This window comes from Mauremys reevesii, linkage group 5, assembly GCF_016161935.1.
Source record: "Mauremys reevesii isolate NIE-2019 linkage group 5, ASM1616193v1, whole genome shotgun sequence".
NCBI classification, from domain to species: domain Eukaryota; kingdom Metazoa; phylum Chordata; order Testudines; family Geoemydidae; genus Mauremys; species Mauremys reevesii.
This window is the reverse complement of record NC_052627.1, coordinates 113,252,143-113,759,816: the sequence shown is the minus strand read 5'-3', so window position 1 is coordinate 113,759,816 and position 507,674 is coordinate 113,252,143. Positions and strand designations below refer to the sequence as shown.

The window sequence follows — 507,674 nt, the reverse complement described above, 5'->3', positions numbered from 1 at the left end:
CATGCGGCTGCCCCAGAGCTTACACGGCTGAGGAGCTGCCCCAAGCCCCCAACCTCATGGGGCCCACCAGGAGCCCTGGACCCCCAACCCCATGGGCTGGCTGGAAGCCCTGACCCCAACCCTGCTGCACTGGGCAGCGGGGAAACCCAGACCCCTCCATGCCAGGAAGCTGGGACCCCGTCACGGGGGCCAGCCTTTAGTACACAGCTGAGCTGGGCTGCAGCTTTGTGCTAATTGGCTGCATGAGGCCCATGGGCCTCAGGTTGAGAACCACCAGTGTACACTATGGCTTGTAGTTGCACTGGCAACAGTTCTCATAGACTCATACTTTAAGGTCAGAAGGGGCCATCGTGATCACCTAATCTGACCTCCTGCACATTGCAGGCTACCGAACCTCACCCACCCACTCCTGAAATAGACCCCTAGCCTCTGGCTGTGTTACTGAAGTCCTCAAATCATGGTTTAAAGACTTCACATTACGGAGAATTCACCATTTACAGTAGTTTAAACCTGCAACTAACCGTGCCCCATGCTGCAGAAGAAGGCAGGAAAACAAACAAACGAAAAACCAGGGTCTCAGCCAATCTGACCTGGGGAAAAATTCCATTTTCAAACTAGAGCTGATCGATATTTTTTTTTAATGAAAGGTTTAATTGGAAAAGTGGCCTTTATTTCAAAATCAAAAGGTTTTGCACATAATGTTCATTTTAAATGTTTTAAAACTTTTGCAACAAAATGAAAAATGAAAATATTAGCTCCCCAAAAATTAGTGCTCCCTGCCCCCGTTTTTCCTTCTCTCCTTTTCCTTTTTGCTCTTTCTTTTTCAAAAATGGCTGAAAACCCTTTTTTTCTCTCATTTTTAAAATGGGGGGGGTGAGTGGGAGGGAATAGAAAAATAGATCATGCAAACGTCTGCATAAACACAACTGCTCCATTTTGAACCCTGAAAAATGAAAAAACATTTCAAACATTTTTATTAAACTGATTTTTCCTTTTTTGCCAAGCTATAGATACAATGTGGCACTGAACAGGTTACGAGGAGCTGGAGAGCTCTAGTAGTGCACTCAAAGGATGTGCCAGGCTCACTTTCAGAGGCGAGCAAGCTGTGGAAGTGGTTACTGTAAAGGCAGGGCAGAAGGCTGAGGAAGCCCAGGGGGACAGTAGGTCTTGGGGTTCTTTCCTGAGGAAAAAAATTGTGACATGGAGCAGCTACCAGGGTAGAGCAAATTCCAGTGGTGAGCTCTGATAAAAACAAAAAAAGGCAGAATCTGGACTTCTGGAGAGAGAGCCTTGGGAGGTGCTCAAGCAGGGGAAACTTAAGAGGGACAGATCTAAATAGACACACCTTGACTGCTCAGTACAGTGTCCCTGGCCTGGAACCCAGAGGAGAGGGAGCCACTGTTCCCCTTCCAGTCATTGGGAAAAGTGGTGTGAAACCCCCAAAATAAGGGGCTAAGGATTCCTGAGAATGTTAAGATATGTGGTTGTAAGGCCCACTGGGCCCAGAGTTGGGGGCTGAAAATTGGTGTACATTGGACTTCCATTTACTGGACTCTCTTACTCTGGAAGGTGGGTAGGGGATTGTAAGTAACCTGGCGAGAGGGCTGAGTCATGAGAAGAGGAAGACCACTGGAAGGCTGGAGTGGCCGTCGGCAGGAGGCGCCAGATAAAGAGAGCCTGCTATGCCATGTCCAGGTGTGAAAATCTCTACTACTTTTCTACAGTCTCTTCTATAGCCTTATATGATTGATCTCAGTTCAATCTTATTGGTACATTAGACTGCAGGATCTTGCACTAGCTGGATTACTACAGTATGTTGAAACCTTGCTATAAACCTACATTTCAGTTATGTTCCCACTGAATTTGTGTTATTCCAGCAACTTCAATGGGAGAGGTATTAGGCCTTTACTTTCTAGCATGGTTTCAACTAGTACAATTGTAATGATAGAAAGGAGCCAATCAATTTACTCACACAGAGCAGAGAACTTGTTTTATAGCAGATCTGACCTCTCATTCCTTGTCTTCTAACGAAAACCTGAATGACACCTTCAAAAGACAAGTCTGTGAGCTTAAATTCATAACTTCGCTAGACACTAAAAATCATGGACTCAATTCCATGAACTGGTTTTATGGCTCATTACAACAATCTGTAACTCACTAACCCTCCTTTGTCCTAGTACTGCACAGGTGTTAACTTCACCCTGAATGGTCTCTTGCAACATGTTAACTCCTTATGCTTAACAATTTGCTCCACCTTGTATTTAGCTGTGACTTCTGAGTACCTTTTCCAGACCTGAAGAAGAGCTCTGGGTAGACTGAAAGCTTGTGTCTCTCACCAGCTGAAGTTGGTCCAATAAAAGATATTACCTCACCCACCTTGTCTCTCTAATATCATGGAAAAACTAGTCAGTGGCTGAGACTGACATGTTCATGGACATCTGTGTTAGCTGTACCCAAGATCAGATAGGGAGTAGAGAGACTTTGCGACAGACTAAAATCAAATGATGTGGCTCAGTGAAGAAGGCTCAGGAGTGGGAGATTGGAGGTCTTGAGTAAAATCCTGGACCCATTGAATCAATGGGAGTTTTGTCATTGACTTCAGTGAAGCCAGGATTCCACCTTTGAGTTTTAGGTGCAAGCAGACGTCCTAAGTGACTTTGGGTAAACTGTTTTATCTTTTAGCGCATCCGTTTCACCATCTGTAAAATGGGGACAATAATGCCTACTGACCTTTGCAGATCTCGAGGTCCTGAAGAACAAAAACTGCAATATATTATTATTATTATTATTATTATTTATTATTCATTAGTTCTTGTAGAATCTCCACTATTTTGTTTTGAAAATGTTTTTAATTTATATCTGAGATTAGTTAAACAGAATGGAAGATCTTTTCATTCTAATATTAAATCGCATGTTAATCATCTTTTGTTTTGTTTCAAGGGTACAATTGGTTTCTGATGCCTTTGAGTCGGTGAGAATTGAAAGACTTTACAGAATGAGAACAGATGTAAAACAATTGCTTTAATTTGTTCATTCTTGGAGAGTTACATATTGGATAAAACATGGCCCTGGAATATGTACCAGGCTGTAATTTACATTATAAACAACAGCGACATAACTTGAAAGTGAGGGTATTCCCTCCAGCCAATGTGGTTTCCTATCGTTGATGCAATGGTGGACCTAACGCTATGCGATTGCTCTAGGCAACTGTCAAGTGACATTTTCAGAGATGGCCTCTGACTTGCGGTGCCTCAGCTCTTGGGTGTCCAACTTGAGACTCATCAGGCTTGATTTTCAGAGGAGGTAGGCATCCTCAGTGACGGCCCTGGGTGCCCTAGCATCTCTGAAAATCAAGCCTGAGGTGTCTCAGGTTAGGCACTAAAAATTAACATTCCCCCGTCAGTGGGCCCTTTTGGAAAATTTTAGCCTAAATAAGTATTTACAGTCATCTACCCTCCATATTTGTATGTTCAAGACATTTTGTATAGTAAGCATGGGGAACACATGGAACAATGCTGGTTCCCATATCTATTAAGCAAAATGTTAAGGACCATGAATTTCTTATATTATAAACCATCTGCATTCATGCATTGTAGTTGTCAAGCGTATAAACACTTAAAGCCAGATTCTGCCACTTTCACACTGAGAAGCACCTTACTCCTCAAATAGTCCAGTTGAAATCAACTGATTTCAGTGCATTCAGAATCTCCACCATTGCTGTAGTTAACGTGAATGTCGAGCCTACTGCTGCACTGACTGACCTCAATGAGAACTTTGCCACGGACTGCAGCAGGAGCAGGGTTGCCCCCTGTGATCTGATCCACTATCAGGAGATCAGAGAAAATTGGATAGTCAATATGCTACAAGAGCTGCAATATCTAGATGCAATGGAATGTGTTTGGGGATAGAATCTTGGTTTTATTTCTGAATACCTTGTGAATTCAAATTGGCTTTTAATCTTTAGACACCATCTCATGAGAATTAATATCTATAGAACCTGAAAGGTTTTCTTAAAGGCATATTTGACTAATAGGGCCCATTTGTATTGTTCTACCAATTCACTAATTCCTTTTAGTTTAAAATGATATTGCCGTGTATGGGAACAGATGCTCAGTTGTACATTAACGACTCTAAATGCCTGTTGTTCATCATGAGCAATACAACTGCATTACAGAAATTAAGAGTATTGATCATGTCTCTGGGTGTTTTTCCATCAACATTAAGAGGAAATTATTGGTTTCCAAGGCTTGGAACAAATGCAAAGGAGCCAGTTATGCACTCTGGCATTTGCATTATCAGTAGAGTCTGATACTAACATTGCTTTTTAAAATCTGAATTGAAATTTTTTAACATATGTAGCATAATACAGAGAACCAGATCCTCAGTTGGTGGAAAGCACCATGGTTCCATTTACACCAGCTGAAGCCTTCTGTCTTTTTTTTTTAAAAAAATCATTTTTTTAAACTTTAACAAGCACAGGTAAGTGGGGGGGGGGAATATTTTTTCCTAATTTCAGTTTTGTAGCTGAATGTATGTGCTTCAGTGTTTTAGAGGTCTGTTTGACTGATATATTTACCCCTTTCTCGTGATAACTTAGAAATTGTTCCCATAGTTAATTGTAACTTCCCTTTATAGTCTATGTATCACAAATCACTTTTCTACAAGATACAAATGCCCTTGTAGCTGAAATCCATTCCTTCCCTGTATAGACTCATATCCTTCCAGATCTTAAGGAATTCTTGTTTGATTCCTACCACAATTAAGCAGAGTAAAACCCACTTGTTCTTTGCATTTTGATTGTCTGAGAATACCAAGTAGTTTTCCAGGTTATAAGTTGTTGAGGAAGTTGGAATGTTAGTTATTTCTTTATGATCTTAAAAATGTCCACTTGGATATCATTCCAGAACCTCATGTAGGGACCGGCATGGGTGGCCATGCCTAATGGTTAGTCAGGTGCCAAGTCAGCTGTCAGAGCTGGAGACAGAGTCAGGCATAGGAGCAGGAACCTGGAGCAAGGCAGGAAAGCAGGAACTGGAAACAGACAGTGCTCCAGGATAAGGAGTGCAGGAACAGGCTGGGACGTGGGGCTCATCCATAGACAGCATCCATAACAGCCAGCTAGGGATTAGCCTAGTCGGTCAGACAACTTCCTGGGCCTCTTTTTGGCTTAAGTGGTGCTTCTTAGCCAATTAGTGGGGCTGGCCATCTCCCCTAGGCAGGAGCTTTGTGGGTGTGACCCTTTGTGAGCTAAAGCTTCACTAGCCCCCTTGTCCAGGGAGTCAGGTTTGCTGCCTGGTGGCAGCCATGGTCTGTAGCCCCTATGAGCACCAGTTATATACAGGACCCCATTGTGCTAGGTGCAGTACAAACACAGAACAAAAACGACATTCCCTGCCCCCAAAAGCTTACAGCCTAAATGTGTAAGACAAGAGACAACAGATAGATACAGATAAAATGGTGGGGAGGGGAGTACAAAGAAACAAAGAAATAATATTGGTAGGCAGAGGTCTCAGCACTCTAGGAGTTTAACTGTCAAGTTCTTTGTGGTCTTCATGGCAAAGTAGTGGGGGGAGCATTCTACTAGGCATTTCAAAAGAGTGTGCACTTTAAATAGACAAGACAAAAGTTATCCCCATTTTACAGATGGGGGGGGAATGAAGCAAAGAGTGGATTCAATGAGGCGAAGTAATGGAGGAAGATTGTTCTTTCAGATAAAGTCTATTTGCTTATGTGGCTCTTATCAGAGTCATATCTGAGAACCTCAGAATTATGAAAGGATTTTGTCCTCCCAGCATTCTCGTGAGTTAGGGAAGTACTATCCCCATTTTACAGGTGGAGCATTGTTGAGGCAGCAGGTAGATTAAGTGAGTTGTCCATGGACACACGTTTATGGCTGAGTTGAATACAGGCCTCGAGTGCTAGGCCACTGCCTTTTCCATTAGACCATCCTTCCTACCCTATGACTTAGCTTCGTTCATGGCCCTTTTGGTTAGTTTTTGTCACCATTCTTACAGGTGATTTTTTCCCCCTCTTGCATGAGTGGTTTTGGAGAGTGAAAGCCTTGTGTATATGTACAAATGTGTTTGCATGAATGTGGATGCAAAAGTGTTTGCACGGGCCTTATTGAAAACCATTTGCTTTCTCTTTTCCTGTTTATGTGATCCAGTAAGGGAACAGAAACAATGCCATGTGACTTAGGTGACCAACTGCATATTGGGACCAGCAAAGAGCCAAAGGTGTAGCTGAGTTGAATAGTTCATGAACCGTCATATAGGAAGTCATATGTTTGTGTAAAACACTTGCAAATTGATAAAAAAATCAAAGTCTCTTTGTGGTAATTCAGAAACGGGAAATGGGGCTCAGTTTATCAGCTAAGCCATTAGCTGTGACTGAACTGCTGATGTAAGCGCTTCCTAGCTGTCTACGGACAGAGCTTAGATTCTCATGATGGGGGGGAGGTGTGCCTGTAAGGGAGGTGGAGCAGAAAGGGAAGGAGAAAAGATTTAAAAAAATGATCCATTCAGATAAAGATTGAAGTTCTCTATCTTAGACTGGATAACACAAGTTGGACGTTTAAAAGCTAGCATTATCTTTGGCATCATTTCAGTTGCTTCGTAGAGAATATTATGTATAATGCATCCACAAAGCATTTCAGTTTCTGTACCATTGTGAAGCTGAACACCTTATACAAAAAGAGAGGATCATTGCAACAAAAGTCTGTGTGGAATTAGAAGCTATCAAAGCGATTCTACAAAAGCAATTTTAGCTAAATGTGTTTTTTCAGTCCCTTTCAGTGGCTATATTTCACTTGGGTTACCAGCAGGTTAAATACATGTTCTGTCAGACCCGAAATTTAGAAATATATGCAGTGTGTGGAGCATAAAAGCTATATATTAAAAAAATGGGTCTGGAAGCATCATTTTTGAAGCTATGGTGTTTCAAGAGACATGTCTGGAACACCAATAGATTTTCATGTGGCCGAGCTGAGTGAGCACAGAGTCAGGAGGATTTGAATTCTAATCTCTGTTCTAATCTCTGTTCTGCCAATGGCTTCCTATGTGATCTTGACTATGTCACTTCCCTTCCCTCTGTAAAATAGGGATAGTGAAACTGACTGACTAGGAGCTGGTGGGAAAAATAGTGTCCCGTGCCCTCCCTCTGGTAATTTTTTTTTTACTTTTTGGCCAAATATTTTGGCCAAAAAATTATTATTGAAAAATTCAAAATGGTGCCATTGTGCTTCATGGGACTTGTAGTACAGGTGCTTTATGTTCCAATTCTTTATTACGGGCTGGGATCCCTCAGCAGACCTTTGAGTCCATTTGTTTTCATTGCATTTGAGTTTGTGATCACTGTTCTGTTTATGTTACTGTGGTAGGTTTCTCCAGGTGTATGACAGATGCAGGGACCTGGCTGGTAGAGAATATAGTCTTGCCAAAGTGGAGGCTTTCTATATTTTAGAATTTTTTTCCTCAATAAGCTGCAAACTAAGTTCAGTTTTAAAACATCTGCAGGTTTTTTCACCTCTGCAATGTTGCTTTTAGTAAACTGAGAATGCATCTATGCTGTAAGAGATGGTATGGTTATCTTGTCTAACAGAGTTGCAGTCCAGGGGACAAATTATTTAATCTCTGAGAACTCTTTCAAACTTCACTGCTTGATCCTATAGTCCTTACCCATCAATATCAGTGGGTTTTTCCCTAAATAAAGACTTCAGGATTGGACCCATGTAAAAATAATCAGTAAGCATATGATCTACAAGTTCTGCTTCATGGCTCTCTCTTCATGTAATATATATTGTCTCTTTTAAAACTGAATTTATTTTTTTAAATAACAATCGGAGTGATGTGAAATCCACTGCAGCATTCTGCTAATAAGGGATAGAATGACCTTCCTATGTGTGTGAAATGGGAGTGGAGGGGTGAGGTGTGTTGGTGCAAGGAAACTGTCTTTTCCACACCTGGCACAAAGGCCAGAAACAATCACAGTCCCTGTACTCAGGAGAGCACAGGGACAGCTCTCTCCTTTCACCCAGGCACTATGGGTCCAGCCATGCTGCCAGTGGCAATATTCCCACTGACTTCAGTGGAATTGGTAACAGGCCCCAGTGTTCCCCCACCTCATGAAGCCAGTTGAACTCTCAGGGTGGGAGCAGGCTGCACCAATCACAGAGAGCTCTCTGGGATGGCATGACTCTGATGGTGCCTAAGTGGCATGATCTAGCCCTAAAATCTTCATGGAGATGTGAGGTAAGACAGGTGGCTTTTTGATAGTGTCACCCGGTTTGCAGATCAACATGTAGAGAATTAGATCAAACATGCATAATCTACTAAGGACCATTGTGCCAGCCAGAGTGACCGCTTTGCGCCAGGCATTGTGTAGTGAAGCTCATAGATCTTGCAGAGAATTGGCAGTGTTCTATTGTAAGGAGATTTGGAAAGAGAAATGCTTTGAAAAATATCAGGTGGTGAATCTGGCTCTTTTAACAGTGTCAGTATTTTTTCTCTTGAAATGCTCATCTTGGGCTCACTCTCCACTTTTCAACCTTCAGCATTTGCTGGTGCTTTTGCTAACAGATGTCAAATGTATTAGTCATGTTGAGTAATACTAATATATGACAGAACTATCTCTGAGTATCCTGTGGCCAAGACATCTTCCCCACCCCCCAGCTCTTGGATCTCTACTCTTCACCAATTTTGAAAATAGAAGCAGTGTTACAGTCACTTATTTAGTAAATATACTGTTTTGCATTCAAGATTGTGTATTTGTTACCCTTACTACTGGAGAAATTCCAACAACACATCCAGAAGTATCTCAGGGAGGGCATTTAAGTTGCATTCCCTGCAATATTTAAATAATATTTGTATTTGTCTTGAAACGATGTTCTCTGCATTTTCTCCAGGACAATGAAGTCTTCTCTGCTAGAATATCTTGGTTGTTCTAAAGGGCTCAGTTTTCTGCCTGACTTGAATGGGAACCAGTTGGGTCCCTTATTTCTGAAAAGAGAATCACCATAGGCCCTTGTAATGTCCTTTGAAGTTGAAAAGAGAGAGGACTCAATTCAATACGAAATGGATGCTTTACTGAAGTTGCTAGACTCTGGTTCTGTAGCTCTCAAATTGATTATCACAGTTTGTATCGTATAGCATCACCGCACAGGATCACCCTAAGTCCTGGCCCGTCCTGAAGAATCATAGAATGGGCTGTTGAACATACAGTAGACACTGTATCCAGGGGTGTATGTGGGATGCCTTCATGAATAAGGTCCTGTCTGTCAGAGCATAAAGGGGACAGCTGTATCTAGGTGAAGCAGACTCTTGCTATATGACCAAAAAATGCAGTATCGATGTTGCCCTTAAATCTCATCTAGAGACAGCTCTAAATATAGGCCCTGATTCTGCAATTATATGCAGTTAGACTCTCCAAAATCAAGGCATCCCAAATTAGTGGGTGGTCTTGAAAATTTAGTCTTAGATATCTGGACCTTTGTTTTCAACTGTAAAATGGGGCAACAGTCTTTGCTCACAAGACCCTTGTAAAGTAAGCATACCTGTATTATTATCTGTGAGGTGCTCAGATAATGCACTGATGAGCGTCATAGCAAAGACTATAAATTCACTGTTGTTAAATGATGATACTTGCATGGTATGTTGGCAACTGACAAATTCAAATGTAAAAAATCATTTGACTTTCCATTGCAAAGGCCTGACAAGAAGCTGTTCATTGAGTAATTTCTTTTTTTCAGAGTTAGGGCTTTGTAACACCAACCGGATTTTGGTTTTAGCCAATTTATTGCACCCATTCATCTGCTAATGGAAAAGAGGGGTTAAAAATGGCCCTCCTTTGGGTCAAATAATGTAAAAGTGACTTTTTAATTGAATATCTGACAGCCACACTGGTGAGTGACAATGCAAATGTCCCTTTATCTATGTTTTTCTATGGTGCACATCATCAGAGTATCCAAACATCTCCCCACAACTCCTCTTTAGGGAAGTAGTATTCCCATTTTATGTACAGGGCAGTGAGATTAAAGGTCTGTTCCTGCACCCATAGAAGACCATGACAAAGCTGTTTGCTCAAGATCAAACAGGGGTTCTGCGGCATCACTGGATATAGAATCCAGATCTCCTGAGTAAGAGTCTCGTACCTTAACCACAAGACCATTCTTTATCTCTCCTTTCTGCCTCTTTCAGGTCTTCTGGGTTCTCATTTGTCAGCCTTCATCCGTTCATCTCTGTCTCCCTAAGATACTGCATTATTTAAAATATTTTGACAGCTGTCATGTATTTTCTGCTTGGCACTGCAATCAATTCTAACGCATAGTTTCAAGAATGACAGACCACTGGGTAAATGAGTGTTGGAATAATTTTATTTTCTCTAGGGGATTTTGATATATTGGCAACATCAAACTGTTACATTTCTCTTCCTGGATTTTAACCTCCAAGCTGAGGTAAAATTACTGTATGCATCTACTGTCTGTAATTCTTAACTTCAGCAAAGATTTCATCCCACAATAATTGATAAAGAACTTGGCTGATAGTGTCCTAGGTGCAGGACAGATGACAACAGGTTCTGAAATGCCTCTTATTTCTTCTATGCTGATGGTTCCAAACTAAAGAAAAGGCATATTATCAAACCTCCTCTTTTGTCTTAATCTCACACTGGGCCAGTGGTTTTATTCTCTCCAGGATAAGGCTCTAATTGTATTTTAAGATGTCATTACAAGCTTAAATTGAACCAATCCATCATAGTTTGTGCATTTGGTTCTATTTTCTTTTGGGTTTGAACAAACTCACTATTCATTTTTTATATTCTCTTAAGCAGTTTCTGGCTATACGGGGATTTTTTTTCTTCCTTTCTCCCTACTAATCCCTTTTAATGACAGGCTGCAAACTCAGATGAGGGCAAATGATGTGAACAAACATGGCTGGGATGTGAGGACGTATGACTGATCACTGGACTCTGCAGTACCCAGGCAGTTTTGGGAAGTATTAACAAATACAAAGGAAAAGAAATAGGAGAGATGATAACTCACAGCTGAGAAGCTCTTACAGTTAGGATTAAAGTTTGGATGACACAACAAGCATCTCTGCACATGAATGCTGAAGATCAAATAAGGACAGGGGAATTAGTTTATTAAGAACTGTGCTTCTAACAAATGAAGATGTCATGTTGGTCTGAGCCGACAGAACCCAAGAGTTCAACTGTCAATAGGAAATCATTGTTTACCAAGAGTTACCCACCCTCTGGTACAAGAGGTACTATAGCTATTTCCCAGTGTTCAATGCTGGAACTAAGGACCTGATCCAAGGCAATGGGAATCTTTCAAGTGATTTCAAGTTTGGCTCAGACCAGAACTTATTTCAGACTGTATTTTTGTTCTGTGTTTGTAGCATGCCACACACGACTGGGAATCTTAGATGCTACTGCAATGCAAGTAAATGATAAGTAGTTATTCTTGGAGAGTGTGACTTAAAAATGGTGACCATTGACTGGATGTATAAAACTCAGTATCTACTAAAAATTGTCCTATGGTGTATTTCTCAAATAAGAACTCTGCCGCCATAGGTTTCCTTCCTGATTTTAGCAGATTAAAGCTGATTTCTTGAATTTGCCCATTTAAACCATGGGGTTCAATGCAGCTACTTATTATACTATTAAACTACATGATTAGATTCACTAACCTCCCATATAATAGGACTTCAACCAGAACGAAGAATGTTCAGCTAAAGCCATTACAAAAACTATTACTGAAGCAAGTTCACTTTAGTATCAGATGCACTTAATTAAATAATCACTTAACTAACTGAGTCTACATTTGTTGCACAGTGTTGAATCCTTAGGTCCATATTTATGGCTTCCATCTGCCTCATCCAGATTCCAAATCGTCTGTTTGCTTAACTTCAATTCAGCGCTCTCTACTTTGTGAAGTCTCAGGTAGCTCAGGTTCTGTTGGCTCCAGAATAATTCAGCTGGTGGTTAAGGTGCTGGACTGCAAACAGGGAACTCTGGTTCAGTTCCAGCATAGACTTATTGAGTGGCTGTTGGAAAATCACTTAAAATCGCTGCACCTCATTTCCTTGTAAAATAAGAATAATAATACTTTGAATAGTGTCCCTGTGGTTGCTGCACTTCATGTGTGCATGCGTCTCTTGAGCCCCTGGACGGAGATTTTCTGCTAGCAGTGTTTGTTCGGCTCACACTTGTGCTCTATACAATCTTGTGCTGTGCTCCAAGGCTATATAGGGTGTTGTGGGCAAACTGCCCTCAGTTCCTTCTCTTGGGTCATATGGCAGCTTGCATATGGCAGCATGACCAAACATGCAAGATTAGGCCTCCACTGCTTTCAGTGCTGGTTTAGGAGGACCTATTCCTCAACCAGAGTCAGCTTGGACAAACAGGTTACTGTTCCCCTCCAGGTGAAGAACTCCCTGGATTGGTGGAAAGATTAATGCAATATCTGCATGGGGATTCCTTTGATCCACCCCGCTCCAACAGTAAGTGTGACAATGGATGCATCACTGTTAGGATCAGGACACAACTCACCCCTTCCGGAGACCCCTAGACTGTGCTGGATGCTCACCCCTTCCTGAGGGCTGGAACCCTAGACTCTGCTTGGTACCCTGTCCTGTATGAGGCCTATGTTCCCAGATTATACCTAGTTTTCTCCTGCCTGAGGGTTGGGCCTTAGACTGTTTGGTGCCCTGCCCTGCCTGACAGCTTGGAGCCCTGAACCATTTATTGCTCTACCCTGCTGGAGCAATTGAACCCCAAGATTTCTAATTTCCCCATTGTCTTAGACTGTCATTACAGGGGCATGACAGCAAAGACGCATGGCCTCCCTCGGAGATTGACAGCGAGGGAGAGCCCCACACACCTACACACCTACAGGGTCTTCACCCCAACCCAGGGGTACTCCATCTCCAAACATGGCTCCTAGATGGATCACAAAATTAGAATCCACCTGCTCGACAGGAGTACAAGTATTTTTAAACAGAAGAAGGGAGCAACTCAAATTATTTACCTTCAGAAATGGAAGAGGTTCAACACTGGTGTCACCACCACTGTGTTGTGCCTAAAACTTTTCCACTCTTAGCCATCTTGGATTATCTTCTGGATTTAAAAAACATTGGGTTTATCAATTAGTTCTGTTAAGGTTCATCTCCCTGTAATGTCAGCTTTCATTACCCACTGGAGGAGTTTTTCATCCAGACTAATTAACAGTGTGGAGAATCTTTACCCCCAGGTTAAGGATCCTACCCCAATTTATGATCTCAACCTGGTACCTAGATACCTTATGGAACCTCCATTTGAACCTATGGTGACCTGCTCCTAGCTTCACTTATCTGTGAAGATGGCCTTTCTAGTAGCTATCACGTCAGCCCACAGAAATTGGAGCTTTGATGGCAAACCCCCCATTTATATTTTTCAAGGACTGCACCCAAACTTCTTACATAAGGTGACATCAGATTTCCATCTTAACTCATCTATTCATCTACTGGTATTTTTTCATAAATCACACATATCTCAGCAAGAGACTTCCCTTCATGCATTAGATGTACGAAGGACATTGTCCTTTTATCTGGATAGGACCAAGCAATTTTGAAAATCACCAAGCTACTTTCTCTCCATTGCAGAAAGATCAAAGAGGTCCATGATCTCTTCACGGAACCTGTTGAGATGGGTCTCTGATTGTATTACTGCTTGCTATGATGCATCTGGTACTTTGCCTCCCCAAAGGATTATAGCACACTCTACCAGCTCACAAGCAACTTCCACAGCATTACTGAAAAACATTGCAGTGTCTGAGATATGCATAGCTGCCATATGGACATCAGTGCATATATTTTTAAAGCACTGTGCCTTGGTCCACGCCATCAGATCTGATACAGCACTTGGTTCTGCTTTACTGTCTTCAGTCTTGGACCTGATTCCAAAGCTCCCTCCTCTCTGTGAGGCTACTGCTTGGGAGTCACCTGAAATTGAGCACTCATTAGGAAACTCTTGAAGAAGTAGAAAACATTACTCACCTTGTGCAGTAACTGTGGTTCTTTGAGATGTCCATCCCTGTGGGTGCTCCCCTACCTGCCCTCCTTCCCCTTTGCTTTGGACTGTTTCTGTTGGATGTTTGGATAGAGAAGAAGCTGAGGGCAGTTTGCTCATACAGCCCCATATACTCCCATAGGAAGCACAAGGTTATATAGAGTGCATGTGTGTGACAAACAGACACTAATGATGAAAAATTTCTGATCCAGGGCTCCAGAGGCTCATTCACACCTAAAATGACCCATAGGGGACGCATCTCAAAGAACCACAGTTACTGCGCAGAGTGAGTAACCTTTTCTTCCTTTCTCTTTCAGTTTAGATTGTAAGCTGTGGACAGTCATCCGTTTGTACAGTGCCTAGTATATGTGTACCCCAAACAAATTAACCAAGGGTTAACAGCAGTCAGAAAGCTCAATGTACAACATGCTGCCAACCTGCATTCTCTATAAACTGGCAGGGCTGATAAATGAATCAGTTCTAAATTCTTTCCCAAGTGCTTGTTTTACACTCCTACATAACATCCTTGTAATTTGTAATTTTTTTAAAGGAGTAACCTAACAGCAAACTTTGCTCTGATCAATTGGCTCAGCATCATGATACCTGGCCTGGCACGAGGTTGAGGAGGTGGGATGCAGAAATGGAGCCTGGGAAAAAGCATGATTTTTTTGACCACACCACATGCTTTTCATTGTTACCACGGTGTTATAGACATTTTTAATTTGTTGCTATATTACCACTTCCTTTTAATATTTTTTTAAATCATGCACGTTATCCAATGAAGTTTACTAATGATGGCTGACTAATGAAGTGTCTAATTTTCCATACTTTATTCATAAGACTAACCTGAAAGTCACGTGAGCAGGTGTTCCTTGAATAAAAAGGGAAAGATGGAACATAGACTCTCTAGTCTAGAGACACAGAGATTCATGCTCCACTTGGGTGGTTAAACTTTGATAGGAATATAAGAAAAGAGCCTAAGAAGATGGCTATAATTGTTCAGAGAAGCCAAATCAGAGTAAGGAGAATGTTCAATAGTGTCACAACAGGCAAGCCAAAAAGAAATGCTCACAACATATTCGTATTTAAATAAGTTAATATTTACGCCTAAACCCTTACACAATAGCCAGGATTGAGTATTATGAAGTTATGCAATTTTTCGCTAAATCCAAAATTCTGATTAAAAGAGCAGGAAAGACAAAATACCAGACCCAGCTGGTCTTTCCCTAGAATTGATGCCTGCAGCCAGCTTTGTATGCGTTTCACAAAGTTGGCAGGACAATCCCTTCTCATTGATCATGATGTATTACCAGCAGCCCATCCATGTGCTCAGGTGGCTGCTGATTACTCAGATGGGTTGCCCTCATGGTTAGGAGTTTTTTAAACATGAGTGACACAATCTCTCCCCCAAAGGTTGGCTACCCATCAGTTTGCAGAAAACTCACTGAGTGTTCCCCTGACATGAGCTGCACAATTTACTATTAGGATTCCTCCCAGTATTCATGGCAGAGAGCTCTGTTTGCTTGGCAGAGATTGCTTGTAAAGGATTTGGGTCCTAATTCACAACCCATTGAAGTTAATGGGAAGATTTCCATGGCTGTCAATGGCTTTGGATCAGGCCCATAGAAGACTATCATTCTTTATATCCTCTTGTATGTGTCTCTTGTTGCTGCTGTATATATTTTGGGGAAAGGAAGAGATGTGGGAGAAGATAAATTATTCTTAGAGAAGCACTAAAAAATGTTTATAAGACAATTTTCCAGGATACTCTGCTACATTGTTCATTTTTTGGAAACACAAAGGTCCACACTGAAGCTGTGCAAACTTCACTGACTTGCAATTTTTGCTTGTGGGCCTAATTTTTGCTTCCTTAGCCCTGAAGAGTGGATGGGGGAGCATGACAGCTGGCCACACTCTAAAGATGTCCAGGAGGAAGAGAGGAAGGGATATCAGGCAACAGGTATTACTTCACCTACCTCTACAGGACACATCAGCAGGCACATTATGGAGAACATGGGGACTTATGCCTGGTTTCAAGTTTCGCTATGAATATTTTGAGCAATCCCTAGACACATTCACTTAAACAGGAATCTAGGAATACCATAGTAATGACTTTGTCATGCACTAATCCCCATTGACCTTTTCACAGGACACCAGAGCCCATCCTTTCTCACAGGACACCAGAGCATGGCATTTCTCCTATCCAACTTTCCAACATATTTGTTGGGATCCATACATGTAGCTAGCTTTGTTTGCACATCTTCTGCCCTTCCGTGGGAGCTGAGGCTTTCCTCTAGGTGTACATTTTCTCTTCCCTATCAGTGTATTTCAGTGAGTCTGAATGTTTGTGTGCTGTGTAGAGTACTAATGTCCCGCAGGCATCTGTCTGGGAATCATTACTTTCAGCTTGATCTTGTGAAAGCACATGCTGTAGAATGCAGAATTCTAAATAAAAAAAATAGCTAGGAACAAATATCTGTATAGAAGTAGCAGCCAAAGCCCCCCACAAGAGATGTTCCATTTTTTCTCTCCTCCCTATATTCATAATTAATAAGTAACCAGGGGGTTTCAGATGCCAGTCTTTCCTAGTATATATCTTTGAGCAATATGTGCACTTGGTATACTGCTCAAAGACGGTGGCTTGCAGAGTTTGATCCCATGCAAGGCAGGCTTCGTGGAATATGCACTTGATAAATAATTTCCCCCTTGAATAGTCTGGGGGCCATGTCTAGAGCAATGCTTTGGACAACCTATTCAAATGTTGTTGTAGATAAAGGATCAATAAGGAACAGCACTTTAAAAAGTCAATCTCAAATGGCAGGGCCCCGGGGGGAATGTAAGAATTGTTGGTGTAGTGATAACTGAAGTAAGAGTAGATACTATTTTTAATCTCTGCTCAGTTGCTGAGAAAAATAGTAGCCTAGCAAAAGGAGCCTGGAGAGACCACATCTACAGAAAGGCTACTCTTCTTTATGAATCCTATTGGGAGCACTAGACCTCACTTGTTTCTGTTATGATCGATGGGGATACGTGTATATGCTCTTCAGTAGGACTGACCTAATTTTGCCCAGTTTAGGACCCTGAAGACTGTGCTATGGCTCACAGACACTACAGCCTGCCAGAGGCGGCTCCAGGCACCAGCACGCCAAGCGCATGCCTGGGGCGGCAAGCCATGGGGGGCACTCTGCCGGTCACCGCGAGGGTGGCAGGCAGGTTGCCTTCGGTGGCATGCCTGCGGAGGGTCCGCTGGTCCCGCAGCTTCGGCGGACCTCCCACAGGCGTGCTGCCGAATCCGCGGGACCGGGGACCTCCCGCAGGCAAGCCGCCGAAGGCAGCCTGCCTGCTGTGCTTGGCGGTGGCAAAATACCTAGAGCTGCCCCTGCAGGCTGCAGTATATCACTTTCCACCTTGATCCGGTTAACTCAAATGGTAGTACCAATCAGGCACAGACCTTCCAAAGAGATTCATAGTCACGCTGAGACTATGCAAGGAAAACTTCAGCTTTAAAAGACTACTTGAGCAAGCAGAAAGGTCGGTTCGAATGAATACGTGAACTGTCTGTGAACGTTATAATCATAAAGGCCTCAGTTGTACCTGATAGGCATGGATCTGAACTGGAGGCCATGAGACTGTGAATTAATATCCTGCCCCAATGGGAACAGCAAGAAATAGTGTGCCCCAACGGGGCACAGTGCTGCTTTAATCTCATCATGTGCTCCTAGAACTGGTGAGCTGCTCTCCAAAGGAAGAGAGCATTTATGTCTGGACTTGGTATATCTCAAACTGTATGGAGAAATTCTGTATGGATAAATTATTTCAGGCACGTTTTAGGTGTCTAGAACTTCTCAAAGTTATTTTTGCTCTTTCTTCAAGGCTTGTGCTAATTGAACTCAAGACACTCAGACAATCTGGCTTCATAGAAGAAGGAATATGGAAAAAATAGCACCACTGACACATTTTCCTAAATAGTTTTTTCTGTCAGAGCTGTGGCACAAGCAAAATGCATGATGGTTTGGGGGTGATGTAAATGCTTTGCCATCCCAGAATGATAGCAACAATTTTCTTCATAACCTAGAGGGTCTATTTACTGCCCAAGGTGGAAAATAACAAAACAATTTCTTTTGATTTATATTTTTGGCTGGCTTTCAAAGAATTCAAAATATTTCAACCAGCTCTGTCTGTAGGCCTTGATCCTGCAAGCTGTTCCTCATGAAGGGGCTCTTTTGCCATACAAGGTACACAGGAAATACCAGAAGGGTTGCCTAACTTCTGAATGTTGGACTTTGCGACATTACTAATAGTTTTTTAACATTGTTTTGTTGTGTGTAATTTTCTTGGGTTTAAAAAAGCAAACTGGAAAACTAGATATTCCATCATATGTGGAGGTGGTCAGAAACTTTCCGATGACATCTTTTCCTGTTAGAAAATGATGATGTATAGAAAGTGACTTATGCCATTCAATTTCATTGCACCCTTTTCTGCCAGCTCACCCACCTTCCTCCCCGATTCCTCAGCACCATGTGGTTCTCCAGGCTCACCGGCCTGTCAGCTGCTTGTCTGACAGGATATCATGAAGCCGGGGCTCCCAGGGCTTCCAGTTCCCGGAGACCATATTTCATTTGGAAACTCTAAAAATCATTCCTGCAGTGGGAACATTTTGATCTTTCTGAAATAAAATATTGCAACTTACAGTTCCATAAAAAAAATTTTTTCATCCTGAATTGTAGCTGGAAGTGTGTTTCCTGACCAGCTCTATTCATGTGGCGTCACATGGTTCATCAGCAGCTCACCCATCTGACTCCTCAGTAGCCGGCCTGCCAAGCTGTGGGACGCTCAGACCCCATTGATTCCAGGGCTTGTAGGCTCCCTCTCTCTTCATCAGTTTGCCTGGCAAGGTGCTGCAGAGTAATGGCTCCCAGGGCTTCCTTGCGCCAATTCAGGACATAATATTTTCCAAATGCCCAAAGTTTTTCACAGAAATGGAAGTCCGTTTTCTACCCAGCGCCAATCATGTAGCATCATATTGACGTGGTTCATCAGCAGGGTTGGACCCCCTAAATCCACAGCACAGGCCTTTGCCTTCTGAGCTAACTGAGTAACTGACAGTGCTAATATGTTGTCATCCTCTCTGTGGACCAACAGTAGAGAGTGATAAGACACACTTTGCAAGTTGGTTTCACAGCTATTTATTGACTGTAGAGAAATGTGAGACTTGGCTTGCATACCTGCGTCTGGAAGGAAATATCTTCTTCGGTGGGCACAGACTTCTGCTCATCTCTGCCCCCGCAAAACTTGATACCTTCTTCCCTGTCACCTCCAATCTGCTCCTGTACCAGTCCTCTCTCTTGCCACCCTGGCTCCTTGTCCAAGTCTCCTCCTCCATGTTCACTGTCCAAGTCCCAAACTCTCCTTACTCAACCAGTTTCAGCATCCCCTCTCATTCCAGTCTCCTTGCCTAGCCACTCACAGTTTCTCTCCTCCGGTCGCAGTCTCACCAGACTCCTTGGCCCTTTCCTTTTCCCTGGTCCAAGTTCTCACTTTGTTCCTCATTCTTGGAAACAGCTGAACCATTTCAGCTGAAATTTTCCAGAAAGTTCACCCTGAGACATGCACATGTCATGGAAAATTTCACCAAACAGTAAAATTTTGGCAAAGTTATAAGCAACTGAAAACAAGACATTAAAATGGGAAATGTCATGTAACCCTAACAATAAGTGGTCTGCCACGATCTGCCATAATATCAATAATGTGTGTACGTTTGGTAGTAAGTGACAGATATGTTCAGTTAAAAAGTAGAGTTGGCAATACATAGATTTGAATGTTATAGAAGTATATTAATTATCATCCTACTGTTTTTCATTTTTAGTTACTTCACCTTAAATTGTATATAGTTAGAAGGATTGTGGGGAGGAGTGTCCATTCTCCACCAGCAACTCAGGACTCTGTGGCCATTTTTAAAGAGGAGAATGTGAGTGGTGATGATTACCAGTAGTGTGTCTGAAGAAAACATTCTGATGGCTTTGTATTGAGCAGATTTTCACCTTCAAAGCAAAAAGAAACTCCTTACTTCAGCCGACACTGTTGCTTTCATCATTCAGAGGAAATAGATCCATAATAGCACCAGTAGCTTCTCTTGTCTCTTTTAAATTGAAGGGAACTTTTTAGACACCTTGATGATATTGCTAGAAGGGCTCCTATGTTGTACCCTGGACTCATTCCATTCCTTTGCCCTGCATTTTGTTGTTCTTGAGACTCTCATTTACAGACCCATTCATTAATATTTAACCTGCCGAATCATTTTGCAGCAAATGGAAGGTACCCTTTGATCGCCACCTTTCCTGTCCTCTCCTGTGGTGCACAGTTCTGTCTTCCTGCCCCCCCCCCTCAAAAAAAGCTGTGTTGTTAATGAGGAACACTCACCAAACAGCCTTTTAGTGAGAGAGGTTAAAAAATCATGGTGTTTTTTTTTCCTTTCTGTACCAAAGTTCTCAGAAAGCAGAAATGATCATTAAATATAATTGTTTCCAGAGATAGTATATAATCACAGTAAGAGTATCCAGGGTGATATGGCAGCATCTCTGAAAATTGGAGGAGATAGATGGTTTTGAACATACTTTCTTAAACTAGCCATTTTTTCTATAACCCTTATACCCAAAGTAACATAAAATGGGAAGAACAGTACATAAAGACATTAAGATTTTTTTGCACAAAACATTTTGTTCCAACCTAGATAAAAATGCCTGAAGTACTTCTGGGCTCATATCTGACACAAGATTCATAATAGTTTAAATCTCAGTACTAAGAAAGTTCTATTCCCTGAAGAACCCAAATCCTGGCTTGAACACAATAATATGAATACAGAGCGAACACCAGTTCCTTTTCAGCATGTTGCTGAAATGGAGGACAAGTAAGTGATGTGGAACTTGCACTTCATATCATTGACATGTAGTTTGGTACATTTCCAATTCACTATACAGTGTACGGTTCGGTGTATGCTGTGTATGCACTTTTCCTATATAAAATAAGTGTATTTTTCCTCTCTGCCATGATATAGCTTGTACAGATGTTCTGTATTCGGTGAGGGTAACATATTCAATAAGATGTATGATTTCCTCTTTAAAAAACAAACATAAAAAACCCCCTCCATCTTGTTTTGCTTTTTAAATGGCCACTTTCCTATACTGTAATTTCCCCTGTCTCTGTAGTTAAAGTTGCGTGACTCCAGTTAGACACTAGCTTCAAGGCTTTGCAATGGATTGTACAAAATCCCTCTCTGAAACCCATTGTTATTTCCTTTTCTTTCCTGCTTACAAAATTAGCGTCTTACAAAATGGTCAGTTTAGCTGGCAAATGAATGTGTTTTGGCTTGTTTTGGATGCTGCTCTGCTTTCTCCTAGCTATCCAGCTTTGCTTATGGCTATTAAAATTCAGATTTTCACACTGCTGTAGCCTCACTGCATACTGATAGCACCTTTAAATCTCTCTGAGAAAGCTGCAATCTACTTAGCATGTCAACATTCCCTGGCAGAATGTGTCCATAGTAAGGCTGGTCTAAAATAATTTTGATGGAAAATGGCTTGTAAACAAAAATGAAAACTTTTGCAAAACTATTTCTATATATTTTTTATTTTTTGTTGAAAAAACCATAAAGCACTGAAAATGGTTGTTGGGGGGGTTGGCAAGCCAAAAATAAACTTTTTCTGTTTTTAAACTATTTTTTTCAGTTTTCTGACCAAAAACCCTGAAAAAATTGTAAAGAAAAATAATTTCCCGACTAGCTCTAGCACATATTATGAGGGGTTGACATTATGCGCATGTAATGTATTGACTAGGGGTATTTGACTATGTCTCCAGCTAGTGGCTGACCAGTACCAGGATAAGAAAATTACTTCTAGATAGCGGAGTTACTTCTTTAATACAAGTACTATGATTTTTTGGTGCTGAGAGTCTTGAGAGTTTGACCCTTATGACAAACCATCATGTCTATATGAATGTGGCCATGGGGATGTTAAACATGCTCATACACCTTAGCATAGACCCAATATTTTTTGTCACTGTGCACTATTCTCAATGTGTTGAATGCCTTAGTTTCAGTGCTCTAATAGGTCAAGCACTGCAACCTATGTGTGTGTCCAAAGAACAGCCCAAAGGACTTGAAATAATGGGGCTGGAGGAAGAGATCTTGCAAGTATGGCAGTGTCATAATTTTGAAGATAGTGTCTGGAACCTAGTCACTACAGACATAAGCGTGGCGTGGGAGCCTCAAGGCTCGTAAATAGCCGACATCTACCTGTCTCAGGTTCTGGCAGCCTGAGTAGAGATGGCTGAGAGCCAGGAAAGGGAATACATACAGACATTTGTGGAAGTCACTAAAGTGGCGGTAAAGAAAGAATGGAAGGTAAGGATGGTACCTGTAAGAAATTAAGGGGTATGATGGGAGAGAAAAAGGCTAATGGGATAGATGTGTGGGAGGAGGAGAAAGGAGACTGGAAAGTTTGGTTGTCTTCCATCTTACAGACCATCTTTCCATCTTTATTAACCTGACTGACTTTTGGGGGGTTACAGGCAGAAATTATATTTTCAAAAGATATGGCTCTAAAGATGATATAATCTAAAGTGACCAATTTCTGCAGTATCCTGGAGATGGCCAGATTTCGGAGAGGGGGAAAGGACTAACAAAGATTGCAGTGCTTGGCCTATTAAAGCATAAAGAGCATAATGCACAGTGGCAAAAAATATTGGGTCTTTTCTAAGGCATATGAGCATGTGTAACATACCCATGGCTACATTCATACAAAAAATACTGCACACGTTTAATCTAAACTTTATTGAAAGAACTTGCAGTAATAATCTGATGCAGAGCAACTAATCATCTCCAATTATCTAATAAGTAGCCTTTAGGTATAATAGCTACATTTTATTAGTAGCAGTCTCAAATAGTACAAAACGGTGAGGGTTTTTCTATGGAATTAAAAAAGTAGAAAAGAAAATGAATTATACAATATAAATTTCCTTTTTATTAAAGGAAAATGGTAATGGAGAAAAGCAATCAAAATTTCTCATATCGAGCCATTGTGTTAGAAAGGACAGAAAAAAAAATAATTTTTTTTTTACCCCGCCCCCCAAAAACCACCAGCCAGAATGAGCTAATACATGTAACGTTATCATTAAACAGGTTAAAGAAGAGAGACAATTTACATATTCAAAATCTACTGCATTCTTTTTATGGATCAAGCTTTAAAAAAATAATGCTTAAAGTTTAGGTCACTACAACAATTGACAATAACTGCTGGGTGCTCAGGACGTCAGAAAAATTATACCAATTTTTTTAGGCACTCGGGTAAAAGCTATGAGGCCAGATCTTCCACGAGTGTAAGCTGGCAGAGCTCCATTAACTTCCTGGGTACTACAGCCCATGGCAATAGTTGAGCGCGTGGCTCCAGGAGCCTAACTTTAGGCATCCATTTTTGAAAAACTTGATCATCATAAAATACTCCGTTGAGGCCTGCAGGGAAAGCTAGTGCACAGCAAGCCAGTGCATCGGATTGCCACACACTGACATGACATGTGGACCCCACTACAGCACACAGTCCTGGCCTGCAACTTGGTGTACCACTACTTCAAAGTATGTTATGCTAAGCTGCATTCCATGACTTTGCCTATGTTGTAGCAGTGTCCATGTGGGACATTAGTGCAGGGCAAGCTAAACCAGTACAACCAATTAATGAAGCAAGACAGGTGCATATTCACGCACCTCTGTAAGAAGTATTAATACTTATAATCACCTATTCTTTCCCTATGACTATTCCTTGATATTATACTGCAGATTTAACCCTCCCCTCCCCCTTAATCATGTCAACCTGAGCCCAATCCCTCTGCTGAAACTTGGATAAGTGTCTCCTAGCTAAACAATAGTCAGTTCTGTCCTCCCCTTTTCTAAAATCCTGCCAAATGTATGGCTGGATGTCAGCAAGTATTATAGCCTCTTCTTGATCATGGTAGCCTTGGTTACACATGATTTCAGAGAGCTGCCTCTGCCTTTATCCAGGAAGGATTGTTTAGACCTACTGATATTTCATCATGGAAGTAGAACAGACCTTTACTAGGGTCAGGGAAGAAGGTTTAAAGGGGAACAAAGAATAGGAGTCACTGGATCTCCACCAAAGCTGATTAATCTTGAGGGAGAAACATTACTTGGTGGGAAGCAGAGGGGCTGGGTTTGCAATCGAAGGGTGGGAGGATGAAAAGGCCATGGCTGGTTGGAAGGTATAGAGAGAAGATTATGTAATGAAGAAGTGAGGAGAGGAAGAAAGCTCAAAGGCTTCACTAGACTTGGATGAAAATTCAAGCTGAGGTTCATCTATTGATCATTACTATTTATATTGTAGACTATCACACCCAGTTTGTCACCCTGTTTAATACAATGTACATAAGCAGCATTAACATGTTTAAATATCAGTGTCAGGCTGAGCCTTACCTATTTATGTCAAAGAAACTACCCTTATTCAGGAAGCTGCAACATTCAATAGCAAAACATTATAAATTCCAAAAATAAGGAAAATACAAATCCTAGGAAAAAGGCTGTGCTGCTACCTCTTAGAATCTCTTTTGTTTTTTGTCCTCTTCTGCCTAATCTAAATCAATTTTCTGTCCTAGATATCTTGCAGATCTCAAATCCTCAGATGTAGGGATAGTGGTAGATATTACAAGCTTCTAGCTTTGGTTTGTGTTATGCTTAATTATATTTTAGGCTTCCTATTTGGCATGAAAGAGCAAAGCTTTTTTGGCTCACCTGTCAGGAAAAATCTGATTTTTACTTCCCTGAATGTTTTCCATTGCTCATATATTTTGACATGTAACTAGTAAGAAGAAGAAGACTCCTTCAAAGCTGATGATGAAACTGAAGCAGATGGGCTAACAAGTGTCGTTCACAACTAATTTCTTTCAAGATATCTCTCCATTAAAAAATGAGCCAAATGTATGATATTTCATTGTAACTTTGCCTTAATAAAAAGTTTAAAATGCATCTATGCCCCGTCATGAGATGGCTATTGTGGAAAAGATTCCAGGAATCATTATCAGTACTTCTACTGTACAGAGATATTCGTGATTGGCTTCCTCAAGTAGTTTAACTGCATTTGTTTGCTGTCCAAATGTTCTCAGCAGATATTAAGATAAACCTTTTGCCAAATATACACAAACTCAATGAACAATTACTGGATAGTTGGAAGGTCAGCATCTTCTTAATCAGGCTACTAAAGAGAAAAAGCTTTAGTCGTTATTGCTATCAACTGCCAACAGAGTAAATGGCCCTACTTTAATAAAGAACTAAAACAGAATCAATTGTGCTATTTGTCTAGCTATAACCAAATGATGATATGATCATCAAGAAGACTGATTGCTCGGTGGTATGGACTAAGTCTGTTTGTTTATTTTTCTAACAAAGCTAGATGACTCACACCAGATGGTAGGTGAGATTCAAGGTAAAGTGTGTTGGAAGGAACAATCTGAATAACTCATACACATTGCTGGTCTCTAAATTAACAGAAAACAGTCAATAAAAAAGATCAGGGCTTCACTGTGCAAAGTTCAATGACAGCATCTGCTCAATGCACAGTAGTGGCCGAGAAACAAAGATAATATTAAGAATAACACCATGTCCTTGCTTCTAGCTATTTCAGTTCTGATCAGGCCATCATAAAGATATAGCCCAGGTAGAATGGTTCCAAAGATAGTAACAACATTTATTAGATGTATGGAGAGACTTACATATGAGGAAAGAAGGGAAGTTTAGGGTGTGTCCTCTTAAGAGAGGAAATGAATAAGATAGGACCTGCTACAAAGTAGTGAAGGGTACAGAAATGGGCAATTGAGTGCTCCCATTTATCTTTTCTCAAAATACAATTATACTAAGCCACCCAAGTGATGGAAAGGCAAAAATAATAAAGCTGATTAAAAAAAAGTAAATTTTTTTACACATCTCATAATTTGACCTGTGGAATTCAATGTAACAAGATGCCAAAACAAGATGCGGGTTTTTCAAAAAGGATTAGATTAGTACATGGATAATGAGAATAGCAACAGTTTTATGTTAGGGCCGATAACGTAGATCCCTTCTGAATCTTTTTTTTTCTTACATCAACCAAGACAGGAAGAAACTTCCTTTAGGACAGGTTATTCGAAGAATTTAGAATTACAGAGTGTCTTGTACCTTCCTCCTGTTGACCTAGGAACCAGATTTTCATGAGGCCCTATAGCTTGCCTATGAACCAGACACCCATAATTCTTTAGACTCATGTTAAAAAGCGGTAAAAATAGCTTGCTAAAAATTACCAGAAGAGATCTGACAACCTCTACAAGAATTGTTAAACAAGGAATATTATTTTTAGCAGTGCACTAACAGCACATAACAAACTCTTAAGTGAGCAGAATTTAATATACTTACCAAAAAGCTAGATAAATAACAGATGTTACTGGAAATTTATGAGCCAAAATAAGAGGGTTGTCTGTGAAATATAAGAAATAATGAAGACAAAACTGTGAACAGGTTGTCTATAAAGATGCTAAGCTGTAAGCCAATGGCAGAATGAAAATCAGACAACAATGCAAGCTGTTTATTATCAGGCTGCAAGGTGATTCTCCAGATTTGGTATGTATAGAGAACATATGAATGGCCACAGTGGTCCAGCTAGCCCAGTATCCTGTTTTCTGACAGTGGCCAATGCCAGGTGCTTCAGAGGGACTGAACAGATCAGGTAATCCTCAAGTCATCCATCCTCTGTCGCCCATTCCCAGCTTCTGGCAAACAGAGAGTAGGCACACTCAGAGCATGGTTTTGCATCCCTGACCAGCCTAGTTAATAGCCATTGACGGACTATCCTCCATGAATATAGCTAGTTCTTTTTTGAACCCTGTTATAGTCTTGACCTTCACAACATCCTCTGGCAAGGAGTTCCACAGGTTGACTGTGCTTTGTGAAGAAGTACGTCTTTTTGTTTGTTTTAAATCTGCTGCCTATTAATGTCATTTGGTGACCCCTAGTTCTTGTGTTATGAGTAAATAAAACTTCCTTATTTAGTTTCTCCACACCAGTCACAATTTATAGACCTCTATTATTTCCCCCTTAGGCATCTCTTTTCCAAGTCTTATTAATCTCTCCTCATGTGGCAGCAGTTCCATACCCCACAGCATTTTTGTTGCCCTTTTCTTTACGTTTGCCAATTCCAATATCTCTTTTAAGCTGGGGCAACCAGATCTGCACACAGTAGTCAAGATGGGCATACCATAGATTTATATGGAGGCGCTATGATATTTTCTGTCTTATTAGCTGTCCCTTGCCTAATGATAGGGTGACCGTATGTCCCATTTTGGCCAGCACAGTTCCGTTTTTAAGCACTGTGTGATGTTGCACCCTATATGATTTTATGACACTATGCTAATGAGTGTGAATATAATGTAACTGGAATATGCTTCATGCAAAAAGTCTCATGTAAGGTATCAGTACAAAGCTTAAAAACTACTGTGTGTGGTCATCCTAGTTGTATGTATGTATCATTCTTGTATCTGAAACTAGAAATATGAAATATAACTGTGAGGGCCTATTGTAATTAAGCAAAGTGTGGGCCATTAATGGTGGTTTTGAATCTTGATGGCTCCCATCAGCCAGGACAATTGACTGTGGATGACTGTGTTTGCTTGAAGGCCTTCCTGTGAGTCAGGCTGGGAGGAATGAAGGCTTGTGGGGGGTGGGGGTGGGGGAGAGGACGGGTCTAACAGGACATGTGACCATGTCACTTGGTACTGAAATCCATCTTAAACCTGGTGCTTTTACATTTAGAAGGAGGGGTGGGGACCCAGAGAGAGAAATAAGATTCCCTGCTTGTGCCACAGTGGAATAGTCAGGGAGTGAGCAGGTATGTTTGGGCGGGAGAGGAGCCTGGCCAATGTGTCTCCCCTATGCCCTGTCCCTCCAAACAGTGTTCAATAGGGTGTCATGTGCTCCCTCTGCAGCCCAGGCAGAGGACAGTGTGGTCAGGGCCCTAATTCAAATGCATCTAGGGTGACCAGACAGCACATGTGAAACATCAGGACAGGAGATGGGAGGTAATAGGAGCCTATATAAGAAAAAGACCCAAACATCGGGACTGTCCCTATAAAATCGGGACATCTGGTCACCCTAAAGCGTCTCCTGCCAGGCCATGCAGCGAAAACTCATGGGTGCTGGGCCCTACTGGGCAACTCAGCTGGTAAGTGCCCGACTGGGTCCCACAACATGCACTTTTGCCAGGGCACTGAGTGTGGCACAGCCCTCCTCACAGCTCCCCGGTGAGTCCCTGGGGCCTGCACCCTGACCGTGTGTCCTTTCCATAGACAGTACTTTTGGGCCAGTCCCCAGAGCTCTCAACAGGTTCCCCTGCTCCAAACGGCTTCTTTCCCTCTGCAGTCTGTCGCCAGTCACAAGCTTCTGCCCCATCTCAGCAGGGGCACCATTTAGGGAGGGCCTCCCCAAGTTTTGTACCTCTGGCCTGGAGGAACACCCCCACCCTAGTCCCCCAGCTAGGGTGACCAGATAGTAAGTGTGAAAAATCAGGATGGGGTGTGGGGGGGGGGGGAGCGTAATAGGAGCCCATATTAAGAAAAGGCCCAAATATTGGGACTGACCCTATAAAATCGGGACATCTGGTCACCCTTCCCCCATCACTCACTTCTCTCCCCTCACTGGGCAGGAGTTCTACCCTACCAAAAGCTGAAATGGTGGCCCTGCATCACAGCCTCCCCTCCACCTTCCTAGTGCTGCTCTCTGCTCTCGTTTGTTATCTGGCGCCTCCTTCCTGCCTCGCTGCTATCCCAGCCTGCAAAGGGGCATCACACTGCTAACTGAATCATAGTCCAATAGCTTCACCGCCTGGCTCTTAGCCCAAAAGTGTACACGCCCTGCTTTGCTGCCCACATCCCAGCCCATACACACGCCGCTTCCTCTCCTCCCCCCAGCTCTGCTGTTTGGCTCAATTCGGGGCATGGAAGAATGTTTAAGAGGGTTCAGAGGATGAGTGGCGACACCAGGTGGCTTGAGGCAGCCCCATGGGTCACATTGTCAGTATAGGGAAATACTGTCACCCTATATCCGAGGTCTTCAATCTGTGGGGCATGACCCCCCCCCCCTCCGGGGGGTAGTGCAGAGTAATTTTGGGGGGGGGCAGCTGAGGGCCGGACAAGTCTCTATGGAGCAGTGAGGGGAGCGCTGCCCAGCTCCAGTCCTGGCCTGGGTGCCTGCCCCATATGCAGGGATCAGTTCCCAGCCACAGCTGAGCACCCTGGGTCTCAGCTGCTGGCTTCATGCCCGGGGAACAGCTCCTGGCCATGGCTGCCAGCTGAGGGTCTGCTTCTGGTCCCACCCCCAGCTGTGGCCCCCAGCTGCAGCTTTGTGTGTGTGTGTGTGGGGGGGGAAATTGCCAGGTGTGTGGGGGCAGGGTTGTGAGGTTAAAAAGTTTGGGGACCACTGCCCTATATGTATATGTCTTTTCTGTTATGTGCTGCCGAACAATAAATCCAATCAAGCTGACGGCTCTTTAGTTACTGAAATGAATCCTTGTTGGTAACACTCCAAAGCCTTGAGTCCTTGCAATTGTTGGTGATTAGACCCTGGACTAGATAGTGCACTAGTCTGATCCATTATGGCAATTTCTATGTCCCTATCACTTATTTAGAAGCTATGACACATCACAGGCCTTACTCTATTCCTAAAATTTCTCATGGGAAGCCTAGCAAGCTGTACTGACACTAAATATTCTTCTCTTGACCATAGGCTGACGTTTACACCAAATTCTATTTAACATTCAGAAAGTTTGAGACACTCTTCAAAATATGGAACGTCTGAATTTCATTGTAGCGCTCTGAAACTGAAGAAAACATCTGGCTCCATCTATTTGATAGCAAATTATTAAAAAAAAAAAACCAATCCAACATTTACTATTGCGCCAAGGTAACCAAAGCTGCTCACATGTAAGTATGTAGGGCCACATTATGTAAGCCCTTTGAACGTGGGCGCACAATATTTGTGGCTGCACCTACTTGTGTGCCCCCTGTGCATAACACCCCTTCGTGTGCATAAATGGGGCACACAAGTAGGTGCAGCCACAAATATTGTGCGCCCACGTTCAAAGGGCTTACATAATTTGTTTATGCAATATGCCTATGTGCCAAAATATTGTCAGCACATATTTTAGAGACCCATTACAAATGACCTATATGGCGTTGTTGATCTATGTGACCTACAACCAGTGTTATCTTTATTTTAATTCTTCAGTGCTGAAAGTCCTGTATTGGAAAAAAACTTAAAAGAACCCCCCTGCCTTGAAAGAAGGGGATGTCCTCTAGAAGAATGTACACCCTTGAGAAGCATGTTCAGACTCCATCCAATAATATGATAGTTTTTTTAAAGAAACTATCAGCGTTTCCACAATGCTCATTTTCAGGAGTTTGGCTTCCCATGTGCATAATTGTGCAGCAAGCGAAATGTGTGCTTCCTCAATATGTTAACTGATAGAGCAGGAAGTATGGATTGCATGGGTTGGACAGGAGCATTAACGACAGATGTTTTGGGAAGAAAGGATTCCCAGCAGCTTTGCACTTGATGGTAATTATCATTACCACGACAGCCTGCCCACACCATCCCTATTAACATCCCCCCCACCCCATCTCCCCACCTCACTCAAAAATGTGTTGGGATCCTGTTGGATGGACATTGCTGTTATCATTAGCGCAGTGTTTTTTAGTCCATTGAGACAACAGATGAAGACCACCTAGACTCAAGGTAATTATTCGGGTTAGTGAAGGGTATTGGTGTCTCACCACCCCAGCCTTCACCCTGTGCTTCCATGTAGCTGCTTGAGTTATCACATGCAGTCATAGCTGCTCAGGCACCATTGAGCCAACGCTTCAACATCTTGATGTTTTAGTGGTACCGACTGATGTACCTCCCATTAAGTCAGGTTTAGGCCTTCACTGAGACTACAGAGGGTGTAAGAATAGAGAGGAAAGAAGCTAATGAGGTTCATCTGGAGAGGACAAATGCAACTGAACTCAGAGATAATGGAGAGAGGCAGGACACCTTGGGCCATGGGGAGAGATGCTCCCCTGCTCCCCTGATTCTTCCGGCAATGTTAGAAGGCTACATTGCTCCTTCCCTTCAGTCATACTGATTGTCAATGCTGCCCATTCTGTCAGAAATACAGAGACAAGTGCCCTTTAGAGAAGTAATTCTGCTTACAACCAGTACTCCTCTGCTCAGTGGCCATGTGTGTCAAATGGGGCAGGGAGAAGTGACCAGCAGAGGGACTGGGGAGAAGAGTGACAGGTCAGTAATCTGCTCTCCCACACCCTTGCTATGGTCAGGAGGTGAGGAAGTGGAGCAAGGGGCAAGACATGGCAGGGGGTGGGGCTGGAATCAAAGCTGGAGACAAAACTGCAGATTTCCTTTTGCTCCTTTCTCCAGCAGTAAGCAAACACCTTCCAAAGACTGTGGTTAAAACTCAGCAGCTTTGGTATTGCTAATGCACGCTGAGGGATGCTGAGAGGAAGATACTATTCTCTGTGCATATATTTTGTCGTCTAAACTTTATTCACCTCCCTTGTTCATTCCAACATGCAGCTGCTGAGATTTGCTACTAATCACTGTGTTCCAGTGGGCCCAAGTTAGACCAGAGGAAGGGTAACAACAGCAGCAGCAGCCAGTAGAATAATACTCTTCTCTCCTACCCTCTCTGTTCTGCTGCACACATACACCTTGACATTTCCAGTGAAAGTTGGGGGGTGTGGGTGGATGAGTGACTGGGTTGGGGTGTGTGTCGGGGGGGTCAGAGAGGAAATCAATAAGGCATTTGTATATAACTGCCACCTATTATACCTAATATGTTTTCACTCTTAGCTGCTTTTCTAAGGGCTAGTCTACACTTACCTGCCGGGTCGACGCGGTGAGTTCGTCTTCTCGGAGTTCAAACTATCGCGTCTAATCTAGACGCGATAGTTCGAACTCCCCGCATGCTCTGGTCGACTCTGGTACTCCACCACTGCAAACGGCGGTGGCGGAGTCAACCTTGGAGCCGCGGACTTCGATCCCGCGGCGTCTGGACGGGTAAGTAGTTCGAACTAGGGTACTTCGAGTTCAGCTACGCTATTCGCGTAGCTGAACTTGCGTACCCTAGTTCGACCCCCGCCCTTAGTTAGACCTGCCCTAAGAAACCTTTGCCCCATTTGCTTCTCACTACCTTTATGTTACATCTCAAATATTTAGAGTGTAAGTTCCTTGGGGAAGTAACTGGCTTTTGTCTTTGGTATAACGAGTCCCTAATTGGGGCAATACAAACACATAATAAAAGGCTCTATAGAAATTACGCTCGAAACATTGAAAGGAGAATGAAATCCCTGCTGTGGACTTCTATTTGCTGGTTTAAGGGAAGTTATAATTGTTAATAAAACTCTATAGGATTCGTCCATGCAGGAGCTTCATGTTAAAAAACATAAATGCCGCTGCAAAATTTCAAGAGCACAAAATTGTCTACAATAAAAATTTTCAAGTGAAATCCCTGCCCAAGCGCAAAACACATGCACATTTTTCCAGACCTTAAGTGCCAGACTGGGCCTAAACCTGGAAACACTTATGCCTGTGAATAAATATATTCATGTGAGTAGTTCTGTTCCAGGCAGTAGTCAATGGCACTGCTTATCTGAGTTCATTTATTCCTGTGCTTGTGTTTCCAGGCCTGGGCTTGTGGAGTGGGTCTGGCATTAGGCCTGTTTTCGTCAAAGGGATGTTAAACACCATGTATGTCCTGGGACCTTTACATGGTTCTTTATTAATTTTTTTAAATAAAATCTCTGAACAATAGAAACTTTCTGTTTTCAGAATATTACATTTGACTCTCTGAAAGGACTTGTGACGACTACTTAGCTATTTTGTAAAAATGCAGTAATTGATTAGACATATTCTTCCTTGCAAATTAAAAATAAAAAAAATGAACTGAGCCAAGTACATTACCATACAGAGCATAACTAATATCAGGTGCTATTAAAGCCCTGATTGTAGAGTGTGTTTTCTCATAAACATGATTATAACAACCTAATTTGCATTACTAAATGATTGCTAAAAATATCAAAACATTTTTTTCCTGCTGGCCAAAAAAAAAAACGTTGATCCAATCAGTAAAATAGAAGGAACACAACTGCTATGGAAGCAAAGCTGATTAATCACAATTTGCATAAGAGCATAGTTATTATTTAGCTAACACTATGCACGCCAGAAGAAGACTAATTGCAAAGTACTTGTTTAAAAATCAGGTCAGTCTCTCACAGAGGCTCATATGAAGAGTACATTCTGCAAAAAGATTTGCATGAATATTTAGTCGGATTTTAAGAGCTAAATCTTGGCTTTGCTACAAGTCCGGAGCAAGGAGCTGCACATAGTTGTGCTGCCTCAGGATCACACCTGGTACCAGATTGTGATTGCTCTGTAGGGACTGTCATCTGTTTCATTCCTATAGCATAGAATTGTAGGACTGTTGTGCAGATGACTTGCCCTGCTGTGCAGGCTCAGATGTGCTGACTAGCATGTTGGGGGACTGGAGCCAAGGCTCTGCATAATCCAATTCATGCCCACTCCCCTCCTCCCTGCATGGTATGGGGAGTAACAGCCTGCAGAAGCTGCTATCTACTATAGAAGGAGCCTATGCAGGTGAATGAAGAGGGCGCCTTCTGCGCTGTAGCTCCCCTGACTAGGAGTGTAGCTAGGGTTGCTGACCGGCTCTAAATGAATTCACGTTGCGTTCTACGTGCAGCCACACAATTGAGATTTCCTTGCACAAATGCTCTTAAGTTGGCTGTGTAAACATTTGACACCAAGTTTACATTGGCATGCACAAACTTTCACACTAGAAGTACTTGTGCGCTTATGCAAGCAGGTCGTGGCATCAGTGCTGTGTGCCTTATCTAGCCACTAATAATGCGCCAATGCAGCTCAAAGAGTCACAGGCTGCTATTGGCTATTAAGTCAGAGTCCAAAAATATATAAATAAATTTGAATAACAAGGACATTAACAATTGTGATTGTACAGATTCTGCAACCAGAAAAAAGCTAAACTAATTGGCTAGATGGATTGCTGCCTATGACATACTCTGGATTATATAATTCTTTGAGGTACTTGCCCATAGTGTGCTAGGATCCATTACCAAAACCCTGGATATAGTCCATTAATCATTTTTGTCATGATTGCAGATGACAAGAACCATTTCAAGTTTAAGACAGTTAGTAATTAAACATTTAAGGTAATGTGCCACTATTTAATATACAACATAGAAAGGGAAAACTGAACAGAAGACAGTATCGGCATATTTTACCATGGAGAGATTGTGGGACTGTGCATCTTCAGTACTGTAATTTTACAAAATCAAGTGCCACTGCAGTAAAGTGTGGTAATAAAAAAATAATTCACACTTCTGCTAACAGCAAACTGTTTAGCCTCCCACCCCCGTCCCCATCTGCTCAGAACAAAATTGTGACTCAAATATTTTACCCTTGAAATAAAGTATTGCTCTGACTTGAGTAAACAAGACAAGCCCAGTGATCTGAGATCATGCGGGTTGGTAAAGTTATAAAAGATGAATGAGCCCTGAGGAGCCCCTTTCAGTTTTAGTTCTTTTTTACTTTGATCTCCCGGTATTATCTTTGTGTTTTGGAATAATCATCCATGACTTGACTGTAGCTTGCCCCTGGCCTCTTTTCCTGGTCCCATTTCTGCTGCTAAACAAAGGTGTATTGACTTCAAGGAGCCATAAAGCATATTTACAAGTTAAATTAATTCTCTCTTTTCTTTTTAACCTTCTATTATTGTAAGGTGGAAATCAGTTAAATGGCCTAAGCCCGCTCCTATTAAAACCAGCTGATTGACTTCAAGAGGAGTTGGATTGGGTCCAAAGTGTGTATGTGATTTCCAAAGTGACTATACCAAATGCCTCCTCAGCTTTGCCTGGGGGTAGGTCTTATCTATACTGATGGAAATGAGTTTGTTACTGCTCTTATCAACCCTGTGATGTCAATACTACTACAAAAGAGGCAGCTGGGTTCCTTACTTTCTTGTGCATCATCATCAGACATTCCAGTTACAGGCCAATCAGCTACACCTGCACAAACATGGGAGGGTCATGATTTTGCACAGGTGTCATTAATGTCATTGCTGGAACTCAGCGGGGGTTCCACAGGAGTAACTGAAGGCATAATTTGATTTGCAGAAGCTTTGGTGGTGATGCTGATGTGCAGGATGGTAAGAACCTAGCTAGACTTTCAAAGTTCAATGAACGGGGGAGAGGGGCGCGGAAAGGGCTGACACTCAGATCCGGGGAAGGGTGACTACTAGCTCCATGAATTTCATGCAAAGTGAACACATTTGCCTCAGAAATGAAGCGGTACTAAGCATGGAACCCCAAATGCCAGTTTTAAGAGTTGCCTTTTAGAGCAGAACTGCACACTGGAGAACCAGGCCATGAGGGGGCTGAGTATCTTCTGCGAGTAGGGGTGCCAACTTTCTAATTGGATAACACTGAACACCCTAGCCCCACCCCTGCCAGGAGGTCCCCCCCACTACACCCCCCCCCTTGGTGGCTCGCTGCCCCCCTCCCATCACTTTCACTGGGCTGGGGTAGGGGGTGGTGTGTGGGCGGGAGGGCTCTAACTGGGGAGTGCAGACTGGGGCTCCAGATTAGAGGGTGGGGCTGAGGGATTCGGAATGTGGGAGGGGGCTGCAGATTGAGGCAGGGCATTGGAGTGTGGGAGGGGATATGGGCTCTGGGGTGCAGGAGAGGGATCAGGGTTTGGGTGGGGGCTCAGGGCTGGGGCAGGGGGTTGAGGTTACTTTGGGCGGCTCCCAGTCAGCAGCACAGTGGGACTAAGGCAGGCTCCCTGCCCTGTCCTGGCACTGCACTGCGCCCTGGAAGCGGCCAGCAGGTCTGGTTCCTAGGCTGGGGGGGCCAGGAGGCTCTTCACACTGCTCTCATCCACAGGCACCCCCCCAGCTCCCATTGGCCACAGTTCCTAGCCAACAGGAGCGTGGAGCCCTGTGGTCCTCCTGCCTAGGAGCCAGATCTGCTGGCGACTTCAGGGGTGCAGTGTGGTGCCAGGACAGGTAGGGACTAGCCTGCTTTAGCCTTGCAGCACTGCTGACCGGACTTTTTACAGCCCAGTCGGCGGTGCTGACTGGAGCAGCTGAAGTCCCTTTTCGACCAGGTGTTCCACTCGAAAACTGGACAGCTGGCAACCCTGAGGTGTCAGGACACCGAACACATGGCAACAGACTATGAGGCATCAGGCTCCCTTGCCTCCAGTTGACTATAATGGGAATTGAGGTCTTAGCACCCTGCAAGACCAAACCATATGCTCCTGCTGCTAACTAAATTCCACCTTCAGGAGAAATCCTCAGTTTATGATATGATTGATTATTGAAGAAATTTTGCTATAAAGAAATTCTGGAGTAAATCATTACTTTCCTGACATTTTATTCCATGGACACAGAATCCCTTATGTTGCCAATGCTGCACCAGACCGAACATGAGCAACGGTAATAGAAATGTAATTTCACCCAAAACAATCATAATTACAATGTGTATAGCCATTGTTCTGGATTGGTCATGCTTTTTTCAACTTCACAAGTATTTCATATACTACCTATATTTATCATAGATAGGGCTGAGCCTGCAAACATATACTTTGTGAGTGGTCTTTCACTACTCAAAGAAGTAAAGTTACTCATACAGGTACTTTCAGGACCATTTCCTGTTTGTTCATTTAAATTACAGTAGGAATATGGAAGTCGCTAGAAACTACATGAAATGGTACTAGCTGTGCTTTTTCCCAAGGGAGACAAACTTTAAGCAAGAACAAGGTCATTCTAAAAAAGTATAAGCAAAAAGGTTTATTTTGGACAATGAAAGTTGCCATCTACGGGCCCAGAAAAACTCTGCTCCTTGTCTTGATCCTGTGTTTATTCCAGGCTATGCCACAGCTAAGTAATTAACAACATCATTTTCAGATGACAGATCTAAAATCATTCTATTTCACGACACTAGACTTGTAAGCTGCAAGGATCTAAATTATGAATGTTTTATGCCAAAAATTATATATAATGTGCGACCAAATCTAAAAATAGACTCAATTATTAAAAAAAATAGGATTTGTGTAAAAAAATTACGCTATAATCAATACAATAAAAATAGAATACGTTAAATAAAATATACTTATTATCACTTCCAAAAAGTCTAATTTATTTTTTTAAAAAGTTGAAAATGAAGATTTGCTTACAGATGTTGATCTTAAAAATAATAAAACAACACAGCAGAACAATTATGCATTTATTAACAAAATGTGGATGTACCAAATTATGAAAATACTATAAATATATGAAGGTGTCCATAATTTTTTTTTTAAAAAGCGTTTTATATGAGTGTTACTCCTAAGTAAGTGGATGTATTTTTCCCTATCCAAGACAATTCTTAACCAGAACAGATCACTGGAAACAGACACATTACTTTTTCACAGTTTATAACAACATCTTTCTCTCTAAATGTTAGGGACATGAGCAAATTTCTAACAATTTTAGTTTTCAGATTTTGAGTTCTCAATTGCGCAGCCTATGATCTTTCACTTTCATAATAATACACTATCCATGTATCTGATTCTGCTGCCACTAAAATCAACAACAAACCTCTGATTGACTTTAATGAGACCAGGATCAGGTCTTCTACTATCAAGCAGAATGAATAAAGTTAAAGAACATTCATGCTACGACTCTTTCAACTCATTTCAGATACTTTCATTTAACTATTAGATATTTGGTCTATTTCACACTACGTTAATATATTTACATTGTATACATACATTATGACCTTAATGGCAAATGTTTGGCCTGTGTTTATCAGTCTCCCAAAATTCCATATTCCAATTTAAGTAGATTGTTTTAATTAACAGAGTATTTCCTTTAACATTTGATAATGTAAGATTTTAAGGACAAAGCTGGCCAAGACAGCACTGTATCTTGCAAGTAACCAGAAACTTGCCAACCTTGGAGACCACGTCCAAATGAATTCTTTCAAGTTTTGTTCCAGGATTTTGAAGATGTTACAAAAGGAGGGTCAACATAGAAACCCCTTACATTTTGCTGCTGATGGTCATTTTTCTGGTAGCACAGTCTAAAGAGAGACAGTGTCATCTGTGTAAATTGAGCTCCCAATATGCGTGCTTTGTATTTTTGTACTCAGCAATGGAATTGCACTTTTTTGTAGGAGTCAGTTTTCCGGGGGGGGGGGGGGAGGTGAAATATCAAGCTGTGCACAGAGATGAGCTTTCACGGACCCTTTCGGTGTTAAACTGTGCAACAAGATGCATGTCCAACTAGCTGCTGCAGCCTTTTGTGCACCCATGTCCCAGTAGGTTGTTGTTGCGTCCATCCTGAAGTTTTCCATGTGTTTGAAGGGATGCTCTCCTGTCCAAACTAGACGTCTGACCACTCTGTTCCTGCTGTCTTCTCAGTCTACCAGGGATTAAAATGATACATATATAAACTGTGGACAAATAATCATATAAGAATAAAAGTGCTGTGCCCATTGGCTTAGGGATATGTACATATTCCCACTGCACGTGGGGTCCAGTTTTGCCCACTACTTGCCCGTAACCTACTCTACTTTGAGTGAGTGGGAAGGGAAGGGAGGAAAAAGGAGTGTGCAAGGGGAGGAGCCGTGGTCCCCCCACTCCCCTATGCTGACCAAAATGACTAGGGAATTACTCAAAAGGAACAGGAGTACTTGTGGCACCTTAGAGACTAACAAATTTACTTGAGCATAATTACTGAGGGAATTACTGTGGTGGTATATATTCACCTGCCTTTTTTACCTTGGCCAAACCGTACTTCTCTGTGGTGTGAAGGACTTTTCACAGAGTTGGGAATTGGCAGGTCTGACTCACTGAGGGGCTGTGGGTAAGTCACTGCAGTGCTCTGCCCTCTTCCCCATGTGTAAATGGGGCGATGATCATACTTACCCAGGGGTGCATGAAGAGTGACGTGTTTATCTGTGCAATGCCCTGAATATAGAAATGATGTGTTACCATTACCCCAGTGTTTCCCAGTGCTTTAAAAACTGACCAGCGCTAACTGCAAAGCTGATGTGGTCGACTAAGGCCAGTGGCAGCTTTCTAAGACTTAGATACACTTTTTGTTCACAATTATTGCACCTACTTGTTGTTGAGCCAACACCGCTGGCCAGACATAATTGTTCCAAACGCTGGTAAATCACTGGGGGAAACAGGAGATGTTTGCTGGGAGCGGCCCTGAGTGAGCTGCTGGCAGTTGCCTATTGGGATCATTCTGGGCCTAGGGGCCATTCCACATCCAGTCTCAGCCCATGTCCACAACCCACTGCCACAGGGTGCAATTTGCATGCTGATCCTGAGAATGCAGCACAATTGTGCCACCCAGTGGATGCTGCAGCATAGTGTGTGGAGGACTTCTCGGTTTCATGTGACAATTTATTTTTCCAGGTTTTCTTTCTTTGGCAAATGATTTCACTCAGAGTGAAAAGAAAATCCTTTAAAAACAGGCTTTTATAGTTAAAAACCATTATAATTGGCAAATTATGCTGACAACACAATGAAATACAGGTGTTCAACACCTTTTGATGGCTGATGCCACATGTCTGTTGGTTGGAAGGTGGAGAGCATAAATGAGGAAAAGGTCGCTCTGTTTTCTCCCAGCCTGCAGGCCTAGCCAACAAGTCCCAATGCACCGTACTGCTCCCCGCCTTCTCCCATTTCCTGATTCCCAGGCCGGTTATCAGGAATTTTGAGGCCAGAAGCACAGAAATGAAAAAAATATAGACAGAACCAGTGAGGGAAGGAAAGAAAAGATAAAATTTAGGATGGAGCAATTCTAGAAGCGATTAATCATGGCTGCAGATATGAACTGACTGGGAAAAGGGAGCACAGAATAGATGGTTGACTGACACAGGAGCAGGGCCACCGGGGGGGGGGGGGGAAGTGGGGCAATTTGCCCCAGGCCCTGGGCCCTGCAGGGGCCCCCACGAGAGTTTTTTGGGGCCCCTGGAGCAGGGTCCTTCACTTGCTCCGGGGGCCCCGGAAAACTCTTGCGGGGCCCAGGCCCCCGGAGCTTCTTTTGCTCCCGATCTTCGCTGGGGGAGGGTGCAGCCGGGTGCAGCCAGGTCTTCGGCGGTAATTCGGCAGCGAGGGGCCCTTCCGTTCCGGGACCTGCCGCCAAAGTGCCCCGAAGACCCGCAGCAGGGCCCCCCCATCACCGAAAGACCCGGCTGCACTTCGGCAGTAATTTGGCGGCGGGGGGGTCCCCATCACGGGTCTTTGGGGCACTTCGGTGGCGGGTCCCGGAATGGAAGGACCCCTGCCGCCGAAGACCCCAGGGCCTCGGAATCCTCTGGGCGGCCCTGCACAGGAGGAAGTCAGGACAGAGCTGAACTGATTAATTTGTGGGGAGCCACAGCAGACAGTTGACATTGCTGGGAGCAAAACAAAATTGATTGGAAAAAATGTATGGGTGGGGTGGTAAAGGGTGCAGAATGGATGGATACTGTGTGTGTGTGTGTGTAGAACTGCATTGGGTAAGGACAAGCAGAGAATGGGTTAAGGGGCGACCAGAGAATGGATATTGTCCTAGCCAATTTGGCCTTAGGGAGTTCTGAGATAGTATTCCAGGGGCCAACAGACTCCAGAACATCCTCCTCCCTACAGCCATGAGTCTGCTTACTACATACATAGCTGGCCCATCAACACCGAATCAGGAGAACCCAGCTGAGAAGCCGGGTTTCTAAAACCAACGTCAAAGGAAAAAAGCCTCTCAAGAAAAGTGCAATGCAAAAAAACATCAGGTCTCAGCAAAAAGTCTGACCTCATCTACAAGCATTCAAATTGGCACAAAGCATGCCGGGGGGTCGGCGGTGGGGGGATGTTAAGAGGAGATCAAAGGAGGGGCCCCATTCTGAGGGTGGTACAAAGAGCACCTCTGCCCTAGCGTGCCCCCCCTCTGGTGCACAGTTGTTTGTTTTGTTTCCAGAGGGAAAGTGGCACTCTTCTCTTTGAGTCGGTACTGAACCAATGCTCCAGCATGGGGCACAGTGCTGCTGGAGCTGCATTGGTCGGATGAGACACAAAACTGAAACCCAGGCCTTTAAATATCATATGGCATTTTTTATTAAAAAAAAAAAAAGAGAGAGAGAGAGAGAGAGAGAGAGGGTGTTAACCCTATTAGACTGACCACTTTCCTATGCAGCTCGTTGTAAGCCGCTGAAATAAGTTCCTCCTGCAATTTCACCTGGGGACATATTGTTCAGAACATGCCTAGTACTTCTGTTTGCTGTTAAAGAGCTGCTGCATTCCACGCTTGACATGGGCAAAGCAATCCCTCTCCATCCTATACCTATCCTAGAGGGCCAGCGTGTCACTTAATGAGATCAGGCTGGAAAGATGGGTTATATATATACACAATGTGGTGGTGGTGGAGGATACTTTTTCCCAGTGTCCAGCTTAGTTACGTATAACTGAAGACTGAATTTGATTGGTCTTTATAGTCAACTTAATGGATAGATTTGTTGACTGCTATGCATAATGTGTGGGTAATCTTTATTATTACTATTTTATTCATTTACTTATTTAGATTTTTTACAATATATTAAAAAAGAATCCTATCCAAGGCTCCAAGCACTCTAATATTTACTGGGCAGTATGGCCTAGTGGCTAGAGCCCAGGGCAGGGAGTTAGGAGGCCCAGTTTCTATTTCTGCTCTGGCCTGCTGGACAACCTTGGGCAAGTCACTTCCCTGCTCTGTGCCTCCATTTCCCCAGTTGTATAATGGCAATAATGATACTGATGAGAGCTGGGCCAGGAAACAGAATTCACATCCCATGAAAAGGGTTGAGGTTTTTCTTGGGGGCAAAAATCACCATAAATCATCATAAATTGAGCCAAAAGATCACTCTTCAAATTTTCATGCAGGAGGTCAGGCTAGAGGATTATAATGATCTTTTTCTGGTTTTAGCATCTTATGTGTACTGCTGTCCATTCTGATAGTATATGAAGGCCAGATTTTTAAACATGCTTAAAGATGCAGACAGGCAAAAATAGGATTTTCAGACACACATAGGTGCTTATCTCCTATTAATTTCAATAGGAATTAGGCCAGTGGTTCTCAAACTTTTGTACTGGTGACTCCTTTCACATAGCAAGCCTCTGAGTGCGACCCCCCCGCCCATATAACTTAAAAACACTTTTTATATATTTAACACCATTATAAATGTTGAAGTCAAAGCAGGGTGTGGGTTGGAGGCTGACAGCTCACGACCCCCAGTTTGAGAACCCTTGAATTAGGCACTTTTGAAAATCTTAATACCCATTGAAACCTATGTGCTTCTGAGAGCTTTCCTCATAAAATCAGTAGCAACAGTGAAATCCCTAGCAGACTTCATGGAGACTGTCACCTCTCCCTTTTTCACGTCAAAACTCTGATTGGGGCTGGTATTTATTTCTTTTGATTGTTAGGGACGTAGGATTAACAGAATGTTCATACTGTGAGCATCACTTATGGTGGAAAGACTTCCTCCAAGAGGAAGGATTCACAATGTTTCCTAAAGATAGACTCTGGATTCAGGGTTTTCAGACTTTTGAGAGTCTTTGAATAGACTTGATCAATTAACTGAGGGGCTGTGATTCTTCTTGATCTTCATGCTGTCTGTGTTGGCAGTAAAGGATAAAAAACTACTTTTCAATTTCCTTCCCTGCAACTGCACACTCACATCTCAGAGGTTGGCATAGTCTTGCCCTCTGTTGAATCCTTGATATTCATAGTTTTTGGAGGCCAAAAGCATTGTGATCGTCTAGGCTGACCTCCTATATAGCACAGGCCATAGAAGTTCTCCAAATTAATTCCTAAAGCATCATTTTTTTAGAAAAGCATCCAATCCTGATTTTAAAATTGTCAGTGATGGAGCATTTCCCACAACTCTTGGTAAACTGTTCCAGTGCTTAATTATTCTCACTATTAAAAATGTACGCCTTATTTCCAGTCTGAATTTGTCTAGCTTCAAATTTCCAGCTACTGGATAAAGTTATACATTCCTCTGCTAGATTGAAGAGCCCATTATTAAATATTTGTTCCCCATGTGGACACTTACAGACTGTAATGAAATCATCCCTTAACTTTCTCTCTGTTAAATTAAATAGATTGAGCACTTTGAGTATTTCACTAGAAGGCAAGTTTTCTAATCCTTTAATCATTCTCACGGCTCTTCTCTGAACCCTCTCCAGTTTATTGACATCCTCCTGATTGTGGACATAGTATGCCAGCAGCAGCCACACAATATAGAAATAGAATAACCTCTCTACTCCTACTCAAGATCCGCTTGTTTATGCATCCAAGGATCACATTAGCTCTTTTGGCCACAGCAGTGAGCTGGGAGCTCATACTCAGCGGATATCTTTCAGAGTTACTACTTCCCGGGATAGAGTCCCCTATCCTGTAGAAATGGCCTACATTCTTTGTTCCTAGATATGTACATTTACCCATATTAAAACATAGTTGATATTTTTTGCTTGCACTCTGTTTACCAAATTATCCAGATTGCTCCGAATCAGTGATATATAATCAGTATGATATAACCTTTTCCAGAGGGTTTGGCTGGAGAGTCTTGCCCGCATGCTCGGGGTTCAGCTGACCGCCATATTTGGGGTCGGGAAGGAATTTTCCTCCAGGGAAGATTGGCTATGGCCCTGGAGGTTTTTCGCCTTCCTCCGAAGCATGGGGCAGGGTTCACTTGCTAAGGAGTGGGTGGATCGGCTTATGTGGCCTGCATCTTGCAGGAGGTCAGACTAGATGATCATAATGGTCCCTTCTGATCTTGAATTCTATGATTCTATGAATCTAAAGGAACAGTTTCTACAAGGCTTATGATGTACACTTCAGTGGGGAATCGCATGTGAAAGACATTTTGTGATTTTACAGGCTTAAATATTTGGAATTTGCTGACACTGAAGTAATAGGAACAAATTCAGCAACCCAGTTGGCAAAGTGCAGATCTAAAGTGCAGCTGCCTGCACCAACTAAACCTGCTGCACCAATAGGGGTTCTCATCCTTTTGCAGGTCAGCTTATGGCCCAATGACCCCCTTCCCACCCCCACCGTAAGGCTCTGCCCGCGGTACAGATTTCATTTCCAGCAGGACCATCCTTGAGTTTTTATGCAAGTTTAAGCTGGGGGTGAATTTAGCTTTTTATGTGCTACCGCAATCCTTTGTTTACTTCCGCTGGAAGCTCATACAGACCCACCAGGGTACCCACACTATAATATTAGGGCAATTTTTGAAAAGTAATAGTCAGGACCTACAGTATGTGCATGTACTATGAAAATAATGGGCTACATGCACCACTTCAAAACCTTCCCCCATTATTTTTTGTGCCATCATTTTACCATCAATTGTAGACAATGGTTGTCTGCAACAGAAGAAAATATCAATAAGTGAATATGGTTTCTTGGACAATACGCAGGTTGACTTGATGTCTGGCTGCCACTGTGGAGCATAAGAATTAAGCTTGATACAAAAACACTTGATAAATTCTCTGTCTGCCTTTTCCTAGCAGTTTTCTCCCCCTTAGGAAGTGGCTTTTGCTGTTCTGAGTGTTTGTGAAACTGAACAATCTGGGAGTATTTTGCAGGTCATAACTGAATTTTATTGTTGGCCTTACACCTGCATCACTGCACTTAGTTCTCATCTGCCTGCTTTTATAGCTTGCTGCAGTTTGAGGAATAAGAGACAGAAACAGAGAGAAATATGCAAACTCTGCTGCTGAAGTTGCTCTCAATTTGCCTCACTAAGTCAAAATTTGGGGGAGTTATCTCCCATGTTGAAAACAAACTGACCAACCCGATGATAGGTGGGTAAAAATCCTTGTCATTTATTGGGTTTTAGTATTATTTAGATCTTATAGCAAAACAAAAGATGATCCTCTTATTAGATAAACACACTTGCTAATGTTGCATTTCCATACACAAAGAGGAAAATATTTACTCTCACTTGGAGGGAGTTTAATTTAGATTAAGGAAAAATGACAACAAGAATGAACAACAGTAAAGTCTTTATAAGAGAACACAGTGTCTCCTCTGTAACAGATACAGTATAGCAACTCTATGAGCAAAATGGCTGCTATCCCTGTGTCAGATTCATAGAAATTTAAAGGCACAGACAACAAAGGCATTCCAGTGTTATAGCTAAATATATCAGAACTGACGTAATAATAATTTTACATTAAATGGAGTTAGTGTGATGCTGGCACATCACATCACTTCTCTTGTGTATTAGTATAGATCAAAGTAATTGTTAAATGGTTCAGAGTGTATTTGGTGTTTAAACATCATGAAAACTAATGGGATGTTACATGGATTGTTTTCACTTCTCTGTATCCTGTTATAATGTAATAGTAAACATTTACATTGTAAATACCCCTGGAACTAAATAACCCATCAGACAAGAAAGAGGCCTTGTGAAATGCAAATGAAGAACTTTAACAGAAAAGTGCCATTGTGTGTCATGATAAAGGATGTGAGTCTGTTACGGAGATCTGGAAGTGATGGATTCTATGACTTTCTGGGACCTCCATGACTTCTATGCAGGCGGCTGCTGGGGTGGACCATGGGACCAGCTGGTGGGGCAGCTGGCCCCCAGGCCACCTGAGCAGCAGCTGGTGCCACTGGCCCTGGAGGCTGCCTGAGCAGCGGTGGTCTTGGATCAGCAGCGGTCCCCAGGGGCTTTGGAGCAGTGGGTGGCAGTCAGCCCTGCCACTGAAGCAGGGGCCAGCTGTTGGTCCCCAAAGCAGCAGTGTCTCAAGGCCACCCAGAACGGGAGCACCCTGGGGCCCCAGGAGCTGCTGAGTTTTAGTCAGGGGGTATCTATAGTAAAAGTCGTGGAATTTTTATTTATTGCCCATGACCTGTCCATGACTTTTACTAAAAATCCCAATGACTAAATCTGAGCGTTAGTGAAGATCGGAGGTCAAAGACTCAAAATGAATTCCTCACTCATCATTATCAAAGGAAAAGCCCACCCGGTAGTGACACTGTCAGTTTGTTTTCTCTGAGAAGCAGCTATAAGCATGGATTAAAGGAAAGGTCCTTCATCTCTGGACTGTTTGGATTCTAATAGGGCAGATTAACTCAATGAGAAGATGGTGATCCCCAGAGTTATTCTGGGTAGCCCCGAGAGACTTTTGGGAAACTGGCAGGCTATCACATCACTGCTGCCATTTGGAATTATAGACTGACTCACCTGTACATATATTTTACCTGCTTTAACCTCTCAATAACTCATTTCCTTTTCTTAGCTAATACATCTTTAGTTAGTTTACCATAGAACTGGCTGCCAGCATTGTGTTTAAGTTTTCATGTGCCAGTAATATATTTTAACATTTTTAGAAAGTCTCTTTCTATAAGTCTATAATATGTAACTAAACTATTGTTGTAAATAAAGTAAAGAAGGTTTTTTAAATGTTTAAGAAGCTTCATTTAAAATTAAACTAAAATGCAGAGCAGTGGCCAGGACCCGGGCAGTGTGAGTGCCACTGAAAATCAGCTCGCGTGCCGCCTTTGGCACACGTGCCATAGGTTGCCTACCCCTGTTCTAAGCTCTTTGGAGCAGAAACTGTATCCTCCTATGTGTGTGAACAGCAACTAGTACAACAGAGCCCTAACCCTAATAAGGTCCTCTGGGCACTACTGTAATAAAAACAAGAATCATACTATACCACAATCCCTACATCACTTCCCAACATTGTGTTTGCTTACTAACGCGTGTGTTTTGGTAGCTCACTAGCTTACCAGGTAATCAAATAAATCCATTTAATTTAATTCAATACAATTGATAGATCTGTTTTATTTATAGCTTAACATTACAGATAAAATACTGATGGAAATGGCCCTGCATACTTAAATACCGTCTTGCACTGCTGGCACACCTATGACATTTACTCCTACACATTCTTAAAATCATCAGGGAAACATGCATACACCATAGATAACTGATTCAGGTTGATGGTTCCTGTTGAGTAATTATGTTCAGTCAATGTCTGCGAATATAATTTGCCATCAACTGACACTTTACAATCAAGTATAATGGGTTCAGGTGCACATAAAGACGGACTAACACGTGAAATACTGGTATGTGGAATTCAAGAGATAAATTAGACTAGATGCTGTGATACTGTGACCTACAGTGCCTTGAGATCTCAGGCTTACCATGGGAATAGACAAAGCAAAATAAGACTCAAGAGAAGGAGAAAATAAATGAAAACAGCAGTGATGTTCCACCATTTAAAAAAATGAAACGTCAATGCCCAATTAGCATTAAGGTTCAACCCAGACTAGGAAAATAGGTCATGCTTAAAAATAGGATCTCAGATGACCATGATCAGATAAGCTAGTCTACACTATTGTTTAAAAATGTATTATTTAAAACATGATTTATTTTTTCTAGTCTAGGGATGGCCTTTGTAACGAGTATACAAGCAAAGTGGAGGCTGCTCCTAAAATCTCCCGTAGGGTAATAAGTTTCTGTGGAGCTTAAATGGGGCAATCATCTCTTTAGCCTATCAAGCCATGCTCTTTGTTCCTGTTCATAAATTGCTCCAGGCTCTCGCTTACGTATGTGTATTATTCGCAGAAGCTGTCAGCCTGCCAAAAGGTATTCCAAGCAAAGACATTTTCCAGCCTGCTTTGAATGGTAGAGTGAGGTTGGGAGCAAGAGCTTTCTCCTTTTGAAAGGCAGTCAGCAGACTACCCACAGCAGGTGCTTTGACCTGCCCACCACCAGGACCACACCCAAAGGAAATTATGGGGGGAGTAGGACACTGCTTTGCCTGCAACCACATGTAGAGCTGTTTGCAATAATTATCCTCCCAGCTATGCAGGGATGCTCCATCTTCACCTTGATCCTGGAGCTCTGAGCTTGGGGCCTTAAAAAGAAAAAGTTACAAAAGACAGGCTCATTAACAAGCTGTACCATGTTTTCCCCAGACTTCTCCCTCACCTCAGTGACCTTGTAATTTGTCACTGGCCAAAGAACTTACAAAGGGATAATTATGAGTCACCAGGCCCTTTGTGATGCTGGATGGATACAATGACATGACTTCTTGAAGTTGCACTGATGATGTATGCAATGCTGCAGCTCACTGTCAACATGTAGTGATGTAAAGCCATGAGACAGTATGACACAACCCCACACCAGCAATCCATCATTACTCCGCGACTCTTCTACCCTCCCGCCACTTCCTGGCTCCTGAAAGGAAGGGCATGGTATTGTTTTCTGGTGGCTTTCAATGTGGTTTGGGAGCAGGAGAAAAACTCAGCTGTGTTTGCTTATTAGTACCAAATTGCTTAATGTTGTGTATCTGTGCTGCCTCAGGTGTGCCAGATGGGCGCTGTAATCAAAACTGTGGACCCACGAGAGCCACAAAGTGGGTATCACAAGAATAGAGAGGTTCAGAATTATGGTATGTGAAAGTCTAAACTGACGACACATGATCATAAACAAGAGACAAAACAGCTGCTCCAACTCTTAAACAGTAACCAGCCTCCACCAATGAGAAATGTCCAATAAACAGAGGACACCTGGGCTCCTCACTACCTGTAGGAAGCAGAACACGCCCTGTCTCCCTTTCTTTCCCCCCACTTGGAACCAACTCAGCAGCTGTACTTCCTGTATCTAGAATTTTTGAAGGTCTGCTCCAGGAAAGAGGAAGGACAGATGGATTAGTGTACAGTGGACATGGCTGAGAGTCATGTGATCTGGGTTCAACTCTTGTCTCTGCCACACACTTCCTGTGTGATCTTGAGCAGGTCACGTAATCTGCCATCTGTAAAATAGGGCTAATACTAGCCTCTCTCATGGAGGTGATGAGAGGATAAAATCCATTAATGACTGTGATCTACTCAGATCCTGTGGAGATGAAGGCCATGTAAGTATCTAGATACAGAGAAGTTGTTAGAACAATTGTCCATTGAAATCTTCTATTTATCTACCCACCAAGCCAAGCACAGACAGCAGCCATGCATGCTTATATATATATAAATAAAAAATATAATTGGAGATATACCAATCTCCTAGAACTGGAAGGGACCTTGAAAGGTCATCCAGTCCAGCCCCCTGCCTTTACTAGCAGGGCCAATTTTTGCCCCAGATCCCTAGGTGGCCCCCTCAAGGATTGAACTCACAATGCTGAGTTTAGCAGGCCAATGCTCAAACCACTGAGCTATCCCTCCGTCCCTCCCCCATGTGGAGCATGCTTCCACATTGCTCTATCAATATGCCTCAGCTCTGGCTTGGAGGAATCCCCTGTAGTTCAGTTTCTGTAGCCCATATCAACTCTGCTGAGATGCTAATAAGGACACAAGTAAGCATGGTTGTTCATGATGGTTTGAGACACGTGTCCACTAGGAAATGGAGATTATTAACTCTTTCCCCAGAGGCTGAGTAGTCAAGAGATTACCCCAGTTCGGTATATCTAGCTACATTATTTTTATAGGGCCCCCAGTACCCTACCATCAGAGTTCCTCTCCACATTATAAAGCAGACACATAAAATATATATTTCTCACTCTCTTCCCTCCAGTCATCAGGGACTATGTTTTTGGTTACTTTGCACGGGGTTTGCTTTTGTTCTTTTCATGGGTTCAGTTTTTTATAAGTGGGGGTTATTATGGGAAATGTAGGTGAAAGGAGTGGGCTTGAATTTTGGTCTCCAGTTACTGAGGCTCATGGCCCTTCTTATGTCTTCTGGGATTGTGTTCCAGACTCATAGGTGAGGTGCTGAGAAAGCTTCATCTCCTGCGTACACAAGTTTCATGCTTGAAGTTGACCGTTCTGTTTTTCCAGTGGAAGGTAGCCATCACAGGAGGTTGTGATCATGTGGTATGCAGCAGCTCCCCAGGTAACTTTGTTCAGGCCCATGGAGGGTCTGAAGATGATGATCCAATTCTTCAGCTAAACTAAATGTTCCAGGGGGAGCCAGTAAGACAGCATGACAGTGGGGTGATAGGCTTTCAGTGGCCTGTGTCACTGAGTTGATTGGCTCCTTTGTTCTTAACCAATTGCAGATTTTAAGGTAGGCAGTTCCATACTTTGGTGTACAGAACTGAGCCAAACATGCCTCATTATGACTAAGTCTGAATCTGACAGGAGATGGCAAAGTCTTATGCTGCAGACAAGAAAGAGCCCTTTTTTCATGGTCATGGCTAACTGGGGAGGTGCCCACATGCCATGGTGATGGGTGCTGTATAAGAAGCTAAATAGAAGAGAAAGCAGTGAGGAGTATTGAGTTTGATGAATGGAACCAAGCTTGAATTGGAACTTTATATCCAAATCCAACTCTGTGAGTGGGTGAATTTCAACTCCATGGCCAAGCCATTTTATCCGAAGAATGAATAGAGGGAACCATTGAATTCTTAAGCAGCAAAGATCCTGTTTTCACACCAATGTTCCCATTAATTTAAATAAAAGGGAGAAGAGGAATCCAGAAAAATCTCTGCTATGAAAATAGAATGGTCTTTCCAAAGAAAAAGGTTTTCAAGATTTTCCATCAGCAGCTAACCCTTTGTGGCCTAGTGCTACCATTCTGATTGAATGTAAATCATATATATTTTAAAACAGGTCTGTTAATAAATGTGTAGACTGATGAAGGGGATAAGGACACCCTGCAGGAATTTCCTAGGTTTTAACTAACATTTATAATTGGAAATGACATTAAGGATAGGGAATTTAGTTTTTTTTAAATGCTAATGAAAATTTACATTACTCAGTTTTATTAACTATAGTGCCATGACCACACAGCTGTAACATGCAGGAATCAGATTTGACCGTCAGATGACTAAATGGCTCCCAATGATTTCAATATGACTTGCTTCATATATAATTGATAGGGAAATTTTGCCATAAATTTGCATTCCTTTTCCTATGTGTACAGATCTCTCAGCTTGTTCCACTTCCAAGCTACTAGTCCAATATCCAGCTGTGGCATTTATTCCTCTCTTCAGACACTAGAGTTGGGTGTGTTCAGTGCAGTCACTACATGAGGCTAACAACACCCTTAAATTTGTGTAGTAAGGGGCTAGTCTGCAATTTTCTTCTTTTCCTCCTGTCATTCTCTATAATTCTCTACGCTCTTGTACTTGGACACTGTTGGCCTGATCCTGCAAGGTGCTGAATGCCTCCTGGGAAGAGCTAAGGGCCCTCACCTCCCAGAGAAAACAACATGAATGGAGGAGTCTCTGCACTTTTCATAGATTTTTAGATCATTTTGATCATTGATCATCTAGTCTGATCTCCTGCATAACACAGGCCTAAGACTCACCCAATAATTTCTGCATCTGGATCTGATCTTTGTAGGATCATATTTACTTTACTTGTCCTCTGTAATCCCAGTCATTTTCTCCATTCCGATTTAAACACAGGTTTCTTGAGCACACTCATGAGATTTTATTTTGATTAGAGTTGAATCATTTAGCATGTGCATAGCTGTCTAGCCAAGCGATAGCATCTTCAATGGCATGATGTGGTTCTTCTAGGCCACCGCGGACCCTAGTCAGCAGGCATTCCTCGACGGTGTGCGTCATCATCTGTGTTGCACCGCAGCTGCACAAAGGGCTGTCATGAAGGCCCCAGAGATACTGGTTGGCTGAACAGAGACCTTGCCTGGTCCAGAACCTGTTCAACAGGGACCACTGGTGACGGGGCAGGTCAAAACCAGGCAGGCAGATTGTGGGGTTGGTGATGAGGGACTGGTTGGGGATTATAACAGATATCCATTCCTCTCACCAGAGTGTTTCTGCCCTACATCCTGGCATGGCGGATGAGACCATAATGGGCGACGTGACAGCAAATGTGCAGCTGGTGGTTTAAAAAGGTCATTGTGCAGCAGCAGGCTTGAGTTGGCGCATACTTTCTCCACTAACTTGCCAGTGGCAGCCTCTCTTCTGATATGAGGAGGAGCAATGGTGCTCAAAACTGGAAGCCATGGGAGGGGAGTCGGACACAGGGTGCTGGAGATTATGCGCTTGGCGACATGTAACTGTGTATCCACCAATTTGGTGTGTGACGATCGACTCCAAATACCACCGAATATGAGGTAAAGTTGGAGCACGAGCACCCCATGATGAACCTGCCAGTTTACTAAGAAGATTGTTGCATGTCTTCGTCAGGTGGGCATGGTAACTCGGTGTGCAGTCTAAGGTCACACCTACATAGACCGGTTCTACTTCATGTTTCACCTTCTGACCATTCAGATAAACATTCAGTTCTCAGGTTGTGGTGGCTGGTGAAGATGGAACAAACTGGAGACTGTTTTTATGATGCTTCCCTGGAGGTGCTAAGTCTTACAGTAGTCAGCTAACTTGATCATGGTGGCATCAAGCTCATGAAACGTCTGGTCCTGGGTACTGCAACAGATGTCATCAGCCTAAATGAACTTTCGTGACTCTGTTGTTGGCAAGTCATTGATGTAAAGGTTGAACAGGATTGGAGAAAGCATGGAGCCCTGGACTGACCCATTGCTCTGTTATGTCCAAGCACTCGTCTTCTCGCCTATATGGACTCTGAACCGCCTATCGCAGAGGAACAGTTCAATGATGTCTGTGACCCTAGGTAGCAGGAGCAGGCCAGTGTGCCACACCATATCATATGCCACTGTTAGATCAATGAAAACAGTGCCTGTTTTCAAGTAGAGTTGAATATTCATAATGATTCACTCTGTACCTGGTTGGATTTGCTTTTCTTAATAGGGGTTTCATGTCTATCTAGGTTTTTATATCACTCATCACCATAATAGCTGAATGCTCACATTTTTTTTCTTTTTGCTACTCAAAGTATGCTCTGCTGACCCTGCTTCATCTTAAATCTCTCTCCCTCTCTCTCTCTCCCTCCACATTTCAGATCACTGTGCTACTTCTCACTAATCTCTTCCTTGTTCCTTTTGTAATGGACGTGCCTGCCTTTCTTCATCAGCAATCTTACCTAATTAAAAAAGATGCCTTGCTAAACATTATTGAGTCTGGCTGGCTTCTCAGGACTAGTAACTGCTTCTTAGCTATAAACTGCTCCATTTCTGTGCAGTCATTTCTGTTCACCATTAATGATTTAGAAGTACCAATCCAAATGCAATTCTTTCCCCTTTAATTGAGTTGTTGCATGGTCAGGGAATGGCATTGCATTTGAAGACAATTTCCACTTCAAGACAGCAACACATCAAATAATGCCAAGAGCTACATAACACTAATTAGAGACATACCCTATGGTTTTTAATATTAGTTCTGCATTACACAGCATCTTTCAACATTAAGCCAGAGGCCCAGAAAGTTTACAATGGAACCAAAAGGTGAACTGTACCAACTAGGCAATGAGGCCAGGGAATGCAGGGGTGCTGGAACAATTTGTATAGTGGGGGTGCTGAGAGCCATTGAACCAAACTGTAAACCCTGCATGTAATGGAAACCACTTCAAGCCAAGGGGCACAGCAGCACCCCCAGTTCCAGCACCTACGAGGGAATGCACTATTTTTCCACATTCTATGCTAGAGAGCTCTAGGTACAAATTTTCCCTGGCAGAACACTGAGGCAATGCTGCTACCTTCATTTGGGGTGAATCTCTCATGGGGCCCAAATGTACATCTGTTCTGCCAGATCCAATACTCTGCCTCATCACCCTATTAAGCCCTCGGGACACCTCTGTGAAGAAGGCAAAAGTGCATTAAGCATGCATGGAAATTGAGGTTAGAGAGTTGAGGGAGTTGCCCAAGGTCAAAGTGCCTGATATAAAGGCCACAGAAGTCAGTGGCCAAGAAGATTTTTTTTTGGATCAAGAGTCCATGGAGGATAAGAACTGGGTGTTCTTGCTTCCCAAGCCACTAGCCCAGACTTCCGCCGCTATAGTGTTTCTTGTATTTTTGGCTATTTTGGTTCCTTCTCATTTGTTAATAGAAGCAGCCAGATGTGAAGATTTCTCTAGTGAGGATAACATTGGAAGAATAGCAGGAATAATCTGTGTTTAGCCCATTTAATAAAATCATGACCAACCAATATGATTTTGTCTTTACAATTTTTAAAAAAAAGGAATTGAAAAGATAGCTTTCTTTCAGCTATGGTTTCTCATTAGGGGATTCCTTTTATTAAGGCTCTACTAAACAAAATCAGCTTCTTAAGAAACTGTTGGCAAAACTGTTAAAATACAATTTCAAATACTTCTGCAAATGTTTGGGGAAAAGCTATTGCTGGATTTTTCTAGAAATAATACAAATGAAAACAGTAGAAATAGAATTTTGGACTTAAAAACCTTGTCAACAGAAAGGATCAAAACGTCACTATGAAATAGGTTTCATACAGTGGGTTTTAGCTAGAGAAAACAAAGGGGTAATAAAGCATGATATTGGTATTGTTTAGAGTCTATCTTTTTTTAACTGAGACATTTTAGTATAGCTCTTAAAGAACCAAGGGAAACATTGACTCTTGTTATTAGCTTTAGACAACATCTACACAACTCCCATTTGCTCATTTTATTTGGGTTAGAGAGACACAGATACACACACACATATAATTGCTCAGCAAGTGCTAGCATTGGAGAATGTAACCAGTGTGAAAATGTCCCAGTCATGAGGTTCTCACTCACTGCAGGTTGTACTTCCTTCAGGTGATTAGCTCTCTTCCAGGTTTGGTGCCTCCCCTTGTGGTCTCTTCACCTGTTGTCCTCTCTCTCTTACTCGAGATGGCCCCTGTTTTGCTCCAGGGGCTGTAGCTTCCTTTTTGTGACTCAGCCCTCCAGCCAGGTCACTGTGTGATTTCCCTTTCTGGGGTATGCCCTTCCCTCAGGGCCAGGCTCCTGCTCTTTTCCTGGGTTCCCTCCTTCACTCTCTAATGTACAGAGAGTGGCTGAAGACATCCCCTTTCTGTTGTCAGCTTCCTGGCTTTATCCTAGCCCAGCCCATACCTGCTCAAGTGAGTTTCATCCTCCAATCAGGGGCTGCTCCTCCAGCCTACTCCCCTCATGTGGGGCCTATCACACTAATTGGCTCTTTCTGAGCTTCCTTTCAGGATTGCTGTGGGGTAAACCCCCCACCACAGTCCCCTAAATTAGTTCCATAATTTGTAGCTCATGTTCAACTGAAAGAGGTATGCTAATAAAAATAAAGCCTTTTACGCAGTGGCAATTCTGCCACTGGCATATATGGACCACTGGCCAATTCAAAAGACAGTAAAATAAAGCATATTAAACTCCATCCCAACTGCACATGACAGTCAGAGCTCTCAAGAGTTCCCAAATTAAACTGAACTGATGCAGTAAAGGGCCAAGATTTTGAAAAGCTCAGTAGGGATTTTGGTTGCCTTGGTTTTTGGTGCCCAGCTTGAGATAACAAACAGGGGCCTGATATTTCAGAAAGAGTTGAGCACATCCCTCCTAAAATTAGGCCATTCTAAGAAAAGTCTTAAGTGGGACATAATTAAAAACTGAGCCCCACAAAATCACTAGTTGCTTTTGAAAATCTTGGTCATGTTGCACAGGGAGGGAGGATTTGGGAAGCCTGTGGAGAAAGTGTGCACCACCTGTGCACAGCTTTGCAGGGACTCCCAAAATGCTATTGTGTGTGTGTGTTGGGGGGGAGACGTGTGTGTGTGGGGGGGGGGTGTCAGGGGTTAGGGACATGGGTGTCCCAAGTAAGGAATGGGAGTGAGGCTGGTAGATTGGCTGCTATGCAGATCCATGGATATTGCTCACTGCATAATAAGGCAGGGGTCCCACAGGAGTTATCTGTTGCCTCAGGGCTGCAGCAGAATCTGTGGAGCGGCTCCATGACTATTTTGCAGCCTGGGAAGGAGGATTGCTTTGCTTCTGGGCAGTCCTGCTTCTTGGGGATGCACTTACTCTTCAGTAAGAATATACATAACTAAGGCCTGGTCTACACTAAGGGCGGGGGTCGAACTAGGGTACACAAGTTCAGCATTCACGTAGCTGAACTCAAAGTACCCTAGTTCGAACTACTTACCCGTCCAGACGCCGCGGGATTGAAGTCCGCGGCTCCAAGGTCGACTCCGCCACCGCCGTTTGCAGTGGTGGAGTTCCGGAGTCGACCGGAGCGCGCGGGGAGTTTGAACTATCGCGTCTAGATTAGACGCGATAGTTCGAACTCCGAGAAGTCAAACTCACCGCGTCGACCCGCGCGGTAAGTGTAGACATACCCTAAGGTAAGTTACAGTGCCCCACCTGCACTTCTGACAGAGCAGCCACAGCCTCTACCCTTGCAACCTCTCACCATGCTGATTCAAAGGGCTAAGAAAAGGGCCTACTTACTCATTTGTTTTTCCCTTGTATTCGGGGAATGATCATGTTATTTTACACTCTGGAAAAGTAGGGTTTTTCTTCTGTTTCTCATGATACTTGGCACTTACATAGAAGTGTCCATACTCCATATGCTGTATCAATGTCTGCATGCTTATTACAGCTAGGTACCTTTAGTCTTCTGCAAAAGACTGCTTTCAGTCATGTATCTTACTGCTTTTGGTCACTAAAATGTTTTAAATCTGGCTGCTTACAGTTAGGCTCCCACATCGTTATTTAAGTACCTAAATAAGTGGGCTGATATTCAAAAGTGCTGCTTCCCATTTATATCAGTGGGAGCTACTGAGTGAACAGCAATTTTGAAGATTTGGCCACTTATTTAGGTGCCTACATAAGTATGTAGATGCCAAATCTTAGGCACCTATTTCTGAAAATCTTGGCCACAATGCATTTGTTTATTTGGTGAGTCCTGTGCTGTTAAACCAAATGTGCAGGAAAAACAGTCAACATAAGCCTGATTCCTCCATTTCCAATTCCTATTTTACAAATATATATCACTGCTTCCCTGTGCCGACTCTGCATGCCCTGATGCTCCTCACATCACCTTCATCCACAATTGACCCTGGGCCTTCTTTCATGCTGCACACTCAGCCTGTAATGCCCTCTCTTATCTTGTATGCCAAGCTACCTCTCTCTACTCCATCAAATCTTACAACTGTCCAGGACATGTGTGTAACTCAGCAGCCATTTCAAGAGACTGTCCAGAAAAAGGAATTAACATCAAGGTAATCTCCAATTTTACTGGAAAAGGACAGTGCTAGACACAGCTGGTAACTCTTGAAGTACTGCAGGATTAGTCTTTTGGATTCAGTCTACACATTTGAATGGAATCCTGGGGCTTTTCTGACTCTACCCTCTTGATGTTCACCCTGCTCATAACACTCCCTATACTAATCAGTTTCCAATCGCTTCCTTGCAGTGGAGATTATCTAGCCATCTGCAAAAGGTATATATGACATAGTGTGCGAATTCCATCTCTGCCAACTCTGATCTGCTATACAAACACTGCAAAAAATGTAGTCAGTTGACAGTTATACTTTTGGTAGAGAGTTTTGACAGTTTACAGAGCCCATTCTTGAATCTCCAAGTCCCACTGACCTTCCTTTAACTATAGTCAAAAAGTTCCTCGTCATACCACAAACTGAAAAATATAACACAATAAATACTGTATATTTTCTGCTGTGTGATAGCTGATGCAGGATGAAAGGTACATAGTGAGAGAAAGTCAGGCAGTCTAGGGATATTCTCAGATGTCAGAGACAACAACAACTGACTTGGTTTATCCACAAAACAGAATTGATCTAGATTTTGGGGGGATTAAATTGAAGGATGTTACAGGACTGAGGGGAGGGATAGCTCAGTGGTTTGAGCATTGGCCTGCTAAACATAGGGGTGTGAGTTCAATCCTCAAGGGGGCCATTTAGGGATTTGGGGATTAAGTTGGGGATTGGTCCTGCTTTGAGCAGGGGGTTGGACTAGATGACCTCCTGAGGTCCCTTCCAACCCTGATATTCCATGAATCCCTAATCCTACCCTAACTGTACCACATTACCATAGAACCTGCTACTCAAGAAAAAATTATCTGATAAGAAAGCTTATTAAGCTTTTCACAGATACACCTCTACCTCAATATAACATGACCCAATATAACACAAATTAAGATATAACACAGTAAAGCAGCATTCCAGGGGGGCAGGGCTGCGCACTCCAGTGGATCAAAGCAAGTTCAATATAACATGGTATCACTTATAACGCAGTAAGATTTTTTGGCTCCCGAGGACAGCGTTATATCAAGGTACAGGTGTATCTCTGTTCTGGGGACAGAACACCTGAAAGCTGTGTGCTAAATTCTGACTTGATTTACACATGTTTCTATGCTACTGAAGTAAATGAGGCAGAAGGTTTAAGTCACAGCAGAATTTGGCTTTTTATAGTGAAGGTTCATCTGAGGTAATAATCAAATATTTTCAAACAGATGAATTATAAAGGCAGTTCTTATGTGTCCAAAGAAACAGTGATAGAAAAATGTATAGTCATGTAAGAAATAGTGGCGAGTTACCTATGTATGATGTAGCAGTACTTACAGCTGCAATTGAATATGAATTTAAACCAAGTTAGTAAGGGAAGGAATGAGAAGATAGAAAAAAAATGATGAGGGATGGACGGAAATGGTGATGATCAGTAACTACGGTAATAAGGTCACATAGTATCTGATATTGCACCCATAGGAACAGTCTATGTCTGTCACGATCTGTGGATAATCACAAGAACTAGATTCAAACCAAGCCAGTTTGAAAGACCTGGGTCAGTACAACTGGCTGGAAATGCATTGTTTGGAAATCTCTGAAGAAAGTCATCTTGAGGACTATGCTGATTTACTCTCTCTGTGTTCTGTTCTTTCCTGTATGTCATTGCTTTGATTCTGTTCACACAAACTTTAATTCACTTTCTGTTTCAAAATCTGACCTTTGCTCACTGTTATCAACTTAATTTAACTTCCTTGTTCTCTGAAAAGTACATGAAGCCCTAATGCAATTCAGTGCTGAAAGTAAAACATAACAATATTCTCAATTAACTTACAACAATGTAGGGCCTGTTGCTGGCCTACATATGGGTCTCTCTCCTTTACACTGTCAAGCCAATCAACCAATGACTGAAACACATGATAATTTGACTGACATGCAGATGTACTCCAGGATTTTCCTTTCCTTCTAGTGAATTTACTCCTTTCCTTGTTGTTTACACACCCATCTCACAGTCCATCTAACATTTAGTCTTTTCAGTCGTCATTTTTCATGACATGCAAGAATTAAAATAGCTACCATCTACGAGCTGATAAAAAATAAAGATTTTCAGTCTAATGAATCAAGTAAAAAGGAATTACTCATCATAGATTGGATTATGAAGCCAGGCGGCACCACTGTGATCATTTAGTCTGACCTGTGAATCAATTCCTGTTTGAATTAGACCACAGTTTTTAGGAAAACGTTCAATTGTGATTTACAAATGGCCAGTGATGGAGAATCTACCACAACTCTTGGTAAGTTGTTTCAATGGTCAGTTACCCTCACAGTTAAAAATATGCACCATATTTCAAGTCAACATTTGTCTAATCTTTAACTTCCATTGGCTTTTGTTGGCTAGACTGAAGAGACATCTGCTATCAGATTTCTGTTCCCCAGGTAGGTACTTATAAACTGTGATCAAGTCACCCCTTAATTTTTTCTTTGTTATGCTAAAAAGACTGAAGTCTTTAAGACTTTCAGTATAAGGCATGTTTTCCAATCCCTTAATTGTTCTCCTGAACGTTCGCCAATTCATCAATGTCTTCTTGAGTTGTGGACACCAGAAATGGACACAGGGCACCAGTGCCAAATGCAAAAGTAATATAACCTCCCTGCTTCTGCTTGATATTCCTGTTTACATATTCAATGATTACATTAGCTCTCTTGGCTGCAGCATCGCACTGGGTGCTCATGTTCAGCTGATTTTCCATCAAGACCCCTGTGTCCTTTTCACAGTCAAAGCTTCCCGGGAGAGAATCCCTCATCCTACAAGTATGGCCTTTATTTTTTGTTCCTGTTGCAAACATTACTACATTTTGGGCTCCCCTAATGTATGATCCTGGAATAGATAGATTGGCATCCACCTTGAGAATATGACTCTACCCCCCACCTCCCCCCCCCACACACACCTTATTTAGAGACTAAGGACTGGAATCACAAGAAGACTTATTTGCCAAACTGCCAATTTATGTGCCAAAATCCCAGAATCTGGCCCTACCAGGATTCACAAAACTTCTGTTCAGCTGCTGCAGAACCCTGTAAGTGCCTACACCTGCTCTGCACCTAATGTTCTCTAGACACCTATGATTCTGTCTCTGAGCATGTGTACTGAAGCCTCGCTCTAGTCATCTGGACATCTAAGCCTGAAAATGATTGCACAAACCAGACCTGCAGGGTAAGTGTGCTCAAAGCTCACCTAATGGATCAGGTACCTGTAAACCAGGGGTAGGCAACCTATGGCAACAGGTGCCGAAGACGGCATACAAGCTGATTTTCAGTGGCACTCACACTGCCCAGGTCCTGGCCACCAGTCCAGGAGGCTCTGCATTTTAATTTAATTTTAAATGAAGCTTCTTAAACATTTTAAAAGCCTTATTTACTTTACATACAACAATAGTTTAGTTATATATTATAGACTTATAGAAAAAAACATTCTAAAAATGTTAAAATGTATTACTGGCACGCGAAACATTAAATTAGAGTGAATAAATGAAGACTTGGCACAGCACTTCTGAAAGGTTGCCGACCCTGCTGTAAACAAATTCACACAAAACAGCTGGGAGAAGGATCTCCCTCATAACTTTTAGCCTAGTGGTTAGGGTACTCACCTGGATCTGGGAGACCCCCAATTTGAGGGGGAAAAGAATTTGAATATGGATCTACCACCTCTCAGGTGAGTGCCCTAACCACTGGGCTATAGGATGTATTCTGATGTAGGGATTCCTCAATTTCTCCTGTTGAAGCTGTTCCAAAGAAATAATTTTTACAGTACAGTCATTAAAACAGGGGGAGTGGATCCTGGGTCTCCTACCTCCAGAGTGACTGGTCTAACCACTAGGTGTGACAAAGTGGGAATTTTTTGTAATACTTTTATGAGACCTATGTGTGCCTCAGTTTCCCCTTTACACCACACGATTGCATAGTAGGACAGTTTGCTCTCCCAGCATCTAAGAAACATTGATGTGAGTGTCACCTAGCAGTCTGGGCCTTAGTCCCCATATCATTGGAGCAGCTGAGAAAACAATGGCAAACCCAATAGTCATTGATACCTAGTAACCAATAACCCAGAGAGATCTGGATTTTCCCCACCTCTGAGCAGGGATGCTGCCCAACAGTTCCCAGCTGGAGAACAAAAGATTGGAGAAGTATGAGGTGGGGGATAAGAGTTGGTTGCTGGAAGGAGCTGGGGCTCTCCCCTGGAGTCTGACCAAGGAGGTCAGATGGAGAGACTGAGAGATCTTGAACAAAAGGAATCACCACAGCTTGCCTGGGTTCTGGGCTAACCAGAAATGGATTATGTTTTAACCTTCAGTTTTGCATATTACCTTAAGGTCTACCTATGCCATGATCCAGTTAATAAACCCGCCTGTTTTGACAATGCTGGTTGAATGTCACTGCAAATGCTTGGTGAGGTACATTAATCCATGAAAAGCATACAAGCCTCTACCAGGAGTCTACCTCAGGCCTTGTCTACACTACAAGACTATTTCGAATCTACTTAAGTCGAATTTGTGGATTCGACCTTATGAAGTCGAATTTGTGTATCCACACTAAATACAGTAATTCGAATTTCTGAGTCCACATTAACGGGGCTGGCGTCGACTTTGGAAGCGGTGCACTGTGGGAAGCTATCCCACAGTTCCCACAGTCCCCGCTGCCCATTGGAATGCTGGGTAGAGCCCCCAATGCCTGCTGGGGGGAGAAATGTGTCGAGGGTGGTTTTGGGTAACTGTCGTCATTGAACCGTCAATCACGCCATCCCTCCCTCCCTCCCTTAAAGCGCCTGCGGGCAATCTCTTCGTGCACTGTTCTGGTCAGTGATAGCGCGGACGCCACATCACTGCAAGCATGGAGCCCGCTGCTATCATCGCCGTTTTCTCCTCCTCGCACTTTATCGTCCACCTCTTCCACAGTCAGCTGCTGAGCAATTGGGCTACTTTTCAATGGTGCTGCAAGCACTGGGGGACCACAGGGGACGTTTTACCAACATGAATATCGGGTGGACGGGCAAGGTTCGTCATGCGTGTGTTCTCAGGAACTGTGGGCTGCGCATACGCCTGCAGGAAGGTAGTTTCTTCCTGGACCACGAAATAACTGTTGGGGATGTGCAGACGCCTATAGTCATCCTAGGTGACCCAGCCTGCCCGCTAATGCACTTGCTCATGAAGCCCTATACAGGCGCCTGGGACAGCGACAAGGAACTCTTTAAATACCAGCGAGCAGCGAGCAGTGTGACCTGTGGCTGGTCAGTTTTTTTACAGAGAAGCTGAACGTGCCCCTGTTTCTTTACCCAGTTACTGTTGACTCTCCTCTTCGGTTACATACCCCGTTCACCCCGTTACCCCCACTTCCAACACACGTGTAAAAATAAAATACATGTCACACTGTTACTTAAGAGAGGTTTCTTTATTCATGACTTTTCGTTAAAGGCTTGACACTGGGACGCAGACTGTGTTGGGTAGGGTGTGCGCTGATGTAAAGACCGCCTCTAAACTCAAGAAATGACAGGCTCCTGCTCCTACAGCGGTCCGCAGTGCCGGAATGCTTCTTTCAACGGAGCCTGCCATCCCTCTTTTTCGAATTCTGTGTGCGGGGGGATATGTGACCTTGTGGCGGAGGAGGACGGATACAGATTCCTCTGCTGCGTGACTCTGCGGTCCAGGACAAGGACCGCTGTATAAGATCTGTAACCGCCCTCCCCCGCTACAAAGTCACATCCCCACCGCCCACTCAGAACCTGGAAACCACCTCCCATACCGACCATGGTGCCTACTGACTGCACTGTGTGTGTGACCCGCTGCTGATCCTTCCCCCGTGTCTGTACCGTGGGAAAGGTGCCTGTCCTATGCAATTAACAACCCCCTTTCCCCCGCCCCCCATTGAAACACAGTCTTCTGTGAAAAAAAAATCAGAAACATTAATTAACAGCAAAGTATTTTTATTACTTAAGTAGACAGTTAGGTGATGGGACTGGGATTGGGACTTGTGTGAGTCAGGAAGGGAAGGACTTCTGAAAATGTAGGGTATGAGAGCTTTTGGGTACTTGAGCACTCTGCTGGGGTGCACTGACAGTATTGACGGCCCCGGGCACCCCTCCTCCTGGTTCTTTTGGGTGAGGGGGGTATGTGACTTTGTGGCGGGGGAGGGCGGTTGAAGATACACTGCAGGGGGGCTCTGTCCTCCTGCGGTCCTGCAGAACATCCACAAGGCACCGGAGCGTGTCCGTTTGCTCCCTCACTAGTCCAAGCAGCGTTTGAGTTGCCTGCTTGTGTTCCTCACGCCACCTCTCCTCCCGTTCGCTGTGTGATCGCTGGTACTGAGAGACGGACTCCCTCCACTGGCTCTGCTGGTCCGCCTTGGCTAGGTAGCAGCCCATATGTTCATCGACTATCTTGTCCCTTGTCTTTTTCTTTCTCCGCCTAATCTTTGCCAGCCTCTGCGAGGTGGATGCTGTGGCAGGTCTGGAGACAGTGGAAGCTGTGAGATGGGAAACAGCGAGTGAATTCCTTGCAAAGATACATTTTTGCGAACAAATAACTGAGTCTAGGCTGTCTCTGTGAATTCTGTGTTGAGACCCCTGTGCCTGGTGGGGCACAAATCATTTTCGCGATGAATTCTGGGTAAATGTCGCAATTCAATCCTTCCTCCGGGAAAACAATGGCAGACAATCTTATCGAGCCCCTTTTCCCGGAATTGCCCTTGCACACGCCATAGCGTGGCAACCATGGACCCTGTTTTGCCTTTTGTGTATGTCACCGTATGTGTACTAGATGCCGCTGACAGAGGCGGGCCAGCAGTGCTACACAGCAGCATGCTTTTGCTTTTGCATGACAGCAGGGATGGTTACCAGGCATACTGCACCGTCTACCATACCATGAATTGGTAAGAAGATGGTAATAAGATGCTCATGGTTACCTGTCCTTTTGCACTGCACCATGTGGTGCTGTCATAAGTGCCCCTGGCCGATCAGCCAGGGGCGGAAAAGCCAAAATTGGGAATGACTCCCTGAGTCAATCCCTCCTTTTTGGTATCTAAAAATAGAATCAGTCCTGCCTAGAATATGGGCAAGTGTACTAGAGAACCTCTGTATCATAGAACCAGAGAGCACAGCTGCTCTGTGTCCGATAATACATAAATTTTGAGCTGAATGCTATTCACAGTGGGTGATCCTGAAACAACCCCACCTGCTCATTCTGGCCTTCCCGCAGCCTTCCTGGGCTACCATACCATTGTCCCACCACTTGTGTGATGAAGTCATAAAGAGTGCAGGAATAAGACACAGGGACTTGTTTGTGAGAAATGAGTGGAAGGAAGCCTCCAGCTGCAATGATAGTCCAGGCAGGACATTAATTACTGTGGATGAAGGAGACCATCATCCTGCTGCTAGTCCAGGGGCAATTGAATCTTTTCTTTACACATGAAGGGTGGGGGCTGATGAAGCTCAGCCCCCTGTTGCTATGATGAGGACGGTTACCAGCCATACTGCACCATCTACCAGGAAAAATTAGGGCCAGGCGCCCTTGATCGACCTGACCGATGCTAGTACGCATGGTTACCAGTCCTTTTGCACTGCCCCATGTGCCAATGGGCTGAGGATGACGATAGATATCAGTCGTACTGCACCGTCAGCCACCCATGGCGGGGGGGGAGTGAGGATGTCGTTGTTCAGTGCTGCAGCATCGCATGTATCTGCAGCATTCATTACGGATACGGTGACATCTAACAGAGTCAACACAGGACCGTTTCCCCTTTCACTTCTGGGTGTGGGGGGGGGGGTGCGTAAATTGCTGAGCTATGTCCTGAGCCACCGCGGACACTGTGTTAGACCCTAGAAGCATTTGGAGCTCAGCCAAGAATGCAAATGCTTAGTGGAGACAGCAGGAACTGTGGGATACCTTGCGTCCTCATTCCCCCCTCCCTCCATGAGCGTCCATGATATTCTTTGGCTTTCCGTTACGCTCATCACGCAGCTGCGTGCTGAGTCTCTGCTATGCCGTCTGTCTGGAGATTTTTTAAACATACTTTGGACCAGGCGTAAAATTACAGTAATTACCCTAAATAGATGCAGGAGTCTCTGAGCGAGATCACCCTGAGGACGGTCACTGAAGGAGATAGAGAGCGCATGCTGCGTGAAAGCTAGCACGAACCAGGGCCCGATGCAGCCGTGCTCGGGGAGGCAGTGCTCCATGAGTAATTAATGAAAGCCTCGCGCGGAAAAGTGTGCTACCATGGAGCACCCAATAAGGCAGCTCTCCCCAGGAACCTCCTGCTGATGCTTTTCGAGTAACCCCAGGAGAGCTTCGTGGAGATCTCCCTGGAGGATTTCTGTTCTATCCCCATATATAGAGAGACCTCCTTTTCACACACTTAAGATTCCTGTTACATTAATAATAAAAGTTAACATGGTTAAAGCACTTACCGACTGCTCCTTCCCCTGATTCAGGATCCGGGTTCATGGCCGGGGAGGGTTGGTAGGGGATCTCCGTGACGGTGATGAAGAGATCCTGGCTCTCCGGGAAACCAGTGTTGTAAGCGCTGTCGCCTGCCTCGTCCTCCACAAACCCTTCCTCATCTTCCCCGTCCGTGAACATCATCGAGGAACTGTCCGTCGACACTGTCCCATCATCAGAGTCCATGGTCACTTGTGGGGCACTGGTGGCAGGCTCCGTAGCGGCCGTTTGCCACTTTGATTTTTTCGTAGCCTTGTCTGGGGTCCTTGATTTTCACGCGGAACTGCGTTGCATCCCGGCTGTATCCTCTCTCTGTATCATGGCTTTGGAGACCTTCTCGTAGGTCTTTGCATTCCGTGCTTTGGAGCGCAGCTCTGAAAGCACAGACTCCTCGCCCCACACACCGATCAGATCAAAGAGTTCCTGGTCAGTTTATGCCGGGTCCCTCTTTCTATTCTTGGATTGCCCGGACTCCTCTGCTGGAGAGCTCTGCATTGCTGCCGGTGCTGCTGAGCTTGCCCCGATGTCCAACCACAAAATGAGATTCTAACTGTCCAGAAAGGAAAAGGAATTCAAATTTTCCCGGGTCGTTTCCTGTGTGGCTGGTCAGAGCATCGAAGCTCGGACTGCTGTCCAGAGCGTCAACAGAGTGGTGCAGTGTGGGATAGCTCCCGGAGCTACTAAGTTCGATTAGCATCCACACCTAGCCTAATTCGAGCTAGCCATGTCGAATTTAGCGCTACTCCACCTGTCGGGGTGGAGTACCAAATTCGAACTAAAGAGCCCTCTAGTTCGAATTAAATGGCTTCCTGGTGTGGACGGTTGAGCGGTTAGTTCGAATTAACGCTGCTAAATTCGACTTAAAGTCCTAGTGTAGACCAGGCCTCAGTTAGACTCGCTGAATGGAATTCATCGTGTGAATCGGGAATGCTGAAGGCTCAGAGGTACAGTCCAAGGAGGCAGTGAAGCTGCATGGCTTACCTTGGAGGAAAAGTGAAACCCCTATGGGGTCTGGCACACTGAAGGGTTCCTCCTAGAGACTGTTCCAAAGCTGGGTGCGTTGCAGCAATCCTGGGGATCTGTGACACCACACTACAGAATCATCCTTGTGCTTGCTTTCTCTAGTGACCCTTTCAGATGAAACTACTGAAAACAGTGAGATCAGGGGAAAGGAAAATTTGGCCAAGGAGACTGGGGTAATCCCTTCTATTATGAAAATTGCCACTGGATCCTTAATGTCAATGCACAACAGACAGGTCTCCAATTTCTATAGTTATATCCAAGAGACCCCCATCCAGTAAACTACATGGAATCCAATGTATTATTAGGACAAATGAGGGTGTCTACCTCTTGGGATTCAAACCTGTTTCCAGTGGTTCTAGCTAATGTTTAGACCACTAAGGCATGCCTGCTGGCTATAAAGAGGTATCACTTTTCTCTGAATGTTGAGTTATGATGACAAGGAGTAATGGAGTCTTGGTTTTTGGAGGCCAAGTACACAAAGAATATCCACATCGGAACACTGCAGCTTACTTCATTAAAATGTCATGAGTTATCACCTCTTTTGGCTTTGTTCTACTTGTGAAAAAGCAGGCCCTTTGTAGAACAGTCCTTTTGCTTAATTGTTACTGCTTCTCTGGAGACCACCAGTGACATTTACCTCTTCTTCCTACCACAGATTCACCGTAAACATTCTGCTTGTTTTCAGAGATGGAAGAATAACAAAATTGCTATACCACAGACAGTACAGCAGGGAAATCAATGAAAGTCCAGGCTTTTATTTCACGTAAAGGCTTTTAACTCATGCTGGTGTGATCATTAATCATTTTTATTAAGACTTTTTTGGGGGGGAGGAGGGAATCCTCCTCCTCCTCCTTTTGAAATTAATTTCAGCAGTGTATGTTAAATAGGCATTTAAGGAATGCACTTACTTTTCTCTGTTGAATATGATGAATTCTTTCCTCACACTTTCCAAGCACTGCTGCAGGTGTACATTCTTTAAAAACAGCACAAATATGTTGATTATATATGACAGAAAATTGTACACAAAATCACAACAACAGAACCGGCGTTGAACAAAACAGCTTACAAATTAATATGAACAAGCGGCATTTTCCAGATTCTTCAAGATGTATGTATTGTGCTGTCTGAATATTTTTTAAAGGGAGATGTTCACCTTTAAAGAATTCTTGAACATTTTAAAGTCTGATAGCTCTAAGAAGATTACAACGTGTGAGTGTTCAAAACCACTTTAAGCAGCAACAGTATGTATAAGACATCATTGCATTGAAAATTTGAGCCTGGAAAATCATTATTTTTTATCTCCTTGAAAAGTTTAGGATTTTTATATAAAGAGCCTTTAGATGTGGGATACATAAGTCAAGACTGGTAAAGAGGAGAAAAATATTTGTGATTTTCCTTAAAACTTTTATAAACATGCAGCTTGTGTGCTGCACATTGTCATCCTAAGTACCAGCTGCAGATAAGTACTCCTTATGACTTCTTCCATCCCTGTGTGGGAAGTGCATTTGCCAATTGGCAGCAATTTTCTTACTTTAAAGGTGTATATTTTAGCATTTTAAATCTTAAAGTTGCTCAAATTATTTTCATGACTGAAATAAATCATTGCTTTGTGGCTTGTTTTGGAGGTGTTTTGGGACTGCAGATTAACCAACTTTGGGACCAAATCATTTTCAGAAATGCTAAAACTGAACTTGATTGATCAAATCCTTCAAAGAAAGGAAATGGGATGCTGATTACACCCATAGTCCATGACTTACCAGTGAACAGCTTTCTTTTGCTCCATCTTTGGATTTGTTTTTTGCAAGTCGTTTTTTCTTTTTATGAAGGGGTTTGGACTCTAAAATCATTTCTTCTAGTTCAAATGTAGGGTCACAATTCAGTCTTCCTTTCTGTTACAAAAGGGTACAAAGTTATTTTTCAGAATACCATTATGTCTTTTGTTTGCTTGTTCAATATTAGTTCAATAGATACGAAGGCCAGAAGGGACCACGCATGGGGCAAAATTATAAACAGAAGCCCAATATAATACAATACAAACAGAAGCCCAATATATTTGGCCTATATTAAGCGAACCAGCTGTGAAACAGAAACTGTGACCTTCATTTCCAGTAATGAAGTTCAAAGTCTAAATGATGGAGTAAAACATACAATTGTAAAAAATTATAAATGGTTAGATTCTCTTCACGCTTATACAAGTGAAAATCTGGAGTGACTCCAATGAAGTTACTCCAGATTTACACTATTGTAACAGAGAGGAGTCTAACCCAATGAATCGGAATTTTCTCCACTTTGTTAAAGTAACCGCAGAAATGAGGCAAGGCCAGGAAGTGATTCAGAGGCATTGCTTGTGCAGAAAACATATATACTGATAGATTTTTCAGGCAGCTGAATGTCAGTTTATCTACAGGACTCCCCGTTGTGATGCTGGGAATTGTGCTAAAATCCTATGATACACCCTGAACACTTCATGAAGAGCTTTAATATTTTTTCCCATATAGAAGATCTTTTAATTTGCTATAGAGAATGTGGTGCCAACACAGACTTAAATTCAGTATTGGGGCCTGCTCCTGTTGCAATCAATGATGGGCCTTGTCTATGCTAGAAAGCTGTATCTATACCAGCAAACCCTCCTGATGGAGACACAGCTTATACTGGCAAAAGAGTGCTTTTGTGGATATAGTTTAAACCAGTTCCCTGAACAAAATAAGTTTATCCTGTCAAAAGGACGTTTTTGCTGGTATAACTACACCTCTGCTAGGGATTTTGCTGGCACAGCTATGCTGGGAAAACATAGAAGGGTAAACCAGGCTACTGTTTTGACATTAGCTTCAACTGGAGTGGAATCAGCTTGTTTATGGCCTTTTCTCTTAAATCAAGAGCACTAAATGGACTGACTTTTAGGAAGAGGGAATCTATTTCCATCCAATGAAAGTGGCTCTTCTTGAACAAGGTACTTAAGCATGTGAGTAATCCTACTGAAGCCAAATGGTTTAAAAACATACATATGCTTAACTACCTTACTGAAACAGGGCCAGTGTGAGCTGAGAGCCGTTCTATTGCTACAGCACAACACAAGCAGCAGAGTAGCCAGTGAATAAATCAGCAAGAAAGATTAGGAGTAAAATTATAAATGGGTAGATTCTATTTTCAACTATAGAGGTGTAAACTGGAGTGACTCCAATGAAGTTACTACAGATTCACACTACTGTAACTGAGAGTGGGAGACTGAATGCAGAATTTTCCTTCTGTGGGAACTGAGATTTTGACATTATTTTCCGTTCTGAATTAGAATTAAAAGGCATAATATCAAAATTTTCACGAAATTAAAAATTCTGAAAATTTGGTTATCAGAAATAACTAAATGGATTTTTTTGACATTTTTAATAAAAATGAAATGATGTAACATGTCAAAACAAGTTTTTTTTATTTTCCATTCTCCTGATAAGAAAATGAAAAACCTTAGTTGAGATTGACATTTTCCTGGGGAAAATGCTAAATTCAACAGAATAATATTTTGCTAGGAGAAAAAAAATGGTCAAAGAATCTCAGCTAGATCTAGTAGTCTGGTGGGATTCAGGAACTCGTCAGTTTTAATCCTGGCTCTGCTACTCAGTAGCTGTTTGTCCTTGAGAAAGTCACTTCATCTCGGTTTTGGTTTTCCCACATTTAAAATAGGGATAAACCTGACCATGCTCACCTCATAGAGGTGTGAAAGTTAATTAATGAATGTGTGTGCAGAGCTTTGAACATAAAAGTACTACATAAATGCTAAGTAGGCGTCATCCAGAGACTCAGATGTTGCTGTTGGAAGAAGCCTGTTTGGCATCAAGAGTTAAGAGCTGCAGACATGAACCTTCTTCCCACAGCTGTGCAGTGGAAAAGGATGATGAAAGAGAGGAAAAATCCCAGCTTCTGGGCATTTTCAGTTGTGTAAACAACTGAAAATATGAAAGGATGTAAAAATAAACAAACTGATTCCAAAGGTCAATAGTAAAAAAACATTGATATAAACTTAAAAAAAAACTGAAAAAAGTCCCTGGCTATTTTTTTTTAAAAAACATCTGACTCACTCTCTCTCTGGGAGCAGAATATTCAGTGTGCTAAACTGTTTTGTATACTGAAATATAGAAATGCAGAAAATACCTTAAGTGTCCTGTCCTGTCTATGACTTTTCAGTTAGCTCTGTTGACAATCACATTGACATGAAAATTAAACAAGCCATCTCAAATCTGACACTCCTTCTTTACCGTACAAATTGTCTAGAGGAACAAACTGATCATTTTAAGCTGACCTAACAAACATGGGTCAAAAATGGCTTTGCATGTTCCTAAGCATTGTGTATGTTAGATCTGTTTAAGCCCATGAAGTTTGTGGTGCACATGCAAGATCTAAAGTCATTTGATCATGTCCAGGGGAGAACAAACAAACAAGGTGTCAGCTAGCGCCCTTCACACACAATGCCTTTTCCTCTTCTGACACTGTCCTGAGGTCTGAATCGCAGGAGAGAAAGTTCACAGGAGGCCCAGATTATGCATAAAGCAAACCTTATCTGGGGTTTAGGTTTATTTAGAGATTCCCTTTTCTCTCTCTAAGTGTCAGGGCCATAAAGTGGGCTGTAGGATCTAGTGGCCAGAGTTAGGAGAAGAGTCAGGGCTGTGGCCACCCCAAGAGTCAAAGCCACCATCAACAATGAGGGTAAGGAAACAGGAACATGGCAAGTTAGCAGGAACCAGGCAAGGAGGCAGGGACTTGCTCTCAGAGGTCTAGGTAATCACAAGCCTAGCAACTAGGTGCTCAGACAAGGGATCAGACAGAAAGAGGAAGCTTTATACTCAGTGGTATCCAGTCAGCAGTCTGTGGTTAATCATCTGATCCCACTGGGTCAGCAGGTGTAGCTTTTGGTGGTGGGGCATTAGCAGCAGCTCCCTCATCAGCCCTAGTAGCGTGGTTCTCTGTCCTCATTTCTACAGTCTGTGAGCACCTGAAAATCTTTTATTTATTTATTCTGAAAACACTGCTGTGAGGTAGGGAAATGCGATTATTCCCATTTTATAGCTGGAGAACTGTGGGATATGCAGGAAGTCAGTGGCGGAGCTGGGAATTGAACCCACATCACTGGCTAGCATCCTAACCACTAGAGTATCTTTCTTCTATGCTTTTCCCTGGTGTAACCAGAACACCACCAGTCAAGTCTCTGGCCCTATTCCCACCATGCACTTTGTGAAAGATGTGAACAAATTGGAAAAAGTCCAAAGGAGAGCAACAAAAATGATTAAAGATCTGCAAATCATGATCTACATGGAAAGATTGAAAACACTGGGTTTATTTAGTCTGGAGAAGAGAAGACTCAGGGGAGACATGATAACAAGTATGTAAAAGTCTGTTATAAACTAAAGAAAAGGGTGATAAATTGTTCTCCTTATCCGCTGAGGACAGGACAAGAAGTAATGGGCTTAAATTGCAGCAATGGAGATTCAGGGTAGACATTAGGGCAAATTTCCTGTCAGGGTAGTTAAGCACTGGAACAAATTCCCTAGGAAGGTTGTGGAATCTCCATCACTGGACGTTTTCAAGAGTAGGATAGACAAACACCTGTTAAGGATGTTCTAGATAATACTTAGCCATGCCTCTGTGCAGGGGATTGGACTAGATGATCTATTGAAGTCCTTTCCAGACCTAGAATCCTATGATTCTGTGGTGGAAGACCCCTCTTCCCCCGATGCCAACAGACACTAAAAGACCTCTATGCCCAACCCATCACAGATCCATTGATATAGCTGTTTGTGTCCCCAGACGCAAGGGTTAATTTTCTAGGCCAGTTTATTATCCTCCTTCCTACAATGTTCTCTGTTGTTTAATTATTAGTATGATGTGAGTATGGCATACCTACATCTTAAGATACCCTCAAAATATATTTAGCTCAAATATAAGTTCTGCTGGAGTCTGTAGCAATTACTATGTTGCTGTTTTTTATGGATGCCTCTAGATTAGAGCACTTTATAAATAAAATGCATTCTCATTTTTTTCAAACACCACTTTCTTTTTCAGGTGATATAGTTTAGAGACTTGTTCCAGCATTTGAGAAATTTTCTCTCTGTAATTTTGAAGGCTATGGAAAATCAAAATTACATTTAAATCACCTTCTTGACTGATTCCTCCAACATTCAATACTAAACAAAGAAAATGTCTAAGAGAAATACAGGGCTTGACACTGCCAGCAGATGACTAGAACGAAGCCCACATGATGGTGAAATAACAGTATAGCCCCTTCTAACATAATGCTTTCAAAACAGGAAGACCAAATATACGGTATATAGCATGAAATTTCGTGCCCCTTCTCCCCCTCCGCCTCCGCCATGGGCCTTGTGGGAACAAAATCCATTTGTATCTGGAAAGTGGCAAGAGTATTGTGGACATGTACATGGGAGTGCTGAGTAAAAGCACCCAGAATAAAGTAACACTACCCTAATAATAAATAGCACCCCCCCATCCCCCCAACATCAAAACACCCACAATCCAAGATGAGTTTTGTAGTGTGTCCAAAAGTTAACTAAGCTGGGTTCTGCCAGAGTCATTGGAAGGATAGGGTAAGGGGAGCAAATTCCAGGGAAAACAACTTTCCATCAGTCCAGTCCTCTGGTCTTCAGTCAGACAAGATGGAGACATAAAATAGGGTGGTGTTAACACAAAGGCACTGAGACACCTATTTCTTCACTAGTCTTCCTAATGACCTCATACACATGTTCAACAGAGTGGAGCGAACCCTGCTATATAAGCAACTAGCCTGAAGCCTCTGGCAAAGCTTTTAATTAAATCTTTAACTAGGTCTGAGAGTACCTGCGTGCAGTTTTACTTCTCTCTTCCTTTAATTGGAGAAGTGTATTTCATTATATTCCCTTGTAACTAATGCGGAAGGGTGTTCTTTTAACCCCTAAACCTAGATTTGGAGTTTCTATTTTGAACTAGTTTTTGCTGTTATCTGAATTAGTTACATCTGGTATAATGGGTTTCCCCTCTGCCCCTTAATGTGCCTCTGTTAATTGAAGAATCATTTTTCTAAGAGTAGCTCCAAATGCCAATGAGAGTTGGTGTTTCAGCTAGGGAAATTGTTTTACTTTTAGTAGTGGAGGATTATGATTTTTTTCCCCTTTAAAAATGTTTTGACCTTTGATGGACAGGAATTTTGTATCCCTCTATGGGAAGTCCATATTCAGACAATGTTAGCATTGGAATCATTTTGGATTTAGATGTCTATGATATTGCTTTCTTTTTGGATCTGATCAGAAAAAAACAGGTACAGTGTATGTATGCAATGCCTGCTAGACATAGACAAACCAAACCAAAATACAATAGGGTAATGCATCTTTAGATACGTTTTTAATGGCAGACACATCAGTGTTTCCAAATAGGATGGAAATAGTAAACAGGAGTCTCTCGTTTCACAGTCAGCATCACCTTCTCTGTAATCAACTACAGTTATGGAGGCGATTCAGTTGTCTGAGAAACAGTACCAAACAATTAGCTTCTGCATCTGCCTCTTAAATTACTTTTAAATAACTTTTTCCTGCAACAGAAGATTTGGAAACTTGTTTCGACTATCTTGAAAACACGACAGATAAGGTGTCCTTAAAAAGATCTGAATTAGGGAGGAATCCCCACCCCGCAGCCCCAAACCCCAGAATCTGCCAAAAATATATTAAACAAGTTAAAGAGAAGTAAAGAACTGTGGAAAATAAAGAACTAGGGGTGAAATTTTCAAACTTGGGTGCGTGAAAGTTTTAGGCATCTAAAGTGTTTTGGTGCAAAATTTTGGCCCTGATTCTGTCAATATGTTCATGAGTAACTTTGAGTTCCATGGGACTACTCACATCTGCAACGTTATTCATATGCATAAGTATTTGCAAGATCGCAGCCTTAGTTAGTGTCTTAATAGGGACGCTGGGGCAGATCTCCAGCTGATGTAAGTTGTCACTGTTCCACCGAAGTCATAAGCGACACATTTTGTTCATCAAAACTACATCTCCATTGACAAGAAAATTATTACGATTTAACAATTAGATTAAGCTAAATATTGTTATCTGCTCAAATGATAAATACTGATATATATGAGGATGATTCTGAAGAGAATTTATGCAAGATTTTGGTATCTTATTTTGTAATTTCTAACTTTAGGCTGCAGTAACAATAATCATTATGTCAGAATACGAAAGGACAATTGGACTTAGAGGTGTCTTGTATGGTATGTTACTCGTCCTATTTGAATCCCAAAATGTTTTAGGTTCTTTTTAATCTCAAAAACTCTGGATTTCATCTTTTTTCACATTATGACTGGAAGTGGCTACTTGCAATCAGGGCATTGTTTTAGCAGCTTTGATTAAATAGAGGTATGTATTTTGGATTTATACATAAAAGGTAAAAAAAAAAAGCCAAATATTTCCATTTGCTTTGCTTTTGTATTAGCATGTACCTGTGAAGATAATCACATCTGTGGCAGTGCATGCTATTAAGGTCAGATAGCATGCATCTGACCCCCTCAAAATTTACTATAAGCTTTTTTTACTGGTCCCAGTTCCACCCTCATGTAAGCCAATGGACTTGTGCTGCTCACACTAGGGCTGAATTTGACTCAGTGACTTAAAAGTAAGCACTGGTTTAAGAGAACGTTATTTGCAGCATTGAAAATACAAGGAATGGAGGTAATCTTTAGTTTTTGAGTAGTTGAGCTGAACTTCTTGTCAAAAGAATTCACTCCTGCTATGAAGGATTGGTGCAAGGCAAACCCTGCCCAGAGACTGTATGAGGATCGGGGTGGGGGAAGGGAGGGAGGGAGGGGAACCAGCTGAATGGCTGGAAGGGGTGCCTGTACTCTCCTTGTGTGTCACACACATGGCTTTTGTACTAGCCCTGAAGAGTCCACTTGGAGAGTGAGCCAGGGAGGATCTAGGTGTTGGTCAGGGAAGGGTCCATAGGTCCAGCACCTTGCACAACTGGTGTGGAGTGACTGTGGCCATTACCCCAGTCGCTAGGCTGGAGCAGAAGCTGTGGGTAGGAGGAAAGGTGTCCTGCATCCTGGCCTGGTTTGGTGAGGATGGAGCTCACCTTCCAACTCTTTTCTGCTGTCCCCATATGGAGTCAAAATGTTCTGGCTCTGTGTGTGTGTTGCTAGAGTGAATGTCATCCATCATTTCCTAAAACAGGTTAGAAGGGCTGTTTTTCTCCCACCCCCTTCTCAATTTGCTTGACGGTGCTCTTTCAGCTACAAGGGTTATGCTCTTCTAAGCTCATTGCTAGAAGCTGTGCAATGCCCAGCAGTACACTTTTGCTGAAAGGATGAGGTATGTGGCTACCAGTAATAACTCTGGATCAGATGCCAGGAAGTACAGCTAGCACCTCTCCCGAAAGAGACCAAGAACATAATCTCTGCAATTCACCTAGCTTCATTTGCCTGATTAACCAATACCATCTGTACCTGAAGTACTATATGGTTTGATCATGCTCCCTTCAAAGTTAGTGGGAGCGTTAATGTTAGTGGGAGCTGACCCATGTTTTTCAAGTTTGAAAAAAACCTGAACCAACCCCAAATTTGTGAGAAGCATATCATTTTGGGGAGATTTTCGCAAGAGCTTTTATGATGGAATGAAACCTGAGAAGCATTTAATCAAAACATTTCTTACTTTTTATTCATTTTCTCACATGCCTTCATTCAGTAAATCATTCTAAAAAACAGAATCCAACTCTTCAAAAGTGGAAAATTGTCTTCTAGAAAATAAACCAATCATAGAAAGGTAGGGCTGGAAGGGACCTCGAGAGGTCATCAAGTCCAGTCCCTCTATTCTTCAGGAATAGAATATTTTCATATCAGAGGATATTATAAGACGCAAAGCCTCTTATGTTGCAAGAACTTATGCACATGTGTAGCATTAAGCATGTGAGCGGTCCCCTTACTTCGATCAAACTGCTCATGTGTTTAAAGTTAAGTACATGTGCGTTTGAGGGATCAGACCTAAAATTGGCTACCCTCTGTTCTGACCAAAAGCCATTTTTATTTGAAAGAAAATATAAAGTGAACCAAGTTTAATTATTTTTTTGTCACAGAAGGGACCACCAGACCTCTTATACATTGCAGGCCACTGACATCACCCAGCACTCACACACTAAACCCAACAACTTCACTTAGATCCACAGCCCACAGGAGATTAAACTATTGTGTGCCACAGACAGAGAACAGGAGGGGCCAAGGTGTACCACTGCCTGAGGTACCTGCAATGGCAGGCAGAAAAACGATTAACTGAGATATTCCCAGATAATCCTGGCTAGTGAACCACATCCACACGCTGCAGAGGAAGATAAAAAAACCCAAAGTCACTGCCAATCTGACTTGGTGGAAAATTCCTTCCTGAACCTACATATGGTGATCAGTTTGACCTAGAGCATGTGAGCAAGAACCAGCCAGCCAAGCACCTGAGAGGGAGAATGCTCAGTGCCACCTCACAGCACAGGCCCACACCAACCATTGTCCAATAACCTAATGCAAATTTTGCTCTCTGTTATGGTAGGGGGAATGAGAGCAGAATTTAATTTAGTGTGTGCATCAGGAGGAAAACACTGAAACATCCTTGGAGAAATAAATGCAAATGTCTATTAGTAAACAGTTAAAATGACAGTGATAATTGGATAGGGGATTTGCAAATTTAGTTCAACTAGACTATTGACTCACATTCGGAACAAAGCCTGGTGTCACAGCTTTCTCCAGGACAGCATCCCAGTTGATATCAGCTAAGTACGGAGAGCTCTGAATGTCTGCAAGACTTGAAAGGCGGCACTCAGGGTCCTTAGTGAGGAGCTGTGATCGAAACAACGCATTTTTTAAGACACTGTATGCCATAAAGATTTCAAGAAGGGTAAATGCATCTTACTGATGTGCATAATAGGATTTTTAATTAGGAAAAGCTTGGAGAACCATCTCATACTTCTTACAAGTCCCAATATTTAAAAAAAAATAACTTATGTGATGATCTGAATACATTTCCCAGACCTGCAGAAGAGCTCTGTGTAGCTTGAAAGCTTGTCTCTCTCACCAAAAGAAACTGGTCTAGTACAAGATATTATCTCACCCAGCTTGTCTCTCCAATATCCTCAGACCAACATGGCTACAATAACATGGCATATAACATTAAGGTAATGTAATTACCATCTGAGGGCTGTTCAGTGACCTATAGAATATGAAATGAGTTAGTAGCATTAGTCCATTTACTAGTGGACAAGAGTCCAAGTGATGAAAAAAAAACCTTCCCATCATAATTTGGCACTATCTTACATGTATTCTTTCAGTTCATTATCATATGTTTTTGCAGTGAGCTCCCTAACAACAGTGAAAATTGACCATCTCATTGCTCCATATAACAAAAACCAGACTGCTCATTCCACCAAATGTAAATCTGAAATTTATCTCCCAGTGCTCCAGTGGTACATTTAAAAACGCTTCCTGCTTAGGGTTGCCAGGTGTCCGGTTTTCAACCAGAACATCTGGTCAAAAAGGGATCCTGACGGCTTGGGTCAGCACCATTGACTGGTCCATTAAAAGTCCAGTTGGCAAGGCTGGCAGGCGCCCTACCTGGCTCTGCACAGCTCCCTGGAAGCGGCAACATGTCTCTCAGTTCTTAGGCAGATGGAAAGCCAGGGAGGCTCTGCGCGCTGCCCTTGCCTCGAGTGCTGGCTCCGCAGCTCCCACTGGCCGGGGTTCCCGGCCAATGGAAGCTGCCAAGGCAATGCGCAGAGCCGTGTGGCCATGCCTGCACCTAGGAGCCGAGAAACATGTTGCTGCTTCTGGGTAGCTGCCCGAGGTAAGCATCAGCCGGACCCCGTACCACACCCCAACCCCCTGCCATAGCTCAGAATCCCCTCCCATACTCTGAACCTCTCGGCCCCACACCGGAGCCCACTCCTGCACCTCAAACCTCTCATCCATGGCTCCACCCCAGAGCCCTCACCCCCTCTCACATCCCAACCCCCTGCCTCAGGCCAGAGCCCCCTCCCATACTCTGAACCCCTTGGCCCTGGCCCCCAGCCCTCTCCTGCCTCCCAAGCCCCTCTGACTCAGCCCCACTCCAGAGCCCGCACCCCTAACCCCTCAACCCCCTGCGCCAGCCAAGTGAAAATGAGCGAGTGGGTGAGGGAAAGCAAGCGACAGAGGGAGGGGGATGGAGTGATATGGGGTGGGGCCTCAGGGAAGGGAAGGGGCTGGGGGCAGGACAAGGGTGTTCAGTTTTATGTGATAGAAAGTTGGCAACCCTATTCCTGCTCAAAGATATACCTTGCAGTGTAATTTGGAGATGAAGAAATCTGGGCTCAGGTGGACTGACGGAGGAAAGCAAGTTTCAGTGTCATGGGACATCATGGAGAATGTCCAGCCTGTGGCTTCTGGTCACTTCTAGCAAGGAGGCTCCAGACTGAGAACCTTTGCTCAGGGAGCACGGCAGAAGGAGAGAGGCAGTTCCTAGGTTCTAGGTAACTTTGCTGGCAATCTCAGCAGAGATGCAAGGGACTGAATGGGAATGGAGAATATGGTGCCCTCAAACTAGGGCTGAGGCAAGAACAGGGCAACACAGGAGGTGCCACTGCTGCATCTGTGGAAAATAGACATCCTTGGTCTCTAGGATTGTTTCAGGAACACTCAAATTCCTTATAAAATGTAATTTAAAAGATAAATTGAACTGTTTTTTCAGACCAGTATGATAACAATAATAAACCAACTTCATAGGAGACAATGCAGCATCTCTGCTGTTCAGGAAAGGCCAAAGAAAGGCACCTTTCCCTCTATCCATGAGATTAAAACAACCTGATACGTGCACGAGCTGTATCTTGCTTCTATGATATCCACTTGATTATTTGGGGCAGGAGGTGAGTGCAAATAGCGCTTGTACTGTCTTACCTTTTTCAGCAATGCTATCATGCCCTTGCACCATGTGGACGAGTAATGAACTCTTTCTATCTTGAACATGTTGAGGATCTCATCAATTGGAGTGGCTGAATGAATTTCGTATGGCCTCTGTGGTAAAGTTAAAATAATGTTAATGTAAAATCAATAAGGAAGGTTATAAACAGAGCATACAAAATCTTTGTATTCCTGACCTCAGTATTGCTTACACTGGAAAACAGTGTTTCTCGAAACATACAAGACTTACAATATCTTAAAGGTTAACCCTTCTCATATGGATTGCATGTGCATTTCTTTGGTACTAATGAATTTAAATACACAGTAATTTTACATTTTTTTTAGTTTTTATTTTGTAATATTTATAGCAGTGGGAAAGCTTTCAAGGTCAGTTCAAATTAGATTTATGAATATTTTTGTCTCTGGAGCCATCTGTGTGACGTGTAGGTTATTTTATTGTTAATTGTTATTATTACAGATGAGCCTGGAGGCCACAACAGAGATCAGGGCACCATTGTGCTTGGTGCTGTATTTACACTTAGTAATAGATAGTCCCTGCCCCCAAAAGTTTACAATCTAAACAGAGAAGACAAAGAAAGGAAGAATCATCACCTTCATTTTACAACTGAGCAATGGAGAAAGAGATTAAATGACTTGCCAAAGATAACATGAGAAATCTATGTCAGAGCACAAATATAAAAGCAGATCCTCTATATCCCAGTCCAGTCCAGGGCCTTAATCTCAAGGCCATCCATATTCCCCATGCCCTAGGGGGTAAGAGGTGAATTTAAGCTTGTTTGTTTAGGCAGCTACTGGGCATGTTTGCAGTCATGCTTCCCTCTGCACCTGCCAATCTTACAAAACAATTTGGTTTTGAAGCTTGTTACATTGCTCCAACCTCCATCACATTTTAAGGTATTGTGAAAAATGCTGATACTGATGTTCTTTGGTTAATTTGAACAGTCCAAGAGCTTTAAGACATGGTCATTTTGGCCTGATCTTTTGAGGTTCTAGGCACCTGCAGCACCCATGTTTTTCAATAGGAAGTGTGGCTGCTTAGTCCCTCTGAGAATCAAGTCACTAGTGATTTGCCCCATGCAGAGGATGAGAAAGGGAAAATGGGAGAATTATAGTTTTGTATGTATCTAGCATTTCCCCACAAGGATCTCAAAGCACTTTGGAAACCTAATTTAAGCCTCACAGTGCACACTGAAAGCCAGTGGCCAAGTCAGGGATAGAGTGCAGGAATTCTGACTCCTAGATCCTGTTCTGCTCACCTGTTCTGCTCTCTGTTGAGGACACAACTTTAGTAGGCTGTGAAAACTGCTTTTTTACACTCTATAAGCTGTAAGGATGGTATAATATTTTAACTTGAGCATACCTGGGGTTTACAGAAGTGACACAACTAGACTATAAAAGGAATTTAAATCTGCCAAGAATGAATAGGAAGTTTTTGATAGACGTAGAAACCTTTTTTTACCTTCTAGATCAAACCAGGCAAGAGCAATGGAAAGAAACTGTTTCCAAACTGACAGGTTTCAGAGCAATAGTCGTGTTAGTCTGTATCAGCAAAAACAATGAGGAGTCCTTGTGGTACCTTAGAGACTAACAAAGGTATTTGGGCATAAGCTTTTCTGGGCTATAACCCAGTTCATCAGATGCATGGAGTGGAAAATACAGTAGGTAGGTATAAATATACAGCACATGAAAAGATGGGAGTTGCCTTACCAAGTGGGGGGGGGTCAGTGCTAATGAGGCCAATTCAGTTAGGGTGGATGTGGCCCATTCCCAACAGTTGACAAGAAGGGGTGAGTATCAACAGAGGTTCTTCTGCCTACTGTGGGATTCCTGCAGCTTCCTCTGAAGCATCTAGTGCTAGCCATTGTGAGAGACAGGACTAGAAAGGACACGGCTGTGATTCAGTATAACCATTCTTTTGCTTTTATGGAAATGAGCCATACATGCTCTTGCAGCTGAGCTGAGTGTTGTGGGAGCACAGAAGAGAATTGGGCTGGCTGCCTGATCTGGCAGCCCTTTATAAGCCCTGCTTCCTCACAGGAGGCCACTACAGTGGCAGGTGGGGGTTTTGAAGTGTGTGCTTTTAATGTGTAGTAGCATAGGTAGGGTTGAGTACATTTCCTCACCCCTACTACTCCTTCTCTTGTGCTTTGTGCTCCTCTGGTTGGGCCTTGTCTAGATTAGTAAAAGTGGTGTTTACAATTTAGAAAAACAAGCACTTTTTCCATACTCTAGACAAGGCCATGGACTAATCTGTCCCCACAATGACAGCCTGCTCCACAAGCAACAAACCCTGCTCAATAGGGCAGAAATGCCTGGCTGGGTCATCAGATGGATGGTGGTGTTTTTATTTTAACATGGTTTTGAAATTCAGCCTCTGTTCCAGCCTTGTTTTGTCTCTATCAGAGAAAATCATTCTGGGAAGATTGTGCTGAGCTTGGCAAATAGATACCTATATAATCTACATAATGATTAAAGTAATTGGCAACTCTGTGATCAGGGCTGGAACTCTACATCCTCTGATGTGCACTCCATTACAATGTTCTCTTCCTGAGAACTCCTCTGCCAACAGACTACTGTTAAAGTAGTACAGTGTTATTTCATTGGTTTTTAATCTAAGTAGAGCTGGTAGCAGTGCTTTTTATTAAGGTTGCCTGACACTTCCCATTACGTTACCCTGTTTTTCAGTTGCGCATGACTTTACCAATGTGTAACCATTTGGGCTAAAAATGTACATGCCATCCTTGTCTGCCTTCTCTAATTAGAATTTGAATTCTTTAGGTCAGGGATTGTTTTATACTATGTGTTTATACCATGCCTGGCATGATGGGGAGCTGATCTCTGTTGGGGCCTCTTGTTGTTTGTTTAGTAATACAAATAGTAACTATGACTTTTCTAGAGAATGTCTACCATGTATGGTGACCACCATGCAGCAAAGAGTTCTAAAATCCTCTTCCCCCCAAACCTCCAAAAAGGAATGAAATATAAAATGAAACACTTAAGCCACAAGTAATCGCACAGAAATTTTATTTAAAGTGCTATCTTCCATGGGGAATGGTAAATAAATATTTAACACTATCAGGTTTTATTCCTTTGGAACCAAAATGGAATCGAATTTTTCCATTATCTTCTGTGAAACTCAATCATGCTTAGGAAGATTTTTCATCAAGCTCATTCACATACTTGATTAGATAAGTAATGAGTGGTCTGGCAGAGAAGCCTCTCCTGTGGTTGGTCCAAACATCATGGCATATTATATGAACTCTTCTAAGGAATTGCTCAAGAGAGCAAAAATATAATGAAACCCCATAATACTTAACTTATATATTGAAAAGATTTAATTGTTTCCAAATTAGTATATTCATATATCCAGGACTCAACCTTGCCGCCCTTACTTATGGGAGTAGTCCTGTGAGCAAAGCCTGCAGAAGAAACCCTTAATGTTTCGTTTGAACACACCATGTAATTTACATCCTTTTTTGGTGAACTGCCATGAAATAATTACTAGTGCTGGGTGAAAGCTTCATAACAAAATGTAAAACTGGGAAGTTACCCCCAGTTGGAGGGTGCACTAGAAACCCAAATCTCATTCATGCCAAACTTAGTTAAGCAAAATAAGTCAGACACTCTGCAAACATTTCAGCTACTGTCAGGCAAAACTTTAAATAAAACCAAAACCAAACACTCTTACCCAACCCCGCAGCAATTCATATGCTGTAACTCCTAGTGACCACCAGTCTACTGGGTATGAATATCCTGGACCTCCATCCATAAAGGCCTGGAACACTTCTGGAGCTAAAATAAATAAATCAAATCTAATGAAGTGCATTGTACTTTAAAATTAAATGGTAGCTTGTTAATAACATTTGCATTTGAATAAAAAGAAACAAGTGTGAAGTTAGGTGAAAGTAATCACCCAATCTGCATTCAGAGATACACAGAACTGTTTTCAGGAGTGTATGAAAATTCCTAGTTTAATTAGAAATAAGGGGTTTTGCATGTCCAACTGCACTGTTTGGTGTTCAAACATAAAAAGAGAGATGGTCAAGAGTGTACAACATTCAGGCTTTAGTCCTTCCTCCATATATATAGTGCTCCCTCTTCAAACACTTCCTGAAAGTAAAGTTCTCTAAGTTCCGAGACATTACCCTATACCAGGGGTAGGCAACCTATGGTACGCGTGCCGAAGGCGGCATGCAAGCTGATTTTCAGTGCCACTCACGCTGCCCGGGTCCTGGCCACCGGTCCGGGGGGCTCTGCATTTTAATTGAATTTTAAATGAAGCTTCTTAAACATTTAAAAAACTTGTTTAATTTACATACAACAATAGTTTAGTTATATATTATAGACTTATAGAAAGAGACCTTCTAAAAACGTTACAATGTATTATTGGCACGCGAAACCTTAAATCTGAGTGAATAAATGAAGACTCGGCACACCACTTCTGAAAGGTTGCCAACCCCTGCCCTATACATAAATATACTATATTATAACAACTGCCATTGGGAAGATATATATTGTAGCATGCCTAGCTCAGAATGCAGATATCCTACTGTACTCGGCGTAAGTAAGACAAAATAATATCAGTTATTTTGAAAATACCCAATTGTGCATGGAAATCGCCATTCAATTTTAAAAAGAATCCAAGGAAAAGATATATTCATTATTTATTAAATGTTTCTAGATACACAGAGGCAAGTGCATTACTGAAGTGGGGGAACCATATATGAAATATGTTTGTTACTTAATGCCTGGAAGATTAAAATTAATAAATGAACTTTGCGAGCCAAATTCAACTCTAGTGTATTCAAATTCAACACTTAAATTAATGGAGTAAATGCTTTCTTAATACAGGAATGAATTTGGCCTTTGAATACAGACAACTGGTAGAAACAACTGTAACTTTAACCACTGGACTATGACCACCAGACTCATTTCACATAGGTCATTCGACACCCATCACGTAGAATCAACTTTTGGTCACTACTGACTTGAGATGGATTGGAATTGGTAACCAAAAGGTGAAAGGCTTTATAATTCTTTGCCAACTCCCTGAATCAGTCATTCCCCCAGTATTGAAATGGATATAAACCTCCTGCTTTAGAGTTTAAACCAATCTCTAAGAATTAAAGATTAAGATGAAAACTTCCTAGGGGATATTTGGCCACTGTCAGAGACTGGATATTGGACTTGTTGGACCGTGACTCTGATCCAGTATGGCAATTCATATGTTTCAACACAGAGTTAAAAATCTGGAGAGGCTTTATCATCTATGTTGTTATCTTCCAGGCAAAATGTTTATTAGGATTTTTCTAGGCCATCCATTTTATATTTGAAATTCATATATTGAAATTTATATATGAAATCTGGATTGTTTGGGTTTGTGATTAAAATAAATTAGAGTCAACCAAATTTGCAGGAGTTGAATTGTAATTAATTATCTTGGGAAATATGAAGTTCCCCAACTGATTTCAATTTCAGTGTTGAACAAACTCAAATGCAAAGACAGTCACTTTGACTGTATTGCCACAGAGGGTTAATTTAGTGGTTATTTTATTTATTCAATCTAGAAAATAATACAAGACACAAATCTCAAACTCACATACCATACATCCAAAATTCTATATTAGGATGAAATTAAGTTAATTGTTTTTTAAATTAAATATAAATCCAGATACTAATACAAAATCTGACCTGATTTGAGATACACTATTTATGAAGTGATAAATGCCATAGAAATAGCTTGCCCACTAAAAAAGTCTTTGATCTTTTCAAAATCAGACATATTATTAGTTAACTTTAGTAAGAGAAAAAAATCCTCTAAATTAAAGATCTGTAGAATCTTTTGAAAACCACAGACAACTAAGGTAAGATATGAAATGAAAAGGTAGTCATGCTTTTCTAATTAGTTCACAGTATAATGTCATTCCTAATGTCATAAACATTCCTTGGATATTTTCTAAACAATGGTATCGCCAAGCAGAACCATGATGCTAGATTGCAATTACCAGGTGAGTTCTTCCATGGCTGATACTGAGACTAATGCACTACATTACCATCTCATCACTTACAATTGCACACTAATGTGAATCTGGCATTAAATGATCTATCCTCTAGTCTAGCCACAACTGGTTCAGAGTGGCAGCGAGGGGTTTGACTATCTCATTTAGGGAATCCGCTTTAACTAAATAAAAGGAGTTCCTTATGGAGAAGTATGAGACTTTTGGATCATTTCCTGGGGCATCCTCGAGACCTGGATTAAAACTCCCTTAAGTGATGAATTCAGAAAGTCCATAAAACTATTATTCACATCTTAAGCTGTATTTACATATAGAGCAGTTCTTTATGAAATATACAACTGGAATATAATAGCTTGTTTTTCTTACATATGAGTCATAATTGTCCCTCATTCATATTTTAGGACAATTTAGAAATTATTGAGCTGAAAGTCAGTGAAGAAAGCTTGCTAGCTATATAGGCATATTACTCTATTGTATGGTGCAGCATGACCCTCATTATTTAATTCATAGCTGCACTGTTGCAATGGGGTGAGGGGCCCCTCTTTCATTTCTGTGGGGTAGCATTGAAAGTACTTCATTGATGTAATGTTTAGAGTTGCGTGAGAGGGTTGTAACACTGCCAGACCGCTCCAGCTGGGTTTTTCTAATTCAGTGCCTGGGTTAGTTATTTTATTTGTTGTGTCTGAGAGCTGCAGTGAACAATGTCACCTCATCCCCAAATTAGGTTGATCAGCAGGATGTGCTTCAAGTTTCAGCACTGCGCCAACTGTTTGTTTGGTTTTGAGGTCTATTTAAAGGTGCTCTGTTTTCCCACCTTAAGCTGGTGACAGTATCTTCAGATTAGAAAATGAACATTTAGGCTCCTGTTTTTTTAAAGCAGATAAGCAGCTTTTCTCTGCTTTAATGGTATTTATTTTCCTTCCAGAGCAACTCTCTGTAGTCCAACATCTTGAGTGACAGTTTTAGGATTTAAGCCAGGGGTAGGCAGCCTATGGTAAGTGTGCCGCAGGTGGCACGCAAGCTGATTTTCAGTGGCACTCACTCTGCCCGGGTCCTGGCCACCGGTCTGGGGAACTCTACATTTTAATTTAATTTTAAATGAAGTTTCTTAAACATTTCCCTGCTTCCACACCTTATTTACTTTACATACAACAACAGTTTAGTTATATATTATAGACTTATAGAAAGAGACCTTCTAAAAATGTTAAAATGTATTACCAGCACACAAAACCTTAAATTAGAGTGAATAAATGAAGACTTGGCACACCACTTCTGAAAGGTTGCCAACCCCTGATTTAAGCACTTGCTCTACCAGATGAGAAGAGCCTGAATGAGTTAAGGTGTTGCATCAATTATGCCAAGTAACGTGGTACCTTATATGGCCCTACTGAAGTCAATGGAAGTTTTGCCATTGACTTCCATGGCACCAGGACGTCACCCCCTTGGGCCCTGATTCAGCAAAGCACTTAAGCATATGCTTAAAATAATGTGTTTAAGTCTCAGAATGTGGTTAAAATTAAACATGTGCCTAAGTGCTTTTCTGAATTGGGATCTTAGGTCCATAAGATACCATCAGATCTTTATTGCAAAGCTCTGTGATTTGGCAATATTGGTGCACTTCAGGGCCCGACAACAGCCTCCTTGCTGAACTTTGGACCCATAAGAGGAAGCTATCCTGAAAAGGAGGGGTGGATCCTACATATGATCTGCATTTGCATTACAAGAGCTTTGAATTGGGGTGTATGGAATAACGAAAAGAGACTATTCTGTGGAGGCCAAATTCTGAGTACAAACTGTTTGGGATAAAAGCGAATAAAGAGTCTGCAGGGGAGCGTTAAAAATTGCCACTGACTTTACTCATTGTATTTATTGAAATATGTAAAACAATTATCCAGTGCTATTAAGAGTAAAGGTCAAATCCAGCCCTGATGCCCAGGACTGTGGAAATCCCCCAGCAACATAACCAGTGTGGTTCTACCATATAAAAGCTGGAGGGAGCTAGCTTCAAGTTGACTATGCATGCGGGTGGACACCCTGGTGTGGTGTGGAGCCCAACTCTGGGCAGGCGCCTGGTGCACAGGATAGGGCCTTGGGTGGTCAGAGTTGGAGAGGGAAAGAGGCTCTACTACTGTGTGGATCCTCTGTTGCTCTGTCTCTTCATGATGTGGAGCTGCATGAGTTACGGAGGGCTACTTCAACCCTTCATGGAGTAGATCCTCAGCATATCTGCAGGCGTGAGGTGGAGAGAATGCCTACCCTTCTTCTCCCTGAACATCTGCCTAGCCCTCAGAGTAGCTACTTGGACTGGGCTTTGTTTTTTGCCCTAATTGATTCATTCAAATGTGTTGAATTGAAAGAGCCCAGGTAAGAGGGAAACTTCCATTTCTGCCTGGTCCCAGTGAAATCCACCCACCAATGCTCTTCAGCAAGATATTAAGTTAAAATCATTGGGCCTGATCTTACTAGCATACATCATTGCAGTGAAGTCAATGGGGTTTTGTGTGGTAGCAAGCATAACTCTTACCGAGAGGATAAGTGCTTCACTAGCTCCTTCTAGATGTCTGGTAGCCTGAAGCTCTGGGTACTACAACCTCACAGAGGAGAGATAAAGTGCTGCTGTAGGCACTAGGCTCTTCAGACGCCAGCTCTTGGTGAGTTTCCATAAACACACATTTCAAGCAGGTAACAGAGTAACTATTTTACTAGGGCTGGCGAAAATAAAAGGTGCGAATGGCCCTAGGCATAAGGACTTCAATAGCGATAATAAAGTTCAAAGCAACAGTCCCTAACTCAATCTCTAAGAGCCATCCAGAACAGGGCGAGGAAGCAAAGGGTCTCCCTGGGACCACGCTATACTTCCTCTCCTCCTTGCAGGTGGCTGCCTGTTTCCTCCTGCTGTAGTTATTGCTGACACTGTACCTGCAACAGCATTTACACAGCCTGCTCCCAGGCTGGACCTCCAGCCCCTACTTTTCTCCTGAACTGGTCCCCTCTGACTTCAAGATATGCTTCTTTTTTCCCCTGTACCTGTGATTATGAGCTTGCTGGATACTGGACATGGTAATATAGCGCTCTTCTCTGGTTAGATACTTTCCCACTCATTTCAAGTGACAGGAAGGAGGCAGCAGGTTCATTTAGTATTATAAGAACAAGTGATCTTTGCTGACCATATGATGAGGCACAACATTCTTGTTAGCTTCTTGTAGAAGCAGAAGTCTCACAGAATTAAAACAAAGACCTGATTTTCAGAGGTGCTGAGTACCTGCAGCTCTCATTGAATCCAAGGGATTTAATTTTTGTCACATTCCCAATTAACGTATTCTGCCTTCCGCTCTCCACATCTCTACATCTACTTACTGTGCATTAGCCAGGGTAGTATGTTTCACTCATCCTTTTAAAGGCTGAACTCAATTAAAACTGCAGGTGTAAGGACTTCTGGGAATCCAAAGACACAGGCACCCAAAAAGGTGGACACTTCTGAAAATGAAGATCTCAGGGACTAGACAACTTTTGGCCTAGATAAAAAGGAATATCACTGTGGATACCACAGTGGTGTTATTGCTTATGGTCAAATCCCATCTCACACATTACTGAATGAAACCGGAAGTAGAGAGGAGGGGTTTACATTCATTAGGAACTGGGGAAACTTTTGGGATGTGGGGAGCCTATACAGGAGAGAGAGGCTCCACCTAAACCAAAGTGGAACCAGACTGCTGGAACTAAACATTAAAAAGGTTGTAGAACCGTTTTTAAACTAGGAGATGGGGGAAAGCCGACTGCTGCAGAGGAGCATGTGGATCGGACACAGACTTCTCTTATGGGAGAGTCTGATGATAGAGAATCTCCAGGTTATAGTCAGGAGCAGAGGATGGAAGAGGATAATGTAAGGGCCAGATCAGATGATAAACAGTCACATACAAAAGAATCTGGCACATCAGAAAAGGGCAGACAAATAAACAGGGACAAGTTTTTAAAGTGCTTGTACACAAATGCTAGAAGTCTAAATAATAAGATGGGTGAACTAGAGTTCCTTGTGATAAAGGAGGATATTGCTATAATAGGCATCACAGAAACCTGGTGGACTGAGAGCAATCAATGGGACACAATCATTCCGGGGTACAAAATATATCGGAAGGACAGAACAGGTCGTGCAGGGGGTGGGTAGTGGCACTATATGTGAAAGAAAATGTAGATTCAAATGAAGTAAAAATCTTAAGTGAATCCACATGTTCCACAGAATCTCTATGGATAGAAATTTCATACTCTAATAAAAATATAACATTAGGGATCTATTATCGACCACCTGACCAGGACAGTAATAGTGATGATGAAATGCTTAGGGAAATTAGAGAGGCTATCAAAATTAAGAACCCAATAATAGTAGGGGATTTCAATTATCCCCATATTGACTGGGAACATTTCACTTCAGGACGAAATGCAGAGATAAAATGTCTCGCTACTTTAAATGACTGCTTCATGGAGCAGCTGGTACAGGAACCCACAAGGGGAGAGGCAACTCTAGATTTAATCCTGAGTGGAGCGCAGGAGCTGGTCCAAGAGGTAATAATAACAGGACCGCTTGGAAATAGTGACCATAATACAATAGCATTCAACATCCCTGTGGTGGGAAGAACATCTCAACAGCCCAACACTGTGGCATTTAATTTCAAAAGGGGGAACTACGCAAAAATGAGGGGGTTAGTTAAACAGAAGTTAAAAGGTACAGTGACTAAAGTGAAATCCCTGCAAGCTGCATGGGCGCTTTTTAAAGACACTATAATAGAGGCCCAACTTCAATATATACCCCAAATTAAGAGAAACAGTAAAAAAAAGCCACCGTGGCTTAACAACCATGTAAAGGAAGCAGTCAGAGATAAAAATACTTCCTTTAAAAAGTGGAAGGCAAATCCTAGTGAGGAAAATAGCAAGGAGCATAAACACTGCCAAATTAAGTGCAAGAGTATAAGAAGAAAAGCCAAAGAGGAGTTTGAAGAACAGCTAGCCAAAAACTCCAAAGGTAATAACAAAATGTTTTTTAAGTACATCAAAAGCAGGAAGCCTGCTAACAACCAGTGGGGCCCCTTGATGATCGAGATATGAAAGGAGCGCTTAAAGATGATAAAGTCATTGCGGAGAAACTAAATGGATTCTTTGCTGAGGATCTTAAGGAGATTCCCAAACCAGAGCCGGCTTTTGTAGGTGACAAATCTGAGGAACTGTCAGAGACTGAAGTGTCACTAGTGGAGGTTTTGGAATTAATTGATAAACTCAACATTAACAAGTCACCGGGACCAGATGGCATTCACCCAAGAGTTCTGAAAGAACTCAAATGTGAAGTTGCGAAACTATTAACTAAGATTTGTAACCTGTCCTTTAAATCGGCTTTAGTACCCAGTGACTGGAAGTTAGCTAATGTAACGCCAATATTTAAAAAGGGTTCTAGAGGTGATCCCGGCAATTACAGACCGGTAAGTCTAATGTCGGTACCGGGCAAATTAGTCAAAACAATAGTAAAGAATAAAATTGTCAGACACATAGAAAAACAAACTGTTGAACAATAGTCAACATGGTTTCTGTAAGGGAAATCGTGTCTTACTAATTTATTAGAGTTCTCTGAAGGGGGGGATGTGGACAGGGGGGATCCAGTGGACATAGTATACTTAGATTTCCAGAAAGCCTTTGACAAGGTCCCTCACCAAAGGCTGTTACGTAAATTAAGCTGTCATGGGATAAAAGGGAAGGTCTTTTCATGGATTGAGAACTGGTTAAAAGACAGGGAACAAAGGGTAGGAATTAATGGTAAATTCTCAGAATGGAGAGGGGTAACTCGTGGTGTTCCCCAAGGGTCAGTCCTAGGACCAATCCTATTCAATTTATTCATAAATGATCTGGAGAAAGGGGTAAACAGTGAGGTGGCAAAGTTTGCAGATGATACTAAACTGCTCAAGATAGTTAAGACCAAAGCAGACTGTGAAGAACTTCAAAAAGATCTCATAAAACTAAGTGATTGGGCAACAAAATGGCAAATGAAATTTAATGTGAATAAATGTAAAGTAATGCACATTGGAAAAAATAACCCCAACTATATATACAATATGATGGGGGCTAATTTAGCTACAACTAATCAGGAAAAAGATCTTGGAGTCATCGTGGACAGTTCTCTGAAGATATCCATGCAGTGTGCAGAGGCAGTCAAAAAAAGCAAACAGAATGTTAGGAATCATCAAAAAGGGGATAGAGAATAAGACTGAGAATATATTATTGCCCTTATATAAATCGATGGTACGCCCACATCTTGAATACTGTGTACAGATGTGGTCTCCTCACCTCAAAAAAGATATACTGGCACTAGAAAAGGTTCAGAAAAGGGCAACTAAAATGATTAGGGGTTTGGAGAGGGTCCCATATGAGGAGAGATTAAAGAGGCTAGGACTCTTCAGCTTGGAAAAGAGGAGACTAAGGGGGGATATGATAGAGGTATATAAAATCATGAGTGATGTGGAGAAAGTGGATAAGGAAAAGTTATTTACTTATTCCCATAATACAAGAACTAGGGATCACCAAATGAAATTAATAGGCAGCAGGTTTAAAACAAATAAAAGGAAGTTCTTCTTCACACAGCGCACAGTCAACTTGAGGAACTCCTTACCTGAGGAGGTTGTGAAGGCTAGGACTATAACAGCGTTTAAAAGAGAACTGGATAAATTCATGGTGGTTAAGTCCATAAATGGCTATTAGCCAGGATGCGTAAGGAATGGTGTCCCTAGCCTCTGTTTGTCAGAGGATGGAGATGGATGGCAGGAAAGAGATCACTTGATCATTTCCTGTTAGGTTCACTCCCTCTGGGGCACCTGGCATTGGCCACTGTTGGTAGACAGATACTGGGCTAGATGGACCTTTGGTCTGACCCGGTACGGACGTTCTTATGTTCTTATGAAGCATACAGTGGTAATGAATCAGAACAGGATAGAGAGGAATCGATGTCCTGTGTTTAGGACACCTGTGCCAACTTTAACATGGTAAGTGATGATATCAAAGATTATTATTAAACCTGCCAATAAATCAACAAACTCACCCTTTTGACTGCAAAGACTCTCCGAGTTATAAATCTTCATTTCTTTCTCCTCTACCTCTACACTTTTTCTCTTAACATACTTTTAATCCCTTTTATGCTCTTGTCTGTTTGAATGTATTCGAGGGTCCCCCCCCCATACATTCCCCAACATAATTACTATTGGAAGGAGAGCAGAGCTTTTAGAAAAACATCCAATCTTAATTTTAAAATTTTCAGTGATGGAGAATCCACAACCACCATTGGTAAATTGTTCCAATGGTTAATTACCCTATCATCTCTGCACCCAGATGTCTCAGAATAGCATTTTATGATTGATTAGCCCATTGCATGTTTTGCCTTAGAGTGAGATCATATTTGGAGAACAGGTAATAACTATAATTAAGCATAAAAACTGTAACGCATGTTTCTTTCAGGTTACAGCATTCATTTGGATGGGTCTGCCAAACATTGCTAGACATGGCTAACTTCAAATTACCTTAATCTATCCACATCCGTGCTCCATGCTCACCATTATTCATTTTAATTGTGTACTTTTAGCTTCAAGTACATTTTGTGAAATAGATCATTTCTGACAAATTAATTCATAGATACTCTTCCACTCTGCAGTTGTCATAGCAGCAAAATGATCTGTACTCTGACAAAATAATAACAGTGATGCAGTTCATGGTTATAGGTATGTTGTAGAAAATGAAAAAGCTGACTTGAATTTTTACTTAATCTACTGATAATTCTGTTCTCTACTTGTGACAAGTCTTCAGTATCCAACATTACCTTGCACAAGCTTGCAATAAAGGGAATATAAATATAATTGCAAACAACATTGTACTCACTTTTCTATGATCACATACAACTTTATTTAACCAGCAGCAGTTAAATAGGCCAAAACATTGTCCAGAGTTCATATTAAACAGAGGTTGCCTGAGGTTAGGCATCTGAGCACTCTCAGCTCCCATTGAACTCAATGACCAAAGTGTAAGCGCTTAGCACTTTTGAAAATCATAGAATCATAGAATATAGAATCATAGAATATATTGTTCCAATGGTTAATTACCCTATCATCTCTGCACCCAGATGTCTCAGATGTTTTTACTGCCTGTCTCTCCTTTCTCACATTTATCTCCAGATTTGTTCTCCTTGTCCAGATCTATTCCATCCCCAGCAATCTTCTATTCATTGAACTTTTTGAAACTTTGCACTTTTAGAGAGAGGTATGGAATATATGGGTCAGGCCATTTTAATTAGGTGCTTAAATGCACCTTTAGGAGTGTCACTTTAGGAACCCAGGTTTGAAAATGTTGACCATGATAAATTAATCAGCTTGAGGTTTGTAACTTTCAAGAGTGACTGGCCCAAACAGAGAATATCTATTACCTTTCTTGATAGATTACCTTTATGATCACACCAATGTGCACTATCGGACAACATAATGAAATCAGGGCCTTGACATGCCTCTGGAAGGAATCCCAGTTGTCAACAGGAAAGGAGATTTCTTTTTTTGATGAACTGTTTTAGTTTCATTCTTTCAGTAATAACCTAATTGAAGAAGCGCTGGTGTGCCTGACCGGTACTACATTTGAAACTGACAGGTGTTGATTAGGGAAGCTTTGGGAGGCTTATAGCAGAGATTTTTCACACTGAGAGGCATTGTTGTGTTCTCTCATGGGGCAAGTTAGAACTGTGCAAAATCAGTGAAAGAGAGAGAGAGAGAGGCAAAAAAAAAAAAAAAAAAGATGCAGTGCAGACCTTTTCAAGTGACCTTTATTTTCTTCTATTGCATCTCCTGGTTTGCAATACATGTAAGCAATAAAGATAGCAGTGCAAGGCAATTCCTGAAGATTAATTACTGGCTGGAAGGAGTTGACGGCCTCAGATGCAGCTGAGAGCTACTATCCAAGCAGGTCATTAATTCCTCTGAAATGTCCTGTACTGAGGTTATCATTGCTATTATAAATTGAAAATAAAATTTTAAAAAATCATAGTTAAATGGCCTTTTATTTAATGGGTGGGGGAGTTTGAATTTGTATGCATAAGGTTATTGCTAAAGAATTAATGCCATAGTATATTAGACAATCAGACTGGTGGTGGTGTCATCTCTCAACATTATCTCCAGCTGGTAAGCATCAGTGAAAAAGTGAGAAATATGCATATCACTGTGTGTGATAGAAATCATTAGGTTCATAACATATAAAACCAGCAGCACACTCTGCTCATTCAATGGCATTTATATACCACAGCAATGGAGGCTGCATGAGAACCGAGACAGATAAGGTAATTCAAATAAATAACAAATGGATTCCAGCACAAATACTTTGTGTGTCATATAAAAGTTTGCATCTAAATTGTAGGCACCAACCCTGCAAAAATGTACTTAACTTTATGCACTGGGAGTATTCCCATTGAGTGAGTAAAGTTAGGCACATGTGGAAGTCTTTGAAGGATCAGGGCCAAAGCTTGTATGGGTAGGGAAAGTGTATCTTGGGAAGGACCATGCTTATGAGTGTTTACCAATTAAACAGTAAAACACAAACATACATGCATATTCTCTGCCATTGGGCTGAATTGCCTATGGTTAATCTTAACATGCCAAGATAGGGGAGTTAATTGAATTATAATCCTCAAAAAATGCCCTATTAGTGCATTAGACTAGTCAATGGAGGAGAATGGAAGCCTAAATTGCAGCAAATTACAATGTAACTTCCTCAGTTGCTATGGCAATGAGTGTTATAGAAATGCCTTTAAGTACATAAAATACCAAGTTGCTGGAGATAACTTATTAATTAGTCCAACAAAATACATGCTTCTGTGAATCAAAGTCTCTTCATCAGGCCATGATGGATAGCAAGATAATCTATACTGTGTAGTAGAAGACTGTTAATTCAGAGCCACAGTCACAGTCTGATCAAAGAGAGATGGGGCCAGATTTTCAAAGGTATTTAGGTGCCCAAAGATGCACATAGGTGCCTAGTGGGATTTTCAAAACACCTACACAGGTTGGACACCTAATTTCCATTGATTTCAATAGGAGTTAGGTGCCTAAATACCTTTGTAAATCTGGTCCGTGGTGTAGAAAGATGTTAAACAATCATAGGTGTGGAATGGAGCTTCCCACAATAAATAGTTTTGTCAGGATTACAATGACTCTATGTTCTATCAATCAAAACAAAAGCACAGGGTGAGGACAAAACAAATCAATATATTTGAAAGCACACAGTCTTCCTCCTCATTTTAACAAAACAGCATTAGAAGAACACATCTAATAGAGAGACTACTCCATTTCTAGTGTGGCCATATTGGTGGTAAAGGAGACACACTGCAGATGAAGACAGATCCTAGGGGCACCAATGGACCTCAAAATCTGGGCAATGGAAGCACTGGTCTGGCCTCCACAGATCCACCCTTGTCTCAAAAGCCAGCCTCCTGCTGGAGCCCAGAATGACTAGAATGGGGGGCAGCTCCCACACCATGGATTTCTGCTGCAATACTGATTTGCACTCTGTTTGCCAGCAAGCAGCTAAATCTGAGCACCTATCCCCTCTACTCTAAACATTGCTGCCAGATTATCCTCTCCCCTTAGCCACAGCAGAAAAAGATGAAACTCTGGTCCATTCTTTGCTACACTATCATGAAGGGATGATGATTGGGTCCCCATTTTCTGTGTGGGAGAAGGAGCAGTGGAGATAGGGGAAGAAGATTAGTAGGAAGAGAAAGAGAGAGAATGAAGAACCAGAAAAGAAATGGTATTGGGCAGAGGAAGAGAAAGATGGAAATATAATATTGAAGAAGAAAAGTAAAGACACATATAAGATGGAAAGGAATGGGAGAGCGAGAGAAAATAGTAGGTACGGTGCAAGAATAAAAGAAACTGAAGACACAGACAGAATGATAAAGGAGAAGCGCAATGAGGGAACAATGGTGAAGAGAGAGCTACCCATGAAGGAGCCGTTCATTCACTGTGCACTTCATTGCACATCTTACACAAAGTGCACTGAGAGTCTAATCCTGAATGAGATGAAAGCTCTCATCATATTAACTGCAATTTACATGGTGAATACAGATAAACCGAGGGCCCAAAGGAGCCCTGCCTCATTGACTGTATCATACAAAAATGAGTAACTTTAAAAGGTGCACCATGATACATGCAGAGCCTTGCCTCCTTCAGGACCCAATGCAGTTTCATTGCAGTGACTAAAAAGACTCCTACTGATTTCAGTGGGAACTGGATTGGGCCCTCAAATGCACAGATTACAAAACTGTCATCCTACCACATACACACTTTTGCACTGGGCTGGTGCATACACTTCAAGAAGTATGTAATGCTGATGTACTTACACAGTGTGCCAGGAATGAGACTCGGGTCATGGGCTGCATATCTGCAGTGCAACTGACTTTATGCCAAACATGATCTAAAAGGACCAACGTTCATATCAACTTCACTGCCGACACACAAAGTGCCATTTCCAAAGTCCCACAGTTAGGCCGAATCAAAAACAATTTCCATTAGAACACTGAAAGTCTCTTCTCAATGACAGGTTCCTGCCATACTTCAACATTTAATACCCAGATGGGAGTGGGCAAAGGAGACAAAGGGAATTGCATTCTGAGTTACAGTGTTTGTTACTTAACTGGTGCAACAGCTCAAGCAAGTAGAACTACTCACAATGGGTGAAATCCTGGCCCTGTTAAAGTCAATGGCAAAATTCCCACTGACTTCAATCAGGGCCAGGATTTCACACTATCCTTTTTTGATTGGGTCTGAGAAACCAGTCACTATTTTTATAAAATTCATATCCAAAAGAGTACATTTTTTCAACTATTATCTAAAATTCAAAGGGCATTCTTCTCCATATAACAACAGTGTTAAAGTCAAAGTGCTCCTATAGTGCCACTTTAATATCAGAACGTTCAATGTGTTTTAGATCACGTGAGAATTAATCCTGCAATATGTGGCCAGATCCCGATACTCACATAGGACCCACTGACTCCAGTGGGGCTGCAGGTGGGAGCAAGGTTTCACCTACATTGTGCACCTTACAGCATTGGGGCTTTAAGGCCTGATTTTTCCATCTTTACAAATGCTGGGTAGTACCTTACAATAAAAGTAGTCCATTGATTTTAATGGAACCATTCACAGAGTAAGGATGACAGAAGGCTCTTAGGCCCAGATGACTAACACCTAAATACCTTTGAGCATTTAGACACCTTGAAATCAATGGGAGTTAGGTGCATCTGAAAAAGTGGGGTTTTTACCCACGAAAGCTTATGCCCGAATAAATCTGTTAGTCTTTAAGATGCCACAGGACTCCTCATTGTTTTTGTGGATACAGATTAACACAGCTATCCCTCTGATACAAAATACCTTTGAGAATCTGAGCCTTAGTGCCAGATGTAGAGGGATTTAGATTCCTAAAGTTACAGATAGGTGCTTAAATGAGTTAGGCACTTAACTCCCATTGGACTTTCAATTGGAATTAGGTGCCTAACTTGCTTAGGCACTTTTATAAAATAAACTAGATGCCCCTCTGTATCTTTCAGCACCTAAATCCTTTTGTACATCTGGTCCTTATGCCCCAATTCAACAAAGTATTTAAGCACATGCCTAACTAAGTCGATTGAAGTCATTGGGGCTACTCTTGTGTCAAGTTAGACACATGACTAAACACCTTGCTGACTCAGGGCCATACTGGTTAATACAGTAGTTTCAATGAAAAGGACAAATGGAACTTAGTTTCTGAAATATCATCTCCAGATTTGTACATGCTCAGAAGAAATGCTAACAGCTTTCTCAGCATTTGCACAGCAGCACTCCAATATCAATTTTCACTTCTCATTCAAAAAAAAAAAATCTCAGAGAAGGTTAGTAATTCTGCCAATTGAGGTTTAAATAGAAAGCAGAAATTAAATCAGAGGGGTAGCAAGTAATTTGCTATTTAAAAGAATAGCAGTTTAAAAAATAAAATGAAAGAAAACAACTTTTCCCCTCCACTGGAAATGTAAATATCAACGTGTTTGGACAGTAAGTAGCAGTTTACCTCCTACTGCACAGAGTTTACTTTTCCCTTTTGCCTCCCATAAGTCCAGCCCCTTCTCCACCTGGTGGGAATAGGGCCAGTAGGGGACTGGCCAGATTCCCCAAATCTGGAAGCAACATGGAATCTGTATACAGACAAAATCAAAGTCTATAATGCTGTAGTCCTCACAACATTGCTCTATGGGTATGAAACGTGGATCTGTTACTAAAGAGCAAAAATCTAAATTATGACTAAATTCCTGGCTGAGTTCTATTAATATATGTGAAAGCTGAAATAAGAACATAAGAACGGCAATACTGGGTCAGACCAAAGGTCCATCTAGCCCAGTATTCTGTCTTCTGACAGTGGCCAATGCCAGGTGCCCCAGAGGGAATGATCAGAACAGGTAATGATCAAGCGATCCATCCTGTCGCCCATTCCCAGCTACTGGCAAACAGAGGCTAGGGACCCCAGCCCCACCCATCCTGGCTAACAGCCCTTGATGGACCATGAATTTATCTAGTTCTTTTTTGAACCCTGTTATAGTCTTGGCCTTCACAACATCCTCTGGCAAAGATTTCCACAGGTTGACTGTACATTGTGTGAAAAAATACTTCCTTTTGTTTGCTTTAAACCTGCTGCCTATTAATTTCATTTGGTGGCCCCTAGTTCTTGTGGTATGAGAAGGAGTAAATAACACTTCCTTATTTACTTTCTCCACTCCAGTCATGATTTTATAGATCTCTATCATATCCCACCCTTAGTCATCTCTTTTCCAAGCTGAAAAGTCCCAGTCTTATTAATCTCTCCTCATGTGGCAGCCGTTCCATACCCCTTATCATTTTTGTTGCCCTTTTCTGAACCTTTTCCAAGTCCAATATATCTTTTTAAGATGGGGCGACCACATCTGCACACAGTATTCAAGATATGGGCGTACCATGGATTTATATAGAGGCAATATGATATTATCTGTCTTAAATGTGTGTGGTACATGGTAACATGGTACTTCAAGTCTGAACATGCTGGTAATTTCTAGCGATTGGTCAAGGGCTGTTTTAGAAGGGTTTTGTTTCTTTATTCACACCCTCAGTAGTTAATATGCCTCAGTAGTTTTTAATCCTCATATATGCATATGATTTCATCATAGCAAATATTTATTAGATTAAATTAGCTGAATACATACACTGATTCTATAGCACCATACTAATCTGCCATGTAGTTATACAGTCTCTCTTGCATCTATTCTTAGAATATTGCCCACTACACAACTTAAGTCCTGAATGTAATTGTGTGTGTGCGTGTGTATAATCTCTAGACCAGCTTCAATCAGGCAGCATTATGCTGATGTCTAACAGAGTGTTGGTCCTATACATTTAAAATGAATATATAACAGTCTCGGGCTAATGAATATGAAATGTATACATAATTAAGTGTCCTCCTTATTTTGTGTTGTCAAAGGCCTCACTGCAGTTAAACTGTCACATCTTTTCTAGCAAGCTGCTTGAGCAATCATTTGCATTAATGTCTGGAAGAGTATTATGAGCTAGCGGATTGAGTATAAGGCTCGGACCCAGGAGCTTCCAAATTCTATTCCCATATATGCCACTGACTTTTGTTAATAATATTGGGTTTATGTAACATTATAATCTTTAGTTTGTCATTTCAGAAACATTAGTTTGCTATTGCCTCACAATATTCCTATGGGGCAAGCAAATGTCATTGCCCCCAATTTCTGTGTGGAGAAACTGAAACTTAGGTTAACTGATTTGCATAAAGTCACACAAGTTAGTGGAAGAACCATAATTAGACCCAAGTATCCTACTCCCAGTTCAACGTTTACTCCACTACACCATTGTGCTCCCCAGATAAGTCACAGAAATCTGTCTATAGAAGGGGGATAATTATTTGCCTGTCCACCCCTTTTGGAGCTCTTGCTTAATCCCTTATGAAGATGAGCACTCAGAAGTTAACTTGCTCTTGCAGGAATCATGACTTTTTCTTGCATTCCAAAAAGCACTGGTAGATCAGCAATCAAACCATTAAATATTATAGGCCAAGGGTGGGATTTCCAAAAGTGCTGAAACATTGGCCTAAATTAGCTCCCAAAGCAGCAAATGCCAAAAACTCCCATCAGTTTCAGTAAGAGCAGAATTAGGCCAGTGCTGAATGCTTTTTAAAAATCCCACACCACATTCACACCCTGTGTTCTACACTTCACTCAATGTAATTACATCAGAACAGAATTCAGCGCTACACAATATTTTTGCTTTACCTGTAAGGTTTAAGGTTGATGTCAGAACACTAACCAGCTTTCTTCTGCCTCTGGTAGTACTTCTATGAATTATTAATATATACCTGACTCAATGTATATTAAATGTTGAATAGGACACCCGGTAAATCCAAATTTCTCTAACATTGTCAATTGAACAGTCATAATTCAGTGTGACGATGACCACTAAAATGAGCTGTGGAAATCAGAGATAACCAGCATGCAAGGTAGCTAGATCTAGCTAAGAATTTTCCAGGCAATTTACTGTAGATTTTATTGGCTCTGTATTTTGTTAAGTGGATTTATGTCCTGAAATTTATTTTATTAGTTTGATATTAAATGAAGTCAGGCTGCATTATTCAGATGACTGAAACATAAGAGAAAATAATAGGAAACCTCTATGTGGGAACTGAACTATCCTCTATAAACTCTAATGCATGAAGTAAAGAATATATACATGTAGAAACTCTGCCAAACAAAACGGAGTTATAGTTCAGTCACTAAATACAGATTTGTAGGACTCAAATAATGTTAATGTTTATGCAAAATAAATAAAATGATATACAGAATTAAGATAATTCACACATTTTAATACTTTTAAAAATTAACCAAACATATTGGAGGGATGTAGCATCAATATTATGAACAGATATGATTTGATATTTTATGTAGGAGAATGTTGGCTGCAACCCACATCTGACGGCCACTTTGTACAGTTAATAAATCATAGATTCATAGACTTTAAAGCCAGAAGGGACCATCGTGATCATCTAGTCTGACCTCCTGCACAATGCAGGCCACAGAACCTCACTCACTCCTGTAATAGATCCTTAACCTCTGGCTGAGTTATTGAAGTCCTCGAATCATGATTTAAAGACTTCAAGTGACAGAGAATCCACCATTTACTCGAGTTCAAACCTGCAAGTGACCCGTACCTCATGCTGCAGAGAAAGGTGAAAACTGCATCCCCCAGGATCTCTACCAATCTGACCTTGGGGAAAATTCCTTCCTGATCCCAAATATGGCAATCAGTTGGACCCTGAGCATGTCAGCAAGACCCACCAGCTAAACACGTGGGAAAGAATTCTCTGTTATAACTCAGAGCCCTTCCCATCTAGTGTCCCATCTCAGGTTGTTGAGAATATTTGCTATTCATTTGTTCTTGTGTCAACATTGGCGCTTCACTTTAACTCCTTTCCTTCCCTAATATTTATCCCTCTGATGTAATTATAGAGAGCAATCATATCTCCCCTCAGCCTTCGTTTGGTTAGGCTAAACAAGACAAGCTCCTTGACTCTCCTCTCATAAGGTAGGTTTTCCATTGCTCATCCTATTAACCGTTCCCTGAGCCTGTTCCAGTTTTAATTCATCTTGTTTAAACATGGGAGACAAGAATTGTACCAGTATTCCAGATGAGGTCTCACCAGTGCCTGATATAATGGTACTAACACTTCCCTGTCTCTACTGGAATTAGCTTGCCTGATGCATCCTAGGACTGCATTAGCCTTTTTCATAGCCACATCACATTGATGATTCATAGTCATCCTGTGATCAACTATTACACCCAGGTCTTTCTCCTTCTCTGTTGCTTCCAACTGATATGCCCCCAGCTTATAGCAAAAAAATTTCTGGTTAGTCCCTAGTGCATGACCTTGTATTTTGCACTATTACATTTCATCGCATTTCTATTACCTCCGGTTTTCAAAGTTGTCCAGATCTTCTTGCATAATATTCTGGTCCTCCTCAATACTGGCAATACCTTCCAACTTTGCATCATCTGCAAATTTTATTAGCACACACCCACTTTTTGTGCCAAGGTCATTAATGAAAAGGTTAAATAAGATTGGTCCCAAGATCAATGCCTGAGGAACTCCACTAGTAACATCCCTCCAGCCTGACAGTTCACTTTTCAATATGATCCACTGTAGGCTCTCCTTTAACCAGTTCCTCATCTACCTTTCAATTACCATATTAATCCCCATCTTCTCCAATTTAACTAATCATTTCCCACATGGAACTGTATCAAATGCCTTACTGAAGTCCAGGTACATGAGATCTACTGCATTTCCTTTGTCTAAAAATTCAGTTATCTTCTTAAAAAAGAGATCGAGTTGGTCTGGCGTGATCTACTTTTTGTAAAACCACGTTGTATTTTATCCCAATTACCATTTACCTCTGTGTCCTTAACTCCTTTCTCTTTAAAATGTGGTCCAGAACCTTCTCTTGTTGCTCAGAAAGCTCTGTTAGTACTGGAAATGCCTAGCAGTTACACAGCATCTTCCTTCCTGAAATTCCAAAACCTTTTAAGCACACTCAAGACCAAGTAATCACCTGAAGGAAGTAAAAACAAAAGTCATATTCCAGCTGTGGACTTGGGATAGTGACCTTACAAGAAGTAAAATCTCTCTGGTAAGGATCATCACTCTTATTCTCCTCCCAGATATTCACACTGCAGGTTTCATGTGACCCATGTCACTAAAACATTTCAGTTAGTTGTTGGTAGCAGATATGTCTGTCAAAAGCCAGCCACTAAATAAAAGATCTGACATATGAAGTGACCTTTTCCAGTGACTGCCAGAGAAGAGGGGAATGACAGCCTGCAAGCCTATGTATTTTCTGAGAGGTGTTCTGACAATAAAAAATTATAGTGATTGTATTTCCTATCAACACCCTCAAGCTACATCTGATATAGCAGATTTAGAACTAAATTTTTCAAAAACTCAGCAGTAGGTGAGAAACATGATTTCTAATATATATTTATCGGGAGTACTCTGGACACTGATCTTCGCAGGGCTGGAACTGCCTGACCCATGCACTGGACCCCACTTCAGTTAAAAGATTCCCTTGGTGGGGAGGGGAGTTAATCAGGGACTCCGTGAGCTGTTCTGCTTCCTTCTCAGCTCAAAACTCAAAAGAGCTAAACAGCACCTGGAACTAATACTAGTCTCTTCTCTCTGAGTCAGGCAGTCCCATCCCACTGAGGGGCTGAGCAGCCCCAGCTCATCACTGACCCAACAAACTGCTCAATCCCTATTGGCCTCAGCAGGAGTTTCTAGTCCATTCCGTCCCCACCTCTGACTCCAAGCATGCAGGGAAATTGTGTAAGAGGGTAGGACCCCCTAGAGGCTTAGTAAAGAGTTCTAGGAAATGGCAAACTTTAAATGGGGGTTACAACTGCAATGTGTTTTACTTGTGTCTATGCATGAAGGTCACCTGAAAACATCAGCAGGGGTAAAATGCACAGAGAGACTGTCTAAAGAAGCTAAAGTTTTAATCAAACATGGCTTTATGAACAAAAACATTTATTTGTTCTTTGAAATGGATTGTTAGGTAATCGGGACAATCCCTGAAACAGAGGTGCAGTGTGCTCCTTGGGATCTGCTCCAGTGAATAAGAAGGCATTATTTTATAGATAGAGAAACAGGCACAAAGAAGTTTAGGGCCGGATTCTGAAACCATTGCATGAAGTCGTACTAAGCTAATGGTGCAGAATCAGATGCTAAGGCAATGCTGAGACTGGGAAAATAGGTTGTGTTTTAAAGTGCATTGACCTCAACCAGTATTGACAACAACCAGCTAACACATTTTTAAAACACAACGTACTTGGTCTATACTAGGTGCAAAGTCCTGTTTAAAATTATGTTAAAGCATGTTCCCCACCATGTTTTAAAGCATGGCCTCTTCTCCTAGTTTAGACCTAGTGTAAGTGGCTTGCCCAAGGTTATATAGAAAGTTTGTGGCAGAGAGTATATGAACTTTTTAGAAAATATCTTTGTTTCAAATAACTAGCACAAATAAAAACTAGAACTTTGATACCAACATTGCAATTAATTGTTAGCATTTTGCTGAGGGTCTGATTTTCCTCTGACATAACCCACATAAATCAGGAGTATATCAAGCAAACTCAATGAAGTTACAAAGGCAGAACCAGTACAAGTGAGATCAGGATCAGGCCCTGTCTGGCATAGTAGCGTTGTTTTTTTGCAGCCTTGATACCCAGAGCATCCACACTCCTCACTTCTCACATTGAAACAGATAATTTTAACATTTCAAAAAGCCCTAAAGGCTATGCAAAAAATGCTTTCTCACATTTACAAATGAATCCAAGGCTTGAAACTCCTCTGACAGGCAGAGTAGTGAAGGCTTTGAGCTTGTGGCTTTTGCTGTATTTTGGTATTTCCAAGAAATGGGGAAGATACAGTAGAAGGAAAGCAGGACGATGGAGGGGCTTGATAATCTCTAGTTAAAGGGCTAGAGATCGCATTTCTCTTTTGCAATTTCTTTCGTGTTGAGGTTTTTCTAGTTTTTTTGGGGGGGGCACGGAGGTCAGGGAGAGGGAGGCACCAACCTCACTGCTGTGTAATTGAACTAAATTCTGAAAGCAATAGAAAAGAGAGAGGATGCCAATGCTACTTATCTTAATGTTAAATTAAAGAAGAAGAGGCAGAATGATAAGGGAACGGGGTAATTAAGAGATTTAGGAAGAATTTCTTTAGATACTGATGTGGCCAGCCCCTGCACTGGGCACAAGGGGGAAGGGTGTATGAAGTGGGGGCTAACCATAATTGCAGCCGTTATTATTATTATTTATTTGTATTACAATGTGCATCTCTGAATACAAGAAATGCTCCTAGCTATCATCACTAGCCGCCTTAGAGGGGATTGGGAGGCATTTTGCCTCCTCCTGCACTGGTCTATGGATTGTGCCAACTATAGGGAGGAGCATATGTTGCTCCTCCTGCATTCTTGGAATTTCCAGGAGACAGTGGCTAGTGCAGGCCACTGGTTTAAATGCACAAGCTGGCCCCTAGAGTAGCAGTCAATAAGCTCACAGCAGAGCCCTCTGTACTCATCCTTACTGCAGAATTGTCTTGCAGAATCCAAATGTGAAAAGTTATGTTTCTAGCTCTTATGTGAAGAAACACTTCCAAGTATGAGCTCAGGAAGTGCAGACAGCCTGAAACAAGCTCCAAGAGGTGCTCAGTCTCCTATTCATCTCATTGGAATCTAATTATGTACATTTCAGTATCAATATTTTTAACCAATTCACTGCAGATAATTTGAACATCCAGACAATCTGTTTATTCTACACACCCAGATAATCTGCCACATCATACTGGAGCTAAAACCCGACCTGTCCCCTAACCAAATACCCAAACCTCCAGCTTTCCCCTAACAACTTGTGCATTTTCAATATACATTTCTGCAGCCCACTGAAGATTAAAAATTTAAGGATATAATAAAATTAATTTAATTGAATATAAAATTAAACATTAAACAAACAATTAATACAGTTATTCTTTTATTCATTTTCACATTTAAATCAATAACCCTCCTCCCCATTTTTCATTAATCTGAGTCCTCTGAAGAATCTCCAGTATTCAGGAGTCTTGCTGAAGAATTTAAGTAACAACAATTTGTGCATTATAGTGGCATGAGAGCACCACTATAAGGTTGCTTCACATCTGTTCAAAGATGGACCTTTCTAAGTCCTCTAAAATTGACATGCTTAGTTGTATTTCTTTGAAAGTTGATGTGCCTTAAGAAGTTGCAGTGTGGGGTTAGTGACCCAGACTTGGAGTCATTTGAGGCACAGGTGCTGGAGCAGTGGTGGGCAACCTGAGGCCCATGGCTCCCAGTGGCTGTGGTTCGCCATTCCCAGCCAATAGGACCTGCGGGAAGCGGTGGCAAGCATGTCCCTGTGGTCCACACTGCTTCCCACAGCTCCCATAGGCCTCAGGCTGCCCACCAGTGTTGTGGAGATATAAGATATAGTTGGTGTGTGTGTGTGTGTGTGTGTGTGTGTGTGTGTGTGTGTGTGTGTGTGTGTGTGTGTGTGCGTGTGTGTGTGTGTGTGTGTTCTCAGAGCTTGAGATCAAACTACTGATGTGGTGTGGCTCACAATAGCCTCAATCAAGTTTTCAATCAACTCAGTCAAGTTTTACTCAAGGTAGTGCATGGCACTCATGAAATCTTTGGAGGATCCAAATTAAAAACAGTATTTAAGAAAGTGTACATTTTTACAGTGTCCATGCCCCAATATAGAAACACAGCTAAAGAGATTCCATCCCCACAATTTTATGTGTTTTAAACATAACTCTTGTGAGTGCGCTAAAATCTGAATGCTTACTCAGATTGTTTTGAAATTCTCCCTCTGGTGGTTGGGGCCTGGAGTCAATCAGTCCTACTCTGGCGGCTTTTAATTCTTCGCTTTGGTTTATTTTTCAGTATTTACAGGGTGGGCCTCAGATTATGCATGAGTACTTCTCTTAAGCAACCCCCCCTAAACTCACAACACAAAAGAAATACAGTTCCCTGCCCCCTCCCTGGGGAGATGTCTTATTTACACTGGCTTCTGGCTGCTAACCCTTCCCCAAACAGAAATTAATTTGATTGTTTCCCCTAAGGGGAGAAGAACAGCCTTCCACCTAGGAAGGTATCATAGGCTGGGGGAAGCTGTGCCTCTCCAAACAGCCAGGCATGGCCCTGCCCCCACGCCGACCCCCTGACTCCCCCCTCCTGCTTCCCCTCCAGTCTCCCTATGGCCGCGCCACCCACCCTCCTGTCGTTCTGGGGCTGAGGAGGATGTGGCCTTGCCACCGGCCCTCCCATCACTCTGGGGCCCTCACAGTGCTGGGGAAGCTGTGGCCACACCAGTGCTCTGGGGTTGGGGGCACTAACCTGTGGTAGGGGCCGATGGCTGTGGTGGTGGTGGGGACTCTGGGGTTCAGCGGGTGGTGTGAAAGGGGCCACACATCAGAGGGAAGATCTGGGGTTGGGGCCTAGCCTCCCCCAACCAGCAGTTCATGCACCACCTATGGCTGGCAGCCCTTAATTGGACTCAGGTGTCTCTAATTAACCTTAGGTAACCGTTTTTTTCAGTTCCTGGGCAAAAGGGCAATCACCACTCTAGGGCTGATATACATGCGTTCCACCACTCTCTTATCGCTGTCAGGTCTGACTTTGTCACACTGGATTGGGGCCATAATCAGCAGCCATGCTCTTGAGATACTCAATAAGGCTCCAACTCAGTAAAGCACATGAACATGTGCTGAAAGTGTTTAAAGCTGATATTCCCAAATGGTGGAAATAGGAACAAAACTATAGTCATTTATCCATATCTTCAAACTTGGGGGATTCAGATGAAATGGGACGTTGGTCTGAACCACAGCCACTGCTGGGTAAAAGTTTTGCAAAACCATACTCATCCTCAATTTCTACATCCTTAATGCATTTCCAGTTGCACTGAAGCGGCTACAAGTTGCACTAAAGCAGGTGCAACATCACAATTGCTTAGCATTATCATACATGCACACCAGAACATCCTTCTTTAGACACACTTCTTTGAAATATGCTGTATGTATTTTTACAATGGTCTTTAAAACTTACCCATATAGGGCTTAGTGCCAGCCATAGAGGAAGCCTTTTCTGATCCTTTGACTATAGTTGCTATGTTAAAGTCAGTGATGTGAACATGCCCTGAAATTAAATGAAACAAAAAGTATAAATAGAACTTAAGACAGCACATGCACATGAATCCTCCCAGCACCATTAATATTTAGATGATAATGCAAAGAAACGAAACGGAAGATTTGTGCCTCTTAATAAAAACTAAATTGTCTGCCCAGATAGTTGGAAAATAATGGAATGCAACTGTTGCCACCAAAATGGTGGACTCAACCCTTGTGCTGCTCTTTAGGTATCAGAGGGCCCAGCTCTCTTGTTTGTGGATGGTTCCCAGGGCTGAACTCTATTTAGTGGTACCCCTGTTCCTGCTTCTACCATGGCTGGTACTGACAACATGTTTTCAGAGGCAGTAGCTTTGTTCAGGAACGGCCCTAGGTTTTGTGGGGCCCTCTGTGGAGATATATGGGTACCTCTCCCACCTATAACCAGTCCCATCCCCAACACCTTCATATATTTGTGGCACCTGTCTACCTTCATATTCTCTTCAGATTATAGTGACCTCTTCAGCCTGGTCCTTTTCTGAGTCTCCCCAGGCAAGGAGGAAGCCAGGAAGAAAGCGGCTATACAAGAACATTCCATTTGTTTCTGATTCAGTAACTATACAATAAGACTCAGACTGGCAGGAGTGCATGTCAAGCCAGCAGACAGGCACCAAATGACCAGTTGTTTGACAGCAGGGTGTAGGACAAAGGGTATGTAGCGGAAGTAGGCAGGTGCTCTCATACTCTCACTCACCAATCTGATTTCAACATAACAAATTGAGTTGGATGGTCCAAACCTGCCACCATTAAGTTTTTCAGTAAGATAGATCACTGCAGGCTGTGGCTGACTCAGCCTCATTCATCTGGCTGATGCCTTGGCTCCTACCGTGTGTGCCCCAGCAGACTTTGTGGACATGCCTGTTGACTACTGGCATCATGCAACATGCTGGGGCAGACAAAATGGAGGGAGAACAAGCCAGGAAGCACAGCTAACATGTAGCTGTGGGGCTGAGGGAAGTAGGGAATACTAACTCTGTAATGGACTTCTGATGCTAAAATCATGAGACACTGAATGAGGATGACATTGTAGTTGGCTGCCAGGCTGGACTGACACATATAGCACAGGTTCTACCCTCCCAGGAGCCCTATATGATTGCATAGGTCACATAGGCTTAGGCCATGTCTACACTATAGACCTATATCAGTATAATTACGTCGCTCAGGAGTGTGAAAAATCCACCCCCCGAGCGACGTGGTTATACTGACCTAACCCCACGTGTTGATAGCGCTGTGTTGATGGGAGAGCTTCTCCCATCAACACAGCTACCACCTCTCAGGGAAGTGGAATAACTACGCCGATGGGAAAAGCTCTTCTGTTGGCCTAGGAGCGTCTTCACTAAAGCACTGAGGTTGCACCGATGCAGCTGTGCTTCTGTAGAGCTGTAGGTGAAGACAAGGCCACAAGCTGTCACTGGCTTCATTTTTCTGTGTTGCTTTTACATTGTGAAGCAAACAGTGGCATAGGCATTATGCTGTTTAGGATCGCACCTGTCTGTGCCACTACATAGGTGGAGGTGTAAAGAGAGCTACCCCAACTAACCATTAACACCTATCCACTTGGATCAGAATTTTAGAAAAGTGCTGAAAATAATTCAGAGTCACTTTACAGTAACCTGTTACCTAAATTATCACCACCTTCATTACTCTATAGCAATATTAGAAATCTAGTACTATCTATTTAATTGACTAGCGTAAAACACAAATGAATTATGTTAGGATTCATCTTAAAGCTTCATATTAATTTTCTTTTACAAAGAAAATTTTCTTTGTAAGTGCAAAATTAAAGGCCCTAACCACTGAATCCACAACAGTATTCAGCAGCAGTTTGTCCCCAAATGTGTGTGATGCTGAAAGCATTCTAGTGTATTTGTCAAATAGCCTATGGTGATCTAGCCTTATGGTTCAGCGACTATTTCAAAGCATGATAACTTATCAGTTACCAAGGGTAGAAATGACAGCTGAAATTTTCAAAGCTTCCATTTAAATTAATTGGAATTGAGCATTGAAGTCCCCACTTAACTTAAATAATCTCTACCTGTGCAGTTTTCCAATGTTGTTTAGCATTTCCCCCCCCCCCCAGCTATGGTAGGGTGTGAGCTCCCAATGGGCCATGGACAGTCAGATGCTTTGGGTAATGTGCACACACGAAAAAAGAACATTGATATATTATTGATTTGTATTAAAGTAGTGCCATGGGGTCCCAGTTATGGATCAGAGTTCCATTGTGCTAGATACAGTACAAACATAAAAGTAATGGTCCCGGTCCCAAAGAGCTTATATAAAAGATTAGACACAAACAAAAACTACATTTTATTAATGTTAAGGTTGTAAAGTCAAGCATTGAAAAGTTAGGAAAATGCCAGAATTAAGGTTACATGTGCAACTTTAATTCGGCCTCCTTGTGTGTGAATTATGGGACAGTCTTTAATTACATGATCACATACTATTTTTTCCACCGAGCCCCTCTCTCATTCAGTGCACAGGATGGACTTCACTTTGGGGCTGAAGCAGAGTTGTATAGTGAAGGAGGCTGTTGTCTTTAGGAACCCTGCATTCGTTGGGTGTGTAGTGAATGAGTTGCTCTGAGTTCTGGTACCAAGCATCACCCCTAGCCAGTTCATTTCTGCAGTTAAAGACTATGGGGAATGTCTTATTGAAAAAGATAATCATACTTTGTACAACCAGCTTGCCAATCTTGTGCTCCTAATGACAATAGCTATAAGCATTTCAAAATGTGTGGTAGAATGAAAAACTTAACATGGATTGCTGCAGAATAATATCCTCACTATTTCTTTGGCAGATAAATATTGAGCTCTGTGACTCAAATGATAGCATCACCAGTGATTGTCCCTGTTAGAGTGCCAGCCTGATGTCCTGTCACAGAATATCTATCACATAATACCCAGACTGATGCAAATATTTGATTTACAATTAAAATGGTCACTCTTATGCTGCATTGTTTTCTTTCCTTTATTATATTTATTTTTTCATTTAACAAAGCTAAAACAACACCCCACATACTGTACCAGTGGTCTACACAGTTGCGGATATCAAGTAGCAGACATATCTTTTCATAAGGAGAAAAACCAGGAAGATATGTTTTTCCTAATTTCTTTACATCTTTTCACTAATAAAAAAGCAGTAACACTGCCCATGCATATGTATAGCACTTCTCAGCAGGGGATCTCAAGTGCTTACAAACAGCAAGGACTAGTTTTGCCTGGCACTTGTGTGGAGACCAGGCATAAGTGCCTGGGTCAATGAGCCCCTCAACTCTCTTCCTTCTCTGCCTCTTCAAAGATGCTAATTGCCCCAGAGGGAGTCAGAAGCAGCTGAGGCCATGGTTCTCTCTCTTTTCTGCTTTGGCCCACACAGTTGGTCGCTGGGAATAGCAGTCTGTATCATCCCAAAGAATGTTATCCCATTGCACTGTATCCCGGTGCCATGAAAGATACAATACTCTATGAATCTTTCACGTAGCTACAGCAGTCGCATATAGGAAAAGTAATGAAGGAAAATGTTGAAGTGCAAAGTCTAGAATTTTTCATATTGGTTCAAAAAATTAAGAACACAGTGACCCTTTTTTAGTCTAGCTTCGTAACTTCTGTCTATAAATGCCTTTTAGATGACATTTTGAACAAAAATAAGAGAATATTTAGGGTAATTGTGAAAAACATTATCAAACATTGTATCCTGGCACCTATTACAGATATTATGTACAATATTGTACCAAACAATATATCTATATTGCTTGTTTCTGGATAGTGAGAGCTGCAAAATTGGACAGTGCAAAACAGATCCAAGGTGTAGAAGGAGGTCTGAGAGTCAATAGCAAAGAAATGATACTTTAACCCATATGAATGCATGAGACCATGAAATGATAAAGATGTGGAACATAAGAACAGGCATAGTGGGTCAGACCAAAGGTCCTTCTAGCCCAGTATCCTGTCTTCTGACGGATGGCCAATGCTAGGTGTGTCAGAGGGAATGAACAGAACAGGGAATCATCAGTGATCCATCCCCTGTCACCCATTCCCAGCTTCTGGAAAAAATAGTAAAAAAGAGAGGACCATTGATGAAGGCCTATGTGACTAGAAGGTAAGTCAAACTGTCCCAAAATATACAGATTTCATAGATTCCAAGGCTAGAAGGGACCATTGTGATCATCTAGTCCGACCTCCTGTAGAACATGAGCCATAGAACTTCCCCAAAATAATTCCTAGAGCATATCTTTTAAAAAAAAATCCAATCATGATTTAAAAATTTGCAGTGATGGAGAATCCGCCATGACCCTTGGTAAGTTGTTCCATGGGTTAATTACTCACTGTTAAAAATGTGTTCCTTGTTTCCAATCTGAATTTGTCTAGGTTTGACTTTCAACCACTGGGGATTGTGTTATACCTTTCTCTGCTAGATTGAAGAAACTGTCATTAAATATTTGTTCCCCATGTAGGCATTTATAAATTGTAATCAAGTCACTCCTCAATCTTCGCTTTGTTAAACTAAATACAGGAAAAGCTGTTTTATCCAGCACTTCACCAACCAGAAAGCTCTATAAACTGACATTTCTGATCTTCACTGAAAGTCCGGTTTATAGTTTGGTTGGTGTGGGACCAGCAGGGGGTCGGGGGGCGGGCTCTGTGAAGGAATCTGGGTGAGGGGGCAGTCTTGGGGCATGGGAGCGAGTGCAGGGTGCTGGATCTAGGAGCTGCTCACCACGGGTGGCTTCCCACAAGCGGCGACCTGTCCTGACTGCTCTTCGGTGGAGGCATGGCAGGCAGCTCTGCAAGCTGCCTTCGCCTGCAGCTGCTGCCCCTGCAGCTCCCATTGGCCACTGTTTCTGGCCAATGGGAGCTGCAGAGGCAGCGCTCGGGGTGGGGGCAGTGCGCAGAGGGCCGAGAAACAATCCCTGAAGGACCCCACTAGAAACACACCTGCTTGATGATAATGATTCCCTGTTTACAGTTACATGTTGAGACCTATTGGGTAGCCAGGTTTTAATCCATTTAAGGTGTACCATGTCAATTTGATATCATTATGATTATTAATCAAAATATTATGCAGTACCAAGTGAAATGCCTTACAGAAGTCTAAGTCTATTGCATAAACACTACTAGCTTTATCAGCCAAACTTGTAAATTCATCAAAAAAAGGTATCTAGTTAGTTTGACAGGATCTATTTTTCTGAAACAAATGTTGAGTGGCATTTATTGCATTACATTCCTTTAATTCTTTATTAATTGGGTCATGCATCAGCCACTCCATTATCTTGGCCTGGATTGATGTCAGCCTGTGTAATGGGCTACATTTGCTGCTGGGGTTGTTATAAGAGCCAAGACCGACACATACACAGTTATATTACTATCTGCTGCCTTACTAACAAGTAAATTATCAAGGTACCTCCTTGTGGCTGAGTATGGGGATTAGCTCCACCCAGTCTGATGCTGCCTTCCTTTTGTCACTTGTGCTGTGGGCACTGTGCTCTCTAGGAGTCACAGTGCTTCCTGCTTGTGGCTTGGTCCTCTGGCTGGGTCACTATTTTCCCTTTCCAAGGGTAACAAAAGTCTCACCAGACCAGTTGTCCCAGTGCCATTCCAGATAGTCTTGCTGTTCAAGACTGTGCCAATTTCCTAGTGGCTGGTAAATGATCCTGGGCCCACCTGCTACTCTGGGTTCCAGCCCAGGGATCCTACAATCAGCAGCCAAGGTCTGTACCATCTCAACCCTTTCTGCCATTTTCCTGGGCCACCTCCTGCTCCAACAACTTTCTTTACCACTCTTCTGAGTAAACCCCTTCCATCAGGGTCAGGATCTCAGTTTTCTGTGCCCCCACCACCCTTCCTGCGTCGTCTCCCTCTCTCCTCACAAGGCCAGAGAATGACTAGAGACTTCTACACTACAGTCCCCTTCTGCTCTCCCTTCCTGACTTTCTACAAGCTCAGCCTGGGCTTCATCATCAATTAGCATCAGTCAAGCCTAATTCTTCCATCAGGTGTTTCCTGTAAAGTTAATTTGCCTTTCCGAACCACTTAAACCCATCAGGGTTGGTGTGGTGTGAACACCCTCATCGCAGTCTGACAGGCCTATAATTATCTGGATCATCCTGTTTATCTTTTTTAAATATTGGCACAACATTATCTTTCTTTTGGTTTTCTGGAACTTCCCCCATGTTCCAATACTTATTGAAAATCAGTGTTAATGGTCCAGTGATCTCCTCCGACAGCTCTTTTAAAACTCTTGGAAACAAGTTATCTGAACCTGCTGATTTTAAAATGTCTAACTTTAGTAGCTGCTGTTTAACATCCTCCTGAGATATTAGTGGAGTGGAAGGAGTGTTTTCATCATATGAGACTATGTCATCTATTTTTTCCCAAATAAATATTTATGAACACCTCTGCCTTTTCAGGGGGAGGGATAGCTCAGTGGCTTGAGCATTGGCCTGCTAAACCCAGGGTTGCAAGTTCAATCCTTAAGGGGGCCACTTAGGGATCTGGGGCAAAATCAGTACTTGGTTCTGCTAGTGAAGGCAGGGGACTAAACTCAATGACCTTTCAGGGTCCCTTCCAGTCCTAAGAGAGTGGTATATTTCCATATTCTGCATTATGGATTAGATGACCTCCTGAGGTCCCTTTCACCCCTGATATTCTATTATTGATAATTCTACCATTTCCATCTAGTAATAGACCAATGCCATTGTCAGGATATTTTCTGTTCCCAATATAGTTAAAAATCTCATTCTTGCTGTCCTTAACTCTGCTGGCCATAGATTTCTCCTTGTGTCCCTTTGCTTCCTTGGTCAATTTTCTACAATTACTAGCTTCTGATTTATATTCATTATTATCAACTTCCCTTTATTGCCATTTGGTATATTTATTTGTTATACAGGGGAGTCACATCCTACACAGGGGTTAGGTTCTGAAGTCAGCACGTAAGGCAAAAATCGCATATAGTCAAATACTCATTGAGTGGAATGGCGGGCGGAATTGTCCGCACTACAGGTACAGTATTTAAATTGTTATTTTTCTCTTTTTTGTTTTGTTTTGCTGAGCAGTTATAGTTAAAATTGAGTAAGTTAAATGTGCCTATGATGCAACTCCACTGTAGTTGCCTTCACTTCCCCGCTAAACCTGGTCAGTTTTTAAACCAATATGCCATCTTCCTCATTTGTGGCTTTCAGGCATCGCATGAAGTGTTCTAAAACAATTCCCAATTATCATTTGCATTCTTCTGATGAAATTCTTCCTCCCAGCTGATGGGGCTCATAGTTGTTTTCAGCTCTGTGAAACTGGCTCTTTCAGGTGCATCAATAAAAAATTCTAAATAGAAACAAATCTAAGTAGAAATTTTAAAAGTTAAATTCCTTTGCAAAAACGTTGCCAGCTTCTGTAATCAACATGTTAAAAATAAAAATATAAATAAATGTCCATGGCACAATGTGTATCTTTAAGGGGCTTAAGTTTATGCCTCAAAAGTGGCATATGGACCATCAGGCCCGCCAACAGCAATTCCAGGCCCCAGGGCAGAACAGTCAGTGAGCCCCCATCCTGTGCAGACGTGGTCCACCTGACATTTGGGCGATGCTGCTGGGCACGCTCTTCCAGCACGGCCATGGCTTACACATGTCTGCCTGGCTTCCTTCACCATCACTGCCGGTACCATCCCGCACACGCCTAAGAGCCCTGCCAGAGCTGACTAGTGGGAAGGACACAAAGGGGGGCACCAGCTAAGGGGGGGAGGGAACACGTGACACCCCCATGTGAACTCTCCCATTGTCACCTTCCACGTGACTCCTCCTCTCTCTGCCTTATCTCCAGCCTGGGGCTCCCGCACTCTCCCCATCCCCTTCTCCCCATCCCACATTACCTGGGCAGGAGGCTCTGTCCTGCTGTGCCAGCCTGGCTCCTCCTGGCTGTTTGGCTGCTTGCCTGACAGCCAGGCTCTGGAGCCACTCCCGTATGCTGCCCAGTGCAGCACAGCAGCTGCCTGGGAGAGCACCTGGCTGCAGCAGCAGGCCGCTCCCCCCAGGCTCAGCTTCTGGTGACAGTGGCCAGAGCCCCCACACCATCCCCAGCATGCTCAGAGTCAGCTTCTGTCCCCAGACATGAGGGTTAAAAACGTCCTTGTATTTTTAAATAAAAATAGAGATTTCCACATAATTACAGAATTCCAGGAACTGAGGCTTTAAAAAAACAACAACCCAGAACATTAAGTTTCATCAGATTTGCAATCAAAAGATTTGACAATACTGAAAATAAAGGCAGATGAGAGTGCCATTTTGAATGGCCTGCCACTCTCATACCAGAGATTGCTAAAGCACAAATCCAATCTGTATGTGAGTGTATAACACATAGTTGGCCCAGTTACTTATCAAAGCTCAAACATCCAGCCTGTGTCTTTTATGCGAGAGAAAAATGCTTCAAAACTGAAGATCTGATTACGTATGGCAATAGGTAACACTACAATCTTCGTGGAATGGCATATTGGAAAGAATACATGATGGAATATGTGAATATTAATTGTTTGGGTGGGGTCCACCCAAATAGCTGAAGACCACTCTACTTGGAGCCTATCAAGACAGCTGAAAACCTGACAGACAAGCTGCTGCAGAGAAAGACCAGACTTGGCATATGAACCCAGTCTCTCTGATGAACTCACGCAACACTAATCACAGAGCCACTGGTGCAGCCCATGAAATTGAAATGTTGGGGATAAAATAATCTTAGGAACTCACCGTGCTCATCCAGCAGTATGTTGTCAGGTTTGATATCTCTGTAAAATAAGAAATGGAAGTGCATTATATACAGTACTGAATGGATATGTGTAAATTCAAAAGTGTTTCTCTTCTGTGCAGGAGACCTGGGTCAGTAAAACTTCCAAAGGAAACCACACATTACGCAAAGGCAAACAATTCTATTGACGTCCTTTTACTGACCTGAGATAATGGGCATGCTGAGCAGATTCAGTTAGCTTCCATTTGACATGGCTTTATTTTCACATGGCTAGCACTGAAACAGGTAGTTTTTAGAGGTTACATGAATTATTCATTATAACAGGGAGCAGGGAGAGGGGGTGATTTGCAGCTGGAGGTGCCTGTTTGTCTTGGAGAGTCTTAGTTTGACATACCTGAGCAAGGAGGACATGGATGGGGCATTAATAGGGGACACGGATGACCCCTCCACCCCTCTCACTATCCACTAATCTCCCATGTCCCCCCCACATTGCCACACAGTCCTCCTAACCACCCCTTGCCACCACTCCCCATAACTCCTCACATGGCTACCTACTCCATGGAGCAGTAGGTGAGTGGGGATTTGGATGTTATTAAGGGGGGCAGGGTTGTGTGTGTGGAAGCCTGGGATGAAAGGGACTGTGACAGCGCTGCGGGACAGGGTCCCAGTGGCTCTGCACCAAGGCACTGGCATTTGAAGGGCTCCCCTAAACTGCTACCTCAGCTTTGAGGCACATGGAAACAGCATGGCCATGGTTTGGAGGCTTAGCATGCCTGGCCTTCTGTGCATTGTCCAACTTTCACCTGCAGGTCAAACCTGATTTGTAGGATGATTCTATCCAGCCCATGAGGATACCATTTTATAGAACAAACCTCCGCACAGTGTGACCTCACATGCAGTGTTCATGCGAGTTCATGCTGCACGGAGGATGCCATTTTGGACCACCTAATATATAAGTGAGCTGGTGTGTGCCTTACTAAAATTGTCACAGCACGCCACTGGATATACCCATTAGTATCAAAATTGCCTCCCCAGAATGGTACACAATCAGAATAAATTTACCACTTTGTGACTTCTAAATAAACTTAAGCCTCCTGGGGCAGATCCTCAACTGTTGTAAATTGTCATAGCTCTGGTGATTTCAGTGAAGATACAACAATGTACACAGACTGAGGATCTGTCCCTTCAGGTAATTTACTTAAACTCTGTCTCTGCTGTCACACAACCATTCTTATTTTACTTTTTCTAATTTATTATTCGTCCTTATATTTTGATAATCAAAATACATACGTATATTAATTCTCAAGTCTTTGCTTTAAAGATAGCCAAAATTAAACAAATTCAAAAGAAACATGGAATAGGTAACTGATCAATTAAAATTATTTAGACAGTATATGCTGTTATAATATTTACCCAAAAATTCTCACAGTCTGCTATATTTTCATATTTAGAGCCTGATCCTGCACATCTCAAGTGAGTAAAGATACTTCTGCTTAGGTCTTGTAGGCTACAGCTTTTTAATTAATAATGAAGCAGAGTTTAGTAGCATTAGTGATATAATTTAAAAGATCTTAACTGAATTTCTCAATTCAGGAAATACAGCTTAAGCACTTGATCCTGCTCCTATTGAGATAAATGGAAAAACTCAACATGGCTTCAGTGGGAGTAAGATAGGATCAGAGTTCTATAACATTAATAACATGGGAATTCTGCTTCATAATCTGATAGTTTTTCATGACAATGCAAAAAGGTACCCAAGAGTTTAGTTATCAGAAACTCAATCCTTTTTAAATTTAAGTTTTTGTGAATTTTAAGAATGAGATAAATATCAGAAATGGTTTATAAGCATTACATATTTATTATTATGTAAACATAAAATATTATATTAAAAGAAATTGGATCTAGTCTGGCAAATCCAATGTTCATGCTGTATACTGCCTGACAACAGATGTGTTCTACTTGGTGGGTATATCTGTAATGTTCTGAAGCAGTCAAATGATAAAATTAGATCTATGCTAATCTACCTGAGACAAATTCAGTGAGTGGTTTACACATGACAACCACAGATCCACATATACCGTAGACAAGGTTTTTTCCCCACCTGGGGGAACTACTATAACACCTGCTCCATTTATTTTATTCTTTCTATTCTGAGGCAAGGCAGTGTGTGGCTACAGCCTTAGGGCAGGTTACCCTGGGTTATGTCTTATTCTGGAGAGCAGTCTAATCAGTCAAAGCCTACGGAACTGTGATACATACATACCACCGCTTTGTCTGGAAAGAAATGCAATTAAGCAAGGACAAGTCATGAGCTAGCCAAAACCACTAGAAAAACATGCAGTTATTGTTACTGGGTATTCAGTACCTGGAACATTTACCTCCAACAGACCAAAGTGAATCAGCTCTTGAAAAATAAATGATCTGGTCAAATATATCTAAGTGTATGAGTAAAGCACAGCGCAATGCATGAATATGGTCATAAGTGGGACAAGCCATTTGACTAGGCTGCATAAATTCAGATGTTAATTTAAGTTAAAAATCTATTTGTTATGATAGAAAGTATTTTGCATCTTGGCATGCATGTTCAAATGGCAGTATGTGAAACTGAGTGCATTAACTTCAAGGTTTTTTGTCTATTATGACTATCCATACAAATGGACAGAAACCATCAAATCAGGATCCAGGGCCCCCGAGGTCCTGCTCCAAGCTCACAATAGAAATCCCATTACAGCTACTTTTGTACACTAAGTCAGACATTGAACTGTGCCTATTCCTTGTGCTGCTTCCAAACCATTCGCTATGTAGTGATTAGCAGTGCTACCGTATTCACCAGTTTCCATAAGAGGGGAAGTTCATTCCATCTACCCTCTTTGCTTAGTGTGAATTGGTTACTACTCAGCATCTCCTTGTAAAGAGCAGATTGATCCAAGCAGCTCGATTGTCATAATCAGGCACAGGACAGAAGAAAAGAGGTATGCGTGTAAGCTTTTCTTGCTTACCATTGCTTGTAAAACCATTTCTGCCTCCCTTTGTTCTCTAGATATCAGAGTGTGTCAGACTGCTGTTGCCTTAAGAATATAAATACAATCAAAATAGAAAATACCTACCAAGATTCCAAATAAGAAATTAACTTCTGCTATGAAATCTAGAGCGACTGGAATCCCCACTGTAAAGACGTTCACTCTGGAGAGAGCATACCATGTTGCTCACATTATACTGATCAAGCTCAACCAAGGTACGATTCAAAGCCCACTGAAGTCAGTGGAATAGCTCAAGTTGACCTTGAGGGGCTTAGCTTCACGTCCTTAATGTCTCCACTGCTCTTTCCTTGCTTTCGCTCACCTTGGAGAGTGGGGTAGGAGCCACCTTTTACACCAGGAAGTCAGCTGCTGACAGGAGCAGAACAATTGGATTTACAATCCAAACTCTAGGGTGCTGGAAAGCATCCATTCAAATAAACGAAGTTACAAAAAACACGGTGCATCTTAATTGCCTTTTTTCCCCTGTTTGTGTGCAGTTTATTGTTGATGACCCAATAAACTTTTCTTCAGGAAATCAATCAGATGGCGTTAGCATGGTAAAGGTTGGCATGGTGGTCTGTGTAAAGCCTGGTTTTGAATCTCTGCCCTTGTCTCTTATTTCTTGGGCTGGAAGGATGGCAAAGGCAGCATGAACCACTGAGGAGTGGGAAGGCTTCATCCAGATAGAATGTTGTCTTTTCCCCTTTAAGAACTTAAGAACAGCCAGAGTGGGTCAGACCAAAGGTCTATCCAGCCCAGTATCCTGTCTTTTGACAGTGGCCAAAGCCAGGTGCCCCGGAGTGAATGAATGGAACAGGTGATCCATCCCCTGTCACCCATTCCCAGCTTCTGGCAAAACTGAGGCTAGGGTTTTTAGCTGAAAGAAGATTATGGCAGGAATCAAGGAAAATAGATAGATATAATGTTCTTGGACTTTAACAAGTTTAAAGTCTTTCCCAGCAGGCTATGAAGGATACTAACTAGTCATAAAATGAGAGGTTACATTCTGGTGTGGACTAGATTAACTGGTAGAAATAAAAGTAGGACTAAGTGGCCAATCTTCAACATGGAAGGAAGCTAATTATGAAGTGCTCCAAAGACCTGTATTGGGATTAGCAGTGCATAACTTCCTATGTGTCAGGGTGGTTAAGCACTGGAATAAATTGCCTAGGAAGGTTGTGGAATCTTCATCATTGGAGATTTTTAAGAGAAGGCTAGACAAACACCTGTCAGGGGTGGTCTAGATAATACTTAGTCCTGTCATGAGTGCAGGGGACTGGACTAGATGACCTCTTGACCCCTTCCAGTCCTATGATTCTATGATAATATTTATTAATGATCTGAACTGATACAATTTCCAGATGATTTAATCTAGAGATGACTGTGAGGAACTTCAGAAGGACCCAGTAAAGCTTGGTGATTGGGCAATACAGTGGCAGATTGTAATGGGGGCCACTCACTTCTTGAGTGCCTCCTGCTGGTGTGTGTGATACTGCAGTCCTTTTTCTGCTCCTGCTGCCCCTGTCGGCTGTCAACCTTGCTTAGCAGGTCTTCCGTGGCTCAGCCTTTTGGCTGGGTCACACAATCAAAACAAACTCCTTCTGGGCAGCAAACAGTAAAAAAACCCCTGTCTGTCTGTCTGCCCTCAACAGGGTCTTCAGCCCCAGCTCTGGGCCCTTTAAATTCAGCCTTTTGCTTGGGCTTCCAAATGAACCTTTGTCCCCTTCTTGGGGGTTACAACACTTCACCAGTGAGGGAACCTGGGACTGGCCACTACTCCGGATTCCAACCCAGGGAGCCTATACACAGCAGCCATGTACTACTCACTTTGATTCATTGCTGCTATTTCCCTGGCCCTTTTCTCAACTGTCTCTTTTATCTTCACGCCTCACATCCGTGTTAAAGTCCTCAGGTACTCTCTCAGTCAGCTTAAACAAATGCAGCCAGAACAAAACTCTGGCTATCCCTGAGGCTCCTTTGGCCAGACAGGAACACCCTTCCTTGCCCCTCTGGTCCCAGCCAGGAACTGAACTGCTGAGGCCCTGCAGCAACTTTTATCTGAGCCTGCTAGGCTAAGTTGGCCTCTCTAGGCAGGCATGAAAGGCCCACCTTTGTTGCTCCTTTTCTAGGTGTAATAGGACCATGGAGTCTCCTGTAGGGAGTCAAAGACCGGGTACACCCCATCATATAGAAGAAATTGAGAATAGACAATTCAAGATAAAACATATTGGAAGGATTAGTTTGAACTACTCATACACATTAATGGTTTCTCAATGATTCATTCTAGAGAGAGATCTGGTGTCACTGTGTGCAGCTAAATGAAAATATCTGCTTATTTGGCTGCCATTACATATTGAGCCAGGTAGCGTTAAAAAAAGGGATAAAGAATCATTGAAAAAATTGTAATGCCATAATATAAATCAAATGGTATGATATAAATATTAATATAAATATATAAATAATATATAATTATATATAATATATATTTATTATATATTGTATATAATAAATAATATAAATATATAATGGTATGATACAAATATAAATAAAATCCCCAAAAGGACATGAAAGAAATAGAGAAGGTCCAGAGAAGGGCGAAGCAAATAAAGCCATGGAAAAACTTGCCCATAAGAAGACATTAAACAGACTAGGGCTATTTAACTTGCACAAGAGATTTGTACAAGGCAACATGATAGGGGTAAATAAAATAAGAAATGGTGCAGAGAAGGTCAATAGCACACTCCTGTTTATTCTTATAATTCAAGGACATTGTGATACCAAATGAAATTGAAAGAAAACACATTTTATATACAAGGATGTAAATATTTTTGCACAGTTTTGATTAACCGGTGAAACTCACTGCCACAAGACATAATTGAGACAAAAAGCTCAGTAAGATTAAGAAAAGGGTCAGACATTTCCATGAATAATAGAATATCAGCTAGAGCTCCATTAGCTAAGATAAATATAAGCACCTTAGGAAAGCACTTCTACGATCAGCACAGCTGCTGGCTCTTCTTAGTTTGTTGAAACCCATTACTAATAATGTTGTTTTTCAGCCGGAGGGAACTGAAGAACTAACATTGGCCATCTGTTTTTTCCTGCTTTCATATTCTACAGCAACCATGCAATTACCACAGTCTCGGTTGCTGCCATTTTCCACTTTGTTTATAATTTCCTACTCATGCCATAATTTCCCTTCTACTTTGTCAAAGTACTTTTTTTTTTCCAGAGAACAGAATGATTTTAGGTGGTAGCTGTCCCTTGCCAACCTAGGCTATTTTCTGATATTCCTGGAGAAGATCTTCACACCTGCACTTACAAACAGTTCAGACTGTCCATTATCTCATGTTTAAGGATTGCCATCCCTTTCCTGGGCTCCAGCAAAAATCCAGGAGGTATTATTTTAGTTTCCTGTCTGATGATCTCTCATTCTTTTCCCTGGGACTTCCTGCAAGATTTTCTTGATGATATTTCCAGTCTCCCAAGCATTGGAAATCTAGGTGATCCCTATGGAGATGAGTCTAAGCAAGTTCAAATTGTATCTGACAGATGTTTTAACAGCACATGTTAATAGAGCATCAAATTCTAAAGACTTATACCACGGTTGTGTCAGCACTGCTAACACAAACCTTGTTTTTATGGTGATTATATATTAGCTTTGAATGGACAATGAAAGCAAGTGGTGGGATTCAGCTTTTCACTAAGCTGGGGCAGACTTACAAAGCAAACTCCAGTGTACACAATATTATGAAACAAAGTCCTAGCTTTTATGGGTCATTAAGGATCACATTTTCAAAAGTGGACTTTAACCTTAAGTGTCTCCATTTTGGTTACCCAAGTTAAGGCACTTATATGCCAAGGGTGCTAAGCACCTACTATTCCAACTAAAGACAATGGGAACTGTGGTTTCTCAGTATCTCTGGTTGTCTCAGGTTGGAAGCTCAAAATTGGAGCACCCATAATTAAAAGCAAGTTTTGAAAATTTGGCCATAAGTTCCCAAGGCCACAGCTGTAATCTGCAGGAACCAGAATTAGAATAGGCCATTCTAGAATGCTGGTCTTGTTCAAAGGGCGAAGTCTAACATGCTAGTAAGGAGACAACATATGTTCTATGCAGACTCCCCCTGGAAGCCAGTCTGAGTATCCAGGCCTGGTTGGGACTTGGTAGGTGAGCAGAAAGCAAAGGGAGAGGGCCCTTTAGAAGCACCTTCTGAGTTGCTCTGTGAAACCTACTCTTGCCCAATGATTGGAGCAGGCTCTACAGCCCTTTATGCAACACCCGTGCAGTGAGGGGAAGGCAGAAACAACTCACTTATACATTCCCATTGGCCTGCCCACACACTGCATCCTGTGCACCCAGAGCTGAGTTCCACACTGCACACAAGGTCCTTACCCCTGCACAAGTCTATTGGTTCCAGCCTCCACACTTACCCAATGGAACTGCACTGTCTTGTTCTCAAGTGGCCTATGCACTTGTACAAGAGGGGGCTGGGTTTGCACCTAAAGAATCATCAAAGAGTAATTTCATCAAAGGAATTTAGATCAAAAATTGAACTTGCATTTTGAAGATGATTTTTTGCATTCTTAGAGCAGGTGATCGCTGCCTGTAATGTAATTGTTTGGCCTCCCACCCAACCCCCACTCCCAATTGCTAACACTTACAAGCTTGCAATTTTAAATAGCAAGACAGTGTCTATGGAATTTTTGATGGATGAACTTTTCAGAATGGTTTTTCTCAAGCAGGCTCACTGTGTGTTCAGCTCCTACAGCGACCTGACACTAAGTGGTCTTAAGATTTACACAATAAGGGTCTGATCCAAAGCCCATTGGAGTTAATGGAAAGACTCCTACTGGCTTTAGCAGGCATTGTTTCAGGCCTAACCAAGCTCTAACTGTTATGTTCATGGCAGCATCTAAACACCACACATACATACAGAAAAGTTAGAGAAAAACATTAATATTCTTGCTGGAAAGTTGCAGCATAACACTACTTTATTCTTAAAATTCAGAATGATTAACACACAAGAACCCCAAAACAGAGAAAAACAAAAGCAGGCTGCTCCCTAAATCAAAGATTCACAATTCATCCCACATTACTCTAGGATAGCTGCCTGCCCCTAGGCCATGATCGCATGCTTCTTTAGAGAGCCCCCAGCTGGCGAGCTATTAGAATTTAAAGTGATAGATCACAATTTGAACACAATTTTCAATAAACACTAACTTTTTTTTTTTTTTTTAGTGCTGACATGTAATTAATGAAAATAAACCCATGCTGCTAATTTAACAATGTGTCATATGGGACAAACAGAAAAAAAACAGGACAGAATTCACTGTACATTAAAAGTACAGCCAGATCTCTTTCTATTTTCTTAACTATACAGCTAGTCTCTTCTATTAATATTTTCCGTTTTCAGTAGAAGTAGTCCACAGAAGTAATTCTTACTATGTCACCTAGGGGAAAGACAAAATTACAGAGAAACAACCCGTCGTCAAACTTTTAATCTATAAGGTGCCTCATGATCTCTTTGTCAGATCCTGTATGTTTCCAGTTTGTTAAAATATTCCCCATAGCAATGGCCAATCATGTGCACAAATTGTAGTCTAGGATATGGAGAACACTGTACAAAGAGCAGCTGTCTGGAATAGCTGTCTGAAAATTATGGATGATAAATTCAAGCCACGCAAGGACAATTCAAATAACCCGATCCTGGTGAGTATCTGATCCACTAAAAAAATAAATTATTCCAGATTAGCTCTTCTCTACCGGTTTGATGCAGCACACAAAATACCTGACCGGATCTTTTTAATATTTTACACTGTGTTACACCAGGATATATTGCACATTCACCTACCCTAGCATAATGGGCTAATTTGATGTGGGTAGTTCAGGACAAGTTTAATAAAGATTAATATTACCTGTGTGACATTTGTTAACAACCATAAAATAACAGCAATGAGTTGGGAAATGGAAGTTTCAGTTTACCATTACCTGAGAGCACTGAGGTGATCCCCACCAGGTGGGGATCTATTGGGGTGTTGTTAAACTGGTTTCTACTGACTTCAGAAAGGCCTATGAATGGGTTCTGATGTTCACATTTGGGTTCAGGGGCTTGGCACTGTGCTTTACTTGTATTTGGTATTATTATTCAGAAATAACAGGAATTTAAAATCACACATCCGAGGAAAACAGATTACAAAATGCATTGTGGTTCTGACATTGTATATCAGATGAAGCCTGAGATGTGGGATACATCACTATTCATTGGCTATACTAAAGCTAAGACAGGACTTTAGCCAGATGGGTATTGTCTCTGGATGGGCAGCACAATAATGGCCCAGTGTGGTGAGTGATCTCAGCTGTGTTGAGAAAGCATTGCAGTGCCAGGGTTCCATCCCCAGCATGGATCTGCCTGAAGAACACACTATAGTGAAAACAACTATGTTCCTTTCCTCAGCACCCTGTAGTTCAATCACCTTTTTCCTACTCCCCACAACATTCTTCCCAGCAACTAGAACTGCCCAATGGCATTAAGCAAGCATCACAGCAAAAGTATTAAATAAAAAGTGCTACAGCCCACACCCTATCTGAGCGGAAATGGCCGCCACTGCAGCCCAGCCAGACCTCTGACTAGCAGTCCATGTTCCCTCTATATTAATCCTGCTCATTACTGACTGCCAAAGGCTGTCCCTCTGTAACTAAGTCCTTCAGAGCCATCAATTTCTGTATTAATTAATAGTGTGATATGATGATGTGTCCCTTTAAGGCTACCATAGTGTTGAATCCTGATAACTTCAGCAGAGCTGGAAATCTTAGTCCAGTACAAAAAATATTAGATTGCTAGAGAAATTGCTAGCTCTTTCTCTGCAAAGAAAGAGCTTCAACTTGTAGGGGGTTGTGTGCATGTGCATATGTACCTCGATGTACTTTCAGAAGACAATACATGTGGTACCCAAATAAACTTAATATTTAGGTTCTGAAACAGACTTTAAAATAGGATGAAACAAAGGGAGAAGTTGGTAATCCAATCCCTGGTATCGTTAAGGATTAGTTCAGATGTAGGTCTATTTAAACCTGTGCTAATTATATTGACAACCAGAGGCAAGTGCTACAGATGCTTAACTGTAGGATAGCCTTCTGATGAACTGAGCTATTTATCCTGCAGAATATGTTTTTAAAATATTTCTGTCTCCAATGAGGTGAAAATCCTAGCACAGTTGATATCCGTTAATTCTGCTTGAATTTTAAAAAAGGACTAATTTGCACAGGGTATCAACGTATAAGTTTATCATTTAAGAAGCAAAGGATGCAAGAACTTGCTTAATCAACCTAGCCACTTCCAGCTGCATTGTCTGGAGGCTGTTATGCACAAAAGGTTTGAAATAATTCAGTGTCTCATTCTTATCCAAAATGTCAGAAAGCCTAACATTAATTGGGGCCAAATTTGGCCCAGTGAAATTTAAGTTTTATACAGCTCTTCCCTCCCCTCCCTGAAAAATTTATATTTCAGACCTAAAATAATTGAAAGCATCTCTTCAGTGACTCTGAGCTAGAATGGTAGTTTCACAGCCATTTAAGAGAGAAATACTTTCAGAAACAAGCTTTTCATATGAACTTTCCAGACTCTGTTCAGCTACTTGAGTGAAATGATGTTGTATACCATAGAAAAGTGTATTGTACTGTATTGTATACTTGGACAGGTATCAGTGGTAGTAAAAAAGATTAATCTTTTTTTCCCTCCTATAAGAACTTTTGGGCCAATAAACATTCTAAATCCAAAGATGGTCTGTTTCAACCATCATACAGTAACTCCTCACTTAACGTTGTAGTTAAGTTCCTGAAAAATGCGACTTTAAGCAAAATGATGTTAAGCGAATCCAATTTCCCCATAAGAATTAATGTAAATGGGGTTGGGTTCCAGGGAAATTTTTTTCACCAGACAAAAGACTATATTTTGGAGAAACACACACACACACACACACGCACACTATAAGTTTTAAACAAACAATTTAATACTGTACATAGCGATAATGATTGTGAATCTTGGTTGAGGTGAAGTCAGAGGGTGGAAGAGGGTGGAATAGTTCCCAGGGAATGCCTTACTGCTAAATGATGAACTAGCTTTTGGGTGAGCCCTCAAGGGTTAACACATTGTTGTTAATGTAGCCTCACACTCTACAAGGCAGCACAAACGGAGGGAGGGGAGACAGCATGGCAGACAGAGACACACACCCTGTGTAAGAGAGAGAGGGGCACGTTGCCCCTTTAAGTAGGCTGACCCCACTCTAAGTACACTGTCTTGTTAAGTAGATCAGCAAGTTGAGACAGCAGCTGCTCCCAGGAAGCTCCTTCCATCCTGAGCCCTGTCGTGTCACCCTCCCCCCCCCCCCCCGCCATGGAGATGAGGTAAGTGGGGTGCAGGAGCAGGGGGGAGGGGGACACCCTGACATTAGTCCCCCTTCCTCCCCCTCCCCCCCCCACAGCAAGCAGGAGGCTCCTGGGAGCAGCTCCAAGGCAGAGTGCAGGAGCAGCACATGGCAGTGGGGGGAGGAATTGCCGGCAATCAATAGCCTGTTGGGCGGATGCAACACAGGGAACATAGGGAGTGGGAAGCTGATTGGGGGGCTGCTGGTCCACCTTGGTTCCAAGCCCCCACCAGCTAGCTCCAACGGGCTGCTCTTCCTGCAAGCAGTGGACAAAGCAGGCAGCTGCCAAATGACATTAGAAGGGAGCATTGCACAACTTTAAACAAGCATGTGCTCTAATTGATCAGCCACATAACAACAAAACAACGTTAACCGGGACGACTTTAAGTGAGGAGTTACTGTATACTATTCATTTTATATTGTTCAAATCTTGTAGCCATCACTGAGGCAAATTTTCCATTCTTAAGTCTGGACATTAATGGACAGTTTACCTTAATGAAAAGTGAATAAAGATTTCAGGATCTGGAACATTTCTGAATAAATATCATACACTATCACCAAAAGTCTATAGATTTTCCTCTAGATCCTGAATAAAATCTTAGTGTCACACTTTAGAAATGTATAAGACCATAGGTATTTTATGATGGTATTGTCCCACAAGTCACTCATGCAAAGGTCTATTTATCTTTATTAGGGCTAGAGATTTTCCTCCCATTTATAGCATTCAGCATCTTTTCAGTAATTACTCCTTAGGCTATGGTGTAAAATGCAAAGCCATTATTACTTCCATATTAATTAGCTGATAGGAAGCACTCATGAGACACTTTGGTCAGACTTCCATTGCCCCATCCGTGTTCACTCTCATGTCTGATCTCTTTCTACGTAGCAAGAGGACCATTTCTGATGCACATACATAATGTAACCATACTGAATGTTATCACAAAATGGTGAAGTAGTCTTTATGAGTCTGTTTAAGGATTCTCAAGTGCAGCAACTTTCCTTTTGTTTTTCTTTAAGGCGCTTCTTTTAAAAACAAATGAACAAACAAGAACACATCAGGCCTGAAGTCCAAAATATCTATGATCTACACTTCTTCTAAATGACCAGTGAGCGTATTACAGATCATGACAACATTTGTGCACTATATTTGGCCTTGCCTACTCTCCATTATTTCGGGAAAATCACCCACCATTGCACTGTAAAAGCAACATGGGAGCACTGGACAGGGCACCGGTATTTTTAGCATGGTAACCTGAGCAAAGTTAGTAGTAACAATGCTGATACTCCATCAGCAGTACAGTTTACATGCTGCTACCTCCAGTAGAGCTGGTACCAGTGATAAGGAAACGATGGGAGATTTCCATTGACTTCAATGAGCTTTGGAACTGGCCCTTCTGTGGGCTTAATGTAACCCCACTTCATGAAACCCTCATCTTTACCCAGTATTTACACATGATAGGAACCAATTTTCAAGCTCCCTTACTTTTACAAAAATGCAAGTCAGCTAAAAAGTACCTCCTAAAACCCACACCAATATACAAATATCTTAATTGGAACAAATTCAAACAAATATCTTTAGCTATTTCTCTCTCATCTTTATTTGGGAAAATGTGGACTAGTCCAACACTTTCAATTCTCTACTTTCATCAATAGGTGGCAGTTGTGATATCTACATTTGTAAAGTATGCATAGTGGTCACCCTTAAAAACTTATTGATTTTGCCTTAGAGAAACAGATAAACTTATTTCATTACAAAGCAATGGCCATTTTTAAAGGGTGACCACTGTACTTGGTCTTTCCCACAAGCATAGATCAGCACTATTCTGTTATTCTTCATTGGGCTGGTACTGTTACATCTGCTGAATTTACTTACATAGATTCTAGCACCATATTAAAACCTGACTGAATACAGAGATTCTGTCATTGTATTGTATTTCTATATTTGTTTGCAGATCCAATATGATTTTATTGCAGATTTGTTTAAACTTTGCATCATAGCAGTGAAAACAGATACAGATTGCAATGCAACATGACACCAGCCCCATGAAAGTTTTCTAATGCTACAAGAGCTTGGTCCAGCAAAGAGGTGAGCACATAGGGTGACCAGACAGCAAATGTGAAAAATCGGGACGGGGTGTGGGGTAATAGGAGCCTATACAAGAAAAAGACCCAAAAATCGGGACTGTCCCTATAAAATCAGGACATCTGGTCACCCTAGAGCACAACCACAGGATGCTGCTGAGCACCGTCAGCTCCCATTCTGTTCAATGGGAGTTGAGGGTGCTCACCACCCAGGAGGAGTTCTCAACAGCTCATAGGGAGGCACTGGGCAGGTTCCAACATTGCTAGTACTAATAAGCTGACCAAACAATGAAAGATTGAATCCTCCAATATGGGCTGAATGGCTCTGTGGGGAGGAGTTCCCTAGAGTTCACTCTGATTGTTGTGTTAGACATTTTGGTCTCAGACAGGATCTACAAAGCAGGTGTACAAAATCAGCTAGCTATTATGTACCAAGATTTTTAAGAACATAAGAACGACCATACTAGGTCAGACCAATGGTCAATCTAGCCCAGTGTCCTGTCTTCTGACAGTGGCCAATGACAGATGCATCAGAGAGAATGAACAGAACATGTCATCATCAAGTGATCTAGCCACTGTGCCCATTCCCAGCTTCTGGCAAACAGAGACTAGGGACACTTCAGAGCATGGTTTTGCATCCCTGTCCAACCAGGCTAATAGCTATTAATAGACCTATCCTCCATGAACTTATCTAGTGCTTTTTTGCGTCCTGTTATAGATTTTCAAAAGCAAATATGGATTTTGAATGCCCCATTTTTGACTGCCCAACTCAAGACATCTAAAAAGGTATCGGTACCTAATTTTCATAAAACACTGTGTATCCACCCAATGAGAAGCAGGCCCTTTATGCTTTATCAGGTTGGGCACCCAAAAATGGGAGTGACCCAAACTTCTAGTCATTTTAGAAAATCTTGGCCATTCTCTAAGAAACATTTTCTATGGAGCATTAATGCATGCTGCACTTAATACTGAATGCAAAGATGAGATTTTTAACACCATAAAAGTTGAGACACTTACTGATAGATCCCACAGTCCCATAATACTGCTTCCTTGTACAAGTACATTACAAGTGGATCTTAGTTTACAGAATGGCTGGTCCCTGGCAGAGTATGCCTTATGTTAATTCCTGCAATGCATAATTCATCATTCCAATAAATGGTTACTGATCAGCCACTTTAGCTAGGTTGTAACCATCAGTCATGATATGTCTGGTTCATTCAGATATTCTCACTAGGTTATAATCATACAGGACAATTTTTTTTAAACTTTTCTTTTTTAAAAAAAATCTGTGCATGGAAAAAAACTGCAGGGATTCTGCTCAATTTTAGAGAGATTTTCTAGGGTTTTATTGAAGGACTTTTTACAGTTTTTGAAGAGAATTTTGAAATGCATTACAATGACCTCTGACTCATAGCCTGAATCAAGTTACTATAGGGTTCTTGAACCTTTAAAATGCCATGAGAAGGTATAAAACACTTGGGCAAAAATTAGCATAGTAAAGCACTGGTTTGCAGTCTCTTGGCTCATCTACACTGCAGTGCTAAAGCTTCTTGTAGATTTTGAAGTCAGAAGGGACCACGTGAGCATCTAGTCTGACCTCCTGCATAACACAGGCCATTCAATTTTACCCAGGAATTACCTGCTGTGAAAGAAATTATTCTTTTCTAAGTGAAAACTATCAAGCCCAATAACTTGCAGGTGAACTAGAGTTTACCTTTAATCTTGATTTAAAGATTCCAAGTGATGACGAATTTACTATTTCCCTTGTTCCCAATTATATTTTAATCCCTTGTGGAAGCATGTCCACATTACAATAGTACTAGAAGAGGCTCAGAAGTAGATCAGCAGAGCTTTGGCAGAGCTGTGGGAAGAAAGCTTTACAAATATCTGGCTATATAGCCAGCACTGAACAAAAAACAGCCAACATTTTTTTGTTTATAGAAAAGCATGCTACTAAAGAAACAATGCAAAATAAACGCCACAGATAATCAAAGTCTAAGATTAGAAGAACACATAAGAGTTGCAAAGAATCAGCACATAGCAATTCAAATACTGATATAATCACAGTTGATGCTGCTGTAATCTTTTCAGCTTCCTAGCTTCAACTGTTTCTGGGATGTTCACCATGTGTGAGTACAGATTCATATTCCTTGAGTGAATCACTCGTTGAGAACACACATAGTCTCTAATAACCATAGGAAACATAGTTCACTGGAACCAGATAATCTTCTCCAATGCCAACTTACCAGATCCAGCAGAAAACAATACCTATCACACAGAGTTGCTTCTGACATCAGAGCTGATGTAGTATTTCTGAAGACTAAGAATAAAGTTGCTACCAAAGCAGTTGAAGAGATCAGCAATGTCCCATCAACAAACATACAAGTATCACTGGCTCCTTCTAGGTACAAAGGGGACAAAGTGGGCCAGGTCCTGTTCTCAATTATACCTGTGGAAATGCATATACAAGCGTAACTGAGAACAGAATTTGATCCCATGAATTTTGTCCTGCATAAGTGGTCTAAAAGAAGGGCATAAGGAGCTCATCATTATTGACTACTTTATCAATTAGGAAAAAGCTCAGTCTGGAAAATGTGTGCTGTTTCATTCTGAATGGCAGAATGCATGTATGTGTTTGGCTTCCTGCCAAGAAGGCCCTATTTCCTGAACTGTCAAGTTTCACCCTAGACACAGTCATCTGTTGAGCCCCAAAGAGCCTAACTGACATGGAAGGATAACGTCACAAAGAGACATGTTGTTTGAAAAGACATCTCTATTGCTATATTTTAGCTGAAACTCGGGAACAAAGATACCATCTAACAACTGAAATGGGTGACTAAGGATTTTTGGGGGGCAGACAATGATTCTGACTGAGACTGCGCTTCTTTTCAAGGAGACAATTATTCTAGTCTGATATGTAAAATATTTGTGTGTGAAACACAGAGATAGGTATTGCTTAATAATTCTATTTCTTCAGTGTTAGATCTTCTAAAATGTAACTTTTTGACATGAAATCTTTCTCCCCGAATCAAGTAATAATTAGTCATGATGCAGATTAAGATAAAAGGTTATGGCTAGAAAAGCACATCTTTGTCCATATATTCATAAGTTTTAGCTTCATGTGCACAGCCCTTTTATGGGAGATGGGGAAATGGGCTACAATTTTAATTAATGTGGAACTCTGTGAGAGTCTGGGTCTGTGGGTAGGTTTGTGTAGGAGAGTTGAAAGAGCACCCTACATGGAAAATTCTGCAGGGCTAGTGCCGAAAGTTAAAACTAGGCAGAACTGCAGAGCTTTATAGCTGAAACACTTAAAGCCAGAATTATAGATGACTAAATCACTTAATTAGCACAATAGCTTGCAAGTGTGACATTCCTGAAGATAACTTTTTACCCCAGCCTGTCTCGCTAAAAACTATATTATTAACAGTCATTGAGTTTCTTTCAGAAGAGAGGCCTGTTGTTCCTTGAGTAAACATGTTGGTCAGGTCTTCTTTACAGAGGGCAATCTCTCAATGTCTGCAGTAAACAACTTGAGAAGCAATGTACCAAATCTAGGAGTGCATTTCTCACATCAGTACCTCCTCCATGAATACCTAAGAGAGAAAATTTCCCCTGACAGTGCTTCCTTCTTCTCTGTATTAAGTCCTACATAGAATATGCATGAAAAGAACTAGATGAGAATTTTTCAAAGGTACAGATTAAGGCTGTGTGAATTGTTCAATATGAACTGCAAAACTATTCAAAATCAGCCTGGCCTTGAGTTAAAACAACTCTGTTAATCTGTTCAAATTTTATTCATGCCCATGATGGTGAATGGCATCTGAAAGTGAGTAGGCACAGTTACTCCTGCCCCATCCAACTTCCCCCTCCGTTCCCTGTACTCTGATGGCCTCCCCGGGACCCCTGCCATATCCACCCCTCCCTATCCCCTGATCGCCCCCAGACCCAGGGTCTGTTGCTGTTACAAGTGGAGGCTTGTCCAGGATTTCAACTGGGAAGTCTCTGAAGCTTGGGACACGCTCCCTCAGCTAGGGGAAGTATATAATCCACACACCTCCTGGGTGGAGTGTTCTGTCCCGTCTAGTGGCAACGAGACTACTTAGAGAGAGTTAAATGAGTTTGCTCTACAGCCTTAGCTAAGAGGCAGTTGGCTTTTAGCTCATGTGGTAGAGGCTCCAGAGGTCCCAGGTTCTAGCCTGCACACAGGTGACTGGGGTCTGCTGGTGTTACATTTGCACAATCTGGAACATGCTGACACTATCTAGGGGGACTCTCAATCAGAAACATTTAACTGCAGTGCTGCTTCATGAGGGAAAACTACATGACAGTTAGAATTGAAATTAATGGAGGACATTGAAATATTTGAAAGCTGCCACGTAGGAAACTCCCAGAAGGCAAATGAGAATAAAGAGGAAATAAAAAAGGAGCCAACAAAGGCGCTTCAGAAAGAGAACTCTTGAAAAATAAATACAAAATCAATCACATTTAGCACATAAAGCTCTCTGAGTCAATCAATAGCATGACTCAATATTGTGACTCTCCCCTTCTCTCTCACTCTCCATACATCCAGCTAAGTCAGAAGTTACACAGCTCATGCCAAGCTTATCTGGACTCTCACAAAACTATCTTGGAATCTGCTGAATACATTTGTGAGTGAAGGACAAGATGGCTCAGTGCTATAACAGTGGGTGCTTGTGAAATACAGTATCTATGGTAAGACAGTATGCAATGTTATTATAGCTGTGTTGGTCCCAGGTTATTAGAGAGACAAGGTGGGTGAGGTAATCTTTTATTGGCCCAACTTCTGTTGGTGAGAGAGACAAGAAGTGTCTAAGGCCTGGTCTACACTAGGACTTTAATTCGAATTTATCAGCTTTAATTCGAACTAACCGCTCAACCGTCCACACCAGGAAGCCATTTAATTCGAACTAGAGGGCTCTTTAGTTCGAATTTGGTACTCCACCCCGGCAGGTGGAGTAACGCTAAATTCGCACTTGCTAGCTCGAATTAGGCTTGGTTTGGATGCTAATCGAACTTAGCAGCTCCGGGAGCTATCCCACAGTGCACCACTCTGTTGACGCTCTGGACAGCAGTCCGAGCTTGGATTCTCTGGCCAGCCACACAGGAAATGACCCGCGAAAATTTGAATTAATTTTCCTGTCTGGGCGGTTTGAATCTGACGTTCTGGTTGCACATCGGGGCGAGCTCCGCAGCACCTGCAACGATGCAGAGCTCTCCAGCAGAGGAGTCCGGGCAATCCCAGAATAGAAAGAGGTCCCCAGCATGGACTGACCGGGAAGTCCAGGATCTGATCGCTGTGTGGGGCGAGGAGTCTGTGCTTTCGGAGCTGCGCTCCAACAAGCGAGCCAAGACCTTCGAGAAGGTCTCTAAAGCCATGAAAGAGAAAGGATACAGCCGGGATGCGATGCAGTGCCGCGTGAAAGTGAAGGACCTAAGACAAGGGTATCAAAAAGTCAGAGCGGCAAACGGACGCTCCGGAGCCCAGCCCCAGACATGCCGCTTCTACGAGGCACTGCATGCCATTCTAGGTGGGTCTGCCACCAGTGCCCCACCAGTGACGGTGGACTCCGAGGACGGAATAGTGTACCGGGACAGTTCCTCCTCCCTGTTCGCCGATGGGGAAGATGAGGAAGGGTCTTTTGAGGACGGCGCAGGCGACATCGAACCCACTCCCGCTTTCCCTGACAGCCAGGATCTCTTCATCACCCTCACAGAGATCCCCTACCAACCGTCCCCGCCCGTTAACCCGGACTCGGAATCAGGGGAAGGATCAGGCGGTAAGTGCTACAAACAGGGAAACATTTATTTTTTTAAGAAACAGGGATATATATAAAAAATAGAAATACTATATAAAAATTTTTAAATATGAAACTATACAAACAGCAGGTCTACACATATAGGAATGGAGCAATAGTCCTCTGGGGATAGTTCAAAAAAGCTCTCAGAGAGCAGCTGGAAAAGCCTCAGCAAGAGGTTTCTTGGGAGAGGTGCTTTATTGGGTGCTCCGTTGAAGCACACTCTTCCGCGCCATGCCATCCTCAGGTACAGGGGGACCATCGCCTCTACGAGCATGGCAGCGTAGGGTCCTGGTCTGTGCAGGGCTTCTGTTAACATCCGCTCTCTGTGTGCGCCTGACACGCCTCAGGGTGATGTCGTTGTGGAAGTGCTGCATCTAATTAGTGGAATTAGTGTACTGTTACTATTGTGCATGGTAGACTTTTACTTTGCATAAGAATGACCCTCGCTTAACAGAGTTTTACTTTGCATAAGAATGACCCTCGCTTAACAGAGTTTTACTTTGCATAAGAATGACCCTCGCTTAACAGCCACGTGTTGCAGGCCTCAGAGGAAAAGCATACAGGGGTCTTTCCCGTTCACTGGCGGGAGATGCCGCATAACGCTCATCTTTTCTGCTTTGCACATTGCCTCCAGCAGGAGAGCACAGCTAAGCACTAACTGATAAGCACTCTGTACTGTAAGGCTTACCAGGACTTTGTGCAAGAGGGATGCAGCTGTCTCTCCTCGCTTGTGCGCTATCCAGTGCAATCGCGCCGCCAATGAGCGTATTCCGAAATCTCGGACTAGTTCCGAGATCTCCTGAGACTTGGTTCCCTGTTTGGTCTTCTTAACTGAAAATGACTAGACTGTGTTTACTGTTGGCAAACATGTATTTGTTCAAGGAAATCACCTACTTTTTCGCATCACACAGCTTCGGCTCCTTCCCGGACTGCCCCGCCATCCCCTGCAGAGGCTGGCTCAGATTAGACACCGAAAGAAAAGACAAGGGACGACATGTTCCAGGAACTGATGGCCAGCTCCAGAGCGGAGGCGGCAGAGCAGAGACAGTCGAGGAGAGCCTGTGTCAGCAGCATCGCACACACCTGGAACGGGAGGATAGGTGGCGGCAGGAAGACCAGCAGGCGACTCAAACGCTGCTTGGTCTAATGAGGAGCAAACGGAGACGCCCGCGCCTTGTAGATGTTCTGCAAGACCGCAGTCAGGAGAGAGAGCCCCTGCAGTGCATCTGCAACCGCCCTCCAACGCCAAGAAGTCCTGTCCCCTCACCCAAAGTGACAAGACGGAGGCGGTAGGGGCCGTGAGAACTGTCCCTGCACCGCAGCACACCGATAATGTTCGAGACAACTGTCGCGCTGTAAATTTGTACAAGCTCTTTCCTTACAGCATCAACCAGTCCCAACTCCAAGTTCAAACCCCCCACTGTGTATTACATTATTAAAAGCGGTTTGGTGTTACTGACTGTTTCCGTCACGTTTCTGGTGTCAGAAGACTTTCTGTTGTTCTGTGGGGGTGGGGGGGGAATTGTAATGTCAGTGCATAGCCCACAGTGCCATGCTACAGACTTGGCTGCAGGGTCAACTGCAGGGCACACACAGACTGCAGTCACTAGGCACCAGGGACAGTCTGTGTGGTGTATGCTGCCCCGGGTCTTTCCTTGATGTGTATGCTTGTGCAGGGTCCTGGTGCCTGACATCCCCGAATGTAAAGGCAGGCTTCCCTTCACATGCACTTGGATCCTCACGATCCTCCCCGGTGCCCTGAGCCCCAAAAAGAGACCTCATCCAGGGGCAGATACTCACCCTTCCCCCACACCCTCACCCCTTCCAACGCCCAAACCCACAGCCGTCATGGTAACCCCTATCCAAAGACGGCACCCCTCGCCCCTTCCTGCAAACCCACCCATCAGTGCACACCTTAACCAGCACAGAATGCTTCCATGTTTCAACGAAGAAACAGAAATGCAAAGTCAACGAAAGATTTATTATTAATTACTAAAACATGTCCTTAGTTTTAAAACGTCCTTGGGAAGTGGGGGAAACTTGGTTTATGATCAGGCTCTCTTAAAATCTAGTGGACAGTCACAGGTTACCCTGCTCTGCGAGGAAACTCGCTTTCAAAGCCTCCTGATGCATATCGCTTCCCGCTGGGATATTCTCTCAGCACGGGTGTCTGGCTGATCGTAAACAGCAGCCAGGCGATTTGCCTCAACCTCCCAAGCGGCCAAAAGGTCTCGCCCTTGCTCTCACAGAGATTGTGGAGCACACAGCAAGCAGCAATAACTACGGGATATTCTTTTCGCTGATGTCCGAGCGAGTCAGTAAGGTCCGCCATCTCCCTTGAGACGTCCGAAGCACACTCCACCACCATTCTGCACTTGCTCAGCCGGTAGTTGAAGAGTTCCTTTTCAGTGTCCAAGGCGCCTGTATAGGGCTTCATGAGCCAGGGCATTAGCGGGTAGGCCGGGTCCCGAGGATCACTGTAGGCATCTGCACATCCCCAACCGTTATTTTGTGGTCCGGGAAGAAAGTGCCTGCCTGGAGGCGTCTAAACAGACCAGAGTTCCTGAACACACGCGTCATGAACCTTGCCCGCCCACCCGACGTTGATGTTGGTAAAACGTCCCCTATGGTCCACCACAGCTTGCAGCACCATTGAAAAGTAGCCCTTTCGGTTAATGTACTCGCTGGCCTGGTGGGCTGGTGCCAGGATAGGGATGTGAGTCCCATCTATAGCCCCACCGCAGTTTGGGAATCCCATCGCGCGGCCATCTATGATGACCTGGACATTTCCGACAGTCACTATCTTTGAGAGCAGTTGCTCAACGATTGCGTGGGCTACTTGAATGACAGCAATCCCCACGGTAGATTTGCCCACGCCAAAGTGGTTCGCTACTGACCGGTAGCTGTCTGGCATGGCAAGTTTCCAGAGGGCTATGGCCACTCGCTTCTGCACAGTCAGGGCTGCTCGCATCCTTGTGTCCTGGCGCTTCAGGGCAGGGGACAGCAAGTCACACAGTTCAAGGAAAGTGCCCTTACGCATCCTGAAGTTTCGCAGCCACTCTGTGTCATCCCAGACCTGCAGCACTATGCGGTCCCACCAGTCTGTGCTTGTTTCCCGGGCCCAGAATCGCCGTTCCACACCATGAACTTGATCCATTGCCACCATGATCTCCACTGCCCGGCGTACCCTGCTTTGTGAGAGGTCTGCGCCACTCTCCTCACCGTGCTGCCGGAGCCTCCTCGCCCGGTTTCTCAGCATCTGACTGTGGAAGAGGTGGACGATAACGTGCGAGGAGTTGACAACGGCCATAAGTGCAGCGATGATCGCAGCGGGCTCCATGCTCGCAGTGCTGCGGCGTCCGCGCTGCAACCGACCAGAGAAGGGCGCGAACGGATTTCCCGCCGGCGCTTTCAAGGAAGACAGGGAGGGCGGGATTGACGGTTCAATGACGACACATTTTTCCCCCCAGCATGCATTGGGGGGAAATCCCACGATTCCAATGGGCAGCGGGGAGTGCGGGAACTGTGGGATAGCTTCCCACAGTGCACCGCTTCCAAAGTCGAAGCTGGCCCCGTGAATGTGGACTCAGAAGTTCGAATTTGTGTATTTAGTATGGATACACAAATTCGACTTATTAAGGTCGAATCCACAAATTCGACTTAAGTAGATTCGAAATAGTCCTGTAGTGTAGACAAGCCCTAAGAAGAGCTCTGTGTAAGCTGCAAAGCTTGTCTCTCTCACCATCAGAAACTGGGCCAATAAAAGATATTATCTCACCCACCTTGTCTCTCTACAGTAAGATAGCTCAATAGACAAAAGAATTCCTGCAATGATAAAAATTCCACAAAAATCTGCATTTTCTTATCTTTGCTTATTGCCAGTCTGACAGTATTAAAAAAAGCTTGCACTGTAAAGAAATCCTCAAGAGAAATGATAGGAAACCCCAAAGAGACACTCACAGTAGTTGCAGAGTAAGGTAATGCATTTTTCACCTACTAAAACTGAGACATGAGGTATGTGCAAATGGCCCATCTGTTGCTGTTGGGTCTAGTTTATTCATGCTGTATCCTTATCAAACCACTTAAACTTTTTTATGTCTTCATCAAAAATACAAACCAGAATAATTCAAGAATAATTAATGCAAAACTGCTCCTTTACCCATTATTGGACAGAACGAGCCCATATGCAGGAGATCAGAAGAGGTGCACATAGGACAGTTCAACAGCAGAGTTGACCCCAGCTTGCACTCTGTAAAAGAATATGGCAGTGACCACTGGTGTGGATGGTCTTTTTCCTCCCAGAGGTATGCATAGAGCACCTCAGGACACCTCACAGAATCCTATAAGTGACACAGACTCAATTGATAAATTAGCAATTGTATATACTCTAGAAATCTAGACTTCAATATTATTTCCCAACGAACTTTGTTAAAGGGAGGTAAGACGTGGTGAATCATATGATAACATAAAGGGTCTGGGGTTGTTTTACGGCTTCAAAATAAATAACTAATGATAACTAATAATAAAACTAGAACTCATTCTCATAGGTGAAAAACGTAATTCAAATGGTAAAAGTTATGATTTCTGAATACGAGTAATTTCTTATTCCTTTATAAGGTATCATTTGAGATTAAATTTTTTTATGCCAAGAATTACATTCTTTTCTATCAGTACTGGGCTTACAAATGCTCAGTATTTTTTCTGTACTTTGTTGTCTGCATGGTGTTCATTTTCTTGATGATTTGATACATCATCTAATTTTCTTCTCTTATATGAGATTTTTATTCAGGTCCTGCATTTTTCCTTTGGAAAGAATGCAGACTTGCACTTATTTCAAAAGCTCAATAAAAAGAATCAAACCAAGAATGGAGAAATACACATGAAGATAATTCAGGGAACAGGCATATACGAATAATAACCACACACAGGATATTTTTTCCTGTTCTGTCTACTTCAAGATGCTATTACATTTCTTGTTCATTAGCTTGTGTTTGCCAGCAAGAATATCTCTAGTATAGGCTGCAATCTGACATGTTCTATCATTTACATACATTACTTTTGAACATGCCCTGGTAGAACTCAAAGTTGGACTGTTTTAGTTCCTTCCACATCTGAATTTCAGTGAAGAAAAAAATGGTCCTTATTTCCACCTGCCCTATCTTATCTACCACTTACACTTCATGTGGATAATTTTATACAGGAATCACTACTTGGGAATTTATAATCTTGGCATATTATTTTTGGAGCCATAAGTAAAAGTCTATATAAAAAACAGAAGTTGTAAAGGCATATAAATGCTACCTAACTTTACAGAATTGTTGGTATAATAACTCTCTGAATGGGTTATCAGCAGGGTAGAACTTGTGAACTTTTGCATTGCAGCATAGATCTTTGCCATTTGAACTAAAAGAATAACTCCTGAAGTTAGTAGCAGTGGTAAGCTGTTATCTGGTAGTGGAGCAGCCACAAGAAGGAGACAACACACACTTTGCTAGTGTGTGACACTGGCAGCTATATAACCTCACTATCACCCCTGATCTCCTCACTACCACCCATGATCATAATAGATTTGCTCTTTCCTGTCAAAAGTGGAACTTTCAGCAGTGCCAATCAAAATGGTGAGGACCATAAAATCATGAGATGGGTAGGCTAGAGAAAACAAATGCATCACAAACAAAAATCACGGCAGATGGACCATTTCGAGCTTTACATTACAATACTGCTGGAAGGGTATTGTATTTTTCTTTCCAGATATCGGTCATATCCAGCCTCAGTCTTCACAGTGTGAAACTGCCAAGTGACAATAAAATTGTAAGGACAACACAGTTAACTGAGGGCCATAAAATCCACTTACCCCTAATAAGAGAGAAAAAATGTAATTCTACCAACATGGCATGTGTTACAAGGAAAACATCTATAGAATCATTGTGCTACCATTCCTCAGAGCTAAGCCTCTACCTGCAAAAGCATCCTGGATTCAACTCTTCAAGTAAACACGGTAAGATATAGCCAGTGGTGAGCTGGAGCCGGTTCCCACCGGTTCGTGGGAACCGGTTGTTAAATTTAGAAGCCCTTTTCGAACCGGTTCGAAAAGGGCTTTTAAATTTAACAAAAGCTCCAGCTCACCTCACTCCACCTCTGCCTCCTCCCCTGACGCTCCCCCGGATTCTCCTCCCCCTCCCCGGCTTCCCGGGAATCAGCTGTTCGCGCAGGAAGCCTGGGAGGGCTGAGAAGGAAGCAGCGGCTTCCCGCAGGTGAGCTGGGGCAGTGGGGAGGGGGCGCAAGGAGGGCTCCAGGAGCCAGATGGCTCTGGCCTGCCCCCTCACCTCGATCCTGTCCCTGTCCCCGGGAGGCACGGCTCCAGCCTGGGCCTGACCCCAACGCCGGGCGGTGCAGCTCCAACCCAGCCCTGGCCCCAGCCCCGACCACAGCCAGCTGGACGGGGCAGCTCCGGCCTGGCCCCGGCCCCAACCCCGTGCCCGGACAGCGCATGTCTGGCCTGGCCCCGGCTCCAACTGCGGCCCGCTGGGCGGCGCAGCTCCGACCTGGTCCCCGGGCCAGCCCCTGACCTCGTGCGGCTCCGGCCCGGATCGCAGCCAGCCAGGTGGTGCGGCTCCTGCCAAGCGGATCTGGTCCCAACCCCAGCCCGGGCTGAGCCGCTCCGACCCCAGCCTGGCCCCCAACCTCCAGGCAGCACAGTAAGGGGGCAGGGAAGTTGGAGGGGTGGATTAGTGTCGGGGTAGTCAGAGGGCAGGGAACAGCGGGGATTGAATGGGGGCAAGGGTCCCGGGGGGGCAGTCAGGAAGGCGCAGGGGTTGGATGGGACGTTGGGGGGCAGGCAGAGGCAGGGGTTCCAGGGGCAGTCAGGGGACAGAGAGGAGGGGTGGTTGGATGGGGTAGGAGTCCCAGGGGACCATCAGGAATGAGAGGAGGGGTTGGATGGGGCAGCAGGGAGCAGTCAGGGGACAAGAAAGGGGGGGTAGATGGGGCAGGAGTCCGGGGGGGGCACAACCCCCTCATGGGGTGAGGAGGAGGGAACTGGTTGTTAATATTTTGGCAGCTCATCACTGGATATAGCTGGCTGAAAATACACAGCCCAAGTTATTCAGACTGAAAATGTGTAGCATATTAGCCAACTGCTGGTGGGTTTTGTTAAAATCTATGAGCAGCGAAGCTCATGAGGGGAGGGAAGGTGTGTTGGTCATGTTTGAAATAATAATGGCCATACTGGGTCAGACCAAAGGTCTATACAGCCCAGTATCCTGTCTACTGACAGTGGCCAATGCCAGGTGCCTCAGAGGGAGTGAACCTAACAGGCAATGATCAAGTGATCTCTTTCCTGCCATCCATCTCCATCCTCTGACAAACAGAGGCTAGGGACACCATTCCTTACCCATCCTGGCTAACAGCCATTAATGGACTTAAACGCCATGAATTTATCTAGTTTTCTTTTAAACCCTGTTATAGTCCTAGCCTTCACAACCTTCTCAGGCAAGGAGTTCCACAGATTGACTGTCCGCTGTGTGAAGAAGAACTTTATTTTATTTGTTTTAAACCTGCTGCCCATTAATTTCATTTGGTGGCCCGTAGTTCTTATATTATGGGAACAAGTAAATAACTTTTCCTTATTCACTTTCTCCACCCCACTCATGATTTTATATACCTCTATCATATCCCCCCTTAGTCTCCTCTCTTCCAAGCTGAAAAGTTCTAGCCTCTTTAATCTCTCCTCATATGGTACCTGTTCCAAACCCCTAATCATTTTAGTTGCCCTTCTCTAAACTTTTTCTAATGTCAGTATATCTTTTTTGAGATGAGAAGTCCACATCTATATGCAGTATTCAAGACGTGGGCGTACCATGGATTTATACAAGGACAATAAGATATTCTCTGTCTTATTCTCTATCCCTTTTTTAATGATTCCTAACATCCTGTTTGCTTTTATGACTGCCATTGCACACTGCATGGACATCTTCGGAGAACTATGCACGATGACTCCAAGATCTCTTTCCTGATTAGATGTAGTTAAATTAGCCGCCATCATATTGTATGTATAGTTGGAGTTATTTTTTCCAATGTGCATTACTTTACATTTATCCACATTAAATTTCATTTGCCATTTTGTTGCCCGTTCACTTAGTTTTGTGAGATCTTTTTGAAGTTCTTCACAGTCTGCTTTGGTCTTAACTATCTTGAGCAGTTTAGAATTCCTGCAACATTCATCCAAATTTAACCTGCAAGAAAATCACTGGCTACAAAACTTATTTCAATTTTGTTTTGTGTGGTTGCCATAATACAGAATAAGCCTTCTACCCCTGCCCGAGCTTAGACTGGAGAAGTAAACTGGATTAGGTTTAGAAGTGTGAGCAACAGGGGTGATGTTGTGGTGGGAGTCTGCTATAGACCACCAGACCAGGGGGATGAGGTGAATGAGGCTTTCTTCCGGCAACTAACAGAAGTTACTAGATCGCAGGCCCTGGTTCTCATGGGAGACTTTAATCACCCTGATATCTGCTGGGAGAGCAATACAGCGGTGCACAGACAATCCAGGAAGTTTTTGGAACATGTAGGGGACAATTTCCTGGTGCAAGTGCTGGAGGAACCAACTGAGGCAGAGCTCTTCTTGACCTGCTGCTCACAAACTGGGAAGAATTAGTAGGGGAAGCAAAAGAGGATGGGAACCTGGGAGGCAGTGACCACGAGATGGTCGAGTTCAGGATCCTGACACAAGGAAGAAAGGAGAGCAGCAGAATACGGACCCTGGACTTCAGAAAAGCAGACTTTGACTCCCTCAGGGAATTGATGGGCAGGATCCCCTGGGAGAATAACATGAGAGGCAAAGGAGTCCAGGAAAGCTGGCTGTATTTTAAGGAATCCTTATTGAGGTTGCAGGAACAAACCATCCTGATGTGTAGAAAGAATAGTAAATATGGCAGGAGCTAGGCTTAACAGTGAAATCCTTGCTGATCTTAAACACAAAAAAGAAGCTTACAAGAAGTGGAAGATTGGACAAATGACCAGGGAGGAGTATAAAAATATTGCTCAGGCATGCAGGAGTGAAATCAGGAAAGCCAAATTACACTTGGAGTTGCAGCTAGCAAGAGATGTTAAGACTAACAAGAAGGGTTTCCTCAGGTACATTAGCAACAAGAAGAAAGTCAAGGAAAGTGTGGGCCCCTTACTGAATGAGGGAGGCAACCTAGTGACAGAGGATGTGGAAAAAGCTAATGTACTCAATGCTTTTTTTTTTTGCCTCGGTCTTCACAAACAAGGTCAGCTCCCAGATTGCTGCACTGGGCAGCATGGCATGGGGAGGAGGTGACCAGCCCTCTGTGAAGAAAGAAGTGGTTTGGGACTATTTAGAAAAGCTGGATGAGCACAAATCCATGGGGCCAGATGCACTGCATTCAAAGGTGCTAAAGGAGTTGGCGGATATGATTGCAGAGCCATTGGCCATTATCTTTGAAAACTCATGGCGATCAGGGGAGGTCCTGGATGACTGGAAAAAGGCTAATGCAGTGCCCATCTTTTAAAAAAGGAAGGAGGAGGATCTGGGGAACTACAGGCCAGTCAGCCTCACCTCAGTCCCTGGAAAAATCATGGAGCAGGTCCTCAAGAAATCAATTCTGAAGCACTTAGAGGGGAGGAAAGTGATCAGGAACAGTCAGCATGGATTCACCAAGGGCAAGTCATGCCTGACTAACCTAATTGCCTTCTATGAGGAGATAACTGGGTTTGTGGATGAGGGGAAAGCAGTGGATTCCTTGACTTTAGCAAAGCTTTTGATACGGTCTCCCACAGTATTCTTCCCAGCAAGTTAAAGAAGTATGGGCTGGATGAATGGACTATAAGGTGGATAGAAAGCTGGCTAGATCGTCGGGCTCAACGGGTAGTGATCAATAGCACCATGTCTAGTTGGCAGCCGGTTTCAAGTGGAGTGCCCCAAGGGTCAGTCCTGGGGCTGGTTTTGTTCAATATCTTCATTAATGATCTGGAGGATGGCATGGACTGCACTCTCAGCAAGTTTGCAGAAGACACTAAACTGGGAGGAGTGGTAGATATGCTGGAGGGTAGAGATAGGATACAGAGGGACCTAGACAAATTAGAGGATTGAGCCAAAAGAAACCTGATGAGGTTCAGCAAGAGTCCTGCACTTAGGATGGAAGAATCCCATGCACTGCTACAGATAGGGACCGAATGGCTAGACAACAGTTCTGCAGAAAAGGACCTAGGGGTTACAGTGGATGAGAAGCTGGATATGAGTCAGTGTTAGGGGTCTGGAGCACATGACTTATGAGGAGAGGCTGATGGAACTGGGATTGTTTAGTCTGCAGAAGAGAAGAATGGGGGGGGGGATTTGATAGCTGCTTTCAACTATCTGAAAGGGGATTCCATAGAGGATGGATCTAGACTGTTCTCAGTGATAGCAGATGACAGAACAAGGAGTAATGGTCTCAAGTTGCAGTGGGGGAGGTTTAGGTTGGATATTAGGAAAAACTATTTCACTAGGAGGGTGGTGAAGCATTGGAATGGGTTACCTAGGGAGGTGGTAGAATCTTCTTCCTTAGAGGTTTTTAAGGTCAGGCTTGACAAAGCCCTGGCTGGGATGATTTAGTTGGGGATTGGGCCTGCTTTGAGCAGGGGGTTGGACTAGATGACCTCCTGAGGTCCCTTCCAACGCTGATAGTCTATGATTTTAAGTATCCTACCAGCTGGAATAGATAGGATATGATTCCACCCTCTTCATGTTGAGTCAGAACGTCCTTGTAATCAGCTCTCTCATACAACAGCACAAAGGAGTACTAGTGGGTGGACAGGATGACAACAGATCTCAATTAATTTGTTTAGAGGAACCTATTTATATTGATTACTGTCAACCTCATTGCATGAACAGTTTCAGTTTGGCCTCTAGAATTCAGATGAAACAATTATGATGATGCATGAGGCCAGCTTGTCTTTCCACTTACACTGATGTAAACCAAGAGGAAACCTACTGAATTCGGTAGAATTACACCGCTGTAAACCCAATGTAAGTTAGAGCAGAATCAGGCCCAGGATTTTTTTCTTCCACAGTTTGCTATTATTGCCATCACAAGGGAACCCACCTCCGTGCTCAAATTAGGTTTAGAAATATTCAGGAAATATTGAGAGATACCTGATGTGTGGCATGCTTGACAATGAGTGATCATTAATACTGACTAGTACTGTGACTCTTTAAATAGTTTAAGAGGCGGAAAACTAACAAACAGATCATTGCAGCCTAGAAAATGCCACAGAGAGGGAAAGAACACAGAGCCTGTAATTTCTTCCACTCTGTTCCTTTCTATTGCTTTTATATTACTCCATGCACATTTCTAGCAGTCTGGAAACTGACAGCTAATTCCCCATCATCAGTCACTGTGATGCTCTTTGCTTTTTTTCCCTTTCTGACAGTTATTCTATTGATTTACAAATGTGTGTGTTCAGGAAAATTGTAAGGGAATTAAGAAAAATTAAAACATGCGGCCTTCAGAGTATTGTGTCTAACATTAAATAAGCATGCATCATGGCTCTTGGATAAGAAGCTAAACAAAGGGAGTATGACAAAGTGGAGTGTGGAAACAACAATATTGCAAGGCTGAGAAGAGGGAAAAAAAACACACCAGGGCCAAACTGAACTCCTGTTTACATTTATGCAGCAGAAACTTTGCATATGTATCCACAGCCAAAATTTAGTTACACAAAACCAACCACGTAATAAATGAGACACATATTGTACAAGTGCAATAAACAATTCCCAGTGTGGCTAAGTAAAGAAGTCCTACTTGTGGCATGGTCTACACTGTCTTTACTAATAGAATGAATGCTATTCACTTACCTGTGAATTATATGATATCTCTGCAAATAGTCCAGTGAAAGTGCCAATTCACAAATATATAATTTAACAGTTCCTTCGTTAAAATGCACGTTCTGTTGTAGGTGGTAACGCAGATCCCCTCCAAGTAACAGATCTACCACCATGAACATGTCTTCTTCATCTTGAAAAGAATACCTGGAAGAAATAATTATGAAAATGAAAAAAAAACAAAAAACACCTGTTATTCAGTTCAATTCAATGAGTTGTTTTTGGCAAGGAAAGCTATTAAAAAAACTAACAAACAAACAAAAAACCAAGCCAGACCCTTCAGTTATCTAACAGAGGTAGATCTACCCAGGGTAGAATTACATTTTGCTCAAATGCAACAGATGGTAGTACTGGAGAAAACAAATACTAGCCCAACCCATGTTCCTTGTGCACCCACACCTCACTCTGACAACAGCAGCTCTTTTGGATGCACAAGGAAAGCAGAATTGGGCCCATGGATGTCATCTGGCATTTTGATTTTGAGAAACATAGACCACCACTTTTAACACTGATTTATTGCTGGGCAGTATTTAGAAAACCTTTTGGAGATTATGTATTTTAAAATGCGGATGCATCTTCCAAATTCATAAATTGCCCCGGCAAGTAGCAGGAATAAAAATAAGGCCTATAAAAACCATGCTTGGTATTTAGATAAATGCAGTCATAGGTGATGAATCATAAGGTTAGAAGGGACCGTAAGGGTCATCTAGTCTAACCCCCTGCTAAGACGCAGTACTTATTTTGTCTAAAATATTCAAGACAGATGGCTATCCAGCCTCCTTTGGAAAACCTCCAGTGAAGAAGCTTCTTACACTTCTTAGTTAGGAAGGTTTTCCTGAGATTTAATCTAAATCTGCTATGCTGCAGTTTAAACCCATTGCCTCTTTTCCTGCCCTCTATGGCAAAAAGAGAACAACTTTTCTCCATTTTTATGGCAGCCTTTCAAGTATCTGAAAATCTCTATCATATCTCCCTTAATCTCCTCTTTTCCAAACTAAATATACCCAGTTCCTTCAGCCTTTGCTCATATGACTTGCATTCCATCCCTTTGATCTTCCTTGTCATTCGCCTCTGGATCCTTTCCAGTTTCTCTACATCCTTTCTATACATTGGTGACCAAAACTGGACACACTACTCCAGCTGAGGCCTAACCAACACTGAGTCGAGTGGTGCTATCACCTCCTGTGACTTGATGCTATGCCTCTCTTAATGCAACCTAAAGTTGCATTTGCTTTTCTTGCAACAGCATCACATTGCTGACTCATGTTGAGGTTGTGATCCACCACAACTTCCAGATCCTTCTCAGCAGTGCTGCCTCCAAGCCATTTTCCCCCCATTCTGTATTTGTGCGTTTGGTTTTTCTTTCCTAAGTGTAGCACTTTACATTTGTCTCTGTTGAATTTCAATTTTATTGTCTTTAGACCAGTTTTCCAATTTATCAAGATCCCTCTGAATTTTAGCTCTATCCTTCAGAGTACTGGCAACTCTCCCAACTTTGTGTCAGCTGCAAACTTGATCAGTATGCTCTCTATTCCCACATATAGGTCATTAATAAAGATGTTAAACACCACCATTCCCAGAATAGATCCCTGTGGAACCCCACTTGAGATCTCCTTCCAATTCAACATCATTCCATTAATAGTTACTCTGTTTATGATTGTTTAACCAATTATGGTAGTTCTGTCGAGCCCACATATCTCCAGCTTACTTATCGGAATGTCTTGTGGGACTGTCAAAAACCTTGCTGAAGTCTAGGCAGAGGCAGATTTACAGTGAAACACAGGGTGCCCTGGCAAGGGGCCCCCCAACAACAGGGGCCCCCAGGCCCGGGAAGCTGCAGGGGCAGAAGCTTGGTCATGATGGCTCCTGCTGCAGGCTGTGCCCCCACCAGCAGCCAAGCTCCTCCCTCCCCACCTCCTCCCCCGAGTTTGCCACATTCCCACCGCTCCCCCTCCCAGTGCTTCCCCCGCCGCCAAACAGCTGTTTGCCAGTGCTCAGGTCACTCTGGGAGGGAGCGCGAGGAACAGGGCCACAGCATGTTCTGGGGAGGAGGTGAGGAAGAGGCTGGGGGTGGGGCTTTGGGGGAGGGGATGGAATTGGGGGAGGGCGGGGCTTTGGGGGAGGGCCCCACACTCCTCCTACATGCACACACACCCCAGTCCCCTGCCATGAACTGCGCAGAGCAGGGGGCTGGCAGCACCCCGATGACCCCAGCCCACCCCCCAGTCCCCTGCCCTGACTCCTGCACCCCCTCACACACCTCCAGCCCCCTGCCCTGACTCCTGCAACTCCATCACACACTCCGAGCCCTGACTCCTGCACCCCTCTCACACACACCCAGCCCCCTGCCCTCCCTGACTCCTGCACCCCCTCTCCCTCCACATCCCCACCTGCACCCTTTGCACCAAACAGGAGCTGTCCCAGGTAAGTGCTCCACACCCCAACTCCCTGCCCCAGCCCTGAGCCCACTCCCACACCCTAACTCCTGGCCAGACCCTGCACTCCAACCCCCAGTCTGCTCCTGCACCCTAACTTCCTCCCAGACCCTGCACCCCCAGCCCTGAGCCCCCTCCCACACCCTAAGTCCTGGCCAGACCCCGCACTCCAACTTTTTTTACATTTTTTTAAATAATGCGCTCTTATCCAAAGTGCTTTTCAATTGTTAGCTAATGGTACAAACAATATTTGGAAAGATCATTAAGTGGTCCACCGAGACCCTCAGAGATTTTCAAATGGTCTGTGGAAAAATAAGTTAGACTACAAAAACAATCAAGGTACCTCACTTTACTTTCATTTACTTCCTATTATTTATATGTGGAGGATGAAGAAAAAAAATGAAAAACTGGGGAGAGGGGGAGATAAGAGAGAATGTTCTTTTTTTTTGGCTGGGTCCCAAGGAGGGGCCCCAAAAATGAAGCTGAGCACAGGGCACCACTAACTCTAAATCTGTCTCTGAGTCCAGGTATATTATGTCCACCTATTACCAAATCAATTACTCTGTCAAAGAAGGAAATTTAGCTGGTTTGCCAGGATTTGTTCTTGGTAAATCCAAAATCCATGCTGGCTGCTAGTGATTACCCCTTCATCCTCCAGGTATTCGCAAACTGAATATTTTATACGTTGCTCTAGTAGCTTCCCAGATATCAAAACCAGTCTGACTTGAACCCCACTGATTTGAATTCATTCAAATTGGTCAGAAGATCTCTGACATGTTCTTTATGTATCCCAATCTGCATCCCTTCCTCTTTATCACCTGTGGTAACTTCGCTAATTGTCTGGTCACATTATTTTTTGAGAGAAGACTGAAGCAAAGTAGGCATTGAGCAGCTCTGCCTTTCTATCATCTTCCGTTACCAGCTCACCTTCTCCACTGAGCAGCAGACCCACACCGTCCTTTATCTTCTTTTTTTGTCTGACACATTTGAAGAACCCCTTCCTGTTGTCTCTAACATTTCTTGCCAGCTGTAACTCATTCTTTGCCTTGGCTGTCCTGATTTTGCCCCTACATGCTCATACTAGTCCCATGAATACTTCCTTGGTGACCTGCCCCTCCTTCCATTTCCTGTATGTATCCCTTTTGTTTTTTTGATAGCTAAAAAGCTCCTTGTGCAACCACATTGGCCTCCTGTGGCCCTTCTCTTTCCTCTGCATCAGAATAGCTTGATGTCGAGTCTCTAGTATTACATCTTTTAGGAACTGCCAATCCCCTTCGACACCTTTTCTTCCTAATTGGTCTCTCCATGAGACCTTGCCTACTATTTCTCTGGGTCAGTTGAAATCCACCTCTCTGACATCCAGAATCTGCATCCACAAGTATTACCTTGCAGGATTGATACCTTTTATCATGTAGGGTATATTCCCCACTCTGTGTATACAGTGGTGAGCTGGAGCCGGTTCGCACTGGTTCACATGAACCAGTTGTTAAATTTAGAAGCCGGTTTAGAACCGGTTGTTAAAGGGGTGGGCAATTGGGAGAGGGAGGTTTTTCTGTCATTACACCAGCCCGTGAGCCACATCCAGCCCACGGGACTGTCCTGTCCAGCCCGCCTGAGCTCCTGACTAGGGAGGCTCCCCCAGCCCCTCACCCACTCTTGCAGAGTCTCAGCATGCCGCGCCACCAGCACTCTGGACTGCTCCTGGGCAGCTCGGCAGCTCCTGCTGCTTTGAGTGGCATGGTAAGGAGGTGGGGCTGCGAGCGCCAGCGAGCCGTGCGGCATCCATACACACCCTAAGCAGCATGGTAAGGGGGCCGGGCCGGGAGGAGGGGTTGGATAAGGGGCAGGGAATGGTTGGTGGGGGTGGAGGTTCTGGGGGGGCGGTGGTGGATGGGGGGTTGGGGCAGTGGTGCCAGGGAGCGGGGCGAATTGGGTAGGGGGTGGAGTTCTGGGGGGCAGTTAGGGTAGGGTGGTCTTGGGAGGGGATGATCAAAGGATAAGGAGTAGGGGGGTTGATGGGTTGCAGGTTCTGAGGGGGGCAGTCAGGGGCAGGACAGGGTGGGGGTCGGATGGGGGGGACAGGCTGTTTTGGGAGGCACAGCCTTCCCTACCTGGCCCCCGATACAATTTTGCAACCCTGATGTGCAGGGCCCAATTCAAACAGTTTCGACGGGGCCCCGGCAGGGATTACTAAAAAGAAAAAAAAAAAACCACCACACACAAAAACACATGGGGCTTGTAGTCTAATTTCTAAGAGTCCCTAAACATATGTTACAGAAATAAAGAATGGTTCATCCAGAAAATCTGTAGCAAAAATATGAGGCAGAGAAGTCTGTATTAGATTATTTTAATCAAACAGTTTTATACAGTCTGACTTTATTCCCAGACTCATGCTTTGCAAAATGAGGTTCTGCTTAGCGGTTGTCACATATTTAAACTCTTTCCACTCTTTTAGAGCATGATCTTCTGTTGCACTTCTGTGCATTTCCCAAACGCCAGGGGAAAAATACATATTTATTTGCATTATATTTGTTTCTCGATAAGTCAAATCTTTGAAGCAAAATAATAAAGTGGGGTGCCACATAGTGTGTACTTCCCTCCACACACACACAGTGCACCTCAACAAAAGAAATGAAAGGCATCATTTATGTTCAGGTTTATTCCAGATGCTACCTACAACAGTGCCAGAAACCATCTCAAAAGTGATATTTACATACTTAGCTGATGTTTAAGACTGATTGCTTTTTTTCCTGTTGTGTTTTTAAATGGAGTGGTTGTAGCTTAAAGCAGATGTAACTAGAAAGGTGAACCACCTGTTACTTTGTCCGTAAGCACCTGCTTGAACAAGACATTCTTAATTTTTTTTTATTTTTTTTTATTTTTTATTTTTTACCATTTTTTATTCTGGGACAAGGAGTTGCAGATTTAAAAATTCCTGGCTAAATGTAATGTCTAGTTTGGTTTGGAACTGGAGACGTCCCATGGTCTCTAAAATTACATCTTGGTGGAATGGATTATGAGAGGCCTCAGACCCCCGCAAGGAGGATGCATGGAGGCCACTTCCCTAAGGATGTAGGCAATGGCTACTAGAAAGTTGGATTTTTGATATTGCTGTTATTAGCTTCCAAAAACCATTTGCTGGAACACCGTGGCCTTGATTTTAAACTCATTTTCCAGGAAAAAGAATGAGTTGTGGATGAAAAATTGCACCCAAAAAAGACTGTGTAGATGAAAGATGGATCTGAGTAATATTAAAGAGAAACAAATATGAACCTAAAGGTGGAATCTTGGCCCCATCCAAGTCAACGGCAAAAATCCCACTGATTTAAATGGAGCTAGGATGTCATCCTTAGTGAACAATTCCAGAGCCTGGTTTTCTGTGAATAAAAAAAAATAGCACTGGTTAGCTATCTCCCAACCAAACCTTTAGTGCAGGGGTCGGCAACCTTTCAGAAGTGGTGTGCCGAGTCTTCATTTATTCACTCTAATTTAAGGTTTTGCGTGCCAGTAATACATTTTAACGTTTTTAGAAGGTCTCTTTCTATAAGTCTATAATATATAACTAAACTATTGTTGTATGTAAAGTAAATAAGGTTTTTAAAATGTTTAAGAAGCTTCATTTAAAATTAAATTAAAATGCAGAGCCCCCTGAACTGGTGGCCAGGACCCGGGTAGTGTGAGTGCCACTGAAAATCAGCTCCTGTGCCGCCTTTGGCACGCATGCCATAGGTTGCCTACCCCTGCTTTAGTGTGTATCTTAGAAAATGTGAATATATGAGTGTGCACATATAATAAAGAAAGGAGGGGAATCAAAGAAAGCAGGGGAAAAAAAGGAAGAAGGTACTGCTGTACAAATACAAAATGTCGACTCATTTAAGGCCCAATTCTGCCCCATTTTCTCATACTAAGTAATCTTGCTCTCTGAATAGTCTCAGTGAATGCTACTCCATCCACTGAACTCAACCTAACTCAAACCAGTCCACATAAAATAAATTAAAAAAAAAAATCTACAAACCTTACCTTCCAGATTTAAAAGTTTGGTTAACATTTCAATTCTTGCGTCTCTCTGCATCTGTCATGACTGGAAGTAGAGAGCTTAACACGGACAGCAGAGCAGGCTATTATTCCAGCCTCAGAGGTAGTGTAACAGGCTATATACAACCTAGCTCCTGAAGATCCGAGTAAGGTCCCCTCACACAACTCATCCTCACCAGAGGTCAGATTATCATCTCACCTACATTGATGTAACAGAATTACTCTAAACTTACGCCACTGTAGCTGAGGTCTGAATGGGCCCACGGCCCTGAGGAAGATTTGTCAGCTCACCTTAAAGGTGTGAACCTGTGGACATGCTGGGAGTGGAACAGACACTGCAGATAGAATCACGGGATACAGAGAGGAGCCATTCTCACTGGCACTGTCTCTCACCTCAAGGGTGTGTGCAGAGGCATTGGGCCATATTGCACAGAGATACTGCAAAATCGTAGATGTGTGTTTAGTGTTTCATATATAACATCTGCCAACATGCTGTGTCACAGTATCATCATTGGGGATGGGTCCTGCTTTGAGCAGGGGGTTGGACTAGATGACCTCCTGAGGTTCCTTCCAACCCTGGTATTCTATGAGTCTATGAATCATCATGTTAGGAATCAAGGTCCACAGCAGAGCTAATCACCAGGCAGCCTCATCGGGATAGCTGGTCTTCAGCAGGCTGCCTGATTGGCCACACCCCCGGATTGGCTGCAGGGGTCAGCAGGCTAGCTCTTAAGCTAGCAGCACCAGCAGCTCACTGGCTTCGCAATGCTCATGCCCACCACTGTGCCTGCTCCTATGTTATCTTGTTCCTCCTGCGCCTGCCTTGAACCCCTCCTTGCTTGATACTCTGCTCGCTCCAGTTCCTGATCTTCGGTTTGATACTTGGCGCTGGCTCCTGACTACTGACTCCAGCTAGATCCTTGGCTCTGGTATCCAGTTCCTGCCCTCCAGTTGACCTTTGGGTCCTGCTTCCAACTACTGACTCTGGTTCTGACCCTAGTCCTTGGGATCTGATGCCTGCTCCAACCATTAGGCTTGACACCTACTCCAACTAGGTTTAGGCTAGACCTCCCTCATCCCAATGGGCTGGCAGATTGAGAAGCCCTTAAAATTAGGGCCAGCGGTCCTCGGTACTAGCATGGACCCTACTAAGGCCCCTGCAGGACTGGTGGACATCATTCAGAACTTTCAGGTGCGAATAACACAGAATGTAGCCCTGCAATCACAGGTTGCTCTGCTGCTCCTCCCACTCCACCCTTCCCAGAGCCAAAAGATTTCACGGCCCAACAAATTTGATGGAGACTGGAGAGGCCTTGGCCTGGGCTTCCCCCTTCCTTCCCTGGAACAGTCCAGCCCCATCTTGCAACAATTAGAGGAATTCATTTAAGCCACATCCACAATCTTTGATGACCCCCAACCATGTCCAACCCTTCAGGCCTTATGGCATGGAGGCTGACCCATTGGCAAGTATGCTGCTGAGCTTTGTTGTTTGGCTTCTGACACGGGGTGGAATGAGGTGGCACAATACCTCCATTTCCGCCGGGGGTTAAATGAGGATATAAAGGCTGAGCTTGAGCAGGTGGAGCCTCTGTCCAGTTTGAACAATCTGATTGAGAGAATCGGTGTTATGAGCGTACCTTGATTTTCTCGAGATTGCCATTCATCCTGCCCATGACAACCCAAATGAGCAGTTCTGCCCTGGCATCAGAGCTATTGCAAGCTAGCCAGGTTCACCCACTCCTGCTGAGATGAATTATGACATCCTGGACAAGGAACTGCTGGCCACCAAAACAGTCTTTGAAGAATAGTCTCCTCTTCTGGAGGGTGCTAGGTTCCCAGTCCAAATTCTGACATAACATATAAACTTGCAATACCTAAAAATGGCCAGGTACTTGAACCTGCCACAGGCACACTGTTCCCTCTTCTTTGCATGATTTGAGTTTGTGGTCACCTACTGGTCAGAGACAGGAAGGCAGATGTATTGTAATGAAAGTGTGAATACTACAAACCTGGTGAGGAGATTATGTCCACAATTCTCAAACCCTCAAACATAATTTCTGGCACCACAGCCTCCATCTGCTTTTAGTTACCTAGTGATACCCTTGTCATCCAAACCTGTCAAGCCTTAGACCAGCGTCAAGACCAGTCCTCCACATTCTTCACCGGACAGGATCGTATACCATGAGGGACACATTTATATTCCTGAAAGGGCCACTCTGCTTCAAGTCCTACAATTCTGCCACGACACTCCTCAGGCCACTTCAGCCATTCCAAGACCCATGACTTGGTTTCCAGGAACTTTTGGTGGCCTGTCATAAGCACCTCTGTTGCATCCTATGTAGATCCCTGTGAGCTTTGTGCCTGTGACCAAGACCCCCTGTTCAAGACTGCTGGGTCTCTTCCAGCTCATACCCAATCCACTGCAGCCTTGGGTCATCATTTTCATGAACTTTATCATAGAATTACCACCCTCACAAGGCCACACTACTGTTCTAGTGGTGGTTGACCACTTAACCAAGATGGCACATTTTGTCCTACAATGAGTGCTTTCCTCTGCCTAGTTGTGAGCAACATCTTTCACCTTCATGGCTTGCCTACAAATATGGTATCTGACTGAGGATCCCAGTTCTACACCATTTGAGTATCGAGATCCTGAACTCAAGAACCTATCATCCCAGCACCAATGGGCAAGCAGAGTGGGTCAGTGAGTTCCTTGAACAGTACCTACGTTGCTTCCTATATTATCAACAAGATCATTGGCTGTACCTGATCCTTCATGCTGGATCCACCAAGCAGATTCTCTTTGCTAACTATGGTTTCCATCTTTGTGCTCATCCCGAGGTGCCCTTCGAATCATCGATGCCCGCTGTTACTGAACTCACCGCCCACATCCAGAAGGTGCACTAAGAACTCCAGAGACAGTTAGAAGACACCAACGTAACCTACAAATGGTATGCTGACTGGTCCTACCAGCCAACACCTAGCTTCTGGGAAGGGAATAAGCTGTGGTTGTCCCACCTAGAATCTGCGCTGGACTGATCCCTCTGTGAAGCCTCACAACAAGTATCTGGGGTCTTTTCAGATTACAAAACAGATTAACCTGGTTAAATTCAAGTTACAGCTATGAGATTCCCTCAAGATTCACCCATGTCCCTCTTCCAAAATCATTAGTCAAAGATCCCTTCTACTCTCCTCTGCCACCTATAACCATTCAGGGCCAAGAAGAATATGTGGTTCAGCAGATTCTAAACTCTCATTGGATCCAAGGAAAACTACAATACCTAACTGACTAGAATTGGTCTGGCCCTGACCAACATCCATGGGAACTTACAGAACACACCCATGTGTTCTTTTCACCATGCTTACAGTGGTCCTGAGGCCCCTAGACATACTTCTCAGGGAAAGGTGCGGGGTGGGGGGGGGAGGTACCATCAGGAATCAGGCCCGGAGCAGAGCTAATATCCTCCTCAGTACAACTTGCCTACAACAGGGTGATTAATTGGCCATGCTGCCTGGTTGGCTGCAGGGGCCAGCAGGCTGGTTCTTAAGCCAGCAGCATCAGCAACTTGCTGTCTTCTCAGTGCTCCTGCTCACCACTGTGCCTGCTCCTGTGTTACCTTGTTCCTCCTCCTCCTACCTTGCCAGCTATCCTGCTTGCTCAAGTTCCTGACCTGCAGTTTGACTCTTGGGTCCAGCTTCTGACTACTGACTCTGACCCACTTGGCCTGATGTCCACTCCAACCACTAGGGTAGACTGCATTCGTCCTGGTTGGCTGACACATCATTAGCCATGACTATAGACATTTTTCCTACATAGTCACTCTACTCGACTGAGACCTGAGTATTTGGCACCTCTCTCAGGGCAGGTCTACACTAAGGGCGGGGGTCGAACTAGGGTATGCAAGTTCAGCTACGTGAATAGCGTAGCTGAATTCAAAGTACCCTAGTTCGAACTACTCACCCGTCCAGACGCCGCGGAATCGAAGTCCGCGGCTCCAAGGTCGACTCCGCCACCGCCTTTTGCAGTGGTGGAGTACCGGAGTCGACCGTGGCGCTTCCGGAGTTCGAACTATCGTGTCCAGATTAGACGCGATAGTTCGAACTCAGAGAAGTCGAACTCACCGTGTCGACCCGGCTGGTAAGTGTAGACTAGCCCTCAGGGCCTGAGTGATAGGGTTCTGGTAACAGTTGCTCTGACCTTGTGCAATATGACAGCGCTGCCTAAGACTTTTTAGAGCAGAATGTATGAGGTCAGCATGGATGAGATATGTGTACCTATCACATGCAGGAAGGTCTAGGCACTCCTACCAGTAGAAGGCCTCTTGCCCTGGCAACCCATACCACTCCCCATCAGCAGCTGCTTAAGTTACCTACCTTTTTGTTAAGGAGCAAGGAGTAGGAGTTCCTCCAACTGTACCAAGTAGCTGGAGTATTATAAGACCAACTTATCTGCCAAAGTTCTGAATAGAACTCTATGTAGCAACTCCTAAGCTCTGATGGATTTTCTTTTGAGGGTGAAAATGTCTTTCTTCCCTTGACACTTTCCCTTCTACAAACCAAATATCCTTTTTAAAGCAAATGAAGAATTCCCTTTTAACTCCTTTCTATTTGACATTTCATTATACTAATGATTTTGATTTATTGTTGTAAGAATTGGAGTTGACAGGAAATGAAATACCAGTCACCTGAAAAACGAATCTTTGAGAATAGCTATGCAGGTTTGGGCGAGGGGGGGAGGGCACTTGGCAAATCAGCCAAGTGGAGATTAGCTTTTATGAGTTAGCACTGTAATTTTACTTCAGTAAGCTTCTTATCTGCTCAACGGCAAATGACATACCAAAAAATGCTGATTGATTCTGAAGTAAATCAGAGGCTGGTTTTGACTTTTATGTTTACCAGGTAGCTGGGGAATACCTTAATGTATGAATTACAGGCTTGTGCTAATACTGACTGCCCACTACTGAGGGATTGTAAAACCACATTTTAATCTACACAGAAATGAAAGCGTAAATGGCTTGTAGCTGATTGCTTTGTCTGGATTCAAAAAACACACAAAAAAGGAAATGGTAGCATAAAGCTGTTATAGAAAAATAATTCTAATTACAGAACTATGTTCTGTTTGCTTAAAGAAAAGTTTTAATGCATTATAATCAGCTTTCTCTGAATTAAAATACAGCATAATGCCTTTAGCAACAGTGAATTGGTTTCCCTTTTTGGGTATTTTCAGACTGGATGATAAATCATGTCTTGAGCAAACTCATAGAAACCAAACTAAACAAAACATTAGCAATGGGGAATTGGCTTAATGTTTTGGCATTTTTCAGACTGGAAGATAAATCAGATGTTGAGCAAAATCACAGAAAACTAAACACTTTGTAAATTAGTTAATATCTGATTTCAGATTTTAATACACATATTATTACACATTAGGATAAAGAGTTAAAGTTATTCTGACTCATTTGTATTCCATATTCTTTGTGTTAACCCCAAATAATGTTTAGTTTTATGTCCCACCAGCTGAAGAACCCACCAGATTCCTGGCACCTTAAAGACTAACAGATTTATTTGGGCATAAGCTTTCGTGGGTAAAAAACCTCATTTCTTCAGATGCATCTGTTGCATCTGAAGAAGTGAGGATTTTTACCCATGAAAGCTTATGCCCAAATAAATCTGTTAGTCTTTAAGGTGCCACCGGACTCCTTGTTGTTTTTGTGGATACAGACTAACACAGCTACCTCCTGATACTTGACACCAGATTCTTAGTTTCTCTTTATTTATTTCCTAGGAAAGGTGGGGAACTCCATTAAGATGGAGTTAAGGTTGAGAATATGCATTAGTAATTGACAGATAAAAACCATTTCAGGGATGCTGTAATTTTCCCCAAACCAAGCATTTTAAACCCAGGTAATTCAGTCAAGGTTGCACTAAAAAGAAATCCAAATGTGGAAAGAAGTGCACAGTTCAGGCACCCTAACAATCTTAATTCTGCCTTGCAGTGACACCATACAAAAATATATGATTATGATTCAGGCATAATACTATTTGTGGTCCCCAATTAAATTAAACTAAATCTTAAAAATAAATCAATTTTTTTCATAGTTTTTCTCCTCTGGGAATCACTGCAGGAGCAACCTTAAATTGTTTTTATTTTATTTTAATTGCTAAGGGCAGATTCACTGGTACCCTAGAGCAACACAAAGCAGCCAGAGAGCACCAGCCAGTTAAACTGGGATTACAGTTACTTTGCATTGCTGGTGTAATGCAAAGCAGCGAATTGTACTGGTGAACCTGGCCCTTCATTTGCAATTGAGTTTATGTTTACAGGGCTATGATAGTGAGAACCAACCCAATGTCTATCATAGAATCATAGGACTGGAAGGGACCTCGAGAGGTCATCTAGTCGTCTTCTGCACTAATGGCAGGACTAAGTATTATCTAGACTATCCCTGACAGGTGCTTGTCTAATCTGCTCTTAAAAACCTCCAATGACAGAGATACCACAACCTCCCTAAGCACCTCCCAGTGCTTAACCCTGACAGAAAGTTTTTCCTAATGTCCAATCTAAACCACCCTTCCTACAATTTAAGTCCATTGCTTGTCCTAACCTCAGAGGTATGGCCGTCCTTAGGATTTATGGGGCCCTATGCAGTATTATTAAACTGGTGCCCCTATGCCCGATGGCAGCCTGGGAGCGGGGAGAGGGAGGAGGCAGCAAATGATACCGAGCCTCATGGTGGCGGAGAGTCATAGTTCCCCACAGAGACCCCCCTACCCTCTCCCTCATGCCGAATGTGCAGCACTGGTGCATTTGGCTCTATGAATACAACCCCTGCCTAAGGAAACTGCAGTGCACACTGGGTGTGCGGGAGCTGACCCACTCTTACCTGCTGTCATAGGCAGAGGGTGAAGCTGACGCTTGGGGAAGCTAGCTCCCCAGCCCACCTATTCTGCCTGTGGCCCTGCCCATACACCACCCCTTGTCTTCCCCAGGCCCCGCCCCCACTCCATCCAGACCCCACCCTCTTCCCACTGTCTCCCTCCTCTCTTCCCTCCCCCTTCCTGCGCACCCCCTTCCAGCCAAATCCCTGAACCCAAATGAAGCAAATGACATTTGAAAAAAAAAAAAACGCTCTTCTGTAATTTCTTTCTAAAGAAAATGGAGCATGTTTTCCACAGCATGCCAGATGGTGAAGACTGGACATGCAGAAGGTACCTAATTAAAAGCACTAAACTTGGGAATAAAAAATGTCAGTCACCGCTTTTTTTTTTTTAAATATATCCTGAAGTTTGTCAGAGATTTATTTGCAAAAACTTCGTAGTAAGGCAAGTCATCTGTCCTTCTGAATACATCATTAAATAGTATGGAATACTTGATGCAGCACTTCTCTGTTTTACATTTTCTTAATCAGTATTTCTAAACTGATTTTAAATGCACTCTTAAGCATTCATAAAATAATAAGTAATAATTATAATAATTAATAATTCCAGATTACTACCTATTTAACTCACTGAAACAAAGACATTATTTTAAATTAATCAGTCACAGAGGTTTAGTTTGTTCATAACAATGTTCATTGCTTTTAGAAAAAGGGAACACGAATTTACTTTGTGTGATCTCCATAACAATAGACATGTTTATGAAATTCTAAAGATTTTAGGCATAACAAAGGATTTTATATCTTATTAAGGTACTGATTTTGCTGGACGATTCTCTTAAAACTAGTTCATCAAATAGTCAGAAGTAAAGAAAAGGAAACTCGTTTGTCCAGCTATCTGGAAGGAAAGGGGTGTTGTCCCTTAAAGGGCTCTCTTCAACATGGGGCGTGAAGGGAGAAAGGGATGGACAGAAAGGACCAGAAGACTTTGGAAGCAAGCTTTTTGTACTATAGTAATTAAAATTAAAATGTGTATTTTAGATAAGGGTGGTCTTCTGAAGGATTTATTTTAAAAAACTGTGTCTGAAGATCCAAGCATGTAAGGCTAAAGGATGAATACTCAGATTGTGCATTTAAAAATCTATGCAAGGATTTTTTTAGAGATGTGATTTTATCATCTTCAGCAACACACTAATGAACTATTGTTAAAGCAAATTTTAAACTAAGGTCCTGTAGACTAACATGTTGTGAGTAAATATTACAGTGATGCACAACTGTTTGTGTCAGTAAATTCAGAAACTGACAGTATATAACTCGGGGTTGGCAAATGTGTGTTAAAAGGCTTCATTACCTCTTGAATGGCTCTTTAACAGTTTCAGTGTTGTGCTAATAGGTCTGGCAGGATGGAAGACTATGGGGCCCATAACCTCAGCCGTGCTGAACACAACGCCATCAACAGCCTCAGGAACAACTCTGACATCATAATCAAAAAGATGCTCAAATAAATTTGTTAGTCTCTAAGGTGCCACAAGAATTCCTGTTCTTTTCACTTTTAAGTTTTTAGATCCCCTCTGGAGGAAGCTGTGGGAGCCTGCAGGAAGGGTTAGAACAGGGATAGGAAGAGGCGGAAAGGTGGACACTAAGACCCAGGGGTGCCCCAAATTTTCAGGTGCCCTATGCATATGCTGTGTATGCCTAAGGACAGCCCTGCTCAGAGGTTAATAAGAACAATTTTTCTCCTTCCTCCTTGTAAGGACCTTTTATGTACTTGAAAACTGTTATGTCCCCTCTCAGTCTTCTCTTCTCCAGACTAAACAAACCACATTTTTCAATCTTCTCTCACAGGTCATGTTTTCTAGACCTTTAATCTATGTGCCTTAAGGACTCCTCATATGTTCCTGTTTCAGTTCCTCTGGCAGTGCTACTTCAATGCACAGCAAAGACAACAATGCCGTGGGGAGCCTTTCTAGGATTGATGCACAAACTAATGTGCAGCCATGGAACCTTTCGGCCTTGTCCATCTTACAAAACAGGTGTATTTTTAACCTGCATTAAACTAATCCATGTTACCAACCTAAAGAGGACAATGCCATGGTGGTTTTAACCTGTGTTAGCAGGTCAAAGTAAAGCCCAAGTTCCCACCCCATCAAAGAGGGGTGGGAACTCATGGGGAGAGCGTCTCAGAGCAGCCCGAGCAGCAGGACGCAGCCCAGGCCCAGCAGAGCAGCTGGGAGCCCACCAGGCAGCAGCGGGAGCCCCAGGGCCAGGGAGCAGCAGCAGCAACAGGGCCAGGCAGCGGCTCACATGGCTCCCACAGCGCAGCACCCCCAGCGGCCAGAGGAAGAATTACACACTTCCCAGCCAAAGCCCATCAAAGCACAGCACCCCCTCCTCACAGGGAAGTGGGTTAGCAACCAGTTCTAAAACTGCTTCAAAATTTAACTACCAGTTCGCGCAAACCAGCTCCAGCTCACCACTGCCCCTTGGTCCTTTTCTGCAGAACTGCTGCCTAGCCATTCGGTTGCTAGTCTGTAGCGGTGCATGGGATTCTTCTGTCCTAAGTGCAGGACTCAGCACTTGTCCTTGTTGAACCTCATCAGATTTCTTTTGGCCCAATCCTCTAATTTGTCTAGGTCCCTCTGTATCCTATCCCTACCCTCCAGCGTATCTACCACTCCTCCCAGTTTAGTGTCAGCTACAAACTTGCTGAGGGTGCAGTCCACGCCATCCTCCAGATCATTAATGAAGCTATTGAACAAAACCAGCCCCAGGACTGACCCTTGGGGCACTCCGCTTGATACCGGCTGCCAACTAGACATGGAGCCATCGATCACTACCGACGATCTAGCCAGCTTTCTATCCACCTTATAGTCCATTCATCCAGCCCATACTTCTTTAACTTGCTGGGAAGAATACTGTGGGAGACCGCATCAAAAGCTTTGCTAAAGTCAAGGAATAACATCCACTGCTTTCCCCTCATCCACAGACCCAGTTATCTCCTCAGAGAAGGCAATTAGGTTAGTCAGGCAATTAGGTTAGTCATTGCACTGACATGTCTTGCTAAGATCATAAAGTGTGCAGTGAAGGAAGGCCACTCTGCATATGTCAGGCTAATTCAGACGCATGCTGAATGAATGTGCAAGGGTGAGACAAGGGCTCCTCACCTCATCTTCTACAGAGCTCTCAAGGTTTTGAGGAGACAAGCGAGGGAAGCATGGGGGTGGGAGGAGGGAGCAGGTGGGGGGAAGAGGATCCTAGGAAATACTAAATTAAGAGCTGGATAAAGTTGTTCAGTTTAGTACACAAAAATCAGGAAATTGAATAATCATGTTGCATATCAAGCCTTAACCCTGCCCCCTTGTTTGTATGTATTATAATTAAGTTTTTAATTATATCACTACATACTCAAATCATACAAGTGTACAATCGCTTGGGCTACCACTGTTTTGGGCAGAGACCACTTTTTTGTTCTGTGTTTGTACAGCACCTAGTGTAGTGGGATCCTGGTCCATGACTGGGGCTCCTAGCTACTATGGTATAAATAATAAACAAAGTAATATAGTTACTAATGCATATATGCCAGACAAGCAGGGTCTGATTATTCACTGTCTTGCAACTTGTGTGCTCATTTACAACTGTGCAGAGTGGGTATTACACCCTACCAGATCAGAACAGCAGCATTTTACCAAAGAATCCTGTGGCACCTTATAGACTAACAGATGTATTGGAGCATAAGCTTTCAAAAGCTTATGCTCCAATACGTCTGTTAGTCTATAAGGTGCCACCGGATTCCTTGTTGCTTTTTACAGATCCAGACTAACACGGCTACCCCTCTGATAACTTGACAGCATTTTACCCTCAGTTTACAAAGTGGAAATAACTATACAAGATACAAGACAGAGGGTCAGATTCCAGGGGTAGGCGGAACACAGTGAACAATACCGATGCAACATATGCCACAGAATAACTAGAACATAGAGCAATAAATGTATTTTGCTGGCATACACAGGACACCAAATTTTTCAAGTAAATTAGCTTCATACTTAATTATGCCTTATACTCCACACTGCATCTTAGGAAGGCTGGGGCTAATAATTGAAAAGAAAATGTACAGAATATGGAGACTGACAAAATTATTAAAATATCTGTGCGTCACAGGGCTGGTCCTTTAAGGAGATGTAGCTGCCCAGTCTACCTGTGACAGGCTCTGCTGAAGAGAATGAGCCAGTCCAGGTCCACCTGGCTATAACCACCTTCCAGCTACAGACCTGAAGAAGAGCTCTGTGTAAGCTCGAAAACCTGTTTCTCTCATCAACAGAAGTTGGTCCAATAACAGATATTAGCCAACCCACCTTGTCTCTTCCAGCTACTTAGGCAGTTAAAGTAAGGAACACTTTAGCCTAATGAAAGGCTTAGGAGAGCTCAGTTGGGGAAGGTCCTGAGGAGAAAAGAAGCTCTGGAGGAAGGCGAGCTCCCAGGGAGACTGAATTTGGCAGAAGTGGTGCCCCTAAGGCAAGGAGAGTCAGGATTACAGTGCTCTCCAGGGAGAGAGGTCTGGGAGAGACTCTGAACTAGCAAGGGGAAGACTGCAGAGCTCAGTAGAAGGCAGAGAAGCCTGACAACTTAAACAGGAGGCGCTGCTGTTGGAACCCAGGGACTTTTGAGTTCTATCTGGGCTCTGAAATAAGAGCCTTTAAACCATTTTACAAATGCTCCTTTCAGAAGCCTTTATTAAAGGGAGAGACACTGCTGTCAAGTAAAGTAGAATCTTTGGCTTCTCCGTGACTGGGCTGTTAAAGTGACCTCACTGAGGGGGAAACTGAGGCAGCGTATAGCAGAGCCAAACTCAGCTGCAAGAGAGTGTTTGGGACATCATGAGTGTCTCTTTTACAATACGGTAAAGAGCAGATATTATATATAAAGTCTCAGTTAATAAAGGTTCATAGATTCCAAGGCCAGAAGGGACCATTGTGATCATCTAGGCCAGGGGTAGGCAACCCATGGCACGCATGCCGAAGGTGGCACGCGAGCTGATTTTCAGTAGCACTCATACTGCCCGGGTCCTGGCCACCGGGCCGGGGGGCTCTGCCTTTTAATTTAATTTAAAATGAAGCTTCTTAAACATTTTAAAAACCTTATTTACTTTACATACAACAATCGTTTAATTATATATTATAGACCTATAGAAAGAGACCTTCTAAAAACATCAAAAATGTATTACTGGCACGTGAAACCTTAAATCAGAGTGAATAAATGAAGACTCGGCACAGCACTTCTGAAAGGTTGCCGATTCCTGATCTAGGCTGATCTCCTGAATAACGCAGGCCATAGAACCTCCCCAAAGTAATGCCTACAGCACATCTTTTAGAAAAACAGCCAATCTTGACTTAAAATTTGTCTGTGATGGTGAATCCATCATGACCCTGGTTAAGTTGTTCCAGTGGTTAATTACTCTCACTGTTAAAAATTTACACCTTATTTCCAGTCTGAACTTGTCTAGCTTATACTTCTAGCCCGTACCTCATGTTACACCTTTCTCTGCTAAATTGAAGAGCCTATTATTAAATATTTGTTCCCCATATCGCTACTTATAGATTGTAATCACATTGCCCCCTTAAACTTCTCTTTGTTAAAATAGACTCAAAGAGCTCAAATTTATCATTATGAAACTCAAATAGTGTAAATATACAAGAATTTTTAAAATTACAAGATGCTATCTATGTGTTACTTAGGATATAGATAAACTGTATGATCTTCAGTTGTATTATTTGGATGAGAGTATATGATCGTGTAACTAAAAAGACTGCATCATAATGCACATGAGAAAGTAGATATAATTAATGCTGTATCTCCAGCCTTAATGTTGCCATTTCGTGACAAGACTGTGTTGCTCTAAAATCTTGACATTCTCTTAATGTAGTTTCTTTATTGAATATGATTCATCCATATGGTAGGCTATGATAATAGCATCAAAACAACAAGTGGACTAAAGGCAGAGAGAATTACTAAAAAGCCAATAATAATTGTAGGCCTCATGTAACAATTTATACTTGGTGAAGTGCTGGATGGATAAGAGCTAAGTAGACCACATTACCCCTGTGAAACAGGTAATCTACAGTATTATTATTCCATGTTATAAAACTAATACTGAGACACTAGATGCTTAAGTGATTTCCCCAAAGACATACAGCAAGTTGAAGCAGAGCCAGGATCAGTTCTCCACAGCTGCTTATCCTGGACTGTTTTCTGACCACTAGATGATTCTGCTTCTCTGAAATGTAATAGTTTGGGAAGCGAGGGCCAGATTATCCTGTCCCACAAAAGAGCAACACAGGCATGGGTTCAGAGGGAGGAACTCTTAGCTAGGAGCCCCATGCAGTGTTCCTTTCCACTGGGGTCTGTCCCCAATGGAACAGGCTTAGTGCCCAACCCCAAACTTCCAGGGATTTATTGCAGGCCAATGCTAACCACCAGGAAGACCTGTGCCTACAAAGTGGCTCTAGCCCCCTGCAGCATGGCTCTATTTTGTAGGGACACTACCTGGCCTTAGCTGCTCCAGTACCCTCTTACCCCGTTCCAGCTGGAGTCTGCAGAAAAGATTATATAACCTTAACTGCTCCTGAACTCCTTGACTCAAATGCCCCAGATCCATCTCATGAGGTGCTCTTCAGTGTCTTAGCATGGATATACATTCCAGATTTTTTAACAATTCAGTGAGCGAGCAGGCTGGGTTGTAGGGTTGCCCTGGTAGCCCTCCTGCCAGTGGTGTTGGCAGCATAAAGGGCTGGGTCCTCACTTTCTAGGGTTTTTTCTAACACGTACAAAACTCCAGTTCAATCCCCCACTCAGCTATCTGGGAACTTGTATCCATCTATCTTACTCTGGGTGCCATTGATAGACAACTTATTCCCCACTTGCAAGCACAGTGACCAGATTTTAAACAGGAAAACTTTACAGGGGAGAAGGAAAGGAAATGACAGGGTAAACTTAACAACAACCAAACAAACAACTAACTTCTGCCACTGTTACCCCAAGGTCACAGTCCCAGCCTATGCACATCCTCATAAAGAGCCATGAGTGGCTGATGCAGCACAGTCTCTCCACTCAGTTACTTGGTCAGAAAGTCCCAAGGAAAATCTTCATTTGACTGCTTGCTCTGAGGCTATGCTACCTGACCCGCTAAGGTGACATTGTGCTGTGATGCTGGATCAGGGAGGAATCACATGAGTTCTTAGGTAGATGAAGATTGGGGCTTATAACTAAGGGTAGGTCCATACTTACCCGCCGGGTCAACGCGGAGAGTTCGACTTCTCGGAGTTCGAACTATCGTGTCTAATCTAGACGCGATAGTTCGAACTCCGAACGCGCTCCCGTCGACTCCGGAACTCCACCACCGCAAACGGCGGTGGTGGAGTCGACGGGGGAGCCGCGGAGTTCGATCCCGTGGCGTCTGGACAGGTAGGAAATTCAAACTAAGGTAGTTCGACTTCAGCTACGCTGTTTGCGTAGCTGAAGTCGCGTACCTTAGTTCGACCCCGCCCCCCCGTAGTGTAGACCAGGCCTAACGCTACGTTTTAGTCATGGGCATTTTTTACTAAAGTCATGGACAGGTCAGGGTCAGTAAATAAAAATTCATGTACTGTGATCTGTCCATGACTTGCACTATATACCCCGGCTAGAACTTGAGTGCTCGGGGGTGGAGGGAGGGCAACCCATGGGCTTGTTTGGGGGGGGGGGTGCCACAGGTACCTGGGGGGGAAGGGACCCCTGCAGGTGCTTTGGGGGCTATCAGGCTCCACACAGCTCCTGGAAGTGGCTGGCATGTCCCTGCAGCCCCTAGGCAGAGGCGTGGCATGGGGGCCTCCGTGCGCTGCCCCTGCCCCGAGTGCCCACTCCACAGCTCCCATTGGCTGGGAACCATAGCCAATGAGAGCTGCAGGGGCAGCGCCTGTGGGTGGAGGCAGCACATGGAGTCTGATATGCTGTCCACTTTTGGGGAGCCCCTCGAGGTAAGTGTTGCCCAGAGCCCTCACACCCTCCCACACCCCAACCCCATGCCTCAGCCCTGAGCCCCCTCCCACACCCAAACTCCTGCTGCTGCTGGGGGGGGGAGGGTGCCATGGTGGCCCAAGACTGCCTCTGCAGCAGCCAGTGCAGCTGGCCCTGGGGCCACCCGAGCTGCTCAGGGGCCCTCTGGCCAGCCGCACCGGCCGCTGCAGAAGCCAAGTTGGTCCCGGAAAGTCACGGAATCCATGACAGACTCGCAGCCTTACTTATAACCCCTCCGATCTTCTGCCTCCATAGCTGGAGCAGCCTTCAGTAATGCTGCTCCCCATGCAGCACTGTTAGTGGGTCATACTTCACTCCATCCTTTGACTGTGATTGTAGCTGTCACCTAGATGCTGCTGGTGGCCTGGGACTACTACTTTGTTCCGTTCGTATACTCTCTCTCATCTGCAACCAGCTCTGCTGTTCCGCTCCACCTGGAGACCTCAGCTGGGGGGCAGATCAGCTGCTCTGCTCACAAGAAGCTGCTGCTCTCAATTCAGTGATATTAGAAAGGGATGAATAGTATATGGGATCCTACACAGAGTCACCACCAGGGTGCCCCTTCCAAAAAGACAGAACTACAGACTCTTTCTTCCACTCTTTGGCTCTCTCCAAGGTCTCTTTCCCAACCTCAGTAAACATCAGTCTTAATCAGGATGACGCAGAGCCCAATCATTGTCCAGGCTTTGCTTAGTGGGTTCCCAACACGGTGATCGCCAAAATATTGGCCCCAACTACAAAACTTGGGAAAAGTACACCCCAGGGTTCTTAAGCTATCCACAGTAAATATGTAGATGAGGCACTTCCTTGCTCAACTGACTCCCCTTGCTCTCTAGCAGATGATAGCAAAGAACACAAGCTGATATGTAAATGAGTTACTGCAGAGAACATGTTGATATTTAAATGAGATACTGCCTCACTCAGTCACCCTTGTTCTCAGCAGAGAGCTCACTCAGTTACTTCCCTTCTCTCATAGGCTTCAGCCCACAGGGCTTACCCTCATTTGAAAAAAAGGAGTCAATGCAAGTGATGCTTAGATTGTGAATCTAGAGCTCCATGTCTCATATGAATTGATACGGGGCCTTGCTTGTCCCAGTAAGTTCTGCATTGTGAGTATGGGTACAGGATTTGAGAGAGTCACTGTAAAATTAAAACTGCAACCTTTTTCATCTGAAAGTAAATAACGCAGAATGTTTGTATGATCAAACATTCTAAAACTATTTGTCTTCAGGCCTGGAAAATTTCAGGCAAATAGGTGAAAGTTACAAGGAAAAAAACAGGAATTTAGACTAGAAACTATAGTCCAACATAAATACTCTTGGTTGCTATGCTGCAATAATGTTTTCTGTTATGCTATAATAATGTTTTCTGTTGTGTCTGAAGACTATGTACACACACTCTTTCTTCAAGTGATCCATGCCAAAAGTGCTCTCTGATAATTTGTTTTTCCGGAGTCTAATTATTTACTCTCCTGGCTCAGCTGCAAGAGATAGACCCACATACTTGCAGACTTAATGGCACAGATCTGTGGATGAAAAGCATGCAATTTTCTCACATATTAGCAGGCCAATAATATAGTACAACTTGCAAATGAATGCAAATGAATCCACACCTCGGCCTCTTTCTCTGTACAACCTTTTAGCAGACTCAGATGCAATCACTTCAAAGCTCATTTTAATTGTACAGCTTTCACGCTGGGTACTACGGTGAGTTTTATCAAGTTCAGCTAGTCCTTATGCTCACAATCCTGTGTCAATTTCAATCTCCATCAGTTTATTTTTTCCAAATGCTTTTCCAAATTTTTTTTTCCATTCTCATTTTGGTGAGAAGATTAAATAAAACACCAGTTTCTGTGCTGTACGTAACGATCCTTATGAGAGGTGCCCCGTAACGATACATAGTAACCACATTCAAATTACATGAACAACAGCACACTGAAACAGCCCTCAGATTTACTGATATCCTCGGCTGAACACTGACATTACCAGTCAGTCAATTCATGGTGCAGATATACTGTGGCTGGATCTGTGAATAGATGTGGATAGATTCGTCATACTTTAAAAACTATTGTGCAAGTTCTTCATTATCATTTCATGTTATCACCACTGCTTATTTTTATCACTTTAGCTGTACATGGCACTATAGCAGTAGTAATTATCATATGTATACAGCCAGTGAGCAAGGAACCCCGTGTGCTGCTTGGCACAAACACACAAAATGCAACTAAAGCAAGAAAGAACTCAGAGGTTTTTACCCCGAAGCACGTGGATGCCCCAAGACACAGACTGTATATGTAGATCTTTCAGAAAGGTGGGATTTCAGGAATGATATGAAGGAAGAGAAAGTATGGTTAGGAAATAGGATGAGATAATTTTCCAAGTTTTGGAGTCAGCATGAAAAAAGGGTCAGGGCCTAGTCTTCAGCTCATGTAATTTGACAGCTCCAAGGATCTGCTTCCTAAGCCAGGAGAATGTAACAGACAAAAGGAGCATTTAGGAAAGAGACTCGGGCAGACATATGTATGTTGCATCCTGGGGATTCAGGATAGTTATTTTAGGATAGTCCCTAAACATGCATTCTAGGATGAGGAATTTTGCCTGGTCCCTAAGCAGTTTTTGAGACCAGACCTGGTGTGTTGTGCTCCCACCACACACTGTGCTGCTGTAACATATTGGCAACAAGCTACACTGACCGATGTGTGCAAAACACTCAATGCATTGCTGTCAACGGCTGTGCTGCTCCAGGGTTGGCTGTCTTCATGAGAGAGGACAAGGGGCCCCGCTACCCTGAAAAGCCAAAGTGAACACCAGGGAAAGCATGGAGGTGCAGACTCTGTATTCTTCCAACACACTAGGGAATGGTGCACTATGGCAGGGAGGATGAATTCGAGTCTCAGAAGGAAATAAACACATTATGTAGAATGCTTCTGCTGTTACCTATTGGCTAATGGTGTCACGGATGAGACAAAATGGAATTTATCCTCCTCAGTGTTGTGGGTTGCAAGACTTGTGGACTGATTCATGATCTCCAGGAGCCACAGACTCCTGAAACAGTGACATTTGACTCTATAGTTAAAGCAGTGATGGATCATTATGAACCAAAACCATCTGTTAGTGTCTTATGGTTTAAACATAACTCCTATATCCAAGAACCTAATGAATATGTCTCAGTTTGTGGCAAATTTATGCCAGCTGGCAGCCCAATGTGAAATTGGAAATGGTTTGGAGGATATGTTGCACAACTGCATTCTTTGTGGCAACAATAATGAAGCAATGCAGCAAAGGATTCTGGCAGAACCCATTCTGCTCTATAAGCCTGGACCAGCAATTGCTAATGCAGATGGCCTCAGTTGGTTGCCAGTAGGTAAAGAAGACACTCTAGTATCTCAAAAAGCGGTGCTACCTTTAGCCAGAGTAGAAAAAGCTCCACTAACAGCTAAGCAGATCGATCAATGGATTAACGGAGACCTTGTTCTGTCACAGGTCTCATTTCATACATCATGGATGGCCCAAGTTGATGGTATCTTCAGACATACATCCTTATTTTCACAGGCATTGGGAACTAAATCTCCAAAGCGGAGTTCTCCTCTCCAGGCAAGAAAGTTAATACTAGAAAAACTGAACAGAATTCACCCTGGGACGACCTGAATGAAAACTCAGGCCAGATGTTATGTCTGCTGGCCAAGCCTAGTTAGAGAAATCAAGTGGTACTGGGCTATGTCACACAAAGAAAGTTGCCTATGGCAGCAGACTTATCACCATGGAATGGACAGGAAGGCTTTGGATCAGACTACACATCAGCTGTGTTGGTCCCTTCCTTGGGTCAATGTTTCTTGTCACGGTGAATGCACGTTCTAAGTGGATGGAAGTCATTCTGGTCAGAGTAGCTACTTCATCTGTAACTACTGAGGAGCTTTGTTTCTTGTTTGGTATACATGGACTGCCAGAGATGGCAGTCTTTACCAGTCTTCCCTGCACCTCAAGTTAGAGTTCCAGTTACTATATTGAGCTGATGATTTTCCTATCAAGGAACTTTGTTGAACTTCAAGAGGGAGAGACGTTGTATCCTGGGGGTTCAGTATAGTTCTTTTAGGATAGTCCCCAAAGACGTATTCAGGAGTGAGGAGTTTTGCCTGATCCCTGGATGCCATTTTGTATGTTAATAAAGAAGCAGTTGTTGAGACCAGACCTGGTGTGTTGTGCTCCCTACATATCCTGCACAGCTGTAATAATGTCCTAACATGTTTTTTCTCTTATTTCTTAACAGAAAGACCTGTAACAATATAAGTATCTTTCTATCAACTCTTCACAGCACTTACTTCATCAATGTAAGGATAAAAAACAAAAAAACAAAAAACCTACCAGCACTTTTTATTAGCGATAGGCACAAATTGCACAATAGGAATTCTAACCCAGACTGGGATTTTGAACAACCCAAAGTTTTAGGGCATTCAGATCTAGGGTTTTGAGCCATTCACAACGTTCAATTTCCAGATCAGGGCTCAGACTTCAATAGCTCTCATAGTTCAGGGTGATCACGTGTGGGAGGGAAACGTAAGGGCTGCCTCAGACCCAGCTCTATTTTTAACACTAAACATAATTCTGTTTCTGACCCAAGCACATTCAGATTTAAAAAAAAATGCTGGCTTTCAGAATTATTTCACAAAGCAACCTCACAAATGCAACTTTCACACTCAAGTACTGATCCTGCAAAGACTTGTGTACATGCTTAACTTCAAGCATGTGAGCAGTCCCTTTGCACTATGCAGGTACTAAAAGTTAAGCACGTGTGTGAATCATTGCAGGATCAGGGCCTTAGATACTACAGTAATACTATGCAGCCATATAGATTCAGCTAGAAAGCGCTCTCAAGGTTTTGTTATACTTTTGATTTAGCAAGGCAGGGTCAGATTCTGTTTTGAACCATATCAAAAACCTTCACATTTCCCTCTGTTACTATTGTGACCTAAAAAAGGCCGTCCAGGCTTACCTAGTAGATCCACCATGTGGATGACAGACTTTAGCACTTGCTGTCAGCTTTCTATAGCTAGCTGCCCTGTAGGAGTTTGACAGTCCTCCTTTTATGCCCTTCACTCCACGACCTTGCCTTAGTCTAAAAAACCCACTCTCTGCTGCTGTCATAAATGATTCATGTTCTCTTGCTTTTGTGTTAGAAGTACCACAGTCCTTCGCAGACAGCATCTCTAAGTATCTCCTCTGGTCTGATGCTGGCATTAGTTACTAAAGCTAGCTTGACCTTGCTAAAGAAACACTTCACACAACAAGCTCCACTCATTTCCTGAAACTAATTTACCTAATTTAAAATCACCATATTTGAACATGCTTATTTTACCTCATGTAGCTGTCAACTTACATTTTCTAGGAAATTGAAACACTTCTCCTGGTGAGACCTATCCCATTAACAGGCTTTTCGTTAAATTTGTGAGTGGTTATGTAAGTGAGAAACTAATTACACTAGCTTGAGCAAGACATTTTGCGCACAGGTGCTGTTGAATCTTTGCCACACATCTCTACCAATACACCTCAGTCCTGACATGCAAACATCTCAACTTATCCAGGCCCAAAGGAAAGGCAGAGTCCTAAACAGCAGTGTGGGAAGCATAATACAAGTGGATTATCTCACCCAAAGGAGTGGAAAAAGAGATTCAGTTAAGTTTCCTTGTAATTCTTCTGTCAGGGTGAAGTTTGCTTCTCTGGGGAAGAAGTGAGGGATGCCCTTACACACGCAGCTTCCCCAGCTTCCACATAGACCTAAGGAGATCCCCGAGAGGAAATAATCTTATGTGCTGGGACCTCGCTGTTGCCTGTCATCCATGCACTAACTCCAGAGCTCTCAACAGGACTGAGAGATGGACCATCTTTTGTTCTTCTTCCTAGTATATTAGTCCAGAATCCAGAGCACTCAGCCCCAGTGAGGTGAGGAGCATCCCCAACTCAACTGAGATCTGAGCCACTTTGTGCTCAGTATGTTTCAAGACTAGGGGCTCTGTATTGTGACTGATCACCTGAATTTGTAGACAGTCTAGAACTCTCATGTATAAATACGACAGCTGCAAAACTGCTAATAAAACAACGTGCCCAGAATCTGGAACTTGGCACTACTGTCTCATTTTTTAAATGGTGAGTCAAAATCAGATTCAGTCCCTGACTCCAAGTACCGAGTACAATTATGCTCTCACACACCTTCCATTCACTCTAGGGTTTATCTTGATTCAGGGGAACCCACTAGTTATGTGTTCAGCTCCAAGAAATTATACATTTGTTTGAACACTCCTTTTGTTTAACTTTTGTAACTTTTTACATGCTCTTTTACATAGAAGAAACCCCACTCAAATCACTGGGATTGCAGATATACACCTCTACCCCGATATAACGCTGTCCTCAGGAGCCAAAAAACAATCTTACCATGTTATAGGTGAAACTGCATTATATTGAACTTGCTTTGATCCACCGGAGTGTGCAGCCCCCCGAGCACTGCTTTAACGTGTTATATCCGAATTCATGTTATAGTGGGTCACATTTAATTGGGGTAGAGGTGTATAAATAAGAAAAGACCAAAGCCCATTTTAGAAATTAAGGTTTACATAAGAAGAGACTGAATAAATACTGTAATGTGTCTAGAGATGTGTATAAGTGAGCAGGAGGGAAGCTTAGGGATAATGCTCAATATTAATGGAAATCCAAATAATTCCTTCAGCAGCATAGGACTGGATTCCTCAAGCAGTTTTAATTTACGTGCTTCTCCCCTCTCCCTCACTGTACCCATTTTCATACCTTTTAAACAAAGGAAAGCTAATATGTAGTTTGTTATACTCTCACATTTATTCTTTAGGAGCTAACCTCTATGCTCTGCTACTTTTTTCTATCTCCAAGATCTTAGCAGATGAGTAATGCAGATTATTGGAAGAGCAGAATGTTTGTTTCATATACTTCCCCCTCAGACCAACAAAAACAGTGCTCACATATTCCATATTACTTGAAAATTGGTGTGTTTTGCCAACGTACTGAATGGGAGTACTTCATTCTCCCAGTTCCCATTACTGTTACAGTAAAAAGGAGTATTTGATATAAAAATGAAATATCACCTGTCTTTTTAGCTAGCTGCTGAGTTTATCAAATTGATTCAGGAGGTCCGAGGAAGGAACCTAGATCATTGAGTACTCTGATTTGATCTTGCACTAGACAGTTAAATTTGTCCGACAGAATTTGGTTGTCAGCTTGGAACAAGGTATAACAGCTTATCCATGTTACTTACTGTTAACATGGGTTACTGATGTGATCTGTGATAAGGGAATCAGGGCTTAAAAGCGGAGGGGAAGATAACCAGGAGAAGAGAGGGGGGGAATAAAGAACAGAATTGGAAAGTATGAAGCTGCTGCCCCAATCAGCATCATCTTACATTATCAGTATCTCACATCCCATCAGAGCTATGCTGCACTAACAGCTGAGGGGATGGAATAGGTAACATTACAAATGCATTAGATTTGTGTGGATCTCAAGATCCATTGTATTGGGGCTCACAACTACCTTGCCCATTCTACCAGTGGGAGTGAGGTGGACAATTCCTCTCTCTGACAGATTAACATGGTGGAAATTCATACCATTTTCTGTTTCCTACCTATTCCTCTTCCCCCCATGAATGAAATGATCTAGCTCTAAAGCTCTCTGAGTCTGTTTCTTCATACATAAAATAGGGATTATGACACTTACCCAGGGGAGCTGCCATAGAAGTTCAAAGTACTATTTATATAATAGCTAAAGCTGGTTGGGAAACAGAATTTCTGTCCCACGAAAAATGCAGAGTTTAAAAAACAAAAAACTCCTAGACTTAAAATTTAAAAATATTTTCATTTTAGAAACACCAAACCATTCCCAGTACCTGGGCAGCATGAATGTTTCAGTGTTTCTGAAACAAAATATGTTCCCTGGGTTCCCGGGGCTGCCTGGTGGTGCAGCTGGGGAACTGACAAGAGCCCATGGAGCTAGCCAGCCCAGAATCTACAAGCTGGGTGCGGGGCAGCTCTCCAGGTGGGCCTAGAAACCCAGGTTGCCCAGCAGATGGGCTGTAGGGGGAACCAGGGATCCTATGGAAGCAGGCTGCCTGGGAAGCCTTGGAACCCAGAGAGCTCACACCAAGCAGGCTATGGAGGAACCAGAGGGGAACCTGGCAAGCCCACCAGGTGTGGAGATGAGAAGACCAGGAAACAGAGGCCCCAACTCCCTGGCTGCCCACCAGGTGGGCTGTGGAGCAACTGGCAAGTAGCCTGCCAGCTGAGCTGTCAGGGATGCTGGCAAGTCAAATGGGCTGGCATGGAACCCTGCCTACCTGATATTGACATGATCCCACCAAACCTTTAGATTCTATTGAATTAGCATTTTGTGATGGAAAACTGTTCTGTTGGAAATTTTTTGACCAGCTCTAACAGCATATTTATTTTAAATGCCTTGCTAATAGGAAATCACTATAAGATCCAGTTACAAGGGCTGGGGGAGGGGTAGAAAGCTATGGTAATGTCATATAATACATGCAGCTGCTGTGATTACTGGCTCCAAGACTGGATTCTGTAGCCAGGTTGGGGAGGACAACAGGAAACAATATTGTTGGGTTTTTAGAAGTATGTTCAAGCTGAAGAAATTCTGGAAGGTGGCTGGAGCTAAGCAGGAAAAGCTACATGCAGCACAGATGAGGTGTTAAATCAGAGCTTCTAATGGCGATTGGGTGGGATTCAGTAAGTGCAAATGGAAGCATGTTTTTCAGTACACTCATTTGTTTTGCATTAAATGATCTGAGCAATCATCCATCAGTTAGAGGGAAGCATAAAGATATACTAATAATTTTTATTTAGAACATGTGTGTTAACTAAGCTCTCACTAGGGGCTGTGGAGATACAGTGCCTGAGCAAAACAAAATCACACTCAGAATTAATTTGAAATTCTGAGAAAGGAGCAGAGTAATGGTTTAAGCATAGGACTAGGAATGAGAAGGGCCGGCTCCAGGGTTTTTGCTGCAAACAGCAGCAGCAACAAGAACAAACAAACCAAACCAAAAACAAAAACAAAAAGCAGCCCCAATCGCGATCAGCTCTACTGTCGCCGCTTCAGTCTTCCGTGGCAAGTCGGCAGCAGGTCCTTCGCTCTGAGAGGGAATGAAGGACCTGCCGCCGAATTGCTGCCAAAGAGCCGGACGTGCTGCCTCTTTCCGTTGGCCGCCCCAAGCACCTGCTTGCTGGGCTGGTGCCTGGAGCCAGGCCTGGGAATGAGAAACCCTCAAGCCCTCTGTGGTTTTACTAACTCCCTTAGGCAATTGTTTTCAAAATTAGGTGTCTAACGTTAGGCATTTAAATCCATAATGAGGCACCCAAACAATGGACATAATGTACCTACATTTACATGTTCTATTATTTAGGTGCCTCATTATGGATTTACATGTCTAATATTATGTACCCAAGTTTGAAAATTTCAAGCTGAATCTGTGTGTGCCATTTTCCCCATCTACAACAATTAGGACAAGTCTCATCTACCTTATAAGTGTGCTGTCAGTGTTTGATGATGTTTGTAGAGCACTTTGAACATGAAAAGAATCCTGTAAAGGATAATTTCTGAGCATTAATACCTTATATATTTGGGCTCAATTCTTCCATGAAATGAAACTCCCTTGGAAACTAAAGGGCATGTGTATACAGATTGGTAGTACTATGGGGTAGAAATGGGTAAACTTAATTGTAAATTTAATTACACCAAGTAATTTTATTTTAAAAAATATTTATCTGAGAGAAACACGAAATGACAGGGCCAGCTCTTACTAATTGTTTCTTTTACTGCTAATCAGGAGTTTGACTCCTACTATTTAGTGCCAGGGGTTCTTTTACATAACTTAGGGGATACCGTGATCAAGACCAAGCAAAATAATCACAGATATTAACCATGGCTCCTTTATATTCTGTTTTGTTTAATGATTTCTTTTACTTTTATTAATAATGTGATAAACTGGTGACTTCTGTTGCAATCTCTTCTGTGTGTCCTCTGTGGAGAATTTTAACAGAGTGAGAGTGAATTACCTGCAGGACATTCTTCATTTGGTAAGTTAAGAACAACGTATATTGTTTTCAGAATTATTGTGAATTCCATTTAGTATCTTATTATATACTTTAAACTGTTTACATAGTGGCAAAATAATTTAAGGGCAAGTGGATGCTATGAGTTATTAATAAATAACAAACAGTTCATAATTAAGGGAAAATAGGCAATCTTAATTAAATCCTACAAAAATAAAAAAAATATTAAATTTTGTTTGTTTGTCTTTTTTACTTAAAATAAGCCATCTGAGGTGCTGTCTTGAGACAGGCCAAATAACCAATAGTAAGAATTTTAAGTCCAATTAAATCCTGATGTTTGGCCCAGTCTCCTCTCTAGGAATACATGGTCTAATCATCTGGTGATTAACAGGAGAAATGATTAGTAATTTAAATGTCAGCAGCATTTTTGTATCCCAATAAAATCATTACAAGATTTTAAATCTAATGCCTTGGCAGTGTCTTAGTTAACTTTCTCTCACCAATCTATGTAGAAGTTTTGAAAAGGTTTTCCTTGGCTTGGTTTCTTCATCAGTCTTCTTTGTTTTTCTTATCTGCCTGTGGCAGCTTGCTTGTGGAGATGAACAGAATGAGCTATGTCTGCTTGCTGTTTAAGCAGAGGGGAGGGAAACAGGATGCTCACTTCAGAACCTTTTATAATCTTTCTCCTCCTTATTTTCATGAAACTATAGGAAAACGCACTTCTTTCATGCATGTTTAGATTCAAGCTGGTTGCTGTCACCTTCTCATTGGCTCCATGCCTTCATGGGTAGTCCTTAGGAACTTCTTCGTCTCATTAATATGTAGTGTATTTATGAATATGCAACATTTCTTTAATTACCTTTGTTCTTCCTGTGGCAGGAAAGCACCAGACAACTGTCAAAGCCAGTATTGACTCTTTTTATTCACTCCATTCTCAGAGATACCCTTTCACTTTTTTAAATTAATAATAATTTGTTATTTCTTCCAAAATACAATAAATATAAGAAAATACCAGATTCATCACAATACATAAAGTAAATAAAAAGGGTTAGAATTCAGGGAGGTCAGGGGAAGCAACATATCTATCTTCAGGATCTATGTTAATTGTAGACCTCTAAAAAGTCAGCCCAAATTGCTTGCATTTTTCAGTCATTTCCTTTCTGGGGAATGCCAGTCATTTGTTAGCTTTTTTAGCAACCAACACTGCATGTTGGAACCATGCTGCCTTGTTACCAGGTAATCTCCAAGTCTCAGGAATATATCCAAGAATGGGCTCTAGCTTAGTACCCAATATCAGTTTGGTCCTTTGATCCACCTCATACCAGAAATTCTTGATACAAAATAACTCTCAAAACATATGAGCTAATGTAGCACCAAGGAAGTTACATTTCCAACAGTCATGAGCCCGGATGAGGCCCACTACCATTAGCCTACATGAGGACCAGCATATTCAAAACTGTCTGTTGGTGAATAAGCCACAACCTCAGGTCTGTGGTTGCTTTTTAAACATTAGATCTAATTGTATTCTACTGGGTTGAAGATTGTTGTGTATCCAAATCTCTGTTCTAGGCAACTCTTAAATTATTAACTTTAACAGAGTAAATCCAGGAAGGTTCTTCATAAATAATAAAAGTTCTGGAGGTTCTGTAGCTCCCAATGCAGCCAGTCCAAATACATTCATAAGTAAATGCTTTAACTGGGGATATTTCCATGCTCCATAACAGTGCAAGCCAAATTGTTGCTCAAGATCTACAAATGGTTTAGATTCATCATTTTCAACTTGCTGCGACACAGTCATAATTCCTCTGTCCATCCATGTGATGGGGTGTACCAACCCACACTGGTGAGGCAAGGGTTAAGGAGCTTCTCTGAATGCAGGAAGCCACACTCCCCTACCTGCTCTGGGCATGCTCCCAGTGGAGGGAGCGTTCAAAGGGAGCAAGCCAGCTCAGTCTGGGCTGACAGAGCAGGACAGCAGTTGGGTGCTTTAGCCTCCTTCAGAGAAGCCTCTGGGACTCCAAGGGACCAAGACCATGCCTCACAGTCAAGCTGCTTGTGGCCTCTCAACTGCGTTGGCCAAGGGCAATGAGTCGCTGCAGAAAGGAAGATTCTCCAGAGAATAACTGAGATGACTCCAAGGGGGACCACAAAACAGAGCTGTGGCTCAGATGGAGGAACAGAAGCAGGTGTAGGAAGTGACCCAGGTAACAGGCATAAGGGTGCCCTCCCCGGCTGAGGAGCAGGACTATTATTTTGAAGAGCCCTGGGTTGGAATCCAGTAGGCCTGACTCTTACTGTTGGGCAACATTGCCATGGATTCTAGCTGCTAGGTAAGCTTGCCACAGACTCTCACTGCCGGGTGACCTTACCACTGACTCTAGCCACAAGGCAAGGCAGCCACAGACTCTTGCCACCAGGCGACAAAGCCTGGAGTATCACCACTAGGCAGTACTGCCGGCCTTGAACACAAACACCCCCAACAATCCAATCTCTTCACATCAAGGTTTTGCCACTGATTTTAAGGAAAGGACTGCTCCCTAGGACCACCTCTACACCAAAGAATGGATGAAAGCAGAACTTTCTAACCAGGTTAGATCAAGCTTCTCCCACTGCCATTATTGTGGGAGTGCTGGAGCCACCTAATCTATAATAATTTGATTCTACAATGCCTGAAAGGGGGAGAGGCTATACCAATTCTCATTCATTCTGAACCCAAAGTGGGGTCATATCTAATAGCCATAAAGATGCCTGACTTATCAAAAGGAGATATGATAATTTTTCAAGTTGGGAAAACAAAATCCTCCCAGAGATTGGAGGAGCTATAATTTGTTCAGAGTCAGTCTAGGTTTCTTACCTGCACCCCAAAGCAACTTCTGAAAATATTATTGAATTCCAGGGTTAATGAATTCCATCTCCCCAAATCACTAGCCACTTGGGCAGTAATTGGTTCTATATTCATCTTAAAAAGAAACTTATGCTTAACTTAAGCATCTGAGAAATAACAAAAGTTTTCACCTTTAAGTGGAAACATTAGTTGGAAGTAATATCTTCTATAAACATTGCCCACCATAAATGTTTTCCAAGTTTAAAGAATGAAGACATTAGTGTGCTTCACAAGAAAATCAATAAACATATTTCTTGAATCCTTCATGTGTATTTAAACTTGGGTTTTTGTTTGAAAAGAAAAGGGTTGGTATAGGCCCACTTTACAACCTAAATTTATGGCTCTACATTCCTTTTTACAATTAAAAGGAATGTTGTACATGTTTGTCGTCTTGACATTTTCTTGTTTTTGGAAGATAGAAGCAGAAAACTTCTGGAACTTCTTTGATGAACTCTAACATTTTGTAATCATAACTAACTAAACATATGGATTGTTATATTTCCAAGCATCCTGGCTATAAACACACTTGTAGCTTTATCTTACTATTCAGTAAAGTTTTAACAACTTAAAAAATAAGTTATAATGATTATATTAATATCATTTTTCATTTAGGTTTCTCCCCAAAAACATGATGGCTGATCCCTCTATGAGCTAGAGTTTAAAACAAAATAAATCAACCCCCTACAGGATAGAATTCTGCAGCCAGGAGTAGGCAAGGAAAATGTTGGCTTTTTATTGTTGTCCATTCTTCTGACGCCAGTGTCCTGTTATGACACCAGCATATCCCTCTGCTGAACAGTAACAGATGTCTGGAGTCTTGCAGGTTGGCTTCCCGGTGGTGGAGAAATCAGTGACATGGAGTCAGGCTATATTTGAAATATAACTTGCTCTATTTATACATACTCAAGAGTCCTGGAACAGAGATGGTCAGAAACAGCATGCTGAGCAATCACTTCTATCAAGGAATCTCTGTGCAACATAGATGCCTGGTTCACAGGGAGCAACTTTGCCTTGAAAAAATGCTCTAAATGAGAACCCAGGGCACAAAGCAAACTCTCCAGCTGCTCACAGAGCTCCCTCTACACAGAACCTTATATAACTAAAACGTAGCACCACCACAAACATTTCTTTCAAGACTTAAAATTTGCTCACACTAAGAAAAGGAACTTGGAAGACTATGTGGAACAGCACAACCTGGTGATGCTTATGGACAAAATAGTGGTTCAAACTATGGGCTGATGTCAAGTCAATGAGCATGCAAGAAAGAATTACAGGGAGGTCATCCACTGGCATTTTACCTTCATGTATTACCAAGAAGCAGATTTCCTGGTCAATTTTTAGTCTGGAGGTGAAAAATAATCAACTCATGCTTTGTGATTACAGGAAGATGGCATCAGTGCAGGGACAATCCTGAAGAGATTCCCATTCATTATGAACATCTAAGGGCTTTCATGAAACCAGCTATCCTGGACTTAACTATTTCTTATCAAGTGACTGGATGGCCCACTGATTTACTTACATTTAGAAAGTAAAACCTACCAAGTCACACAGAGGCCTGGCCCTTTATAATTCCTTCTGTTCGGAAGGGTGGCAGTTTCTTTTAAACAGGAATTTGGTACTGATCAGTGTTACTGCACATGTAACAGATGTTGGTCAGTAAGAAAATTCAGCATGGCAACATAAAGGACAAAGATAACCACATGGTTATAAAATGGCATATAAGCTAGTGATATATGTTAAGATACATACAGGGCCGCCCAGAGGATTCAGGGGGCCTGGGGCAAAGCAATTTCAGGGGCCCCTTCCATAAAAAAAGTTGCAATACTATAGAATACTATATTCTCATGGGGGCCCCTGTGGGGCCCGAGGCAAATTTCCCCCCCCCCCCCCCCCCGGGGCAGCCCTGGGAAAAATAAGCATTTAAAAACCTTCTGCATCTCGGCACAAACCCAGTTTTGAGAAAACTTCTTTTCAAGTCACCTTTACAAGGTATCACTGGTTCTCAGCATCAGCTAGTGCTAAAAGGCACTAAAGCTCATTAAAAGGGTTGGACAAATATTTTCTGTCAAAAAAAATTTTGGATCCAAAACTAGGGGTTTTTAAAAAGCAGAAAAAAAATCACGGACAATGTGTGCTTTCCTTCAAAATTTGTTGTGGTTTTTTAAAATTGAAAAGCTGAAATTAGTCTGCCAAAACCTGAACCTGGTTTGGTGTTTCAGAAGTGTGTGGCCAAATATCTGCTACTTGCTGTGTTTGTTTAGAGAAACAATAAAAAAATTCTGCTTAAAAAAAATCTGAAACTTTTCAACCACCTCAGCTTGTGACCGAAAGCCGGAGCCCATCCAGTCAGAGATTTTTCCAGGTTTCTGATACTCTGATACTGATACTCTTCCTTGACTCATATCTGTCTCCATAACTTTGGGTTCATTTAGTTGAGAACATAAGAACATAAGAATGGCCATACTGGGTCCATCCAGCCCAAAATCCTGTCTACCGACAGTGGCCAATGTCAAGTGCCCCAGAGGGAGTGAACCTAACAGGTAATGATCAAGTGATCTCCACCCTCTGACAAACAGAGGCTATGGACACCATTCCTCACCCATCCTGGCTAATAGCCATTAATGGACTTAACCTCCATGAATGTATCTGTTTCCTAGAGACTGGCTCCACAGGGTCCCTCACAAACTGGAGACGGTTCCTGTGCGTTTGTCCTATGTACATACTCCACGAACTGAGCATTTGAGCTTGTTCCAGAATCTGGGATGAGCCTAGGCTGTGAAAACTGACATGCTCAAAATAGCACATGCATGTGAATGGACACAGGGTGCTAAAATTAAATTAACCCAAGGGTTCTCAAACTGGGGGCTGGGACCCCTCAGGGGGTCGCGAGGTTATTACTGGGGGTCACGAGCTGTCAGCCTCTACCTCAAACCCCGCTTTGCCTCCAGCATTTATAAAAGTGTTAAATATATAAAAAAAGTGTTTTTAATTAAAAAGGGGGGGGTCACACTCAGAGGTTTGCTATGTGAAAGGGGTCACCAGTACAAAAGTTTGAGAACCACTGAATTAACCCCTCTGGAGCCTTGGGGAATGCAGGGGAGGGGGTCTCCCTTGGTAGGGTTGGGAAAGAGGTAGGTGGTGTAGGATATTGCTCTTCTCATGTGATCCCTCCTCCATGGAAAAGATAACGGCTTGGCTCTTTGTGTTAAATAGCTGTCTGCAAGCCTCAAACTGCTCAATGAGCTTCCTGCCCCCGACTGCCCCCCTCAGAATCCCCGACCCATCCTGCTCCTTGTCCCCTCACTGCCCCTGCAAGACCCCCTCCCCAACCACCAACGCAGGACCCAAACCCCCACCAACGCCCCCACCCCGTTCCCTGACTGCCCTGACCCCTATACACACCCCGCACGCTGAGTCCTGACAGACCCCTGGAACGCCCACAATCCAACTCCCCGTTCTCCATCCCCTGACTGCCCCCCCAGAACCTCTGTCCCCTGACTGTCCCTGGGACTTCCTGCCCCTTATCCAACCCCCCCGGCCCCAGCCCCCAGCCAGGCAGCTTACTCCCGCCTCCCCCCTCTCCCGGAGTCTCAGCACGCCGCGTCCAGGAGGCCCTGGACAGCGCTGCAGTGGCGGGCTCCAGTGGGGCCTAAGTTCCCGCCGGTTGGCCCAGAGCCCCTCCCCCTTGCCACGCGGCTCCGAGCGGGGAAGAGCTCAGGCCCCGCCCCAGCCACGCCGCTTTAGCTCTATCCAGGGCCGCTCCTGGATGCGGCGGCCGGGGGAAGGCAGAGGCGGGACCGGAGAATTCTCATGGGGGCCCCTGCCGGGCCTGGGGCAAATTGCCCCACTTACTTCCCCCCTCCCCCCTGGGCGGCCCTGGGTACATAAGGAAAAAGACAGCACATAACACACAATTCACCCAAATGAATCATTGAGGGAATGATATTTAGCACAAAAAGGACTAACACAATTATTTTCCAACACTGCCAAACTGTGAATCACTATCTGATAATACCAAGGATGCTGTCACAATCATGGGAAAAAAATTATAAAAATGTGCCTCACATTTATATCCACAGCGTGAAATCTGACAGAAAAGGATAAACAGGAATAAGAAAAACATCACAAAAGAAGAGTAATTTTCAAGACATTTTTACTATAGGGAATGATGAATCATTTGCTGCTTTTATTTGCAGCTATAGCTATCATAACTAGCTAACTTTGTTGCTAGCACCATTGATGCAACTGTTGTCAAAAAAAGATGATCCAATGGGAGCAGAAAAGAAACAGAAGAACATGAACAATTAGTGTTGTGGGGGGAAAAAAACTGAACTATCAGCTGAAGGCAGCGTGAGCTCATCAATGTGCCAGAGGCATTCAGGCTTGGTTTACATTCTAGTCACAAATTCTGTATGAAATGAACGCTTAGAAAGGAAGCCCTTTAAAACAGCAGGGTTTCATCAAGCAACACAGCTGGAAGTCCAATGAACAGCATTACGCCTAGGGAAAACATTGACAGTACTGCTAGCTGGAAAGGATAGTGGATATTTGTTTCCTTGGTGCATTGTCTATCTTAAACTATTAGATAAGACTCATCCTTTTATCCAAAGGATAACTAAAATCTGGTAAAGCTGTAGTGGGAACTTTCAGCACCACACTATTTGAACTGACTTAATATATGCATTGCTACTGTGTGAAAATGTGACTATTTTTCAATATGAAACTGTAGTGAGGTGGAGTGGCAGAGGGGCAGCTTATATCAACCTAAATATAAGTTTCTACACTAAAATGTCACTGCCACCATCATAACTTGCCCATACACCAACTTAACTCCACCTTCATGAGAGGCATAGACACAATGTTGACGAGTAGACACTGCATTGCTTACATCAACTGTGGATGCCTTTCAGAAGCCATCCCACATTGCCCCACACTGACAGTTAAATCGGTGCAAGCACTCCCGGTGAGGATGTGCACCACCAACACAAGGAGCATAGTGTGGATATGCAAAAGCAATTTAATTACTGCAATGGATGTACATCGTCATAAATTAGGTCGACATAATTTTGTAGCATAGACATACCCAAAGTGGCACCAGACCCTGCCAGAACAACAGATGCAAAACCTGTGGATGTAGCTCCACTGCTACCATGATCAACGCTCCCCACAACACACCTTTCAAGATCCATGGATCCTACACATGCCTATCACAACATGTGATGTATCTTATCCAGTGCACTAAATGCCCCAACAACAACTATATGGGTGAAATCAGACAATCACTATGCTTTCAAATGAACTCACACAGAAAAATGATAAAAGACAAAAACACCATATCACCTGTTGGTGAACACTTTTCACAAAGCGATCACTCTATATCTGACCTATCAGTTCTCATCCTCAAATGAAACCTGCACAATACTTTCAAATGACGAGCCTGGGAGCTAAAATTCATAACTCCGCTAGACACTAAAAATCCTGGACCAAACAAAGACATTGGATTTATGGCTTATTACAACAATCTGTAACCCACTAACTCAACCTCTTTTTGTCCTGTGACTGCAGAGGTGTTACTAGGTCACTCCACCTTGACTTAGAATACGTGCTAACTAACTATGTTAAACAATCTGTTCCATCTTGTATTTAGCTGTGATGCTAGGGGTACATTTCCCAGACCTGAAGAATATCTCTGTGCAGCTTGAAAGCTTGTCTCTCTCACCAACAGAAGTTGGTTCAATAAAGAGATATTACTTCAACCACTTTGTCATTTGGACAGAATGTTATGTTCACACTTTGTTTCAGGAACACTATATTCCATTTTTTCAGAAATGAAATGTTTGGAGTATCTCAAGTTTGTGTGGAAATTTCAGTAAATTTGAGTTTATTCAAAACTGGAAATAAAGCAAATTTGTAAATACCAAATCCCTGAATTTTGGCCAATTCTACTCTTAACTTTGCTAGCAAGCAAAGCTGACTAGTCTGACTACACAGCACCCTGTGTTTTTTTCAAGTTCTGCTCCATCAGCAGCCCTTTCCAGCATATAGTTTTGACCTCCACCTTCTCACCATCAATCACACACCTTGAAAAATCATTGGGAGGGGTCTAAATCTCCATGGTATAACAATGGTAATACAGTAGAACCTCAGAATTACAAACTGACCAGTCAACACCACCCCTCATTTGGAACTAGAAGTATGCAATCAGGCAGAAGCAGAGACCAAAAACAAACACACAAACAAAAAGGCAAATACAGTGCAGTACTGTGTGAAAAGTAAACTACTAAAAAAATAAAGGGGAAAAGTTTAAAACAAAGAATGGTTTCTGTGCTTGTTTCATTTAAATTAATATGGTTACTATGCAGAAGAAAAAATACAGCTTTTAAAGTCTCAAAGCTGTATTAAGTCAATGTTCAGTTTTAAGCTTTTGAAAGAACTATAATGTTTTGTTCATAGTTACGAACATTTCAGAGTTATGAACAACCTCCATTCCAAAGGTGTTCGTAACTGAGGTTCCATTGTACTCCCCTTCTCCCTAAGACAGACACTAATCCATTACCCAGTTCCTAAACTCTCCTAGTGTTACCACTTTCTGCCTACAAAATATGTAATGTAGATTATGGAAGTCTTCCTGTGAGTCCATGTCTTGTAAGTCCATACAAAACCTAGGCTGGCTCTGCCTACATATATTAACTGTGTGTATATCTGTTTGGTTCCCTAGCTGCTCCATTTCCAGTGTATGTTCATTTTTACTCTCAGATCTTTGATCACTGACTCACAAAGCCATGATTATTGCTTCTGGTTCCTTGGGTTTGTTTTTTTTTATTTCAATTGATCTGCAATCACTTGCATTTTAAAATGGTGGGCAAATCCTTAATTCCTTAATCTGGAAACACTTTAACACCCCCTCCCCTTCACCTTATGTATACGCTTTATTAGTATGGACAAAACCTGGAGTCATCAACAGCAATAGCTAAGGTTAAGTAGCAACTCCATTAGATGGCAATGGCAGCAGACTCTTTAGCCTCTTTTTTTAGTTGACCACTAGAGGGAGACATGGTCACCCACACTCTGCCAGTATCCAGAAGAGCTGAACCTTCATCTTTGCTCTAGCCTTTCTCCATGCTTAATGATTCCAGTACAGAAAAGCTCATTTGTCTCAATTCCTCAAAATGTGCCCTGTGACTTATTACTGTTACGGAATTGATCAAAATTCAAATAGCTTACACTCCACTAATCTTACCTATTAAATCACTGCCCCTCAAAAAATTCCAGGCCCATTCCCTATCACAATGATTACCTCCTCTCAGAGATTTTCCTCCCAGGTGCCCGAACATTCCATGATAGATTCAGTTCAGCAATCCACGTCTTCACAAAAAATAGACTCTTCATCCCCGCCCCGTCTCTGTCCTCTCTTCTGCCAGGTTCTTTTATCCAACCCAACCCCTCTCTGCTAAGCTCCCCATCCTGAGTTTCTTCTGGACCTATTTCCCCACTCCTTCCCTCTATCCTTCCCCCCTTCCCACTCTTAATTTTCCCCCTCCACTGAACTCTCCTCAGTTTCTTGTTCCCCTGGCCAGTTTTCATCTTCTCCCACAGTTAGCATAAGCAGTGGGAATTCCATGATAGCAGGCTGTCAGGGTCTTTGGGTGGGGCCCCAGCACAGCACACAACACATTCCCTGTTGCCTTGTCTACTCTGCTACCTACTGTGGTTCCTTCCAATACTGTGAGGGAGCCATGATGCATAGTGCAAGCAACTAAATCCTTCGAAGCCAAAGATCCAGAGACCCTTGCAGGAGTCGTCTTCTCCCCCTAATGCTGTATAGGAGAGGGGGACATTTCTCACCAGCATGAGATTACTATGATATCACGCTGACATGAGTTATGGAAACCAGCATCATAGAATAATACTAAGCATTATATAGTTCAAGTACAGAGCCCTGTACAGATCTTACCTAACTAATCCTCATAACATCCTTATGAGTTAGGTGCATAAAGTATTTTTGTCCCCATTTTGCAGACAGGGAACTGAGACAGAAAAATGAAATTATTTGCCTAAGGATACACACCAGTCAATAGCAAAGTCAGGATTTAAACTCATGACCTCCTGATTCCCACCACAGAGCTCACTCTGCCATAGCACATTGGACACCAGAGTTCACGTATGTACAATTTTAGATGAAAGACATAATGTGGTTCAATACCTTAGCACAGTAGTTCTCAACCTTTCCAGACTACTGTATCCCTGAAGCCCAAGTCCCACTGCATGGGGCTGAAGCATGTAACTTAGCTTCACGGGAACCCCAGAGGTGTGGGGCCCCAGGCAATTGCCCTGCTTGCCACCCCCTGATGCCAGCCCTGCAACTGCAACCCCCCAAACCCGTCCTGTGACCCCCAGGTTGAGAAACATTGATCTAGTGAGTTGAGGTACTCCCAGGAAGAAGACCCCTAGCTGAGAACCACTACCTTAGCACTTATGCTGAGTCAGTGAATGCAATCTCCTCCTTCTAGCGGCTAATCCTAGCAACTGCATAGCTTGCTACTACCCCACAGATAAAGGAATTTTTCTTTAGATCAAATGGAAATGATTTGCACTTTTGGTGATGAAGGTCTAGGGTTTGATCCCTAGTGGGGATGAATGTAGCCATGGTCTGTTACACCTATGTAACTGTTACTCTGACAAATCCTCCTTGGAGGAACAATGACTCAAAGAATCAAGCTAATTAGGATCATCCCTGCCTATAACTAAAGTGGGAAACCAAGAGGCTCTTTAGGAAACAAAGAAGAGGCTGTAATTTGTTAGATTTAATAATAAAAACATGCTACTGTTCTAGTTAAATTACCAGGTGCTTTAAATCACATCCACCAGTAATTGTTAGCTACTGCTCATGTGAATTTGATCATTGTAATTTTTATAATTTTTAATTGGTTTTAAGTCTATCTTAGTGGCTAATATATTAGTGACAGGATGCTCATTTTGTTCTGCAGATATGTGATGTCAGAGAGATTTAACATGATTAACCAGAGATTTGTGGTTGCCTTTACTTATTTACACACATACACACACACACTATAGATAATGGGTACATTACACAGAGAGGTGTAGGATAATGACTCTTTTGGCTATTACTGAGTTTTACAGATCACCTAAGGTCAGTGCTAATTTCAAGTCTAAATCTCTGAGTTTATGAATGGAAGATAAAGCTTCACAACTTTGCCAAGGAGCATCCAGCACTTTAGGACCCTCTCCTAGGAGAATGGACAAGTTTCTGAGTTTAGATCAAGTAAATTATGCTTGAATCTATATTTGAGCTTGTCTTGGCTCAGATATGTCACCCTAAATCCCCAAATTACCCTAAAGAAGGCACCTAAGCATACTGTATTTTAAAATTGGAGATGAGGTTTTTTTCCTATTTCTTTCAAAAAACACTTAGTTCATTTTTTAACAGAACTGCTAGAAAATCCGCTCCTCATTTGACAATCACATCCCAACACAGAATCACACCATACTGCTATCAGAGCAAGACACATACTGTCTGTGACAGGTTGGACCCCCTTCCTCCCATCCAGGATGCCACCAGATGTGCTAGGGTCCCACTGAGCCCGCCCATTCCACCAGCCTGGGCCTTCCTCACCCTGTCCTTGTTGTACCAGGCCCTCGAGCCTTCTCTAGTGCACAAACAGGTAAGGCCACACCCTGCTGCAGTCACAGATGGAAATCAGCTGTGTGTGGGAGGATTCAGCTCAGGGATTTACCCAGCACTCGCGTGCATACCTCCTTTGGGGTGTAAAGCCAAAATAATATGGTCTTGTGCTGTGGAAAAAGATCCGTACAGCGCAAGCTCATAAATATCGCCCCCTCCTTCAATCTGGAGGGGGATTTTCACAGCTTTTTGTCCCCCTCCCCCAGATATGAATTGCACAAACTGGGTTAGGAATAAACAAAAAATAAGTTTATTAACTACAAAAGGTAAATGTTAAGTGATTATAAGGGATAGCAAAGCAGATTACTGAGCAAATAAAACAAAACACAAACTAGGCTGGATACATTAAAGAAATTGGCTACAAATAGTAATTTCTCACCCTAAATGTTGTTTTATGTGGGTTGCAGAGTTTCTTGAAGGTAAACTGCACTGCTTGCAGCTTAAATCTCCGGGTATACTCTTCACAGGCTGACCTTTCTCAGCCTAGGTCCCAGTCCTTCTCCCCAGATCATTCTTTGGTGTTTCCAGCAGTCATCCTGGGTGGCAATTCCTTGAAGAACTGGCTACCCAGATTATCTCACTCTCCAGCCTTAAACAGAATTTACATATGGTGGGAATCTTCTGTTTCCCAGTCTGACCCTCACTCACTCTTAATGGAAAAAACACTGAAAGCCCAAGATGGGGGGTCTAGTACTGGGTGACATGATCACCTGACCCTGTAGTGTCATAGCAGCAACCCAGGAAGCTTCTCAGGAAGGCAGGAGATTAGTATCTTCAAAGTCTTATTGTTCTTCATAATCACCCATTGAGGCTGATTGCTTACTGGCTGCTGGGCATTTCCCAGATGCAAACACTTTTGCTATAGATACAGATTTTATATTCACAACTTCAGATACATGCATACAAATAAGATAACCATATTCGGTAAATCATAAGGCGCATCTTGCATCAAATACAACTTAGTTATGCCATATTCATATCATAATATTTCTATGAAGAATATGGAGTGTAGTGTCAGACTGTCCTATATGTTATGCATTACCATGATTTTTTTTTGTTTGACATCTGTAGTATGTAAGGTGTTGGAAAAATTTTTGAAGGAGAAAGTAGTTAAGGACATTGAGGTCAATGGTAATTGGGACAAAATACAACATGGTTTTACAAAAGGTAGATTGTGCCAAACCAACCTACTCTCCTCCTTTGAGAAGGTAACAGATTTTTTAGACAAAGGAAACACAGTGGATCTAATTTACTTCAATTTCAGTAAAGCATTCAATACCGTTCCACCTGAGGAATTATTAGCTAAATTGGAAAAGATGGGGATCAATATGAAAATTGAAAGGTGGATAAGGAGCTGGTTCAAGGGGAGACTACAACCGACTGTACTAAAAGGTGAACTGTCAGGTTGGAGGGAGGTTACTAGTGGAGTTTCTCAGGGATCGGTTTTGGGACCAATCTTATTATTACTGACCTTGGCACAAAAAGTCGGAATGTACTAATAAAGTTTGCGGATAACACAAAGCTGGGAGGTATTGCCAATACAGAGAAGGACCAGGATACCATACAGGAAGATCTGTATGACCTTGTATACGGGAGTAATAGTAATAGGAAGACATTTAATAGTGAAAAGTGCAAGGTCATGCATTTAGGGATTAATAACAAGAATTTTAGTTATAAATTGGGGACACATCAGTTGGAAGTAACAGAGGAGGAGAAGGACCTCGGAGTATTGGTTGATCACAGGATGACTATGAGCTGCCCATGTGATATGGCCGTTAAAAAAGCTAATGCAGTTTTAGGATGCATCAGGCGAGGTATTTCCAGCAAAGATAAGGAGGTGTTAGTACCATTATACAAGGCCCTGGTGAGACCTCATCTGGAATACTGTGTGCAGTTCTGGGCTCCCATGTTTAAGAAGGATGAATTCAAACTGGAACAGGTACAGAGAAGGGCTACTAGGATGATCCAAGGAATGGAAAACCTATCTTATGAAAGGAGACTCAAAGAGCTTGGCTTGTTTAGCCTAATGAAAAGAAGGTTGAGGGGGGATATGATTGCTCTTTATAAATATATCAGAGGGATAAATATTAGGGAGGGAGAGGAATTATTTAAGCTTAGTACCAATGTGGACACAAAAACAAATGGCTATAAACTGGCTATCAGGAAGTTTAGACTTGAAATTAGACTAAGGTTTCTAACCATTAGAGGAGTGAAGTTCTGAAACAGCCTTCCAAAGGGAGTAGTGGGGGCAAAAGACATATCTGGCTTCAAGACTAAGCTTGATAAATTTATGGAGGGGATGGGATGATGGGATTGCCAAATTAATTGCCAAAATTAGGCTATTGATCTTTGATTATTAGCAAGTAAATATGCCCAGTGGTCTGTGATGGGATGTTAGATGGGGTGGGATCTGAGTTACTACAGAGAATTCTTTCCTGGGTGCTGGCTGGTGAGTCTTGCCCACATGCTCAGGGTTTAACTGATCGCCATATTAAGGGTCAGGAAGGAATTTTCCTCCAGGGCAGATTAGCAGAGGCCCTGGAGGTTTTTCGCCTTCCTCTGCAGCATTGGGCACGGGTCACTTGCTGGAGGATTCTCTGCACCTTGAGGTCTTCAAACCACAATTTGAGGACTTCAGTAACTCAGACATAGGTTAGGGGTTTGTTACAGGAGTGAGTGGGTGAGATTCTGTGGCCTGCATTGTGCAGGAGGTCAGACTAGATGATCATAATCATCCCTTCTGACCTTAAAGTCTATGAGTCTATGAAACATTCCTGCCAGTGCCCCCTTATTTCACACCCAGAATAGGTCCAACTATGAGTGAAACCACATTACCAGCGTGCCAGTAACCTGCAGTGCTAATGCTCTGCAGTCAGGAGACAGCAGGAATTTGCTTTCCCTGCTCATGGAATCCAGCTTTTACAAGCTCAACTGACCCCACAGCTTCCATTTCAGCAGAAAATGGAATATTGCTGATTAGGTCTTTCAGGAATGTCACTGCAATGTCAAAAATTAGACTGAAATTCAAAACATAAAATCTGGATAATTTAAATATCCTATTGGAAATCTTGGCTCTCCAGTTAATTACACAGTATTTGGTAAGTGTAACAATTAAAAAAATGAAGTCAAGTAATCTGCAAATGCTTTGGGCTCCTTCAGGTTAAGAAGATGTTATATGTCACCATTGCTCTAATAAGTTAATTGACCATCCTGTTTAAAGTGGCTAGACAATATTGTTGGTAGTGACAAATGGAACCACCACAGGTATTATATGCCTCTTTGAAACGGTCTTTGGAGCTTTCATTTTCCTTGATTAGTTTTAAATACATTAACCAACATAAATCTCCGAAAAGGAGTGGGGTGGGGAGGAAAAACACTTAAAATACTCTTTAATATTTTATCTCTGGCTCAAAGTCTTTCCCTTCAGTCCTGTACTGTTTGCAGATAAGAAATTAAATATACAAAAGTTCTTAAAGGTTCTCTTAGATGATCAGTGAAAATTCTTCCTTTTCCTCTTTTATTAGACTACTTGGTAAACAAGAAAGCCGCTTTTAAATGTTCTTTAGGAACTTAATCAGAGCCAGTCTTAGAGCTCCTTCTGCCTCAAGCAAGACCATGTCACAGTGGCCAATATGGGGTCAGAGAAGGGAGAGTTTTTAAATAAGGATTTTCACTGTGGGGGAAAAATAAAAAAGCTTAAAGATTTCTCTTCAAAGAAAATATGCCCAACAGAAGTGCTTCCTCTGGTCACTGCATTGTTAGACCTTTCTAACATAATTGACATAAGCGTAGGAAGCTGGATGCTCTGATCTCTCCGTGTGTGGTTTAAAACTGCAAGCACTTAAGGCAGGGCCGGTGGACTGCGGTAGTTTTAAAAGATTATGAAAGTAAGTATTGACATTTTTTGAGGAAGATAAATGAATCCACAGTATGTTGGCACATCTGAGTGCCATTTCCATGTTGGTGCCTATTCAACCCTAGGCTTCATTCATATCACACTTTATCTCTTCTCTCTTCCTCTCCACTGTCCATTCATACACACAGTCATTCTCAGAATTAGATCAATATGCAGTGACATGGTTCTGAATATTATTGTGCATTTCAAACAGATTCTCCATCTCCCACATTTGGAGTCTTTTAAAGTCATGGCTATGTAATGGGGCAATATCTGGTATCGGTTTTAAAGCATGCTCATGAGTCTAATAAGAAAACAACAGTATTTTAAATTCATGAGAGCAAGAGAAATGGTGGTATCTACAGCGAATAGTTTGGGAGAGCTTTATTTTGACATTATGAAATATTAAAAATATGATGTGCACATTTAAAGTGCCAGTTACCATCGCATATGGGCTTTATGGATCTGTATGATCTTGGGCCAATCCCCTATAGAGTGGCAAAGTTTACATACAGGACGTGCAAAGATGTGTCATGCAGTTATATATTATACTAGACCCAGGTGAAAAACATTTTTGGCCAAAACTTTTGTTTGCTGAAAAATGCAGATTTGGATCAACCGAAACATTTTGTGAATTTATATCAATTTGGGCAAACGGTTTCAGCCTAAATGGAAAAAAAATGGAAGTGTTGAATTGATTCATTTCAACTTTATCAGAATGACATGGTCTGATTTTAGGCACTGTAGCGGGGTGGTTACCCGCTCCTGCCCTTTGGGGCTTAAAACAGTCCAGGAGAGGGCTGGGGCTGGGGCAAGAAGGGCTTAAAAGCTACAGCTCTAAAAGCTGGGCTGATTGGCCGCAGCTGGGCCACATCCTAATCAGGCCACAGCTGGCCTGTATAAAAAGGCCCCAGGAAGCCAGGAATAAACAGTCACTCTCTGCCTTTAGAGGGAGAAGGGTCTGGCTGCTAGGGAGTATACCTGGGTGCCCAAGGTGGAGCAGGGCTGGGGGAAGGCAAGAGGAGCTAGGGAGCTCTGGCCTAGAAACTCCCCCAGGCTGCAGACCTAGGGTAAGGCCAGCAGGGTACTGGGATTGCCAAGGGGCAGCCCACGGGTAGGCAGAGGCAGCAGGTCCAAACCCCTTTGCCTATGATGAGTGGCTGATACTGCAGTCTGTCCCAGTGAACGGGGGCTAGATGGAGACTGGGCAATAGCCAAAACTGAGGCAAAGTGGGAATAGTGGGTTGGGCGGTCCCCCAGGGAGGGAAGACCCAGATTGGTGGGGTAATGCCAGGGGGCAGTACCACAGTTAAAAGGGCACCGAGGTCCAGGGAGGGACACGAGGGTCAAGAGGACAGGTGGATCACCGGCCTGCAGAGGGCGCTCCTAGCTGGAAGTGAGCTAATTCCCGAGGACGACCAGCAGGAGGTGCCGCAGAGGTGAGTCCGCACGTCTACAGGCACCATTCACAAAACTGAGGATGAAGGGGGGCTGCCCTCCCCCTTTGCACTCAATGCCAAAGTAGTTAGGGTGCTCACCTGGAATGTGGGACACCCAGGTGCAAATCCCTGCTCATCTGGGAGGAGGGAAACCAGGGTGCCTGTCTGGGGAGCAGGGACTTGATTGCAGGTTTTCCCACTCCTTGGGGAGTACCCCCACGCTATAGGGTATTCTAGTGTGGGACCCACTTAATATTGTTTACAGAACTGTTCTACTCTGTATAAAATACACAAGTAGTCATTGGGCCGGAGAGATTCCATAGCCTGGAGGCTCGGGCAATCGCTTGGGACAGGGGAGACAACGGTGCCATCCCTGCTCCAAAATATTTTAATATAAAGTGTAACAGCTTCAAGGGCAGAAACTGAGGAAAATTCACCCCAGAATAGCACATAGCCTGAGGGCAGGGCACTCAGCCTGGAAAGGGGAGACCTGGGGTCAAGTCCCAGCTCCAAAGCTGGGATTCACACCTAGCTCTCCCACATCCCAGTTGAGTGGCTGAACCACCAAGCTATGGGACTGGAGGAGGGTACCACCTTCTTTCATTTCATTTCCTTTGTTTGTAATTTTAAAAGATTAGAAATCCCTATCTAAAAACAAAACATTTTGTTTGACCTGAAACAAAATGTTCTCAACTTTTTCAATTCACTGAAAAGTCCTAATAAGTTTGGTTCTAACTATTTTTTTTCCCCAGACCTCCCAGTGTACCAAAACCAATCCGTTCTTAGCCCAGTTCTAGTGTTCAATAGAAGATAAGCAGTACGCTGACAGGGCTGACCAGATAGCAAGTATGAAAAATTGGGAGAGGGAGTGGGGGGTAATAGAAGAAAAAGCCACAAATATTGGGACTGCCCCTATAAAATCGGGACATCTGGTCACCCTAGGTCAGATTATTCATTGTGAATAATTCATCCAATGAATTTTGGCATTTTACTTTGAATAAATTATTGGCAAATAATTTTTGCCATTATTCAGACCGCTCTATCAGTGGGCAAATAATATTAGATGAATAATGGATGAATCCCATTTTATCACTGAATAAAACTCAGACTATTCTTAGTTTCACTTACTGACCAGCTCTGCTAGTGTCAGCTAAACATAAGTCCTCTATCTCAGAGACCTGTGGCTTTGCAGAGCTGTGCTGTACACATTGCATCCATGAAATTTGATCAGTGACCATGATGTCCTTATGTGCTAACATGACAGTGACACCAATTCAGATATTTCTTAGGGTGAGGGGACAAACTCCAGTTCCTCCCACCCTCTAGCAGGGACCCTGTTCCAGTACCCACTAATCCTCCCCCCCCCTTACTCACACAGTGCGTGAGCCAGTGCCCCCAGGAGTCAGTTCTCAGCAGACTCACATGCGCTCCGCTGTACAGGAACAGACTCCCTGTGCTCCAGGTCACACCACCATTTGGCTCAGCCTCCCCTCCACCTGGACAGACTGGGGTGGATAGGCGAAACTTCAGTGGTGTTACAACCCCGTGCACCAGGTCGCAATGCTAGTCACAGATATTTGGCCCAGCTGCCCCTGTCTGCATGCAGGGGCACCTGGGTCAGATTTCAGTGGTGTTGTGACCATACAGCTGGAGCGATTCTCTGGGCCGCTACAGCAGAAGCCATACTGATTTTGTACAGGACCACTGCTTGAAAGTCGTTGGGCCATGGCTCATTGGCTAAGCGGCCTATAGAACTCTCAGCAGTGGAAAATCAGGGGGAGGAACTTCGCCTCCCCCAACACACTTAATTGACACCACTATAACATGACAACCACCATTGTGACTGGCACTGGGTATTAAATCAAGGATCTCAAGAATTAAAAGCATAAGCATCTATAGCTGAGATAGTCCCCCATAGACAGGAGCTGTAATGGATTTACTTTCTCAGTAGATCAGACCCAGAAGAATAATGTAGCCAAAAGCTGGATCACATGAGCACCTTAAAGTTAGGTGAACATTCTAACCTTCTGTGTTGCAGATCCTGCTTTCTGGAGTGCACATCAGAGATCTACGAGACATGAAAAGATGCTAAGCAATTATTTCAGTTGGACTGTGCACATGGTTAAAGTTAGGTAAGTACCTAGGTGCTGAACTGGAGCCCAGCTAGGTTACCCAAACTAATTCTCAAATAGTTTATCTGGATGGATGTTAGAAGGACCTGTAACATAACCCAGCAGAACATGAAGTAGTGAGATCATATTAAGTGGATGAATGGTAGTGTAATGCCAACAGAACCCAGTCATTGACGGGCAGGATGGAACCGGGGACTGCTGCTAGAGCATAGTGCATGAGCCTTTACCTCATGAGCTAAAAACCAACTGCCCGTTAGCTAAGGTTGTAGAGCAAACTCATTAATTTCTCTCTCTCTCTTTAAGTGGTCTCGGTGCCACTAGATGGGACAGAACACCACACCCAGGAGGTTTGTGGGTTACGGTAGCAAGGATTTATTTTAAAAACAAAAACCAAACAAACAAACAAAAAAACCCTTTCTGTTTGCTCTTCAGTCACTCATGTGGAAAATCCCTAGGGCTAAATTTTCTAAATTACACGCACCAATGAGTGACTAAAGACAGAGAACACGCTGGCATTCGCAAACAGATGTTCATAGAGTAGTCCATACATATGTTAGGTGTAAACCTGTTATAAATGTGTGGGCACATTGTATACCTTGCCAAAAAAAAGATGGGGAATTTCAATGATCAACTAATAATGTGCTCAGCAATAAATTGGGCCATATGTCAGTGTTGTGCGAACACATGGGAGAGAGTTTTCAGTGTCCATGGGTTAATTTAGAGGAATACAAAGCTTGAGTAAATAATAAGTGACAGTAACAAATGCAGGAAATGTCTGCACACCACAGAAACAGCCTCATGACAGCCTGGAGAACAATGGTGTTGTGGTTAAAGTAGTAACTTAAAACTCTGGAGATCTGGGTTCCATTCTTTGTTCTGCCAAGGCCCTCCTTTGTGATCTTGAGCAAGTTATTTAATTTCTCTCTGCCTCAGTTCTCCATTTATAAAACAGGGATAATAATTCTTCCTTTGTCTATCTTACTATGTGTATGTGCAGTGCCCAGCACAATGGAGTCACAATCTTGGTTTTGCATTCAAGGTGTTCCAGTAAAAAAACAAACAGAACAACAGGACAAAATCCAGGGCCTCCTGCCCTGAGAGCCCGGTTGAGCTAAAAATCTATAATGCAAACCTGAACAGTTTTGACTGTATCCCACAGAGGGCAGTAACATGCAGACCCACTGGTCAATTCATTGCTATATCAGGTATGAGAGTTGTATTACGAAGAGGTCGGCAGTGACTCCATTCTACAGTTGTGCTGAGATTTGCATTTAAACCAGCATTAAAATCCCTCTATTTCACCCTATTCTGACTGAACTTAATTTGCAAATTTAAGACAATATTTTTTCAGATAACAACTGAATTTGGCATGATGTTCGTTAGAGTATTTTACTAACTTTTCCAGAAGAAACATTTAAAAATAAAAGCCCTTTTTGAATTTTCTCCTTTGGAGTCCAGTGTTTTGGTTGCCTGTGAAGACCCACAGTCACTTTAAACACAAACTTCACACAAATACATTCTCATAACATCTCAGGGATCAAACACTTTGCGAATCTTATATTTAAGCACAAAAAATTATCCCTCTGATTAATCACAACCTAACTGATCTCTGCAAATAAAAGACAGCAGAACTTCCCACATCCACCAACTACTTACAGTCTCCAATGCTGCTTCCATGATTCACTAGATCTCCTGTCCCATCTCCCTTTTGGATTATTCATTGATTTCAAGGCTAAAAGGGACCATCACATCATGTGGTCTGACCTCCTGTACAACACAGGCCATAGCATTTCATCCAGTCACTCCAGTATTGATCTCAATAAAATATCTTTCAGACTCAAACTAGTAAAACTCATTTGCTAGACTATTCACAGAAAGCAAAAGCGCAAGGGGTTCAAATACAGAAAAAGCACATGTATTTAAAATGAATATTTATGCAAGATGTTTGCAGCAGTTGCCTAACTATTAGCAGCATCCTGGTTTTGACTCTTTATCTTAGCATATGCTTAAAATAACAGCTAAGCCTTAGCTGTGTAATGGGATCTGAAAGCTGAATGCATTGGCGTTCTGTTTTGACCAACAATCATTACATCACCCAGAGCTATATTTTACCACATGCCTACTTTAATAAAGAATAACTAACCGAGTAATTCAAAGCAAAAGTTGTCAAGATATTAGTTTCCCCCTGCAATTTATGGCTACAGTAGTAGACCATGTATGGATTTTTTTTAATAAGTCCTGGCAGCTGTAGATACTAGCTTATAGCAATGACTCCCTGCTATACACTCTAATAAAAAACCAATTCACATTATCCTAGACTTATTGATCAATATAGATTTCATGAAAAGACGACAAAAAACAAAGATGTTTTGGCCAAAGTGGTCTTCCTTAGGGTTAGCCACATAAACTGACAACGTTGACTGAAATGATCTCATTTCATCCAGAGTAACTATCTTCAAACCCCTCCCTGAAGCAGCCTTTCACTGGGTGACTTATGCTAAAATTTTCAAAACTAGGTGCGTAAAGTTAGGTTCCTAAATCCATACTTCAACACCTAAGTTCTGGAGCACCTATTGATTTCAGACCATTTATTTAGTTTCCTGTGTTTCAAATAGTTGCCCATAGTACATATGATTAAATTATGTATTTTAGAGAGGTGAGAACTTGACATATAAGGAATCTCAGCCAATGAAGGCCTAGTAAAACATTGACAATGAAATTATGGAAAGCATAAAAAAAAGAGAGACATATGAATATCAAAGAGCCTGACCCTGACAGATACTGAGTATCTGCAGCTCCCCTAGAAAACAACGCTAAATACCTGTGAGAAGCAGGCCCTGAGGGGGTAGAAAATTTGTATAATCAAATATCATCCAGCATAATAGTACCATCCATCTTAACTCTGTCCATAGTCTTAATACAGTTTAAAATATTATAAGAACATGAAAATGGCCATACTGGGTCAGAACAATGGTCTATTTAGACCAGTATCTTGTCTTCGGACAGTGGCCAATGCCAGGCATTTCGGAGGGAATTAACAGAACAGACAATCATCAAATGATCCAACCCCTGTTGTCCACTCCCAGATTCTGGCAATCAGAGGCTAGGGACACCCAGAGCATGGGGTTGCATCCCTGACTATCTTGGCTAAGAGCCACTGATGGATCTATCCTCCATGACCTTATCTAAATTCTTTTTTGAACCCTGTTATGGCCTTCACAACATCCTCTGGCAATGAGTTCCACAGGTTGAATGTGTGTTGTATGAAGAAGTACTCTCTTTTGTTTGTTTTAAACCTGCTGCTTATTAATTTCATTCAATGACCTCTGGTTCTTGTGTTCTGAAGGAGTAAATAACACTTCCTTATTCACTTTCTCCACATCAGTCACAATTTTATAGACTATCATATCCCCTCTTTGTCATCTCTTTTCCAAGCTGAAAAGTCCCAGTCTTTTTAATCTCTCCTCATACAGAAGCTGTTCCATACACAATCATTTTTGTTGCCCTTTTCTATACCTTTTCCAATTCTAATATATCTTTTTTCAGATGAGGTATGTTAGGATTCCCTCCCAAGACTTTTTCTACTTGGCTTATTCAGACACCTTGTCCAGTTCTGGGACCCAAAACACTTGCTCAACTATAAATTTCATCACTCAGGTTCCTTTATTTTGCATACAGCAAAGAAACACTCAGTTGATCAGACTCACATGTAGGGGGAAGGTAGGGGGTTGGTATAGGGCGTATCACACATCCAAAGTTACACAGACCACCTCTTCCCTTATATAGATTGACACATTACTTTGCATTTGCTATACATTAAATCACACATCTTTGGACTGGCTTGTTTACTTTGCAAGAACCAATCCCTGCACAGTATGCTCTGTCCATGTGGAAACCAATTTTTATATTAGAGGTTTATTTTGTGCATAGTCCCTAGCATCAGAGAGTTGCTGCTTATCTTAACTAGCACAGACATCCTGACTCCAGCATACTGTTCATCAAGCCCCTATTTACAACTTAACCTTCCATTCACCTTACCAATTATGCCCAGTGAGAAATGAGGCAAGTTACTTATGTCAAGCCAGGTCTACAGGGTGACCAGAACTACATGCAGTATTCAAGGGTGTGGGCGTGCCAGATTTATACAGTGGCATTATGATATTTACTGTCTTATTAGCTATCCTCTTCCTAAAATCCTGTTAGGTTTTTTTAACTGCCACTGCACAATGACTGAATGTTTTCAGAGAACTATCCACAATGAATCCAAGATCTGTTTCTTGAATGGTAAGAGCTAATTTAGACCCCACCATTTGGTATGTACAGTTGGGATTATGTTTTTCTAATGTGCTTTACTTTGCATTTATCAACACTGAATTTCATCTGCCATTTTGTTGTCCAGTCACCCAGCTTTGTGAGATCCCTTTGTAACTCTTTGCAGTCAGCTTTGGACTTAACTATTATGAGTAATTTGTATAGTCTGCAAATTTTGCCACCTGTTTACCCCTTTTTCAGATCATTTATAAATATGTTGAATAGGACTGGGCCCAGGACAGACCCCAGGACAACACCACTATTTACCTCTCTCCATAATGAAAACTGACCATTTATTCCTACCCTTTGTTTCCTGTTTTTTTTAATCATGAGAAGACCTTCCCTCTTATCCCATGACTGCTTACTTTGCATAAGAGCCTTTTGAGAGGGACCTTGTCCAAAGCTTTCTGAAAGCCTAAATACACTATAGCCACTGGATCACCCTTGTCCATATATTTGCTTACTCTCTCAAAGAATTCTAGTAGATTGGTGAGGCATGGTTTCCCTTTCCAAAAGCCATGTTGACTCTTCCCCAACAAATCGTGTTCATCTATGTGTCTGATAATTCACCAGTTTCAACCAGTTTGCCTGGTACTGAAATTAGGCTTACTGGCCTGTAATTGCCAGGATCAGCTCTGGAGCCTTTTTAAACATTTGTGTCACATTAGCTATCCTTCTGTCATCTGGTACAGAGGCTGATTTAAATGATAGATTACATGCCACAGTTAGCAGTTCTGCAATTTCATATTTGAGTTCCTTCAGAACTCTTGGATGAATACCATCTGGTCATGGTGCTTTATTACTGTTAAATTTATCATTTTATTCCAAAACCTCCTGTATTGACACCTCAATCTGGGGTACCTCAGATTTGTTACCTAAAAAGAATGGCTCATGTGTGGGAATCTTCCTCACATCCTCTGCAGTGAAGACTGATACAAAATTCATTTAGCTTTTCTGAAATGGCTATATCTTCCTGGAGTGGTCCGTTAGCACCTCGATCATCCAGTGGTCACACTTATTGTTTGGCCCTGCTTCTAATGTACTTAAAAAAAGGTTTTTGCTGGTACTTCTTGAGTCTTTGGATAGTTTCTCTTCAAATGCATCCGATGAAGTGGGTATTCACCCACGAAAGCTCATGCTCCAATACGTCTGTTAGTCTATAAGGTGCCACAGGACTCTTTGCTGCTTTTACAAATTCTTTGTTGACCTGCCCAATTATACATTCACACTTGACTTGCCAGAGTTTATGCTCCTTTGTATTGTCTCAGTATGATTTAGCTTCCAATTTTTGAAGGATGCCTTTTTGCATCTGTTTCTTTTACTTTATCATTTAGCCCTGGTGGCACTTCTTTTGATCCTCTTACTATGTCATTTAATTTGGGGTTTACATTGATTTGAATTTATTATTTTGTTTTTTTTAAAAAAAAGTTTCCATGCAGCTTGCAGACATTTAACTTCTGACTGTGCCTTTTAATTTCTGTTTAACTAGCTTCCACATTTTGGTGTAGTTCACCTTTGTGAAGCTAAATACTACTGTGGTTGGCTTCTTGGGTTTGTCCCCGTGACACAAGGATGTTAAATTTAATTATATTATGGTTTCTATTACCAAATGGTTCAGTTATATTCATCTCTTGGACCCAATCCTCTGCTCCACTTGGGACTAAATCAATAATTGCCTCTCCCCTTGTGAGTTCCATCACTAACTGCTCCAAGAAACAGTCATTGATGGTGTCAAACTTTATCTCAACATCCCACCCTGAGGTGACATGTACCCAGTCAATATGGGGATAGTTAAAATCCCCCATTATTAATGAGTTTTCTATTTTTATAGTCTCTCTAATCTAATGATGACACCCTGAATGATTTATCTACCAGATAGAAAGAAAAGAAATAAGATTGGAGAGGACTCATGGGCAGCCAGGGAGGCTCCGCAGCTCCCATTGGCCAGGAACTGTGACCAATTGGAGCTGCGGGGGTGGCACCTGTGGGCGCAGAGGCGGCATCTGCAGGCGCAATGGCAGCGCGTGGATCCTCCCTGGCTGCCCATGCATCTAGAGGCTTCAGGGACCTGGCGGTCCCTTCCACGGAGCCACAGCCCTGAGTCTCCTTCCGCACCAAAACTCCTTCCCGCACCACCTCAACACACTGCCCCAAAACTAAGCCCCCTCCTTTACCCCAAACCCCTCATCCCCAGCCATAGGTGCTGGAGCACCCAGGAGGAAAAAATGGTGGGTGCTTAGCACCCACTGGCAACCCACCTATTAGCACCTCCCCCAGCACCTCCCACCCACCAGTGAACCTTGCAGATCAACTCCTCCCGCTCCCTCCCTGTGCCTCCTGCCCACTGGGAACAGCTGTTTTGCAGCATGCAGGAGGCTGGGAGGGGGGAGGAGCGAGGATGTGGCATGCTCGAGGGAGGGAGTGGGACTGGGCGGGGTGGAGCAGGAGCGGGAGTGGAGCAGGAGGAGGCAGGGAGAGGCCTTGGGGGAAGGAATGGAATGGGGGCGGGGGCCTGGCATGCAGCACCCCTGGCACTTTTGAAAAGTCGGCTCCTGTGTCCCCAGCCCCACCCTAGAAGCACCCCCCCTGCACTCAAACCACCTACCCCAGACTGGAGCCCTCTCCTGCACCCTGAACCTCTCATTTCTGCCACCCCACAGAGGCTGCATCCCCAGCCAGAGCAGTCACCCCCTCTCACCCAGCTTGATGAAAATGAGTGAGCAAGGGTCAGAGGGAGGAGGGTTGGAGCGAGCGGGTGTGGGGCCTCGAATGGGTGGGGCCACAGGGAAGTGGCAGGGCAGGGGGTGAGACAGCGGTGTTTTGTGTGATTAGAAAGTTGGCAACCCTAACAATGGTATGGGGGGATTGCAAGAAGTCCCTGAAATGGAAGGGAATGGGAAGGTGGCACACAAGGAGCTTGTGGGGGTGGTGGGAATGCAAGGAGCCTGTGGTGCGTGTAGTGACTTGAACCAACAGAAGCGACTACATGTGTGCATATGAATTTTTTCATACAATATACAGTAACACTAGAGGGCAGAGTAGAGATTACATGTTCCACTTAAAAGTATCATTTCCTGGCTTTTGAGACTTAAATACAGACCAACCTTGTATAAATGTAGGTTTCTGTTCTATATACATAATGTTTACTTTACCAGTCATCGAGAGGAATCAACCCCTGAAGAGGTGAAGAGGGCAGCCTTTACACAGTACACAACACTACATGCCTGCCCAAGGGGAAACAACAGAGAATAATTTATCCACTGAAACAACAGGAGAAATGTTGGTAGGTGGACTACCACCCAATTCGATTTTAATTAGAGCACCAATATTAAAATCTCTACTCTTAGACTGCAATTACATTAGGACCCTTGTTTCACCTTTTAACCAATCCAGGGCACCTCCCATAGAATAATGCACCAACACAACAGTCTGGGGCATTAGGCCAATACGGATTCAGAAGGAAGAATGTCACTTTCTGTACCACATATTTTGTCTCCAATACAAGTGCAGATTATTGCAAAGCCTGCTTAAATTACACACTAAATTACAATCATAGCCCTGGGTAGTGAAAAATATAGCTCCAAATACATGTTCTAGAAAGAGGTGGTGGTGAAATACACTAATTAACAGGCTAGCTAATTACAAACTCTCTCACAGAACTTGAACATATGCAAATTACACAAAAGCCTTGACAGAATACACATTTTATTTGTGTGACAGAGCATCAGGTGTGACAAAACATTACATGATTGGACAAACATGTTCTTTGTCTAGTTTATTTTATAGCAAAAAAAGCTACAAAGTGAATAAGAATATTTGAATTATTCATTACAGGGGTTAACAACTTTTCATCTTCCATGAAAAACTTTAATATCTCACAAGGTTTAGCTTGTATTATTATTTCTAATGTAAATTTAATGGGACTTTACCCCCCCACTCCCCAACCAGTATATGCTTCCTTGTCTTCATATTTGAGTGTTTGCTTTAAAATATACTGGCTGAACAAATGAAGTGAGACTGAGCAACAGGCATGTTATTCACACAGAATACAGAGAATATATTATTATTAATTTGTATTATGATAGTACCCAGAAGCCCCAAGTCAGAAGTGCTAAATTCTGCAAATCCCTTAGAATTTCTAATCTTAAGAATTTACATGAACATATTAAATCACATTTTCATGTGCATGGAAGCGAGAAGCCTGTTTACAGAGTCACATGCAAACCACTTTGCTTGTGTTGAAATCATATGTTCATAGATGATATATATATTACATATGAGAGTGCATTTATCTGCAATACAACATACAAGGAGGATGGAGAAGAATTGTTCTTAACCTCTGAGGATAGGACAAGAAACAACGGGCTTAAATTGCAGCAAAGGAGGCTTAGGTTGGACATTAGGCAGGGGTGAAAGTAAGTTAAAGGACTTACCAGTATGCTGGAGTCCTGAGCAGGGGCGTGGCCTCAACAAGAAGAGGCGGGGCCTTTAAATCATCCCCAGGGCTGGGAGCCTCAGGGCCTTTAAATCATCCCCGGAGCTACCAGCTGCAGAGGTGGCTGGGAGCCCTGGGGCGACTTGAAAGGCCTGGGGCTCTGGCCACTTCTATGGTAGCGGAGCTCCGGGCCCTCTAAATCGCCAGTGGAGCCCAGTCGCATACAGGGGAGGAGACTTGATGTTTCCAAACCCCTAGGCCCTACTGCCCAGCCCAGAGCCCCCTCCTGCACTCTAAACCTCTCATCCCTGGCCCCACCCCAGAGCCCTCACCCCCGGTGGAGCCCATATCCCCTCCTGCACTCAACTCCCTGCCCCAGCCTGAAACCCCACTCCCATACTTCAAACCCCTTCGCCCCAGCCTTGAGCCCCCTCCGAAACCCAAACTCATTCCCGGAGCCCGCACCCCCTCCCATACTCCAGCCCCCTGCCTCATCCTGGAGCCCCCTCCCACACTCCAAACCCCCTAGGCCCTACTGCCCATCCCAGAGCCCCCTCCTGCACCCCAAGCCCTTCATCCCTGGCCCCACCCTAGAGCCCACACTACAAGCCAGAGCTGTCACCCCCTCCTGCACCCCAACCCCCTGCCCCAGCCTGGTGAAAATGAGCAAGTAAGCGAGGGTGGAGGTGAGCGAGCGACAGAGGGACGGGGGATGGAATGAATGGGACCTCAGAGAAGGGGTGGGCAGGGGCAGGGCATGGGTGTTTTGTTTTCTGCTATTAGAAAGTTGGCAATCTTCGGGCAGGTCTATGCTATGGGGCTCAGTTGACCTAAGTTACGCAACTCCAGCTATGTGAATAACATAGCTGGAGTCGACATAGCTTAGGTCGGCCTTTTGCTGCGTCTACACCATGCTGGATTGATGAGAGAAACTCTCCTGTCGACTTACTTTATGTATCTCATTCCAGTGGAGTACTGGAGTCGACGGGAGCCAGGATTTCCCTACCCCCTCCCCCAGTTTTGCGAACTAGTTACATGCAGTGTTGCCAAAGTAGTGATTGTTTGGAAATTGAAATTGAAACATTCATACACTTTATATGCTTTTAGAGTGTGTATTATAAAATACATGTATCTGAAAAAGTATAACAGATTTGAAAAGTATGAACATAGACTAGCTTCCTTATACAGTCTATGCATTCATTTTGGTGATGTTGGCCAACCTAATAATTTCAAATTATGATTTGTAAGCAAAGTCTAAATAAGCTCTTCCTGACAGCTAATGATGAGATGGGGGCTGTGGGGGAAAGGCTTCAGGACCAGATTGTATTTACATTCACACCTAATCTACCTAGGTATCCAGCAAACAGAGCTGTGTTGCCCAAGTGATACATTTTGGCTGAGATTGGGTTACAAATCACTTGGATGCAGGGGTTGGGGTGGGGAGTAATTGAATGTTGTTGTTCTTATTGTATGAGTAAAGGGCAGTAGAACTTTACTTAGCCGGTGCTGATTGAGGGCATCAAGAGAGAGGATGAGGACAGGTATTTTGCTTGATGGTCTGCCTGAGTAACAAGTACTATTTGAACTGCCCTTCTCCACTGTTTAAAGACAGAGCTGATTAGGCTCCATAGATAGTCTTTTGTTTTGTTAAGTGACCACTACAGCTGAAATCACTGATAATCAGGCCTAAGTGCTTAGATCTGCTGTGGGGACAGTGTTTCTGTGGAAGAGACAGCCCAGACTGCACTAGCAGCGAGGTTCCCACACTGAGAGCTCAGCTGAAATCACTGAGAGCTGGATGGAACCTCAAGAGACCAACTCGCAGAGGCCACAGTGGTAGGTGGCAGCAGAAGGTGACGGCGCAGGGCCACTGGCAACAGAGTGATGGAGTGAACGGTGGCACAATGAACAACAGTGGCCAGAGCGAACAGTGAGCAGCTGGACGAACTAGCAAGGTGGCTTCTTGCCCCCCACCTGGGAGGTGAACTAGTGTGAAAACACTTCTGAACTCTGAGTCTCCACTGACCAAGGACAACACCGGTGAGTGTGAATGAGGCTGTTAAGAATGCTGGAGACAACACTGTTCATGTGAACAAACATGGCTGTGGCATCATACTTTCTATTTAAGCAAGAGACACTATACACTACATACTGGAGGCCAATTTTAAGTGCATTGCCACTTGTTCATCCTGAAGTTGAACACTGGTTCCAAACAAGGCCAGCGAATACTCACTATCTTTCTGCAAGAAACTCAACTGACTGGCTAGAAGCATGTGCTTCTTGCTTGCATATATATACCTGCCCCTGGAAATTTCCACTACATGCATCTGACGAAGTGGGTATTCACCCAAGAAAGCTCATGCTCTAATACGTCTGTTAGTCTATAAGAAGCCACAGGACTCTCTGCTGCTTTTACAGATCCAGACTAACACGGCTACCCCTCTGATAAGTGAAAGACTGAGCAGTTGAAAAAGTGAAGAACTCGCTCACCACATTCAAAAAATGTGCATACATGGCTGATGAATGCCCTGATGCAAATGGACATCAAGTCATTCTGTACGTTATCTTGATGTCAGTAGTAGGCCAGTAGATGTATTTCTAGATGTTCACATTATAGAAGACGCATCGGCTGCATCTGTGACAACCCACATCTTAGAAGAGTTAAATGCTTGTCAATTGGACCCCCAAACAGATGGCTGCTTGTGCATTTGATGGAGCTGCAAACTTCTCTGCAAGACATGGTCGAGTACAAGCTTTGCTCAGAGAAAAGTGTAACCCTAATCTTTCCTATACACACTGCAGAGGCCATCTACTCCAACTAGCACTAGTACAAGCTGCAGACTCTTCAAAAGACATTTAAAAAGCAATACATTTATTGTCTTCATTATATTATTTTTTCAGCAAGAGTCCAAAAAGACTGAATATCTTGGAAAGTATAGAAGATACACTGGGACTGAATTTTTTTCAGAGTAGCAGCCATGTTAGTCTGTATCCACAAAAAGAACAGGAGTACTTGTGGCACCTTAGAGACTAACAAATTTATTTGAACATAAGCTTTCGTGGGCTACAGCCCACTTCATCGGATGCATGTAGTGGAAAATACAGTAGGAAGATGTGTATATATACACACACACACACACACACATATATATATATATACACACACACATACACACACAGACAACATGAAACAATGGGTGTTTCATGAAGTTCAGGTTTCATGACTGAAGTTCAAATTAGTCCAACCTGGGAAAACCCTCTGGCTTTCTCATGAATGATCCTTGGCTGTTGTATTAAAATTACTCCAGCCATTATTACTGACTTTGGAAAATATCTACCAAGATGGGATGGATCTAAGTAGTGAGGCTGGTGGATTACTTTTGCTACTATGTTCAGAGAAGACTATTGCCATTCTCTCTCTCGTAAGTCTTCTGTTGAAACCACAATGCCACCCAGGCATCTGCTACAACAATAGTAGATCTTTGTCCAGCAATAGAAGCTACATTTGGATCAGAGAGCTGTCCATTGAAGAAGTACTGGAAGAAGCAAAGACTTCAGTCCAGAAGTTGACTAATGAAAGCATTTGTATTGAATCCTTAAGTGAAGAGGACAAGAAGTGTTTGTTAAGACAACTGAAGAAGTACACAGACTTGATTCTTAAAAATCTACAACGGCGACTTCTAGATTCTATTCAACCTCTATGTAGCTTTTACAGATCCCTGTCCTATAAAACAGCAACAGTTGAGTGGAGTGAGGCACTACCAGCAATGGGGCTGCCATGTGCTCAGGACAGAACAGAGATTATGAACACAGAGTGGAATATCATACGATGAATGAATGAAGATTTGACTTCATCATCACTAGTGGCTCGACCCGATCTTTATGCTATGTTTCCTGGGATGAAAGAAGTAGGAATTCATCTCTTGCTACTCCCAGTCACAACAGCAGCTACAGTTGAGCATTCTCTTTCATCCTTGAATAGAATTTTGTGCTCTGAAAGAAGTCGCCTTCTGCCTGATCATGTGAATGAACTAACGAGCATATCAATTGAAGGAATGGAAGTACCAGACATACGAGAAGCCACCAAAGATGAATGCATTGCATTCAAGAAGTTCATTAACAGAGTTGCGCAAAATTATAACAAGAAACCAAGAAAGATGTAGATATAGATGTAGTGCTTCATAGAAGGCTTGAGTAGCCAACTTTAATTTGTGTGATGATTTAAAAACATGAGTTAAGTCTAATAAAATGGTCATGAAACATTTTTCAGTTTTTACTATGGTGCCATACAGCCCACCTTCACCCTCACGGTCTCACCCCTCATTGGCCCTGACACTCCCCCTCCCCCGTAAATTCAAACACCTCCCTCCCCCTAATTTCAATTCCTGGGGAAAGCACTGGATGGGAGAGTGATTGGAAGTCGATTTCACTATACCCACTAGATCGACCCCCGGTGGATCGATCGCCATGCATCGATCCCACAAGTGGAGACAAGCTTTCTCAGATACCAACACTGAGCAGTAATTATTGGTGAAGACTGACTTTTCAAAAGGCAACTTCTAACATTACTAATGGGCTTGAGAGCCAGCTCTCTCCCAACCTGGATGTGTCACTCACTTGCTTTATCTTGCACTTTCTATTCTATCAAGAGCTCTGTTATGAGGATGCAGCGTATGAATATACAGTATTTTGGATCAAATTCTAGCTACAGGAAAGGTAATTTTCTTTGACATAAAAATCATAAGATATACACATAGTATAGACAAATTCATATTAGATAGCATGAATCCTGGATACGCAACACATGCTTTGTGAAGAAAGAAATGGAATTATAGATTGAAGTGTTTGTAATTATAAGAGTACTTGTGGCACCTTAAAGACTAACAAATTTATTTAAGCATGAGCTTTCGTGAGCTACAGCTCACTTCTTCGGATGCTGTAGCTCACGAAAGCTCATGCTTAAATAAATTTGTTAGTCTTTAAGGTGCCACAAGTACTCCTGTTTTTTTTGCGGATACAGACTAACACGGCTGCTACTCTGAAACCTGTAATTATAAGGTTTTTTTTATAAAAATGCAAAGCACCTGGAATCCTTCCTCCAAATTATCCTTTAAAAATTGGCAAAGAATCCTGTGGCTCCTTACAGACTAACAGACGTTTGTTAGTCTGTTAGTCTATAAGGTGCCACAGGACTCTTTGCTGCTTTTACAGATCCAGACTAACACGGCTACCCCTCTGATCCTTTAAAAATTGTGCTTACTAGCACAATGGAATTTGATTTGTAGCCTTTGAAAGGTAAGAGACAGGAGATTCCCTTAAAATAATGGCATCCTCCTGAGGGTAAGCTGAAAATGAGCCATCCTTTAAATTAAAAGCAAACCTCTTCCTTTCTAAAACATCAGGCCTATCTTTAATCTAAGATGGATAACACAAGGGTGTTTTTTCGCTCATGGGTAGGTCATATATTCTGCCTACCTCTGAATGAATGAGTGCTACATTCCAAAATTATTTTGAGCATTTGCCCCGGAATGCCAGTTTCCAGAACAATTGCATCTTTGAATAATATTGATTTGCTAGGGCTGTGATGGATTTGGGGGAGAGACTCATACCTCCCAAGATCCACATGAAGGAGGCCTCCCCATGTCCATGATTTATAATTGAGAGAGGAATTTGGCCCAATATATCCCCTTTAAGAGCTTGCAGATCCAGAGAACAGCAAGCCCCGGCCTAAGGAGAAGCCCTGCAGGCAGGAGTTGGGAACCAGCTGATACAGCTAAGCAGCAGCATATGACTGGCTTTGACTCCCAGCTGGAAAAGATAAGTGAGGATCCAGCCCTGTAAGAGGCTGAGGGCCAGGAGAGAGAAACAGTTCCCTGAGCAGCAACTGCCACTGCCTCCCCCTCCATCTTTCTGCCTCTGATTTCTGCTGCTGCTGCAGCAGCAGGGCAGATTGGCCATGTGGTCCCCTTTTGCCAAAGGAAGGGCTGTGAACTGTGAGCTACTGGGATTAGAGGACCTGCAATAGCGGTCCGGGTCAGGACTCTCACTTCTGTTACTTTTCCATGTTTCTTGCGTTTGTGTGGCAGGAGAATAAAACAGCCCGTGTAGAAGGCTAAAACAGAGTTGGGCGTGGCTTATTTTTGTCCCCAAACTGATGGACAGACTCCCCAGACTACAGCTGGCATTCTGCATACACAGTTATTGGATCAAATTAATCCTTGCTGTAGCGCCACTGATGTCAGTGTTGTTACACTAGAAAGAACAGCAGTTCTCAACACACAGTCCATGGGCCGCAAGCAGCCCAATCAGCACACGGCTGTGGCCCAGCTGTGTGCTAAGGGCCGCAGGGCTGCGTGGTGGGGTCCCGGTTCCTGGCTGCATAGCGGTGGGGTCTGGACAGCTGGCACAGCACAGCTGGCCCCACGGTGTCTGGGTCTGGGCTTGGGCTGCCACTTGGCCACCTGGCCCCACACAGCGGGGGCCAGCAGGTCGAGGCTGCCACCTGGCCTTGCACAATAGGGTCCAGGGTCCCTGCCACCCAGCTCCCACGTCCAGGGCTCTGCTCCTCGCCCCACTCTATGGAGGGGTCTCTGGGCGGGAGGTGCTCTGGGCATAGGGGTCTGTGGGTGCAGTTCAGGGGGCTCGCTGTGGTTCTCAACCTGCGGCCCAGGTAACACATTGTGGGTCGCATATGTGACCCACAATGATAAATAGGTTGAGAACCACTGCACTAGACATTAATTTGACCCATTTCGTTTTATGCGGGTATTGACTGACACACAGTGATGATAATATTCACACTGCTGGTTGTTCAGGGGAAGCACATGTAGCACCTACTGAGCTCAAGTCTCCAACTCTAACTTGGGAAAATTAAAATAATATGATCCTAGATTCCAGCACAGATTGCTGCTATATCAAGGAGGTAAACATAGCAAAAAGCAACTAGTAAGTAAACATTACCCAAAAGGAAAAGTACAAGACTTGCTAGTGTACAAATGATCTTTGTGCTCAGAAATTTTAAAGTGAAAATGACAGTGGCCCATATTATGACTAGAAGAAAATGAAAATATCACACCAGCCCCTGGGAAAGAGAGATTTAATAAGTGAAAGGACACCACCATTGACAGCATTCAAAATTATTAATGTGCTGAAAATTAACACTGTGGCTTCAAAGCAAAACAATAGTAAAGGAATAGTATCTCAATGTGGAACTTTTATATTAACTTTGACACCCTTCTTTTACTATTGGAAGGTTTTTCAAAGAATTCTTCACAAAAACAAATGTCTAAAGCTTCACTGCCAACCTGTCACTGGGCCAAAAAGTTCAAAAGGAAATTTCTATCCTTTCCATAAAGGAATGATGAAGCTACTGAAAGACATACACCTGCTTCAAAATCTGAGTCTTTACGGAATCTCCTTGAAGCAAAATACTTCACTTGGATTACTCAGAAATATATTTGCTATCATGTGTAATGCAGTCAATGGGGCAGCCTCCACCTATCTAAACAAGAAGGCTAAATTCTGCTCTTGATTACATGAGAGCAACCTCACTGACTTCCTATTTAAGTTAGCATTTTCTTGGAATTTGGGTTTTATCTAGGTTAGTTTGTGTTCTGTATTTGGTCTAATTTCTCCCTTGTTTACTCCCCACCCTCCCACCATTGCTTTTCTAATTAACTAAGGGCAGATCTACACTAGAAATTTACATTGGTGCAGCTACACAGATGCAGCTGCACCGCTGTAGCGTGTCTGGTGAAGACACTAAGCCGATAGGAGAGAGCTCTCCGTCATCTTAATAACTCCACCTCCGCAAGAGGTGGTAGCTATGTCGGTAGGAGAAGCTCTCCCAGCGACATAGCAGTGTCTACACAAGCGCTTAGGTTGGTATAACTACGTCACTCAGGGTGTGGATTATTCATACCTCTGAGTGACATAGTTATACCAAATTAATTTTGTAGTATAGGCCAGAGCTAAGAGCTCCTACATTTTCCTGCTGTGGATCACAGCTTAACAGACATATGATTTCAAGGACACTTCCTCTCCCATTCATGATTGTATGAACCATCTTCCCTGCTGTTTGTAATCACAGGGGTCTCATAACTTCCCAGAAGCAGCCACAGCTATGGCTTGCATGGAGCAGTAATAATAGGAAAGTTATAGCAGTCTTTTGCCCTGTCTGCATGAAGGAAATTCACACTGGTGTACCTACAAGAACGTAGTCCTATGGTACATCTACATGAGGGGTCTGTAGTTGCACCTGTGCATATTTCCTTAGTATAGACAGAGCCTTAAAGGCAATATAATGACCTGAAATGGGGCGGAAAGCCAGCACCATATGACCAACACCTCTTCACAGACCACCAGCAAAAGCACTGTGGACACTACGGGTCCATGCACCACAGTAATAAACATGTCAGACACAAAGATGATATGGCTGATATGGTATGGAAAGTCAGTGATGGGAAAAACCTATTACATCAAGTATCCTCCCCTGCATGTGCAACAGGTAGCCCTCTGATAGAGGATGTATCAGATATTGAATAGTTGCTATATATTTTTAGCCAAAAGGCCATTGCCATTTAGATTTTAAAACCTCACCTCACAGGTCTCCTGTATGTAGAAAAGATGAGGGACAAGTGCATGTGTGGGTGGCAAGGGGTTGACAGGGTGGTGTGGTGACGATTTTGGTCATTTCCATAGACTCATAGGACTGGAAGGGACCATGAGAGGTCATCTAGTCTAGTCCCTTGCACTCATGGGAGGAGTAAGTATTATCTAGACCATCCCTGACAGGTGTTTGTCTAACCTGCTCTTGAAAATCTCCAAGGATGGAGATTTTCAGAATGTTACATTGGTAATTAGAATAAAAGTAAGAATGAATTCTAGCTGCAGGCTGATGTTACATCAGCAGAGGGCCAGCTCATCAGTTGATGTAAACAGGCCTACCACCTCTGATTTCAGTTTACACCAGCTGAGGATCTGGCCCAGAATCCATACAAATAAAAACATTACAGTAGAAGAAGTATTGTTCATACTATGGACAATACTTGTGTTAAATTTGTTTTCTGGAAAGAAATAACTGAGGAAGGAGAAAGACAAAAGTGAAGATAAAGAAAGAGAGGGAGGGAAGGGGCTATGAGGAGAATAGAATTGGAAGCCTGGGAAGTGAAGAATATGAATGTGATAGGAGGTCATCAAAAATATTGTACCCTTTTGCATCAAAGAGTACCACTAGTTTTAAAAGTCAAAATAAAACGGGAGAATACAATGAAAAACAGCAGGCTGAGAAAGTCTGCTTTGCTAATTTAAGAAAGAAATGATCATTTCAGAGACTGGACACTGGGAACAGGTTCAGTAAATGATTCTGATCTCAGTTTTACACCAGAATTAAAGGAATTACTGTAGTATCTGATCAGAATCTGGGTCATAATGATTGATTGTCTCTCTCACACACGCTTATCCCCTCTAGCATACTGAATAGAAAATTAAATATATGGGGGTCTCACTCCAATTCCTCACTGTCTTGCACCTTGTGTAAGCACTGACAACTTGAGAAGGAGGTGTAAAATATCACCAAATCTGAATGAAAGTGTTTTATACCCAATTTGATGCAAGCTGGTAGAGAATTAGGCCCATACATTTAAAATCTGTCAGATTTGAAGTATTATTTCTAGTTTGTTCAACGTTATAAGTACAACTAAAACTAAATTCTACAGTTTGTTGATTTAGCATAGTTGCAAAACTGCTGGCAGATTGAATTCAATCATCTCTTCACATAGCTGAAGAAATGTCTCTCTCTCTCTCAGGTACTTACATGGCTTCCATTACTGTAGTCTCAGAGAGCTTCCCAAACTTCAATGTATTTATCCTCACAACACCCAGGTGAGGCAGGTTAGGGATAAATAGAACTAACAGGGGAAAGGGCCTTCCCAGTGTATCAGTAACAGTAGTGTATTCTGGGACATTGGAGACCTACTTTCAGATGGCCCCACATCCCTTGTTCGCTGCATTCATGGAACTTAGACAAGTCACTAAAGCAATGCAAGGGTGTGGAAGAGGAAGTAACTGCAATTTGCTCCCCAAACACCTCCCAGCCTAGTAGCCAGTTCATAAACAACTGACATTAGCTTTATAGATGCCTCCTTCTCTTCCTTTTTCTCCTCTCTCTCATGGAGAGGACAACTCCAGTCACAGGTGCTAGAAAAGAGTAAGTATTAAAGGCTGGGCCATACACCGTAATCAAGAGAAGATATACCCCAAGGGGATGAGGGAGTGAAAGAGAAATTTCTTTTTTCTTTGAAATAGAAGAATTCTGATATTTTGATTGTGTCTGTTTAACTGGAAATAGATTTGTGTTTCCGAAAGTGCCATACAGATGTGTCTTATGGCTTCCTCCATTTATAGCTGCTGCTGTTTATGTTTCACTGTTAGTCATTTTAATTACAAAAGCTTCCAGTTATCATTTTCTCAATCTACTATTACTTATTTTTAAGTACCCAACTCTAATTATTAGGAGATAATTACTGTTGTTGAAAGATTACACTCCTTTGTGTTTAGTTTAACACACTAGAATCAATGGTTATGCTTCTACAACAAAATCAGCAGCATAAAATATTGATAAAAAATTTAAAACCCAGCCTTTGGAAGAAAGGAAGCATAATGTAGATAAATATTTAAGACTGGCAATTAGCATGAGATTTTTGCAAACACAATGGCTTTTAAGTCAACATTGGAATATGTGAATGGAAGGAGATGTACAGTTGCCTGCAGCACCAAACTATGAGAGCTAAGAACCCTATTTATTAGTAAACCCTTTACATAGTGGAAATTGAGCAAGAGAGGCTTTAGGCTCATTGCTCACACAAAAAACACTGGCAGCCAAGAGACTTTCATAAACGGAGACTGACTATTTCTACAGGCACACACAGATGTCAGTGAACACTGGTCACTGCTTACAGATACCTCTCTCCACTATTGCTTCTCTTTTCCCCATTCTCCAAAACAGAACGGACATATCCTCACTTACTATTAGCACCAACCCAACTTGCTCTTCCTTTACCAACAGTTCAAGCTTACTGTAAAATCTCGTAACAAGAACCAGAGATGGCCACAACAGATTTTTTTTATTTAACCTCCTCCAAATGAAGATTCGTATCAATAAACGCTCGATTTTTTAGAAAGCTGAAATCTGGCCAAGGGTGTTTTGCAAAACCAAAACCAGGCCACTCTGGCCTATTTCTACTAAAGAAACATTCTTGCCAGCAGTGCTGACTTCTGAAAGCCAAGTTGCCGTTCTCATTGTCTTATGAGAAAGAGCTATCGTCTCAGTCCAGTTCTCAGTGAACAGCTATCCACCTCACAAAACCATTCCCACACCTAGCATGAAGTAGCAACCCTTAGCCTCTGCAAACAGAACAAGAGATTAAAAACTGCCCTCTCCTACCTTGAAACGTTCTTCTAAGGATCAGGGTAGAGGCTTCTTGGTGGTAAGAGTGAAAGCAAGCCTGCCTTTCCAAGGTTTTAAGTGGTCTGTGGCTTGAATGCTCCCCCTACACTTTTAGTGGCATCATCACAGATCATGGGTGGTGGCGGGTTGTCCTCCCTGCGTGTTCAACAGAAGGTGATGGGAGCTGTGCTGCTTTCCATTGTCTTTTACTTTCACATCAAATTAGAGTTAATGTTTCATAAATAAAAAAATAGAAGAAATTACCAATAAAGATCACAAGAATGATTAACATCTTTAAACTTGTGGGGCAAATATATAAAGAAATTATTCAGAATTTCAACTTTCCAATATGGCAGAAACAGTCTTCTATGATGTAGAAAAGGCATGCGAAGCCCTTAGAAAATCTTATATTAACACAGCAGAGACCACCTGGGATATAGCAAAGGCAGGATGGAAGAATGGATTTCAATTGGGATGCTATTGCAGAAAGAAAACATGCTAAGTTAATTCTGCTCAATGACTTAAGGCCAAAGGAAGATAAACAATGAAAAAGAGGAATATGGGGATAAAGGAATAAATCGATCTTTTGTAGTCCAGACCGTCATCCTTTGTAATATCATAGAGCAGAGCAAAGAATAGCAGCTGCCAGTAGTCTTGAATTCTGTGGATTGTCAGAAGGCATTTGATAGTGTAGACAATCACTGTGACATCACAGAAATCCATGGAGTCCCCAACAAAAACATTCAAATTCATGTGCAGTAAAGATAAACCAGAAATGGACTGGTTTGGTGTTAAGACTGGTATCAGGCAAGGTTGTGTCTTGTCCTCCATTTTGTTTGGAGTCATTATTGACTTTGCTATGCGAGGGACTGTCAATATGGAAATAGGTATTGTATAGATAGATAGTGAGCTCAGAGACAAACTTTGCAGATGACATCTGGTATTATAAATAAATCAATTGAAGCTATGCAGTGAAAGATAGATGGTCTTGCAAATTCTGCCAAGCAAATAGGTTTTATTAATAAATCAAACATGGAAGTTATTAAAATTAATTTGCCTACCAATGATTTTATCTATTTGAAAGATGAAGCCTTGAAAACCATTAATAAATTTACTTATCAGGATAGCATCATTCACGATAGGTCCAGAATAGGTAAAGCAAGTGCTATATTTCAAAAACTCAATACAGTGCGGAAGCCCAATGTGATTAGCAAAACCACCAAACTTAAGATCTGGAGAAGCAATGTCCAAAGCATCCCTCATATGGAGCAGAGTCCTGGAAAAATGAATAGTCTATTCAATGCAAACTAAACAGCTTTCAAAGCAGGTGTTTGAATATTTCACAAGTAAAAAGGATTAATAGAATAACTAATGAAAAAGTCCAAAACAGGCATAACGACCTACAACAATCCAAGTAGTACAGAAGAGATGGACATATGTGTGACATTTTAGGAAAGCCTGACAGACTACATAAATAAGTGTTTCTTGGTGACCCCATGGCAAGTGATGCAAAGGCTAGCCTAGAAGCACACTCCATAGACAGTAATGGCTGAAGTGGCATTATTACATCTTAATATAAAAGACCTGGAAAAACAAGCCCAGGATAGGAACAATTGGCATTGTTTGACTTCTGCCTTATGCACTAATAGTGTGGGTAGGATGATGATTTCAATAGGAGAAATATGCTCCCCATCCCCATTCTCCATCTGCAGCTTACTTTAAGAGGTCACTTTGATTTGCTCATCTACACAAACTTCAGTCACCTATATCCATCACATGTAAATGCACTAAAAAATTTTAAAGGATAGAATTATTCATTAAATTAATGAAATACGTTACTGGTTTGGAGGAGACTCGTACGTTTGGTTAAATTAGATCCAGTTGGCAGCAGCTTCACAGAGGCCATTCAACCCATGATGTTACTTAAAAGGAATCTAGTTGTCCTTCATCTCCCTACATTCTTACAATTATACAGCAGGAAGCTTAAAGCTAACAGTCCTAAACTATGACAAGTATTTATAATCATGATTCAAACTAACTATGAATATCAAATACCGAAAACAATTGCAGAAGAGAAGGTGCTATCAAGAAGCTTTCTAATTGTTCTGATTTTACAAGCAAACTTCCCCAAAAAGACAGTCAGATCTTCAGGTTTTCCTGAATTCCTCTTGGTGAGGGATACTTAGGTAGATTTAGGTCACCTCTCTGCTCTCCTCAATCCTGTGGATCACTGCAGGGGGGTGGGGGGAAAGTGAATTTCACCTCTCTGCACAAGTTAGAGGAACCTCAGAGCTATTCTAACTTGTACAAGTTGGTACGGCTCCATATGGGCTGTTCCACTGGCCCAGAATGACCAGAACACAGTTCCTTCTCATTTCTCCTCCAGCTCCCTTCCCCTGAAGCATGCCCTCAGAACTTCACTAGGTCAGTGACCCAGGAGAAGCTGGCACAGAGCCAGCTATACCAGCTCCATGCCACCTGGGGCTTCTTCCATAAGAGGGAAGTCCCCTCATCCCAGTCAAAGCAGCTGCACATCCCCGTTGCAATGAGGGAATGGTGCCAAGAGGATGGTGTATGGGCTGAGGATCTGTCCCATAAGTGGCAAGTATCTCTTGAAATACTTAAGAAAAAGCTTTTATACATGTAACCCTTCTGCCCCTCTGAGTTGGCAGCAACAAGGGCCGGGTTCAGTATCCAGGGGTTCCGTTTCAATAACACAATGCAAAACCGGCTCGAGCCCCCACCCAGTGACCTGGGACAATTACCTACCACCCCCCCGGGCGCCTCTAGGAGGCAATACTTCCCCACTCGCAAGCACGAAGTCTGAGTGTAGCAAAATCCTTTTAATAAAGGAGGGAAACAATGTGGCATCACGTTGGAGAGACACCACAAACAGGACTATACACAAACCATAAGCAAAAACCCACCTCCAAGTACATTTGGCACTGTCCTTAGGGTCTTAAGTCCAATCACCCCAAAGTCCAACAACCCAAAAGTCTCAGTCTCCGGTCAGTGCCACCCCAGAGTTCAAAAGTTTATCTGCAGAGTTTTACCCCCCCCCCCAGCCTGGGTGGAAATGGGGGGGGGTCACACACACAGGGTGCTAGGGACACCTTACGTGGGCCAGGGCCGACTGCCCCGCTTCTCCGTGGAGTTCTGCTGCAGCCTTCACCACGACTGGCTCCACTCCACCAGCTGTGCCGCTCCTCCAGCAGACCCGTGAACCACGCCAGCCGTCCCCCACAAACCGCTCCACACTGCTCACTGTTCCATGGGCTGCTCCAACGTGCTGCAGACTGCTCCGCTCTGCCAGCTGCTTAGCGATCGATCTTCAGGCTCTCCCACTACTTAACACAGCACTCAGTGATCTTAGCTTAGTAAGCTTAGCTCTTTTAGTGATTTCAGCTCCTAGTGATTTCAACTTGTAGTAGGAGAGCCCCACTGCCACATGGCCCAACGTGAATTCAGGTCAGCAGCCTCTAGATGGACTCCTAAAGGATTCAAAATTAGCTCTGCTCTTTAACAGTGGAGAGAGGAGGAAGTGCAATTGGTGTTCCAGGCCCTCAAAAGGGGCCCATACCATCAGGTACACACACCAGTCCCCAGCCTCTCTCCCTTCACTGGGTTTTGGAACCCCTGTCCCTTGTCTGGCAAGTACTATTTAATGTAGGTTGAGTCATTTCTGTCAAAAAGCAGTCTCATAATTCCTCATTCACATAATTAAGGTAACAGCCCCTTTTTTTCCTTCCTGCCCCAATAACAAAGAAATTGGGGATTCCACAGTGTGAAAATAACCTTCCCATGCTGCTGTGTGTTATGCTAAGTGGAGTGGGTTTACCAATGCAAATGCACATTCCTAAAATTCCTTTGCCCACTCCTCATAATGTACCACCAGATGTCAGGGTAGGGCTCATCCTGACTCTGCTTACATACACATGTTGGTTTCTTACACCGTGTATGTTGTTAGTCAGTTCAAAAGTTTTAACAAAAATAGTCCAATGCAACAAAGTTTGGATCCAGATCTGAACTTTGTCAAAGTTTGGAGGCATGTTGATATTACACCCATAGTAGTGATATAAAAAATAACCAGACAGACAGAGGTAGGGTTTTAGTTCAGAACTATCTTTAGTTTTCAAATGCTTAAGGCTTTGAACTGTGTAGACAAAGCTGGCCAGAAAATGGAATTTTCTGGGGATTTTTTTTTTTAAAACCAGAAACTGAAACAAAAATGTTTTGATTCTGAAATGGCACCCTCATGCCTCATGAGAATTGTAGTTCATGTTTTTCATGCTTTCACGCTCATCTGTAGACCACGCTCCCCGGTTGAATTACTTCTCCCATGGTGCACCAGTCTTTTTTGAAAAAAAAGTTTTGTTTAGTCAAAAAGCCAATTTTCTGTAGAAAAATGAAAATATTCCATTAAGACAACCATCTTATGTGCAGGTTCCAATCATGCAGCTATAACATGTACTGCTAGTATACATATAGTGCACACAGTTCTTTACCTGGCTTTAAATGTTGCACATTTAAAAATGATAAAAAAATTAGCCCATTCAGATCACAGAGATTTGCTATAAATAGAACAAGTCAGACAGTTGGAAATTGATATCCCATAGGGTTTTGTGTTATTACAGAAGATTACTAGAAGATGAACAGGCAGCAGTATAATATGTGACCAAGCACTCAAAGAATCTAATTATTTAAATGTACATCACATTTTTTAAGCTGACGACCAGAATGTAAATTGTCAGTTTTAACTACTGGCTTTGATAAATTTTTCTCCCTTTGGAGTCATGGAAACCTGCATTAATAAAGGACAAAGTAACAATGCAACCTTATTAATGTACCATGCATCTTCCACATGGCAGACACATTGGACAGTTATTATTTATATTGTAGAAGTGCCCACAATGTGCTTTTCAAATACAGACCCTGCTCTAAAGAGCTCACAATCTAAGACAAAGATCAAACAAACAGGATGCAAGGAGAAGGATAGGGATAAATCATACAATCAGTTTTATAAAGTAATATCAGCCACCTGCAACCACCCTTCCATCCAGCTGTTACCAGCTGGGTATTGCTTCTAGGCATTATGGCAGAAGTCGCTCTGGAGGAGAGGGTAGAGGCCTTGCAGATTAGCTCATGGAGGTGTTCCAGCTATGAGTGGGGATTGGCATGTAAAGAAGTGTGAAGATGGTTGAGGCTGACATAATTGACTAAGGTAGGCTAATGGGCCAGATGGTCTGTTCAAACAGAAGTTGCTGAAGATAAAGGTGGGAGATGTGAGGAATGGAAGAGGAAGATCTAGAGTCAAAATCAGAGAGGATGGTGGATGTGGAGAAGATGGGGGAAATCATAGAGGCCAGCACCATGGTGGGGGAGAGGAAAGGAAACCTATGGAGCATTATCAGTGGAAGATAAAAAATGTGGAAACAGAGGAGTCCGAGAGAAGACCAATGTCAAGTCTATGATGCTTCTGGACAAGGAGTGCAAGAGCCCACTGTAAGAGAAAGCAAATGCAGGGCTGTATCTCAAAAAAAAATCCAGACTTCACTGAATGGAAGGAGTGGAAAACAAAAAGGTTGTGATGGAATGCAGATTCCAGAGGGAGCAGGAGAAGAGAAGGGAAAGTGGAGGAAGATGGAGATGAGGTTTCAAAAGTAGGAACTAGACAATATTTTTGTAGTTCTTTAATATTCCACTGAATAATGTTTAAAAATTGTGTTTCCTTAGGGTTTTTAAATAATAAATAAAAACCCCTAATAGAAGCAATCCGCTAGAATGCTTCTGAATCACTAAGTATTCCATTGTTTAATCCAGAGGTAGGCAAACTATGGCCTGTGGGCCACATCCAGCCCCCGGGGCCCTCCTGCCCGGCCCCTGAGCTCCTGGCCCGGGAGGCTAGCCCCCGGCTCCTTGCCTGCTGTCCCCCGACCCCTGCAGCCTCAGCTCGCTCCACCACCAGCGCAACGCTCTGGGCGGCCAGGCAGCACAGTTGCAGAGCCGCAGCCTGACCTGGTGCTCTGGGCAGTATGGCTATAAAACCACCAGCCACTGGTGCTCTGTGCTGTGCGGTAAGGGGTCAAGGAGCGGGGGGGCTGGATAGAGGGACCAGGCCACGCCTGGCTGTCTGGGGAGACAGCCTCCCCTAACCGGCCCTCCATACAATTTTGGAAACCCAATGTGGCCCTCAGGCCAAAAGGTTTGCCCGCCCCTGGTTTAATCCTATACCAGAGAGGGTGTGTAGCTTTCTGAGAGGCCTACATTCACTCCACCCTCATGAAGCCTATGGATTTGAGCATTGTGCATCTTGAGTATTGTTGCAGGGCTGCTGAATAGCCTCTGGGTTTGCTCTATTCCAGCCTATGTGCAGAAACTGACGTCTTGACCTCTCTGTATTTGTACAGGATATTGAGACCACAGGATCATTGTAAACATGGATCTGAAGACCCCGCCCCTGGCCTGCCTCCGTTATGGACTTCTTGATGCCTACATTTCTGCAGCTGGTCTATCCTTTCCCTGTTGAGTGAGATGTGCACAGACATCCCTGTGTGGCTGCTCCGCCTGTAGTCCCTGCATACAGCCCTCAAGCCAGGTGTGAGCAGAACAGACACCTGTGCTGACCCACCAAACCACAAGTGAATTATACCAGTAATGAGCACTGCTCAGAGCCCTAGGACAGTGGACCATCTTTAACTGCTCATTTTCAGCTATGCACAATTGTAACTGACACCAAGTTAAAAAAAAAAACAACAGATACACATGGGCATCCTGAAACAAATCAAGTGAGTGAGGACTTCAGGGGCTGGGGTAGTTCCCAAACCAGTGAAGGAAACAAGAGATGGGTTTTCATTTTACAACACAGAGCCTAATAACTAAGAACATCAAGACTTTTCTCATTTGATGTTTCTTCATGTGTTTTTTAGTGAAGAATGTATCTCAGCTGGAATTTTAACTGGGAACCTATGGAACCCCCCCAAAGTGGTTCCTCCTGTCAGGCTCTACATGTTAGCTGTTAGTCATAATAACAATGACATACATCCTCTTTAAAAACACCCTCTCCTTACAAGGGACATTCCATCCTTCCTCATTCGGGAGGGAGGGGACGGTCACTGGAATTTGCATAATTTATTCATCCCAGGATGCAATTGGAAATCTGACATCTATGTAGTTAGGTTTGGTTTAAATTTTATAACCAGGTGCACAGGTGAAAAGCAGAAAAAAGTCTTAGATGGTGAATGTTGATGGACAAGTGAACTGAGCAATCATAGCATAATTATAAGTTGCAATATGTAGAAGTACTGTAAAAAAGCTGCTGAATGCTTTGTGGTCTCTCCTAGCTCCCTTGGTCAGATATCAAAGATGCAAAAGCATGTTTCTTTGCTGTTCAGTAAAATGACTGTCAAAAAGAGAACAATGTGTTTCTTATTAATGACAACCAGCCTCCTGTGTCTTAGGCCAAATTAGTGGAAAACAGGTGCCTGAAATTACAACTTTAGGAACCTGTGTAGGGGTCTTTTAGTGGCTGAATTTTGAACATTTCTGAAACTGATTGACTTCAGTGGGAGTTTCTGAATGTTCAGGTCCTTAAAAATACATGTTGGAGCCTAGTTTTAGTTACCCACTTTTGAAAAGCTTAGCCTTTGTCAACAGAGAAAAGGGCACGGAATTCAAAATGGCAGCCACAAACAAAAAAATCTCACTGGAGAGTATTCACTTTGATCAAGCATGCACTGGCATTTGATAAATTGATGAAAAATGTTGCATAGCATGTGCCTAAGCTGTCACTTTCAGACAATAACAAAAATCATTTAAACTTAAGTTAATAACTGGAATTAGTCTAAAAGCCTAGTCACTTGTGAAATACAGTCTGGAAAAATCAACTTTATTTTGGAATGAAGAAAACAAAATCTGAAACCCACAAAACGTTGGTTTGTGTGTGCTTGTTCCTATAGCTCAAACACGGGTGAATTTATCTGATTTGAACAAGTCATTTGCTGCCAGGACAAGTTCATATACTGAAATGGTTGATTGGCAGAAAGAGAATACAGAGTTTCTCCTTCCATCTCAGTGATACCACTGCCTTCATCCCCTTCCTTCTGTCTCCTCCTCCTCTCATCCCTTCTCACTTGCAACACCATCCACTTATCTTCTCCTCAAATATCCTCTGACTCAAAGGTTCCTATCACACTGTAGTTTGTAAAAAGTTTTAGGGTCCCTCTGGAGGAAAAGGGCTATATAAACATAAGTCCTTCATTAGAACACACCATATAATGAAACTCAGCATTAGTCTCCTTTGTAGCATAAAATTCTTATTATAAATGTAATTGATTAAACTATGATCTTTATAAATTAATCATTTTCTTTAACTCTTTTAACATAAGCTCCTCAAAGTACTTTACAAGTATAATAAAATATCATTTCAGATCAATAAAAATCCAATTAACTGCCCCGTTATACCATAAAAAAAACCTCTTTAGTTTAACTTTTAAAAGTAACTAAGGCTTCTACTAAGTTTAATGAACTGAGGCAAAGAATTCCCAAAGCAAGCCGTATTACAATAATACATTATAAAACTTATTCCTTTGCTTCAGTTCTATTACTTCCCATTTTAAAACAGCTCCACTTAATGGGACTCTTACAGCATAAAGTTTTTAATTGCATTACACACAGGAATTTGATACACCTCTTATGTGCCTCTATTATACCTCCAGCTGCTGTTTTGTCTCTTTAGAGAACTGGTGGAATCAGTCGCTGCTATTTATTATTTGTACAACACTACCACCATGCTAGGCTTTATGGATGGGTAAAGAAACAGGGTTCCTGCCCAAGAGAGCTTCTCATGTAACCTGAAGAAGAGGTACAACAGAAGAGAGAATTGAGATATTTGCATCTCTGGTAGTTCTAGGATTTTTTGCTTTTAAAAAAGATTTTGCTTTGTCAAGACTGAGGATGCACTCAGATTAGATCTATTCCCTTGCAAATGCATAAGATTTCACCTGTGCCTTTTAGTTGCAGTTCAAGCTAAAATATCACAGATGTCAAAGCCCCAGTCTACTCTTAACGAGGCCAGTGTGAATTATTTACAAGCTATAATTCGTCAGCACAAATTCCTAAGGAGAACAGTTAATCTGAGACATTTCCAGAGTTGGGTACAGATTTTTGAGGAATAATATGTTCAAAGCAGTGTACAGAGTTAAAGCAGCGTACACTTCAGTTACTTAGCTCTAATAAATGCCTTTGGCACATGTTTTATGTACACTGAGTCTATCCACTGACTGTAGCCTTTTGCTGAGTGTGAACACCACTAGAAAGCCTCAGTATGTGGGCTCTGTGCAGGTGGAGTATGGAGTGGTTGTGTGGTGAAATACATCTGATCACATCTAGATTAACAAATTCATATGTGAACTACCCCTTCACTTTATTCTTTAGTCAATACTGTGGACCAATGCTCTCGGGGGCAGCAATGTCCTAACAGGAGTCCTTGGGTATGCAGGGGCTTATGCTGCAGCCACCCCTTCATGACTCTGCTGGGGTGGTGTCAGAAGGGAGCACTCACTGCAAGAGTGCCTCCTCCTGGTCAGGCATGGCCTAGAAGCTTCCTCCCATATGATACCCTCTGCCAATGGTCACTGCATGGCTGCGGTGGTCTCTTCCCATAATTCACAGATCTCTCTCTTCGCAACATAGTCCTCTGTTAGATCACTATAAAGTCCCCACTTCCAGGGTATCAAAGTTTGGCTGGACCAGCTGTCCAGGTGGCACCTCCAACAGTTCTGTGCCACTTCCCAGGGCCTAGCAGAGGAACTCAGGCCCTCTGTCTACAATGGGTTCCAGCCCAGGGACCCTATAACCAGCAGCCAAGATCTACATAGTCCCCTTCCTTGCTGCTGTTTCCCTGAACTTCTTCCTACCCTGTCTCCTCGGGTTCTCTTTCCTCACAACTCCTCTGGGCTTGACCCTTCTTCCAGAGCTAGGGTCCCTCAGCTTATACACCCCACTGAGTTTACTCCTTCACATCTCTCTTCTCTCAGAGACAGTACAGACTCTCTCCCTGCAGCCCCTTTCTGCTCTCAATTTACAGAAGCCGAGCCTGCTCCTGACCAGCTGGGCTTCATCTTCAATTAGTCTTTTCATAGAATCATAGAATACCAGGGTTGGAAGGGACCTCAGGAGGTCATCTAGTCCAACCCCCTGCTCAAAGCAGGACCAATCCCCAACTAAATCAGTCCCTGGCTCTCCCTCAGCTGCAGCCTATATGGTTAATTGGCCCTCTCTGGACCACCTTCACACCACGCTAGCCCTGAAAGTGTTAACACCCCATCACAGATCCCTTAATACAGAAGTGTGAGAGTTTTCCTTCCTTTGGGCAGACCTCAGCTGACAGTAAAGCCATCTGGGCAGGCCTATCTTGCCCAAAGATGTATGGTGGGTAGATTGGCCATAAACCCACCAGATTGCTTTTGTATAGGTGGCCCCTCCCACTATGAAGTGGCATAGCCATGGTGACACTCATGAGGAGTGTGCCTAGGGTTTTGGGTTGTCTTAGTCTGGCCATGCACAGGGAGTGAACATGCCCCTAAATGCACAAGAGTAGTTTAGCTTCTAAGGCCTGGTCTACACTAGGCGTTTAAATCGGTTTTAGGAGCGTAAAACCGATTTAACGCCACAACCGTCCACACTAGGAGGCACCTTATATCGATTTTAATGGCTCTTTAAACCGGTTTCTGTACTCCTCCCTAACGAGAGGAGTAACGCCAGTATCGGTATTAACATATCGGATTAGGGTTAGTGTGGACGCTGATCGACGGTATTGGCCTCCGAGCTATCCACAGTGCACCAGTGACCGCTCTGGACCGCAATCTTAACTCGGATGCAGTGGTCAGGTAAACAGGAAAAGCCCCGCGAACTTTTGAATATTTCCTGTTTGCCCAGCGTGGAGCTCCGATCAGCACGGGTGGCGATGCAGTCCGAAATCAAATTAAAAAAAGAGCGCCCGCATGGAACATGCGGATGTGATCGCTGTAAGGGCAGGCAAATCCGTTCTATCAGCGCTCCGTTACAGAAGATGAAATTCAGAATCCTTTTTTAAAAATCTCCAGACAGACGCCATAGCAGGGACTCAGCGCACTGCAGCGTGACAAGCGTAACGGAAAGCCAAAGAATCAAATGGACGCTCATGGACTGGAGGACTGAAGCTATCCCACAGTTCCTGCAGCCTCCAAAAATTATTTGCATTCTTGGCTGAGCTCCAAATGCTTCTAGGGTCAAACACACTGTCCGCGGGTCAGGGCATAGCTTGGCAATCTACTCACCCACCCCCCACCCACCCCCAGAAGCGAAAGGTAAAACAATCCTCTGACTCTTTTACATGTCACCCTATCTTTACTGAATGCTGCAGATAGACGCGATAGTGCAGCACTCAACACCAACATCCTTGCTCCCCCCCCCCGCCATGGGCAGCTGATGGTACAATATGATGGAAATCCATCCTCATCATCAGCATCAGCTGATCGTGCAAAAAGCTGGAAATCCATCCTCATGATCAGCTTCAGCTGATGGGACAAAAGGACTGGTAACCGTCCTCGTCATCAGCCTATTGGCCCTAATTTTTTCTGGTGGATGGATGGTGCAATATGGCTGGTAACCATCCTCATCATAGCAACAGGGGGCTGAGCTCCATCAGCCCCCACCCTTCATGTGTAAAGAAAAGATTCAGTTGCCCCTGGACTAGCAGTGGGATGCTGGGCTTCTCTCCTACACACTGCTTAATGTCCTGTCTGGACTATCATAGCAGCTGGAGGCTGCCTTCCACTCATTTCTCACTAACAAGTCAGTGTGTCTTATTCCTGCATTCTTTATTAATTCATCACACAAGTGGGGGGACAATGCTACGGTAGCCAAGAAAGGCTGGGGGAAGAACGGAATCAACAGGTGGGGTTGTTACAGGAGCACCCCCTGTGAATAGCATACAGATAATTTCTGCAGGCTCTGACACAGAGCAGCTGTGCTCTCTGGTTCTATGATACGGTGGTTCTCTAGCACACTTGCCTATATTAGGCAGCACTGATTCTATTTTTAGATACCAAAAAGGAGGGATTGACTCAGGGAGTCATTCCCAATTTTTGCTTTTGCGCCCCTGGCTGATTGGCCAGGGGCACTAGCAGCAAATGGTACAAAAGGACTGGTAGCCATGATCATCCTCAGTTCCAATTTATGGAAGGGTTTGGATGGTGCAATATGGCTAGTAACCATCTCTGCTGTCATGCAAAAGCAAAAGCATGCTTCTGTGTAGCGCTGCTGAATCGCCTCTGTGAGCGGCATCTAGTACACATACGGTGAGAGTCACAAACGGCAAAACAAGCTCCATGATTGCCATGCTATGGCATCTGCCAGAGCAATCCAGGGGAAAAAGTCGCGAAATCCTTGTCTGCCGTTGCTTTCCCAGACGAAGGAGTGACTGACGACATTTACCCAGAACCACCCGCGACAATGATTTTTGCCCCATCAGGCACTGGGATCTCAACCCGGAAGTTCCAAGGGGCGGGGGAGGCTGCGGGAACTATGGGATAGCTAGGGAATAGCTACCCACAGTGCAACGCTCCAGAAATCGACGCTAGCCACGGACCATGGACGCACACCACCGATTTAATGTGTTTAGTGTGGCCGCGCGCACTCGATTTTATAAAATCTGTTTTACAAAACCGGTTTATGCAAATTCGGAATAGTCCCGTAGTGTAGACGTACCCAGAGATATAACTGTGTGTTCCATTGTTTTAATGAAACAGTGTGTCATTAAAATAATTTGGGATTCATAAAATAAATTGGGATTTTTATCCCAATGCACTGGTACAAGATCTAGTTGGGAATTTTCCAATGCAACACAATTTCAGAGGAAAATGCTGATATGTCAAACCTAAAATATTTAAGTATCAGAGGGGTAGCCGTGTTAGTCTGGATCTGTAAAAGCAAAGAGTCCTGTGGCACCTTATAGACTAACAGACGTTTTGGAGCATGAGCTTTCGTGGGTGAATACCCACTTCATGCATGTATTCACCCATGAAAGCCCATGCTCCAAAACATCTGTTAGTCTATAAGGTGCCACAGGACTTTTTGCTGCCAAAATATTTAATGGAAGCACCTCAGGTTTGACAAACTTTTGTCAAATCACAGAGAAGGTTCTGACAGAAGTTGCTGTGTTTCCTGGTGGGCTGCTGAGGCATCCTGGCTCCTAGGGTCTGTGGCTCCAGACCAGTCCTTCCATGTGAAATGAAACATTTACCCCAATAAGGATGATGCAGAAGAAATTAGACCTACAAAGAATTCAGGACTGGACACTACCTGCACCCCAGAATGCAGAGAGATGGCAGATGAAATAAAAATTCCTACAGCAGAGGTTTTGGTAGGAAAATAAATCAAATTTAGTCTAAAGCTAAATTCCAATTTATGCCCCTTAACTTGTGTTTTAAGATGAAAAGTCTGACATACCACTCCAGTGAGAGATAAATCAAGTAGCAATGATTGCACTCAGAGAGCAATCACCAGCACACAACTCAATGGTTAGATGTAAAACCCAGCAGCACAATTCAGCACTTTACAGTTATGCAATTCAAATAAACAGAAAACAAGGAGAGGCCTAGTGTCAAGTTATACATTCTGATCACATCTGTAAATGCAGAAATTAGTAGTTGGTAAACTTTGATCGGCTACGGCTATTTATTTAGTTGGAGTTCTACAATACAAGCCCATGGTAGCCTCTGGGCTCATGTGAAGGGTTAAAATCCATAGCTTATGTAATAACTTGGTGTATGAGTTGTCAGCTCGTTTACAGGCCCAAAGTCAGAGGCCTAGCAAATACTGATTAGCTAAGAAAAAGCAGAATAAACAAAGATAACCTGGCTTTGCTAAGATGAGCCTGTTCAGCAAAAACGCCAGATGTTGGGGCAATAATTGTGTCTTATTCAAAGTTGCAAAGAGACCAAATAAGTCCTATTTCTGTTGTTTTGTTTCTTTGTGGGGAAATGTTCTTCCCACACACCAACCTTGAGTTTATGCCAGGTTCAAGCATGTCAGTATAAGATATGGCCTCCTCCCACCTCCCTTTCCCAGGGACCAATGCCTGCCTTAAAATGAGCAATTTGAAAGACAATCTTTATTGCCATATACTTTCACTGTTTCTTTGCTTTAACCCAGGGGTGGGCAACCTCTGGCACCCGGCTTGTCAGGGTAAGCACCCTGGTGGGCTGGGCCAGTTTGTTTACCTGCCGCATCAGCAGGTTCGGCCAATTGCAGCTCCCACTGGCCGTGGTTCGCCGTCCCAGGCCAATGGAGGTGGCGGGAAGCCGCGGCCAGCACATCCCTCGCTCGCGCCGCTTCCCACCACCCCCATTGGCCTGAGGCGGCGAACCGATGCGGCAGGTAAACAAACTGGCCCGGCCCACCAGGGTGAGCTGTGTGCCAGAGGTTGCCGACCCCTGCTTTAATCAGAGGAGTTGCTTCATTCCTATGGTCCCAAAAATCAGAATTCAACATATATTTTATATTAACAACATTTTAATAAAGTACTAATTAAATGTTAACTTGAGACCATGGGTGGAGACATTATGTAACCTTTTTACCATTGGCTAATGTGCTATCTTGTCTTGCTGCTAAACCTATCTGGGGGTGTGGAACTGCCTACTCTGTCACTTTCCCCTGTCCGTGGAAAATCCATATATTGACAGTGTCTCTGAGCCTAATAAGCAAGGTGACACTCCATCCGCGCTGTATGTAATAAACTCCTATGCTTGACTTCTACACGGTGTGGATTTGTGTCTTCATCATGCATGTTGAAATGGATCTTTAATTGGCCCACAGCGGGGCGGATTACCACCAGTACCAATATTTGGAAAACAATATGCTTAATGCACAGTAATTTATTTGAGAAAGAATCACACAAGCAGTTAAGGTTATACAGTACATATCTTTTCCAATAAGCCTCAGCTCCCCAAGCACAAACTCTCAGTAACTATGTTAACTTTACATAGTATCCTGATTGGCAAACAAAGCAGATATATCTACCAATTCTAGATGGAGACTTCTTCTCTGCCCCTCTCAGGTACTTGGTCTGTCAAGTGTCCCCTGAAGCAGGGTCTAGGTCACCCTGAGCCCTTCTGGTTCTAGAATCCCACAAAGGTCCCTCAACGCAGGGACTAGGTTGCCCTAGGCCCTCTGTCTCACAGTGTCTTCAGATGTTAATTGGGGACCTACACCTCTACCCCAATATAACGCGGTCCTCGGGAGCCAAAAACTCTCACCGTGTTATAGGTGGGACCGTGTTATGTCGGGGTAGGCAGAGGAACCACTCCCCCCCCCATCTCACCTCTGCTCCGCCTCCTCCCACGAGTGTGCTACAGCTCCGCTTCTCCTCCCTCCCAGGCTTGCTGAGCCAATCAGCTGTTTGGCCCAGCAAGCCTGGAGGGGGAAAGCAGAGTGGCGGCAGCGTGCTCGGGGAGGAGGCGGAGATGAGCTGGAGCAGGGAGCTGTTCCTCTGCACCCTCCATTACTTGCTGTCGCCCTTCTCGCCCCCCCCCCCCGCCGCCCCAGCTCACCTCCGGTCAGCCTCTTCCCATGAGCACGCCGCAGCTCTGCTTCTCCCCCCTCCCTCCCAGGCTTGCCACGCCAAACAGCTGATTGGCGCAGCAAGCCTCGGAGGGAGGGAGGAGAAGCGGAGCTGTGGCCCTCCCTGGGAGGTGGAGCAGAGGTGAGCTGGGGTGGGGGGGGCCATGGGGAGGGCCTCAGCAAGTAACGGTGGGCACAGAGGAACCGCTTGCGGTAACACTAATTCGGATATAAGGAGGTGAAGCCGCCCTGTCCCCCAGAGGGCTGCTTTACCACGTTATATCCAAATTTGCGTTATATAGAACCACATTATATCAGGGTAGAGTTGTAACTTAACTAAACTAATTTGCTTTGCTTAGCATTTATACCGTTTGTTCTCAAAGGAGTCATGTCCCAGAAATATGCCCTGTGGGCGTTCATTACTGGTTTTCTCTAATTAATGTTTTAGAAGGGACTGCAAAGCAGACACAGACGATAGCTCAATCAACGTTTACCGTCTCATCAATCATTCATTTAAACTCAACGCGATGCCATCCAGAGTGGTCATTTTGACCCAGGTCAGCTTGAACCAAGCCCACTGATCGCATGTTTTTATGTCTTCTTTACTTTGTGAGCTGGTCCCCCAACTGATATTCAAAAGTTCGACATTGAAACATACACGCAGATTGAGCCTTTATTAACCATTCAAGTGCAGCTTCAGCATTTCCAGTAATTTTCAACATCATTTATTTAATACTAAGAGAATCCTGCTCCCAGAATCCTCTAGCAAATTCAGACATACCAAGCTATCCCAAACTCATGCTTGCCACATTCATTCACATCAGTCTTAGCAATTCATAATAATTTGGTACCATCTCAACAATGCACACCACCCGAATTGCCAAATGTCAAATAAGTTGAGCCATTCCAACCTCTCATAGCCACTCACAAACTCCCAACCATCTTACACTCAAGCAAAAGCTGTCCTACGTCGTCCTCTTCCCACATCCTACCCTACTTGTTTCCTACCCCACTTCAACCCCTTTCCCCTTATCTGTCCGAGTCTTTGGTGGCTCTAGCTCAGTTTTCCCAACCATACACAAGTTTTTGGTAGCTTTGCCTCTCTCCATACTTCCCCTATCCTGTGTCTTTCTGGCCCTTTCTTCACCTGCACTCTTATCTTAGGGTATCCACTGGTGACTGGCAAAGTCACTGCTACCATCTGCCTTCTCACATGTCCCTCCTAAGACTGGCTGCTCCAGAGATGGTGCCAGAAGAACAGAGAGGAAGCTGACAGGTAGATGGTGGGCAGACTGAGAAGGTCCAGTAACTATTTACTCCGCAGAAGTAGTAATTTCCTGCAGTGAAAATAGGGATTTACCAGCTTTCCTCACCTCCTGTTCTTGCTTCACGGCCCCTTCTTGTGCCACTTGATACTTCAGAAAGATGGGCAGGCCTTGAAGCTTTACACTTTCTCATATGATTGTAGAAGCAACTGCAGTGCCCCGACCCTCAGAGAGGCTGCTGGTATAGGATTTATGCCTAGCACATGCTGTTTAGCTGATGTGGAATTGTTGTGATAATGGAATCTACACATGTGCCCTAAATATGAGTTTAACTGTAGAAATAGTGAAAATTTATGTAGTGCCACAAGTGGAATCCCACAGGTATTGGTTCTTGGCCTACGCTTTTGACCATTTTTATCAATGACCTGGATGAAAACATACAATCATCACTGATAAAAATTTACAGATGACAAAAATAAAATAAAATAAAAAAAATTAGGGGAATGGTAAATAATGAAGAGGATGGGTCACTGATTTAGAGCAATCTTGGTAAGCTAGGTGCAAGCAAACAATATACGTTTTAATATGGCTAAAAACAAATCTATACATCAGGAAACAAATAATGCAGGCCATACTTACAGAACAGGGGACTCTATCCTGGGAAGGAGCGACTCTGAAAAAAGATTTGAGGGTCATGGCAGATAATCAGCTACATATAAGCTCCCAGTGTGACACAGTGGCCAAAAGAGCAAATGCGATCCTGGGCTGCATAAACAGAAGAATCTTGAGTAGAAGGAGAGAGGTTATTTGTCTCTGTTTGACACTGATGCAGCCAGTGCTGGGATACTGTGTCAATTTCTGGTGCCCACAATTCAAGAAGGATGTTAATAAATGGGAGAGTGTTCAAAGAAGAGCCATGAGAATGACTAAAGGATTAGAGAAATATGCCTTCCAGTGAAAGACTTCAGGAGCTCAACCTCTTTATTTTAACAGAAAAAGTTAAAGGGTGGCTAGATTATAGTCTATATAAGTATCTACATGGGAACAAATATTTAATAATGGGCTCTTCAATTTAGCAGAGAAAGGTATAACACCATCCAATGGCTGGAAGTTGAAGCTAGACAAATTCAAACTGGAAATAAGGCATAAATTTCAGTAATTAACCATTGGAACAATTCACCAAGGGGTGTGGTGGATTCTCCATCACTGCAAATTTTTAAATCAAGATACTCTAGGAATTATTTTGGGGAAGTGCTATGGCTTGTGTTATACAGCAGATCAGGCTAGATGATCACAATGGTCCCTTCTGGCCTTGGAATCTGAGAATAACCTACAACATCTAATGAGGAAAAATACGAAAAGCAAGACAGACTGATTTAGTCCAAACTAAAAAGGTCCACTGATGTAACTCAAGAACTGTGCTAAGATCTGTTGTTTATCAAGTGAGATCAGTGAATCAAAATCGGTATGCTGACAACTAGGCTAAATGGATGGAACATATGAGAGAACTGGCTATTTAACCCATCATGCCCTTTTGGTGTCCTTAAAGAAACTCTGGGAGAAAAATTAGCTATTGGAGCAAGATTCACTGTCATGGCTGACACTCCCACCATCTCCTGGTGCCCCAGCCTTAGGGGACTCAGTTATTCTGATCCTGAGAGATGTCCTGACCAGACCAGGCCAGAGAGAGGGACCCAGATACCACTGCCACCTCTGCTGGAATTCAGCCAGAACCAACCACTACCTGGGATGTGAGAGTTCTGCCTACCTCCCACCCCACACATTCTTTCCTTCTCCTATTTTTTCCTCTTTTCTATCTCTCTCCTATTTCCTTCCATATAATAAGGGTCTGGCTTAGTCAGACAAAATGGCATATTTTGCAACATGGCTGTAAGCCTGTGACCAGAAAAAGGCAGCTAAATGTAATACTCTAAATTACCTAATGATGGTACAAATTTGCCAAGTCTCAGAGTGAATTAGTAAACCTGTGTGCCGTGCCTTCCTGCAGTGAGGCTGCAAGTGAAAGTCAACACCAGAAACACAAGCCTTATCTTCTGTCTTTGCTATTATTTTATCTTCCCTGGTGTGTGTTTGTTTTGTTTTGTCTTTTCTTCTTAGGAAATGGGATCAGACTTTAACAGCAGCGGCAACAGCAACAGCTCCAGCTCATCATAGTTAACTTTCTCTTTCCCTTCCCCCCCCGCAAAAAGGATAGTTATTACTATCTTAGCTACCATCTAAAAGACTGTCAGACAAGGTGTGGTTTTTTTCCTTTTAAAAACTCTCTCCAACTGAAGGGAAAGGAACCAAAAGGTGTTGTTAAAATGAAAGCCTTACATAATGTTTCACATTTCAAATGCTTTCCTTGTTTTTCCTCCTTTTCTGTATCTTGAATAAAAGGTTAAAATGACATGTTTGCAATGGTACTCAGCTGGTTAAGCTCTCTGTATGCCAAACCTTGTTTAAAATTGGGTGAACACCTTTAATTCTGTGAGCCCCTTTATTCCATCTAAATGAATACAACTGAACTAACCACCAGAGTATCCTAGTCTCAAATTGTTTCCAGCATGCTTCTAGAACTAATTCACTACAAATCTTTGGGCTAGATTGTGTCTTTAATTAAAAAGGGGCAACAGAGAGCAGTCCGAGAACAACCCACAGAGAGACCGTGCCTTCCAGAGTGCTGCTCCCTGTGTATGTGGAGTGCAGAGTCTAGTCTATCCGTTAGGACAGAGTAGATTATTCCTCCTTACCAGCTGGTTTTTGGAGCGTTGCTCCTGAGGACAGAGAGAGCAGCAGGACAGCTATTGTGAGGAGCCCCTATGTGTCCGTGAAAAAGAGGGGAGAATTTCTTGTTTACGCCTCTGCAGCCATGCAGGGACAGCTCAAAACCCGGGCTGATGATAGAGATAAATAAATATTGCTGAAAACACTGTTCACTGTCCAAAAAAAAACCCACACTTTTGGTGCCGGTTTAGTGTTGCAACTGCTCTGCAGACACCAGTATTGAGGCATCCCACCTCGGAGCCAGTGGAAAACCCTCAAAAGAGAAAGACATACCACTCCTGTTTTTTTCCCTGATGGGAGCACTTCATGTTTGAGCTAAAACAGACAATTTACAGTTGACTTATTCAATAGCATAACCTTGGTTATTACAAACGCAGCAGACAAGATGTTAGCAAGAACCTGGGAAACTGGCATCCATATTTTGGCCATAGTTAATATCCTTTATAACTTGCTATTTCCAATTGTAATTGAATTTGAAGCTGCTTTAATCTGGGCTAGTAGCCTACAGCAGTAATCTAAAACCAGCGAGACTCCTGTAAGAGTCTCTTGTGAAATAGACGCACATATATCCCAGACAGTGCTGCACTGGAAGGAAAATATATCAAACTATATCGCTCCTCTGACAATGCAGCCAACCCCGTTTTATGTGGTGTAAGTGTATTAACCATATAGCTCAGAGTAGACTAGGAAAATGGCCTGTATATTGACAATGATAGATTCCCAAAACTGCAGAGGAGCCAGCCACAGCAGAAGCTGCCAAAGCAGGGACTGCTGCCCTTGAGGGGAGGGGTAAAATGGGGCCCAGCCAGGAACACCCCTCGCTAGAGTACTGCCCTGGGCCCAGTACTATGCAGGGGAGCTTTTCTTTCCATTTAGCAGATCCCCTTCTAAGTCAATACAGCCAAAATCATCAACATGGAACTAACATGTCTGATGCCATCACTTTGTTCACTCTGCTTGTGTGTTCTACCTCTTCCCACACTCTGTGTCTTGTCTATTTAGATTGGGGCAAGAACCTTCTATTACACTGCTTAACATAATGGGCCCCCATTCTGGGTTGGTCCTCAAGCAGTATCTGAATAAACATAATTCACAGTATTAATATTCCCCTCAACTGGCATTGAAAACACTTTAATTGACAATTTTGACAGGATATGATTTTAAGCAAAGTTACAAAAAACACAGTTGCCACATTGTCCCGACAGGCCTCAGTTAGACTGTCAGGAATGGTGCTGAAAATATGTCTCTCCCTTCTATGTCAGCAGTTAAACCATTTTTAACTCCTGAGTTGTTGGGCAGGGAGGATCTACTGCCAGCAACGGGTCTTTATGCTTTTCCCGGAGGAGCTAGCCAATCTTTGCAGACTCAGAAGTTGTGCCAAGGGGGCAGTGCAACGTATTGGTATATCATGGATTTAAACTTGGGGTCTCGGCTCAGTCCTAATGTCAACTGGAAGAAAAATGGTTTGTGGGCCTCTTTAGGTCAGACTCTGTTGCCCACCCTTGAGGACCCCTGGGTGGGCATGGGAAGGAATAAGATGACTAAAATATTACTGACCAGTATAAAGTAAAATGTTGAAGTCTAGAGTTGCGTGCTGTAGTCTTAGCATAGGATTGTGTTAAGAATCAGCATTTCTACAGCTCATTCATCTCAGAGAAGAGCTGAAACAAAGCTGGGCTGCTTTTCATTTTAAAAAGAAATCTCTATTACCAAAAATGCCTGTAAAACCGATAAAGCTGGTTATAAGGCTCACGTATCTTTACACACATTTATTCAGTTTTATTTCCTAAGTGTAGGCTATAAATCAAACCACCAAACCCTTTTTGAAGAACTGAGTTTTATTCGAGGGGGAATGACCTCTCTCTACACCAGATATTATGAAAGGCTGTTCATATTTCAGATAAAACGATTTACAAGTTCTGCTTGTGGAGTTAAATTTAATAAAAATGAGACAAGACGCATGAATCTCAAAAAAAAATTATCTGGATCTTCTGAAGGAGAGGCTCTACCTTGTTTAATATCAGCTATTCTGTATATTTTGCAGGCAATGAGCCAAATTCTCTGCTGGGCTTATCAATTGACTTCAGTGAAGTTACTGACCTCAGTGGACTTAGCCCCACCATAGATTTTGACCTAATATCTTAAAACCGTTTACAGACAAACTGCATAGTCACCTCTCATCACTTTCTTGAGGATTTCTGATTCAAAACCTGACTGTTTTCCAGTAGTTGTGTTACAGAGGGGGAAAGAAACATGAAATCTTGAGTTGAGCTACTGACTAACCTTTTTTCCTTTGATAATTTACTTGCACAAAGAAAGATTTTTTTTTTAAAGAAAGTGTAAGGAGATTTGTCATTATGTATTTAACTATATTACTACTTCGAGGGCTACAATTGTTAATATTTGGAAGTACCTATTCTGTCTAGGGAGGCTCCAGAGAGCCTATAATTAAGTTGTCTTGTCTGGAGAGTCCCCAAAATAGACTTTTAATTTCACATTTAGGATTCCACATTTTGAATTACTATACTTGCAGGATTTTTGTTGATATGTGTTTAAATTTAATCCGCTGAAATCTCCGGGTTATGAGACAGTCTGTGAATATACTCATATTTTGAAGGCCTGGAGGACAGGTTTGAAAGCAACATAATTTGGCCTTGAGTTTTTTTAAAAAATGATTCTGTGCCCTTGTCCTTCACCTTTAAGGTTTATTTTTATTATTCACTCCAATTTTGGGTGTATTTTGAGTTTATCATTATTCACTGAACACATGTTTATTAATAGAGCTGTTTAGAAACCAGAATTTCCATCCTGTGGGAAATGCTGATATTTTGAAATTAGTTTTTATCCTGAATTGAGCAAAAAAAAGTTGAAATACTGATTTTTTTTCCCCCCACAGAACAGAAATTCTAAAACATTTTAATTTGGAAATGCCAGAGTGTTGTTTTGACATTTTCAATGAAAACAAAATGTTGTGACATTCCTGAATTGAAAATTACTCATGTTGGTTTTGTTCTACATTAATGTGTGTCCCCTGTGGTGCCTCATGGGAGTTTTAGCTTGGGTTCCTTATGCCTCATTTCCTGTATTGGAAGAAGTCCCCAGATGGATTACAACTCCCATGATGTACCATGTCACATGACTCCCATGATGCACTGTGGCATCTTAACCAGAGAGGAGAAGGGAGGGTATTATAGTAGTTGTAGTCCAGACACGAGGACCAGTCCATAGAGGAGAGAGGGACATGAGACACCATAGCAGCTCAGGCAAACACAGGTTAATGTAAGACTGACCCAAAATGAAACATTTTGATTTGGTTCAACCTGACCCAAAACAAACTAACTACCGGTACTTCATTTTGATTTTTCTGATGGAAAACCCAATAATTTTGCAGAAAATTTTAATTTTATGGAAACTGCATTTTGATGGAAAATTCCTGACTGGCTCTGGTCATCAACATTTACGATGAGCAACAGAACACTTTTGCTGGTATCTACATGCATTTGACTTCTGTCTTTACTCCAAACAAACACTGTTCATCACACCGACGACTTGTTCCACTGGACTGATTGTTCCTGGTAAACACAGAGCAAATCCCAATCAGTGTAGAAATGTCTTGAACAAACATTGTTGTTTTTAACCCTTTACTACCACTCCCCACAAAACCACTTTGATGTGATGAAAAACAAAATCATTTCAGGCCCCTTAAGGAAGTTCCTGGGACACCAGGACATCATATGAAAAGTGGAACATATGGTCATTTTATGTTTTCTGGTTTTGACTGTGTCACTTTCCAAAGTGCTTGTTCACCAGATAACTAGAGAATAGCAAACAGAACACTGCTTAACCTTGCAAACCAGCCAGCTTTAAAGGGTCCATGCTGACTGAGTATAGGCATTGTGGGTAAAATCCTGGCCCCACTGAAATAAAAAATGGTAAAACTCCTATTAGGATTTCATATAGAGTTGGTTGGAGAAATAGTGGCAGAACCATATTCTGTCAGAATATTCAGTTCCACCAAGACCAAAATATTTTGCGAAATTGGGTTGATGTCACTTGAATTTCTATTTGGAAGAAAACTGGAGGGGAAGTTCCAATGAAACATTGATTTTTTTATTTGGAAATGACTTCTCATTTTCAATTTTTTTTTACTGTATTTTGTTTTGTTACATATAATAAAAAATAAGTCTAAAATCAACACAAAGCAAAACATACCGATCACTGCAAAACAAAAAATGTACAGAATTGTCCTTGGTGGAGAATTTTGAAGATGTTCGGGCTTTGTTCTGATTTGGAACAAAACCTGATTTTGAGATTTCAAAATCCTTTGCAAAAAGGCACTTTCATTCTCCACACAATTTTAACTTTACCCTTTCAATTTAGCCAATCTGCAAAGCTAGTTAACAGCCTTCACTGCTCTTCAGTTTTGGGAAGCCCAGAGCAAAACCTATTTCAAGCCATAGTAATTAAACACACTTTCAAGATATCACATTAGTTTCAACAACGTCACCTTTAGAAGCTCAGATACTATGACAACGGGGCATGAGGTCAGACAGACTATTCCCAAATGTGCCTCCCCAGAAAGAACACAACAGCTCACATGAATTCCAGCTCAGTCCATGTGCATATGTAACCCACATACCTCCTGGGTGTGGTGCTCTGTCCCCTCCAGCGGCACCAAGTCCACTTAGAAATTAATGAGTCTGCTACAGCCTTAGCTAAGTGCCATTTGGCTTTTAGTTCATGCAGTAGAGGCTCATACATTTACCTCTAGAGGTCCCAGGTTCAATCCTGCCTGCCGACGACCAGGGGTCTGTCCGTGTTACATATGCACTAAGCAGCCGCGGCTCCAGGCACCAGCACTCCAAGAGCGTTTCTGTGGTGGCAAGCTGCAGGGGGCGCCAAGCCGCGGGGGGCTCCCTGCCCGTCCCTGCGAGGGCAGCAATCAGGCTGCCTTCAGCAGCTTGCCTGCGGGAGGTCCACAGGTCCCACGGATTCAGTGGCAATTCGGCGGTGGGTACGCCGAAGCCGCGGGACCGGCTGACTTCCCACAGGCAAGCCGCGGGACCTGGGACCTCCCGCAGGCAAGCCGCCGAAGGCAGCCTGCCTGCCGTGCTTGGGGTGGCAAAAAAGCTAGAGCTGTCCCTGGTACTAAGATGATTAACCCTTTACAATTCATATGCTAATTTGTAAAATGTACTTATTGCAGCCTCTAAGCACATACACGACGATGTGAAAAAACAAAATTAACAAACAATTTCAGCTCAAAAGAACTAAAAATTGCCAGTACCAAAAAAAAAGAAATGCTAGTTTTTGTCAGCTACTTTCCACCATTAGTATGGTGAAACATTTACCCACCAGAGGGAACCCTGCTAATCAGCCATATGAGTTGTAATTAAAATGGAAACTTATTTCATGTAGATCAGTACTGCATCAAACTGCAAGTGATAATGTATTGAACAGATTCCTCATTTCACAGGTGATCAATGAAAATTCCATTATTTTAAGACATATTAATACTTAGATCACAGAAAATACATTTAGCAGAAACATTCCTTTCATATTTTCAGTGTTTTATTTAATAATTTGTTACATTTTTATTAAATAACCATAATGTAATAGAGGACTGTATCTGTGTATACACTAGTCTGGAACAAAAAATAACATTCTCATGACAGACATACAGATGTTATTTTTTATTGGTGCCCTCACAATACAACAAACAAAAAGGTCAGGATCTGAAGTTAAGGAGTGGGATATCTTATGAACTTCAGACAGAACTGTATTACACAAACAATGTTTGTAATATGGAACAAACTACAAAAGCCTGCAATTGTTGAAATTTGAGAGATCCAGTAGAAGGCGTGCAAAATACATTTAGGATTCTGGAAGCATGCCGTCTATGTAAAGGCCAACTAAACTTTGTCCAGTGAATGATGGTCCAGTCCTTAGGGCACTAGCCTAGTACTTGGGAGATTGGGTTGCAAGTTCCTGCTCTGCTACAGATTTTCTTTGAGGCCCTGGGTGAATCACTTAGCCTCAATGTAGCTCACTTTCCCATCTGTAAAATGGGGATAACACTTCCGTACTTCACAGAAGAGTTGTGAGGATAAATACATCAACAGTTATGAGATGCTCAGGCACTGCAGTAATGGGGACCATATAGGCACCTTAGATGGATTTTTATATTCTATTAGCCGATTTTAGATTGTTGTTAAACATTGTTCTCGTGCAGGTCTTTTTGGATTTTTGCTGGTCTTTTTTGGTCTTCCTTTGACCCTGAAATTTTCCTGTATTTTATAATATTAAACTTCTCTAGCACAGTTAGGACAACATGTACACAGGATATATATCATGCGAATCCTCAGATCATGAGATTATAATCCCAGGAGTGTCATAAGAACAGATTAATTATTTATCATAAAAACCTGTCAGGAAAATGAACACACTTTGTGGTATTGCCTGTTCCCAGTTTTAATCTGTGTCACGAAAAAGAACAATAATGAGAAGAGGAATTTGTCAGGCATTAAAATTCTGTGATAAATCAGTCTCACTGTTATGAGATCAAAACCTGGCATACAATTTGTTTCACAATAGATGTTTGATCTTTGGGACTGATCCATTATTAATATTGCTACAGTTTCTTGTAGCTTATACAGTCTAATAGTACAATTAAGAGAAGGTTCTGTCCTAAACAGGGATCACTGGGATTTTTATATATGGTTGGGTCTTTCTTAAAAGTGAACTTTGGCCAAACTTTCTGCTAGTATAAATGGGCACAGCTCTATTGTGCCATATATACCAGAAGAAACACTGGCCCTTAGCCCTCATGAAAGGTGCCAAATTGACAAGTGGATCAGATCTCGCTCCATTATTTACCCATGCAGATACTGAATGAGCAAAATGAGAGCCAAGAGAGGGTAGGTTAGTTGTCCATACAGTCAGCTAGTCTTTGGCCTCTCTGCCAAGACAGCCAAGAACTGTAACAAGCCTGCGTAGGCCTTGCTGGAGCCCTAGGCATGGCTAAACGGTATGAACCGAGGCTATGAATTAGGGTAGAGCTTGTTAAAATAGGAATATTGGATGTCAGCTAACCAAGTGCATTCCTGACCTGACAGGACGGTACAGAAAGACAGAGTTCTCAAGTAACTATGTAAACACATTCTTAAGAGATGGTACAAGAATACACTGATCTCTCATAACAGTAAAGAAGGGATGGCAGGATAATGGATGAGGATGTTACATTCAAACTACCAGGTATAAGGATATGGGTGGTAACTAACAACACCTGGAGTGTAATTCATAACTTGTTTGTATCAATGTATAAAAAGGAACAGTCATAGGAGAGACATATTTGTACTAGTCTAGGGGACAGCATCCAGGGGTGCTGATTGAACTGGTACCTTGTCATGGGCGTACATGTTAGTGTACCTGTAGCTCCTCTGGGACACTGTTACTGTGCTTTGTCAACAATTAACCTGGCTGAGCACCTTTGCCACTGAACCAAGCCTGCGGTCTCTCTTTATGACTAACATTGCGGTCTGCTGAATCAACATGCTGCACTCTCCGCTAGTGCAGTTAACGCCAGAGCTCCAAGAAAAGCAACACTAGCAATACTCCGAAGCATGAACAACGGCCTGTTTGCCCCATGGACACCTGCAGAGAGCAGGAACCTACGTGCTAAGTGAAGAGCTACGAAAAGACAATGACTTTTGATCCTTACAGCGTCTAATTCAGGTTATTTTCAGATCAGAGGTGAAAAACTTGCATCCCATTGCCAGCGTCCTGAGACATAAGCAATACAGTTTATGAAGTTGCCAGAGGTATATCTGATCTACTCATTGTCCCTTTGCCAAAAAATTCTCTGATCCACCATGCGAGGCTGGGGCACTCACATACCATAATGATGGAGATCATGAAAGTAGCTGGGGATGGATAGATGTTTGAATGCTATTCCCAGCCATTAGTTCTGTTTCCAAAACAGAAGAGTACTTTGGGGAATGACAGAAATTCTGTTACCTATGAAGTTAGGACAAGTCAAACAGCAAAATACTTTCCCTACTGCCACATCTATGAAAATATTTGAATCATTACTGGAGTCAAGCCACCTCCTTTTGAACTTTCCACCCGCCACCTGTTGAATGATATTCGCCTTATTTCCAGAGTACTGCAACTCCCAGATACATTCAAATGTCATATCACTATCTTTATTATAACAATGGCTGCCCACAACATCCATTATTCTCACTCTTATGAAGTAAACATCCAGAATAACTGAGTAATTTGCTGCAGTTGTACAATGTACCAGAGGAGAAAACAGCCATTTCACCGAGTATAAAATGGTCCTTAAAGACATTAAAAAGGAGAGAAGCTTCTGGAGATACTGTAGTTGGCATTGGCAAGATGAGATAGCGAAGGGATGGCCCATTGACGTGTGTGTGTGTGTGTGTGTGTGTGTGTGTGTGTGTGTGTGTGTGATTTATAAACTGCATCTGATCCAGAATTTTAGTCTCATGGGCTGCCTAGTTAACTCTACTTAGACAGAAATCTTTTCCTTCCTTTAGTTTCATCTGCATCAACAGACATGCTTTGAGCAAGGAGCTATTTTATCCTTATAAGTGTTCACAATATGGTTTCACTATACCAAAATCTTGTAATCAAACTCCTAGCAAAATGAATGTCAAAGAAAATGATAAACCATGGGAGACCAAGTTTTTTTAAAACAGTTACTGTAGCAATTTAGAAAGAAAACATACCAGAAAGTAAAAAAGGCAAATTGTTATGTTTAACCATTCCAACATGAAAAGGCACCTTTAAAATATTTATGGTGGAAAAACTACAGAAAAAATTAAATGAGCTTAAAAAAAATAGTCTCCAAGAATCCTGTCAAGATTTCAACTCCCAGCAATAAGGAGACAATAGGAGCCTGATAAAATTTTAAAGGTTTGCTTACCACAGATTGACTAGGAAGGGATGCTCAAGGCCCTGCATGATCTGTAGCTCCCGAAAGACATTCCGGACTTCATCTCTCTCAATACACTTTTGTTTATTCATGTATTTCATGGCATACATTTTCTTGGTGTCTCTCTTCTGCACAATGCACACCTAATAGACAGCAAAATTAAAAACAGAAGTTTCACAGCTGCTACCCTTTTGGAATCACAGAAAAATAACACGTGACTTTAAAAAATATCCTTCTTCAATAATGATGATGATTACTCTAAGAAGGAATAAATGCTGGTAACCAGTAGGATCCTGAGTGAGACCTCAACTTAGCTTTTATATAGCACTTTTCATTACTAGATTTCAAAGTACTTTACAAAGGAGATATCATTATGTCCATTTTACAGATAGGGGAACTGAGGCACATAGCGGTGATGTGACTTGCCCTAGGTCGTCCAGCAGGCTAATGGCAGAGCCAGGAACAGAACCCAGTCTGTTCTTGAGTTCCAGTCCAGTGCTCTATCCACTAGGCAACACTGCCTCCTTTAGTTTAAAGCAGCAGTCCCCAAACTATTGAAGGCCACGCCCTCCCCTTATCCCTGTCCATGCCCTGCCACTCCCTCTGAGTCATGAGTGGGATGTGGCTGGGGGAGTGGGGCGCAATGTGGACATGGGTAAGAGGGCCAAAGCTGGGGCCACAGGGATGGGGATGGGAGAAGGACCAGAGTCCAAGCAGTGGCCGGAGCCAAGGCAAGAGTGGAGTCGCAACCGGGCCACAGTGGGGGCCAACCACCAGGCCCACAATCAGATGCAGTTTCATCACTCCTGGCCCCACCCTGCCCCCAGCCTCAGCCCCAGGTGGAAGCGGCCCCCACCAAGGCTGTGGACAAGGCTAGGCGTGGAGCTGGGAACGTGGCTGGAGGTGTAAGCAAAGACTAGCTTAACTCTGATCTGACAAAAAACTGGACTGACAGCCATATTCTTAAATAGCTGGCATTTCTAAGAACCATCACTCCGCAACTCCATTTGTGGTAACATTGGAACCTGGGGTTAAAATGTATCTGGGCCTGGAAGCAGTGAGCGAGCTCACATTCACAACAAATGCTACATACTGCAGCAAAACAATGTGGGTTAAGGATAGACTGAGAAGCTTTCCCATTCAATGCTCTTGTTCCTGCAGGGTTTTTTAAAGTCACCCCCTTGAAGGTGTTCTAACCTACTTTTTGCTAGAACTTACCATGTTATTCCTATTTAGTATTTGTATTACAGTAGCATGCACAGGCTCCAATCAGAATCCAAGTCCCATTCTACTAAGCACTGTACAAATGCATAAAACATGACATGAGAACTTCACCCATGCTCTAGCCAATTGCCTGGGTACACCGCAAGAAGGACAGGAGACACTTGTTATGGATTTTAATCAGGCCGCAACTTTATTATATAGATGTCTGGGACTATCAAATCAATTCTTTGGGGCTTCCACCAGCCCCACTTCGGTTCCATCCAGGTCTCCCAGCTGACCCATGGCTTGGACCTTACCATCCACCACCCTCATAAGAGAGTTAAGGAGAGCTATGAGAACGGGGGTGTTGCCTCCCTGCCGTACCAATCAGAGTCCCCAACCCCCTCCCACATTCTGTTCCTTTATCCAGTACCTCCTTTTAAGTCCTTTACCAGGGAAGGGAGCCAGTGACCATTTATCTGGTCACTGGCTCCCTTCCCTATGGAGTACCTGCACTGGACATCCACCCCACACTTACAAAATAAGTTGTGACATGTGGCCTACCACCTTTTCCTCTCACCAGAAAAGGTCCTCCCTCACACCCACTGTGGGGAAGTGAAAAAACCTCACTCCACCGAAGCCAATTCAGGTGGTGCTGGAAAAATTCCATCCCAGCCCCCTTTTAAGGAGAGCAACTACCGTAATGCCCACAGCAGGTCCTAACCTAGCCCGCCATTCGCCTCTGCTAGGGGAGGGAGGGTGGGTGCTGGCTACCTTGCTGCATGGAACAAAGGGACTTGCTCCACCCAGGTTTTGTACCTTTATGCCCTTTGGACCTCACGTTCCTGGGCAGGGTGGGGCAAGGTTGAGTCATTACTGCAAAGCTGACCACCGACCACCTTTTGAAAGGTGCAAAGATGGCTTAAAGTCACTTTAGGACTCCCTCCCTCTGGGCTGCAGGTTCAATGTACCAAACAGTCTCATTCACTGCAAGATTTTTGGGGGAAGGACAATCTAAGGGACAGATTTTGACAATTTTACTCACATTGAATAGTATCACTTCAATGACTTAAAGGGGAATATCTGTGGGCAAAGGTACAAGACAACATGAGTAAGGGGATCAGAATCTGGCCCTCAGAAATCATGACATACAAAAAGTAAGGGCAGGAAGAGGAATAGAATCAAATATACACAATTTATATATATTTACAATTATTTAAAGATAAGAGTGAGTTCCAGCTAACTTCATCTGCCCTTCAAGACATCATAAATTGATTGATTTCTTTTAGGCATTACAACAGATGTGGGTCTTGAGGAAAGGTTCAAAGAAGGAAAAGGTAGTGGCACTAAATCTATAAAGCTCTTTTGCAGAGTGCTCTGGATATTTAGTTTAAGTATATGTTTCTTTTTAAAATGGCTGTAGAATACAGTAGTTATTCTCCAATCGAGTTTGGGTTGTATATCAACTGATGCAGTGGGATGAACAGCCCCTTGTTTATACAAGACTGGGGGTTGGATGAGGGCTAACGCTCAGACCAGAAAGAGACTGAGGTAATATTGGTAAACTGGGAAAGCATCCAAATATCAAAACAAAACATTGTTTCAAACTGAACTTTTTAATTTAAAAAATGTTGAACCATGCTGCTTCGCCATTTTCTAAACAATTTTCCAAAATGTTTTTGAAATGGGAAATTTATTGAAACCAACTCTTTCCTGTGAATAGTTTCTGTTTTGATTCATTGGCATTTTCCAGTGAAAAACATTTTGTCTAAAAACTCCCAAACATCTCTATTTAAGACTACCTCTCACCCTGTGTGATACACCTCTACCCAGATATAACGCTGTCCTCGGGAGCCAAAAAAAATAATTAAAAAAAAAAATCTTACTGCGTTATAGGTGAAACCGCATTATATCGAACTTGCTTTGATCCGCCGGAGTGCACATCCCCATGCCCCCGGAGCACTGCTTTACCATGTTATATCTGAATTTGTGTTATATCGGGGTAGAGGTGTACTATCACAGCTGTGACCAGTGGAGGTATGGGAATTACATATCATTAGTTTCAGAAAAAGGCAGCTGCTGGTAAGGTATCCTCTGGGAAGAATACTTGCCTTTTGGAATATGTTTCTTTCCCATGATCATCACTGCCCAGAGTTTTCATAGTTCCAGTCACTCTGCAAAACCTATCACTTCTCTTAGGCATCTGCAGAGGAGGGGTGTTAAGAGAATGTGATCTATTTGTTTTGCATTGGAGCTATTATACATATGTGGGGTACAATATATGGGCTACAGGATTTTAAAGTGTTTTATAAAAATATTGTTTTTAAAATGGTGAAGTGCCTAGGGTTGGAAGATAGGTGCTGGAAAGTCAAACAAAATATTGGTACAGCAAAAAACATTGTGAGGCATTTTAAAGTGTGTTTACATTAGTATGCATGCTTCAAATCCGTCATTACTCAGGAAGAATGGAGAGGAGTCAGAACAGCTGAACCCTCTCATTTAGTTGTAATGGGTTGTCATATAAAAGCTAGATTTTGGCCTAGACAGTCCACCCATGCATGAGCAACTGGGACCTAGTTCCAGATCTGAAGGGATAATGCGAGCTGTATGACCACGTACACCTTCATGCCAAAGCAGGTGGGTGGAGAATCAGGAAGGAGGGCTGGCGAATGGGTTAAAACCCTGGCAGCACCCCCAATGCTACAGCCAGCAGAGATGTTATTGACCATCAGCAAATTACTTCCTCCATCCCCTGAGAGGAAATGAGCAACAGGATCTGAGCCACATTTCCTTTCCAGGGCAGCTTTGGGGCAGTGCAGCAACGGGTTGCCAGTTTCTATGGGCTGTGTCCTTGAGACCTAATCTAGTCCTGTGATGGAGTGTACGATCCCCACACCGGCAGACTAAGGATTAAAGAAAAGTTCTGGGCCCAGAAGGCCCTGCCCAGCTGTATCTTCTGGGCATGCTCACATTGGAGGCTGGGCTCAAAAAGGGAGCAGCTCAGCTCAGTCTAGGTGGACACAACAGGGGAGCAGTTGAGGATGAGGCTCCACATAGCTGCCACAGGCCCGTCACCCCACGGAATCTGGGCTGCAGCTGATAGAGGAAGACTCTCTGAATGCAGTCAGAGAGAATTCCAGGGAGAATCCAGAAGCTGACTAGTGGCACTGATGTAGGAATCAAAGTTGGGTAGGAAGCATCCCAAGGAACAGGTGTAAGGGTGCCTGCCCCTAAGCCACATATTTGAGTTATTATTCACAGGGTCCTGGGCTGGAACCTGGTAGAGCAAGAAGGGTCTGGGTTCCCCTACCGCTGCCCACTGACTCTTGTCACTGGGCAGCCACTAGGGGTGCTGCCAAGCTCAGACATCAACCCCCTGACAATCCCTAAGGCATTATATTCTATTAACACAGAATATAAAGTCAGATTTTCAGATGTGAATAAACGCAATCAGAAGCTGTCTTTCTTGATGATAGAAGGGGTCTAGTTATCAAGGAAAACAAGGATGATAAAGTTTTGGCTAAACCCATCAGTGATGTATAATGGTGAGCACAATAAAAGTTTTAAGTGTGTTTTTTTTCCTGATATAGTCAGTGGAAGTCTAATTATTAGTGAAAGAACTCAGGATAATTACAGGCTGAGTGCCAAGATGTCAATACAGCACCACCACAAGCTGTTACTTTTTTTCCCTATTGTTGTTGTTATTCTCCCCAATTCCCTATATGTGTATGGGAACATTAAAAGATGGGGGAGGGAAAGTGAGAGGGAAAATGTTCAAACTTGTCCAAGCTTTGTAGGAGTGCAAAAAGCAGGTGCTTCAGTAGAGATTCTTGATTCTCAGTCTGAAATTAAGTGAATGCTTATAGAATGCTAGATGCTCCAACCCAAATTCCCGATGCACTATGTAAATCAACCAGTAATCGAATTTTTTACTCACCACCCAAAGCCCAGAAGTCATTCACTTACATGAACATGTGGCTTACTTTTTTTTCCTTCCAATCCTTGGCCAGGATTGCAAGGTTTCCTCAGAAACCATCTGTTCTGTTACATTAAGAGCCTGCTTATTATGGGCTCCATTGAGATTTCTGAAAGATTGCTCAAAAAGTGAGGTGTTACAGTTTAAAGGTGGCAGAAACCAGTCTTAAGATACCAATGTAGGATCATGCACTCAGCATGTCGAATCTGCTCTAACATTTGAAATTAAGATAACTTTTTAAATCAATTTAAACACAATATTTATAAAAAGCGTTTTAAACAAGCACCTGCTCCTGAAAGGTGCTAAACTCTCTCTACTCCCACTGAAGATGAGGGGGTTGAGCAATATGGAGGTGCTCACTATGGGATCAGACCCTCTATTCTTATAGGATACACATGTAACGTGTAAAGATGTGTCTTTAAAAAAAGTCAAAGCAACTGTTATAACAACTTGTTTCTACACATTTTTCAACATATAATTTTCTTTGAGATTAATGAGAATTTTCATTAAAATACTTAAGATATTTTCTGGAAATCATGGAATGTTTGTATTGCTTAAATACTTTCAAATTCTTGGAGACATAGGCCCCAACTCCGCGGTTGCTCCAGCCCTGGAGCACCCACGGGGAAAAAATTAGTGGGTGCTCTGCACCTACCAGCAGCCAAACTTCCCCACCACCACCCACTTCCTCCTCCTCCCCCCTGAGCATGCGGCATCCCTGCTCCTCTGCCTACCTCCCAGCACTTCCTGCCACCATCAAACAGCTGTTTGGCAGCTCTGGGAGGGCAGGGAGGAGCGGGAATGTGGTGTGCTCAGGGGAGGAGGCAGGGACTTGGGGAAGGAGTCGGAATAGGGGCAGGGAGGGAGCCAAGTTGGGGTGGGGACTTCGGGGAAGGGGTTGGAATCGGGGCAGGACAGGGGTGGGGCCTCATAGAAGGGGTGGAGTCAGGGCAGGGCTGGGGACAGAGGGGGGTGGAGCACCCACCGGCGGTAGCAGAAGTCTGCGCCTCTGCTTGGAGACATTCTGAAACATGGACCATAACAAGTGCAAAAATAAAAATGGGAACACAAATCCAACATTTCTAAAGAGAAACAGGCTAACTGATGTGTAAATGGGGAGGCCGTGAACAGTTCCCTCGTTTGCACATAAGTGTGGGATCCTGCACCTGCTGTGCTCCCATTACAAATGTTATCCATTTAGAATTTTCTTGTGAATATCAAATCAATAATTAGAGCTCTGTACAGTTGGTACCCCCAGCTTCAGTGTCAGTGGCAGCTGCTGAATTTGTCTATCAGTTTGGTTTTAGGGTATGTGATGCTGATTTTTAAAATGTCCCTTATGAAATGTTCTAGCCACAGAGAGTTGTTTCTACATGCCTGAGCTGCTGTCGCTGGGAGATTGAATAGTCTCTTTCACCTGATAAAATCTAAAGACTGATGTGTTTCCTCTACTTTTTGTTCTCTTAAAGCTAGCAGCTGACAAAGAATCTGACAAGGGCAATATTCACACAGAGTTGCCTTCCTCATGGAGCCAGCTGGAGAGTGAAACTGATGTGATTATGACTTCAGAGCTAGATTGCGCCTTTGAGGCACAATCCAGAGTAAAGTCCAGTGCTGAGCTACGTTCTGCCTCTGAGTTCTCCAACGTGCAAAGGGAGGACACACACTATTACACAAATTTGAGATCCAGTTTACACCACCGGCTCAACAGGTCCCCAGGACTGCAATTCTACCTAGCTCTCACACCGTTGTGTAACGGAGGTGGGGTCTGGAAAATGATTTATTGTATAAAAAGATGGCAGAATGTGTCTCTTAACCAGTTTCAGTCTGCTACCTGTACCCTGCAGAGAAATTCACTGTGCTGTGCAGTATCCCCACCTAGTCAAATGTCCCTAAACAAACACTTACTCTCCCAATGATGGGGATTGCTGAGAATCACTTTCCCTGCTCGAGAACATATACTTGTTACATCTCCCATCTACCCAGGAAAGTCACAGTTCCACGTGTTCTGTGCTGGGCTCCAGAGCAGCTGCCTAGGGGAGACAACTGGAAGCAGAGGTGAGGCACTCTGTCCCCACACGCTGTTAGTCCCAACTAAGTTGCTCCTGTCTATGTCTGGGACAAATATGCTAAGACAATAGATAATAAAGGTATATAGGGATACAGAATCTATCCTCCACTCCTGATCTGTCTCCTCATGCTGCGAGCCACTAATATCCATGGTCTCAGCTAGGTGGCCCTGGCCATAGACTGGAGAAACTTAGAAAGGGGTTGGGAAATGGGTGTTATAGACCTGGCTTCACACCACTAAGGAATTTCCCTGACCCAGTGAAACCTCAGCTGCCATTTTAAGGCATGACCAATACAAAACAGCTGGAACAGAGGCAAAACATCTAGCCCAGTATCTTCTCATGTCACTTAAAGCTCGAGAATATTTGTGGCCATACTACCAAGAAACATTACTACTCTGCACTGGTGCAGTATGTTGCTGTTGGATAAACTGTAGATTATTAGAAAATACTTTGCCAATTATTCAGTAAAACAGACTATGACTGTGGGACTTATTCTGGTATCCCATCCGTTTTACACCAGTGTCGCTCCCTTGACTTCAGTAGAACTATTCCTGATTTACGCCAGTGCCCATTAAGCATCAGATGTGAGCCCTGAGTCTCAACACCAGAGATATATAGGAGAAGGAAGTGTTTGTACATTCAAATCATAATTTAAATTTAATTTAAGGAGGTCAGATTGTCAGGGTTTGTTCTAGGGGCAGACAAGCAGGGCGATGACCCTGGATGCCAATTTCCAGGGAGTGGCACACTGCTTAGCATTTTTATTTTGCTGTTTTTTCCACTCTGATTGGCTAGCTGTGGGGTGGTGTTCTGGGGTATTTTGTTCTTTTTGTTTCGGCTGCTCGTGGGGTGGTGGTTCCACAGACGTTTTACGCCCTAGCTAGTAAAATAGGGGCCGCTCCTGCAGACTGTTCAATGTACTTGACAATTTGAACAGAGAATTTGAAGTCTGGTACAATATCATCCCTGGAAAGTAGACCTGAATGCAAATTATCCTTCCTGTGCGAGCCTGCAATTACATGGTTACATCTGCAGTAAAGTTAAATGAAAATTATAGTATTTCATTCCTAGTCAATATTTGATTTATTGAATATCCAAATATATAATTTTTACTGTAATTTGATTAGACCCACATTTTACAGAACTCTATTAAGGAAGAAAAGAAAATCTAGTTAGATCAGATGCAAGCACACACTTGCAATATTTGACAGGGTGTAAAACAACCGTTACCTGGACTTATTTTAGGAATTTGCAGTTTGAATGATTTATTTCAATTTTGTTCCCCGCTGGACTTCCTACAGTCACAAACCAGGAAAAGAAACACTGAATACCAAGCGGAAGGCTATTCTTGAGGAATTTCCGACTTGGCCAGCTCTGGGTATTAGAGGAAATATTTAACGGTATAGTGCCCTGAACTTCAAAAGTTCCCTTCACCCAGAGATCTCAAGATACTGTGAAATATCAGCGCCCTGTGGTACAGAGGAGAAAACTGGGAAAGTGAGCTACTCAAACCATAAAGGAAGTTAGGGACAAAGTCAGTGGGGCTGCTCACTTGTCTAAAGGTACATATATGCTTGCAGATCTTACTGAATCACTACCTAAATCAGGCTCAGAACTTAGGTCACTCGGTATTTAAGGACACCCTTTGCTGAATTGCAGCCTTAGCTGTCAGAGGAGCCTCCTCCTGAGCAGGGTAAATAAACCTTTTTATTCAGGAAAATTAATTTTACTCCTTTTTTCCTCCCCCTCCACATCCATGGCCCCTTTCCTATCCTGCTCACAGTCATTGTGGTATAGCTTTTCACTTTCTCTAGTAAAAGAACTACTACTGTAGTTACAAGACTGCATCTGCCCTGTCAATCTCAATAGAGATAGTGCTCCTCTAAGAGAATGGTGCATGTTGGTATAGGGTCATTTGAAAGTCCGGTGGCCACTTCTCAGGTCTTTATATCTCAAGAGCTCATCCTCCTATCTGCTGAGTGGCATGTGAATTCTCATTACAACAAATACCATTGCAGTAAAATATTGACAATAAACTGCCACTCAGGTGTCAACAGGAAAAATGCTTTCTTGTTCTCTGAGGCTGTCTCTAGGGAGACGGGTAGCTGCTGAGGGAGTTCCCTCCAGAGGGGAAGAGGACAGCTGATGGAGAGAATCACCTTGAGCACTGTGCACAAAAGCATGCTGAGCTGTGCAGAGTCTTTGCCTGGCTGTCATCAGCTGCCACCTGCAGTCAAACCCTGAAGAGGTATAAAGTTGCTGTAGCAACCACTGTAATTTTAAGATATATCTACATAGACACTGCATCCCAGTAGCAGTAAAATATAAAGTTAGGAGTGTCATAAAAAGTCCTACCACTGTCACAAGACAAAAGAGGCTGGGGTGGCCATAAGAGGGGGGAACAACAATCACCGCTCCTTAAAATGGAAATTTAACAACATGATGAAGGAAGCCAGACTGAATAGCAACATCTACTTCCTGAGCAGATGCAAGAAACACATCATCATCCCCAGAGGACTCTCCATCTCTAACCATCGGACCACTACATACAACTCCAAGTGTGTGTGAAAGCTCTGCAGAAGGACCTCGGAAAAACTGAGGAACCATCTTACATACTCCAGAAGGGAGCTCCTCAAATGAGAAATTATCACATGCTCCCAAACACTGGAGGAAGAAAAAAAAATCAGGAAACTCAGAACAACCCTAAAAAAGGCTGATGACAGCCATCCAACACAAAAACAAAAAGTGGAACCACCTCTGGGAGATACCATGACACCAGAACCCCCATGTGAACAATACACAACACCTCAACATCATCAACCTATCAAGACTGCCCCTCACTGGAACTGAAGTATTTGTACTCTCCAAGAGACTGGATTTCTGCTCCACCACAGAATCTGATACCATACTAACATGTGGAGAACTAGAAAATTCTTCTGCTGACTCCAGCTCAAGGAATTCTGTCACAACAAAGATACCACTACCCACAACTATCACATTCCCACCAACAGTCATAAGGAAAAAGAATAATTTGACTGGACACCCTCCAGTAGACAAAACCACACATTGGATGATAACATCCATTGCTTCAGGGGAAAGAAATCAGTGATATTCTTAGCAAATATTGCATCTACCATAATCTCTCCACTACTGATATAGGATAGCTATACAGCCAATGAAATCCAACCATCAGATAGCGATCAAGCCAACAGACAAAGGGGGAATCATCATAGTCTTTAATAGTGATGACTATGTCAACGAGGCTAACAAACAAATCTTGCAACCTACTATAAAGAACTCAAAAGAGACCCCAAACCACAGTTTACACAAGAATTTAAAGATACCATCAAATCCTTCCCCAAACAACTCCAAGAGAAACTCTACAACCTCATCCCCCATGAACCCACCCCGGAGACCTTTTACATGCTCCACAGGACACACAAACGAGGGAACCCAGGCAGACCCATCATACCTGGCCCTGGCACTCTTACTGAAAGCATATAGGACTCATAGAAACCATCTTCAAACCACTCACCACACAAAGAGCCAGCTTCCTCTAAGACACAACTGACTTCCTGCAGAAACTCTGCAACTTTCACAACCTCCCAGAGAGCACCATTCTTGCCACAATGGATGCCACCTTTACATACACCAACATCCTTCACCATGATGGCATCACTGCCTTCCTCAAATACTTATAAGATAACATACAGCACTCTGAAATCCACCCCAAATGCATTGCCAAACACCCACAGGAACTTTACATTTAACAAACTCTGTGTTCAAACCATAGGAACAGCCATGGGTACTAGGATGTTTCTTCATTATCCCAACCTCTTCATAGCCACCTTGAGGAAGGATTTCTGGAAAATATGGACCATGAAACTGCTGATATACCTGAGTTACATCAATGATACTTTCATCCTCTGGAGAGATGACCTAAACTCCCTCAGATTTCCACCATAACTTAATAACCACTGTCCATCCATCAAATTCTTTTTAGAACACTCCCACCTCAGCATCAATTTCCTGTATACCATGATCAGCTTCAACAATGGAACCCAATAGACAACTATCTGTAAGAAGTCCATGAATCACCACACTTACCTCCACAGATCAAGCAGCCACCCTAGAAATGTCAAGAAATAAGTTTCTCAGCCAGGCACTCAGGTACCACAGAATTTGCTCTGAAGAGAAAGTCTGCATACACACCTAAACACATTTAAAACCACCTTCACTAAATAGGGCACTCCACCAGATATATGGACCACATCATGGAAAGGACCACCCAAACTCCCTGGGAGAACCCATTTCAACAGTCTGAGGGGGAACCACTCACCACACATCCCAATTTGTCACCTACCACCTCACAGTAGAAGTCTTTTCTGTACCCACCCTTCTGGCCTGCAAACAACCCCCAACCCTCACCAACCTCATCAACAGAAGAAAGCTCCCCACAGATTAGGGCACACCCCTAATTGTCCTATAAAGAATGTCCCCAACTGAAAGCAGCACCAGACCCTGCCAGAACAACAGATGCAAAACCTGTAAACATATCTCCACTGCTACAATGATCAACACCTCTACACATAACACACCTTTCAGGATCCATGGATCATATACATGCCTATCACAACATGTGGCATACCTCATCCAGTACACGAAATGCCGCAACAACAACTATGTGGGTGAAACCAGACAGTCCTATGCTCTTGAGCTCACAAAGAAAAGACAAAAACACCATATCATCCATGAGCAAACACTTTTCATAAATCGATCACTCCATATATGACCTCTCAGTCCTCTTCCTCCAAGGAAACCTGTGTAATACCGTCAAAAGATGAGTCTGGGAACTTAAATTCATAATTCCACTAGAGCCTAAAAACCATGAACTTAAACAGAGACACTGTGTTTATGGCTCATTAGAACAATTTGTAACACACCCTACTGCCTGCTAGCATGTGTGAACCCCTTATGCTTAACAATCTGTCTCAACTTGTATTTAGCTCAGACACTCTGGTTACCTTCCCCAGTCCTGAGAAAGAGCCCAAAAAACTTGTCCCTTCCACCAGCAAAGGTTGGTTCAGTAAAAGATATTACCTCACCTATCTTGACCCAAAGGCAAGTCAAGAAAAGTGCCATGCTCTGCAAGCACAAATAAAATACAGGACATAAATCAGGGAGAGGGTTTTACAATAGGTTCAGGCACAATTTACCAAAATAAAGAAATGATGAGGCAACAACACTGTGCTTTGGTGCTTTCTGTCATGAGGAGGTTCCACAAGGAGATTGACAGGTAAAGTTGGGATCAAAGTCATTCCTGAATGGATGGTAGGGGCTGAAAGTGATTTGCTGAAAAAAAAACTTTTTTGGAAGCTGTGCTTTTGACATGTCGTCCTTGTGGATACCATAAGACAGGCCATCTTAACATGTGTTTTCTTCTTTTATTGTTTGTGAAAGAGTCAGAAGATGGAGTGGAACTCTTGTGTTGCTTTGGGATAAATGAGTACATTATTTAGAAGACTATTTTGTTGCACTGACAACTGTACATTAAACAAAGTATGTTAAAAGATGAGCAGCATGTTTATATTTCTTCCTATTGTTCAGTGGATGCTCTAGGACAGTGTTTCCCAAACTTGGGATGCCGCTTGTGTAGGGAAAACGCCTGGCGGGCTGAGACGGTTTGTTTACCTGCCCCGTCTGCAGGTTCCGCCGATAGCAGCTCCCACTGGCTGCAGTTCGCTGCTCCAGGCCAATGGGAGCTGCTGGAAGCAGCGTGGGCTGAGGGATGTACTGGCCACTACAAGTTTGGGAAACACTGCTCATGGGGACTGTGAATCTAAATCCAAATGATAAAAAGGTTCAGAGAACACTGCAGTCAACTGCACCCCAAACAAATAATCAGCACCAGGAAAGGCTGTCATATTGGGAATTACAAAAACAAACAGTGCTTCATGAACCATTGTCTTTTAAGTAGCATTGCCATCTGCCCCACATGACAACAGTGGATCCACCAGCTAGCTCCTGAAGAGCTCAGAGGGCTGTAGCATTCAGTTTTCCCTTCCCTTACAAAACAACTGCATCTGGCATAAAGAGCCAGGGCCTTTTGGGGAAGGCAGTGTTGTCAGGGTGAGGGGGCAACTCTGAGGGAAAGAGAGTAATGCATGAACCCCTCAAGGGTTAGGATCATTTGGATATACCTGTCAATACTTATCCTGGATCTAACCTGTACCCCCAACAATGGAGTCATTAAGGACCTCTGTAGTTTCAGTTTGATGTGACATTCTAGTAGTGCTGTGTGATAGTAAACAGTTACTGTGTTCCACCCCAGAGGTGGCTGAACCTCAGTGATATGGAAGAGGATACTTGAATACAGTTTTGCATGACACTCATTCTTGCAGTCTTACTCAGGCAAAACTTCTCATGAAATTCATTGAACTAAATGAAGATTTACAGCCAAAAGTTTGAAAGTCAGCTTGCGAAGTGATTTGGGCTTCTGCTGGATGAAACACACTGTTACCCATGTAAGACCCCCGATCTTGAAAAAATTCATATATGGACTTAATCATAAGTGTGGGAGTAGTTCCAAAGAACACAGTGAGCATGTGCTTAAATTAAATCTCCTGAATCAAGATCTAACTCATTATCATTATTTGATCTGCTGTCCAAGTTATATGCAAGCTTCAAATTTACCATTTCAAGTAATGGTCTCTCTCTAACATTTTCTTAACATGACTCCATCTGACTGCATAGCCTTGTATTTATCCATATGAAAATTTAAGATCTTGGTTATTACATGATTCTTTATTATTATATACTCATTTGTAAACAAGTCATTGATTTTCCCCATTCTAGCACATGCTCATTGAATTGAATAAACATTTTCTATCATAATTACATTTCAGCTTATAGAACTTTACATGTATTTGAATCAATGTAAAAAGTATCTTTGTAACTGAAATATTTTAATCATATTAAAATAGATAAATCAGGATCAGAACAAGATCATTCTTTTCTAGACAGCCTAACTGAGATGTCTGCTGCTACTACTCTCTCTTTTTTTTTTTGAAGTTGATTTCTTAGTCGTGCTAAACTCTATGGAAGATATTTACTTATAATTATATTTACACAATTAACTTAAGCAAATGTACTGTAGTCAGAGTAACTTAATTTAATGTACAACCAAAGTTGCACTTAATTTGATTGTGATAAAAAAGCTTCAAAATGCAACTCTGTTAGCCTAACCAGAGTGAATGAGCATATCATATTAGTATGAAGAAATCTGCTGCTAGATTTTATCACCAAAAACAACAACAACTACTAAACATTGATTCTTACCTTTCCAAAACTCCCTTTCCCAATAGCTCGCAGTATTTGAAAGTGGTCAAAATTAACTGTAAAAGCAAATAGAAAAGAGAAGAATAATAGTTTGTAAAATGCAGACTCAGAATCAGAAAGAGTTCTTTAAAAATTAAAAACAATGCAATGTTGCCTACTCTTGTGACTTGATTACAACTCTCATGATATTTAATGTTTTTCTTAAAATCCCAGGTCCTGGAAATGAAAATATGTTTGGGGGGGCGGGGAAAGCATTGTATGCAGTGTTGTCATAGCCAGTTTGGTCCCAGGATACTAGAGAGACAAGGTGAGTGAGGTGATATCTTATTGGACCAGCTTCTGTTAGGGTAAGAGAGAGAGAAGCTTTGAGCTTACGCAGAGATGACCTTCCCTCTTTAAAAATAGTTGTTGCAGAGAAAAGCCTGAAAGTATGAACTGAATGTAACCTAAATACTCAGAAACCTGTAAGTAAAATAAAATTAACCCAATTTAAAAAAAAAAATCTCAAAATATTTGGGGAGAGGGGGTGTGCTAATTCGTGGTTTTTGAACATCTAGGATTGGCAATAGTAGGCCAATGGGAGGAGAGAGGGGAAATATATCCTAGTGAGAAGTGGATGATCACAACTGTTGCTTTCCCCATCCCCCACCCAGAGTGATAGGTGTAAATTCTGGCCTATGAGTGAATTTTGAGTTGCCTGATTCCACTCTTCTCCTGAGTCAGTCTTATCCACTTTTGATGTCACTGGCTCCAGTCCAATAACTGTCTACTGTTCCCCAGCACAGCAGAGATGGTTTGGAATTTTCACCATTTCAGCCACACAGCAAAATGCATTTTGCAGGGCTCCAGAATCAATGCCAACCTCATTGGGGGAATTTCATTGTTCATATAACACTGCAAAGATCTTCAGACAGAAGAAACTACAGAAAGTGCAAAGTCTGGTTAAAAAAATATGTGTTACTGTGATTATGTATGGGATCCTCCCCTCACTGCCACAAACCTAGACACTCAGGGTATGTCTACACTGCAATTAGACACCCGTGGCTGGCCCATGCCAGCTGGCTCAGGCTGCAGGGCTGTTTAATTGCATCATAGACATTTAGGCTCAGGCTACAGAAGACCCTCCTACCTTGTAGGGTCCTAGAGTCTGGGCTGCATTCCAGGCCTGAATGTCTACACCACAATTAAACAGCCATGAGCCCGAGACAGCTGACAAGGGCTAGCCACAGGTGTCTAACTGCAGTGTAGACATAGCCTCAGTGAAAGCAAGTTACTTCTCTTCAGGTCTGATTTATTATTGAAAAGGTCATTCTCAAAACACTAATACACTAAAAATTCCACACTAAACTGTATCAACACTCACAGTTCCTTCATTCCTTCCCTCAGGTCCCAGCTCAGGCTATGCCCAACCTCTCTTGTAACCACATGAGATAATGAGCCAGCTGCACCAGTGAGTCAGCAAATCAGTTAATTTAACAGTTTCCAGCAGTATCATCATCTGCTAATAGGCAAACACTGCCATCCTGTTACAGATATGCAATAGCAGTGGTAGTAGTAACCACTCTCAGGGCCTCATCTCTTTGTTCAGGCAGAAAATCCATTGAAGTGAAAGGGAGTTTGGATGATGCAAAAGGATCTGCATCAGTCCTTCCCTTTATGGTTTGTTACCTCGGAGCAAAATGTAATTTAAAAAGAAACACACAATTTTCTTAGATGTAATACAAAGCCTACTTCAGAAGATTTTTTATCTTAGCATAGAATGGATTTACTCCAGAGTCACACCAATATAAATTAGAGTAGTATCTGCCCTAGAGGTGTTTGCATAGTGGTGTGAGAAAGCAGATTTTGGCTTTCAGAACCTTTCTTAGTGGTAGTGTTCCATGAGCTAGATTGAAGGTCACACTACATTCTAAGCCCAGTGCCCAGGTTAGGTGGTAGGGCTGGTAGTTAAGGCAAAAATCCATCATTATACTGGTGGTCTGAGCAAATTTGATATTGAGACACAACTATGGGAATGTGTGATTCAGTTTTTACAATCACTTGTCAGAACAGAATCAAACTTTAAAGTGAAACCCAAAGGCTACAAAACCACATGAACTGAAATTGGCAAAATGTATTGAAACTTATTTAAAAAAACCCCAAGAACTGGCAACTTGTGTGTGTTGTTCTAGCTTTGGCTGTCCATGTCTAATGTGCCCACCACTGTGTTAACTGGGCATCTGCAAAATTAGGTATAGCATCTTTGCAAAGTTGCTCTGAAAATGTACCACTTCAGGCAAAAAAACCCAACTCACAAATAAACAAAACTTCCTAGTCATACTTTATACATACCTGTTAAAAATATGTACCAGCCCAGGTAGAATGGGAGAGTAGAGCCAGGGGCGGCCCTAGGACTTCCGCCGCCCCAAGCAGGGTGGCGCGCCGTGAGGGGAGCTCTGGCGGTCGCCGGTCCCGCGGCTCCAGTGGACCTCCTGTAGACGTGCCTGCGGAGGGTCCGCTGGTCCCGCGGCTCCAGTGGACCTCCCGCAGGCATGCCTGCGGATGCTCCACCAAAGCCGCGGGACCAGCGGACCCTCCGCAGGCATGCCTGCAGGAGGTCCACCGGCGCCACCTGCCGCCCTCCCCGCGGGACGCCGCCCCAAGCGCGCGCTTGGCGCGCTGGGGTCTGGAGCCGGCCCTGAGTAGAGCCTCTTAAGGTTGATGTCAGTTATATGACAAGGTTGCAATTAAACAATGGGGCTGCCTGTGATAGCAGGAGACTGGTCTTGATGACCCAGGAGCTCCCTTACAGTCCTAAGTCCCTATGTATAGCAAGTCAATGAGAAAGGCTGATGTCTCAGTGTTACCCTGTCACAATGCTTGTAGTGTGTTTTGTTAACTCAATTAATTATATTTATAATATATCTAAATATTAGATCATTTTTGCTAACTTGCAGCATCTTCGAGGAAGCATTGTTGGTCCATTTGTTGGTGCTGCTTTAACAAATATCTGCTGGATCATCACCAGGAAGCAGGATACTAGAGTGTGAGCTAAACAAGCAGTGGGTTAAAGTCATATCAGTAGCAGAGTCATATCATCTACATGGATCAGGTACAGTGGGCATGCGTAACACACACTGAAGAGTGGGCTACACTGCTGTTGGAGGAAGGCTTATCAAACAGATGAGTCTAATAATATTTTGCTCCAAATGAGGGCTTGCTGCCTGAAAAAGCTGTGCTCCACTCCTTTGGCCCTGGGCAATCCATGGTTATTATTGATCAAAGCTGGTGTCCAGGAGATCTGTTCCTTCAGTGATCCAGAGCTAGTGAAGCCCCAGTCCACCAAGGTTTCTGACGTTTTATGCCCTCTCTCGGCTAGTCACTCTGCACAGGTGCACCCACTGAAGGTCAGCCCGAAGGAGTGACTTGCAGGATCAGTGACCAGGATCTCGAAGCTGATCAGAGATGTACATTCTTGTAGCATGTACCGGTTAAGAGAGAGGTGCTCCCCTCAGCTCTTGCTTAAATGGTAGAGAGTGATTTTTACCTCACTCTTTGACAGCTTTTCTCCTTTGCAAACAAGCTTAACTCTGTAACTCACATACTACACCCCTTTTGATATTTCTTATACATTTTAGTGATTTGGTTTTAAACCAGACACCTCTGTTTAAAGACAATGTCATTTGATTGAGCGTGGCCTCCTGCCTGCACTCCTTAGGCAGGTAAAAGTCCTATTTATGTGAATGGGAGTTTGGCCTCAGAAAGGATAGGACTGGGTTCTTTAGCTAGGCCATAGATTGATTTTGGCTAAACCAGCGTAAGACTTGTTAGGCTGGATTTCCTCTCAATATAATTCAGGAGAAAATAAGTGAAAGGAGAATCAGGTTCATTGGCTTCAACTGACATACTACAGACATGCAACAGGCATAGCTTGGATCAGAGTCTGGGCCACTAAGGCTGGTCCCCAATTACAGCTGGATAGCATTGGATGTAGATTCATCTCCAGCAATTTGAAATTAATTCCACACAAGTTACAACAGGGATATATTATATTGTTATGCCGCACCAGATTGATTTTGAAATGTATCATTTTAATAAGGGATTTTATTTTTGTAAGAACCTAGATTAAACATTCATTTTTAGCTAGGGGAAGGAAGTTTATTAATGTTCTCTTAAACCCTATTTCTCTAAATGTTGTTCTTTAATGGTTATCATTACTCTTAATGACTAGGATAATGTATTTATTATAGGGGGTTTAAATGTAAATTGGACTTCTCCAAGAAGAAAATGATTAAATGAAGCATTTGTCCCTTTTGGTTTAACTCAGATTATTAATAAACCACATACGAGTGATTAAAAATACAGCCACAGTAATTGATTTAATGTTCACAACTTTCACTCTCAGCATGAACCTTAAGTGGAAGGTTACACTTTTCAACCTAACATTAAGAGACAACAATGTTGTCTTTGCATGGGTTGCTATAAAACATGTCCCTTACTTTAAATTTTAAAGTGAATGTCTACTTCTAGGTATCAGAGGGGTAGCCGTGTTAGTCTGGTTCTGTAGAAGCAGCAAAGAATCGTATGGCACCTTATAGACTAACAGACGTTTTGCAGCATGAGCAAAGTACTTGCATCCGAAGAAGTGGGTATTCACCCATGAAAGCTCATGCTGCAAAACGTCTGTTAGTCTATAAGGTGCCACAGGATTCTTTGCTGCTACTTCTAGGTACTGAAGTTAAGACGGACAAGGTGGATCTGCCAGACAATGAAAAGGGACACAACCAATTGGTAGTTGTCAGGCAGGTGAAAAGGAATCCTGGCTTCCTATAGCCATGCCAACCTGAACCGTGATCTTCATAGATAACAAAAGCACAGGTTGAATCCTGGTCCTATAGAAGTCAGGGGCAAAGCTCCCTCACACCTTAGATTAAAACCAGAATTGTGGGGTCTGGGTCAACGCTTAGACTGGCCACTCCCGTCCAGCACGTCTTCTGCAAGAAGCAGTGCTGCTGATTCAGTAGGTGGCTCTCTTTCCTCTAACTCAGTGCTGACCCAGTGCTCTCAGCATGATGCTAGAGAAGGGTAGAAGGGACATTTTTTCAGATGAGACGTCAGTCAAAATAGCAATATTCAATTTTAGGACTATGATATTTTAAACAGTAGACCTATCGGAGGTCAAGATGAACAGAAAAACATTAAATATAGCAGAGAAAAGGTGAGTGCGGTAATATCTTTTATTGGACCAACTTCTGTTGGTGAGAGAGACAAGCTTTGCTGCTTACACAGAGCTGTTCTAGAGGTCTAGGAAACTTACTCTGAGTGTCACAGTTAAATACAAGATCATTTAGCATAAGTAGTTAACACATAAAGAAGAGCTCCATGTATACTCTAAAGGTTGTCTCTCACACTAACAGAACTTGGGCCGATAAAAGTTATTAGCCCATACACCTTTTCTCTCTAATATCCTGGCTACAACAACACTGCATACATTAAATATAGAAGTCAGCTTAGCAATACAGATGTGACTAACAGAGTATTGCAAACTAAATTGAGTGCAACCTTAGTGTTATACAAGTCCATTGTCCTCAGGTATTGATTTTCATCCTTCCTTCTGATTTGCCTTTTCTTGTACTTGCCTTTTCCTATTTAATCACACAATTTGTATGTTCTTTTAGTGTTTTTTTCCCTGTTGTGAACATTCAGGACTGCAGTGCCACAGCTGATGCTGAGATGAGCCATGACCTCCAGTAGTTCTTGTGCTTAAAATATCATCAAGATCAGACAGTGTCTGTGCAATTAGGGTATCACAACTACAGAGTTCTCATCCCTTAAAGTATTACACATCTAACACTCTTGCAGAGACTGGCATTGTAACTAATGATGTTTTGCTAGTGTAACCCACACACCTTCTGGGTGTGGTGTTCTGTCCCATCTAGAAGACCACTTAGAGAAAGAGATAAAATTAGATTGCTTTACAGCCTTAGCTAACAGCTAGTTGCTTTTAGCTTATGCGGTAGAGAGAGGCTCATGCACTAAACTCCAGAGGTCCCAGGTTCAATCCTGCCTGCTGATGACCAGGATCTGTCGGTATTACACTAGCACAGAATCCAGGTGAGACAAGGGTATGGCTGGCAGGGGAACTCATTCTTTACCAGCAGTAATATGACTATTGCTCTTTTAAAAATAGTTTTCTTGGTATCCTTCATTTGGGAGGAAAACATTTCCTTCCCAACTTTTGGGGAAGTGGATGCATTTTATCTTTACAAGTTTTTAAGCAAGCACCGTTTGCAAGTGGGTTATCACATGTAGCATAATAGAGGTGAATGGTGCTTTACAAACATGTAGGAAAATAAAGTATCTCTTGGAGACTGCAGTCTGAGAGCCTGATCTTGCATTTGTTACTCATTCAAATTTCCAACCAGCATGAGTGGGAGTTTTGACTAAAGATTCCAGGTTCAGGCCCTACATTAGATCCAGCACAATGATTAAGGATTAGATGTCAGGAAGTGATTCTTTCCCCCAGTGTATTGTTTATTTTATTTTATTTTCTTCCTCTGAAGTATCAAGGATGGTCATGGCTGGAGATGGGACATTAGAGAGGACCGGGGCTCTGAGGTAGCACCGAGCATTCTCTCTTTCTCTCAGCTGCTTGGCTGGCTGGTTTTTGCTCACATGTTCAGGGTCTAACTGATCAGTATACGTGATGTTGGGAAGGAATTTCCCCCCAGCTCAGATTGGCAGTAACCTCAGTGTTTTCTCACATTCCTCTGCAGCATGAGTGTGTGGTTCACTTTCCAGGATTATCGGGGTATATCTCACTTAGTCATTTCCCTGCCACTGTGGAGGCCTGGGCCATTGGTGGTACCTCACTCCCTCCTATTCTAATAGTCTAGGCTCCTGTGGGCTGTAATACTTTGGTCTAATTTTGGTTGTTGAGTTTAGTGTGCGGGTGCTGGGTCCCATTGGTGGCCTGTGATATGCAGGAGGTCAGAGTGGATGATCTGGTGGTCTCTTCCGGCCTTAAACTCTAAGACTATATTTGAGAGTGGGAGCAGATAGTGCTAGAGCAGAGGTTGTGAGTGGAAAGCAGGGAGTGACTCATATGCTAAGTGTCCAGAAGAGAGGACAGTAGCAAGAAAAGCAGCTAAAAGAATCCTGTAATAATGTGTAAATTATAAGCAGCAAAGAATCCTGTGGCACCTTATAGACTAACAGACGTTTTGCAGCATGAGCTTTCGTGGGTGAATACCCACTTCTGCAAGCATCCGAAGAAGTGGGTATTCACCCACGAAAGCTCATGCTGCAAAACGTCTGTTAGTCTATAAGGTGCCACAGGATTCTTTGCTGCTTCTAAAGAACCAGACTGACACGGCTACCCCTCTGATACGTGTAAATTATAGTAAACCTTCATACAGACACTTTAACTTAAATCTTTTTCTGGCTCGTTGGCATGTAGATTTCCCCAAATCAGAGTCCCTTACACATTTGTACATGAATGCTATTTTAGAGAAGTAATTCTAAGAGAATTTAAGCAAGTCTATAGGAGATCTAACTTGCTCATCAGCTCTGAGTCTGGCCCTTAGAATATATATTTTACTTGGGCATTTACAGAGTCTAGAAATTAGTTTGGATTCCCCGCCCCACATCTCTCTTCCACCCAAACAAATTCAGAAAACTTGAAATCAAGCCCCACCCTGGGATGACACCTGGAACTCAGGTACATATTTAGATCAATCAAAACATTTTGTAAATTCCTGTCAATTTCAGCTAATTGTTTCAGTTTAAAAAAGGGGAAAACATTCAGAGATATTGAAACCGTTCCTGATCCCAGGTCTCCCATTTCTCAGACCAGCACTCTCAACCAGTCTATAGAGTGAGAGACCCACTGAAGAATAACCAATAACACAGTGATATGGGCACTCCCATGCGGGACCTACATTCAAGTCTTCCACATATCAGATAAATGTCCTAACCACTGGGCTACTGGATAGAAGGGGGTAGGAATAGTTCTCCCTTCACTTTCAAATTTCCTTTCCTTTGATTAAAAAACAAATTTGTAAACCTGCTAATACTTCCTAAATAAAGTTAAAATACTGTTAAAGACGTCCAATATCAAAATAAAACATTCTGTTTTGGATCAAACAAAATACTTCATTCAACCCAAACCTATTTTTATTGACTTTTCAATTTGCAGACAGTTCCAAAACGTTTTGGTTTAGGACTGACCCGAAATGAAATTTTATATTTTGTAACTGCCAACAAACCAAAAAATAAAAATAAAAAACCCAGTAATTATTGGCACAGCTCTGGTTGTGAGGTACTCCGATAATATGGTAATGGGTCCATTTCAATACAAAGAAATAGATAAAATAATACTTGGAGTTAATATAAATTAGCCATAGAGTTGAGAACGGAACCTGATGCCCAGTCCAGCCATACTGCCTCCCAGATGACTTTGGTATAGCTGAAAGATGTAACACAGCAGAAAGTTCCTAAAGCAGTAAAAAGATATATATAGGAAAGTAAGATCTACACATTTCCTGGTCTCCTACCCCTCAGAAAAAGTAGACCTTTAGGAAAATAACATTCACATCACAGTCTATTGACTTTTTACGGCCATACTGCAGACAAACTGGATAATTTTCATGGAAATGTCTATTACTTATCTTTTGCATAGACTATACAGAATTATATGCATAATGATGTGTTAAAATAATAGAGTCCTTTACATGCATTCACCCCACTTGCATTATTCGTGAGTGGTGCAGTGATTCGAGCCGAATAAAAATAAGCAAACTATTATTTTCACACAGATCATTACATTTTTTATTCATGCCACTTCGGATAGGAACACAAAATTTCCACTCCCTGATTTGTAGGTTTACTTAGGAATTTAATTTAAAATATTCTCATTTTCAGCATCATTTCTTCAATTGTAACTTACATGTGGCTGAGGTGATGATTTGAAAACAAGGTGGATTTTGTAGAGTGCTGACTTACCTATTGTGCGCTCAATGTGGCTGAGATATATTTATTGTGTAAAAATATCATTAGTCCAAATACATTAATAAGTGTTATTTGAAGAATTTTACACTCCATAAAATAAAACATGTACCTCAGCTTAAGTAGTATAGATGCAGATATATACAACTTTAGCATTGCTGAAAAGAATGCATAGGAATTTGATTTGAAATTGTTTAAGCAACTCAGTAGATGTTGGTATCTAGATGTTGCTATTCTGAGCTAGAGTTTTCCTAAGTAATCCCACTGACTTCATTCAGTTGCACAGGTGTAACTGAGACCAAAATATGATCCAAGCTCATACAGCTGAAAAAAATCAAAACCATGACTGAGTCCTTTATGAAGCATAAGCAAAAACCACATGGCATTTGAATCAGGGGAACATTAGTTTCTCTATTAATTCCCAGTATAAAGTTCTAGAAAGCCAAGGAATTTGGATGAAACTGTTTCTACTTTGCATTCATCATCCATTTCACATGATACAGAACTCTAACAAATCAGTTACCGCCTAGGGCTAAGCATCAGAACACTCTGCTGCACACCAGTGCCACTTTGAACTTGACAGATCTAAAGCAACTGAATGGAGACCTCCTGCTTTAAGAACAAAATTTGTTTCCCCACCACCACCACTTGAGCCAAGTGACCCTACCAGCTGTTAGAAGCACGGAGTTTATGACACACACTTGAGCAGATCTGATTGCACACAGTAGAGAGTAGAGAACAGTAGAACTTGGGCCTGATCCTGCAATGGGTTCCCCTGTGTCTACGTGGAGTTCATTGTGGCTCTGTATCTCGCTACTGTGATACAGGTACACCACCTCTCTGTTTCTGACAAACTTGAAATTTTAAAGTTGCATTCGTTTTTTAAAATTACAAGGAATACAAAGGGAACAGTGTCTTGCAGCTCTTTCTAGCTCCAGTTTCATATGCCATAACCTAGCCAGGGCCGGTGCAACCATTTAGGCAAACTAGGCAGCCGCCTAGGGTGCCTAGTAGTTGAGGGCGCCTAAAAGCCCACTCAGGCGAGGAGATGGAGTGGAGATGAGCTTGGGGGGGGCACGGAGAGGGCGACCCGCAGTAACGGGGTGGGGGCACAGGGGAACCGCTCCCCGCCCCAGATCACCTCCACTCTGCCTCCTCCGCTGAGCACACAGCCCCCGCTCTAAGTGTCCTCCAAACGGCGCTGCAAGCCTGGGAGGGAGGAGAATTAGAGCGGCGCCGACGTGCTCAGCGGAGGAGGCAGAGCCAAGGTGAGCTGGGGTGGGCTCCCCAGGCGGGGTTAGCTGCCGCGGGAGGGCAGGAGTCTCCCCAGGCGGGGTTAGATGCCGTGGAGGGGGGGTAGCTTCTGTGGGGGAGGGGGGCTCCCCGGACGGGGGGGGTGGCATCTAACCCCGGGGTTAACTGGGTGAGGGGGTGGCGCAAGGTGGAAGTTTCGCCTAGGGCACAAAACTTCCTTGCACCGGCCCTGAATCTAGCCAGAGTTTTCTTCCATAAGAGATAGGGTTACCACATTACAATATACTTTAAAAGGTTTGCCTGGAGACAATGCTTCACAATGAAACACTCAGCCAAGGAGCTAGATTTTGATTCAAGTCTACTTTGTGCCTTAAACATCTGGTAATTTTTTTACATTCTGCTTCCATTTCATATGTAACTCAGAGAACTAGAATAGCTAAATATTATTTTTTCCTTGTGGATTCTACATGTACCTTTTACTCATTTGGCAGTATTATTATTGGGTTTTCAAGGGCTCTCCAGCATGCTTTTTCCATTTGGTTATTTTGTACATTCTAAGGCTTTTTGAACAGACAGAGATATGACGATTACAAGCCACAAGGTTGTTCTGGCAGTACCCAAGTAAATTTGAGCAGACATCACAGCTTGTTAAACTGCTACTGCATTTGCATGCACAAGCACAGAAGATGAGTAGCCAGCTATATGCAGTTATGTATTCAGCTGCCATAATGGAGTCTTGAAGGTGAACAAATATATACAGGAGAAACATGACAAGTACTTAAAAATTAAATTAAGGGGCATAAAATGTTATATTAGGTGGAATCATAGTCCATATTGCTTTATTTATAGAAAATGCATTAGCGAAGAGAGAGAATGTTCAAACTGAGAATAAAACACAAGCTTTTGTTGACAGAATGTTAAAAGCAGCTGTACCTTGAGGCAAGCAGAGAATAAGACCGGGTACCTAAATGAAGTTTGAGATTAGAATATGCCACCAATATATATTCATTTTATCAGGAAGATGAGAAGAACCTGGTAATTAGGAAAACGATAGGTATTTGGAGAGAAAGATAACAGCAGTTTCAAGGGTGATCTTTTATTTCACTAATGCTACATTTTTCTATCATTGCATTTCAGAGCTTTGCATTTAAACTGAATGAAGACATTTCAATTCTTCAAGCATAATGACTGTTTTAAGACAAATTTACCTGCTGTTTCTAATTACTGTTTTAATCATTCTCTTAATTATTTTCTTAATTATCTACAGTCTGTTTGGATTGAGGAAGATCTGAAGACTTTTGTATGTGCAAAAACTGATAACCAGAGCTAAGTGAAAAGTGGGAAAAAATAGTTCTGTTAATATTTGTTTGAATTTGAAAATAAATTTCAGTTTGACCATATTTGTGAACTGGCGGTGTTCAGAAAATGTAATTTCTATCCTAAAGGAAATTGGCATTTTAACACTTTGTTTTTGCCCCAAAACAGGATGAAATATTGAAATATCAGAAATGTTTGCAGAATGAAGTGTTCAGAAATGTATCAATTTGTAAATCTCAAAAAATTCTATTTTTGTATTGAAATGAAAAGTTGGGGTTTTTCTGACATTTTGAATTTTTTTGACATTTTGAAATATCAAAATTAGTTGACAAAAGCTGGAATTTCCATCCCACAGGAAATTCTGATATCTCAACATTTTTGTCATCCTGAATTAGGATGACAAATTGAAATATCAGTTTTGTTCATAGAACAAAAAGTTCAGAGAAATTTCTGTTTGGGAATGGTGAACTGTTTGTTTCAGCATTTTTTGTCAAAACAAAACCTTCTAATATGCCTGAATGGAAAAGTTTCATTTCAATTTGTTAAACTGATCAGAATAGTTTCATTTCAAGTCAGTTCAACATTAATCTGTATTTATAAATGCACCTTATGATGGTTTATTGCAGGGGTGGCCAACCTGTGGCTCCGGAGCCACATGCGGCTCTTCAGAAGTTAATGTGCGGCTCCTTGTATAGGCACCGACTCTGGGGCTGGAGCTACAGGTGCCAACTTTCCAATCTGCCGGGAGATGCTCACTGCTCAACCTCTTACTCTGCCACAGGCCCTGCCCCCACTCCACCCCTTCCTGCTCCCTTCCCTGAGCCTGTTGTGCCCTCGTTCCTCCCTGCCAGAGCCTCCTGCATGTCATGAAACAGCTGATCAGGAGGTGCGGGGAGGGAGGGGGAGGCGCTGATTGGCCAGGCTGCCGGTGGGCGGGAGGTGCTGGGAGCAGGGGGTGGATCTGATGCGGGGCTGCTGACATATAACTGTGGCTCTTTGGCAATGTACATTGGTAAATTCTGGCTCCTTTTCAGGCTCGGGTTGGCCACCCGAGGTTTATTGCCTCAAGAGAGTTGTAGTTTGGGTGACTAATGCCCTCATTCTCCCCTATGGGCCAGGCTGTAACACAGCTACATGACTCCTGTGATGCATGACACCACGTAGTCACAGGGAACATTCTGTTTATCATGGGTGATATCGTCCAGCCAGGGAGCCCAGCTCATAGGAGAGAATGGAGACACATCAGTCACCCAAATAACAGCTCCCATAAGACAGTGCACCACAACGGGGAAACACAGTTTAATGCTGAACTGACTCCAAATGAAACACTTTGTTTTGGTTTTCCCAACAGAGAATAAAATTAGTGACAAATTGACATTTTTCATGGGAAAATTTTGATTTTGTAGAAACTGTATTTTCTGCTGAAAAATCATTCCAATGGAAAATTCCCAACCAGCTCCATCCAATTCAACATGGAATGTTTCATTGAGAATTTTTCCAATAAAAATTTGTCATTGAAATCAACATTTTTCTTGCAAAAATAAAATAAATTTGATTTTGACAAAACTCCTTGGCTTTTCATAGAAACTCTTTCCTTTAATCCTCTTACCAGTAAGTACATCAAATATCAGCACCAAATTTGTGATACGTTTACATGTTGCATGGTCTGAGGACAAGAATGGGAGCCAGAAACACTTGGGATGAAACCCTATGCCTGTGGAAGTCAATGGGAGTTTTGTCAGTGGAACCAGGATTTCACCTTTGAGTTCTGCAACTGACTTTGTTATTGACCTTGAGTGTATCACTTAGGCCAAAGTTTTTCTTAAGTGTCCAATAAAATTTGAGTATCTCAATTTTGGGTACCCAACTTGAGATTTAGGCCTTAATTTCCTTGCCTCAGTTTCCCAGATATCTTCAGAGAACATCCAAATATTAATTCAGATTACTTAAATAGAAAACAGACGTTTTCCCCCTGTCCCTCCCAAAGAATGCACCTAAGTACTATTTAAATGCCCAAATGTGGCTCATATTTAGGTGACCACATAGGAAAATTGTTCCCACACTGTGTAATACAATAAAAGTAATTTCCTGAAACCAAAATATTTTGTGTTTACTAGTGCCATGTAAAGTAAATATGATCAATTTCAACCACTTAGAAAACAGAAAAAATGTTACATTTTCTAACATAAAATTGAATGATTGCTTTTATTCTAGTAGCTTTGGTTTCTGTTTCTGTTGGCCAAGGACATACAGAAAGAAGACTTCTCATTATGCCCAGAGCAATTATTCTAACCACACATTTCAATTACATCAAGAGAATCCAAAACATGTAGTCCTCTTGATTTTTTTTTTAATTCCATAGCTTTAGGCTCACTGGATATTTTAATAAAAAGCCTCCCATTGACTCAATCTTTTCTCAATTAAACCACACATTTACTTTTACCAGCTGCCACCACTGGACCAAGGAACAGGATTCTGAACAAGACTCTTTTTCTTCATGTACTGTAAAGTACATGGTTTAGCTGAATAAGTGTGTTTATTTTAATATAGGGTGAAATGTTAAAATTCTTGATGTAAGAGTTCTGAATACCTCTTTAAATGTATTCACATTTTTAATCAATCACCTCGTGCACTAGACTTCCTTTTCAAAAGTAAACTACTTGGATTAGACAGAGCACCATTATAAATTACTGTCCCGATCTTGTGTCCTGAAAAAAGTTTCCCCCCTTCACTGTATTAATTTTGGTGGGTTAAGCATTTTGGAGAGGCACTAGAGCGACCTGTCATTTTATACTAAGAATTCTATTAACAGTAGACTAGAATGATAAAGTGTAGTCCACTAAAGTAAAGCAAATCTTGATGTATCCAACAACAATACATCACCTGAGTTCAACAATGTGAATTTGGAAATCATTAAGCAGAAGGCAGCATCGAGGGCGCGGGGAGGGGAAAACAACGTTGCTGAGGAGGAAGCTTCAAAGGATCACATTCTCAAAGCCTAACCTCACTTTTGAGTCCACAATTTGCAACCACACAAAAACTGCAGGTGCAATTTTGCATCCACAGTTATGTACAGGCAACATGTAATCATTTAGATATTCAGTTATGATTGTATTTGACATTTAAATGATGTAGGTTGTGCCTACAATTTTTTTCACCTACAAAAATCATACTGTTAAATGCAAATAGGCAGTAAAAATTCATCAAACAGCTAATTGAGACCCTTAATTTTCCTTTTCAGCAAGGTACTAACAAATTGCAATTACAGCTTCACTGTGGCAGGGATTTAGATACAAGCTCTAGGGGCCTCACTATGCCATAATCTCAGGGCCATTTCTGATGAAAACCAAGATAAGTCAGCAAGCTACATTAGTAAACAAACCCTCTATTTCATACTGAAGTACTGAGGGAGGCCATTCTATACATCCTAGGTTCTCGGAGAGGAGACAGACTTGTTGCCAAATCACTGAAATCAATTGCAGAACTCCTATTGCCTTCTGTGGGACGAGGGTTTAGCTCCAAGAGTCCAGTTGTGTCCTTTTGCCAAAGGTGTGCCTCATAGTAACCTTAGCAAAAGCTTCTTCAGAAAGCCTAGGCACTGAAACTAAAGGGAATTCCTAAAGTTGTCCTGAAGAAAAGAGTACTGTATCAGTGGAAGGTCATGTTTGGCTTGTGCACTGCTCCATATGTATTTATAATGGTTATTCGATTAATTATTTGTCCTCTTAGAGTAGAGACGTCCATTTACTTACATATCATGATTGCATCAATAAGAAGAGCCATATTTCTCTGCCACAGTCCTTCTTAAGAGCACTAGATTTACTAGTAAATAAAAAAAAAACTTTCCAGGATCCATCAGCTTTGAAAACTAGTTATTGGTTGGTCCAAAACAGAATTCTTAAAAATCTGAGTCTGGAAGTTATGGGTGCTTCTGTCGTCGTTAGTAAGATTATTGTATTACAAGGCATGGAGGAATATTGATTGGATGTCAGTAAAAGAGTAAGTATTTGGAAAGCAAATCTTTGATTGTCATAGCCTGGTTGAGTATATATGAGCAGTAGTGTTGGCTAAGTCGATTCAGAAAAAAAAATTGATGAAAAATTGCTTTTTGGAAGATATGAAAATTCTCAAAAAAATCTGATATTTTTATTAAATGGTTTGAAACAAAAATGTCATTTCAAATTGATTCTACTGCATTGAAATGAGAATTTTTCATTTTGAATCAAATAAAAAATTACTTGGGTTTCGGAATCCCTCTGGTCTCTCTCTTTTTCACCTCTCCTTTCTTTTTTTTTTTTTGTTTCCCCCCCTTTTCCAGTGGAAAAGAGGAAGAGAAGGGGAAGGAGAGGAAAAAGGAACAGACAAACACCACAACAGAAAGTTTTCATTATTATTTGTACTGAAATGAATTTCTTGAATTTCAAATTGATTCTAAAATACATTTTGTTTCCAACCATTTAGTTGAAAAACCAGAACATTTAAGGAAATTTTTTTAACAAAATGAACATTTGTCAGCTTATTTAAAATATTTCATGGAAAAGAATCCCGAGTTTTCGGCTAGCCTTAATAATGAGCCAGATTCTCTATTGCCCAGCACCTGTGTTGTCATTTACACCAGCACAAGGTAGCTGTAAAACACAACTAAATCAGAATGTGAATAATTGGCATAAGACTTTGCACTGGCATAAGTCACTACACAAGGTGCAAGCAATGGAGTTTCTGGCCCAATGTGGTGGAGGGGCTACTTATTAATCAAGTAGCAGCACAAAGGACCTGCAAATAATAAATACACCTGGTCAGTAAACAAGCTACCAGAAGACTCAGATTATGGCCCTCCAGGAAAGGGAGGTGAAAAAACAAGTCAAGCATGAAAATAAGGGGGACAGGTTAACCCTAAAGAGAGAGAGAGAGAGAGTGTGTGTACAGAGCAGAAATCTAAAGTTATCTCTCATCTATTACCTGAGAATAAACTTAAAGCTTGGTACAGCAGAGAAACGATTGCAAACCTGGTCTGTTGTACAAGAGGGGAAACTGGGGGACACCACCTCATGAATTTCATAAATGCCCGCTGAGTGCGGTAATTTAGTAGCCTAACTATAGAACAAAATATTGACAGCCTGAGGGTAATTCTTCTGTTTTTATGCAATTAGCAAGGACATTTGTAAAAGGAAGTGATATTATTATTAAGGAATAACCTGTCCCCACCTGGGGGATGGAAATTGTTTCTTTTGTTTTTCAGACACTCTACAAGCAAGCTGGTGCCAGCGGAAGAATAACCCAGAATACCATGGATCTGTGTTTTGTGTTCTTTGCGGTGTTTGTCTTGTTGCTAGCATGACGTGGCTGGGGGAAGGCTTCAAAAGGCTGACTTGGGGGGATGGAAGGGGAGAGTGTATGGAAATACAAAATGCTCAACTAGGAGGCCAGCACCTGCAACAGCTACCATGGTACCTGGAAATGGAATGGCAATTAAGGTGGGCCCGACAAGCCCTATGAAAATAATGAGAAGGGGAGAAGCTCGCTGGGAATCAATGGAGGAGGGTGTAAAATGGTGTAAATCAAAGAAGGTGTTTAAATGTGCCCCTCTCTGACTATGGAGGAGCAGGATCAATGGCCTATGGCAAGGGGTACACAATGGGGTGCACAATTACACCCGCCCATAACCAAACTACACACATCTACACGCTGCTATCTGGACTTTGGTGCACAAATGAATCTGTAAATCTTATCGCTGTAAATAATCAAGCCAGGGCGTACTGCCTGATTCCTTATCAAGTGGTTAAGTTGGTTTAAACAATAACCCATTTCTCTGTGAACATTCAATGAACTTATAATATAAACAAACACACGCAAAACCTGCAGGGGCAGCTTGTTGCAACTGCCAGCAACTGGACACATTAAAATCTTAACCCTGTCGAAGGAGAGGCAACGTTTTGGTGGTGGCTCAGATGTTGGACCATACTGCAGTGGTCAGAACTTGGTATTGCTGTGGATTGTTAATTGTACTTGTGTTGCGTTGCATATGGAGATAACCTATAAGTAATGTAGTAAGTCTGCCCTACCCCACAGTGTGCTAGACAACATGGACCCAACCTTCTCGGGCCCACTATCATGGGAAGTCTGGAACACTAATTGAAATAGGTGTGGTATGCCCGTATGAGAGAAGGTGCAGGGCACTGTACTACACAAGGGGCAGTGGGACAAATGGAATATCAACACCTTCCACTTTAATGCCTGGCCCTATCAGGAAATGTGTCACCTACGCTTTTCCAGGGATACTTGGGCAGGAGGATCCCAAAAGAAAAAGGGGAAAAAGGGGGTGGGGTGTTAGGATATAGATATTCAGGCCTGACTGCAAAGGCCTATACTTTAAGAATGTAGGTGTATTCTTGTCATTTAGCTAGTTATAGAGGTATAAAAGAAATAATCAAAATCACTGTCTGCCCGTGTAAGGGCCTTCTCTTACTGTGACAGTCTGAGGCCCTGTTCTTTGGCTAAGCAGCAGAGGCAGCCATAAACCGGGAAGAGAACGGTCACATCCTCACATTCCAAACTAGGCACATTGAAATAAAGGAATCAGGGCTGTTGGAAAGGTGATCAGATCTGTCACCTCCAGAAAAAGGGAAGAGCCTAAAAGATTAAAAGGAAACTTAGTTTGATAGTATCCTGTCTGGCAAGAACTCACTTATCAATAGCTGGGATGTGAAATCCTCATTTCTTTGCTGTTCTATCACTATAGTCCCCATTTCCCTATGGTTTGTCTGTATAACCTCTGTCTGGTTCTGTGATTGTTTCTGTCTGCTGTGTAATTAATTTTGATGGGTGTAAACTAATTAAGGTGGTGGAATATAATTGGTTAAATAATCATGTTACAATATGTTAGGACTGGTTAGTTAAATTTCAATAAAATGATTGGTTAAGGTATAGCTAAGTAAAACTCGAGTTTTACTATATAGTCTGAAGTCAATCAGGAAGTAAAGGGGGGAGAGGAACAGGGAATGGGGGTGGGGGAACTGAAATAATGTTTTGCAAGGGGCGGGGAATGGGAACAGGGACTGGGAACAGGGACACGGGCAAGGCTCTGTGGTGTCAGAGCTGGGAAGGGGGACACTGAGGAAGGAAACTGGAATCATGCTTGCTGGAAGTTCACCCCAATAGACATCAAATTGTTTGCACCTTCGGACTGCAGGTATTGTTGCTCTCTGTTCATGAGAGAAGGACCGGGGAAGTGAGTGGGTGAAGGAATAAGCCCCCTAACAAGGGGTTGTTGCTACTGATCTCAGTGGTGTGTTTACATGAAAAAGAACAGGTCAGTGGTTCCCAAACTTGTTCTGCCGCTTGTGCAGGGAAAGCCCCTGGCGGGCCGGGCTGGTTTGTTTACCTGCTGCGTCCACAGGTTCAGCCGATCGTGGCTCCCAGTGGCCACGGTTCGCTGCTCCAGGCCAATGGGAGCTGCTGACCAATGGAAGCAACTGGCCTGGAGCAGCGAACCGCGGCCACTGGGAGCTGCGATCGGCCAAACCTGTGGATGCGGCAGGTAAACAAACCAGCCCGGCCCGCCAGGGGCTTTCCCTGCACAAGCGGCGGAACAAGTTTGGGAACCACTGATTTAGGTAATTCATCTTATACTGTAAAAAGGCTATTTTTATATGGATAACTTGTTTGAGTGGAAAGTAATTGGAATGCAAGTTACAATCTGAATGACTCTGGCACGCAGCCTTTCATAACGTAGTAATTTACAAAAATCCATTATTGAAAACTCATAAGTCAGCGAATTTCAATTTTTTTTTAATATCAATAAAAGTTTAATTAAAGATCCTTTTTTGCTGCTACTGAGAACTGTTCTGATACAGGGCAGTTTTAGTTCAAAAAAAGCTATTAACCTAGTAGCAACATTGGAAACATCAGAAGTCATTGGAGAACAATGGAATCAATGTACAAGACCTTATCACAGACACAGAATAGCAAGCAAGCCTTTGTGAGTCTATGTGCCGTTTGTAACCCTTTTGAAGGGTAAACGTGACATTGAAACCAAGTAGAAAAGTTTCAGACTCTCTGTCCAAAATTTAAAATATCCTAAAGACCTTTCATAACCAAATACAGCTCCATTAGTTGAGTCAAAGGGGCTTCCAATGGATAAGGGTTAGAACTGGGTGGGAAACATCTTTCCCATCTGCAAAAGTTTGAGATTTCAAAAAGTGTTCCCATTCTGCTTTGGATGAAACCCAGACCTTTTAAACTTCTTTGTGTGTGTGGGGGGGGGGGGGGGGGAGAACATATTCCAGAGTAGCCCAGTGGTTAGGATATTAACCTAAAGAGTGGAAGACCCAGGTTCACGGCCCTGTCTGCTTTTCAGCAGGACTTAAGCCTGGCTTCCCTACATCCTAGGTGAGTGCTCTAACTAACAGGCTATTCATGGGGGAAACTACCTCAATCTCTCCTGCTGGAGCTGTTGCACTCTGTATAAATAAATAAATATTCATTGGGTCTGTAGCAGGCCAGCAAGCCCAGTGGTCTGTATCTCTGACTGTAGTCTCTCTGTCAGTTTGTCCCAGGATGGTTTAGTTGGCCAGCAGGCATAGTTGTCTGGGCTGCTGAGTCTAATCCTTCTACCAGTCTGTAGAGGGGTGGTTTGGGCAGTCAGCTGGCCAGTTGGTCTGGCCCTCCAATTCTAGCCTTTCTGCTAGTTCAAGGTGCCCCCGCCCTCCTCTTTGATGGTGGTAACCCCTATCTCTGCCCTCCTTGGGTAGCTCTAGGGTGGGTAGGGGAACCCAGGCCCTTCTTCAGGGACCTGGTCCTGGCCCAGGGCCCTGAAAATGAGGTAGTGTGCACTGGCCTAAGTTCAGCCAGCCCACCTGCTCACCTTCCCCTGAGCCACTTCCTACCACCATTACATCTCTGACTGGGGCATGGTCACTTAGTAACTTTACTTCCAAACCCCCATAGTTTAGCGCCAGTGCCTGCAGCCTTCTTGAACCCTTGCTCACAGTTCTCCCTCCCCCTTGGGGAGCATCTAGGAATGGGGGGAAGACTCAGAGTCAGTTCACCTCAATAGAAGCAGCCTCTCCTGTTGCTGCTGACTGGTGTTCCTCCAGGAAATGGTCTCTTTCTACCCTCCTCCTTCCCAAAATGGGGCTGCTGGTCTTCTCCCAGGAGCATGCTCGGCACTGCCTGAGGGGCAGGGCCTCCCTGGCCTAGTACTGCTCCAGCCCCTCCTCTGACAAGGTCAAAAAGAAAGAGAGAGTGATTCTAGAGCTTGGTGGCTAGGGCACTCACCTGGGAAGTGGAAGATGCAGGGGCTTGCACCTGGGTTTCCCACTTTCCAGGTGAGTGCCATAACCAATTGGCTATTCTGGTGTGATCCCTTTGTTTCCTCTACTCCCCTTCTGGACCTGAGAAACCTCTTTCAATGCAAGTTTTGTCAAAACAGATACATTCCCACAAAAAGTTTCAGTTCATATCCAAAGCCAAAGAGTTGCTATTTTCTGGTTCCAGTTAGGATACCTCCCATTCCACTCTGGGATCAATTGATTTAATGAGATTTCCGCCATTCAGTCTCCCCTTTGAGATCAAAATCTTTTGAGAGCATCTTGCAAGGTTTCATTACCATCAAATCCAAACTCAAAAACTTGAACCCTGAGCTTAGTTTTATTTAGGATCCCCAAACCATCACCTTGTCCCATCTTATTTTGACAAGATATTTGGCAATCACAGCCATAATTCCCTTATCAGAAACGTGGAAGCCTATTTTAAAATATGATTTTGAGATCTGATGAAAATTTTGTACCCTGCTTACATCCATCTCACACAATACAGTTGTGTAGTTATCTATTTAAGGATAGCATTGGTACTTTTGGTCCTGATGAAGCAGGTAAATATCTAGATTGCTGCAGAAAGTACATACAGCGAATATCCTTAAAATGCACCAGTTTTGACTTTGATCAAGGTTACCTCACTATTTCCTAAGCTTCCCTGTACTTTCCTCAAGGGAATACCTCAAATGCTGATATAAAACTCTTTTCAGATGGCTAGCAATATTCTTAATCACTCTTAATAACACCTACGTGGTTATACTGAAGTGGATGAGACCAGTCATGAAGTAAGGAGTTAGTAAATATGAGTAAGGACATAGGAATCTGGCAGGGCTGCCCAGAGGACTCAGGAGGCCTAGGATCTTCGGCGGTGGGTGGCCCCACTGCCGAATTGCTGCTGAAGACCCGGCCCAGGCCCTGTGAGATTTTCCAGGGCCCCCGGAGCAAGTGAAGGACCCTGCTCCAGGGGCCCCAAAAAACTCTCGTGGGGGTCCCTGTGGGGCCCGGGGCCTGGGGCAAATTGCCCCACTTGCCCCCACCTCCCCGGGCGGCCCTGGAATCTGGTCCATATAGCTATAGTTATGTAACTAGTAAGTCAGGAAGTCAAATAAGCAAGATTTAAAGCAAAGCTAATATGGCATGACACAGGAGAAGTGAGCCAAAAGAAGGAGCAACAAGAATATGCACAGCTGGTTAATAAAGATTAATATCTAGAACACGGCTTCTTCTTTTAATAACAGAAGTTATTAACTGTGCAGCACAGCGAGCAATTCACAGAAGATAAAACTGTTAATTACAGCATGGGAGGTAGTCTAAAATTTGAAGCACACATATAGCAATAGTAAACCCACTCAATCCGGTTCCTTATAATCATGGTAATTCCGTATCAGACACAAGATGTTTAATTATAAATATTCAATAAATATGGGGTCCAATCCTGCAGTCCTCCAACCTGCACATAAATGTAAGTTGACATCAGTGGGAGTATTGAGCATGCAAGAGCTCATATGCATGTGCCATATGTATCTGGTTTATATTTATGGGACCTGGGCAGGGGCGGCTCTAGGCACCAGCAAACCAAGCTGTTGCCTAGGGCGGCCAAATCTAGGGGGCGGCAGGCTGGGCCGGTGGACCTGCCGCAGTCATGCCTGCGGGAGGTCCACCGGAGCCGCGGACGACCGGACCTGCCGCAGGCATGACTGCGGAGGGGGGCTCGTCCCGCGGCTCGGCTGGACCTCCCGCAGGCATGACTGCGGCAGCTCAAGCGGAGCCGCCGGACCCGCAAACCGTCCGCAGCCGTGCCCGTGGGAGGTTCGCTGTTCCCGCGGCTCCGGTGGAGCTCCCGCAGTCATGCCTGCGGCAGGTCCGCTCGTCCCGGGGCTCCGGTGGACCTGCCGCGGGAGCTCAACCGGAGCCGTGGGAAGAGGGGACCCGCCGCGGGACCGAGGAAGGGCGGCGCAGCACACCGCGCTGCCTGGGGCAGCCTAATTTCTAGAGCCGCCCCTGGACCTGGGGTAAAATCTTGACCCCATTTGAAATCAATGTCATTGACTTCCATGGGGACAGGATTTCACCCTGGATCATAGCCAAGCTGAGATTCCACACTTTGTCAAAATAAGAATACGAGTACACTAATTATGATGGCCCTTGCTCATGGCACCCTCATGAAATAGTAGTATGATTTCAACTATCCCCATATTAACTGGGCACATATCACCTCATGACGGGATGCAGAGATAAAATATCTAGACATCATTAATGACTGCTTCTTGGAGCAGCTACTCCTGGAACCCACAAGGGGAAATGTAATTCTTGATTTAGTCCTAAGTGGAGCACAGGATCTGGTCCCAAAGGTGAATATAGCTGAAACGCTCAGTAGTAGTGGCCATAATGTAAGTGAATTTTTATTTAACATCTTTGTAGGGGAGAAAATATCAAAGAAACCCACCACAGTAGCATTTAACTTCTAAAAGGGAACAAAAAAATGAGGAAACTAGTTAAATGGAAATTAAAAGGAATAGTCACAAGGGCAAAATGCCTACAAGCTGCATGGAAACTGTTTAAAAAACCCATAATAGAGGTTCAAACTAAATTTATACCCCTAAACAATAAAAAAACAGTAAGAGGACCAAAAAATGCAGCCATGGCTAAACAGAGGAAAAAAGTGGTTAGAGACAAAAAGACATCCTTTTAAAACTGGAAGTCAAATTCTGTGGAGGAAAATAGAAGCATAAATTCTGGCAAGTCAAGTGTAAAAAAAAGAAAGCCAAAAAATAATCTGAAGAACAACAAGCAAAGCAGCAAAAAAAATTAAGTACATCAGAAGCTAGAAGCCTGCCAAACAATCAGTGGGACCATTGGATGATCAAGATGCTAAAGGAGTGTTTAAGGAATACAAGGCTGTTATGAAAAAGTTAAATGAATTCTTTGTATCAGTCTTCACTACAGCAGATGCGAGGGCCAAAATCATGACACTGTTACTTGATTTTTGTTTCAGTCCTTCAGGCAAAACTGCTCTTAACAAGGCCGGCTCCAGACCCCAGCGCGCCAAGCGCGCGCTTGGGGCGGCGTCCCGCGGGAGGGCAGCAGGCGGCTCCGGTGGATCTCCCGCAGGCATGCCTGCGGAAAGTCCGCTGGTCCCGCGGCTCCGGTAGACCTCCCGCAGACTTGCCTGCGGGAGGTCCACCATAGCCGCGGGACCGGCGACCACCAGAGCGCCCCCTGCGGCGTGCCGCCCTGCTTGGGGCAGCGGAAATCCTAGAGCCGCCCCTGGCTCTTAAAATCAGTGGAAGTTTTGGATGAGTGTGAGTAGTCAATCATCTTCAGTATTTTGCCCTAATTTTGAAGAACTAGAATGAGAACGGTGAGAAAGTAGAAATAAATAAAAACAACTGAAAATATGAATATATCCAACATAAGAAAAGAGCTACAAGGTGTGGATTTGAGTCAGATAACCAAACTTCTGTGCAGATTTGATTGGAAGTAATAAGAATAAGCATATTAATATAGAGATAATAGGGAAAGTATCACAAATATATAAAGGTACAGTATATTTTAAGAACATGGGTTTCATAAAAGAAAATACTTAAGAGGCTTATTACATTTGACAGAACAAATAAAGCTCAAACATTAGTACTGATGGGCTGCCTCTGTCTCCAGTAAATGTTTTATAATTATACTGCAGAGGGCAAGATTTAAGAAAAAAATGCCTGGGTACTAATTAGGAATAAATGAAAGTAATTTCTTCATATTCTGCTAAATAAGTATATCAAAAAAATAGGGTACGATATTCATAAAAGCATTGTGAGAGTTTTGTGTTTAGAATAAAGCAGTGTGAGAGAGAGAATAGAAGATGTAGACAGAGTGGAACTGATTTTGATTGTAGATAAAATGGATCTTCCATTATAGTTACAGAAGAAACTGAGCATATGTGAGAAAATGATAAAAACTGATATATAAAATAAAGAGTGAAGTAAAATTGGACTGCCTAGGACTATTTCTTGGGAATACACTGAAAATAAAGGTGCTAGAAAGAGTTGCTGAAAGATCAAAGAATTCCAGATTGGGAAGGGCAGCAAATACAATATTCTGTATAACTGAACTAGTGGTATAAAAAACAGGGGCATCAAATTGTTTATCAATATTTCCTGCAGATCTAGAAGCAGTTGCTTTGGCAAAAAAACAAGACTGTCCAAGTGTCTTACAGATTCTGGGCTACTCATTTGAATTGGTTGATTTATGTATGGAGATATTTATATTGATGCCTTTTGCCAATACCCCTGCTGCCTTATGTCATTAAAATCCAATTACTATCCAGACTACAGCAAACTGCCTGTTAGTTACCAGGCCTCCTCCCTGACATTCCCTAATACCAAACTCAAGCCACAGATAAGCCAGACAAGTCTTACAACATCCACTGAAGGCTTCCAAACATAGGCTCTGATGGATTAAGCAGATTCAAGATATACGGTTCTACCATTGAGAACACTGTTCCCAGCAGTGAAAAGTCTGAGCTACAGAATCAACAGGGAAGGCAACTCAGCCAGTTTTACAGATCAAACCCAACACTGTGAACTGCACTTAGAAATAAATTGGAAGCCAGTGCAATCTCTGGAACACAAACATCATGATAGAACTGTAGGACTGGCAGGGACCTTGAGAGGTCGTCTACCTCAGTCTCCTGCACTCAAGGCATCATTAAATATTAACTAGACCATCCCTGACAACTGTTTGTCTAACCTGCTCTTAAAAATCTCCAATGATGGAGATCTCACAACTTCCCTAGGCAATTTATTCCCGTGCTTAACCACCTTGAGAGTTAGGAAGTTTTTCCTAATGTACAACCTAAACCACCCATGCTGCAGTTTAAGTCCATTGTTTCTTGACCTATCCTCAGAGGTTAAAGAGAACAATTTTTCTCCCTCTTCTTTGTAACAGCTTTCAACTACATAAAAAGTTATCATGTCCCCTCTCAGTCTTCTCTTCTCCAGACTAAACAAACCCATTTTTTTCTCATAGATCATGTTTTCTAGACCTTTAAGCATTTTTGTTGCTGTTCTCTGGACTTTTTCCAGTTTGTCCACATCTTTCCTGAAATGTGACACCCAGAACTGAACACAATACTCTAACTAAGGACTAATCAGCGTGGAGCAGAGCGGAAGAATTACTTCTTGTGTCTTGCCTACAATACTCCTGCTAATACATTATAGAATGATATATGCTTTTTTTGCAACAGTGTTACACTGCTGGCTCTTATTTAGCTTGTGATCCACTATTACCTCCAGACCTCTTTCCACAGTACTCCTTCGTAGGCAGTCATTTCTCATTTTGTATGTGTGCAACTGACTGTTCCTTCCTAAGTGGCGTACTTTGCATTTGTCCTTATTGAATTTCATCCTATTTACTTCAGACCATTTCTCCAGTTTGTCCAGATCATGTTGAATTTTAATCCTATCCTCAAAAGCACTTGCAACCCCTCCCAGCTTGGTATCATCCGCAAACTTTACAAGTGTACTCTTTTTGCCATTATCTAAATCATTGATGAAGATATTGAACAGAACCAGACCCAGAACTGATCCATGCCGGACACCCTTCCAACTTGACTGTGAACCACTGATAATTATTCTTTGGGAATGGTTTTCCAACCAGTTATGCACCCACCTTATAGTAACTCCATCTAGGTTGTATTTCCCTAGTTAGTTTATGAGAAGGTCATGTGAGACAGTAACAAAAGCCTTACTAAAGTCAAGATATACCACATCTACCGCTTCCCCACCCCATACACAAGGCTTGTTAGCTTGCAAAGAAAGCTATCAGGTTTGACATGATGTTCCTGACTGTTACTTATCACCCTATCATCTTCTAGATGTTTGCAAATTGACTGCTTAATTATTTGCTCCATTATCTTTCCAGGTATTGAACTTAAGATGACTGGTCTATAATTCCCCAGGTTGTCCTTCTTCCCCATTTTAAAGATTAGCACTATATTTGCCCTTTTCTAGTCCTCTGGAATCTCTCCCATCTTCCATGACTTTTTGAAGATAATCACTGATGGCTCAGACACCTCCTCAGTCAGCTCCTTGTGCACAAGGATGTATTTAGGATGTATTTCATCACTGTCTGGTCACTTGAAGACCTCTCACATTTTTAACCTGTTCTTTCCCTATTTTAGCCTCTGATCCTACCTCATTTTCACTGGCATTCATTAAGTTACATGTCCAACTGCTACTAAACTTTTTGTTGAAAACAAACAAAAAGTCATTTAGTACTTCTGCCATTTCCACATTTTCTGTTATTGTACTTACCCTCCCATTGAGTAATGAGCCTGCCCAGTCCTTGGTCTTCCTCTTCCTTCTAACATATTTGTAGAATGTTTTCTTGTTCGCTTTTATGTCTCTAGCTAGTTTAATCTTGTTTTGTGCCTTTCTAATTTTGTCCCTATTTACTTGTGTCATTTGTTTGTATTCATCCTTTGTAATTTGACCTAGTTTCAATTTTTTTACAGCACTCTTGAGTTTCAGATCATTGAAGATCTCTTGGCTAAGCCATGGTGGTCTCTTGCCATAATTCATAGCTTTCCTACACAGTGGTATAGTTTGCTCTTGTGCACTTAATAATATCTCTGAAAAACTTCCAGTTCTCCTGAACTGTTTTCCCCCTTAGACTTGCTTCCCTTGGAATCTTACCTACCAACTTCCTGAGTTTGCTAAAGTCTGCTTTCTTGAAATCCATTGTCTTTATTGTGCTGTTTTTCCTCCTACATAATGCCAGCATATGCCTGTGTGATGCATGGCTAGAAAGGGTTAAACATCCTGCAAAATAAATAGCCCTCGAAAGACATGTGGGGAGATAATGTTTGTGTTTTTGTGTAGTTACATATGTCTGAGTAGGGTCCACAATATAATCAACAGTCCCTGTCTATGCTGTATTCTGATAGTTCAGAGATCAAAAGAACATCCTAGCAGGTAAATGAATTGTAAACACGGGATAGCTCAGTATTCATCTCTCTTTGAAATGTACTGTGAATGGTGGAGGAACAAGCAAATTGCCTTATGTTAATTCTATAGCTAAGTACCGGTGATGGACCTCCTTCAAAGTCATCCTAATTACCTTTTGTTCCCCGAGGAACTCCCAACTTTTCAAAGAGGACATGAAATTGTAAAAAAGAGCCTTGGATCCTGATTCTGTCATCTCAGATCTGCTTAGGCTTCATCAGGGAAAATTTGAGTCACAAGACTGAGGTCCCAGTTATGCTGGTATGCCCTGAATATGAGATTTGGACATTGGACTATAACCTATGAACTATTTCTGAAAGAACTCTTTGCAGCTACAAAACTCACCATCTCTGCTATGAATCTGAACCTCAATGAACTGAACTCATGTCTGTATGTATATTGATCTTTTAACCGTACTCCCTCTCTTTTGTTTTTTAATAAATTTTAGTTTAGTTAATAAGAATTGCCTGTAGCATGTATTTGGGTAAGATCTGGAATACTGAATAACCTGGAAGGTAAGGTGTCCAATCCTTTGGGATTGGTAGAACCTTTTATTTTATATCATGAAATAAGATTTTCAGAAATCATCATATTTGACTTAGGTACCTGGATGGAGGCCTGAGGCTGGATCACTTTAAGGGAACTGTGTTGTTTGGACTTCTGAGCAACCAGTGAGGTAATAAAGAAGCTGCTTTATGCTGGCTTGGTAAATCTAAGTATTGGAATATCCACCAGCTTTATGGGGATCGTCTGCCCCATCCTTTGCAGTTCACCCTAATTGAGTGACCATAGCTGGACCCCACTAGGACCTCAGTCACAGCCCGTAATCCATAATTGCCATTGTGCTACATGATTTGGTCCTGTTTTTGTTTAAGAACTGTTGGTATCTTCAGCAACACTGTGCAAAACACAGCCCTCTTTACAAACCGAGAGAGTTACAGTTGGGACAAACATGAAGAGACCTATAAAAAGGTGCTACTTGGCCCCACCAGCCTTATGATCTTTGTACACTATGTTGAGGTGGAGAGGACAGTGCTTGGTTAGTGGCTGAGCTTCACAGAAGGCGCATGTCTTTCAGAGTGATGTGATTGAGGGCCAGTGTTCAGAATGGGAGAACTAGGATTGGGGGAAGTTTCAAGCATAGATAGCACAGAAAAAGGTATGGAGATGACAGTGGTAGTGGGAAACACACCGCTGCATGAGGCTGATACCGTGAGCACACATGGTAGGACACAATAGAATCATATCCAAGATATGCAAAGAAGTAGCCAAAAGACAAGGATGAGACGTTTGCACTGTCTCCAGTGGGCAGGTATTCTGAGAAGAGTGTTACAGGGCAGGAAGATAAATTTAGCGTCCGGTTTCTGGACAGACTGGAGGGGTTCACAATGAGGAAATTAAAACCAGAGGAGGTTACCCTAGTCAGAGTGGAAGCTGACTAGAGTGCTGAACAAATCTTTTGGCAATTGAGACAGAAAAGGATGGGTACATTTTGGGCAAAACAAATGGAAGAAAGTTAACATTTCCTAACAGTTGCCACATTATGATATCTGAGAGATACAAGAGTATATCTCTATGCTGAGAACATTTCACTTTTGTGTGGAAGCTATTGGCAAGTGTTGACAATCTAATGGTGACCAATGTATAACAGCAGTTTTTCCTGACTTGATGAAGTCCTGCAAATAGGCTATGGTCTACAACTTTTTGTTTTTGCCAGATGTCTGCAAAGCAAGAGTATGAAAGGAAAAGGTTGGCAGTACTAAAACAAAAAACCAAAACAAACCCCCACAACACCACCTCTTGTTTACTGCTCAAGGAACTAATGCCATGATTATTTTCCTGGCCAAAATTTCTGATTTCTGAAGCTAAAACTTTGGGAATTTTAGGCACTGACAACAATTTTCTTGAGCAAGAGATTAAGCTGGACCAGAACCGTATCACTGCATGTGCTCACATGTCAGAGGGGAAAGGAAAGGAAACTATTGGACGTGGGTAAACCCAAGTGCAGTGTTAGTTTTGCAATATCAAAACCCAAAACCTCACTAGTTCATATCAATATAATCTTATCTGAACCAGTCCTAATTTGGTTCCAGCTATGGCCAAACAGCTGAAAATCAACCTAAAACTCAACTTTGTTCCATGATATAAAACGTTGGGCTTCTCCTCTCACCTGCACCAATTGGCAGCAAATGTAGAGCATGCACAGAATTATTTTGTGTGTGTGAAGGAGTTTCCTTGTGCTGAGTGAATACTTAGACACATGAAGTTGATATTGTCCTTGGAAGTGGTTAGTATATTGGAGACTAAATTCCACTGACAAAGACGGCTTTATCCTTCTTTACAGGAAGGGAAGGATGAGATCAGTACACATTAGCCTATTCTGCTTACAAAGCAAATAATCTGCATTTATTATATGTGCAAAACTCTAATTGGAGTCAATGGGGTTTCCACCTAAAAAAGCAGTGTCAGACTATAGCCCCAAGATTTATTTAAGGAAATATGTTCATTACCAAGATAAGGGTCTTTCTGAGGGATAATAGTTTTTAAACTACTTTCTCCTGTCATAAGGGAACTGATATATATCAGTGTGTCCTAGTAACTAGAGGACTGGGCTGGGATTCAGGAGACCTGGATTCTATTTTTGGCTCTACTATCAGCCTGCTGGATGACATTAGACAAGTTACTTCACCTCTGTGGCTCAGTTTTCCCTACCTGTGAAGTGGGGATGATGCTTACCTCCTTTGAAATCTACTGAGGAGAAGTCTATATAAGAGCTGGGTAATTATTATATACACACAATTTAGTGGGGGGGAAAGCTCCAGAACTGCAAAGGTTTATACCTGTGCCTAGCTGTGCACTGTGTGTGGTCCAACTGAAGTCAGTGAGACTGCTTACAGTGCACAAAGTTAAGCCTATGCGCAAGTCTTCTCAGGACTGGGACCTAGCTTGGTATCTTCAGGTTAGGTTATAGTATCTGCCAGTTCACCACTTTCCCTCTTCCTATTAACATTACCTCAGTCTTCTTGTAGTTCAGTTTGAAGTCTTTCATTCAGGATCCAATTTCCCCCTTTTGTCTCTTGTCTTACACTTCAATTGTAAGCTTCGTTTTTTTGTTCTGTTTTTGTACAGCCCCTACCATAATAGGATTCTGGTCCTCAACTGGGGCTGCTAAGCACTATGGTAACACAAATAATAAATAATAATGAAATTGCTGCTAAGGGTTGATACATAAGTAGAAAAGATAATTGTATAAATCAACATAGCCAAAAGTGCAAAAATGTTAATGGCTTCTTACTTTTATATTTAGTCTCTTCAGTAGCTTGATATTGAGCTCAGGTGGTAAAGCTTTAAAAAAACAACCCTACATTTTATTATTAAAAATAATACAAAGAAAAATGGCTTTGGAGCAATTGTATAGGTCAAAGTGGGATTTTTTTCTCCCTACCCAAAGACAAATGCTAGTAGGGAGTCAGAATACTCTTCTTTCTAAAGAAGAAAATAAAGTGGATTGTAATCACCAAGGTTTGAATTACATAGACAAAATATAATTCAGAGCTCAGGGTGATCCCCATTCTGAATTCATTACTTTCATCTGGAGCTATTATAATTTATCTTGTCTGCACTGTATTTATTAACGCTCATAATTCATTTTATTGACTCATTTTACTGTAACTGTTCTTTTAAAGTTATGGACTAACATGAAAAGGTCTCTCTGAAACACAGATTTTTGACCCTAAATTGGAACAGCTTCTTTGCAGCTGTTATGTGGCTCTTTCAGACATTATCAATTATAGTCATGTGGCAACAGGCTGATAGCAGCTATCTGATCATTGGCAAGAAGTTAGACACTACATATCCTGTTTTGCATCAGATTCATTGCGATCTTTACCCATTGCTCCAAATTGGCTCCAAGTACAACCTCACATGTCAGTTTTGCCTATTCACTTTTATATACCTCCAGCTTCTGCTGTAGCTTAGCCGTTATTTACCACCCTTAACCCCCTCTAATCTATGCTAATCCAGGCATTTTAATTCATTAATATCTCTTCATATACTTTATGTATTCATCACAAGCAGTCAATCTGGTGAGCTAGTCACTTAATTGTCAGATTCTCTGCATTCTACTGGCAACTTCAACATCTTCCTTTAAAATGAGGGTCTTCCATGAAGCTTTTCCAAGGATGACATACAAGTCATAATACTTAAAAAATAGCATTTAAAATTTGGATGAATAGATTGTGCATTCCTTTCACACACACACACACACACACACACACACACACACACCCTTGTTTCAACTGCTTTGGTCCATTATAAGATTTCTACAGTAATAATACAGAAACGGCAGAGGTATTCAATAAATATTTCAGTTTTGTTTTTGGGAAAGAAACAGATGGTGTAGTCAGATCATATGATAACACTCTTTCCATTTCACTAGTATCGCAGGAGGATGTTAAAGAGCAGCTACAGAAGTTAGACATTTTTAAATCGGTAGGGCCAGATAACTTGCACCAAGAGTTTTAAAAGAGCTGGCTGATTTTCTATTAGTACTGGAACACTGGGAAAGTTCCAGAAGACTGAAAGAAAGCTAACATTGTGTCACTATTTCAAAATGGTAAATCAGATACCCAGATAATTATAGGCCTGTCAGTCTGACATTAAACATGAGAAAGATAAGGGACTTTGATTAATAAAAAATTAAGGGAAGATAAAGCAATTTATGCCAATCAACGTGGGTTTATGAAAAACAGATCCTGTCAAGCTAACTTGATACCCTCTTTTGATGAGATTGGAAATTTGGTTGAGAAAAGTAACAATGTTGATGTAATGTATATAGATTTCTGTAAGGCGTTTAACTTGGTACCTCATGACATTTAAATTTAAAACTAGACTAAAATAAACATAGCACATATGACATAGATTTAAAGCTGGATAACTGATAGGTCTCAAAATGTAATTGTAAACAGGGAATCATCATAGAGTGTGTGTGTTTCTAGGACTGGTTCTTGGCTCTATACTATTTAATATTATTATCAATGACCTGGAAGAAAAAGATAAAATCATCATGGATAAAGACTGGAGGTGACACAAAAATTGGAGGTGTGGTAAGTAATGAAGAGAACAGGTCAGTGATACAGAGCGATCTGGAATGCTTAGTAAAGTGGGTGCAAGCAAACAATGTGTTTTAATATGGCTAAAGGTAAATATATACATGTACACACAAAAATGTAGGCCATTATTACAGGATGAGAGACTCTACCTCAGAAGCAGTGACTCTGAAAAAGATTTGGGGGTCATGATGGATAATCATCTGAACATGAGCTCCCAGTGCAAAATAGCTAATATAATCCTTGGATGCATACCAGGGGAATCCTGAGTAAGAGTAGTGGGGTTATATTACCTCTGTATTTGGCACTGTTGTGACCACTGCTCGAATACTGTGTCCAGTTCTAGGTGTACACAACTCAAAAAAGATGTTGATAAATTGGAGAGAATTCAGAGAAGGACCATGGGAATTATTAAAGACATAGAAAACCTAACCCAGTGGTTCCCAAACTTCGTTTGCGCTTGTTCAGGGTAAGCCCCTGGTGGGCCACAAGATGCTTTATTTACCTGAGTGTCTGCAGGTACGGCCACTTGCAGCTCCCAGTGGCCGCGGTTCACCATTCCCAGCCAATGGGAGCCGCAGGAAGCGGTGCGGGCCGGGCCTAGGGTGACCAGATAGCAAGTGTGAAAAATCTGGACAGGGGGTGAGGGGTAATAGGAGCCCATATAAAAAAAAGCCCCCAATATCGGGACTGTCCCTATAAAATTGGGACATCTGGTCACCCTAGCCAGGCCACCTCTTCCTGCAGCTCCCATTGGCTGGAAACAGCGAACTATGGCCACTGGGAGCTGTGAGCAGCTGTACCTGTGGCCGCTCAGGTAAACAAAGCATCTCGTGGCTCTCCAGGGGCTTACCCTGAACAAGCCGTGAACCAAGCTTGGGAACCACTGATCTAACCTTACAATGATTCAGGTCCTTGAGTCTCTCTATTTAGCTTAACGAATAGTTTAAGGGGTTAACTAGATTTCAGCCTATAAGTACCTACCTGGGGAACAAATATTTAATAATGGGCTCTTCAGTCTAGCAGAGAAAAGTATAACACAATCCCCAATGGCTGGAAGCTGAAGCTAGACAAATTCAGACTGCAAATAAGGGGCACATTTTTAACAGGGAAGGTAATTACCCACTGGGATAATTTATAGAGAGTTGTGGTAGATTCTATCTCACTGGCAATTTGTAAATCAAGATTGGATTTTTTTAAAGATACGTTCTAAGAATTATTTTGGGGAAGTTTTATGGCCTGTAGTATAAATAGGTCAGACTTTATGATTATAATGGTCCCTTCTGGTCTTGGAATCTATAAATGTATAAGATTATGATTGTGAAAGGAATGCAGCAGTAAGCCTATGGTCTTTGTTTTCAGCATGATTGGAGGCATTGCCACTGACTCAGGCCTTGATTTAGGAAAGTCATTGGTACTTCAGAAGGTGCTTAAGTGCTGTACTAAATCAAGAACTCACCGTATAGCCCTTAGCTAAATCATTAATGTCACCATGCTTCATTTCTATTACACCAGATTACAATTATATTGTGCAACAATATACAGTAATATTGACCAGCCTTATGGGGATTTTGTGAATCTAAATGTTTTTAAAGAGCTTTGAACACCTCAAATTAGAGTTGCTATATAACACAAGTTTACTATGGATGTACTGTCTCTTATTGTAAAAACATACATGTGGTTCATTTGAACAATTTAGCAAAAAAATTTCTAAAATTCATTTCACAGTGATGTTGGAAGGCTAAACCATTACTATCCCAAACACAGACATAGGCAGAGATTATTTTGAAGGCGTAAACTCTACTGTTGGATTAGACCTGGGAATGGAGCCTCGCAATCAAGCTCAATTCTCCTTTGAGGGAAAGGGGGATTGGTGACTGTGATGACTGAATTGCCCAGGCTTTACCAGGCACTAGTGTGGTGCCTGTTGTCTCCATGCAGTTTCACAGTGACCCATTGAGAAGGCTTTAGGGGTAAGGGATCCATTAAGTTACAGCTGTTTAAATTAACAAAGTTATGGTATAAGACAATTTAATGCCTAGGTTTTCATACAACATCCATCACTATGATGTGTGAGTGCCATATGACATATGCATTTCTTTATTTTGCCCACCACAGAAACCAGCAACACTGTGTCCAATACATTGAATCATTTTCTTCCAATTAGACACTCAAATATGCATATACAACTCCCATTCATTTTGATTAAACTGCTACTGCTAAGTATAGTTATTACCAGGCAAAATTAGCCCATCTCCACCAATGAAGCTACTCTCAGTTGCTACTATATTTTTCTCCTGTTCGCATTGCATCAACAGACAATTCAGTGACACACTTGGGTCTGAAGTACTATGAAGTACAAAGTGTTTTGGATTAAACCCTAAAGGTGCAATTTGCAAAGACCAAGGGGTTTTCTGCTCCTAAATCACTTAGGCACTTTGGAAAATCCCACCCTAAATGCTTATAACTCAGCCAATGTCATTGTATACTGCCATTATATAAATAACAGAAACATTGTTTCTAATGAAATAAGCTAGCATTTCAATACAAATGAACTCTCCTGAACTGGAAGTCTGTTGTAAACATACTACTTTAAAAGCAAACATGAAGTTGATGTTAGAAGCTTCCAAAATTAATAAAAACAAAGAATAAATAATAATTTGATAGACCTCTTAGTAAAATACATCTACATTATATGAAATATGATTATTTTAGCATAATTCCTAATAACTGCACACTGGAAATGGTTTTCTGTAGGAAAAGGACAAAGTGGCATGAAGTTTTCTTCATACGAATTCACAGCTGAAATGTGTTTATTTGCACTGATGACTGGGGCTTCATTGCAAAAAGTGGTGTGTTACATTGAGACAAGCTAACTCCAGATAGCCCTCCTGATGTAAAATCCTAGTGAAGACAAAGCACCGGTAGTTTTTACTTTGATGTAGCTAGCTGAGGTCAACCTTGTGTCTTTCGCCTGGACTCTGCCTCGTCTAGCTACATGGACTTAAAAACTACTGTGCCTTGTGTCCACTAGGATTTTACATTAAGAGAACTATCTTGATGTACGCACACCTTTTTTGCAATGAAGACATAGCCTGAGTGACCCTTGGTGAATTACTCAGTTTTGCCCCGATGCAGATCAATCAACAATATCAGTTCACAAAACATAGTCACCTACTAAATAAGTTGTAATGTATTTTGTAAACGTAATGAGGTCTTATTATTATGCTCTCTCATCTCAGTACTCTGCTATTAAATCTTTGCTGAGAAGTAGGGAGCAACAACTGGGTTTTGTGTCTGAAATGAGAATTAATGAGGATCTGCTTTTTAAAATACTTTAAATTTTACCTAAGTCCTCTATACTGACAGAACAATAAAAATGTCTTAAGTGTCTTCAGAAGATCATATTACTGGAGAGTTTTTTAAGATGTATTACAGACACAGTACAAATATTTGGAAACTAAGGTAGTGCAATGTAATCTGTTGTACCATAATATCCCTTGAATAAAATCTATATCCTTTAATGAATTTAGAACTATTGGGAAATGAATATGTTCAAAATTCAGTGTGAACTCTCCATGTATACAAAAATATATAGCACATATATACATAACATCGAAAGCATTACCAGTGATGATATACTTCTGTTCTTTAAAATTACAACATAAATTCTCTCTACTTCAGAAAACTACAGTGGTTGAATTCAAGCAGTTGCAAATTTTTAATTAAATATTGTTTGTTTTTAAGAGAAATATACATAAATGTAATATGTAAGTATTAAAGAACCATCATACTTAATAAAAGCTCTCTACTAGTTCAAAGCACTTCTTTAACTATAGAATACAGAGTGCACTGTAGTATTATCTGTGAAAGCGTGACATCTCCAAGTAACTTAGCAGACTCAAAGTTTCAAAAAGTAGGGGGGAATGTATAACGTTGATGGGATCATGCATCACTATTTAAAATATGTAATAACGTTCTAATGCAAAGAGTCAATTGGACAGGAAAATAGAAAGAAATTCCCCTCCCATTCAAGTCTGAACTCATAAGAACATAAACTCCATTCACAAACATATGCAACTACATGTGGCGTGAAACCTGGTGGACAATGTGAAACTGAGCAATTAGCTACATTAAGAGTGAACAATTAGTGCTACATAAATATAAGTTAGACCCGATTTTTGTTAACTGAGTCCATTTATTTATTTTAACCCAAGGACAACAAACCTCTAAGTGACCCAAACAAATCTTGAACTGGAGATTATTAAAAAGGAAGAGAGTGGTGCCAAGCCCCTGAACCACTAAGGCTGATTGTGTTGCTTTGAACCTAAGGATTTAATAAAAATATTTGACACGTAAAATAGGGAGGAAAACACAACCTATGAGGCAAGAGTGGGGAGTATCAATGGAAGGGCAGCTTGGTGAGAAGGGGGGGGGCAAATCTGAGGCTGGGGCAGCACACGGGAGAATGGACAGCTCCTTACTTACCATCTTCATTCTCATCAAACACGGGAGTTTTGTGGGAGTGGTTGCCACCCATATTATTCCACAGCTTCTTCCACATCCCCAGCCACAGTCTCCGCAGGGCGAACGGCCAGCATCCCAAGGGGGAAGGGGGCGAATTCCAGACAAAGAAACCAGCCCAACTAGCGGGGTGATCGCACTTCCCAGCAGCGTCCCGGGCTCGGAGCCCTCCCTGCCTCTCGCTGGCTCTGGACTAGGCGGGAGTCCCCGCATCCCCTTCCATGCTCTCACGCCTTCAACCTCCCCTCCACGCCCAGGACTCGCTTCCGATCGCCGCTCCGAGGCGGGCTGCGGCTGCTCGGGGAATCCTCGGGGGGGTTAGAAATCATCCTGCGAAATGAAAGTGATCCATCTGCCTCTGACGGGAACTGCTGCTGCTACTTACTAACTTGATCCATATTTCATAGCAGACAGTCCGGGAGGGAGGGAGGGAGGCGGCGTAGGTCCTGCTGATGGTTGCCTTTGGTAAAAGGTAAAAGCTGGATCTACCTGGAGCCTGCTGAGTTTGGTACCCAAGATCCCAAATTCCGCTTCCTAAAGTGAGGACATTATAGCCACTCCCACTGTTCCCGGACCCCAACACAGCCCAGCACATCGGAGCTACAAAAACCAGGCTCCAGCAGCAAGATCCTGCTAGTTCCAGCCAACTTCTGGCCCCACTCCCCCCAGTTCCACTGGCCAAACAGAGAAAAGTGGAGCCACACCTGTGGTATCAAAACCAGGTCTCTGATGCACCGCAGTGCACCCTCGCTGCAAAAACTTGGCTTCAGCATCTGGACCTTGCCAAATATAGCCTCTAAACACAGAAATGTGACCACCCAAAGAGACAAGTGTTTCCACGTTTCCACAAAAACAGCCCCTAGTTGTAAAAAAAACTGGACCCCAAATCTGAATTCCAACATCGGTTGTAAGAAAGCTGCAGAAACTCCGGTTCAGCACCTGTATCCCCCTGGATGGAGCTAATATTAGGTGGCAGCCCCCTTCCCCCACATATCTAAATTTAGAATCTAGTCACTTCTTCTAGTCCTCCAGAATACTCTAATAGTCCTCCAATTTACTATGCTGCAAAAACTTGCAGCCAAGGCCCGGACCTGAGCTTTTGAGGTGCTTTGGTATATAAGGGTCTAGCTTTTAAAGGTGAAGTAGGAGCAACTAAATAAGTTCTCCATTTAAGTGGTAGAATTTCGTGACTGGGACCAAACATTGTCTGGATCCAGGTGGCAGATCCGGGTTTTTTTGTGGCACTGTTATGTTGGGGGCTGGGAGGTTTTTTTGGCTCACTAGGAGCTGCTAGACTTGTTCTCCATTTGCCCATTTAGGTAATGGAATTTGGGGATCTGGGATTAAAATCTGGGAGGATCCAACACCCCCCGGACACCGCATCTTTCTCAGACGCTGCCCCGTGGCAGCGAAGAGTGCGGTTTGCGCATTAGGGCGAAGTCTATTGACTTGTTCCTGCTCATCCTTAATAAGCGAGGCTACGTCTGCAAACGACTGGTCCATTACACAGGGAAGGGCGGTTGCTAAAGTTTGCTGCGTATCTCACTCCGGGGGCCCTTAGAGCAGCGGAGTTTGGGGCCGGGGTCGGAGGCACAGGTTGGACAGTTCTCTCCAGCTGCGTGTGCCAAGTGATGGAGTCGTACATGAAACGTGCTGGGAAACAAACTGGCCCATGGCAGATCATGGCACGTTTATTTCTGCTCCGGGGCTGATCTTACAGCTGCCGGTGAGGAGGATCTGCGGTAAACAACACGCAATTAAACAAATGGGGAAAGGCAGAGCCCAGCCCAAGGGAGTGTGGGGACTTGATCCTAGCACAGAAAGGGTTAACGAGTCTAAACAAACACCCGGTCCCCAGTAAACATTTGAGATGTTCAGCCTTACAATGCCACCTGCTGGCTCAACTCAACACATCTTGTCTGTGCAATACAACGGCCAGTTGGGTGATCACTATTGCTAGGCATCAGGGGAAGTCAGCGTAAGGTACCTAATCAGGGCACAACAACAGTCGTCTGGCTGCTAAACTGCTGCTTTTTGTTGTGGGTGCTGTTAAATAGGCACAATCTAATTCTCTTGTAGGTATAGTTTTATAGAGGAGATTCTCCAGTTCTGGTGGTGGAGGGGGGTGAGTTTATTTTCTTTAACACTGACGGGGTCCTTTGCTGAGCAAACTAATCACACTACAAATTAGCACACTTTGTGTGTCTTATTTTCTGACTCCTGTCAAAAAAATTTGCCTCAGTGCTTCAGAGTACACTGAAAACCCCCCAGGAGAGATGAGTGTGAGAAATGCTGTTATAGTTCTCTTGTTCCATGATAATCATAGCACAGCCATGGAGTTTGAGAATGAATTCAGCAACTCTTACAGGGTCCTTTGTAAGGGCTTGATCCAAAGTGTCAAATCTGAACAGTATCACTTTCCTTACAATATTACATTCAAAAGCATGGCTGGGTGTTAAAGCCTGCTCCCAACAGTGGATATCTGTTGATCCCATCTTTAATTTGGCTCTAGCCTTCTTCCCAAACTGCTTTATCATATGGCCATAGATGAGGTCACCCGCAGGGAATTTGCTTGGTTCAAGCATCTATTCTGAATCTTCTAGATCATAAGAAACAAGTTTCTGAAGCCAGGGTACTCAACTGGATCCGTATGCACATTTTTAGATTCTTTTCTTTGTCTTTCCGCTTGACTACTCCATCTTGTGTGTTTTGCAATGGCTCTATCCTCAGCTTTATAGTGAGCTTGCTAATCTTGGCTTAATGTTCAACTAGCATATTTGCAGACTCTTTGTCATCTAAAGCCTCTATACTTACATTTTTCAGGATTTTAGATTGCACAACTTCATCTGTTTGTTGTCAGTTTGCTTTAGTATCATCCCTAAATCATCTTCTCTATGAAGATCCAATCTTTCACAAGTTACTTCCCAATGCTTTTGTCTACATTCAGTTATTCTCACAGTGACTTCTTTCAAGTTTTCATTCCATTTTCATCTGGCCTTTCATATACGGGATTCCATTCAACCTCCAATCAAGCTTGATTCCTGGGGAAATAGTCACTATAAAATAGCCATATTTATGAACCTTACAGAATACGGCATTAGGCACTTCATCCTGAGAGGTGCTGAGCACCTGCTGCTCCCAAGAAAGTCAACAAATCCTGCTTATTTAGTCCAATCCCCTTGATTTCAACAGGAGTTTTACTGAGTGGAGATGTCAGGGTTTGGCTCCAGTTCAGTGGTACTCTCTGACATGTAATCAACCGGCCCCAAGAGTGATCATTATAAGGAAGGAGATGAATTTGAGCACCTCCGTTACTATGGGAATAATTTAGGATTGTTATCAGAGTCAAAAAGTCACTACATCTCCCTGTGCCTTAGCTTCCCATCTGTAAAATGAGACTGACCTCCTTTGTAAGGTGATTTGAGATGAATGGATGAAAAGTGCTATAAAAGAACTGGGTATTAAGAGCTAAGTATTATCATCATCCATTAACAGGAACTTCTAGTTTTATTTACCTCAATTATATTTTTACAGGTGGAGTTTTTTTTTTTACATGCCATTTTCTGGATACACCTAAGAAATATCAACTTGAGAATCCTGACAAATAATGTCCATTAATGAACCCCTTCTTGGATGACATAGGTATTTATTTACAGAGATTGGCCTTATCCTCAAAATATTATTAATACTGTAATAAATAATGCAAACTATTCAATGTCAAAAATCATATATACAGTGTTTGAAAGCCAAGGCCCATATTGCACACTACATAGGAGAAAAACTGAAATTCCACTCACAGTTTCCATTAATTGTTCTAGTGGAAGGGGAGGAAAAGAACACACTAAACCAATGGGTTTTCCAAGATTTCAAGACACCTGCAAGAGGCCAGGTTCATCTGTACAGAGACCGAAAGGCTGCTCCCCCATGCCTACTGCCTGCAGAACCCGTCCCCTCAGGAAGAGTTTGTTTGAGAGAGGACAACCCTATGTAAGCTAATGCAGATGGGCTCAGCCTTATCTCACTCCAGGAAATCTTATGGTATTTGAGGGCATGGGAAGTGTTGTAATAATTTAGCCTATAAATTTATCCAAATTGTGAACTCAAGTTTAAAAAGTATGTCAAAGTTCATAAGATGCTATAATAACAAAAGTTGATTGGAAAAGGTATGAAAGGGAATCAGAATAATTGAATTAGTCTAAAACAAAAAGGCTAAGTTGATATGATTCAAGGACTCTGTGGAAATTATGCTTGTTAAGAACAGGAGATCCGGAGCCAGAAGTTAATGAGCCAAAATTGGTATCTCTGATATTAGGCCTAATTGGTGAACAAAACAATGATGGGGTGGGCTGTTCCACCCATCATTCCCTTTTTGAGTCCTTAAAAGAAAGATTTTGTGGGGAGAGTATGAAAAAATAGATAGAGATGCGAGCCATCCCCACCATCTGCCAGGACCCTGGGCCTTCATCATCCTGATCCTGAAAGGTGTCCTGGCCAGACTGGGACAGAGTGAGAGAGAGACACCCAGATGACATTGCTACCCCTAGTGAATCCCAGACATGGGACTCCTGAGATGACAGTTATTACCAGCTAAGAGACTGTCAAACAATGGGGGTGGAGGATGGGTTCCTTCTAAAAATTGTCTATAGCTAAAGGAAAAGGGATCAAAGGGTGTTGTTAAAGGGGTGGAAGCTTTATTTAATACTTTACATTTCAAATACTTGAACAGTTTTTCCTTCTTTTCTGTATCTTTAATAAAAGGTTACAAGGATTTTTAATGGTATGTTTGCCTTGGTGCTAAGCAGGCTGAGGTCTCTGTATACCAAGTCCCAGACCTTCTTTAACACTATTTAATGTTGGACAGTAACTGGGTTATGTTACCCCTTTAGCCTTTTATTCCATCTGAATTAATACAAATAAAGGGAGCAATGATGTGGAGAACAGACATAGATAGCCAGTCCTCCAGCCCCTCTTTATCTCTGGAGACCAGTCTCTGTGATGCACCCACAGAAGGGCTTCTGAGGAATCAAGGGAAGGATGATGCTACAGAGTCAGCCCTTCCCCCTCTTCTGTGGCTTCTTCCCAGCCAGATCTGCCTACCCTGGGTCCCCTCTGCCCCTGGGCAGGGAGGGAACAATAAGGAGCAAGATTCCTTAACTCTATTATTCATAACAATTTAAATTTAAAAAATCATAACTATAATTTCCTTTCCACTATTTATGTCATTTGTTTCCTTTTTGTATTTCTGACAGCTTGGACAACGAACAAGTTCATTTTTTATTGTAATCAGCTCCTCATCACTTTCATATTCATATTTTATTCTACACAGGTTAGCTGTTAGCCAGGATCAGCAGGGATGCAAAACCATGCTCTGAAGTGTCCCTAGTCCCTGTTTGCCAGAAGCTGGGAATGGGCGACAGAATGGATCACTGGATGATTACCTGTTCTGTTCATTCTCTCTGAAACACTTGGCTTGGGTCACTGTTGGAAGACAGGATATTGGGCTAGATCAGGGGTCGGCAACCTTTCAGAAGTGGTGGGCCAAGTCTTCATTCATTCACTCTAATTTAAGGTTTTGCGTGCCAGTAATACATTTTAATGTTTTTGGAAGGTTTCTTTCTATAAGTCTATAATATATAACTAAACTATTGTTGTATGTAAAGTAAGTAAGGTTTTTAAAATGTTTAAGAAGCTTCATTTAAAATTAAATTAAAATGCAGAGCCCCCCGGACCGGTGGCCAAGATCCAGGCAGTATGAGTGCCACTGAAAATCAGCTCGCGTGCCGCCTTCGGCACCCGTGCCATTGGTCTGGCCCAGTATGTCCGTTCTTATGTTCTGGGTTCTTATACTACCCTTATCACTGTTGCATTTGAGCGTTTTTCAGTAGTGCATTAAGAGACATTACTAACAATTACCATGGGCAGCTCATTCTCTGTCACCCTCGTCCTGGGGAGAATTGCATGTAGGGTTTTGTGTTTGTTTTAATATACATGTGGCTATGGGTGTGTGTTTGAGAAGGCAGGTCAAACTGGAGAGGAAGGTAGTGAGGTTTGTGATGGCCCTCAGTTCATGTACAAGTTCATTCCCCAGTCTCAGACTAGCCCCAGAGAAAGCTTTGTCTTCTGCACTAGCAGAATGCTTCCATGTTTGGATTGCAAACAGTGCTGGAAAATGTTTGTTTGCTAATTAATATTAGAATAAAAAAAACATGAATGACATTCCCATTGGTGTTATATTTTATAAACGCTTATTTTTGCAATACTTAAATTCACAGTTAACTTTGACCTGACCAGCTTTTGCCTTCATGATTTGTGCCCCAGAAGCCTAATGCAAAGCTCACTGATATTAATGGAAAGACACCCATCTTTAGATCCAGCCCTAGAAGAAAAGCTGGCACAGTAAACTATTCAGTGCCTTGCATGCAAAGAGAGATATACAACAACTACTGGCTTTTTCTGTAGAAAATTTAAATTAAAAACTCTGAAGAGCAGGGGAAATTATTTCGGTCTCTCTGTAAAAATCTCTCAGATTTTCTAGGTGAACTTTCATGCTCAGTCAAAAGAATGTAAACATAATATGTAAACATAAATCCCTCTTTTATGGCTGGATCCCACAAGGTGCCATGCACTTTAGCCCCGATCCTGCAAAGCATTTAAGTAACTTTAAGTACATGAGCAGTCCCACGAATGTTAACAAAAATTCACACCTGATTAAAGTTGTGCATGCACTTAAGTGCTTTGCTGGGTCTGGGCCTAATTCCATTCTTAAATTTCAGAATTATAAAATAAACTTGGATTTTTAAAAATTCTCCCTGAAAAAAATCCCTAGCTGTTTGGACCCAATGTACAGTTAGAATAAAATTGTGACATTTAATTTCCATACTGTACGACAGATTCTTCCTTCAGTGGAATTACTTCCATTTATGCTGGTAACCAAGATCAAAAGCTGCCCTGGTATCTTCAGACCCCTTGTTAGGGTTAGTGAGAACTATTAAATCAAAACCACCAGTCTCCTTATAAGACCCCAATCCTGCCACTGAATCTGTCTAGGCAGACCCTTGTGTCTGCAAAACCCCATGGATTTCAAAGGCAGAAGGGTTCATCCATGTGGCTCTAACTGCAGGATCAGGATTAAACTGAGAAAGTTTAAAGCGGTGTGTTAACAAGAATTGGAGGTATGCCCTTTAAGAGAATATTTATCAGCAGTGCTACCCCAGACAATTAAATGTAACATTGTTAGTCATGATGGTAAATTTTGAGTGTTGGCCAATTTGTAAACACTGCGGGCTCTTCTCCAACAAAGAAGTTTCAGTTTGTTATTTCCTTCCAGTGCCAGATAACAGCTTTTATGAGTTCACAGTGGTTATTTAATCAAAAGAGTGTTTTGCTTTTCAATGTAGTTATTGCATTGCATTTTTCACAGTTTCTATATCACAATCATATTACTCTTTCCATTGTAATGTAGGGAAATCATTTTGATAATAGAAAATCACCTCCAGGGAATAGTTGCAACTATGGAAAATAATAGTATCAGAGGGGTAGCCGTGTTAGTCTGGATCTGTAAAAGCAGCAAAGAGTCCTGTGGCACCTTATAGACTAACAGAACTATTGGCACATGAGCTTTTGTGGGTGAATACCCACTTTGTCGGATGAAGTGGGTATTCACCCACGAAAGCTCATGCGCCAATAGGTCTGTTAGTCTATAAAGTGCCACAGGACACTGCTGCTTTCATGGAAAAAATAGTAATTTTTAATCTGCTGAGCAGACTGGGAGTAAGGACACTGGGTTCAGTCCTGTTATGGCACAAGACCCATGGAGTTTCCTTGGGAAAGAAATGCAACAAAAGTTAAGTATTGCCTATCTGTAAAGTTAGTCAAGTACTTACTAGCCTCCAGGAATGGAGTTTCTGTAAAATGGGGATAATATTCTTTTTCACCTGTCCTGTGTATATAATAAACACACATTTTTAGCATGTTTTAGTTAGTTATCTCTTCAACAAGTATACAATTTCACTGTTTTCAATCTCTCTGCACATGGAAAATTTTATATGCCTGCCCCTTGTCAGTCTCATCTCTTGTCTTTGAAAACCCGGTCCCCACCCCAACTCTGGTATAACTTTTCAAGATAGGGTGACCAGAACTGACCACAGTGGGTTAGGTTCTGTGGTACATGTAGAAGAGAGCAGCACAGAACATGCAGAATATACAAACTGCTATAGCTGGTTAACTAGTGCAAAATCAATTTACAACTTTCCATAAATAAATGTGGTGAGACAGCTTAAAGCCACCGTTTATTGGTTAAAAGTTTCATTACCTGGAAAAGCTTCAGAAATGTTGACATGAATGATTATTCATCCAGCTGCACACATACAAAATGGGAAATGACTGCCTAGGAAGGAGTACTGCGGAAAGGGAACTGGGGTTGTAGTGGACCACAAGCTAAATATGAGTCAACAGTGTAATGCTGTTGCAAAAAAAGCAACCATCTGGGATGTAAGAGCAGGAGTGTTGTAAGTAAGACACGAGAAGTAATTCTTCTGCTCTACTCCACAATGATTAGGCCTCAGCTGGAATATTGTGTCCAGTTCTGGGTGCCACATGTCAGGAAAGATGTGGACAAATTGGAGAAAGTCCAGAGAAGAGCAACAAAAATGATTAAAGGCCTAGAAAACATGACCTATGGGGAAAGAGTGAAAATAATTGGGTTTGTTTAGTCTGGAAAAGAGAAGACAGAGGGGACATGAGAGCAGTTTTCAAGTATTTAAAAGGTCGTTACAAGGAGGAGGGAGAAAAATTGTTCTTCTTAACCTCTGAGGATAGGACAAGAAGCAATGGGCTTAAATTGCCACAAGGGAGGTTTAGGTTGGACATTAGAAAAACTTCCTGTCAGGGTGGTTAAGCACTGGAATAAATTGCTTAGGGAGGTTGTGGAATCTCTGTCACTGGAGGTTTTTAAGAGCAGGTTGGACAAACACCTGCCAGGGATGGTTTAGATAATACTTAGTCCTGCCATGAGTGCAGGGGACTGGATTAGATCATAGAGTCCATGATTCTATTGTTCCCACCGTGGTATCCCTAGAAACAGAGGTATAGCATCAGAAGAGCTGATCTGCCACCCAATCCACAGTCAAGACCCAATACAACTCCTACAGAATTCAATGGCAAATTTCCAGTACCTTCAACGGGAGTAGCATCATGCCCTGCGAAGGTAAGTTCCTCATGGACTGTATCTGTCTCTCCTTTTTGTTCTGTATAACACTGAGCATCCTCTCAGTGCTTAACAGGTATACAACAAGAAGAATCCTCGGTTTGGGTTTACCCAGAACAGCCTGGACTCCAGTGTACAATCTTAGTCTCCCTCCTTCTTACTCTTGTTGGTCTTGTAGCAACTCTCCAGGAACAATTACCCATAAGCTTTTCCAACTGCCCTTGAGAATCAGAACCTAAAATTGAATGCCTATATAAAAAAAGTTATGAGATGATATGAATCTCTAAAGCATAAACTTTTGTGAGACCATTCAACCTAAGACTAAGTTATGCCTAATATATATTGTTCTGGGACAGATATTTCCTCTCAGCTGCACCAAAGAAAATCCAAAAGGTCTCTAGCTGCTTCAGCAAAGTTGTTCCAGATTTACCCACATTTAACTAAGAGCTGTACCTAACCCTGTATGCTCATCGATTCTCTTTAAAATAAGTACATTTTGGCTTTATCCTTACAGACATGTTTGACAGTTGTACACTGCATGGAAAATGTACATTTTTTTTACATTGTGTGGTAAGGAGGAAAAAGGACAGTTTGCTAGAGCTGGGTACTTTTCTGTGGATGCTTTATTAGAAGCTGCAAACTCATCTCAATCTTAACTGCATCATTCCAACAGAGTGTTGTACATTTTCATGTATTTAAGAACTGTGTTGTCTTTGATTTTTTTATTTTTTATTTTATTGCTCACTCTGTGTGGACATCTGTAAATCACTACTAATGTAGCAGGATTACATTCCTTTGCACTATAAAACTTCCCTTTGGGCATTCTTGTAGTTTAGAAGACAGTAAGTAGTTAGCAATTCTGCCATTGCAGCTCTTACATTAAAATGCCTTTGATGACAGTTATATGGTGACCTCATAGTTCTTGATTTCAGAACATACCCAGTCGCAGTTACAATGTCTGTAAATTACAGTTTATTTTGTACTAAAAGTTTTACTGTTTGAGTACTATCCAAGAGTTAGTTCCTGATATTAATAAATAACTCCATTTATTTTCTTTATTGATGGTGTATTTTAAAATAAGGCTCTGATATGGTCCCTACATGTAGTAGGTCACCTCTGCTTCTTTTTCTGAGAAAAGCACGTGTTTATTGCTTTGTACTCCTGTTAGCATGAAGAGCCAATCTTGCTATAGGAAAAGCGAAACTAGGTATTGTTCTGGTTCATCCATCATCAAACAGCGTGGGATTATCAGAAGAATTTAAGTGATTTAGGATCACAGAACCCATCAATTTTCAGAATCACCCAGAACTGTCAACTAAGTTATATTTGCAAAGTCTTCAATAGTGGCAGAAAATGCATAAACCAGAAAGACACCAATTCCATTTTCAGATCCAAGGGCAAGGCTGCAGTGCAGGGATAAGATTGGTTTTAAAAAGCTGCAGTTTTATTGGATTTACAATAAGGAAGAATGGATCCTATTAGTATAGATCTGTTGTACAAAAATGTATGGAGCCTTGTCAGTTCTTTAAATGATTCCAGGATAAATCCAGGGTTCCCCACACTCAGCCTGAGTTACAACCCACCCTGCATTTTGGAGGGCCTGTGGCAAAGAATCTAGGCTGGCTTCCCAAGTTCTCCTGTGCTCCTGAGATTACTTCCTCTCCCCCTGCAATACAATCCCTGTTTCCAAGATACAGTACTAGAACAAAATAAAGTTTCTAACAGTTTTGGCACCAACAATAGTTTTCTGGATCCTCTCTTTTCAGGTGGAGGCTAAAAGCCTTTGAACAGGCTTAAGGAAACAGAGAACCAGACACACATCTTAGATAAAATCAGCATAGCTTCAGTGCAGCTATCCTATCTGAAGATCTGACCTATAGTCATCTAGGTCCCATTTTATTCAGAAGAGGAACTGAATGCAGTATTTGACCTCCGGCACTCTGAGGACATGCCAAATAGGTCTGAAACAATCAAAATGTTTTAAACAGAACATGATTCACAGTGCAGCTCTGTTTGGGTGTCCAGTTACAGCAGCACCTGACTTACGTTTCTGTATGTTCCAGGAGGGCTAAAGGGCTTCAGCAGTTTTCTGACCACTGTGACTATCTCCTTCTTCCCTGGACAGAACAGAACCGCCGCTTGAAGTTCTATATTCAATCTCCTGCCTCCTTCAGGACCAGTGCTATCACATCACCGCCTGATTGTACTGTCAGAGTAGGGACAATACAATCATTGGCTTCACTGAAAGCTTAGCCTGAGAAGGTACTGCAGGAGTGAGCATGTCACATCTGAAACGGGTAAAGATACATAGGGCACAATATAAAGGGCAGAAATGATCGTGTCTGTTTAAGTACTGTATCATACACCGGAAACTTTTACCAATAAGAAATCCTAAACCAATAAATGAAAGTTAGTGATGACACTGAGCTGCAATGTGCACATCTGGGTTCAAACTCTTTCCAAATTCTCTGAGCTTTGGATTTGGGGTTCTACTTTGGATCCATCCCTACTTATTGTATATGATAATTTATTACTTGTACAATAAAGTGCTCTCCTTCAAACAACCAAACCAGACCTCCCCCACTGCAACTTGAGACCATTGCTCCTTGTTCTGTCACCTGCCACCACTGAGAACAGCAGAGCTCCATCCTCTTTGGAACCCCCCTTCAGGTAGTTGAAAGCAGCTATCAAATCTCCCCTCACTCATCTCTTCTACCAACTAAATAAGCCCAGTTCCCTCAGCCTCTCCTCATAAGTCATATGCCCCAGCCCCCTAATAATTTTTGTTGCCCTCCACTGGACTCTCTCCAATTTGTCCACATTCTTTCGGGGGGGGGGGGGCAAAACTAGACGCAATACTCCAGATGAGGCCTCACCAATCCCGAATAGAGGGGAATAGTCACTTCCCCCGATCTGCTGGCAATGCTCCTATTAATACAGCTCAATATGCCGTTAGCCTTCTTGGCAACAAGGGTACACTGTCGACTTACATCAAGCTTCTCATCCACTGTAACCCCTAGTTCCTTCTCTGCAGAACTGCTGCCTAGCCAGTCGGTCCCCAGCCTGTAGCAGTGTATGGGATTCTTCCGTCCGAAATTCAGGACTCTGCACTTCTTCTTGTTGAACTACATCAGATCTCTTTTGGCCCAATCCTCCAATTTGTCTAGGTCACTCTGTACCCTATCCTTACCCTCCAGCGTATCTACCTCTCCCCCCAGCTTAGTGTCATCCGCAAACTTGCTGAGGATGCAATACATCCCATCATTCAGATCATTCATGAAGATGTTGAACAAAACCAGCCCCAAGACTGACCCCTGGGGCACTCTGCTTGATACTGGCTGCCAACTAAACATCAAACTGTTAATCACTACTCATTGAGCCCGATGATCTAGCCAGCTTTCTATTCACCTTATAGTCCATTCATCCAATCCCTACTTCTTTAACTTGCTGGCAAGAATACTGTGGGAGATTATATCAAAGGCTTTGCTAAAGTCAAGATATATCACGTCCACTGCTTTCCACATATCCACAGAGCCAGTTATTTCATCAAAGAAGGCAATCAGGTTGGTCAAGCATGACTTGCCCTTGGTAAATCCATGTTGACTATTCCTGATCACCTTCCTCCCCTCCAAGTGCTTCAAAATGGTTTCCTTGAGGACCTGCTCCATGATTTTTCTAGGGACTGAGGTAGTAGACTGAGGTAATAAATGTATCAAATTTAAATGGAGTTAGGTCAGAGATGAATTTACCTCAGGAATTATTGACTATGAGAAAAATCTTCTTCCCATATAGCCTTAGTTTTGCAATACACTTCAGTGCTAGCATGACTGGGCCCATTGTAACTTTCTAATAATTTGACACTATTAGTTACTCTAAATCCTGCATTCGTATTTCCTAATCAATATTTTCTCTACAGTATGTAACAGAAGTGACTTACAATAGAAAGCATTTCACTCTTCTGTGGTCCAGACATAATCCTCTGGAGTTATGCCTACTATAGAGTAAGTATATCTAACCTGTAGTGACACTGTACCCATGTCTCTGAGCATAGGAATGGAAAAGTTCATTGTTGATAAAGTAAGAGGCACTTATGAAAATCTGTGAAACATCGCTGAAAATTATATTGTCCAGTACTATTCATCATGTTGCTCTTCCTCGAAGAAGGATGGCTCAGTGGTTACGGTGCTAGCTTGGGACTTGGAGGAGCTGGCTTCAATTCTCTGCTCCAAGTTAATTCAGATCAATGAAGTTACTCTGGCGTAAAACTGCTGGTGGGAGCAGAATCCAGCTCTTGGTAATGCTTGGTAAAGCACCCCCCCACCCCCAGTAGACATCCCAAGGGAAGTCAGGCTGCAGCCCTGGGGTGAATCAACAGAGAAGGAAGGTGGATCAGCTGATAGAGATCTCCCTGAGCCAGCCGGCTTTGGGTGCTTTGCTGGTTTATTTGCAGGCTGTGCAGCCACTTCCCCAGCAATGAAAACAGCTTCAGTCTTCTGTTCTTAAAACCAATGCTGGTGACCTATGGTTTACCTCCCCCTTAATGTTAGGTATTTAATACAGGGCCGCCCAGAGGGGGGGGCAAAGGGGGCAATTTGCCCCGGGCCCCGGGTTCCGCAGGGGCCCCCAAGAGAAGAGCGGAGGCTCCCGCCTCCGCCCCTCTCCTGGAGCCTAAGCGCATCAAGCGCCGAGTCTCCGGCCGAGCCCCTGAGCCCCGCCCCGCTCAGAGTCGCGTGGGGAGGGGGCGGGGCTGGGAGCTCCAACGGGGCCTGAGCCCCGCCCCACTCAGAGTCGCGTGGGGAGGGGGCGGGGCAGCTGCCTCCGCTCGGCGTGGAGCTCCCAGCCCCGCCTCCTCACCACGCGGCTCTGAGCGGGACGGAGCTCAGGCCCCGCCGGAGACGCGCTCGGGTAAGAGGCCGGGGCCGGGGGGACCCTTCTGTTCCGGGACCCGCCGCCGAAGTGCCCCGAAGGCCCGCGGCGGGGACCCCCCCCCCCGCCACCGAATTACCGCCGAAGACCGGGCGGGTCTTCGGGGCACTTTGGCGGCGGGTCCCGGAACGGAAGGGCCCCCCGCCGCCGAAGACCCCGGGCCCCCGGAATCCTCTGGGCGGCCCTGATTTAATATGCTTTACTGCTTAATGATTTTTTTTCTCTCTCTCTCTTCCCATGTAATATAGCTACATTTAGAACACTGGGGATACTTTGCTAACAGCCAGTATATCGACACGTCTTTTGCTGTGACAGGCACCTTATCTGTAATAATGATTGGTGTGAAATTATAGACTTCCCCATCCTTCATTAGCTGACTGAGTGGGGATGGCAGGAGGAGATTGCCTACAATAGCATACGGCCTATCCCTGCCTGCTATTAGCAATGGCCCAAGATGGGATACTCGAGGGGGAGGGCTCTGGCTTACCTGAGAAAAAATTCTCTGTAGTGTCTGGTTGGTGGGTCTCGTCCATGTGCTCAGGATCTAAGTGATCACCATATCTGGGGTTGGGAAGGAATTTTCCTCCAGGTCAGAGACCCAGGGTGGGGTTCGCCTTCCTCTGCAGCATGGGGCTTGGGTCACTTGCTGGTTTGAATGAGAGTAAATGATGGATTCTCTCTGTAACTTGAAGTCTTTAACTTAGCCAGAGGTTAGGGTCTATTACAGGAGTGAGTGAGAGAGATTCCAAGGCCTGGGATATGCAGGTCAGTCTAGATGATCATGATCTGCCCTTCTGGCCTTAATGTCTATGAGTGTCTTTCAAGAGCACAGACAAGATCTCCCTTTGAATTCAAAGGCAAAAATCCTGTTGGCTTCAATGACAATCAGGATTAAGGCTTTGAAGAATAATTATGATCGTTTGGCCACAGACCGGCGTCCCAAATCTGTGAGGGTGCTGAATACATAAGCCAGTGCACTGAGTGTTTCCAATTCCCCTTACAGCAGAGCGTATTTGGTACCTTGCAAGATCAGGCCCTCAGTTTGGAGAGAGGAGCTATTGCAGCAGGTAGGCAGAGCCTGTCACTATATTGCTGGTGTGTTTGTTCTCAGCAGGGGAGGAAAGTGTTTCTACTTGCTTATCTGTTTTGTTCCAGCACAGTTTGCAGCCTGTGTCTTGATGTGCTGGGAGATTGTGCTCTGGGATCTGGAGTGTATGTCTGTGCCTGAATGAAATCAGAGTGTGCTTGCACTGAGGAAAATTTGTTACTTTTGTTCCTTGCTGTGGAGCCACGGCTGTTGATTGAAAGCAACCTGCTGAGGCTACTGCTGAAATTATTAGAGTCTTCAGTAGACTGACAGCACTGAGAGGGGGAAAGAAAAAGCACAGAATGGAAAATGTTAAGGTAGAATTATACTGTTGGAGCAGTGTGTTGTTTATTTGAATTGGTCCAATTATGGATCCCTCTCACACACAGGTCAATGGAACTACTTGCATAAGTGCTCCACAACACGAGCCAGGGTTCTGCAATCAGCCCCTCTAGTTTACATCAGCCTGCAGATGAGAAAACTTTCTGAGGGGTCCAGACCTGCAAGGTGCTGAATGCCCGGAAATCTCATTGACTTCAGCATGCCTTAGTGGTCAGGATTCAGGACTGGGACCAGAGAAGGTCTATTCTAAGCTCTGCTGGTGACCTTGGGTCAGTCACTTCACCCCTCTGTGTTGTCTCTTTGGATTAAAGCTTTTGGGGGACAGCGTTGTCTCTGTTTACAGAGTGTTCAGCACACTGGGGCCTCTAGTCACTAGTCTTATATCAACTAACAGAATCCTAGTGATGACTATAGTTATTACTAAAATGTTTTAGAGAACCACCTTACACGCATACACAGCCCCGTGTGCATTTTTATGTAATTTAATCATTTTTCTTATGTTATCCTAACATGGCGCTGCAGTCCAGACAGCAGGGGGTGTGAATTGTAGAGCACTGTAACATGTCCCAAGGGAACCCCCCCACCTCTGGCACATTAACTTTTTTAACCAGCAAGGCAGGACAAAAACAAGCAAGGTGGCAACCCTAGTTGTCCATCGCTCATGCGTATGATTCATTGGTGCCACTAGGCATAACAGCCAGGAATCCACCATAATGATAGAGATGTTTTTCATCTATTGATTTTGCGATACAAGTGCCAAGCTAGGCATGCAAGTCAGTCAAGGAAAGATGTGTTGTTACCATTAGTCATAGGGAGACAGCCTCTATGAGAAGAAGGCCAACGGGTTGCAAATGGAGAAGTGTACAGAGAATACATCATAAGATCGACGGAGGAAGGACCACCTCTTTGCCTAGCGCAATGGTGTGCTGATCTGTGACTGGGGCCCCTAGGTGCTACTGCACTACACCACCACCACCTTCTCTCTACGGCATGTGAAAATTCGTCTCCAGCTTTCAGCAGCAATAATGCATGCAGTCATCGCAAACAATCCCAGCTATTGCCCTCTTATTCTGTTGCTTCAAACAAACCTCTGGAAAGTTGTACCTATACTAGACTATGTCTTCTTGTAGCCTGTTTGAAAGCTCTTAGCTAAAAGAATAAATGAATTAAAATAATAAGAGGATTGTGCGTAAACAAAAAGAGCCAACATTATGTTGGCCTAAACAGCAGCATGTGGACCAATGATTACAGAGGTCAGTAAAGATTTGTAACAACATACTGATGAATTTTGCAGTACTGCAATAATTCCATTACAAATCTACCTAAAACATATTTCACCTTGATCGATTGGTCGTCTTCTTGTATCCCGGCCTTCCTTCTCCATGTGCAGCCATGTCTTTTCAGGATAAAATCTTCCCATCTCTTTGGAGGTCGGCCAAAGGGTCATTTCAGTTCCTGTGGGTACCACTCGGCGACAGCTGCAGTCCATCGATTGTCAGTGAGCCTCGCTATATATCCGGCCCATCACATTTTACTATGCCTGCTCTCAACAACGACGTCTTACACTCCACTCTGCTGTCTTATCACTTCATTGGGAACTCGGTAAGACATATTTAACTTGAAAATATGCAGCAGTACACAAGGATTTGGCCACATTTTTTTCTGGCAATACTTCTCCTGCTTCAGCCTTAGGCCCTGATCCAGCAAAGCATTTATGTATGTAACTCTGAGCATATCTAGTACGTCCATTGAAGTCAGTGAGACTTATCAGATGCTTAATGTTACCCATATGCTGAACACTTTGCTGGGTCAGGGCCTCAGTCTGCCTAGAAACAAGAACAACAGTCTCTGCTATTCCTTCCAAATCAGTCACAGTAGCTCCCCTCAAGAGGCAATCATCATCAGATGATGATGATGTTCCATTATATGGAATTTAGGTTTATGGAAACGTGTATATAAATTGGAGGTGTCACCCAAGTAACCTCTATATCACTAAGAGAAAAAACATTGAGCATCAACAACCAAATCCAATATTAGCCTGTGCTTTTTCAGGAGATATCTATTATACCTCCTGCTAAATGGCAGCACAAGCAAAGCTTGCAATGAAAGTGAAGAGGAGCAGACTAAAGGAAAGAAAAAAAATCCTTATTTGCATTGGTTCCACCCCGGTCATTAAGCATCTGCTTATTAATTACTGTTATTGTAAGAAATGACAGTATGCTCAGTGCTGTACAAGACACTTATGATGACACAGTCGCTGTCCCATAGTACAGATGATCAAAACAGACAGCACAAATCAGCCTTATGTGCCAGGTGGCTCAGGGGATGGTTTTATCTCAGAGTATAGCAATTTCTTCTGTCACTGTGACATCAAACACTGTGTTACCAAGTAACATCTGCCTGTTACTTTGGGGTATGCTTCTTGATTAGAGTTACTCTTCTGGGGGGAGGGGGTGTTTCTGTAATTCTATCAATGTACAGCTTATGTCACTTGTGTTCTCGCATGGAGCTCTACTTCTCCCAATGGAGCTATCCTGCAGGACCTAGGTTCCCCAGGGCTGGGTTCTTCCAGCCCCAGAATCAGGCAAACACACACAGTGCATCTGAGAGGACCTGATTAATCAGCACTCCCAAGCTGACCCTTTATATGTCCCTGGACTCAGCAGGCTGGGTCGAGCAGCACTTCCAAGCTGCCACCCTCATATGTCCCAGGTTCAGCACGTCCCTATCCCCACTTTCACGTTACAATTTTTCTGGTAGTAACCCACTTGATGAGCAAACCCCACAGGACTTTTGGGCGCTGCAGGGATCTTTAGCTTAGGTCTGAGGAGTGTTGCTACAGAGAAAATGGGGAAGCCAAAAAACACCCACGAGGGGAAGGGAGAGAGCGAGAGAGAGAGAGCAACCAGCTTACCATGAAAGTTATTTATTGCCAGGTAATAACCATACAAGGGGAGCCCAACAAACAAAACAGTTATAATATTAAATCTAACTTGAATTTGATTATAAAAGTCAGGTTTAGAAAACTATAACTGATCACACAAGTCAGGGTCAGAAGTCTATACTGAGAGTGAGAGAGAGAGCTGGGTTCTCACCACTCCGTGAAGCTTGAATCCATCGGGGTTCCCAGGTGGTGGTGGCAGCTGAGGGTCCGGAGTGCTGGAGACAGGCAGAGCCCCCAACATGATCAGTCAGGAGAAGATGAAGTCCCAATGGAACCGATGCAGATTTTGGATCCAGGCATCAGAGCACCTACTTGAGCATGGTAGGGGGTTTTGTAGGGAAAGAACAACGGTTCAGGGGGGAATACTAGGTTTGTTTATGGGTAAACTGATGGCTCAAGGGTGTACACCAAAGTTGTTTTGTCCAGGCTAGACCTTAGGAATTGATCATTCCTGGCTATGGGCGGTGTTCCTTCGAGGGAGCTCACAATGTAATTAGGCAGCTTCAATATTTTGGATACCAATAAAGGATTTAGTACTAGAATTGGTCTGATAACTACTGAACTGGGTGTGTGCAGGCGGGTTCATTAACATCTGGAGCAGAGATCCCCCATCATGCAGTGCTTCCCTGCTTTCCTGGTCCCAGAGTTCCGTGTGGTTCTTGTCTTGGAAACTCTGTTCTCCATTCTGTATGCTAATGGAGATGCCTCCCTGTCCCATCTTTGATGCAAATGAGGCTAGGGGAGTTTCCTTAATCCTGTTACCCTTGTCTGGAGGGGTTTAGGTGTGTCTTACAAAAAGCAATGAAAGGCAGTCTAAGTCTTTCTTCTGATCGGCTTTGGTTCAAGCAGAGGCTGGGTGGCGGGGAGATGTCGGGGTGGTGGAGAAGTCTTTCATGAGTCAGTCAAGCTGGGTACTGGGTCCTGGTTCCCCAAGAACACAGAGCTGATAGGTAACAACTGGGATGAGTATAACTCCTCCTATATCCCCATGCACTTCACCATTCAAGAGGGATTAGGAAAAGAAATCTTTGCTCACATGAGGCTACCAGAAGAAAACCAAGTATTCCCAGAATCATCCCACCACAGTGTGTGTAAACTGCAAAAGCTGCTATCCCATCACCCCCTTGTGTGGTTTGCACAATCTGGCCACATATAGCTGGGTACAGACTGGAAAAAGACATTGCCATTTCTTCCTACCTGCTGTGTTTTAACTCAATCTAGTACTAGTTCATTGGAATACATGAGATATGGGCAAGGTCACACACACAGCCCTGCGGAAGGGGTGGAGCTCCCCAGTGTAAATGAAGTGTCATTCCTTAAAATCATGCAGTGTGCATCTCTCTGTATGGGAGGCCAAGAAATGTCGGGGCGGGGGGGAGGATCCGTCCCCTGGCTCCTCCTCCCCAACCTTCTTGCCCATTTTATGTGGCTTGTACTCCAGAAGGCCCCAAGAGGGGCAGTCCCTGTGTTCAGGGGCACAAAGACTGCAGTCGTGACTGGCCCTTGCAGGGGATACCAAGGTGGGGAGGCAACCCCCATCTTCATGCACAGCTGCACAAGGGCCTGCTATTGTCTGGCATTAAAACTATATAAACTGACCTAAAGCTTCTGCTGAATGAGATTTTGATTAAGTGCCTAGAACCCTTTTGAAAAGGAGACCTAAGCTCCTAAATCAGGTAGAAGTTGCACCACTGAGTGTAGCAATGCCTATAGATCTTTAATAATCTGGGCTTTACTCCTGCAGATGGAACCCCAAACACTGCAGTACGGTGGAAAGTAAAGCTGAAAAATGGTGGCACTAGGACTTCAGGTAATCCACCCTAAGAGCAGCTATGCCCCTGCACAGTGACAGACATTTTGCATATATTCCTAAGTAAGGGCCAGATTCTGACATCTTTGCTCTTACTGAATAATGCCTTACTACACCAGCCATTCCACTGGGTGCAAGTGGCGGTATCAGACTCTGTTAGAAGAAAATGGAGCACCTGACCTACCATGCATAGTGGCACCTGCCATGAAAGTAATAAGAACATAGAATAATAAACAAATCTTTCTTCAATTTTTTTTCCCACATTGCACCAATTTCCATCTAAAAATCACATTCATGTTCTGAATTCTTTGCCTTAACTTTGACTCATGATGAAAACTGACCTTGCCCACTTCTGCCTCACATGTGAGCAGGACACAAGCTTGTCTGATGTGTATTTCTGTTTAGCCCTACAGCAGCCCGAGGATATGAGACTGACCATGGGCACTGCCCTGTGATCAGAAAACGCATACATTACTCTGTTGATTCAACCAGTAAAAACAAAAAATAAAGTGGAAAACAAGTTCAATGTATACTGACTTTCAGAGCCCATGGCCAGTTTTCTGGCTTGTTTTCCATTAAAAGTTAAATTCTTCTCATTTGGTTCCTGGTGTGTATGCTTTGGCCTCTGTTTCCTGTAAGGAATGTGTCCACACAGCTAAACAAAATGCTTCCCTAAGGGAAGCTAGAGCTTCACATGTGGTGCAGCAGAGAGAGAGAGAGAAAACTTTATAAAGAAAGAAATTGAGTAAGTTCTGTGAGGAGGTAAGAAAAGCTTGAAATCGTTAAACTATAACATCAAAAAGTAACTTAGGAGTGCCAGTTAGGTCTGGTGCTCTGGAACATATTGTCTACACCCCTTGAAAGAGTATGAGAAATAACTAGTTGCAAAAAAGTGTAGTCAATATTTTCTTGACTTAAAAGTACTGTGAGCAGGCACCTTCTGCAGACAGCTCTTCAAACAAACACAGTCCACGGTGCGTAAAGTCCAAACTCTCTTCTTCCTGGTGCTTGGCTTTTTCTGTAGTTGTTGTTAACAAACAGCTCAGATCTTCTATCCAGGCTTGGCTATTGCTAGGTCCTCCCACAGGACTTATCAGCTCACACACTAGGTTCTCTCACACAGAGAGCAAACACCCTCCTCTTCTGTATCCAGATGGCATAACAAACACACTTAACCCATTCCCAGAAAGATCAACACCTGATCAGATTTCAAGCAAACACTTTGACTGTTAAAGGTAACAATTTGAGGCTGTTCAGGCTCTCATTGAGGTAAATGGCTAAATTCCCACTGAACTACTTTAGTGGAAGCAAGAACTGGCCCTTTGTACATCTATTGCAAAAGAGGGCTACATTTATAAATACATAGTGGAATTACAGGATAGTAAATCAAACTAGGCTTTGTCTGATCACTTTAAAACTTTAATGAGTAACGCTGGGTTCTAAAGGGTTTCTACCTTTGCTTCCATTCCCTTGATTTCTTTGTTGTGTTGATTTCTGTGTTGTAATACTATTAACACTATTAAAGTGTCTCCGATTGTTTTACTGCAAAAGCACAACCTGTACCAAAATTATACATGAAAAGGAACTGCACCTCTGTCTATTTGACATGGACAAAGTCATGGCTAATTATGTACCACTAATAAATGGAATGGGTTCATGTTGAGTTTGGTACACAATACACCAATAGTGTTTTGAGTACACAGAACAGCTGATACAGTTACACAGTGGTTTTAACATTGCTTTCAACTGGGGTTCAGTATGCAAGTGTAACTCTCTGGTCAGTGTTACGCATCCCCTCTGTGCCTGATCTACGGAGGATATGAAAGTCTTAGTTACAACTCTTGGTTCTTTAGCTCAAGCAATGAAAGGTCACATTATAGCTCTAGAGGTCCCAGTTCAATCTCTTGCATCAGACAAGAGGATAACTGTTGCACAATTGATCAGGTCAGCATTATATAAATAGGTTTAGGTCAGTTAGCCCTGACTCCAGCATGGAAATGAGGTAAAGCTGGTTTGACTGGAACCTGCAATCCTTGAATACAAGGGTTTCTATGTTTTCACGTGGCATGGATCATATCTCAAGACAGTGGTTGTTGTAGTGATTACATCTCCTTCCATTTGCTATAGCAGACACCTCTTGCACGGAGAAGGAATATTAGATTTTATTTTTTAATATCAAGAGGATGGGAAGTCAGATGGTACAGTATAGTTAAAGTGGTACCATTTTCTAGTATCAACAAGGCCTTCATCTAAGTTATGGCTGGGTTAACTGTGGGAAGTTATCACTATACCAGGAATGTCAGCAAATACAAAACTCCACAAAAATGTACACGAGCCCTTAACATTAACCAGCTCATTGCCTTCTCAGCTGTCTGGATTAAAAACAAAATTAGTTATAGGGACCCTCAGTAATCAGGATGTTGGGAAGTGTGGTTCCTAAGCAGAAGAGAAGCTTCATTTCTTTTTTTGTTTAAAAAAAATTGAGATGAAGTGTTTGCAATAAAAATAAGGTTTTTAATTGACAAGTATATTTGATACACAGCATACATATTAACACTATTTTTGTCATGATCCATTATTTACTTTTCTTTGTCATGCTCGATAATTTATTTAGCCTAATTCCATTTCTGAGCCTGGCTGATATGTTTAATAAGCTTATTCAATTTGTTGAACAGAAAGCCACTCCAGTTGTTTTCACAACATACATGACTGTAATCAGTAGAGCTTCATTCATCCAGGGCCTGTTCTCCATGTTCTTACACTTTGCGGAGTTATTCACACCGTGCAAAGTGGACAAGATCCTTGATGTCCAGTGTAGCTCGAAGGAGCTCGCAAAGTTGGCTTCCTGATACCTAAAGTGAAATCCTGGCTCTATGAAGTCAATGAGTTTTGCCATTGATTTCAGTGGGGCCAGGATTTCATCCATAAGGTTTATACACAGTAGGAGATCTACGTATATGGAGAGAAAATAATAATAGAGCCACAGTCTATTACATAAATCTGAGCTGGGAACTTTGCTCATCATAGCTAGTTGATTTGAGGATTTGTTTTTGCTCTGTTGTTATATTAGTCTATTGGAAGAGCTGTTTACAATCAGAGATACACAAAGCAATGCACATTTGACCAGATGATAGTTTCTGGGCAAAAAGGATGAATGGAAAACTGAACCTGCTACCATGCTAAGAATGTACTGAAAAAGCTTTGGTGCATTCTGTAGTTCAGCAGGGATGTCTCCCTGGATTTCTGTTTAGGTTGAACCAGTTGATTATACATACACCTCTAACCCGATATAACGCTGCCCTCGGGAGCCAAAAAATTTTACCGTGTTATAGGTGAAACCATGTTACATCGAACTTGCTTTGATCCGCCAGTGTGCAGCCCTGCCCCCCCCCCCCCGAGCACTGCTTTACCACGTTATATCCGAATTAGTGTTATATCGAGTCGTGGTGTAGTTGCATTTTCAATCTTATTCATTCCATTGCATGTGTTTTAGTGAATTAACACCGCTGAAAGGTGCTGGAAAGCTAGTCCTGGGGAATGAAGTCCTCCATTTACCTACAGATCAGGCACCCATACACAGAAGTTCCTTACCAGTATGATCTAGAGGGACATCCTCTATGAGCGAGTGGGTAGCTCAGACCCCAGCCATTAATCTCATTAGTGGGTTTACACCAGAGATGAATTTGGCCTACTGAATGTGCTGCCCCAATACATTCATTGCTAGCTGTTAGTTTCATAACATTCTTCATTGTGAAGATGACAACAAGGGGCGTGAAGATGACTAGTGGTGAGAAGACCTGGAGCTATATAACATATTTTGGAAAAGGGATGGAGGGGATAGTTTGCTACTAAGTGGGCTTGGTTTCTCAGCTGCCTCAGATTAACAAATATGGATCTAAATCTAAAACCAGAATCTAGAAATGTTGCTTAAGCCTCGTCACTGCTAGGAAATAGTGTGTTTTGACCTCAGGGTAACTAACACACAAGCTCTCTCAGGTAAAAACACACCGAGGACCAGGCACTTTAGTTTTACCTTGAGGTAAAAGTCTAACCTTTTACAGACACCCCCATACTCCCCCAGGCTAGACCTCAGCTAGTTTACTTCATGGTAAAACTAAAGTGCCTGCTTTTCATTGTGTTTTTCCCTTGGCATAGCTCATGGGTATTAGTAATCCTGAGGGTTTAAAAAAAAACACTCCCTTTTTTTGGCTGTGAAGACAAGTCTCTAAAGCCTACATTACTAGAATCAGTAAGTCTAGTGGTCACTGCTGAAAGAGGAGAGTCAGGACTAGAGCTGTGCACGCACCACTGTCAGTGTATTTATCTCAACACCCCTGTGAGCTAGAGCATTATCACCATTTTATAGATGGGAAACTGAGGTAGAGACAGACTAAGACCCAGATCCTCGAAAGGTATTTAGGCTCTTAAATGGCATTGAAATCAGTGTTAGGAGCCAACATACCTTCTAAAAGTCTGAACCTAAATAACTTGCCCAAAAATCACAAAAGAAGTCTGTTGCAGGGCATGAAATTGAATGCAGATCTCCCGAGTTCCAAGCTCATGCCCTAAACCATTGGACCATCCTACTTCAAAGACCACCAAGTCCCACCATCTCCATCTGTGTTGTATAGAAATCTAACTTTCAAGTAACTTGCAGGTATTAGTACAGTGCCAGTTCCCTGTTAATAGGTCCCCCAGATTTTGGTTTGTGTGGCTCATGTGAAATGAAGCCAGATATGCTCACTATCCCTAGTCAGAACACCTGAGTTCTACTCCTGACTGTTTCATAGGGATTTGTTTAGTTTCTTTTATTCACTTGATTTAAAATAAATGTCTTTTTGAGTGGCAATATCAGTTTGCTCTTAGTATACGGAAACAGGAGGAATGTTGGGGATGACGATAGGACTATAAAATAATTCAGCACCAGAGATTAAGCAGCAAAGAGGATTCAATCACCAACAGAAGACATTACAGTTTCAAGCTAACGTCTGTATAATAATAAGGTACTGCAAGTTGGTTAGGGCTTGTCTGCACTGGGCATCTGTGTGCCAGTGGAGCTTCACCAAGAAGTGCAAGTCACTAGCAGAGATCATTCATATAAAAAATGACTTGCACGAGTCTGGCTTACCGCAGTTTCAAATGAAGGCAAGCTGTATCTTTTACACCTATGCACAGGGGCGGCTCTACAAAGTAGGCTGCCCCAAGCAGCGCGGAGCGCTGCGCCGCCCTTCCCCAGTCCCGCGGCGGGTCCCCTCTTCCCGCGGCTCCGGCATCCTGGGAGGCGGCGTTTGCTCGGTGGAGCTCCGCCGGCATGCCTGCGGCAGGTCCACCGGAGCCCGGACGAGCGGACCTGCCGCGGTCATGCCTGCGGGAGCTCAACCGGAGCCGCGGGAAGACGGGACCCGCCGCAGGCATGACTGCGGCAGGTCCGCTTGTCCCGGGCTCCGGTGGACCTGCCGCAGGCATGCCGGCGGGAGCTCCACCGGAGCCAAATGACGCCCTCCCCAGGATGCCGCCCCAAGCGGGTGCTTGGCCCGCTGGTGCCTAGAGCCGCCCCTGCCTATGCAGTGCATCTGCACTAAAAGGTTCATACCAGTGTAGTTACATCAATATAACTGCATCAGTGCAAAATAAGTAAATCCCAGTGTAAACAAACCCTTACAGGAAGCCCTGGTATCTAGAATAAGCCTCTGAATACCTCACTGTAATGGAGAGACCAAAGTTTGCTAAAGCAGTTCTGCCCAGCTCTAAATGCAAGGAGTGTTATTTTTGTCACAACAGAAAGCTTCGGAAAGGTGTTTTAAATCACTTCCTAAATACACAGGGCTTAAAGAAAAGCATTTTTCTATATTTCCCCCCTTTTTAATCAGTGGCTCATTTCATGAAGTGCCCGATGGCAGCCTCCAAATATTATTAATATAAACATTCACTAGACAAATCTTCAACTTTAAAGGGATAATAAAGAAAGTTGTTTGGAGTCTCAGTAGACTGTTCAAACATGACAGGAATTTCTGCCCATACAGCAAGCCCTTTCATTTTTAGGGAAAAAAAATGTGTTTCATTTTTTAGTAATTTAAAAGCAAACAAGACTATGTAGCTCAAAAATGTAGGTAGGTAAGTCATGGGATACTTCCCAATCTCTCTTTTTCTGTTTGCTTTTTTAAGGAATTTTGCATACTAAAGAGTAAACAAACAAGTTGCAATTTCCACCAACGGTGCTGGTGACATCAGAAACCATAAGAGTGAAGCTCCAATGGTTGTGTGACATGTGATCACCAACACAGAAATTCATGTACAATTAAGGTGTTTCTTTATAACAACCATCACCTTGATCCTTATCAAAGATTGAATCTGGGTTTTCTAGAGCCACAGGCATGAACATCTGCAACTTCAGCTAAAAGGCTGAACTACTCCCCACTGAATTCAGTGGGTTTTGGATCAGTCCCACAGTTCTCAACTAGGATACTATAACAGACTCAGATCCTCTGTGAATAGGCACAGAAGACAACACATAACACACATTGAACATTAAGTTATATCTTGCTCTCCACCAGTGTCTTCCTGTCATATGTTTCTCCTGTCTAGGCATCTCCATTTTGCTACCACCTCACCACAACCTTATGATATAAAGTCCAGCTCCCTCTCTTCTCTTCCCTTTACATGCTGATGGTTCTCCTCTCCCTGCTCAAGTACCTTTTGGTTGCTTGGCTTCTATGGTCCTCAGGTCTCTGACCAAAACCTAGGTGGGGGAGTTCAGATCTGAATCAGAATTTTGTAGCTTAGACACACCTCAACTTTCTAATCCTCTGTCTCCAGTCTCCCCCCATGTCCTGGGGCTCACTCACCAGAGCACCCCCTCAGGTCATGGCAAAGCATTGCAGAGAGACTTCCTTCTTCATCAGTCTCTTATCAGCTGGTCTGATTCCACAGGAAGTCTTCTTCTGGGTAACGCAGTCCTCCAGCAAGGTCACGCTTAAAATTTAGTCCCTTTCCAGAGTAAGGAAAGTCCAACTAAATGTCAAACAAAACATCCACACGCACTGTGCTTCTGCCCCCATGGCTATTCTTCATATTACCTTCTGGGCTCAGCTCTTACCCCTGGTGCTACCTTTAAGTCCTTATGGCTCTGCTATAGAAACCTGACTCTCAGGCTACCTTACTGGGAGTCCCTCTCACTGCCTATGGTTTACTGCAGTTCCCTGGAAATGCTTTTCCTCCTGACTGGTTTCCCACTGCCTCCACACATGAACAATCTGGCTGCTTCTTCCAGGGACCTTTCTGTTTTTTACAGGCCCTATCCAGGGCTTCCCCCAGGAATCCAAGCTACTGCCTGCAGTTCCTATCATAGCTTCCCCCAACTGTGTTCTCTCCAGACTTTTTAATAAGATCATATGTTCACCATGTTAGCACCTGATACTATTAGTTCCACCCCCCTCAGGCTGAGATGTAGTTAATTACAGCACAGGTGGGGCTGGCCCCATTTCCCCCGGGTCTGGGGACACTGGTCATCTTGTGACACTCCAAATATTACCAGAGATTTATCAAGACTTTACCTACCACTCAGCCACATGTTAGTTTTGTTAAGAAAAGTGGTCCTCTATTTTCCTCTCAAAGTCTATATATCGCAGTCTTCTCCCTGATGAGAAGGGCTGAACAGTTTCATCAGATGCTATCAATTCTACCACTTCAGTTAGCCAGAAGATGCTGCTAGAGAGAACTACTCCTTCCCTCCTGGAGCTGAATGTGCTGATTCTGCTGGCCTTTCTACTGGCTGGAGAACAAGGCAAGGTAATGACCCAGACTTGGATCCCTGTGTTGTGTTATGTTGTGACCAGGCCAACCTAGCTTGGCTTTTATTGTGTATTTACAATTTTAAAAAAACCCTGCCACTAACTAACAACTCTAGTTTGTTGTTTTAATAGAATATACACCAGTATGTTGATGGACCCATTGCTGAAGTCCACGGTAGCCACTGGAAATGTAAAAAGACTGCTTTTCCCTTTGCGTTTGAGCTGAAGGTTCTAAATAAATTTTTCCTATAGATGGAAAGTTTGTTGGTTTTAAATATAAATAGTCCGCAGTAGTAACATTTCCAGTAATTTCCTGATTCTCTTCTTGCTTACACCAATTTTACATCAGTGCAACTCCACTTTCTTTAGTGAGCTACTCTTGATTTACATTGTGTGAGAGCAGAATCAAGCCCACTAGCACTGAGTAATCCTTCCACTAGTTGTCCTGTTGAAATCACACATGGTCAGTAGCAAAGATACTACTCAACATGAGTATGGGAGGCAGCATCTGGCTCTAAGTAAATAATTAGAGCTCATCAAATGTGCCATCTTGATGGCATTAGAGACCGAATATCTTGTCTACTGATCAGACGCAGTGCATGACAGTGAAAATTTACCCACACTGTCCTGCCAGTGTGGATCACACATCACAGACCTGAAGGAATCAACTCATGGTGTAAGAAAGAAGCTGGGCAATTCATACCGTTTTTGAATCAGACACATTTAGATCCTTAGCTACTGCTGCTATCTGGCTCTGAGGACCCCCTTCTATGTCAATTTTGATTACCCACTTTCAGAGGTCACTCACTTCTGCTAAGAGTAATTCCATTTCCATATCCATTCAAGTCTTCCGTCTCTCCATAAGATGGAAAATGTGATCTAAGACCAACTGGCCTCACATAGGTAAGTGAGCAACAAATAGATGGATTTTGGTCACTATATACCTGGACCAGATTTGTACCAGGTGCTCTAGAAGTGAAAGTTTCTATGTCCGGTTATCAGTTCTCAATGTCTAGAACTGATAGCACGTCTCTCTAAGAAGTTCAGTGCTCACCTTAAATAAAGGGAATAATTGTTTGCCCATATCAGGGACATAAGTTGAAAATAAGCTGTTCATAGTGGATCTGCTAGAACTTCTCAAAGCAGCTACAAACTCTAATGCAACTAAAAAAAAATTCCTTTATTTTCTTAACTGAGCAGCTTAGTTTGCATGCTGAGAAGTGCCAGTGTGCTGGCAGCTTTGGCAGACATTGAGCTATTCACTTGGGTTTGGATCAACTCTCTGTGTGTGATCTGGCCCAAAGATGAGAAAATTAAACCTGGACTTCCTCCTTCAGCAACAGTGGTTTTCTTAAAACCAGCCTCTATTCAATAGCATTTAGTGTAGCTCGTTTTTTAACTGTCACAGCTGGCATGTGGCTCAATGCATCAGGCAGCTTTCTCCACATTAGCTTCACCAGAAGGTGCAGGGGGTGGGAGAACTCTGTTGCTAGTGATGAATGCTAGAGCTGAGCAAATAATTCTTAGTGAATTATTTGACAAATCTGGCTTCTTTTTCCATGCACACGATGTCCATAAGCAGTCTGTGATTTTTCTGAAATTTATTGGTTATTTGAAACTATTCACTGAGGGCTAGATCCAGCCTTTGTTTCTAGCCCTAAGTATGGGGCAATGCAGCACTGCATCACCCTAGGAGGAGTCCTGGTGAGCGAGGAACTGCTCTCTCTTTATGAATGCAAGTCAGTTTTACCACTTCCTGTGCCAGGTCCACTCTGCTAATGAGCAAATGGGGGTGGGGGAGGGTATATAGAAAGAAGGCTGGTGGATCCAAAGCTCCAGCCCCTCCGCCTGCACTGGGATAGAGGGCAGTTTTCTCCCTGTGTCTGAGCAAGGAGGCAGGATGCAACACTGGGGCATGAGTAGGCAGTTGCGGGTGCTTCCTCTTTCTCCCCTTTGCTGCCACCAGCCACCCTCAGGCTCTAAACAGCATCTGCACATATATCTAGCTCTTGGGATTGGTCACATGTGACTCATTGCAAGTATTTGATACCAAGAATTCTGAATGGCCACTTCGCTAGCCAGAGTGTGGCTTTGGTGGAGCCAAGAGCCACAGAAACATCTTCTGGGGCCAGAGTCGGGAGGGTGAGTAGATGAAGCAGCGCTCCACATAGAATCAAAGCACCGGAAGGGCCCTCAAGAAGTCTTCTAGTCCAGTCCCCTGCACTCATGGCAGGACTATATTATCTAGACCATCCCTGACAGATGTTTGTCTAACCTGCTCTTTTAAAAATCTCCAATGATGGAGATGCCACAACCTCCCTAGGCAATTTGTTCCAGTGCTTAACCACCCTGAGAGAAAGTTTTTCCTAATGTACAGTCTAAACCACTCTTGCTGCAATTTTAGCCCAGTGCATTGTGTCCTGTCCTCAGAGGTTAAGGAGAACATTTTTTCTCCCTCTTCCTTGTAATGACTTTTTATGTACTTGAAAACTTATGTCCCCTCTCAGTCTTCTCTTCTCCTGACTAAACAAACAATATTTTCAATCTTCCCTCATATGTCTCGTTTCCTACACCTTTAATCTTTTTTGCACTTTTCTCCAGTTCGTCCACATCTTTCCTGAACGGTGGCACCCAGAACTGAACACAATACTCCAGTTGAGGCCTAATCAGCACAGAGTAGAGCCCTCTCCTTTTCTCTCTCTCACACCCCTTTATTCAAGCATGTGGGAGCTGCTTCTCTCTCTCCCCTACCGCCCGCCCTTCCTTCCTCTCTCATGCTCAGGGTGTGGGAATGGATCACATGCTGCATCAGGGGCCAGAACTTGGCAGGAGAGGGGGACTTGTCCTGCCCACTGCTGCTGCCACTGGGCAGTGAGTGTGGTGCTGGGGCCAGGTGTTTGGCTCCCATGTGGTGGTACTGCAGTGTGAGGGTGGTTGATGCAGCTTGCTGACTAGGCTGGGTGGCCATTGTGGGCTCCCAATTTCAGCCTCATCCTTTATCTACTTGCTGGATCCCTGGTGATGCCAGGGGTTTGGCTGATCACCAGTTTTGGGGTCTGGAAGGGACTTCTTCCATGGGGCAAAACTGGCTGGCTAACTCCGGTGAGAGATTTTTCACCTTACACCTGGAATCCAGTTCTGGTCTGGGGGTCAGGGGAGGGGTTAAATTACAATTGTTGCAGTTCAGCAGGTTCCAGTGCAGTTCATGGGTTAGAAGAAAAGTGTCCGAATAAGGTCCCTATACTGGGCTGCCTGGATATGACCATGTTGGGAAGGGGAAGGGGTGCTTCTATCCCAGGCAACTCCTGGCTCCTCTCCTCTCCTCTCAACCACCTTCAGCATGGAGGAGGGGGGTGGGTCAGGACTCTGGCTAGTCAGAGTCCCTTGGCAGGCTTGAGGGAGCAGAGAGGACATGGCTTTCATACCCTCCTCAAGTTTATGTCTCCCAGGGCCATTAGTGCCCACTGGGAAATGCACTGGAACAACCTTTCTGGTTTTAGTGAAGTTACCTACCCAGTTTGGGAAAAGTTTTAAATAAAGCTGTGGCCTCTGCATTTAAACCCTCTTGTCATGTCTGTCTCTCATTGTTTCCATGTGCACGTGAAGTGCACTTTGTTAGTTAGATTGGATTCATTAGTCACACAATATTGTTTTCTGTTCTGATTAGACGAGTAACTAAGAATTAAGTTTGAATGTCACATTTAGGAGTTTAAAGTTTTGCAAAATGTTCTTTATTATTTAGCTTAAAACTTATTTCCATGAACATTCCTGCCACTAATCTCATTCACAGGAATATTCTCAGAAAGTGGATGCAAGAGGGGCATAGAGACAGGTGGAGTGAACTTCATGTTTTCTTTGAGTATTTCATGGAAAATATTTTGATGTATTCGCTCAGCTCTATTCACTCATTGTCAGCTCACCGAATGATTTTTTACTCTGCAGATTAGTCTACTCGGCAGCTGATTGGCAATCAAAACACTAAAATGCTATGAACATGTAAAGTGCAATCTAAATGCAGTTAAGTATAACATGTTATTGTTAAGTATTATGGTAATCAAAACAGACATTTATGAAAAGGATCCATGTGCTTTTAAAAAATTCAAGCTCCTGAGACAAGGACAGTTGTTTCTTATAGATCTGGCTTCCATTTCTAGGTTAAGGGAAAAAATACAAAAGAAAGAGACCTGGGAAATATAGAGATTTTGGTTTTCCTGTAAAAACTGAGGTTGTAATACAGAGACATTGAGAGGGAAGAGAGTGTTGTGCTTAAAGCACTGATTAGGACTTAAGATCTGGGTTTGATTCCTATCTCCACCATGTTCTTCCAGTGTGACCTTTGTCAAGTCACTTAGGCCTGGCACTGCTGAGTGAAGCATGACAATTTGAGATTTCAATATTTTTCTCATTCCACATTGGTATGAAAGAGGCCTTTCAAACATTGTAACAGAAATCTCACGAAAGGGAGTACGCAAATAAACCAACCTGAGAATAGCCAATAACTAGCGGTTTGGGCACTCAATGAGGATATGAAAGATCCAGGTTTGAATCCCTGCACTGCTTGATGTGGAGAAGGGATATGAACCTAGGTCTCGTACAGTCTAGTAGTTAGGAGTCATGCAAGATATCAGCTATTCTATGGTCTGTTGTTTATCATGAAAAGCTTTGAAAGGTCTTTTATATCACTGCAGAATGAGAAAAAAATTTAAACTTCAAAAGTTTTCATGGGATGGTAAAAACATTTCCAACCCAGCTGTAGGCCTAAGAGTGTAAGTCCCTTTTGAAAATGGGATTTAGGCCTTGCTTTATTAAGGAGACCAACTCCTAATTACCTTTAAAAATCTGGGCCCTGTGTTGGAGCAACCTGAAGTGTTATTAAATCACTGATCATATTTGTTATGGGTTGTTAGTTTAATTTACTAGCATTTTAGTTCATTCAGGAACTATAGACATGATATTTTCTGTGTATCAACCCCAGGAAAAATGCAGAGAGCAAAACCAACCATTGTACATCACCTTTGTGGACCTAACCAAAGCATTTGACACAGTCAGCAGAGCAGGTCTATTTACAGATTTACAATACTAGAAAAGATAGGGTTGGTGGGCATCCTATTCAATTGTACATGTTCATTCCATGACAACATAAGAGCAACTGTCCAGTTTGACGGGTCCACTCGGACAGCTTTGAGAAGAAAAGCGGAGTAAAGCAAGGATGTGTTCTTGCCCCTACTCTCTTTGGAATCTTCTTCTCTGTAGTCTTGAACGGCACGTTTAAGGACATGAAAGATGGAGTGTATCCAGGGTTGGTGGACAGGAAACTCTTCAACCTGTCACGACTTAAGTCAAAGACTAAAGTCAAAAAAGGTACACTATCCCTTTACCATAAAAAGAAAGTGAAATGGAATCTGGTCCAGTGTTGGGAAGTTGAGATTAAAAGGAGAATATGTTTCATCCTAGAAGTACTGAATATGTAGATACAGACAATAGAAATAGTGACTTCAACAAAAACAAACAAAACCCACTACACTCCCAGATTCAGCAACATCTCCAAAACCAGCAGAGGATGTGTGCCCCTACAGCCATTTTCTATTCTAACTAATACAACAATATATGGCTCCCATCTTGCTAGCATTAGACTTAGAGAAACCTGTTTCTCTTTATGCATGTGAGCAGCCACACAATGAAACTACTTGTGTGCATAATGAGAAGCATGTGCCTAAATGGTTGCAGGAGCGGGGTCTGCAACTCCACAATAATCCTGTGTTGTGTATTACACATACTTGCGTTAGCCTTTAGATGGTTACTGGGTTGTTTTCTCTAGGGGATAAAGTGTACCAGTTGTGTTTGTTTGGTTATCCTCACTCCCTCCTTTCCCTGCTCCAGGGCAGGAAAGTGCTAGCAGCTTTGGCTCGCCGGTTGGCAGGAAATTTAAAACGGCAGTGAGCCGCTGTTTGGCCCAACCCCAAAACATTTTTTTCATTGATAAAAGAGCCTATTTAAGGTGGGAGTCCACTTGTCAAACTTAGAGTCCACTGAAACCTATCAGTAGTTGTGAACCCATTAACATTTATTGACATACTCTCCACAATGAAGATGCTGCTGAGTTTGGTTGTTCTGCTCTCTGTTTTTCTGTTGATTAGTTCAGCTCCTCAAACCTGCTACTCAAGGATTCTGTCTTTGAGCAAAGAAATCATGGCATCATTTAAGAATTTACAGAACCCTGAACCTGTGGTGAGTGGATCTAAAACACTACTTAGATTGTTGCTTTTGAAACAAATCTCCCTAGGAAAAAAAATTGCAACGTCTCTATTCTTTACTACAGGACCCCTGTGTGGAGATGCTGCCCAAGCTCTACTTGGACATACATGTAAGTTTACACTATTCTTTCTTTACAACCATGAATTAAAAGCAGCTAATGAAAAAAGTATGGGACCTACTCTGAGTATGGATTGTAGCTATTTTCTGAAATTTTAACTAGACTAGAGAGAAACAGTGAAAATCAGCACTGTAGGATCTCATTTAAAAAAAGATGTTTTTCCTGAAGTTTTTCTTGTTTATAATTGTGGAAATGATTAAATCACCATTTTTAAGTGAGTAACATTTGTATATTTATTGTAATGGAATATTACCAGCAAGTACTGTATGCATGGGAATGCATGAGAATAGTGAAAAGGTCAAAAGCAGAATCAAGACCCTTTTGTCTTCTTTCCACATGTGGCATATCTAGCTCATTCAAATTGCTATTTCAATGAATGCAAGTGGGGGAGTGCATTGCTGAGTTTCTCTTTTTTAATCAGCTACCACTTCTTGAGCTCTCTGAAAGTTTTCCATAGGAGACAAAAGAATGGCAGCGATAATAATAAATGCATGTCCCTCCACCACAAAGGATGTGTGTGACGTTCTTTTGTGCAAGCACCTTAAGTTCCAGTGCTAAGCAGTAGAATATGCTGTGTTATGCTTTCTTCACAAACAACTGGGAAAACCCCTTAAATTTTGTTGGAGGCAGCATAATCTAATGAAGTCAGTAAAGGGCTGAGAGCCAAGAACTCCTGGGTTCTACTCCCAGCTTTCCCACTGACTCACTGCATGGCAAAGTGCAAGTAAATTTAACTTCAGTGCCTCAGTTTCTCTGTTTTCAAAATGGGGACAGTAATAATTTATTCGCCTGCTTTACAGGAACATGGTGAAATTAGTTTACATTGTCAAAATACTGCACAAATGTTAAGTGCCATGAACAAAGTTCCACCTGACTCTTACACCTCTGTCCAGTGGGAGTGAGGCAAATGATGACAGAGAGGTCTTGGTTACTATATATTGTAACAAACTGAGGTGCTCCTATCGAAGGAATAGACCAAAGTCTCCTGCATATAATTCCACTAACTCCAGAGGGTTTTGCTGGCATTATCCTCTACTAGAGAACATAAAAAGAAGCCAGTGATGGTATTGAACTATGAGAGCCAAGACCGGGGGCGGGGTGTCTATGCAGTTACCAAAGAGAGAGCAGACAACCCTGTTATGAAATATTGATTGTTTACATAATAAATGGTTTATTTAAAAACACATGTACATAGAGCTGGGAGTTGTGAATTCCCATGAAAGGGAATGGGTAGTGTATCCAAGCAGTTTTACAAATAACCCTTTCTATGCCTTGCAGAATTATTGTGTGTTGGCAAAACTCCGTAACTTTGTGGCATACCCTGCATGCCAAAGAGTGCCGCAAGTGATTGCTCTGAAGGAAAAGATCCGGAGCCTGTACACCATTATGATCTCCTTCTGCAGGAGGGTATGTCAATGATCATACATTGCTACTTATACATCTGCTTCTAGCCAGATCCAATTGCCATTGACTTCAGTGGAGGTGGATCAGGCCTAAACTTGATATTTTCCACTGCCTTCTGCCTCCCTACTGCCCATTTATAACACTAATAATTACTCTTATTTCCCCAGGACTTAGTGTTCCTTACTGACGATTGTGATGCTTTGGAAATCCCTATCCTGTCTCCGACTGATCCCTCTGTCATTCAGAGCTAAGAGAGTCAGACCACAGGATGTACCTGGGATGGTTTAAAGGAAGCCAAGAGCCACCCAAAAAATGCAATCAACTACAACATTTACAACCTTGTTCTTTTTCAAGCACACCAGCCCTATTATCTCAGACCTACCCATGTTTCTCAGCCTTGGCAGGAAATGATCTGCATGCCTTACATACCTATCAAGCTGCTAGCGAAACTATGGTTAGAAAGCATTTTAGTCATTTGATGTTTTCAGTTGAGAGCAAGTTAGAAAGTATGTTTTGTTTGATCAGAAATTAAATGCTGGGTTTGTTACTCTTTCATGAATAACTACATTCATACCAAAAAAAAAAAAAATCGTATTCTGACCTAGTGGTTCCTCTCTCAGTCGAGGTAGGCTTGCACCTGTCTATTTTTTCTAAAGCAATTGGTAAAAGTGTTAGTCTGTAGTCACAGACATCTCTGTACTTGTCCAGTTTATGTACATGGATGTTGATCCCTTTTAGTGTCAACCTTGTGTGTATAGAAAGAAACCCTTTAGTCAGTGGAAATCTCAGTGAAAAACTCAATTAAAAAACACACCCTTCTACCCAGAGAAGTCAGCATCACATCAGATCCATTTCACGTACACACTGAAAGATATCATCCCTCTAGCTTCTTTTTCCACAATCACCCTATAACTTGATTTTTTTCCAGCATGAGCGGTCTTCAGCTTTGTTTCCATGGCAATGCAAATGTTTCTGTGCTTAGAAATGTCATCAAATGTGTTTTTAAACATTTTAAGAAACACCCATTTTTAAATGCTAACTTTATTAGTACTACTAGATGAATATTCATTTTTAATTCAGTTTGTTACAAAAATTTAGCTTGGGGAGAGCAGTCCAGGAAGCTTATTCAGAACTTTGAGTGATAATTGAGTCATAGAAATAAAATACATATATTGGATATAATAAAGAGCAAGACTGGAAACTCCATGAAAGCATCCCATCTAGTACGAGGACTTTGTGGCCCTGAAATGTGTACAGGGAGTGAACCCCTCCCCCCTTCAACCTTGCAGATTCTTGGGACCCACTTAGAAGAAACTCTGAGACCCATGGAAGTGGCAACTATACACATAGATGGCTCCTTCCTCTACTCTGTGCTGCTGGTTCCTCCTTCACAAGCCTTGATGCTGGTGGTTGGGGCGTTGTTCTCAGGTGTTACCAACTCTCATGATTTTAATTGCCAGTCTCAATGTCTGGTGTTTTCTGGCAGCCCCAGCTCCTGGAGTCATGTGATTGTGAGAATCTCAACTTTCATTTAAAAAGACGTAGAAGTTCCTAGCCCCCTCTTGGCTGCAGTGAAAAGCTTGGAACCATGAACCCCAAAGGCTCAAAAGTTATCAGGCAACTAAAAAGAACCCCTAAATTATCTTTTTTTAAAAAATGTCAAGGTTTAAGGGACAGGAAAGAGCTGACATATTTTTGGGGTTACCCAATACCACAGAAACTATAGTCTTCTCAGCTGTGGCATGCAGCACTTGGTTCTGATCAGGGAAGAGGGGCCATTAGAATTCTTCAGCTGCCTCTCACAGATTTACATATCATCAATAGCAGCTGCTCCACAAAGTTGGATCACATTATGGCTGTTCATGAACAGGGGCACAGTCGTGCATGGAGTTCTTGGGGAGATGGGTTGCATCTACTGGATTAGCTTCTGAGGAGGGAGAATGTTCTAGTGTTTAGAGAAAGGAACTGGAATCAGAACTCCTACATAATGTTCCAACACAGACCTTTGTGTGACTTTGGACAAGTCAATGTAACTTCTCTGTGCCTCATTTTACTCATCTCTAAAATTAGTATAATATTTTCCTACCTGACAGGAGTGCTCTGAGTTTAATTAAAAGGACATGATATTTTCAGAAAGGCAAAGTATTGACGTATAAATCTAAAATTACCATATAGATTAATGAAGATCTAAGCAGAAACAAAATATGCCTGCAGAAATCTAAATGAGCTTGAGAATTCCAATAAAAACACATTGCCATAAGCAAGAAAGACTAACTCCTTTGCTTGAAGAATAAGTTTGACCTTGACTCTATTCAGGTGTGTATTATTTACATCTCAACAGTCCCATGTGATCTGAATATGAGAGTTATTTGAAAGCCACCCCAAGAACCTCTGTTACCCCAGAATATCTTGTTAGACTGCATGGAATTAAGGGCCAGTAAAACACTAAGTCAGAGATGTAAAATGAGCAAAATGAGAGTGAGGAGGTCCCCTTCCACCTTCATATTCTGATCTCAGCCTCTTCCAATTTCTGTATGATCTGCAAATCTCTATATAGAAAGGCATCTATAATACCTCAAGGCCTTGTCTACACTAGAGAAATACAATGTACTAACCACTATTTAATTCCCCTGCCATGCCTGGAATACACCTTCCTCTCCCACCATGTCCACATGCATTCCTCAAATTTCTCCTAACAGTGCACAGGCATCCACCCAACCATTTGGTTTAACTTTGCTTCCAAACAAGGCTCACCACCATCATGTGATCTTCAACTGGTGCACTGCCTAGTGGTGCAAATAGTCCTTCTCCAACCATACTATCGTGCACTGATCACTGCTTAGGTTGTTTGCCTAGTGTGTTTTCTGCTCAAGCCACTTCCCTCCATGGAAAGTGCTATATAACCCTTAGAACTCATTTGTAAGCAATTTGCCAGCCTCAACTTTGATAGCATTGACCTAAGGTCAACTCCTTTAGCAGCAAGTGTGTTTCAGAAGAAAATGATTAGCATGCTGGCAGCAGGCCAGGCAGAGCACAAGTACTGATGTCTCTCTGGGGCAACCAAGAAATCGAGTCACAGCTGAACTCTGCTAGAAAAAACACTCATCTTTAATTAAGTGTCTGAGCACTTGGACATTTGGTTTAGCAAACAGTGCTGGGGAAATATTAAGGGCCTTACAATGCAACACAACAAGGCCCCTGATAATAATAGCCAATCCTGGGCAGAGGGGTAAACCTGCTCATTTTGGGAAGACCTGGACTTGACCTTCTATGCAGCCTGATGTGCTTCTAGTCACTATAGATGCTCCCTGTACTGCAAGCTGAGGGATGAGGAAAGGGCAGAGGAGAAGGTTTGCTCCATAGTCCAGGCACACCATTGATGAGGAGCTAGGTTCAACTCAGACTTTATCATGTCTCAAATGCCATCTTTAACGGAAAAAAAAAATACTGAAAGCAGAGCTAGTGCTTACATTTCACAGCAACATACAGTGGTACAGTTCACCCCAGTGAGGTTCATGGGTGGGTAAAGCACCATGTGAAAGATGCACAAGCATCTCTCTTCTTTGATCCTGAAGAGCACTCTCCACTGAGACCTGTGGAGGGGTAAGGAGCAGAGACTGGGCAGGAATTAGGGAGACACACTGGGCCATCCTTTTAGTTGCTGTGCACCTCATGTAGTCATTTTACCTGAGTGCAAAGCAAGTGTAAAATGCTACGAAGTTCGATTGGTAGCAATATATGTTCACTTTGCATCAGTGTACAATGACTGCAAAAGGTGCAGAGCCATGAAGTACCCGGTTGATTGTCTGCCCACTCGCTTTGTGGAAAAAGTAAAAGTAATAAATCCTGAGGCTAGGTCTTTCCCTGGATCCCCTCTGCATGCAGCAAACCCCCATGCAAGATCACTCCATAGGATAGCCATGGGCAAAGAAAGTAGTTCCATAGTGATAGGGCAGAAGAACACTGCCCACCTTTGGAGACACCTTGAGTTCTCCTGTCCCATGCCACCCCTCTCAGTCAATTTTCTCCACTGGGGAAAGCTTTGTTTTAATCGTGTTATTGTTGCTTCCTTAATTGGTCTCCCTCCTTACACTTAGTCCTAATTAAAGCTGGTCTGTGAACGTGGGGCTGGAGGCTGCAGCAAAATTGTTCAAAAACATTTAATTTTCATTTTTTGGCAACATTGTTTATTCTGAAAAATGCTCCAACCAGCTTAATTTCCAATTCTCTAGAAAACCCCACCCTATGGTTTGTTGTTCAAGAGGCTAATGTTTGCCTAACTCCCCATCCATTGGGCTCAATGCAGAGAGTTAGGCCAACGCTGGGTGCTTTTGAAAATCCCACCCACATCCTTAACAATAACTGGGTAGAAATGACGCTCTTATTTTTCATTTGAATCCAAGAAAATTGGAGGTAACAAACTGTGTTCGATTGGTCTGATGGGGATTTGCCGATACAGAACACAGACCAAGTTCACCTGTATGCAATTCCACTGAAATAGACAGCATTAGACTAGAGAGAAATTTGACCTGGTGTGTTTTAATCCCTTGTATTACTATTTCTTTTTATATGAATTTGTCCAAACTACATATAACCATGGTCTCCATTCCCCTGTGTGTATGACATCTCTGGGCAGTGCAAACACAAGGACATGAGTTAGCTTTTTCAAATGCTTTGCTAAAGCTCCGAGAGTATAGCTTTGAATGTTACTTTGCAAATATTTACCCACTATGGTTATCTACACATCCCTGTCCCTCTTTCTCCCCCCAAAAATGTTCTAGAGTGGTAGTAAGCTGCTCAATGCAGATCCAAACTCCAAAGAATGAGCACCACGTTTACTTGCAAAAAACTCCTGGATTTACCTACTTTCTCCCCTTAGACTCACAGTAAACAGCAACCCTAAATTACTGCCCTAAATTGCATTGCCAGCCGGCCAGAAAAATTCAAACGGTAAGGGAACTGCTGCTATCTTTCTAAGCCAAAGACAAAGTGTTGTCTCCCCACGCCCAGAATAAGATTGTGATCTCATGAAAACAAATTTTCTTAATCTTCTGTGCCTGTGTCCATGTTAAAAGCCTCAGTTCAGAAGAAAAGCACATCCTTGGGTGATGTCATATAGCAGTTAGAAAATAAGATCTGAAAATAAAGCCAATAAAAAAAATCTTTTCAACAAATTTTTGTCTAGACATCCTTTGTGCGTCTCAAAAGAGAATGTGCTTAGATTATTTTTACGATGATTTTGAGTCCTAACAAGCAGGAAAATTAAGAGAATCCCTCACTATATATTTTCTGAAGAATGGGAAGATGTTTTATTGGATCTCATAATTTAGACCAGATATTTGTTCTATCAAGGCATAGAGCATAAGTTTACATTACAAAAAAGTGTCCCTTTTGAAGAATCTGGACCCATTCCTATACTTTAGAGTGACGTTTGCTAACATATGCAGGGAATATTCTATACATAGGAGTAAGGTGTACCTTGACATGTGGAGCATGCTTACATCTCCATTTGGAGCTCGGGGTGTGATTCTTTGCTTGCGTAGGCACTCAAGCTAGCTGTCATTGAGCTAGTTCCATAAAAATAGTAGAGTAGCCAGGGTATCACGGGCAGCAGCAGCAAGGGGTGGCATTGGCTAGCCATGCCATGCACAAATCTGCCTGAACCCCAGTGGTATGTACATGAAGCAGCTAGCCTGTGCTGCTGCTCGCCACAGCCTGTGCTACCCCGCTGCACTATCAGTTTTAGCACCCTAACTCAAGGAGAGCTTGTATAGTGGCCAAACCAGACAGTCTCTACGCAAAAGAATAAATGGATATAAATCAGACGTCAAGAATTATAACATTCAAAAGCTAATCGGAGAACGCTTCGATCTCCCTGGTCACTCAGTTACAGACCTCAAAGTTGCAATACTCCAACAACAACAAAAACTTCAAAAACAGACTCCAACGAGAAACTGCAGAATTGGAATTAATTTGTAAACTGGACACCATTAAATTAGGCTTGAATAAAGACTGGGAGTGGATGGGGCATTACACAAAGTAAAACCTATTTCCCCATGCTAATTTTTTCCCTACTGTTACTCACACTTTCTTGTCAACTGTTCGAAATGGGCCATCCTGATTATCACTACAAAAGTTTTTTTTCCCTCCTGCTGATAATAGCCCACCTTAATTGATTACTGGTTATAGTTAATATGGACGCTCCCATTTTTTCACGTCCTCTGTGTGTGTGTATACATCTCTCTCTCTTCTTACTGCATTTTCCACTGCATGCATCCAATGAAGTCAGTTTTAGCCCATGCCCAAATAAATGTTTTAGTCTCTAAGGTGTCACAAGGACTCCTTGTTCTTTTTACAAGTTCAGTAGTTGCTCCCACTATTATGGGGCCTGATCCAAAATGCACTGAAGTCAATGTGAATTTTCCTTTGACTTTGGATCAGAGTCATACTGCAGAGGCTATATACTTCACCTATTCTATCAGGCTACTACGGGATTACCTTACACCATGGGAAACAAGCCCAACTGAGGGAGATGCTTTTTTCTGAAAGGCTTATTTTGTCTTGTTTACAGGGTAGAGACCAGGGAAAGGAGGAAGAGAGCTTTTTTTTATCCTGACCACAACTTATAGATTTAGGGCTCATTCATTCACTATCCCCACTGAACCACAGTGGCAGCTCCACCTGGCTTTACCACCGCCAGGGGAAGCTCTCTGCAACAGTTTCTTCCTCTGTGAAATTCAGATGAGTCATTTGCCTCATAAGGGTGAGAGTTAATTAGCTATTTTAAAGAGTATGCAAACGTGAAACACCAGCACAGTGTTACTTGGGGCACCTTTTTATTATCTTCTCATCCCATCTTTGTGTTCTGGGTTTGTACAAGGTGCTGTACAATCAGGTCCTTAACCATGTGGCTGCTGCAATACAAATAATAAAGGCTTGGTTACCTTGGGGGGGAGGGGCAAGGGGAGACAGCACCACACTAAGGGCACAATTCTTCCTGGACCTTCCAGGGATGCTGGGGACACATGCACACTGCTACAGCTCGTCAGGGCTGGACGATGCTCACCACATTGTGTTGGGCCTAATCTCTGGCCCTTTCTCTGGTACAGCCCTGTGACAAACTGGTTCTATACAGTTATTAAGGCATAAAGAGCTGAAGAACAAGTCAAGGCTACTTTTTTTAGAAGGAACTTTTCTGCTTCCTCTTGCAGTGGGCGGGGGTTGAAATATGATGTTAAAATGGAACAGACTATGGCACATATTCGAGATAAGCAATGCCACCATGTTTTCTAGGCATAGTGGCAGCAGGCCAAATCTTGAACCTTACCAGTCTATAGTAAAGTGAATTATATATACACAGAACCTTTTATCCTAAAGGAGCCCAAAGTGCTTTATGAATTACTGTAGCACCTACAAGGCCCATTTATAGATCAGGATTCCATTGTGCAAGGTGTTGTATAAACACAGAACAAAGACAATCCCTGTCCCAAGGAGCTTACAACACACAATACATACACCACCATTTCATTTAGCTGTATCCAAGTGGCATTCAACATCACATAGTGCAGCACTGTGGGAGAGGGGAGATTTTGGCTACAGACATGAAGACAAATCCTACCATTCATGGGATCTTTGAGAATCCTGTAGAGTGATAGGAATTCATTGCCAGCCCCTCCACTGGTGTAAATGCCTCTAGCTCCATTTACCTCAGCAGGAGCTGTTGGGTGCTCAGCAGCTTTGAAAACCAGGCTACTTATCAAGCAGCCTGACTTTAGGCACTTACGTTTTTTTTTAAATCTTGGCCTTGTGCAATGATGTACACAGGCAAGGATGCCTCGCTAACCCCAACAGTGATCAGCTGCAGCGTGTGTTGGATGCCATTACTCTTTATTGAGGATAACTAAAGGTTAGCATGGAGCATATCATCCACCTACTTTTTAAAAAATAATCCAGGCAAAAGTAAGAGTTTTCTTTTACTGAGAAAGAAGCTCTTGTGTGGCATCATATTTGTTACCTAATCTTCCTGATTAATTATGACTGTGTCAATTATTCCCTAGAGTTCTTCATGCCAGGCATCTTGAAATGGCACATCCTGCCCATTCTTCATCCAGGACAGGTGGTAGGAATTAAAAAGGGCAATGCAAGAACATTGTGTCATCGTGTTTACTCAGCTGAAGTCCTGCAGCAAATGCTTTTCTTTATGTAACACAAGGATGTGAACCAATAGTTGTCCTCCACCTTCTTTGATTTAAAAAAAAAAATCCATTTAAACCAAATGTCTGTCATCACTAAAAGATTCATGCCTAGGGTGAAGTTATGCAAATGGAATGATTCTAATCATTACTACCTTGAAAAGGAGAACCACAGAGATGTACTCAAGAAAATCCATTGATTAGCGTAATTATGTTATTAAGCTTTTTCAGCCATCTCTTTATACATCAATAAGAACTACTTTTCACATATATAGAATTTCATCAGTATGGTACAAAACTAGGCAAGTAGCGAGGCAGATAAAGAGGAGATCTCAAAGTGCATTACATACAATTAGTTGCACCTCGTAGTACTTCAGAGTTAAGTCACAACTGGTATAATTGTAAATGAGAGAACAAGCAGACTCAGGGAATGTAGTGAAGATACAAGATGGGGTGGATGGAGGGGCATGGGAGATACATACATAAGCAGCTTCACTCATGGCATTAGAGTTAGATTTTCATCTTGTCTCAATGCCTGATCATTTATTTTTATGTAACAAGCCAGTTTTTTGTTGCAGAGAGGTTATAGGATCAGAAGATCTCTCTTAAAAGTATTACAGAATAGGAACACTTGAGCCATTGAATTATGCAAGAGTCTGCCACAGTAACAGATAAACAAATGTTGGCTTCAGTCTCAGTGGTTGATGGTTGTTTACATCACAGCCTAATCTGCAGTGCGTGGAGATCTATTCTCATTGGGATCTCTTTTGGATGTTCTGGTACTTTGGTTCTGCTGCCTTCTGTTGTGGAGGAAAAATCTGACATCTGAGAAAGATGAGCAAAAGCTACTAAGCCCCTTCCACACCCACTGAAATCAAGTGCTGAACACTTTGTAAAATTCAGCCTCCCCCTACATGAGCTCATGCATATTAGAGGTATAAGAAGTCCTGGTAGTTCATTTTGTGCCATTGGGCATTGGCACAACTCATAGTAGGGGTTGATTCAGAGCCGCTTCGCCTTATGGGCACATTCTGCATTGCAGAACTCCTGAGCATACAGAAGCTGGATGTCACCCCTTGGTTCCCATTCTGAGGTGCACATTATTGTCCCCTGTACAGCCAGCTAGATCTGCTAGCTGGTGAGTGCTGAGAGCAAGTTATGATCCTTACCTGCTTTCCTCCCTTTCTGGTTCCCAGAAGCAGTCACTGGGCTCCCTGAAGTACAAGGGCTTCAATTCTGCCCTTACATGATCTGTGTAAGGGTGAGGAGGCTTCCTACACTCTCTCCTACCATTGCTCAAGCATGTGATGGCCAAGCACAATCTGTCCTTTGAATTCTGGGATGTGATTCAGCTGAGGAATTGCAACAAACAGGCCCTCTTAATCTTTTCTTATTTGGGGCAAGTTGATTTGTAAAGACACTAGTAACCTAAGTTCACTTCTTCAAATTTAGAAAACATGGTTTTAGTCCCAGCATTCCAGCAGCTGGGCTCCACTAAAGAGAACATTTCTGAGATAGAATTACCATTGAAACTGATCCGTTATTATGAAAGAAACTAGAGTCTCACAATTACATTGAAAGCAGCCACATCAGCAACCAGAACTTAGACCATTTAAACAAAACAAAAAAACAAAAAGAGGCTTCCCTGAAATGATTTTGGGCTGGTTATTCTCATCACATTTCTGTTGGTTTTACAATCCAAGTTCTTGGCACTTCACTACACTTGCTTTTCAACTGTCCACCAATTTATGACTTTTGGAACCACATCCAGATTGTAGCTCAAAAACTTCCTGGGTAAGTGTTCTTTTTTCCATTTACTTCATGGAGAGTTTGTTTCAGAATCAAACAGCCCTGGTATTAAAAAACTAAAATATTTTGAGAACACAGATGCCGAAAATTATGGATAATTGGAAGGAGATCATGGTAACAAATGGGCACCCAGCTCAGTTTTGCCTTTATAAATATGGAGTATGAAGCAGATGATTTCCAAATTTAATTTATATCCAAGTTAAATATCTAAGCTCTAATGAAGAAATAAAACTATTCAGACTTAGTTGCAATGAGTGCACTCTATTATGAGCTTGGGGGGGCAATCATTTTAATGGACCCCTTCAGTTGAGTCTTCCAAATCCAAACAATGATAGAAATTATGAGTGGCAAAGACCCATTATGTCACAAAACCTGTGGTGGCAAAACCATATTAGGATTACCTCTATGAAATTGCAGCATGGTCCTGACAGTACATCTTCTAATGTTTTTAAAGCCTGGACAAAGACCTAGAAGTCTCAAGAGTCTGATACTTTTTCTCATGCCAAGTAGCACTTTACTTCATAAGTGGTCCTACTAACTTTAGTGGAATTACTTTATGGTATCATAACCTGGCTCCAAGTTAAGCAGCTTCCACTACCTTCTTCTGATGACTATTCCACAGCCCAACAGGCTGCATCACAGGGTCAATGTTTTTCTGGATACTCAGAGTAAAACAGAGTTGGTCAAGAATTTTTTAGGAATGTTTCAATTAAAAAAAATGGAGGGACACATTTTCTAATCAGCTCTACTAAATTCTCCCTTTTGTAGAGGCTCTTCTCTGATTTCCACATTTGCCAAATATCTTCAGAGCAGCCTACCTTCAAATATCCATCAGAAGAAAGGCTTTTGTCTCTTGTAAACGGGAAAGATAGACATTACTTATAATATTTACTTCAGGGAATCATGTTTCTCCTGTAAAAATCTCTATTGTTTGTGATCACACCAGTTCCAAAAGTTTCACTCATGCTAAACATTGACAGCATGCAGTGGTCTATTTCCAGGAGCGCCAGCAGCCCCCAAAATGGCACCCCGACGGAGGCGGCGGAAAGTCCTGCCCCCGAAATGGTGCCGACAACCGCGGCGGCCGAACATCCGTCCACCGCAGTCGCCGCCCCCCAAATGTTAGCGCCCTAGGCAACCGCCTAGGTTGCCTAATGGGTTGTGCCGGCCCTGTCTATTTCCATACAGCATTTCAAAAGTTGTGTGTTCCTTTGCTTGATGACTTCCTACCCTTTTTGAGAGTCACTTTTCATGCTAGGAACATCCCTCTAAGGGCATGATTCTGTTTTTTTTTATCTCAGATGATCTTGCTTCCAGCTTTTTCTTTTATCACACTTTCAGAAGTGTCCTAGCAGTGCTTCCTAATGGGAGGGTTCTGTTCCTCAGAGACAGAGTAGAGATTGTTAAGTTAATACCATCACCTCTCCCAGGCAATTATGAAGCGATGAGAAAAGAGAAAATCCATAGTGTCTCTCAAAGCCCTTAGATATCTGAGTCCCTGGATAACAGAATCATAGGACTGGGGGGGATCTCAATAGATCATCTAGTCCAACACCCTGCACTCAAGGAAGGACTAAGTAATAATTAGACCACTGCTAACAGGTATTTTTCTAACCTGTTCTTAAAAACCTCCAAAGATGAAGATTCTACAACCTCTCTAGGCAATTTGTTCCAGTGCTTAACTACCCTGACAGTTAGAAAGCTTTTCCTAATATCTAACCTAAATCTCCCTTGCTGCAATTTAAGCCCATTAACAGGAACAATTGTTGTCAGCTAAGTGTAACTGCTCTACAGGTGAGCTGATGGCCCACCAAAAGCATTATCATCTTTCTCTGAGGAAATGGAAAACTCACCAAGCAGGTCAAGCCTTTCTGATGGGGGATATTTGAGGTGGGCTGCAGGAACAGGTAACTGTGACCCTGAGTCAGCAGAGCATCTGCTTCAGCTCATTCCTGTTCAGCACAGCATTTAGAAGTGGACTTAAGTGCTCTGCTGAATTGGGGCACAAGACTGTACATGCCTGTCAGGGGCGGCTCTGTGTTTTTTGCCGCCCCAAGCATGGCAGTCAGACAGATTTGGTGGCGTTTCTGAAGGTGATCTGCTGGTCCCGCGCCTTTGGCGTACCCGCCGCCGAATTGCTGCCGAAGCCACAGGACCGGCGGACCTCCCCCAGGCATACTGCCAAAGGCAGCCTGACTGCCGCCCTCACAGCAACCAGCAGGCCGCCCCCTGTGGCTTGCTGCCCCAGTCACGTGTTTGCTGTGCTGGTGCCTGGAGCCACCCCTAATTCCTGCAACATAAAACCTTGCCACAGGTACATGTTTCTCTTAGATTTATCAAATACAAATTTGACTACTTCAGCAAACACTTTACACTAACACTTCATTACTAACTCTGGTCATTCTTGCTGCTCTGATGTGATGGTTATAGTAGCATGTTTATTTAAGCAGTTCTGCTGAAGGAATATGAAGTTTTACTTATGTCCAGCAAAATCACAATCCCATTTATATAAGTGTGCTGTTAAAAGCTAGACTTACAGATTGCTTATTAATAATTAATGGTAACGAGCACTAACAGAAGTATGTTATGGCTCTATACAATAAGAAAACCATGCAGCAAGGCCTAGTCCTGCAACAGTTAGGCCTGGGAGTAACTTTATTTACTCTGAGTTCAAGGGGCTATTCCCATAAGTAAAATTACTCATGTGCCTCAGTGTCTACAATAGCAGGTCCATATTGTATAAATTGAAAAAGAAACATTCAAAAGTTAATATGCACCAGTCAGTGGAGAGTAGAAAGAATAGTCACACACAAATGAGCATTTCCTTTTCAAAATTCCCTACTACACATAGACTTATATAGTTAGTGGTATCGCAGGCAATGCCTATAGGCCCCAGTTGAGGGCAGGACCCCATTGTGGTGGGCAGAGAGAGTCTCTGCCACAATTAATTTATTGCCTTAATCAAGAGTGTCAAATATTCAGCACACCAGCTGGATTCCACCCACAGAATGTTCTTATGTGCCCTGGATAACCTATTCAAAGTCTGGAGAAACGATGTTTTCATTTTTTAAAAAGTTTCTGGTCCAAATAGTTAAGGAGATGACCTTCCAAACATGACCCAAGTGTAACTGATGCAGTAATGTCTGCCTCAGTCTGTATGAAACTGTGACTTAGCTGGGGCAAACTCCCCTGTATCCTAATAATCCAATTGGAGTGTCTGCTTGTCACAGAGTTCCACTCACCACCAGGGCACTTCCTCTTGGTTGCTCTGGGGATTAGCTCCCTCCAGGTCTGATGCCTCCTTCTGCTGCTCATCCACATGCCCTGCTGCCCCTCTCTCTCTCTGCAACTCAGAGTGCTTTCTCTTCATGGCTTGGCCTCTGACCAGGTCACTCTGTGTTTTCCCCCTGCTGGGGTATCAAAGTCTTTCCATGCAAACTGTCTCCAGAAGTCTTCCCATCTGTGCTGCTTCCCCAGGCGCTGGTAGGGGAACTCAGGCCTGTCTGCTACTCTGGGCTCCAGCTCAGGTACCCTTTAATCAGCAGTCAGGGTCTGCACTGTCTTAAACCTCACTGCCTTTTCCTACACCCTCTCCCATAAGTACGTAGCCTTCTGTCTAAGAAGTGGCTACAAGACTCCCTCACTGCAGCCCATTTCTGCTGTTGATACTAGCCCCACTTGTTCCTTCTCAGCTGTGCTCCCTCATCATTCAGGGGACTACTTAGGCCACCTAATTCCTCTCAGCTGTGGCCTATCTAGTTAATTGGTCCCTTCTCAGCCTCATTAACCCCTTCTAGGCTATTGTGGGGGTGGACACCCCATCACACTACTCTAAAACCCACTTGATTGTCAAGATTAAACTATTTAACTGTGACCAGTTTAGTGGAAAGGATCAGTGTGGCTGGGGGAGTGAAGGCCTCTGGGTTGGGAATTGCTGCAAAGAAGAAGAGAAACAGGGAAATGCGCAGGCCCGCTGACAGGGGGTGCAAAGGGGGCAATTGCCTAGGGGCAGGGATGATTTAAAAGAGCCCAGGAGCCCCAGTCCTTTTAAATCACCCGGGCAGGCTGCAGGGCTCCTAGGCACGCGAGACTGCTCCGGGCCCCGCGCGTTGGGGGGCCCCACAGGCTGGCGCGATTGGCCAGCGCGGGTAGTCCCGGAAGTAACAGATTTGTCACTTCCACCCGGGCTCCACCCCCGCACTTCCCTCCGGAATTTCTGTCAGCGGGCCTGGAAATGCAGATGGGGAAGGAAGAAAAACAAAGGGCAGGGATAGCAATGCCTAAAGGGGAGCAGCTTTCTCAGACAGACAGTGATGACAGTGACCATAAGGCAATAAACAAAAAATAATTAAATTTTAATTGTTAAAAGATCACATTCCCCACTAGATCTCTGCAAATCTCCTGACATCCATGGGTGTTCATTCCACTGCTGGAAGTGTATAGACTTCGCCTTCTACCCTGGCACACCAAGCATAAACAAACTCAGAATTTGGACCACTCTGCCAGATGAGCGAGATTCATGATCTAAAGAGACAAGACAAACAGAAAACAAATGGGAAAAACAACTGCACAAAAAGGGGAGGTGACTTGCCCAAGGTCACACAAAAGTTCAGTGGCAGAGCCAGGAAAAAAACCCAGATCTTCTCTCTGATGCCCTATCCACTAGGATATACTGTCCTATCATTGCCATAATTAAACTACTTCCAATGCTCACATTCTGCAGCAGCACTTTCAGACATTCTGCATCGACCACTTTTCTAGAAGCATTTGAGACTTTTGTAACAAGGCTTTCATACCCACCTGGCTTGGGACTTCATTACAAATCTGAAAGTTGGCCAAGAGTCACAAACCTTTCTTGGGGTGTGGAACTTTAGGGATTTTGTACCCAAATGAACTGAAATAAGAAATGTTCATGTAAATTCCTATAAACAAATGCAGCCATGTTTCATATAACTTGGCTTCACTAAGTGAACAGGCTTTGGCCTGTGATCCGTCTTTTGCAAGAAGAGATTAATTTTGCTTTAAAGAAGGCATGATAGCAACCTGAGACAATGAATCTTATTCTAGGAAAGAAGCTAGCTATTGATCAACTGTAGTTCCGCTATTTAAAGCTTTACTTCAACAATTTGACTGAGGGACTGACCCTATCTTATGACTCCAAAATTGATTTCATTTTAGGCCCTTCTTGCTGAATACCTTGATTTGTGGAGCCATGGATTTCATATTTTGGACCAGGTTTACTGGAACTTGCAGATGCAGGCGCTGATCTGGCAGGAAGATAAAAAATCCAAATCACTTATGACAAGTCTGAAATGTGAACTGCTAGAAAAAACTGAAGAAAACAGCCTGTGTGAGGAATGACTTCATTTCGGGCTAAGCAATAGGTGACAAATAGGAAGCTTGCAGGCCTGGCAGAAAAAGAAGAAACCTCATAAAAAAAGATGACGTAGAGATTTCCAGTAACTTTTCCTCTGCAGTTTATAGTTCAGTGTCTGTTGAGCCTAAATAGGTTCACTGGTACCAGCAGCCATGCTTTAGCTCAGATGTCCCACCTGGCTTTGGATTTGGGGTGGGAGGGACAGTTTCACTCCCATGTCCTACCTGGTTTGCTGAAAGGAAGAGGGAGGGGCCCCTTTCATCTCACACCACAGTCTATTTTAAGGAGTTTGGACCCAGCCACTCTCACCTTATGGGGCTGATCCAAAACTCATTGTTCCATTGGCTTCAGCAGGCTTTAGATCAGGCCCTATATGCATCAGAAAAGAGAGGAATACTGTGGAAAGGACTGTCACAGGGGATGGCAAGAGGGTGTGGGCAACAGCTTTTGTGCATTATTTCCTCTTTAACAGCAAGCTGGACATTGAAATGGTCCTTTTCACCATACCTAATACTTGGGCCTGAAGGTGACCTGGGACAGGAGAATGTGTTTGTGCACTCTTTTCCTAAACAAGTGGTTTTAAAGTATGGGCTGCACCTTCCCCTTCCCCTCCCCACACACATTAGAAATAACAGGTCTTGATTCCTTTGGTGTCACTAGAGGACACTGTGGAGCACTGGAGAACTGGTGACATCATGGCATTCTGACAGACAAGAGAATCAAATCTAGATTTTCAGTCTGACTGTTTAAACCTCTTTAGCTCAAATGCTGACAAGATGTGGGTGAAATATCTTCCACAACAAGAGTTGTTAATGATACCCCCACCCCCCGCACCCCAACGGAGTCCTTGGCAGTGGAGCTGGAACATTTTTAAGAGTGGGGGTGCTGAAAGCCAGTTCTCTTACCTTTGTCCAACCCCACCCCCAAGCTGGGGCTGGGATCAGGGTCATGTGTCTGGGAGGGGGGAACCCAGACAACGGTAAGTGGGCCAAGGCTGGGGCCACAGCTGGGGACAGGTATGGGGATGGCAGCCAGGACCCACGGCCCAGGCATGGGGTCGGCAGCTGCATATGGGACCAGAAGCGGAGGCGCAGGGACGGCAGTTGGGACCCATGGCCGGGACTCCAGGGTGCAGGGCCGGAGGTGTGGGGACGGTGGTCCAGAACCCTGAGCACAGGGCCAGGAGCCCACGTGCAGGGCCATTAGCAGAGGCATAGGGCTAGCGGTCGGGATCCAGCATGCAGGGCTGGGAGCAGGGCCCCACATAAAACCTGGGGGGTGCTGCAGCACCCCCCTCACCCTAGTTCCCGTGCCTATGGGCGCGGGAAAAGGCCTAGTTCAGTTCTGTGATCCACAAAAAGCAAAAACAAGGAAGACAAAACTTTATATTCCTGACATTTAAAACAATCCTTTCAGGGGGGAAAACAAAAGCTGCAGGCATATCTTTCCCTTTGCAGGCCACTTTTACAGTGGATGAATATTAATTTTGGGTCTGTCTGTGGACTTCTTTTATTCCAAACAAAAAAAATAATAATAACCTTCTCCTTCCACTTCCCCTTCACATCCTCCAGCTAGTTCCTTTTGGCCTTCCCTTTTCTGTCAGGGAAACTAAGTGTAGTTAACAAAAATACAATGCAGCCCTAATCACAAAGCTATTGGCTATTCTGAGATGGGTCTGAATCTCTCCTGTGCAAGCTGGTTCGCATTGTATAAAATACTTCAATAGACATTGAGCCAGAGGCAGAGACGGGGAATGACTTTATAGCTTGCTGGTTAGAACACTTTGCTGGGAGACCTGTATTCAAATCACTGCTCCAGAGTGGGGATTTGAATCTGGGTCTCCCGCACCCCAGTAGTTCTAACCACTACTCTAAAAGTTAGAGGATGGACAATCCTCCCACACTTTTGTCACATTAGGATTCTAAAAATGCTTGGAAGCAAAATGTTTTGGGTTGAATTATGCATTTTGTTTGACCTGAGAAATGCACATTTTTGATTTGTCAAAGTTTTTCAGATTCAATTCAGGCCAACCTGATTTTTTCCCCCCCAAGTTTTTGAACTGCAATTGAACCAAAAAAAAAATCAGTTATTTACCCACCTCTACTTCCTGGCTTTGCCACTCCCCTGCTGTGTGGCCTTGGGCAAGTCATTTTGCCTCTGGGCCTGTTGTCATTCTCATGTTTTGTCTCTCTTGTCTATGTAGATTGTTCCTCCCCAGGGAGTTTACAGCCTCTCATTGTGTGTTTACAATGCCTTGCACAAATGGACCCCAACCTTAGTTGGTGCCTCTGGGCACACTAAGGCCTTGGCTACACTTGAGAGTTACAGCGCTGTTAGTGGTTTTATAGCGCCGTAACTCACTCCCCGTCCACACTGGCAAGGCACATACAGTGCTGTATCTCCCTGGCTACAGCGCTGCTTGTACTCCACCTCCAAGAGAGGAATAAAGAGTATAGCGCTGCTGCTGCAGTGCTGAGGTGCCAGTGTAAACAGGGAATAATCTTAGTATGCTGTAACTGACCTCCAGAAGCTTCCCATAATCCTTTTATGTAAAGATTACTCTCTTTGTTTTGTTGTGATGCCTCTCTTTGTTTTGTTGTGAACTCCGGGCTCCTGAAGCTGCTTATCAAAAAAAAACAAACACAGCTACTGTTTGCTGTGAATGAGCAGAGGCAGGCAGGGGTCTCCCTTTGGAACGCCCACAGCTAGTGTTTGCTTGAAGAGAGGGGAGGGAGGGGGCTTGAGGAGAGAAGCAGCACGGAGCCCGGGAAGGTCAATTTTGGGGAGGCTGCTTATCAGCTGCTGTTTGCTTTCAGTGAGTGAGAGAGGGGTGGGGGAGAGGGTCGGAACTTGCAAGGCAGCTGCTGACAGAGTGTCGGCTCCAAAAATCCACACTCTCTCTCCCCCACGCTCCCTGTCACACTCCACCACACCCCACACCCCTTTTGAAAAGCACGATGCAGCCACTTGAACGCTGGGATAGCTGCCCATAATGCACCGCTCCCTATGCTGCTGCAGATGCTGCAAATGTGGCCACGACAGTGTGCTGGTAGCTGTCAGTATGGACAGACTGCAGTGCTTTCCCTACTCAGCTGTACGAAGACAGGTTTAACTCCCAGCACTGTATATCTGCAAGTGTAGCCATACCCTTATCGTACATCTTGCCTTCTTTGTATCCATTCCTTGCAACCCCTTCTCTTTCTCACTCCTTCATTTTTCCATCTTCCTCTCCATTGTTCTTTCCCAGTTTATTCTCTCTTCTATATATTTCCCTCTCGTTCTTTGTAAAGCCTCATCTCCTTTCTTTGTATTCTTAGCTTTCTCAATCTCCCATTACTTATAGGGCTCTGTCCCCACCCTCACATTCATGCTGAGTAGTCCTGCTCAGAAAACAACTAAACCAAACTACTAGCCAGCATGAGTCACAGGAGGAAAATCTGTCCCTGGATGCTCCATTGTCTGTCCCTCCTTTCATTCCCTCTCTAGTTCTCTCCTTTCCTCTCCACTCCCTTGAGTCTCACTCATTTCTAGTTCTCTCTTGCCTTCCCATCTGTCTGCTCCCCAGTCCCCTCTCCCCTTACTTCTGCCTTATTACTGCATTTCTCCTCCCTCTTCTCTTCCCTTCAGTCTTCCATTTCTCAGGCTCAAACCTGACCCTCACATCTCTTCTGCTATGTACTCTCTTCATTGTTAGGCCCCTGTGCTCGCCACAACAATTTATGTTCCCACCCACATCAAGGGAGGTGAGTGGACTCTGTTGCAGTTGAATGAGTTGCCAGCTCCCTAATGCAGCTCTGCTTTCCACTCCAGTGCACTGCACAACACGACTTATGCGGAGTGCCAAAGGAGAAATCGTGAGTGATGAATGTCAATGCATTAAGGAGTCAGCCAGTTTACCCAGATTAATTAGGAGGACCCCCATAAGGAGGCACCAGAGCCCTTTGAAAATTAGGGGTCTGATCCTGCCGACCCTTACAACTAAGCATAGGCCCTGAGTCAGCAAAGCATGTGCTTCACTTTAAGCATGAGTAGTTCTGCTGATTTGAAATCATCAGGACGATTCTCCTGCTGAGAGGTAAGCCCATATTTACGTGTTTGCTGGATCCTGGGCAGAATGCTGAACACCTTGCCCAGTTGAACCCTCACTTCCGTCAATTGCAATGGGACTATGCAATCACTACCACATATTCTGTGACTCTAATACGTCTTTCATTCTTGAAATTACTGCATCTGAAAATGGAGGGCGGGCAGAAAGAGGTGGGAAATATTCTCTCTCTCTCTCTTTTTCAAATACACACAGAATATAAAGCTAGATCTACTAAAGTAAATATTTGCTCTTTTTTCCCTAGATTAAGCAAATATTCCACAGAGGAATCCCCCATCCTCCCAGACACAGACATGTCTGATTACAACAAGGGCAATTAACATCAATATTCATTCAATGTAAGTATCAGGCAGGACAGCCCTCTTTAGTGGCCATGTAACTTTTTGCATAGCACATGGTTTTAAGTCCAAGGGAATTCTAGCTAGAGAAAGGTTATTAAACCATTTCTGTGATGCAAAATTACTGAGAACCACAGACAGTTTTAAAAGTGACTTTTATATGGCCCATTAATATAATTGATACAGATATTAGAAAATAAATCTGTGAATTAGATGTCATTTATGATGAAACATGGCAAGCTGCAGAAAGCTGAAGGTACTTTGTTCTCCCCTTACACTCTTCTCCTGTTCTGAAGTGTAATTATTTCACATGTAACCATTCCCTGTTGAGATATTAGTGCTTACTTATATACAATGCAATGATAAATCTCTCTCTCTTATCGGTGTAACATATTTCCTCAAACCTCTGATAAGAATTCACAACACCTGCTCCACAATACCCTAGATTTGTCATCCAGAAATCTGGTCATCTTATTCCCAGTGCACTAGAATAGTTTATTGTCTTGCTTTAAAGGGATTGTGATTCTACTTTTAATTAAAATAGATTTATATCCTCCTCTTATCACCAGGTTCAGATTGCAGTTACTCAAAAGGGGATTCGTATCCAGAAAGAAACATGGAAGCAGGTAATGATTTCTATCCGTCTGAAAATAGGACATTTCGGGTTTCTTGACAAGCTAGCTTGGTTTTGAGATTTAAACTTCTTCAAAGAAGATCTCGTTCTTATTGCAAAAACCAAATTTATATGATTCCCTCAAATACAAATGGCTTTGGGAGGGCTTCTTTAGTTCATTTCGCATCTTAGGTTCAGTTTCACTAAAATGTTATGTCTAGCTCCTTTGACAAACACACACTAGGGATCTGATCCTTTGAGATACTGAAAACCTCAGTTCCTGTTGATTTTGGCCCATATTCAAAGCAGCTCTTAAGCACATGCATAAATCCCACTGAAGTCAAAAAGAGTTAAACGTGGGCTTCGGGGCTTTATTAAATAAACCGGCAAGGGCACTCAGCACCTCCCAGGACTATGCCCTAGTTGAAGAAAAATAGCAGAACGGACTTGGTTGCTCTAATTGAACTCCATATGAAGGGGGAGGAGATTTCCTCCTCCAAGTACTCGTTTCCAGTTTTCCTATACTGCATGGGTGAAATCCTGGCCTCACTGAATAAATGCTGTTTAATTCTTCATCTTAGTAAAAAACAAATGAAAACTCATATTTTCAGTGTCTGTTTTTAATTCTGCCCTTGTATTTACTTCTGTCCCTCCCTCCCACTGCATCTGGCTCATGCACAGGCAGATGGAAATAAATGAAATATTTACTATTTTGCTTTCCCTCCCCAACAGAGATCTTCCCCGACTCACTTGTCCTACTCCCACACAAATTACTTATGACCCACCTAGGCACCTAAGCTCGGATAATGGAATCTTGCTGCCTTCCTTCAGAACATGTGTGTTGACTTGGGGTGATTGTGATTTCCTTCCCATTCCCTCCCCCCTTTTTGGGTGATGATAGTCTTCCACCTGAAATAAATTATCCAGGGAAATTTGTCCGTGATGGCAGTGTTAAAGCTCTTCTTAACATTCACCATAGTAGGCTGCTTCATTTTATAATATAGTTAATGCTTCTCTTGTATTAGCTAAGAAGTTTATTGAGAATTGGATGGAGAGGTGGGATGGAGAAGTGTCACTTCAAACCTGTACTGCAACGTTGTGCAAAACGACAGCAAATTCTGCTCTTTGACATCAATATAGATCCAGAATAATCCTGCTGGAACTACTCCAGATTTGCACCGCCAAAACACAGAGCAGATTTTGTCCATGGCCTTTCTTTCACCTAAAGAAAAAAATCTCCACAAATATTTATGGAATATGCATACCAATGAATGTAGGGGATACCTTGAGCCCAGGGAGGGTATATTATCTTTAGAATGATGTGTTACCCCCTTTTACAGTGTAAAATAATTCACTTCCTTGTTGCAGAGCTGCAGGGAATAATGCAGATGCTTGGTGATTAAAATTGAAGTGTATGTGAGGTAAATATGGCTAGTGGCTGTTTACCTATTTATATCAAGTGGAAAGAACTACATTATTGTGGGTCAATGGTAGCAGCATTAAGAGTGAAATTTTACTGTCAACGAGATTAACTGATTCACCTCTGATGCTCCCCATTGTGCATGAACACAGCAGCATAATTCTTTGCAAATCACACCCTTTCACAAACAAGTGTCCCCACTGTCAGTGGATCTTGCTGTGGGAGGGGTTAAAAGACTGGCACTTCAGAAATGTCTGGTCAGTGCTGAATAGAGTTGGGTGAAAAATTTTGACTGAAACCTTTTTGGGGAGACAAAAAATGCTGATTGGTGTTGACATCTAAGAGAGGATATGATAGGCCTCTATAAAATTGTGACTGGTGTAGAGAAAGTGAATAAGGAATAAGGAACTTCTTCACATATCACACACTCAACCTGTGGAACTTATTGCCGGGGATGTTGTGAAGGCCAAAACTATAACAGGGTTCAAAAAAGAACTAGGTAAGTTCATGGAGGGTCAATGCTTCAGCAGCTATTAGCCAAGATGATCAAGGATATAGCCCTATGCTCTAGGTGTCCCTAGGCTCTGATTGCCAGAAGCTGGGAGTGGACAACAGGGGATGCATCACTCAGTGATTGCCTGTTCTGTTCATTCCCTCTGAAGCACCTGATATGGGCCACTGATGGAAGACAAGATACTGGGCTAGATGGATCATTGATCTGACCCCATGTGGATGTTCTTATGTATGAAACCATTGTTTCAGTTAAAAAAAAATAACTAAAATTGAAGTGTTTCATTTTGACATTTTCAGAATGTTTAAAATATAAAAAGTCATTTTAACTGAAAAAGTTTAAAGCTCAAAGTCAAGATGAAATATTGTGTTTGACCTGAAACTTTTTAAAAAAAATAAAAAGTTTGGATTTGGCAGCAAACTGGAAGACCAGTTATTCGCACAGCTCTGGTGTTTAACAAGAAGCTGAGGCTACACTTAATCATATTTTATTCATCCCAGTGGTCTCATTCTGCCTGCCAGCCAGTGAATTTGCCCCATAGTCATTTCTTTACTCAAAGCAATCACGAACATCTTAATTTAGTGACACATATTTGATTTTGACCAAAAGAGCAGGTTCTGTTCTGGAATTGCTGCTTGTCCGTGGTTGAATCATGTAACCTATGCATACCTCAGTTTACCCACCAGTAAAACAGCCATAATCGTCCTTACTTACTTCACAGTGGCCTGAAGTGGTTGGATGAAAGGTACTATATTATTACAATTTTGTGAAGCATTATGGCTTTAAGTCCCAGCCCACCTGCCCCTCCCAGCAGAAGCACTTGGAGGCATTAGGACTTTATGCACAATGTGCCCTTGATCACAAATTTAGCACAGCTACTGAGTCACTGTCTTCACACGGAGCCAGTTCTGCTTGTGTAACCCCCACCCACTCAGCGTGGTGCTCTGACTCCCTCCAGTGATGGCTGAGCCACATCATAGAGGTCCACCCAGCTCAAATTGCCCTTACATCCCACCACTTCAGACACAACACCCCTGGGAGTGTCATCAGCAGTGAGGATTAAACTCAGGGATTCTGGATTTTAAAGCATGACCTGCTCCTGCCTGAGCGAAGAGACCCAACTTTGTAGCAATCTCATCAACCTGCAAGAGAAGAGGGCAGAGCCCTAGACCGAGCAGGTATGGGTTACGCTTCCCAACAAGAAGAAGGGCATTTGGCAGCAGCCATTTGCTTACAAGAGTTAAGTACCTTCCATGATCATTAGAATTGCAATGGCACGCTCTGTGTTTAAGAAATTTTCTTTTACCATTATACTTCCGAAACCTCTGTCCCGTGGTACAGACAGTGATATTAAACATTTGGAATCTGAGTGGAGTGTGGGCATACATTAAAAAAATTAGTATCAGGGCTGCCAATGACTGCTTTGATCACGGAGTTTTTCCTCCCTTGTGTATCAGCTGATCCTTGGCAAACTCTCATTTATATTCTAGCAGAAACCAGTATACAAATTGGTGTTTTGGGTACCCATGCTGTTTCCTTTCCTCTCTCCTCAATAGCTTCATTCAATAAACTGAGCAAGAGACCACACAGACACTTAAAATATACTGGCTTTGTTGGATTGTGAACTATATGCAGACAGTCAATAGGACAAAATGGAATTTATCAGCTAATTCCTATCACAAATAGTCTACAAATATTTTCAGAGGTCCTCAAGTGTCGATCATTATAAATAGATAAGCATTTAATTTGAGTCTCAGACTAATACAGCAAATATTTATTTTTAAACACAAAGTTACTGTTTTATTAGCTAACTATAGCGTGCTTGCAACATAAGATTTGAGATCCTGGATACAACTTTTGGTCCATCTAGTCCAGCATACTGGCAATAACTAATACCGAGGACTTCAGAGGACAGTTAACAGCTATGATATTGTATAGAAGGGGACCTAAGGAGATTTCAGAGGTCGATAAGTGATCAGCTGAAGGTCCTGTTGCTGCCCACACAGAAAGCAATACACCCATTGATTTCAGTGGTGCAGGATCAGACCTGTAAAGATTAAATGCAATTACCTGTGTTATTTCAGGATCACAGCCTGCAAACCCTTAGCTTCACTTGAGTTCACGGGACTATTCCAAGTAGTAAGAGTTTGCAGAGTCAGCCTTTACTTTGCATAGCTACATATATTACTAAGGCTCATGAAACTACCTGGGAACATAGTAATGTTCCTTCCTATTCCTTTTTTTATGTCTTTTTTGACATGGAATTTTCCCTTTATGGACCTGATAGAACAACAGATGCTTGGTATAAAACTGGTTAAGGAGAGTGACTCCTGCACAGTTAAGTTATTAAATCCATTGGTCTAGGAAATTGGTATTTGCATACCATGATAAGTAGAATTTACCACTTGACAAATGTATGGGCCCAGTCCTGTGCAGTGCTAACTCCCTTCAACATCCAGTGGGTGAATCATGCTCCCATTGAAGTCCAGGGCAAAACACCCTTGCTATTAAAAGACACGGGTCAAGGTTGTCATGAACGGAAGGTAGAGGAAAACATGACAGAACAAACCTCACTTCTGCAGGATCTTACTGTTCAATTTTGTAGCACTGGGTTTTAGATAGCAGACTAGCTTTATGTTTCCTTCCCTTCATGGTGAGCAGAGTCCAGCATGGCTGCTGGTTGTAATGAGCAATCACCATTTGTGCAGGCTTCCTTGAAATGTAATGTTTTCAACATTCAGAATGCACAAAGAATAAATCAGTGCTTCTGCTATTAACAAAACTCCTCTTCCCTGCCAGCAAACAAGCAGCTCCCCAGTTCATCATGGCAGGGCAAATTAAAGGACAGGAGCTTCTGAAAGGAGGCATCCCCTGCTCACAAGAGTTCATCCTTCTCCAAGTGTTAACTTCTACATCTACTACTCTAGCATGGTTCTGTCAATGCCACTCTAACACAGGATGCGGTTTGTGGTGCAGGGAAAGTGCAACACGCCGTGTCCACCCATTCATGAAGATTCACTCCCACTCCTAAGATGAGTAGCTGTGACCCCGCCTCTTTGCAGTGCGGAGGGAACCCGATTGGTGTTTCTATCAGGAGGAAGCTCCCCTGCTGCCAATTCTGCAGGGGATTAAGGGGACTCTGGGATAGGAGGAGGGGCTACACTGCCACTCCAGGGGTATGAAGCTGCACAGGTCTGGAAGTGCCCAGTATTGCAGTGTGCCTAGGGCCCTAGATCAGTGGTTCTCAACTAGGGGTCACAAGCAGGTTTCGGGGGGGTGCCAAAATAAACCAGAGAGTAGGGCCAGTGTTCGACTCACTGGGGTCTGGGGCTGAAGCTGAAGCCTGGGCCCTGCCGCCCTGGGCTGAAGCCAAAGCTCAAACCATTTAGCTTTGCTGGCCCCTGAGGCTTGGGGCCCCAGGCAGTTCTCTGCTTGCTACCCCCTAATGCTAGCCCTGGCTTTTAATCTACTGGATATTCAGAAAAAGAGTTGTAGTGGAACAGGTGGGCCATCGAGTTTTTATAGCATGTTGGCTGGGGCCTCAGAAAGGAAAAGGTTGAGAACCGCTGCCCTAGATTGCCTTAATCCAGCCTTGGATGTACTACAGAACATAGAAGGTTCAGGGCAAAACGTCTACTCCTTGCTGATGTAAAAAGCTGCACAGAGGTAGCTATTTGGAGTACACACACGTTTCTATTGGTCCTACGCTGCATATTCCTGAGTGCCATCTACTTAACCTTTTCTATCAGCTATTTACAGATATTGTTTGCAGTTTTATTGTTGGTCCCAAGATATGAAAGAGACCAGGTGAGTGATAGAGGAACAGAGTACTCCTATAACACTCCCTTGCATTGCCATTCAGGAAGCAACCCTTTTAAATGCAAAGGCCAACCGACAAAAAAGCTTGTAAATGGTGATTGACTAGAGAAGGTCACACGTGGGTCAGAGCAGTGGAAAGTCTTGTTTTAAGATTCAAGATAGCATCTAACAACGTCTTTGAAATATTCATGTAGACTGAAGTGCTAAATATTAAATGTGAAGTGATTCTAATCCTCAGAGCTCCTCAAGTGTTCCCAATATCTCCTTTAGAAAGCCTGCTAACATATTTGCTGCCAAATTTTCAGCTAGTTAGAGATTTTTACATCACAATCCATAATCTAGATAGACTTGGCACTTGAGACCAAAAAATGCAGCAATGAGAAGTAAGTAGTATCAGTCTTAGGAAAGGACACGGTTACATTAAATCTTCATACACAAAGCTTGTTCACTTACAGAGGGGAAAGAGGACACACTTTTGTAGTCTGTAATCTCAGTGTTGAATAAACTGAGCAAAGTAATGCATTTATTTAAAGAGAGGACTTTACCTGCAGAGTTCATTATAGTCTCAAAAGATGATTGACATAATGATTATACTGAGGAGGGGGGGAAATACTGCCAAAGCATTCATTTGTGTGCAGTAAACCAGCAGGTTTGTTCACTGTGGCATTTTACAGTGATAAGTATCTCAAGACATGCTGACAGACAAGGGAAGTATAAGACATGAAACCGACTAAGTGGAACACAAAATCTGTGCCACATTCAGCCTTGCTGCTTAGAGATAGCAATGACAGTGGAGGATGAACTGGAAAGGGAGTAGATTGCAATCACTTGTGTGCCTGGAAGGATGAGGGACAAGTATAAATGGTCTCCTTGGGTGGTGCGACACAGTCATCTCCCTCACAGGAGATATGGATACTAAAATTCCGGTGGCAATGATAAAAACCAAGATAAAACTTGTCTCTTATTTCCGCATAGGCCCAATGGCACCCATGGCAAGAGTCTCCCATTAATTCCATTCATAGTCCTCCTGCATCCACTCATCTCTTTTGCTGTGCCGAAGCTTCGTTCCTAGGTAATTTATGTGAATTTTGCTCACCCCCAATTTTGTGCCACCTTCCACAACACTCCATACACCTAGAAAAGCCCCCTGTGGCATACAGAGCTCTGTAATGAACTAATGCTTCCATCAGAGAAAGCAGAGAGTGAGCTTCCTCTGTAGCAGCCTGTATCTGAACTGAATACAAAATGTCAGCTACCTCCCACAGAAAGCAGATTCCTAGGCCTTGTCTACACTATGGGCTAAATTGGTAGCACTGCGATTGATGCAATAGCATCAATTTAACGGGTCTAGTGAAGATGTGATAAGTCAATGGAAAAGCGCTCTCCTGTTGACTTAATTAATCCACCTCAATGAGAGGCTGAAGCTTTGTCGATGGGAGAGCATCTCCCGCTGACATTGTGTGGTGTAGATACCACTTTAAGTCGATGTACGCTACATCGATTTAAGTTACGTTACATATGTAACTTAACTAGTGTAACTTACATTGACTTAGAGCACTAGTGTAGACTAGGCCCTAGAGATTTCAAAGCACAGTACACAAATAAAAATCAAAGTTCTTCCTTGTTTTTTCTCACTATAAAACAAAAAAGTAGTTCCAGCTAAACAGGTTTGTGTCTACAGAAAGTCCTTAGTGTACTAACGTTGGGGGAATATAGGTGAACAGGAGCTTAACAGATGTGAGAACAGGTTGGAGAAAACAAATGAGTAATCCAATGGCAGTAACACTCACCTGTGAACCCTCTTCAGCAAGTAGAAAAGCTGATAAATTTGTGTTTGGTTCAGGTGCCTTGACAAGATCAAACTGTGCTTCCCCCTAGGTAGGCCTAGCACACAATGACATCTTACTGGTATCCCCCACTGGAAGCCAATCGGTTCTCTTTCTCTCTGGATAATAATGGGTTTAGTGTGCCCTTGTACCCTGGGCCTGCAGCTCAGAAGATCATGTCAGCTGCTGTGTATGGAAACAAACTAGTGGGCAGACTGCTGAGCTTGTAGCACTGTTTGCTAAGTTGCAGGTGAAAGAGCCATCAGGTGTTAAAGAGGAAACATTTCCCAGACAATGACATCACAAAATGCAGCAACCCATGGAAGAGACAACCTGGGTTCTAGTTCCTTGCAAAGACGCATCCAGAGATGACCCTTATATCTTTCTGTTCTCTCTAGTGGGGAGTCTTATCTAGTGGTTACAGCACAGTGACTGGGAGTCACTGGGTTTAGTCTTTGTATTGTGTGTGTTCATAAGCTAACTCCAGGAGTCCTGATTCCTTCTGCTCTGATATAGGACCACACACACCCCAGAGCTGGGAATAGAATCCTGGATCCTTAAATCTCAATTTCCCCTGCTCTGGCCACTATTGTACACGCTCATGCCTCCAGTACACGCCAAGAATTGGGAGTGTGGCGGTTATCTCTGGATGCTTTTGGGGAACCTAGGCAGTAAGGGCCCTTTGCTGCTTCCCTGTCCAATCTCGCTCTGCACTCTCACCTCCAAGCAAACAGAGGCAGTGCTTAGCTATTGCAAAATGAACAAACCACCTGTCCTGCAAACTGTTTCACATCTTTGAGACCAGTAGCGAGGCAAATAGAATTTTTTTTCTGCACCTCTGCTGTGCACTCAGATAACAGAGAACAACAAGGCTTGTTTGGCCTTTTATCTTCAGAGCTTGTTTTAAAAAGTATCCGATGCCCCAATGTAAGGGGGCAGTTGCATTTTTATGACACAGAAATTGTAGCCGGAGAATGATGGTTGAGGTGACTCACCCTGATAAAAGAAAAAGACTATCCTTTGTGCCCCTTTCTCCCTCAGTCTTCTCCCTGCTTCTGGGAACATGGGTGGCTGTGGAGCATACTTCAGCAGCTCTTGTAGTCCATCTCAGGAGGCAGCATTCATTGCTACATATTGCTATCTAGTGGCAGAAATGCAGATGTTCGCTTTTTACCAACCGATCCTTACAAATGCAGCTGTTTGTGTGTATTGAGGTGAATATTAACACATACTGTGGCAACAGAATTCCTAACGTCCCTATCAATACCTGTGTTTCCTTAAAAATCCAAGACAGCTAAAGTGAACATAAGAATGGCCATACTGGGTCAGACCAAAGGTCCATCTAGCCCAGTATCTTGTCTTCCAACAGTGGCCAGTGCCAGGTGCTTCAGAGGGAATGAACAGAACAGGTAATCATCAAGTGATCCATCCCCTGTCACCTATTCCAAGCTTCTGGCAAACAGAGGCTATGGACACCGTCCTTGCCCATTCTGGCTAATAGTCCTGGATTGACCCATCCTCCATGAACTTATCTAGTTCTTTTTTGGAGGAAAGATACTTGGTAAAATATCCCAGTGTAACCCATCTGCCAGGTGGTGTCAGCAGCAACAAGGGCTGGCTACAATTTCTAGGGTTCTTCTTTGCATTACAAAAACAAAACAAAACTGACTCAAGCCCTCACCCAGAAATCTGGAAAAACTAACCACTACCCCGGGAGCCTCTAAGAGGCAATACTTCCCCACTCACAGGCACTGAGTCTGTATATAACAAAAGAAACCTTTTATTAAGAGAAGAGGGAACACAGCAACAATGATTCAAAAGTATTCAAACAATAAGTAAACACCTACCCCACCATATCTTGGGCAGTGCTCTTTGCCTCAGTTTCCCACATGTGATGTGAAAGTCCAACAGACAAATGTCCCTTTCACAGACCACTCCCTCTGCTGCACCCAGCTCATGGTTTGTTGTTCAAAGTTAGTGAAGTCCCAAAGTTCAGGGGTGCAGTCGGGTGAGTTCACCTCCCACCCAAAAGGGGGTGTTGAATGATGCCTCCCATAGGTGCCGACCCCATGGGTGCTCCAGGGCTGGAGCACCCACGGGGGAAAAATGCAGCCCCCTATCAGCTGCCCCCTATCAGCTGCTCCCCACCTCCCCCCCCCAGTGCCTCCCACCTGCCAGCAAGCCCCACAGATCAGCACCTCCCCAGTGCCTCCCTGCACCTCCCACCTGCCGCAATCAGCTGTTTTGCGGTGTGCAGGAGGCTGGGAGGAAGAAAGGAGGGGGCAGAACTGGGCGGGAAGAGCTGGGGTGGGGGTGTAGTGGGGGCAGGAAGAGGCAGGCCGTGGGTGGGGCCTTGAGGGAAGAGATGAACTTTGTTAATTGAGTCACCTGTCCAAAAATTGGAACATCAGGTGTAAATTAATTTAACAAACTGCCCCAGCCCTGGACTCATTCTATTGATCTGTGTAACTGGAACAACCACTAAGCATGCAAGATGTTATTCTACACCTCAGCATAATTCAGATAGCTCTGTTCTTATGATTGGGTATTAAACAACATCATGCAGAACATTTTTCTGTACACATTATTTACTCTCTCACATACTCTATGAGACAATAGGCTACAGAAGATGAAGTTATTTGCCCTTAGAATTTATTCTATGAACAGTTATCTGAAATTATTTTGCTTATACAGCCTCGTGGTGATACAAAACCAGTGTGGTGCATGGATAGCAGTACTTCTGACAATTTTCCTAATTTCTCCAAATTTTCACCTCCACAAGGAAGTTCAGTTTATTAGCTGTCTGTTGCAAGCATTTCTAAGGCACCCATCACCGTGTTATCGAAGTAGGAAAAAATTGGGGCATTCAAAATGGTCTGACAGTTAATTCATATGAGATGTTTTTCTTCAGCATTCAGATGAGAAAATAGTTTGGAGATGTGGAATCTCTCAATCAGATTGCTGCAAATGTGTTTCTAAAGAGGAACTGCGGTATTAATATCAGCTCCACTATCAGGCATAATTAAAGCAGATGAATGACATTCAGATTTAAAATGAACATCTGTTTCGATAACGAGCATCAGTGTGAATTGTTGATTGCTCTTGAGACAAGTCAATCAACATATCCTCCCCTCCATATCAGCAGCAATAGCAATTAAGTGCAAAAGGAAAACGGCTGGGGGAAGGGAAGGGGAATGGTGATGGACAGAAAGCCACACTGGATATCTGAATATCCAGCTTTAATGTGCCAGACAAAGCTGCAGAAAGGGAGTCAGGAAATTCTGGATGACCAAAGATAAAGCTGTTGTGGCAACGTATTATGCTACTCCAAGTCCTGTAGTTTAATAAGAAAAGCAGCTAGACCTTCCTTCTTCCTCTGGCTGTTGTTATTAGCCTGTTCTTTTAGCCTTTCTGGGCCACATAGTGGTGTATGCCCACCTCCTTTTCCTGAGGGCCCGAGTACAAGGGCCAGCCATAACTGCAGTGTTGCTATTGCCTAAGTCCTCGCAACACTGCTCTCTGGTAGGGCACAAATCCCTCTAAAGGAGACATGGAGGAGGTGGGACCAGCTCCTTCATGGCACAAGCCTTAGTGGAGCTTGCCAGCCACAGAAGAGATCACAGGCTGCACCCATTTCAGCAGCTGCTGCTTTTCCCGGTGCTCTATTAGATGTGGCTCTGGAGCGTCCATGACCCTCAGAGCTCTTGCTGAGCTGGTGCCGCACTACAACATTGCACACGTGAGCCTATGTGTGGTATGTACAGTCTAGCCCATTAGCTTTAATTAGGGTAATGTTAAATTATATGTTGTACAGGAGTGGCCTGATCCACCATTTGCGATGGCATAGTCTGCCCCTTAATAGTAGTGGAGCCTACTTGTCAGCCCACCCCCTCACATGGCATGGTCCTTTAAAAGTCTGAAAGGTCTGACTCTATATATACAAGGACCTGGGAGGTCTTGGAAGGGAGGGACGGCTCACCAACAGGGCAACACCCTCACAATATAGTACCAGGCATGGCACCACGGGCGAGCCCTCCCTCGTTTCCCTTCACATAGCTTATAAACAAGTCCAGACAGACCATTTTAAATCCAAGAGCACCCCTTTTCCAAGGATTTATTTATTAACAAGAGCCATAAACAGAAGTTGGAGACTCTTCTTGCCTATGCCCGTTAACAGTCTGTATTTCTGGAACCCTTCCCACTTCCTTCCCTGGGTTACCCACTACAGTCCTCCCTTAAGTAGGAAGCCCCAGCTCTCCTCCCTGGAGCGGGGCTCTGTTAATCAGATTTCCTGATCCTTCTTAAGCAGGAGCCCTCAGTTCTCCTGTCCAGAGTGGAGTTGCAGGTTAGCCAGCTGTAAAGCCTTTGATGGCCTCTTTTCCTTAATCAGGCTAGCTTTGCCTTGCCAGTGTCTTCTGGCGTCTCTCTGCAATGAGGGAGAAGGCAGCACTGCCTTTTCCCCAGTTCATCCCCAATTGGTTGTGGGAGAGGGGAGCCTTACTATATCCTCTCTGCCAGGCTCTTCGCCCTGGATCCTTCAAGAAAAAGTAACAAAGTAAAAGAAACAACAAAGTACAAGAAGAAGTGAGAGGCAAAAAGGCATCGTTTAAAAAGTGGAAGTTAAATCCTAATGAGGAAAATAGAAAGGAGAATAAACTCTGGCAAATGAAGTGTAAAAATATAATTAGGAAGGCCAAAAAAGAAGCCAAAGACTCCAAAAGTAATAGCAAAAAAATACATCAGAAGCAGGAAGCCTGCTAAACAACCAGTGGGGCCATTGGACTATTGAGATGCTAAAGGCGCACTCAAGGATGATAAGGCCATTGCAGAGAATGTGAGGGAGCTTCCCAAACCTGAGCCATTCAATTTAGGTGACAAATGTGAGGAACTGTCCCAGACTGAGGTGTCATTAGAGCTGGTTTTGGAACAAATTGATAAACTAAACAGTAATAAGCCACCAGGACCAGATGGTATTCACCCAAGAGTTCTGAAGGAACTCAAATGTGAAATTGCAGGACTACTAACTGTTGTCTGTAGCCTAACATTTAAATCAGCTTCTGTACCAAATGACTGGAGAATAGCTAATGTGGCAGCCATTTTTAAAAAGGGCTCCAAAGGTGACCCCAGTAATTAGAGACCGGTAAGCCTGACTTCAGTACTGGGAAAACTGGTTGAAACTATAGTAAAGAATAAAATTGTCAGACACATAGATGAACATAATTTGTTGGGGGCATAGTCAACATGGTTTTTGTAAAGGGAAATCCTGCCTCACCAATCTACTAGAATTCTTTGAGGGGGTTAACAAGCATGTACAAGGGGGATCCTGTGGATATAGTGTATTTAGATTTTCAGAAAGCTTTTGACAAGGTCCCTCACCAAAAGCTCTTAAGCAAAGTAAGCAGCCATGGGATAAGAGGGAAGGTTCTCTCGTGGATTGGTAACTGATTAAAAAATAGGAAACAAAAGTTAAGAATAAATGGTCAGTTTTCAGAATGGAGAGAGGTAAATAGCGGTGTCCCCCAGGAGTCTGTACTGGGACCAGTCCTATTCAACATATTCATAAATTATCTGAAAAAGAGGGTTAACAGTAGGGTTGCAAAATTTGCAGATGATACAAAACTACTCGAGATAGTTAAATCCCAGGCAAACTGCAAAGAGCTACAAAAGGATCCCTCAAAACTGCGTGACTGGGCAACAAAATGGCAGATGAAATTCAATATTGATAAATGCAAAGTAATGCACATTGGAAAAAATAATCCCAACTATACATATAAAATGATGGGATCTAAATTAGCTGTTACCATTCAAGAAAGAGATCTTGGAGTCATTGTGGATAGTTCTCTGAAAACATCCACTCAGTGTGTATCAGCAGTCAAAAAAGTGAACAAAATGTTGGGAATCATTAAGAAAAGGATAGACAGAAAATATCATGTTGTTTCTATATAAATCCATGGTACGCCCACATCTTGAATACTGCATGCAGATGTGGTCGCCCCATCTCAAAAAAGATATAATGGACTTGAAAAAGGTTCAGAAAAGGGCAACAAAAATTATTAGGAGTATGGAACAGCTGCCGTATGAGGAGAGATTAATAAGACTGGGACTTTTCAGCTTGGAAAAGAAACAACTAAGGGGGGATATGGTAGCGGTCTATAAAATCATGACTGGTGGGGAGAAAGTAAATAAGGAAGCGTTATTTACTCCTTCTCATAACAGAAGAACTAGGGGACACCAAATGAAATTAATAGGCAGCAGGTTTAAAACAAACAAAAGGAAGTATTTTTTCACACAACGCACAGTCAACCTGTGGAACTCATTGCCAGAGGATGTTGTGAAGGTCAAGACTATAACAGTGTTCAAAAACGAACTAGATAAATCATGGAAGCTAGGTCCATCAATGGCTATTAGCCAGGATGGGCAGAGATGGTGTCCTTAGCTTCTGATTGTCAGAAGCTGGGAATGAGCAACAGAGAAAGGATCACTTGATGATTACCTGTTCTGTTCATTCCCTCTGGGGCACCTGGCATTGGCCACTGTCGGAAGACAGGATACTGGTCTAGATGGACCTTTGGTATGACCCAGTATGGCTGTTCTTATGTTCTCCCAAAACACTTCTTACTCAGGGGATTGCTTCCTCTCACCAAATGTCTCCCAGGTCCATGTGTATATATAGTCAGATCTCACAAACTCTTAAAGGGCCATGCCATGCAACAAGGTGGGCTGACCATTAGGCCCCACTACCTTTAAGGGGCAGACTATGCTATCATTTAAAGGAAAGAAAGGGCTCTTAGCACCATCTCAGAAGCAAAAGACTGTTCCAAACAAAAGAAGAGCATTGGGCCTGAATCCAAAACTGGGAAAGGGAACCAAGAGGACAGTAAGGTTGAAAGCAGTGAGAGAAGTGCAAGGGGGGTGGGGGTTTGGTCATGAGGCTACAGCCCACCAGTTAAATCCTCTCTCCTGTCTTTCAACAAACCTAAAAACTGTGTGGCAAATGCCTCTCTTTGCTCCCCTGTCTCCAGCAGCACACTGGAGAGAGCAGCAGGAATTAAGTGGGGGCAAAAAGTATAATCAGGAGAGGGAGGGGCTGGTGGCTGCAAGCCCTAAGAAGATCACCTCCCTTCACTGAATGGATAGAACAGCACTGAGAGCACAGCATGCTCAGAGGATGCTTTTTTCAGTACTCTTTGGGGGCAGAATCTGAGGCCCCTTGAGTCTGAGTACAGTTGCAGCCATACATGCAGAGATCCAGCCCCACCGCAGAAATACCATGAGGTGCCCAAATGGGAGAAAGCTGAACTGGAAGTGGAGATTTCAAGGCAGCAGGAAATGCAAACTTGGAGGAAGTGGGGGAACAGAAAGGCCCTGTGATCTGGTCATGGAGTACAGGGCTAAAGGGGGCGGGCGTTAGGAGTGACCTGTGACCTCTGAGAGAGGTGATAATGGGTGAGATTATCAGGAGAGCAGGGTTTGTGTTTCAGGTGGGAGTGGAGAGGCACAGAGCAAAACAGAGCAGGGGAGCAGTGATGGGAGTTACAATGCAGAAGCTACGGGGGGACAGAGCCCCACATTGTTGATTTTATTTGGGTTGTGTAGGAGCAGGAGTCACACTTCATTTTTTTGGCAGGAGAGGAGTGTTCTTAATTGAAAGCTCCTGTCTCAGCACTTTGGGATACTGGCTGCCATTGGCGAAAGGGCTAGCAAGGGGAAATGGATGAGAAGGAGCTTGATCCAAAGATGTGATAAATAGGAAGCCAGTGAAGGGATTCTGGAGGCTTGGGGGCATGGATAGAGTCATATCGTGGTCAGAGAGAAAATAACTTTAGTAGCTGTATCCACTGCTTAATGTGTAAAGAAAGAAGTGCTGGGGCTCACCCCAGCAGAAATTAAGCACTAGCTAGGCAGCCAGAGAGCAGCGGCTGCTGGCTGGGCAGCCATCTCTGAAGGCAGCACCGCCACTAGACGCAGCACAGAAGTAAGGGTGGCATGGTTTGGGATATTGCCACCCTTACTTCTTCAATGCTTCTGCCAGAGATGGGTGGCCAGAGAGCGGTGGTGACTGGCTGGGAGCCTAGAGGTGATGGGGCTATGAACTGCAAAGCCAAGAGGTGCCAGGGCTCAGCCCCAGCGAGTCCTGGCACAAATTAAGCACTGGCTGTATCTTTGCCATGGTCTACACTGCGAGTTTAGGTCAAATTTAGCAGCGTTAGATCGATTTAACCCTGCACCCGTCCACACGACGAAGCCATTTTGTCGACTTAAAGGGCTCTTAAAATTGATTTTGGTACTCCTACGCGACGAGGGGAGTAGCACTGAAATCGACATTGACGGGTTGAATTTGGGGTAGTGTGGACACAATTCGATGATATTGGCCTCCAGGAGCTATCCCAGAGTGCTCCATTGTGACTGCTCGGACAGCACTCTCAACTCCGATGCACTGGCCAAGTAGACAGGAAAAGCCCTGTGAACTTTTGAATTTCATTTCCTGTTTGCCCAGCGTTGCGAGCTGATCAGCACAGGTGACCATGCAGAGCTCATCAGCAGAGGTAACTATGGAGTCCCAGAATCGCAAAAGAGCTCCAACATGGACCAGACTGGATCTGATCACTGTATGGGGAGACAAATCTGTGCTATCCGAACTCTGTTCCAAAAGATGAAATGCCTGAATATTTAAAAAAATCTCAAAGGGCATGAAGGACAGAGGTTGTAACAGGGACCAGCAGCAGTGCCACGTGAAACTTAAGGAGCTCAGGCAAGCCTACCAAATAACCAGATAGGCAAACAGCTGCTCCAGGTCAGAGCCCCAGACATGCCGTTTCTATGATGAGCTGCATGCCATTCTAGGGGGATGCCCCTACAACTACCCCACCCCTGTGCTTTGACTCCATCAATGGACTCTCATGCAACAGGGATGCGGATTTAGGGGACGAGGAAGAGGAGGAGGAGGACTTTGAAGTTAGTGCACAGCAAGGAAGCGGAGAAAACATTTTCCCCAACAGCCAGGAACCGTTTATCACCCTGGACCCAGTACCCTCCCAACCCACCCAACCTGGGCTCATGGACCTTGAAGGCAGCAAAGGCACCTCTGGTGAGTGTACCTTTGTAAATATTGTACATGGTTTAAAAGCAAGCGTGTTTAATGATTAATTTGCCCTGAAGACTTGGGATGCATTTGCGGCCAGTACAGCTATTGGAAAAGTCTGTTAACGTGTATGGGGATGGATTGGAAAGCCTCCAGGGACATCTCAGTGAAGCTCTCCTGGATATACTCCCAAAGCCTTTGCAAAAGGTTTCTGGAGAGGACAGCCTTATTTCGTCTGCCATGGAAGGACACTTTACCATGCCAGGCCAGTAGCATGTACTCTGGAATCATTGCATAACAAAGCATGGCAGTGTATGGTCCTGGTGTTTGCTGGTATTCAAGCAACATCCATTCTTTATCTCTCTGTTATCCTCAGGAGAGTGATATCATTCATGGTCACCTGGTTGAAATAGGGGAATTTTATTAAGGGGACATTCAGAGGTGGCCGTTCCTGTTGGGCTGTTTGCCTGTGGCTGAACAGAAATCATCCCCGCTGTGAGCCACGCGGTGGTGGGGAGGGGTGAAGGGATCATCCCAGGGTGGGGTGGAGGGCTTTAGTTGGGTTTGTGCTGCACGCTAACCTGAAAACCACATCCCCTCCTTTTAAATGGCCAACCCATTTTAAATGGCCAACCCAATGGGTGCTTGGTACGGGACATGAGGGCGCAGCTGTTTGAAACCATTCCCACATGTTATGAAGGTTAAAGAAGCCAAAAGAGTGTGGCTTACCATGTCTGCCTGCAAGCCAAATTCTGTTGCCGACTGACTCTGCGTGTGTGATCTCTCACACCAAACTGGCAGGACCTCAATATAAGAATCAAAATGCAACCTTGTAAAGAAAGCACACGTGCTATGTAATGTTAACAGCTTGGTTCATCGTGGAAGAATATACCCATTGTTCTCTAAAATGTGTCTTTTTAAATACTACTCTCCCTTTTTTTCCTCTTGCAGCTTCAAATGTTTCAACGCTCACTGTATCGTCTCCATCCCAGATTAGAAGGTGAAAAAAACGTGCTCGCAATGTTCTCTGAGCTCATGCAGTCCTCCCACACTGAAAGCACCCAGCAGAATGAGTGGAGGCAGACAACATCCCCAACGGTTATTTTCTGGTCTGGAAAGTAAGTCCCTTGCTCCAGCCATTGACAAAGACCACAGTTCCTGAAGATGCGAGCGTCATGTACCTTTCCTGGCCATCCCACGTTGATGTTGGTGAAACGTCCCTTGTGATCCACCAGTGCTTGCAGCACTATTGAAAAGTACCCCTTTCGGTTTATGTACTCACTGCTTTGGTCCCAAGATAGGGATATGCGTTCCGTCTACCACCCCACCACAGTTAGGGAATCCCATTGCAGCAAAGCCATCCACTATGACCTGCACATTTCCCAGAGTCACTACCCTTGATAGCAGCAGATCAAAAATGCTTTGGCTACTTGGATCACAGCAGCCCCCACAGTAGATTTGCCCACTCCAAATTGATTCCTGACTGACCAGTAGCTGTCTGGCGTTGCAAGCTTCCAGAGGGCTATCGCCACTCGCTTGTGAACTGTGAGGGCTGCTCTCATCTTAGTATTCTTGTGCTTCAGGGCAGGAGAAAGCAAGTCACAAAGTTCCATGAAAGTTCCCTTATACATGTGAAAGTTTCTCAGCCACTGTGAATCATCCCAGACCTGCAACACTATGCGGTCCCACTAGTCTGTGCTTGTTTTCCGGGTCCAGAATCAGCATTCCATGGCATGAGCCTGCCCCATTGTCACCAGGATGGACAAATTGCCGTGGCCCGTGCTTTTAGAGAAGTCTGTGTCCATGTCCTCATCACTCTCATGACCACCCTGCCGTCGCTGCCGTCACCTGCCTTTGCAGGTCCTGGTGCTGCATAAACTGCAGGATAATGCGCGTGCTGTTTACTGTGCTCATAACTGACGCAGCTATCTGAGCGGGCTCCATGCTTGCCGTGCTATAGCGTCTGGGTGGAAAAAAGGCCCGAAATGATTCTCAGCCATTGCTCTCAGTGAGGGAGGGGTGACTGATGACTGTAGCTATCCCACAGTTCCCGCAGTCTCCACCAACCAGTCCCAGTTTCTCCAGTTTAAAATGTGAAGATTATGCATCACTTTTACCTCATCCAATATATTGTTATATAAGCGATACCTCCAGCATGCATCCTTCTCAGAGATATTAAACTAACTGGCTACAACATAAAGTACTAATCCATCATCCAGATTAAAAAGCAGAGGGCTAAGAGAGAAATCACAGGAAGTTCTCTGGATGAAGTATGCATGAGGTTTTTATGACTGGAAAACCACAATACAATCTTCTTAATCAGTAGCCTAATAAGTGTCATGCCCTGCTATCTGAGGAAGTTGCCAGGGAGCAGATTCAGAATAATGCACTCGAGTGACTCTAAGCAGTGGATAAATGACAGACCATGTTAGCTACCATAATCCATTTGAATGTTGTATAGAAGATTATTCACAGTCATGTACAATATGATGCAATCATCAGTGTTGGCATATATTTCCCAATGAGCATTTAATCCTCTGTTCACTTCAGGCTGAGTCATTGTCTTACTATGGCTGATACCAAATGATTCAGGCTTAATATATTTGTTTAATTTAATATACCTTACAATGCTTGGCCCATATTCTGCTCTTGGTTGCACCAGTGTAATTTATGTTATATGGGGCCATTCTCAGTATCAGACTAAGGTAAAGCTACAAGTACATCAGCTATATAGCAGGACTTGGGCCCTCTGCTTCAGGTTTTGAAAAGGCTGCCATCTCCCTAGAAGCTTCTACCATGCTCACTCCACAAAGACTGAAGGTAAGTAAGTTGTTGGTCTATCCACACCACTCTCCTAAAGAACCCAGGTAATGGAATGGAGCTAGCCAGCCACCCCAGAAAGCCATCTAAGGTGATTGGACGTTTCAGACCACTGGACCTGTTTTCTCAACATTCCCTGCTCAGAGGAAACCCAAGTCTGTTTGGGGAAGATGGAGATCCTTTGGGAAGAGCAGTTTATGAGCTCATGTAGAGGTGTGAAGAAACTCATTTGATCCTGAAACTCAAAATAGAAACACAGGAAGGTACAAACCCATGTCACTGAAAGCCCTCAAGAAATTCAGAGAACCTCTAATTATTGAAATAATTAAGTTTTATATATCTCAACCAACCAGTCTACTATAATAGAAAACACCAGAGGGAACATGTAAACATAAAATCCATCATAACTATAGAGCATTTGCTAAAGTGAGACTCAGATCCTCAACAGAGATAAACTGGTTGAGTTCTATTGAAGTGAATGAAACTATGCCAGTTTACACAAGCTGAGGAGTATGTTTTCCACAAACTAGTGAAGCTTTTAGAATACTGTGTAGAAAAAGTACTATAACTGGAGAAGGGTCTTGTTTGAGAACTAAATATTCCTTCCTCTTGTAACTTACATTACAGGGATATGTGCCCTTGAAATTGTTTTACAGAAAATGAATAAAAACAAATCTAACAATTATTTTAGTATTGTATTTTTTGAAGAAAAATTATAAATAGAATTGAACAGCACCTTTGCTAAAATTAAAAACACAACTGACCTCTAGTGGTCACTGGTCAGAATTAAAGCTGTTGAACATGTTCTGGGCAAGTTGCATTTTGTACCTGATAAAAAAAAACTTTGAAATGAAGTTTCAGAACTTTTATTCCCTTTCCCTTGTTTCTTTAGGACATGGCTCTTATTCCTTTTCCATTGCACTTCTCCAACAGTCCCAGGCCTTCCTCTGGTGGTATCAGGTTTCTGTGAGCCAAAGTTCAGGTCCTTAAATTAAATTCTAGAGTGGCTTGAAATTTTTCCATTCCAAAAATTTTTTTTTTAAAGTCTTTTGGGCCAAAACAGAAATTTCTGTGGGACGTGTCAATTTTCTTCAGGTTTTCATCAGAAAAATGAAAACTGAATTTCAGTTTTTGACAGCCACAAACTGAATCATTTTAGCTGAGCAAGTGAGAATTTGGGGCTTTACTGAAAACTCTGATCTGACCAGTTTTCCTAAAACTGAATATTTTTAATAACCCAGCCCCCTACCCAAACAAAAGTATAGTAGAAAAACATCGGTGAAAGCAAAATATTGTTTTCACTAAAATTGTTAGCAAGAAAAGAAAACACAAAACAGAAACAAAACACCCTTTCCCAACCAGCTTTATTAAATTGCAGTCAGAACTAAATGACATTCTTCCAAGTGTTCTAAAGGATGAGAAGTCCAGAGCCAATGCAATTACTAAAAAGAGAAATCCCTAATTACTGTCTCCTGCCCCTTTCAATATCCACCCTAGGGAAGTGTGTGACCCACTGTAGAGAAGGCCCTCATTGTAACTGGTCTAACTGTCTCTTTACCTGGTATGTGCAGCCTATCCCCTTTCTTGTAGAAGGAGCAGATTCCAAAAGCTGTACATTTAAACAACTTTATGTTTTTTGTTTATGTTTTTGACATTGTTCAGTGCAAGAAGGGAACCTCCAATCTATGGGAAATGATAGTTAAAAGTTATACTGAGACTTTGCTCTAGTCTTGGCATCTGGGGCACCACATAGCAGCTCTGTCCCTGGAGAATCCTCTGCTCCCCTCCCAAGAGAAGTAACTTAGTGAAGCTTACATCTCTCCCACCCCACTGTGCCAACAAGCAGCCAGCCAAAGCTCCATCCACTCCCCTTCCTCTCCACCCACCTGTTTGAGGAAATGAACACTGGGGACACAGGCCCTGCTTTCTTCCCTGAGCCACAAAGCAAGGATCCCTACCAAGGTCACTAAGCTGGTGGATCTGATCACCAGGCTGGCACAAACCATCAACCACACTCAGTTCCATTTATAGCCTGTGGACTTTCCTAGACAGAGGAGAGGGGTCTCCCTGGGGCAGACCTGCCTTCTCATCGCCTTCTGCTACAGCCAAGGGAAAGTCTGCTTACTTGTTCCCCTCAGGGAGCTGGGGCCCTCCTTTATATCTTCCAGCTGGGAATCAGCCCCAATCATTAAGTGCTATATAATCATTCAAAAAGTAAGAAGCCCAAAGTAGATTGAGGATATTCCCTGATTGCAGACAACAGGTAGGGTAATATCTTGTGCCAGTTCTGGGATTTATATGCAGTGTTGTAGTCATGTCAGTCCCAGGGCATCAGAGAGAAAAGGAGGGTGAAGTGTTGGTCCAATAAAAGATGTTACCTCACCCACCTTGTCGCTCTAATTCTGGGACTTTATAGTTACAAATTTTGCAACATTTCTTTTAGTGTACAGTTGAACTATTCTATCAACCCACCTGTTTCTGGATGGTGGACAGGAGTTCTTACTGAGCAAGGACCATACTTTTTGCATTAGATGCAACATGAAGGCTATGGCTTGATCTGTCTGGATGACTCTCAGAATTCCTACCCTGGAGAATATTTTCATCAATTCAGTAGCTACTGCCTGTGCTATTGTACAGCGCAAGGCCATGGCTGCGAGGTACCAGGTGGCATAGTCTACAATCACTAAAATGCTTGAACTTGGCTCAAGTGACCCTATGAGGTCTTCCCCAATCCACTCAAATGGTCTGCTCACTAGTGGGAGAGGGTCTAGGGGAGTCCTGTGGGTCAGTCTGGCACTCACTGCTGGCACTCCAGACAGGATGTAGAGTAAACCTTAATATCTCAGTAAACACCTGGCCAAAAGAACTTGGCCGGTATCCTTCCTTGAGTTTTCTCTATCCCCAAGTGGCTGAACCACAGTACATCACAGTCCAATTTTAACACTTGATCCAGTACTGGTTGGAGACTAGGAGCTGTGCTTGAAGGGCTCTGGTCTGTCTCAGATCACCCTCACCAAGAGATCCCCCTCCAGTTCAAAATGGGGGTGTTGGGAATCCTGGGCAGGGTCAACTAGCACTCCATTTGCCCTACCCAGTCAGTCATATAATAGGCTGAACATTGGATCCGCTCTCTGACTTTGAACAAAATTGGGATCCCTGTTTAAGGCCGGCATGTCTTCCTCAGGCAATGGGCTAAGGGGACCCTATTCTGGGACTCATAAATCAGAGGAGTCCAAACTGCACTGAATCCCGATGCCTTTCCATGATCTCTTCTCAGGGACTCCTTCAGCCCCGAGTGCTCCCTTCTGCCTCAACGCAGGTCTTGGTATGACTTTGTCCAGGCACCAAACTGCTGGGGGTTGAGAAAGGGAAAAATATCCTCTACTTTATCCTCCCATTGCGTGCTGAGGGCAGGTTCTGATCCTGCTTTCACAGCCCCCCTCAAAAGACTGGTTCCAACCTTGGCTCAGTACCACTGCATGAGCTAGGTGTTGAACTAAAGCCATATTCATTTTGACCTTCCACAGTCAATCTAACTTCCATTGTAAGGTAGAGCCAGACATCCCCATGAATACAGCCCACATACACCCACTCTGTACCTACTAAAACCTCAGGAGCTATCAACTGCTCCTGTATGAATATATTACCTGAACCCAAATCCATTAGATCCAGCACCTTGTTTCTAGCTATTGTAACTGGGACAACTTATCCCTTTGAGACAACAGGCTCTCCCTCAGCATCTGAGGCACACTGCATATGGGAGCAATCTTTGTACCTATAGTCTTCCTGTCCACATGTAAAACAAATTAGGGGACCCCTTCTTCCTTTCCACTGGGCACTCCTTCACAGCTGGCCCTTAACCCTTCCGACCCAGCCTGCTTACTGAGGCTTATCCTGGGTTTCAATCTCTTGGGAGACTGTAAATGTATCTCACAACTCAATGAGACCCTTCCTGGGGGAGACTTGGTGCTTGCATCCACCCTCGCATGAGACCCAGACACAGGAGAATGCTATCTTTCAGGTTTTTCTATTGGCTCTCAGTCTAATTGTGCATCATGTAAGTTCTCCATGAGGCCTAACTGCCTCCTCCAGGAGAGTTGCCTGATGGCAACAGATCCACTCCTTGGGTCCTGCCAGTAGGATCCAGCAAAACTGTTCTAAAGTCACTAGCTCAACTGTTTCCATTGAGGAGTGTGTCTCTGGTTTCAACCAATGGGAGCAAAAGTCTCTTAGCCATTGGGCTGCCATTGTAGGCCAGAAGGCTGAAGTAAATGGTTCCTGTCTGAATTGCCGGCAATACCCTTCTTCTCTGATCCCTAGGCAACCAGTATAGTGACCGTGAGTGTCCCATACTATTTTGCCACGGTTACATCCAGAGCACAGTATGCTGCCTGGGCTTCCCCTGTTAGGTAGAGTGCTATCTTGGTGGCTCCTGCTTCCGGGAGCCTTGGCTACCCAATCAAAAGGTTTCTAAGAAGGCCTCAGGGTTATTTTCTGGCCTCACCTTAGTGAGGACGTCTCCTTTCCGCATCTGTGGCACCGCTTCAACCTGTGGGTCCTAGCCATCCTGTGTCAATAGGCAAAGTATGAACTGCTGCTGGTTTTCCTGCTGTTGCTGCTGTAACTGGTGCTGAACAAGGGTCTGCTTCAGCTCTTGGTGTTGTTGCTCTCCCATCCATTTTATTAGAGCTTCAGGATCCACATTTACCCTAGGCTGTGGCAAACTATGCCTGAATTCGTCACCCATGTAAGCTAATGGACCTGATCAACAACCTAGGATCAACAATCAGCCATACTCTGTTGCATTTATAGCCTCTTTCCTCAGAGATATAACAACACAAAACAAGGAATTTTAGAACAATACCAAATGCAATAGCCCAGTTCTTGGCTGCGATTGTGGGGCCCTCTGGCCTCAAGCAACTAAAAACTCTGGACCTCCCAAGCCTAAGGGATGGGTACATAGGGCCTGTTTGCCCTTTTGCAACCTTCTACTGAAGCCACAGGAAAGTTTTATCTCATCTCAACTCTCTTCTAGTTCCCTACCCCCTAATGGATCTGAGGCCCTCCTCTATATCCTCCAGCTGGGAATCAGACCCAGTCATTAGGTGCTGTTCAGATAATTCAGCTGATTACCTACTGGACTTCCCTCCAGAACAAGTCTGGCTGCTCCCTGACCCTACTGGCCCACAAAGGGCCAGATTGCCCTGTTAGTCCCCTACAGGGATATGGGTTATTATTTCACTTACTCTCCCGGTAGGTCCAGTCACAGTCTGGCACAAAGTAACTGATCAAGAATTTATCCACAGTCCAAAACCGGATTTTCAGAGCGCCTGAGATGCCTCAGTTTGACCTTTCAAAACAATGTTGTGAGCCCTCAGACCCTTCCGTAGGGCACGTGGACTAAACTTACTCGACCTAACCTGTTTCCCACTGCGTGCAATGATATAAGTTCCTCCTAAAAGACCTTGTTTTGAGGGCTTCAGTTAAGTCTTCCTTCCCAATTTAATGAGATGCTGGGCTAACACCATTTCCCCTGCATGTGCCCGGAAAAGTTCTCCCATGATACATTTCAAAAGAATTCATAGAGAGGCTTATAGTGCAGCGCTGTGGACCATAGGATGTTCCTCCAGAAGACTGGGCACACACATGAGTGAGTGCTGTGCCAGTGCTGTTATTTTGCAGTGTGGCCACTCTCCTTCATGCTAGGTTAATGTGAGGTAGGTAGCTCGAGATTACTTGACTGAACTCTGCAGTGAAGCTGTACCTTTTAAGGAGGAAAGACCCATTTAAATTATGCTCCCATGGCAGGTTTTACTTTAGAGCATTTGCACTTTAGAATGTTTCTTTCTTTGAAAAACATCCAAACTAACTGTTAATACATCCAAATTCAGATATAGGCCCTGACAGAAGTTTTGCTAGAAGGTAATTTGAGAAACTGGGTATTTTTCCCATATTGATTTATGTTTTCTGTGTAACTCTGGTTACTATTTTTTAAATAGTGTTTAATATCAATGTCTGTAGAGGAGATAAGATCTAAAACTGCACATATTAAAAGAGAATGGCTGGCCAAGGAGATAGGTAAAGAATTGTGGTGTTTCTAGTTGAGTGATTAGAATTCAGCCTAGGATGGAAGTGACTGAAAGATGGTACATATCTGATGGCTTTTCAGTGACTTGTAGAAAACAAATTTGTTGCCTCAGTCCAGATTCTAGTGTCTTTGTCCCAAACTGGCACTCTAGCTAGTATTTTTAGCATAAGGCCAAGGAATGAATAGGCATGTGGACTATGGGCTTGTCTACGCTTACCGGGGGATCGATGAGCAGCGATTGATGCATCGGCGGTCGATTTAGTGGGTCTAGCTAAATCGACCGCAGATAGCTCTCCCCTTGACTTCTGTACTCCACCGGGTCAAGAAGAGTAGACAAGACCCAAACAACCCTCTGACTCAGGCCTTGTCTGGACTACAGGGGAAATTCGATCTAAGCTATGCAATTTGAGTTATGTGAATAGCATAACTCAGATCGATGTAGCTTAGATCTACTTACCACGGGATCCATACTACACAATGTCGAGAGATGCTCTCCTGTTGACTGCCCCTACTCTTCTCAATCTGGTGATGAAGTACAGGAGTCGACAGGAGAGCGATCTGCAGTCAATTTAGCGGGTCTTCACTAGATCTGCTAAATCGACTGCAGATGCATCGATCGCCACTCATCAATCTCCGACAAGTGTAGACAAGCTCTCAGTCTCTCTAGAACAGGGTCAGACAAGAGTGGAGATACTTGCACTATGTCTGTATCTGTTTGGTAATGGCCTGACCCAAAGCCCACTGAAGTCAATGGAAAGACTCCCATTGGCTTCAGTTGCTTCAGATCAAGCCCTAAGATGAAAGACTTCAATCTTGCAGGCTGTCAGTCTGGCACCTTTTTACGAATATTGACATTTTAAAAAACCCAAGAAAATAAAAGTGTTCAAAGTGGAGCCTGGATACCTAATATTTTTCTTGTGATTAGGTCTCAGATACTGCGCTGTGCTGGTACAAAGCCACAACATACTAAAACAAAACATTGCACTGACGTGTGTTTGAAAAGTTCCAAATCAAGTCATAGTGATACTGTATAAAAATAACTAAAATGGAAAATCATCAACAAAAAATGTTAAAATACCTAACACTAAATGATCTATGTTGTTATTCCCAGAGTGATTAATGCACTGGCATTTTCCCAACCTGCTGTAATTTAATAGTCCATGTTTTTCTATAACAGAATCAAATATTATTTCATTATAAAAATCTGTGCTTGTTAACAAAAAAATTCAAATTAACTGTCAACATATGTTACTTTCACTTTTCAAATTAGAGTACACAAAATAGCTCTAATTGGTTTCCTGATTAATGACTGGATGGTAAGCAAGAGAATTACATTAAGAACAATTTCCAGTTTGCACTGGTTAGAAGGAAGTAAAAAAAAATAATTTTTCAACAGGGATCAAATAAATCTACAGAACCCTATTTTTTTACAATACTGTGAAAATATGCAAGGCATCACATTGTAAAATGCTGGTTAGGTCACTGGAACGGGATGAATAAATACTGTTTGCCATATGAAATTGGTCAGTTAAATGAAGATCACAAAATTGTTTGTTTCTATATAAGGCTCATTTTTGTTGTAAAAAGAGCAATTTTAATTTACAGGGGCTTAAGGCAATTTTCCATCTAATTTTATGTTTTATAATGTCTGCTAAAACACTGGTGCCTTATTAGTTTGTGTGGTCGAATATATATTGTTTTCAAATTTCAAGGCCAATGGTTCATCTTGAGCAAAATGAAAACAGGCTTACTTTTTTTGTCTACATGGTAAAAACTTGCAGATCGCATCAAGGCAAGACTAAATTAACTCTGTCTTGAGTATATGTATTTGTACTGATACATGGACAGCTCCACGATTTATGTGGGGGCGGGGGTTATGGCTCAACCTCACTGATCAAAAGCGATGATCCTTCCTATGCAAATCCTATTTGTGCAATCTCAGGACTAAGACCAGGGTCAGGTAATTGAATGATGGAACAACGGAACATCTGGATGGACATACCGCATCATTTCTAGATCAAAAATACTTAAAGTAATCACAGGGTTGAGACGCATGAACCACACTCACAGCTAGCCATGACCTGAAAGTCAGACCAGATGTAACCAAAGGCTTTTTCTTCACCCTGGAAGTCAGGATCTATAATTCTATGCCTATAAACCCTTGAAGACATTAGTTTATGGAAAACTGAAGCCACTGCACTCTCTTTCCTTCAGCCACACAGATGGATAGATGCCAACCTTTGTGCTCAACCTCAATGCCTATCTCAGTTCGGAAGGGCCACAAGCAGAGCGATGAGACATCAGCCCATTCTCGAAAATGCTCATGGATTCCTTTGGACCCTTTAGCAAGTGTCCTTCCGCCAATTCTAACCCTAGTTTCCATCATGGCTGTAAGTCGCACTGCTAACAAGTCTCTTGTTAGGCTCTAACCAATCTATTCTGCACCAACTTTAACTTTCATTTTTATTTAGAAACATGCAAAGCTTTCAGATGGTGAAAGCCAATGTTTTCTCTCTCCCCATTCCTTCCATTTTCTCTGTTTCCTCAGTTCTCCTCTCATTCTTTCCCTATTCTTTCTCTCTCCAGTGCCCACTCAAACTTCCATCCCCACCTCTTTCACTCCTCTAATCACTCTTATTTTCAGGATTGACTTTGACAGGAAACAGGGTACCTCGTCATCTCCAAGAAGGTGAGTTGGCAGCCAGCTTTTAATGACTTATTTCTTCATCACATAGCTGTATTTCCAGAACAGAGATTTTTCTAGTTAACATGAAGGGGAGGACAAAGGGGACACATCCCCTACCCGGCTTTCAGGCAGGAGGAACAACAACTTCATCCCCTCTTGCTCCTATCAACTTTGATCAGGTGGTGGAATGGAGGGCGGGAAGAGGAAGTTAATCCATATACACTTCACTCCCTGCTTTCCTGTGGGGCTGCTTAATAGCTGATGAGCAAAGACTCCCTCGCCTTAGAAGGCAGTCCCAGACTAAGCCAGCAGGGGCGCTAGAGAGAAAAGTCACACCTCCCTTCTATTGACTTTACTCTCAGTGGCCTTTGCACACTATAGGAGGAGCAATGGACCCCTACCAGCTCCTTTTCTAAAGTGGAGAAGGAAAGTACTGCTGGGAGGAGAGGAGACACCTTCTAGTGGGGAGACTTGACCAAGCACAGGGCAGAGCAGGATATAGGTGGATTCAGAACCTTGAGAGGGACTCGGAGCACTGGGAGGAGAGCATTATACATGGGCACAGGCGTACACACACACACACTCTTTTATGGATTAAATAAAGGATGTGGTGCTCCTGGAAGGCTTTCTGTGGGGCCAGCTTTTTGTCATTTCCACCCACCCACACACACACACACCAACTTTTGAGGCCAAAAAATGACTCCACTGGTTCTCCCAATTTCTTTTGTAGCTGCTCCTGACTGTGTTTAGTCAGTTGGGAATAGAATCAGGGAGAAGTACAAAATCCTGTCAGTGGTCTGACTAAAGAATTGCCTTTATATGCTTTACAACTGAGTCCTGTCTCCACCACTGCAAGAGAATACCACAACCTTAACCTCTTTGTGACTGAGTTTTCCAGTCTGAAAACTGTCGACAACTACATTTCCCTTCAAGACAAGTATTGTTCACTCATGGGGTGATAAAGGCTTTGAGGTGGAAGGTGCTGCAGAAGTGCAAAGTATTAATTTAGATATCATAGCTATCATGGTCAGGTACTCTGGTCTCTTGAAACTCTCTCCTCCCTCCATGATCACAAAAATAGAACAGTATAAACATTTAAAAATTGAGGCTTTAATTTTTTAAGCTAAGTAGGGTTTATTGTCATGCAGAATAATTGAAAAGGCAGATTTTTTTCCCTTTGGCAAGAAAATTCTTGGAGCAGCATGTAAACAGACCTTCTTGTGGTATTAATATTACCCCATTTAGGATGAAGCAACGCAAGCAGAGACACATAAAATTGTGCTCCTAAAAATGTAGTGTGGCAATAAATACTTTTACCACTTTTAATATATACTGTTAGCAACTTTGCCCCATTGCATAAAAGTGATACCAGATTACAAGCTAAGTTATATAAAGGTTACTGGAGCCATCAAACACTTATAATAGTGATCATTTCTGTTCCCATGAATTTAGCCTGTTGCCCCTCACACTTCTTTATAGTCTTTTCCAGATTTTATAATGGTTACAACTAAAGCTATAGAAAATCAGCATATTTCTTTAAAGCTCAGACCTTTAGGGTATGTCTACACTAAAATAAAACATCTGGGGCTGGCCAATGTCAGCTGAATCGGGCTCTCAGGCTGCAGGGCTATAAAATTGCAATATAGACATTTGGGCTTGGGTCTGAGCCCGAACATCTACACTGCAATTTTATAGCCTCACAGCTTGAGCCCTGCAAGCCCAACTCAGCTGACACGGGCCAGCCTTGGGTGTTTTATTGCAGTGTAGATACACCCTTAGTTTTCAGCACTGTCTCTTCTCTGTTGCACTGAAGTTTTTACATAGATGCCAAAGTAAATCCCAGGTCAGGGGTATACTGTTGACCTCATCTTGCTATATCTACCTGTGCCTTTTTTGCACTGAAGACATAGCTTCAGGCTTCCTTTACATCCTTGGGTAAGTCAGTGGGATTTTTGGAATTCCTGGCTCCTTAGAACAGGGGTTCTCAAACTGGGGGTCAAGACCCCTCAGGGGGTCACAAGGTTATTTCCTGGGGAGTCACAAGCTGTCAGCCTCCACCCCAAACCCTGCTTTGCCGCCAGCATTTATAATGATCTTAAATATATTTTAAAGTGTTTTTAATTTATTAGGGGGTCGCATTCAGAGGCTTGCTATGTGAAAGGGGTCACTAATACAAAAGTTTGAGAACCACTGCTGTAGAAAATCAAGCCACATTTATTTTGATGCCTGTATAAAGATTGAGGTACCTAACATTTCTAATATTGCATTCAAAATAATTCATCAAGTCCCCCAAAAATGAGGATGTTGGCTTAGAAATGAGATTTTAAAAAATAATGAATTTGGGAGTCTTTTATTGACCTTCGGGTTTTAGAGCCATAGAGTTCACATTTTCAAGCTTTGGGCTTGAAACTTGGTTTTGTTTTGTTTTGTTTTTTTTAATGAGCACAGGACTACAGGAGCGATTACAGGAGCAGGGGCTTTAAGAAAATCACCAAATATTGAGATTTTCACAATAAAAGCACAAGAGTTGGCAACATTGAACATCACTGAAAATCAATTTTGAACTATAGAGTGACAAGGTAGGTGAGGTAATATCTTTTATTGGACAAACTTCTGCTAGTGAGAGACAAGCTTTCGAACTTACATGGAGCACCACAGAGGCCTGTGGAAAAAGTAGTATATGATGATATAATTAAAGAGTATCATAATGAATACAACAGAGGGGCTGAATTAAGTTATGGGCAACCTAAATTCTGATATTTCCTAATTTTTGAGCACGTGACTTTGCAACCTCAATCATTTTCTTTTAACAGTTTAAAAATAGGCAGAGAGATGTGGCTACCTATACGTAAAAAAACCTAAAAAATAATGATCAAAAACTGTTAAAAATTCTAAACATTAAAAAGTTGGAAATAAAGAATGTAATATAAATAAATATTTAAATACACTTTTTGTACATTAATCTTACAAAAGTCTAGCCATTTGAAAACTAATATTAGACATTTCAGTAACAACTTTAATTTAGACTCAACAGGATATAACTACCAAGAAATATAGTGCTTCTGTTTGTGTTATAGAAGGACAGTGGGAAAAAAAACATACACACTTGTTTAATTGTATAGAACTTGGTCCAGTGTCCATCAAAATCAATGGAAAGACTCCCATTGACTTCAAAGGGCACCAGATCAGGCCCATATAGCACTAATATGTCTATCTCTAATGTGTGTGTTTGTGTCTTGCCTCAGGATTACCCTTGTATACCTTCCATTGTATACCTTCCGTCTTCTGAATACTAATATTTTAATCAGCAAAGTTGTTGCTTTTACACAAAGAACAGTCTTTTATAATCCAATATTGAATTATAGATAGATAACTAGTAAGTATCTTCCTTCAGTACATCTTCCAGAAAGGTACGTATATAATATGTTCTAATTTTCATACTGTTTAATATTATAGGACTTTTAATTGTGACATTCTTGGTATTATTTTTTCTATCGTTTGTTCCTTACTTAAGCAACCAATTATTTTAAATTACCAATTATTTTGTTTGAGAATTTCCTTGTTTTTAAGTTGCATTAAAAGCGTAAATGCGGCTCCTGCAGGGTTTACAGGATCTGCCTGGGGCTCCTGCAAGCTTTGGACTTCAGTACATAAACCTTTTCTCATTGGCAAGCTCCAGCTCTCCTTTTGCTCCAAGCTTCCACTCCTTGTTCAGACAAAAACAAATCTGAGGTCTTTGCAATTACAGTTTTTTTTCCCATTGTTTCTTGGTTATCTGCTTAAAAGTCACATTTTAAAAGCCTAGCTCTAGACATTGCCTCTGAAAAATAGGGATCTGTGATGTCTGGCCACACTGTCCACACTGGCCCTTAGAGAGTTGAATTAGCCCAGGAGGGCCCAATCAGTCCATTCAGCTGCAGATGGGGGAAGATTTAGGCTGTGTGGACAGTGCTAATCAGTAGGAAGCATACAATGTGACCTGACAGGAGGGCCGAGTCACGAAGAAGCAGCCGTACTGCAACTCAGTAAGCAGGAGCAGAGCTGCAATGGTGGAAGAGAGGAAAGAGGTGGACCTCCTGCAGGCATGCCACCAAAGGCTGCCTGACTGCCGCCCTCACAGCGACCAGCAGGCTGCCCCTCTGCGGCTTGCCGCCCCAGGCACGCGCTTGAAGTGCTGGTGCCTAGAGCTGCCGCTGGCTACTGCATCGTAGCTATGCTGGCATAAACTTGTAGTGTAGATGTGGCCTATGGAAAACAAAGTAGTTTTTCATTTGCTGTAGGAAGCACCTCCCTGAGCAACAGTGGCTAGGTTGATAGAAACATTATTCTGTTGCCTTAGCTGCATCCAAACCGGGGGTTAGATCAGCAAATCTACAGGTTCAGGGGTGTGGATCGTTATGTCGCCATTGCCACGTTTAACTGAGTTAAGTGTAGCCCAGGCCTCAGATTCACAGCCACGGCTCCCACTGAAATGAATAGGAACCATGTGCATACATCTGAGCGCAGGTGTTAGCCCATGCCACTCTGAACAGTTTGGAAAGCTTTTGTAGCTGAGATTTGTAGTCTGGGTGGCAGAAAGGCTAATTATTTATTCATTTAGCCCCTCTGGGCACCCAATGCATTTTCAAAATATGGTGAAAGCAGTTCAGTAGAGGCCTGAGCCAACTAGTGGGAGTGAGGAGCCAAGTGGAGGGAAAGGATGGTTAAGACCTTGAATTATTACAAGCCCTAACATGGAGACCACACACCCAGGCAGCTGCTGCTACTTAGATTGTTAGATCCTTGTGTCAGAGACCATCTTTTTTATCTGTGCTTGTACAGCACCTAGCACAATGGGGTCCTGGTCCATGAGTGGGGCTCCCAGGAGCTACCACTGTACAAATACATAATAATAATCATCATGGCAAGGGCACCACTAACTCAGCAAACTCAACGTGAGTTGCCTGTGCCCTCCCTTTTACTGACCCCCTCCATTCAGAACAGACTCAACAGCACCCAGTGCAGTCAATGTTCTTAGCTCAGCCTTCTTCTTCCCACAAATCCCACTCCCAAAACAGTCAGTATAAGACAAAATGTTCCTCTGAAAAATACATTTTCCCCCACTTTTTCAGAGACCTCTCCGTAGGGCCCATTGCAGTTTGGAGTGGTTTTTGTTGTTGTTTTTATTTAGAAAATAAAAGCTTACACTGCTGAGTCTAACATGCACACATAGACAAGGTCTCCCTTCAAAACACTTGTCTTATTGTAGACTACCTCAGGTACCCAGGCCCCTCTGAGAAGCATCTCTAGCCATTCAGAGTTGTGAAAAAGATAAGACACAGTGGGAATCACACTTCATGGTTCCTCTATACCCTACCCTAAACCTCTCCAAGGAAATACACTTCCCCCTCCTTAATCTTCCAACATCCAGCAATTGTCCCCCATGCCTATGTATGAGTGTCATGGGTTTCACTGGAAAAGGGGAGGTAAAGATAATGGAAGCAAGGAGTTGGGCCCACTGGAGAGGCCATCAGAAATGGGCTCTCAACACCTGGAGAGAAAAGCACAAGCAAAGAGAAATTGAGGCAATGGACACACACCAGGAAAGTAACACCAACGTGAACAAACATGGAACATGGCATTCTGAATCTCAGGTAACAACACCCTTAGCACCGTACCAATCGGCTCCTGACCTCCTTGAGCACCACCACACAAAAGGAGCAGCACTTATCAAAATACATCTCTGCACACCACGCCTGGATCAGGCAGGCAGGAGATCAGAGGGATGATCCTGAGTCACAGCCACCTTGCCTTTGTGTATGAGGATGTAGAAGGGAAGGGCAGGATATAGCCCTTGCCTATCACAGTGCATGTGCTTCCTCATGAAGACCAGAGCCATGCTAGGCTAGCAGTGGGAAAAATCAAACAGATTAATAAAAGCCATATTTCTCACAGATCCCGGCATTATACAATTGGGGTAAGGGGCAGTAGATCCTAGACTGCACCAAGATGAGGGATAAGTACATATAGGGGTGGGTCTATGTATTTTGCCGCCCCAAGCACGGCAGTCAGACGGCTTTTGGTGGCACGCCTGCGGGAGGTCTGCCAGTCCTGTGCCTTCGGCGTACCCGCCGCCGAATTGCCGCCAAAACCGTGGGACCATTGGACCTCCCGCAGGTGTGCCGCCGAAGGCTGCCTGACTGCCACCCTCACAGGGACCGGCAGGGTGCCCCCCACGGCTTGCCGCCCCAGGCACGCGCTTGGTGCACTGGTGCCTGGAGCTGCCCCTGAGTACATTGATCACACAACCTTTGAGGCTGATTTGTCATCTTTTAACCATCTCAGGCATAAGGATGAGGCTATGGTAATGCCATTACTTTCAGTAGAATTACTCCCAGTTAATTCTGGGATATGACCTAATGGACTTGATTCTTAATCGTTGTTTAAGGCCCCTTAGCACAGCTCTAGCAATCTAAAACGGCCTTAGATTGAGTGTAAATATAATTTCTGCCCACATTAAGGCTGCTTTATGCTACCAGAAGTCTAATTCAGCCTTTGTATAAACAAGAACCAGGCACGATGTGTTTATTATTCTGCAAATGTCTCTCCAGATATAGGAGGTCCAGTTTCAAATCATTTACTAATTTTGAAGTGAAAAGTAGCATTTTCCAGTCAAGTGACTGGATTGCTTTAGAAATATGGATTCTTCCAGCAAAGTCTCTCAATTACACGTTTTTAATTAAAACCCAGTCACAGGCATGAAATAAGAGCAGTCATAGTTCACTGCTTCTTATAAACTCTTATAACAAACTGTCAAACTATGCTGAGAAGTTCCCTTAAAAACATACAAATGTGATTATTTTAGATAAATATTCAACATCCCCCTCCTGAAACATCCATTCCAAATATATTTCCTGTTATGATAGCGTAATCACCATTGGCCTGATCTACGGCCTGTTGAAGTCAGTGGGTAGACTTCCATTGACTTCAATGGGCTTTGAATCATGCTCTACAGCCACAATTTTAACTGACCAATTCCAGCAATCCATTTTTCAGCGTGTGTTGGTGTTTATCACACAAAAATCAAATGATAGCAATAAATTACTGGACATAAAATCTTTCTTAACCCAGTTAATAAAAATCTCATTCTCTCACTGGTGCTTTCAAAAAGGCTAATGGAGGATGGTAAATCTTTTGTCGTTAATAGATGAGTATTATTTATTGTTTGTTTTACAGGAGCACCCAGAGAACTGAATCAGAATCAAGACCCACTGGTGGTAGGCATCTTCAAACACAGAGTAAGAGATGGTCCCTGCCTCAAAGACGATCTAAGGCCCCAATCCTGCAAACACTTCCATATGTGCTTAATTTTACTATCTCAAGTAGTCCCATTAACTCCAGTGGGGCAACTCGTAATTGTGACGTTCAGCTCATGAGTAAGTGTTTGCAGGAACAGGGCCTAATTTAAGGCAAGATGCAAATAGAGGTAATTAACAAGTGGAGGTGATGCAGAAAAGCAGATGAAGGTAGTAATGGAAACGTAGTTCTGTAGATATAATGAACAGGTTTCAAGGCAAAATTATATATATAAACAAAGAATATTAATGTGATTATTAATCTCTGCTGGCTATCTGCCTAGCCATCCTATTCCCTTCACCAATAAAAGCTTCATAAAAAAAATTAGAAACAAAACAAGGCTTTCTGAACAGAAACCACAGAAAAGCAGACAAAAATCTAATATGTTCTTCAACTAATTCCTCAGGATCAATTGTGCCATTAAGACACAGTCCTGTATTATTATTAATCATTTGTATTGTGCTAGCACCTAGAAGCTCCAGTCATGGACTGTGACCTCATTGTGGTAGTCAGTGTACGAACACAGAGCAAAAAGATGGTCCCTGCCCTAACGAGTCTACAGAGACAAGGTGGGTGAGGTAATATCTTTTTTGGACCAACTTCTGTTGGTGAGGGAGACAACAGAAGTTGGTCCAATAAAAGATATTACCTCACCCATCTTGTGCCTCTAATATCCTGGGGCTGACACAGCTACAACCACACTGCATACAACTAAAGAGTCTAGTACTCGGGACTCTACAGAGTTGCATTGCCCCAGGGGCAGCACTGAAAGATGTTCTGCTCAGGAAAGTACAAACACCTAAAGAGTTCCTAGATGTGGAAGGCAAACACTTTATGCAAACATATTTCAGTCTATGGTTTGTTTGCAAACAATTTGCTTAGAGTGCATCTTCAGCTTTCCCCATTCAGTCTTGTGGTGCATAAGTGGTCACCCAAGTGTTCAATAATCATGTGTCAGGATGTTAGATTATAGATATGCAGGCCTGCCCGTGAAGGCCTATACTTTAAGAACTTAGGTGTATTTTTATCACTTAGCTAGTTACAGGGGTATAAAACAAAGAATCAAAATCACAAGTCTGCCTGCATATGGGCCTTCTCTCACTAGGATAGTCTGAGGCCTTGTTTGGCTAAGCAACAGGGGCAGCCATAAGCTGGGAAGTGTATGGTCACATCCTCACATCCCAAACCAGTCACATTGAAATAGGTGGTATTGGGCTGTTGGGCACTATCAGGACAGGATCATCTTCCTATCACTACCAGATAAAGAAACAGATCTTAAGATGGTTACATCCTGTCTGGCAAGAAATCACTTATCAATGGTTGTGATTGTGAAACCCTCATTTCTATATGTTTTATCTGTATGGCCCCCACTTTTCTATTGTTAATCTGTCTGGTTCTCTAATTGTTTCTGTCAGATGTATAATTAATTTTGGAAGCTGTAAGTTAATTAGGGTAGTGGGATATAATTGGTTAGAGAACTATGTTACAATATGTTAGGACTGGTTAGATAGATTTCAGTAAAATGATTGGTTAAGGTATAGCTGAGAATATTACTACATAAACTGGGGTCAAACAGGAAGTAGGTTGGAAAATTGGAATCATGCTTGCTGGAAATTAACCCCAATAAACATCGCATTGTCTGCACTTCAGACTTCTGGTCTTTTGCTGCTTGCTGTCTGCGTGACAAGAGCGAGGGAAGTGGGAGGGTGGAGGGAAAGCTCTCTAACACAGGACCCAAAAAGTCATAAAACTGACAATCATGAGACTTTAAAAATAATAAATTTGGAGGTTTTTACTGATCTTCTTTTGCATCCTTATGGGTTACATTTTCATACTTGTTTCCACAACCTGAAGGGCTAGAAACTTTCTTGTTTTAAAGTTAAAGCTGAGATTCTGGTGAACTCGCATGACTCCAGGGCTTAGGGCTATAGAAAAAACATCAAATATCATGAGACTTGTGATGAAATCAGGCGTCTTGGCAACACTGCCTAAGTCACATGGCATTGTTTCTGCTCTCTGATTAGATGATTCAAACATTTGCAAGCAGAAGGCGGGAAATCAAAGAGGCTTCAACATGGCCATGCAAACATATCTCAGGAGTACCTTCATGCAAACACATACACATGAGAATTTTCAAGAATGTTTCTTTCTGCCAATATTACTTTTGAACCAAAACTAGCTTGTACTAGTATTTGTGTGAAATAAATAAAAAGAGACAATGGAATTGTCTAGCCAAATTTCTACTGTTAACTCAAACAAATGTTTGCATCTACTGGTGTGCAGAATTCCCTTAGCTCTGGACCTTAAAAGGTCCCTTTAATTAGATGGTTTAATACAAACAAATACTGCATAGCATTTATATGATTCTACAATAGCTGCTATATAAAGATTTCATTTCTAACCCCATTTGTAAATCATGCACATAGCATGTCAAAAAATAAACAAATAAAATAATGGGAAAGTGAGGAACTTGAAAGCCAACGTTGCTACAGCAGAATTTTAATTGCCTAGCAAGAAATGTGTTTGGGCCAGTATATAGCAAAACACCTTGGATACTTTAAGAGTTACTGAATTCCCCTAATAACACTCATTGTTAACGCACAGTAAAAATACGCAGCTGTTATTGCCAGCAATAATATCAGATGTTTTTATTATCCAATTTTAGAACACGCCTAAAACCAGGCTTCAGCAGGGAAAATTACATGAGCTGGGGAAGCAGAGCAGAGCTACCCTAGGAGCTCCATGGACCAGTACAACAGTGTGCTAGGTGCTGGACAGACAGAAAACACAAAGATGATCTTTGCTTATGGTCACAGAGAGCTTACAGTCACAGCAGTGATTCAGACCCTTTGATTCCAGAAAGGGGGGACTGCATTTTTTGCCTGTCACAAAGCTAACAGTTTACCCTATAGAAAGATGTGTGGCATTTAGGAACATTCCAAATATCTTTACAGCATTAGAGGGATCTTTTAGCCAGACTTTCTGGAAGGCCAATCTAGGTTCTCATACTGTACACATTACTTCAGAGCAGCCTTACAGATTTATTTGTAGCATGGGTAGGCAGGGTCTGGAGTATTCCAGGCCACAGAATTTCACATGGAAATCACCTCTTGTCACAGAATTGGGCTTCTGAATCTCAGCGTTCATTTCTTAAAAAGTATGTTTAAAGGATCATAAGATGATAAATAGCCAACATGGATTCGTCAAGGACAAATCATACCAAACCAACCTAATTTCCTTCTTTGACAGGTTGACCAGCCTTGTGGATGGGGAGAAGCAGTAAAAAATTATCTACTTGGTCTTTAATAAGGCTTTTGACAGTCCCCCATGACACTCAAACAAATTAATGGAATATGGCCTACATTAAATTTCTGTAAAGTGGATGCACAACTGATTAAAAAACACTCAATAGCATAGTTATCAATGGTTCGCTGTCAAACTTGGTGGACATAGCTTGTGGGGCTCCACAGCTTGTCCTGGGTCCAGTACTATTCAACATTTTCATTAATTGCTTGGATGATGGAGTGGAGAGTATGCTTATAAAATGTACGGACAACACTAAACTGGGAAGGGTTGCAGGATAATCCTGTCCTCCAAAGCACTTTGGAGGACAGGATTATAATTCAGAATTATCTTCAGAAATTGGGGTATCGCTCTTAAATCAATAAGCTGAAATTCAATAAAGTCAGGTGCAGAGTACTACACTTCGGAAAGAAAAAAAATTAGAAGTACAATTACAAAGTAGGGGATAACTGGCTGGGCAGCAGTACTGCAGAAAAAAAGATCTGGGGGTTGCAGTGGATCACAAAGTGTATATGAGTCAATAACAATGTGAAACTGTTGCAAAAAAATGGCAAATGTCATTCTGGGATGTAGTAAGTGGAATGTCATATATAAGACATGGGAAGTAATTGTTCTGCCCTACTCAGCACTGGTGAGGCCTCAGCTGGAGTACTGTGTCTAGTTTTGAGCAACACAGTTTAAGGAAGATATGAACAAATCGGAGAGAGTCCAGCGAAGAGCAACAAAATGACATGCGGTTTAGCGAAGTCTAATTTAGGCTAGAGAAGAGAAGGCTGAGGGAGAAGATAACAGTCTTCAGTTATGTCAAAAGGTTGGTATAAAGGAGGATGGTGATCAATTTTCCTCCATGTCCACCAAGGGTAGGACAAGAAGCAATCAGCTTAGTTTGCAGCAAGGCAAATTTAGATTAGATATTAGGGGAAAATTTATAACTATACAATAGTTAAGCAATGGAACAAGTTACCTAGGGAGGCTGTGGAATCCCTTTTTGTTGGCGGTTAAGAACACCTTAGATAATAAATAGTGTTTAATATAAAAAATTGTGGTTTTAGTTTATACAGGAGTTGCACTCAGAGACCTGCTGTGTGAATTTCCCATGTGGAACTGTATCAAATGCAGCCAGATGTGAGACATTTTTTGTTTGGTCCCTCTTCCCTGTCAGGACCCGCCTACATCTGCCTTCTGCTGCCCAGCTTTCCCCACAGGTGGGAGTTAATTGGATGACAGTGTATCCTCTCTCTATACTCTTTATGAAGGCAGGCAGCAGGGTATCTGGGAGCCAAAACCAGCTGCCAGTGGGAGCTGTGATCAGCCGAACCTGAGGACCCCGCAGGTAAACAAACCAGCCCGGCCTGGCCCACCAGGTGGCTTACCCTGGCGGGCCAAGGGCCAAAGGTTGCGGATCCCTGGGCTAATCCATCCTAGGATGCATCAGGCGAGCTATTTCCAGTAGAGACAGGGAAGCATTAGTACCATTATATAAGGCACTGGCAAGACGTCATCTGGAATAGTGTGTGTAATCCTGGTCATCCATTTTTAAGAACGATTAATTCAAACTGGAATAGGTGCAGAGATGGGCTACTAGGATGATCAGAGGAATGGAAAACCTACCTTATGAGAAGAGACAAAGAGCTTGGCTTGTTTAGCCTAACCAAATGAAGGCAGAGGGATAAATACCAGGGAGGGAGAGGAGTTATTTAAGTTAAGCGCCAATGTGGACAAAAGAACAAATGGATATAAACTGGCCATCAACAAGTTTAGTCTTTAAATTAGATGAAGGTTTCTAACCATCGGAGGAGTGAAGTTCTGGAACAATCTTCCAAGGAGAACAGTGGGGGCAAAAACCTAACTGGCTAAAGACTGAGCTTGATAAGTTTATGGAGGAGATGGTATGAGGAAACTGCTTATAGTGGTATGTAACTAATCTGTGACTGCTAGCAGCAAATATTTCCGATGGAACACTAGATGAGGAGGGCTCTGAGTTACTACAGAGAATTCTTTTCCAGGTGTCTGGCTGGTGGGTCTTCCCTACATGTTCAGGGTCTAACTGATCACCATATTTCGGGGCAGGAAGGAATTTTCCCAAGGTCAGATTGGCAGAGACCCTGGGGGATTTTGCCTTCCTCTGTAGCATGAGGCATGGGTCACTTGCAGGTTTAAACTAGTGTAAATGGTGAATTGTCTGTAACTTAAAGTCTTTAAATCATGGTTTGAAGATATTAGTAACTCAGTCATAGGCTAGGGGTCTATTACAGAAGTGGGTGGGTGAGGTTTTGAGGTCTGCAATGTGCAAGAGGTCAAATTAGATGATCATAGTGGTTCCTTCTGATCTTAAAGTCTATGGCCCTGTCTACACTACAAAGTTAAGTAAACTTTATGTAAGTCAACATTGAGCCTCCGATTAAGCAACTCAATCTTTTGTGTCCACACTACTCTTATTGTGTTGGCAGAGTGCATCCTCACGAGCAGGCCTTGCATCGATGCACTGCACTGTGGATAGCTATCCCACAGTGCACGCAGCCGAGTTGAATTTTGGGTTGGGCTTGCAATGCCTTATGGTAACAAAACATTGGTGTGGGTGGTTATGGGAACATTGTGTTAGCCTCCCAGGATGCACTTATCTCCATCCCTCCCTCCCTTCTTCCATCCCTGAAATCCACCAAAAACAAACCAAGCCTTTTTTGCACCTTTTTTCATAAGCCTGGGTTACTCGCCATAGCATGATGAGCATGGACCCCGCTCAGCTGTACACTGTTTTTGTGAGCATTACAAACACCTCGTGCCTGAGCCTGCAGTATTTACACAGCCGATAAATGAGCCACTGCATGGAACAATGTGATGCCATGCAAACAGCCCTGCTGGAAGACAGAGTGGAACAATTTGCAACTACTTGCAACAGTCACACATCACCTTGACATAGTTGTGTGCCATTTCTGGACCTGGGAAACGAGCACCGACTAGTGGGACCGCATTGTTATGCAGCTATGGGATGATGAGCAGTGGCTGCAGAACTTTTGAATGTGTAAGGCCACTTTCCAGGAACTGTGTGAAGAGCTTTCCCCAGCCCTGAAGCGTAGCAGTACTAAAATGAGAGCTGCTCTGACAGTGGAGAAGCAAGTGGTGATAGCTGTGTGGAAGCTTGCAACAGCAGATTGCTACCAGTCTGTGGAGCATCAATTTGGAGTGGGTAAATCTACTATGGGATCAGTTGTGATCCAAGTTTGCAGGGCCATTAACAGACTTCTGCTAAGAAGGGTAGTAACCCTGGGCAACGTGTAGGATATAATGGATTGTTTTGCCATGATGGGGGTCCCTAAATGCAGTGGGGCGATAGAATGCGTATCCCTATCTTGGCACCAGACCATCTTGCCAAAGAGTACATAAAATGAAAGGGGTACTTCTCAATAGTGTTGCAAGTGTTGGTGGATCACATGGGCTGTTTCACCGACATCAACGTGGGATGGTCAGGAAAGGTGCATGATGTGCACATCTTTAGAACCACAGGTCTGTTCAGAAAGCTGCAAGCAGGAACTTTCTTTCCAGACTGCAAAATAACCATTGGTGATGTTGATTCTGTGAGACCCAGCCTACCCCTTGCTCCCATGGCTCATGAAGCCATACACAGGCAGTGTGGACAGCAGTACGGACCCGTTCAACCATAGGCTGAACAAGTGCAGAATGGGGATGGAATGTGCCTTTGGATGTTTAAAAGGTCACTGGCGTTTGCTTACTAGGTTAGACCTCAGTGAAAGCAATATCCGCATTGTTATTGCTGCCTGCTGTGTGCTCCATGATATCTGTGAAACAAAGGAAGAAAAGTTTCTGTCCGGATGGGGGGTTGAGGCAGATTGCCTGGCAGCCAATTTTGAGCAGCCAGACACCAGAGCAATAAGAAGAGCGGCTCTGAAAACCAGTTTCAGCAATGAGCCAGAGTAATGCAACACTTATCTGTTCGTCTTTCATCTGAAGAAGTGGGTATTCACCCATGAAAGCTCATGCTCCAATACGTCTGTTAGTCTATAAGGTGCCACAGGACTCTTTGCTGCTTTTACACTTATCTGTGTTGTTCCTTACCAAACTGTCCCCTCCATTGCATTTTCTCCCCTGTAAACTCCACCCCCAACATCCACGATGGGTTGAATGAATAAAGAGCCTTTTCTCCTCAATCCATTAAGTTTTATTATGCACACAACACAAGCACACAGAGACAGCAAGCAAAAGTAAGATGTCTGCCCTTTTGCCCCAAGTTAACACTGTGTGGGGAGAAACAAGAAAAGCTTGCTTACAGATGCACTGCAATAACAATCAAAGAAGTGGGAATGGGTGCCTTCTGGTCTTTTTACCCTCCCCTGGTGTTGAGTGCAAGGGATACTAAACTTCCCCCCACACCACCACCTCATAGGACGTTTTGGGGAGGAGGATGTAGAACTGGGCGATGATGGCAGCAGGTTCAGCACAGGCTGCAGAGGGACTCTAGCATCCAGCTGCCTTTCTTGAACCTCAACCAGATGCCTCCAACATGTCTGATTGCTTCTTCATAATCCGCAGCATCTCTTCCTGCGTGGTGTGCTCTTGTTGACTGCAAGCTCTCCTGTCCTCCCTGTCCTTTTGCAGGTTGTCAGACAGTGTTATCCTCCATGTGCTGAGCTCCGTCTTGTCACTCTCTGAGGCATGCATTAACTCACTGAACATGTCCTCCTGAGTCTTCTTTTTCGGCCTTCTAATCTGGGAAAGTCTCTGCCCCGATGTGGAAGATGCGCAGACAGACAAGGTTTCAGCTCCAAGGAATGCAAAGCACAAGGGTAGCACTGACATACGTTGTTTATGGTGCAATATCTTTTTTTTTATTTTTATTTTTAAAAAACACCCCCTCAATACACTTCACTGCAAGCCACAACATAACCACAACCACTGGCTATTGCAAAAGTCGGTTTGCTGCTCCAGCCACGGTGAGTGAGGCCATGAGGCATGGGCGAGAGGTCTTGTGCTGCTGCTGCTCTTGTGAAGTCATCCTTGGGATCACAGGTAGAACCTGAGAAAAGCCCCCTTTCCCCTGGCAACCTGGACGCTGCCTGAGGACAGGAACCAGTGTAAAGCACCCGAAACAGTTTTTTACAAAAGTGGAACTGGATTGGGGGTAAGGGTGGCAAACAGGAAGCCACCACCCTCCCCCCTTTTTAAATGCTTCTTGCACTACAGTGATCCCTTCCAAACACAACCACGGCATGTTTTGGAAAGCATGGTTGTGACATCCAGATTTCACCAAACGGGGGCGGATTACTTGTTGAATTGTTTGCAGTTTAAGGGCTAGCATTGAAAACTTCCCCCATTTTCCATAGGTGACCCTACGTGATATCACTCTCCTGAGGTAACAGAGGCGGCAAGAGAGCAGATGCTGCAAGCATCTGGGTACAGACCTGGTCCTTATACTGCAATGCTGTGTGCTGCAATGATGCCTCTAGAGTTAATACTGGAGTGGCACGGAAAAGTGTGCTACTGTGGTGGACGAAATAAGGCAGCCCTTTTCCAGAAACCTTCTGCAAAGGATTGCAGAGTACCTCCATGAAAGCTTCCTAGAGATCTACCTGGAGAATTCCCAGGCCATCCCTGTGCACATAAACAGTCTTTCGGAAAGCACCCTCTGCGTAGCTGAAGTGGCCACCGATACCCACTACACCTACTTTTTTGTTCAGATTAAACATAAAAAAAATATCAGAGGGGTAGCCGTGTTAGGCTGGATCTGTAAAAGCAAAACAAATGTGGCACCATATTAGACTACAGACATTTTTTGCATGATGAGCTTTTGGTGAATTCACACACGGGTGAATGAAAACACCGTGAATTCATCATGCTCAAAAACTGTGCTGCAAAACATTGCCACATATATAAGGTTTGAAAAAAATAATAGCTTGTAACCCCTAAAGTTTGATTGGAAATGTGTATTCACCAGAGATGCCTTCCCCAGCATCATGCTCTGCCACCAACTGGTCCTGTGGAGGGATGGGCTCCAGAGATAGAAACAGTTCTTGGCTGTCGGGGAGAATGGATCATCCACTTGCCTGCCTCACATTCTCCTCCTCCTTGCCAACAATGTTCTCCTTGTTGTTGCTCGAGGTTGCCCAGGGCTCCTGGGATGCATCTACAGAGAGTTTTGGAGTAGTGGTGGGGTTGCCAGCGAGAATCACATGCTGGTCCTCATAAAAGCAGCATGGCTGTGGGGCAGAACCAGAACGACTGTTCGTCTCCCTTGTCTTCTGGTACACTTGTCTTTATTTTCACAGGGCACTGCTGTGCGTCTCTGGTGTAGCCCTTCTCCCCCATGCCCTGCACGATCTTGGCATAGATGTCAACATTTCTTCTATTAGATCAGAGCTCGGCCTGCACAGACTCTTCTTCCCTCACAGTATTTAGATCCACCAGCTCCTGTGTACTGCATGCTGGTGTGTGTTCGCGGGCTTGAGTCTCCATGATCAGCTGTGCTGGCGAGCTCTCCATGCTGATCAAACAGGAAATTAAAATTCAAAAGTTCACGGGACATTAACAGGGGAGCAGCTGTTTCCTGTGTACCTGGCTGACATGCAGTGGAGTTGAAAATGCTCTCCAGGACAGTCACAGCGGAGCACTATGGGACACCTCCTGGAAGCCAAATCATTTGAATTACACAATGCAGTGTCTACACTATCCCCATGTCAACCCATGGATGTCGAATCAAGCGCTACGCCTCTCGTGGAGGTGGAATACAGAAGTTGACTTTACAGGCCACTTAGGTTGGCGGAAGGGACTTGGTAGTGTAGACACATACATTATTAGATCGACTTAATTTGGCTTATGTCAACCTAAGTTTGTAGTGTAGACCAGGCCTAAGATGTAAACCACTTCCAGTTTGAACTATTATTCCCATTTTACAGCTGGGGAAGTTACAGATAACATGTCCTGGGGTGCAATCCAGATGGTGGAATTCTTGTGCCCCCTTTAACTCTCCTGCCCAGGCTGTCTCCTATACTGCTATGCTAGTGAACAGCAGATTGCTGCAGGCTTTGTTCACTCAGCCATCAGCAAGCAGAGGCACACCCAGCTGAATCACACAAGCCACTCATGAACTGTATATAGGGAGATACCAGCAAATTCCCCCCAGCCCCACCCTTGCACCCCAGAAATGTGCATCTTACTCTGCTCAAGATCTTCTTGATCAATGCAAGCTCATTAATTAATTCACTACTCTTTCAAAGGGTGCTGGACATGCACCAGCCTCTAATCTGAGCAGATCCCCCAAGCACTTTAGACAAACTCACTGGTTTAGGTTAAACATCAAAATAAGTTTATTAACTAGAGAAAAATCGCTTTTAAGGGATATTGGCATAGAAGATTAGGACTGGTTAAAAAAGGAAATAAAATAGCAAAACTGCAATCTAAACCCAAAACGTTACCAGACTAATCATTCTAAAACCAAAAGAATTTCTCTCACCCAAAACTTCACAACAGTTCATGCTCACTGGAACACCTTCCAGTTAGGTCCTGCCCCTCCCAAAGTCTCAAGGGAGATCTCTTTGTTTTCCAGATGATCTTGCTTCCTTGTGTAGAGCCGGGGAGGGAGGAAGAGGCAGATGCCTGGGTGATATCACTGTCCTTATTTATACTTTTCTCCGGGTGCTGGAAAAATCCTTGCTGTGTCATGGGGTTTAGGCAGCCCCATCGTGTACATGCTCAAGCAACTGTCTTTGTTTACAACTCCACTGCTGGAGAATAGCCAGTGACGGTCACTTAATATGTGGCTGGATGTTGGTCACTCTTTTGTTATCTCTCAGGAGCTAGTCTGTGGGCATTTCCCAGGCTTGCAAACAAACATATAGCAAAATCTCATAACTTCATATACAATGAAGATAATACATTTCAACAGAATATTAATGTTCAACACATTGTGACTTTTCAAATGATCTCACAAGGCATACTTTGTACAAAACATAACATGATCATACAACAGTGGTGAATATGTGGGTACAGGGGGTTACATGGGGTACACTATGTCACAGGAATTAAGGAAGCTTAAGATTAAGGACTTGTCCACATGGGGAAGTTTACCAACAGAACTAAACCAGTATAATTATACTGTTGCAGTTATAGTGGTATAGCTCCCTATGTTGACCCTTATTTCAGAGTAAGAATACTTTTTTCCAGTTTAGTTTGTCACTTTGAAAGTGGTTTAAGCTACATAGGAAAAAGCACTCTTATTCTAGTATATGAATGTCACAGGGAGTTACAGCAGTTTAGTTCTGATGGTAAATTTCTCCATCTAGACAAGCCCATAGCAATTTGTATAAGGCTGCACAGGAAGCGCGCGCGAGAGGTTGGAACGGAATTCAGATCTCCTGAGACCCAGCCTTGTACATTTTGCCAGACAAGCATTCTAAACTGCAAGGAGGAAGGATAACTCCAGATATTTTACAGACTTGTGTACAGAAAGCCAAAGCAAGTGTAAGCACAGTCTAAATGAACTCTCCCCTCACATCTTATTCTTAAAGCTTTGAGCAGGGGACTAGATGACCTCCTGAGGTCCCTTTCAACCCTGATATTCTATGATTCTATGATCTAGTAATGAGCTGTGGGGAAGAAACTTCAGGACCACACAGTATCCACATAAATACACCTATTCTGCCTAGGTATCCAGAAGACAGAGCTGTGTTGCCCAAGTGATCCGTTTTGGCTGGTATTGGGTTACAAAACACTTTAGTGCCATTGAGAAGTGAAGACAGGAAAGTAACAAATACTTCTCTGATGGATTATATTTACTAAGGGACAACCTAACCTAAATTCTCAATTACTGACAATCTACACTCATTACTATATTTGCTTTCCACAAGCTACTCTTAGTTTAACCTTTTATGAGTGATGTACCTGAATATTGGATGCTAATATCTAAACTATCGTTAAATGTATTAATCTAAATTTGGGATGTTGCAGATTATGTACTCTATGTACACCACTACGTCGATATAACGCCACCCGATAGAACACGAATTTGGATATAATGCAGTAAAGCAGTGCTCCGGGGGGGCAGGGCTGCGGACTCCGGTGGATCAAAGCAAGTTCAATATAACACGGTTTCACCTATAACGTGATAAGATGTTTTGGTTCCCAAGCACAGCGTTATATCGAGGTAGAGATGTATTTTATGACCTTTAAACCAAACTTTGTACTTTTGGATTATTTAAGCATTATTCCCAGATGTATAGATAGAGCCCTTCAAAAACATGGGTGTCTGCTTTGTATCCGGGGACCATTTTTGTGGATAGTATGGATGCAGATACAAATTTTGTATCCGTGCAGAGCTCTGACGGTAAGAGCCGGGTGGCCAGCTATGAGGAACTGTGGCGCAGATCCTCCACCCGCCCTAGGCAGGGGGGCCTGGAGGGCAGGGACACTGGACAGGGGACTGCTCGGGCCCCACCTCCCAGGGCAGGTGGAAGGTCCGCTGCGGCTCCCCGCAGCTGCCTACCCATCTCTTCCCGTGGCTGGACTGTGGCTCCAAGAGCCACCACGTCTCCCCCGGTGGCCGGAGCCAGGTCAGGGAGAGCCACACTGGTAACTGTGGGGAGCCTGGTTACCTCCACCTGCTCTGGGTGGAGGTTCTGGGGGCAGGGATACTGGGCAGGGGTGCTTGGGCCAGTGTGGAGCCCACCGGGGGAGCCATGGGGAGCAGCGGCAGACCCTCCACCTGCCGACGGTGTAGGGGGGGAAGCTGAGAGCAGCCCCCAGATATGCCCCCACCTCCCAGGGCAGGTAGAGGGTCTGTGACTCCGCACAGGCTCCCCACAACTTTCCACACGGCTCTCCCCAACTGGGCTCCCGGGGTGGGGGAGATATTGGATGCCGATACACCTTTGTGTATCTGCACAGGGTTCTGTGTATAGACACTCTTTCCTTAACCCAATGGTCCCCAAACTTTTTTGTCTGGTGGGCGCCAGACGACGAACTATGGAGGACCGTGGCGGCGGCAACCAGCGTCATCCAGAGGTGTGTCCACCAAAATGCTGCCAAATTTCTGTGGCATTTCGGCGGATGCTCGTCCGCTGGCCAGTACGTGGGCAACTGAACTAAACTCACTAAGCGGGTGGGGGGGAGAGGGAGAAGAGGGTGGGGAGCTTGTGGTGTGGGCTCTGCCTAAGAGTCATAGGCACCATTTGACCTGCTTGCTGCCCCTTCCACTGTTTAAAGACAGAGCTGATTAGACTCAACTGAGAATCTTTTGTTAATCAAGTGATTACAAGAGCTGAAATCACTGACAGTCAGGTCCAAGTGCTAAGCCTTGCTGGGGGACAGCATTTCTGTGAGAGAAACCGCACAGGCCACACTAGCAGTGAGCATCCCCCAAGAGCTGCTGAAATCAGAGCTGAGTGGAACCTCAAGAGACCAACATGCAGAGGTTGCACTAGAGAGGCAGGTGGCAGCAGAAAGCGATGGTGCGGGGTCAGCAGTTGCAGAGCAGATGACGGAGCGAGCGTGGGGACAATTAACAACAGCAGCAGAGTGAATGACGGCACAGCAGCGATGCAGACTGAATGGCAGCAACTGTGATCCAGTTGCAGTGGTGGCAACAGGAGTGGAGACATTGCTCAATGTTCTCTCCCATGCCCCCTCCCCCACCCCCAGGAGAGAGGGGAGCTCACATGAGCACACCTCTGCACTCTGGGTCTTTGCTGACCAAGGAAAGCAGCTTGAGTGGGGTGCAGTGGAAGGAGGGGGGAGTGGTGTGTTAAAGGGACATTTATTTGTCAGACTTTCACACCTTAAAGTGAGAAACAGGGACCAAGGGCACTACCCAATGTATTCTAGGGAGGAGTTTTGCTTATGGTCAGATGTGCTCAAATCATAGTTGTGGTGTTTTCTCAAAAGACTGGGTTCCTTCCCCTCTTAATAAAATTTCTCTCTGCTATACATAGACTCAGTGCTTGCCATAGGGGGAAGTATTGCCTCTTAGAGGTGCCCAAGGGTGGTGTTTAATTTTCCCAGATTACTGGGTTGGGGCTTGAGCCAGTTCTATGTTGTAATCTTAAAAGGGAATCCTGGATATTGAACCAAGCCCTTGTGCTGCTGACTCCATCTAGCAGAAGGGCTATACAATTAATGATTTTTCTTTGTTAATGGATACTGTTTTTACTTCTCTTTTTAACCATCTGGCAAATAAAAGTAAGATACATTTTTACACTGCCCTTTAATCCTAAAATCACTCTTGGATTTTTAATCTTAAAAGTGTAATGAAAGTGATGTCTGGATTTTCAGATCTGTTTTATAGCCATTCCACGCTGTGGCATCTTGAGCATCTCCTGTTGGTTGGATGTGAACCTGCGGTCACTCTTTTTGCTCCCAGCACCCCCACCAGCTGTTGCTTCTGTCAGGCAGGTCTTCAGTGGTTCAGCCCTCCAGGCAAGTCACATACAGTCAACATGCATACAGGGCCGGCTCTGGGCACCAGCTTTCCAAGCAGGTGCTTGGGGCGGCAATCTGCAAGGGGCGGCAGTCCCTGTGTTTTTGCCCCCAAGCAGCACACCGAATTGCCACCGCGGATGGCTGGGGCAGTCCGTGTGCCGTTAGGGCAGCATGCGCATTTCCGCGGCGGTGGCAATTCGATGGCAGCTTCTATGTTTAGTTGTCCGTGGCGGCACAGCTTCTGTCTTAGAAGCTGCCGCCGAATTGCCGCTGCCGAGAAGCTGCGCTGCCACGGACAGCTAAACATAGAAGCTGCCGCCGAATTGCTGCCGCCGCTGAAATGCACATGCCATCGCCATCCATGGCGGCAATTTGGCGCGCTGCTTGGGGCGGTGAAAACAGTAGAGCCGGCCCTGCATGCATAAACAAACCCCTTCCAGGGTAACAAGAGTCCAACAGGGCCTATCACTGTGCCCTTGTTGGTATCTTTACCCCAGTCTTTGGGCTCAGTTCTCAGCCACTTCTGGGCCAGCTTTTAGTCCATGTCTGCCCTGATACAGAGCAGTGTCACCAGAGCTTTCTCCCTGAGGATCTTTAAGTCCTGCCTCTTCACTTGAACCTCTAATTGTTTTAATATGGAAATATATTTATCTCATAGAACTGGAAGGGACCTTGAAAGGTCATTGAGTCTAGTTCCCTGCCTTCACAGCAGGACCAAGTACTGGCCCTTACAGATTTTTTGTCCCAGATCCCTAAATGGCCCCCTCAAGGACTGAACTCACAACCCTGTTTAGCAGGCCAATGCTCAAACCACTGAGCTATCCTCTTCTTGTGGATTAGGCCACCCTGCCTATGGCCAGCCCACTACTCCAGGTCCAAACCCAGGGACCCTATAAATAGCAGCCATGTGCTGCTTCCTGTAATAGTTGTTGCTGCTATTCCCTGGGCCACTTCCCACATAGCCCCTTCCTCTTCTCCTTTACCTCAGGTTTGAAGTACCTGCCTTGCTCCTCTGGTCCCCACCAGGAACTAGCCTGCTCAGTCCCTGCAGGTCCTTTTATCTGAGCCTGCTTCACTCTGATTGGCTGTTTCCCTGCAGCCTTTCTAGGCAGGCCTGGAGGACCTAACTTGACTGCTCCTTTTCCTGGTGTGGGGTGCATCAGGACCCTGAGGCCTCCAGCAGGGGGCCTCAGAGGGCCTGGTACACCCTGTCACACACACCATTTCCAGGCATCATCATTTTCAAATGTCAGATCTTCTACACATCTTTGTGCCCCTATTCGCTATAGAAAGGCTGCATTTGGCCTAAAATCTTGAAGCAGATGATGGCAACAGTTTAAACAGAACTCTCTCAGAGGAAATTCTTATGACCTTCTGTTTACTAATAATTTTCTTTATGGATAAGCTTCCCTGACCATAGTAGAAGTGAATTATGCTGCCTGAGCTTCTCTAGGGGTGAAATTTCCCCCCTGTAGAGGGCCAGTACGAAGTTATCCATCACTTTAGGCCCAAGTGAGCCCTCAAATTACTGTGCTCAGGCTGTACCGAGGGATTTTCAAAAGTTCCTCTGTTATTTAAGAGCATATGTCCCATTAATTCAAATCCAGGGGAGTTCTGATGTTTAGCAGGGCTGTTCAAAAATTTTGCATCTAACTGTGTTTTGATTGAAAATTGGGTTCTTGATTAAACAAAATCTTATATGGAAAGTCTCTGCTTTCAACAGAAAATTGTGGCTTTGTCCAAAAACCCAAAGTCTGGAAACCAAAATATTTTGATTCAGATTTCCTTGACACAACGTGGCAAGCTCTCTATTGGTTGGGCTACCCAACTGAGCTACACACCCCCAGGATGTACAAGGGCCAGAAATGCCCTTGATGCAATTGTATCCTCTCACTATGAGATGCATCATAGGAGATGTAGTCTAATCAGGGAACCCAGCCTATTCAGAAAAATGAGGCACCGCAACTCCAGCTCCAAGAAGGCATCATGGCAGCATTTCTGAACTGAGTATTTCAGTTTTCAGCCAATGTGTCTTGTCCACACATTGGCTGAAAACTGACTTCTCTCCAAGCAGGGCAGTGTCCCTGGCAAAGTCTTGGTCGATGAACACTTCCTGACCAACCTTGAGTCTGACATTATATTGAAAAGGTCTTTTATGCTTTTTTGGCCATGTTGCCAGGATGGACAAAAATACCCCAGTGCACTATGCTTTCAAATGCTCCATCAACACAAGAAGGGGTGAGCACCCTGGCCCTCATTGGTGCTGTTCCCAGCTAAGTATAGATACGACCTAAGTCAGACACTCCCACTTGGGTTCTACTACACCTGAGATACAGTAGAAGGAAAACAAATTAAGTGCTATGGCTGTCTGACTCCTTGTCTACAAGCTTGCTGAACTCTCATGGCTTGCTCCTCTGATAATTTGACTTCCGAATGTTCAGATTCACAGAAAAAGTCTTACTTCAGTCAATGCTCACAGGAACATAAATATTTTTTAATAGGAGCAAGGCAGAAAGGGCCTGACTCTGTCCCCCTTGCAAATGTTAGTAGGACCTTACTCACCGGAGCAGTCTCATGGATGGTACCAAACCAGACTAAGGATGTATGGCTTTCATGCCCTGCAGCAGCACTATCCTACAATTTAAAGAAACAAAAAAGTCGTTCCTACCAGATCTGCTGTACAACATCTGCGCCAGTAGGACAGTGCCTGCTTCTAGTATTTCTTAACAAAAACAACCCTTCTACATTTACAAGCCCCTGAAGGAGAAACCTGAATCCTGAATAAGGAAAAAGCTGTGTCTAACTTGCTCAATATCTATAGGATACAGAGTCTATAAGCACTGAAAGTCATGGCAGTATCTTACATTGGTGCTCCCATACTGATGTGGAAATCTTTTATAGCCATCTGGCACTGGAATTGGGCCCAGTGAGTGGCAAAGCCTAGAGTCAATGGTGCCAATATCAAAGTATTAGTCCTAATAGCAGCCACACCACTGACAAAGCAGCCGCTGTTTCAGCACTTCCCTACCCTTCATCTTCCTTCTCTGCTCCCCTCCATATCAATGCTTTGAATAAAAGCTTCCAAAACTTCTATCAAGCCCCCTTGTGTTCATAACTAGAAGCACTTTTCCCTGTTTAAAAAAAGAACCCAACTTGAAATGAGCTCAATACTATGCCAGCAACTTGATGCTAATGAATTACAGAACAGGGGTTGGCAGGGGAGACCTTACGTAAGTTTCATTGTGCTCAATTATATTTACAGACAGGCTAGCAGATCTGCTTAACGGTAAATTATTCCAACAGAATATAAATCAATGCAACTGTTTTCCTGTAATTTTTATATCAAATATCATTTTTCAAGAATAAATTTCTTCTGTCCCTTATAATATTTTTCCTGTTAGAGACAAACCTGATCTGTATCTAGTTTGTGGTATATAACAGAAAATAGATCACACAGTTGGGCAGAGATGGATTCAACAATGTTCCCTTCAGTCATGCTCACCTCAGGTTAAGCTATCTTTGTAAAATGGAGGCCTTGTCTACACTGAGATTTGCCACAACTATGGCCACTCGGTTTAACTATCAATACAGCTATAATGGTACAAAACCCTAGTGTAGACAGTTCACACCAATGTAAACCAAGACTTCCACTGACACACCTTACCCCAATTTCAAGGAAGGCTAAGCTGTGCTTGTGCAAATCATAGTTTATAGAAATGTTTCTGTCTACACTATGATTTTGTACCAGCGCAACTGTACTGGTGGCTAGCTTCTGATGACTGAAATCCCCAGTATAGACAAGGTCAAAGAACAAAAGCTAATTCTTCAGCATTAACCTATATTTAAGTAACAACATGGGTGGGATTTCCAATGCACAGAAATAAAAAAATTCAGAAGTAAGATTTCCACAACAGTCTGAGATTTGCACCCTTCCACATGCGTGAATTAGGAGGATTTACATGGTTGTAGTTGTGGAAAAGATGTGCCCTACTTTTCACTGCCACAAGTTGTAAAAAAGGATTAAAGAAGGGGAATGGATTTATTTATGGCAAAATTTTGCTCCCAGATGCAATGTGGGTCTCTAGGGCACATTCCACATGAAGTAACTATTCATAGTTCCAACTCAGGTCAGTGGGAGTTCCATATTGGGATCCAGCTGAAGCATGTATTATACACATGTGTATTTCAAATCTAGGAGCAGAATGTTGTCTTTAATTAGTAAAGTAAATACACAAAGGGGACTCTATATCTGATTTATATTGTTTGTGTGCACAACATGGCTCTGCTATCAACATAAGCTTATGCATGTAATTTTTGTTTAAAAAGTAGTCTTCTGTTTAACTCTTAACATCTTCCCTCCTGCCCCTTTTTCCCTCTTAGTAAGTCTCAATGTGTGTGCACACAAATTAACCAGTATAATTAGTGGGTTGCTCACAGATGCAAAGAAAGTATGCATAATCTGTGCAGGCAAGCAAACAGGATTTTGTACATGGGCACACTGAATTTACAGAAATGTGTGCACTCTCAACAATAAAAGTAAAGCTCATCTGTGTGGGAGACAGAACCTTTTCGAAAGGTGGTCCAAGACTGTGGAAGGAAATCACCCAGGAATTAAGGACCATCACAAACCTCACTACTTTCCACTCCATGTACAAGGCGCATTTACTTGATCTTGCCTTCTCTAGTATAAAGGCATAGCAATTAGGGCTGTCAAGCGATTAAAAAATTAATCACGCAACCAATTATGCTGTTAAACAATATAGAATACCATTTATTTAAATATTTTGGATGTTTTCTACATTTTCAAATATATTGATTTTAATTACAAGACAGAATACAAAGTGTACAGTGCTCACTTTATATTTATTTTTTATTATAAATATTTGCACTGTAAAAAACAAAAGAAACAGCATTTTTCAATTCACTTAACACAAGTACTGTAGTGAAATCTCTTTATCATGAAAGTTGAACTTACAAATGTAGAATTATGTATAAAAAAAACCCTGCATTCAAAAATAAAACAATGGAAAACTTTAGAGCCTACGAGTCCACTCAGTCCTACTTCTTGTTCAGCCAATCACTCAGTTTGTTTGTTTACATTTGCAGGAGATAATGCTGCCTGCTTCTTGTTTACAATGTCACCTGAAAGTGAGAACAGGTGTTCGCATGGCACTGTTGTAGCCAGTGTCACAAGATATTTACATGCCAGATGTGCTAAAGATTCATATGTCTCTTCATGCTTCAATCCCTCCCATTCCAAAGGACATGCTGATGACTGGTTTTGCTCTATAACAATCCAAAGTAGTGCGGACCGATGCATGTTCATTTTCATCCTCTCAGTCAGATGCCACCAGCAGAAGGTTGATTTTCTTTTTTGGTTGTTTGGGTTCTGTAGTTTTCACATCGAAGTGTTGCTCTTTTAAGACTTCTGAAAGCATGCTCCACACCTCGTCCCGCTAAGATTTTGGAAGGCACTTCAGATTCTTAAACCTTGGGTCAAATGCTGTAGCTGTCTTTAGAAATCTCACATTGGTACCTTCTTTGCATTTTGTCAAATCTGCGGTGAAGGTGTTCTTAAAATAAACAACATGTGATAGGTCATCATCCGAGACTACTATAACATGAAATATATGGCAGAATGCGGGTAAAACAGAGCAGTAGACATACAATTCTCCCCAAGGAGTTCAGTCACAAATTTAATTAACACATTATTTTTTGAACAAGCATCATCAGCATGGAAGCATGTCCTCTGGAAGGGTGGCCGAAGCATGAAGGGGCATACAAATGTTTAGCATATCTGGCACCAGGGCTGGCCTTACCATGAGGTGAAATGAGGTGGCCGCCTCAGGTGCCAGACTGTGGGAGGGCACCACTAGAACCCAGAGTGTAGAAAATTGTGTCTGCTGCTGGTGCATATGTATTCTCTTTGCTCTAGATGCACAAAGATGGTGGAGTGCTATGCTGGAGGAAGGAGGGGACAAGAGACATAGGCAGGCAGGAGAAAAGGTGAGAGGGAATAACAGAAAGCAGCAGGAGCTGCAGGGAGAGAGAGGAGGAGGAGCCTCTTATGTACCTCTCTAGCACCCCCAGGAGCCTTGACTGATTAACACCAACTTCTCAGGGAGCTTCCTGTTGCCTGCTGCTTGCCTGAACCCACTTGAGGAGAACAGGCAGTCAACTGAAGTATTAGGAGCCAGTTAGTCCCTTAAGATGCTGATATCTTCCCTCACTCAGGCCCTGCTACCAGCTTGCTTATTTGTCCCCTTCAATTGAGTGTTGAGAGCCACTATAGCTGGCACAGGACAGCAGTCATGAGTAAAAGAAGAAAATGCCCCTCTGGGGCAGCATTCAGAAAAAGAAAGAAAGCAAAGGAAGCTTTTCTATCTAAGCAGGAAGGAGCTCTCCTGAGATACATAGACACAAATGTTCACGGTGAGCCTTCTAGCCCCAGTGAGGATGTGAGTGGTGAGGAGATGCCTGATCTTCCAGTTAGTCAGAGTGCAAGTGACATGGCAGCTACTGCAGCATCCATATCTCCATCACAAATGGATGTAACCATGCACATTCCTGAAGAAAAATGTAGATCAGAGAAGAGTGTGGTGGAGGCACAATAAACAGCTGCTGCTGAGTTTAGTTCCTTAAGTCTAGATGATCCAGGACTGTGGACCCACTTGAACAGTAGCCTGAGGGACCTCCTTGTACTGCATGGGCCACAGCAAGTGAAAAAGTTCATGTTCTCCAAAGACAATGAAAATAGAAGTTTCCATCCAACACATTACTGGCATGAAATCCCCAATGGTGACAAAGTGAAGAGGCCATGGCTTATGTACTCAAAAACCCAGAATGCAATGTACTGTTTTTGTTGCAAACTCTTCCAGTCTAATGTTCCAGCCACATTGGGTTCTACAGGAACAAAGGACTGGAGAAATCTGGCTAGAAACCTGGCATGCCATGAGAAGGCAGCAAATCACCAGAGAGCATTCCATAGGTGGAAAGAGCTTGAGATGAGCCTACGGTTAAAGGCCACCATAGATGATCCGCATCAAGAGAAGATTGCATCAGAGTTTCTTTACTGGCAAAATGTTCTGAAAAGGCTCATTGACATTGAGAGAATGCTTGATACCCAAAACCTAGCATTGCTTGGCACTTCGGATCAGCTGTATGTGCCAAACAATGGAGATTTCCTTAAAATTGTGAAGCTGATGGCTGAGTTTGATGCTGTACTCCAGGAGCATCTAAGAAGAGTCACCACCCAAGAAATGTACACACACCATTACCTTGGAAAAACAATTCAAAATGAGATCATACAGTTACTGGCAACAAAAGTCAAATGGAAGATTCTGGCAGATCTGAAGTCAGCAAGATATTACTCTGTTATTCTGGACTGCACACCTAACATCAGCCATACGGAACAAATTTTGTAACAACAACAGAACCTAGTGAAAATGTCCCTGCCATGGTGACTGTAAGAGAGCATTTTCTAGAATTTATTGATATTGATGATACCACAGGAGCTGGTCTGACAAATGTGCTTCTTAAAAAGCTGGAAGATGCGGGAATTGTGATAGCTGACGTGAGAAGTCAGGGCTACGATAATGGTGCCAACATGAAAGGAAAGAACAGAGGAGGCAGACACGGATCCGAGAGTTAAACCCTCGAGATTTTTTTTTTTGTCCCATGCAGTTCTCATTCATTTAACTTGGTGGTCAGTAATGCAGCATCAGGTTCTAGTGAGGCTGCTGAATTTTTTAATGTAATTCAAACAGGGCCGGCTCCAGGCACCAGTGCAGCAAGCAGGTGCTTGGGGCGGCTAATGGAAAGGGGTGGCATGCTCAGCTTTTCAGCGGCAATTTGGTGGCAGGTCCCTCAGTCCCTCTTGAAGGGAAGGACCTGCTGCCGAATTGCCACCAAGGAATGAAGCAGCAGCGGTAGAACTGCCGCTGAAGTGCCGCCGACCATGGCTTTTTTTCCTCCCCCGCTTGGGGCAGCAAAAACCCTGGAGCTGGCCCTGAATTCAAAGCATCTATGTATTTTTCTCTGCATCTACTCATTGATGGCAAATTTTGAAGCAAAATCTGGCAACATCCTCTCAGACACTGAAACCACTGAGTGCCACATGGTGGGAAAGTCGAGTGGAGGTGATAAAGCCTATCAGACACCAAATTGGGAAGATAGATGATGCCATAGTTGCCATTATGGAGGATAATGCTATGACAGGAATTGTTCATGGGAGAACAGTGGCAGAGGGAAATGGAATCACCAGAAACATACATAACTTCAAATTTCTGTGTGGCTTAGTGTTGTGGCATGAGATACTGTTTGAAAGAAATGTTGTAAGCAAGAGACTCCAAGGTGTTGACCTTGATATATCTGGAGAATGGAACAACTGGACAAAGCAAAGTCATAATTACAGTCTTACCGGTCAGATGAGGGATTTCAAAACGTTCTGAAGAGTGCCCAGAAGTTGGCAGAGGAACTTCACACTAAAGCTATTTTCCCACCCATTCAAGAATACAAGAGTCACCGAAGAAGAAGACATTTTGATTACGAGGCACAGGATAATCCCATAAGAGACCCCAAACAACAATTTAAAGTTGAATTCTTTAAGCAGGTACTAGATTGTGCAATGCAGTCTCATAGACTCATAGACTTTAAGGTCAGAAGGGACCATTATGATCATCTAGTCTGACCTCCTGCACAATGCAGGCCAGAGAATCTCACCCACCCACTCCTGTAACAAACCCTTAACCTATGTCTGAGTTACTGAAGTCCTCAAATCGTGGTTTAAAGACCTCAAGGTGCAGAGAATCCTCCAGCAAGTGACCCGTGCCCCACGCTGCAGAGGAAGGCAAAAAACCTCCAGGGCCTCTGCCAATCTGCCCTGGAGGAAAATTCCTTTCCGACCCCAAATATGGTGATCAGTTAAACCCTGAGCATGTGGGCAAGACTCACCAGCCAGCACCCAGGAAAGAATTCACTGTAGTAACTCACTTCCCACCCCATCTAACATCCCATCACAGACCACTGGTCATATTTACCTGCTAATAATCAAAGATCAATTAATTGCCAAAATTAGGCTATCCCATCATACCATCCCCTCCATAAACTTATCAAGCTTAGTCTTGAAGCCAGATATGTCTTTTGCCCCCACTACTCCCCTTGGAAGGCTGTTTCAGAACTTCACTCCTCTAATGGTTAGAACCCTTCATCTAATTTCAAGTCTAAACTTCCTAGTGTCCAGTTTATATCCATTTGTTCTTGTCAGTTGAAGAACATTTCATGCAGCTCAAGGAACACAGTAGGATATTTGGGATGTTGTATGATATTCCAAAACTCCTCAATTCCAAAACTCCTGAAGAAGACCTACACCAGCAATGCAGGGCACTAGGGACAGTGTTGACACATGATGACATGCGTGATATTGATGTGAGTGATTTAGGTGATGAACCGAAAGCTCTTTCAAGATACATTTCAGCAAGATCAACTCCAAAGGTTGTTCTGGAATATATGTGCACAAATAAAATGACCACCCTCTTTCCAAATGCTTTTGTTGCTCTGCACATACTTCTAACACTTCCTGTAACAGTTGCCAGTGGAGAACGCAGCTTCTACAAGCTGAAGTTAATAAAAATACATCTACGCTCCACAATGACACAGGAGAGGCTGGTCGGCCTTGCAACCATCTCAATAGATCATGAGCTGGCCCAGACTGTGGACCTTCAGGAAGCAGTTCAAATCTTTGCAACCAAGAAGGCACGGAAAGCACCACTTTGATTAGATAAAAATGCCAGTGTTTACTATGCAGACAAGAAAAGTTACATTTGCTGTTCAGGCCTTTGAAAGTTCAGTGTTACTTAAAATTTTTGAACAAGGCATTTTAAGTTGTTAGTTCTCCTTTATTGGGGTAGGTAGCAGAGCAGTACCATGAGAGGAGTAGAACAGGAAGAAGGCAGAATTGAGACCTTTCAAAGTTTTGGCCCGAGCAAGGAAATATGGGGGCATCATTTGAGCTCCCCGCCTCAGGTGCCAAAATGATGTGGGCCAGCCCTGTCTGGCACGTAAATATCTTGCAATGCTGGCTACAAAATTGCCACGTGAATGCCTGTTCTCACTTTCAGGTGACATTGTAAACAAGAAGCAGGCATTATTATCTCCTGTAAATGTAAACAAACTTCTTTGTCTTAGCAATGGGCTGAACAAGAAGTAGGACTGAGTGAACTTGTAGGGGTTCTAAAGTTTTACATTGTTTTGTTTTGGAGTTTATGTAACAAAAAAATCTGTATTTGTAAATTGCCCTTTCACGATAAAGAGATTGCACTAAAGTACTTGTATGAGGTGACTGAAAAATACTATTTATTTTGTTTATCATTTTTCAGTGCAAATATTTGTAATAAAAATAAAGTGAGCACTGTACGCTTTGTATTCTGTGTTGTAATTGAAATCAATATATTTGAAAATGTAGAAAAACATCCATAAATATTTAATACATTTCAATTGTCATTCTATTAACAGTGCAATTAATAGTGCAATTAATCACAATTCATTTTTTAACCGCAATTCATTTTTTTGAGTTAATCGCATGATTTAACTGCGATTAATTGACAGCCCTAATAGCAATGGGTATATTTAACAAAAACAAAAGAAAACCCTAGCTAAATAAGACCCTCCTCTGCATATACTTTTCCCTTTGTGGAGAGGATGAGAGAACAAACATACAACAGATGTGTAGGCACATTGCTTACTGCACTATTGGAAGGCGCTTAGATACTGCAGTGATAAGCATGGTATAAAAATCTATTTAGAATAGCATAAAATAGAATTCAAAACTACCTACTGCACATGAGCCACCATCAACTTCAAATTTTATTTCTAATCAGCTTTAAAGTTGTATCTATGTGAGATTTCTTTTGACGTGAAAAAGTGCATCATTTGAGACTATGTGTATATGGTGGCTTTAAAATTAAAGTCCTTACACTTGCCTGTGTTTAAAAAAAAATTGAAATAGTTTCTAACAAGCAAAAGCTCTTCTTTTTTTTAAGTTTGGATCAAAACCAGCCCAATGGATTTTTATCTAGAACAACAGAGCATAAGATTTCCTGATTTTCATTGTGTCTTCCCAAACACAGGTCCAAAACCTGGAGATTATCGGATCTATCTGGCAGGTGCTTGAATATCAAAGGTAGGCAAGCTGAATGTGTTACCTTGGCATGTAGCCTATCTTCATTCAATATTGCAGATGTGGGTGGATAGTGAAATTTCATCAAACAAGCATGCTAGATATACACATGAAATGTACTTTAAAATACTTTCAATATCAAGTCACATTATTTTCTATTTTATTCCAATTAGTTGGTTAAAGCATAATTTGAAGGCTTTTACTAATATGATCATTATGTATATAGTGTCAAATTCACAGAATTTTCCAAAACAAGGTCCAAATCTGGTTCATGTGGGTGGACCCTTATGGTCTCACAGAGTCCCGTATACTTCACAAGTGCTCTGCACAAGAACAGAGGGGTTCTGCCAACACAGATCAGCTTGCAGGATTGGCACATAGGAGAGAGCACCACATCTCTGCCCCACAGAATAATCAGTCTAACACAGACAAAGCCAAACACATTTCAGGCACAAAGTGGGTTGGAGCGGATATTGGTGAAGAGAACCATGTAGGAAGGACTTGTGCAAGAAAGAGGCTTTGAAGACAAGGGTTTGAAGGAGGGGGCTTGGCAGACAAGAGCTGGGAGGATAGTCCAAGAGTAAAAGGGGGTAAGACTGTTCCAAAGGCAAGAGTGGGGAAAGGAGAGGGAGGAATCAACAAGCACATAGGGTTGGGCGGAGTGTGTGATATGTGGGATTCAGACAGTAGGAGGGACTGTTTACCAACATTTTTGTGCAGACTGTGGAAGGAACATCTGCCATCCTGAGACAGTGTCGTTCCCCATCTGTTGTGTTTTCTGGATGGTCTGACCACCTTGAAGTTTTCCAACTTGTCACGGGAAAAGGTTCCTGGAATTTCCTCACTGCTCTGGAGGGCCCCCCTCCTCCTCATTTAACATTTTTAGTATTCAGATTAGAAGATTTTCAGCATCCCAGGGTGAAACTCAAAGGACTTTCCCTAGGAAGCCTGGGAGCATATTAGAAATAAATGGCATGGAGGATGGAAAAAGTTTCAAAAATGTGAGACCGGCAGGAAATACTGACACATTTCTGTTGGATATTTATTTTCTTGGCATAGTATGGACCTTTTAGTGCCAATGGAAAATCCTTGGGTGCCAAGCCATTTTCAGATAATCTGCACACAAAACACACTTTGAATTGGCATATAGCATCTGGGATTAAAGTTTAACCCCAGCCAAAATATATATTGTTGGATTCTAACAACTCTCAAGCAAATTAGGCAACTTCATAATACACAAATGCTACATGTGACTAATTCTGAATTGATGCATCTGAACCCAGCCAAACCAAATTAACAGTGGAGACTGGAGACACCTGAGAGAGGAGCAAAACCAACCCATTAAGGTCCATGCCAGTTTATTATTTAGTGAGCACAGACTGTGTACCCAGTGTTGTCCAAAACTACAAGGAAGACATGGCCAATGCCCTCAAGGGATTCACATTCTGAATCTAACCTTCAATAGTAATTCAAAATCTTACTGTATCTTACTCCAAAGAAGATTGGTAAAGCATAATCTGTCATCTCAGAAGAGTCTTCCCTGATAACTGAGTAGAGAAAGCAGAATCTTCTTGCCACCAGAGGACTGGAAGTCAGGAGTCCTGGGTTCTAACCAGAGCTCAATCAGTGATTTGAAGCCACTTATTTAACTGCCTCAGCCTAACCATTTTTAAGATGCCCATGTAAGCCCAGACCAAAGTCAGGGGATAGTGCAAAGCTGCCTTGCCCCCAGGAAGCACAGAAAGGCATTGCTGGAGCTCCCTGTCATGTAGGAGTATGACTGCTACTGCTCCCTATTATGGGTACAGTTTACCTCTGCGTATGACAATCCTGACCTGCAAGCCAGCACAAAGAGGGTGGAGGATGGTGGATCATGACTTTACCTCTCCCTCATCCATTCCTTGCTCCTTCCCTATTGGGGTACAATGCAGAGCAGTCCTAAGGATAGAGTCTGCAATTGTGCCTGTCTTTTACACTAACCATACTAGGGGAGGGAAGATTCCTTGCACCCTCTTCCTTCCTCGCACTCCCTGCCACTACAAACTTGTGAAAGACCCAGGCAGAGTACTGGTATAACATGGGCCTCATTGGAGCACATGGAGTCTTTGTGCTACTGGGAAATGATTGCCTTCAGTATGCTATTTGCATCATCAGGAAGTGGGAAAGGGCATATTTTCCCATAGACCATGTCTAGCTGTAAAAGAAGTTACAACCAATTGCAATTAAATGGAAGGTGTTAAAGTTTTATGGTCACTGATTGATGAGATTAACTCAGAGATTCCTTCTGCTGTTTCTTAATTGAAATGTTATTTTAGGCTGTTTTGAAAAGGTTAATGGTACATTTGCTCAGCATGAATTCCAGTTTACCTGTTTCCTTTCACCTGGGATTATATCCTTTTTGAGCTTCTCCTATTACAAAGCAATTCCTAAAATAATCTCCATAGAACAATTATTTTGACAATGGCAGAACCAAGATTCTTAATCCTCAATTACAGAAATGGCGGGGGGGGGGAAGGGGGCAGGAGGGAAGAGAAGCCTAACTCTGCCTAAAAGGAAGTTGTGTGATTACGTAACAGCTTTCAGAAAAAAGAGCAACTCCTGTCTTCCTAACAACAATTTATGAGCTATAGCCTGTTAAATTAAGTCTACTGGCCCCGATTCTACTTAGATGTGCAACTGCTCTACACTTATGTCATTTCTTCAAGTTATTTCTTATTTATGCAGTGTAGCCAAGTGGAGACTTGGCCCCACTAAACTCTTGAACTAAACGACTGCCAGGCACTATCCCATTCTGTCCATCCCTCTGTAAAATTGGCACAAAGTCCAGAAATTATAATTATTAAATGAAGCATCAGTCAGCTCTCAGCCCATTTTATCTGTATTGGAAAAGCTCAGGTCCAGTCTACTAATAAAGCCAGGTTATTGATGGAGTGGGCACTCAAGAAGTTGAATGTTGCATAGATAAGCAATTTATGTCATTCAAGCAAAATTCACCAAAAATATATAAGGAAATAAACCTAAAAAGCAGCTCTTTATATATCTTCAAATCAAAGATTTCATTATCAAAAGCCTTGCCAGTTTCCCGTTCACCTTTACATCTAGCAAACAAAAAAAATGTGATGCTGATAAAAGCAACCCTGAAACACTTGATATAAAATTATATGTAAAAAACCCTCAGTCCTTTGAGGTTGACAAACATCAAGCAACTCCACAAATATAAGAAAGATTTGCATACAGCGATTCTAGAGACAGACTGGACAACAACCTTTTCTATAGTGTACTGTATAGTCTGTTAACTATAGATGTCTGGACATATAATATTTCATTACCCACATTGTAATTCCCTACAGTTCTCAATAAGATATGGTAAAGGTTGGCATCAAGCTGCCCCAAAATTGCTTATTTTTAGGCCACATTTTATTATTATGAATGTTTCTATTTCTTCATAACTCCTGCATCCTAATCTACTAATTTTATGGGACATAGCTAGGAAATCTACATCTTTTACCCTTTCATTATAAGTAACGCATTACAGTGTAGTATTTTAAAAATGTGAGGGATATCTTGCAAATTGTGGGACCCACTAAGTTAGCTAGGACCCCAAAGGGGAAGTAGTCCCATGACCGTATTTCAATATATAAAAGCTTCATTTGCATTACAAAATTATTTTTTCATTTTGTCTATGTCATTAAACAATGCATTTTTAGTTTTGATGAAACAGCATTTTGAGAATCAGTAAGTAGCTTTTAAATCCTCAAGTGGCATTGTAAATGGATTGGAAGAAATCCAAAATGGTGACCATGATATGATCAATCCATTGCGACACTTATAGGTTCTTAAATTTGTTTCATGATTTTTCCACATTTTCAGAAGTGATGGCACTCTATGAACATACAGTTCTAGGAATCTAGATGGACTACTCTAATAGGTAAGTACCACTTCATATGCACAAGAACTTTTTCAAAGTTTGAGATACCACAATATCCTTTATCACTTACTTTCCCAGTATTCGTGTGGTGTTGAGCAATAAAGGGAATGCATGCCAAATTGTAAGTGATAATGGACAATGATTTGCCTCCACTGATGCTGCTGTTTCTCTTACAGGAAAATATTAAATATATGTGTTCATGAGTGTTTTATTCTCAGAACAGGTAAATAGAGTATTCACTGCATCTTGAAAGAATGCTTTCAACTGCTGAGAAAAGAGAGGAAAAAGCCATCGAAGTAATTTGCTACTGAATTTCTTCATAATTACATGGTTATACCATGAGCAACAACAGTGGGTCTCCTTTTGAACTTTTATGTGGGTGAAAGGTGAAGACCAAACTGAATTGGGTCACTTGTTAATTCTTCTGCTGATGACAAGCTTGTATGTAAAATAAATCAAGAGTCTAAAAGGATTCCAAGAAGCACACTGACTCTGAGAAAAACTACGGTACTCAGGTTCAAGAAGCGTGTGTGAAAATGTTTGGAGCCATTCTAATTTTAGAATGGTTTCTGCAAGTTCTAGAAGCACCATTGAGACTCTGGAAAAATAAACACAATTTTAGATGCTGCTGTATTCGTTAGTGCACGCTATGTTTGTGAATATGAGTCTTCATAATGACAGCATATTATCTACCTTGTCTGCTTGAAATCCATAATGACTTGGAAAGCTGCACAACTGACAATTCACCTTGCCTATGTGCAGTATGCATAAAGTGTCCCAGAGGAAGAAGTCACAGGATGTTAGACTGGCTTCCAAATCCATTGGTGTTCTGCTATTTTATACAGTTAGGATAATTCCAACTGCCATTAGATGCATTCATAAATATACATACTGTCAGTGGGATGGAGAAATAATTTTCCTAGCTTCATACATAAAGGCCAAAAGGGACCATTATGATCATCTAGTCTGACTTCCTGCATAACACAGGCCAAAGAACCTCACCTAGTAATTTCTGTGTTCTGTTTCTTTATAGAAATTTTAGAATTGTTTGTGTTGCTACATTTGAACAGTGAGAATCATATACCATTGAAAGAGCCTTCCATTTCATTGATAGAACTACATGGTTTATTTCCTGAGGTGCTAAGTTACCCACAACTTATATTTACTTCAACTGGAGGCTCAGGTGCTCAGCATCTTTGAAATTCATGCAATCAGTTGGTTAAATTCATTTACTCCGCATAAAGAAACCATGTCTCAAAATGTGTTGGTTGTTCCCTAATTATGTCAAGTTCAATACTATAAAATACTTATCTTTCATTAGCAGTGTTCTCAGGTTGTCTTTTGCATTTCAAAGCCACAAATTCAGTATTTACTTCATTCAAAAAATGTAATATCTGATTCTCCACTGCCTTGCAACTGGTGATGTAATTTATGCCTGTGAATTGTGCCAAGTGGGAGTAAAATGCTCCCATTCTGAATTGGTCAAGTGTTCTGACTCCTGGTTCAATGTCCTATTTGCAGGATCATATTGCCTCTATTTCAATGGCTCCCAAACTTTTTACCTTGCACCCCCGCTTTCCCCTGTCCATGCCCTGCCCTCTGGGGCTGGAGCTAGGAGCGGGGCTGCGACTCCAGGAGGGGAGGATGCAGACAGGGATAAGGGGGCCCAGGGCTGGGCCCCCAGGAGCAGGGCTGGTGGGCATGGCCAGCAGCTGGGGCCAGGAGCAGAGCTAGGTGGCATTCCCTCCCCACACCCCATGAGGGCTGGCCTGGGCCCCAGCTGCACCCCTCTGAATGGTCCTCCACTCTCCCCCCACAGGGAGGCACGCCCCATAGATTGGGGACCTTTTAAACCTGCATTTGTTACATATGGCTTCCCACAAAATAGAATAAATAACTCTACTGGCTTCAGAGGAGAGATGATTCAGATATACCCTGGTGTAAATAAGATCAGAATCTGCCAGTCTATAGAAAGTATGAGCTGTTTAGTAAATTAATATCTGTTCAGAACATTGATTGCAAATAATTCTGAGCAAATATTATCCTGTTGGCTTGCCTTTCTACTACAGTAGTAAGATAATGAATAACATAGGAATTTTTTTTAATACTGAGGCACAGAGAAATTCAATAACTTGACCAAGGTCACACAAAGTCTGTGGCAGAGCCTGGAATTGAATCCGAGTCTCCTGAGTCCCAGTGCCTTAAATGCAAGGCCCTCCCTGCCTCCCTCTGATGTCCAGCTAGGTGCAAGTTCAGATCAGCATGGAGACCAGTGTCTCCATATTAAAGATAAATTCAAATGTGCCCTTAATGCCATTAACATTGAAGGTAAGACTTGGGAAATCTTTGTAGCTGATCAAACCCAATGGAGAACTGCAGCCAGCAAGGGAATACCACCTTTGAATGGAGCAGACTCTAGCATCTCAAGCTGAAAAAGCGTTGCTTGTTATGAGTCTGGATGAATTAGTATTTCCTTCCTAATAATGCACCATGTTCACATTGTCAGAATGAACTAGATGACCTAATAGGTCTCTTCCACTTCTAATTTATCAGTCAGTAATCACCTTAACATGCTGCTTTTCTTGATAACAAGGGCCAATGATAATGGTGCACATGCCCTTTTCAGTCTTAATGGTTTAAAAATATCAAATATATAAATCACATAATAGCACTTACAGAACTTAGAAATATGTTGAAAAACTAGTGTAAGCATGCCCAGATCTGTCTTTCATGTAAACCTGGAGAGTACAAATATGCACAGAATGATGATCATTGCCTTAATGGCTTTTATCATAATGTCATTTAAGCCAAATTTCATGTGGTCTTGAGGTTCTTTAAGAAATATATTGTCTAAGACAACAAATCACTTCTAGGCAGCTTTCTAACCATTTGGCTAGGCACTAACCCCCAAAAGCCAAATGCCTGGTATGTTTTGCATGTCATAGCAAATAATCAGAGACTATGATGTTGAAGATAGCAAGACTATTATAACAATTAGATCTACATTGTGTTCATTTACTGAATTGGGCTGATGTCCTCCCCAAAATATACTCCCTAAAATGTCTTTACATTTCTTAAAATTCCATGTGCTCATAGAGACTAGGAGGGACTATTCTATATCCTGTCCTCAAACTCCCTAATATCTTTCATTCCAAAATATCTTCAATGTAAAAGGAGTTTGAAACGCAGAATAAAAGATATAACTAGCTATACCTAGAATTCTTAATATACGGTGGCCCTCTTCTTCTGACAACAGTATCCCATTCGGGCACCAGCATCACCCCGCTGCTAAGCAGAAGCAGATGTCAGGGCTTTGTAAGTTAACTTCCCACTGGAAATGAAGTTATTTATTTGTAAATATGCAACCATCCTGAAATGAGATGGTCAAACAGCATTCAGAGCAATCCCTTCTTCCAGGAAATCTCAGCCTCAGCATCAGTGCCTGCTTCTAAGGGACAACTCTGCCCAAGGGCACTGGAATAGGAGGGTCAGGGGATCGTGGCCCTATCACTTTTTAAAGTGGGAGGGCTTTTCCCTCCCACTTTTTACCTGCCTTAATGGCAAGCAACAGGGGGAGGGAACGTAGAGGAGCAAGTGTGGGGCAGGGCCTCAGGGGTAAGAGGCGGAGCGGGGGTAGGGCCATGGTTTGGGCACCGGCGGTGCCCCCACTTCTAGGGAGCTTCTGGCTCTCCTGACTCTTGCCCCAAAACTGACTCTAAGGAGAGCCCAAGGCAGACAGCAAAGTCTCCTGCTGTTCACACCGCCATACTGCCGCTACACAAACCCTTGCGTAACTCAGACCTAACACAGCATGGCTTTCCAAGAGTCAAAGCTCAGTCACAGTCAAAGAAAAAGAACTTGGAAGACTCTGGGTAACAGCACCACCTGGTTATGCCTGCCATGATGGAGTGCCACAAGCATGAGGACTGAAAGTCGTGAAGACATTAATTCCTGGGATATTGTGTGAAAAGAAGCACAGACAGAGGGTTCGTGAGACCGACACATTCCTTTGGGGAGGTATGAGGTACTGAGATGTAGAGGCAGAGGTGACTTGGACTGGGAGAGAAAGGGGAGATTTGATTGTAATGCTTGTACTGTGTCCAACACAATCTCATTGACTGAACTGTGTGTCTGTGTAAAGATACAAATACAACCATTAAAATTGTATGTAAAACTCACTTTCCCACATTAGTGCCTCACTTGTGGGTTTTGAGAAGAGACCTTTTACTGAGCCTATCATTTGTCTCATAGACCTCTGTGAAGCTCAGGACTAAAATTTACAGGGCCAGATCCTCAGCTGATGTAAATTGGTGTACACCATCTAAGGCTTTGACCCAGATTATTCAAGAGCCCATTTGTGGTTTTAAAATTCAAACATATTAATATTTCCCCATCCCTCAGGTTAGTGAGAAAAATCAGATTCAACACTCACCAGCCATCTGATTTATATAAATTTTAATAGTGGGGCCTTAACATACTTAAGGAGCCACATGGGATATGAGAACAGGGAAAAGTTGTATGGAAAATCAGCGGGAAAAGATCTGGTTTCTTAATTATAAAGCAGTAAAGGGCATGAATTTAAAATTACATATTTTAATATTTTACATAACCCTCACAGACTGCTTCAGAAAAAGGGCAGTTTGGGTCTGAGCCCTGCATGTTTTTTTGATTGGATCAAATCTATGTGGCAGGCCTTATTCATGTGTTTTGGGTCACATGTGCATAATGGGGAAAAGGGAAAGCAATGGCATAGCTGTTCCTTATATTACTGTATACTCCAGCTCTGTATATTACTGGTACTTCTGATCTGAAGAACTTTCCTTCAAGGAAGGCAGGCTGGGTGTGGCTCAGATTCACAGTGGCAAAGAGAATCATTCTAAAGCACTGGAAAGACAGAGCTCCCCTAACAGAGGCGGAAGGGATGGCTCTCCTTACTCATATTGCATGTCTTGGGAGAGTGGTTTATAAAATACAGAACAGGGGAGATTCATTCAAAAACATATGGAAATCATTTATGGATTATGTTGCTGGGCCCGGGATTAATGTATGAAAATATGTAATACTTCTATATGTACTGGAAGGATTGCTACATAATGAAGGTTTCATCTTTAAACGGTGCATTCCATCTTCTAGTCATGTATGGCAGAGGTTGTTTGATTTTAGAAGGGGGTCAGTTGGTTGGTTTCAGGTTCATGTGATTCTGTTTTGTTCTTCAGGTCAATTAATAGTTGTCGGGACTTATTTGTGGGCAAGCAGGCAATGATTATCACTAGTTATGTTTTAGTTGTATATTGTGGGTGCTCCTCGGATCAGGCTCACATCATACACTCGGCTTATTGTTAAAGCCTTAAATGAGCTAGGGCTAAATCCTCCTTATTTTACTCAACTGAGTAGCCCCATCAACTACTCGCTGGGTGAAATTCAGCCCTGTGTACAGGGCCAGTACAAAGCCTATGCCCTATCTAATCTCTCAGAATTAGTAAGAGGTACATACAGTGAAATTCACTTGCGTGCCGTGTAAGGAGAGAGATGGCAGTGAGGAAAGAAAGGTTGTTAGGTGAGGGAGGAGGTAGAAAAAGTAGGAAATAAGAGGGGAATTAAAACTCATGCTGGACAGGGTCGCTGGGAACAGGCGGCAGTTCCTAGTGCACCACTCATGATGATGGAGGGCATGAGAGCTAAGAGATGTTCTCCCTTTGTACTGTACAATGTCTACCAGACAGATTTCTGAGTGACTCCTGGCCCTTTGACCAGGTCACTGGGAACAGGATATGGATGAATTACCATTAGTTTGTCTACTTGGGAAAGTTTGCTATAAACTAAGATATGAATTTAAACTGAGTGTTCACAGGGGGCATTATACTGATATAAGAATCTTATTCTGGTATGAGAGGGCCCTTTTGATTCATCTTATGCTGCTTTGGAATGAAGAAAGCCTCTAATTCCAGAATAACACTTGGTCTATATTTAGAAGTTTTATAGTATAACTATTACAGTTAATATTTTGATTTATTTTTTTACCGATGAGGTAAAATACCAATTATACCAGTTATACCAGTAAAAGCCCTAGTGTGGACATAGTTATATTGATATAAAGATGATTTATACTGGTATAGTTATTCCCCTTTCCATAGGGGAATAGCTATACTGGTTTCAGCACCTTTACACCAGTAGAACTGCAGCCACCCTTAGGGTGTTGCACTGCTTTAACTGGTATAATTAAAGCTGTACACATTTTAAGCATAGATAAGCCCTAAGAATGCCCACACAGCAAGTCCTACTGGTATAACTATAGCAATTTGATTATATCAGGATAATTATTCCATTATTACTAGCAAAACTTTCCCATATTGACAAGGCCATAATTGACATTCCCTATACAGCCATTAGACGGCTAGTGGGGGAATGGAGAGTGAAAAAAAGGAAAGACAACTGAAAGAGAAGGCAACAGCAGCATAATAGAATGAAGCCAGTTTTTGACAACAATGGTACTGAGATGTTGCTCATTGCATATATTTCAGAAAAATTGTAGGCATATGGCATGTGTGTCAGTTCTCATATTCAGAGTTGTACATTTGTCAGCGGCTTCTGGGTCTATGAAGTGCCTCAAGGAGGAAATCAAGAGATGGGCAATTAAGACGATCCATCAGAGAATTTCAATTACTGAAGAATGGCAATTATAGGTTATCACAGAGTTGAACATTAAGTAAAATGAGGGAAATCCATTGTGTTGTTGTTGTGTTGTGTTGTGTTGTGTTAGGAACCACACAATATAGGCTTGGAAGGATTCTATTTTTATCTGTGAATGTCAAAAAACATCGATTTCACCATACACAAACAGACAAAAAATACTTACATTAATTAGCAGAATTTACGCATAGGCAGAGTAAGAAAAAGAAAAATGTTACTTGAGAACTTTGTATATTTTGACATGTGATGTTAACAGTTAATAGTTATAAAGCTTTAATAGTTATAAAGCTTTAACTTTTTGAATCTCAACATCTACAGTCATTAACTAATTGTCTAGTCCCCCCGATTATCTGACACCCTCCCCCATAATTTCACACAAATGTGAATATTTAAATCAATGAAATAGAAAGAGTGCTTAAAAATAATGAGTTAAATATTATCCATCAAAATTTAAAAAAAAAAATCTGCCAAGCCTAAATACATGTATATTTCAAAGAGCTGACCCTCTATCATCCATTGTGTCCTTTCTGGCTGGTAAAATTTCTCTACCTGCCTATTGCCCATGGAATATCAGTGTGTGATCTGGAACTTTTTTATTTAATCAATGTTACACATTTTCTATCAGCAATGATTATTGGTTGAAAATGTATATTTATCTATACACAAAGTGTACATTTGACCCACATAAGCATCATAGTGTATGCTTCCTAATGCTTTCCTCTGAGAGTGAGGCCATTACCTGTATATCTGAGGCCATGTCTACACTATGGGGACTACAGTGACATAGCTACGGTGCCATAGCTGTGCCGGCAAAACTCCGTAGTATAGATGCCCCCTACAGCAATGGAAGGGGTTTACCATGACTGTAGGAACACCTCCATGAACAATGGTAGCTTGGTTGGTGGAAGCATCCTTCTGTCAACCTAGCTGCAGCTACACTAGGGGTTAGGTCAACATAGCTAGGGAACTCACACCCCTGAGCACCATAGTTATGCCGATCTACATTTTAAGTGTAGACCATGCCTCAGTGTGATCCAGGGACCTCTTGGTGCCAACTGACAGATGGAACAGGGGTGCATAAGCGTTACAGGGATCCCCCAGGTCTGGGATCTATATACTAGCTTGCCAAAGAACATAATCAGGCAGGAAAGAAGACGCTTATCTCCATCTGGCTGGTCATGTGCAAATTGAGTACCATAGGATTCACAATGGATACCCATTTACAGTTTGAGCAAAATGCTAATCAACAAGTTGTGGGGGCTTCAGGAAAAAATAGCAGGGGTTATCCTGTTCAGGAGTAAAGACGATAAACTTTGGAACTGTATCTGGGGTGCAGATTAATCCCCAGGCGTCTTTCATCAAGGCGAGACAGGTTGCCAGTATGCATGGGCTCATGAAAGAAGGGTCTCAGCCATCTGAAAAACACTGTGAGAAGGACTTTGGGGTAAGCCGTATGTGATTAGACAAGAGGGCATCTTGTCAGTCGAGTTTAGGTTTAAAATGGATGTTGTGATGTTGTTTTACAGGTAACCCTTTGTCTCCAATATTTGTTTGCCATCACATCAATCTCTATTCTTTGTTAAATTTACACTCACTTTCTCTATAAAGAAATCAAAGTGCTGTGTGTCAAGCAGAGCTGGGTTCTAAGGTGTAACTAGTAAGCTGTGGTGTATTGTTCCTTTTGGAACAGCAGGCATGGTAATTCTGAGTGTCTCCTGTGGATAAGAGATGGAACAGCTCAGGGAGATGCTCAGAGGACTTGTGGATTGGAGTGTGTTTATGTCTAGCCTGCATGAGGAACAGCAGAGCCCATGTGGGCTGAGAGGGGAGCATATGTGTGTGTTACCTGTGGCTGGTGGAGTCAGGGAGCTGACCCCCAACAGGCACGGACAAGGCTTCCTCACACCAAGGTCAGATGGTAACGAGGTGTCTTGTAGCCCTGTGAAGAGTGACACTGAGCTCCTAAGTGAGCAATACAGACATTGCTCACTGAACAACTTTATTAATAGCCACTGGTAAACAGCCTGACCACTTGGTGGTCTGGTTATATCCGCCCCCAGCATTTGTACTAAACAGGCAAAAGTGGATGCAAGAAAAGAAAGAGGATGTAACACATCTTGAGAATCTTGCCTTCCTCTTCATCCCTGCTGCTAAAATCCTTGTTCAGAGTTGTCTACACTTAAAAATTATGTTGGTGTAGCTACATCAGTCAAGAGCATGAAAAACCTACATCCCTGACCGACATAACTAAGCCAACAAAAACCCCAATGTAGATGCAGCCATTTCAATGGAAGAAGGCATCTATCAACAGAGCTAACATCATTCAGGGGGTGGTATTCCTATGAAGAAGACTCTTTCCGTCAGAGTAGCCTGCGACTATGCTAGTGGGCTTGTAGCAAGGCAGAGCATTCACCGCTCTGCTGGTCAGTCCAGGAATTAGCTCATCCAGCTCAGGAGCACTCTCCTCTGGCTGGTTTCTCCCCTCTCAAGGGAGACTCGACCCCCTATACCCACCTTGCCTCAGTGGCTACTGTCAATCATCCTCCAGCCCCTTCTCTCAGGGCAAACTGCAGTCTGAAATGGCCACTCATCACTTGCAAGGGGGTAGGACCTGCTGCCTCTTCTTGCCCTGGCTGCCTCCCCGCAGCCCTAGTACCACATCAAGCCTTCACGCAGGTGGAGCTCCAAATAGTCAATCAGCCCAGGCTCTGGTTCAGAGAGGGGCAGTAAACAAAGTCTCTCAGCTCCAACCTGAACTCAGGTGGGGCTGCAAACAAAGTCAGTTAACTCAGGCTTTCCTTCAGCCAGCCTGAGAGAGGGGGAGACTGCCACCCACTGCACGGGGGGTAGAAGGGGTGTGCAGGCCCTCTCTCTCCACTACGTCCCGGCCCACCTCCCAGCACGGGTGCCCAGGGAACGTGTCTGTCCCCTCCAGTGGCTGGGCCCTACTGAGCTTCTGGGACCCACCTTTTTACTTCCGGCCCTGCCCCTTGGCTTCCAGGGGACAGAGCTAGGGGGTAGGACTCCACCTATGAGGGGGTGGAACCACCCTCTTCCTCTGTGTCTGGGGAGGGCCAGTCCACCTCACTACAGGGCTATGCTGGCATAGCCTATGTCTGCACTATCAAGCCTTAATGATCTCCCACCTAGACTACTGCCAACTCCTCTCCAGTTCCCTGACACTCACCTCTGACCCCTCCAATCTATCCAAAATGCCACATCCAAGCCTTAAGTATAGCATTCACAGGTCATTCTGCAAGTGTATTCCTAACCCACAAAGCTGATTGGCTTCTGACATCCCAACCCATTATTCTTGGAGAAGGTAGGTCCACCTGGCAGGGTGAAGTTTTTCCACATCTCAAACTCACCTCCCTTGGTTATAAAATATTCATTTTACAGACCATAGTCAATCTGCACACTGACAAACAGGATTCTACAATGCAGCCCACGACCACCCTCACCCTCATGAAGGTCTGCAGCCTGGCAGACTATAGTGTTCCAGGACCAATGAAACGTCTTGATTTGACCGCTGAATAGCGTTGTCTAGGGTGAAGACTAGCTGAGGACCCTGTGGATGGGAACTACTAACACTTCCTTTCTCACTGTCTATAAGGAGCTTTCACAGGAGAACCATTGGTAAATAGTCTGAACATCAATCAACTGTCTAAGGGCTCCCTACACACTGGAACTTAATTTTGGTAACAGGGTGGGGAACAGTACTACTTGTTTTGATAGCTTGATGCTACATATCTCTTGAGAGGAGTTAACTGTATGCTATTTATGCTGTGTCTAACCTTGAAAGACAACTATTACATTAACTAATATGTAAGTAAATATTATAATAAGACATATACATGTGTCCCTGGTTCAAAGTATGACTTCCTCATTGTTTGAGCTAATAAAGGAATTAATTGATGATAGTCTGGGAAGATCTCATTACAGGGCAAAACTCAGATGTGCCAGCTTAGTCTATTTTGCACTCAAACACTTAACCCTCTGTCTTTAGTTTGTTCCATTTTTTATTATCCCTATCACAGGAGTTGTTTTGACTCCCCAGAGTGAATCGATACAACTGTCTTACAACAGACATTAATCAAATGTTTAAACTAATTGAACTTTCTTCCTCTGGAATAGTCTTGCCATTTTAAGTGGGAGCAAAAGACCTATTAACAAAATAAAAGAAATCCTGATTATTAATAAAGAACAGGGGAAGATAAATAAAAAGTAGACTATAAGCAAAATTACCCCTAAATAGAATAGTTTTCTGAGAGGACTCAGCAACTGCCTGTCAAGCTACCTTTGACACCTGAAACTAATTTAGCCCAGGCACTAGAGCAGGAGATCTGTAATAGGAGATGGAGTCTTTCACCTCTAGGTCACTGGTTTGAATATGGCCCAAGTTAATAGTGACTGAAAGTCATTACCATCTGGTGGTTATTCAGTGGCCTATGTGAAATGAGTTGGTGGTCTCAATTCTATTTGTGATTGACAGATGTCCATGGTATAGAAACCTCCTCTATTATTAGAACTAATTGTCAGTCTCCGCAAAAAGGCCACAGCTTGAGTGATTATGGAGATTAAGCTAACTTCTCAATGTTAAAGGTGTGGAGACAATCTGAGGTACCTTGCATTGTTGAGGTCTGTGTTGGATCTGTTCTTTGAATATCCTTAATCTCCAAGATCATTGTTCAAAACTTTTCAGGAGTACTAAATTCACTTCATTTTTTATTTGTTTTGCCAAAGCCACTTTCTCTGGTACACAACTTCCTCCAGTCTGTGGTTATTTTAACAGCATTCATTCAACATGGCATGAACCCTTGGGCATCCAGCTCAGAAGAGACATGTTGGGGAAGATCCTTGGCCGGTGTGAATTGTTACGGCTCCAGTGAAGCCAATGGAGCCCCGACATTTTATGCAAGCTGAGCATCTACCCTATTAAGTTTGATATATGTCAGTGATTAGGTTTGTACGATCTGGGGACTTTTAAGGAAAAGAGGTTTGTTGAGCACGGGAATGGGCATCAAGAAGTCCTGCCTTTTAACCTTGACTCTGACACAGATTCATGGTATGGCCCTTGGTAAGCCACTGCATCTCTTTGCCTCCATTTTCCCAACTGTAAAATAAGGATGAAACTTACATTTCTCACAGCAGTAGTGGAAGGAATAATTAGGTAATGTTTGTACAACTCTTTGGAGAATGGGAAGTGAGAAATATTATTGATTTCCATTTGCTACTGCTTCCCTTTATTTCTCAGCTGCTCTGAAAATCTGAACCCTATTTTAGCGAATAGGGGAAACTCTGAATGCAGGAAGAAATCCCCATTCAATGCGCGCACACAAACACACACACACACACACACACCATAATTCTGTATAGTTCTCTATAGACTAAAACATCTGACAGGTAATTTTTTTACATTACACAGACTATTCATTTCAATTATTTTTATAGCTACCATAGTACATTCTACTTTAGCAGTTAGCCAAGTGTAGCTGGACCCCAGTTGGACAGCAGATGGTATCCTAATGTAACACTCTCACATATGCAGAAGAATCTTTAATAAGCCTTTAAAATACCACTTTATGTTTAGCCAGACAATGAAAATGAGTAACATTTTCAAACACACCTAGATGACTTCGGAACTTGCATCTCATTTTCAAAAGTGATTTAGACACTTAACTTTTGAAGACTTTACCAGCATCTATTCTGAGATTTAATCATATTGCTAATAGCATAAGTAGAGATTTTCAAAAGCAAAATGGGCAATCATCCAAACCCCATTTAAAGTCAATTGGAGTTAGCAACCTAATTCCCACTAGTGCCTGTGACAGTCTTCTCCACAGACCACATTATTTATAATTAGAAATATGAAACTATGGGTGTACTTGTACTGTAAATTCTTGTAAGCTCTCTGGGGGAGGGATCATCTTTCTGTTCTGTGTTTGTACAGCACCTAGCACAATAGGGTCCTGGTTCCTGACAAATAAGCTTATAACTTATGTCTTATTATAGAACCTCATGAGGGATGAAACCCCATGCTCTGCGTCTTCCTAAGCCTCTAACTAACAGATGCTGAGATTGGACAACTGGGAATAGAATCACTCCATAATTGCCCGGTTCTGTTCATTCCATCTGAAGCACCTGGCATCAGCCACTGTTGAAAGACAGTATACTGGGTTAGAAGGACCATTGGTCTGATCCAGTATGGCTGTTCTTATGTGCTTATGGTTTAATTTAAAAACTGATAAATGAACACTGGTACTAAACTTACCCCTGAGAAATTACAGGGTGACATTACTACCATTTTGAATTTAAAAACAGCAATTTTATTTATGCAATTTGTACCCAAAAGCATGTTTATGTTATATGACTCTGTTATATCAGTTGTGTGTCCCAAAGAATCATCTTGCTAGCCTTCCCCCCAAAATGTAGTGGAATGCTGAATAGTGGTGTAATCATGGTGGCGGACAGAAATCTGTCCCAACGAGAAGAAGAGGGAGTAAAAAAATTCTTCTGCTGACCATGGACTTGTGACATCTGGAAGTGGACAGGTAAAACATAAGTACGGGCAGGCTCAGAACCTGTTTGTATATTACATGGCATCTGATTCAAAAACAGGGTGGCAAAAATTAGCCTTCCTTTCTCCACTAATGATTTCCGGTTCATATTGCTCACTGAATTGAGGCAGTGACCAAGCTCTGATGCACTACTGAATGGGCTTGTGTGACTCAGCTCTGGGTTATCATGAGTTTGCTAGCCCTACTTTGATTTACTGTCATTAAAAAGGCAGAATTGATTTGAAACAGTTTTATCATTCATGCTCGCAGTCTGACTGTGAAATCCTTGCCCCTGAGGTTATACAACCATCATTTTGTGCGGCCAAATGAGTTATCTAGTGAAGGAATCATACACTGTGTTATTCATCTGATCATTTTACATGCTGCTGAATCACACATCAAAGTTAAAGAAATAGTTCACACATCAACATGAAATCAGCTTTTTTTCCATTGCAGCAATTCTTGAAGAGTCCCGTCCCATTCCATTTCCTCTGCTCACATAATAAAACAATTGATCCTGCAGCCCCTACTGATGTGAGTGGTGCCACTGACTTCAAGGAAATTACTCCTATGAATAGAGGCTGCAGGAAAAAATAAATAAGATAATACTAGATATTTGAAATAAATACCTGAGCCATGGAAAATACAGACATTTTTCAGCTTCCAAGAGTATGACTGAGGATTTAGTGGTCAACATTATCAAAAAGCATTTACATAACCTCATCAAAGGCAATAAAATGATGAAACCCAGAATCCGCTGGTTGTGGTGACTTGTAGGTTTTTGATTTATGGCCCTACGGGGTTCAGAGGGAACAAGTTCTACAGAGACCAGCCCCTCTAATCTGAATTTTACAAGAAGCGGATGTGCTAAAAGAAACAGAAAGCTAACGGGGCTTCTGGTTACATTTTCAGCCTGATTTATAGAGCCGTAAAACTCTGTATCAGGGAGCTCGGCTGACACCAATTTCTGGAGAGCTGTGAAGGTTTGTTTTCATCTGATTTTCCTTTGAGGTTTCTGGGCCCACTTTACTCGCCATAGATCCCAGTGCAATCTATGTCAGGACTCAGTAAAGACAGTGGGCATGCTGGAGTTGCATAGGAGCTGGAGGTAAAGGTTTGAATGGAGGAAAACTGATACCAGAAATGAGCTGCGGATAAAAATGTAGCTTGGATCAGAGCTGATGGTAGGACTGAGTCAAGCTGGAGCTGGGAATGGGCGCGGAAATGAGACTGGAGCAGATATTATCACATGATGGTAGTGGACCATGAGATGAAAATTGTGCCAGGACTAGCTGCAGAACTGAACTGAGCTGGGGCAAGAGGTGGTCCTAGAGAGAGGACAAGAGGCCAAATTCTGCTTTGTTGCAACAGTGAAAATCTAGAGTGACTCCACTGGCCTCAGCTCTACTTCAACAGAACCCCACTTCAGCTCCACTTCAACAGAACCCCTCCATGGTTACACCAGTGTAAACTAAATAGAATCTGGATGGAGATGCTCTCATAGCAATGGAGGAAAGTTTGTAAAAGTTAAGTCGAGGAAGAGCTGGAAAGATGTTCAGCCTTATGATCATATCTAAGGCCCGGAGCCTACAATTCATTGCACACTGACAGCTCCCTATGCCTGAAGGGGCCTTAGTGAAGACCGTGGGGCTCTGAGCAAGCACAAGTGTCTGCCCATGTGGTAGATGCTGCAGGATCGGGGCCTAAGCTTTTTGTATATTAACTGGCATGTTACCATAAATGACATCATCTCCTCAATTAAGATGTAGGAGAATAGGTTAAGGATATTATGCTGTTTTTAACAAACTATTTTAAAATCAAATAAAAGAGCTACAATACATCTGTAGTATGATTATAAATAGTTCAATAATGTGTCAATAAAGTTTCATTTAAGATGTCAAAATAGAAAACATTTACTAGTCAAAAACAAAGTAAGATGTCTTGAACCCTTAAGTACAGCTCTTAAAATGTAAGTTTTCCAGGATTTACTCCCTCTGTTTTTGAAATGTATTGATTTTGAATATGACTATAAAGATCAAAGTTACAAAAAACAGGCCAGAACCTGGAAACACTCATGTCCATTGGTAGTGTTACCCTACATGAGCAATTCTACTTAGTTCAATGAGACACACAAGATGGAGGTCAATGGGCGTACTCACATGTGCAGTTATTCATGTCCATAGATCTTCGCAGGAGTGAGGCCAAATACAATGCATACAAACACCCAACTAGGAGAAAAGGAAAATGGATACACAACTGTACTGTAAAAAATGAATTATACCTTATTCAGATTTCAAACAACTAAATCTTCAAGAACTGGTGCACTAACAGATATGGGCTGACTGATGAAGGGTGGTCTAAACATCAAAATAGAAAGTAGTAGATAAAATAAAAAGAAAAAATGACACATTGCCTTAGTCTCTCACTGACTGAACTGTTTAAGCATAGCTGCTGTTCATCAGAAGTACACAGATAAGTAACAAAACACTCAAAAACAAAACATGACATGGGGCCTAACCATTACATCAGGACAAAGATTGGGACTCTTCATTTTGAGCCTGAGTTCATCCTCACCAAAATGTGTAAGAGTTCATTAGGCCCATTGTGTGTGCACTATGGATGTATGATGGATTTGGGAAAGGCAATCTGCTAATAACTGGTATAGCATTTCTCTCTGCTGGGCTTATTTAGTCTGCAGAAGAGAAGAGTGAGGGGATTCGATAGCAGCCTTCAACTACCTGAAAGGGGAAGGGGGTCTAAAGAGGATGAAGCACCGTTCTCAGTGGTGGCAGGTGACAGAACAAGGAGCAATGGTCTCAAGTTGCCATGTGGGAGATCTAGGTTGGATATTAGGAAAAACTATTTCACTAGGAGGGTGGTGCAGCACTGGAATGGGTTACCTAGGGAGGTGGTGGTGGTGGAATCTCCATCCTTAGAGGTTTTTAAGATCAGGCTTGACAAAGCCCTGGCTGGGATGATTTAGTTGGTATTGGTCCTGCTTTGAGCAGGAGGTTGGACTAGATGACCTCCTGAGGTCTCTTCCAATCCTAGTCTTCTATGATTCTGTGTGTCAGCAGGCTTTTCTGCTGCGATACAGACAAGAGGTTAGCCTTTGCAGGACTGGTATACAGATGTATATAACTCAGTGTTAAATCTCTGACAGAGTGACACAAAACCTCTAAAGGACAAATATTTACTAAAATCTATATGAATACATAATTTACTTCTAACCCAAAACAATTGTGAATATTGTCAATAACAACTCTCAAAGACAAGATCTTCAGGGGGCATTTCCCCAAATTTTAGTATTTGTTACTATTGCAAGATCAATTACAAAAATATAATTTATGCACATGCACACATGCTCCTGCAGGGCTCTTCTTTGGAAGGATTTATCCTTCTCAGACTCTGTGGTATGCTGTCCAAACTCTGTAAGCCACATAAGCTTCTTGATGTCTGAGAAACTAGCCATAGCCCCACAGTCTCCTTCAAACTCCCTTTGTATCTCTGCAAGGACAAGCTGCAACTTACATAGCCTGTCACACAATTCTAGTCCTCTTCCCTTCCGGTGGGCTGAGGGAGCCTTCAGTCTAAATCCAACACCTGCCAAAGTACCAAGAACACAATTCTTACAGCTGACCCTTCTGCTCCCTGTGCTGCCCCCCCCACCACCACCACTGAGTATCTTAACTCCTCCCCAACCCCTTGGAGTTCCTTTCGGTTGCTCTGTCAGTGACTCTGGGTGCATCCTGCCAGGCTGCTAGACCACAATGGAAATCACCAAGCAGCTTCAAACAGCAGACCCGGTGCCTACCATTCCTAGTGTGGGGACGATTCTGGCCCATCCAGCAGTCACCCCACTCAGCTCTGGCAAGTCTGTTGGCACACCCAGTTCTCCAAACCAGAAAGCAAGTGTTCTCCTCACTGTTTCTTCCCTTATTTACACCACTAATTACTGTGGTGCAAGCATGTGGGTTACATGTGTATGGAGCATATTGCTCTAGAAGTTCACTAAGAGTTGCCGGTATTTACGATGTTGTTTCACCATTGTTTGCATGTGTTTTTACCTTACCACCCTGGAGATATGTTGTTGCCCAAACATGTTTGAGACTTACCCAGTGTTTTTTGGACGGTTCCTGCTGCTGTTCCCTTATGGGTGTGTTCTGCATTGGCTTTCACCTCTCTGCACTGGACCTAGCATTCTGACAATCACCACATGATGTTGACTGGTTAGTAAGGCCGACAGAGAACCAGTCTAAAGGAACATCCCCTCACCTGCATATATCATTGGGGTTTGTTGTTAGCCCCTTTAAAAAAAGTAAACCAACTAGGATGTGTGTGTGTAAACACCAAGGTATTTATTAAACCATCAAAAGTTGTAAACAAGGTAAACCAGAGGTGAACCAAATGGATAGGAACACAGGTAAAGCAAAGACCCCCACAACAGATGACAAAGGTAATTAAAGGACTGGCAGTATGCAGACTGTGACTGAGGGTAAGTTCCCTCTCCTAGGACAGGACCCAGGTAAGGAGGATGGAGGTTCAATGGACCACTACCATGGCTTGCAGCTCTGAGGACCCTCGCAACAACAGGACAGCTCCAGCCTCCATCCAGGTAGGTGGAACCCACAGGGAAGGAGTGGACCTCAGGATCATATGATGACAACTCTGCCTCAGCAATGACTTGGCTTATACTCTCCCTGCAACATTGTGGGTGGGTGTTTGTCCTCAGTGAGAGTGGCAGCTGATGACACTCTCTGCATGCAAGTGAGAATGACCCTCCCGCAACCAGATGAATGAGCATGGTGTTCAGCGTACTCCTGAAGGCAGCCTAGAGAGCTGAGATATCTGCTGTGCTCTCCAACAATTGCAGCAGCAGCAGCACCTCCAACTCTGCCACTCAGAAGGGCAGCCCCTTCCTTCTGATGCGCTAGCCCTTATATGCCCTGCTGTTACTGGGCAGATTACAGGTCACATGGTTGCCCACCTTTTGGTAGAAAGGGCAGTAAACTATACCTGAGGAGGGGGAAGAAGGGCAGCCAAGATGGATTCCTAGTTGTTGCTTGGGCATTCCAACATGGCACACCTATGATGTACAGCATCACCGTTTTCCCCCTACAATGGGAGTTGTTCTGGTCACATTAGCCCCCCTGTTGGGTGTTGCCTTGAGCACACTGGTTTCTTATTGTGGGGACTTTTTACTGCTGTGTTCAGAGCCACTTCTCTAAGTGCACTCTCACCTTCTTTCTGGCTGCACATGGCCATGATGTACATCACTTGTCCCTTGGCTGTGCTTCTAGCCTGGGTGTTGTTACCATAATGACATGAACAGTGCATTTCACTTTTTCACTAAAGTGGCCTTGCTTGCGCTCTTCTCTGTGTAACTTGGACTGATAGTGCCCTCTTATCCATTCAAATCTAATACATGCAATATATGTTCCTTTCCTTCAGTTTACATGGGAAGACGAGAATAAGAGAAGCTTTTAATATTATCACCTAGGCCTTATATGGTCCTTTTCATCAACTGATCTCAAAGCACTTTATGAAGAAGGTAAGCATCATTATCCCAGTTTTACAGATGGGGAAAATTGAGGCCAGCAGCCAAGTCTGGAATAGACCCCTGGTCTCCTGAAGCCCAAACTAGTGTTTTAGCCACTAGACCACACCACATCCTAACAGAAGCCAATGTCCTATTGTGTGATCTCATTTTAAACAAAAGTTCCCATTGATATCAGTAAGGAGTTCTGGTGATAAATTTAAGGCACAATGCAGCGCTTGCAAGTATTTCAGAAGTGAGGGCTGATCCTGCATGTTTTTTCCACTCGGGCCAATATTTCACTGAAGTCAATAGGAATATTGCCTGAAGAGGGATTCATCATTATATGATCAGAGCCTAATAGATGGAACAGAAAAGAGACATAAGTAATTTGTAAATGATCATCCCATCCACTGAAATGTTGCACATTCTGCTTTTTCTTTATGTGAAAGCTTTTTAGAACATGAGCTAATGTCACTTATCTGCATCCAGAAAGCATGTCCCAATGGGGTCAATATTGGTGAATGCTGCCAGCAAGCTGTGTCCTATGCTGAATGCAGTAGTTAGAGATGCAGTTTTCCAGTAGTGCCTGACAGAATAGATCAAAGGCACAGAAACTGTTTCTGGATATTTAAAAGATAAGCTTCTGATACTAACTGATGCGTCCTTTGGTTTTTATTGCAGTGTAAACAAACTCTGCTGATTTCTAAAGTCTGTGTTCAAGTCTGTCAGAGTGTGTATGTTACTGTAGTGTTATCTACACAGTAAATGTTGATGTTTACCATAGGGCATAAAAACTTTTCAGGCATTGTGACAAAAATATTTTAAATGAAAATATACACTTTAAATATTGTGTGCGCATACACATGAAAATCTTTATGTATACACTAACACACTTGTATATAAATTAAATTCAAAACTCCTTAACTGGAGTCACAACCAACCCACCACAATTCACTCATATGTTGGGCTCTATTCAACTCCACTGTGAAGTTGCACCAGTTTATGAATCTGCTCCAAAGCTGCTAAAGTTCATGGAATGACTCCACTGGATTTTGAATCAGTTGGTTCAATAAGAGATACTAACTCACGCACCTTGTCTCTCACACGTATTATAGCATTCACTACTAGTAAACTCTAGTGAAACTGAGATCCTAATCCAAATAGTAGTTTATAACATTTTCAAACTAATTCCTCTTAGAATGAAAATTTCTATGTTGGTTTCAGCCCAAAATTCAATTTTAAAATGTATTTTTATTTCAACAATTGATTCCTTCTTGTTTAAGGTTATGAAAGCTTGGGGAAAAAAATCACTGTCCTGTCTATTTCAAGGGAAATTTGGGGGCATATGTAACACAAAATCAAATGCAGTTAGGAACGTCAAACCTACCTGGATTTATAATCCTCTTTGAGAAAGAAAAAAAATTGTGCACATTGAAGAAAAACATTGTTTTAAAACTATGAATGTTCTAAAGTTACATGTCCATCACAGCTTTCTATTTCCCCCCATGGTTTTGGCCTGGATTAGTTTAAAAAACAAACATATTTAAAGATGTATTTGTTATAAAATTTCTTTATTAGGATACCTTTGCTAAGGCCTCCAGAGAAAAAGACAAGTTTGTTAAGGATGCTTCAGTTAATAGGTTTCAGAGTGATAGCTGTGTTAGTCTGTATCAACAAAAACAATGAGGAGTCTTGTGGCACCTTAGAGACTAAAATTTAGTTGGGCATAAGCTTTCATGGGCTAGAGCCCACTTCATGCATCTGATGAAGTGGGCTCTAGTTCACGAAAGCTTATGCCCAAATAAATTTGTTAGTCTCCAAGGTGCCAGAAGGAGTCCTTGTTATTTCTTCAGTTAGTTAATTGTAGTTCAGGTATCCTAGTTAATAAAAACAGTTCAGAATACACTTATCAAATACTCATTTAGCAATGCTGATGTGAAGGATGCCTTAGTTAAAAGTTCCTAAATTAAAGATGTCTTAAGCCCTAAATTTCAGAGCTTTCTGAGTTTAGATACTGGCTCATCAGATAAAGGTACTTCAGTTAAATATACATCAGTTAAAGCTAAGTCGCTAACATTATTTAGCAGAGCATATCTCTAAAGAAAGTCTCCATCTAAATTACTATTCATGTTAGTTATCTAATATTATTTACCTGCAAAGCACTGTATAATGGTTCCTTCTGGCTTTAAAGTCTGTTACTCTATGAAGGTCTGTTGTCTATTTCACATTTAAGTAAATTCCAAGGCACATATATAGTATTTTGTAATCCTGCTTTCTTTTTTAAAAACAAACTTCAATGCATACTATTTATTTAATCTATCACCAAAATTGAGGATGGACAATACAGCAGAATTAGAAATCTTGGACCAGATTATCTGCTAATGTAAATAGATGCAGCTCTATTGGCATAAGTGTGTTTCATCCATTGGCAATAACAGAGAATTTAGGCCCAGATCAATGATATTTAGGATCCTAATTTCCATTGAAATAAATGGGAGTTGGATGCATAAATACCTATGGACCTTAACCCTTTAATTTTTCAAACATCTCAGCCATATTTCTGAACTAACATTAGCTAATCTTGCATATAATGTCAAACAGACACCCATTATATAATTACATGAAATGGAATTATTTCACCCCCCTGATCTTTTAAAAACAATTATCTCCCCCCTTCCTGAGAACTTTCAGACCCTACTTACACTCTTTCCAATTCCCCTAAGTTTTTCCACCCCTTGCTACCAGGGTGCTTTCAATAACCCTAAATCTTACATTTTCCCTTCCACTCCAAATGGTTTGTGGAGAACAAAATACATAAAGTAATTGTCTTAAAGTATATCTATTTAATTGCACCTTTAAAACTTGCATCCTTAGGTTCCAGAGCTGGGAGATGCTGATCCCCCCAAAAGCAATGGAGCATCCTCAGATCCCATTGGCTTTAGTGCAGAAGTCCCCAAACTGTGAGACACCCCCCGAAGGGGGAGTACAGAGGAATGTTCGTGGGGGGTGCAGCAGAGCCTGGGCCAGCTTCCCCTCCTGACCTGGCCCCAACCCTGCCCCCAGCAGTGCTCCCAGCCACAGCTGTGCCCCCAGCTGCAGCCCCATTACCCCTGTCTGTGCTCCCTTCCCTGTTTCCTGGGGAGGGGCACAGACAGGGGTATGGGGCTCACAACCATGAAAAGTCTGGGGGCCATTGCTTTAGGGGAAAGTGAAGATGTTCAGCCACTTTCAGATTTGGGTCCCTATTCCTGTGGAACATCCTCCCCAGTAAATCCAGCCATGCTAAATCAAATATATTTAGGACCTGATCCTACGATGCTGATGTCAATAGGAGTGTGGTATGGGCTTTACTCATCCCTGGACTGCACCACCTCCTAGCAGATACAGGGATTAGCTCTGACAGGCCTATGCCCTTTCCAGTGGTCCCACTCAATCACTCTGTCTTTTCCTCTCTCCGCAGCCCCTCTCTCATTCCAGGAACTGCAGCCACCTCTTCATGACTCAGCCCTCCAGACAGGTCACTTCACTACATGTTTTCCCCTTTCAGGGGTACCAAAGTCCTTTCGCACAAACAGTCAGTCTGAGGCAGTCATTCTTCAGCACTGCTCTGATGGTGCCACTTCCCCAGTGGCCAGTAGGGGAACCCAGACCCACTCTCTGCTTTGAGTTCCAGCTCAGGGACCCACTAGACAGCAGCCATGATCTGTTCCCTCCTGAAGCTTGCTGCCTTTCCCTAAGCCTCTTCCATAACTTCTAGGTCTCTCGACTCCTCTGGGTTTGCCAGCCCAAATTCCTTCGTCCTAGGGAGTAATCACAGGTTATCTGCTCTAAATAGCTACCCAAACACACCTCCCTTCTCCCAGACAGTGATTGTAGACTACTTTCCTATAGCTCCTTTCTGTTGCCAGCTTCCTGGCTTTATAAACCCCATCCAGCTCCTCCCCCAGCTGGACTTCCTCAGCCAGTTAGGGCTTAGCACACCCTGGCTTTCCTCCAGGTGCATCCTATAGGTTAATTGGCCTAATTTACCCCTTTGGGCCTTGCTTAGGGTGGACACCCCATCACAAGGAGGTTCATTCAGAGCCTCAGACTCACAGGATGTTTCTCCTAAAATGATAAGCAGTAAAATATATAATAATAGTTCCATTTAAATTTTCATTGTTAAGCTTCAGAATCAACAGCCTAGTGAGATGAAGGGGCAGGGCACATGACATCTATCTAGAGCACAAATGCAGCTATGGTAGGTGACCTAGTTATAACACAGTTGTCTCCTTACTCCATTACAACTCAGCTCCAATTGTAGTGAGCAGAGGTCCTTAAATGTATTGCATTACTAGGGAAGTAAAATGGGTTGACCGGGAAGTAAAATGGGTTGACCGGGTTAGGGAACACAGTTAGTTGGAATCTTGTATCCCAGTCAGTGGCCAGCTGCATTGTATATTGAAGTCATTGATACAGCCATATGTGTAAAGTGTTAATATTTATTATTTGTAGTGTAGATGAGCCCTCGGAGCTATAGCTCCAGTTTCACTGACTACACACTTAGAATATTTTTTAAAAGTGTCTAAATGACTTAGGAGCCTGAGTCTCATTTTCAAGAGTGACTTTGGGCTTATCTACACTCAAAAACTCTACTGCTTTAACTATATGGGTACGAGCCCCCTAGTGTAGGTGCACTTATGTTGGTAGGAAATGGATACCTCTAACAAGAATAGTAACCTGGTACAAGAACTGTGTGTAGTCATGGACTTAGACTCCTAAATCACCTAGGCACTTTTGAAACTTTTACCCAACATGTCATCAGAGTCACATTCAGAGGGACTAGACACTAAACTGCATTTCAAATTAAATCTTAAATTCCACAAGAAACATTGAAATGACCAGAAATTCCCTAAACACCATAAAATCTTGCTCTAGTGAGACATTTCTGCAGCAGGTTTTTCCAGTTGTTCGCTGTATGTGTAAAGAGCAGCGTGACCCTAATTTTGGAGCAGCCTGCTTCCCTGCTTTAAACTGGTGGGAAACCAACTATTTCACCTTGTAACAGGAGCCTTCAATGTTGGCTCTCCACTTACTATTTGGACAAGCACACTTTGCTGTTTGGGGGGGGGTTGCATGTCATTGTTAAAGTATGGAAATATTTGCTGGCTGGTCACATGTATTAAAAGGCTGAATTCTTGTGAGTATAATGTAGCCATAAACAAAGTACTGCAACTGGACTCGTTTGCGGGGAAAGAGTTACCAAAATGGCTTCCTTTTTCGTTTGTTTACACTCCCCCTCATCTGGCTACTGTGTGTATTATTTCCTCTGTAGAGATTTGCATTAACATGCTACTTCTTACATAGGAGGCGCCCTCTTGGGCTTTGTCTGGTTTGTTTTCACTATAGCACAGTGTGCGGGGGGGGGGGGGGTGTCTTACATGCAATGTTCTATACTAGGGGGATTTGTGGGGGGATCTCCTTCTGTTCTGTACGTTGTGCGTGCATCGCCTCCATAGATACGCGTGGGGATCCGCTGTTTGTGTAAGAGAGAATTGCCTGGCGGGAGGAGAGTTATTAAGAAACTTTGCTTTGGCTACTCTCTATCCTTGGGGCTGCGTGGCGCCAGCACCCTCAAGTTGAAAGGAAAACAGCCATTCTCATTTCCAACTGCCCACTGAGCTCCTTAAGGCGACAAAGACACCAAAGTGAGTTTTATTTGCTGGTAAGCCAGAGGGAAGAGAAAAGAAAAGCCAATTCCCCCTTAAAAAGAGCCGACAAATCCTTTTTGCTCTTTTGTGTGAGCTTTTCCTATTCACATGGCGCGTTCATCCGTGTGATTCCCAACTTATTGTCATTACTTAGTTATTAATTGTTCTCATCTGGGTTTAATTGAGCAACCAGGGACTTTACCCCACGGGTCTGGCGGGGGGGGGGGGCCTAAAGCAAAGACGCGATCGGTAGGACTAGTTGCTTCTGAGATCCACCCCAAGTTGTCATAATGTTAAAAAAAAAAAAGCCGAGTAAGAGAGAGAGATGAAAGGGCATCGCTCTGATTTCAAATCTCAGCGTTCTTTTGTGGGTGATTAATTTCATATCCACCCGGAGGGGCAGGCAAAGGTGAGGGTGGCAGCCCCCGCTTTCCCAAAAGCCAACAGTGCGTGTTGCCTGCAGACGCTGGGGTGACTCCTGCCGTCTGATCTTTTGCAAAGCGCTTCCCAAGGTGAATTCTGGTACAAGCTCTAATCTCCCGGGCGGCAGTGTTAGCCCAGGCCGCTCTCCTCGAGCCAGAACGTGGGAAATCGCTCGCATCTCGCCGCGTCTCGCCACAGCACAGGGCTCTGCACTCTTGTCATTATTACAGGCGCTGTCATTGTCACAAAGCGGAGAAAAGAAAGGACAGAAAGACGGGCTCGCAAGAAAAAGGAAAGGAGCTGGGGGGGGGAGGAGAAAGATGAGAGCGGGGCGATTAGAAAAGCAAGCGCTTGAGAGAGTGGCAAGGCGCAGGTATGTAGTGCTGAGTTAGTGAAAGCATCATGGATATTTAGAAGATGATAAAAGTCCCGCTTCGCCCCCAGCTACAGTCTCGCTGGAGCCATGTTGTGCCTGCAGAAGATTGCCCGGGCTCATTACAGCAATTACTTCTCTTCTAACTTTGCCTCAACTTTACTGTTTTAAATTGCTGGCAAGAGGAGCAGGGACAAGCCCGGTGCCATTGCTTGAACATAAGGACAGAGAGGAGAAGAAGTCCTTGCCTAACGCTCCTTCGCAAACCGAAATCAGATTGAGTGGCACGGCTAGAAAGAATTTATGGGGCGCGTTCATGTCAAAGCAACAATGGGCACGTATCGTGGGGGACTTCATTATCCTGAAATGGGATCCTGCGGGTTGAGCTCGAGTCCCCCATTTGTTCGAAGATCTGCGTCCACAGGGGAAATAACAGCCTCATACTTCTGACCTTCGCGTTGGGCAGGCGGGGTTTCTAGGTTTTCCCTTACAATACCAAATAGCTGAGTGCGATCGCCCGAGTTGGCCCATGGATGTCTGACACGAGTTCCCCCGCTGTAACTGAATACCTTTAATGTCGCTAATATTTTCTTGAGGGTAATTTTGACAAGTCCAAACTTCAATCAAAGCCGGTTTGAAATTGACCTTTGTAAGAGTTATGGAGTCCAGAAAACCTGAGGGATCGGGGTCTCCCCTAGCTCTCCAGGCGCCAGCGCTAAGCTGAACTTCAATCCTACAGGGCCCAAGGGCAGAATTCCTGAGCTGCTAGCTGTCCCCCACCTCTTTCCTTTAAGAAACTTGCGTCCCTAACCCCCCACCCCCAAACTGCAAGGGCTGTCCCCTCCACTTCCCAGCCCCCGGCCCGCCTGCTGCTGGCTTTCACCACTGATCGCGCTGTCACCCAACACAGGCATGGAGGTCTCCAGTGCCCCTTGATACAACGAACCAGCCTTGCCCCTCAACCCAGTGATGGCAAAGTCCCGTCTCCCTCCCCACACACAGCAGGCCGGACTGGATTGCAATGTGCTCCTACTTAGCACACTAAGTTACCTACATTCTCAGAGTGACTCCAATCGGTTTCAACCAGAAACTAAATAGAGCCCCCTACGCATTCCCCTCAAGCCCATAGATCCTTCAAAGCCCCAAAGCGCAGCCTGGCGGAGAGGAAGCGATAGCCCCGTGTTTCCCTGTGAAATGCCACCGAGTTATATTTTGCTTGTAGCCCCGATAACTTCAGATGAGAAACCAGCTTCGCCTTCAGAGCGGGTTAATATTCCCGCAATACTCTGGGAGTTGCTGGGGACTGAGGTTTTTTAATCTCATCAGCAGCACTCGGGTTAGAAATGTATCACCTACTTCACTTAATCGCACAGGAAATTGGGGCTCCTGAAATGTGACTATTCGGGGGGAAATTATTCTGTTCAACTGGATTTTGAAATAATCTGGGACAAAGTTAGTGGACACTAGGTTCCGCAAGCAATCAGCTGAGATCAGCATTCCCCGTGCATCTAACCTCTTCATTCCAGGATTCTGACATTCACCGAGCAATTAATTCATTTGGAGTCCAAATTGTTAGATGGGTCAGGATATTTCTTTCGCATTAGAAAAAAAGTGGGGAAACTTTTAAGAAGTAAAATTCGAATAAATTCGGGAGTACACCCTAAAAATATGTTACAGGCTGGGCAGTACAACACCATGTACATAACCCTGGCACAAGGAAAGTATTTTTCATGTGTGCTCGCTGCGGAATCTCATCTACACAGTGATGTCTTGTTTGGGAGGAGAACTAATTGAATCCCTTAGCTCAAGTCTGGTGTGGAGACAACGGGCAATCAACATACGGCAAGCACTGTAGCTTAAAATTAATTTATTTAACAAATATAGCTATAATATAAATGATAATAAAATTTCAAATATACAGTATATTACATAGTACACAGAGCCCCTTCCAAAGGAGCTGTTGGAGGAAGAAACACAGATAACAGACAGCGCTGTTAAATGGATACGGAGAAGACTATTGTACATTTTGTCTCTTTCTTGCGAGACAGACAGAAAAGCGTTCCTGGCATTCAGCCTTTGTTATTTCAATTCCACGCCAACCCTTCCCAAATAAGTGGTCTATCCCCAAACTGTTAGCGCTGCTTGCATGTCTCGGAATTAACCTGGGAAGGAATCACGGGATTTGGAGCCACGGCCCCTTGTCTGAGCTGGAAGGATGGTTGATGTTTTAGGTTTCTCCTGGTTTGGGGATCTGAGGGAGGACCAGCTTATGGAAACCACTGGCGAAATCGGATCAACGTTTAAACGCAGCGAGGGTGCAGAAGAATAAAGAGCTAAAAGACGCAAACAAAGGCAGACTTGACCGTGGAGCCCGGTGGCTGGAAGTCTCTGCAAAGGGGCTCTTAGGAACTTCGCAGAGTTTGAGGAGCGTGGAACTGGGGCGAAAGGTGCAGGGGGGGGGGCGTGTGGGTTGGGGGGCGCTTGAAAGCCAAGCGGGGGGTTGGTGGGGACACGATGGCTAGGCGGGGACAGGAGCTGGATCGCTGGCGTGTGAGGGAGGGGGCGCCCCAGGCAGGCTGCTGTCGGGTGGGTTCCTCTATGTTAGGTGGTACATGCTGTATCCCACGTGAGCCGTGTACAGTCCCACAGGAGCCACAGGCAGCCCTGCCCGCTGGAAGGGGCTGGAGGCTCCGTACAGGGAAGCGCCCGCCACCGCCGGGCCGCCCAGAGGGAAGGAGATGCCGAAAGCGGCCGGGGGCAGCATGGGCTTGGCTGCCATCTTCAGCTTCTCCAGCTCGGCCTCCTGTAGTCTCTTGGCCTTGGCGCGCCGGTTCTGGAACCAGATCTTCACCTGGGTCTCGGTGAGGCTCAGCGAGCTGGAGAACTCGGCCCGCTCGGCGATGGACAGATACTGCTTGTGCCGAAACTTCCTCTCCAGCGCCAGCAGCTGCGCCGTGCTGAACGGGGTGCGAGGCTTCCTGTTGCTCTTGTGCTTGCGCAGGGTGCAGGCCGGAGGGCTCAGCCGCCCTGGGGGAGGGAGAAGGGGCAACAAGGACAAAGAAAAGCCAACTGGTTATCAGCACATCGCACCTGGCAGGGAGGCGGGGAGCGGGGTTGAGTCTGGGGGTAACATTCAGCCCCTAACCCCTGCCCAAATGGAGCGCGCCCATCTCCCCGTGTGTCTACAGCGCTTGTGAAACGATCGCCCTCCTCCTGCGGAGCAGTGCGGTGTCTTTTTCAAAGCGTGTGTAACAAAGGGCTCCAAACTCTCCCCCCAAATGGTCACAGCCCCAGCGTTGCCTCCTAGCGCCCACGGAGGGCTCATAGCTGGATCATCCATTTGCCTTCATACAGAGCAGCCACTTTGCAGTGGGACAGGTGCTCGTATAGCCTCAGCGTCCGCTTAATTTTTTAAATGTACAAGACACAAAAGGGATGCCGGTGTTAGCCTAGAACAGAGGGGGAAGACCCTCAAGGAAGTGTCAGTGTCGTCTTTTCTTATTGGACTAAACTACAAAAATAAAACCGACAGGCCTTCTCAGGCTCACACCTTCTTCATTAGGCCCCTGGGAAAGAGATTAAGCATGTAATTAATTATGAACTCTGAATTAACACTCTGTCGCTCTATTGCCCTTCATATCCTTCCGCTTCCTATGGCCTAACTTAAAATGTAAAAGAGACTCTTCCAAACTATAGCCTATTTTATTTTGAGTTAAAAATACATCTGCTCATTTTGTAATATAAATAAGTGAAAGCCACAAAAATATGCACACAACTCACTTTTGGAGGCTGTCCTCTCTCAAGGGCCTTTGAACGAGTTTCACCGGGCTGAACTCTATATGGCAACATGGGTAGAAATCCAATTCTGCTCGTTTTATTTAGTAAGGCGAGCAGAATTGGGCCCACAGAGAACCAGAGATAGAATCCTTCTGCACTGCGTTTACAGAATTTCTGGAACTCTGCACAATAATTAGACATTTTTTATGTAAATAGAGCTCATCCGGTTTGATATTTTTAGAATTTTACTTCTATCGAGAGTAAAGTGGAAAAAATCTAAAATTGCAGATTTATGTACTTTAAAAATAAAACACTTGCGATTACAGAGCCTGCACTCATGACGCCTGTAACGAGTCCCAAGACTGAAGCATCAGGATTTAAGAACCTGATCTCTATGTGTATCGCTACAAAATAATACAACCCACTTTCAACAAGATCACCACTGTGCTGAAGCCATGATTGGAGAATGTGTATGGTTCGTTCAAATCAAAACTTGAACTGACATACGCAAACAAGTATTTTTCCCCCCCAAACAATGTTTGGTAGGAGACATTTCAATTCCTCCTTTCCATTTGAAACTCTGAAGCCATCTTCTGCCATTAGAAACACTTAAAATAATTTATTTTAAAATATACCATATTAAACGTGCTGGGAAAAGAACTTGCACTGGAACTTCGGTATAACTAACTTCGCTTAAGCGGAACTCCAGCTCTAGTGATCTACAAGGATTGTCCCAAACTGATTCAACGCAATGCCATGTGCAAATAGCTTTGGGGGAGCTTTTGCTTTTATGGGGGGAGGGGAGACGAAGGGAAATAGTGGCTTCTCTGTAATGAAATTTAAAACTAGAGAGAGTCCCAAACATCAGTCCTGTGGAATTCCCCTGTGATCCGGACTCAGGGCTCTGGAGTTTGCGTTCTAGTGCACACAACATACCCGGCACATTGCTGTATTCACACATTCAATTTAGCCACACGAATCGGATCTCCTACTTACTAGGGGGAGGTGGGGAGAACCTGGGGTTCTGCATCCAGGCCGTCCTCTCTTGCTTCTCGGGGCTTTCCGATTTGACAAGTGCATCTTCGGGCAATTTTACTAGTCCCCCGACAGAAAAATGGCTGTTGATCGGTAGCGGGGAAGCCGGCGTCTCTGCTGCCCCCGATAAGGGTCCCACCCTGGGACTGTGGGTCTGATGAGTGGAAGTCCCAGCAGCCAGGGGCACTGCCCCTTCGGGGCTGGTGGCGATGCTCTCTCTGGCCCCCGGCTTCCTGTGATCAGCCATGAGCGCCTCCACGCTGAAAGGCAGGAGGGATGGGGGGGACACTTTGGGCTTGTCACTCTCCTCCTCTCCGCCCATCGCCGCCACGCTCGCCTGGACGCAGCTGCTGGGCTTGCTGAAAGCAGACGCGGGAGACTCCTCGATTTTGACCCCGAGCTGTACAGTGGTCATATCAACACCGGGGGCCATGCAGAGGCAGTCCTCCTTCCCGACCCGAGCGCTGAGCCGCGGCAGCCGCCGTTCATGGGGGTTGCGACCAGCCAGGGCAGCAGCAAGTCCCTCGCGTCGCTTTCGGGGCGTTGGGCACTTTTCAGCCCCAGCTCCCCGCAGGACTTGTTAATAAGGCCAAGCGAACTCCGGCGCTGTCCAATCAGCGCGCAGAGGGGAGGGACGGCGGCTTCCCATTGGACGCGGAGCGGGACTTCGCCACTATCAACAGGCCGCTGCCTTCTTGCTCCCGCTGAACCGCGAGGATGTTAGTGGGAAACTTTCCTCTGGAGTAAATTCTGTGCCCGTCTCTTGTCTTTTGCAAGAATGGCTCCTATTCAAGCCTCTTGCGTCCTATTCACTCCGGGGTTTTGTTTGTTTTGTTTTGTTTTTACTGCGATGGAAATTCTCTGAGCTGCACATTTCTAACCCCCCGATTGTTTTTTCAGTGTAAGGAACATGGCCGTTGATGCGATACAAATACACGTCTTGTGGTTGGGTTTGTTTTTAAATCTCTGGCAGTGAGAAATATAACATCAACTCCCACGTATAAAAGTACCCTCCGGGTTTATGTCCAATAAGCGCCTGGGGCGCATTGTGAAGAGTAGAAAAGATCCAAAGGAATAATATATGGATATATTAATACACTCCTGAAACCAAGCCCAGTTTTATCTATTGACATAAAAAATGTTAATATAAACAAAACACCGGGGTGCCCGTAGTGTGACCTTACAGTGTGAGTCCTTATATAGGCTCCCATCAGCTGTCTGCGCGTTCAAAACATGGAGAGTATTTTTCAGTGGGCACACATGGTGTCAAAGGCAGTGTTTACATGTATACATGTCTGTACGCACATACATATACAGTTGAAGTATGATATATTTCATTAAATAAATACGCCTGGATATGCAGATGCAATAATATATAATAAAATATGCATTAATGTCAAAAGAAAACCTAAGCTTCTCGACCCATGAAAGACTTGGCTATTTTGTTTTGCAACTTTGTTTTACGATCTCTTATCCTTGTTCCCAGCCCAGGACGGATGTGCAGTAAAGCTGAGCAGCTCTCTAATACTGTGATTGGCCACTCGCTGAGAAAAGTTTATTGATAGCTGCAGGGCTCTAATCTCCTAGAAACACAAGAGGCTCTTGCAGTCATTTAAGGGTAATTATCTAATCGGGGAGGGACAGCGAATTCCCTTTCATTTTAAACTGGACCCAATAAAACGTGTAGGTTATGAGCATATAGATTATGCAATGAATTGATATAATGGAAATTTTATTATCTGATACGTGACAGATTTGATTGAAATGCATTATCATGTGTATGCACATATAAGATCATTCATTTATGCATCCATATCTATACAAATCATCTTTAAATAAAGGATCATGTATAATATAAACAACTCAATATTATACTAATATAGGGTATCGCGTATTTTGTTGTTTATATTATATATGATCCTTTACAAAAATATTATTTGTATATGTATATTAAAGTTTACGCACATATTGATGCTCACACATCTATACAGACGTATACGTGTGTTAAATGTATTGCATTCTACTACCACATTTCATTAATGTGGGACCCTTCCATTGTCATTGAAAAGCTGACGGTGAAAACGGTTTCAAATAATGTAATCAAACTCTAGTCTGTTACTTTTTCAAAATCCATATCCCCTGCCTTGGGAGAGCCATGTGGAATGTACAAGTTTTGCCCAGCCTCCCTGCTGCAGTCTGGTGGGAACGAAGAGCGATTTTTTTTCCCCCTGCGGCTCTTATCGATCCTTCTGAGGGGCTGGGTCGGTCCGCTGGGGTGAGTGGCTTCTCCGAGAAGCGGCTGCATTGCTAATTGCGAGAATAAACAATCTGTCACGATTAGTCAGTGCTTCTAATAGGCAGACAAGTGATGTTGTTTTTAGGCGCCAGCAGCGGTCTGATCAAAGGCTTCAACTGGAGGGGGACTATTGAGGACGTTAACCCGCATCAAGGGAGCAAGACGCCTTAGCCCTGGGACATCAGCACATTCAACCTGACAAAATTAGTTTGCTCTACCAATCACAGGACATTTTCCCAAACCCTGATGCTGGATGCGGGGCAACATTTCTTTTTATTTTTCCAAGTATAAAATCTTAAAGTGGCCTATTGATCCTACAGGTAGGATCCTTATTTCTGGTTCCCAGACGCAGTGGTTCAACAAGACAGGATGATCATGGGGTTGTTACACCCACTGGCAGCCTTTAGGTTCCTTCCGATCTCATTGTTTTGATGGAAACATGAATGGGAAATATCTTGTTTACTTTTGTTTTAGACTGTATGGGGGAGCGGTGGGTGTACTTGCTGGAGCTTTAGGAGATGGGTGCTAGATCCCGCTCTCACTGAGAGTTGTCAGGATGAGATCATTACTCCCTTATTCATCTCCCAGCAATGAAAGCTTTATGGTTACGTTCCTGCCCTACTTGGTGGTATTTTAATCATGGTAGCATAGCAAGGGCTTGATTGTAATTCACAGGCTGGCAAGCGCTTTGCTTGAAAGCGGGGATCCAGTAGTTTTTTTCCCCCTTTTATCTTTTTATAATTAAACATACAAGCTCCCAATTCAGGAGGAGGAGATCAACTTTACCTCCATGCAACGAAATCTTCCCCGATGCTGTTTTTTTACGTTTAGCCGAAGGATTTGAACGTCAAAGCTTGTCCTGAGTGAGCTGCTCCGCTATGGAGGATCTAAGCACTGAGGGATTTTAGACCATTTATTTTGCTTGTGTTACGAGGACACTCTGACAACTGCTTTTCAATAGCTCTCAGTCATTCCCCTTTCTGGGCTCACGGAAATTCCGAAGTGAAGTGGGGGCAGTTGGCTGTTTTATGGGTGTTTGTTTCAGTCCAGTGTTTTTATTGGGATTTGCGGAGCTTCAGTAAGGCGTTTGCGTTGGATAACAATATTGGGCAATTAGCATCGTACACAGTCCCGTTTAATACAATGAATGTGCTATGAAAACCGATTACCTATAGCATTTTATTTCAGTGTGTGAATACAACAAATGATCATAAAAAAGGGGGGGGCGGGAAGGGAAAGGCAGCTCTAAGCCAGTTCAGGGCATTGTCTGCCTTTTGTAAACGTTACCTTTGAATTAGTGCGGAGAAATAAGAAAGAAGAGGTTGAAAAGACGGCAGCTCTCTTTTGTCTTGGGTTACCGGAGATCAGACAAATCTGCAAAGTACATGACAGGCTTTGCAGACTGGGGAACGGGCCACTCCATAAACCGAAATGTAAAGGCACCATGGACCTGCATTCAAAGTGGCCATGCGCTTGCATTTATAACCAAGGATGCCCTATGCTGAAGATCGTTTGGAAAGATACATCAGACTATGCGCACGGTATTTACAGACGTCTAGTTCGTTTATTATGTGGCTGGGTCTTTATGGAAACTTCCCAGAGATCAACACACATTCCTAGTGTTAAAATTGTCCTGTAGACTTACTACCCTCTCAGAACTCTAAGCTTCCACCCCTCACACACACACCCCTCCTCTTTTCCAGTCCTGAACCTTAATAAAGCGAAACGAGCTGATCAAACATATTCTTAACTACTTTTAAGGTTAAAGCCATCTGGTATGCTCCTCCTGAGATTATCAAGAGTGGTAATTTTGTTGGTCAAACAAGCCCCAGTTGCAAAGACGTCCTTGTCTCTTTAAGACTCGGTGGGGCTCGAGGCTGAATGGAAAGCACTATTTCAAGTGGCCCAAATTAATTTGATCGCGACATTATGATGCACTTGGAAAAGATGAAAGAAAAGACTGGCCGTCTCCTCCAAGATCTCTATAATTATAGATAATATATCCTATTTCAAAGCAATTAGCTCAATCAGGCGTAACGAGGCACTTTGCTGCCAGGGAGTAACAATGCCTTACGGTTATTTAAGCTTCAAGATGTCAAACAGACTCCGAGACTCTTTGCTTTGCCCAAAAGGGAACTTGGCTCTTTTGGTGAAAGTCCCCATGGCAAACGCAGTGGTTTCCCTTCAGTGACAACAGGCCTTTAAAAAAAGGGGGGGGGGAGCTCTGATAAAGGTGCCAACTTTCCCCAAAAATACTTCAGCATAACTCCTGTCGGCGATTGTGTCTGTGATGGTGAAAATACTACTACACAATTAATATCGTATCACTAGTGGTCCTACCTAGTGAGATTAAATTCACCTCCGTGTAACTTTTTTCCTCCCTCAGCATTACTCTCCCATGCTTTTGATCATTGATTTTAGGCTTCTTTTGTTTTCCAAGCCACTCATTCAGTCTTCCATCCGACCTTTCTTTCTTTTTCTTTCTTTCTGAATATTTTCCATTTGATCTAGAGGATAAAGCATTCATTGGATGAGTTAATCGTCGAGTCTCGCCAGCAAATATGATCTAATTTGATTCAAAACAACTTCCATTCATCTATTTTCTTCCATCAATGGGCCTGATGCTAGCCCCATTTAAACCAAAGGGAATTTGACAGTCGATTTCAAATGGAGCAGCATCGGGCCCAAAGTTTATTTCTGCTCCGAAGCAGCCTTCCACGTGTGGACCTGAGACTTGGCATTTCCCTGTTAGCTGTTAACCTGAGTGGTTGCTTTGAGGTTGTTCGTTTACGTTTTAAAATTCATTGCTCTCCCTTTTTCATCTTAAACCTTAAACACATAGAGATGACAAGGCTCCCAAAAAAAAACCCCAGTACCCCCGCAACGGACTATAAATTATATTCTTCTGTGCATTAGAAATGAGTTGCCTTTTTTTTATATACGTAATTATATCTGCGGGGGGAAATGCAGCGTTTAAACAGCGATGCTAAAATCCACTCCGTCTGATGTCAGAAGGCTGCAGGTCAGTGCAAGAGCTGACCAGTCACAGAAGACACGGGAGGTGCGGGAGCAATGCTGTGATGCTGCTTCGGGCGCTGGCTGTCTGCAAATGTTTAGGAAGTGTTATGTGTGCGTTCAGATACATATGCCTGGGGCCCGATCCTGCCGCAGCTAACGCCATTAAGTTGTGGAGCAGGATCTGTACAGCACCCTATTGTACCAATTCATCTTTTTTTATCTGCACTTGAATTAAGCGACAGTGGGGCAAGTAAGACGCTGAGACAATGTGTATTTATATCTCAGATACAGCCAGGCGTTATGTTTGCATCCACGCTGGGCAGCCAATTCCACAAGAAACAGCGTTTTGTGTAACTGCATTCGAGTTTCCTGTTCAGCCCGGCCACTTCACTAGCCATTACACACACAACGTGGAACTAGGGTAACCAGATGTCCCCTTTTTAAAGGGCCAGTCCCGTTTTTGGGGGGACTTTTTCTTATATGGGCGAGTCTTGCCCCCCACCCCCTGTCCTGTTTTGTCACAGTTGTTATCTGGTCACCCTACGTGGGACTCTGCTCGCACCAACCCTGACTCCTTATCAAACTTTGCAGTCCAATGACGCGCGCGCGCGCGCGCGCTACGAGACATTTGAGAGAGTGTTTTATAACCCACCCTTTGCTCCTGGCAATGCCCCGCTAAGCAAAAAGTTAGCTTTGAAATGTGTTAAAGAGGGGTCTGTGCGGGCCCAGTCAGGGCATGTTTAGCTGAAACATTAACGTCTGGCAGTTACAGTATAACTGTGCAATTAACCTGTCAGCTATCGTTCCGATGACCTTTATTTTGAAAAGGGGCGATAAAGCGAATATCCCAATGGTTTAGTGCTTTGGTTTAGACGAGACAAACAGGGAGCTGGGAGGATAGAAATATGAAGTAAATAAAGTTGAACCCGCCCTCTCTTTCTGTCCTCTTTGCACAAATGGGAACCTTATTACATGACTCACTGTGAATGGAGATAGAATGCGATCATTATGAGTAAATATGGTAGCGGGGGCTGCACTGGTCTTTTTTTCTAGAGGCAAAATTATAAAATATGAAGGATGTAAATTATGTTCTCTCGGATCTCTTATAAGGGAGGCTCATTCAAAGCAGAACTCTCTCCTCCAACCCCATCCCCTTGAGCCTCACTGAATTCCACAAAGACCAAGGTAGATTTCATTTATTTGTGTTTGCTTATTGGCTAAATGTCACCAGACGCAATTTGTCCCAAATTCTGCAACATGAGAAAATAGTTTGTGGTTTCAAGAGCCCGTGCTGGTCCTGCCAGCCAATCTCAGATCATGAGGGTAAATTCAACCCCATGCTATTTTACAGTGTACTCATGTTTACCCCACGTGCCTCAGAAGCATTTTACATATAGTTGCATAAGAAAAGGATTTCGCCAGCGCCAGTTCTGAGATTTGCTAGATGTTTTAACAGGCAGAGCTTCCTCACAAAAGCTGTATTGTTTGCCTGCGGTCTGGGTTTCCATTTGGGGTAATTATTGTATTCCCAGTCTTCTTCTAATCATTTGCTCACAAGGCCATAGGTTTTTTTCTTTTTCTTTTGAAGATGAAATACTCCAAATTGTAAAACCATTGGAAAAATCCCTCGCTTCTTTTCCTATTGTGCAACAGCCAATCCTTACACGACGACAAATCACTGGAAAACATATGATGCAAAGGCCATTAGAAAAGTATATAGCAGGGAGAAAGGCATGTCGCCACATTTTCTTTAAATTGCAAACTGTAAAAGTCCCCGGTCTAAGTCTGTTCCCAATAGAGATATTTCCCTTTTGCAGCAAATGTGCCCACAGAAAAGAATAAGAGAGCAGGACTTTATAGCGGGGGTATCTATTTCAGCTAGATAATAATCAGTTCCTGGGAAAATACATAGGAAAGAAAAATATAGGAAGAAAAAATACCCCAAATATGACAGATTTTATTTGTCTAGAGGATTTTCTCTTCCATTAGCTGATTATGTCAGAGCCTCAACGGGTGTAAACCGCGGTAGCCCCATTGCAATCAGAGGAGCTCCGCCGATTTACGCCAGATGAGAGCCCTGCAGATATCTAATCTGAAATTGACGATACTTTCTGCTGCACAGATTTTTAACTTCCCTATTGGCTTCATACAGCTTCCCAGGGTAATGCTCCTTTTCTTTGCTCCTTCTTGGGTGTGTGTATTTGTTCAACCCTGGGGCCCGAGCCGTCGGAAATTCCCACTGTACTCGATGAGAATAAACTCAGCCCAGAGATTTCTTTCCTCCTGGGGAGAATGGGATTGAAAAGGAGGCTATAAGTGTATAGTAACCGACGCCAGGTATCTTCTATACAGAATTCAAAGGGAAAAAATATACTTCTAGAGCCTTCGAAGTCATCCACTGATTTAAAACCTCCCTAACTGTGTGTAACCTCCTGATGAGAAACTCCAGCGCCTTATTCTATTTGCGATGTGATCTCACCACATCCTTTTGCTTAATGGCACCTGATGGCTAGATACGATACCGCCGAGTGACATAATTCTAAGAAATCAATGTGACCAAACAATTTCTGCGCCAGAGGAGGGGGGTGGAAATCCACAATATTTTGTACAAAACGAACTTTCGGCTCAGACTTTCCACCAACCGCAACCCCAGACATAATCTAAACTGGCCCTGGCTGGGCTACTGCTGGTGTGATTCGAATTTGGAACTGCAGAGATAGCATGTTTAAACACCAGCGCGGATCCAGTTGCTTTCATGCTATTCCAGGTCTATGTGTTATTGACATTATTTATGTAACAAGTGTGAGTATCCTAGTGGCGATATCACTTTTCTGCTCAACAGCCAGTCATTTTCTGTCAATCAACGCAAACCGTTGTCAGACTTTCAAATAGCACCAAACTTGCTAGACACAAACTTGCTATAAAACCAGCTCATCATAGTTCACTGCCTCGACAGTTGCAAGAAGAGATTAATACCCCATTAAAGGGGAGTAGCTGTATGTTCCTTCACAGCAAAGGCTACTGTGAACCTAGCTCTATAATTCCCCCTTTACTGGTGGGCCTACCATATAGAGTTTGAAGATATGGTCCTGATGCTATTAAAACTAATGGCAAGGTTCTCCTTGACTGGTTTTTGGATTTACAGGATGGTGTCTGTACTCTACTGCTAAAATCCAGTAATATTCCCTTGCTACATTCTCATTCTGGAATGATCAGAAAGATAAATGCAAAGTGCACAAACGTGTGATGTATGTACCTCTGTGTGTGTGTGTGTGCGCGCACGCATGCGCTTGCAGTGTTATTGTTGTAGCTATGTTGGTCCCAGGATATGAAGAGCAAAGGTGGGTGAGATAATATCTTTTATTGGACCAACTTCTGTTGGTGAAAGAGACAAGCTTTGCAGTTTACACAGAGCTTCAGCACTATGTCTGCATAACTGTCAAAGGAAGAATAATGTATTAATCAGATATAATTCACATGTCTATGTACACAAAGGAGATGTAGTATGGCCTAGTAGATAGAGCACGGGCCTGGAACTCAGGAGATGTGGCTTCTAGTCCAGATCGTCTACTATCCTCCTGAGTGATGTTGGGTAGGTAATTTCACTGCAGTTTCCCCATCTGTAAAATGCAGATAATAATTCCTTCCTTTGAAGCTAGGTATTTGTGTGTGACAGTATAAATACACACATCTATATTAATAATAGATCTTTATACCAAAATACTAATTTACCATCTTTGATCATAGCCCTATCATTTAAGTAGTAATTTATTTCAATTCTTCAGTGCCGGTTTTGAAGTTTTAAGAAAGAAAAATAAGCAACAAAAATGGGGGTCTGAGAATTTATTTTAAACTCATTCTGTGCTCACTGCTAGGTTTGGCTTTCTGTAGTACCTACAGAGAACTACATTAGCCCACTTTTAACCACACTTTCTACCAATGTGTCAACCGAATTATAGTCCCATTGACCGGAGTGGTAAAATTGTAACAGGATTTGATTTTGTGTGTGTGTGTGAGAGAGAGAGACAGACAGACAGATCAGACAGAGAGATTACCCAATAGCTAAGAATATAGGTGGGTCCAGAATGCATTCACAGGACCACGGTTTTTCAGAGAAATTTACCATACTGCAGTGCTCACACAGGCAAAATTCCCATTGGTGAGAATAAGGTTTGCAGGACCTGGTCCTAAATTGCAAACACTTCGAGCCTTAAGAAAGTTATTCACAGCAGCAGTTCTAGGGACACAGACAGAGGATCCTGAATGATATCTACCTGTGAGACATCAGCCTTGATTTTTTCTTGACAAATGGCTGTCGCCTGTGACTGAGCTCACCTTACCCAATTCAGGTCTCCCCCTCCAGTTTTCTTTTGACATCTGCTTCAGAGAGCAGTGAGTGAACCGGAGGTTGGAAAGCAACATGGCTGTGTAGGAGCAACAGAATTCCATAGTTTGTTTCCTTTCTCTGTGCTGGGGCTCTGAGGATACGAACAGTGGGTCTGACCCGTAGAGAATAAGTGTATTTTGTGAAAGTTAATTGTTCAGCTAGACAGGTTTCTGTGCCACCATCAGACCTCTTAGGAAGGTCGCTCCTTCGCCAAGGCTCCTTCCCCGATGACAAATAAAGGCACTTTGCTTCTTCCAGAGCTACATAGAAGAATAAGGTCCAAAATGTTCCTTCATTTCAGTGGAAGTTTTGGGTCAGCCAGACCCTCAGAACAGGGGCACGAAAGTATTGCAGATCGTTCAATTCTGTTCAGAAGAAGGCTTCAGTCAAGAAAGGTTTTGGAGATGCATCAAACACATCCCACTTGCTAGGTTTATATTCAGATTTTAGAAGCAAGTGTGAAAATGCCAGGGCATTTGAAATTCACCAAAACAGATCACACATTCCACTGAAAGAAGATTCCGTTTGAATAAGAAAACGTAAGCCCTTAATTGTGCCAGACACGTTAACTTTAAAAGCCAGAGCAAAATACCTCATCGGTCTCAAACTCAAAAATCATACACGGGTAAATGCTTTTAAAACGCCATGCAATGAATATGCTTTGGAAATACTGTTTCCACAAAAAAGAAATCCCACCGCGTTAACTGACCAGTCGCTAATTAAATACAACCTCGCGTACCCCATGTCCTGCTCTGTCCCATGCGACATTCCATAGACTCTGTCCCGGTATATAGGAAGCAAGTTATAATTTGGGATGATGAAAGGGTGAGCTCTAAAGCTCCCATTAGATCTCATAGATGTTAATCTTTATCTGCTCAATGTTTATGGGCTTTTATCAGCGATCATACATTGAAAATAACCCCTTTCCCAGACTAATTCCATCCTGCTCTTTTCTATTCTGTACTTAGTTATGCTGGCCACATTCTAATGAGGTTTTTCAATTGTGACCTTTAAGGATAAACTTCCATTTAGTTGGCTACTTCGCAGACAAAATCTGAAGCCTGCCTTAATTTGTAGTTTACTAGCCCTCTGATGTGAGACTACATAGAAAGGTCCTATCTGATCAAACGGCTGGCACCCTGACACAGCCCAATTATGTGAAAATATATCCTGGCTTATCATTTCAAACATCATATCAGCGGGGAAACTGAAGTCGTTCCCTGTCTGTTTGATTTTCCTGTGCAGACACACTTGTTTAAACAGGCACCATAATGGTTTGTTTTTTTGTTTTTTTTTGCAGTCTTCCTCCGAGGAGTTCAGCAAACGTTTTATCCTTGGAAACTCCGAAGTGGGGCGATGACCAGATTGGAAAGTGGAGGTTCACATTCCCTAGCTCAGTGGAGGGCGTGTCGGGTGGGAAACAAACGATTTCCTGGAGTGCAAAGGTCTGAACAAAAGGTAGGTCTGGAATTTTACAAAGAAAAGTTTTGACACATGCTCACGAAATGTCCAGCAGGTACGTGAGCCGAGTGCGTTATTCTGGTTTCAGTAGTAGCCGGGTGATATTGGAACTACAATGAAAACTCTGACGAGGGGAAATAGAGCAATGCACGTGTAATGGCCCGGATCCGGGACTCCTACCCTAAACCCAATGGGGATTTTCCCTGCTACGACCTGCAGACTCCGATCACAGAATTTTTTTTCTCTCTCTGTGCGTGGGTGCGATCTAACCATTTATTTAATCTATCAAACACAGCCGCACACTTGTGCAAACGCTGCTACCTATTTCTAGACGAAGGGGAGAACTCAAGAATTAGCCCATGATCCGAAAAGAACCAAACTACTGTTTCCCGCCCTGTTTCTCCTTGGTTGGGTTACTTTACACGGGCGGATTTGCTTGCTGGAGGAGCCGAATTCGCCCATGCGAGCTCCGGTTCTCGGTCTTTTAGACCAGCTTGCGGTAATGTGTCCTCTGCGCCAGGCGCCTTGGTAGCGGGAAGGAGGCTGAAGTAAGGAGCCGGGCATTATTTTTGACCCATCTGCTGCAACTTGTGAGCGCGGGGTGCAGTGAACGAACGGTTGGTTTGGGTTATTTATTTGAAAACGGGTTTTTGGCCTTATTCAGTAAGCTGGGGAGGGGGGAGGGTGCCTGGCCGTTTTCCCAGGTGGACCAGGGACGGCAGCACGAACACATATGGGATCCCTGCAGTGCTGACACAGGCAAAACTGCCCCGGACTTTGCTTGCTTGAGTTCAAAGGGAGTTTTGCACAAGCAGGGACTGCAGGATCGGGCCCCCAAGCTCACCCCCCAGGCTCTGAAGAGCGCAGGCACTTTGGCTGGATCTTGCCGTTTAACAGCGCGGACACCTGGGCTGTTTGTTAGACCAGATTGATTTCAGGAGATGCGCCTCTTACTGTAGCTCCTACCTCTGTGCTACCGAGCACTAAGCGGTGCACCTGTAACACCGCATCCCACACACCGCTGGCCGGCTCTGCTTCCTCTATTTTCATTAGCACCGGCGCCGAGCTAGTGACATTTGTATTTGAACAAGGGGACGGTATGCAGCCTCCTCCTCTGCTCCCAGGTGCCCCAGGGGTGGCACCCACCGCGCAATAACAGTCATTAAAGCAGCCGGTCCCCAGCTGCTCATTATCCTACCGTGTTTATGACACCCTGGAGCTGGCAGACACAAAAACCAGGAGAGCTGCCGTGTGTGGCTTCAACAACATGCTACTTCGGGAGGGATAAGGAGACCATCCCCTTGTGTGACAGGAGTAAAGGATTCTGCCGCTCTCGGGCAATAATCCCCCAGTTTCCTTCTGCATCCCGGGGTGTGGGTGCCCCTGACAGCAGAGCGCGTGACTTTTCACAGCCCCAATCACAGGCCAGGTGCTGCAGTCCTCACTCCTGTGGAGTTCCGTGCCTGGGGACCGATTGCGGGATCGAGCCCCGCGATGGAGTCCAAGATCAGGTTTATGATTTTAAAATCTCAATGAGTGTCTTGTCTCCACGTGACAACAATGGAATTTTCAGCCAAATTGAGACAACCAGTCAAGGAGCAGAATTCATTTTAAAATGAGATTGTGGGGTTCTATCAAACCTACAGGGTATTCAAGTTGTTTGAGCTGTTAGGGGCTGATCCCAAACCAATTGAAATCAATGGGAAGTGTTTCCACTGACTTTAAAGGGTTTTGGATTAGGCTCCAAGTGCTTATAAAATGATGTTTTAGACATCTGGGTTTCTCATGTCCTAAAACTAGGTCCTACTCCCATTGAAATCCAAGGAAAAATCAAACTGACTTCCATAAAATGGGTCCTTGGTATTTTAAGTAGTTACACATAAATTAAATTTAAACATTCCATAATTATCTTATCTTCAGGTTACATGACAAATGTAATTAATTTCATGCTACTGTGTACGGAATCCCTTAAAAAAACACAGAGCCAGACAAATTCAATATAGTGAACAGTCCCTACCTTTTTAGAATTGTTTTTCCTACCCATTCTGTCTCGTCCCCCCCTTTCTATTTTTCCCTTTTAATTTATTTCCTGTACATATATACATATACCTGTAACTGATTGAAACCATGACTTGTAAATATGCTTAACCATATCCTCATTCCCTGCATAGATTTCTTCTCTATTAATTTTTATATATACCGTTGTGTCACACACAGATTAGTTTAAAATTCTGAATAGTTTTTTGTTGTTGTTTCTGTTTGATTTTTTTAAAACTAATCATTGATCTGTTTCAAAGAACTGGAAATATGGAGAGTGGAAATGCAGATATTAAAGGTAACATTTCAGTAAGTTGGCAGGGTTAGAAAAAGGTGGGTCATTAAACAATAATACAAGAACAAGCGTAAAAAAAAACCTCTTGAAATATATAGGAAGATCAGAGATGCTACCAGAGGAGTCAATTGGGTGCTCCTCAAAAGTGAAGATGAAGGCGATTGTTTGGAATGTGCTCACTATTTGCTTTTAAAAGGTACTCATTTTATTTAAGCTTATTTTCCAGTAAAATTCTTACGGTATCTTCATGGGAGCAGAGGGACTGACTGACTGAAAGAAAAAAGTTTTCAGGGTCCAATCCAGAAGTGATGAGTACCATCAAGTCTCATTAAAATCAAGAGGAGTTGAGAGTACTCAACCGGTCTCTCTCAGTGTGTACTCTAAAACCGTGAGAAGCCAAACTTTGCTCAAATGAGGGCTATGTTGTCAAATTTCCAGAAGCCGAAGGGCCACACAGTTTGCATAAAATGGACCAGATTGCAGAGGATCCCACCTTTAACAAGGATGTAAAACCTACAAGACTACAGGTCACGTCATGCCATAACGTGGCTTGATTTGAGCAAGTCTGCGGGAGGATTGTATTCTGGGATATGTAATCTCCACATCTATTTATTACTCTGAGATATTTCATAGACTCATAGCCTTTAACACCAGAAGGGACCTTTAGATATTACCGAGTCTGACCTCCTGTATGTCCCAGACTGTTAAATTTCATCCAGTTACCCCCAGGTTAAGCTCAGTAACTGTCTGACTAAACAAAATGTATGTTTGTGAAAGGCATCCAGTCTTGATCTGAAGACATTCTGAGATGGCAAATCCATTAGTTCTCTTGGTAGTTTGTTCCAATGATTAATCACTCTCTCTATTAAAAAATTGTGCCTTATTTCTCATTTGAATTTGTCTGGCTTCAGCTCCCAGCCAGTTGTTCTTGTTATGCCTTTCTCTGCAAGATTAGGGAGCCTTCAGAATTTATTTTCTCCCTGTGAAGGTCCTTACATACAGAGGTGCCTGCAGCATTTTTTCCCATGGTTTGCACTGTCAATCCCTGTAGACCCAACCCTGCTGCAGCCCCTGGTCCCTGTGCTTCACCCACCGAGTACATACCACGTCCAGCCTGGCCTGCCCAGGTGCAATGTCACTCCCCATCCCTGAGAGGAGACACTAGCTGCTAGAACAAGAACAAGGAAGGTAGGCACCCATGGGGGACCCCTGGTGCAGGAGCTGGCCCCATGGCAGCAGCAGGAAGGAGCAGCACTGGCCACCCCATTTCCTAGAACCTCACAGAGGACTCCGTTGGGGTCAGAATCTAGTGGGAAGAGGTGGGGACTGGATGTTTGGTGGGGCTGAGAGAGGGTAGCCCCTTGCTGGGAGAGAGCAGGGCATGCTGATTGACCCCTGTGGCTCATGGAGCTTACCCTGAAAAGGTGTGCTGAGGCTGTGCTACCTTTTCCATGGAGGCCCCCTCCGGGTGGGGATCTCCCTTTAAGAGAGGTTGTTGGAGCAGCCACGCTGCCAGGAAGAAGGATGGGGAAGGGGGCATGCTGACAAGACAGCAAGAATGCAAGAGAACAGAGCCTCTGAGGAGATGGCTCTGCCCCCGCCCCCTCCGGGGATTCATATGGCTCTATAGACCGGTCTCACAGTTCATTCTGCATGGATGCAAATCCCACAAAGGGGACCCAGCCAGAGAATTCTGTCCCCTTCACCCTCCTGTGTGGCAGAGGGCAAGTTGGCTCTCTGTTAGGGGCCCAATCCTTGTAAGGTGCTGAGCTCCTTGTTTGAGATGCTGAATACCTTCACCTCCCTTTAAAGGGCCTTGTAGCGGCATGGTCGCCCGCTCCTGCCCTGAAGGGCTTGAAACCAGCCCTGGGAGGGGACTGAGGTTGCGGGAGGGCTGCTGCTGGGGAAAGCAGCAAGCCTCAGTGGAGGCTTATAAAGGCAAGGGAAGCCAGGAGCTGAGGAGGACTCTCCCTCTAGCTCTTGAGGGAGAAGGGCCTGGCTTGATAAAGGCCAGGACAGGTATTGGGGTTACAGAGGGGTAGTATAGTAAACCTCCCTTGCCTACGATGAATGGCTTATACGCTGCAGTCTGCCCCAGGGAACGGGTGCTAGCTGATGACTGGCAGTAACCATAGACTGAGGTGAGGTGGGGATAGAGGGCTGGGGGTTCCCCGGGGAGGGGAGACCCAGACATCTGTAGGGGTACTGCTGGGTCAGAACCCCTAGGCAAAGCGGCACCGGGGTCCAGGAGGGACACGGGGGCCAGCAACAGGCGAGACACCAGCCGGCATGGGGTGCTCTGGAGGCTGGTGAGCTAATTCCCTGGACGACCAGTAGGAGGTGCTGCGGAGGTGAGTCTCACATCGCTACAGGCCTGATCTTGCTTTCATTCATGTCAATGGCAAAACTTCCATGGACTTCAGTGAGAAAGTGGCACTGCAGCAAAGATCAATGAGAGTTGAGGGTGCTCAGCGCCTTGTATGTTTGACCTTGAAGAGGGCAGCACTCATTCAACAGGAGATCTTTTTATGGAATGAATACCTGGTCCTGAATTTATAAAAAATTACAATACAAAATAACTGGTGTATTCCCTTAAGACATTAGAGGACCAAATCCTCAGCTGCTGCTAGTCAGTGAAACCTCCACCCCAATTTACACCAGCCAGGGATCTGGTCCTACATATTATAGATGGTCTCAGATCATATGATACATTCTTCAAGTACTGGATCTTCTAAATAAAGCTACTGGCAACAGTGGGAGGGTTTAAAAATCCATTCTATTCAAGGAAAATGGATAAAAATTAAAAAAAGGGAGGAAAGAAAGGCTAGAGAGGGGGAATGATATAACTTCAAAGAGCAGAACTAACATATTCATTTAGATTTATATTCTATGCCCTTTTTTTTAACCATGCACCCAGCTGGTTTAAAGGTCTATTCGCTCTGTGATTCATGCATGCGCATAACTACCATTGATGTTGAGTCTCCAGGTGATTTGATGTGCATTCCAAATAAGGCATGGTGTCAACTGTGGGATCCTGACACAAAAGAGCAGACGGGGAACCACATTTTGGAAGATTCCTTTGTTTACCATGTAGATTTCAGCTAAGCAGATTGCCTGACCAGAACTGTGGAACTGCCACCAGGACTCTTGGATTTTCCTGGATCTGGTAAATATTTGTGGGTCTGGCTGGGAGCAAGATTTCCAAGAGTGGGGCCCAGTCTTGCAAGGTATTTGCACATTAGACTCCTATAGAGGAAGCATGACAGCGTGTGCACTGATTCCACTATGAACTGAAGGTGTTCTGCAGCATATCACAGAAGGCAACGCCTCAGGACTGGGAACCTGTGTTTCTGGCACAGGGCACTAAACAAATAACACAGAGATCTCCACTGTATTGTGTCTATTTGAGCATTTTTGTGTCTACTTTGTGACTCATTCTAGTTAGCCAGTCCAGAATAAGTTTCCTTGGCAATTCTGCAGCTGATATAATACAGACAATCATAAACACAGCAGCAATTAGCATGTGCGAAATAGAGGCAAGTTAAACATAACTATGGCCAAGAAATGATATTATGAAGGTGTCAGGAGTGACTCCATAATTCTGTCTGTGTCGAGACTTCTTCTTAAACAGACTAAAAAGCCATTGTTTCATGTTTTACAGTTGTAATTTACTCTCCAAATTTGGTACAATCACTTTTTAAGGGACAAGTGAACTTGCTGTCCAATGTTTTTCCCCAGCAAAATATTTGTTGACTTTTGCATAGAACACATTTTAAAATGCTTCATTTTTGAAATTTTATCTTCCCAGTTCTGCTCCACTTCTTTAGGTTCCTCAAACTTAAAAACAAACAACAAAACCAACAAAAACCATAGCCTCCAGGAGTTCCAAACTACCCCCTCCCTCCCACGTACACTTTACATCTCAGACATAGGCCACTGTTGAAAATTTTAAATGAAAAATATAGCCAGATCCTGAGCAGGTGTAAATCAGCCTAACTTTATTGAGGTCAGCAAAACAATGCTGATTTATCCCAGCTGAGTATCTGGCCCTGCTGGAACTGCTCAGATCTGTCAGTTACTTCCAATTTTCTGGACCCTGGTTCATCAGCTGTGTTCTCATGTCCCCTTGCTGAACCAGAGAAGCAGACTGGACAGCTGAAGCTGTGATCTGGAGAAAGATGGGACTCTGGATGGAGGTGGGGAATGTGGGTTGAGGAACAGGTTTTGGAGGAATGAGTGAGGAGATGGGACAGGCAGAGGGTGTGAGGCTTGGCAGTCATGAGGTGTGAGCAGGACTGTGGGTAGCTAGAGCGTGGGGATTAACATAGATATGTGGTTGGGTTTGTGGGGCAGGGAGAGAGGTTTTCACTAAAGAAGAAGGGGTGGGTGGGGTGGTAGAGATTAAGGTTGTGCATTGATCCCAGTGTCCCTGTGCTGCAGCATCAGTCCTGATACTGCTGCCTCAGCAGCCTGCATCTGAACACATCCTCAGTCCCTCACTAACGTCCCCCAAACCCCCATCCCTATGTGCAGTCTTAGACTCTGGCCATACATAGAACACAGATGCAGTTTTCAGTTCTGAAACTTCTACAATAAAAGCCAAAGCTCAGTTTTAGAACAGTCCCTATCAACACAGATGACTCATTCGCATAGGTTTTCAGAAGCGTGAAACGAAATATATCTCACAGCCACCATACCTTGCTCACACATACCCCTACAAAACCATATACAGCATTACAATGCTGCCACTGTAATTTATGAAAGCCATGGTAACCCTACACCAGTCATCCAAATACATGAACATGTTACCAATGAACACAGGCAGAGCTCAAGGGCACCCACTCATTGTTCGGAATGAGGGTGGAGATACGTGGGCTGCAGTTGGTGGAACGGGAGATAGTTGAGGTTAGGAAGGGGGAACTGGTTAGTGGAATGTAGATGGAGTGCTGAATTGCCTAATTGCTTATTTCCTTGCTGTTTATGGTTTGCCTTGATGAGCTATGCAGTCTAGCAACCTCAACTCAAAGTGAACAAAGGAATAGATAGATAAAGTCTGCAGTGCTTATATTCTAGTTATAACTGTTTGAATTAAAATACATATAGCTCACTAATATAGTATACCTGACCTATTTTGTATATATGTATTTTCAGTTGCATGTTTTCTACAGATAATGTTCTGAAACAATGAAGCATAGAGTATTAAATGTTACTTATACTCAGATAATAATTTAATAGTACAGTGAAAGTATTATAAACACTGTATTATATATGTTGCAGATTCTAAAAACTACACAATTGGATCAGTTTAATCCCTTTATTGATCTATATTTCCCAAGTCCAATGGAAAAGCCACATGTCCTTAAGTTTTATATTTTGCATATGGCTCTCTGATTTAGCTAAAAGATTAGCAAAACCTTATTTAGCAAGACAGGTCCCTATTTACTACACATCTGAAGCAGTTTGAATTGCATATGCTTTTAAGCCAAAATCAGCTGTAACTTAAGATCACCAAACTGGTTAAACCTTCTCCATTTCAGAAGGTGGCATATAGATAGAACTCATATCTGCTGACGTTGCCAGGAAAACTTTCCTTCTCTTTGCTTTTTGTACTAGGAACATGTACAAGAAAACAGGATGTTAATTGCTTTGGAATTCATTTGCTTCTGTTAGTTATTTCTTGCTTGAAGATAGAATCCCATTTGTGCCACCACAGCTAGTTACTGTGAAGATGATTGTGATATCACTGAGGATCATGATGACCTCAGACGTGAAAGAAGCAGCAGAAGACAAACTAAATACTATGAATATACTATGCAAATATCTGAAGTGATTAAAACCAAGAGCCCAGTTCTCTCCTACTCAAGAATGAACCTTATCGGGAATTAGAAACTCCTCATTTCCAGTCCTTTTTTTTCACTTAAGAAGGCTAAGGCCCTTCTCCACTGAAGGGTCTGGGGGTTGGGTTCCATCCTAAGGAAAGTTTCCTTGAGGTAAAGTGGTGTCTGCACAGAAATTCCTTGTCTCCTTACTCTATACCCAGCTCCCTGCTCCTTCAGACAGCATGGCGTATGTCCTCTAAAACATTCCTCTGTGGGATATAGTTACCTAGCCCCAGAAGAAAATAGATCCAGTCATGTTCAACAACAGTCTAATCTCTTCCTGATCTTTTTAGGACACTCTTCTGAGTTTCATAGCAATAACATATTTATCTCATCTTGCACTTTCCTCATTTCAATCATACACATCGATGGTCTGGTTCAAAGCCCACCAACCTCAGTGGAAAGATTGCAATTGACTTCAATGGGCACTGGATCAGACCCATGTGCTGAAAACAATGAGGTGACTTAGGGCTGAGAGACTATTTTTTGGCCAGTGCATTCCAGTGCATTTGGCCAGAGCATGGCTGTAGTCAAAAAGGTTGCTAGTGGATTAGTAATTGTGGAACATACAAGACCCAAATTAATTTGGCTTGTAAGCCCCTTTGAAGGAAGTAGGCAATGAGATTTCCCATGTGGAGATGGAATATACCTATTTTGTGGATCAGACTGGAAGAGAAGAATTCATATAAATAATATATCAGCCTGATTTCCTGGTATGAATTCAGACACATCTGTTTAACCAAACATACATGCAGGTTTAACAAAACATTCACGGGGTTTCTTGTGGTTAGTCCAAAAGCTTTTGTTATATTTTTACAGTAACAATATGACTGCTCACCATGTGCAAAAAAAAAAAAAAAATTCTGAGGCTCAACCTCAGAACATGAGGCTCATACACCATCTTGGATAATAGCATTGCTTGTTTGCACTGTTCTTATTGAACTTTCTAAATATATGTCATTTTTCTTTTCATTCTAGGAGTGATTGTACATTACAGCAATTACAGACAAACCCTTCCAGACAGTTTGAAGACCAAAACTTTCTTTGTGTGGCAGTCCAAAGGCAATTATTGGCATTACAGTTGAAGAGAGGCATTCCATCTCTCTGATGCAACAGTAGCTTTCTGTGGCATGTTAAATAAAGCAATTTGCCCTGTAGGAGACTACAGTGCATGCGGAGAGTAATGAAAAAAATCACACAGCTGCTCTAAAAGAAAAAGCAGCCTCTTCTTCAAAAAGATATAAAACTTTTTCCGGCACCATTTTACTCTGAAGACACCAACAGTTTATAACTTTTGCTTTTACTTTGTTGTCATTTTACATATGGGTCCAAGACCTAGATTGCACAGTCATGATAATTACCAGTCAAGGAGTCACAACTTAACCAAATACAGTTGGTACTAATGAAAGATGACAGAACTTTCAGACCCCTTGCACAAAGCATGTCATAATATCAGATAAATAAGCACTCCCTGATTAGTGTGTTCTAATAGCAACTTGCTTGCAGCTAACAAGCATCAGGACCTGGACTCAGACCTGGATTCCAATCCCAGCTCTGTCATGGACTTTTTGTGTGATAATAGGCAAATCACTTAATTTCTCTGTGTTTCAGTTTCCGCATCTGTAAGAAGTTGATAATTTTATCTCCTTATCTCAGGGGCCTTTAAGGTTAGGCAAACAATGAAGTGGTGGCTGGGGGTACCCTTCAGATATACCATTCAAAACATTTAATTAAATTAATCAACTAAATTATTCATAGACTATATTTTGAATTATTTGCCCAGCTCTATAATTTGGGTGAATAATGGGGGAAAAAAAATCAAAGTAATTTCTTTCAGCATCACTCAGAATTAATCAACTATGTTATTCTACTTGTTCAGCCAAATCAATGATCATTTATAAAGCTCTCTGAGGGACCCTCAGATAGAAGGCACCTTAGGCCCGATCTTAAACTGCTATAAATTGGCCTTGCTCCACTGAGGTCAATTTATTATCAACTCAGGATCTGGTCCTATAAATTCAAAATATTAATATAATCATAATAACAAGCTTTGGGGTATCACGTGGAAGAAGAGAGAAGGAACAAACACTAGGCAGTTAATACAACTGAAATCAGCACAAACTGAAATAAGACATGGGGCAAATCCTCAGTTGGTGTGAATGGAGTTACGCCAATTTACACCAGCTGAGGATCTGCTCCAGAGAATATAGCAAGTTTTAAAAAGAAAGAAACTAGAATCCCTTAACAACTGTATTATAATTAAGAAGAAGAGCCGTAGCATTTTTCTCTGATCTAAGCCACCATGAAAGATCTCAGAGTTTTCTACTGCTGCTCTTCCAAAGTCCAGGTCAGTTACTGGTTGGACCCCAATGTGGAGTGCTGAAATCCTCACCTCCACCTCACTGTCCAGTCAGAAGAATCAGACACTTCCAGTTATATGTAAGTGATGATTATGTTACTGGAAATTACACCAGGAAATCTAGCTACTCCAGTGCAAGTTAGGCAACTAAATACCTTTGAGAATCTGGACATATGAGTGTTTTGATTGTGTGGCTGGCAATAGCTGGTGACGTATCGAAGTAGGCAGGGAAAACTGACAGGAAGCTACACAGCAATAGGCTGTGATCACACACTGTCTGACCTACAACAGGACAGGCTCTGCCTACCGGAATGAGCCTCTACTGATTCTCTTATCCCCAGTCATCCAAGCCCCTACCTTCTTCTCCTATCTCCTTTATACAGTCACCCCATTCACCTCCTTTAATTTTCTCCTTCAGATCCTCTTCTCAGTCACTCTATGGAGGGGGAAACAAAGTGAAAAATAGGAATATCTGGCATGGGGAGGCAGTAGGGTGGCCAGATAGAAAGTGTGAAAAATCAGGACAGGAGGTGGGTCGGGGGTGGGGATAGGTGCCTATAAAAGAAAAAGCCCCAAATATCAGGACTGTCCCTATAAAACTGGGACATCTGGTCACTCTAGCAGGCAGGAATCTGAGGGCATGCAGTGTCTTGGGTCTTGTCTACACTGAGATTTTAGCCATTGGTGTAGCTGACAGGTGCAAAGCCCTAATGTAGAAAATTTTCAGAGTCACAACACGGTTTCTACCAGGGCTGTGCTTCGATGCAGCTACCTCATTGACTAAAATCTCAGTTGACAACAGCTTACCTGGCATCTGGGGTGTGTGCACATGTAAGGGTTAGAGAAAGAGGATGCCCACTTCTCCTTCTCTCCAGAGAGGAGAATGGTTACCTCTTCCTCTCTCCCTCTCTTCCCCCCCGGATTTGACTGTGGGGATGAGTGTGTGGCGGGGAGGGGCGGACTCACTAGAAGGTCTGGAGAAGAGAGGGCAGGATGTGAACATGTAACAGGCCTAGTGGGGGAGGTCCTTGACATATACACGCTCTCATCCAGATGATCGTAAATTTCACCAGTCATCAGGCAGACAATTTCTTCAAGTGGCCAGTCTTCAGGGGTTTGCAAATCATAGGACAGAACACTGAGTTAGGCCCTGAGGATAGAGACATCCCCAGTTTTTAGGGACAAATGGCCCGTAGGATTCCTAGGTCATCTCCACTATGCAAAACGCAGGGGAGGTGGTTGAGAGAGAAATCCTAAGAGGTCTTCCAAAACCTTCTCTTAGCCAGAATGCCCTACACCTTTATTCCTACTATTGCTTAGCTACTCTGATTCTTACATTATAATAATCAGTCCTTCCACACACATTTAGTACAAGTAAAGTTATTTACATCATATTCATGTTCTGGAAATAATATTTTAGTTAGTTAACAGCAAAATAGTTTCTGCTGGGGTTCAGTTAAAGACGAATGTTTGATGCCTTTTTGGATTATTAATTTAGCATTTCATATGTGCTTTGAAAGGATTCCATTTTTATTACCACCATCAGTCATATATAAAGTTAGTTTATACTCTTGGTAACAGCTGATTTGAAATCCTATTGAATGAACTATGAGTCTCGACTAAGCAGATTAGCAGTGTACACTGACAAAATGCTCTCCAATTAGCCCCAAGAATTGCATCTTAAAAACCTTTCATCTTCTAGCCTAGGACTTTCACAAAATTGGTCTATTTTTAGATAGGATGACCCTTCACAAAGCAAGATGGCATATTCTAAGACAATATGATTCTGGAGTTAAAAGGGCAATTTGAAAGTTGTTTGGTTTCTTACACATGTTTGCTAAGTTGATGTAATTCTTTATTGTCCCCTCACATACAACCCAAATGTGGCACCGTGGTTAATTTAAAAAAAAACCAACCAACCAACCAAAAAATCAGCATCTCTTACTTCTGAACAGCCTTAAATAAGTAGTCAGTGCAAAGAAAAAAGAAGAAAAAAAGTTTAGTGCAGCAAACCAGCAGAAAACTTCCTAGGAGTTATGACAGAGGGAAAAAAGGATAAAATCTTTAGGGGCAGAGATTGGGGCCCAGGAGTTAGGCACCTAAATACCTTCAAGGATCTGGGCCTGTCTCTCTCTATGCACTGGTACCAGTTCCTAACACAGTGGGCCCTGCATTCTGATAGCGACCTTTGGGCACTGCTGTTATATAAATAAGTGATGATAATTTTCAGAATTGTGGAAAATGCTATGGTCCTTTCCTGAAAAAATAATCAGAATAAAAACCAATGGAGAAGCCAAGTGGGGAAAAGTTCCTGCCTAATATACAGCTCGTACCCCAGAACCCTATTTTGACATCATCTGCCCCTGAAAATATTCAAGGGTGCTTTGAACTGCAATACATAGCTTAATTCTAGCTCATTTACAACAAGAAAGAAAGAAAAAGAAAAGATTATTGTCTTCTACAGTTAGCCACAATTAAGCTACCATAATAATGCCAGATCCTGCAACCCTTATGCATCAGAATTGTCCTTATCCACAAAAGCCGTCAGACTGAGGTCAATGAAACTATTCCTCTGAGTAAGGGTTACCCATGTGAGAAATAGTTATAGGATCAGGCCTGCTGTGATTTAACCCGAGCTATCAGCTGACCACCACCAGTGCTGCGAGACAGATCATTGACACCATTACATCTTTATATTTCTCCTCAAAGCCAATTTGACTGCATATAAGCCCTTCATTCACAGTGCAGAAAAAAATACATTAGTGAAACAATCTGGCATACTGTACAACAAGGATTTTCCTACACTGCATTCTCTGCAGCTCAACAGTCAAACCATTTCTTTTTATTCCTGTTCCCCTGGGTGTTACATGGAGACACCAGTCTTGAGACGGATTAACTGTGACTCTTTCATCAAGTGGCACTTGTCTTCACTATGACTCTGTAACAGAAAAGACATGCTATTGCCCTTCGACTTCAGAAGAGAAATGCATTCGACCTGCATTCCTTATTCAGTTCTAAAGTTTAGCTTGTGAGGATTAGGATTTGCAAGATGTAGATAAACCAACTTTCAAATGCCTGATTTAAGAAAGAGAGGGACAGAGATTTACGATATTCTTATTGGATCTTTATTAGCCTTAATAATAAATATTCCCCTTTCATTCTAACTTAGTCATTATCTTTCACTTCTGCAGGCAGTTTACAGCTGCAGTCAGAAGAAAAGATTGTAAGAGGGATGCTGCAGCATCCCAAGTTTATTTTCTCTCAGTGACTTCCAGAACAGATCTGGTTTGTTTGCAATTCATACTATAATAAACAATAATAATAGACTGGTGATTTTGGGTGCCTCTGTTCGGGACATTTAATTTTAGGTACTTTAAAGGGGCCCTGTTTTCAGAGGGCAGGTGCTCAGCTTCTTCTGAAAATCAGGTCCCTTTAAAGTGCTCCAAAGTTCAGCGCTCGCAAGCCAAGGCTGCCAATAGCGTAGTCATTTTTGAAAATCTTGGGAAGAGCCCAATCCTGACAAATGCTGGGTGTGTTCCACTCCAACTGATTCCAATGAGAGTTGAAGGTGCTGAGCATTGTGTAAGGTTCGGTTCCACATGATGATTTTCTAACTATCAGCATTGTAAACTTAGCTTGAGATCTGAGAAGAGAACCAAGCCCTTGCCTTTCTGGGCATGATTTTGATTTCATTGAAGTCACTTTCAAAACTCCCGTTGATTTTAAGGGAGGAAGGGTTGGCCCCTGATCCCTTTGCCAGTAAGAAACGCTCTGCAATCAGAGACACGGCTGACACATTTGTTAATGATGTATGAGGCAGAATGGAGGCCAGCTGGCTTTTCCATAAGTGTTTGGGCTCTGCAGTACTAGTGATCATAAACACATTATGAAGTGAAGGAAGCAGACATGCTTGAAGGCACATAGATGTATGGAGTAAGGTGGTGGTGTTGTTTTTACCCTGGGCCTGATCCTATTGCCATGAAAGTAAAAGGGTGTCCTGCCCTTTGACTCTGGCAGGGGCAGGATTGGACTCACAATCTCTCTACTTGCTACAACTTCACTCTAAATGGTGTTGATTAATGTTCCTCTTTCTGAATCAATAGATTTGGATTGTTTGGCTAACTGCCATTAAAATGGGTTATCTCCCCCTAATAACTCTATGGAAACAGACTGGTTTAGGGAAACAAAATACTGCAGTGTTATAGTCAGGGGGCAGTTCTGTTTATCGCCACTGGCAGGGGCGGCTCTAGGGATTTTGCCGCCCCAAGCACGGCAGGCAGGCTGCCTCCAGCGGTTTGCCTGCGGAGGGTCCGCTAGTCCCACAGCATCGGCGGACCTTCCGCAGGTGTGCCTGCGGGAGGGCCTCCGAAGCCGCGGGACCAGCGGACCCTCCGCAGGCACGCCTGCGGGAGGTCCACTGAAGCCGTGGACCAGTGGACCCTCCGCAGGCAAGCCGCCAGAGGCAGCCTGCCTGACGCCCTTGCGGCGCCGGCAGAGCGCCCCCCACAGCTTGCCGCCCCAAACACGCGCTTGGCGTGCTGGGGCCTGGAGCTGCCCTGGCCACTGGTAGTGTCCTTGTAATTTCTGCAGACTCTAATACAGTGGGTCTAATGTACCTCCTGAGGTCCCTTCCAACCCTGATGTTCTATGATTCTGTGATTCTTTAATACTCTTTCCCTCAGGGCTGAGGGCTGGACATATTATTTCAAAAAGGCCAAGAGACCACAGGTAGCACAAAATAAGCAGATGCCACCCATAAGTCTGTTGCTAGGGTACCCCAGGATGGCAGAGTCCCCAGTAGGCATCCAGCTGGCTGCATTGCTAGCTACTACGCCTTCCTCTCAGCAAGCCCTGGTGCAGAAGGACATGTCAGAAGCAAGAAATGATGGCAGCTCTAACCGGGAACCCATAACTGATTGTTGGTTCTCAACTTCTCCTCCTTTCCCAGGCTGCCCTGGGTGACTATGCTAATCACTCCTCTAGGCTCAGGCAGAGCCAGATGAGATCCTATCCTGTTCTCCCTGAGTACATCTACACTGCAATAAAAGACCCACAGCAAGGCCACAGCTGGCCCAGAGTCAGCTGACTCCGAACACAGGGCTCAGGCTGTGGGGCTAAAAATTGCAGTGTAGATGTTCAGTCTTGGGTTGGAACCCTGGGCTCTGAGACCCCAAGAGGAGGGAGGGTCTCAGAGCCAGGGATCCAGCTGGAGCCCAAATTTCTACACTTGCAATTTTTAGCTCTGTAGCCCAAGCTCTGCAAGCCTGAGTCAATTGACCCAGGCTCTGAGACTCATTGCTGCAGGTTTTGTTATTGCAGTGTGGACGTACCCTCAGCTCAGCAGGGAAACAGGCTAGGGTGACCAGATGTCCCGATTTTATAGGGACAGTCTCGATATTCAGAGTTTTGTCTTATATAGGCACCTATTACCCTCAGACTCCCCCACCCCATCCTGATTTTTCACACTTGGTATGTGGTCACCCTAAAACAGGCAGTGGAGCAACCAGAACTACTCTCTCCCCATGTCCCTGCGAAGCAGCAGGTGGCTGAAAGGGGAGCAGCCGAGCAGCAGGGAAGAGGCAGCAGTTGCTCAAAGCACTCATGGCTCAGTGCAGCATTTCTCCTGGAGCACCCCTCACTACATCAAACACTGAGTGTGGAAAGCAGCGGGTACAGCTCAGGGACCATATTTTAATTCCTAATCAAATCCACATTTTCTCAGCACAGTCACTCTCAGGGGTAACAACTTAGAGGCTTGGGGATCACATGTACCTCCTGAACCATAGACTGGCCACCACAGCTCTGATATAGCCACTGCCTAGATATATGATACGATAACAAGGGCCCAGTCCTTCAACTCCTTTCTTATGCAAGTGATCCTTCTTCTGGCATTGGGGTCAATAGGGCTGTGCATGTGAATAAGGGTTAGAAGGACTGGGCCCTAAAATTGTGTTTTTATAACGCCTTCCATCTAAGACTGTCAAAGGGCTTTACAAGCTGTAGCTAATTAACCCTTGCAGCACATATGTGCAGTCAGTAAGGATTAGCAAGGGAATCCCTTCACCCACCACTGTAATGCAGCCATCTCCTGGGTAGAACATGGCAGCTGTTCAATGACATGTAGGAACAATACACAATAGTTTAGGTCAGGAATTGGAGAAGTAGCCAGCTGAAACTATAAGGGGAATTTTTAGGTAGATAGAGTTGGAAGCTGGCCAGGTTACCCATATTAAAACTTTATTCATAGATAGATAGATAGATACCAAACCATGGGATCTTTAGTGGGCCCAAGGTTCAGGAGCTCAGTTTTACCTCTCTTCCAGAAGATGGCATCTCCAACAGCACAATGCCACCTGACACCAAGGTGGGAGACTCTTTCAGTTATGAGGGATGAGAATAATACCTGTGATGGGGTTTACAGGCCCCACACTAAGGTAAAAGGAGTGGCGGAACAGAAGTGGGACAAGAAGGCCCCACCCCTCAGCAGCTGCTAGGCCTGGTCCCAATGGAGGACTGACTTAAAACAGAGCATTGGCAGAGGGCAGTGTGGAAGAAAGACTGGTTGTGAGGAGGTAGACAGGCTGCAGCCACTGAGGCAGAGTGAGCTGCGGGGAAGGATTGGGACTGTGAGTAGGATTTAGCAAGGATCCCCCTTTGCCCTAAGTTGTGGGGGCTTAGAAGCATCCCTCCACCTGAAACCCTGAACTACTGAGAATGTGTAAGCAGAAGACTGAGGCCATGCCCTAAACTGAAGGGAAAACAGGGAAGATAGGAAGTTGTCCAGGGGAGGCTGATCTGGAGTGTCAGCCAGAAGGGACTGAGCCACCCCTTGTCTCTCTCCCCTTGGTCCTGGGCTGAGACCTTGTGGAGAGGGAGGGCCCGGGTTCCTCTTTCCATCTCTCTTCCCCTGGCCTCCTGGGAGATCCTGGAGGCCCCTCAGAGGGGAGGTGTGATGAACTGTGGCTTGGCTACTGGGCCCCCAACCTGCACAGAAGAGTGCCTCAGGGCTTGGACAGACTGTTTGGCTGTGGCCTGACCATTAGGCTTGCTGACCCCCGAGAAAAGGCTGCTACAGTGCCACTCACTGAATCATCAACAGCCCTATACCATGAGTATAAAGCAGTTGTTTGATCAGCTAATTCCTGAAGCCCCATATAACCTGAATCAGAGATGAGGAGTATCACTTAGACCACAAGCAATAATACCAACAGACTGTCACAGTATTAAATCTTGCTGATTCTTTCCACATCATACCTCTAAGATACAGCCTTTCTTACCCATCCACACAGCTAAAACTCTCATCCAGCTCTCAGCAGCTCACATCCTGATTACAGCACCATCCTTCTCTGTAGCCTTGGCAAATGCATCCTTGTTCCTCTCATATTCATTCAGCATGCTGCTGCAATGAGGATTTCCCTATCATATTACTTTGACCATGTCATCCCTTCATTAGCTTCTCCTTTTCTATTTTTCATTATTCGATTTCCCAGGAGTGAAATTCTGCCATCAGACTTTTCTCTCTTATGGAGTAATTCCCATTCTATTTACTGGAGTGATCCAGGTTCCCCAACTGAGGATGTGCAATGTCACTGGCCTTTGGGGGCAAGGCCCCCATTTCTAGTGTTGTTATGTTCCATGTGATTTGAATTTTTCTAGCCGGGATTTAGATAGAGACCCGTGCTAGTACTGCTTAGAGGAGAAGAGAAAGCTCATGTGGCCATTGTCTTCTATCTGGAACTACCAGCAAATAGCGATACATAGCTCTTAGTTGGTGAATAGGAAAGATAAACCTCTCATGTTTGTAGTGGATGACAGTATAATTCAATAGTCATTGAAGGTAAATATTAAATAAGATGAACTAGACTGGTGGTAACAATTGTATCTGTGCTTGCTGCAGTAGTGCTGACAGAGCCAATAGTACTGGACACGGTTATGGCTCTGGACTGTGGTGGCACTGGCAGCAGCTGATGGGATAGAGCATCTCCATAGCCAGCGTGCAACCATGATCTGCTTCTACTGACCCAGGACGACATTAAATGTATTTCATAGCAAGCCCCATTCTGACTTCTAGTCAATCTTAATTTATTACTAATATGAGGAGAAGGAGAAAATATAGAACTCTCCCCCACGCCTGGTGACACTCCCCCGGGGTACCTCCTGCCCTTAGCATGAGGAAGCCTTGTGTGTGCCTGCTTGGTCCTGGCAACATAAGCACAGCCCTCCAGGCCTCCACAGGACTCACTTTCTCTTTACAGAAATATTGGAAACAAAGGGTTACATATAAAATAAAATCGCAACACTCCTTCTGTAGTCTAAACTCAACTAACAAGGTGCCCTCTTGTCTAATAAGGTATTGCTTACCCCAGAGTTCTTCTCATAGCGTTCTTCAACCAGGATGGCTGAGACCCTTCTGTCACGAGATCAAGCCTGATGCTCCCCATGTCAAAGGGTCCCAGGGCATCTTTCTGCAGCCCCAGATGTACCAGACCAGTCCTTTATTCTTCACCTCTCTATTTACTTCTTCCTGTTAATTTGCCTTTTGAAGTCCCTGAAATATCTTCATTAGTACTGGACTCAGTAAACTGACCACCCTTGTAAGACACACAGTGCACAATGGTCAGCTACAGAAATCAGCGTTTCCCACCTTCTGTCTGGTGGAAACTGACTAAAGGCATGCCACCCCTCCCCCCCCCCGCACCCCATACACTATCTGCACATACATTTAATAAAGATTATGATGACCAGGGTGACACAGGCTTTCCACAGAAACCTTATGTGCAGGGTTGGTTCTACCATTTTTGCTGCCCCAAGCCAAAAAAAAAAAAAAAAGCCGCTCAGACTGTCACCCAAACTGCCCAGGGCCAGCTCCAGGGGCGGCCAATGGAAAGGGGCGGTAGTGCGTCCATTGTCGGTGGCAGCTCAATCGGCCCACTCCAGATTGGCGGCAATTCGGCAGCGGGTCCTTCACTCGCTGTCTTGCTCCTTGGCGGCACTTCAGCGGCAGCTAGATCAGTTTTCTTTTTTCTTTTTTGCCGCTTGGGGTGGCAAAAAAGCTGGAGGCGGCACTGGAACTGCTGAAGCAAAAAAAAAAAAAAAGCCGCCTGGACCGTGCCGCCCCAAGAATGGACAAAATGCCGGCCCTTAGCATGTGCCACCCCAGGCATGTGCTTCCTCCACTGGTGCCTGGAGCCGGCCCTGCTTATGTGACACTCTTTGGTGAACTGGAATGTTCACCAGGGGATCCCTATAATCTTTATGTACCCCTGTGCCCTCTGCCAGTTGGCATCAAGCGGTACCTGGGTCTCAAAACCCAGCTTCAGCTGGTTTTGGTATATACATTTCCGAACATAATAATTAGCAGATTCATTCCATGTTTTGCTGCATCCAGTTAGCGTTTCAGCTTTATATTACACATTGATTAAAGGTCTAGAAAACATGATCTATGAGGGAAGATTGAAAACATTGGGTTTGTTTAATCTGGAAAAGAGAAGACTGAGAGGGGCTATGGTAATGGGGGGGAGGGATAGCTCAGTGGTTTGAGCATTGGTTCAATTCTTGAGGGGGCCATTTAGGGATCTGGGGCAAAAATGTATCTGGGGATTGGTCCTGCTTTGAGCAGGCAGTGGGACTAGATGACCTCCTGAGGGCCCTTCCAACTCTATGATTCTATTAATTATTCTTTGTAAGCTAGTCTGGATACACAGCTTTTGTAAACTAGTCTAAAAGGACAGTATCTCTGGAAGAATATACATTCAACCAGGCAAGAGAGCAAAGTGACATTACCATATTTTTCTTGCAAAGGACTCTGTATGTCTTCACTCATCTCATGGATTCCTTTTTCTTGCGACATCTTAGTGAAAAGCAGGTTTCACATCAAGTGCATATAAATAACATACTAATTAAAATGGCATCAGTTCTCTTCAACAGCAACATTTCTGTGTATTGTATTATTATCACTACTGTTTAACACTTACATTGCAGTGGCACCTACATAATAAAGGTAAGCAAAAAGGAATCTACATGCTCATGTCATTTTTCCTGCATCGTAATTCTGGCATCTATTAACTGCATCAGTCTAAACATCATTATATTATTAAAAGAGCTGTGAACAATTTATGGGAACTGCAAACATAAATTATCCTTGTGCTTGAATATGACTCTAAATTATCATTCATTTTATGTGCAAATTGGCATAATTAACATTTCCCCCCATTTGTTTGGGGAGGACTGTTCTAACATGATCTATGCTACATGCTGGCAAGGAAAGTTCACTGTAAAAGCTATAGCTGTCTTCTCTTAAGCTGCCAAACTAGTTGTCTGAGTGGGATTTTCAAAAGTGCTTAAGTGACTTAGGAGCACACAGCACATGTTCTATTGAAAATCACCTCTTTAGTCATTTAACCAAGAAATAAACTCTAAAATAAAACCAACTTAAATGGTTTAACTCCAATAGCAGATAATACCTTCCTCTGGCAGTTTTAAGTCATAGAGTGAAATTTACAACAAAATGTATTTAAACAAATGTGTATTTTTTTCCAGTTGTTTACTATAGGCCAATTATTTTTCGCTATTCTGTATATATTTCACTAGGACATATCTCAGCTGCTGTTTGGCTGGGGTGTCTGAGGATATAAATATGAGAATGATCATATGAAGACTCTTAGGGCCAAATTATCCTCTAAGGATATGTCTACATTTGACTTTTAATCTTATTTTTAACATGCATAGGGTAGCATTATAAAGGCTAGTGTAGACAGGATACATTACAAACACTTATTCCTTAAACAAGAATATGAACAAGCACTTGTATCCTTTCTATACTAGAATGCATAATAATGTCAGTTAATGTGTTAATTAATACCTTAAAATCTAAATAATAATTCAGGTGTAAAAACACACACAATTACCTGAATGTAAATCTGGAGTAGCTCCATCATCCCAGATTTACACCGGTGGAACTAAGGTCAAAATCTCCCCCTTAAACTAACAAGAGTGTCATATAATATCTGAAAGGTAATTTTCCCTAGATTTGCAACAGTAAGTTCTCAGACTTGACCTATGACTTTGTTGTCACCAAGTATTATCATATGTATGATTCGAACTCTCACAATTGCATGAAGGTTTGGCCTTGAACTCCATCTCACCTCCTAGGAGCTATAAAGATAACTTTCTTTAAATTTGCAATAAGGTGACTGATTTGACTTATGATTCACATATACAATCATTTGTTAATATTCTCATTCCTGCAAAGCATTCCTCTATAATAGTTCAATAATAAGGCAATGAAATGTCTTTCAATGCAGATTAATGTTAGTTTAAATTCTTAAGGTCTGTGCTTCAGGGCATGCAGTTCATCACATTTCTGGGTTGTTAAATGGCATTATCAAGCCATCAAATATTTCCAGAACCTAGCCCAAAATGAAGGAAAGGACAAAAGCAGCATTCTGTTTGGTGTTCTGTATTTGATATATATTATTAAACTAACTAATATCTACATGCTGACAGTGCTGAGGACAATAAAAAGGTTTTTTTTAAGTAGATGAGGTACAAAATAAATCCTGGTAATGATATAGGCTCATTACTAGATGGAGATGGTAAAATTGTTAATTCAGTATTCTGTTCTGTATTTGGAAAGAAGCAGGATGATGTACTCATATCACATGAGGCTGATGAAGTATTTGCCAGTCCATTAGTAACCAAGGAGGATATTAAACAACATTGACTAGGGCTAACAATGTTTAAATCAGCAGGCCCAGATAAGTTGCACCTAAGGGTCCTAAAAGAGTTGGCTGATGAAATCTCTGGTCCACTGATGTAAGTTTTTAATACATTTTGGAATACCAGGGAAATTCCAGAAGATTGGAAGAGTGTAAAGTTGTGCCAATATTCAAAAAGGACAAGTGGGATGATGCAGGTAACTACAGGCTGAGTAGCCTGACATAAATCCCAGGCAAAATAATGAAAAAGTTGATACAGGTTTCAACTGATAAATGATTAAAGGATAGGAATAGAATCAATACCAGTCAACATGGTTTTATGGAAAATAGGTATTGTAATCTCTATCTGTATCGTCTGGTTGATAAAGATAACTGCACGTCTATGCTGCCATTAGACACTCACAGATTGCTCTTGCCAGCTGGGATTGCAGGGTTTGGTCGAAGGGGCTGTTTATCTGTGGTGTAGATGTTAAGACTTAGGCTGGAATCTGGGCTCTAGCACCCTGCAAGATGGGAAGGTCCCAGAGCTTGGAGTGCAGCCAGAGCCCAAATATCTACACCACAGTCAAACAACCCCTTAGTCCAAGCCCTGTGAGCCTGAGTCAGCTGACACAGCCCAGCTGGGAGTGTCTAATTGCAGTGTGGCCTTACCCTTAGGCCTCGTCTACACTACGGGGTTAGGTCGAATTTAGCCGTGTTAGGTCAATTTAAAATCGACTTCTGTACTCCTCCCCGACAAGGGGAGTAGCGGTAAAATTGACTTTGCTTGGTCAAATTTGGGGTAGTGCTGACGCAAATAGAAATTATTCGCCTCCAGGAACTATCCCAGAGTGCTCCAATGTGACCACTCTGGACAGCACTTTGAACTCCGATGCACCTGCCAGGTACACAGGAAAAGCCCCAGGAACTTTTGAATTTAATTTCCTGTTTGGTCAGCGTGGTGAACTCAGCAGCACTCTGCAGCACAGGTGACCATGCAGTCCCCCCAGAATCGTAGAGCATAAAATGTTTCTACGCTCCCCGTATCATCTCTGTCCCTGAGGTTATCACAGATTAGAAGGCAAAAAAACGCACTTGCAATGACATGTTTTTCGAGCTCATGCAGTTCTCCCGCACTGATAGAGCACAGCTTAATGCATGGAGGCATTCAGTGGCAGAGGCCAGGAAAGAATTAAGTGAGCATGAAGAGTGGAGGCAGGACACGATGCTGAACTAATGAGGGAGCAAACGGACATGATGAAGCGTCTGTTGGAACTGCAGGAAAGCCAACATGAGCACAGACCCCCGCTGCATCCAATATATAACCACCTACCCTCCTCCCCATGTTCCACAGCCTCCTCACCCAGATGTCCAAGAACGTGCTGGGGAGCAGGAGAGCAGAGTTGCAGCAGAAGTGGTGGAGCTGTACACCATGCCCTCGAGGTTGCTAGGAGCCGGGCAGGGAAGACGTTCCCAGAACCCCTGGCCAAGCTACATGTCCGACGAGGATGAGTACCAGTCCTACTGCACCGTCTGCTGCGAAGACAAGGAGCTGCTGCTGTGTAGCAATGCCAGCTGCTGCAGGTGCTTCTGTGTCGAATGCTTGGAAGTCTGGGTAGGGCAAAGTACCTCAGCTCTATGGGGTGTTACAGCACCGACCAGACTGGACTCTATGGCTGCAAGACTTCTTCACCAGCGACACAGGACAGGAATATGATGCACCTAAAATCTAAAAAGGCCCACACACTTCCCAGAGTCACTACCCTTGATAACAGAATGTGAATGATTGCATTGGCTACTTGGATCACAGCAGCCCCCCACAGTAGACTTGCCCACAACAGCAGTGGTGACGGTGAGCTGAGCAGGCTCCATGCTTGCCATGGTATGGCATCTGCAAGGGTAACCCAGGAAAAAAGGTGCAAAACGAGTGTCTGCTGTTGCTTTCATGGGGGGAGAGGTGACTGATGACATGTACCCAAAACCACCTGCGACAATGTTTTTGACCCATCAGGCATTGGGAGCTTAACCCAGAATTCCAATGGGCGGCAGAGACTGCAGGAACTGTGGGATAGCTACCCACAGTGCACAGCTCCGTAAGTCAATGCTAGCCATGGTGGTAAGGACGCACTCTGCCGACTTAATGAGCTTAGTGTGGACATACGCAATTGACTGTATAAAATCGATTTCTAAAAATCAATTTCTATAAAATTGATCTAATTTTGTAGTATAGACATACCCTTAGACAGCAAAATGAAATGGAATTTGACTTAGTGCCATATGCCATTCTTATTCAAAATATTGAGCACTACCTAATATAATAACTCACCCATGAGATGGATTAAGAATTGACTATTTGACAAATCTCAAAAAAAAAGTTGTCAATGTGGAATCAATGGAGCGAGGGAAGCGTGTGTCTCTAGAGGAGAAAGGTATAACAAGAACAATGGCTGGAAGCTGAAGCCAAACAAATTCAGATTGGAAATAAGGCACAGACTTTGAACAGTGAGGGTGATTAACCACTGGAATAAGCTGCCACGGTAATGGTGGATTCTCCATCTCCTGATGTCTTCAGGTCAAGACAGGCTGCCTTGATAGGCTTTAGCCAAATACAAGTTATTGTGCTTAATACAGTGGTAACTGGATAACATTTACTGTCCTGTGATATGCAGGAGGTCTAATAGCCCCTTCCGGCCTTAATCTCTGTGAATCTATGTCCTAAACTCCCACTTTAACACAAGATAAAGGACCAGATTTCCCAGATAGGGCCAAAATGCACAAAGCACTAGTCAATGGGTTTTCTGCAAAGGTGGTTTAAAGTTCTCCTCTGAGTGCCAGGTCCGATGCTGCTCTGTACGTACCATTCCCTTTGCACTGTGTTAGAGCAGCCTGAGAGCTGCTGTAGCTTACACTGGCCTTTAATCACCAGAAAGGCAGTGGCAGATTGGTGTGCCATAGGCCCATTGCTCTAGGCACATTTCCTTCTCCCCGGGATCCCAGCAGCACAGATGTTGTGTGGGATACAAACCCTCTTGGCAGCTGTCACCTTTGCTCTGGAGCAATTCTCCCTGAACCAGTACGGCTGGATTTCCAGCCAAATTATGCTGGTGGTGCAATACAAACTGGTCACTCTGCACTCGATGATCTGGCCTTTCACCTGCCTTGTTCGTGTATCGAGGTATGTACAAAATTCAGAGCCTGGCTGAAAGCAGATAAACCAGTTTGGGTTTTACAAGACAAGACAATGAGCAAAAGTTTATTTCATGGGCTGATCACTTGCCCATTGAACTCAAGGTGGGGACTGCCAGCAACAGGAGGGTGTTCAGGACTGGGCCTCTGCTGTATTTTACTGTACTTTCAACCTTTCTTGGTTCATCGCCTTTAATAAATCCAGTTTTCTGAAGAAAAGCTAAGAAAAAAACCCAGACTTAGGCTCTGAAGCAAGCAAAAATAAGGGGGCTCCTTGACAAGTGTTGTAGCCCCATAGCAGTTGGTAATAGCTTATAATTGAGGAGTTGAGGCTTCTGGACAAGGATCCCAAAGCATTTCTGTAAACATTAATGAATGTAGCCTCACAACAGCCCCAGGGAGTATGTAATTATTAATTGCATTTCATTAGCTTCTGGGCCTCAGAGAGCAGGACCCCACTGTGCTCGGTGCCCTACAAACACATAATAAAAAGATGATCCTTGCTCCAAAGAGCTTTTACTGTACTCTAAAGGTATGTAGCTACACTTGAAACACTACAGCAGCGCAGTTGCAGTGCTGTAGCACTTCAGTGCAGACACTGATGGGAGAGCTTCTCCTGTCCTCATAGGTACTCCACCTCCCCAAGAGGCCATAGCTAGGTCAGTGAAATAATTCTTCAGTCGACTAGTGCTGTCTACATTGGGGGTGAGCTCGGTGTAGCTACATCTCTCAGTGGTGTGGATTTTTCACGCCCCTACGAGACGCAGCTGTACTGATGTACGAAGATGAGAGGCAGCAAGAGGATACACCACCTGGAAGACCATAAGCAGTTCGATAAGCAGTGGTTGCAGAACACTGGCTGCCTAGCTATTATTGAATTTTTGCTGGCATTGTGACAGAGGAGAGCTTGAAGGAGGACACTAAGCTGGCTCAGCTGATGTCCAATGCATAAGGGATGGCCTGGGAGAAAGCATGGCTATGTCTACACTACAGTTTACGTTGGCTGAACTTATGTCACTCAGGGGTGTGAATAAACCATCCCCCGGAGCGACATAATTTACACCAACATAAGCACCGGTGTGCACAGTGCTGTGTCAGCAGGAGAGCTTCTCCCACCGACATAGCTTCTGCTGCTCACAGAGGTGGTTTTATTATGCTGACAGGAGGGCTCTCTTCACCAGACGAGCTGCAGCGCTGTACGTGTAGACATGCCCTCAGGAATATTTTAGTGAGGGAATGAGGAAGAGTGTCAGTTTCTTTCTTTTATTTGTGACATTTCACTTTCCATATGTTTCTCCCCACCGCCACTTGATTGCTGATTCCAGCTACTTTGTGCCCATCTTACTCTCGCCAGCTATTCAGGAAATCCTCTTTTTGTAAGAATTCATCTCTTTTTCTTTTCTCCTTAGAGCTAGAGCATCTTTGTTGTGGTTGCTGATTTTACAATATAATCAATGTGACGCTCCTCCTTCTACAAATTGCTTCTTCCTAGCTATCTATCTGGCCAACTTAAATACTTTAACCCATTGCAAAGGCTGGTGACGTAAGGCTGACACAGTCACCTCCCTCTAGATCAGTCTGAGTACATAGCACTATACTGCAAAAAAAAAAGGCCAAATTGTATCTTATATCCTTTGCTAACATGGATTCCGGTCTAAACCTTGATGCTTCCCTACCTCTGTGCTTTAAATGAGTTTATATACTCAGATCATAGTGACAAGGGTCACACTACATAGTCACTGGGAGGTCAGCTGCCACGGTAAGGAGTGGAAGCTTGTAAACTGAACGATGAAGCTGCCTGCAGCTAATCAGATCCGTCCAAAACACCAAGTGTTTCTTTGGCAATGAGAAAATACTGTGGGTTCTTTAAGATTATGGGGACATGGTTTGGCCAGCCAAAAAAAACAAAACATTCAGAAAAGTTTGGCTCCAGAGAGTATCTCTATCTTGAGTAAGCAGATTAGGAATCACTTTTTCTAAATTGTTTTCCCAACAAGAAGAGCTTTACATGTATGGCTTGCTACAGCTGTAGAAGTCTAGAGTAATTTAAAACAAAAAGCCCCTCAAGGAAGAAGTTTAAAACCCCTGAATTCTGTTTCCAATTCAGGCCTTCCAGAGAAGTATAAAATGACAAGGTTCTCAAATCTCTGTTCTTGAGGCACTCATTAACTTCATCAATATTTTTAAAAACTACCCACCCGCCCTCCTTCCCTTCCCAATTAAAATACTCCCAAGCTATGCTTCTGTTTGCATTCAAAGGAATAAAAGTTGAGCTTGTTTGGTGTCCTGTCAGTAAGTGCTGTCTCAGACCTAATCTCTTGGGGTTCCTGGGTCACCGAGGCTGAGTGCTGTGGAGATGTCATGATCAGATCCTATGCAGAGGACGAGTTCCATCTGAACTGATCCTGCAAGGCCTTTTCATTCAAAGGTTTTCAGCACCTCTCAGAATGTCTCATAGGAATGGGCTCTAAGAAAACAGCATTAATCAGCTTCCACTGGAGCACTATCCAGAGTGTTCTAGCAAAGTATGATTTCTTTGCAGGGAAGGGGAGAGAGTTATGGGGTGATGATGACTCCTATTTTTTGAGGTAATCTTATCCCTACTAAGCTAGCAACCCAGAGGCAGCTTTAGGGGTCAGTGAAGCCAGAGGAGGTAATAAAGAGTGAAAGCAAAAATACACATACACATAATATTAGCTCAGTTGTGTAAAAACAGCATGAAGAAAGATTTGCATGGTCTCAACCTTCCACACTAAAATGAGGCATAGATCCCCAAACCATAGGGATTTTGAAAGATACTGACAGGGTATCTCAAGGTGTTTTGCTGCCCCAGATGAAAAACGTTTTTGGTGCTCTCCCAAATGCAGCTGACCCTCCCCCAACCCCCCCCCCCCAAAAGTAAAACACACACAAAATGGCCTACCAATGTGGCAACCCCACTCACTCAGAAATTGGCTCTCTCCCTCTTGAGGGGACCTGGAAGTAGGATGTCTGGCAAAACATGGGACACTAGAGAACACTTTACAAGCATGAATGGACTAAGCCACTACACCTGGTGAACTGTAGAGACCTATTAATATACCCAATTTACAGATTTAAAAGCAAGGGGAGTTGCCCAAAGAAGGCCATGGCTTAGCTGGGAAGAGAACCCAGGTCTTGACTTCCACTCCTGAACTTTAACCACAAGCTCAGCCTTCACCTTCTATGGAATTTGAGAGCTCATGAGGCACAAAGGAACCTCAAACCCAGCCTTGTGTGCAAGGTCCTAACCCGGGAAAGATGGGTCAAGTTGGAGCACACTGGAGGACAGACAGCTCAATTTTCCACGTTTCTATGACTCGTCCGTAGCTGTGCCTGCACAGCCTTGTCCCCTGCAGGTCCAGGGGATCAAACATTTCTTACCTGCTCCAGGCAGGAGTGTGTCAAGTAACTGTGTGCGTGGAGATGATATGGTCATTTGGACAGGCACAACAAAAGTCAGCTGCCAGGGGCTTTTAAGGGGCTTTTACATGGGGCTTTTAAGGCAGGGTGGGCAGGCTTCCAGTCCCTGTGATCCCTTGGTGTGGAATTTTAAACTGTGAACGGAGTGGTCGCTGTTGCAGGGACTGGGTCATTGTGGGACAGTGCCTGGAGGACTTTTAGGATCGACACAGGTCATGCAGCATCTACATTCTCACGGTGTCAGCAAAAGTAATTCGATCATGGCTCTGTGCCATTTGGAGATGTAGTTTGACTGTGTCCCCATAATGGGCTACTTAGTCAGCCGGAGACAAATTTGAGTGTAGACACATGCTTAAATAGGTCAACCCAAGGTGACTTACATTGACTTAACTTTGTAGTACAGACCAGGCCTTAGAGCCCTTTGTTATTTCGGATAGATTTCTTAACTCGCATTTACTATCTGCAAGCTGGCAGAATGGACAGTGTCATTTACCTCTCTCCCCACTACCCTGTCTGTCTCTCGTGTGTGTCATTTTTCTGTCACAATATGGAAAGGACTATTGTCATGTAGTAGACACACATAGAATGAAGTGTGATTTCAGGCAGATAAGAGCAGTAGGTAAGTGCACTCATCTGACATGTGGGCTGACAGATACAATGTCCATGCCTTAACCACAGTGCCTCATGTGTCATTTCTGGCTATAAAATTCTTCTGTTCTCAGAATTAGTCAAATTTAATAGATTAATTGATTCCAAGGCCAGAGGGGACCATTGTGATCATCTAGTCAGACCTCCCATGTACGACAGGTCAGGAACTTCCCCAAAATAACTCCTAGAGCAGATCTTGTAGAACAGCATCCAATCTTGATTTTAAAGTGGTTAGTAATGGAGACTTCACCATGACTTTTGGTAAGTTGTTCCAATGAGTAGTCAGTCTGCCTGTGAAATTTACACTTTAGGTCCAGTCTGAATTTGTCAACTTCATCTTATACTTTCCTCTGCTAGATTGAAGGGCACATTATCAAATATTTCTTCCCCATGTACATACTTATAGAGTGTGATCAAGTCATTCCTTAACCTTCTCCTTGTTAAGTTAAATAGAGTGAGCTCCCTGAGTCTATAATTATAAGGCAGGTTTTCTAATGCTTTAATCATTGTCCTGGCTCTTTTCTGAACCCTCTATTTGTCGATATCCTTCTTGAATTATGGACCCCAGAACTGGACACGGTATTCCAGCAGCGATTGCATTAGTGCCAAATACAGAGATAAAAACAACCTCTGTACTCCTACTCGAGATTCCTCTGTTTATGCACTGTGGCAGAGCTCTGACCTTACTCCCGTGGGTCCTGAGCTTCTAGGCGGTTTATGCTTAGCCTCAGTGGCTCACTGTGACCCTCCACGTAGCCCTTCTCTCTCTAGGGCCAGGGTTACAGTCTACTGAGCCCTTTTCATCATAGGCTGCAAGGAGGTTGGTGAGAGAACTCCCACAGTCTCTGTTCAGCCTCCTGTCCTGACAGGGACCTGACTTCCCCTTCCAGGAGATGTTTCTGTAGTGGCGGGTTGGGGGGAACCCGGGCCCGCCCTCTACTCCGGGTTCCAGCCCAGGGACCCTAATGGTAGCAGTTGTTGGCAGCCAACCTTTCACTGCCAGAGTTGCTACATTTCCCTGGGCCACTTCCTCACAGTTCTCCTGCTTCTCCCTTCTTCACCCTTACCTTAGGGCTCCTTTAACGATGTTTTAGGGTGTCTTCAGTAATCACCCCTTCAGCCGCACTTCCTCTCCTCTGGCTCCCTGGCTCTCCTCTGCCTGACTGGAGTGAGCCCTTTTTTATAGTATCAGCAGGGCCTTAATTAGAGTCAGGTGGTCACATTAACTGAATGGCCTCACCTGACTCTTTACAGCTTAATTAGAGTCAGGTGTTCTCATTAGCCTGGAGCAGCCCCTGCTCTGGTCAGTCAGGGAACAGAAAACTGTTAATCCACTGGCCAGTATATCTGCCTTCTGCTATTCTGCTGTACCCAGCTGGCCTGGGTCTATCACAGCACCCAAGGATGGCACTAGGTGCTTTGGCCACAGCATTGCATGGGGAGTTGACATTCAGCTGATTAGCCATCATAAGCCCCAAATCTTTTTCAGAGTCACTGCTTCCCAGGATAGAGTCCCCCATCCTGTAAATATGGCCTACATTCTTTATTCCCAGCAGTATACAAGTCTGGATCCTGGGACTCTCTAAACAGATTCCAAGACCACAACATGGTCTTAGGCATGTCCTAATCCAGTTCTTTGGCCCTCTGGTCTGTCCAGTAAGTGGTGTTCTCCTCCTGCCACAGAACTGCCTAGAGCTGCTAGTAGAACATCAGGGTGCATGAAGAGGTGAGAAAGGAGGAGTCAGTGCATCTTTTCAAAGAATGGACTCTTTGTTTCCTGAGCTAGACCTATTATAGTGCTGGGTTTTACCCTCCCATGGCTGTGCTTGCTCAGACAACGTCTACCTCAGTTCATCGCTTGGACAGCCAGCCATACATCAAGTTTTCCTTATGACACAGTTCAGCTGGGCCTGAACCCAGGGTCGCCCAGAGGGGGGAGCAAGTGGGGCAATTTGCCCCAGGCCCTGGGCCCCACAGGGGCCCCCACAAAAATATAGTATTCTATAACGTTGCAACTTTTTTTGTATGGAAGGGGCCCCTGAAATTGCTTTGCCCCAAGCCCCCTGAATCTTCTGGTCGGCCCTGCGTGAACCTCCTCTCCCGGAGAGTCACCATTGCCTGTGTACTGGCAAATGAGCTTTTGACTAAATTTTTTACATTAATAAATTATAACAGGCTGGAGTAGCCCCTTCATGTACTTGTTGGATTGCCCCTGCCCAAATGGGAATAGTATATAGAGTTCAGTTTATTACTGGGCGAGGGTGGGGTGAAGAGAATGGCAGGAGCAAAGGAGTGGGGTGGGGGAAGGATAAAAGGTCCATTGAGGGAAAGAGAAATGGGGAGAGGAAAGAAGAGAGTATGGGAGAGTGGAGAGGAGCATGGCGGGCAGGTGAGGCTGGCGGCAGAGGGACTGTGAGGGAAAGGGAGGGCAGGAGGCTAAGGGCAAACAACCAATCAGCTGTCAGAAAATAATGGGTTCATGACAAGCGACAAAGATGCTGCCACAGTGTAAAGGGGACAGCACACTCAGGTGGGAGCCCTGAGTGCTTAAGGGATGCATAGACCTCGAGCTGTCCCTCTGCACAGGGATGAATGTCACCCTGTTGCTAGGCCACCTCTCACCCTTCTCCCACAATCACAATCAGTGGAGGCATTCCTGCTGGAACCCCCTCAGCTGAAACAAAAGGTGGCTGTTGGCAGGGCATTCTCCATGAAGGCCCCTCCATTCTGGATGGCATTTTTCCCCCCGTGGACACGCCAGAATGTGGCTGTGTCAACCTCATGCTCCCATTACTAAGATTCTCTTTCTTCTTGGGCATTTGAGGTGGGTGGGTGGTTGCAGGGTTAAGGGAGCTGATTGAGAGTGAAGTTGAAGGCTTTTGCTTATTGCTGGCCTGGTATGAGCTGGCACCATAAGGAAAAGGCGAGAAACTTTCAAAAGCACAAAGGAGAATTAGGGCTTGTCTACACTGGCAAGTTTCTGTGCACTAAAGCAGCTTTTTGCGCTCAAACTGCAGACATGTACACACTGCCAATCCACTTTGTGCGCAGAAACTCCTCATTTGTGCACAGAAACCACCTTGACGAGAGTCAGGAGGCTATGTGCACAGAGGCTCCAGAGCTCTATTGCCCGTGTAGACACTTGATTGCTTTCTGCACTGTAATTGGCCTCCAGAGCTGTCCCATGATGCCTCAAGTGACTGCTCTGCTCATTGTTTTGAACTCCGCTGCCCTGGAGACATGCACCCCATCCCTTTCAAAGCACTGTTTCTGACATCCATTGTGTGCTGTGTTGATCTGCTCCGGGACACTTTGCAGAGAGCCCAGGGAGGGAGGTGGGGGCTGATGTTGGGGTTTCCCCCTCCCCTCTCTCAGGACTGGTTGCTTCCTGCCGCTGTCTGAACTTACAAGACAGCATGCTGACACACTCTCTGTCCCCCAAAACACACTGTGTCTCTCCCTCCCTCCATACACACACACACTCCCCATCACACACTCGTCCTCTCCGCCCACTTCAGCTGAAAAGCAGCTGGCAATGTAGTAGGATGCCCATGGAACAATGGGATTGGGAAACCTGCATCATGTGACGCTGTGCCTGCCCCATGAGGCATTGCAAGCCCTTCCCAAAGCACCCTGCGGCCAGTTGCACAGTGGGATAGCTACCACAATGCACTGCTGTCTTTGCCATTGCAAGAGCTGCTAAATGTGGATGCGCTCCAGCGTTACAAGGAGCACAGTGTGGACACGCAACAGCGATTTAATTCCAGCATTTTAATAAGAGTGGTATAACTTGTGGCGCAGAGACTTGCCAGTGTAGACATACCCTAAGGCACCTAACTCCTATTGACTTTCGATGAGAGTGCGCCACCTAACTTCCCTGGACATTTTAAAATCTCCACCAATGTTAATGAGTATAACACACAGTGCTGAGAGTTTTAGCTGGGTACTTTTTACTCATCTAAGGGTATGTCTACACTTACAGTTTTTTTGCGCTGTAAGTTTCGCCAGTGATAGGGAACCGGTGAAAGTAAGGCACTGGTTTGTGTACTCAATTCCTCAGACATCAAAGAGTGTTTACACTAGCAGCACTTCCAATTTGCCCCAGGCCCGAGGCCCCGCAGGGGCCCCGTGAGCCCTGGCCCGGCGGCATTTTGGCAGCGTGGGGGCCTCTCAGTGCTGCCGAAGACGTGGAGCGACTGAAGGGTCCCCCGCTGCCAAAATGCCGCCGAAGACCCAGACCGCCACCAGGTGAGTACAAGCGCCGCAGCTCCCCCACTTTCCCCCAGACCTCCTGAATCCTCTGGGCGGCCCTGCTAAGTGTCACCGCAAAAAGTCATTAACAAGTGTAGATGGTCCCGCGGTTTTAGCGCAAAAAAGGGACATTTTGCACTTTAAATGGCAAGTGTAGACATACCCTAAATCAAAAAGAGAAAAAAAAATCAGGTCACTTTGAAAACAAAATTCAATCATTTCTCCCACACCCCAGAAACTGCCATCTTCCGACCCTATGCTGTGTTGCTGTAACCATGTCGGTTCAGGATATTAGAGAGACAAGGTGGATGAGGTAATTTCTTTTACTGGATCATCTTCTATTGGTGAAAGAGAGAAGCTTTCAGCTACACAGCACCCGTGAAGAGTGCTGTGGATCTCGAAAGCTTCTCTCTGACCAACAGAAGATATTGTTTATCAGATTATTACCTCACCCATCTTGTCTTTCTTATGCCTGTGGCCAACATGAAAGGCTTTTTAAGGCTGGCCTAGAGAGGCTGCTATAAAGCAGCTTGGCTGACACAGAATCACATTTAAATTAGCAGTGCAATAAACTGCACCAAGAAGGGCCAGGTAGTGATTCAAGGGCATTGGCTTTTTGCATAATTTTTCCAGTGCCATACAATTCTGTAAAGGATGCTAGCAGAATAGAAATGCTCCAAATGTCTTTTGGACGTCTTTCATAAAACATCCTACATGGAACAGAATTACAGTGTCCCGATCACATTTCTTTAAAATTCGCCCAATTTTATATATATAAAATGGAGCCCAACCGGAGGATTTTAAATCATTGGTTCCTACATGCACTGTAACATTTTACCTTCCTGAGAGCTCTGTGTTTAATCACTGTAAACCCTTCAGCTAAAGTATTTTGCTAAACAGAGAGGTGGATTATTTAAACTCTTTCGGCATGGAAAACCCACAGTTTGTCCACCTCCAACAATCCATTCTCTCCTGGAGTTGTCACAGCAACAACTTTAGCATTTGAAAGGAATCTACTTCAATAATCTAAACCTCTGATCTTTGACAGGCTTATAATGAAAGAACAGTTTACAAACATTTTGAAAAACCTAGAGGTGTGATTATTTCATGTTGTTTAGGAAGTCAGAATTACCCAGTCGACAGAACAGCATTCTATGAAAATATTTACTCATGCAATTTCCTAGAGAGAAAAACAAATGCTGATTATACAGCTGAACTGAGATTCAGGCCCTGTGATTTAAGGCCTGAAGGTTTTTCTTTGTCTCCTGCACATTTATAGCACACATTTTCCCACCGATTATGTCATGAGGATCTTCAGGGTAATGCTAAGCAGATACAGTTCTCAATCAAATCTTGTTCCTTTAAAAAGTCATGATAAAAAAAAGAATGAATTCAAACTACTGCAAAGTTGATCTCTTGAATACCATGTTTGTAACAGAAAAATAGCCAGAGCTGTTTCATCCATCAATTGCAAGTGCTAAAGTTGTTTGTCCATTAGGAAAATAAAATGATCCTTTTCTTGGCAGAAGAGGAGGAGGAAGGAAAGATGTCAGAGGAAGAAGTTCTCTGTAGTGTTCTCAGCAGAAGGAGCTATGAGGCTTGCAAAACTGCAGCTATGCAAAGCAAAAACTGCAACAAGAAAGGAACTCTAGCACTGTACTTTGTAAGTCAAAGATATAGTTACATGGGGGGGAGGGGACCATTACTCTTGGAGCAATTTTCTACTGTAGCTAGAGTGCTCCAACTGTCCTCAGGGGTGAAATCCATCATGCTGCATGCCGCATTCTATCAAGCAGTGCTCAGAGAAAGGGTCAAGTGGTCCTCTGCCATGCTGTTTGAGCTCATCAGAGACATATTTAATTTAATTAAGGTTGTCAGCACTATTGATTTTGGCAGTTTCAATTACCGTGCTGTTATGGCTTCTGGATCTACTGATCTGTGATGAGCCCTATCAGCACTGGCACACATTGAGGAAAAAGCCCTTTGTCTCTTTTAAAACCCGACACATCCTGCCACAGGCCATAACTTATTACTTTTATCCAGCCCAGCTCCTCTTCTGTACCTCATAATTAATTTCTCATTAGACAGCTCTTTATTGTTTAATTTGTGCAGTTTATAATCAAATTGGGCACATTAATTGTAGCTGAATTTAAGGCTAATGAAAAATAAAGGTTTTCAATAACTTACTCTTCAATTATTTCAGACAAGATAAAATAAAACACTCTAAGAGTTGTCAGCTTTTTAAATTATAAATTAGGTTGTTTAAAGAGCATGGGCATTTAGGAAGCAGTTATCACACATTTAGTAATTATAAATCCTATGCTGCAATACAATTATTAGGATATATTTACAGTTCCTCTTAGTTGTTTTTTTCCCCCCACCCTGTTATTTAACTGCATAACATCTTATTGTTGCTAGGCAAAAATAACTGCATTTGAAGGCTATGGGCCCAATTCTCCTCTCACAGCTGTACATCAGGAGCAACTCCAATGGGGCCAATAGAATTATACTGGGGTAGAAAAAGGGGGACAGGAGAATCAGAGTTCATGGCTGGAAATCATAGCAAAGATTTTACCAAATGTTGATTTTTCCTTTAGACAGCATTGGAGGATTGAGTCCTCTTTCTTCAAGGAAAAAATATAAAGTACAGCATTTCATTCAAAAGCATTTTACACATATTAGGGCCAGATCCTCGACTGGTGTAAGTCAGCAAGCTACTTTTGATCTGGCCCACTAACTAATTTACCAGTGTGGAGCAGACACATAAGTATCATTGTCCTCATTTTACAGGTGCAGAATCTGAGTCAGAGAAGTTAAATGACTTGTTTCAGGAGGCGTGTCAGAGAGAAAACTAGTCCTCTGGAGTTCCTGGCTCCCAATCCTGGTTTGTCCTGTAGCCACTGGACCACACCTCTCACAGTTTCTCAGAAGTAAACTACAGCGGCATACCCAGCTTTTTCCCAATCTGTATCTGGTGAACATTATCCACCTGGACAGTACACTTCAAAGGCAGAGAGGACAGCTGTCCCTAAGTCCTGCAGAATGTGCTTGTACAGTACTGCTCAAGAGAGTGGATTCTTTATAGACTTGTTTCAATTGGCCAGCAAAAGTACAGGCTGAAATACTACACAAACAACACCTAAGCCAAAACCCAGGGAACTCCTGGTTGGAAGTTGAGTTTCTGGATATATTTTTAATTAAAGAAAATCCCCTACAACCTGGCACTTGTAAAACAGGTATTAAATCTGGGCTGTTGATAAAAGGTGAAATTCAGGCGCTCATACAAGGCCTATTATAAAGGAGTGGTATTACAGAGGAGGCAACTCTGGGAGGGCTTCCCTTGTCGTAGCTGCATCACATATAAACTGGGCGTACTTTCTGCTATAATGAAGTGTGTTTGTCTGCAATAGGCTGGGTGAAATCCTGGCTCTGTTGAAGTCAGGGTGAGTTTTGCCATTTACTTTATTGGGATCATGATTTCACTCTGTGTATTGACTGTGAAGATGGTCCAACATTTTAGCCCAATTTGTCTTCATTGGCAGAAAATGCAATGAAATTTAGGGTCACAAATTGAATCTGACCATCACCCCAAGAGACATGCGAGCTACTTGGAGTGGAAGAAGTGCACAGTTAGCCTGAATAAGGACAGAGGGATTTTGAGACACTTGTGGTGAAAGAGGTTGTACTCTCGACCCCGACCTTGCAACCAGCGTACAAGAGAGCAGATCCAGCTATTGAGTCAGGGGAGCAGTAGCGTATATACTGCAGCACAGCATGCTGGACAGCAGCAGCAGGAGCTCAAGTAAGAGTCATGAACACACAAGCGTGGGGCTGGAGAGGAGGCGACTGACATGAATCATCAGGAGTAGCAGGAAGACAACAGATCAGCAAGTCTTGAGCTCTATGTGGTGAGGAGCAGCTTCGCCTCACGCCCCCATGAGTCAATGAAAGCACAGGCCCACCAGGTGGATCCCAGTCCCCCACTCATACCTCTAAATTAAAGCTTCCTGAGGCTGCTTTAACTTACAGCCTTCTGGCATTACTAAAGTCACTTTTGAAGGGCAGAGTATGTGGTTTAGTTGGTTTTTCCCTTACTGCACTTTCTCATTTGTTAGCCACACCCTCTTCCAACAGGCCAGGCTTGGGGTGTGTACTGCTGACATGAGCCAATATCCTCCCACATGCACAGAAGCAGCAGAACTGCACCCCGGTTTTCCACTCCATCATCCAACTGACACCTCTTTGGCCAGTTTTGCGCCCTACAAACCACAGGACAATCAGACCCTTTAACTTCTAGTTGGCCTATAACTCTAAAGAGGGCTGCCAGATTGGCTGTAAATGTGCTGTGTAGGCCGCTCCGTCCTTTAATTTAAAAGCAACGAAAATTTGTAAAGCAAAATTTATTTTAAAATATTAATAATAATCGTTCCCAGGCAAAAGCCATTTTCAGCCAAGTTTCAGCTGAGAAGTAAACTTTTATTAGCCAAGAAATGAACTCATGAAAAGAGTGGCTTATAATCGAAACATTGAGAGACTTCAGCAGCACTATTAGCAGGTGCCACTATTACGAGAGTGATAGTGTGAATGATGCTTTTAAAGACGCAATTGCTATAGCAATGCCCACCCATGCACCTAAGGATCTGTCCCTATTGCTGTTATGAACCTCACTTTAAAGACGTTGGATAACTTGGCCATAAAATTATGTTCCAGGCTGAGATTGGGGAAGTAAAGACACAGCACTGCAGGGAAGTTAAAAATTAAAAAAAAACACATGGGCATTTTGGAGCACATTTTTGTTCCTTGGTTGCTAAAAAGACTGCTGCTTTTTTTTTTTTTACAATGAAACTTGGCAGGTTATCAGTCAATAACATGAACAAAAATATTGGGAGATGTAATTTTTTGTAAACCCTGGACCCCTTAACAAATCACTGGCACGTTATATTATGTATATAAAATTTACTGGTACAGCACCATTAAAGTTCAGAAACTAAAGCACGCTATTGTCAGAAGTGGGTATTATTATACAAAAACAAACCCAACTAGACAACGTACAATCAAAACCCACTTAGACAATGTTGAAGTTCTCTCTCGGACTCCCAAAGACAAGGGCCCAAAGGCTGAAGTTACATCCTTTACCCACAGTAAGCAGTAGTTAAACACATATTGCAAAGTATCAAGACCCTCTCAGCCTAAACCAAAAGGCCAGTGAAGTCAATGGAAAGACTCTCATTAGGATTTGGATTAGGCCCTGAGTGATCTTATCTGATATGTTGCAATAGCTAATAGACCTATTGGGATAGATTAAAGACTGAGTTTCTGCTTCAGCTCTGTTTTTCATATCTTTTGTGGACTTGTTAGATTCTTAGAGCCTGATCCTTGAAGATACTGGGCACCCTCAACTCCTATTAATTTTTCTGTATTCAATAGTACAGGCCCAGGCCCTTAGAGCCCAATAGATCCATGCATTCAGCGCTCGGTGACCAAATCAGGGGCTGTGTGCACTTATCTGAGGGCAGGAATTGGCACTAACGATTTTTGAGTATGCAGGAGTGAGGGTGTTTGTTTTCATGCATGTTGAACCCATATTCAAACTGCCTTAGGATATGACGACAACTATAGTGCAACTATTCCAATCAGCAAAGCAAGACCAGCACGACCCATGATCCTGGAATGACAGGAAGGTATTGAGAGGGGGTAAATAGATAGGGAAATAGCCCACTTCTTGCTAATCTGGGGGGCTGGCCTACCCAAGCACAGGACTCACTGGGAATATGCACTTCCCCACCTAACCATTCCACAGCTATCCACAAGCTCTTCTAGGCCACTCTGCCCAGGCAGCTGAACTTTAATGAGAGTGTATGAGTTTGGTTCAGATGGCTCAAATCCAGCTAGTTTGGAATGGATCATACCCCCCCCCCCAAACCATTTATCTAGCCCTCAGTGATTTTGGTTTAAGAGGTACACATGCATGGCATAGGATAATAGGACCCACACCTTCAATGCCTAAGAAAGCTGACATAAAAAAGTCACGGTGTTCTCTTTGGAATTTAATGGTGACAGAGAGTGAAGGGATTGATCCCAGCGGCAGATACAATATTAGTTGAAAACTAGCGTCCCATTCTGGGGTTTCAATGAATTGTACTGAAGTAGCATGTGGTGCGTATAGCTACTGGCACAGGTAAGACTTCAACAGCTCAAAAGATGTACAAAAGCAAGGTCAACTTCCCAGTAAAAAGTGATCAGTTAGAATTTTATCTACCTCATTCTCACTGCCAGGCCTGTTCTATATATACAGAAGCAGGTCAAGCCTATGTAGTTACTGACAGCTGAATTGACCATGATTACTTAAACCAACAGTTACTCAGAGAGGATTTGGAGCAGCCTCTCAGCTGCATTGAGTTTACACTTGGTACAGCTGAATGGGAAGGAAAGGTAGTTCTAAAATGCCCTCCACTCCCCAGTCCTTTGCAACCAAGGCCCAAAATGGCCCCTGACATAACTTAGAGCAGCCTAATTGTACTAATTGAATTGGTCTTATAGCGACCAGTGGAGCACAATACCCTCAGTCCCTGAAATACACTTTGCATGTCAGGGGGAATCCCCAGCTTCCCTGATAGGGCACCTCTCTAGCTGATTTGCACTGCTGAGACAGCACAAAGCACTTGGCACTCAGTAGGTGCTTTTTTAATCTTTTCATGCAAATGACAAAAGGTCTGAGCTGTTTGGGTTATAAAAATAATGTGAATATCATTATAAAAATTAACTGTAATTATTTGCTTGACCTTTCAATTCTGAGTTAGTAATGAAGTTGCATCACATTTCCTCTATATAGGATGTGTGATGCACAATGAAGGTGGAAAGTAAGAACTTTGAAAATGGACACACACCCTGCTTATTCTAATAGTCTCCACTTCTATTCATTATGAGCCAAATCTGTTTTCAGTATTCTGATGGGTGCAGATATATATTTATTTTATTATAGCAATTCATTTTTATGGAGCTTATGCTGTTTATATGGTGGTAAAGTATAGGAGAAGATGAGAATAGATTGTAAACTCAGAGGACTGACCCATGGCGTACCATCTGTCCTTATTCAGAAGTGACAGTCCCCATTTCTTTTTTTAAGAAAACTCCCTTTCATTCTGTCCCTCAGACAAGTTAATCGAGTCCAGTACATGTCAACAGTTGCTAAAGACATGGCTTTATTTACCCACCCCCAAAAGGTCCTTATTAATTGCTTTCAAATGTTGGCAGCCATGTGAAACCCAGCCTAGCAACTCTGGCTCCTTATATGATTTTTATTAAAATTCACTTTGCACACAAGGCACATGAGATTTATGGCTGCAACTAATAGGTTGGTTCTCACTAAGACATAAATCCATGGGCTGTTTATTGAGGCTCATGGACATTGAGATCACAGGTAATTGTTACTGTGAGCATTTAGCTTAAAAAACAGTCAGTCACATCTCTGAGTAAATTTGTTTAAATAAACCATACAGGCTTTTGGACAATTATTTCAGCCGGGGACATAGGTAGCGGGGTTGAGGGTGGGGAACCTCTCTACCTCTTCTATGGCATTTCATTTCACTAACAACGCTTATCAGTTCTCCCTTTCAAAGTGTGTCTTGTACTCTGAAAAGTGACCCTGTAAAAAAAGATATCAAGTTCCATGTTTATTTTCTCTCAACAGATTTGGCATCAAATTTGCTCAGTTTACAGATAAAGAGGGATATGTTTCTGCTTTCTAAACCTGCAAACTCAACCTAGGATCTGAAAGTTAAGTAGGGTTCTTTCTGGCTTATGCATCATTACCAGTAAGAGAGAGTCTGCCATTGGAACTCAGTTAACAGTTCTGCTGGCATTGCACTAAGCAGAAAGGAATCTCTCTCTCTTCACTAGGCTCAAAGTCCTATGTAGTTACTGACAGCTGAATTGACCATGATTACTTAAACCAACAGTTACTCGGAGAGGATTTGGAGCAGCCCCTCAGCTGCATTGAGTTTACATTTGGTACAGCTGAATGGGAAGAAAAGGTAGTTCTAAAATGCTCTCTACTCCCTAGTCCTTTGCACCCACCCCATCCCTCAAAAAACAACACAAACCCCCTCTATATGTCAGAAAAGTAAGCCATCCTTGAAACACAAGTAGAAACAGTCATTTTTCTTGTGTTTTTAGAACATTTGTACTTCTTGCTGAAGTATTGCCTAGTCACCCAAGTGGTACTGGAGACTTGTGTCAGGTGCTGTGCGAACACAAAAGAAGACATGATCCCTGACCTGAGGAGCTTGCAATCTAAGAAGTCCTTGTATGGGGTAAAAGGATACAACTCCATCTAACGTGAATCTGATTGTATACTCATATATATTATTTCTATATTTACATGTTATTTTTAACATAATGAGTTGTGTTAAGAAACTCTTAAGACTCCAGCATTTCTCAGTAAATAATCAAGCTCCAAGTCTCTATCCAGCAAGACAAACCTGGAAGAGTAGATAATGAGCATGAATATGAACTTCATCTATTTGATTAATATCTGATAAACCATACCCGAATGATGCCTGTTCTTATAGAATCATAGAAGATTGGGGTTGGAAGAGACCTCAGAAGGTCCTCTAGTCCAACCCCCTGCTCAAAGCAGGACCAATCCCAACTAAATCATCCCAGCCAGGGCTTTGTCAAGCTGGGCCTTAAAAACCTCTAAGGATGGAGATTCCACCATCTCCCTAGGTAACCCATTCCCGTGCTTCACCACTCTCCTAGTGAAATATTTTTTCCTAATATCCAACCTAGACCTCCCCCACTGCAACTTTAGACCATTGCTCCTTGTTCTGATATCTGCCACCACTGAGAAGAGCCTAGCTCCATCCTCTTTGGAACCAGTAGTTGAAGGCAATCCCTCCTCACTCCTCTCTTCCACAGACTAAATAAACCCAGTTCCCTCAGCCTTGCCTCATAAATCATGTGCCTCAGCCCCCTAATTATTTTCATTGGCCTCCGCTGGACTGTCTCCAATTTGTCCACATCCATTCTGTACTGGAGGGCCCAAAACTGGATGCAATACTCCAGATGTGGCCTCACCAGTGCTGAATAGAGGGGAATAATCACTACCCTCGATCTTCTGGCAATGCTCCTACTATGCAGCCCAATATGCCGTTAGCCTTCTTGGCAACAAGGGCACACTGTTGACTCATATCCAGCTTCTTGTCCACTGTAATCCCCAGGTCCTTTTCTGCAGAACTGCCACTTAGCCAGTCAGTCCCCAGCCTGTAGCAGTGAATGGGATTCTTCCATCCTAAGTGCAGGACTCTGCACTTGTCCTCATCAGATTTCTTTTGGCCCAATCCTCCAATTTGTCTAGGTCACTCTGGAACCTATCCCTACCCTCCAGTGTATCTACCTCTCCCCCCAGCTTAGTGTCATCTGCTGAGTTTCTCTCATTGCTGCAGTATGGGAATTACAAATGAAGTAGCCATTTTAATTTATTTTAAACTTCCCTACCACCCAGTTTCTCTTCTTGACTAACTCCCTATTCCCAATCCCTTTTTACAGTATTTGCTTAGAAGTCTATCAGTTATCAACATCCGGTATATTATTGTTTGCTGATAAAGTCTCAGAGCTCCTGTTTAATCTTGCGACTAGGTTGGGAAGGTTGCATGTCTTGGGAACTTTAGTGATTGTATAGAGGTGACCTCTGACACACTCATCAAAGACTCAGCAGCACTGTTTGACTTGTATCTGTTTAATCAGTCAGGTCATTCTTCTTCCTTCACCATTCATTTCATTATTTGTATCTTTCAGTGTATGTCTTTCAATTTATATAACCCTCCTTACACACATTCCCTTTTGATCTATTTTGCCTATGCATAGGCCCCATGCAATTCAATATTCGGTCTGTGTATGACTCATCATTTACATCAACCCT

The 507,674-nt window shown here is 43.1% G+C and overlaps 3 protein-coding genes and 3 long non-coding RNA genes across 15 annotated transcripts; 3 read left to right on the top strand and 3 right to left on the bottom strand.

Moving 5' to 3' along the window:
* Positions 1-37,424: 37,424 nt before the first annotated feature.
* Positions 37,425-350,527, bottom strand: STK32B (serine/threonine kinase 32B). Of its 6 annotated transcripts, none has more exons than XM_039540819.1 (12): positions 350,106-350,527; positions 263,488-263,543; positions 248,890-249,041; positions 148,547-148,720; positions 117,341-117,378; positions 108,491-108,580; positions 83,421-83,524; positions 79,709-79,825; positions 77,495-77,620; positions 68,535-68,666; positions 67,686-67,750; positions 37,425-38,615 (listed from the first exon to the last, which is right to left on the bottom strand). In XM_039540819.1, exons 1-12 carry the CDS (start codon positions 350,182-350,184, stop codon positions 38,477-38,479), a joined length of 1,272 nt encoding a protein of 423 aa, XP_039396753.1. In that variant the 5' UTR covers positions 350,185-350,527; the 3' UTR covers positions 37,425-38,476. The 6 variants fall into 6 exon arrangements, with proteins under 6 accessions (XP_039396753.1, XP_039396754.1, XP_039396756.1 ...); XM_039540820.1 differs by lacking the exon at positions 350,106-350,527 and adding an exon at positions 300,946-301,570; XM_039540822.1 differs by lacking the exon at positions 350,106-350,527 and adding an exon at positions 264,851-264,946.
* Positions 48,590-50,548, top strand: LOC120406274. Its single transcript, XR_005599199.1, has 3 exons — positions 48,590-49,099; positions 49,934-50,070; positions 50,237-50,548. It is a non-coding gene; the product is annotated as an uncharacterized LOC120406274 (long non-coding RNA).
* Positions 310,054-317,589, top strand: LOC120406273. 5 transcript variants are annotated; one of them, XR_005599197.1, is made up of 6 exons: positions 310,054-310,186; positions 311,953-312,145; positions 312,250-312,483; positions 314,103-314,187; positions 316,116-316,179; positions 316,589-317,589. It is a non-coding gene; the product is annotated as an uncharacterized LOC120406273 (long non-coding RNA). The 5 variants fall into 5 exon arrangements; XR_005599195.1 differs by having other exon boundaries at positions 311,953-312,483; positions 316,589-316,810; positions 317,348-317,589; XR_005599196.1 differs by having other exon boundaries at positions 311,953-312,448.
* On the top strand, positions 335,080-342,007 carry CYTL1 (cytokine like 1). The gene is made up of 4 exons (XM_039540823.1): positions 335,080-335,313; positions 335,405-335,449; positions 336,737-336,865; positions 337,030-342,007. Exons 1-4 carry the CDS (start codon positions 335,170-335,172, stop codon positions 337,111-337,113), a joined length of 402 nt encoding a protein of 133 aa, XP_039396757.1. The 5' UTR covers positions 335,080-335,169; the 3' UTR covers positions 337,114-342,007.
* An 89,002-nt stretch (positions 350,528-439,529) lies between the features above and the next one.
* LOC120406916 lies at positions 439,530-445,375 on the bottom strand. Its single transcript, XR_005599660.1, has 3 exons — positions 444,354-445,375; positions 440,077-440,163; positions 439,530-439,564 (listed from the first exon to the last, which is right to left on the bottom strand). It is a non-coding gene; the product is annotated as an uncharacterized LOC120406916 (long non-coding RNA).
* Positions 445,376-450,449: 5,074 nt separating this feature from the next.
* On the bottom strand, positions 450,450-453,341 carry MSX1 (msh homeobox 1). The gene is made up of 2 exons (XM_039541192.1): positions 452,760-453,341; positions 450,450-451,013 (listed from the first exon to the last, which is right to left on the bottom strand). The coding sequence occupies exons 1-2, from the start codon at positions 453,229-453,231 to the stop codon at positions 450,583-450,585; spliced, it is 903 nt and encodes a 300-aa protein (XP_039397126.1). The 5' UTR covers positions 453,232-453,341; the 3' UTR covers positions 450,450-450,582.
* Positions 453,342-507,674: the final 54,333 nt, after the last annotated feature.

Coding starts and splice junctions, on each gene's coding strand:
- CYTL1 (XM_039540823.1), top strand. CDS start 335,170: ATGAAGATGCTGCTGAGTTTGGTTGTTCTGCTCTCTGTTTTTCTGTTG. Junction 335,450..336,736: donor AGCTCTACTTGGACATACAT/GTAAGTTTACAC, acceptor TATGCCTTGCAG/AATTATTGTGTGTTGGCAAA. Junction 336,866..337,029: donor TGATCTCCTTCTGCAGGAGG/GTATGTCAATGA, acceptor TTATTTCCCCAG/GACTTAGTGTTCCTTACTGA.
- MSX1 (XM_039541192.1), bottom strand. CDS start 453,231: ATGGCCCCCGGTGTTGATATGACCACTGTACAGCTCGGGGTCAAAATC. Junction 451,014..452,759: donor GTTCTCCCCACCTCCCCCTA/GTAAGTAGGAGA, acceptor TCCCTCCCCCAG/GGCGGCTGAGCCCTCCGGCC.
- STK32B (XM_039540817.1), bottom strand. CDS start 301,194: ATGCGGGGACTCCCGCCTAGTCCAGAGCCAGCGAGAGGCAGGGAGGGC. Junction 77,621..79,708: donor TGATAGCATTGCTGAAAAAG/GTAAGACAGTAC, acceptor TTTCGATCACAG/CTCCTCACTAAGGACCCTGA. Junction 67,751..68,534: donor CAAAAGAAAGCTGTTCACTG/GTAAGTCATGGA, acceptor CTGTTTTTAAAG/AATGTACACCTGCAGCAGTG.